This window comes from Natrix helvetica, assembly GCF_964273705.1.
Source record: "Natrix helvetica genome assembly, chromosome: 4".
Classification (NCBI taxonomy): domain Eukaryota; kingdom Metazoa; phylum Chordata; class Lepidosauria; order Squamata; family Natricidae; genus Natrix; species Natrix helvetica.
This window is the reverse complement of record NC_138550.1, coordinates 153,209,134-153,721,175: the sequence shown is the minus strand read 5'-3', so window position 1 is coordinate 153,721,175 and position 512,042 is coordinate 153,209,134. Positions and strand designations below refer to the sequence as shown.

At 41.6% G+C, this 512,042-nt stretch overlaps 1 protein-coding gene across 1 annotated transcript; it reads left to right on the top strand.

Annotated features, from left to right (window-relative positions):
- The first annotated feature begins 60,961 nt into the window (after positions 1-60,961).
- Positions 60,962-394,306, top strand: EXT1 (exostosin glycosyltransferase 1). Its single transcript, XM_081952824.1, has 11 exons — positions 60,962-63,429; positions 338,064-338,157; positions 344,545-344,652; positions 358,374-358,493; positions 367,705-367,837; positions 368,711-368,829; positions 371,540-371,635; positions 375,599-375,688; positions 382,015-382,175; positions 385,806-385,977; positions 393,769-394,306. The coding sequence occupies exons 1-11, from the start codon at positions 62,468-62,470 to the stop codon at positions 393,952-393,954; spliced, it is 2,241 nt and encodes a 746-aa protein (XP_081808950.1). The 5' UTR covers positions 60,962-62,467; the 3' UTR covers positions 393,955-394,306.
- Positions 394,307-512,042: the final 117,736 nt, after the last annotated feature.

The window sequence follows — 512,042 nt, the reverse complement described above, 5'->3', positions numbered from 1 at the left end:
GGTTAAACAGATGCTATGCCTGAGAAAAAAAAATGCAAATAGCTTCCATAATTGGTTTATTCAGGCATCCATTTCTTGATGATCCAGAAATTTTTCTCCTACCTGAAAGACAGTCCCACAGGTTCTAATTTGAAAGGAGGCAGAAAGGAAAAGTCAGAAAACCAGTTGGATGTGATGGTTAAAGGCACTGGACTAGAAACCAGGAGACCTTGAGTTTTATTCCTGCCTTAGGCATGAAGCCAGCTGGGTGACTTTGGGCCAGTCACACCCTCTCAGGAAGAAGACCAGGGCAAACCACGTCTGAAAATGTTGCTATGAAAATTGCAGGGACTTGTCTACCTAGTCTTCAGAAGTCAAAGCTTGAAGGAACAAAACCAGGAAATGGAAAATGCTGGAATGAAGGAAGGGTTTGTGAATGGAGGAACTAAAACTTCCCTTTGTTGCTAAATGAGGTAAAGATTCCCCCTCGCACATATGTGCTAGTCATTCCAGACTCCAGGGGGCGATGCTCATCCCTGTTTCAAAGCTGAAAAACCAGTGCTGTCCGCCAAAGGAGCACAGAATGCTGTTACCTTCCCACCAAAGGTGGTTCCTATTTTCTACTTACATTTTTACATGCTTTTGAGCTGCTAGGTTGGCAGAAGCTGGGACAAGTAACGGGAGCTCACTCTGTTACGTGGCGCTAGGGATTCAAACTGCTGAACTGCCGACCTTTCCAATCAACAATCTCAGCGTCTTAGCCACTGAGCCACTGTGTCCCATTTGCTAAATGAAGGCTTGGGTTGAAATAAGGTCTTGACATGTTTTCTTAAGGGAAAATTCCTAATTCTTAACCCCTCTTTTGAGAGTCGCCCATAGAAAGTCATACCATTAGAACAGGAGTGAGCATTTTTTCTAGCAGGTGGGATTTTATAGTTCTTTGGATGTAGTATTATTGTTGGGAACTCAAAATAAGGGTTGTTGTTTTTTTAAAAAAGAAATGCAATAGTTGTTGGGTAGTCAAAGTAGGGTTTAAAAAAATTAGAATGGCTATTAGAGAGGATTTGTCGTGATGATGATGATGATAATAATGATGATTTTATCTGAATTTGATAAGGCAGCCATTAAAAATATAAGATGCGGAATGACAGAAAGGTTTGTCTGATAGAAAATGCTATTCAGGCCTCCTTGGTGCTCTCTGTCCTTGGTTGTGTTCTTACAGATGTTTTATTACCCAACTAAGTAACATCTTCAGTGCTAGTAAGGAATGTTTTTTTTTTCTAGCACTGATGATGTTACCTAGCTCAGGTAATAAAGTGTCTGCAAACAGAAGGGTGGATCTGTGCTCTGGTGGTTGCCATGATGTTCTCTTCACTGAAGTACAATTTCACCGCTTGTCTCATTGACCTTTTAGGGTTATGGGGGACATTATCTTATCCTAGGACTTCTCTTTGGTAGGAAATGTCGCAAAATGTGAAACTTTCTCAAGAACGAATTATTCCAAAGACATGTGAAGCTTAATGTTTTTATTTATTTTATTTAGTTAGTTGGTTAGTTTGTCAAACATGTACGAGATAACAGGTCTAAGCATAAACATGGACATGAACACAGGAAATGGGCATGAATAAATGGAGACAATAGGACAGGGACGGTAGGCACGCTGGTGCACTTATGCATGCCCCCTTACAGACCTTTTAGGAAAGGGGTGAGGTCCACGCTAGACAGTTTAAGGTTAAAGTTATGACGGTTTGAGAATGTAACAACAGAGTCAGGTAGTGCATTCTAGGCATTGACCACTCTGTTGCTGAAGTCGTATTTTCTGCAATCAAGTTTGGAGCGGTTAACCTTGAGTTTGTATCTATTGTTTGCCCGTGTATTATTGCAGTTGAAGCTAAAGTAGTTGTTGACAGGTAGGACGTTGTAGCAGACAATTTTGTGTACTACGCTTATGTCAGACCTTAATCGGCATAGTTCTAAGTTCTCCAAGCCCAAAATTTCAAGCCTGGTGGCATAAGGGATTCTACTGTGAGCAGAGGAATGGAGGACTCTTCTCGTGAAATACCTCTGAACTCTCTCAATTGTATTGATATCCGATAGACAGTGTGGATTCCAGGCAGACAAGCTGTATTCAAAAATTGGTCTGGCAAAAGTGTTGTCTTACTTTTAAGTGGAATCAACTTTTCTTCTCTTTTTCTTGCTCTCTGTACATTTTTCTTTTTTCTCTCAGCAATGCAATCCACATGGTCTAACATGGAAAACAATGCAGAACGCTAAATCTTGTATTTGCATCAGGCCTTTTATATTGTTGTGCTGTGTGTTGTTTTGAGGATGACAAAAGTTTTCAAAGGAACTGAAGTTAATTAGATGCCACGATGAAACATGGTGGAGAAGGGAAAGACCTCAGTCAAACTTTTAATTCCTTAGTAAATCCATATGGACAAAGATTTAGCTTGAGAAGACCGGAGGAATGGAAAATATAAGCCCTACCACCAAATTAAGCTCTAGTTAAGACCCTGGCCACTCAATTGCACCTGGTTGCACAAGGTGGGTCAAGGCGCAAGGGTAAAAAACAAGCTAGGTTGGAGGGAGGGGTGGAGTGGAATAGTACCAATTGCCCCTCACCCGCTTATCTTAGGCAGTTGCATCCAAGCCTCCCACACCCTAATACCTGCCTCATCTTGCTGGCTCACTTCTTCAGCGGCTGCTTGCCACCACTTTTGGGTGTCACTCCCCCAGCCCCCATTTCACCATCAGAGGCCCTCGGAAAGGTTTCTGCAGCCAAGAAACAAGTTCCAGATTGACGTGTGCAGCGCCCCCTGGTCTCATTTCATCCTTAGAGATCTTCATTGACCTAATGCCTCTTTTGGAGGCAAAAAGAAAAGAAAAGAAAGAAAGATTGGGTCTTATTTTCAGGGAAACACAGAAGTCACGCTAACTGTTGGGCATTATTAGCCACCAAATTAAATAACTGGACTGATTAATTGGTTTATATTTAGGAAAGAAAAGAGACCAGTGGTTTTTCAAAACTAGACATGGGGAATAAAAAGCAGACCATTGTGCAGGAAACGGTATCGATCTACCCAACTGAATGCTGAAGAGAGTTCATATGCATTGGTCAGATTGGCTGATAAAGATCATTTTGTTCTCCTTTGCTTATTACTTTGATTACAAAGTACGTACTGTATTCTGTGTTTAAGAAAAATAAATACATATCCACAATCTTTACACTGTTCATCTACAGGCTGTCCATATGCTAAACATAATCATTTCCAGTTGCTTTTTTAAAGCTAGGATGACTCAGAGTTGTGAGTAGATATTGCTATAATTAACACTACTCTATAAGTAAATGGTCTTCCAGCCAATGTTAGGTATTAAAGGGAACATTGATCACATGTTTTCCAACTTGCCCAGCAGGGTTTTAAACTCCACTAGCCTAGATTAAGAGAGGACTGTGAAGTCCACAAGAACTAAGGAGAAATTTCCTGACAGTTAGAACAATTAATCAGTGGAACAACTTGCCTCCAGAAGTTGTGAATGCCCCAACACTGGAAGTCTTTAAGAAGATGTTGGATAGCCATTTGTCTGGAGTTGTGTAGGGTTTCCTACCTAAGCAGGTGGTTGGACTAGAAGACCTTCAAGGTCCCTTCCAACTCTTTTATTCTATTCTATCTTATACTGTACAAGAGCTCTCAAGACAGATTGAATTTGTTCTGGAGTCACCATTAATTATTAACTTTTAATACATTTATTCCAGTTTGACAGCAATGCTTGGTGAATTAACATCAATAGCCAGCAGAGACTATTGTTTGGGAAGGATTATAAAATATTAATCAATATATAAAGCAAGCCTCCTGTGACTTCTTTGGAATGGGGGGAATCTTAGGTTTGTAATGGCTGGAAAGTACCTTAAGAATTACCTTGAGGGAAATGGATTTTATTTATCCTTAGTACTGCCGGTGTAAACTAAGTCTAATTGGCTATATCTTTATAATGGATGCACACCTTAATCAGCCTTTCATTGTTCCTCAGCCTATGAGGGCGCTCACACTGACTCTACTTCTGCAGCACACTTAATTTGTTTCCTGAATTATCTCGCTTGCTAGATTCACAAAACACATTGAACCGTAAGTTGTCTACAAGTCTTCAAAAAATTCTAAGTAAGTTTAGCTTCTTGTGGGAATGCAGCCATTAAGTCCCTAACTGATGTTGATGAATACATTGTATGCAGATATTTATTTATTTTATTTATTTATTTTAGTTTGTCAAACATGTAAAAGATAACATGTATAAGTAGGAACATGAATAAGAACACAGGAAATGGATACAAATAAATGGAGATTATAGGACAGGGACAGAAGGCATGTTGGTGCACTTATGCACGCCCCTTACACACTTCTTAGGAATGGGGTGAGGTCAACAGTGGACAGTCTTAGGTTAAAATTATGGGGGTTTGCGGGATATAACAACAGAGTCAGGTAATGCATTCCAGGCATTGACAGTTCTATTGCTGAAGTCGTATTTTCTGCAATTGTTTGGAGCGATTTACCTTGAGTTTGTATCTACTGTTTGCTGCTGTATTATTGTGGTAGTCATTGACAATAGAACATTCTAGCGTAGTGGTTCTCAACCTGTGGGTTGGGACCCCTTTGGGGGTCAAGCAACCCTTTCACAGGGGTTGCCTGAGACCAGCGGAAAACACATATTTTTGAAAAAATACAGAAAACATAAAATAATTTTATGGTTGGGGGTCACCACAACATGAGGAACTGTATTAAAGGGCCGCGGCATTAGGAAGGTTGAGACACACTGTTCTAGCGCATAATTTTGTGTACTATGCTTAGGTCAGACACTAGGTGGCGTAGTTCTAGGTTTTCCAAATCCAAAATTTCAAGCCTGGTGGCAAAAGGTATTCTGTTGTGAGTAGAGGAGTGGAGTACTCTTCACGTGAAATACCTATGAGCTCTCTCAATTATATTAATATCTGATATACGGTGTGGATTCCAGGGCAGACGAGCTGTATTCAAGAATTGGTCTAGCAAAGGTTTTGTATGTCCTAGTTTGCAGTAAAATATTACCGGAGAAGAAGCTTCACAAGATTAGGTTACAGATAGCTGTAAGGATGGCATCAGAGTTTGGGCAAAAGGTTGTTTGTTGCCTATTCCTGTCTTCAATGTTATATTTGGCTGCTTTGAAATCAGGACTGATATTTTCCTAGGGTTGACTTTCCCCTTGTAAAATAAGAAGTGCTTCAAGAGCAGTGACGTGCAGTCAGGTGAGCCTCACCACTCTCATCATGAAAAAAAAAAGTAAAAGGAAAAAGCTGAGCTAGTTGCTGTCTCACCGTGGATGACTCTGCTTAACCTCACTGGTGCTCTCCCTCCCCGAGTGTAGTGACTTCCTCCCCAGGCCCCCATTCATTTCTCTCACACACACACAGCTGGATAAAACTATATAAAAATCTAGCCCAGCTTCACTGATTACAAGTTTGAAAAGGCAATGTGGCTCCACCTGCAATCAAACTACACTTGGGGAGGGAGAGCACAAGCGAGCACTGAGGAGACCACAGGAGGAGGCAGGAAGCCAGGCAAAGCCAGCCACACACTTCCCCCCAGCCTCTTTCTTTTGGAAGGCTTGGTTCGGCTCCCCTCCGGCTTCTCTGCCTCTCCTCTCACCCCAGCCTGCCAGCAGGAGGTGGTGGGTGGGCTTTATTGTGTTCCAGGCATTTCCCACCCAGACAGCAGGCTGCATTTGCAATGGTGGAGGTGTTTGGGAAAGGCAGCAGGGGAATGGGGGGGGGATGGCAGAGGAGCTGCTTTCAAGCCACTGGAAAAGATGTCCAATCCAACTTTTGTGTGTGGGGGGGTTTGTTTGAGAGTGAGTAGGGGTAGGAGAGATAGTCCAATCCAACTTCTGTGTGTGTGTGTGTGTGTGTATGTGTGTATGTGTGTGTGTGTTTGAGAGAGAGGGAGGAAGGGAGAGAGGGAGAGAGGGAGGAAGGAGGAGAAGGAGAAGAAAAAGAAAAAGAAAGAAGGAGCAAAGGAGAAAAACAAATGCTGTCGCTTTAAATTGGAACTGAGCATGCCTGGCTGTGGAATTCTGGGAGTTGAAGTCCACAAGTCTAAAAATATTTGAAACTCAGCACTGTGTCAGTGCCTCACCAGTCATAAACCTCACCGCACGTCACTGTTCAAGAGTAAACATGCTATGGCTGCTGGTGTTTGTGTGTCTGAGTGTGAAAGGACTTGTTTTCACGTCCTTTGTAAGGCTAGGCTAGCAGTACATGATGGAATTAAGATTTGCAACTGACAATAGGCACAGAAATTACACAAATAAGCCTTGATTTACAAACTCAACTCAGCCCAACATTTCTATTGCTAAGCGAGACATTTCTTAAGTGAATTTTGCCCCATTTTACAACCTTCCTTGCCCCAGTTGCCAAGTGAATCACTGCAGTTGTTAAATTAGTGACATGGTTGTTAAGCGAATCTGGCTTCCCCGTTGACTTTGCTTGTCAGAAGGTCACAAAAGGTGACCACACGATCCCCGGGACACTGCAACCATCATAAATATGAGTCAGTTGCCAAGCAGCTGAGTTTTGATCCCGTGACCATAGAGATGCCACAATGGTCACAAATGTGGAAAACGGTCATAAGTCACTTTTTTCAGTGCAGTTGTAACTTCAGGAGCTTTGGGAAATAGCTTGACCCCTTCCTCTCTGTGGCAGCCCCTCAAATATTGGAAGACTGCCACAGAGAGGAAGGGGTCAACCTATTTTCCAAGGTCAGACAAGGAATAATGGATGGAAATTGAACAAGGAGAGATTCAACTGAAAATAAGGAGAAATTTTCTAACAGTGAGAGCAATCAACCAATGGAACAGAAGTTGCCTTCAGAAGTTGTGGGAGCTTTCAAGAAGAGACTGGACTGCCATCTGTCAGAAAAGGTTTAGGGTCTCCTGCTCGGACAGGGGTTGGACTAGATAACCTACAAGTCCTTCCCAACTCTGTTAATCTGTTAATCTACAGCAGGTGTCCTCAACCCCCAGTCGGTGGATTGGCACTGGTCCACCGCAGGCCAGAAACTGGACAGTGTAAACAAGTGAAGCCCCATCTGCGGGATGCAGGCAGCACATGAAACCATGACCTTCTCCAGCCCGCGGAAAACCCTCTCTCCATGGAACCAGTTCCTGGTGCCCAAAAGGGGAGGGGGCAATTATCTACAGCATGAGATGGAAACCTGGAACAGGTTATATGTTGCTGACTTATAGATCTCAGCATCCTTAGGAAGCCTGGCCAAAAACTCCTGGATAACAGCAGTTGAGAGTCAGCAAACCTAAAGAGGCACGAGCTGCTGATTTATTCTTTATGGGAACATAAACTGTCATGCAATATGAAGGTAAACAGCACAAGATTTATTACAAGGAGGGCAAAGGTCTATTTAAAGATGTAATATTAGGCCTTTATTCGCAGCTCAGATCGGTCTTGAAATATTTGTTGTGCGCTTAACATACTTGCAAGAATTATAAATAACCTTTTTATGTCTCAATGAACATTCTAACAACTGCTCGAGCTGGTTAGCAAATCCTTGAAGGCGAACCCAGATTTTTAAAGAGCTTTCTGATTTTAGGCGATCTTTGTTGGCAGTTCAAGTTTGCTGGAAAGTTGGCAGGGGACCTTTTTAAGAAGGCTAACAGGACCTATCATGGCTTTTCCTAAACAGTTGCTAACCATTTTACGTTTCAGAGCCCTGCAGTTCAGCCCTTTCCTTCTCAGAGGGAAGTGATTACACCCATTTAAGCTCCCTGACATTTTGAGTCACTGGATGAATGAAATGTTCAAAGCCTCTAAAATAAGAGGTGGGATATCGCAAATGCAAAATCCAGGGGAAAGTAATGATTTTCTACTTGATGTCCCCAGGGTGACTGCAAATATCTATTTCCAAAACCATTGCATTTTATGCTTTTTCACTTAAAAAGCCACGGATGGAATGTTAATCTCTTTCCAGCAGCACCACTGAATCAGCTGATGAAAAAAAGCTTTTTTTTACCCCAACGTTCTTGGCTTTCAACCAGTACCAGTTGAAGTATGTTCCTTAGGTCAGACCAAGGACTGTCTGTCATCTAAGCTTGCCAAAGGAAGAAAAGCGATTCTAATGTGACTAACCGTACAACGTGGTGATTGAGTTTGTGCTAAAGGAAAGCTTTTCCTTCCACAGAATGGATCGGGCCAAGTGGCGGGGCACTACCGGTTTAACAACCAGTTTGGTGATCACATGCTTCGCGCACACACACTCGTTTCTCTGAAAACTGCAAGTGCACGCACAGTTTTGAGAAAAAGTACCTTCCACATTAGTGCTGGGGAGGAAAACATTTGAGGCGCGGCACTCCGCTCTGCTGGGCGGGCAGGCCCAATTATTCATCGGATCAAACCAGTTCTTGACCGGTTCTCGGTGGGTTCTGGATGCTGTTACTGCTCAGGGATGTGCCATGCCTGCACTTTGCACATGTGCAGTACTAAAAAATGCTTCTGCACATGCACAGAAGCAAAAAATAAGATGGCGCCAACCAGGGGTGGGTTCCTGCCAGTTCTAACCTCTTCTATAGAAGAGGTTCCACAAATCTACTGTGCCATTTAGAACTGGTTCCAGCTCCCTCCCCCCACCTGTCCGCACTACGCTTGCCCCGCCCACCACTCACTGATTGGCTGGCTTACCAATCACCCTGCCCACCTCTAAGAGTCCTTAAAGTCTTAAAGCTGTCAAGTTTGAACACCCCTGGGTTTTTTTTCCAAAGGGTTAGGGGTGCAAGGGTCTTGTAACCTGACAGCTTTAAGACTTGCACACTTCAGTGCCAGAGTTCCTGAGCCAACATGACTGGAGGAGGAATTCTGGGAGTTGAAGTCCACAAGCCTTAAAGCTGTCAAGTTTGAACACCCCCGGGTTTTCTTTTTTCTAAAGGGCTAGGGGTGCAAGGGTCTTGTAACTTGACAGCTTTAAGGCTTGTGTGCTTCAAATGCCAGTGTTTCTGAGCCAACATTTTGGTTGCGAAGCAAGAGCGTTGTTAAGTGAGTTTCACCACATTTTACAAGTTACAATAATACAATACAATAGTAGAGTTGGAAGGGACCTTGGAGGTCTTCTAGTCCAACCCCCTGCCTAGGCAGGAAACCCTATACCGTTTCAGACAAATAGCTATCCAACATCTTCTTAAAGACTTCCAGTGTTGGGGCATTCACAACTTCTGGAGGCAAGCTGTTCCACTGATTAATTGTTCTCACTGTCAGGAAATTTCTCCTCAGTTCTAAGTTGCTTCTCTCCTTGATTAGTTTCCACCCATTGCTTCTTGTTCTACCCTCAGGTGCTTTGGAGAATAGTTTGACTCCCTCTTCTTTGTGGCAACCTCTGAGATATTGGAATAATGCTATCATGTCTCCCCTAGTCCTTCTTTCTCTTAAGCTAAACATACCCAGTTCCTGCAACCGTTCTTCATATGTTTTAGTCTCCAGTCCCCTAATCATCTTTGTTGCTCTTCTCTGCACTCTTTCTAGAGTCTCCACATCTTTTTTACATCGTGGCGACCAGAACTGAATGCAGTATTCCAAGTGTGGCTGGAATAATTACATTCCAATAAAAATCTTTCATATTAATGAGTTGGCCATGCCCACCCAGTCATATGACTGCCAGGCCACTCTCACTCAGTCACATGGCTGGCAAGCCACTCCCATCTGGTCACATGGCCGGCAAGCCACTCCCACAAAGCAGGCCACACCTACAGAAGAGGTTCTAAAAAATTTTGAAACCCACCACTGGCGCCACCGTAATTATAATTTGCTCTTCTGCATTCCATACACCATATTATACCTCATCCACCACCGTCCTGCTTCCTCTCCTTCTCTCCTCCTCCCTACCTCCTTTCTTCCCTCTACCATCCCTCTCTTTTCTACTTCCCCTCTCTCTGTCCTTCTCCTCTCTCCTCTTTACACTCCTTCTCTCTCTCCTGCTCTTTTTCTCCCCTCTATTCCCTCTCTCCTAACCCCTCTCTTCCTCTTTCCACTCCCTTTCTCTCTTCCATTCTCTCCACTTAGCTTACATGGTGTATTTCAGCATCTGAGCAAACTCCATTTAATATTGATTGTATTAATAATTACATTCCAATAAAAATCTTTCATATTAATGATTTAACATACATCCTCCTTTTAAAGGTATACATATATACAATTTCATTATGATTCCCCCCCCCCAAAAAACATATTTTTTGGCCAAAGTGATGGCCGAGTTCAGGTTTCCAGTTATTCACATAATAATATTACATAGTTATGCATCTGTCAAGCATGCCTCCTTCAATATCCAAGAAAGGAAAACCTCAACTCCATTTTAATAGAGACAAAGTACTTTTACTAGATATGAAGTGAAAACAGCAAAAGGAAAGCAAGATCTGAGCCAGAAAGGCGGGAACATATACATATCAAACGTTTACCCAGCCCCCACCCTTCCCCCCAATTCCCCAACCCATTGTCCAATCTGCAACTCCCTAAGGTGTCATGTGGGGGGCATATTCAAACAACCTCATCAAGTTGGTATGCGAAATGGTTGGCCTTGACCAAGTCCAAACATCAGCCACCCGCACGCATAGAAGATGGTGAGAACAAGACTCCTCCAGTACAATATAATTCCCTTCCCCAATACTATGCACCACCACCCCCCGTTCCTATGGCAGCCGATAGCAAGCAAGCATAGCAAAACAGCCGTAAGCAAGTAACCAAAACAGAGTCTGACAACATCATTACATGCCCTAAATTTTTAAATCTCTTCTTTCCATTCCAAACTTTCCATTTTAAGTGCAAAAACCGTCTTGTCAACAACAACAGCTCTACCCCTTTGGGACATGCAAACAATCTTGTGATATACATAGAAAATGGGTGGAGCTTATCTTGCAGTAAAATGATGCTGTTGTCATCAGTCCACCTTTCTTGCTCCCCCTGCAGGCATCACGGGGCATTGCAAACCGTACCCCTTAAATCCTAGGGAATAACACCCTAATCCAGGTATGAAATACTGTATTATTACTCTTCAGATTTGCCAGTGGTGGTTCTTTATCTTGTACATGGCACAATTTATGCATTGCTTGATCCCCTATCTGCAGAGCAGTGAAATCTTATTTTAAAAAGTCCACCATATTTATAAATAATTTTATTACAAGAAAATTTTGCAAGGATTTAAAAAAAAAACCTACAGAAGAAGAAATAAAAAAAGAAAAAGATTGTCAAAGGGTAAAAGAAAAGTAAGTAACAAAAATCAAGAAAAAATATATAAAAAGAAATGACTTTCAACCACCTTTGCAGCAATTACAATCATAGCAATTACCATCTCCTCTACTGCATATCATAGTTCCCTTTCTCATAAACAAGCCTTTTTAAATCAATAAATCCCAAGATCAGCAGTTCATTTTTATCCATTTCCAGCAAAAGGTCTATAAAGGGTTTCCAGTCGTTTATAAAAAGTAGTTAAAGTTCCTTTTTTAATCAAACAAATCAATTTAGCCTTTTCTGCAAACTCAGCCATCTTCACAAATCCATTCCTCCATTATTGGTGTTTCTGTCGCTTTCCATCTTTATAATTTCCCATTTTTAATAAACAAGGAAACTCAGACAGACTCAGTGGCTTTAGAAGTGCATGCTCGTAAGGCTATTATGAAGCAATGAAAAATATTCGCTTAATCCCATCTTCTCCAGTTGGATGGCCACTGGAAGGACTAAAGTCCAGAGGGCACCAAGTTGATGAAGACTGAATACATCTTGGTTCAGTTACAACATGAGTTCTGAAAAGGAAAGGACAGGAATGGAAAGGGATGGAAAGAAAAGAAAAGAAAAACAACAACTCACCCATACTTCTCTACAGTTATTTGTTGTTTGGCTGACAGTTTTGCATGCTGGCAGCAATAGCAATAGCACTTAGACACTTCACAATGCTTTTACGGTCCTCTCTAAGTAGTTTACAGAGCCAGCCTATTGCCCCCAACAATCTGGGTCCTCATTTTACTGACTTTGGAAGGATGGAAGGCTGAGTCAACCTTGAGCCTTCAAACTGCCAAATTGCTGGCAGCCAGCAGTCGGCAGAAGTAGCCTGCAGCACTGCACTCTAACCACTGTGCCACCATGGTAAGTCAAAAGGAAAAGAAATTATGATACCTGTGAACTAATGTACATTACAGGTAATCTTCAACTCGCAACTTTGACTGAGTCGAGAATTATGGTTCTACGTGGTGTTGGTTGTTAAGCTTGATCAACTCTATTTTACAAGATTTTTTTGAGCAAATGTCATAGTTGTGAGAACAAATCTATTGTTTGCAAGGTTGTTGTTGTTTTTTTGCTGGAAATTGGACATAAATCTCAGATTCCAGCAAAAATATTGAAAATTGTAGTCACATGACCAAGGGATGCTGCAAATGGTGCTACACACGAGTCAGTTGCCAAGTGTCCAAAATGTGATCCTGTGAATGTTATCAAATTATTATGGTTAAGGCAGTGGTTAGGCTGTATCTTTCTATTGTATTTGTGGGTCAGTATATTTTTTTCTTTCCTTCTCTTTCAATACACATATAAGCAGCCCTTCTTGTTTGTTTTGTAGTCCTCTTCTGGAAATGAATACGTCACATTTGCAAAAAATACAATTGGTTTCTTAGGAATTTCTTGCGAAATTAATCCAGGGGAACCACAAACTGTCCTTTCTTTGCATCTAACATTTATATAACTGATGCAGTTAAAAGAAGTTAGAAGAGGTTAAAGATGGCTAGGTTCACACTGTCCACAGGTACAGAACTGTATTTTAGCTTTGTGATTTATAAAAAGCAAGCACTTATGGTTAACTTATGGTTTAGTGCAGGAATGGGATTGAAAATTTTTAGCAACCGGTTCTCTGCCCAGTTACTGGGTGGGTGTTGCTATGGGGGCATGGCCTAGTCAGATTCCTGCACCACAGCAGCAGGGGGGGGGTGTTTTTACCCTCCCCAGGTTCCAGAGGCCTTTTATCGAGCCTCCCGGAGGGTGAAAACGGCCTCCCCCGGGCTGAAGAGCCCTATGGAAGCCAGAAACCAGTGGTGGGTTCCAGATTCTCTTCCAACCGGTACGGTTGGAACGGTCCCCGGCGTCACCCACATGCATATGCACGGCGCGCACATGCGTTGTAGCTGGAAATAATGCTTCCACAAGCCTCTGCAATGCTCCAGCTGCTCGGCAGAGCATCACGCAGGCACTGTACGCGCCATGCACATGCGCGGAAGCGTCAACAGCTTCAAAAGATGGTAAAGAGCTCGGGCAGGTGGGCCCTACGGAGCACCATAACAGAACAGTACCCAGTGCTCCGGGCAGGATCTGGTACGCCCGCACCAGGGCATACCACCTGCAACCTGTACTGCCAGAAATGGACATGTTTCCAGACTTTTGGTACTTCCAATAGGCCCATTTGTGCCCTTTCTGGACTCTGGAGGCTGTCCTTGAGCCTCTAGGAGGGAGAAAACAGCTACCTGCGGGCTCCGGAGGCCCTCCGGAGGCCAGAAATGGGCCTGTTTCTGGACTTCTGATATTTCCGGTAGGCCCATTTTTTGCCCTCTCTGAGCCTCTTCATGGGCCCTGCACTTACCTGGCATGCTGAACGGTAAGGTGACCAACCGTCCTCCTTTAGGGAGGGCAGTCCTTCTTTTGTAAGTTCTGTTCTCCCTCGAAAAGTGTCCTCCTACATGTCTTCCTTTTCAATATTTGAAGACTAATCTGTTGCGCATTATATGACGTATTTGTATTTGACATGACAATTTGTCAAGACTCGGTATAGTGCGGTATAAGACGCGATTATGAGACGCATGCGCTCCGCACGGGAGACCTTGAGAGAGAGCGCCGCGTGCAAGTGGCTTTGTTTACTTTTTACCGAAACACAACACGGCACATACGCACGCAGTAGACTCACGTCACGTCGACAATTGAATGACTCACGGTAATTATTACTTTCTCAGTGAATATTCAATTATACAGAGGTAAGTACAATTCACGTTTTATTAAACAGTTTTTAATGGTGTTTTTTTTTACTTCATCGCAAGTATATTGAACAGATATTGAATCTTGTGTTGAATTTTTATCTAAAAAAATGCTAGACATTAAAATAGACAATTGTCTCTTTGAAGAAATTAGAAGACTGAATGTATATTTAAATTCTGAAAAATTAATACAATGGGAAAATCAACATGTTGAAATTGATAAAAGATGGGTGGATATTTTCAGCCATTTCAAAAATGAACATATTCCATGTGAACATTTATTTATACTTGTTCAATTTATGTTGTGCTGCCCTGGAACTAATGCAGCAGTTGAAAGAGTTTTTTTCAATTGCCAATGATTTTTCGACAAGTGAGAAATCGAGATTGAATGTTGATACTCTAGCTGCAGCACTTGCCGTAAAATTCAATATGAAGGATATTTCTTGTTCAGATATTTCCAATATATTGTTAGAAGATGATACATTGACAAAAAATATTAAGTCAATGGAAAAGTACTCATTTAAATAATAATTAACAGGCATCTAAGCATAATTACGATATAAAATGTTGCAAATGTTTTATTATGCATATATCATATTTTAGTGTATTATTGTTGCAATGAATAAAATATTTCTTTTATTTACAATATATTTTTTCCAATTTATTTGTCCTCCTTTTCATTGTAAAAAAGTTGGTCACCTTAGCATTTTGGACAATAGAATGTGTTTTGTCCTCCTTTTCATTGTAAAAAAGTTGGTCACCTTATGAACGGGCCACATCGAGACTCCTGGGAGGGGAGGGCAGAGTGGGCGGAGTCAGCCGGTCCTTGTAACTACCAGTTCGGTGAACCAGATTAAAATTAACATCTGGTTCGCCCGAACCAGCTGAATCCCACCCCTGGTTTAGTGTATTGTGGCTGAGCAACTCATAGGAAAAATAACCAGAGGAAAGCATGAGAGAAGACAGCCAAGATTTTAAAAGTTTTTGAGTAAATCACTGTTTGACAGCATCCAGCTGTGTGTAATTCAAGTCCCAAAATTCTCAGCAATGATCATGCCAGCTAGGCAACTCTGGGAGTTGAAATCCATGCATCAGGGAATGGCCAGAGTTGGACAGAAGCCAGCTTAGAGTAAGCCAGATGTTTATTTAGCTTTGAAGATAGCCCTGGTTCATGCATTTTTAAGAGACCAATCATATTGGTCCAAGCGCTTTGCATGATGATGCTAAGATTACCTACGTATCAAACCAATTCTTTTCCCTTTATTTAGGTTGAGGTGTAAAGCCTCACATGACAGGAGAGAAGCTCTTTCACACCTGCCATCCACACCTTTCACAGTTGGTAAAATATATATATATATATATCCATAGAGAATGTCTCCATGTGACCTGGAACCTTAAACATATTAAACAATCAACCATGAGTCTATAAAGCTACGGCTTCTATTTCTGCAGTCCATAGCCTATACAAATAAAATCCGCCAAAATCTTGTTGCAACAACACACGTTCGCATACATACATAGACACCATTTCCTCTATTTTTAAGGATATTATTTCCTTTGTAGTTCTTAAACTACATTTTTGCACTTCTGTATCCCTAAGGGATTTCTCCCCAAGCTTGCTGATATTTATTCTTCTGATTTTTCATGAGGATAGTGTTATTTCCCTTGATATAGTTCTTAAAATATGTTGTTGGGCTTCTGTAAACCTTGGGGATTTTCTCCACATTTGCTGATACCACCCTATTATGTGTGAATGGTAAATTGTGGCTTTGTAAAGGCCACCATTCATCCTGTAGAATTGCTATCAGAAGGTGTCAGTTTTTCTGAACATGAGAACCTACAACTATAGAATATGCTCGTTAGGAGATACCAAAACATCTGAAGCATACCAAGTTATGACTGCTGACTGGAGATTCTAGTGGCTCTCTATTTCCATCACATTTTCATAAACCTAGACTTACCACTTCATAGTGATGTACAGCCATCTTGATTTACAGGGTCAGCATATTGCCCCCAACAAATTTATTTTACTGACTTCAGAAGGATGGATGGCTGAGTCAACCTTGAGCTAGTCAGGGTCGAACTCCTGGCAGTGAGCTGAATTAGCCTGCAATACTGCATTTTAGCCACTACGCTACCACGGTTCTTCTTTTATTATTATTATTATTATTATTATTATTATTATTATTATTATTATTATTATTATTATTATTTTCCTTCTACAACACCTTACCGTCATTATATCAACATTATTATGTCATCATACATGTACATGTAAATATTATTTCGCTTCTATGTTTATAAACCTTTATACACAGTTCTCTCTATAGATGATAGATAGATAGATAGATAGATAGATAGATAGATAGATAGATGGATAGATGGATAGATGGATAGATGGATAGATGGATAGATGGATAGATGGATAGATGGATAGATGGATAGATGGATAGATGGATAGATGGATAGATGGATAGATGGATAGATGGATAGATGGATAGAGGGATAGAGGGATAGAGGGATAGAGGGATAGAGGGATAGAGGGATAGATGGATAGATGGATAGATGGATAGATGGATAGATGGATAGATGGATAGATGGATATGGATATATAGATATATAGATATATAGATATATAGATATATAGATATATAGATATATAGATATATAGATATATAGATATATAGATATATAGATATATAGATATAGATGATATAGATATAGATAGATATAGATAGATATAGATATAGATAGATATTGATATTGCTTTTTGGCTTAATTAATTTTATTCTTGTTTTGCAGCCATTTGTACCAATTGTTCCAAATTTCATAATATTCTGACTCTTCTTTGTCTTTTAATTTTAGTGTTAATTTGTCCATCTCTGCACAATCCAAATTTTTTTGTATCACTAATTTGTCCGAAGGGATATTATTTTGTTTCCAGCATTGGGCAAACGCTATTCTAGCTGTGGTCAGCTGATATGTGAATATGTACTTAATTTTCTTTGTATATTTCCTTTTGATTATTCCCAGCAGAAAGAGTTTGGGTTTGTATTTTATTTGTTCTCCTGTAATTTCTTGCACCCATTTCCAAATTTTTGTACAATATTTTTGAGTTTCCGGGCAGGTCCACCATATGTGATAGAAAGTCCCTTGTATTTTTTTACACTTCTAGTAGGTCGGATTCATGTTTGGGTACATTTTAGCCAATCTTGGTGGTAAAATGCCAATGATAAAACATTTTATACATATTTTCTTTGAGTGCTACTGATCGTGTTAGTTTATAATTTGTGTTCCAAATTCTTTCCCAATCCACTAGATCTAGTGGTTACCATGGGTCTTCTAATTTATTTAAAATTGTCAACCTTCCTACAAAACTAAAGGTTTTAATGAACCTTTAATGAAGTGCAATTCCTGATGACTTTGTGGCTACGTCCATTCACTTTTCTTGACAATGATACAGGATGGTTTGGTGTTGCCTTCTTCTAAGATTGTGAGATATTATGGAGGAGCTGGGAATGCAATGGAAGTGTCAAGAGTTGAAAAATAAGTTGACAGCTTATCTCATAAATGCAACTAAGCTCAGGTGAGGAGCAATCTAGGAGGAAGCATTTCAAATTATTCAAAGAGACTCTACTTTAATTAACTTACTATAAATGAGGTTGGGGAATTCTTATTACAATTTCCAAGATTCTGTATTTACCACATGAAATTTGTTAAAGAGAGGTTACTGAAATACGTGTAGTTCCTGCTCAGTTGCCTTTGTCCAACTGTATGGGGAATAGTAACAACAAAAATGGCAGACCAGCAGAGAAAGAATTGGTAAAGATCACAAAATACAAAGACATGCAAATAGAAATAGAACAACTGGGCAGAACCAAGAGTAAGAGGTGCCTTGGGTGCAACCCCAAAACAACTGGAAAACCACTTTAATACTATCGACATTGACAAATTCACCATCTGTCAATTGCAAAAGGCGGCTTTACTTGGAAGAGTTTCCATCCTGTGACGATATCTGTAATGCTATCAAACATCCAGATCTGTCGATCCCAGGTCCTTGCAAAGGAATTGATAGGTAGACAAAAAGGCCAAATCCAGTCTGAACATCTGGTTGACTGTGTGATGAACCATCATCATAATTCTTCTCCTCCTCCTCCTCTCCTTCCTTCCTTTCCTCCTCCTCCCCTTCCTTACTTTCTTCCTCCTCCTCTCCTTCCTTCCTTACTTTCCTCCTCCTCACCTTCCTTACTTTCCTCCTCTTCTTTCTCCTCCTCGTCTCCTTCCTTCCTTTCTTCCTCCTCACTTTCCTTCCTTTCCTCTTCCTCTCCTTCCTTCCTTCCTTCCTTCCTTCCTTCCTTCCTTCCTTCCTTCCTTCCTTCCTTCCTTCCTTTCCTCTTCCTCCTCCTCTTGTACTGGCCAGCATGGAGAGTCGAGATTTCAGAAATTCAAATCCCCTTCCTGCAGAAGCTCCAGCAAGTGCCGACAGGCCTGCATTCCAATGTTGTGAGGAGAACAAAGGGTTATTTCTGGTTTGCTTTGGGTGCTGCTCCCGAGTCAGGATTAGCTCTCCTCATGTAAAACGAGTCTTGTGTAGCTTGTCTGTTTTCCAGCAATTCTGTGGCAACTCAAGCTTTGTCAAAAACTCATGCAATTGTGAAAGTTCTTGGACGCCAAATTTATAATTCCACCTGGTGATAACAGCTGTTCATTTTTCTAAACTGCTTCACTGGAATGAATGCATAGATTATGTTGTCAGCATTGGGAACAAGAGGTATATTTTTATTCTCACCCCCCCCAGCCCCCAATTTACAGACAGAAAACCCCAATTAAGCCATGTTAAGCAGGAATACTGGGATTCGGAAGGGCTGTTTCTGTCCTCTAAGCTTGCAACGTTGCGTTTTTGCTGTACAGAAAACAAACCAAGTCAGTGTGAATGTGTAAGGATCATTCTCCCATTTATTTCCAGCTGCTTTTCTATATAAACCATCTCTAAAGATTCCAGCTGACAAGCCCCTGTCAGCATCTTTATGTCACCCAGTTAAAATGCACTAGCACCGGTTTATACATTGCTAAAATGCTTTAATAATTAAGTTTCCAAGCCCAAGTTCCCCGTTGACTATAGGTTGTTATGGTAAAAGGGGAAAAAAAACTTTCGAAAATACATAATAAGTGAATATAATGAGTGTGATAAGAGCGGAAGAATGACCTGCTTAAAAAACAGGGAAGGGAAGGACTTAAATCATCAGGGGAAATCAGAATTAAAAACAATATAACAACCCAAAGCCTTGGTGAAATACTACAATTTTAATTATACAGGAATGCTTGTAATGTGGACTCTTTATGGAGGAAATCCAAGAATTAAGTACAGATAATCCTCGACCACAATTGAGCCCAAGCTTTATGTTGCTAAGTGAGTAATTTGTTAGGTGAGTTTTATGACTTTTTTTTTTTGTTACGTTTGTTAACTGAATCACTGCAGCTGTTAAATGAGTAAACACGGTTATTAAGTGAATAACCTTTGAATCTTTTTCCCATTGGTTTTGCTTGTCAGAAGGTTGCAAAAGGGGATCATGGGACCCAGCACACTGCAACCATCGTAAATGTGAGTCAGTTAGTCAAGCATCAGAATATACATTATGTGACCATGGGGATGCTGCAATAGTCATAAGCGTGAAGAATGGTCATAAGCAGAGGTTGTATTCAGCAGGTTCTGACCAGTTCTGGGGTATCTATTCTCTGTCTCTTGAGTCCCAGCTGATAGGTAGGAAATGGGGATTTTGCAGTAACCTTCCCCTGGAGTGGGGAGGGAATGGAGATTTTGCAGTATCCTTCCCCTGGACTGGGGAGGGAATGGAGATTTTACAATATCCTTCCCCTGGAGTGGGGAGGGAATGGAGATTTTACAGTAACCTTCCCCTGGAGTGGGGAGGGAATGGAGATTTTGCAGTATCCTTCCACTGCCATGCCCACTAAGCCACACCCACAGAACCGGTAGTAAAAAATGTTGAATCCCACCACTGGTCATAAGTGACTTTTTAAAGTGCTGCTGTAACTTTGGTCACTAAATGAATCGTTGTAAGTCGAAGACTACCTGTACCACCAACCTGGTTTGTATCATGTCAATTTCGTTGGTAATCGAGGTAAAGTGGCAATAACTTTGCTAAGCCTCTTATGGCCCCTCCACAGGTAGATTAGATTCCTTCTCATATCTCACTAACAGTGCAGGACTTCCTGACACCTCCCCACTGAACCAATCACTTTTTAATTCAACCATAAGACACATTCCAAAGCAGGCTGGCAGCGTTTTCTCTGGTTGGGCTGTCTTAACTTGTCTCTTTGCTTCTTGAAAGTCTCTCTTTCCTTCTCCATCTAGACAGGGTTCAGAAGAGGCTAAGGAAAATGGTCAAGAAACTTGTAGCCATCCGCTTAGAGAATAGGAGGGAGTGAGGAATTTTGAAGAAGTCATGACAGTCATATTCAGATACATGAAGGGAATCCACAGGGAAGAGAGTCAAATCTTTTTTCCATGAGCAGAGAAACTCAGTCCACAAACAATACACATTTATTTATTTTGCTGAAGATAAGATTGGTATGCGGTGGCTCAGTGGCTAAAATGCTGAGCTTGTCGATCTAAAAGGTCGGCAGTTCGGCGGTTCGAATCCCTCGTGCCGCGTAATGGAATGAGCTTCCATTACTTGACCCATCTTCTGCCAACCTGGCTGTTCGAAAACATTTAAAAATGCAAGTAGAAAAATAGGAATCACTTTAGAAGGTAACAACCAAGGATGCAGGCTCACCATTTCTGGCAGTTTTTAAGAACAGACTAAATCAGTATTTCTTAACCTTGGCAAATTTAATACAGAAGGACTTGAGCTCCCAAAATACCCCAGTCAGTTATCAAAATTGAGAATAACTGGACTAGAAGTCATCTCTCATGAATACTTTAGTTAGTCTTCCTGCATGCTGGAAAGGGGTGGGTTTTATTTATTTATATCCCATCTTTATTATTTTTAAAAAGAACTCAAAATGGCAAACATATCTATTACTTTCCTTTCATCCCATAAAATGGGTAGGGTGGAGAGATAGTAGATTGAGATCAACCCAGACAGCTTTCATGCCTAAGGCTGGACTAGAACTCACTGTCTCCTAGTGACTGGCCAAAGTCATCCAGCCAGCTTTCATGCCTAAAATGGGACAAGAACTCTCTATTTCCTGGGATTAGCCCAAAATTATGCAGCTGGCTTTCATGCCTAAAACGGGACTAGAACTCACAGTCTCCTGGTGATTGGCCAAAATCATCCAGCCAGCTTTTATGCCTAAAGTGGGCTGGAAATCACAATTTTCTGGTGATTAGCTCAAAGTTATGCAGCCGGCATTCATGCCTAAGACAGGACTAGAACTCACAGTCTCCTGGTGATTGGCCAAAGTCATCCAATCAGCTTTCAAGCCTTAGATGGGGTCACAGTGCAAAGTGGAATTCAACTGAGGAAAAGCTCTTCAAACAAAAGAAGACACTTCAAATACAAGAAGTCATCCTGCTTGTACTTCCAAGACTCTATTGTTCACCCTAAACTGACTTCCTGCCTGCTTACACAGAGATTAGTGTCCTTTTTACTGATACAAGCAGAAAAGGCAAAGGTGTAGCGGCTAAACAGACATCACTTTGCTTTCTTGTTCCCCAGTTTTGTAAAGGAGGAAGACACAACACAGATGGAGAAAGGAAGCACTAGAATGTGTCAAGGAATCTGTATATATGTATGTTCCAGCAAAGGTCTGGAAAGCCTCGAGCAATTTCAACCAAACTTGGTACACTCATGACTGTACCCTCTGGAGAAAAATACTCTGGGGGTAAGACACCCCTAACAGCCCTCGGTGTGTCTGTTCTGTTAAGATACAGCCTGTTGTGCTGTACTGCCGTATTGGCTTCTACTGTACAGCGCAGTGGTGTTGCTATAGTAATGGCTTCACAGTTCTCCCTAAGTGGGCTGCCTCTGGCAAGGGGAAAAACGCAACATTAGATATTACGTTTGGTCCGGACATTCCCCCCGCCCCCTATATAAAAATACCCAGCCAATGCTGTGTTATCAGCTAGCATGAATATAAAAATATGACCTCACAGGTATTGTGGGGTCACAGTTCTCTATTGACTATACTGGCTCTTGCATAAGGTATTTTTTTTAGCACAACCCTTTTTTTAGAAGTATAGTTTAATATATCCCTACACTGAACTATACTAAAGCGATAACCATCTTATTCTCTTTCGTACTTTGTGTCCTTGTGATGTCTCCACTATGTGGAATAATCGCTGCTTTTAATGACAATCTGGAATTCCCCACTTCTCCCTACAATAAAACTCAAATAACTTTTTAAGGTTCAGGTTTCTGCTATGAATAGCTTCTCCCCTAATTCACTGGATATTTATTGCATAAAGTGATGGACTGAAATTCATTGCTTAGCAACTGGAATATTTTTCCTCCCGTGGTCTAGTTACAGAGAATGAATATTGCTAATCTCTTTGGGATTCAAGAAAGAGGAGAAGAGAAAAGAAACAGAGCTGGCTGCAGACTTACGACTGCAACTGAGGCTAGAATTTTTGTTGTTGAGCAAGGCACACCGAATTTTACAATTTTTTGGGGGGGGCAGGGTTCTTAAGTGAAGCATTTCAGTTGTTATGTTAATAACCACACTTGTTAAGCAGATGCAGTTCCCCCTCCCGGACTTTGCTGGTCGGGAGCCGGCTGGGAAGATTGCAAAAGGTGATCACATGACTCTGGGGACACCGCGGCCATCATAAATACATGCCAGTCGCCAAGCGCCCAAAGTTTGATCACATGACCATGGGGATTGAGCGACAGTTGTAAGGGTGAGAATCAGTGGTGAGTCACTTTTTCCATTGATGTTGTAACTTCAAACAGTCGCTAAACACATGGTTATACAGGTCGCCCTCAACTTACAACCACATTTTATTGAGGCCAAAATTTCTGTTGCTAAGTGAGGCAGTTGTTAAGCGAACTTTCCTGCATTTTATAACTTTTCTTGCCACAGTTGTTAAGTGAATCCCCACAATCGCTAAGTCAGTAGCATGATTGTTAAGTAAATCTGGCTTCCCCATTAACATTGCTTGTCAGAAGGTTAGAAATGGTGATCCCATGATCTGGGGACATTGCAACCATCCTAAATATGCATCAGTGGCCAGGCGCTTAAATTTGGATCACATGACCATAAGGATGCTGCGATGGTTTTTCATCCTCCAAGGTGAGATTGAAGGCAAATGAGCTCTAAGCAGAAGAAGAACATCAGGGCTTCAAAATCTAAGCGACGGGTTTGGACAAAACTCAGCAGCACTTTTGCGTGCGGCTGTTGATAAAAATAGGATCACCCAACAGGTTTGCCAATGTCCAATGACTGATATGGCATAAGAAGAAGAAGAATGGTTTAAGTGTGAAAAATTGTGAAAAGTCATTTTTCTCAGAGCCATTGTAACTTTGAACGATCACTAAATGAACTGTTATGAGTCAAAGAGTACCTGTAAGTTGAGGATTACCTGTGTTTACAGAAGACCCACTGACTGTTCTTGCTGGGTTACATATTACAAGGGTTCCCCAACCTTTGGGCCATGGCACACTCCTGGGCTACAGCAGTGGTGGGTTGCAGGCGGTACGGCCCGGTATGGGCGTATCGGAGCTTGCCCGGAGCACCGGATACCGTTCCAGTACAGAACTCCGGAGGGCCCACCTTTTAAGTCTTCGGCGCTTACACACACACACACACACACACACACGGTGTGTGCAGTGCCTGCATGATGCTCCGCTGAGAAGCTGGAGCATCGCAGAGGCTCATGGAGGCAGTAAGACGCATGGGAGTTCTGCACGTGTCCATGTGGACGACAATGGGCTCATTCCAACTGTACTGGCTGGAACGGGTTCCGGAACCCACCACTGGGCTACAGCCTATTTGCAACTGAGCCATGTGAGCAGTGGGCCAGTATGAGCATGTCAGGGGTGGGTTCCTGCTTCCTCTATTGCTGGTTCGTTCAGGGATGTGCTTTGGGCACATGTACACATTGCGCATGCTGGCATACACAGTAGTAAAAAAAAATTCTTCTGTACATTTGCAGAAGCAAAAAACAAGATGGCTGTGCCTATGGCGGTGCTGAGAGAACCGATTCAGGGACGTGGCCGGTCGAGTTACTATCTACTCACCCGAACTGGGCTGAACTGATAGGAACCCACCTCTGGAGCACATGTATGCAGCCCGACTTGCACAAGCAGCAGGCGGTGGGACTGGGGGTTCCCCTCGCACCCACCACTCACACAACTGAAGCTTTGTGTGTGCGTGTGTGCACACACCTGCTCCTCACACAAAACTATCCTCTCTTCCCCTCCCTCCCCACACCGAGTCACCAACCCAGAAAATGTTGGGGAATGCTGACAAATCACACTAGACCAGTGGTGTCAAACTCGATTTCATTGAGGGCTGCATCAGGGTTGTGTTTGATCTTGGGGGCCTGGTATGGACGTGGCCAGCTCGATGTTACTCATGTCAGGGGCACCTCTGCTGACCCAAGAGCTCTGCCAGAAAAACCGGAGCTCGTGAGGGCTGCATGAGGACCTCTGGAACTCAGTTTTTGCTGGCTGATGCACCGCTGTTTCTAGGGGGCCCCGCAGGCCAGATCTAAGCACCCCATAAGATGGATCCGGGCCCCGAGTCTTGCGTTTGATACCCCTGCACTAGACCGTTCATAAACTAAAATTCCCTCTTAGCTCAGCTAACTTACCTTTTGTTGGTACATGCCACTACAGAACTGATTACTCCAGTGACTGCAACACCTTGGTAGTTTTTGTTTAGCATTCTAGGATCAGTAGATCCCAAAGCCCTGATTAAACGCAATGTTTTGTGCTCGCAAAAGGTGGAATTCTCAAGTGTCGTCTATTTTTTTATTTATATGGCATATGGTTTAGTATTCTACACATCTCATACTCTTCCGAGCTGTGCAAGGAACTTTTTACACTAACAGATAGTCCAGATATGAAGGAATGCATGTGTGAATGCCGCAGAAATGTGGATTCCCGATGCTGAGCTATCTCTGGTTTTCAGGTGCAGAACCTAGCATCTTTTTGTACCGCTCTCATTTATTAGACAGGAATAGCACCTGCCTGTAGCATTATTTATTTTTAAAGAAAATAAAAATAAAATACACCTTCTTTCCAAGCAGCAGATCCTTAAAATGGCTTACTGCGAGTTACAATTTATTTATGTATGCAATTTCTATCCCACCTTTTCACTCAGAGGTCAAGACAAGCTAAAATAGACTCTCTCCCTAATTAATCTCAGTACGGTAATTTCAGGTAAAGTAGGTTGGTCTGAGAGACCTAATCATGCACATACATACAATTACACCCCCTCTTCCTCTCTTTCTTCTGTCACTATCTATATTTGTCTATTTGCCTGCCTGTCAATCAATCTATCCATCATCCCTCTCCCCCAGATGCACTTTGAATCTAGGGTTAGAAAAAAATAGTTCTTAACTGGCTGGAATGTAAAGACGGATATGTTGCCGCTATCTAAATTTCATGGCGGTATAAGGAAGAATTTGCTGGTGCTAAGAATTGTACAATAGATGCTACCTACAAAATAGTCAGCTAGACAGAATACTAAAAAGCAGAGACATCACCCTGCCAACAAAAGTGCGTATAGTCAAGGCTATGGTTTTCCCTGTTGCAATGTGTGGCTGTGAAGGTTGGACCATAAGGAAGGCTTAGCGCCCAAAAAATTGAGGCCTTTGAACTATGGTGCTGGAGAAGACTCCTGCGAGTCCCTTGGGCTGCAAGGCAATCAAACAAATCAATCCTAGAGGAGATCAACCCTGACTGCTCTTTAGAAGGCCAGATCCTGAAGAGGAAACTCAAATGCTTTGGCCACCTAATGAGAAGGATGGACTCCCTGGAGAAGAGCCTAATGCTGGGAAAGATTGAGGGCAAAAGAAGAAGGGGACGATAGAGAATGTGGTGGCTGGATGAAGTCACTGAAGCAGTCGATGTGAGCTTAAATGGACTCCAAGGGATGGAAGAGAACAGAAAGGCCTGGAGGAACATTGTCCATGGGGTTACAATGGGTCGGACATGACTTTGCAACTAACAACAACAACAACACAAAATAGTCGACCTACAAAAGTTGTGGGTTTTCCATCTTTGGAACATTTCTGAAACACGGTGGACAACCACCTGGTTTATCAAATCAGACAATCATAGGGCTGGAAGGGACCGCAGCAGCCTTCTAGTCCAACACTTTGCTCAAGGCAGGAGACCTTACCCAAATCCCAGTCAAATGGTTGTCCAGGCTATTTTTGAAAACCTCCAGTGGTGGAACATCCACAACTGATGGAGGCCAGCAATTCCATTGATTAATGTATCTCACTTTCAGACAATTTCTCCTGACTTCTAGGTTGGATTTATTTTATTTATTTATTTGGTTTGTCAAACGTGTACAAGATAACATGTATAAGTATAAACATGGACATGAACAAAGGAAATGAGTAAAATAAATGGGGACAGTAGGACAGGGACTGTAGGCATGCTGGTGAGCTTATGCACACCCCCTTTACGGACCTCTCTTTATGGATCTCTCTTTAACAAACTTTCATCCATTACTTCTTGTCCTGCCCAATGGTGCCCTATAGATTAAGTCAATCCCCTCTTTTCTGGGACAGCCCTTTAAGTACTGGAAGAGAGTCATAGGTTTGTGTTGTATCCTGGCAGATGACGTCAGGGATTCCCCTCAGACAGCCGGCATCTGCACTAGCAACAGCCTGATTGGATAAGACGCGACCTGGCTGAGCGCGGGGAAAATCCTGTATATGGATAGGCTGGCTTGTCTGACAGCTTCACATAAATAGCTGTCAGACTAGCCCAGCCGTGCTTCTCTCCTGTATTCGTTTGACAGCTGCCTGTGTTAATAAAAGCCTGTTGAATTGCCTCACGGTCTCCGCTCGCCTTTTGTGCCTATCCAACAGTTTGGACTGGTTCGGCTGAACCGGTAGTAACTTGGTGGCCTGGGTCGCTGGAAGCGGCAGCGACCCAGACCTGCCACTCCCCCAAACTGGTTCTTCTCTGGCGCCACCATTTTGATTTTCAGTTCTGTGCATGTGCAGAACAATTTTCATTGCAGAAATGTAATTTTTTCCCTTGTTTAACGTTTGGTGCATGCACAGACCTTTTTTGTGTGCCGAACTAACAGTAATGCCAGCAGCAACCCACCCCTGAAGAGAGCTATCACACACACATCCTTAATAGGCTAGACATACTTACGTTCCCTCAGTTGGGTGTCCTATGATTTAACCTCCAGCCCCTTAGCATCTTTATTACTCTTCTCAGTACACTTTTTCAAGGGTCTTAACATCTTTTTTGAATTGAATTGAACTGAGTTGAAGGCACTATCCCAAGTGTGCAAAGCACTGTCTTCTTGTCTTGACGCTATACCTCTGTTGATGTAGTCCAGCATTGCATTAGCTGTTTTGGCAGCTGTAGCACACTGCTGGCTCATACTTACCGTATTTTTCGGAGTATAAGACACACTGGAGTATAAGACACACAAAGATTTTGAAGAGGCAAATAAAAAAAAGTTTTTGCACTCTGCAAAAAGAGGCCTGGGTTGTTTTTTTCCAAAAGGGACATTAATAGCCTTTAGGAGGCTTGTAAAGTGCTCCTGGGGGCTGGGGGGGGGGCAAAAACGAGCAAAAAGCTGCTCGGTTTTTTTAGTGAAAACTAGTCCATTTTTTTGTTTAAAAAAAGGGCATGCATAGCCTTTAGGAGGCTTGTAGAGTGCTCCTGGGGGCTGGGGGGGCAGAACAAGAAAAAATGGCCTATTTTTCACTCATTTCTGCCCTCTCTAGCCCCCAGGAGCACTCTGAAAGCCTCCTAAAGGCTATGCACAGCCATTTTGGTAAAGGGGACAGGGTTTTGGGAGGCAAAAAATGCTGTATTCAGTGTATAAGACACACCCAGATCTTTGGCCTCTTTTTTGAGGGAAAAAGGTGCATCTTATACTCCAAAAAATACAGTAAGTGGTGGTCCACTAGGACACTTAGACCCTTCCCACAATTACTACTGTTGGGCCAGGTACCATCTATTTTATACTGATGCATGTGTTTCTTTCTGCCTAACCTTACTTTTCTCACCACTGAACTGCATCTTGTTCAATAGGACCCAATGTTGAAGTCTGTCAAGATCGGGGTGGAATTCTACTGGTTTGGACCTGTTTGTCCAAACCAATAGCTCTGACGATCAGCTGGGAGTGAACCGGTTTGCTCCCATGATCAAGTGGGCCCGCCCGCCCCTGTGCTTTACCTACCATTATCTTCTCAGCTGAGTCGCACAGCAAAGTAGATTTTCCTTCCCAAGCAGCAATCTGGAAATTAAGTCTTCTCTGAACTGTGTGCGCAAAGCGCCCGCTCAGCGAACTGGTTGCTAAACCGGTAGGATCCCATCCCTGGTCATGATCCTTCTGAATCTTGAGTCTATCTTTGAAAGTGTTGCCTATCCCCTCCCCAGCTTGATGTCATCTGCAAATTTGATAAGTTCCCCTCCTATCCCCTCATTTATGATGATGTGAAGAGTAATGGGCCCAAGACTGAAACTTGAGGTATCCGACTGCATACTTCAAAAGATTTGTTTCTTTCTAATGAAGTTTCCTTACACATTGTACAAAATTGGAGTACTGGGGTCCCTTCCACATTATTCTAAGTGAGCTTCTAGCCCCACTTCTTTGGCTGGAACCAGACTCTTCCCCCCTTTTTTGCCATGTTCTAACTATTGGAAGAAATGGCATCTCCTGTCTAACTGCAGAGGGCACAGCATGTTTTCCTCCAGTTCTGCTTCTGAACCAATTCTTTGCAGAACAAAAGGAGTTTAGCTGAGCCCCAGAAATGTTAAGGTTCAGTCACCCCCATTTATTCAAAATTTGTGAATGTTGTTTATTTATTTATTTATTCATTCATTCATTCATTCATTCAACTTATATGTCACCTATTTTGCCTGGAGGCAACTTACATTTTTGGCTTCTCTATCAATTTTCATTTAATTTTCCATATATGTTTATTTAAAAATTTCTCTCTCTCTCTCTCTCTCTCTCTCTCTCTCTCTCTCTCTCTCTCTCTCTCTCTCTCTCATAGCTCTATCTCTATCTATCTATCATCTCTATCTATCTATCATCTCTATCTATCTATCATCTATCTATCTATCTATCTATCATCTATCTATCTATCTATCTATCTATCATCATCATCTATCATCTCTATATCTTCTATGTCATCTAGCTATATAGTCATGCACATCTCAGTAAATTCCTGTTGCAGGAGCAATGCATTATAGGAAAAATAGGGATTAATAGGGGCTATTTTACATGTGGTTAAGACTGCTGGACTTGATGACTGGAAGATTGGCAATGAAAGACCTTAGTACCGTGTAACAGGGTGAGCTTCCATTCTTGCCCCAGTTGTTCCCAACCTAGAGTTAAAAACATGTAACTGCAAGTAGATAAATAAGTACCACTTTGGTGGGAAGGTAACAGAGTATAGTCATGCAGAAGCATCTTGGAACAACACCACAAAGAAGAAGGAAACAAGCTATTCTCTAAAGCACCTGAGGGTAGGACAAGAAGCAATGGGTGGAAACTAATCAAAGAGAGAAGCAACTTAGAAATGAGGAGAAATTCCCTGATAGTTAGAACAATTAATCAGTAGAACAGCTTGCCTCTAGAAGTTGTGAATGCCCCAACACTGGAAGTTTTTAAGAAGATGTTGGATAACTATTTGTCTGAAACAGTATAGGGTTTCCTGCCTAGGCAGCGGGTTGGACTAGAAGACCTCCAAAGTCCCTTCCAACTCTGTTATTCTCTCTACACTTGAATCAGAGATGAGCAGTCTAGATTCGGACACGATTGGCAGGAGAAACCTTTACCTTTTGGGGATTGAAGCGGGATTAACATTAATTTAATAACATTTCCTCCTGCCTTTCCATGTGAGTCCTTAACAAAGCATGGCAATCTTCCTTTGACTTATTGAATGTAAAGGAAAGCTTGATTGTTAATGGCAGGGACCGGAACCAGCTCTGTACATGTTTCAGAGAAGATTTTATAGTCTGGTTAATGTATCTGAGGTACACAGCTACAGAAATGGATGGTGATTGCACTCATTAATTCTGTCCTGGATGACAAGAATACCATTTCTGCAAAGCCAAACAGCTTAAGTGTTTATTTTGTTGGATACGTAAAATGTTCTGCTGCTTTGGAAAGTACCTGAGCATAAGTGTCAATTCCCCCACAGTCAGAGGAAAAATATCAACTTGCTATCAGAGCTGACCGTTACCAAAACAAGAGACAGATGGAAACAGAAGCTTCCCACCCAAAAGAGTCTGTTGCATTGCTGGTGAGGGATGAAGAGGCCCAAACATAGGAACACGGAGTTCTCCATAAATAAGACTTGTTTTTGAGATGCAGCAAGTGTTGGAATTGTAATGGCTTCCTAGTTTTTCCGCAATAAAACATACTTATTGGAGGTTTTTTTGGTTTTTTGGGAGTGTCTGATCGGTTTCAGTCTTGGGACGCAGTGGCTAAGACGCCGAGCTTGTCGATCAGAAAGGTCGGCAGTTCAGTGGTTCGAATCCCTAGCACCGTCTAACGGAGTGAGCTCCCGTTACTTGTCCCAGTTTCTGCCAATCTAGCAGTTGCATGTAAAATGCAAGTAGAAAAATAGGAACCACCTTTGGAGGGAAGGTAACAGCGTTCTGTGCTCCTTCGGAGTTTATTCGTGTCGGCCACATGACCACGGAGATGTCTTCGGACAGCGTTGGCTCTTCGGTTTTGAAACGGAGATGAGCACACACACCCTAGAGTCTGGAATGACTAGCGTATATGTGTGCGGTGAACCTTTACCTTTTACTAATCGGTTTCAGTCTACAATAGAGAACTCTGATTTAAAGATTCCAAAACTTCAAACACCTGACTGCACTATTCCGATAGGCTGATGATTTCATCCTGACAGTTTCAAGTCCAACGTTTCTGTTTGATCTGGGGTTGATATTACAAAAGAACTTTGATCCTGTTGGCCTGTGTGATTATTAACCCAGAGGGATGGAGTATGACTGAGCTAAAATCCCATGTTAAAACTGTCCTTTGCCCTCTAACATCGGAGGACACAAGTAATGGGAGGCTGCATGTCTCTTATTAGCCATTTCTTTTGATTTCCCATATAATCCCATATATGGTAATCTCCATCATCATCATCATCATCATCATCATCATCATCATCATCATCATCATCATCATCATCATCATTATCCTCCTCTTCTGCCTCTTCTTCCTTCCTGCCTTTCTTCCTTCTTACTTTCCTTCATTCTTTCTTTCCTCCTCCTCTTCCTCCTCCTCCTCTTCTTCTCTTTCTCTCTTCCTCTCTCTTGTTTTATGAGCATCTGGATTACTTAGTCCCAGAATTATATATTTATTAGTGTAGTATTGCAACCGAAAACTGCAGTTTTGATATACATATAACCCAGTAATATGATGTTATACAAGTGTATAATTGACACATCCCTTATTTTAGGGAGGACAATGTTTAATTTTATGGATCTTTAAGTGCTAAGGCCCTCACCATCTGTATTTAAAGGACTGGAAATATTTCAACCTCTATACCTTGGGGTGAGGTCCAGAAATGCTCAGAATATAATTGCACCTATGGCAACCATATGCTTGTCCTAAATTATTTTAGTCCTTATCCATATGTGAACATGTTAGATCTAGCGTTCACTCTAGAGCAGAATCTGTGTCATTAATTTTTGCTGTGGTCAAATCACTTTCTGGTCAAGCTTCATATTCTTGGCATCCTGATTTCTTAGAGGACCAATTAGGATTATTTACTCCAAATGCTTAATAGATTCAGCTGATTTTATGAGTGTTTGGGGATGGTGCACCATTTGTCCAATATTTTATGAAATATAGAGATGGTAATGTATTAGATGAATGTGCTCCTAAGTAGTCTCTCTCTCTCTCTCACTCACTCTCACTCTCTCTCCCCTCCCCCCTTCCCCTCTCCTTTCCCCCCTCTCTCCCCCTTTCTCTCTCCCTCCCTCTCCCTCTTTCTCCCTCCCTCTTTTTCCTTCCCACACCCTCCCCTCTTCCTTCCTCCCACTCCCTTTCCCTCTTTCTTTCTCTCTCCCTCCCTCTGCCTCTTTTTCTCTCCCTCCCTCTCTCTCTTCCTCTTTCTCCCCCTCCCCCCTCCCTCTATCTCCCTCTTCCTTTCCCTGCCTCTCAGATCCTGAGTCACTCCATGGTTTACTAAGGAGTTGCAGGATTGAAATGATTAAAGAGATTTTTGGAGTGATGATGTTGAAAGTGAAAGTACAATTGATCACAGATACATGCCTACTGCAGGTGCAGTATATACTGTGACAACTCCCTTTTTACAACTCTCTAATCCCTTAATTCGGGGTAGAGTCAGGGCGACTGCATGGAGTTGAGCATTTACTGCCAGAAGACTAGCAAAATATGCTGATCCCTTATACATATTGTGCTTACAGATGCTTTTTAGAGATCTTCAGGGTGAACCAGAACTTCCTAAGGAGGAACAGATAGGACAAAGCACGTTTCCAAAATTCTAATCAGATCACACACCTGGACAGCATTTGCTTGATGTCAGAGTTAACATCTTGAGGTATCATCTGGAAGCACCAGAGTTTATGGTTGTTCCATGTAAATCAGGACTCAATTTTCTCCTTTGCTATTCAATGTCTACATAGCACCACTAAGAGAAGTCAACGATTAACTTAGGGTGAAGTCTCATCAGCATGTGATAGCAATCCAAAACTCATGAGACTGTGAAATCTTTCCCTGGTATTTGGAGGGTGCAAAGGATTGAGCAAAACAAACTTCAGACTTCTCTGCAAGACAGACCTCTCACCTTGGCATAGCGTTGACTACAAAAAAATGGTTCTGGATGGTTCTGCTTCTTCTCCCTGCGAAAGGAGGAGCCAAGATGGCGCCCCTCCATCTTCGTTTTTGTACTTATAAATGAAGTCTGCCTTTTGAAAATACCTTTGAAAAAAAAAATCTCTGGTATTGTTTTAATACCCCCTCTGAAGGTGCTCCGGACCTCTCCTGTTACGTGGTCTTCCTGATTAATTTTGATGATTTGACTTTTCCCCTTTCTGGTGTACCTCCGTGCCTTGGAACTGTGAAGTAGAACTAACTTTTCACTTTTGGATTTGCCTGCTGCCTTGGACCGGCACAGCTGCGTGCTCCACTGACGCCATTCTCTTTGTAAAAGACTTATCATCCTGAACTCAGATAAATGGGGCCCAAAAAACCACCAATGGGCAAGTCATTCTCGGCTCCTGTTTCTGCCTCCTCTAGTCCAAGCATGCAGCAGATGAAAATTACTTCATTGTTACAACAAGAAGGGACTGGAGAGAGCTCAAAAGAACTATCTGTTACCCAAATGTTTCAGGAAATTATGAGGGGGTCAAAATGAGCTGAAAAAAGAGGTGACAGATCTCAAAGATGAACTTAGAGGTGTACAACATCATATAACAGAAAATAAAGAATTGGGGTGTTGGAGGAGGTGGCAGCTGGATTGGGGGAGGAGGTTAAAGCAGTCCGGAAGGGAAATTTAGAATTGGAAAATTTTATGGCAAAAATAGAACTTGAAAGAATGTCCTTTTTTCTCAGATTCCAGAACCTACCAGAGACAGAAAATGAAGATCTTAAGGATATTATGAGTACAATTTTAGCAGAATATATTAAGAGAAATAAAGAACAGTTGTGGTGGGATATGGATCTGCTTTACAGGATTAATTCAGCATATGCTAGAACACACAATGCTCCAATGGAGGTACATGTTAAGTTTCTTAGGAGGACCATGAGGGATGAGTTGCTAGGGCCCCAAAAGGAGGGACCATTAAAATATAAAGATAAAGAAATTACCACTCTTAAGCAAATTCCGAAAAAAATAAGGGAAAAAAGGAGGAAGTATTCCTCCTTATCAAAGAAATTATACAACAAAGGAGTTTGGTTCAGATGGTTATTGCCAGAGGGAATGTTGATTTTTCGGGAGGGAAATAGAATTAGAATTAATACAGTGGAGGAGGCAGAAGCCTTCATTAAAAAACATATTTCTCTCCTAGAGGACGAAAATAGGGGAGGTGGTGAAAAAGGTACTAATGTACAAGATATGAAGGAGTGGGGGGGCTGTGGCTACATCTGGGGACAGGGAGGAGGGAGCAATCCGATTTTAATTATATTTATTATTGATTGTATGTTTTTAATTTTGTACCTGTACACCGCCCCGAGTCCCTTCGGGGAGAGCGGGCGGTCTAGAAGTCTAATAAACTGAACTGAACTGAATATTGAAAAGGCTCAGGTCACAAAAATAAATGTATTATGGTAATTGTTGATATACTAGAAAGTGACAAAGAAAGAGATGATTGAACACATGGCTGATATAATGTAGAACAAGATTCTGTTTATGCTTATCTTTTATACGTTGTTTTTAACGTTGTAAAAATTGTGAGATTTGGAGGGATTTCTACCACTAGCACGGGAGCTGCCAAAATTTTCTATGTACTTTTTTACCCTTCCCCATAAATGTTTAAAAACCAATAAAATTATTTTTTAAAAAAAGAACTGAGGAGAAATTTCCTGACAGTTAGAACAATTAATCAGTGGAAGAGCTTGCCTCCAGAAGTTATAAATGCTCCAACGCTGGAAGTTTTTAAGAAGACATTGGATAGCCATTTGTCTGGAACGGTATAGGATTTCCTGCCTAGGCAAGGGGTTGGACTAGAAGACCTCCAAGGTCCTTCCAACTCTGCTATTGTATTGTATTATTGTATATGTATGTATGTATGTATGTATGTATGTATGTATGTATGTATGTATGAATGTATGTATATGTATACGTATACGTATTCACATACACATATACATACACATACACACACACACACACACACACATACATACATAGATCTCCATTGTACAAGGAGTGGAGATGGAGATTTATGGCCCCTTTCTTATCACCAGCTGAAAAACTGTTTTCTTCTGGGAAAAGTTGATTATTTTGTCGCACAACTACAATTTTTGTTTGTATTAGCAACCCAGAAAAACAGAAAGAGGACATTAACTAATATTGTTGTAAGCCACATGGAAGATTCATCGTTTTACATTTTTGTACCGCTGAACGATGAATATTTTTGTAAATAGTGTTGCGGTGTGAACAATAGATGAAATGATGTCAAAGATAACACCAGCTACACTAAGTCAACATGACATACAGTCTGAGCAAACATAGATGCATGAATCTGCCCATTCCAATTATTCGTTACTTAGACTTGTAGGTTGCTGCAGTTGGTGGTGACTGTTAAGTGGCAAACACTGCATATTTTCAAGACAGTTTAAAGCATTATATATAATATATTCACACAGAGAGAGAGAGAGAGAGAGAGAGAGAGAGAGAGAGAGAGAGAGAGAGAGAGAGAGAGAGAGAGACAGTACTAACTTTATGGATGGGATCTAGACTTCCTTGTTTTCAATTCGCTCCAAAATTTGATTCAATGAAAATAATTAAACTCCACTGATTTCTGCCCGAGAATATGCGTAAAGCTAATTATTGGCCCAAGCTCTTTGTTTCAAAGCATTTTTTGTTAGAATCTTTGATGAAGCTTCTTTTAAAATTTATTCTTTTTTTGTTTTTAAAATAATGACAAAAAAGAGGAACAAACAAAACACCAAATTAAAAATACACACATTGTCAAAGAAAAAGACAGAATTTTTTTTAAAAATTGAAAAGGTAAAAAAAGGGAGAAAAAGGCATATCTTTTTAGCAGTAAATAGTTACAATTCTATATATATTGTTGAATATAATTATTATTCAGGTACATCATGTTTCTAATACATTTATATAACTATCATGTTTTTTAACCTTCTATATTTTGGTGAAAAAAAGCTGGGGACACAGTAGCTCAGTGGCTAAGACACTGAGCTTGTCGATCAGAAAGGTCGGCAGTTCGAATCACTAGTGCTGCATAATGGATTGAGCTCCCATTACTTGTCCCAGCTTCTGCCAATCTAGGAGTTCAAAAGCATGTAAAAATGAAAGTAGAAAAATAGGAACCACCTTTGGTGGGAAGGTACCAGCGTTCCGTGCACCTTTGGCATTTAGTGATGCCGGCCACATGACTACGGAGATGTCTTCGGATAGTGCTGGCTCCTCAGCTTTGAAATGGAGATGAGCACTGCCTCCTAGAGTTGGGAACGACTAGCACATAAATGCGATGAGAATCTTTACCTTTATCTTGTTTTGTCAAAAATGAGTCTCATATTTTGTCATATTTGTCCAGATAAAATCTACATTTGTAAGCAACTTGCTCCTAGATGCTGTTTTGACAAGTGTCAAGGCAATGATCAGGTACCTAGGAAATTGCTTTTGATCCAAATACAGTAAGCATACCAGTAAATAAAAAGGATTTAAAACTTTACATTAGCTCAATCAAACAGAGTTAAAAGCATAGCTTTATAAAACACGCATACTAAGCAAGATGATACCCAAATCTCTTACAAGCTGTCAGGAGCACCTTAATAATGCTGGAAGAAATGTCCATCTCGGTTCAGTTCCAAGTGGAGGAAGACACTGGAAAAGACATGGTGGCTGCTTGGAAAGATGGTTTTAATGGTGGACAGGACCACATGGTTTCTTGGGTGAAGGAAAAAAGGGAAGAGATATTGAGAGTGCCTGAGATGTATGCCCTCTCTGGGCTTTTGAATTTGAGCTTGTATTCTGATTGGTTGTCAGACTCCCATGGGGCCATGCAGGGGTAATTCTGTAGGCTGTCCTGAGTCCCAAGCTTGGTTGACACTTGCTGGGTGATGATGTAATGAAAGGGCTTTGGGGTTCCTATTACGGCTCTGCCTGAAGGAGTTACATCTTTGTTATGTAGAATAGACTGGCTCAGGCCTTAATAGCCCATTGACAAAGATGGGTGTGTGTGTGTGTGTGTTTCTGCCTCCCTTTTAGAGGGAAATATTCTGTCCTTTTAATATTTCCTAAAATATTTCATTTTTCTAGGAGAGGGGTGGGTGCTAACTTCCTGCAATAACAAAAGAGATACCCGAAGGGTGGGCATCTCTATGGAGATTCTCAGTCATCCAGGTCATGGTTGTCCCAAAGAGGTTTTTTCAAGAGGAAACTGGACTTTCTGGTTTTTCTTTGAAGATATTTCACTTCTCATCCAAGAAGTTAGTATGGGGAAAACAAAACAACCACTTCAAAAGTTCATGGCACATCACAGGAGAACAAACACACCAGATTCAGCAGTCCATCTGCATTTAAAAGACACAGACCACTCTTATGAAGACAGCAAAGTCCACATTTTGGACAGAGAGGATCGCTGGTTTGAAAGAGGGGTCAAAGAACCCATCTACTGTGTGTCGAAATTGAACAGCACTTTCTCAACAGAGGGAGAGGGAAACAACATCACCTATCTCCAGTTTACAACACAGTCCTTTCAACAGTTCCAAGAAGGCTCCACACCTATTTACATCACTCAGGTGACCCTGATGACACAGATAAACCTCCAGTTGACCTTAACGATTCACTAAAAGAATGCAAATGATCAGCTGTCTGCAAGGAGTATAAATCCTTCCATTCCCCACCATCCAGTCAGAGCTGAAGAAGCTTCTTGGATGAGAAGTGAAATGTCTCCCTTGCTTGTTGTTTACTCAGGGGTGGGTTCTGGCTTCTTTTACTGACAGTTTGCTCAGGGATGCGCTTCAGGCAGGCGTGCTTTGCGCCCATGCACGCTTTGCACCCACACACGCATGTGCAGAAGTAAAAAACATGATGGTGGCACCTACAGCTCTGCCAATAGAACCAGTTCGGGCACATGTCCATCTGAATTACTACCTACTCAGCCAAACTGGTCCAAACCAGTATGAACTCACCTCTGTGTTTATTGCCCTAGAAGAGAGAACACCGGCTCTGTGTTTGGGGGAAGCTGGGAAGAGGCTTTTGGTAATCCATATGGTAGGATACTTGTCAAAACATGAACACTGATAGCACTTCATATTAATATTGTCCTTTGCCATTGTGACAGCTGCGTCTTTGCTATTTACAAAAGAACAAAGGTATACAAAAGATTAAGAGAAGATGTAATAGCTGGGTATGAACATTGAAAAACCTACCATGTGCAACAGAGGATGGAAGTATTCTCTCTGAATCCTGACTGCAATATGGATGATTGAGTTCATATTAAAATAAATGAAATTTAGACTGAGTGTAAGAGACATCCAGATGGTAATGAGTTTTGAAGCAATGGAAGAGTTTTCTGCAGTCAACAATGGAAGTTTCCCCCATGTTGGAGGCTTTCCAATGGGGGAAGGGTGCAGGGCTTAAACTTTTTGGGATGTTTTAAGGATGATTTAATGCTGAGCAAAGTCTTGACTAAAATTTCCTCCCAAGTCTTATATTCTCAGATTCTATGGGGACTATTTTTATGAGGTCCCTTCCTAAGTGGCAGGGCAGATGTGGGGATGACCGGTGAGGATGGCAGATGACAAGATGAGGCACCCCAAAATATTTCACCTGACTGAGGCCATTTTGAGGCTTCCGTGTTGCCACACTAGAGCTGGGGGATAGGGAGGGGGGAACAGAGATAGTTGGGGTTTGTAGCCAAAATAAAATACTTTCTCCTGAGAACCAAGGACATTCCCACAGGTGGTCAGACAGAGGAAGAGTGCAGTTACCAGGCAACCGGATGAGGCTTTGATTGGACCATGTGACTGATTGTTTGGGGAAGGGAGAAAACTTTTACTTTTAATTAGGTGAAAACCACAGGAACATTCAGAATTGGTTTTCACCAGCCTGTGTCATTATGATACATCCAATAAAACTGTTTTTTGAGGAATCTACCAGCCTTGGAGTTCTGTTTCCTATGGGTGTACTACTTGGAATACTGACATACCACACATTTTGCTCCAAAAGGCTTCAGCCTATTACTGAGATAATCCTTGTTTGTGCCTACAGAGGCAAGAAAATAGAAATATGGAACACTTCTTATGAAAATTTAAGATGATTTTAGAATGCAGTTCTCAATGTATAACAAGTGGAAGGAAAATAATTCTTTTAGAATTGTTTTACAGAAACATTTGAAAAATTGGTTGAGAGAAAACTCTCATGCTGAGGTATTTGAACTAATTTGCTTGCCAATGTTATTTGCACTTGTGGAACAATGAAAGCTAAGATTAAGTAATATGTGAATGATACATTAATCTTATTGTTGTCCATATTTATATTTGAATTTTAATCTATTGTACAGTGTATAACCTACCTCCTCTGTCTATTTATGTATATTTACCTATATTTTTGTATTTACATTGTTTTAATATGTCTGTACACCGCCCCGAGTCCTGTTTAGGAAAGGGTGCGGTCTATAAATTAAAGATTATTATTTTTATTTTTATTATTATTATTATTATTATTATTATTATTATTATTATTATTATTATTATTATTATTATTATTATTATTATTATTATATTTACAAGAGAAAGCATCTCATTTGGTGAATATACTGGGTAGAGATATGGCTATGAAAAATTCCTTTTTCAATCCAAATGTCTTCTGTCACCAACAATATCAGGTTAAACAAAGACTACTGACCAACATGATAGGTGTCATCAGTTCAATGCTGAAGACCTCAAACATATTTAGAAAAAACATTTCAGTACCTTATATTTGGTGAAGGAAAGTAATATAACAGAAATTCATCTGTATCAACCAATGAAGCATGAAACCAGTGTAATCATTACACCTTCAAAATAACGCCATCTTTGTTTGTGCAGAACTCAAAAGTAGATATACAGAAAGGACTGTTCTGTCCTAGGCTTCCTAAGAGCATAGAGCAAACTCCTGGTCCCGACAAAAAAACCCCTTTTATTAATTTACTGTGAATTCTGCTCATTCACATCCAGCAAAGTCTTTCAAGAGAGGATTTACAGTCACAGACCTTATCTGGCTAGGAGAGGTGACAGGCTGATATCTGCAGAACTTGGCCAGGAGCCTCGGAGAGTCATGTCACAATTAAGCGACCTAATTGTTTCCTGCAAACTCCACTCCCCTTTCGCTCCTCTTTTATTTCCTCTTGGAGGGGCCTTTCATCGTCTACCTGTGGCCTTACTTCCAAGTTGACCCTTGTTCTTTAGCTGTTCCCTTCGTCTGGCAACTCTGCGCATGCACACACTGGGAACAGGCTCCAGCTGTTCGTCTGCCTCATTGATGTCTGATTCTGAAGGCAGATGATAACCTGGCATATTGCTCTGGCTCCCTCTCTGCCTCTGACACAGAGCCCTCATCAGAGGCTTCCCCGGCCTCCAGGACTGGTTCATGTTCCTCCCCAACCTCCTCACGGTCCGAATCTGCTGCCAGCTCTGCTGGCTGCTGACAGGCCACAACAAGGACAATGTTAGGAGGGGATCCACATAAAAATAATAATCTTCTAATAAAGGTAGTCCTCAACTTAAAACAGTTCGTTTAGTGACTGTTCAAAGTTAAACAGCATTGAAAAAAAGGATTTATGACATTTTTCACACTTAAGATCTTTGCAGCATCTCCCTGGTCACTGATCAAAATTCGGATGCTTGGCCACTGGTTCACATTTATGGCGGTTGCAGTGCCCCGGGGTCATGTGATCACCTTTGCGACCTTCTGACAAGCAAAGTCAATGGGGAAGCCAGATTCACTTTACAACTGTTGGTTAGCAACTTAACAACTACAACGATTCGCTTAACAACTGTGGCAAGAAAGGTCGTAAAATGGGGCAAAAGTCACTTAACAAATGTTTCACTTAGCAACATAAATGTTGGGCTCAGTTGCAGTTGGAAGTCGAGGACTAGCAGTAGTCAGAAATTACATTCCCATGAAAAGCTTAACAGACTGATGTTGCCAGCTGCACAGAAAATACAAGCACTGTCTTTTGTGTCTGAAAGTGACATTGCTACTCACGATAAATTAAGTTTCATTCAATTTCAATGCATTCCTTCACAAATAAATTACTTACAAATACAGACTCAACAGACTCAAACTCAACCCCTCCAAGACTGAGTGGCTGTGGCTACCAGCACCTCGGTTCAGTCAGCTGACTCCAACGCTGGCCATAGGGGGCGAACAACTGCCCCCTGTGGAACGGGCGCGCAATTTGGGCGTCCTCCTTGATGCCCGGCTGTCAATGGTAGACCATGTGGCAGCCGTGGCTAGGGGGGCGTTCCACCAGGTTCGCCTGGTGCGCCAATTGCGCCCCCTTCTGGACCGGGATGCCCTACGCACGGTCACTCATGCACTGGTGACGTCTCGCCTGGACTACTGTAATGCTCTCTACATGGGGCTTCCCTTGGGACGCGCACGAAGACTGCAGCTAGTCCAGAACGCAGCCGCGCGGGCAGTCATGGGGAGTACTAGGTACTCCCACGTAACACTGCTCCTGCGCGAGCTGCACTGGCTACCTGTGGTCTTTCGGGTGCGTTTCAAGGTTTTGACCACCATCTTTAAAGCGCTCCATGGCATAGGGCCTAGTTACCTGCGGGATCGCATCCTCCCACATACATCCCTGAGGCCAATTCGCTCTCACAGGGAGGGGCTTCTCCTGGTGCCGTCCACTAGGCAATGCCAACGGGCGACACCAAGGAGTAGGGCCTTCTCTGTGATGGGCCCAACCCTCTGGAATGACCTCCCCCCCGACATTAGAACCACCACTGACTTCCGCTCCTTCCGGCAGAAACTGAAGACTCACCTGTTCCGACTGGCTGGTCTGGCATAATTCTTAACGTCTACCTCCTGGCATATATTTCCTACTGGTTTTTTAGGGGACTTAATTTTATAAGACACTGGGGTTTTAAACTTTGTATATTTTAAATTATTTATTTAGCAATTACAGTTCTGTCTATTTTATCCTCCTCTTATTTATGTATTTATCCATTTAATAATTTTTAATTGTTATTATGTATGATGTTTTTGATATGGACTGTACACCGCCCCGAGTCCCTTTTGGGAGAGGGGGCGGTCTAGAAGTGCTAATTAAATTAAATTAAATTAAATGCAGTGATAAACTGAGACTGGTGACAGAATAAAGAAATCAGGTTAGGTTCAAACCCAATGCTTCCTTTTGGTAAGCTCAATGGAACAGATTTTAGCTACGGTAACTTCATGGGGGTATCAGTGAAGTGATATATAATAATAAAAAAAATACGCTACCAGCTCAAGGGGATAGCTGAGTTATTAGCTTAGAGTGCCAGCATAAAAATAATATGAGAAATATATGGTGGCTGTTATGATAACTCCGTTTGAACATGGACACAAAAGTTCCAAGGATGGAAGAGTATTATAACCTTTCTTTAACACCTTAGAAACTTAGAAAACTGATGGGAGAAAAAGACCTAATAATCCCTTGAGTCTGCCCTTTGAGTTCGTTTTTTTGGTTTTCTTTAATTTATTTTAAATTATTATGTTGAGACTCTGGAAAGAGTGCAGAGAAGAGCAACAAAGATGATTAGGGGACTGGAGGCTAAAACATACTGTATAAAGAACGGCTGCAGGAATTGGGTATGTCCAGTTTAATGAAAAGAAAGACCTAGGGTGACATGATAGCAGTGTTCCAATATCTCAGGGACTGCCACAAAGAAGAGGGAGTCAAGTTAATCTCCAAAGCACCTGAAGGCAGTAGGAGAAGCAATGGATGGAAATTAATCAAGGAGAGAAGCAACCTAGAAATAAAGAGGGATTTCCTGACAGTGAGAACAATTAATCAGGAACTACTTGCCTTCTGAAGTTGTGAATGGTCCAACACTGGAAGTTTTTAAGAAGAGATTGGAAAACCATTTGTCTGAAATGGTATAGTTTCCTGCCTGAACAGGGGATTGGACTAGAAGACCTCCAAGTCCCTTCCAACTCTTGTTATTATTCTGTTCTGTTCTAATATTTTATTGTTAATTTTTGTTGGATGATGAGGATGTGTTTATCCTAAGCATGGTTAAAACTCAGTTACTGATGACTGACCCACTATCTCTGCTGAAAGTTGGTTCCAAGGTTCCACTACTTTTTCTGTGAAGTAAAACTTTCTAACATTATTTCTGAACTTCCCTCCTGTCAGTCTGAAGTTCTTGATTTGTGCTTCATTCGCACCCTTCATCTATTTAAAGGTTTCAGTCATGTCACCACTTTTTCTTCTGTCCTCCAAATTGTACATATTCAGTTCCTCCAATCTCTCCTGATAGGTTTTGTCCCTCAGACCTTACACCATTTTGTTGCTCCATCTTATCAATATCTTTTTTTAAGTGAGGTCTTCAGAACTGGACACAATATTCTTAGGTAAATATCTTAGAGCAGGGGTGTCAAATTCAAGGCCTGTGGGCCGAATCCGGGCCATGGGGTGCTTAGATCTGGCTACCCTGGGAACAGCAAAGCTCCGGTCCATGGTGTCTCTGCCAGCGAAAACTGAGCTGGGGGAGAGGAGCTCCGTTTTCACTGGCCGAGGGCTGCAGGAGGCCATCGCAGCTGAAAACGGAACTCGGGAGCTAATTTTCACTGGCACAGCACTTGGGCCACAAGTGCCTCCAACATGAGTGATGACAAGCTGGCTATACACCCCCTGGCCACCTCCCCCACACCCCCTGAGGTCAAATACAACCCTGATATGGCCCTTAGTGAAATCGAGTCTGACACCCCTGCCTTAGAGGATGTTTACCCTTTGAATGGGAACAGATAGGTAATTAAATAAATATTTTGGCATGGAAAAGAGTCTAGAATATATACATCTATTGCAATGGTTGAGGGCCTTATACCTTTCTTTTCGAAAGCCCAAGCCAAGGACTCTTGGTTTGGCCTCTATGAAGCTTTTTTGAGACCAAGCACCACCAAAGATTGAGCTGAAGGTCCTGAATGAATTAGATCCTGGGACCGTATATGGAGGATTTTTGAAATCTTTATTTTGCAATTTGCCGGTACGTGGGAATTTTACCTGCTGTGTGGAAGACAGCTTTCCAAATCTTGAAGATCGTGTCAATCACTATTAATGTAATATAGCCAGTCTTTGAGTTATGACCACGATTGAGCCCAAAATTGATGTTGCTAAGGGGAACATTTGGTAAGTAAGTTTGCCCTATTTTACGACTTTTTTTGCCATAGTTGTTGAGTGAATAATTGTATTTGTTAAGTTAGTAACATGGTTGTTAAGTGAACCTGTCTTCCTCATTGACTTTGCTTATCAGGAGGTCCCAAATTGGGGTCACATGACCCCAGAACACTGCAATAGTCATAAATATGAATCAATTGCCAAGCGTCTATTTTATACAATAATACAATAATACAATAGTAGAGTTGGAAGGGACCTTGGAGGTCTTCTAGTCCCACCCCCTGCCTAGGCAGGAAACCCTATACCGTTCCAGACAAATGGCTATCCAACATCTTCTTAAAGACTTCCAGTGTTGGGGCATTCACAACTTCTGGAGGCAAGCTGTTCCACTGATTAATTGTTCTAACTGTCAGGAAATTTCTCCTCAGTTCTAAGTTGCTTCTCTCCTTGATTAGTTTCCACCCATTGCTTCTTTTTCTGTCTACAGGTGCCTTGGAGAATAGCTTGACTCCCTCTTCTTTGTGGCAACCCCTGAGATATTGGAACACTGCTATCATGTCTCCCCTAGTCCTTCTTTCTATTAAGCTAGACATACCTAGTTCCTGCAACCGTTCTTCATATGTTTTAGTCTCCAGTCCCCTAATCATCTTTGTTGCTCTTCTCTGCACTCTTTCTAGAGTCTCCACATCTTTTTTACATCGTGGCGACCAGAACTGAATGCAGTATTCCAAGTGTGGCCTTACCAAGGCATTATAAAGTGGTATTAACACTTCACGTGATCTTGATTCTATCCCTCTGTTGATGCAGCCTAGAACTGTGTTGGCTTTTTGGCAGCTGCTGCGCACTGCTGGCTCATATTTAAATGGTTGTCCACTAGAACTCCAAGATCCCTCTCACAGTTACTACTATTGAGCACGGTACCACCTATACTTTTGATCATACAATTGTGGGGATGTTGATAGGATGCGTCAAATGTTTCAACTTTTAATTTCCAAACATAAGGGGTGCTCAAAGGTTATGACATGCCTTAGTGATTGTAAAGATATTTTGGTTACTTTAATATAATTTAGATATGCTTGGTAAGTAACTACATAAATAGCATAACTTTTTAAACATTTTGTTAGTTTCATTATTGCCGCGATGTTCGTAAGTCTGTAAAACGGTCAGAAGTCACTTTTTTCAGAACCATTGTAATTGGATTGGTCCAGTTGGACGGCCATTAAATGAACTGTTGTAAGTCGAGGACTACCTGTACAATATGGTATTATGAATAAATCTAGCACTAAAGCACTGGTGGGTTCCGGATCCCATTGCAACTGGTACGGTGCAACTGGGCCGGGCGTCCACCACATGCATATGTGCAGCGCACCTGCCTACTTACCACTCACGACGCTCCAGCTGGTCAGCGGAGCATCATACAAGCACCGTATTCTCCGTGCACGTGCTCTCAAATACAGGTAAGGAGGGTGGGCGGGCGGGTGGGCCCTCCGGAGCACCGTACCGGAACGGTACCTGGTGCTGCCAGCAGGCACCGGTATGCCCGTACCAGGGCGTGCCGGTCATATCCCACCGCTGCACTAAAGCCATTGCTTCTTTCTTTTGCCTCTTCTGGTTAGGATTATCTTAGGACATAAATATGCATTGTCCGTACATGCAATATCATACTGACAATGATTATACGCAATAAATTAATTCAAGCTCACGTCTTATTCCAAACCACCCCATAAATAAATGTTCACAAATTTAATTCTCCTCCAACTCAAGAAAGTTGCTCAATTGGCATCTACATGTGAATCACCACACAACAACACAACGGGGAAGTAAAACTTGCAAAGTATTAGCAATAACCAAATGTATCTGAGTCACAATTGAGTGAGCTTCACTGCGTCTGGCTCCACATTTGGGTGTGCATGACTTGGTTTAGTAATATAACAAATGGATGGAAACAATGAGCAGCACCAACTAAGAATGGGAGTACAAAAGCTATTGTGTAGGGATTAAGTTGTTGGATTATTATGACCTGGGGGAAACCAGATTTAAGTTCCACCTGTGCAAAACTAGACTGTTACCCATTATTCGGGATTGACTGAGTATAGCTTTGCATTTAACTCTGAAATACCTGCCCTGGAGTAGGGTAGGGGGTAGAATAGGATGAGGAGTCTAGAAACCCTTTGGGTTATTGTTTCCAAGGATATGTAATGTTGACGTATGCATGCACTCAAGATTTTATATAAGAGTTGGGATTACTTTTTTGGAGGATAAACACAGAAAATGGAGAACATTCCTTCTGCTGAATTTTATGGAAAAGACACAAACTGGAGTAGGCACTAGGCATAATCTGTATGTTTGATACAACTGAATGGATCAATACCAGTTTTTTTTCCCAATAGGGATCTTTCTTTTTGGTGTAGTTGCAAAGGCATCAGACTAAAAACTAGAAGACCATGAATTCTAGTCCTGTGACTTCCGGTTCTGGCGGCTATGGCGATGGGCAAGAACTTTGCCCGCTCCCGCTCTTCGGTGGGCTTCCCCCGTCTTCGGGGGGGCACAGGACACCCCGGAGAGGCGCCCTGCCGAAGGAGCGGCTCGCGGAAGGCTCTGGCACCGGCGGCGGCTGGTGGGGGCTTTTCCGCTTTGCTCCAGGCACCGGGGAGCAGTTTTGGAGGGCGCGCCAGCGTCTCGCCCCATGCTGATCGGAGAACGTAAAACTGAAGGAAGCAGCGGCGGTGCGGTGAGATGCTTCCTCTCTTCATCCCCTTACTTTTAAGTTGATGGACTTTTCAGTATTTTAAAAGCTAATCTTTCGGATTTATTCTTGGAGGAGCGGCTAGAGGGGAGGGGGATTTCCCCCCCCTTGGACAAGCGGCTTGTAAAAATTCTGCTCTCGCCCCCAGGGGAAGGAGGAGGGGGGAGAGCCAACTAAGGATGCCTCACCCCAGTAAAAGTGTTTTTCATGGGACTTAGTTCCATAACTTATTGAGGATCTGAGAACTTTTTGAACTTTTAAAATTTTTCCTATGCCTCTGAGCCCAAAGCTGGCAGGGCAAGATGGCACACTTCCGTTGTCTTCATGAGCTGTGAAACCTGACTCCACCTTTAAAATTCAGGCTTCCGGTCTTTGTCTCCGTGTCACCCAGAGGAATCTCTTGTGGATTGTTATTACCTGAACTCTTTGGAGAAAAAACTTTCATCTATTGCTAGATTGACTAAAGAAACTCCCACCTGTTTGGATCCTCTGCCTATGGACTCATCTGCCTGCTCTACTTCTCCAGCTGCCCAGTCTCTACACTGACTGATCTCTTTGTTTCATAAACCATGTCTCCAAAAAGACCACCCCCTGGAAAACCTGGCTTTGCTACTTCTGCACCGACATCTGCAACATCCAGCCCTGCCACACAGTCAAAGATTACAGAACTGATGCAACCTAAGAGTACAGAGATGGATTTGCAACAGATGCTTCAGCAACTCATACAGGGCCAGGAAGAAATTAAGAAACAATTAAAAGAAATGAAGGAAGAAATTAAAGAGAACCAAGTCCAAATCTATAAGAACTCACAGAGACTGGACCTGGTGGAGGGTGGGGTGGCGGAGGCGAGAGGGGGGGTAGAGGCTTTACAGAAGGGAAACAAAGAACTTGACATCCAACAAATGAAAACAGAGTTTGAGAGAATGTCCTTTTATCTTAGATTTCAAAATGTAATAGAAGTAGATGGGGAAAATATAAGGGACATTATGACTAATATTTTAGCTGAATACATACATAAAGATAAACAGCAGATGGAATGGGAGATAGATCTGGTCTATAGAGTGAATTCAGCATATGCCAGAACACACAATGTACCCAGGGAGGTTCATATCAAATTCCTTAGGAAAAGCACAAGAGATGAAATTCTGGGTGTACAAAGGGGGCAAACATTGACATATCATGACAGGGAGATAACCATCCTGAAGCAGATCCCCAAAAAAATTAGGGAGAAAAGGAAAAACTATTCGCAATTGGCGAATAAACTATACCAGAAGGGGGTGTGGTTTAGATGGTTGATGCCTGAAGGTATGCTGATATTCTGGGAGGAGACAAGAATTAGAATCAATACACCCATAGAGGCACAGGCCTTTATGGAAAAAAATAAAGCGAACCTAGAAAAAACAGAAGACACCACAATGGTCACACAGGACACGGGAGGGGCCGGAGCTCTGCCAGCGGGGGGTGAAGGGGCAACACCGAGAAAGCTCAGATCACAAAAATGAATCAGAAAACCACAATGTTATAAACAGACCGAAAGTTATAATGAAATTATATTTAGACTTTATATCATATCTATATAAATTGATTGAAAACTATTTTTTCTAGAATTAATATGCTGATTTTTTATGATTATGTATTAAAGTTTTATATTTAGATGTAGTCTATGAGTTTGGAGGGAGGGGGCGACTGCCACACTTGCAACTGCCAAAATTTGTAACCATTCCACTTACCCTTTTCCTTATAAATGTTTTAAAAAACCAATAAAACTTTTTGAAAAAAAAAAGAATTCTAGTCCTGTTGTCAGACCCTATGCAGACATGTGCAAACATCACAATTTATTGACAATACAAGCCCAAGTTTGCATTCCCCAACAGTTACTAGAGCCTGCACACCCCCACTGAGTCTGAAGTGAACCCAGGGAGCTAGCAGTAGTGAACTGTTCCCTGCTCTGCAAAGTCCACAAATCTAAGGATAAAGCCACTCAACTAGTCAAGGCCAAGGGGAGGCCAAAACAAGACCTCTCAAGGAGGTCAGACTAAAGCCCATGAAGCCAGACTCAGTCCAGAAGGCAAGGCACAGTCCAAGATCTGAGATAGCAAAAATAAAAAATAAAAAAGATGTAAAAAATGTGTTGAGACTCTAGTGCAGAGAAGAGCAACAAAGATGATTAGGGGACTGGAGGCTAAAACATATGAAGAATGGTTGCAGGAACTGGGTATGTCTAGTTTAATGGAAAGAAGGACTAGGGGAGACATGATAGCAGTGTTCCAATATCTCAGGGGTTGCCACAAAGAAGAGGGAGTCAAACTATTCTCCAAAGCACCCAAGGGCAGGACAAGAAGCAATGGATGGAAACTAATCAAGGAGAGAAGCAACTTAGAACTGAGGAGAAATTTCCTGACAGTTAGAACAATTAATCAGTGGAACAGCTTGCCTCCAGAAGTTATGAATGCCCCAACACTGGAAGTTTTTAATAAGAGACTGGACAACCATTTGTCAGAGATGGTATAGGGTTTTCTGCCTAAGCAGAGTGTTGGACTAGAAGACCTCCAAGTTCCCTCCTAACTCTGTTATTTCTATTCTATTTCTATTTCATCCCTATCCCTATCCCCATCCCCATCCCTATCCTAAGGTAAATTCAAGGCAAGACTGCACAGGAACATGCAAAGCAACCGGACATGTTGTTATAGCACCGTTTCTCTTTTGGGGGCTGGCTTAAATAACTAACGCCGGTGCAGCCCATCACCAGGAATGAGGCTACCACATCGCAAGTAGTCAGACTGACTGGTGTTGCTCCTGTATTCTCTTGACCCTGCATGTATTCTCCTGTATTCTCTTGACCCTGCATGCTCTCAGATCGGGAAGCTCCTTCTCCTCATCTGCGCTGGTTGCTGGCATCTGTGCTCACTTCCCACCTGAAGCCTCAGAGCTAACCTGTTGCAGCTGAATCTCTATCTGTCCTCAGATAGAGCCCATCCAATTGCTCAGTGAGCTTCAGCCTGCTGCGTTCTGATCAGAGCCTCCGGTTTCCTCCAGAGGTGCAAGGGACTCCCATGGCCTCCTTCTCCGAACTAGCATCTGAGCAGGTGCTTGGTTGCGGACAGACTACCACAGATCCAAGGAACCAGATCCACGTGTGAAAAGCTCAAGCTGACTACCTTATTGCGTTCTATTTATAGTACCAGAATCTCCCATGACTGCTCCTCTTCCCTTGGGAAGGAACTTAGAGATGGGTTCAGTTCTAAATCTCTTGCAGCTATGCAATGACTCAAGACTAATTTCCCACTTGAAACCCGCCTACCTTAATCTGACTGGGGATTTCCCAACATCCATCTTCAACATGAAGCCAGCTAGATGCTTCTGAGCAAGTCATTCTCTCAACCTTTACAAAGAAGCAATGGAAACCACTTCTAAAATCTTGCCAAGAAAGCTGCAAGCAACTAGTCCAGGCAGCAATGACTGAAAGGCATATGACAGTCACGGTGGGAATTAATGGTGGCTGGATATTTTTGGCAGATGTGATCTGTCACCTTTGGAGGGAAAGACTGGCCTATGGAGTGGAAACCTTGAGTGATGCTCTCATCTGATGCAACTTCCCATTTCTTTGAAAGGGCTTCAATTGTCCACAAGAACCCTACCGTTTTCCTACTTGCATTTGCATTACATTTTATCTCATAGTCATATTAAGGGACACAGTGGCTCAGTGGCTAAGACACTGAGCTTGTTGATCCGAAAGATTGGCAGTTCAGCGGTTCGAATTCCTAGCACTGCATAATGGAGTGAGCTCCCGTTACTTGCCCCAGCTTCTGCCAACCTAGCAGTTCGAAAGCATATAAAAAAATGCAAGTAGAAAAATAGGAACCACCTTTGGTGGGAAGGTAACAGCGCCCCATTTGTGTTTAGTCATGCTGGCCACATGACCACGGAGACTTCTTTGGACAGAGCTGGCTCTTTGGCTTTGAAACAGAGATGAGCACTGCCCCCTAGAGTCGAGAACCACTAGTACATATGTGTGAGAGGAACCTTTACCTTTAATAGCCATATTGAATTGAATGGGAGAACTTCAGAATCTGAACACTTGCGTGCCTATAGTACTACAGTGACAATGTTTATGTATGCTTATAATCCTCTGCCTAGGAAATAATGAACAAATGCATGCAGGTTAACTCAAATGTTAAGTCCAGAGAACTTAATGAGGCTTTCTATTAATTAAGAAGGCATGGGATTGGCGCAGAAGTTTGTGCCAATCTATCTTTACTCCACCACTCAATGTTAAGGTATGGAAATGAAAGCAGCAGCCTGCATTGAAACTTGAATGAATGAATGAATGAATGAATGAATTTTAAACTTGAATGAGTTCTAAACTTGAATGAATTATCAATTATGGCAGCGTTTATACTAATGCTTGTTTTTTAGACAGCTGTCTACAAAGTAGAATGTTCTCTTGAGGAAAAAAAGAAGTTGAGAGTCGGATTAATGATCATGATGAACCATGGCAATTTTCTATTTAACATCTTGCAATATAGGTGTCTGTTTCTTTCTTTCTTTTCTTATGCAGCTTTCTTGTAACCTACTAAAACCTCATTTGTGAGAAAACCCAGTTCTGGCTGAGGCTCATCTCACCAGTTTCTTTGGAAATACCTAATTCTGTCTCAGAAAGACTGCATGCTTCCTCTTTGATTCTCAAGAAGTCTGCTTCTCTCTGCTAAGAGCCCAGAAGAAGGGCTGCTAGTAGTCAAATTCACCCCACTTAAGCAGAGTTGCCAAAAATTCCCTTTGGTCACATTTCTGTTTCTGCCTGGAGTCCCTGGACTAATTAAGATCAATGTAGAAAATGCTGTTGAATGAATAAGCTCTGAAAAAGTTTATACAGGGGCAGGAGGATTTTATCTCCGGATACAGATTTAGTTAGATTAACTTTCTGCCACAAGATTTTATTTACTTTTATAATTGTGCCTCTGGCAGCTTCCTTCGGTAGTCTTGTGATCTTTCCTTCCAAAAGCCTTCATTTATAATTGGACTAGAGGGCTGGTATGGATTTCTTTGCACATTTAAAGGATTGTATCTTCCCAAAGGCCTAAACCACTTGGAAATATTTACTGGGTTTATCTAGCTTTGTCTGAGGGGACATGAGGGAAAATACATTCACCATCAAACTGGAGCAAAGGATTGATGGAAGTTTGGATTTGGTGCTGGGTTCAGTATTTGTCCCCATTTAGTTCTGGCCCTATTTTTCTTGGGAGATAAAGGGCATGCTTATTAGAGATAATACACACTTGGATGGATAGCAAATGCATCTGCACAGAATTTCAGACTGGATCCCCCCCAAGATTGCTTTTGAGTCTGCAGCTCATTAAAGCAGCTATGTCTTTTCCCACGGTCATGTAGCTGCTTTCTACAAACATTTTACATTCCTGGGAAGAGCTGGAACTGGATAGCTAGTACCTTAGAAGGCCCCCAACATTTGAAATAATGTTCTAGATTAGAAGTAGGCTGTAAAGAAGACCAATTCATTTTAGGGAAGATTTGGATTTGGATAGGTGACCTACGAAAGATACCTCCCTGGATAATAATCCCAATCGGACTTTTGAGTGCATGCGCTAAAATAAGCCCTCCCCCAAAATATTGAAACACAGCAGCAGCCATGAGGTGACCACGCTCGCCGCCTCCTGCACCTCAAAAATAATAAGGCCTCCCCTGTTGTTTCTATTATTTTTACTACTGGTTTGCTTGTGTGCACATGCATGCTCGAGTGTGCAATGCTTGTGTGCATGTGCGGAAGCGTCTGGGCAGGTGGGTGAAGCCTCTCACCGCTGCTACTACTGGTTTGCCCGATCCTGGCTGAACCGGCAGTAACGCACCTCTGGACCTCCCCGAAAATGAGGCCTTATTTTGGGGCTCTTATTTTTTGGGAAACACAATATTACCTAGAGTATTGTTCTGGACACCACGCTACATGCTTTAGGAAGGTATCGGATTAAACTGAAATAAATTGTAAAGAATATCAAAGATGATCATGAGACTGCAAGGGAAGTTCTCCAAGAAGCAACTGTTTAGCCTTGACAACAAAAGATTTGAGGGAGATATGATAGCACTTCAAGTCTCTATGGGGACATCACACAGAAAGGCCATAAGCTCTTTTCCGTTGTCCCAAAATGCAGACAGAGAATTATGCTCTTAAGCCACCAAGAAGATAAATTCTGTCTAAATGCTTGGGAAAAACCCACACAACCCAGCAGTATAACAATTTGACAGTGAAACCAATTATGGAGGGAAGTGATGGATGTGTGCATGAATCCCTTTAGAGTTCTAGCAAAGGCTAGATAGATGTTTTCCAGGCATGCTTTAATTGCTATTCCTATTCCAGAGGTTGGATTTGAGATGGTCCTAAATGGTCTTTCCAACTCAGTGGTGGACCTCAAAGGCATACAAAGTATTTCCAAATGTTGAAACGTTCCTGCCTCAATTAGAAGAAAAGGAATGGAAGTGATCTATTTTACTTAAATACTCATCTCTTCATTCTAACTACAGTATAGCTGACCACTGACCAGGATTACACTAAATGATATATCCTTACCGTAGTTGTAAGCTACTCAGAAGTCCCAATAGCATGTAAGAAATGTGCCTTGAATTGCAAGACAGAGATGTGATCCTTGCTTAATCTTGAATGCTTCGTATGAAGTGAGCCACCCTTATTTCTTGTCTTTCATCCAAAATGTAAATTTGGCTTCTACTTGTTTTCCTAATATCAGCATCACTAGCTTATTCTTTCTGAGCAAAATTTCCCAATCTAGTGATCTGCATATTTCCAGAGCATATGAAGTTTATCACATGGGGTGGAGCACGTTAGTCTATTTTTAATATATGAGACATCATTACGGCACTGAATTTAGATCCATCCAGGCCTATTCAGATAGATACGATCAAATATTTTTCACTGCAAGTCATGATAAAATTGCGAGAAACTAGGTTGTATGTATTGTTATATATTATTTCATTAATATAAAAAGAGACCCTCTAAATATTTTCCAAGCCACAGAATAATTAGTGTTTCTTAGTCATATTGGAAAGTATGCTTCTTGTGGTTAAAAATACATGCTCAGAGAATATGGTATTTTAAGGGACCACAGAATTAAGCACTTGATAAATCTGTTTTAAAGATCTTCCTATAGCTTTGCCCTTTAAAAATCTCTCAGAGGACTGTTGGAAGAAATGTCCACCTGGATTCAGTTCCAAGTGGGGAAGAAGACACTGGAAACAACGGTGGCTGTTTGGAAAGATGGTTTTAATGGTGGGCAGGACCACATGGTTTGAGGTCCTGGGCAAAAGGGAAGAGATGCTGAGAGTGTCTCAGTTTTATGCTCTCTCTGGGCTTTTGAATTTGAGCTTGCATTCTGATTGGTTGTCAGACTCCCATGGGGCCATGCAGGGGTAACTTTGTGGGTTGTGTTTTGAGTCCCAAGATTGGCTGAGCCTTGCTGGGTGATGTAATCTTCCCAGGTGCCATGTGGTGAGTTCTGTTGCTTAGATGGGTAGAGGGCTAATCTTACCTTTGTTGGACTTTGGGTGAAGGCATTTGCCTATGAATAGACCTAGCTATCTCTTTATCTCTTAAGTGCGGACATCTGCTGTGGGCCATTGAGGAAGGTGGAGGCTATTAAGAGTGAGTCTGCTTCCTGCCTAAAAAACCTGTTCCTCCATTTCTCATCCAGGGAAATATAATATTCTGCCTTTTTAATACTTCATAGAATATTTCATTTTTCTAGGAGAGGGGTGGCTGCTAACTTCCTACAGAACTTAATCCTTAAGTGTTTCATTTTGCCATAGGACTATCAGTCTCGTTCAAGGTAAATCTCAAATAAAGTCAAAACTGTTGTAATGGTTCTCTTCTGGGTTTAATTCTGTAAATAGTGTTTGCAGCCAAAATTCCAAAACATGTTAAAATGATTAAATTCGGGTTAATAAATCTCAATATACTTACATATCTAGATAGTAAAACAAGCCATGCATTTTGGTTGTAAGACATTCAATGTTGAGTTTAACTATGGTTTATTAATCAAGGACTGATTCATAAATTGGGTGGGATTCATAGTACTGTATGTATTAGGTGAATATATGATCTGATAGTTTGAGGTTGTGTGTCTGTCTGGTGATTTAAATAAACCATATATGGCCTAGCTTGCTATGGTTTTAAAACCATGATTGGGTGTAGAGTGTTAGTAAGAACACTTTGATTGATAGAACAAGTAGTATTTTGGCAAAAGCAGCCTTTAAAATAGAGTTGAACATCAAACAAAACTAGTTTCTAGTAATACTTTAAAAACAACAAATATTGTTGATAATTGATATTTCTGCCCGCAACAGTCTGAACACAGATATTATAAGTTATGATTATGGCACTTATAACATATAAGTTATGATTATGGCACCCATCTCGCTATCAAGCCACTCTAGGAAGCTTACATGACAAAAATGACATTATGAAACATTAAAACAATAAATACCAATGTTAAAATTAACAAAGATTGGTTGGCTTACTTGTGATTGGACGTGCTATGCAAACGAAACCAGTATTAGGACCCACTTGGTTATTATAAACGCAGCTGGTTGGGTTCATTTAATTAATTCTGCCGACTGACAGCAGTTCCATTCTCATTGCTCTAAGTTGATTCAGCCTTCCAATCCTTCCGAGGTCGGTAAAATGAGGACCCAGATTGTTGGGGGCAATATGCTGACTCGGTAAGCTGTTTAGAGAGGGCTGTAAAGCGGTATATAAGTCTAAGTGCTATTGCTATTAATTCTGTAAGCCATCCATCCCTGGGATTGTGAAGAGATATCCACATCTTCAGCAGTTAAAGGGTGTTATGAGAGTATCCCATACCTGGGGGGAAAAAAACCTAACTTCTGCTGTTCAAATTTCTTATTTCAAAGTATAATACAAAGGCTAATTTGTGAGCCTCAGGAAGGCTGTTCTCCTAATCTGTGCAAAAAAGGGATTTGCTTTTTGCTTTCTTTCTGACTATAAAGTAGAGCCAGAAAGATATCAAAGTGTCTTTGATATCTAAAAGATATCAAAGTATTTTTTTTTCTTTTTGATTAGCTGATGTGACTTTTTTTTTTTTGAAGGCATGGACACTAGACAGAGATGTCTGGAATGTAGTTTGACATCACCATTGCTTCATCTGAATTCTATATGATATTGTACTAAGAAGACATCCACCCTCCAGCATCAATATCTGTGAGCAATAACCACAATTTCCCCTCCCTGCAGGTTCTGGTTTTTCTCACCTTATCAGCTCGGTTTATTGGTCAGCCAAACCATTTTCACTATTTTCTCCTTATCACTTTACTGTATTTTATGACTCTGCAATTTGCAGCATTGGATTTCAACATCAAAGAGCAGCTAATTAAGGCAATTCAAAGTTTGATAAAAGAAAAAAAAACCCACAATGCAAGAACAGAAAAGTGCTTAGGTTGGCAATGAAAAAATAAGCTAGACTCCAGGCAAGTTTTTTTGAAGGAAAAAATGTCAAAAATTGGGCCCAATATTTCCCTATCAGTTTGACTTTAGGGCACGGTGCTCATCTCCGTTTCTTGGCCGAGGGACACAGTACTGTCTGAAGATAATTTCTGTGGTCATGTGGCCAGCATGGCTATATGCCAAAAGTGCATGGAATACTGTTACCTTCCCACCGAAGTGGTACCTATTTATCTACTTGAATTTGTCTGCTTTCGAATTGCTAGGTGGACAGGAGTTGCAGCAAACAATGGGAGCTCACCCCGTTTTGCAGAGCTCGGAATTCAAACCCAGGCTGTCAGTTCTCCATCTGACAAGCTCAGTGTCTTAAACTGCTGAGCCATCGTACCCCCAGCTATCTATCTCTTTTCATATTAGAGACAGTTCTGGACTGGCAACTGTTTGCTTAGCTACCTGGGCTTCTTAAAAACCACTTATGACCAGGGGTGAAATCCCCTTATCTTTGCTACCAGTGTGGTAGCAATGTAAGCACATGTGCGCACATGCACAGGACCTTCCGTGCATGCGCAGCAGTGGTGGGATATGACCAGTATGCCCTGGTACAAGTGTACAGGTGCCTGCTGGGAGCACCAGATACCGTTCCGGTACGGTGCTCCAGAGGGCCCACCTGCCCGCCTTCACCTGTATTTCAGCTGATTGGGGCTTTCGCGCATGGAGCATATGGCACCTGCGCAATGCTCCGCTGAGCAGCTGGAGCATCGTGGGCAGTAAGTACGCAGGCGTGTGCTGCACGCATGCATGTGGTGGATGCCTGGCCCAGTTGCACCGTACCGGATGCACCGGGATCCGGAAACTACCACTGATGCACAGACAGTCAAAATGCCATCTGGGCGGGTGGGCGGAGCCTGCTACTGAGCATGCCTGCAAAGGTAAGCGAACAGTGAGGGGGGAGAATCCTCTGTGCTGAACAATTTAGATTAGGAAATCTCGCTTTTTAACTAATATAAATCGCATGGCCCAGCTAATCGTCAGAAAAACCGGTTCACCTGAACCAGTAGCATTTTTACTTACTACCAGTTCAGGCGAACAGCTGCATTTTGCTACCAGTTTGGGTGAACAAGCTCGAACCGATAACATTTCACCCCTGCTTATGACCCATTTTTGAAATTATGATATTGGGGGCCATATTTTGGGGTGCTTGGCAACCAGCCCACATTTACAGCTGTTTGCAGTGCTCTGCAGTCACATGACCACAATTTACATTTTTGTTGGAAACCTCTGTTTACTTCAGATTTCTGGCAAAAACCATCCTATAGCAAATAAGGGGAAAATTAGGAATACTTTTGCTTCTCTTTCTCCAATCTCCAAAAAGTGGTTGCTGAGTCACTGCAAAAAAAAGTTGTAAATTTGGGTCTATTTGTATGGTGACCCCCTTTACAGCCATCATGACTGAGGATTATAATTATCAGGCTCAAATATGGTCATAACTCAAGGACTACCTATACATCATTTAATACTTTTTATTAAGTATTTTTTTTCAAGCAATAAAAAATGCAACTGAAAGAAAAACATCTCTCAAATTATAAAAGACCAAGGAAGTCCTGGCACTACCCACAAGTAAAGTACTGTAGCAAATGATTCAATAAACACAAAATAAACTAATAAAGATATAGTCTGCCCTACCCACTTACTTTCCACTTTCACCTCTCCTGAACTGCTAAGTGTGTAAAAGGGAACCAGACAATGTGACATAGGTCTGCATTTTTTCTTTGTAACATACAGCAGGGGTCCCAGCAGTGGGATTCACTTACCTTCCCTTCTGGTTCGTAATTGTGAGCGCGCGCCTTGTCTACGTATGTGAACCACCTTCTGCGCATGCGCACTGCTCACACATTATGTCGGGGCAGGTGGGAGGAGTTCGCCTGAACCGGAGAGAACCGGCCGAATATGACCTCTGAGGGGTCCCCAATTCCAGCCTATGGACCGGCATCAGTCTGCGGCATGCCAGAAACGTGCCAACAAGCGAAGCCTCATCCGTAGGATGCAGGCAGCACACAAAATCATGCCCCCGCCGATCTGCGGAAAAACCTCTCCGGGGAACCGGTCACTGGTGCCCAAAATGTTGGGGGGGAGGGGGGACTGATATACAGGCTTTGTTAGAATTGTCTTCCATGAAATTTGCTCTGGATTGAAGATCCAAAAGTAGGCATGTGGAAACAAAGGATATATACATGGATACAAGATTCACATGTACACTCCTTGCCTGCTTTCAACAAACTTTCATAAACTTTTTTTTTTCTCTAGGATATTTTGGGCAAGTTGTGATGTGGAAATGTACTGTATATTGTTCCTTCAGATTGTTAATATTCTTATATGTTACTTAATTTTGGGAAATCACGCAGTACATTTTGGAATTGAGGAGCCTAGAAACCAACACAAACACTGCCCTGTACACCTATGGTTAACCAAGCCATGGTTTATACAAGCCAATGTTTTGGGTTTGCATGACTCACAGATCCATGAGCTGGCACATTAAATTTACCATTCTCTGCAGCCATTTCACACAACAGGAACTGGAGAGGTGAGACAGTGTTGTATTCAAATATACTCCCTTAATATTTGAGGATGAGTATCAGTAATCATTGGCCCAGTGGTGGGTTAAATCAGAATGTGCCTTAATATATGGGATGAAAACATTCCTGAGTTAGAATGCAGGTAGTCCCTGACTTACAACAGTTCATTTAGTGACCGTTGGAAGTTACGACAACACTTTAAAAAGGGACTTATGACCACTTTTCACATTTAGGATGGAGGCAGCATTATCCATGGTTACGCGATTTATATTTGGATGCTTGACAGCTGACTCACATTTATGACGGTTGCCGTGTCTTGGTGGTGGTGGGGGTCACGTGATCCCCTCTTGCGACCTTCTGTCAAAGTCAATGGGGGAATCAGATTCACTTAACAACCGGGTAACTAATTGAACAGCCGCAGCGATTCACTGACCCAAGGTGGCAAGAAAAGTCGTAAAACAGGGCAAAATTCACTTAACAAAATTTTCTCACTTAACATAAATTTTGGGTTCAATTGTGTGCTTGTAAGTTGAGGACCACCTGTATTTTTAATTTTTTTGTGTTTTGTCTGATTTGCACTTTTACAGGCCCGTTTTTTTTTAAAAAGGGGAAGGGTGATTGTCTCAGCCTGAAATCTTCCCATCCTTGTGTCTAAAAAGTTATGATCCCAGATTCAGCAGGAAGCAATGCCATCAGCCTGCTCTAGAGGGCATTGACACAAACCTGATTCTCAAGAAAACTTAGGTAGGAGTCCTTTCACTTCTCTTTCTTTCTCTAGCCTCCCAAAAGTTGAACAGGTTAGCATCTCCCCCGCTCTTCCACTGTATGTCCTCCCCACCCTTAAGCTGATCTGCTTAAAGTCGCCCTCCTCAACGCTCCTTTGCAACGGAACAAGTCAGTGCAAGAATAAGCAAGGTGAAAGCGAAGGAAGGTGAAGTGGGGGTCCCCAAAGTTGCTTAACTCCAGGAGCAGCAAGGGATGCTAATCTCCAGAGCAGCAAAAGTGATTGTCAGGAGCCTAAACTAAAGCCTTTGCAAACCCAGGCTCTACTTTGAAGTAACTTGCTTGAGATTCTACTTCCCTTCCTTACATCTCCACGTCCTTCTTCGTCGTTTCGGGGTGTTGGTAGATGCCGACCCCTCCCTTTCTCTTGTGGATTACAAAAGGAGCTGGGAGCCTACGAACTCAACCTTGCGGCAACTTCTTGGTTGAGAAGCGAAACGTCTTCACAGGAATAAAACAAGAAAGTCCAGTTGCCTCTTGAAAAAAAAAAAAGCACCTTTGGGACAACCATGACCTGGATGACTGAGAATCTCCACAGACCTTTGCCCCTTTGAATGGACACTAACCGGCACACATTCCAATGACCATTTCGTTGCATTGTAAACGTGCCCGGAGCACGGGAAGAGTTTGCCTTTCCAGACATCGCTTGGCGTCCGCATCTCCCTGGCGTTTGCCCTTAAGGACAAAAGTGGAAGCCTTTCCCCACGGATGCCGGCCACCGGATCCTCCGGTTACCCGGCACCGACACGGGAGATTGCGAAAACCCGAAGCTCCATTTGTTGGAAGTGTGTGTGTATGTGGGGTGGGATTTAAACTCTCGGGTCCTCATTCAGACGTGCTGCTTAACTCGAATGACCCGCGCAGCGCCAGAGGGGTGCGCAAGCGGGGCGGGAACTGGCTTTCTCACGGGGGGGGGGCAGCCGCCCCCCACTCCCACGCGACTCTCCGCCCGGGTGAGGGTCGGGTGGGGCGCCCCCCCTGCGCTCCCTCCTATCTCAAAAGGGCCGAGCGGGAATCGCTTCCTCCGCTCGCTCGAGACACACCACAAAACCGTCTTTCTCATCCGCATCCTCCTCCGCCACCCCCGCTCCCCTTCGCGCCCCACATCCCCTTCCCCAGGCCCGGCGGGTTATGAATGGGTGCAGCGGAAGCACCGCCCCCTCCGGACGTGACGCCCAGCCAATCGGCCGGCGGGCTGCGTGGATGGATGAGGTCAGCGGTGTGGCGTCGGGGAATGGAATGTGGCGAGTGTTAACATTCGGAACCGGGGCAAACGTTCGGAGATCGAACGCCCGCCGCCGCCGCCGACATCGGGCAGCGTCGCCAGACGAGGAGCAGGCGGCGCCCTCCTCCCTCCCCTCCCCTCCCTCCTCCTCCTCTCTCTCTCTCCCCTCCCTCCCGGCTGGGCTGTTTCCCGGGCTTGCGTGGATCGCCGCTCACTGAAATGAATGGCTGAGAGGGGCGGGGGCTAAAAGGAGGCGGTGGAAGAAGAGGAGGAGGAGGAGGAGGAGGCGGCGGCGGCGGCGGCGAAGAAGGAAGGAAGGAGGATCTTTTCGTTCGCTTCCATCCCCGAGGCCATACAGGCGGCGAGACTGCAGGGAAGCCCAGCTCGTCATGCTTTGCAGCCGGTGCTGAACGCACCGAAAGAAAGAAAAAAAGAAAGAAAGAAAGAGAGACAGAGGGGAAAGAGAGAGAGACACACACAGAGAGAAATGCAGGGATTCGTAAGGTTACGGTGCTGGGGCCGGAAGATGTAAGCCCGGCTCTGGTTGCTCTGATCTCAGCGAGCCCAGGCAAGCCCTGCATTGAACAGATCCTCGCTGCCGGCGACTTCTTGGGGGAAAAAAAGCCGGGCGCCCCAGGCTTCTAAGCGGACGGACGGACCGACTGACTAACCGGGCGGCTTGGCTTTGGCTTGTCTTCCTTCCTTCCTCTCTTGTTGTTGTGGTTGTTGTTGTGTTTGCGACCTTCCCGGGGATGTTTCGCCCGACTTGAAGTTGCGGCTTTGCTCCCCGAGCCACCCCTTGTGTGCTGCGCGCGTGTTTGTGTGTGGAGTGTGTAACGCGTGTGCAGGCGGAGAAAGAGAAGAGGGGCGGGACGGCTTTCTCGGTCTGGCACCCGCAGATTGGAGAGCCGGAGCCCGGGACTCGACGGCTTCTCTCTCCCCTTTTTTCCCCCTATTTAGATTTCAGACTCGCCGCTGTCTTTGTCCTTTTTCTCTTCCCTCCTCTTTGCCTTGCGAGCCAATTCCCAGCTCTTTTCTTTTCTCTTTTTTTGGGGAAAGCCACGCTGGGCGGGCTTGGCTTCTTTTTGCCCCGGCTTGCCTTCTTCTTTTTCCTCCCTTCTCTCTCCCGGCCTTTCAGCCCTCCTCCTCGCCCCTCTCTTTCCTCCCGGCCTCGCTCCCTCTTTCCTCCCCTCGCTCCCTCGGTCCTTCTCTCCCTTTCTCGATATCCTCATCTTCCCCAGCCGCCGTCGCTGCCGCCAGCCTCCTTCCTCCCAGGGCGAGCCCGAAGATGAAAGACCCGAGGGGAGAAAGTTAACGAAGTCGCCCACATGCGCTGCATCAGCCGGAGCCTTTGGGAAAGGAAATCGGAGGTGGTGGGAGACGAGAGTTTAAAGTCTTGGCAGGCGGGAAAATGGCGGACTCAAGCTGAAAGTGTCACTTGGCGAAGTTGGGCGAGCTTTGTGTTCATCGGCGATCCCCTCGACCCAGATAGGACACATGCAGGCCAAAAAACGCTACTTCACCCTCCTCTCGGCCGGCACCTTCGTCGTCCTTCTCTTCTACTTGGGAGGCTTGCAGTTCAGAGCATCCAGGAGCCAAAGCAGGCGAGAGGCGCGCAGTAGCGGCGGCAGGAATGGCTTGCAGCGCCCCGAACGCTACTGGCCCCGCTTCCCGGACGCCCTGCGCCCTTTCCTGCCTTGGGACCAGCTGGAGAGCGAGGATTACAACCGGCACGCTTCCCCTCGCCAGAAGCGCGACGCCAACGCCGGCCTCTACAAGGGCAAGAAGTGCCGCATGGAGTCCTGCTTCGACTTCGCCCTGTGCAGGAAAAACGGCTTCAAGGTCTACGTCTACCCGCCGCAGAAAGGGGAGAAGATCGCCGAGAGTTACCAAAACATCCTGGCCGCCGTCGAGGGCTCCCGCTTTTATACTTCGGACCCCAGCCAAGCCTGCCTCTTCGTCCTCGGCTTGGACACCTTAGACCGAGATCAGCTCTCCCCCCAGTACGTGCACAACCTCCGCTCCAAAGTGCAAAGCCTCCACTTGTGGAACAACGGGAGGAATCATTTAGTTTTTAACTTATATTCCGGCACCTGGCCTGACTACACCGAGGACGTGGGCTTCGACATTGGCCAGGCCATGTTGGCCAAAGCCAGCATCAGTACGGAAAACTTCCGGCCCAAGTTTGACGTCTCCATCCCTCTTTTTTCTAAGGATCACCCAAGGACAGGAGGGGAGAGGGGCTTCTTGAGGTTTAACACTATCCCACCTCTAAGGAAGTATATGTTGGTGTTCAAAGGGAAAAGGTACCTAACTGGGATAGGATCAGACACCAGGAATGCCTTATATCATGTCCATAATGGGGAAGACGTTGTCCTGTTGACTACCTGCAAGCATGGCAAAGATTGGCAGAAGCACAAGGATTCTCGGTGTGATAGGGACAACGCCGAGTATGAAAAGTAAGTGAAGGCGCTTTGGCTTCTCTCTCTCTCTCTCTCTCTCTCTCATTGCTTTCCTTCTCTTTCGCACACGTGGCTGGAGTAGCTGTGACAGATTAATGCCTTGCAAATGTTCCAGGCAGTTCTCCATCTCGCTCCCTTCCTTGCTTCCTTTTTGTCTTTTTTTAAAAAAATAAATACGTTCCAGCTAAATCACGGGTCCTTCCTGGGCCCATTAGGTATGCAATTATTATTATTTATTTGATTCCCCTTCTTCCTGATTCTCAGTACAATTGTTTGATCCTGAGTTGGGGAAGAAAAGCAGGTGCAACATTGCAAGTTTGCTGTTTGGGGCGTGTGTGTTTAGGTAGGTAGGTGGGCATGCTATTTCAGTTTTTTTGCTGCAGCACGGAACTGGGGTGGCTTCCTGCCCATTTCCATCAATTTGGGAATTAACCTGTGATACCTTTATTATTATTATTATTTTTAAAGTGGCGGCTAAGGACACAGGGTCACTGTTGAACCAAAGGTGTGCAGGATTGCTCTGAGTTTTCTTAAATCTTCAGGGATTCGTGTCCATGCCTCAGACCGAGTGCACGTCCCATTAATTTCTTTTAAATAAAATGGCTCTGAATCACAGTCTAATCTGCAATATCTTTCCTTGCTTTAACTGGAGTTGCTCATTCAGGCTCTTAGTTGAGTGTTTGGATTGGAAAGCTGAGGCTCTTTTATACTTCTTCGCTCCTGAATCTCTTCCCATCCATCTCAGAATTCAATGTTTTCCATTTGTTACCCTGATTGAGTATGACCTGAAAGACAATTCTGGGTATCTGCTAAAATATGCAGTCATGTATTTGGCAGAGGCAGTTATCTTATCTCAGGTGCTCAGCACCTTTGTGGAAGTGGATCTGTTGATCTATCCAAAAGATCACTGTCTTCACTGTCTCGTTTATTTTTCTTTCCTGCAAAAGCTGTAACCTCAATCAACATGAGGTGTGGAATTGCTCCAACCTCAAGCCCTTTACATATGTTTTTCCATGTTGACGGCTATTTCCAGTGTTATAAACATTTCCTGTGGTTTTTCCATTCTGTGACTCTCTTACTTCCTCATGAAATTAATTCTGCGGAGTTACTTTGGATAGCAGGTAGATATTGCATATTCTGTAGAGTACTTTATTGCCAGAATATGTTAACCAGCTTTCTGACCTGCCCAGAGCTTGCTCTTCAGACCTACGCAACTACTAGGTTGCACTGCAATTTGGAAACTAGCTAGGGTTACACCAGAGATGCTGCAAAAACAGGCCCGTGTGAACTCTCTTGACATCCCAAACTTGATTTTCTTGGCGTGAACAGGATTGTGCACTTGTTTGCTATTCTCTTTTTTAAACATAGCTCACGAATCGTATGAGGTTTTTTTTTAAAACCTGAAGCTGCTGACACAACAGATTTGCAAGGAGGGCCACGGAAGGGTTTTAGTGATAATGAATCTGAAACTAATTAGTTAAGTTTAAATGCTGATCACAGCTGTGTTTGCAGAGTTGAGATCCCTGTTTTAAAGAAACTCACTGTACGCCATAAGGAAGCAGGGAACTTCCAATTATATATGCACATATTATTCTAAAGCAGTATACATCAATATTTGTTTAGAGGTTCACTAAATCAGAACTATATTTCATATCAGAATTACCAAAATATCTAAAAGTGAGATTGCGGACCTTGCAAATGTGCTGTCACTTTAAAGTATTTCTTAAATTTTTCCCCAACTTTTGTCTGGGACTTCTGGATAACGTATTGCTACCTTCCAGGATGGTTAGACCGAGAGACAATGACTTGACCAAACCTTCCAGCAAGTTTTCCAAAATTAGGGAGAATTTAAGCTTGAATCTTCCTGTTTCTAGTCAAACAGTTTAGTCGGTATGTCACGGAGAAATGCTCCTGGTCAATTTTGCTTGCTGTCAAGAAAACGCTAAGCAGAGTTAGATTTGGTTAATACTTAGATGGGATAACTCCAGGGAAATCCATTTAGGTGGGGAATTTGACAAATCCTTAAAGAAGAGAATGATAGACTTTCTGTCAGTCTTGACTTCTGGTGACTCTCTGGACAAGTCCACAGTGATTTTGAAAGAAAACATTGATGGATTCAGGAAGTTGGACTTGATCTACCTTCTTTTCTTCACTAGAAATGCCTGAGAAATGGATGGTCAGCTAAGTTCTTTCATGATGGAAGATATATGCTTCCTAGAGCCTTATCTTTTCAGCCAAGGAAGGTATTGGAAATCTGAGCGTCCGATGTGGCTGCTTTCACAAAATGGCTACCTGCGAGGAGACGCAGAAGGTGGTTCCAATAGGAGATAAGGCCGTGTAGGGATACCTCTTCCCTAAGAGGCCAATCATTAAATATACTTTTTAACTACCTGTAGTGGCCTACTTGTTTTTTATGAAAACATGTGGACTAGAGGTGTGATTCACTTACCTTCCCTACTTCAATTGCACATCCGCAGTACTCGTGCATTATGTCGGGGCAGGTGGGCGGAGCCTCCCACAGCCGCCGCTACTGGTGCGCCTGAACTGGAAAGAACCGGCTGAATACCACCTCTGATGTGGACACACTTGTAGAGACAGCTTTGTCACCCAGGAGGTTTTTTTGACAACTGTCGGTTGGGCTACGTGAAGCCAGTTGTCCCTTTTGCAAATGAAGGTCGTGAGGCGACCACTGCATTGCTTCACAGTGGGCTACTTTTCTGTTTTAACAGCCAACAAATAAAATAGTGTCTTGCACAAAACCAGCCCCCACATTGCCATATGGTGATAGAATGGTCGTCTTGATGGCATTGCATTGTAATGCAAGAAAAGTTTGGTTCACATACAGACAGTAGTTCTAATTTTCCAGTCGCTTATGTTCACCACACGGCATGCAAGTTTTCATAAAGAATGTGTGTGAAATTAGTTGATTCGACTGTATTTTTGGGGGGGGGGGGATGCAAAATGAGGGAAAAATACCTGCAGGAGCTTACATCCTTTTCTTTCTCTGCCTTTTTCCATATTCTGTTGAAACCTTTCCCAGCCTTGACTATTTATGAAATGTGATCCGATAATGTGTTGAAGCATGATTTACTTCCAGAATGCTTTAGAAGCACATTATATCTGTTCTTATATACAAACGTGTTATTTGTTAAGATTTTTAATAGGGTGAAAAGTAAAAGAAGATATTTTAGAGAATATTTCGGGATGAACCAACCCAGTTTGCATCTGATAGAAGTTTTAATGTTTCTTTTTTAAAAAAGCAACCAGAATATGACTCAGTGGACTAAATTTCTCTTAATTGCTAATAGACAACATCAGTGTAGAGCCTCAATGGATAAGGGCAATATATATTTAATTACTGAAGGTGGAGGGTAAACATTGCTGTGTATTGCAATGCCAAAATAACTGGCTACTTGTTTGGATGTAGGATGTCCATTCCAGCAAGATAATTCTCATTTTTGGAATCAGCCACAGCTCTGATACATCTTCTTTGTTGTTGTTGAGGTACACATGAATAAATCAGGTACTTATTTGCCTCTCAGCTTCCTGAGATACTTGATCTTCACTTTCCTGAGTAATTAATCTTACCTTGATCTCCGTACAAGACAGGAGCTCAAATATTTAGCAAGTAGTCTTCTGGTCTGGGAGCCTGGCAAAATCACCCATGAATGGCTGTTCAGGTAAAAAAATAAAAATGTAGATTCTCTTTCTTGCTCTGTCTCTCTTTAAAAACTCGCCTCATATTAATCTGCAGTCTTATTTGTGCTTCTCTGAATTTAAATCTAAACAGATTTTAGAGGAAGCAGAATCTGTTTCTCAATAACATAGATGGAGTCAGAATGTTTGAATTTTCTGTGAAATCTGCTTGCATATTCAATTGGCAAAAAGGGACAAGAGGAACAACTGAATTTAGCAAGTTAATTGCAATAAAATGTAGTTGAGAGAAAGTGCTGAGTGCCCCACTTTCCCCCCCCCTTCCCATCTGTTCCCTCCTACCCTACCCCTTCCTCTAATAAGCCCACTACCTTTTTACAGTGTGTTCAAGAACATTTGACGTGCTTTAGCTTAATCTTTCCAAGTTCTATTAAAAAAAACCCATCTGCAGGAGCAGACTAATTAATTTTCCTTGAAGTTATACATCTCAGCAGATAAAGCTGATGCTGGCTGAAATAAATTAAGTTACTTTGATTAGGATACTTTGATTAGGATGCTTTTAAATCCTTTGAAATTTGACTGGGTTTTTACCTTACTTGTGAAATGTGAAATGTGATAGCATTATGAATGAGTTTAATGGCAACTGGCTTTATTAATGGTCAAGTTGAGCTCATTTGCAATTTTCATTAACGATGGTATGGACGCAATCTGCCCATTGGCTGCCAACTTTTGCTTCCATTTTCCCACAGCCTGGAGTTTTGTGCTGGTCTCTCTTTTACTAACTGGGCCTCCCCTGATTACCGTATTTTTCGGAGTATAAGATGCACCTCCACCCCCCAAACGGTGGAAATCTGGGTGCGTCTTATACACTGAATACAGCATTTTTGGCCTACTGAAACCCCGCCCCCTTTGCAAAAATGGACATGCAGAGGATTTGGGAGGCCTGCAAAGTGCTCCTGGGGGCTGGGGAGGGCAAAAATGAGAAAAAAACAGGCTGTTTTTGCTTGTTTTTTCCCCCCCAACCCCCAGCACTCTACAAGCTTCTCAAAGCTCTGCATGCCCCCCCCTTCTTTTTTTTGCAAAAGATGAGGCGTGCAGAGGGTTTGGGAGGCCTGCAAAGTGCAAAAACTTTTTTTTTAAAAAAATTACCTCTTCAAAATCATGGTGCGTCTTATACTCCCGTGCGTCTTATAGTCTGAAAAATTCGGTAATTGAGAAGTTAAGAGAGAGTTGGCCAGGTAATGCTGCTTGTTGAGAAAACTAAATCATGGGCTTTGTAACCATGATTTGTAGGCTGCAGCAGGCTGAGTTGCCCAACATGCTAATCAATAAGATAGTCTTTATAAATCACAATTTTTACAGCAAGCTACGCCGCCCCGAGTCCCTTCGTGGAGATGGGAGCGGCTAACAAATCTAATTAATAATAATAATAATAATAATAATAATAATAATAATAATAATAATAATAATAATAATAATAATAATAATAATAATAATAATAATAAGTCCAGCAAAGCACTTATGCCTTATTGAGTCCAGCCACAGAATTCTGCCTAGTATACAAACCTGGCTTTGTAATCATTTTAGGTCAAGATAAGAAAACTTTGGTTGAGCTTGTCAAGCAATAGCAAACAGAGATACATATTTTGATTTGAAAATTGCTAGGATGCCTTGCAAAACATTCCAGCTTAGCTAAAGAAATGCATTAAGGGTCTTTCTCATTTGTGTGCTGTGGCCAGAGAATTTTTTTAATAGTTGGCCCATCTAGTAGGTAGTGTTGTTACTCTGAATCCTGCTATTTTCTCTCATCGGGATTGAACTGAGATAATAATTAAAAAAAAAAAACCACTATACAGGTGTTGATCATGAAAGGAGCTTGACTGGCTTGTAGTTGTAACTTCAGGAAAATGTGATGGGTTTAGAATGGACTATTGACCTTCCAACAATAGAATGAATATATTACTCAGAAAGTTAATATTTTGGCAGGGAAAGTCAGGGAAATATCCTCTGTTCTTTTTACTTCTTACCTGGAAGTAAGAAGTGGAAAGATCTGGAATGAGAAGATACTGATCCTTTTGTGCAATTTTTCTGAATTCATTTCAGCTCCAGGTGCCGCATAATGGCGTGAGCTCCCATTACTTGTTCCAGCTCCTAGGAGTTTGAAAGCATGCAAATGAGAGTAGATAAATAAGAACCACTTTGGAATGAAGGTAACATGGCATAATAGCAGTGTTCCAATATTTCAGGGGCTGCCACAAGGAAGAGAAGGTCAACCTATTTTCCAAAGCACCAGAAGGCAAGATAAGAAACAATGGATGGAAACTACTTAAGGAGAGAAGCAACCTAGATCTAAGGAGACATTTCCTGACAGAACAATTAATCAGTGGAATAACTTGCCTCCAGAAGTTGTGAGTGCTCCATCACAGGAGGCTTGGATAACCACTTGTCTGGAATGGTATAGGGTCTCCTGCTTGAGCAGGAGGTTGAATTAGAAGCTCTTCAAGATCCCTTCCAACTCTGTTTTTCTGTTATTCTGTTAGCAATGTTCTATGCACCTTGGTGTATAACCATGCTGGCCAAATGACCACAGAAATGTCTTTGGACAATTCTAAGAAATGGAGATGAGCACCTTCCCCTAGAGCTGTGATGGCAAACCCTATGGCACGCATGCCATAGGTGGCATGCGGAGCCATATTTGATAACACGCCAGCCCTCAGCTCCAGTGACCATGTGTGCGCCGGCCAGCTGATTTTTCACATTTCCGGAAGGCCAAGGGAGGCCGTTTTCGCCCTCCCCAGGCTTCAAGAAAGCCTCTGGAGTCTGGGGAGGGCGAAAAAGAGCCCCAACGGGCCAACCGGAAGTTTGGAAATGATCCCTTTCCAGCTTCCAGAGACCAGGTGAGGCTGTTTTTGTCCTCCCCAGGCTTCAGGAAAGCCTTCAGAGCCTGGGGAGGGGTTGTGTGCGCATGCGTAGTTGGGCAGGGAGATTGAGTGGGCGTGCGTGCCATTTTGGCACGCCGTAAGAAAAAGGTTTGCCATCACTGCCCCAGGGTCAGAGATGAATGGAGGGGGGAAACCTTTACCTAAGAAGTGCTTCAAGGTATATGGTGAATTGACCAGCATTTTAAAGGGCTGTGGGGCAGAAATGATAATGGCCTTCTTATGTGGATTTTTAAATTTTTATTTTATCTATTCAACAAATTTATATGGCCACCTCACAAAAAAAGGGACTCCGGATCATGTACAAGACTATAAAATGACACATCAAATTATTATATTTTTAAATCACAAAGATTAAGAGAAGGCAACAGATGTTAACAACAGAGTTCAGTACCTATTTCATCTATAATTATAAGCCATGGTTTGTTTTTTGACTGTGGTTGAGGAGACAACAGAGGTTGGTTATGTGATGCTAAGCCAAAATACAATGATAGGACTTAGTATGAAAACAAATGGGTAATATAAAGTTACACAGTCTGTGATCTTTTATAGGTAACTATTCTAGGATTCAGTTGCATAAGTAAACTACCTCCCAGCTGAAATCTATAGATCTGATCCTGGGGATTCTTTGAATTTTGTAATTTTGCCCTCTCAGGAATACTCTTGAGGGCTGTAGTGAGAAGACTGGAAAATACATTGTTTGAAACAGAAGCGCCTGTTGGTAAGCCTTTTTCCAGTGGGGAAATATTGAGTAAAGAATAGGAAAGAGTCAAGTTCTTAATTGGTAAATTATAAAACAATCAAGGGCTGTTCCTTCTGCAGAGGAGGCCTGAAATCAATGCCATAGATTTTTGTGATGAAGTTTGCGAGGAAATATCTACGGTAGCTTTCTTTATGGTGGTTGGGAATTATGCTGGTCACAACAGAGGTGGTGGGATTGAAGTCCAGCATTTCTGGAGATAATACCATGTTTCCCCGAAAATAAGGCAGGGTTTTATTTTCTTTTGACCCCCGAAATAAGCGCTTGGCCTTATTTTCAGGGAGGTCTTATTATTTTTGAAGTGCAGGAAGGCGGTGAGCGAGGTCACATCATGGCTGCTGCTGTGTTGCGTGTCGCTGGGCTTGCCGCTCTTTTTGTGGTGGCCATTAGTGTGACAGAAGGGGCGCGGTGGCTAGAATTGCAAGAAAGGTCGTTAGGTAAGGGCGTGTGGGGTGCATGAGGCATGTTCCCCCCTCCCTTTCCCCCCCTCCAGCCTCGCGTCCTCACCTCCTGTTTGCATGGCAAGAAACCAGAGGAAATGGTGGAGACCGGCTGTGCATGCGCTTAAATCATTTTTGGGGAGGGCTTATTTTCTGGGGAGGGCTTATTTTAGCGCATGTGCTCAAAAGCCTGATTGGGCTTATTATCTAGAGAGGTCTTATTTTTGGGAAAACGGTAGGAAAAGTGATGCAGGATAAATGGTGTGGATTAGCATAATGAAGGGAGAGAGGTGGCTTGTTCAAATTTGAAATTTTTCTGATGTTTTTCTACATTCTTTGTATAGTATAGCCTTTATTGTCATTGTACAATGAAATTGGTTGTCTCTGTTGTACTATGAATATGCTGTTAACATAAGAGGAGATAAATAGCTACACATCTATTCATGTCAGAAGCATGACAATTAAAATAAGGCATACTATATAACAGGAATCCCCAACCTCTGGGCCCCAGAGGTTTAATATAAATTAAACAGATTTTGTCTAGAAACTAGCAACATTAATTGCATTCTGTCCTGCTGCCATGAAGTGCTCAAGTGTACGATGATCGGGACACAAAGGACAGGTATACCTATGTGTTGTTGTCGGCATGTCATCACAATCACAAAGAACAGAAGCAAGCAGTTAGCCCCCATTTGTTCAGAGTGTCTCTGGATCTTGTACCCGTGTGCAGTCAATTCAACAATTTTCATACTTCCCAGTTTCTGTCATATCCAGGTACCAGCTCCTCCATTGTTGGCTCCATCCAGTGTTGGTTCTTTGTAGCTTTCCATAGGTCCACTCTGCTTTCAAAGTCTCCCATCGACCTAAGGAGGTTTTCCTGGATTTTAGTCTCTGCGGAGTTGGTTGTAGGCCATAGAGAGGGTATTGTCTAGTAATTGATGATTTGAGTCTCTCTATGCTGCTGCTTCTTGATGGACAATAGGTGGGACAATGCCAGCTAGGTGGTAGATCTTATGTAGAAGGGTAGGTTTAAGGCATCTGGTAATAATTCTGCTAGCTTCATTCAATGTATATAGTTAAATAGCGTCTTCTCTTTTGTAAGTTAATCTACCAATATGTAATATATTTTGTCCGTAGACTGGGACTGTATTCAGAGGGAGTAATGGTAATAAGTAGCCACTGATCAGCTGAAGGTCTCTAAACATTAAGAATTAACTTATTAAGCGTAGCTTTAAATTATGCTCTATCTGCCTGCATAATACGTTGAGTGAAGAAAAAAGTACAGTAAGCATACTAAAAAAAGCTCGGTGGGGGATCAGAATATTCTGCCTGCGTGCAGATAATGGCTTAGAGCAGTGATGGTGAACCTTTTCGGCACCGAGTGGGAACTGCGTGGAAACGCAGGTCACAGGTGTGCGTGCACACTCATTGGGGCTACACCCCGGAAAAGCCGAACGTCAGGGTTCTAGCGCACATGCACACTCAATAATCAGCTGGCCGGCATGCATGCACAGGCTAGTTTTCAGCACTGCCATGCACGCAAAGGGATCGTGGTCCGGAAAAGCCCAAACTTCCGGGTTCTGGTGCTCATGCGCACCCAACAATCAGCTGGCTGGCATGTATGCTCACACCGGTTTTCGGCACTGCTGTGCACTCGAAGGACTTCTGATTGTTATAGGCGCATGGACGCCAGAAACCCAGAAGACAAGCAGGCAAGGCTGCACGTGCCGGGTGACATGGCTTCACGTGTTACTTTGGACACACATGCTATAGGTTCGCCATCACGGGCTTACAGGAAGGATGTATACTTTGTGATCGTCAAGTCTCGGATTCAGTTTTCTGGCAATTTCAGATACATTCCTTGAGCAGCTTTCTAGGTTCGCTGCCACAAACTTGAGCCAAGTAATAGATTTCATTGTACCTCTTTAGTTGTGTAATTCTCTGCTTTTTGAAGAGTTTTATAGATTATTTGGGGGAAAAAAGGCTGTTCTACCTCTTTATTTTCCTAGGATTTACTTTTTAAAACTCTACGGCTTTGCATAATATCTAACAGGAGTTTTGGAATTCAAAATAGTGTTCCAGAAATCCACTGTTGTTCACAGAGGAATTTTAAGGAATAGGAGGCAGCGGGTCGAGCAAGAATAGGCACGTTTGCAGCACAAAAGGATAGGAAAATAGATGTGAAGAAATTGCAGGTTTGTAAAAGAAACCATTATCTTTTTTTTTGGGGGGGGGGGGGGGAAGGACTAACAACAAACCCCAACCACTAAAAGGCTTTGAGTAACAACAACATAAATCAGAAACTAGATTCATACTGTAGAAAGCTGAATACAGAGACGTACTTGCTTATCTTCTGTTTCCTGACTGACTGACCTGGCATATTAAAATAAAATGCTTTATTTTGTGAAATGAGAAGTTTGTGTATTTGTTATATAATATCTGTCCCCCTAGGTGTGTTTGAATAATAGCGAAATATTTTTAAGACCACTTTCTTCTTTTGAATAAATATATTGCGTTAATTCTACTTTAATTTTTTTTTAAAAAAATTTTTAAATTGTTTTTACAAACATATCAAGGCCTGAACAGTGGCATCTGTCATACATTCTAATACAAATAGAACTGATAAAATGAATCATAATTATTACATTCCACCAACTTGTATATTTTTAATAGTAATACATAATTATGTTAAGTTGCAATATGTCATTATTCAATTATTCCATGTTTTCTCTTGCTATTGCTCTTATTTTATTATATAAAAATTACATTAAAATTACAAATTAATTCTACTTTAATTTTAAAGACATTTACTTTCTAATGGCGAAAAGCTACTGTATGTATTCAGTGAATGTGTGCTAGGTATTATCCTCTTGACTCTGAAATCAAGAAGATTTAGGTTTTGATGGATCATCTTACATAGAAATAGAAATAACTTTCAGGTGTAAATTCTAAGTAGTTCCAAAGGTGCTTTTTCAAAAGGCATCTGGTTTTTCTGGTTTTTCTTTGAAGATGTTTTGCTTCTCATCCAAGAAGCTTCTTCAGTTCTGGCTGAACGTTGGAGGACGGAAAGATTTGTATTCCGTTTATCCTTCTATCTTCCATGTTTTCAAAGAAAAAACAAAGTCCAGTTGCCTTTTGAAAAAGCACCTATGGGACAGCAATGACCTGGATGAGAATCTCCGTAGATAAGTTCTATGTAGGTTGAAAAGGGTTTATAATTTAATATGGTGAGTCTGCAGATGATATTAATTTCCTCCAAATAGAAGAAACTCTATCCTGGTCCGTTGCAGAGAAGGATACTTTTTCAGTTGAAAAATGCTGCACTACAAAATAGGTTCTGTTTTCTTAATTCTCTCTTTTTGGAATGTTGCAGAATGCCTTAAATTATTACTTAAGAATGAAAAAAATAACATTGCCAAACGTTTTACATGTTGATATGACAAACTTTATAGCCACGAAAATAAAGCCGGTTTAATGTTTAAAGTGAAGCAAATACTGACATACCCTCTAATATATTAAAAAATCAAATACACAGATGCTTGTTACAGCAGTTAAAATGAACAAGGTAGTGCATTAAAATAAAAACCAGCTCTCCACAACATTTTCTTGTTTCCTGGGCAAATCACTTTTACTACCAGTAACTTCAAATCTGTTCTTTAAGTGATTTTTTTTTTGCTTTGTTTACCTGTTTCTATGTCACATATTTTGTGTGCAGCTGAATGGAACAGAATTAGGCCTGATTTTATTGATAAGCTGGCTGGGGAAACCCAAGTTATTCAGGGTTTTAAGAGTGCTAATTGAGAAGGTTTAAAGATTCTGTTGTGTCTCTCCCATTTCCCCTGCATGATATTTATGGGCTATAATTGTATGCTTGGACTTGTCCTTCTGACACCATATTTGTTATAAATTACGATCATCTGCAAGTTCTCTTTGTCCATTAAAGTCCCTTTTGAGCTCCTGGAATGCGTGTGTATATGTGTTGAGCTTTGATGTCTATCTCTGATAAACCTTCCTCTCCCACCTTCATAACTGGGTGTTTTAGAATGAGCTTTCAGTTCCTCTCCGACGCTCTCCAACTCATTTAATAATGGCCAATAAATTGGCACTGGCATGTGAATAGAAATCAGTGATTGGATTTCTTTGTATAGGAAATAGTGCATGCTTTGTAAATTAAAAAAAAGGGTTTTCTTTATCTTGTAATGGTGTATGGCAGGGGTGTCAAACTCAAGGCCTGGGGGGCATATCCGGCCTGCAGGTGCTTAGATCTGGCCCGCAGGGCCGACCTGGAAACAGTGGAGTGGCTCGCAGTGCCTCTGCAGTGAAAATGGGGTTCCAGGGACTCATTGCAGCAGATACTTTGGTTGCGGGTTTAAATGCATGTTTACTACATGTATTGCTTGGTTCACATCAGCTTCTAAGTACAGGTATTTCTCGACTTGTAACAGTTCATTTGGTGTTCAAAGTTACAATGGCACTGAAAAAAGTGACTTATGACCGTTTTTCACACTTAAGACCATTGCAGTATCCCCATGGTCACATGATTGGCAATTGGCTCATATTTATGACAGTATCCTGGGGTCATGTGATCAGCTTTTGCAACCTTCTGACAAGCAAAGTCAATGGGGAAGCCCGATTGCAACCGTGCTTCACAACTGCAATGATTTGCTTAAGAACTATTGCAAGAAAAGTCGCAGCATGGGGCAAAACTCACTTAGCAAATGTTTCACTTCACAACATAAATGTTGGGCTCAATTATGGTTATAACTTGAGGACTGCCTCTATTCTGCTCCAGAATGGACCGCAATAACTCAAATTTCCAGTCTACACAGGGACTGCAGGATTTCTAAGTCCTTTGGTGGAAAACAGATGAGATGAAAATACAATAAATGACTGGAAGAAAAAATGCATAAACGAAAGTGCTGCTATGATTCTGTCAGGCACAGACAAATGATAAATGATGTGTGAATCTAGATTGTATGTGTGGGTTTTTTAGACATTCTTGATGATTCTTGGATACGGCCTTGCAGTTTTTTTAGCAAACTTTTCAGAAATGGTTCACTATTGTCTTCTACATAGGCCAAAATCTCCCAGCTTGCTTTCTACTTAAAGCAGGGATTCATGGCTTTCTGATTTCTGGTTCAGTGTCTTTAATCACTAGAATCCCAATTTTGTGCTTTACCTGTAGGAGGAGGAGGAGAAAAATTATTGCATGCGGCTAATAGTTTCAGTTTTCCCCCCTCACCATTTATGGATTTCTCTTTCTCTCTTGCCCCAAAGGTGCTTTTTCCAAGTCCAGGCAACTGGACTTTCTTGATGTTTTCCTTGTAAATGTTTTGCTTCTCATCCAAAAAACTTCTTCACTTCCTTTCAAGTAAAAAAAAATCAGGAAAGTCCATCTGCCTTTTGGAAACATTACTTTGGGACATCCATGACCTGGATGATTGAGAATATCCATAGACCTACTTTTCCTCCCTTGCCTTAATCTGCACATGACCCCAGATACATTTGATAAGAGAATCTGATTTACAGGTAAACAACCTGTGAGTTTGATGTTTAGCTGTTACAAAGATGCTATTCACGTTGTAGGTGCGATATCAGACTTACCATTTATCTCTGCAAATCAAGTTTACCATTTGCAGAAGAAATGAAGACCAATTCTGGAATCAGAATCAGAACAAGAAAGATTGCAAAGCAGCAATGAGATTTTATAGTATTTTGACTTTGATTTTTTTTATCCCTCTTTGATTTGCTATAGACTCTTACGCAGAATAATAATAGATACAGAGGTGGTGGAGATTTCATTATCAATTTAAGACACTCTAAATATACTGATGGGACGTGGTGGCTCAGTGGCTAAGATGCTGAGTTCGTCGATCAGAAAGGTTGGCAGTTCGGTGGTTCGAATCCCTAGGGCTGCATAACGGAGTGAGCTCCTGTTAATTGTCCTAGCTTCTGTCAACCTAGCAGTTCAAAAGCACGTAAAAGTGCAAATAGAAAAATAGGAGCCACCTTTGGTGGGAAGGTAACAGTATTCCATGCGCCTTTGGCATTTAGTCATTCTGGCCACATGACCACGGAGAAGTCTTTGAACAATGCTGGCTCTTCAGCTTTGAAACGGAGATGAGCATGGCCCCCTAGAGTTGGGAACGACTAGCATATATGCGCGAGGGGAACCCTTACCTTTAATAGATACAGATATATATGTACAGAGAGATAAAATTTGTCTATTCTAAACAGGGACATTTTATGATTGTGTAGCATCATTCCATTTTGCTTAATTTCTTTTGAAGATTGGCCTTGGATAGAAGTGAACATTGAAATTCTGTGTTTGGAAGAAAAATAAGCTGTCTGATAACATCTGAGGTGGCAGTAAAACAAAATTAGTATGAGCACAATGAAGGATGCCAGGCTCGTTATGAATTTAAGTTATCCTGTTTGTAACATATTAATTGTCAATCTCTCTTATCCTCCGTGGTAGGAAATTATGTAAAGCTCCTGGTGCACTTGTGCTATGAATACTAAAATAACAATTATAAAATGGAAGAATGGTGTTCTGAAAAAAAGTGACAGAAAAGTGCTTTGACTACTTTATTTAGGAAGAAATAACCAACAATGTTTTTTTTTTAAAGAAGATCTTACAACCTTTAGTGGTGCTCTTGTAGTTATCTGGAGTACCCTTAATTCAGATGGGTTTTCTATGTCTAAAATTATAGCCAGACCAATACTACAGCACACATTTCCATTTTAGGTTACTTGGGCCTGCTTGTACAGGTAATCCTCAACTTACGACCACCATTGAACCCAAAACTTACCTTGTTAAGCGACAATTTTTTTGAGTGCGTTTTGTCCCATTTTATGACTTTTCTTGCCACATTTGTTAAGTGAATCACTGCAGTTGTTAAATTAGGAACACGATGGTTAAGTGGATCTGGTTTCACCATTGATTTTGCTTGTCAGAAGGTTGCAAAAGGCGATTACCTGACTCCAGGTGACACTGAGTCAGTTGTCAAACATCCTAATATAAATCACATGGCAATATGGGGATGCTACAATGATCATAAGTACGAAAAATGGTCATAAGTCTGTTTTTCAGCAAAGTTGTAACTTTGAACGGTCACTAAATCATCTTCATTTAACGACTCCATAATCCCTTGTGGGCTGGAGTTTGGGGAACTGAATGAAGCTAGCAGAGTGTTTTAATGGCCAGATGCCCTTCTTGTTGCCGATGCGGAGTTTTGTTCAGCAGATATATTCTCAGTGTGCCCAGAGAGAGAAATATCTGCCTCTACCTAGGATCAAACTCACAGCCTCCTAATTGTGAGACGAGAGCTTCACCTGTAGTCCACCACACCACTCTTGGAATGATCACTAAATGAACTATTGTCCCTCAAGGATTATCTGTATAAATCCAGCTTTTATATCTGCAGGGACAAGGAATACCCACCAGGTGGTTGAATGGGTGAGTATTTTCATCACATGTAGGACAAATGTGCAAACCAGACAGGGGAAAAAACAGAAGTCTACTGGACTGGATTATCTTTAGTAGGAAGAACTGAGTGGGAAGGATCCTAGACATTGGTTTGATTTTAAATAATATTTATCACAGCTTTCTTTTCAGTTATTTTTATTTCTGGAAAGTTACTTTTGAAGCAATGCTATCTGGAAAGGCAAGACAAAACAATACAACCACTAGTAGCAACAACGACTTGTTTCCTTGTATGTTCTTTTGCTTGGAGAACAGGAGAAGGATTTTTTTTTGGTAGGTTCACAAAACAGTATGTCTGATCAATAATCCTCTTATATTTATTCAGTTATTGGTATAGATAGATTTATTCATTGGGCTAAACATAGTTTAATTATGATTTATTGGAAAACACCACAGTTATGTACACATTAAATGTTAAGTCATAAACGACCAAGCACTAAGATGAACCAAAAAAAAGGACATTTTAGCTTAATTTTTGTCAATCATCCATTATGTTGCTTTAAGAAAAGTATGTTTGCCTTCAGAAAATCCTCTCCCCTCCTTTATTTAAAGTTGAGCCACTGTGTTTTTCAGAGTATAACATGCACCAGGATTTTGAAAAGACAAATTTTTTAAAAAAAGTTTTTGCACTCTGCACACCTCCCAAAAATGGCCCGCTTTTCATGAAAACGGGCCAATTTTTTGTCAAAAAAGGGCATGCATAGCCTTTAGGAGGTTTGTAGAGTGCTCCTGGGGGCAGGGGGGAGGGAGAAATGGCCTGTTTTTCACTCATTTCTGCCCTTCCCAGAAGCACTCTACAAGCCTCCTAAAGGCTATGCACAGCCATTTTTGCAAAGGGGGTGGGTTTCGGGAGACCAAAAATGCTGTGTTTAGTGTATAAGACACACCCAGATTTTCACTCTTTTGAGGGAAAAAGGTGCGTCTTTTACTCTGAAAAATGCAGTAACTATATTTGAACCTCTGAGTGTAATGATAGCAAACTCACTGTTTGCTGGTTCTGCTTCAAGCTTATGTTCTATTGAAAAATTCCCCTTCCTTTCTTTAAGTTGTTTGATGAGAATTGCATGTGAAAGAGAAGAAGTATCCCTTGTTGAACTGAAGTTTCCCTGAAGAGGTAGTCCTCGACTTGCGGCCACAATTGAGGTCGGAATTTCTGTTGCTAAGAAAGGCCATTGTTTAGTGAATGTTGCCCCACTTTACGACCTTTCTTGCCACACTTGTTAAGGGAAGCACTGCATTTTTTGAATTAGTAACATGGTCATTAAGTGAGGCTGACTTCCCCGTTGACTTGGCTTGTCAGAAGGCCACAAAAGGCAATCCCATGACCCTGGGACATTGCAACCGTCATAAATATGAGACAGTTGCCAAGCCCTGTCACGTGATCATAGGGATGCTGCAACTGTCGGAACTCTGAAATACAGTCATAAGTCTCAAAGGAGCTTTTTAAAAGGCAAATGGACTTCACTCCAGAACTGAAGATGCTTCTTGGATGAGAAGCGAAGTGTCTTCCAGGAAAAAACAAATCCAGTTGCCTTTTGAAAAAGCATCTTTGGGACAACCATGACCTGGATGACTGAGAATCTCCATAAACAGTCATAAGTCACCTTTTTCAATGCTATTGTAACTTCAAACAGTCACTAACCTAATGGTTGTAAGTTGAGGACTACCTATATTTGCATGGTTCAACGTTTTGGGGAACAAAGGCTTCATGAATTACCTTTTTTCCCCCTCAAGATTTTTGAAACGATCCATCTAAGCAAAATTGGTTGTGACCAGCTAGTATTCATCATCAAATGATGTTTTGTGATACTCTTCATTGAACCTAAATAACGTTTGACTTAAAGCCAGTCATTTAGCAACCATTCAAAATTACGACTAACTTGAAAAAAGAGGACTTATGACCCATATTTGAAGTCCTGACCTTCGGGCTTCTTCCACCGTGACGTAACCAAACCTCGGAGGCTGAGCAACACATGTATGGTCATTTGAAAATGCTTGCAGTTACATCACCATGTTTTATCATGGTTTTGCCAAAAATCGGCACTTCCGGTTGTTGGAAAAATCACACCCATAATGAGCCATTGGTTCAGTCAATGACTGCAGTGTTAGCTTTATGACTGCCACATTTGATTTATGACCATTGAGATCCTCAATTATCCAGGTCATGGTTGTCCCAAAGGTGCTTTTTCAGGAGGCAACTGGACGTTCTGGTTTTTCCTTTGAAGTCATTTTGCTTCTCATCCAAGAAGCTTCTTCAGGGCTCAAGAAGCTTCTTAGGTGAGAAGCGAAATGTCTTCAAAGAAAAACCAGAAAGTTCAGTTGCCTCCTGAAAAAGCACTTTGGGAGAATTCCCACCAGATTAACAAGTTGGAAGGAACCTTGTATGTCATCTAGTCCAACCTCTTGCCCAAGCCGGAAACCCTACACAATTTCTGACAAAAGGCAGCCTAGTCTCTTCTTGAAAGCCTCCAGTGATGAAGCCCCCACAACTTCCGAAGGCAAGCTGTTCCATTGGTTGATTGTTCTCACTGTCAGAAAATTTCTACTCATTTCTAGGTTGAATCTCTCCTTGATAAGTTTCCATCCATTATTCCTTGTCTGGTCTTCGGGTCCCTTGGAAAATAGCCTGATTCTTCCTCTCTGTGGCAGCCCCTCAAATATTGGAAGACTGCTATCATGTTTCCCCTGGCCCTCCTCTTCACAAGACTAGCCATGCTCAGTTCCTGCAATCGTTCTTCATATGTTTTAGTCTCCAGTCCCCTAATCATCCTGGTTGCTCTTCTCTGCACTCTTTCTAGAGTCTCAACATCTTTTTTGATAGTGTGTTGACCAAAACTGGATGCAGTACTCTAGGCGTGGTCTTGCTAAGGCTTTATAGAGTGGTTCGATTAATTCGATTAATGACTTCTGCAGAATCGGGTTGATTACCTGACTGGCCATTTTACAACCGTTTGGTGATAATGGGGAAGACTCCATTATGTTCGTATGTCATTATGTCCTTGGTAGGAACAGATTTGCGCTGCTTTTCTCCCATATCCTTATTGCCATCCTCTCCACCAAGGAGATTCCCGCTAATTGTATTTTTTCCAGCTCTGAAGATTGCAAAACAGGAGATACAATGAGGGTGGAGAAAAACCATCATGTCTGGTTGCCCAAAGTCATCATGCATTGTTCACCAGTTAATTACGTATTTATTCTCTGTGCTGGCTTCATTGAATGTCCAGCCTTTTCCCCCACGCCCCCATTTATTCCATTTTTTCTCTTCCCCCCTGCTGTTGACATCCAGCTTAATCTGCTTCTTCACCCCTTCCCTTGAGGCAAGATAGTTCTTCAGAAAATCTTCTTTACATAATATGTGGAAAGACAGGGGAGGGACAATGACTAATTCATTTTTCCTGCTGCTGACTTCCTGTTCCACTCCTGGCAATCCACTTTATAACTTTTTCCTTGCATCAGATTTTGAACGCCTTCCTTGGCTTTTACATTCCCTTTTCTCATAAATCTGTGACTGACGACAGTGGTTTCTTAGGCAAAACAAAGCATTCCCGAATGTCTATAAAATGAAAAATCAACCTTCGTTAACTATTATATTGGCTTGGTTCACACATTATACCAAACCATAATTTGGTTTTTTTTGAAGAGTTAGTGTGAAGTTACCACTAACCTCTTGTCACTTAATATTATGTATGCGCCAGACCTTTTTGACATGTTCAATGGAACAAGACTAAAACGTTCCTAGTTTTTTCATTTAGCTTTATCTATGAACTCAGCCATTGAGCTGATGCATGCAGAAAACCTTTTAAATAGCACAGAATCCATTCCTTGATCTGCAGACGGAAAGGAAGTGATTCAGACCTTAGTCTTTGGTCTTTTTTTCTTTTTTCTTTATTCACCATCTGGCCTTGTTTGATTGTTGATGGTATAAAGGTAGTCAAAATGTCTATATTTAAACTATGGCTGTAGACAAACTTATTTATACTCCTTGGATTCAGCAGGGATTTGTTTCCCCCACAAAGGAAATTATGTGTAGGGTGAGGCTGGACTGCACTCCATCTGTGTTTATTTGGAGAACACATTGAAGTGGCTCTTAAAGACGCTGAGCTTGTCAGCTGGAAAGCTGATAGTCTGGGTTCGAGACCCGAGTGCCGCTCAACTGGGTGAGTTCCTATTCTTTGCTCCAGTTCCTGCCTACCTAGTAGTTCGAAAGCATGCAAATATGAGTAGGTAAATAGGTACCACTTTGGTGGGGAGGTAACAGTGTCCTGTGTGCGCCTTGGCAATAGTCATGCTGGCCACATGACCACAGAAAGGGTCTTCGGACAATGCTGGTGCTCTTTCAGCTAAGAAACGGAGATGTCCTACTGTCGGAAACAACTGGACAGGGGTTTGAACATTTGGCCTTTAGGTCTGAACAATTGAGTGGGACGTCTCATGCTTTTGCTTGCAATCTTGCAATTTGTGAAGGCCTTCCAACTCAAGTACAAGCAGTCCTTGATTTATGACCATTCATTTAACTCTATTGCCTCTGAGCCGGTGTGAATAAATAGCCCCTCTCCACTAAAGTGTGGGAATGGCAGGGACCTCGGCTGCTATTTGAGCCGGTAAGGCAGCTTGCTGGCAGACCGGGAAGCCAGCCATCTGAATCACTTTCCAGAGAACACCAACGCAATTGCGCTTGCCTCACGGTTGCTGTTTATGAATCCAAGAAATTATGCTGTTATTTGAAGCCGTTTCTTCTCAAGTGTCTTTGCTGGATGAAGACTGAGTTGAAACTGGGGAGCCTCCAGGCAAGGGAGGTGTGATCAGAAGCTTTACAGACTCAGTCTCCGATCAGAGAAGCAGAGTTAACCCATTCCTTGGATTCTCTACTCAGCACACTGGAGAAAAGTGTCTTTCGATCAGTCCTCCACACAGTCCTTCTGACCGTTACAGCATCCCATGTTTAAAGTTCTGGTGCTTGGGGAACTGGCATGTATTTTTGATAGATGCTGGTGGGAAGCATCCCAGGGTCATGTGATTGCCATTCGTGGCTTTCCAGCCGGCCTCCCACAAGCAAAGTCAGTGGGAGGAGTTGGAATCGCTTAACAACCCCCAATGCATTTAATGACCACCGTGCTTTGCTTAACAGCTGCAGCGAAAAGAGTTATTAAAATCAGGCATATCTCCGTTAGCAACTTAGCCTGAACTTAGCAACAAAACTTCAGGTCCCGATTTTTGGTCGTAAGTTGAGGACTACTTGCAGTGCATTCGATCCAATGTGGAGAGGGCGTTTACATGTCTCTTATTTTTGAGGGGTGTCTTTTTTTGCGGTAGTATTTCCAAGGGTGGAGTTTTGCAAAACCTTGCTGAAATATTGTGCTACAAAAGAACACGCTTTCTTTTCCATTCTTTAATTGGATGTCATTTGCTTTTTTCTTTCCTTCCCTTTGTACTTTGATCTACCGCTATTAGAATTTCAGTCTTTCTAAAATCTTTTTGGCAGGTTGACATTTTAGAGCTTTCAGTTGCTTATTGTCCCCATCCCTCCCCTCCCCTCCTTTTTTTTAACACCACAGTTTTCCAACATTAAAAGATTTGGCAGGGAAACGATGTGAGAAGCGATGAATCTTATGCTAAATTAAAACAGAGCAATACTTTAAAGGGTTTTTTTTTATATGACTTTACCTGAGAGGCGTAGATAGATGTGTTCCAACATATCCTACTTAATGTTCTGCAATAACACGAAAAACCATGAAATAGTTTGGTTGAGAAATAGAGGAAAAACAAATTCAGGGATATGGGAATTTGAACCTCGTTGCTCCTCTGGAGAAGTCAAGGGACCGGATCTGCCAGAAAACCTCCAAAAATTCCAGAATTCAGTTTATTTAACACTGGCTGACAGTATCAACTGATCTGTCTCATGTCCCTGAGCATCAGAGGAAGTTTTGTGCTAAAAGACTGCTGACATAGCTTGTTGCAAAATAAATCCTCTGGCATGACTAAGGTTTTGTGAATCATTTACCTCTTAGCCTTGGTGCTCCTTATCTGTAAAATGTGAGAATTTCAGAACACAGGTAGTCTTTGACTTACGACGACAATGGAGCCCAACCATTTCTGTTGTTAAGTGAGACATTTGTTCAGTGATTTTTGCCCCATGTTATGACCTTCCTTGCCACAGTTATTAAGTGAATCACTGCGGCTGATAAGTTAGCAACACGATTTGTTAAGTGAATCTGGCTTCCCCACTGATTTTGCTTCTCATAAGGTCGCCATAGGTCAGTGATGGCTAACCTTTTTGTCGAGGTGTGCCAAAAGAGGAGGGAGCGGGGGGGGATTGTGTGCATGTGTACCCAGACCCATAATGCAATGCCTTCTCACCCTGCACTTGCATGCATAACCCCCCCCGAGCATGTGCACACAACCTCCCGCGCATGTACACACAACCACTCCCCTGTGCATGCACGCAGGCCTCATTGAAGCCTCCGGACTTCCGGTTTGCATGTTGGGCCATTTTTTGCCCTCTGCAGGCTTCAGTAAAGCCTCCTGAAGCCTCCGGAGGGAGAAAAACGCCCCAATGGGCAACCTGGACATTTGTTCCCGAACTTCTGGTGGGCCCCATTGGGCTGTTTTTCGCCCTCCAGAGGCTTCAGGGAAGCCTCCTGAAGCCTGGCGAGGGCAAAAAATGGCCCAAAATGCAAACTGGAAGTTTGGTGACAGACTTCCGGGTTGCCCGGGAAGCCGAGGGAAGTTTCCGGAGGGTGAAAAACAGCTGAAAATGAAGGCTGAAAATCAGCTTGTGCTGGAGCTGAAATGACCCTCAGAAATGACTCCGTGTGCCACCTGTGGCATTTGTGTCATAGGTTCGCCATCACAGCCATATGTGATCACATGACTTTGGAACACAGCAACGGTCGTAAGTATGAACCAGTTGCCAAGCACATGAATTTTGATCATGTGATCAGGCAAAGGTCATAAGTGTGAAAAATAACTTACTTTTTTCAGCACCATTGTAACTTTGAAGGGTCACTAAATTAAGTGTTGTAAGTCAACCTGTATGGCTATTGGATGAAAGCATGGGCCTGAATTTGTTTCTATTTCATTTTTCTTTTCCATTACTTTGGGCTTGGCAATGGTTGGTGAGGTTTGGATTTTAATTAAAAAAGCCCAAACTCTAAAAAGTATGTTTTTGGGAAAGATTGAATGATTACAAGTGGAGATCAAAAGCATTTTGACCATTGGTTTTTATGTATATTGTTTTGTTGTCGTTTGGAGGTCTTATGAACTATTTGAGAACTTCCATATATTAAAAATAGGTCTATTCTGCACTCACTTCTTCAAGTGCTTTAAAGCTGTGATGTGCTGAGCTTGTTGTTGTTAGTTGCGAAGTCATGCCTGACCCATCGCAACCCCATGGGCAATGTTCCTCCAGGCCTTCCTGTCCTCTACCATCCTCTGGACTCCATTTAAGCTTATGCCTACTACTTTGGTGACTCCATCCAGCCACCTCCTTCTCTGTCATCCCCTTCTTTTGCCCTCCATCGTTCTCAGCATTAAGCTCTTCTCCAGTGAGTCCGTCCTTCTCATTAGGTGGCCAGAGTATTTGAGTTTCATCTTCAGGATCTGGCCTTCTAAAGAGCAGTCAGGGTTGATCTCCTCTAGGACTGACCGGTTTGATCGCCTTGCAGTCTAAGGGACTCGCAGGAGTTTTCTCCAGCACTTTAGTTCAAAGGCCTCAATTCTTTGGCACTAAGCCTTCCTTATGGTCCAACTTTCACAGCCATACATTGCAACTGGGAAAACCATAGCCTTGACTATATGCACTTTTGTTGGCAGGGTGATGTCTCTGCTTTTTAGTATGCTGTCTAGATTTGCCATAGCTTTCCTCCCTAGGAGCAAGCATCTTTTAATTTCTTGGCTGCAGTCCCTATGTGCTGAGCTACATGGAAGCAACGGCAGTTTATTTAGTGCTGAAATTTTGTCAGGTCTTCCTTTGTAACTTCATACTCAGAAGTACGAAGTAGAAGTGTGAAGCAATAACAACATTACTCAGAAGTCCTCAAGAAGGACCTGATAACTTTTCTGAAGCCCAGTGCAGCTGAAATGGCTTGAAATGCTTTTTTTTTTGGTAAAGATCAGAAACGGTAAAGATGTCTTTACAGCTTGTTGAACATATTCAAAGTTTAATATGCAAAGTTTTTGCATATGAATGCAAAGTTTATTATTCTCTTCCCGACATGCAATGTTATTTTTTTTCTTTGTTATGCTCTTTTTAGTTTGGTGTGTTGCCCAGAACTCCTATGGAGTTGGACAGCTTTATATATATTTGATAAACAACGAAATAGATATGTGTCTTAGGAGGAGGTAATTAGAAAAAAAAAGAAATATTCCCATTCTGTTCTGTGTTAGAGCAGACCAGTTCGGAATGATTGCTTTGACTTTAAGCCTTTACAGTGTCAGCTGTAGATGGATATTAAAAAAATAAAATGGAAAAATAAAATTGATAAAAAGAATAGTCCTAACTTATTTGTCCCTAAGAAGCGTATATAATTGCCACACCCAAAAGTAATCATTTCAGTTTTGACTTTAAGCATATATGAAACAATTTTCCATTTGGAGAGAGAAATCTTGGTTATAATGAAAAATAAAACAAATGGGAATAACCCAGTTTCTGAAGCATTGCACTTGGTTTTATTGATGCAATTGCATTCCCCCGGCCCAAACCTTATTTTTGACAAACAGATTATGTATAAGGCAGTATTTATATTTACACTTGCATTGTTGAAGATGGTAAAAGTCCCCTCATACATATGTGCTAGTCGTTCTCGACTCTAGGGGGCGGTGCTCATCTCCATTTCAAAGCTGAAGAGCCAGTGCTGTCTGAAGACTTCTCTGTGGTCATGTGGCCAGCATGACTAAGTGCCGAAGGCGCATGGAACGCTGTTACCTTCCTACCAAAGGTGATCCCTATTTTTCTACTAGCATTTTTAAATGCTTTCGAATTGCTAGGTTGGCAGAAGGTGGGACAAGTAACAGGAGCTCACTCCGTTATGTGGTGCTAGGGATTTGAACCGCTGAACTGCTGACCTTGCTGATCGACAAGCTGAGCGTCTTAGCCACTGAGCCACTGCGTCCCTGAAGATGGTAGGACTTGGCTTTAAATAAACATGTATAGGATAGGATTTGTCTTAGAAGTTTTTAGAAATCTTTGGAATGGCTACTTTACTTAAGGAACTACTATTTATTCACTTATTATCCCGCCTTTATTATTTTTTACAAATAAGGTGGTGAACATATCCAACATATCTTTTTCCTTTTATTTTCCCTCAAAACAACTGTGTGAGGTGGCTTGGGCTTAGAGAGAATGACTGGCCCAACATTACCCAGCTGGCTTTTATGGCTAAAGTGAAACTAGAACTCATAGTCTCCTACTTTCTAGTCTGGTGCCTTAACTACTAGACCAAACTGACTTGGAGAAGACTTTATGTACAACAGGTAATAGATGCTGCTTAAATTAATTTATGATCTCCAGCTGAGAGTTGAGTGGAACTTTTCTGTATGCTAAATATACTGCATGTCATCAAACCATGGAGTAGGATGTCGTGGCAAAAATAAAGAGAGAGCTAGATACTGATAGTAACTCCTTAAGAAATTAAATCTTTAGTTTGGGATAACTTTTGAGGAAAAAACCCACATGAATAACTCTTGTTGAACTTGATGGAGATGGGACAATTATGTATTAGGCTACATGGAATTATGACCAACGGCTGCTTTAGAAATTCGTATAGCAAAATTCTCCGATTGACAGATCTCTTTGGGTGTATGGGTACTCCTTGACCATAACTGAGCCCAAATTTTCTGTTGCTAGTTGAGACATTTGTTGAGTTCTGCCCCATTTTACGACCTTTCTTGCCACAGTTGTTAAGTGAATCTGGCTTCCGCATTGATTTTGCTTGTCAGAAGTTGCGAACATGACCCTGGGACACTCCAACTGACATAAATATAAATACAGGTAGCCCTCAACATACGCCCCCAAATTGAGTCTAAAATTTAAGTCGTTAAATGAGAAATTTGTTAAGTTTTGCCCCATTTTACGGCTTTTTTGCCACATTTGTTAAGTGAATCACTGCAGTTGTTAACTAAGTAACATGGTTAAGTGAATCTGGTTTTGCCATTGACTTTGCTTGTCAGCACAAGGCGATCACATGACTCCAGGCGACACCGCAATCATCATAAATATGAATCAGTTATCAAGTATCCAAATGTAAATCACATGACCACGGAGACAGGGGTGGGCTTCAAAAATTTTAGCAAGGGGTTCTCTGCCCGGTTGCTGGGTAGGCGTGGCCATGGTGGGTGCGGTCAAGTCGGCCTCCTGCTCCATGGCGGGGGGAGTTTTTGCCCTTGTGGGCTCCGGAGGCTTTCTTCGAGCCTCCGGAAGGGCAAAAATGGCCTCCCAAGGCTCTGGAGGGCAGAAACAGGCCCGTTTCCAGCCTTCCTGAACTTCCGGTAGGCCCGTTTTTCAGCGTCCCTGAGCCTTCACGCGCACCCTGCACTTATCTGCATCCAAAACGGGCCAGGAGGGGATGGGTGGGCGGGGCCAATCCGGAGTGCAATTTGGGAGTTTTCTGAACTGCACAGAATCTTAGCTAGAGGTTCTCTTGAACCCCTGCGAACCCCCAGCAGCCAACCCCTGCTTGGAGATGCTACAACAGTCATAAATGTGAAAAATGGTAATTTAGTTACTTTTTGGCATAGTGGTTAGAATGCACTACTGCAGGCTAAGTCTGCCCACTGACAAGAGTTCGATACTGACTGGCTCAAGGTTGACTCATCCTTCCATCCTTCCGAGGTTGGTAAAATGAGGACTCAGATTGTTGGGGGGCAATATGTTGATGCTGTAAACCACTCAAGAGAGGGCTGTAAAGCGATATGAAGCGGTGTATAAGTCTAGGTGCTATTGCTCTTCAGTGCCGTTGTAACTTTGACCGATCACTAAACGAACTGTTGCAAATCGAGGACTATCTGTAGTTGCTAAGCATCTGATCTTGGGGTCACACGACAACGGTCATGTGAAAAACAATCCTAAGTCACTCACATTTACTCCCCCCCCCCATTGTTGTGTTAGAGTTCACACTTGATCCTGACTTGAGACTTAAAGGGGTTAACATATCATTAGTCCACTATGATTAAAAAAAAGAAAAACCTTCCCTTGCAACAGGGAAGGCTCTTGACTGGGAGTTCTTGAACTCTGGATGACTTAAACATTCTTAAAAATCTTGGCTAGTTAAGCTTTTGTTCATTCTAAGATTTTAAATACATAGCTCATGTTGGGAACATTTTCCCGTGGCATCATTATCTAAACCAATAACATATTTGAAAATTGCAGGGTCTAGATTAGGGCTTGTTATCTTGGTTTCATAATTTACTTGGGAGTCAAACTAGAAATGGGAAAGCTTGGGAGTGGAAAACGAAGGATTTGTTTGTGTGTGCATGCGTTCCCACACTTGGGTGGAGTGGGGGACCATGCAAGCTGAGTACAGATGTTTGCAGGTTCTCCAGCTGTTCGGGTGTGACTTAACGGAATTCATGAAGTACAGTTTGAGAAACACTTCTGAAGGCTGTGATACCCCTTTATCTTCATAATAGCTTCCAGGTTGGTCTTTCCTTCTGACGTGAGCAGCTGCGCAATGCTGTTTCAGCGTTATTTACAATCAGACTGAGATTACACTGTCTTGCTCTCCTTGCCCTAAGCTGACATAATTCATGTTTTCCCTGCAAAATGACCAAAATAAATTTGCAAAATGACTGCCTTCAAAGGTATTGGTTTGGCATAACAATAATACATTTCCAGATGCCCCTTTTGGGCAGAGAGAATTTTCTGCAGTTACATCTGGGTACATTGACTCTTTCCCTGCTGCTTACGAACAGTGCTCATTTTTATGCACTCTTCGCATAGAGTGTTTAATTAAAAGTAGAGCAACTTGCAACATAGAAGTGCATCTCTAGATTTCCCCCATTCCCTTTTCTTACAGCATTAAAAAAGGAATAAGCATCTGATGTGTTATTTTAACACAAACTTAACATATTATTCTTTAAAAAAAAGATTCATAATTTTCCATGCAATGCGTGTTGCAAAGTATAAAAAAAATATTTTTTTTTCTTTTTAAGAAAAATCTTAGTCAAGACAATATTTGGTACTGTAATATTTTGATACCTTGATCAGTGGTGGGATTCAAAATATTTTACTATCAGTTCTGTGGGTGTGGTTTGGTGGGGGTGGCATGGATTGATGGGCATGGCTTGGTGGGCATGGCAGGAGAAGAATACTGTAAAATCCCCATTCCCTCCCCACTCCAGGGGAAGGATACTTTAAAATATCTATTCCCACCCCATTCCAGGGAAAGGTTACTGCAAAATGCCCATTTCTTCCTGATCAGCTGGGATTCGGGAGGCAGAGAATAGATGGGGAGGGGCCAGTCAGAGGTGGTATTTACCGGTTTTCTAAACTACTCAACATTTCCACTACCGGTTCTCCAGAACTGGTCAGAACCTGCTGAATACCACCTCTGACCTTGATATCTTTGTGAACCACGAAAATGATCAGAGGCTTCAAACATTTACTTTATAAGTAAGACAGATGATTGGAGTGTATTAGCTAATTGGTAATACATGTTTGAACCTAGTACATTGATATGGCCTATAGGCTAATCAATCAATCAATCAATAATAATAATAATAATCTTGGATAAAAGAAAGATAGAAAAAGAACATCTTGAAGCTATAAAATCATGGAGAAGGGTAGGAGCTGTAAATCCAGGAGAATCTCCCGATTATGCAACCAGCTCTGAGGAATATATAACTCCATGCCAACAGGGTTGGTGTCCTACCAAGCATTCCCATTTTGGACATTAAATAAATTAATATGAGGATGATGCTAGAAAACAGGAGCTTGTGCTTCTCCCCAACCCTGATTCAGAATTCGCTCTAGAGAATGAGACCCCTTGCTTCCCCATTGGCTTTTCTTGCCATAAGGTCACAAAAGGTGATCACAAGACCCCAGGGCACTGCAACTGTCATAAATACATATGCTAGTTGCCAAGCATTCAAATTTGATCCCCTGAGGGGGGGGATGGTACAATGGTCATAAGTGGGGAAAAGGTTCATAAGTCATTTTTTTTTTGTAACATCAAGCGGTCACTAAACAAATAGTTGTAATCCGAGAACTGCCTGCATTTGCTATTCCTCCTCAAAGAATATAACCTGGAAACAAGCACATTGCGAGAGTGACAGAGAGGAGAGAAAGAGAGAAAGAGACAGACAGACAGAGATGAGATGAGAGACAGAGACAGAGATAGATGAGAGGAGAGAGAGAGAGAGAGAGACAGGAGAAGGAGACAGGAGAGAGTGGAGAGCGACAGATTGACACACAGAGAGAGATTGACATAGAAAGAGAGATTGACACACACACACAGAGAGATTGACAGCTGCGTGGTGACAGTACATTCCATTCTTATCCCAAAATCTTGGAGAAAGTTCAGAATATTAAAAAAAAATCATGCGAATAGAAACTCTCTGAATAAATTAGAATATACCCAACGCAGCTTTGGATTGTAATACCAGCCTGCACTTTGGCCTGTACAGCTGACTAAATGGCCTTGAGCAAGTCTCCTTCCTTCATCCACATGTTTTCCTAATGCATGGATTTAATCATCACATCCCCTGTTTTCTCAGCCTCTGCATCCTGGTTTGCTGATTGTTGATATTCTCAAAAGGTGCACGGATTTAGCAGATGGAATCCCAGATGTATTTCTTCCTGGCTATTACAATTTGTCAGAGTGGATTGTTACACTCCCAGGTTGCACCAATTTCCCTGCAAAACCTTAAGTTATATATTTGCTTTAAATTACAGCAGTGATTATTTGCAAGTCTATTCCCTACTCTTGCAAAAACTTAACTATTGCCTATTACACACCTCTTTTCCTGCCCAGTGCCCTATCACTGCCCCAAAGAGTGGCAGGCTCAATGGGGCAAAATGAATGATTTAAATCCCCTCCCAAAGAAAAGCCCACCTGCTCCCATGATATTACACAAAATATATTCTCATCCTCAGAAACCAAATTAATTATAAGTGTGATTTCCAGCACAAAATTACCAGGTTCCAGTTACCCACAAAATTGACAATGATTGAAAGAACACAGAATCACAGGGTTGAAGGGACCTTGGAGGTCTTCTTTCATTTAAATTTAAACAAAATTCTAGTCCAAATTTAACTCTATCTGTTGAAGGAGAAGGAAAGGAAACTAAAGGACCAATTAGTAGTAGAATTCTGTATTGGGATACCATTGTTTAGCATATGCTTTACAAAAACTTAAAGCGGTGTTGGTCACCTGTTTCAATTTCAAGATGGGTGTACTTCAACTCCCAGAATTCCACAGCCAGAATATGCTTGTTTCGATCTAAGTTGAGACCATGAGTTGCAGTCCTACCTTAGTCATGAAGCCAGCAGGGTAAACTTGGGCCAAGTCTCAATTTTAGGAAAGAAGCAGTGGCAAAACACTTCTGAAATCTTGCTCCCACCAAGATACAGTAGAACCTCTGCTCACGAACCCTTCTGACCACGACCAAATCGAGTTCCGACTAAAAAATTCACAATTTTTGTGCGTGGTCGAATTCCCCTTCTGTGCCGTTTTTTTTTTGTAAGCACCAAATTTCCAAAATTAGGTTTGAGTCACAACCAAATCGGGTTGCAACCAAAGTTATGGAACCAATTATGGTTGTGATCAGAGGTTCTGCCGTACTTGTCCAGGAGTTAGCACTGGTTTGAAGATCCTCTCTCCCCCCCAAACAAGTTAGGTTTAGGCAAAATGTGTCCTCTTGACCTTCCTTCTTTCCTTCTTCCCTTCCTCTTTTGGCTTATAGTTCTCACAATCCTTTACCAATAGCCATGAGGCTTGGAACGAAAGAGGTTTTTTGAGGGTAAGGTTGTTTGGGGCTAAAAATGCTTTTTTGTTTGTCGGAACAAAGCACTTGGTGTGCTTTAGTTGACCCCTATATATTGCCTTTGTTCCCTGGACCAGGCGTGGGTTTCTGCTGGTTTGTCCCAGATCGGGCGAACCTGTAGTGGCGGTGGCAGGAGGCTCCACCCACCCACCCATATGCTTCTGCGCATGTGCACACGCTCACGAGCGAACCGGTAGTAAAATAAATTGAAACCCACCACTGCCTTGGACCCTAAAGATATCCATTTCCATGTCACGTTTGGCAAGCTTTGATGATTACATTGAACATTGCTCGACCTCTTTACAGTGGGGGAAATTTTGGAACTGAAGTCCTAATAATATGGAAGGCACCAAGCTGAGGCCTACGATAGAATTAGAACCAGGCAATTGATGTGGAAGTTCTTGAAATACTTGAAAGAGCCAGAGCCATGTGACAAAGGCTGGTTTTCTTGCAGCCCTTTGCTTTATGGCAGGGGTGTCCAAACTTGGCAACTTTAAGACTTGTGGACTTCAACTCCCAGAGTTCCCCAGCCAGCAGAGCTGACTGGGGAATTCTGGGAGTTGAAGTCCACAAGTCTTAAAGTTGCCAAGTTTGGACATCCCTGCTTTATGGTATAGTAATAATTCCTCATGCTTGGTGAGCCCTGCATAAACAAGACCAATAAATTTGTGCATGCATTCACTTAGAGGTTTGTTTTTTTTTGGCAATGCCAGGTGGGTTTCTTATTTTTATGCTTGACTCCTTGCTAAAATGAACAATGCTTGCTTACTTGCCAGAAATAAGTCGTGTGTGTGTGTGTGTGTGTTAAAATGAGCCAGTGCTGGGTTTCCCATCAGTATATTATCAATTGCAGGTTTGCCTATAAGGCGAGAGCATTGTTAGTTAGCATCCTGGCACCATGTTATTTCTTTGTTTGAACTCTGATTGTGCAAGGAAGAAGTGATAGGAATTGACTAAGTCAGTCAAACTCAAGGCCCAGGGGCTGGATCCGGCCTGCGGAGTGCTTAGCTCTGGCCTGTGGGGATGCCCTGGAAACAGTGAAAGGCTGTGGACGGCCCTCTCAAGCTCCATTTTTGCTAGCAAAGGGTTGCAAGAGGCCATCACAGCTAAAAACGGAGCATGTGAGGGCTGTGGGTGGCCCTTCTAGGCTCCATTTTTGCTGGCAGAGGGTTGTAGGAGGGTGTCGGAGCCAAAAACGGAGCTCGGAGCCCATTTTCGCTAGCAGAGCGCTTGGGCTGCCACAGGTGCCCCCAACACAAGTGACATTGAGCTGGCCATGCCCCCTGGCCAGGCTCCTCCCCCCCACCGAGGTCAAACACAACCCTGATGTGGCCCTCAATGAAATCGAGTTTGATACCCCTGAACTAAGGTAATCTTGACTGTATGCTTAATCAGAGCACAGAGCGAGGGAAGTGGATCATATTTCGGAGAGCAGCTATGAGGGGGTGGCATGGGGCATTAAGAACGCCGCAACCAAAGTAAATTGAGCCTTGGCAATTCTTTGGGGACACTGTCGCAGGTTGTTATTACATTAAGGTAGGAGGAGCTGGCAAGGAAAAAATGCTGTACAATTAAACGGGGCTGTTAACAACGCAACAGAGTTAATTCATTAATGACAATTAATTATTCCTGCTCCTGCTATTCCCCCCCCCCCCATTTTTTTTCCATCTCTGCTGGCTGAGGGTGGCTTAAAAACTCAAAGACAGATGGGAAGGGAGGGGTCAGCATTTTGGGAGAAATCCCAGATCAGCGTCTTATTAGGTAATTAAAGCAGGAGTTTCTCCCATTTGGCAAGTTTAAGATATATGGAGTTTTCACTCCCAGAATTCCCCAGTCAGCATGACTTTAGAATGTAGCATTCTAATTTAGAATTTGGAGCACAACAGAAGTATCTGCAATGGGTCATATATTCTCCACGTTTTAATTAAACACCGGTACATAACGTCGAAAATTCCTCTCCCAATGCTGAATTCTTCAGTTGCTCTATACAGGTGGTCCTTGATCATAATTGAGCCCAAAATTTCTGTTGCTAAGCAAGACAGTTGTTAAGTGAGTTTTGCTCCATCTTACAATAGCACTATGGCAATAGCACGTAGACTTATATACCGCTTCATGGTGCTTTACACACTTCTCTAATTGGTTTACAGAGTCAGCCTATTGCCCCCAACAATCTGGGTCCTCATTTTGCCCACCTTGGAAAGATGGAAGGCTAAGTCAACCTTGAGCCAGTGAGGATCGAACTCTCGGTTGTGGGGGCCACTGCCTTAATGGGTCAATTGATGTGGCTAATACAGGTAGTCCTCAACTTCAACACTTCATATAATGACTGTTCAAAGTTACAAAAGCACCGAAAAAAGTGACATGAACATTTTTTGCACTTACGACCTTTGCAGCCCCCCCAGAATCATGTGATAAAAATTCAGATCTTTGGCAACTGACTCATATTTATGACGGTTGCAGTGTCCTGGGGTCATGTGATCACCTTTTCTAACCTTCTGACAAGCAAAGTCAACGGGGAAGTCAGATTCACTTAACAGCCATGTTATTAACTTAACAAATGAAATGATTCACTTAACAATTGTGGCAAGAAGAGTGGTAAAGTGGGGCAAACTCACTTAACAAATGTTTCACTTAGCAACATAAATTTTGGGCTCAATTGTGATCGTAACTCAAGGATTATCTGTATACTCATATTGGTTTCTCTTGCTGGCTCGCGCATAATTCTATGTATATGATTGAAAAAGCCGCTATTCTTTATCTATATTGATTCCATATGTCTATTTTTGGACCAAAGATTCCTTACAGAGGGAACTGTTTCACTCCTCTCTCCGATAAATCATCTAACTAGTCCAAGCATCACAAAGGAATTATGATTAAAGTTATGGTTATTTTCTTAACCTTTAGGCGTGGTTTATTTGTTCTTCAGCTGATAGAATATGTGTTGTGGCAATTGGAATTATAGTGCCCCGAGTGTATTTTCAGTGTACAACTATTTAACTTTTAATTATTAGGATCAAATGTATACATGGAAATATGCTCTACAAGTAATTTTATATTGAGTGGACAAGATACAGATGGAAAGAAGCATTCAAAGCCATGTGTGAAAGAGTTTGACTGTGGAAATACTGGTAAAGTTCAGATATTTCAGAAAAACAAAATAAAGACAAAGGAAAGTACAGCTGTTTTCCACAGATGTTGCAAATGGAAAACCAGTGGAAAAAAGTGTACTTCCCAGAAGAGTTACTATTAATTCCTGATACATTTGAAATTACTTTAAGTACTTTTGGAGGAGGTAGGAGAGAGATATTTCTTGAAAATCCTGTGTGTAAAATTGTTTCTGAACTGTAAGTTGTTAAGTTGCCTCGAGGAGTCCCACAGCAAGGTAGTCAAGGAAATAAATTTAATAGTTTAATTTAATAATTTATTTAATAAATAAATAATTAACTGTATCCCACATACAAAAGTCCTTAAATACATAATGTGGCTTGTTTACATACTGCACTAAATTGAAATGCAAATGAGGTTGGTGAATAATCAATGACTCCTAACGCAATGGACTGCAGATTGAACTATAAATTTGATTTCTAATTGTTCCTGTGACTTAGCACGATGTGACAGATAACACGATTTGTGTTTTCCCGAATGGTGAGCAGTGTTTTCTGCTACTTTTTAGTGTTCTCACCAGTGGTGAAATTCAATTTTTTTTACTACCGGTTCTGTGGGTGTGGTGGGGTTTGGTGGGCATGGTTTGGTGGGCGTGGCAGAAGAAAGATACTGCAAAATTTCCATTCCCACCCCAGAACTGGGGCCAGCCATTAATGCCATTTGCCAGTTCTCAGAATTATTCAAAATTTCTGCTACTGGTTTTCCAAACTACTCAAAATTTCCGCTACCGGTTCTCCAGAACCTGTCAGAACCTGCTGGACTTCACCCCTGGTTCTCACCACTTAAGCTCCTAAACATTCCAAGAAGTGCCCGGAAAAGTCAGGAAAAATTTCAACAGTTGATCAAAAAGCAACAATTGATACTGGGAAGTCTTATCTTTTGAGTTACTTCTGGTAGATTCAGTGAAATATGGGTAAAACAGAGCATGACAAAATTGGCATACCTGTCCATAGTACATAGTACATAATCATAGTACTGTGATGGCAAACCTATGGCACGCGTGCCAGAAGTGGCATATGGAGTGATGTTGCCTGGCACGCGCAGTGTTGCCCATTCCTCTTCCGGGTTTCTGGTGCGCATGCTTGCGCGATGATGATAGTTGGGCATGTACGCACGCCAATAACTGGAAGAATAGCTGGAAGAATGAACTGGAAGTTCATTTTCTGGCACGCGTATGCCCCCTGGGCACCTCCTCTTTCAGGCGGCGGCCCGGACGAGTGCGTGCGCATGCTCCCTTTTCAACACTCGGTGCCGAAAAGGTTTGCCATGACTGCCATAGTACATACCTGTACTATGGGTTGTAAGCCATTGCTTCCTTATTGGGATAGGCTTGCTAAATAGAAACAATCACATCATGTCCAACTTGACAAAGCTGTATGTGGCTTCATGGATCATATCAAGAGTGTGCCGTATATTCTTATTCACTCAGATTATTTTAGCAAATCCAGAGGTTTGTTTGGAAGCAGCCTCAGTATTAAGCATCTGATGGACTAGGTTGCTGAAAGTCACACGTGCACAAAATCTCGATGCCTTTTTTTTTTTTTTTTTTGTAATTGCTTCTTGGTGCTCCAGGCTGCTTAATAGTAAGGGAGAATCGTAAACATCACATAAATAAGGCCAATTTTCGAACTGCAAAATTCCATTGCCAAGTAGTCCTTTAATTATCACTGCTAATAGCCACCATGAAAACAGTAGTAAATTGCATCAAAGGTTTATTGAGGGGATAAAAATGAATAAACAAAACAGCATGCCTTGGAGGCTTTTTGCAAAGTTAAAGCAGAAGCAGGGTTTGAACCTGATAAATAGGTATTAATTGTAAGGTTTCCTTGGAGGACAAATCTGTTTTGCAGACTCTCTTTGGATGGAGGTCGCACTGCCGTGCTTGAAAGAAAACTCCTCTAATTTTATTCACTAGCTACGCTTTCAAGCGAAATAACATTATGGATTAACTTATTGTGTTCTTAAAAGAAATAGCGTTCAACTCTCAGACTAGATCTTAATCTATATTACGTGAAAATTTATTACCCGCATTAGCTTTAAAACAGTGGGTCTCAACCTTCCTAATGCCACGACCCTTTAATACAGTTCCTCATGTTGGGGTGACCCCCAACCATAAAATTATTTTATGTTTTCTGTATTTTTTCAAAAATATGTGTTTTCCGATGGTCTTAGGCGACCCCTCTGAAAGGGTCGTTCGACCCCCAAAGGGGTCCCAATCCACAGGTTGAGAACCACTGCTTTAAAAGATGTGGGCCGCCCATTTCCTTTTAAAAGGGCAGGTTACATGATTCATATGTGTGTTTATCCATGTGTGCTACAATGATGCATGTGTCACGGCGACCGCAATCTATTTTTGCTGTTTGACATCACTAAACATAGAACATGTTCATTTGCCATTGTGTAATGTGATACTTCACAATTGTGTTTACTTTTTATAGTTCAAAGCATTTTGCATCCCTGATCTCAGTAGACTTTCTTAGAATTTAGCCTGTAGAGTACATAGGTCAGGAATATGTCCTGTATTTGCAGTGTTAACATTTATGCATGACTGTGACAATGATTTGAATTTTAAATATTCTTAATCTATGTTCATTTGAATATTGATTTGGAAATTTGCAGCTTTGAATTCTGAAGTTGGATTTGAGGCATCTAACAGCATGCATCTATTTTGTTGTTGTTGTTAGTTGTGAAGTTGTGCCTGACCCATTGCAACCCCATGGACAACGTTCCTCCAGGCCTTCCTGTCCTCTACCATCCTCTAGAGTCCATTTAAGCTCACGTCTACTGCTTCGGTGACTCCAGCCAGCCCCCCTCCTTCTCTGTCGTCCCCTTCTTCTTTTGCCTTCAGTCTTTCCCAGCATTAGGCTCTTCTCCAATGAGTCATTCCTTCTCATTAGGTGACCAAAGGATTTGAGTTTCATCTTCAGGACCTGCTTTTAAGCATCTATTTACTTACTACAATTACTACAGCAACTTGCAATTATAATTGGGACCAGATTTTCTCTTTCTAAACAAGGTGGTTGTTGAGTCAATTGGACCTGATTTTCAACATTTGTGCCATGGCTAAGACAGTCACTGCAGTTGTTAAGTGAAGCCCACCGTTGTTAGTAAATCTAGCTTTCTTCATTGACTAGGAAGGTCATAAATGATTATCACATGACCTCAGGATGCTTCAACCTTCATAAATTCAGTTGCCAAGTACACAAACTTTAATGCTATGACTATAAGGATGGTGGGATGGTCCGAAGTGCAAGAAGTCATTTCCCCCCCCCCCAGTGCCCTTGTAACTTTGAATGGCTGCTGAATGAATGATTGTTTAGTTGAGAACTTACTACTGTGTGTTGGCGTGGCTTGTTACAGCAAAGGTTTTTAGGGTTGTAGCAGCCTTTAATTATTTTCTTATAATGTGGTTCTTGGAATTTTGAATGATTGTTGACGCATTGAAGCTTTTATTAGATTTTGGATACCCTTAAAAGAAAGCATTGCAGCTGCTGGCAGACCCTAGCTGATTTTGATTGATCCTCAAGAAACTATCCAGGATTAGACCTGTTTAGAAATTGAATGGGAAACACCTGGCGGTTTCAAGGCCATAGGCTAGATGGAGCTGATCCAAAGGTTTCTGGGAAGAAGATAATGCCAAAGCTCTTCCTGACGGTTGCCAAGCAAATAACCTGTACTTATCTGTGTAATCAACAGGAACTAGGCTACTAGTAGTACAGGGTAGCTCAGTGGCTAAGATGCTGAGCTTGTTGATCAGAAAGGTTGACAGTTCGGCAGTTCGAATCTCTAGTGCCGTGTAACAGAGTGAGCTCCCTTTACTTGTCTCAGCTTCTGCCAACCTAGCAGTTCAAAAGCATGCAAAAATGAAAGTAGAAAAATAGGGACCACCTTGGTGGGAAAGTAACAGCATTCTGTGTGCCTTCGGTGTTTAGTCATGCCGGCCATATGACCACAGAGACGTATTTGTACAGCATTGGCTCTTCAGGTTTGAAATGGAGATGAGCACCGCCCCCTAGAGTCGGGAATGACTAGCAGATATGTGCGAGGGGAACGTTTACCTTAGTACAGGTAGTCTACAACTTAAACCATCCATTTGATGATTGTTCAATGTTACAATGGCACTAAAAAGTGATTTACGACCATTTTTCACCCTTGTGGCATTGCAGAATCCCTGTGTTGGTGTGATCAAAATTTGGATGCTGGAGAACTGCTCATATTTATGATGGTTGCAGTGTGCTGTGACGAGCTTCTTTTAACGATGAGTTGTGAGAATCTCCTTAGTTTAAAATTTTATTGTAACCTCTCACATCCCTGTGTTGGGTTGGAGGTTGGTAGAGAGGCACATAGAAATTCGTTAAGCCAGTCTCCAAATTAGATCCAAACAAGCCCATATCTTACTTGAAAATTCAGGAGAGAAAAGTAGGAAAGCAAAAAAGTCCAGTTGGGGCACTAAAGAATTAGTACACTCAGTAAGTCTCTAAACAATCATGTTTCAAGGGTAGCTGGTCCCTTAAGGTGCAAGTAGTAGAGGTTGCTTTCCCTCGGTAAGCTGATCTCGAATAGGGAGCTTTTAAATGGAAGGACACTTTGATTCCCACAATGGCTGCAAAAGTTAATGGAGCTAGCAGAGAGGGCTAAATTGACTGCTCTGATTAAAGAAAAGAACACAATTAATTTTGTTTGTACTTGGAAACCGCTTTTGGACTTTGTGCTTGAGGTGGGAAAACAATTGAAATTCTGATTTTGGGTTTTGTTGATTAAATAGGCTTGTGGTTATAGAAATGGCTAGTGTATATTATTACATAAAAGTAAAAAGTTGAGGTTTTATGCTCTCATCTTATTCTACTGCACCGAAAGGAGTCGGAAGTCAACGCCTTTTCTTTCTTTCTTCCCCTTTCTCATCTTTCCCTTTTCTCCCTTTCCCTTCCCTTCCCTTGTTTTCCTGTTATTTTCTTTTGTATTTTTGCATTTTGCATTATATTTGGATAAACTAATAAAATTTTGAAACTAGAGAGGTTTTTGTAACTAGTCTCTTTTAACTGGTGCATGTCAAATGTGATCTTGCTGCAAGACTAACCAGGCCATGAGCTAAGTATATTTTTATTCCCAATTCACTGACTTGTTTAACCAAATGCTTTGTCTTGAACTAGCTTGACTTTTCTGAAGAGATGAGATTATAACATAGCATATTACATCTTGGTATCTTCTGGATGTTTTGGGGTCACAATTCCGAGCATTCCCTCATATGTACTGATGTGTGGATCCAAGGTTTATGCCATGGCTTCTATTTAATTCATTACCCTGTTTTCCCAAAAATAAGACCTCCCCGGATAATAATTTGAGCGCATGCGCTAAAATAATCTTTCCCCCGAAAATAAGTCCTCCCCCAAAATAGTGCAACATAGCAGCAGCCATGAAGTGACCACGCTCACCGCCTCCTGCACCTCAAAAATAGTAAGACCTCCCCGAAAATGAGGCCAAGTGCTTATTTCTGGGGTCAAAAGTAAATAAGACCCTGTCTTATTTTCGGGGAAACACGGTACTGCTCAGGTGGGACACAGCATCTTACAACAGTGTCATCTCTGAAAGCCTGAATTCTAGCATTTATTTAGTCAACATATATGAGCTAGGGCAGTGATGGTTAACCTTTTCGGGTGCCTAACCTGGAGTGCATGCACACTGGAGCACCGGAACCCCGAAGAGAGCATGCGCACGATGGAACTTGGAAGAGCAGCTGGCAACGGTGCGTGTGCCCACAGAGAGGGCTCTGCATGCCACCTCTGGCATATGTGCAAAAGGCTCACCATCACGGAGCTAGGGATTCACTTCCTCTGTAAGTTCTATAACACCACTCTTGTATATCTAAGATTACGAGGTCAACTTCCAGAACGAAGCTGATAAATCTCAAGCCGCATCTGTTTGGAATGCAGATGCAGTTTCCAAATTTCAGTTCTCTCTTGTCAAAGAGTTCTCGATTCTCAGGAATCTAGATTATAATAGAGTGCAAGCACTCTCTTCCATCTGCATTAAGGCTGTCCAAACTTAATTAAGCCTTTTTCTCTCTGGAAGGCAATATAACTCATTATGCGTTTCAGGCATATGCTCTCTAGTGTTGGCATCTGTCTTTGGATCAAAAATATTTCAAAAAATGTTTTTCCCCTGAATTTTATATCGGGATGTTGCTCTTTCTAGTTTGGTCTGCTCTGATTTCTTTTAAACCTTGAACTTTTTTTAGTACAGTATCTTCTTATTATGCATGAAAGTATTCTAAACTTATGAATTGAATGTTTTTGAGCAAAATGTAGGCTTTGGTTCCCCTTATTTCACTGAAATTGGGAATTTATTAATAGCCATTCCTGGGGACAACGTAGCAGATAGGTGAACTCTAATCAAAGAGGTGATCCATTTGCTCAAATTTTACCAGTTGGGATCCATCTTACAGTAAAAAACTCTAAACATTAAATTGTAAAATATAAGGTAAGAACCTGGGAATTGGGAGACCTTACTGGCCCTCTCTGAATCGTGAACAAATCCCTGTCTTTTTCTGGTGCATCTTTATATTCAATAAATGAGTGCCAGCTTCATAATTTAAATTTAAAAATTCTGACTTTAAAATTTAAATTGACTGAGAACCAGTGTAAGTTTTCAGATGCTCTAGAAAGATGCATCATAAGACTTTTTTAAAAAAATGTTCCCTTGCAATCTATGTTCCTCTTAATTTTCCCTATAAAGTTAAATTCTTTGTGTTCCTGTGTATTTTTTTTAAACTCATCTGCCTACTGAAAGATATGAAAAAGCCTTCTCGATTTTCGTTAGAAATGTCAAACATGGAAGGAGACATTTAAATATGCAAATGAAGTGAACTGAAAAGTACTCTTCCGTCATTTCTTCTTCGTTTATTTTGGCTTTCCATTGTGGTTTGAGGTTTTGTTTTAAAACCAGAGTGTAGAAAGCATCCCTTCTTCACAAATAGCTGTATTTGGAGAAGTGCTCGATTTATTTTGATTTTCTTGACCTACCTCTCTTCATGTGGCTTCAAGTAGACTATTTCAGGCCTTCAGAAATGCCAGCATTGGTGCCTAGACTTGAAAAGATTTTAGGCTGTCTTATAAATGCACTGCCTCTGAATGTAAACAGTGTGAAAGGTTGAGAATTGAGAGGGGTATTAGTGCCCCAGATGAAAAACCATTGGTGACCTCCTTCTCTATGTAAAATGAGGTCTAGGAAGACTATGCATGTCAACATAAAATGTCTTTTGTGATTCTCCAGCTACACTTGTTAGCTTTTTTCAGAAAACCTTTTCAAAGAGGGGATTTTTTGTTTGGCACAACTTGAATTTTGTTGCTGCATTTGACCTAAACGATTTTCTTCTGCCTTTCATTCATGGATTGAAGACTCCTAGCTTAGAGAGGGCGCATTTGTCTTGCATGGAGCAAGACCCCAGTTCTGTTATCTAGTGTCTCTCATATTAAAAGTTGAATGCAAATAGGAAGAGAACCTGAAGACCAGATTCAATATACAGTTGGCAAGAGAGTTCTGACGCAATATGGTTACATAAGACCTGCATGATTTGAGTGAAATGATTGCTACCCAGTAGGAGATCTTGCGGTATAATGTTTTTAAAATGTAAAATCTCAGTTACGGTAGCTGTCACTAAGTTTAATTCAAAAGGTGATGCTTCTTCTTTAATCTGGACAGTTGTAGATGCCATCCCTGCCTCTGGCCTTAGATCCTGAAGATCCCATCTCTCTGAGTTCTGTCTCTACATTTAGGTAACCAATGGCCCTTGGAGAGTTGTTTCTCCAATTGTTGTGGATCCTTATGTATTCTTCTGAAGGTTCCAATAAAAGAGAGTATGTATGTATGTATGTATGTATGTATGTGTGTATGTATGTATGTATCAGTGGTGGGTTCTGGATCCCGTTGCAACCAGTACGGTGCAACGGGGCCAGGCAGCCACCACATGAACGTGCACAGCACATGAGCACACATGCGCAGCATACACATGCGTACTTACCGCCCGCGACACTCCGCAATGCCTCTGTGATGCTCCAGCTGCTCAGTGGAGCGTTGCGCACGTGCTGTATGCTCTGTGCACGTGTGTGGAAGCCCCGAACAACTCAAATACCGGTAAGGAGTACGGGCGGGTAGGCCCTCCGGAGCACCGTAGTGGAATGGTACCTGGTGCTCCCGGCAGGCACCAGTATGCCCGGTGGTGTGTGTGTGTGTGTGTGTGTGTGTTGTATTTGTACTGATAAATAAATACAACACAAATATAAACATTAAAAATAAAAATATGGTTTTCTGCCTGCATGGTCTTCTGTGATGAGCCGAAGGACAGAAAGAGGGAGTAGTGACCTTCCTCCCATATTTAGGCATACCAGGGTTTGTAACACAAATACATATACGTATACGTATACGTATACGTATACGTATACGTATACGTATACATACATACATACATACATACACATACATTACATACATTACATACATACATACATACACATACATTACATACATACATACATACATACATACATACATACATATATATATATATATATATATATATATATATATATATATATATATATATATATTCGTAGATTTTCACGGATGTAGGTATGCTGATTTTGTTGTATTCGGGTCTTTTCCCGTGTAGGATTGAGATTGTCTTTGCAACGTTTCGGCAAGATCTCACCTGCCATCTTCGGGCTTGGGCTGTACATATGCATATATATATGCATATGTACATATATGTATATGTATATATGTATGTATGCAGCTTTGAGTAAAATTGTGAAGTCCTTGGTACTCTTTAAGCTTGGATATTTTCTTGCAGACATTTTACTGACTAGGTAGAATCATTGGTGCTAGTCAGTGTTAGCAGATGTTAGCCAGTGGTGGGATTCAAATAATTTAGCAGCTGGTTCTCTGCCCTAATGACCAACTGGGTAGGTGGGGCTCAGTGGTCAGGTGACTGGGTGGGCGTGGCCAATTCAATGTCACTCACATCGATGGGTGCTTCGTCTCAGCTGTTACAATGTAACAAGGGTTAACTGGAGAGGCAGTTTCTGTAAGCAGGGCAATAAAGATCAGGCTAGAAACAACACCAGAATGTTTCCTTCCTGCCTTCCTTACAGGATTAGCCCTGTAAAATGGGGGGGGGGGGAAAGAGATGTCTTCCAATAATCAGTTCTCTAAACTGCTTAGAAATAACCGGTTCTCCCGAATAGGTGCCAACTGGCTGAATCCCACCATTGATGTTAGCACATGATGACTAGTGGTGTTGGCACCTGATAATGATAGCACCTGAAGACTTAGCAGGGTTAGCATGGGATGATGACGATTATGGCCTGATGATGATCAGTGCTTGCATTAATCATGTTACCTAGTCTGGTAATGAAAATGTCTGTAAGCAAACAGCCAAGCTCGGAGAATATCATGTCCTCCAAAATATATCTTCTCTCCTCCAACCGTCATGCATGTTTCAGGTCACTGGTGTCCTGCCGCTAAGAAGAATTGAAATAATTCCTTCCCTACCTTTTTGCTAAAATAAAAGAAGTGTGAAAATGCACAGCGAGACTGTGTGGGGTTGCACAGCAGGGTGCTCAACAACCCTGGCAATTGGGTTATTGCTCACCTGTTCCAGCTAAGAGAATAGAATAGAATAACAGAGTTGGATAATAATGCAATTGATGAGATGATTTTTTTTTAAAAAGATGAATTGGTTTACAGTGCAGTACTGCAGGCTACTTCTGCTGATCACTGGCTGCCAGCAGTTTGGCAGATCGGATCTCATCAGGCTCAAGGTTGACTCAGCCTTCCATCCTTTCGAGGTGGGTAAAATGAGGACCCCAGATTGTTGGGGGCAATAGGCTGACTCTGTAAACTGTTTAAAGAGGGCTGTAAAGCACTGTTAAGTCTAGGTGCTATTGCTATTGTTTGGGGTCTTTTTTTGGGGGGGGGAGGGATATCCTTTGATTTCCCAGTCTAACCTATAGGACTAGAAGTCCCTGGAGGTGTTCCATCCAAGTATTAACCAGGTTTGATCCTGCTTAATTTCCAATCCCGGTACAAGGTCAGTGACATGTTGCTACTTGCTGGTTTTTAGTATTGAAGTTTACAAAAACCATGTCTAGAATGTTTATGAATATTTTGAATTAATGTAACTGGGTGGAACGCTTCGGTATGCTTGTTGCTTGTGGCTATAAGGCATGTAATTGTAAAATATTTTTCCCCATATTGCTTCTTAAAAGTGCATTGTGTGTTTAATAGAAAGGGGGTGTTAAGAGGAACTGTAAACAATATATTGAGGGTTGACATGACTCCTTGCTTGGCCTGCATCCTAAAAAACACTTACTCACTACCTTGCTAGACTCCACAGGAAAAATTTTTTTAGTCAGTAGAGTCAAATCTGGGTAGAATCCATGTTCAGATGTTTCTCAGCTTGTGATATTTACTTGGAGACACTTGACTGCGTGTGTCATCCTGAGCTCTTTAGAGGAAGTGGGGGATTAAAGCGCAATGAGGAACAGAAGGTATCGGGGAAGTGAATGGAGCTGACTTTGCCTTCTGCTTCTTCTGCATGAAAAGCAAAGGTGGGTGGGAGAGTTGAGTTAGACCTTCTGTGGAGGTTTCCTGATGCCCTGCAAATGAGTACAATCATGCTGTCTGATCTTGAATTTCCAAAGTAAATTAATTAGCTTCCCTGCTCGGGCCTCGGCATTCACGTTCAAACTTTCTGTCCTGGCAAACATGATAGAAGTTTCACACTGATCACATTTTATTTTTGTACTTTCGTGGCATAAGGGAGTGTCAAGAAGACAGTTTCCCAACTCAAAAACCAAGTTTCTGTGTCTTAAAAGAAGCACGCAGATTGGTCTGATTTGGGAGACTGCATATAGCGTTGAGTTACTGATCTGGTGCTTAACAATATCTACCTTGAAATTCCAGGCCAGCTATGCTACACATAATTCAATAGATGCACACTGTGTCTTTTAATTGCTTTTGACAGCTGGTGTTGCTTTATCATAGGGATTATTACTTATGTTTTATTCAGTAAACTGAATTCCTTTAAGTTAGAATTAAAACTTTTGGGTATTTAGAATTGAAAAAAAAAAACCTTTTATGTAGAAAATACTGATTAGGAATGTGATCCCAATTTTCAGGTAATTCTGCAATGCCGCTGAAATGGAAAAGATAAAGGATAGGTTCCCGCTAACAGAAAAAGTACAGGAAAAAACTGTGATAAAAATTTAAAAATGGCCTAATTTTGTTCTAATTTATTTCAGTTCAGATTGACAGATATATTTGGAATTATAGTAATTTTTTTTTTAATCTGAATCTGGATTAACCTGTCACCTATTGAGGCGCGCAAACTTAAGTGTCTATTGTAGCTGTGAGCAAGTTGGCTAATCCCTTCATCTGCTGGTGCGCAAACCTGCAGAAACCTATGGTCTCGTCTCCAGAGCAGCCATCTGGGGCACATGTATATTATCTCCAATCCTCTCTTTATCTGGAGAGGTTCCAAAGAATAGTCTACTCATTGATTCTTTGGTTTTTGCTGTGGTCATCTGCTCTGCTTTCAAGAAGACATCTTCAGTTTGCCATGCCTCCTTTGGAACTTCACTTCCATGCAGTCTCATTATTTTGGAACAGCTACTACATATCTACCTTCCCTTCCTCATGGGTAAAGCTTTCCACATTTCAAAATGGGAGAATGTTGAGCTTGGGGATATATTTTGACAATTAAACTGAACAGTCCTTCAACATACAGATTCAAACCTTCTTCATTTCAATAGAATAAATTAGGCATATGTATTGACATACTGCTACTGTTAAATAGATGGGCATTGGAATCTTATTTGATCTTCTACAAATCACCCCAAAGATCTATTTGTTTTCTCCACAATATTTCTGCAGATCCCAGCCTATTCCTTGCCTCCTGCTGATGTCACTTAAATAGTATGGTCCTGAGCTCTGGTGGCACAGTGGTTAGAATGAAATATTGCAGGCTAACTCAGTTCACTGCCAGGAGTTCGATCGTCACCGGCTCAAGGTTGACTTGGCTTTCCATCCTTCCGAGGTCGATAAAATGAGCACTTAGCTTGTTGGGAGCAATATGCTGACTCTAAACTGTTTAGAGCGGGATGTAAAGCTCTATTAAGCGGTATATGTGCTATTACTATGTTTGGACAATTGTAGATACATTGGCTTCTATGACAATACGAATTTTGTAGTGTTTAAAGTTGTGGAGATGATTATTATTTGAGAAATGTGTCATGCGATGGAATTGATAAGTACTTCTAGTTTCTGAATGCTTGAATAGGGCCAGAGCATATTTTGCAAGAGGTTAGGTAGCCAACATCCTTGCTGCCTGCTCCTATTTTCCTCCTCATTGGATGATACCTATTGCAGGTAGGTAGTCCGTGACTTACAGCTGTTCATTCAGCTACTGTTCAGAGTTACAACAGTGTTGAACAAATGGTGTTTATAAGCTGTCCTCGGTGTTCTGGCCATCCCAGCACCCCACATCTTATCATGCTCTGGGTGCTTGGCAACCAGTTCACAATTATGACTGGTTGTGCGGTAGTCACTAATGCCATTGAAGATGTTTATGGCATTATGGCGTTGCATTTCTTCTTCTTGTGCCATATCCGTCATCAGACGTTGGTGACCATGTTGGCGATCCTATTTTTGTCAACAGCCTCACAAAAAAGTGCTGTTGCGTTTTGTCAAAACCAGTCCTTTAGCTTTTGAAGCCATGATGTTCTTCTTCTGCCTGGACCTCATTTGCCTTCAGTTTTTCCTTGGAGGATTAAGTGAAGTGTGCTGTATTTTTCCGGTGTCGAATCACAGGTCCAAAACATTTTATCGCTTTTTTATGGTTTTGATGATTTCCCTTGGCTTTCCCAGGCTCCACATTTCTGATTTTGTCAACCTGTGTTGCATTGCATATACCATATTTTTAGGACCATAAGATGCACCGGAGTATAAGATGCACCATGATTTTGAAGAGGTAAATTAAAAAAAAAAGGTTTTTGCACTCTGCAGGCCTCCCAAACCCTCTGCATGCCTCATTTTTTGCACAAAGGCCATGCAGAGACTTTGGGAGGCTTGTAGAGTGCTCTTGGGGGCGGGGGGGGGGGGAACGCAGCAAAACCAGCCCATTTTTCACTCATTTTTGCCCACCGCAGCCCCCCAGGAGCACTTTGCAGGCCTCCTAAACCCTCTGGACGTCCATTTTTGTGAAGGGGGCGGGGTTCCGTTAAGCCAAAAATGCTGTATTCAGTGTATAAGACGCACCCAGATTTTTACCCTCTTTTTTTGGGTGGGGGGGAAAGGTGCATCTTATACTCTGAACAATACGGTAGATATTGATAAGAAATTGGCTACTCATCTCTGTATTTTACTCGGGGGGCCAGGAAAGTTTTACTCCTGATCAGATCCTTATAGGAGCACTTTATGGCAATTTTTTACCCTGGGCATGTGGGCAAAGAAGAAAAAAACAGGTCTTCGGATCTGGCAGTTTTCACTGTTTATGCAACCACCAGTCATGCTTTCTAGGAAGAGGGGTGGGGGGAGATAAGAAAGATTTCAGTTTTAGTTGGGGGCACAGTTGAAAGTTGCTCGTGACTTGCCTGCAGCAGATTTCGATCTCTGCCAGGAACACGGACAGGCTTATCATTACTCTGCTGCGGTGCTTGTTTGTGAGTGTTTAATGCAGCCAACGTTTCTCTTTGAATTGTACTCTTGTTTCCCCTCTTTTACCATTCTTGCCTTTTCCGAAAAGAGGAAGACTTTTTTTTGGGGGGGGGGGGGCACATTTGAAAATACTTTTTTTTCCTCCACCTGTCAAAACGTAGCACAAATGAGCTTTGGCCAGGAGTACAAAGCCATTTTATTTTATTTTATTTATTTATTTTTGCCCTCAGCTTCCCAATTCTGCCAGTTTCTCTCTGTGCCCCTGCCTCAAAAACAACAACAACAACAACAACAAATTAGCTTTAGTGTTGTTGTAGTCTTGCTTTCCACCCCCTTCTCATCTCTGTTTCTGCAAAGGCCTCCCCTTTTTAACCCACCCACCCTTATTCTCTCTCTCTCTTTCTCTTTTCAATTCCTTTCTTTCCTAAAGCACCAATGACTGATCAACATTGCTGACGGGGGATTTGCGTTTGAACTTTGCATGAACACAATGGATGCTCTGCAACTTAGCTTGAGCTCTGTGTAAATTCCTCACATTTCATGGGTCGGTGGCCTCTTTTGAACAACCCTGGAGGGGGGGGGGAGAGAAGAAATGGAATGTCTGGAAGGCAGAAAGTGCTTTTGAGGGCACTAAAAACTTTACCCCATGTCTGGAGCAACCCCTGAACTTCTCAAGTTAAACAACAACAGGAGAAAGTTTTGGGATTGCAGAAGAGGTGGTGCGTTTCTTGTTGTGAGAGTAAAAAATAATTAAATACAGCGATAAGATTCTTTTTCCTCTGAGCAAACAATTTTTTGTGGAAAACCCCTTAGTGCCCGAAGAGTAGAAATGTTGAAATCCCAAACAAATTGATGATATGAATTCCTTATTAAAATGGTGAGCTAGAGTATATAATAAAGAAAGATAATACAAGGGTTGTTTTGCGGGAAGAAATTGCAATATGATTTTCTCACCACACTTCAGTCCTGTAGGAAATAAGTAGTTTACCTGGGATGGCATTCCAGTAAACTCAGTGGAATCTCTGAGCAGATAAACATAGGACTGCATAATTAATCTTGCAGACTCTTGAGTTGATTAATGCCTTACATGAGGCTCCCTTTGAAAATGTTCAGAAATTTTAATAGGTGCAAATGATTCTGGCTTTTGCAAAGTCCTTCTAAATTCAAGTGAAGTGGGATTACCTCCTATCGAATTTGTATGCATGACTGGAAAAAAATGTGTTTTAGTCAGCGCTTATTATTGTCAATGTTGACTCTTACGCTTTGTAGGCAAGTAAGAATTTTATGATGACTCTTGATTCGTTGTATGCCCTGTCCCTGTTGTAGGAGAGAGGTGGAAAAGATAACAGAATAAACAACAACAGAATAAAAGACTTGGAAGGGACCTTGGAGATCATCTAGTCCAACCCCCTGCTCAAGCAAGAAAACCTGTACCATTTGAGACAAATGATTGTCCAATCTGTCTCCTTATTTCTTTTTCTCCTTGATTAGTTTCCATCCATTGCTTCTCGTCTTGCCTCTAGGTGCTTTGGAGAATAGGTTGCCCCTTCCCCTTGTCTTTTTGGCAGCCCCTTAAATATTGGAACACTGTTATCATGTCACCCCCTCCCCATCCTTCTTTTCATTAAATTAGACATATCCATTTTCTGCAACCGTTCTCATACGTTGTTTTATCCTCCAGTTCCCTAATAATCTTACCTGCTTAGAGTGGTCTTTTTCTCCACTTGTTTCTTCGGGAGAAAACAGTTTAACGGCTGGTTAAATAGCAAAATTAGTTTTGCTTGAGAGGGGAAAAGAAGACAGCGTTACACTTAGAAGAGGTAATTGTGAACCGCAGCTTACAGATAAGCTACTTGGTAGATCGTCTGTACAGTGTCAAACGTTCACCAATAGGTGAATTGAGAAGGGTGATCTGGGAAGGTTGGGCTTATATTCTTTCCCATCGATACCGAAATGGCAGGCATAATAGTGAAAATGTCAACATCAACCAAGGCTAAGATTGTCAGTCAATTGATTTGTAAGTCCAAGTTGAAATATAAACAGGGATTGATTGCTGCGTTTTGGCGAGTGTCTGTAGTAATCGAGAGTCAAAAGAGATAAGTGGTGTCCTCCTTGGTCAAATCACCTGAAAGAGATTTTCAGAATGAGAGACAGAAGCTGTAGCATCAGAAATCCCCCCCCCCCCCCCGGCTGTGCCTGCATTTCATTGATCATGCTTGGAAAGTATGTGGTCAGTAGGTTTGGTAAGCCTGACCACTACCGCTGCTTGTTGTCTCTCGCGCTAGTTTTGGAATGTGTTTGTTCAGGCCAGATGTACAAGAGAAAAGGACCTCTGGAGATCTTGAAGCGCAAAGGCAATCTGCACAGGATGTTGAGACCACCAGGAAGCTTTCAGAATTGGAAATAGTCCATAATTTTCAGAAAGGGGAAAGGGAGGTGATGGATGAGCTGTAGGACACGCAGAATATTATGAGCTTGATCCCTAGTTTATCCATCTTTTTGGTGGTTGGTGCAAGGCAGATTGATTGATCTTTGTCCTAGCCTTTCATATTTTTAGAAATAACTCAAGATGGGGAATGTACATAAGGTTCCTTCCTCCTCCTATTTTTCCCACAGCAATTTTTCTCACCTCATTGTGAGGTGAGTTGGCTTGAGAGAGAGAGTAAGGTCCAAGGTCACTCAACCTAAGGCAGGACTAGAATTCACGGTGTCCTGCTTTGTAAGCCAGTAATTTAACCACCGACTCTCTGCATGTGCTTTCAAGCTGACCTTAGAGTAGAATGTGGAATATGGAGAATAGAATAAAATAGAATTAGAATTAGAATAGAACAGAACGTTAGTGTAATTTAATATCTTCATGATCCCATGAGTGATTCTCTCTCTCTCTCCCCCCCCTCCCTCCCCTCCTCTCTCTTACACACACACCATCTCAGCTGTATTGCTAAACCATAATCTGCAAAATGTATCCTGGGGGAAAATGATAGCTGAATAACGACACCCGCCCACATTCATGTCTTGTCTTGATCAAACAGATATTTGAGATAACCAGTAATCACTCTCTTTTTTCCCCCACTTTCCGAAATGACAAAACGTTGTAATGTGTCCAGATTTTTATTTTTGTAATATACCCATAGATCATCTGCATTGCATTATTGAAATGTACAACTTTCCAATTGGAGTAGTTGACCAAATTTTGAATCTGTTATTGAAAGTTTCTTTGCAGATGATTTATGTGAGATAATAATTCACATAATTCACTTGCTGTCCATGCCGGAAAGTATTTAAGAGGTAGGAAGGAATGCCTATTTGTCCACAACAATATATCGTCTGCCTCATAAGTACAATTGGCAAGTGCCTCTCGATTCATGCTTTTGAGCTTTCATTGCAGAAGTTAAATTGTAGTTTATACATAATTCACATAATTCAAAAATTGGGTGAACAGTGTTTTTTTCAAGGAAGAATATTCCATTTTATATGAAAAAAACAACAAGCTGAGATCAAAATAATCCAGTTCTTGTGTAGCGTAAAGTTCATAGTTCCTATTTACTTGCAAAACCGTTGCTGTGGTATTTTGCAAATATGTGTGCTTGTTCAGGAAATATAGGCCTTTTGAAACAAATAGCATTGATTTTAAAACCATGCTGGATTTTATATGTGTCCATCCAGATCAGTGCTCATCTTGTTTCACAATTCGAAATAATACGCAGCAACATTAAAGCATGCTTGTTTCATGGAGCCAACAATGAATTATGTAATTTTTATCCCATGTTAATACAGAGAATCACAGATGGTGTAATAGTTAATGGAGCAATCTGTACAAAATGACCCATGAGACTGAACTATTTATTATTCTTCGGTTGTTCAGCTCTTTAGGCATTGGAATGCTGTCAAGGTGCCTAATGACCAATCCTGATTACAGTACCTGCCTTAATTTCCCAAACTTATCTGTGCATAGCTTGGCATGTTTTTCATTAGAAACAACCACGATCCTTACAGCTTTGATCTTTTTGCCTTTTTGGATTGTTGCTTTTTATTATTGTACTTTTATGTGTTACCATTCATTTGGTGACCATTCGAAATTACAATGGCGCTGAGAAAAGGTGACTTATTTATCACACTTACGACCATTGCATCTGGTCAACAGTTGAACTGGCATACATTTATGACATATATATGTACCCTGTATTTTTCGGAGTATAAAATGCACCAGAGTCTAAGACACACCAAGATTTTGAAGAGGTAAATTTTTAAAATGGCCCGGTTTTTTTGCTTGTTTTTGCCTTCCCCAGCCCCCAGGAGCACTTTGCATGCCTCCCAAACCCTCTGCACATCCATTTTTGTGAAGGGGCAGGGTTTCGGTAGGCCAAAAATGCTGTATTCAGTGTATAAGATGCACCCAGATTTTCACCCTCTTTTTTGGGGGGGGGGAAGGTGCGTTTTATACCCCGAAAGATACGGTAGGTCATGTGATCACCTTTTGCGACCTTTTGGCAAGCCAAGTCAATGGGGAAATCAGATTCTTTAACAACCATGGTGCGAACTTAATAAGTGCAGTGTTTCTCTGTGACTGTGGCAAGAAGGATTGTGAAAGGGAGCAAGACTCACTTCACTGTCTGCTTAACAACAGAAATTTGTAGCTCACTTATGATCATAAGTCAAAGACTACCTGTAGTCAAAGCCTCTTGTATTCACCCTTCCCAAGTTTTGGCTTTGTTTGAAAACCTTCCGTTGTTTAGAAAGAGCAGAAATAGATTTCCACTGAGATCACACCAGCATTTCCCAAGAAGACTAAACGAATTGAATGATGCACTAACTTTATGCTCCTTGTTAATCCGTATGCAACTCCTATCATACTCTATTGACTTAGTGCCGTTATAGCCGAGGGGAAGAAAAAAAGAAGGAAGCGACCAATTCTCAAATATATGGATTACTAGGTAATAGGCTTTAACAGTAAACAGGATTTCCCCCCCCCTCTGGGATTACCACCTTTTTCAGAATAACAAGATTAAATCGGATGGAGCTGGTTTTTAGTTTGGGATTCACCATTCTAAAAACCTTCAGCATTTTGGATTTAGAAAAGTGGGATTAACAGCACACACTTACTTTAGAGGTTTTAGGGAAAACTCATTTTTGTCATTTCAGGGTTGTTGTTGTTTTTGTTTTCCAGGATGAAACATCATGCTTCTTTCTGCTAGCCAAAACAGTCATTTCCGCTTCTCATCCAAGAAGCTTCTTCAGCTCTGACTGGATGGTAGGGAATGCTCAGCTCTGACTGGATAATGGTTTCCCCACCCACCAGTCAGAGGTGAAGAAGCTTCTTGGATGAGAAGCGAAACGTCTTCAGAGAAAAACCAGAAAGTCCAGTTGCCTCTTGGGAAAAGAAAAGTGGCTTTGGTATGAGCCTTCCCATTGTTCCCATCCTTGCTTAGCTTTAGACAAATCGATGCATCTTCCAGTTGAAGTTAGCAGAACAACATAATCCTCAAAGATAAGGACCATTGCATTTGCATCACTTCCTATGCAAATTATATTTGGAAATTGTTTCCTTACACCGTTTATACAGTCTTTCGAGAACTGTATGCAAACATTTAGGGTGGCTTCACATATCTTGCAAGCACTGGTTCTCAAGTTCTCTATCTCAATCCTAACAGTTGTTGCCTTAAAGACTCTCAGCTTATTATTATTTTTCTCACAAAAAAAAAGTTACTGTCCAAAGGCATTTTGCCATGGTATTTATCATACTCAGTGTGTGTTTTGAAGACTTAAGGTTTCAATGACTTTCCCTGTGTCCATGCTAGACTACCTCTGAGTCTCACCTGTAGTATGTAAATCATCATTTGAGAACTAGCATAGTCAGTGGATTCCTTCCTGTCTTCCAAAATTGGTCTAGAATTTTAGATCTACAGAGAATGTGAATGGACTCGCTGATTCACATACCATAGTAAATGTAGGTCTACCCCAATATAAGCATTCTAACTTTTAACGTAACTTTTATTGTTTATGGTTAAAGGAATTGGACAGTTTTTTAAAATAATGTGTAAATAAATAAAATTGATTTACTACCTGATTGTTTTTCCTATATCAAAGGGACTTTCCCCAAGCTTGTATTAAAAGCTTTTTGATTTTTGTTTTCAAACTTTATCCCAGGCAGAGATTACCTATTTAAATTTTGCACTCAGACTGTCAATATGATGAAGTCTGTATTGTCTACTTCATCAATTTCATTTAATCGGTGACAGCAGCCGGAATTGTTGATGATGCAGTCATCTCAAAAGCTGCATTTTTACACCTGTAGTGGGAGAAGAAATCACCTTACCAGTTTTAAGTCTAAATGAATTGCATCTAATGTCTCTGTAGATTTCAATTCCGTGGGGTTGTGCTAGATATTTCTTTTGAGATTCCAAAATGTTATCCCCCCCCCTTGCAATTTCTCTCCCGTGCCTGTGATTTTAAAGTAATCAACTGGAGTTAGACAAGCCATTTTTCCCCATTTCAGGTTTCAACAGATTGAATCACATTTTAATAAGTTCTGATACCGCAGTACTTTTTGTTTTAAAAAAAAATCCTTTCCTAAATATAAACGTGTTTTGTTTTATCTCAAGCTCTCTGTATCTCATCGGATGTTAAATTGGGAGGAGGCTTCAAAGTGAATGGCTGGGATTTGACACCAGTCTGTGAAATTTTGATTGCTACGGTTACTTTATTCTGTTTGTTAGTGCCATTCAGCCATTTACTTAATCTGTCTTTGTATCTCCCTTTAGTAGGGAAGCTTGGGATTTCATAAGAAAAGTCACGGTAGTGATTCATTTTGAAGACCGAGAGATATGAGAGCTGGAGTGCGGTTACAACTATTATTCCCTTTCGGATTTTACAAATATAAAAGTACTTATCTACTACACATATGTAGACGAGGTCATATAATTCAGGCTGTTCATATAGATGAGCAGTTTCCTCCCCACTTTTTTTTTAATAACAACATCCTAGCTCTTGTCCATCTGACCCAACATTAAAGAACTTCATGGTGTCGCTTGCAAATGGTAGCTGACACTCCTGCCATGATTCGGCCAATTCTGCCCAAAGGCTTAATGGTGGGAGAGAAAACTGGCATGTCAGCAGTAATTTTCAGCATTAACTTCGAATTTCCTGGCTTTTGTGTGGATCTAAGTCACAGTTGCCCCTTCCCCCAGACCCCTCCAGTGTCTGATTCTCTCCAAAGGATGGGGGATTAACTCTTAGTAGCCCGTGACAGGAAGAAAGAGAGCAACCTATTCCCTTCTTTGTTTTCAATCATTTTTTAAAAACAAAAATAATTCAGGAGCTGCGGGTATGACATGATCCACAGATACAGACTCATAAAATCTAAAGAGTTGGAAGACACGGAGGTTTATCTAGCTCATCTGAATAGTGAGATTGCAATAATTGGTACAAAAAGGACGCTGAGAGTCTGGAAAGAGTGCGGAAAAGAGAGAGATGATAAGAGATCTGGAGGTTAAACTGTATGATGAATGGTTAAGGGAACTAGTAGGTATGTCTAGTCTAACGAAGAGAAAAATTAGGGGTGACATGATAGCTGTCTACCAGTATTTGAGGGGCCTTCATGGAGAAGAAGGGGGGGTCAGCTTATTCTCCAAAAGCACCTGAGGGCAGGACAAGAAGCAATGGGTGAAATCTCAACGGAGGGAGATCCAACATGGAACTAAGGACGAATTTCCTGACAGTGAGAGCAATTGATCAATGAAATCCTTGCCTCCATTTCTTTTGCAATGTGAATATAGTTATAGAATTTTTACAATACATTTTATCCTTTTTTTTTTTTACCTTTATCCCCCAGAAGGATGGAGGTATGTGTTTGGAGAACTGTGCTTTCAAAAGAGTGTTTCTCTCATACTCTCTTGCACAGAAGGTGTGTTTGAGGCAATGCTTTTCTCCCTTCCTCCCTTCCCTTCTTCTCCTTCTCCCCTCCCCCCATTGCTTTTACAAGAGGAACTTTTTGGCCTCTGTGTCCTGATTTGGGAAAATCACACCTTTCCCTATGTAATAAGACATCCAGATGTTGAAAGATCAAAGGAGTTGTTTGACCCATAGAAGTGCAGCCGTCTTTTGTGTGACAAGGATAATTCAACTTGTTACAGATGACTTTTAAACTGTTAACACCTTAAAAGTGAGGGATGGGAAGATGAGAGGAAAGGAAATGGCTGAACGAATTTGCGTTACAGGACATTGTTATAAACAACTCTTTCCTTTTTATTGCTTTAAAAAGTGACATTGAAGACCATTTTCTCTTTCTGTGTCACCAAAGGAAATTATTCTGGAAAATATGAATCCTTTCTGTATAAATTTATCCTAAATTTTCCTTCCTTCCTTCCTTCCTTCCTTCCTTCCTTCCTTCCTTCCTTCCTTCCTTCCTTCCTTCCTTCCCTCCCTCCCTCCCTCCCTCCCTCCCTCCCTCCCTCCCTCTTTGCATATATGAATTTTCAAAGAATATTTTGATTTAAACATGTTTAATGGATTTTTTTTCATTACTAGAAGAGAGTTGGTTCAATTATCCAGCCCCATTCACTTTGGTTTTGATTAGTAATAATATTTTGAGGAAAATTAGTGTTTTTTTTTTTTAATACTATATTGTGTAGGATGCTGAGATCACCACTTAAGGGATGTGGCTAAAATAGAATTTGCTCTGTTTCTACATTGCTGATTGCAGCTTAGTTACAATATTTTGTGCTTAAAGTTTCTTAAAATATTGAATCCAGTTTTGGTCACCCTATTATAAAAAGTTGTTGAAATGTTCTGGAAAGAATTCAGAAAACGGAAACAAAGATGATTTGGGGTCTGCAGACTAAAACATGTGAAGAACGGTTGCAGGAATTGGGTATGTCTAGTCTAGTGAAAAGAAGAACTAGGATTGATATGATAGCAGTGTTGCAATATTTGAGAGGCTGCCACAAAGAAGAAGGGGGTCAACCTATTTTCAAAATCACCAAAGCATCCAAGAAGCAATAGATGGAAACTAATCAAGGAGAGAAGCAACCTAGAACTTAGGAGAAATGTCCTAACAGTGAGAATAATTAAACAGTGGAATTGCTTGCCTTCAGAAATTGTGAATTCCATTAATTCCATTAATGGAAGCTTTTGAGAAGAGACTGGAGAACCACTTGTCCGAAGTAATATAGGGTCTCCTGCTTGTGGAGGGGGTTGGACTAGAAGACCTCTATGGTGGGTCCCTTCCAGTTCTGTTATTCTGACCCAACCGCTAATGTTTAACAGTTTAGTACCAACCTCTCCAATGCACAAGTCATGGGTTGTAGTTATACATCTTAACTAATTGAAAGCTTGTTCTCCAGTTATATGATGTGGTTTTCTGGTTTAAGCTTACCATGCAACATCGTACCTCCATACATACGGAGTGGATAAAAAAGAGTGTATGGATGAACCAGGCCCACCTCTGGTATAAACACGTAACAAAAGTTGAAAACAGATTGTTTGCCCTGCTGATTCACAATCTTTCCTATGCTGATTATATTGTATGGTACAAGAACTACAAAATCACTGCTGTTAAGAACTAGAGGTTTTACTTCCTTCTCATCTCTGGCTGTACAAAACAAGATTTTAGAATGAAAAATTCACCGTGCAAATGCAGCTCCTGTAGAGAAGGGGTTTTTTTTTGGGTAAAAAAATAATCTCCTCTCCCGTTGCTTGCAAAGGCAGCTGAAATGATTACCACTTATTCTCTTTTCAAGCCAACTCCGCAAGGCGCCATCAGATTTCTAATTTTGTTGAAAAGACAGAATTTGGAGCCTTAGAATGCTTCCTTACTGTAAAGCTATATAACTTGGAGATCTTTCCATTCTATGCTGCCATACGTGGAACAATCATTTCTCTTTCTGCAATTTCTTGGGGAAAAATGCTACTGTTGATATTGTTAGTTTTGAAAATAATGCAATAGATTTAAGTGTCGTGATATCTAGAATACATTCAGTAAAAAGTTTCTGGTAAAAACCCAGAAAAGCACAATTTTAGCTGCCCTAAAAGGCTTTTCCTTTTATCATTTATCATTCATTTTCCAATCACCTAGAAATTGAATCAATAATCACATAATTATCCTATAAATGCTGCAGACGAATACAACTGTCCTTGAGCTTCCATACAGTGCAGAATTCATAGGATGTCAAAATTAGACGGTGACCATATTTTTTTAATTTACATTTGCAGAAAAACTTACATGTTATTTATTTAATTTCGGTAGCCACCCATCTCAAGCCAGTAACTCTGGATAGCGAACAATTCTGAAACATTTAAAAATGGTGTGATGGCTTCTGCGTTGCTTAAAAAAAAGACACATGGCTTGAGACAGATGGAGATGGAGATGAGTTGAAGATAATGGGAGTTGAGTCCAGCCAATCATCTGTTGATCGAACCAGATCAGAAATGACTCATTTCCCCCTTCTCTTTAGGATGAGGGAGGATTCACAGATAATTCTATCATAGATTTTATTAAGCATTTATGTTTCATTCACAAGGATAATGTATTCAGGGGGCATAGAATCACAGCTGATACTTTAGGTAAAACAAGATTATCACAGCATTTAAAAGAATAGATTTATTTTGGCATAGACTTTTGTGAATTCTTTCTAATGGAGGGGTAAAGATTTGATAAGTTTATATAACATGAATGGAGAAAGGAAAAAGAGCAAAAAGTCACTTGTCCAAAAGTAATTGGAGATAATAACAGTATAATTTAGTACTATTAAGAACAATCATTTTGCCTACTTTGCATATGTTTAATTAAATATCTGAAACTGCTTTTTAAGATTCCATCGGGCCATTGTTCACATTTTTTTCTCCATCTGTACCAATATCATAATTGCAGATCTTCTATTCTATATGTATTTCTCGAAGAGCACTCTAATCTACCGAAGCTCTTTTAAATCTTCTCAACTTCCTTTTGCTGTAATACACAGCTGTTCTCAGCCTTTGGCTACATTGGGAATACAAGCCTTCAAATTCCCACCTGACATGGCCAAAGGAGATTTTGGAACCACTAATAGCAACACATCTGGAGGCTACCAGAATAGAGGAGGCGGCACTATAGATTGAGTTAGAAACCAAGATTAGGCAACAAATCCAAGCCCATATTTTAATTATCGTGTTTCCCCGAAAATAAGACAGGGTCTTATTTTCTTTTGACCTCTGAAATAAGTGCTTGGCCTTATTTTCGGGGAGGTCTTACTATTTTTGAGGTGCAGGAGGCAGCGAGCGTGGTCACCTCATAGCTGCTGCTGTGTTGCTATATTTTTGGGGGAGAGCTTATTTTAGCGCGTGTGCTCAAAAGCCCAATTGGGTTTATTATCCGGGGAGATCTTATTTTGGGGGAAACAGGGTAGATACCAGAACACAAACTGTCTCTACTACTCATTTATTATATCAGTAATCTATAGATCTCTGTAGCTGTCTCCATATTATCTTTGAAGCAACCATATTAGATTGTTTGAAACCCTATCTGGTTCCTCCCAGCCCTTTCTCTTCTGCTGATTATGAGCTGCAAGTATAGTCTGTATGAGAGCCCGTTTGTGGTTAAGACATCAGGTTGGAAACCAGGTGACCGTGAGTTCTAGTCCCACTTTCCGCACGAAGCCAGCTGTGGGACTTTGAGCTGATCGCGTTATATTAGCCCTAGGAAGGAAGCAATGGCAAACCGCTTCTGAAAAACCTTGCCAAGAAAACTGCAGGGACTTTGCCAGCCAGTCACTGAGAATTAAATAAAATTGAACAGAAGGGAAAAAATAATAATCTGTATAAGTGATTTTGTGACAGAGTAGAGGCTGTGCTTATCTTTTCCATTCTGCAACATAAACGTTAAAAATTCTCTGTTCTCTAAAGCAGAGCATTTTTCCAGTGCCAATATTTACAGAAACCTATATGACTACAGGCTTTTCTTGGTTTTGATATACGGTAAGTCCTATTTCTTTCAGACAAAATTCTGCCAAAGTTCCAGAGTCTAACCTGCCACGGTTTTTGCATGTTCTGCTGTCATTTTGCCTGTTAACTGGATATTTTGCTTCTCCTTATTAATAGGTTTTCAATCCTCATCTGGCATTCTGGATTTGAGCAGACTGGGGGGATTGATTTAGGGCGAAGTCTGAAGCCAGTTGCAGTAAATCATTCAGATGTAGGATTATATTTTTCACGGTTTGGTTTGCCCAGACTGTACAGTCCCTGCAACTGGTGTGTGTAACAGCTTTTTCCAAGATGAGCTTTTCCCACCAATGTTTGCTTCCGTGTCACCGGTCTGAGGTCTTGCAAACAACACTATGCTAGCCTAACAAACCAGTACAGTTCAGCAGATGGCTCTGTAGTATGTACTGGGGAGTACCTAGCATGCTAACTTGGAGGAATGCCTGCGGACACTTCCTTTAGTCTCTGTGAGGCTCTTTATTTCACTGATTTCATTTTAAAAAAAAAACATTTTATTGCAAAAAGTGCTCAAACACACACTTTCTTGCTCTTTTTAAAGTGTATACATCCTGGCTGACAGGCCATATATTTTGGTTATCGGTGGACATCATCCAACCAGACAAAAAGTCTGTTTTTGGAAACTGCTTAAATCTTGTTTTTAATATTACATGTTTGCTTTGCCATCTAAAGAGAGAAGGTCATCACAACCATCAGTGTTGTCACTATGGATTATTCCTTTTCAGCAGTATTTATGTCCATGTTGACATGGCTTTGTGGCATCCCTATGCCAGATGTGCCTTTGATGCTCTATTCATAGGGAATCTCAGAAGATCCTTGACTTACAGCCATTCGTTTAGTGATGGTTCGAAATTACAGTGGCACTGAAAAAAATGGTCCTTTCACTTGCAATCTTTGTAGCAGCCCTACAATGGCATGATCAAAATTTGGGCTCTTGGTAGTCAGCATGTAGTTACGATGGTTGCAGCTTCCTGAGGTCATGTGGGTGCCTTTTCTGACATTGCCAACTCGCTTTCGACAAGTGGAATCAATGGGGGAAGATGGATTCACTTAATGACCGCATGATGACTTAACAATGGCAATGATTTGCTTAATAACCAGGGCAAAAAAGATTGTACAATTCGGCTGTGATTCATTTAACAGTTGCCTTGCTTAGCAATGGAGATTCGGGTCTCCATTGTGGTCATAAGTCTAGAACTGCCAGGGATGGGTTCCTGCCAGTTTTAACCTCTTCTATAGAAGAGGTTCCACAAATCTACAGTGCCGTTTAGAACCGGTTCCAGCTCCCTTCCACCGCCCGTCCGCACATCATCAAGATGAAGAGTGAGAGGAGGAATTCTGGGAGTTGAAGTCCACAAGTCTTAAAGCTATCAAGTTTGAACACCCCTGGGTTTTTTTTCCTAAAGGGTTAGGAGTGCAAGGGTCTTGCAACTTGACAGCTTTAAGACTTGCATGCTTCAAATGCCAGAGTTCCTGAGCCAACATGACTGGAGGAGGAATTCTGGGAGTTGAAGTCCACAAGTCTTAAAGCTGTCAAGTTTGAACACCCCTGGTTTTTTTTTCCCTAAAGGGTTAGAAGTGCAAGGGTCTTGTAACTTGACAGCTTCAAGACTTGCGTGCTTCAAATGCCAGAGTTTCTGAGGCAACATTTTGGTTGCTAAGAAAGAGTGTTGTTAAGTGAGTTTCACCACATTTTACAAGTTGGCCACGCCTACCCAATCACATGGCTGGCGAGCCACTCCCACCCAGTCACATGGCTGGCAAGCCACTCCCACAAAGCAGGCCGCACCTACAGAAGAGGTTCTAAAAAATTTGGAAACCCACCATTGACCAGTGCTATCGTACTAACTGAGGAATTCTGGGATTTGGAGCCCTCACATCTTCGATATTGCTGAGTTTGAGAAATATTGCCTCAGATTAAAGTCTTTCAGCTTATAGTCCTTGTCTTGCTTTGTATCTAAGAGAGGCCTGCTGGATCTAGCCCTACTTGTCCTATCTTGCAGCTTTTGACAGTTAACGTCAACGTGAGGGGAATTAAGCTATCACAGATAAATTGGCTGTGGTGAAGCTAATTTAGGGGCCTTCCCACTTGCCTGCTCATCGTTGTCTCAGTTTTGGCAGATGAGCTTCTCAGCGAGAAGTCCACCGCTAGAAAAAAGACATTTCTGATTATTTTGTGGGGAAAAAAGTTGACTGTACAGTGTCCCTTATCCTTGTTTTGTTCCCCACTCTGCCCTCTCTTTTAGGAGAGAAGAGATGTGCACGAGGGGCTAAAATTAGTGCCTTCCTTTGGGCATCTGTGCTGAATCCTGGAAAATGTTTCCACTTTTAACAGTAAAAATAAAACAAAAGCTATTAAAAATTAAATTGAAAGCACTTCCCTTCTGCACTCCGTTCTGCGGAAGCTTAACCTTCCTCACCAAAAGTCAATTTGCACAAAAACGAATGGCCAAGAGACCAATCACACCTTCTCTTACTTTCTTTTCCCTCATTCTCTAAACCAGGGGTGTCCAAACTTGAGAACTTTAAGACTTGTGGACTTCAATTCCCAGAATTCCCCAGCCAGCATGGCTGGCTGGGGAATTCTGGGAGTTGAAGTCCACAAGTCTTAAAGTTCTCAAGTTTGGTCACCCCTGCTCTAAACACAAGGCTAGATTTCACTAGCACCACTGATATTAAGGGTAAAGGTATCAAAAGAAAGGACCAGATTGATTCTTTTTTTCCCCTAAAGGCAGTGGGAAGCCTCCCAAAGCCATTCTTAAATTACTTTCTCTGAAATTTGCCCTAAATCGTTTTGCTAGATGAATCTTAACCACGTGGAATTGAGTTTGGGGCAACATCGGGGATTGGGGGGGGGGGTAAAGGGGGATTCAGTCAACGGAGGTTTTCTCACTCCCATTGACCTATTTATACTTTACAGAGGATCCCTTTAAAAAGTCACAATGTAGAAAACTGGCAGTTTTGCTGCTGCTTAAATTCGGGCGCATTCAACATGTACAGAAAGATCAGATGTGAGCTGAGGATTACTTGGCCCTCCCTAAAGTTTAAATATAAAGCCATCCAGAGTCACCTTGTAGAGGAGATGGTCAACATATAAATTTATAAATAAATAAATAAATCTTCAAATATTGCAAAAACTCAATTCCCCCCCTGGTTGCTACTACAATCAACAGTCAGAATGGTGAGCACTTCACGGCCCATTACATCACTTAATACCCATTCAAATGAATACAGATTTTCCTCATTTACTGACAGTAATTGTGACCAGGAATTCCATCACTCAGTGATGTGATCATAAAGCACAATGTCAGCTGGTGTATGACAGTTGTTTGGGCAGTCCCAGTTGCTGTTGTTAGGTGACTCCGCTCTTGCACCGTCCCACGGTAATGTGATTGCCATTTGCAATTTCCCGCCGGCTTCCCCACTGACTTTTGCTTGTCGAGGGCCAGAAGTGAAGATTGTAAACGGCAATCAGGAGACCCTGTTATGGTATAATTCTGAGCTGGTTGTTGAGTACCCAAATCAGGATCTCATGATCACAGGGTTGTTGTTAAAGCCAAAACTACAAGAAATGGTCGTCAGCACTCTTTGTCTAGAACCGCTCAGTTGCTGAACAACTCCCAGAATTACCCATGCTGGCTGGGGAATTCTGGGAGTTGAAGTCCACGCATCTTTAAGTTGCTAAGTTTGAAAAGCACTGTTTTAGGAGATTATTCTAGCTCCCTTGCCACATTAAGAGTAATGCCACATTCTCAGCAAGAATTCCTGAGTTGTAACGCAAATTGCTTTCAGAGGTTCCTGGCTTTTAAGTAATTTGAAAGGAAAACCAAGAATGACAGTGTATGACAGTTGTTTGGGCAGTCCCAGTTGCTGTTGTTAGGTGACTCCGCTCTTGCACCGTCCCACGGTAATGTGATTGCCATTTGCAATTTCCCGCCGGCTTCCCCACTGACTTTTGCTTGTCGAGGGCCAGAAGTGAAGATTGTAAATGGCAATCAGGAGACCCTGTTATGGTATAATTCTGAGCTGGTTGTTGAGTACCCAAATCAGGATCTCATGATCACAGCAAGAAATGGTCGTCAGCACTCTTTGTCTAGAACCGCTCAGTTGCTGAACAAGTGGACATTAAATGAGGACCACATGCACAACTGTTCCATATCTTTGTGATAAAGATGGTAGAAGTGGATCCTTATATCTTGCAATTTGGCATTGGTTCCCTATTTCTTTTTATTCTATTTTACTGAGTGGTAACTTTGATTTACTAATCCGGAATGTAGACTTTGAATAGCATTTGACTTTTAAAAACCATAATGAGGGCCGGGATAGTGCCTAAACTTTAAACTCCTAGATTAACCAATGAAAACTTTAATTGATGAATGAGAGTACAGGGTATTTTAATCAGAAAGGCTGGAAGTTAAAAGTAGCACACTTTTAGGGGTGCCTGTTACAATTCTAATATACTGCTCCGTAGGGAACTATAATTAATGACATCTTCTTTTCCTAATAAGTTTTAAGCTATTTCACACTTCCTTCAGTATCGCTAAAAAGTACCTCTCTTTGAATTTTGGAAATAAGGAAATGTAGTTCATGTAGTCAGTAAATCACCTGCAATTAAAAAAAATGACAAATAATTTAATGCCTTGGCAAGCTAAATAAGGTAGTCTAGTCAGGCATCCTATAAGTTGTTTAATCTTTTCTCAACAAGGAGAAAAGTTTTTCAAACTTGGCAACTTGAAGGTATATGGACTTCAACTCCCAGAATTACCCATGCTGGCTGGGGAATTGTGGGAGTTGAAGTCCACGCATCTTTTAAGTTGTTAAGTTTGAAAAGCACTGTTTTAGGAGATTATTCTAGCTCCCTTGTCACATTAAGAGTAATGCCACATTCTCAGCAAGAATTCCTGAGTTGTAACGCAAATTGCCTTCAGAGGTTCCTGGCTTTTAAGTAATTTGAAAGGAAAACCAGGAAAGGAAGCAGGACAGCTAAAGTAGCACAAGACACTCTTGATGGAAAGAGTTCTTGGAAACTTTCGGTAATTGTGTTAGACTTTTTATTTTTAAAAAATCTTCTGAGCTGGCTGAAGGGAAAGAATCCTGCTCTGGTTTTCCATATATGCTGCCTTCTGTTGAATGTAAAAAGGAAGTTAGAGTGTACTGTGCGTGTGTCACACACACTACACACACACACACACACGTGTTGGTTTCAAAGATTTATACCTCTCCCCTCTAATTTTTAAAATACATCTCTGTCTTCATGCCTCTAATAGTTAATACCTTTTTAATTGTTTTGTATAATTGCTTCTGTTTATTTTGCCATATTTATTCTGTCCTGTTAATGGTGGTTAATGGAGGGCTAGCCTTATATCCTAAAATACTAGAGTGGTTGGGGAATTGGTGATTTTAATGACGGAAACAACCTACAAGTTTGCCACCTGTCTTATTCTTTCTCTTCTCCTCTGCCCATACGAAGCATGTCATTGTCTGATCTTTTCTTTTATTAAGAATAAGGATAAGTTATATGGTGCTTCCAGGTGTTCTGGACTACAACAAACACTGCCCCATGGTATTGACCACACTGGATGAATTAGAGTTAGTAATTAAAATCCAAATTATTTAGAAGACATCCTGTTGTCTAGAGATCGCCCTTGCTTAATTACCACAATTGGGACCAGCAATGCTGTTGCTAAGCAACCCATTACATAACTATGATGAGCTTATGACTTCACTTTCATCATGATCGTTAAGCAAATCACCCTCAGTTGTTAAGCAAGACATGTGATTGCGACTTGTGGTTTTACTGTTGGCTTCTCCGTTGACTCTGCTTGCTGGCAGTTGTATGTAGGACGTAGGACAGGGGTGTCAAACTCAATTTTATTGAGGACCACATCAGCATTATGGTTGCCCTCAAAAGAGCCAGTAGCTGGGTCGCTGCGACTAAGTGGGTGGGGCTGTCTGGGTGGGGCCGGCTCGACACCACTCACTGAGCACGGTTGACTCGGGATGGCTGGGTTGGGATGGAACAAGTCTCACCGGCTAACTCAACATAGGGACAGTTTGGTGCCCCACAAGCGCCTCGCCTCCCCAAACTGCACAATTGTAGTATGCGCGCACACACACACCGTGTTCCAGTTTTGGGGACTTTTATCCACAGAGGAAGGAGAGGGCCTTCTCCCCAGGCTCAGGCATGATTGGCAGTCTGTAAGCACAGATGTGCATAAAACTCGCCACGATGTAAAAAAGATGTGGAGACTCTAGAAAGAGTGCAGAGAAGAGCAACAAAGATGATTAGGGGGCTGGAGGTTAAAACCCATGAAGAACTGTTGCAGGAACTGGGTACGTCTAGTTTAATGAAAATAAGGACTAGAGGTGACATGATAGTGTTCTGATATGTCTGAGGCTGCCACAAAGAAGAGGGAGTCAAACTATTCTCCAAAGCACCTAAGGGTAGGACAAGAAGCAATGGGTGGAAACTAATCAAGGAGAGAAGCAACTTAGAACTGAGGAGAAATTTCCTGACAGTTAGAACAATTAATCAGTGGAACAGCTTGCCTCCAGAAGTTGTGAATGCCCCAACACTGGAAGTCTTTAAGAAGATGTTGGATAGCTATTTGACTGAAACGGTATAGGGTTTCCTGCCTAGGCAGGGGGTTGGACTAGAAGACCTCCAAGGTCCCTTCCAACTCTACGATTGTATTGTATTGTATTGTATAACTCTCCAAGCTTGGAATGTGGTGTGTGAGTGCGTGTGTGTGTGTGTACAGCATGCCAAAAGGAGACGTTCTCCTCCCAATCCCAGACATCGTTGGCATTTTGCGGTCCGGTGCCCCCTACCAGCAAAGCAGGAGGTGAAGGACCACTCTGCTGCATGTGGAAGTACGGAGGAAAAAGTTTACAGGCCTCTCTAAGCGGATTATAGAATCAGCACTGTCCCCAACAATCTGAGTCCTCATTTTACCCACCTCGGAAGGATGGAAGACTGAGTCAACCTTGAGCCAGTGAGAATTGAACTACTGAACTGCATTGTGTTATGTGCATAAAATTAGTTTGTTCTAAAACAAGCTACGGTTTCCCTGAGGGGCACATAGTATTGTTGCCCAATACGTAATGCTAAGGTGCTGCAGATATTGTGGATGTCTGTAGAGACTCTTAGTCATCCAGGTCATGGTTGTCCCAAAGGTGCTTTTTTCAGGAGGCAGCTGGGCTTTCTTGTTTTTTCTTTGAAGGTGTTTCGCTCCTCATCCAAGAAGCTTCTTCAGGTCTGATTGCAAGGAATATAAATCCTTCCATTCCATGTTCTGTCAGAGCTGAAGAAGCTTCTTGGAGGAGAAGCGAAACGTCTTCAAAGAAAAAACAAGAAAGCCCAGCTGCCTCCTGAAAAAGCACTTTTGGGACAGACAGTATTGTGGAAGGTTTGACTTTAATTTCCTCTCCTTCCAGGCTTTAGATGTACATCAACCAGCTAATTGTCAAGCTCACATTCCTTTACCGCAGTTGCAGACAACGAAGCATTTTTGTTCTGTGTAGTTTCCATTGTTTTTCTTGCACCTGGAACCAGTCTTGTTCCCGTAAGGTATGCTTATCGCTCAACGATGACAGCGTAAGGGGCTAACTGGTGTGTCTGAGTGGCCCATTCATACGTGCCATTGTTTCTGCCCCAAAGTGGTGCATTTTTTTTTTTTTTTGAGTGAGCTTGCATACATGCTCAGTTTGAGGAAGAAATGGATTTATATATGAGAAATGTCCAGAGTAAGATTTGGGGGCTTTGTAACTTGAGTTGGAGTTTTGTTACCTTGAGTTTTATCAGTTTTTGAATTCATTACAGAGGAAAAACAACAAAATTAAAATAGCAAAATGATAAGGAATAAGAAATCAAAACATATTTAAAGTAATATCAATATTGATTCAGTAGAACAGTTCTCCAGCACCTAAAACAGCAGGTATAAGATGAAATATCGATCCATTGTATTTTTATCTGTTTTCTGTGGTAGACACCACATCGGAGTTGATCATTACTCCCATCACCAAGAAGTCCCAAAGGTGCTTTCTTCAAGAGGCAACTGGACTTTACCTTTTTTCTTTGAAGATGTTTCACTTCTCATCCAAGAAGAGCTGAAGAAACTTTTTCGATGAGAAGTTGAAACGTCTTCAAAGGAAAAACAGAAAATCCAATTGCCTCTTGAAAAAGCACCTTTGGGACCACCATGACCTGAATGACTGAGAATCTCCATAGACATCAGCAAGAAAGTCGATTTCTGAGTGTAGAATCACTACGGGCAGTCTTTGTCTTACAAGGATTCATTTAGTGACCGTTTGAAGTTAGAACCACACTGAAAAAAGTGACTTACCACAAGTGACTTGCACTTAGGACTGTTGCAGGATGGAGGTGACTGTGTGGCTTCTAATGTAATAAAAACATATAGATCAATGGTGTCAGACTGAAGGCCCGGGCCCCCGGATCTGGCCCATGGAGTGCTTAGATCTGGAATTAGCGAAGGGATGGCCTAGGGCCCTCCTGAACTCTGTTTTCACTGGCAGGTGGTTGCAGGAGGCCGTCACAGCCGAAAACAAAGCTCAGGAGCCTGTTTTCGCTGGTAGATCGCTCAGGCCACCACAGGTGTCCCCAAACAAAAGTGATGTCATGCTGGCGAAACCCACCCTGGCCACGCCCACCCCGTCCTCCCGAGGTTAAACACAATCCTGATGTGGCCCTTAATGATATCAAGTTTGACACCCCTGATATAGATATAAAAACAACCATACATATAAAAAAACCAGATCAAAATGATAAAGCTATTTGATTTTTTCCCCATTTCTTGCATGGCAGGGCGTTAGGAAAAGAGCTTTGGTAGAGATGCAGTATATCTTTGGCAATCCTTGATGGAGAGAGAGAGAGAGAGAGAGAAGTGCAAACCTCCTTGCAATCCAACTTTGTTTGGAAGATAATTCTGAGAAAATCTAACAAAGCATCCAAATACATTTATATGCCTGTGGACAAGAATATCAGGACAGTCTCACTGGTGTGTTAGGTGAAAGACACATACCAAATGTTGGAAAAACCCAAATCTTACAAAACCTCTCTGTGTGGTTGGCTGCATAGCTCTATACACATGCCTGTCTTTGATAATGAAGAGCAGACATTCGAGATGGTTTCCAAGAGAGACAACAAAAAAATCCTTTAAGAAAAGGCAACATGCTGCAGCCAAGTTGTTTTCTGAAACGGGCCTTGCATATCAATCTGCAGAGTGCAGTTATAATTATGCTGGTGTATATCTGGCAGAAAGGAAAAATTGAATAGAAGGAGGAGGGAATTGGAAACCCGGTTCTAAGAACATAAGGAGACCCTTGCTGGCCCAGCTCAAGCATGCGTAATGTGGTCATGTAAGCTAGTGTTTCTCAACCTTGGCAACTTTAAGCTGAATGGCCTTCAACTCCCAGAATTCTCCATTCAGCAAATGCTGACTGAGGAATTTTGGGAGTTAAAGTCCACCCAGCTGAAAGTCCACCCAGTGTTGAGAAACACTGATTTAACCATTAGTTTTGTATCCTTCCCCCCACCCCCTCCACCCCCAAATAAGACTACCTCAGATAATAAGCCCAATCGGGCTTTTAAGCCCATGCGCTAAAATAAGCCCTCCCCAAAAATATTGCAACACAGCAGCAGCCAGGAGGTGACCACGCTCGCTGCCTCCTGCACCTCAAAAATAATAAGACTTCCCTGAAAATAAGGCCAAGTGCACGGCAGTAGTTATAAAGCACATTTTCCCTTGAATTGAGATGACTTTTGATGACTTCACATCATGTGGTTTTCTTGCAACAGTACACAAAGGTTTGGTGTTACTCTCTTTGGGAATTTTTCCTGTCTAACCTTCAGCCTTATTATTTTATACCCATCTCTCATCCAGGAAGCGCCAGACCCTACTCTAGTTAGCTACCAAGCCCACGTAACATCAGCTAGGTGTTAACCATCTAACAAACAAATATTAAATTGAACTTCCCAATGTGTTTTAACTGGCACCAATATTAAGGAGATTTCATTATCAATTTAAGACACTCTGATGGGACGTGGTGTCTCAGTGGCTAAGATGCTGAGCTTGTCGATCAGAAAGATCGGTTCGAATCCCTAGTGCTTCATAATGGAGTGAGCTCCTGTTACTTGTCCCAGCTTCTGCCAACCTAGCAGTTCGAAAGCATGTAAAAATGCAAGTAGAAAAATAGGAACCACCTTTGGTGGGAAGGTAACAGTGTTCCGTGAGCCTTTGGCGTTTAGTCATTCAGGCCACATGACCACAGAGATGTTTTCGGACAACACTGGCTCTTTGGCTTTGAAATGGAGATGAGCATCGCCTCCTAGAGTCGGGAATGACTAGCACATATGTGCGAAGGGAACCTTTACCTTTTCCTAAATATACTGCCTCTAATTATGGAAGTTATTTTTCAATTTTGCTTAGTCTGGCATCATCCTAGAGTTTGGGACTATGTTTCCAAGATTTCCTATCCAGTGTGTTTTAAAATAATATGGGGCTTCTTTTGACAATGACACTGCCACCTAACTTATTAGAGTGCAAATGTTTTTTAAAAAATTTATTTAGCGTATGGCAAATACATGGACTCATAGTAGTTAATGTCCAGTCTACCAAAATGATATGTCCTTTTTAACTTGCAACTCTTTAGGGTTTGCTAGATTACTTCCCAATGCAGCATTCAGTTTGTGCTTCTTATTTTGAGCTATATTAGCTAGTTTTGTAGTCAACTCTAGCCCTCATTTTTTCCACGTTCTGATTTTAATTCTAGTCTGTAGCCAGAGAACCAGCCAGGGGGTTATAGGAGTAGGAAACCTAAACATCTGGAGACCATTGTGTGGTGAAAGCTGTTGGAAAATGCATGCAGATGAATACTTTTGATTTTTATTGCACAGCCATAGACAATTGTCTATTGTGTATGAATAATTCTCAGTAGCCGATGCTGATATCTAGATTTCAAATTAATTGCCACTGCTCATTAAATATTTATCAACGTAATCCTATCTATTATATTTATATTTGAACCCTTGTCTTGTACCTTGCATATTGCCAGTACAAATGGATGACGTAAAGAGATTTGTAGTGAGAGATAGCCATCCATCCATGGAGCCAGTCACTTTAGTCCAGGGGTGTCAAACTCAAGGCCCAGGGGCTGGATCCGGTCTGCAGGGTGCTTAGATCTGGCCTGTGATACCTCCATGGAAACAGAGAAGGACTGGTCCCTGGTGCCTCTGCCAATGAAAACGGAGCTCGGGAGGGCAATGGACAGCCCTCCGGAGCTCCATTTTTGTTGGCAGAAGGTTGCAGGAGGCCACTGCAGCCGAAAACTGAGCTCGGGAGCCTGTTTTCGGTGGCAGAGCGCTTGGGCCACCACAGGCACCCCCGACATGAGTGATGTTGAGCTGGCCATGCCCCCCTCAGCCCCCCAAGATCAAACACAACCCTGATTTGGCCCTCAGTGAAATTGAGTTGGACACCCCTGCTTTAGTGAATTGGTTAAGGTGCCCTGAGTTCTAGCCCTTGTCTTAGATAAAAGCCAGTCATTCTTTCTTAGCCGTAGGACAGGGATGTCAAACTGGCGGCCCACGGGCCAGATTCATCATATGCAGGCCACGCCCACCCCAGCTTCGCAAATGGGGAAAAGGTCACGAAACATCACGTGATGGCAACATGATGCGGCGAGTTTGACACCCTGCCCTAGGAGAAAAGGCCATGGCAGAGCACTGTAGGGCCCTAGTCCAGGTAGTTACCTGGAGACAATACAGACTTGAAAGATGGATGGCTGGGTCAAGGGCTGCACACACACATGCACAGACACAAACAGGCACAGAGACACAGACAGTGAGAGTTAGCAGCTTGATGTATGCAGAATTTTTGCAGCAGTCTGCAGTTGACAAAACGATTTGCTTAATTCTTCTCTTGGTAAAATAAGATTTAAACTGAAGTGATATGCAAGAGTGATATGAACGGCTGGGAAATTAAACATGTTGAGTTGTATTGCCTCCTTGTTAACTTAGCTGATAGGAAAATCTTTCGTTTCAGAGAAACTTTTTCTTTTTGTTTTCATCGTTGGCTTTCTTTCTTTCTTTCTTTCTTTCTTTCTTTCTTTCTTTCTTTCTTTCTTTCTTTCTTTCTTTCTTTCTTTCTTTCTTTTTTATTTGGTACTGGGGTAGATTCAGTATACATCATTGTAAATGGTTTAATTGTACTTTACCATAACAGCACGAGAAACAAAGGTCCCTTATCTCATTTTGGGGAGGCCAAACTGATAATTCCAAAACTGGATTTCCTGCAGCTCTTCTTTTATGAGATGACAGCTCCCATTTTGTGTTGGTTGGAAACATCCGATTGTTTGGATCAACTCGGATTGTGCAAACATGTTGTAATCCACAATGTAATCCAGGCTCTCCCACATAAAATCTTACTTTAAGTAGTAATCCTTTAGCAGGGTTTAGGGAAGTCTTTTTCTTGCTCCATGCTCTTCTCTACAAGAAATAAAATCCTGATCACAGAATGACTCAAACGGGAAGGCAAAGAAATGTCCTGTTAGGTTGGATTGCTCAAATGATTAGGATCTCGCTCAAGGTTTTCTCCCAGTCCTCTTCCTTTGATAGGATTATCCTTCTGGATTATTACTTTCCCACAGCTTTAATGACTCAAGATCATAAAGCGCTCAGAGGGAATATATAGGCAAGACCTGATGCAAGGGAAGGAAGAAAAATCTGTAGAATGGTGACGAGAAGTAGAACTGAGGGACAATCCAAAGATTATTCTAAATGTCCTTGAGGTGATTCTCCAGATCATTCTTATCAGTCATCTTGGAGTTGTCCCAGCAATCATTTTCTTGTTCTCGATGACCATTTAACTGAACAACTCCTAATGTTCCTGAGGGGGCATAAAAGAATTAATTTACAGCCAGATTATTTCCCTGTATAATTGATGAACCTAAGAAGACCCTGAAATATTTTTCCGATGGCTTCTTCTTATGCTTTCATGTTATTTCTTTTCGTTCTCATATTCTGTCCTCTCAGCTGACTATCTCATTTTTCATTTTTATCTCTTTATAGCCTGTGCTTTCCTCCATTTGTACCTTTTCTCTATTCATTTTTTATCATCTGTATTATTATGATTTTTTTCAGGCTTTTCCACTTTTCAGTACTTACTTAACGGTTGCTGTTTCCTTTATGATATGTCCCTTTGGTTTCATAGCTCCAATTTTATGCCTGGTAGAAAAATTGGAATTTTGGATCGATAAAAGGTCCATCTGTCTCCTATATTTATAACAGTTCAGAATTCCAAAATGCTTGAGCTTAGTAGTGACTTTGGATAGAATTTTGATGTTCTGTTGGTGCCACAACCATTTTGTATCTTTGCATTAAATTAACCTTCTTTTGAAATACTTTTTGTATCCAAATATGTGTCAGGGTTCCAAGTAACAATCCCAACGAAAGAAGACTCCGAGGCTTGAAGTTCCTCAAAGTTCCATTATATTAGAGATTTCATATTGGCACATCTGGGAAAACCCACATCTGAAAGCTTCCAGGTTTTCCCCACCCAAAAGAAAATCCAAGCACCCACATGTCCATTATATGGTCCAATCAAAGTACCGTCCCAACTGGATATGCCTCTCAGTCACACCCTTCCAGGTACAGGGCAGAATGTCCTTGACTCTTGGAGAAAGGAATGTTATTATGAGTATATATCTCCCCAGCTCCATACAATCCCCTCTCCCAGTTTCCCACAGATAAAATGTGGCAGATCACACCCTTCCAGGTACAGGGCAGAATATCCTTCACTCTCGGAGAAAGGAATGTTATTATGAGTATATATCTCCCCAGCTCCATACAATCCCCTCTCCCAGTTTCCCACAGATAAAATGTGGCAGGCCTGGAAATCCAATGCCCAAGATGCCTTCCAGGCCTGACTATATGATGCTTCGTTCATGTGATGGAGGCCAGTGATTGCCACAAACTTTTGAACCGTAAAACATTCAGTTGTAAAATGGGGCAAAACTCACTCATTTTCTAATAATTCAGCTAATGCTGACCCAGCTTAGTTTCATTTGCTAATACTCCATTTGGACTATACTTCCTCAAAAAGGCCTGACCGGCAGCAAGATTAGAAGCCTTTTAGTGTCAGATTAAGAGATTAATCTTTGCTTTGGCACTGTAAAGGGCTATGCTTCAATTGGCTTTTGATTTTTTTTAAAAAAATATTGCTGCTGTGTGCCAAGCTTTAATTGTTTTTCTTTGCGGTATTTGATCTAAATATTTTTATATCTGGTGCACACTGTCCTGGAGCCTATTTGATAAAGGAAGAATTACGAATGCTTCATATACCACAATGGAACACTGATTGGTGAAGATGGAGGTTGCAGAAATGGCTAAATTAACTTCTTTGCAAAAGAAAAGAGTGAGGGTTTCTTGTTTTAATAATAGAATAAGAGATACTTTTCTAATTGGCTTTATATTTGCTGCAAAAGACATCGGAAGCTTCTCCTTTATATATATATATATATATATATATATATATATATATATATATATATATATATATATATATATATATATATATATATATATATATATATATATATATATATATATATATATATATATATAATTTTATTTTTATCATTTTATTTCTATTTCTTCTCTCTGCACTTTTGGCTTTTTTTTTTTTGCTAAATTTTTTAGTATGAAATACTATCTGTTCACAAATAGTATATCCTTCCTGTGGATGTTTAACATTATTTCCCTTATCCTGCAATTTAACCAGAACTAGTCTTGCTTATTTGGGGTTGTAGAGACAGCTAGGCATTATATGTGGTTTTTAATATAAATTATATCTCTATCTACCCTGTTTCCCCGAAAATAATAAGCCCAGTCGAGCTTTTGAGCGCATGCGCTAAAATAAGCCCTCCTCTGAAAATAAATCCTCCCTGAAAATATTGCAACACAGCAGCAGCCATGAGGTGACCGCGCTTGCCGCCTCCGGCACCTCAAAAATAATAAGACCTTCCTGAAAATAAGGCCAAACACTTATTTTGGGGGTCAAAAGAAAATAAGGCCCTGTCTGATTTTCGGGGAAACACGGTATATCTCTATCTCTATCTACCAGTTATCTGTTCTGTTCTATTCTGTCCTATTCTGTCCTATTCTGTCCTATTCTGTCCTATTCTGTCCTATTCTGTCCTATTCTGTCCTATTCTGTCCTATTCTGTCCTATTCTATTCTATTCTATTCTATTCTATGTGGGTGCTCCATCACCGGAAGTTTTTAAGAAGAAATTGGACAGTCAGTTGTCTGAAATGGAATAGGATCTCCTGCTTAGCATGGGCTGGGCTAGAAGACTCCAAGATCCCTTCCAGCTGTATTCTGTTGAACTAATATATTCCCCTTCCTTGGTTTTTGCTTTTTTGAAGAATCAATTAGAGTCAGAGACGTCCTGAAAATTATATCCCTACATTTGTCAGAGCTCTATTTATCCACAGTTTTCTTTTTTGATTTTGGCGATCTGTGATGAATAGAGTAAAGCTCCTCTACTAAATACCTGCATTCCTCATTTGCTAAAGCTTCATCTTTAGCGTTGAAGGCTTGCCGGAATAAAAAGTATCACATCAGTTTCTGACAACTTTATAAAAAGAAATCAAGTACAGGAATGAAATGATAAATAAGACATCTAGATAAGAACTTTCTCCGGTCTGCAGCCAATCCTGTTTTTTGGGGGCAGATGCTTGGAATAAAACTTTTGAAGTTTCTTCTGGCGCTTTGAAGTTGAGGTCTTCAGCGATCTGCCAAAGTCATTAGAAATACACATTTAAAGATGACTCCTTATCCTTGTCTTAATTTCTAGTCTGCCAATGACTATACTTTGTCCACAAAACCACTTGCCACAAATCTTAATTGAAGAAGGACTTTAAGGGAGAAAATTTTGGCTCAGATTCTCCCTGTTCCCCTTCCTTTGTGTTATACATCTGCCCGCCATTAACAAAAGTTGATGAAATGGAAAATAAAATTCAGACATAGCTCAGATCTGTATTATGATGACTTTACCAATGAGTAAAAATGTGGCATTTTCCTGGGTGCTGCTCTGGAGAGTCCAACATGGGTTAAATACAGCCAATCTGCCCAGGACTGAACTGAAACTTTAAGCCACGCCTCTGGTACTGACTAATCTTTAGATTTATTCAATTCAGCTAAGCCCAGTGGATGCGCTTCCAGTTTCTCTTCATTCCTAATTGATTGCTGGACTCTATTTTTCTATTTACTACAAAAAAGATTCTATTCTACTTCCGGATTATTGGAGCAGGCTTGGTGAGTCTCCCTTTGATTTAATTCCCTGGTTCTCACCAATTTCAGCCTCTCCGGTGTCCTGGGTTCGCTCGGGCGCCATGAGGCTGCAGGCAGCTGTGGGGGAAGGCGCATGGGTCGGAGTGCCGCCGGCAGCGGGATCGCAGTGATCCCGCTGCGATTGTAACCTGCTGAGTCCTCCGTTGCTGCTGACCGTGCTTCTGAGTGAGCCGGCTGTTGGCGCGGAGCCTCAGAGCTCTCTGGCGTATGCGGACGGCCATTTTAGGTGGGTCGCATGTGGCAGTGGCCATTTTGAGAGCGTCGCACATGGTGGTGGCCTTTTTGAGAGGGTAAAAGTTTCAGCCGCCATTTTGTTTGAAATAAGCGCTTAGCCTTATTTTCGGGGAGGTTTTATTATTTTTGAGGTGCAGGAGATAGCAAGCGTGGTCACCTCTTGGCTGCTGCTGTGTTGCAATATTTTGGGAGGGGGGGCTTATTTTCAGGGGAGGGCTTATTTTAGCGCATGTGCTCAATAGCCCAATTGGATTTATTATCTGGGGAGGTCTTATTCTCCTGGGCGCTGTTTGGAGTGTCCAAGCATGGGTTAACTTCAGCTTGCTGCCCAAGGACTGAGTTCAAAGATTGTGTAGCCATGCCTCCTGCTCCCTTTAGGGGCTCAGTTTAAAAAACTCAGTCGCCCTAAAAGGACGCAGTTGGGGAGCTCCAGTTCTTGGACAGCAAGTTGGATTCTCCAAACAGCTTAGTGTAGCCTCTTTTCTTATTTTTGTATTTAGAGTGTAGATTAGGAAGCGCTAGGGTTTCTTATTTTCTCCTTTCAATTGAAAACTTCCTTCCTATAGCCTTCTGACGCGTGGAACAGGCAGCTTGGAGCGCGGCTGCCTTCTGCGACCACCGCAGTCGAGGCACCACAGAGGCTTCATTTGGAAGGAGAGTTTTACAGCGGGTCCTTGCGGCTCCTGCTAACCAGGACATTCCTTCATCCCACCCTGGGACTACATAGCTTGGGTATGTCCCATGCTTGGACACTCCAAGCAGCGCCTAGGAGAATGACCGTTGGCTTACTTGAATGTTCGTTCTCTAGGCGCTGCAGGAGTGTCCAACCTCGCCCTGGGGTCGCCTGAGGATGCGTGATTTATCACCTCTTTGGCATAGACCTTTCTCCATACAGCATCCTTCTGGGTCTCATACCTTCGTTTTTTAAACTGAGCCTCTGCGGGGAGCAGGAGGCGTGGCTACACAATCTTTGAACTCAGTCCTTGGGCAGCAAGCTGAAGTTAACCCATGTTTGGACACTCCTGCGGCGCCCAGAGAACGACCATTCAGGTAAGCCAACGGTCATTTTCAGGGAAACAGGGTAATACACCCAGAAGAGCTCAGATTGGGGAAGACTGCTGTAAAAACATTTCTTTTTCAAGGAAAAAAGAAACATGGTCCAGTTGTCCTTTTTTGGGGGAGCGGGGGGAAGCACTTTTGAGACAAACTTGACCTGGATCACTGAGAATCTATCATAGACCCTGCTCTAAAAAGAAATCACTTCTTTTCAGTCTCTTTAAAATTTCACTGAACTTGCCCTCTTGCTACGGTAGGCTAAACGCTTTATTCAGATGTTATTTGGTTTTGCTTTCATTAGAACCTTGATTTAAGGGCTTAAGGACTGCTAGAGTTTCTGTTCTTCCTTAATCATGTTTCTTCAAACACTCCCAACTGTGAGAGCCTGAAGGCTGAACCAGGAATGATTTGCCCAAAGTGTTTCCTAGTGTGTATGTGACTTTATTTTCCAAGGAGGACATTTAAAAAAAGAAAAGAATGTATCTAGTAAGTGGTAAGTAGCAATAACACCACGAAATGAAATATAAATGAAAGCTTAGAGAAGGGCCCTCAACATTTACTTCCAAGGACCACTTCAGTGGTCTAAAATGCATCAAGATCATCACAACATAGCAACAAACCTAAACACAACTCAGATCAGATACTGCTGAAAGAAATGCAATCTGTGTCATGAGAAGGAATGCTTCTTTTAATTAAAAAAAACATTGTGATAAAACATCAGTATAATTCCCTCAACCCAGTGCTGAAACTCTTTGGTGGATCTACTTTCACAAATACAGAAACATGGGTCTAGAAGAGGATAGGTCTTACTTTTATGTTAGCTTGGGCTACCACTTTCTACCAGAATTTCATGTCTCTATTCAGTATACAAATAGTCCTCAATTTATAACTCTAATGGAACCTGCCTGTAAGTCGTAATGGTCATAAGTCACACCATCCATGACAAGACCCAATTTTGTGACCTTTTTACAGTGATTCTTAAATGCTCCTTCCCATATTTGGGTAAACCAGGTTGACCTGATAGAAAAAAAACTACTTAATCTCTACCCTGGTATAGCTGCCAAGGGGAGGAGAACCTGTGGCTTAGAGGTTAATACATCTACCTAATATGCAAGTAGCCCAGGTTTGAATCCTAGAAGGTTATGGTTGGTTGATGAGAGCTAAATAGCTTGAAATAGATCTATACTAGTCTCCCTTTATTTCTTTTTCAGTAAATATAAATTTAAGACAGTAATTCTTAAAGAGATCCACCCCAAGTTGCATGCCCAATAGAAGAGGTTGACCATTCCAGATTGAAGGAGCATACAGTTATGCAATGAATATCATGTGTAGCGTTCCAGTCAACAGTACCTTAAGTACAGAAGATCTCATTGCAGACAATCCTTTTTATTTGAAAATACACCAATGGATCTTCATGAGAAGGGTTGCTCCTAAACTTAGCCTCCATAAATGATGTTCCTAAACTTAGCCTCCATAAGTGCTAATTGCCTTGTTGCCAAGAACTGTGAAATTTCATCAGTGATTCTGACTTACAAATACTCCTTGTTTTAGGACCTCCTGTATTGTTTATTCAGGTTGGTTGATGAATGCTGCTGGGTTTTTTTGTCCGCAGGTCAGGCTTCCTTGTCAAATCTTGATTGACAGTTCTACAACCGGGGAGAGGGGGGGGTGCATACCTCACCATGGCTTTTATTTCAAAGTCATTTTGTTTATTCAACCGCTAAACCTCCCTTAGGCTATACTCCAGGGCTTTCTTCTTCTTTTTTTGTGGGATACAACCACTCTGGCATCTTTATGGGTCTCTCCCTATGAAGAGATGGAACCTCTTGTTGACACTTGGCATTCCTTTAATTCCTCTTATCACTACCTCCACCACAATGGGAAAAAACAGCCCATCTTGCAGTTTATCACTTAAAATCTTAGCTGTTGTAAAACTGCTGTATATATTTGTATTATCTTCTTCCATTCTAGAATTGCAATGTATTTTGGTCTGGTGTTTATGTGCCTATTCTGTCTTAATTCAGAGAGATAGTGCCATAAATACTTGGAAACCCTTTTCTAAAGGGTATAGGTAGGATATTCGTGATTGCTCATTCAGGGCTGCAGTTGATGTTACTGAGAGCAGTTTGTTGCAGCTGCTTCTAAGAAGAAAAAGTTGCACACCTTTTAAAGTAAACTTTCTTCTCTTTCCCTTTGCTTTTCTTTTCATTTCCTAAAGTTTATTTTGTGCATCAAATTTTTCCATTGTATGATAAAGTGAGTGAGGTCAGGCTGAAAATTCAATTTGGTTGTAGTGAAGATATCCCGGTTTTAAATGAAGGACTAAGTATAAATTACCCAGGATCACTTAGATAGAAAGATGGGTGGTACCTATATTAGATGGAAGATAGATAAATAGATAGGAGGGGAGAGAGAGAGAGAGAGAGAGACTTGCAGAAGTTTGTACATTTGCAAAATCATTTTAATTAAGTTATTTTGGCTGCTCCTGTGACATCCATAAACCTTTGCCAAAAGTGATGTAAAAAATAAAAGTGGTGAATAAGATTCCTTGCAGAGTATTATTAGCAGGATAAAATTAGTGTGTATAAGCTGACTATATCAACCAAATAAGGAGAAGAGATTGGGCTACATCTGCCATTAGGAATCCGGATCAAATAGGTTTCCGTAAGTAAGAACTTCCTGTAAACTTCCCAGGTTCACACAAGCAGGTCAGGAATCTGGCATGTCTTCCTTGAAAGTGTGTGTTACTAGGGAAGAGTCGTCAACCTTAAACACTCAAAGAGACATTTGGACCCATTTCCCACAGAAAACACCGGGAGCCACAAGGGTCCTAACCGGAAGCCCCCCATTCAATTCTGGAGCTGACCGGAAGTCCAGTTTTACCACCATAGAGTCTCCTCCTAGCGTGGTGTCCTTTTTCGTCTACCTGTCCTAACCGAAAGCCCTATCAATTGTGGAGCCAACCGCAAAACCCGTCCCTTGCCATAGAGTCTTCTCCTGGCGCGCCGTACTCCCCCCTCCGCACCACCAGAAGCTCCTCTCAAAATTGTGGTGCTGACTGGCGACAGGGAGCCACAGCAGAGGGATGAAAGAGCCACATGTGGTTACAGAGTTGCGGGTTGCCAACCCCTGTACTAGGATCTACAACATACAACATGGAATAATTTTAAGAAAACATGATGAGTCATCTGATTTCTGCAACAATCTTGCAGTTTTATGGATCATCTCATTTGATACCAATCTTACCCAGGTCATCCCTCTTGCGTGTAGCAAGGGTGCCAATCTCCCGTCTCTGAGTAGTGGTGTTTATGCCTGGAATACAGAAAGTCAATCCGTGCCATTTCATTTTGATTAAAACAGGCAAATAAGGATCCAAAGATAAAATGATATTTAAATACCAACGTTGTAAAACTTGCCTAAAGGAACCCATAGTACTCAATGCGACTCAGGATCATTTGCTTATGAATATTGACAGCTGCTGTGCAAAAACTTCACAGTGCTGTGTGTGTGAGAGCCGCCTGACTGTGACATCATCTACTGAAGACTACCGTTGATTTGATTGATTTGATTGGCTAGGCAGGTATCGCTTTCCTGCCTCATTATTCCATGTGTCCTTCACCCAAAGTGGCACACCCCGTGGCAGAGAATGACCGCTCTGTATTGAAAAGTAGTGACTGGAATACACAGCGCTTTGTGGTTACCCACTTGAACCCAATATGTCATTGCTACTACATCTAGTCTGCAGATACCTAGCCTACCATAAGAGGGCCATCCAAAGTTACCAATGTTGATGTTTCTTTGTCGCCATCTAGTGGCCATTGATTCCCTGCAGCCACAGGTTGGCCCTTAAATATATTACCTTTTATAATTAGATATTCTGTTGCAGACAGACATGATTTGTTCAGAAGTCATTGTCAAGACACACTTTGCTGATAATTGTCGGACTTAATAATGTTTGGAGTAGATTCATTGAAAGTTGTAACTGATTTAAGTTGTGCTGATCAGAGTAGGCTTACTCTAAATAAGCATAATCTTTATTGTCATTGTACTTAAATACAACAAAATTGGTTGTGTACTTAAATACAATGAAAATTTGATTAAGACCGCATCTGACTATAGTAGAAATGCCTGCCGGTTAATAAATCAGTGTTGTTCAATAAATCTTACCTTGCCTTTCACCTAAGAATTAGATCCCAAAAGGAAATTGCTCAGGAATTCACTCTGAACTAGAATCCCAGAAACAGCCTTCCTTTCTTCCCAAATATTTGTTATGCTACAAACAAACATCTTGGTCTTAATATAAATTAGCAGTGTTTTAAGAAAGGTCAATTTCCATGCTTTCTTTGCTTTTTCATGCAGAATGGCCAAGCAGCATGAAAGTCCCCTCCTCTCCTTTCCTGGTTATCCATATAACTCAATTTGTCTTACCTGAAGAGGGTACCAACTCAGTACTCTTCAGCTAACAGGGCTAGACACACAACTTAGGTTTTTTTTCTAGGTAATTTTTACAGGGTTTCCTTCCTCCTCCTCTGAGACTCTTCTTGGTAAATAAATATTTTTTATTGGTGCTTGAAATGAGTTCTTGTAGTATATTTATTTATATATTTATACTTAATAGTATAAATATCGCCAGCTAGTACTTGTCACAACGAATACACTTTTTCTCCCTTTCTCAGTCAAAAATCTGGTGAAGACCTTTTAGAAGATGTTTCTAATCTAATGAAGCGGTTCAAAGGCTTTGATCCCCATTTGTCTGTCCTTCCTCCCTCCCTCCCTCCCTTCCTCCCTCCTGCCTCCTTTTTCCTTCCTTCCTTCCTTCCTTCCTTCCTTCCTTCCTTCCTTCCTCCCTCCCTCCCTCCCTCCCTCCCTCCCTTCCTCCCTTCTGGCCCCTTTTTCCTTCCTTCCTTCCTTCCTTCCTTCCTTCCTTCCTTCCTTCCTTCCTTCCTTCCTTCCTTCCTCCCTCCCTCCCTCCCTCCCTCCCTCCCTCCCTCCTGCCCCCTTTTCCCTCCTTCCTTCCTTCTTCCCTTCTTCCCTCCTTCCCTCCCTCCCTCCTGCCCCCTTTTTCCTCCCTCCCTCCCTCCCTCCCTCCCTCCCTCCCTCCCCCTTTCCTCTTCCTCCTTCCTCTTTTGTAGAAAACAAAACAGAACATTGTTGCTGCTTAGTACTTTAGTTGGGAACGCATTCACTTTCTAGTTTAAAAAAGGCAAAGAAAAGCAGAAGTGTTCTGGATGTAGGCAGCAGAAAGACTCCTCCTGTGCTTGCATTCTGGTAAATCAGTAGTTTTCTGACTGCTTTTGCATCCCTCCCAGTACTGAGTGAACATGATGTGCTCTCGGAAATTTCAAAAAACCATTAAGCTTCCAAAAGAATTCGGATTCTCTGATTTGTTGAAGGAAGGAAGACATTAAAGAGTGACAGATTACAATCGAGAGATTTCTAACAGTTGTTTTGGTGGGACAGGATTTTCCTTTTATTTTGTTTTATTTGGGTATGTGCAGTGAATGATTCATAAGGAGGCTTTTACTGCATTGCTTCAGTAAGCGTCAAATTTTTGAACATGTTGCATAAAATCGGGAACCTTTCAAACAAACTCATAAATATTGTTCTTCCACTTGCTACAGTGGGCCACCGCGGGACATACGGCACCATTTATCATTCAGCAGTGATGGAAAGATATTTAAAGCATGTAGACATTATATCTTAAACCTTGTAGTAATGTAACTATTCCATCAGTTATAGCGTCCCAAAATAAATTCGAGCCTTATTTTGTTAAAGCTGCTGGGCATATGATTTATTTAAAACCAGAATGTTCCTCTCAGAGGAAAGCAGCCTTCAGTCATATTGGCTTTTCTACAAAACTTTTTAGATCTGAATCTTTTGACATAATTTTTGCATTTGATTGATCAGGTAATATTGTGATATTTTCATGCTGGTTCTCAGTACAATGATATTATTTTGCTAGTGTGAAATATGGTGAAATGCATTTTCAGAGTTTCTGCTTTGTGGAGCTCAGAGTTAGGAGAGTCTAGAAATGTTATAAATTACATAAATAAATTGTGCATTTTGCGCAAACAAAGGTGGAATATAATTCTAACAACAACAACAACAATACTATAATTACCATTTAATAAAAAGCCACCCTAGAATACAAACAAAGTAGTAATTAAACAACGGTAACATCCTTTTCTATGCAAGATAAATTGCTGCTATCTCTTTGTTTCCAAAGTTATTTGAAGGACATTGATATGACTTTGGAGTATGTAGAAAAACACATACTGGTATAAGTTTTTAATATAGCCCAATAGACTTGATAGAATTTAACTATCTTTAGGCATTTTGTAGTTTGAAGTTTTTATTAATTTCAGTATGGGTTTGTTTATTTGCCTCTTATAACAAGATTAACACATTTGAAAATTAAAAAAAGGATGTCATAGGACAGCTTATCCTATCACCGTGGAAGAATTCATGAAAAATTTAGAGGAACTGCCCAGTAAAGCTTAAATAAAAAACTCAAAAACAGTAACAAATACAATTTCTTGGACTTGAGGGTGAGATCTCCTGGTTAAATAATAAAGAATTACTTTGTCATGCTTCTTCGCTATTAAAACTAAATGAACTCTTGCTGGATTCTCAGAAGAGTCTATTTAAAACCATGTTGTTGCTAACAAAACAGATTTTTGTGACATTTTGTACAGAAAAAAACCTGATAAGAGGAGGGTACAGAGAGTCCCTGAGGAAGCCTTTCCCTTTCAGCTTTTCTCCTCCAACGAAGGAAAAACTACACATTCCTCACTGCCCCAAATGAAATCTAGTTGTCATAGATATTGTTCAGGTATACGGTTAAAACGACAGAAGAAAGTAAGTTGGAAATACTTTATTAGGTAGAAATGCTATTTTCTCCTTTTTACCATCAAAAGAATTAGAGAGAAATCAAATGAATTGCTTTTTAGGTCTTTCCTACAATTACACTTTAAATCTTTCACATTGGAAGTAGCTGTATTTTCGGCTTGGTTTCCTCTCCCTTTTAAAAACATTTTGCATTAGGCTTCAAATCTATTAGTTTTTCAAAGTACTGTAGGAAGTTAGCACCCACCCCACCCCTAGAAAAATGAAATATTTTAGGAAATATTAAAAGGGCAGAATATCTCCCCTAAAAGGGAGGCAGAAATGGCCCCACCTTTCTCAATGGGCCATTAAGGCCTGGGCCAGTCTATTCTACATAACAAATACCTACCTCCTTCAGGCAGAGCCATAATAGGAATCCCAAAGCCCTTTCATTACATCATCACCCAGCAAGAGTCAACCAAGCTTGGGACTCAGGACAGCGTACATGGTCCCATGGGAGTCTGACAACCAATCAGAATACAAGCTCAAATTCAGAAGCCCAGAGAGAGCATAAACCTCAGGCACTCTCAACACCTCTTCCCTTTTTTTCTTCACCCAAGAAAACATACGGTCCACCATTAAAACCCATCTTTTCAAACAGTCATCGATGTTTCCAGTATATTTCTCCCCACTTGGAACTGAACCCAGATGGACATTTCTTCCAACAGTATCATATTCTCATTTTTGTTCTGTTTCTTATCTAATTTTCCTGTACTGCGTTCTCATTATTCCTTGGCCAAAGGCAGACATAACTCCACATCTGTAGAAATCAAAAGCCAGCTGTGGGAATACCTTTTTTACTGCTCTGTCCTAGAAATACCCAACACACAATTCCCCCAGTATGGTCTTCCATGACTGAGTATTATGTTAACGAAAAACAAAATTCAAGTTTAATTTTAACTAGGTTCTGCAAACTTCTTCAGATCCTACTTTTCAAATTTTGTTTAAAATGAAGAAGGGGAACTTTCTCCTAGGCGCTGCTTGGAGTGTCCAAGCATGGGTTAACTTCAGCTTGCTGCCCAAGGATTGAGTTCAAAGATTGTGTAGCCATGCCTCCTGCTCCCTTTAGGGGCTCAGTTTAAAAAACCCAGTCGCCCTAAAAGGATGCAGTTGGGGAGCTCCAGTTCTTGGACAGCAAGTTGGAGTCTCCAAACAGTCTAGTGTAGCCTCTTTTCTTATTTTTGTGTTTAGAGTGTAGCTTAGGAAGTTTAGGAAGCCTTAGGTTTTGTTATTTTCTTCCTTCGTTTGAAAACTTCCTTCCTATAGCCTTCTGACGTGTGGAACAGGCAGCTTGGAGCGTGGCTGCCTTCTGTGACCACCGCGGAGGCTCGTCAGGGGCCGCTGGCGGGCTCTGGGGGCAGATAGGAAGGTTAGGGATCCCCCAAAAGCTGTCGGAGGACTATGTTTAGCCCCGGAGGCTCTACTGAGCTCTCCGGAGTGTCGACAGCTCCCCCGGTGCGCTCCAAAGCTTGTGGCGGCTATTTTGAAAAGAAAAAAAAAGTGGCGCGCTTTATTTTCAAGCCGTTTTGAATTGCCGCAGGCTGGTTCCACAGCAGATCGCCGCTGGGAGGGCTTCTTAACATTGGTATCTCGCTCTGGGGCTCCAGGCAGGTCTCCCCCTCCCCAGGAAGATTATGAGGAGCGGCTGCAGGGAGTTTGGCTTTGCTCTGGCCATTCCCTGGTTTATTCTAGCGCGGATCTGCAGCGCTCCTGGGACTCTTCAATTTGGTGCCCAAAAATTGCTCGTCGTTATTGATCCCTGTCTGGCCCCATTTTCCTCAGGACTTGGACTGAATTAAAGGGCCCATCATCCAAACTCTGCAGTTGCGTGACTTGCCACCTCCATGGCATTGACTTTTCTCCATACAGCATCCTTCTGGGTCTCGTACCTTCGTTTTTTAAACTGAGCATTCAGGTAAGCCAACGGTCGTTCTCTCGTATTATTCTTTTTTCTTCAGAGCCTGGTGAGACTGTTCTGGTGCTCTTTTGTGCTTATTCATGTGCTAGCCTGCATTTGAGGCGTTGTAGTAATTACAGAGCAGGTGTAGAGTAAGTAGTGGCAACTTCTTAAGCAGTTTACTGACCCAGCAGTTTGGGAAATGTTTGTTGGCTGTAGCAACATTATTCCTAGTTGCCTGTCTTAGTTCATTTCAGATTAATCTGTCTTTCACTTGGGAAGGAAATGAATTGAGTTGGTAACTTCAAGAGGTATGCAAAATCTGTTACAGGGCTAAATAAATGTGCAGGATTTTATGTATGCTATTGAAATTGGAATGTCAATTTGACACAAATTCTCACAAACAGGATGTTGGATGACTTGATCTGTTTTTCAAATGAGGAGCTTGAAAACAGCTATTTCAGTGAGATTGTAGAATGGAACAAGTCCTGTTCTCATATCATCTCTCGTCGATGATATCCAAGTATATTTATTGCATCATAATGCATCTACAGAAATCTGATTATTATGGATGAGCACTTGGTTCAGCACTGCAAGTTGCTACGCAAATAAATCACATATCATGGAATTGAAACTTTTTTCTCATGTTCTGGGTCTGTGTAATTAACTTGGAGAGCAATTTAATAAACAGAATGATACTTCTTTCCATCTGCTGAGTTCTAAACTGGTAGAATTGTTGAGTTGCCCAGTCATATGTAGAGTTTTTATTAGGTCATTCACTTGTCACAGAACTCCTTATTAAGAAAACATTCAGAGTTTGTACATTTTTGGATTAGTCTCTTGATTTCTTGTGCCCCTCCCCAAGTAATTTAAAACAACTGTCTTTATAGTTAGATAGAATTAGAGGGATAGAATCAAGATCAAGTAAAGTGTTAATACCACTTTATAATGCCTTGGTAAGGCCACGCTTGGAATACTGCATCCAGTTTTGGTCACCACGATGTAAAAAAGATGTGGAGACTCTAGAAAGAGTGCAGAGAAGAGCAACAAAGATGATTAGGGGACTGGAGGCTAAAACATATGAAGAATGGTTGCAGAAATTGGATATGTCTAGTTTAAAGAAAAGAAGATCTAGAGGAGACATGATAGCAGTGTTCCAATATCTCAGGGGTTGCCACAAAGAAGGGGAAGTCAAGCTATTCTCCAAGGCACCTGGGGGTAGAACAAGAAGCAATGGGTGGAAACTAATCAAGGAGAAAAGCAACTTAGAACTAAGGAGAAATTTCCTGACAGAACAATTAATCAGTGGAACAAACTGCCACTAGAAGTTGTGAATGCTCCAACACTGGAAGTCTTTAAGAAGATGCGTCAGATGTAACATTTGTCAGATATGACATTACTCATTGTTGTCCTGGAACCAGTCAGCAAGAGCCAAGGGAGTAATTAATTTTTTAAAAAAAATCTGGGATTATGATTATTTTAAAGTCCTTGAAAAGCTGTGTTGAAGAACAGTAGGTTTGTCACTTAGCACTACATGTCATGACAAAAAACAACAACCCCATCCAGTTGTAGGTACTGATGTCTTCAAAGAAGACCAAGGAAGTTATTTGCTGAAAGCTCCAGAAAGCCATTGCTGGGGATGTCAGAAAAGGGTCAAGGATATCTCTTGATTCATGGAAGCTTCCTGTGTTGCCAAAAGCACAGCCAACTCAATTTATGGATATCCAGGATAGGGCACAAACAGGAAGGAAGAAATGTTGTATTTTCCAAGTCAATTCTTAGTCAAAATTCCAGCCAACTGAGGAAGCCGACTGTAGCTTTTCTTGGATAAGATTGTGCAATGAAAGCCTGAAAATCTTCTACTACAGGTAGACCTCAATAAACAGCCGTAATGGAGCCTACCCATTAAGATTGTATGGTGTGATAGTTGTAAGATGGGTCAGTCATGTGACCAACCTGATTTTACAACCTTTTTTTGGCAGTAGTTGTTAAATGAACTTGGCAGTCATAAAGCAAAAAGTGTACAAAAATAAATAATTAAGTGAGACAGTGGTTTGCTATGGGCACGATTTTATGGAAAACCAGAGGTAAATGCCAGATTTTGGAAAAAACATCATATAATGCAGTCACAAGACTCTGGGGATACTTCAAACAGCTGTAAATGCAGCCCCGTTGCTGGACACCCAAAATTTGGTGATGTGATTGCTGATTGTAGGAACTTCTGATATGGGTCATAAGTTCCCTTTTTGATTGGTCCTAATTTCAAACAGCAACTGGTTGTAATTCAACACTCAGGTTTGCAATACCGTGTTTCCTTGAAAATGAGACAGGGACTTATTTTCTTTTGACCCCCAAAATAAGCACTTGGCCTTATTTTCGTGAAGGGCTTATTAAGGTTTAAGGTTTATTTAATTTATAGACCGCCCCCTCTCCCCGTAGGGACTCAGGGCGGTGTACAGACCATTCATAATCAAAACAACAGAAAATAACATAAGGCATAGAACAAAAACAACACACACACACTGTCTGTATATAAAACCCCAAAACCAATTTAAATAATTAAAATTATCATTTTTGAGGTGCCGGAGGTGGCGAGCGTGGTCACCTCATGGCTGCTGCTGTGTTGCAATATTTTCAGGGGAGGGCTTATTTTAGCGCATGCGCTCAAAAGCCCGATTGGGCTTATTATCTGGGGAGGTCTTATTTTTGGGGAAACAGGGTAGTGTGCACTGCAAAATAGTGTGCGCTGCCAAATTTAATGCAATTTCCTCCATTCTGGGAGAGTGTGTGGACTTGCTGACTGGATTTCTGAGGATTACAAACTCAATAACCCTTGTCTGGTTGGAGAGGGCTGATATTCCTGTTTTTGTCTTAGATATCTCCAGACAGTAAAGGAACTTGTGATCCTGTCTCAACTGATTTGCATGCATGTACAGGCTTATAGATGATACCTTCTTTCCCAAGGCTCAAAATTTCCCATCATGGTATGATAGTTAAGGATTATCAGACACCTCCTGCTCGTTGCAGAGTTGTGACTGGAATAAATTTTTGCATACCAAGCCTAGGGCGTATACTAAAATAGGCCATGTGGCCAAAATGTGGCAATACTAGCAACATTATGAATGGGGCAGGTTGGCTTTCAGGAATCCTTTACCATGTCAGTATTTCTAAGCTGCCATTGGTAAGCTGCCATACCAATGCTTGGTATATTCCTGCATCAATGCAGGTCTAAAATTTGACATGGCCTTTACAAAGGTTGATCTGATGGCATGGGTACCTCATTAACCTAACATGCTTCAGAATTAGAAACAACTACAACAATGCAAGGACTGCCGTGTTTCTCCAAAAAGACGACCCACCTTGAAAAGAAGCCATATCACATTTTTAAGCACATGCAATCAACTTAAGTCCCACCCACAAAATTAGCCCTAATTAAGACCCGGCCCACACCCTGGGGTTCAGGAGGTGGGGTGAGGCACACAGGAAGAAAAATAAGCTAGGGTGGGGATGGGGAGGTGGAGCTACCCTACTTACCATGCCTCACACACCTCGACACCTGCCTCGCCTTCTTCTGCGGCTACTTCTTCTGCGGCCGCTTGCCGTCACTGACATGTATCGGCTCCGCATCCATTTTGCCTTCAGATGCCTGCCGGAAAGCGTCTGCAGCCGATAACAGAGTTCTGGATCTGAACTCTGAACAGAGCTTTGTTATCGGCTGCAGATGCCTTCCGGTAGGTATCTAAAGGTGAAACAGAGGCCAGGGCGATGCGTGTGAGTGGCGGCAAGCGGCCGTAGAAGAAGTGGGTCAGCAGCGGGCTCCTGATGGGTGGGGCTGTCGGTGCCACCGCTGCGAGGTGAGTCAATAATTAGAACCCTCCAAAAAGAAGGCCTAGCCCTTTTTTCAGGGGGGTCAAAAGAAAATAAAACCCAACCTTCTTTTTGGAGAAACACAGTAGTCCTTTAAATTCTTTAATAAATGCAAACTAGAGTATGAGGATATCAATAAAAATCCTTTCGTTACTATTCCTATGACTGTTGTTGTTGTTATTATTTCATTCTCTTTTCTTTGATTCGTACAGACTCCTCCTGTCTTCTCATATAAGTTTAGGAAAATTTTGTTGTAAAAAAAGGTCTTTGTTGTCATTTACCACAGTGTAATAGAAGATGTATGTTATTAGTTCTCTCAATACTCTTGGGAAGGGTAAGAGAGCATTTCAGATGCTTCCAAGTAATTCTGTGCCGAGATAAGAAAACTCGGGAAAAATGTGACAAAGGAGAAAGGCATTATTATTTTTTCACCATAGATGTATCACATTTCCTCATGTGAGGAAAATTGGATTTTGTTCTTAAAGAACTTCTTTCTGACTTTGTACAAATGAGGATGGGACAGGGGCTGGAGAAAAGAATTGAAGAGACAAATTTTGTTTCTTGATTTTCCAGTTTCATTGGAAGGTTAAAAAAAAAGAAGACAAAACTGCAACCAAATAGTCCTTGGGCGAAGCACTGTTTTGCTCAGTACTTTCTATGCTTATAATTTCCTTTAAAAAGAATGAAGCAGTCTTAAAATTTCTTCTGGAGTGCTGTGGTTGGCTAAGAGGAGGTAATTGCTGTCAGAAATATTGGTTTACATCTAAAACAACATCCTATTTTAACGATGGCCGAAGGAGCAGTAACCACATTAGTCCTTGGTACTAAAAACAATGAAGTGCGTGATATTTTAAAGTATCATTAACCCCTCGTGAATTGATCACATAAACGTTTTTGGATTTCTAATGCAATTCTGACTTCTATCTTTCTCATCTTCAGCTTTTATTTTCTGTCCCACCCTCTTCCCCCCCCTCCAAAAAAGGATCCATGATTTTCTGTGCCCCCCCCCTCTTCCTTTCTGAGGGTACCATGCATGCATTTGATTAAGTGATCTGTGGCAGCTTATGGGATAAATAACTTATTAGCAGCTGAAATGGTATAAGACCGTGATGGCGAACCTATGGCATGCGTGACTCAGATGGCATGCGGAGCCCACTTTGTGCGCACACGAGCCATTGCTCGAGCTCAGCTTCACCTTGCCTCCCCCCAGCCAGCTGACTTTCTCTGCCGCGCATGCGTGGGGGTGCTGCGCCCTCCCGCAGCCCCTTTTTGGTCCCAGGAGGCTGCAGGGAGGCCTGCAAAGCCCAAAACAGGGCACGGGGGAGTCACACACGCATGCTTGGGGAGGGGTATCATGTACGCATGCGCAGGAGGGCAGGAGGCACAAGGGGGTGTCACGTATGCATTGCATTACGGGTGTGGTCATATGCACGCTTTCGGCAAGCGATGACAAAAAGGTTAGTCATCATATTAATAATTGGAATTTGAATTTGAAGTATCGTCACCATACGGCCAATCAGTAGTTGCTATAGAGAAATAACAGGGATGTAAGAATGTATTGATTACATTTTGTGTGCTGCGAGGCTTTCCATATATAGAATATGGGGTTTCTCTCCCCCCCCCCTCTCCACAAGCTTTACCATCATGCTGCTAGAATTTCAAGAATCTGGACAAAAAATGCCTTGGCTTGTGACGGTCTTTGGTCTTTGTCAAAATTACTTTGCTGTCTGATTTCCCCCTTGTCAGCTGCTCTGTAAGGCCCTTTGCTACCTGAGCTGTACATTCAATTTAGCATGAACAAATGCTGTTTAAAGATAAGTGCAGCCCCGGTACATAGTTCAAGCCATGTTCATTGTATTTGCATGTCCAAGGTCTTTGCCCTGCAAATCTTCTGCAGGGGGTTAGAGAATCCCAAGCGGCTTGCTTAAATGTAAACTGAGTTGTTGAAACGCGCCTTTATTTTTTGGGCTTTTGCAAAAGTGGATTGATACTCATTCATTAAGGAAGAGACACATCCACAACTTGATTTGTTGGCCTTCTTTCTTAAGCAACGCTCTGTCCTTATTTAAGGTTTTATATCTATGAATAGTCCTTGACTTCAAATTTAGCGACCATTTGAAGTTACAATAGCGCTGAAAGAAGCGACTTGGGGCTATTCTTTTTACATTTGCACCATCCCCATGGTCATGGGATCAAAACTGTGATGTTCGACCCTTATTTATGACATTTGCAATGTCCTGGGGTGATGTGATCACCTTCTGCGACCTTCTGACAAGCAAAGTCAATGGGGAAGCCAGATTCACTTAACAACATGGTTACTAACTTAACAACTGCAGTGATTCACTTAACAACGGTGGCAAGAAAAGTTGTAAAAGGAGGCAAAACTCACCTAAGAACTACTCTCAATTAGCAGCAGAAATGTTGGGCTCAATTGTGGTCTTAAGTCAGGATTACCTATATTAAGTCAGCGGCAGGAAACTGTGGAAACTTTATCACCTGACGAATTCAACTCCCGGAATTCCTGAGCCAGGCTGGCTCAGGAATTCTGGGAGTTGAAGTCCACAGGTCATAAAGTTGCTAAAGTTGCTCACCCCTGTATAAAGGTCATAACTTAACAATTTAATACTAGTTGAAAGATGTTCTTAAGGGAGTTAGAGACACGGGTGGTATTCACTTACCTTCCCTACCGGTTCGCAAATGTGTTTTGATCACGCTTCGCTCACACACACCCTGTCCGTGCATGCGTGCAACCTTCCATGCATGCACTTTGGTTAAAAGAAGTGCCTAAATGGGACGGCATAGAGCCGGGGCGGGTGAGCGAACGCACCCGTGATTTCTGCTACCGGTTTGTGTGAACCAGTCTGAACCGACAAAATACCGCCTCTGATCAGAGATATATGTCTTTGTTTGGAGTTTTGGATCTATGGACAGCTAGAAAAGTTGATAGGAAAAAGCCCTTTGCGTATGTGTTTCTTGAACTTCTTCCTGAGTGACTTTTCATGCAAGGAGAATGAAGCACTTGAACCCCAATGTGGCAAATTCTTCCCCCTTCTTATTCCAATATATGGCACTTATCATTGCTGGCATACAGCTTCTGGAGACTGTTGCATCAATGAATTAAATTCTGCACTGTCAAATATGACAGCATGGAACAGAATTCATTATGTGTTTATTATGGTGCTTAAGTCATCGTTACTTTTTTTTTTTTAATAACATTTGTTTGCTTCTCTTATTTTCCATCCCAAGAAGCTGCTGGTATACAATATGTCTAAATGTCGGTTCCATTTTTAACTTGGAATGTAGGTTGGCCTGAAAAAATGAGATTTGCTCAATCTATTACATTAGATATATGGTTTAGTGGAAAACTTGAGTTTGGTTTTTCTTTGTCCAACAATTTACCAAACTGGCAAAGAAACCCCAAGAAAGATGCTTTTTCCTGGTGGGTGGACAGGTTCGTTTACTTCATTCCTTCTCAGTTTCTTTTTTTTTCTTTTTGACATCTTTTTGAAGCCGCAGTGAGCTCACTAAATTAATTCCATAAATTAAATCTTTCCCTTAGCCATTTATAGCTTCCTAGCCAGGAATTCTGCCCTTCAATAACTGAAGTAAGTAGTTCCTTTTTGTTTTCTTCACGAGAGTATTCAGAATGTGGTACAGGCAGTCCTTGACTTACAACAATTCATTTAGAGACCATTCAAAATTACATAGCATTGACATCCTTCAGTCTCAAAAAGACTATGGTATCGTGCTCTGGAAAGAGGTAAAACTGAAGTGTCCTCTCCAGAGCACGAGGCCTGGGTAGATTAATATGGAGGATAGACTGTTACCCAAGCAGCAGATCTCCCCCTCTCCATGTCGCTGAAAGAGTCCAATGGAATGGCAGAGCTGATATGATTGGTTCCAGCTGCATCGCAGGAGTTACCAGAACTTGGTTTTACACAGTCACAAACTGCTTCCGGGACTCCAGCTCCGGATTTTGCCTCGGGGTTGACTCCTGAAGCCTTTTCCAGTAGTGGATATAGCCGCAAGGCAGTGGAGGTTTGTAATCAGAGTTTCCCTTCTCCTAGAAGATGGTTCTGCCTCTTTATCTGCCGTTGGGGCGTAGAGCCCTCTTCCGCCTTCAAAACTCTTGGTCGTCTTCTGTAACCCTGGAAAGGGGCCCTTGCGAGATGCTACCAGTTGTCGAATTTACGACACAGAAAAAAATGGCTTATGACCATTTTTCACATGTATGTCCATTGCAGCAACCTCATGGTCACGCCATCAAAATTTAGGCACTTGGCAACTGGTTCATATATATGACACGTTGCAGTGTCCCAGGGTCTTGTGATCACCCTTTGTAACCTTCTGACAAGCAAAGTCAATGGGGAAGCGAAGATTCATTTAACAACCGTGTTAAGGTGCTTTCTTTTTTCAAGAGGCAACTGGGCTTACTGGTTTTTCTTTGAAGATGTTTCGCTTCTCATCCAAGAAGCTTGCTCAGCTCTGACGGGATGGTGGGGAACCGAAGGATTTATACTCCTCAAGTTTTCAAAGAAAAAAAAAACAGAAAGTCCAGTTGCTTCTTGGGGGGAGGGGGGGAAGCATCTTTGGGATAATCGCGTTACTAACTTAACAACTTAATTCACTTAACAACTGTGGCAAGAAAGATTGCAAAACGAGACAAAATTCAACAACTGTTTTAACGACTGTCCTACTTAGCAACAGAAATTTTGGGCTCCGCTGTAAGTCGAGGACTACCTGTATCTGAAAAGCAATGTGCATAGATGTTTTGTGGAGGTGATTCTTTACAAGAATAAACAATTCGAGATGCCAGGCGAAGGGAACTTCCGAAATGCAACTCATGTTTAATTCCCCTCTGACTTTCCTGTAGAGTGAACAAGAAGATTAAACACATGTACGCGAAGACTGAGGTGGGAACCAGCCGTTCCCAGACCAGAGATGCTTGTTGTGTAAACCCAAAACAACCACACAAAAGAAAGTCAAGAAAAGAACCCAGGACTTTAGCAATTAACTGGCTTCATTCTTGTCTGCAATAAAGATTCTCATCCAGTCAAGCCTTGTCTGTCAGTGTTCTCCTGTCTAGCCAAGATGTTGAGCTAAGTCACAAATTGTCTGTGAGTCAGACTTGAGGTCTGTGATGCATACTTGAGTCTTTATTGGGGAGAAAGGAAAGAAAGGAGCAACGTTTAAAGATAGATGGAATATTTGCGGTGCTCATCCATTTATCTACAGTGGAAACTTCTTCTGACACAGATTTCTTCCCATGCTAGAATATAATTCCTAGTATTAAGAAGTTTTTTTTCCCCTGGAAAGAAATTTGGAAAGCATTTTTTTTTTTGTCGTCAACTTAAATTACATCTGGGAGGAGAGGGGGAAGGAAATGTAGAAAAAGAAGTGACTCAAAACTCTGTTTCTAATCCTTGTTAGTTTTCATCCGAACAGAAGTTAAGACTCTAAAGCAGTGATGGCTAACATTTTTGTCATCACATGCCAAAAGCACGTGCCCGCACCCATAATGCAATGCATGCATGAGACCCCCCCCTCCGCGTGCCCCGGCCCCCTGCACTTGCGTGCGTGACCCCCTGTGCTCCCATGCCCCACGCGCATGTGCACGTGACCCCCCCCGTGCCCCTTTTTGGGACTAGCAGGTCTCCCTGCAGCCTCTTGGGACCAAAACCAGGCCATGGGGGGCGCACCACAAACTCCCACACCTTGTTTTGGGCCTAGCAGGCTTCACTGCAGCCTCCTGAGGCCAAAAATGGAGTGTGGGGGCGCACTGCATCCCCCGCAATCCCATGCTTCCTTGCACATGCATGCGTGACCCCCCCCCCCGCACATGCGCGTGGAACTTCCAACAGGATCGTTGCAAATTTTGAAATGGGCAAAATTGTGTAGGGTGACTTGGATGTATTTAAACTTGATGTTAGTATGGATGGGAAGGAAGAGGAGATAAGAAAGAAAGACAGGAATTCTCAATGAGTTTCTATCCTTTCTCTAAAAGATCAAAGGCTAGGACTGATTAATAGTAGATTTAAAGGTGGTAGGGGAAAAAGTAAATGGATTACTTCCTAGAAATAAAGTTTAACATTTTAGTTGTACAGGTAGTCCTCAACTGACAACCACAATTGAGCCCAAAATTTCTGCTGTTAAGTGAGACATTTGTTAAGTGAGTTTTGCCCCCATTTTATAACCTTTCTTGCCACAGTTGTTAAGGGAATCACTGCAGTTGATAAGTGAGTAACTCGGTTGTTAAATGAATCCGTCTTCCCCATTGACTTTGTTTGTCAGAAGGTCCCGGGTCACAGTAATAGCCATAAGTATGAACAAGTTGCCAAGCATCTGAATTTTGATGACAGGATCATGGGGATGCTATAAAGGTGTCAAGTGTGAAAAATGGTTGCAAGTCACTTTTTTCCAGTATCGTTGTAACTTTAAATGGTCACTAAATGAACTGTTATAAGTCGAGCACTACCTGTACTTTCCTGACTCTGGAGTTGAGTTGCTCAATGAAATCAGCCTTGGAAATAAAATCTCTTACTTCTATTTTTTGTGTGTTATAAACTAAGAGCGATGTATCTAAATTGAAAAAAAGAGGTTACAATAAACTAATAAAAGAAGGTTTAAATGGGCCTTGGAAGGGATGCGGTGGCTCAGTGGCTAAGATGCTGAGCTTGTCAATCAAAAAGGTTGGCAGTTCTGTGATTCAAATCCCTAGCGCCGCGTAACGGACTGAGCTCCCGTAACTTGTCCCAGCTTCTGCCAACCTAGCAGTTCGGAAGCACATAAAAATGCAAGTAGAAAAATAGGAACCACCTTTGGTGGGAAGGTAACAGCGTTCCGTGCGCCTTCAGTGTTGACTCCTGCTGGCCACATGACTATGGAGTGTTGTGATATGTGTTTTTTAATGTTGTTCGCCGCCCTGAGTCCTTTGGGAGAAGGGCGGCATATAAATCCAATAAAACAAACAAACAAAAACAAACAAACTATGGAGACGTCTTCAGGCAGTGCTGGCTCTTCAGCTTTGAAATGGAGATGAGCACCACCCCCTAGAGTCAGGAATGACTAGCACCTTTGTGCAAGAAGAACTTTTACCTTTATGGGCCTTGGACTGCCTTTTGGCATTTGACAAGAATATCCATATTCTCTGGAGAAATGCAAAGCGTGGTCAAAGTGCATTGCTTCGCTTCTCTGTTTGCTAGCTGTACTTTTTTTATATAGTATAGCTGGCAAGGAAATGAATGTCACATCATTCTAAACACTTGAAAAGCAATAAACACCCTGATTGCCTTTGGACGTAACTAAGCTGTATTCCTTGATTACAAAAAAAGAGAGGTTTATTTTGGAGTACTTTCCCTTGCATTTCCAATTGACTGCCTTTCAGTGTTGTGTCTGATTCTCTAGACTAGGTGTGTGTAAATCGTGGCCACCAGATCTTGAATTTTGGCTGGCTGAACCTCTTTGGCCATAATTGCTGAAAATTGGTAGTATGGCTGGCTGCCATTTTGAAGCAGGAAACACACAAAAACGAGATTGTAAGCCCAAACACAGCTTTAGCCTAGCTTTAGGAAAGAGAAAAAAAAAAATCTCAGAACGTCTCTCTCAAATTGAAGGAAAGGAAAATTTGATGTCTCAGCCCTACCTGTTTACATCCTTGTTATATATCTCGACAAGATCCTTAATTGCAGCCCTCAACTGCATGGTGATAAATCTTCACTCTGCTTCAGTCAAACGAGCCTGCTTTCTAGCACAGCATTTCAACTCCTTACTGAAAGAGTAACGAGGAAAGGCAGGAGAAATAATAAGTCTTCATATGTCCACATTGCAGAAGAAAACTATATGAAGCTTAGAATTCTTAGAATCTAAGAAGCTTAGAATTCTACGAAGCTTAAAATTTAATTTAATTTAAAATTAAAATTTAAATGTGATTCAAAACTGGTGGATTAGGGAAAAAATGGGGAAAACATTCTCTTTTCTATCAAAGTGTTAGTGATGAGGCTTTCATAGAATTAGAATTAATTCTAATTAAAATTGGAATTAGATCATTTGTTGTTGTTGTTGTTAGTTGCGCAGTCGTGTCCGACCCATTGTGACCCTATGGACAACGTTCCTCCAGGTCTTCCTGTCCTCTACCATCCTCTAGAGTCCATTTAAGCTCACCTACTGCTTCAGTGACTCCATCCAGCCCCCTCATTCTCTGTCGTCTCCTTCTTCTTTTGCTCTCAGTCTTTCCCAGCATTAGGCTCTTCTCCAGTGAGTCCTTCCTTCTCATTAGGTGGCCAAAGTATTTTGAGTTTTATCTTCAGGACCTGATCATTTGTTAGAAATCCAGTTCTCAAGGGCAAGTTTAGCAGTGGAAAATATGGTTTCATATGTCATCTGATTCTGTGTAATTCCTTTTCCAAATCATAATAAAAGTTTCAAAGGGAAACGGATTTGGAAAAATTCCATCACACTCTTTTTTTGTTGGTTCTGAAGATGATGCAAATGTCTGGCCGTCTCTTCCTACTTTCTCTCTCTCTCTCTCTCTCTCTCTCTCTCTCTCTCTCTCTCTCTCTCTCTCTCTCTCTCTCTCTCTCTCTCTCTCCACCCCTCCCTCCCTCCCTCCCTCCCCCCCCTCTCTCTCTCTAATATTTCTATGAAAAATCAAGCTGAAAGCAGAACATCCACCAATGTTCATCCAGACCAAATCATTTGGAAGAAAGTATTTTGTGCAATTTTTGTCCGGCGGCCTCAGGAAAATCAGCCTATTATCTTTTTCTAAAAACTTGAAAGGACAGTGTCAGGGTTTCAAGTAACACCCACAACGAAAGAAGATTCCGAGGCTTGAGTTTCCTCAAAGTTCCATTTTATTAGAGATGTCATATTGGCACATCTGGGAAAACCTGAGTTTGAAAGTTTCTAGGTTTTCCCCAGCCAAACAAAAGTTCAAGTCCCTGCCCAGCACCCACATGTCCATCACATGATCCAATCAGGCACCATCCAAAACAGGAGATGCCTCCCAGTCACGCCACTCCAGGTGCAGGGCAAGATGTCCTTGACTCTCTGAGAAAGGAATGTTATTTTGACTGTATCTATCCCGCTCCATATAATCTCCCCTCCCAGTTTCCCACATGATTAAATGTGGCAGGCCTGAAGGCCCAATGCAAAATATGGCTTCCAGGCCTGACAGGATAGTAGGATACTTACATTGGCTTTTCACGACGCCTTGTTGTTTAATCCTTTCCTAGTAGACATTAAAGTCTTCTCCAGGGGAAGCCACTGTTCAAAACATCAAACATTAGGCAAAATTTATGATCTGCGACTTAAGAAAAAGCAGAGATCTGAATTTCATATCCAGATTTTAAAGCCTTAAGTTTGCTTGTCTCAGCTACTGAGCATGTTTAATCCCTGCCCCAATTTTGACTAATAAGTAGATTGAGTTACACATCACAGTTGAAGAAGGAATGCTCTAGTCTAGTTCATTCATAAAAGTTTTCAATCCTATAACCAGTTTGTTCATTCAGATTAGCAAGCTGGTTTCCCCTTGACTCAGAAATTAAGCAGAGTTGGGTTAGTACTGTAATTCCAAGGTTAAACCAGGAATTTGAAAAAAAAAAGTTCTGGGAAAATGTGGTGATAACCCACTTCTGTGCTGTTGCCAAGAGATCTGCATGGATGAATGACTAAAATTGAGCTAGGACTAAAGAGGAGACTTTGCAGTCTTTCTGTTTTCAGAAATGTAGTAGAGTTACAGGCGTCAAATTTTGGGAAAAAATTTTTTTTGGGGGGGAATGGGAACACACTGCATTTTAAGCAGGAATAAGCTAAAATGTTGGCTACTGAGAATTGATTTGTTTCTTAAATGGGGAAGATGGTACAGTTTTAAAAGATGTTGGGGGAAAAAAGATCCTTAGGTTCAAATTGCAATAGCACTTAGACTTATATACCAGTTCACAGTGCTTTTATAGCTCTCTCTAAGCGGTTTAGAGAGTCAGCATATTGCCCCCAACAATCTGGGTCCTCAAATGCTAGAATTGTTAACATTCCTTGGTGTTGACAAGTGATTTCTTGCAGGGAAGAGGCGACAGAAAATAATTTTCACAAACCTGGACATCTATCACTGCTGACTGTCCATGCAACACCGTTGTTTTATCACCCTTTAATTCTTTTTTAAAAAATGTTGAAGAATAGGGAATGCTCTGGAAATACCACTCTCTATGTCCTTTCTCTGGAGAAGAATTTATGAGGCCTTGCTGATGTTCTGTTAAGTGATAAATTCTGTCACTGTGCAGGTGTGTGCTTGCATTTGTCACATACTTTTTCATTCTCATTCATTTAAACAACAAGGGTTAGGACTGGGCAAAAATCTGCTTGTTTGGATGGAATGGCAACATTTTGAGTGGGAAGCTTCATTGCAGGGAAATACTTCATTTCTTCTATATATATAGAAATAATAGCAATCCTTTTTTGTCCCCCAAGACCAACTAAAAAAGGAAGCAACCAGAATTCTTGAATATATTTTTTTTCCTTTTAACAAATTAAGGTAGCTACCTGCAAATTTTGTCTGTTTTAAAAATAATGTCAGCAAAGGCTATTTAATATGATCTGCTTATTTTATGTGCTGTGTTTTATTGTAGCTCATTTGGAGGGGGGGGGTTCATTTGCTGAAACAAGAATCTATTTCTGTTTGGTTTATTTTTGATTTAACAAATACTGCATGCACAGTGGTATCAAGGAGGATTTTATCTTCATTCTATAAATCTCTTCTGATGGGACTCTCAATCTGGCAGAGTGGAGCAAAGCCAAAGTAATACTGTGTGCCAACAAAAAATGCTTCCGTCGCCCATGTCCAGATGTGATAATATTTCTTTTTTCTTTAATTACATCTTTGTTTGATAGGCTGGCTCACTGGCATACCTGCCAGTTATTTTTTTTATACCCCTGCAAAAGGACTGGAGATGGTAAGTGTCTAGCTTTTGTTTATTTCAAGCTGGTTGTTTGCCAGATGGTGGATTAGATGATCAACCTGAACTGATGAGGTGATCAGAATGACCAAACTTTTGAATATTAAAAAGTTCTTTACCTTCATTGCAATTCAGGTTTAGAGATTTGAAGATGGTCACATGGTGATTTTGTTAGCAGCGACTGTAGGAATGGATGGCAACTCAAAGAAAAAGAAGATATAAGTCAGTTACAGAGAGTATAGCAATAGCACACCGCTTCATAGTGCTTTATAGCCCACTCTAAGAATCAGCATCTTACCCCCAACATTTTGGGTCCTCACTTTAGCAACCTCGGAAGGATGGAAGGTGCATCAGCCTTAAGCCGGTCAGAATTGAACTCCTGACAGTGAGTAGTGAGTTTGTCAGGGTTCCAAGTAACACCCCTAATGAAAGAAGACCCCGAGGCTTGAGTTTCCTCAAAGCTGCATTTTATTAAAGATGTCATATTGGCACATCTGGAAAAACCCGAATGTGAAAACTTCCAGGTTTTCTCCACCTAAATGAAAGTTCAAGTCCCTGCCCACAAGTCCATCACATGGTCTAATCAGGCACCCTAGTCATATCACTCCAGGTGCAGTGTAAGATGTCCTTGACTCTCTGAGAAAGGAATGTTATTTTGACTATATCTCTCCCTTACTCCATATAATCCCCCCTCCCATTTTCCCACAGTAGAAGCTCTGGCAGGCCTGAAGGCCCGATGTAAAAGATGGCTTCCAGGCCTGACAGAGTTAGCCTGCAGTACTACATTCTAACCACTCCATTACCATGGCTCTATACTGCCCCACTATGGCTCTATGTATGCATCACAGATGTATAGATGTTGGTTCCACCTTTCACTTGGCTAGAAAAAACGTGTTGCTTAGAATTCAAGGAACTATTGATAGGAACTGGGCATGTTTAGTTTAATGAAAAGAAGGACTAGGGGAGACATGATAGCAGTGTTCCAATATCTCAGGGGCTGCCACAAAGAAGAGGGAGTCAAACTATTCTCCAAGGCACCTGAGGGTAGAACAAGCAGCAATGGGTGGAAACTAATCAAGGAGAGAAGCAACTTAGAACTGAGGAGAAATTTCCTGACAGTTAGAACAAGTAATCAGTGGAACAGCTTGCCTCCAGAAGTTGTGAATGCCCCAACACTGGAAGTCTTTAAGAAGATGTTGGATAGCCATTTGTCTGGAATGGTATAGGGTTTCCTGCCTAGGCAGAGGGTTGGACTAGAAGACCTCCAAGGTCCCTTCCAACTCTGCTATTGTATTGTATTGTATTTCAATCTGCATAAGACAAGTTCCTGTGTGTTAAGGCTGCTGTTGAAATGGAGCCAGGTAGAGTTTTTAATGCCAGAGTTAGACGCTCAAGCCAAACCCTAGAGAACAACACCAGAAGGCAAAATTGAAGAGCAAATCAAAACTTGCTAAGAACCTGGATTAAGGAAAAAAAAAACTTTATGAAGCTCTTTCTGCCATTGTTGGCATGGCCAAATCAAAGCATGGGGCTCAGGAGTCTACTCCAGATCACAATCAATATAATTCCCATATAATGTAACTGGCAGGTTTCCATTTCTAGCCTTGAATGGCTCCTAAGATGTTGAATCACTTGTGTTATCTGAAGAGGTATTATCTATACACTCGCATCTTTCATTTAGATTTGAATTTGAAACTCTTAATGACGTATTGTCTGGTAAACAATAATTTTCTAACTACAGTAGGGAAATTTTATCTTATTAAATCAAAAACAACTTGGCAGACTGTATCAAGCCATGAAGTCACTACGTGTGACTATTTATTACAAATATATTAGTCTTCCTTTCAGAATGTACTAGGATTCAGTGTCTTGGCAACTTTAAGATGTATGAACTTCAACCCCCAGAATTCTCCAGTCAGCATGGGTAATTCTGGGAGTTGAAGTCCACACATCTTAAAGTGGACAAGGTTTAGAGTTTACAGATTGCCTTCTTCAGATAATTCTGAGATCATTGTGGATCTAAGGCAATGCTTCTCAACCTTGGCCCACCTGAAGATGCGTGGACTTCAACTTCCAGAATTCCCCAGCCAGCTCTGCTGGCTGGGGGATTATGGGAGTTGAAGTCCACGCATCGTCAGGTGGCCAAGGTTGAGAAACACTGATCTAAGGTAACAGCACTATATTTATATTAGATTAAAATGAGGCCCAGGGACTTTTTGGTTCAGTATATTGTGTGACCTAGCAAACACATTAAGCTATGATATTTTTATTCCGAATCATACCATATTTGGAAAACTGAGCAAATGTGTTTTAATCCAGATTTAATTGTTTTATCTAACTAGGTTAAGTATCTAAATGGTGGCCCTTCTAAGTCTTATCCATATTTTTTTTTCCTGAACTTGATTGTTGAAGTCCTAACTGCAGGTGCTTGATCCTAGAGTTTTCTGCATAAAAATGCTTTTCCTTGCAAAAGGATATCATATTAATTATTGCTTCTTCAGGTCAATTTCCTTGATATATTTTTAAAAAAACTTAGTTTAATCATTTTTGTGAATTTATTTCCAAAGTTAGCCTTGGAGTGGGAATAGCCCCATTAAAACCAAAGACAAATAAAGAGATTTTAGAGTTACAATTCAATGAAATCCAGTGTCATACCTGGCACGATATGGCATGTTTTATACATTTTATATACACAGAGCCTTGGACTACAAAATACGATGCAGCCATTGTCCCACATTCTCCCAAATTTGGCAATGTGACATGACTGTAGAAATAGACCTGAGATTTGGGAGCCTAACATTATATTAACACAACTCTTAAACGTCTCTGCTTTGTTATTATCCCCATACTGCATTTTTTTCATCTACTCTAGCGTTTTCCCAAATGTAGAGGGGGGGCGCAGGGGCTTTGCTTTTCTATCCGATTCTTATTCTTTTTTCACATAGCAACATTGTACTAACGCGTTATCTCAAGTGCAAGGTTAAATACATTTTCCCCCTCTCTTTTTTCTTCCACTCAACGCATTCTCCTCACATCTTTTTCCTCATAGGCAGAAAGGCAAGAGTTATTTACTTGGCTAACATTCTGTGCAATAGACTAATCAATCTGTCTTCTGCTTTAATAGAGCCGTGCCTGAGTCAGAGTGAATTTTGTGTAATCATCTTATCCCGTAATACAAGGATGAGCAGCTGGAGCAGCAGCCTCCAATGTTATCTGGGTAGTGATTTGCGAGGGCAAGAAGGAGGAGGGCAGGAGGGGGGGGGGGAGAAGAGAAAAGCTGCGCAGAATATGAGTTTGGAATCCATTTGGCCTTTTTCAGTTCAGAGGGCTTCTGATCCTTATCCTTTTCCTACGCATGCTGTTCTCTTCAATGCATCACAGCCGGATCTGTTTGCAGAGACTGAATGTGGCTCTTCCTAGGAGCAGGGGGATTTCGGTTTGCAAGGCTTACCGAGAGGAGAAGCAGAACTACATACGTATATAAACAGTTGGCTTCGCGGAAAAAAAGGGATAAAGTATGAAATGGGAGATTGGGGGATGCTTGCAGCCTTAGCATCCCCAAAGCTGATTTGTTTTATTCTTTTTTTCCCCCAAAGTATTCCCCCCCCCCCCGCTCTGGTGGGATCGGTCTATCAGGGCAACCTGGGCCCTCCAAATTTGGGACGGAGCACATTGCTTCCATTTTCGCCTGTCAGCCCCAATCTAGGGGCCTTTTGCAGGCAGTCGCTTTTGCGATAAACTATTTTTGTGTTAAATTTATGGTTTACCGACAAAGAAATAAAGGGAGCCTGGTATAGATCTATTTCATAAATAGCTTGATATATACTAGTCTCCCTTTATTTCTTTGTCGGTAAAACATACATTTAACACTTAACCAAAGTATGTTTAATCTTAGCTCCCGGTAAAAAGGCTACAATGTGGGACTATAATGTTGATGGTGTGTGTGCGTGTGCGTGCATGTGCAGGAGGGTTTTTGCACAAATGTACATCCAGCAGATGGTATTCAGAGGATTGGGGAGCTAGCTAATGACGTAGGCCAGTGGAAAAGATTGCATATCAACAGTAGCCCTCACTTCTGCTGTTGCTGTTGAACTATGATGTGGCATGTAGACAGTATATCATGTCTTTTCAGGGAGCGTATTGAGAAATAAGTTTTCTACCAAAAGGAAAGAGAAGGGAAAGGAAATGAAGAAGGGATGGAGGAAGGAAAGGAAAGTGGAGAGAAACTGCCTGGTCAGTTCAGGGGAATAATCTTCTGCCTAGCCTACAGTCATTTTGTAGAGTTTTTACAAGCAGGAAGATTAAAAATACAATTTTATATCTCTAATCTGAAAGTCATTTATATTTGCAGCCCTAATGTATTACAACCCGCCTTGAACCGAGCATCCTCCAGCCAATTCAGTTTCTTGACTCCTGACCATAACCAAGTTACGAGCCGCTTCTCACATCTAAACTTGTTCCCTGCCTACATTGATAAGATTCTGTCCTACTGCCGTTACAAAACTCCATTTCCTATTGCCCAGAGCCAGCTGAAACATAATCTTGAACTATTTTCCAAGCAAATTTAATTCTGAATACCCTGTACAATTGTTTTCCTCCAGCAGAAGATCTCTAAATGTCTTGGGATTAAACTTCTGTCAACTCCAATCGGCACATGAAGTCAGGAGGAAAATGGGAGTTGTAATCTAATGCATCAAGAAGGCAATAGATTGAGAAAGGTCGTATCAGCCACGGTTTCTTTTTTAGACAAAATAAAAATGGGGGAAAAAAAGTCTTCTAGCATGCCTTTTTGAATTGCTGATGTTCTCTTAAAATCAATCACTGCTGTAGGAAAAAAATGTGCATTGTATATAGTCCTGATTAACACACACGGTAACATTTTTATTTGTTGAATTTTGTTATTGCATATGGTAAGTTTTGCATCTCTGCAGGGTGGCTGGGAAGGGAGAGGAATAAGCAGTGAGACAGAGAAAGAAAATAATCCAACTTTAAAATAGCCCATATGTCCAGCTGTAGTATTTTCTTCCCTACTGTTGCTTGGCTTGGAATTTTATTGCAGATTAAAGCTATGTGGATATTGATACAAAATTTAATTCCATCTGTATTCCAGAAATTATATGATCAGAGAAAAACCTTTTTATGTTCCTAGCCATGAAATTTATCCCCTTTCCTTTCCTTCCCTTCCCTTCCCTTTCCCTCCCCTCCCCTCCTCTCCCATGTATTAAAAATGAATCTGTGATTTTTATTAAAGAAGTTGAAATTAGCATACTTGTATTATATATAAAGAAGATATTTTCCACTGAAGGAGAAATAATTGGCATCCAGGAATGGTTTTCCCAGCATCATTCAGAGCTGAGTACAAAACTCACTGTTCAGTGATGCTTTGATCATGTCCATGTACTGAAATGCCGCTGGTAATTAAGCACATGTGAAACCATTGTATATTCCATATTTATCCATTTGCTTTCTTTTCTTCTGTTTCCTCTGCCCCAGAGATTGCAAGATCTCTGGAGCAGAGATCTGAACTGAACACGAACAATAAATGCTGTTGCTATTAAAATTACATAGTAGGTCTTATGGGAAGAGAAAAATGGTTTTGATATTACATTTAATCAAAGAACAAAATCCATCCCACTTAATATAATTTTACCTAAATTGTGAATTTATGCTTGTTGGTTAAAATGGCCATTTCTAGACATAAAAATTCTAAACTACTGTAACTATGCTGAGTAGTTGTATTCAGCAAAAGTTGTATGGTTGTGAATATTTCATATTTTGAACACATTTTAGAGACATGTTTTCCTATTCCTAACCATCCCGAAGAGGCAAGGTTGAACTTTATTGTGTCTGAGACATTTGTCTTCATTCTACTTATTTTTCTGTACCTCAGGATGGGGAGTAAAAACCAGACAATGCACTTTTGAAGAATTATCTTTAAATACATGCTACAGTGATTCATTTCATGTAAATTACCTTAAAAAAATCCCAGTAAGATTCACTGTGTTTTTACTCACTCAGAGTTAAATAGAAGATTCCAAATACACAAGGAAGGCAGTTGGGAATCAGATCAAGAATTAGTGTTCAAAGAAACCCTTATTTTTCCAGGAACGTTATCAGAACATACTGCTGCAGTTGAATGTCACTGTGGTTGTTTCAGTAAATTATCTCAAAAGTGGCATATCAGGTCTTCAGATACATCCAGGTTTCTCTTGTCTTTGTCTTCCTGGTATGGATCAAAATGCCAAAATAGCTGACGTTCTTTTTTTTAATTGTTAAATGGAAAAACTAGGCTTTGCTGCTTTCTGTTGTGGGCCGCTAGCGACCTGTACAGCTGGCAGCAGAGTCGTGGAGCGAAGAGGTTGGGGAGGAACATGGGCCTGTCTTGGAGTCTGTGGAAGGCTCAGACGAGGGCTCTGCATCGGAGGCAGAGAGGGGGCCAGGGCCATCTGGGAGTTATGTGCTGCCTTTGCAGCCTCTGGAGTCTGACATCAGCGAGGCAGAAGAACAGTGTGAGCCTGTTCCCAGTGTGCGCATGCGCAGAGCTGTTATAAGGCAAGAACAATTAAGGGAAAAAAGGCCGACTCGGGAGTAAGAATTTGAGATGATTGGCCCCTCCCACAAGACATAAAAGAGGAGCAAACGGGATATGAGCAGGAAGCAATTAATTCATCTAGTCGGTTCAAACTCTGAGAAGTGCTGTTTGATTCTGGGCTCCGTTTGGCCTTGCAAAACTAATTGGCAATTAGGTCTCTGGCAGTGTTTCAAGGAAGATAAAGGTGGGTGCTTGTCAACATTACCCTGAAAGACTGTCAACTCGAGCAGACATCTTTCAGAATCTTCACAGAATCATTAGGGCTGCCAATGAACATAATTCACAGCCGTCTAAATAAAAGAGGGTTTTCGGGACTAAGTTTGTGATTTATGCTTTTTCAGAAGCCTAGGTTAGAACACTTTCAAAAAAATAAAAACAAAACCCACTTATGATTTCATTCTTGGGTTTCCTCTATCCTTGGCATGGTATTTTCTTGATAAAACAAGAGAGCTTTATTGTGCCAAAGAGGATGAATCAGAAAACAAACATGATGTCTGGAAGTTTTAAGTTTTCCACTTAACAACTGATGTGTCTGTTCCAATGGAGAAACAAGTCCGTTTTGGAATCTTCCCAGTAGCTGATCAGTCATGTTTTCCAGCTGTTGGGCATGTTACCCAATTTGCTTTATGCACCTCCTATGGGAAAGCTTTGGGGGCATTTTTCCATATTAACAACTTGTAATCCTAGGGTTTCCAGTTCCTCTGAATGGCATGAGAATTGTGAATAATGTTGCTTGCTCATTGGCTTGAGTGCATTGACTGCTGTGGGGAAAGGAATGTTTGCAACATCTTCTGTAGATTAAAAAAACCCAGATAGCCTGGCCTTTTAATATCATGGAAGAGAACCAAATATATGTCAAGTGTGACGAGATTGCCTTGCTTTTAATTGTTTGTTCTGGTTAGGTTTCAAGAAATATCTCACTATTTGGAAACAAACTCTGGGATACACCATCTCTATTGTTATAATGAAACGTGTCTTCCTGTTCTAGTTGGCATAATCCAAAAACTTGACGCATAGGTATTTAAGGATTTTTTTCCTCTGTGTGTATTCCACCTCTTTTGAAATTTTTTAAGTATCTTCTGTGGCAGCATGCTTCTGGACAAACAGTTTATCTACAAATGAGCATAAAACCCATGTAATTGAAAGTGAATGCCAAAGCATCTGATGCTCAGTTCTGAATGCTTGCCCAAATTGGAATAGAAAACAGACCCACCAAACCAGATTTCAACATATCCTAGTTAAATATATTTCCATTTTTGTCAGCGGTGGTTCAATGGCTAAGACGCTGAGCTTGTCAATCAAAAAGGTCGGCGGTTCGAAGCCCTAGTGCTGCATAATGGAGTGAGCTCCCGTTACATGTCCCAGCTTCTGCCAGCCTAGCAGTTCGGAAGCATGTAAAAATACAAGTAGAAAAATAGGAACCACCTTTGGTGGGAAGGTAACAACATTCCGTGCGCATTTGGCGTTTAGTCACGCCGGCCACATGACCACGGAGATGTCTTCAGACAGCGCTGGCTCTTCAGCTTTGATACAGAGATGAGAACCGCCCCTTAGAGTCGGGAACGACTAGCACATATGTGCGAGGGGAACTTTTACCTTTACCTATTATTGTCAGATCAATAGAAGACTATAAAATAATAATTTTCTCTATCTCATTAGGGCATTTTGATTTAAGAAACCAGGCTGGTTAGAAGACTTTGCTGCTGAAATGTTGATGAAGTTGCTCTGATCTTTATAAATCATAATCAAGTACAGTACAAATGTTGACCTTCTTAAGGCCTATTGGTGATCATTTTCATAACTGCATCTATTTTGTAAATTTTTAGGGGGCACTTTTCTTTCATCCACCTAGATGTCAGTGTTTGATTAACTTTGGATATACCTTGCAGGTGAAATTCATGCTTAGGTAGGCTTTGTTCTATGACATTCTGTGACAGTGTTGTTGATGGCCATCTGACAGATGCAGAGAGATAGATTTAACAGGAAGCAAACTAATATTACTTTAGATTGGGGAAAGTAGATTGCTTCTGGATTTATTGTTGACCTCTGTACAGTTCTCTGGATAGCCTTCAAAAAGCTACAATCTCTCACCAAACCAGTCTCAAACTATTGCAGCAAGGATGAACCAAAGCATATATTTTAAATATAAAACTTAGAAATTCTGAGGTTCAATGAAGAAAGGAGACATACAAGTATGGTAAAGAGACATTGGTGGGTTCTTACCAGTTCGGACTGATTTGGCCGAACCGGTAGTGGTTTGGCGGCCTGGATCGCTGGAACTGGCAGCGACCCAGACCTGCCACGCCCCCGAACTGGTTCTCCTACGGCGGCGCCATCTTGATTTTCAATTCTGCGCATGCACAGAAGAATTTTCCTTGCACAAATTTAAATTTTTTTCATTTTTCAATGTTTTGCGCACGCACAGACCTATTTATGTGCAAATGGGCATGCACACAGAGTGCACGCCTGGCATGGACACAAAATCTTTGCGTGCACTGAACCGGCAGTAATGACGGCAGCAACCCCCTCTCACCCCCGTAAAGAGCTACTATTTGAACAAGTTTCTAGACATGTTTGAAGCAAACGTTAGATGAGGAGGAGGAGGACCATCAAATGACTAGTTTAAAAAAGGGAAGTTGAGGGGTATTAAAGACTAGTGATTAGTCTAGATTTTGAGAACAAAAGAGAGATAGATCCAGATACAAAAATCATGTGTCTAGATCACTTTTCCTTCTACAAAAATCTGTTCATTCAGATCACTGATCTTTTTCTGTTTTCATCATTGCTTCCAAGCACACATTGACACTCCTTAGCTACTTTTATGCACACATGTATATAGACACATGCACACATACACATTTAGCTTCCTATTTTCAAGCTTGCTGCTGTCGAAAAGTCTCCCTAAAATTTAATGTGAATAAAGAGGAAAAAGTGCCCTGCTCAATTTCTCTTCCTTGATTTCATCTAATTCCAGTGGTTCTACTCTTCCTTCTGCAATCAGTTTTTCATCCATATTTTGGTGTGTTTGTGTGTGTATGTGTGGTTATTTTCTTCATTATTTCTATCCTGATTCTAGTTTTTCTACATAACATGTTGCCATCTTTCTATCCGTATTTGTACAACATACTACGGTGTCACCTGGGTACTCATCGTTAATTGATTCCGGAAGGTGCGATGAGTACCAAAAACGATGAGTACAAAACAGTTTCCCCCCATAAGGAATAATGTATAGTGAGTCACAACGCGGTTGACACCGACAAGTTCTAGATTGTGTGTTGAGTACCAAAGAAGCACTGAGTACCGGGACAAAATTTTTGCATCAAACTGCATTGAGTACCAAATTTGATAAGTTTCAAAGCAATTGTGTACCAAGGTACCACTGTACAGGTAATCCTCGACTTATAACTATTCATTTAGCAAACATTCAAAGTTATGGTGGACGCTGAAGAAAGTAACTTATGAATAGTTCTCTCAGATACAAATATCATAGCATGGTCATGTGATCAGCAATTGAGACCTTCCCTGCCAGTTTCTGATAAGCCAAGTCAATGGGGAACTTCATGGTTTATTTAATGACCCCAGTGATTTGCTTAATGACCATGGCAAAAAGGGTTGTAAAATTAATTGTGGTTGCATAATGCTTTCCTTAACGACTGTGCTAATTAACAAATTAAATTTTCTGATCCCTATTGTGTTTCATGCTGGATGAATACTTATAGTCTAAAAAGGAGTTGGATAAACTTTGGGTCAGCATATTTGTTCACTTGTTGATTTTTTTTATACACATCCACATACCCACACATATATGTATGAAAGCATGTACATTTGTTGCATTTATAAATGAAAAAAAAAAGCTTGTTAAGACACGAAAACATGGAAACAAGTCCAAGATAAATTGCCACTGTCAGCTGAAATCAGAGTGAATTTCCACAGAGTGAAATCTTGGTGGGATAATGTAGTTTTGACTGGCTGCAGAATGTGAGGGAAAGGAAGAACTTTATAGATATTTTTCCTCATTTTTCTTATTCTCCAACCACCAGTTGTCTAGATGGAGCAGTTTCTGAGACATTTCTAAAGTCCCTTATAGAGTATTTTACAATAGCTGAGGTGATCACAACACTCAACAATTGAATGTGCCTGTTTTGTGAACAGTCGAAAAATTAGAATATCGTGCAAAAGTTCATTTATTTCAGTAATGCAACTTAAAAGGTGAAACTAATATATGAAATAGACTCATTACATGCAAAGCAAGATAGTTCAAGCCGTGATTTGTCATAATTGTGATGATTAAGGCTTACAGCTCATGAAAACCCCAAATCCACAATCTCGGAAAATTAGAACATTACATGCAATCAATAAAACAAGGATTGTACATAGAACAATATCAGACCTCTGAAAAGTATAAGCATGCATATGTACTCAGTACTTGGTTTGGGCCCCTTTTGCAGCAATTACTGCCTCAATGAGGCGTGGCATGGAAGCTATCAGGCTGTGGCACTGCTGAGGTGTTATGGACAACCAGGATGCTTCAATAGCGGCCTTCAGCTCTTCTGCATTGTTTGGTCTCTTGTCTCTCATCTTTCTCTTGCCAATGCCCCATAGATTCTCTATGGGGTTCAGGTCAGGTGAGTTTTCTGGCCAATCAAGCACAGTAATCCCACGGTCATTGAACCAGGTTTTGGTGCTTTTGGCAGTGTGGGCAGGTGAAAAATGAAGTCAGCATCTCCATAAAGCTTGTCTGCGGAAGGAAGGATGAAGTTCTCTAAAATCTCCTGGTAGACGGCTGCGTTGACCCTGGACTTAATGAAGCACAGTGGACCAACACCAGCAGATGACATGGCTCCCCAAATCAACCCAGACTGGAAACTTCACACTGGACTTGAAGCATCTTGCAGTGTGTGCCTCTCCATTCTTCCTCCATACTCTGGGCCCTTGGTTTCCAAATGAGATGCAAAAGTTGCTCTCATCAGAAAAGAGGACTTTGGACCACTGAGCAACAGACCAGGTTGTTTTTCCAGTAGAGTGGAGGGAGGGGTCACAGCAGGGTTAACACAGCCTGATTGGTCCATTTGACTGAGAGAAAACTTCTTAACCTTCGCCTTCTCCCGTTGGTTCCCAGTTTCCTCTCAGTCAAGGTCCAAGACACAGGTTTGGTTCCTAGTAGTAGAGTTTTAGTGGGTTTTATTAGTCAGTGTTAGTGTTGTTGGCACCTTGAATTTGGAGTTTTTTATTTAAAAATTTTTTTCTAATGGTCCGCCTTGCAGGGCTGTTGTTCGACTGCCCTCAGGAGGCTGAGATAGTCAGTGGGGGGGGGCGCTTCCTCCCCCTCTCTTAAGGGATCGCTCCGGACTGGTGCCTGGGGTCTCGGGTGTGCCGGGCGATCCTACGTGCTTTAATTTGTCTTCTTAAAACTTTCCGGTGAGGCTCGCAGCGCGCTGGGGCTTTTCGGCGCGAAAGCGGCTTTTCGGCTTCTAATTTGAACCGCTAGCTTCCCGGGCCGGTTACAGCCCACGGCAGCAGCGCGGAATCGTTTTTCTTGGTTTGGAAGGCTCCTAGGGGCTTAGGAGCTCAGCGGTGATTTAGAGAGTGTTTTGGGAAAGCGAGCTTGCAGCTGCAGGCATTGGCAATAAGGGCGAGGTGAGCGGCCATTTTTAGGCGCGCTTTTGAAAGCACCGCCCAAAAGAAGCCGGCGGCCATTTTGAGTCACGTGTTTGGGGCTTGCAACACGGAGAGGCTGTGAAAAACGTGGCTGTGCTGTTTGCAACTTTACCGGAGGCCCGGAGCAGGCGATTCTCACCAGCTGAAGGGCAATTCCTACCAAAAACCTCGTTCTGGAGCACGTGAGTGGGGATGGCAGATAGAACTGAGTCCCAGCAGGCCGCGCCAGCTCAGGCAGGCGAAGATCAGGTTGAGCCCACTCCCCCAGTTAGGCCTCGGGTTTCTAGGCCTTCAGCTGAGGACAGGCCTTCGAGAGCTCTGCAAAGGGATGAGCTCAGGCGATCCAGGGCCATCGAGAAGGTCATTGAAAGGGCTGAGAAGAGACAGGCCAGGGATCCTAGGCCCAGATCCAGATCCCCACACGTGGCGGCTTCATGCCCTCCCCCACCGGTGGCTAGGGGGTTCAGCCCTTCCTCTTCCTCTTCCTCTGCTTCCCCATGCAGATCTGTTAGGAGTCAGGAGCGGGGGGCGCCTCGCTCCCCTTCTGCTTTCCCGGGGATTAGGGAAGAAGATAGGGGGGATCCATTGGAAGGTACCTCTGCAGGTCCAGTTAGGGGTAGGAGATCCAGCAGGGCCTATGTGGCACCAGACTATGATTCAGAAGGAGATGAGGAGGATCTCGAAAACCTCCCTGAGAATCTCAAAAGGCTTATTTCTGCAGCCATTTCTAGGGGCATTTCCCAAAGGGACAGACCTTACCACCACAGTCGAGTTACTCCCTTTAGTAGGTCCAGATCTAGGGCTTCTTCGCCTTCCCTCATGAGTGAGGTCTCCTCTAGGGGGGAGGCACGGAGGGACGATTGGGGGTTCTCTGAGGAGGAGGATGCGGCTCCTGAGCCGCCTCGCTCTTCCAATCTTTTCCTCCAGGCCATGTTCAAACCATTGCTTAAGAAGGCTAGGAGGACCACAAAGGTGGGCACGGGGGACCCCACGGTCCCACCGCCCACGGATCCGGACATGGTCATGTTCTCAGCGACGGCCACCAATAAGGAGGAGATTCCTGCCCCTCCTCTTTTCTTAGAGGTAGCTACTAGCCAATGGGCCCGTCCTTCTAACTTTTCCCCACCTGGCAGCAACGACCGTCGCGCCTACAACATGGAAAAGTCTTTTGTGCAGGCTATTCAGCTTCCAGTTATAGATCAGCCCATAGCAGCTTTAGTCTCCTCCTCTCCAGTAGTTTCGGGGGACGCGGCTGACAAACTTAAGGCAGAGGACAAGAGGGCGGAGCTCACTTTACGTAAAAATTTTAAAGCCTCAGCATGGGCGGTGCGGGCAGCGGCTGCTGCCTCGTACTTTAACCGTACTACGGTCATGTGGCTCCGCCGGCTCCAGGAGCGCATTCCGATCCAGGAGGAGCGCGCACACCAGGATTTGGCTAAAATAATGGCAGCGTGTCAGTATTCGGCTGATGCGACCCTAGACGCAGTTAGATTTGGTTCAAGTGCTTTGGCCACCTCTGTGGCCTCTCGTAGACTTTTGTGGCTCAGGAACTGGCAGATGGACTATAAAGCCAAGTGGGACCTAGTAGCTGCCCCTTTTGAGGGTCCAAATTTGTTCGGGGCTTCCTTAGACCCGATTTTGGTGGAAAACAAAGATAAAAAGAAAGTTATGCCTACATCCACCAAGAAGGCGGAGTCCCGTAGTCATCCCTATCGCAGGCCCCAGTTCAAGTCTTATGACAGGGATCAGGACCAGCGATACCAACCATACAGGCAGGACAGGTCATTTCATAGACAGAGTTTTCAGGACCGTTCTAGATATCAACCGCAGTCCAAGCGGCCCTTTCGTGGGGGGGGCGGCCGCCCCTTCCGCAGAGGGAAATGACTCGAACCCGAGTCATCCCATCGGAGGCCGCCTGGCACTGTATGCGGACGAGTGGGATCGGATCACGTCAGACGGTTGGGTCAGGGCGACCGTTCGCCACGGCCTAAGGTTAGAATTCCTCTCCAAACCCCCAAGTTTTTTCAAAGTTTTTCCCCCGGCTCGGGACCCGAAGCGGCGTCGTCTCATGGACCTCGCGGTCGCCCATCTTCTAGAAATCAGGGCAGTGGAGGTCGTTCCGGAGCCGGAGAGGGGTCTGGGCTACTACTCCCATCTGTTCGTAGTTCCAAAATCCTCGGGGGGTTGGAGGGCAATCCTCAACCTGAAACGCCTAAACCGCTACCTAGTATACAGGCGGTTCAAGATGGCGTCCCTGAAATCCATTCTGCAGGGCATTCGGAAGGGGGATTACATGGCCTCAGTAGATTTGACGGAGGCCTACCTCCACGTCCCCATCCTTCAGTCTCACCGGTGTTATCTCAGGTTCTCTCACCGGGGCAGGCATTACCAGTACCGGGCTCTCCCGTTTGGTCTGGCCTCAGCTCCGCGGACGTTCACCAAGGTCCTGGCAGCACTGGCGGCTTACCTGCGTTCCATTCCGGTGAGACTTCAGTGCTACTTGGACGACGTCCTCGTTCAGGCAGGGTCCCTCCCCAGGGCCAAGTCGGATCTTCGGCTGACGATCCGTTGGCTTCAGGCGTTGGGGTTTTCAGTGAACTTTCCCAAGAGCCACCTGTCCCCATCCAGGCAGATTCTACACCTAGGGACAGTGATAGACTCCGAGTCAGGGAGGGTCCGTCTGTCTCCAGAGCGCTTGTCCAGCCTTCGCCAGCTGGTCTCCTCTGTACAAAAAAGACGGTCTGTTTCCATCCTGACCTTGTCTCAACTTCTGGGGAAGATGGTCTCTTGCATAGGGATAGTGCCCTGGGCCCGGCTCCACCTGCGACCTCTCCAGTGGGCCTTGATCCCGGTCCAGAGAAGGATGATGAGCAACTCCTTGCGTCCAGTTCCTCTACCGGTGGAGGTGAGACTCTCGTTTCGGTGGTGGTTGTCCCCAGCACTGCAACAGGGGGCTTGTTTTTGGGAGCCCGAGAGAGTCACAGTGACGACGGATGCCAGCCTCTTCGGCTGGGGGGCCGTGATGGACTCCGACATGACCCAGGGACGTTGGTCTGCCTCGGATCTCCACCACAACATCAATTGGCTGGAGCTAAAAGCCGCGCGGCTTGCCCTAAGGACTTTTCGTCATCACCTGCGGGGGCGCCATGTCCTCCTGCTTACGGACAATGTGGCGACGAAGGCCCATGTCAATCGCCAGGGGGGCACCCACTCACGTTCTCTCTGGCGAGAGGCGCAGTCGTTGGGCTTGTGGGCGGAGAGACACTTGGCCTCCATAGTGGCGGAGCACATCTCAGGAGTGTCCAATCTTCAGGCGGATTGGCTGAGCCGCACAACCCTAGACGATGGCGAGTGGCAACTGGGCCCGGAGTTGTTTCGGAAGATATGCAGCAGGTTCGGCACACCTCGGGTGGATCTGTTCGCCTCCCCCGACAACGCTCAGCTGCCCCGGTTCTTTACCCGGTTCCAGTCTCCGTCGGCGGAAGGAGCGGATGCTCTCAGGAGCCGATGGCCCCCGGGTCTCCTTTATGCCTTTCCTCCCCTTCCCCTCGTTCCCCGTACGATAGGGAAGATAGTCACAGAGAGGGCTCTCGTTATTCTGTTAGCACCATACTGGCCGAGGAGACCCTGGTTCGCGGACCTGGTCCAGCTGTCGGTAGCAGACCCCTGGAGGATTCCCCCGGGGGAGGTCGTTCTGAGTCAGGGGGCTTTACATCACCCAGGGCCTCAGTGGCTCCATCTGACCGCCTGGCTCTTGAACGGAGGATCCTGAGGGGGCAGAGACTTTCGTCAGGAGTCATAGCCACCTTAGAGGCGTCTAGGAGGCCGTCCACGGTTAGAATTTACAATGCCACATGGAAAGCGTTTGCGAAGTGGTGCATTCCTTTGGGGTTGGATCCTTCTAGGGCTACCGTCCCAAACGTGTTGGAGTTCCTCCAGAAGGGGTTGGAGGATGGCTTGTCGCATAATACGCTCCGGCGTCAAGTGGCGGCTTTGGCCACCATTCTGGGGGGGGAGGGTTCCCCCGTCCTTTCCCGGTCTCCACTGATTAAGCGTTTTCTGAAGGGGGCGGCTAACATCCGTCCGCCTCCGGTTCATAGGTTTCCAACCTGGGATCTGACCCTGGTTCTCCAGGCTCTGACGAGCTCCCCGTTCGAACCACTTAGGACGGTACACATGCGTCTGCTTACCCTTAAGGTGGTGTTTTTAGTGGCCATTACATCGGCCAGGCGCATTTCAGAGTTGGGGGCCCTTTCTTCACGCAGTGACCTGTGTGTAATACACCAGGACAGGGTGGTCCTTCGCTTGGATCCTTCGTTCATTCCGAAGGTGAATTCACAGTTTCACAGGGCCCAGGAGGTCGTGCTCCCGAATTTTTGTCCCAATCCCTCGAGAGAGCGGGAGTTGGTGTGGCATAAGCTGGACGTTCGCCGGGCTGTTCGCATTTACCTAAAGCGAACTGAGGGCATTAGGAGGACGGAAGCGTTATTTGTTTCCTTTCGTCCAGGCTCGTTAGGATGTAAGGTGTCTTCTTCCACCATCGGACGATGGATTAGGTTGGCCATAGTTGAGGCTTACGGGGCTTCTGGGAAGACTCCCCCATCGGGGATCACTGCACACTCCACCCGCAGTGCGGCTACTTCGGCGGCTTGGGCCACCAGGGCACCTTTCGAGGATATTTGTAGGGCGGCGGCCTGGGCTTCCCCCACACCTTTTATTAGGCACTATCGTTTGGATACTTATGCCTCGGCTGAGGCATCCTTTGGCCGGAGGGTCCTTCAGAGGGTGGTGGCCGATTCTTCACCTGGGACCCAGTCGGCCCGCCCGGGGACGTAGCGTGGGTATGTCCCTGCTGTGACCCCTCCCTCCACTCTACTGGAAAAAGAACGTTGGTCTTACCTGAACGTTTTTTTCTGGAGTAGTGGAGGGAGGGGTCACATTTCCCGCCCTAGTTAGTTAGTTAGACAGGGTCCGGGAGGTGTAGAATCGGGAGGCCCCGGGGGGGCTTGTTCTTGTTTGTGTTTGACTTGCAGTTGTTGGCCGTGACATCGCGGAAACTGGGAACCAACGGGAGAAGGCGAAGGTTAAGAAGTTTTCTCTCAGTCAAATGGACCAATCAGGCTGTGTTAACCCTGCTGTGACCCCTCCCTCCACTACTCCAGAAAAAAACGTTCAGGTAAGACCAACGTTCTTTTTCTTTAGCCCAGGAAAGATGCTTCTGACGTTGTTTGTTGTTCAGGAGCGCTTGACAAGAGGAATACGACATTTGAAGCCCATGTCCAGCATCCGTCTGTGTGTGGTGGCTCTTAATGCACTGACTCCAGCCTCAGTCCACTCCTTGTGAAAGTCCCCAACACTTTTGAATGGCCTTTTCCTGACAATCCTCTCCAGGCTGCGGTCATCCCTGCTGCTTGTGCACCTTTTTCTTCCACACTTTTCCCTTCCATATAACTTTCTATTAATGTGCTTTGATACAGAACTTTGGGAACATCCAATTTCTTTTGCAATTACCTTTTGAGGCTTTCCCTCCTTAAGGAGGGTGTCAATGATGGGTTTTTTTTGCACAACTGTCAGGTCAACAGTCTTTCCCATGATTGTGACTCCTACTGAACCAGACTGAGACCATTTAAAGGCTCAGGAATCCTTTGCAGGTGTTATGGCTTAATTAGCTGATTAGAGTGGGACACTTTGAGCCTAGAATATTGCACCTTTTCACAATATTCTAATCTTCTGAGATTGTGGATTTGGGGGTTTCATGAGCTGTAATCCATAATCATCACAATTATGACAAATCACGGCTTGAACTATCTTGCTTTGCATGTAATGAGTCTTATCTCATATATTAGTTTCATCTTTTAAGTTGCATTACGGAAATAAATGAACTTTTGCATGATATTCTAATTTTTTGAGTTTCACCTGTAAGGACAATGGGCTGTATTATGGTTTTTTTTTTTTTTTTGAAACCATGGTTTGTTAATGCAGAGTTTAGCACATTGTATCCATTGAGTCATGTAAGAGAAGAACAGGCAAGTTGGGGAGTGGAATTAAGTGAGTCATCAGCCTAGAATTATTAAGTTCCCACAAATGGCCTACCTGTCTTGAATGCTATTAACTCCTATCTTGCACCAATATAGTATTGAATGTTAGTTGACCAGATTCTTGCATATAGGTTTAACAATAAGTCTTTTGAACTTCAAATTAGTGTACGGTCCTGATTCTTTGGGGTTGATCAGTCATGTCCAAGGCTCAGTTCCTTGTCAGTTTGGAAAGGTCTTTTTTCTGTTGGTGAGATTTTCATGTAGGACTTGCAGATCTGTTGTTCATGTTGTTGTATTTTCAGTCCTTCAAAAACTTTTATGAACTGATTAATATTTAAAATCTTGATCATTTCACAAGTTAAGAATGTAGTGACTATGGAGAAGCCAATGAACCAAGTTGGTAGGAAGCTGCTTCTGTTTTTGGCATGTGTATGCTGATGAATTTTTTTCAACAGGAAGGTCAAATTGATGAAACAGCTGTCATGCTGTAGATATTTTTCTGAAATGGTAAATACAAGATGATAGCAAAGAAGCAAAATTTTGGACAATTTTGCCCAGTGGGGAGATGCAAAATCTAGTTAAGGGCAGCTTGGTTGATGGATCCAAGTTCTGTAACAATCTGTTCTCAAGGTATCAAGCTGTTTGCAATCACAGTTTTTATAGGCATTTATTCTGGATCAAGAAGCAGTTTAACCACCACTCTGTAGAGTAATTATCTACTTTCTGCTGATTATCTTGTCATAAGACAAAACACCTACAGAATAGGTGCATAACACATGTCAACAGGAGTAGCTCTGTAGAGATGTGAAAACTAAAGACCTTAGGAAGGCAAACAATGAGTTAACATTATTCCAATGATCTTCTACTTTTTAAAAAAAATTAGCATAATTGGGGACAAGAGGACATTAAAATCACATTTAACACCAGGTTATTATTATTTTCAAATTTAACTAGTCTTGCTTCTAAATAACCATTTCCTTAACCATTTCCTTAACAAGTATAATTGTCTCCTGGGACCCTTTCATAAAAAAAATAATGTTTAATTATTGCAACACTGTGTTATTAAAGTCTGTGATCCAAGACTAGCATGCTGTTCTCTGTATATTTCATAACAATAGGGGTATAGAGATTTATGAATACAGGTAGTCCTTGACATGCGACCATTTGTTTAGTGACCATTTACAGTGGCACTGAAAAAGTGACTTATGACTGGTTTTAACATTTACGACCATTGAAACATTCCCCAGGGTCATGTGAGTTAAATTGGAGGGTTTGGGAATTGGCCTATATTTGTGACTGTTACATAAGATAATGTGATTTCCATTTGTAACCTTCCCAGCCGGGTTCCGACAAGCAAAGTCAATGGGGGAAGCCAGATTCACTTAACGACCTCACGATTCACTTAACAACTGCAGTGATTCGCGTAACCCTCTATGGCAAAAAAAAGGCTGTAAAATGGGATGCAATTCACCTAGCAACTGTTTAGCTTAGCAACAGAAGTTTTAGTCTCTGTTGTGATCATAAGTCAAGGACTATTTGACACAATGGGGAAATTCATATTTTTTTACTACCGGTTCTGTGGGCGTGGCTTGGTGGGCATGGTATGGCTTGGTGGGCGTGGTTTGGTGGGCGTGGCAAGGGAAGGATACTGCAAAATCTCCATTCCCACCCCACTCTGGGGCCAGCAAGAGGTGGCATTTGCCAGTTCACCAAGCTACTCAAAATTTCTGTTACCGGTTCTCCAGAACCTGCTGGATTTCACCCCTGATTTGACATCATTTTGGGACTTCTTTCCTACCACCCTAGTGGTACCTATGGAGATTCTCAGTCATCCAGGTCATGGTTATCCCAAAGGTGGTTTTTCAGGAAGCAACTGGACTTTCTTGTTTTTAATGTGAAGTCGTTTTGCTTCTCATCCAAGAAGCTTCTTCATCTCTGGCTGGATGGTGAGGAATGGAAGGATTTATATTCCTTCAGACACAGCTGGTCATTTGCATTCTTTTTAGAGAGTCATTGAGGCCACTTGGAGGTTTATCTCTGTCATCAGAGTCACCTGAGCAATGCAAATGTGTGTGGAGCCTTCTTGGAACTGCTGAAAGAACCGTGTTGTAGACTGGAGAAAGATGATGTCATATCCCTCTCCCTCTTTGAATGCAAATGATCAACTCTCATCAAGGAATATAAATCCTTCCATTCCCCACCATCCAGTCAGAGCTGAAGAAGCTTCTTGGATGAGAAAGTGAAACGTCTTCAAAGAAAAACCAGAAAGTCCAATTGCCTCTTGAAAAAGCACCTTTGGTGGGACACCCTAGTCATGGGCTTCTCTCCCATCCCTACAACTTGTGGGAAAGTGGGAAGCCACTGTTCCCACAATGGTCCTTGTTTCAAAACCCATACCAGCCAGAATAAATAAGCAAGAATCAGCCACTGTCAAGGGAGCCTTTGTTCTCTCTAGCAGCCAAAGCAGAAATGGTTATGGAGCACAGGGCCCGTGGTTAGATGGGAACAGATTGGAAAGCCACAGATAAAGAAAAGGGGAACTAAACTGTCTTGGCAATGTGGTCGAAAATGCTTTTGGATCAGACACAACGGCCTTTATGTCCCACAATAAGAACCAAATGTTCTACAACACAATCCCAACCTGATAGTTTCTGGACAGGCTGAAGAAGACGTCTGGGAATTGTGTTTCCCAATATATCTCAAGGGCACCGGGGTGGAGGAAGTAATCTCACATTCTGCCACATCTGTTTACTTCAGGGATATTTAGATTATATATAAACAACCGTTTAGAACAAACCTTGCTTACATCAATCCGGAGGATCTGCACTAAATCTGCTTAACTCAGATAAGTTAATGGCTGCTTTAAATATCTATAATTTTTATATGCATAATGTTCAGTGACACCCCCCCCCCCCCATTTCCCTTTTAAAACCGCTGCAAGCAAGAGCTAAATTTGTGAAGTATAAGGCTGTTTCTGCATTTATTAGCTGAAAACAGTAGAAGGGAATAGTTAGGCATCTTTGGCTGATCTTGAAAAAAATTTAGGAGGCTTGGTCTGAGTATTCCTTGGATAGGAATCCAAACAGGGAATCCCAGGGTGGTAAATTAAATTAGGAAATTGGGAAAGTACCTTGGAAGAAGACAAAATCAAACCACTTTCTGTATTGTTGCCAAACAAACAAACAAAAAACAAAACCCCACTATATGGTTGTGTCCATGAAGTCATCAATAGTTGAACCATCTAATCATAGAAAATTATCATCCTTGCTTGGTTTTGGCCTAACCTGATTTTTTTTGCTATGGTTGCAATATGGAATACTGATATACAAGAAAAAATGTATACATCAGGTCAGTGATGGCTAACCTTTTCCAGACCGAGTGCCCAAAGCGTGTAGGTGTGTGTGAATGCATGCCCCCCTTCCCCCACACGCACTCTACCCCCCCCTGCACGGGCACAGCAGAGATCTGAAGACCTGCTGACTGGTAGGAGGTGCGCACACATGCGCGATGGAGCTGAACTGGGGCAACAGCTCACGTGCCCACAGAGAGGGCACTGCATGCCACCTCTGGCACACGTGTCATAGCTTCGCCATCACGGATCTAGATTATTCTGGTTCTAGAGCTCCCGATTTGGTAGCCAGAGGGGGCGTCACATATTGTAACAACCGGTTCGCCCAGAACTCGAAAATGTGAGTGCTGTGAACATCTCTCTATTCATAGATATTTTGTTTGGTGCCCTGTATTGGTTTTATACATTAACAACAGGTTTCAATGAAAAAATACGAAGCAGATACGCTCCAGAACAAAGCACCTGGCTGACATATCTTTGTTTCTAAGAATTTCTCTTGAGACATCTACCTTTCCTTTGATGATAGAACATAGGATTATCTTTGTTAATCAGTCTGATTATCTTTGGAGAAGAACATTCATGTGTACTATACACACAAAGAGAGGCTAGAGATGGTGAAATAATCTTCTGGGAAATCAGTGTTCTGGGATTGGATATAATTCCCCATGGTAACTCTTTGTGGAGGAGAAGGTTCTCATCAGGAAAAAGTACATGGTATGACTTCTTTTTCCCTATTACCGTGTTTCCCTGAAAATAAGACAGGGTCTTATTTTCTTTTTACCCACAAAATATGGCTTATATACCCAAGGTACATTTGGCCCCCAACCCTATTGCTTTTCCAAAAGGTCCTAAAAATGTGCTTGTGTCACTGGGTCTGGGCACCATGCTTGGAAATAGAGTTGATCGAGTGATTAATTTGATTGTGTTGCTGCTGCCATGGATAGGGTGGGCTGGGCTGGAGGGTTTATGAGTTTTTTACAAGGTGAGTTTTTAAATGTTGTAAGCTACCTGGAGTCAACTATGTGTCAATTGGACAGATACATATATTTATTTAATTAGTAAATAAATGTTAACATTCAAAATCGGCACATTTAAAGTTGGTGATCTCTTCTTTGAATCATTGACATTGATATTTCAACATAGATCTTATAACCTTTATAGTTTATTGTGTTTTTTTATTAATCTAGTTGAAATGTTAATATGTTTTGCTAGCCCATGTTATGATGTGCCATACGCTAAATAAATAAATCATTGAGTTCCAATCACTCTGTTATATTCAGGATTTCAAATGGATATATCTTGTCTTGAAAACCTGCACAATCAATATTCCCACACCAAAGTCCTAGGATAGCAAAGTTGCTTGCTGGTCTTTCAATGCAGTGGTGGGTTTCCATTTATTTTACTACCGGTTCACTTGTGCACGTGTGCATGTATAGAAGCATCCGGGAGGGTGGGCAGAGCCTCCTGCCGCCGTCATTACCAATTCACCTGATATGGGTCAAACTGGCAGAACCCCACCTCTGTTTCAATGGATTTACTGTTGAAATTCAGCACAGAAAGCAAAGCAAGTTTACAGATAGTTGGTGAATGCTAATCTCTGTAAACAAAAATAACACTCATCAGTACCCATTATTCAGCCACTTATATATAAGTGGGCTGGCTATTATATATGAGTGGGTTGGCTTATATATGAGTGGGCTGGCTATTTGGAAGAGAGCTTCAGAGGAAGATGTCAGAAAGAGTATGTTGTGAAAGAGTGGGTGAATTTGTTCTCCTCCTATTGGATAATATAAATATTTCATGATGGAAAATAACCTTTTGAAGTGAGAAGTTGACAACTGGAAAAAAGCCCAAAGGTGTGGAACTGAAAAAATCTTCTATTTAAGGCAAGGGTGTTTATGGATGCTAAAATAAATTAGTCATTTTCATTTTATGATGGAATGTCTGCTGTCTACTCCAGTGCTTTTCCCAATTGGATTGCAAAATAAATACAGAAAAAGGAGATATCCATCAAAGGCTAATTCTTGCAAAAATATCTTTGTATTTTGGAATGGATGCATCCACATCCAGAGGCGTATAATGCTCAAATGCTTCCTCCTGCTTTTAAAGAGTGCCTGAGAAAAAAAATTATCGCTGACCTTGTGTCTTTTGGATAAAAAAAATATTTATCAAAGGGGCTGAGAAAATCATGTGTTAGCTGTTGTAGCTCCTTTGAAAGTACAGGACAAAGTGATATTTGAATTTCTTAGTTCCTAAATGTTTTTTTTTTTAAGCTGAAATATGTCAATAAATTTTCCTCAGCCATGTTGAGAACTCTCTTTTAGCTTTGATTTTAATTGTGAATCTTCCCCCTCACCTATTTCACCCCTATATTTTTGTCCTATGTTTCATATATGTACTTTGGGGAGAGAGAGAGAAAGAAAGTCCAAAGATCTATTTAAAGACCACATTTTCCAGATTAAATACAGAGAACACCCCCAAGTATATAATCTCTGAGGTGGCTTAAATATCTGATTAAAATCATCTATATTTTTCCAGTGTGTATTGGTTAACCATTCTTGTTTTTCATCGTATTGTATAATATTGGATTTTATGAAGAATTTAAAGTTCTCGTTAGCTTTTTCATAGGTTAGGACCGTCATGGCGAACCTGTGGCACGCGGAGCCATTTGTTAGGGCACGTGAGGCATTGCCCTGTCAGCTGACTTTGAGGCATTCTTTTGAGGCCGTTTTTCGCCTTCAGGAGGCTTCTCTACAGGGGAAACGGCCCTACGTGGAATCCGGAAGTTCAGGAATGGTGACTTCTGGTTTGTCCATAGAGCCGTTTTTCATCCTCCGGAGCCTTCAGGGAAGCTCCTGTAGCCTCCGGTGGGCCTCCGGGGGGGGGACTTCTTTTGCCCTCCCCAGGCTCCTAGAAAGCCTCTGGAGACTGGAGGGTGAAAAAAACTGTGCCAAAAGCGGGGGTGGGGGCTTTGCTGGGTCACGCACATAGCATTATGGGTGTGGCATGCCCACACACGACCCCCCCTGCGCTCCCCCCACTTTTGACACAGGAGCCAAAAAAGATTAGCCATCACTGGCTTAGGACATAACCTCCAGCATCTCAGAATGTTAGAATTAGAAGGTTCCATTTGGAGACCAAGTTCAACTCTTAATCAATCAATTGAGAGATCTAGTTTAAATAGTTTCTGGATAGATGGCTGTTCATTTGTGCTTGAACACATCTATGAAGAGAACCCACCAATTCTTTTAAACAGACGACTATATTTCCAAACTGTTTTTCTCTTTTGGACTTTCCTGGACTTCCATCTTGAATTGGTGTTCTTATAATTCAAGTGGCCTGGATTTTGGAAATTGCAAGTCAGCAATAGATGAGCTAACTGTACTGCAGTGTAAGGTTACATTAACGGAAAGTACAAACTCCCCCCACTCCCTTTTTAACTGCTTGATCAATTAGGGTAGGTTCTTCCAAAGTTTCTTCCTCTGACAGGTAAGGGAGTAGGGGTGCCTTCCTCTTATATGAGATTGTTTCTTGAGCATAATCTCTTAGCCTTCTATCCCAAGGCCATTTATACATTTCATTACTACCAATTTGTAGTGTCTTCCATCTGTTGGAAGAAATGTCCTTCTGGGTTCAATTCCAAGTGGGGAGAAGGACACCGGAAGCATGGTGGCTGTTTGGAAAAATGGTGGACAGGATCACATACCTTGAAGATGTTGGGTGAAGAAAAAAAAAAGGGAAGAGATGCTGAGAGTGCCTGAGTTTTATACCCTCTCTGGGCTTTTGAATTTGAGCTTGTATTCTGATTGGTTGTCAGTCTCCCATGGGGCCATGCAGGGGCAACTCTGTAGGCTGTCCTGAGTCCTAGGCTTGGTTGAGCCTTGCTGGGTGATGTAATCTTCCCAGGTGCCATGTGGTGAGATGGGTAGAGGACTAATCCTGCCTTTGTTGGATCTTGAGTGAGGGCATTTGCCTATGACTAGACCTTGCTATCTCTTTATCTCTTAAGTGCGGACGTTTACCATGGACTATTGAGGATGGTGGGGAGCTATTAAGAGTGAGTCTGTTTCCTGCCTAAAAACATGTTTCTCCATTCCTCATCCAGGCAAATATAATATTCTGCCTTTTTAATATTTCCTAGAATATTTCATTTTTCTAGGAGATGGGTGGGTGCTAACTTCCTACAAATCCCATCTATTTTTCCTGTTGTCTTACTTCTAACAGATGGAACACATTTCTATGCACTACTTCTGTCTGATGACGTTTTCCATACCACTCAGTATTTAACCCTTTGTAGCTTTGGATTGCAATCTGGATTTACATATTAAGCAAAATACATAGTATACTAATGGGCTTTAGAGTCATTTGTGACAGTGATGGCTAACCTTTTCCCGACCGAGTGCCCAAAGCGCGCAATTGTGAGTGAATCTGCGTGCATGCCCCCGAACCCACCAAATGCAGTGTGCGTGCGCCCCCTGCACACGCCATACCCCCGTGCATGCACATGCCCCCTGCACGTGCCCGACCCCTGTGCATGCATGGCAGAGACCCAAAGACCAGCTGGCCAGTGGAAGACACGCAAGCATGCGCAGCAGAGTTGAACTGTGGTGATGGCTTGCGTGCCATTAGAGAGGGTTCTGCATACCACCTCTGGCATTACGGCTCTAAAATATTGCTACAAAAATTGCTTGGTGAATCATAAAAGTTACGCCTTATTTGGAGTACGTATCCAGTTTGTAAGACCTGTAGATTGTATAAGGTAACATATGTAATTATCGGTGAAATTTTGCCATACAAAACTTTTATGTAGTTAGATAACTGGACATTTCATGGTGATTGGGTAGTTTTTAGAACGTCTTTAATTAGTGCACATGTTAAATATACCAGTATATCCTGGTTAGGTGTTTGATTTCAGTAAGATCTAGTTAGTTACCTCTTTTATTTTTCTTATCAGCTGGTAAAAATAGGGATTTGCATTGCCTTTACTTTACTTTACTTTACTTTATTTTGGACTTTTATACCGCCCCCTCTCCCAAAAGGGACTCGGGGCGGTAGGATACAGTAAGGAGTTACAATATATGTGGTTCTTTCCTAAGGAGTTGTTCTAACTTTTGAGAGGTCAGTCCTTGACAGAGTTTTTAAGGATATAATATTTTGATTCAGCATCTATATCCTAGAACAGTTTCATGGAGATTAATGGAGAGAACAAGGATTTTGCTAGCTACAGGGACTGTAGTTATCTGAAAAAAGAGAGTTAAGGAGGAGATGATATATGCAAATGTATTCTCCATGGAAAATTTTGCCATTTGTTAATTAATTATCCTCCTTTTTCAGCCCCAAATGTCACATTTATTCCATGTTGCTATATTTTCCCTCACTCATAACACGGGGAAATTTACAGATCACACTGATACCAAATGAATAAATGTCATTATCTTCATTTTTTTCTTTACTAAGTTCCTTGCTCTGTATATGTTCCATGGTCTTCACGTTTCTCCCAACAGCCATATTGTTTTGTATTCTGCTCTGTTTTTCATGCAGATAGGCATTTTTCTTTCCTAGCAACCAATTGAATGCTTCAAACCCTTGAAGAGGCCTTATAGGTTACACATAAGTCAGGATTGTTCTTAGTGTTTTGATCATTCTGATTAAAAATCTGCAGCTGACATAGAATTGCAATTTCCAGGAATACTTGAGGAGGAGGTATCATAATGAAAGTAAATTAATTCTGTAATATAGATGTACAAGCAATGAAACATACTGTATGGTTAGTAATGAAAAATTCCTCAGGCCAATTATTACTCATCACCCATATCAATGTTTAGAAGTTATGTGGAATTAATTTTCTTTATGACCTTGAAAAAATGGGGTTTAAGATTACAGAAGAGAACCAGTTTAGAATAGTGGTTAAAAGCACGAAATCAGAATCCAGAACACGGTGATATCTAGTCCTGCTTTAGCCCTGCACAAAGCCAGCTGAGTGACCTTGGGTCAGTCACTCTCTCTCAGCTTAGGAAGACTGTGGTAAATGACTTCCAAAATTGTTGCCAAGAAAATTGCATGAACCTATCCAGGCAATTGCTGAGTGCCAAGATTGACTTGAAGGCCACCAACCCATCCCTGTCCCGTGAGTAAAAAGAGTCTTGCCCTCATTCACCCTAATACACTGGAAATGATACAACTCTCCTCATCAAGGAAGGTGTTAGGGGGAAAAAAATCTGATTTTCTGTGGAAAATAGAATAGAATAGAATACCAGAGTTGGAAGGGACCTTGAAGTTCTTCTAGTCCAACCCTCTGCCTAGACAGAAAATCTATACCATTTCAGACAAATGGTTATCTAACTTCTTCTTAAAAACTTCCAGTTTTGGAGCATTCACAACTTCTGGAGGCAAGCTGTTCCACTGATTAATTGTTCTAACTGTCAGGAAATTTCTCCTCAGTTCTAAGTTGTTTCTCTCCTTGATTAGTTTCAATGTCCATAGGTGAGTTCATCATCTCTGGAAAAAAAAGTATTTGGTGGGATTAAGGGGAAAAATGGGGCAAAAGGAAGATACAGTGGTACCTCAGTACTCAACTGCTTTGAAACTCATCAAATTGGTACTCAACACATTTTGACGAGAAAAGTTTGCCCTTCTCACTGTTGCTTGTTTGATACTCAATGTGCAAACTAGAACTTGTGTAGGTTGCCTCATGACTCACTACCCTTTTCCAGGCAAAACAAAGGATGATGTGTTAGTCACGTGGTAGCCAGGGATGGTATTCACTTACCTTCCTACCGGTTTGCAAATTATTCCTTGTCTGGCCTTCAGGTGCTTTGGAAAATTTGACCCCCTCCTCTCTGTGGCAGCCCCTCAAATATTGGAAGACTGCTATCATGTCTCCCCTGGTCCTTCTCTTTACTAGGCTAGCCATGCCCTTTTCCTGCAACCGTTCTTCATATGTTTTAGTCTCCAGTCCCCTAATCATCCTGGTTGCTCTTCTCTGCACTCTTTCTAGAGGCTCAACATCTTTTTTATAGTGTGTTGACCAAAACTGGATGCAGTACTCTAGGCGTGGGGTTACTAAGGCTTTATAGGGTGGTATTAGAGTTTTGTCCCATTTAATGACATTTCTTTGCCACAGTTGTTAAGTGAATCCCTGTGGTTGGTAAGTTAGTAACATGGCTGTTGAGTGAATCCTGCTTGCCCATTGACTTTGCTTGTCAGAAGGTCACAAAAGGTGATCCCCTGATCCCGGGACACAGCAACCGTCATAAATATGAGTCAGTTATTAAGTATCTGAATTTTGATCAACGGTTGTAAACATGCAAAATGGTCATAAGTCACTTTTTTCAGTGCCGTTGTAATTTCAAACGGTCACTAAACAAACTGCTGTTAAGTCGAGGACTATCTGCACCCTTCTCAAGACCTACTCTTCGCTTTTTTTTTTCTGGTCGCATTTTTTAAATTGCAGATCAAAATGATCTGTATGTTTGATCAAGTGTTGAGCAATTGAAGAATTTCTATACATGTAGCTACAACGCGGATGGAAGCCAGACACAACTTTGTACTGAGCTGGAATTTCCACTCCAAGCCACAGAGGTTCTTCTCAGAGAAATGGCATTCGGCACATAAACATCAGCTGAGCAAATTTGTACTGCAAACCAAAAACTCACTTAGTAGCTGTCTCACTCAGCAGCAGAAATTTTGAGCTTAGTTGTGATCGTACGTCGAGGACTATCTGTACTTAAAAATGTATCCTGTAACTTTTGAGCAGTGTTTCCTAACCTTGGCAATGTTAATTCCCAGAATTCTCCAGCCAACTTGCCATACTCTGAGAGAATATGGGTATGGGGGACACCAGGTGTATAAGTGAAGCCTTCATCCGTGAGGCCAGCTTGGAAACAGCAAGGGATCTGTCCGCGGTGACTCTGCCAGTAAAAACGGAGCTCCATTTTTGCTGGCAGAGGGCTGCAGGAGGCTGTTGAGGCCAAAAATAGGGCGAGCTCCATTTTTGCTAGCAGAAGGCTATCAAAAGAAACCAAAACAAAATGAAAGCAGAAATGTTTTCCCTTTTACATTTGAGCATACAAGAAAGGACAGGAAAGGAGAAAGGGAAAGAGGAAAGACAAAGAAAAAGAAGGAAAGATTGGAAGAGAGCAAGGTAGGAAAAATAAGGAAAGGGGAAGGAAGAGAGAAGGAAAAAGAAGAAAAGGAAAGGAAAGGAAAGGAAGGAGATTATAATGAGAGTGAGTGAAGGCCTCAGGAAGTCCTGCCTTAGCAGTAGGCCACCACAGGTGCCCCTGACATGAGTCAAGTGTCATGCCCACCATGGCCACACCCCCAGCCATGCCCCCCCCCCAGCCCTCTGAGGTCAAACACAATCCTGAGGCGACCCTCAATGAAATCGAGTTTGATACCCCTGATCTAAATGCACATTAGTATTTAGTCATATTTTACATTTTTGTATTGTGTTTTATAGTACCCTATTGAATCTCTCTCTTCTTTTATCTTACCTTTATCTTTTATCACACCTTATTTCATTTTAACTTGTTTTATATTCTATTTTGTTGGGGCTGATGGACCATTTTTTTCTTGATACGGTCAATGACTAATCAATAAAGCTACTACTTTAGAGGATCAATATCTCAGGGGCTTTTGCACGACCTTCCCTGAATATGTTCCAGGGCTTAGATGAAAAACACATAAAGCATTTTGAAGAGTATCTGGGAACCTAACGGAAAAACAGAGAAGCTTTTTCACAAAAATGAAAATGAAAGCAAGATTTAATGGAAGTGTTTCCACACAGTGATGTGTTGGTAGCCGGATAAATCTTAGTTCTTTTGTTTGTTTCTTGCACTCCCACATGTAGACGTAAAGCCTACTTTTCTTTCAACGCTAAAGCCAGCGGGAACCAGTACTGTCAAAAAAGCCGATGCATTAAAGTATAACAGATCACATGCATAAACATTTACAAGCCGAGGGAGAAATTTTGAGCTTTTTGGAAAGAAACAGACATTATCTGCCAAGTATGATTAACAGTGAATCCATTAATGCCAATTCATCAGGCCTCAGGTGCTGCGCGCATTATTTTTCCCCCCAACATATTTTGAACAAACAAAAAACTGATACAGAATTATTGCATATTGTCCATTGAGGTCAGAATGGTCTCTTGGGTAATTCACACTTCAAAAATGTTATTCAGACACTAGATGCCCATTCCAGCATTAAATGAAGACATGTTTTTTTTCTGTTTTTAACCAAGTATCGGCCAACCTGGTACAGATATGAAATCTGAGCTTGTTTTAGCATCAATTTAACTGCACACTTATTGCTATGTGGTTTTGGGATTCAGAATTAAGTAGGTGAGGCCTGGATGGAGAGGTATAGGGAAACTAAAGGCTGTGGTCTATGTTGGAAAATTAAAAAAACAACAACCCCCTAATGGAAGGTAACAATAAACCATTATAGTTTCAGTCTTCCATCCTTCCGGATGGACCTTCCGAGGTCAATAACTGTGAACCCAAATTGTTGGGGGAAATATGCATATAATGCTTCTACATTTTAAACCACCCAGATAGTTTTGTAAAGTACTACGTGGTGGTATATAAGCTTAAATTCTTTTGCTAATGCTAAATGCTTGTTGGCAAATGTACTGTAAGGACATATCTATGTAGGCATAGTAAGCTCCTCTATCTTGATGGTTTTATTGAAGGGCAATCAAGACTATTGCAATCAAGACTAAAAGAAGTACATGGTAGCAAGTGCCTAATGTTTATACGGCGCAGTTAAATGTATGTCTTATTATGGTACTGTATTGTTGAGATGGAATCTCCAGCTAGACTGGAGGGAATTGTCAAGAAAGGTCTAAGTTTAGAGTCTTTGCACTGCAGTAAGGGGTTCAGTCTGGACCTCTTCCAGAATTCTTAAATCCTTATCTCGGCAGTCCCAAGGGAAAGCGTTCAGTCTGGTGAGATTCTTGTAATGTAGTTGACGAGCTATAAAACTTCTGTGAGACTTTTCATGACTGGTTCTAGTTGCTTTTGTCTGACAGCTGTGCAGGGTGTTAATCACGGGTGGCAAACTCGCCACGTCACCTTATCGTCCTGTGACGTTTCGCGATGTTTTCCCCCTTCATGGAGCTGGAGTAGGAGTGGCCTGTGTGTGATTCATCTGGCCCGCAGGCTGCCATTTTGACACCCCTGGTGTAGATGGTGTTACTTGGGGGAAGTTTCCGTGTATTTCTAAGAATGGACTAGGGCAGTGATGGCTAACCTTTTTCTCGTCGCATGTCAAAAGCGTTCCCATGCCCATAATGCAAAGCACACGCGACACCCCCTTGTGTGCCCCATCCTCCTGCACATGCATCCATGATACCCCCACACTCCCCCCGCTCCCCGCGCATGCGCACACAAATCCCCCATTCCCGTTTTTGGCCTAGCAGGCCTCCCTGCAGCTTCCTGGGACCAAAAATGGGCCACGGGGGGGTGAGGGAGAATGCCGCAACCCCCCCACAGCCCAAAAATCAGCTGGCCGGTGGGAGGTGTGGCGCATGCGTGGTGAAGCTCAGCTTGAGCAGCGGCTCACATGCCCACAGAGTGCCATAGATTCACCATCACGGGACTTGGGTATGGGACATTTATTCTAGCTTGCTTCATGTGTTTGAAGAAGAAAAAAAGTTAAGGGAGACAGGGATGAGTTTTAGTATCTTTTTAGCCCCATCCACTCTGGCTAAAAGGGAAGGGCTGAGATTGCAACAAACTCTTTCCTAGCTAACATCCTCTTCATTCAACTCATCCAGGGGTTATCATATTGGGAAAGACTAACGTTGAACATGGGGAGAGCCTTCTTGGATTCAGAATTCCTATGTAATGTTTTCAGCTGCACAGATTATTGGAATTGTGCTGAAACTTAAGTAAAGGCATTGTTTTAGATTTTCACAACAATCCCCACCACACCTCTTCATTTCTTCCCTCCGCTTCCCCAGATGCTAGGAATCATTTAGAACTTCAGCAAATAGTCTGGAGACCCTCAAGATTTGGATGGGGGAAAACAGGTTCAGATTCAAGTGAAATAAGACAGAATGGCTGTTGATTTAGAGGCTGGATGGTTTCAGGATTGTGCCAACTTTTGCAGAGGTTCAGGTGATGTACCAAAGGTGGCTTTATCTGGAATAGGATATGCTGAAGTAGTTTCACACGCCCTTGTCATCTCTACATTATTTTTAGTTGTTCCAGTATGCAGTGCACATGGATTTAGGTCGTCAATCGCAATCCTGCAATGTTACATCTATGTTGTGAAAGAGGTCCTTGTTACCAGTAGGATCTGGAGAATAATTCTAAATGTTGATCACTACCTTGTTTTCCCGAAAATAAGCCCTCCCCTAAAATATTTAAATGGATGTGCAGCCAGTCCCTGCCATTTCCTGGTGGGGGGGAGAGGGAGAGCATGCCTCACACACCCCACCTGCACCTGCCATCCATACGGAATGGCCTTGCGGAGGCCACTCCTGCAAACCCCAGCTATCACGCCCCTTCTCTTAGTGGCGGCCGTAAAAAGAGACCCAGCGACGCTAGGGGTGGCAAGTATGTGCCAGAAACAGAGACAGAACTTCTGGTCCTCTCTGGATCTCCTGATCCGTGGACCATATGCTGAGGTTAAGGGGCCTCCTGCACCTCAAAAATAAGACCTCCCCGAAGATAAGGCCAAGAGCTTGTTTTGGGTACGCTGCCTTATTTTCGGGGAAACACGGTACCTATGAAGGCCTAGATGCTGTGGCACTTGGATATCTTAGGAAAATCTTTCCCCCAATAGTTTCTGCCTATAGTACCTAACAATTTATGGAATAACAGAGTTGGATCTCAAGGAAGCTTGAAGGTCTTCTAATCCAACCCCCCACTCAAGCAGGCAACCCTATACCATTCCAGACAAATGGCTGCCCAATCTCTTCTTAGAATCCTCCAGTGATGGAGCACCCTTAACTTCTAGAGGCAGCCTACTAAATGTCCCCACCTACACCCTAGCCAGGAAATATGGCATGGAGGAGTCTGAGAACATCCTTTCTTTGTATCATTTCTCCTCTGGAATCGCCCCTTGAGATAAGGGGTGTCCTCGCCCTCATGGCATTCTGAAAGCAGATGAAAACATGGCTGTCCCAGCAGTGCCATATTCAATAAACAGCAGTGCCATATTCAATAAATTTTAGCTCATTAATTTTACTATTAAATTTAAAGTGGAGAATTAGATTGGATTTACTATTTTAATTATATGTTGTTCCGGCATTGTGTTTTATATGTAAGCTTCATAAGCCACCTCGAATCCATTTGATTTCATGTGGTAGACATAAATATGTAAATAAGGTATTGAAGTGAATAAATTAAATGTTTCGCCCTTTTATACTCCTGGTTTTTTTTTTAAATATCCAATATTTATATACCTCTAAACATTAAAAATAATCTAGGTGGCATTCAAATATAATAAGATATTAAAATAATAATTATCTTACAGGAGCAACAGACTTGGTGTGGATAGGCAGTTGTTCATTCTTATATGTGTGTTGCTGAGATTTGTTTTTGTTGATGTGAAAAAAGGCACGCCATAGGTAAAATCATAACAACACTTTCCCCCAGCAAGTCAACAGTGAGATGATATGAAGTTTCAAAAATAGAGTGTTAGCTGTGTTTTCATCTCTTCCTTTCTATTTGTTTATTACTATTTTTCTGATCGAGGAACAAGCTTAATGACTGTCATTTCCCCCCCTAATATTAAATCTTGTAGGATAAAACTTTCTTCTTTAGCCAGGACTTTTCCTTTTGAATTTTTATATATTTTTTAAAAACGTTACATTTTATTTGTTTTATTTTAATTGTTAGCTACTTTGTACACCCTGTGAGCAAAAGAGTAGGATAGAAATAATAAAAATGCATAAATAACATACATCTCCCTTTCAAAGCCGAAGAGCCAGCGCTGTCCAAAGACGTCTCCTTGGTCATGAGGCTGGCATGACTGAACCCCGAAGGCGCACGGAATGCTGTTACCTTCCCACCAAAGGTGGTCCCTGTTTTTCAACTTGCATTTTTACATGCTTTCAAACTGCTAGGTTGGCAGAAGCTGAGATAGTAAACGGGAACTCACTCGGTTACGGGGCACTAGGGATTCGAACTGCCGACCTTTTTGATCGACAAGCTCAGCGTCTTAGCCACTGAACCACCACGTCCCTCGATGCGAACATGGTCATAGAGATGCTAAAATAGGACGATTTGTTGCAACATCAGTGATACAACTTTTTTTTAAAAAAAAGTTGCTTTCTATAATTTATTTTGCTAACAATAAATTTAAATGCTAAGTATATTCTTTTTATCCTTTTTAAGCCATCTTGAGTCGCCATGTGCAAATAGGCAGCAATATAATTTTTTAAAATAAATAAATAATCCTTCAGTGTGTAATTTTTCATTAATTACATAAAAATATGTGTTAAAATTTATTGACCATTTCTGTTGAGCTGGAATCAATTACTCTATGGAAACATAGAAATATCACTTCAAATAGTGAAGATTTGAATGATGTGACTATTTCATGGGATTCAGTAACTCTTCTAATCGAGGCCTACCTGCATTAAGTATATCCATCTTATCAAACAGTATTGGATAAATTCCCTGCATTTGCATTTGGCTGAGATTATCAAAAGAGGAAGAGGGGGAGATTAACAGCCAGTTTAAATTTGAGAAATTGTATTGAATTGAGTAGATTATATGTTCTGCAAATGTTCAAAGCATGGCTGGGCAGGTAGATTGCTTACTTCTTTTGTTCCAGGTTTATGGGATCATATTATTGTATTGGTTGCAATCATAGTTTACATTTCCTCATTCTAATCTTTAAATGTGCGGTGGGAAATTGCTTGCCCTTCTGACATGCTTTTATCCTACATAGTATATTGAAATGTAGTTGAGTGCTCTTCTCAAAACCTTATTGCATCTAACATGAAATAAATTAATTTAAACATGGACATTTTCTTTTCAGAAGAAAAAAAAAAGAACACTCAGAGTGGGACATAAAAGCATTTTCAAGAGAATCCAAGGATTATTAATTCCCATTAGTTCAGCGCTTTAAATGATCTTTTCAGCTCAAGAAAGAAACCCATGTTTTAGTTTTTCTCTTTGAAATAGGTGGAAAGTGCTTAACCTTAGCTGATTTTGGTTTTTTTAGTCCCGTTGGTTTCAGTGGGACAGGTTTTAGCATTAGATTACCTCTCTTATTCTAACGAATGGTTCTTTTAAGTGTTTAACCTTGGCTAAAATGCATTCACTGTTTACGGATGCACAGGTTGGTTGGTACTCGATGAAGCTCTAGTTTAGGTTCATGAGATATAATTACTCAGTAAGCTGACTTTGAAATGAGTTTTTCTACCTGAAAGGTTAAGATTCTGTTGGAAATAGGACTTATCAAACACAGTTTCAAAGGAGGATGGGTATTGAATGATCAATGATTCTGTAGTTGTGTTCTAAGATTGCAAAGTTTTTCTCCCTCTCCCTCCCTCCCTTTTGCAAATGCAAGTCCAGCACAAGCAACCTGAAGAGAAAACTCAAATTTTGTAAACTATTGTAAGATGGGCTATTAATTAGATATCAGGCCAATAAGAAGTTAGGACTAGATGTGTAGATGTAATCAGGGATAGATTTTGGTTGGATACTAGATGAAGTATAGCTTAGATATGTGTTGCTCGTGCCAGATAAGTCAGCTTGGGCCATTTGTCTAAACCAGTGGTTCTCAACCTGTGGGTCGGGACCCCTTTGGGGGTCAAACGACCCTTTCACAGGGGTCGCCTACGACCACTGGAAAACACATATTTTTGAAAAAATATGAAAAACATAAAATAACCTTATGGTTGGGGGGTCACCACAACATGAGGAACTGTATTAAAGGGTCGCGGCATTAGGAAGGTTGAGACCCACTGGTCTAAACCATTTGTGGTTTAGCAGACATGGGAGAGGCCACAGACAGCAGCTGCATCCACTAATTGATTCACACCAGTGGTGCTGGTTTAACAACCGGTTCGGTGAGCGTGTGCTTTGTGTGCATGCACACAGCACTGAAAATGGAGCATTTAGAAGCTCAGCTGCTTACCTTCCACATCAGCAACGGTAAGTAAAACAATGAGGGGGGGGGGGGGAAATCAGCTGTGCTGCATGATTGAGATGAGCTAGAAAGCAGGAAATAAAGGACCGGGTAGGGCAGGGGCGGGTGGGCAGGGCATAACAGTAAAATAACTGTACCCATCTGCATTAGCTTCTTCATCCTTGTGTCAGGTTGGTCAAGTACCAGCCTGCGGATGTTTTGCCTCAACTCTTTAGACCCTTTACTCTAAAGTTTAGAGAGTCTGCAACTTCCATGGGAGTGAAAAAATCAATGTAATATTCCATTCCTCACTCAATAGTTATTTCTATAATGTAATATTCCATCAAGACCACCCTCTGCCTTCCTGCTGTTCGGTGACCCATTAGTGCCTTTCAGTAGCGTTGATAATCAAGGATGGTGACATTTATCATCAAGCAACACAGAGTGCCACCAATTCCCATCACTGCTTTAGACAAATCTTCAAAGTTCTCTTGCATGTCTAGTTTGCTTTGAGGAATCCAGCCTATCTGCCTCAACATCTTGCATATCTTTAAATATACCCAGCTCAGCGTGCTTGCTGAAAAAGATTTAATTCTGCAGAAATCTATAGCTTTTCTTTTATTACTTGAAGAATTATAGGGCAAAATATGTGACGGTCGCCATGAAATTTTTCATATAGCAGTGCAAATTGTCAAGAAAATGTATCTAAATTAAGGCTGGTTGGGGGAAAAAAAACTGCACAATTTGAAATGTTGGACAATATTGTATTCAATATTGCTCAAATTGAGATGTATCAGACTTGGCACGACTCTTTCACCAGATATGATGGCCCAGGGGGAAAAAATAGATTTGTGTATACAGTGGAAAAAAGCCAAAATTTTGGACAAAGTTAAATTTGCTGATTTGCAAACTTGGTTGCTGCTATAGGGCTGCTATAACCTTGATTACCCTTTGAGCAACGTTTGAGTAAATTATATGTGTGTTTTGAGAGAGGGCTCAACATTCAAATTTTTAAACTATTTTTCAAAATCATTGCATAAGATAATGAGATTTTATGTTTATTTCCAATTTTCCAACCAGGCACCATCAAAATAGAATTAGTCTGTGGCTTCCAGAATCTAATTTTTCAATATTGAGTAAGCAATGTGCACCCTTTTCTGTTAATTTTAATTGCTGAACTAGAGGCAATCTCCAAGTTAAGAACATCCAGCCTACAGATCACCTACTAACAGATTGCAATAAAGTTTATTATTTTAAAAAGTTGAATTAAATAATAAATAACAAATGCACACTCACAAAACCATTGCACAGCTTCAATGTGTTCTCAGCTTGAGGAAGTAGAATGCCATCTGCCATTTTAAGTTAGACCACTCTGTTGACTGAAGCTAAATAAATATTCTGACTTGCATACAAATTTAACTTAGAGAATCTTAGAAATGGATCTCATTCGTAAATCGGGGACTTACTTGTAGAGGTAGTCCTTAACTTACAAACATAATTGAGCCCAAAATTTATGTTGCTAAATGAGAAATGTGTTAAGTGAGTTAGCCCCATTTTATGACTTTTCTTGCCACATTTGTTTTTAAGTGAATCACTGCAGTTCTTAAACTAGTAACATGGTTGTTAAGTGAATTTGGTTTCCCCATTGACTTTGCTTGTCACGTGACTCCAGGACGCTGCAATCGTCATAAATGTGAGTTAGTTGTCAAGCATTCAAATGTAAATCGTGTGACCATGGGGATGCTGCAAAGGTTGTAAGTGTGAAAAAGTGGTCATAAGTCACTTTTTCAGTGCCATTGTAACTTTGAATGGTTACTAAATGAACTGTTGGAAGTTGAGGACTACTTGTATATAAATAATCAGAAATTAAGAGTTTAGTTTCAAGTTCATGGTCCTATGTATGAGTGCTTTTTTCTGTATATATTATATAGATTACCTATATTTTGTTCATCTTGGGTGCAGGAGATATCCTCCCTGTGAAATGCAATACTATTTAAAATAAATAAATAATATTTATATTATTTGGCTCGCTGTCTAAAACAATAATGTTGTGTCTGGGAAGAGAGAAAAAAGCCCCAGATCTATATTTGGACCTAAGGATATTTGCTCTGCTAATTTACACAACTTATAACGTTCAAGCACATTATGCATCTGCTATATTCATTCAGAAACTTTATTACTGCGTGGACATAAATTATTAGTGTGCATTGAAATGAAACAGATATTGTAAACAAGTCATTTTTAGACATGCTTCTTGTATGTCATTTAAAAAAAAAGTTATCTTAATGCAAACTTAATTTTGTCAATAATGTAACACTTTTATTTTCAGGATTTCTCCAGCATTTAAAATAGACTAGAATTCTTTATTGATCAAGTGTGATTGGACACTACAAGGAATTAGTCTTTGGTGCATATTCTCTCATTTTTTTTACAGAAAGAAAAATGAAGTACAATAGATTAATCAAGAATAAAAAGATATAACACTTAGCGATAGTCAAGGTTACTAATAAGCTATCAAATCATACTAGGAAACAATAAAAACAATATAAATTATAAAAATACAAGCAACATGGTTATAATCATAAGTGGGGAGAGATAGATACTAGGAAGAAGAGAAGAAGAATAGTAATGCAGTCTTGGTAAATTATTGACAATGTTGTGGGAATTGGTTGTTAAGCAGAGTGATGGTATTTGGGGAAAAACTCTCCTTGTGTCTAGTTGTTCTGGTGTGCAGTGCCCTATAGTGTCGTTCTGAGGGTAGAAGTTGAAACAATTTATGTCCAGGATGTGAGGGGGCTATAGATATTTTCACAGCCCTCTTTTTGACTCGTGCAGTATGCAGGTCCTCAATGGAAGGCAGGTTGGTAGCAATTTTTTTTTCCTGCAGTTGTAATTATCCATTGAAATAGTGGCTTTATTCAGTGATCAGGTAAAAGCTGTCATAGGGGTAACACGAGAAATAAGCAGTGTCCTGCTGAATAGGACTCTGGTCTATCTAGTCCAGCAGCCTCTTCTAAAGGGGCCACTAAGTCAACAATGAAGCCACTAGTCTTCCATTAAATGCTTGCCAGAGGAAGACCTACTTTCATCACAACCAACAGCCATCGATTCTTATGAATGTCATGAATTGGTCCAAGCCGAAAGCCAGGATCCCCCTTGTGGTAGTGAATTCCAAATTAAGTTGTATTGGTTGAGTAAAAACAAACAAACACCTTTTGTCTGCATTGTTTCTTTTCAGATTAAAATTCATTGGATGATCTCTGCTTTGACTATTTGGGGAAGGGGGAAATTATATCCAATAACGGAACACTGTGGCTGAGTAGCTAAGATGCTGAGCGTGTCTTTCAGAAAGTCAGCAGTTCAGCGGTTCGAATCCCTAGCGCTGCGTAACAGAGTGAGCTCCCGTTACTTGTCCCAGCTTCTGGCAACCTAGGAGTTCGAAAGCATGTAAAAAGACAAGTAGAAAAATAGAGACCACCTTTGGTGGGAAGGTAGCAGTGTTCCGGGCGCCTTTGGCATTTAGTCATGCTGGGCACATGACCATGGACACATCTTCAGACAGTACTGGCTCTTCGGCTTTGAAATGGAAATGAGCACCACCTCCGAGAGTCGGGAATGACTAGCACATATGTGCGAAGGGAAACTTTACTTTTACCTTTATCCATTTAATTTATACCATGCATAATTCTGTACACCTTCAATGAGACTATTGATCTTTGTTGAATTAATACAATTAATTTCAGATTATTACCGATTCCAGTATTAGAATATATTCTGTGTGGTTAGGGTCTTTGCAGTACAGTTTTGCTTATTTTCTGCAACCTTTAATACTATGGCTGTGCTTTCACTTTATCCTTGGAACATCTATGTTAACTCATGGGGTTGTAGGAGAGGGCTTTGGAGCAACTGTGAAGTAGAAATTAATTGAAACAAGTCTGCAAATGAGGGCCCTGTTCTCTCCCACCCCTTTGGTTGCATATAAGTCAGACTGGATGATAGTTATTCATACAAACAATACTTTAGACCTTCTTTTCCCCTGCAGCAGTGTTTGATTATATTATTCAGTGCTAGGGAGATGAAAAGGATCTATTTATTATCTACTCAAAAGAGAGAGAGAGCGAGAGAGAGAGAGAGAGAGAGAGAGAACGAACGAACGAACGAACGAACGAATATGCGGGTAGAGCTGTAGAAAATGACTGCGAGATTGTTTTATGTTGTAATAATTTGCTTATTACAATATAAAGTGGCTTAAACGTGTCCTGTATTCTTGTACTAGGGCATAGTAGCATGCTAGCTTACTGGCTAAAAATTTAGACTCTATGATACTTTTTTTCCTTGGCTTGGAATGACTATCTGCTAGGTTTCTAGAGAGGACTAGACATCACATGTCACTTTGGGTGATCATTTCAGAGATATTTCCCTATCTAAACAGAGAAGCAGAATGATCACAGGTGAGCAAAAAAAAAAAAAACCTGGGAATTCCAATTTCCTACTGGCTTCTTACTGAGTTTCCTTGTGGGAATCTGGTAAGGAGCATCAGAAATTTCCCTCCCCTCCCCTCCCCTTCCCTTCCTGTAACTGAGTCGCTACTTCTGGGTGGGGGAATGTGTGAGGGATTATGAGACTGCCTGGGAAACTGTCACAAAACATTAAAATGAAGATTAGGTTATTGCAACAGCAGTGCAACAACAGCCAGTAGCATTGAAGCACCCATCACATCCCTGAATTTCATTCCCTCAGCAGTCATGGGTCCTCGATTTTGGACACATTTTGCAAGTTAGCGCATATTGAGTTACCTTGATTCAAAAACTGTTGCCCTATGATGCAGAAGTTTGTTAAATTATAGTCGGGGGGGGGGGGCGTTTAGTAGTATGTAGATAATGGGAATGGAGAAAATAAGGATGGATTCATGGCTGTGGTTATTTCCAGGTTTGGTGCTGAGGTTTGTATTGTGTTTCAGAAAAATATTTGGAAATATCTTTACACTGGAACTTGTAAATAGTTGTCTGACTGTCAATCATCATTCTATTTGAGCCAAATTCAATATTGCTAGGACATTCTGTTAGAAAACCAAAAGGTTTTAGATATGATTTTTGTGTGTATAGGAATTGCAAGAATATGAGAAGAATATAATATGTCTTCTATCAGGCCAAGTTGTTCATTCATATTCATTCGAATTTAAAGAAAGAGAATTTTTGGGGCAAGAATCTTTCACAGTCTGACCGTCTAAGAATGTTCATAGGAATTTAAACCGGATATTTTGCAAACAAATTCTGTGTTCTTCCATGATTTACTGTATGTCTAAAAGCTCCTTACTGAGAGAAAGTGCATCTGAAAGTGCTATTGCTACTGCTAAACAGCCTACCAAAGTTTTTAAAACCAATTACCAGAATTTCAAAAGGACACAGTGTCTCAGTGGCTAAGACACTGAGCTTATCGATCAGAAAGGTCGACAGTTCGGTGGTTCGAATCCCTAGTGCCGCATAATGGAGTGAGCTCGCATTATTTGTCCCAGCTTCTGCCAACCTAGGAGTTCGAAAGCATGTAAAAATGCAAGTAGAAACATAGGGACCATCTCTGGTGGGAAGGTAATAGTGTTCCGTGTGCCTTTGACATTTAATCATGCTGGCCACATAACCATGGAGACGTCTCCGGACAGCGCTGGCTCTTCGGCTTTGAAACGGAGATGAGCACCGCCCCCTAGAGTCGGGAACGACTAGCACATATGTGTGAGGGGAACCTTTACCTTTACCAGAATTTCTATTTCTAAGCAAGGTGATAGTTAAATGAGTCATAACTGATTTTATGACCTTTTTTTTGAAATAGTTGTTAAGTGAATCACTGCGGTTGTTAAGTGACTCATGTCATTCTTAAGGAAATCTAGTCTCCCCCTTGGGCTTTGCTATTCAGAAGCCAACTGGAAAGATCACAAAGGGGATAACATGGCCTCAGGACACTTGCAGTCATTGTAAATGCATGCCAGATGCAAAGCACCTGAATTTTGATCACAGGACTGTGAGAATGCTGAGTTTTGGAGCACAAATTTTTGGAACACAATCTAGATCTGAATTGAGGCACTTAACTAAGACAAATAATTATGTGTCATTAAAAAAACAGTGTTCTGATGGAAATCTGAAATTATGCACTGTACGCCACATACATTAAGGAGCACGGAGGCTCAGTTTGTCGATCAGAAGGCCGGCAGTTTGGCGGTTCGAACCCCTAGCGCTGCTTAACAGCGTGACCTCCCATTACTTGTCCCAACTTCTTCCAACCTAGGAGTTCGAAACAATGTTCTGATGGAAATCTGAAATTATGCACTGTACACCATATACATTAAGGAACATGGTGGCTGAGTGTCTCAGAGGCTCAGATTGTCAATCAGAAGGTCGGCAGTTTGGCGGTTCGAACCCCTAGCGCTGCTTAACAGGGTGACCTCCCATTACTTGTCCAAACTTCTGCCAATCTAGCAGTTCGAAAGCACGTAAAAAATGCAAGTAGAAAAATAGGGATCACCTTTGGTGGAAAGGTAACAGTGCTCCATGCGCCCTCAGTATTTAGTCATGCCGGCCACATGACCACGGAGACTTCTTCTGACAGCGCTGGCTCTTCGGCTTTGAAAGGGAGATGAGCACTGCCCCCTAGAGCCGGGAACGACTAGCACATATGTGCAAGGGGAACCTTTATCTTTTACGCCACACACACAAAAACAAACATGGGGCAAAAGTCTGATTGGTTGCTTTTTTTGCAGGGCGAAAAACACTTTCACGATTGTTGTTTCCTGATCTTGGCTTTTCAGTCTTCCATGAATGGAAATCCTTCAGGAATTAAAGAGGAGAAGCTATATAGCCTTGAGGGCAAACCTATGGCATGCATGCCACCTGCACACGAGCCATATTTGCTGGCATGGCAGCTCTCAGCCGCGGTGCACATGCATGCACCGGCCAGCTGATTTTCAGCCTTTTGGAGGGCTGGAGAGGTGGCTGTTTTTGGCCTCCCCAGGCTTCAGGAAAATCTCCCGAGCCTAGGGAGGACGAAAAACGGTCCAACAAACTTCCAGTTGGGCCTTTGGGCTGTTTTTCACCTTCCCCAGGCTTTAGGAAAGCCTTCGGCGCCTGGGGAGGGCAAAAACTCCCCCGTGCGGGGGAGGGCACATGTGCAAGGTGGGTCACAGATGCTCAGGGGGGTGGGCACGTGTGCATGCGTGATAGTGCGCGCACACACAATTTTGGCACGCCTTTAAAAAAAGGTTCACCCTCACTGCTACATAGTATTTCAGAGAAATGCATTTTGCACCCCGGATGGTGGTGGTGGCCTCTGGACTTTCTCTCATATGGCTGCTTCTAGAGAATCTGTCTTCCTCGGCAAAATTAAACAAATGTACAGGAACAGTCTTTCAAGGACTCTTAATTAGCCTTCTGTTCGATATTGTTCAATACACAATTAAAATTAGTGTGGAAGTAAAATACGGCTGCAGTGCAGAAGGTTCCTCCCCCCCTCCCCTCCCTTCTCCTGTGGCTGCACCTTGCAGTCCGTAAATAATGTTTAGGAACAGGCGACAGACTTCTGTGCCAGATGCTTTTTTTCGCTTTGAGCAAAACCACCAACTATTTGTTTCTGCTGCAAGGAAAATTCGATTTGCTCTAAACTTTTGACAACAGGCTTTTTACAATTTAAAGCACAGGTGGAAGTTTTCGGGGATCGTGGCTCCTCTGGAGACCTTCTGCATTGCCTTGGGGGCATCGTTTAATCAGATTCTCTTTACTGGAAATTGAAGGATTGCACCACGACTATTAAAATCTTCTTGGTGGCATCAGCACTGCAGTGCCAGGACCTTGGCCCCTAAGATAGGGTGGATAGCGAGGCTTGTAGTGTTGGTACCAAGATGCAACAAATATTGGCACTAAGTTCTCCCTCTCTCACACTCTTATTACTTTTTCAAAATGCTGTCATTCAGGAGAGAGTTCAGAAGTTGGTGCGGTTCTGATGGAACATTTAAATAATATTAGTTTATTATCTTATTCTTCTAGAACATGGCATTGAAGAAGAAAAGAGATGAATAGCATACATGTTTGATAAGAAAGAAAGAGGAAAGGGGGAGGGAGGGAGGGAAGGAGAAAGAAAGAGAAGGAAGGAAGGAAAGAAAGAGAAAAAGAAAGAGGAAGGAAGAAAAGAAAGAGAGAAAGAAAAAGATGGAACATTTAAATAATATTAGTTTAGCAAAGAAAGAGAAGGAAAGAAAGAGAAAAAGGAAAGAAAGAAAAACGAGAGGAAAGAAAGAAAGAAAAGAAAGAAAGAAAGAGAGGATAGAAGAAAAGAAAGAGAGAGAATGAGAGAAAGAAACAAAGACAGAAAAAGATGCAACATTTAAATATGTTTAACATCTTATTCTTCCAGAACACAGCATTGAAGAAGAGATGGATAGCATACAAGTTTGATAAAAAAGAAAGAGGAAGTGAGGGAGGGAGGGAAAAAGAAAGAAAGAAGGAAGGAAAGAAAGAAAGAAAGAAAGAAAGAAAGAAGAAAAAGAAAGAGTGGAAGGAAGAAAAGAAAGAGAGAAAGAAAGAAAAAAGAAAGAAAGAGAAAAAGAAAGAAAGATTCATTCTTGGTGATTTTCTTTAAACTGAGATGCTCCCTGCCACTTGGGGTTCAAGTGGCCCACTCTCTGCTTTGCTTAGCTTGGGGATGACTTTGAAAGCTATTGATATAGTGATCAATTCTAGTATATTGATATGTGCAATGGACAGCTGTATTCAGAGCCAGACCGATTTCAGAACTCATTGCATATGCTTTGAATTGTTTGCTTTCTCTCCGTTCAGTCTAATCGATTTTCCCAAAAGGTCACGAGAAATAGCCAAAATAACAAGTACACAGAACAAGTCAATCAGTACCTAACAAGTTCTGGGTTGTTTCCAGATTCTGAAATGGCCATTTGTTGGCATCAAAGATGGGAAAGAGGGATTAGTGTCTTTTCTGTTTGATTTCTGGGTATCTGTTCACTGTTGTGGAAAAGCAAAAAGTGTTGGCTTGGATGGACTGGTGTTTTAATGAAGCAGAGCTGTTCTTATTTATTTTTTTTTAAAAAAGGTGTATCATTGACCTGACCGTAGTTGCTAACAACAACAAAAATGCTGACTGGGTAAAAGCTATGTGGCAACGGTACTTTTAAAGCACAGATGCAAACTTATTCAGTCTTAATCCCAAACGTAGTAAACTCCAAAGTTTTCTGAAACTTTTGATGAATTGCTGCTGCTTCTCAACCCACCCACCCCTCCCACCCTGCTGCTTGCATCAGTTTAATCTTGTGCTTTGTGTCTGCTGGCACCGTTTTGGGGCATTGATTCTGCTGTAGCTTAGAAGAGAATCTGCTGCCATCTGAATCCCTAATAACACTTCCGTTGGCAGCCAACTCTCTCCTTCCCTCCCCAAGGGCCATCTGAAATGTCCAATTCATTATGTTTCCTCCACGTCTGACTGGAACGCTGTGTGAAATTGCAGTGAGAGTTTGAATATTATATCTTTGTCTTTGTTTTTTTTCTAGCCTGGTTGCCCCTCCTCCTCCTCGTTCTCCTCTTCCGTTAGGACAGGGGTGTCCAAACTTGGGAACTTTAAGACTTGTGGACTTCAACTCCCAGAATTCCAGCTGGCTGGGGAATTCTGGGAGTTGAAGTCCACAAGTCTTAAAGTTCCCAAGTTTGGACACCCCTGCGTTAAGGACATGACAACAAATAAATGAAGAGAATTTTAAGATATATGTATACAAAAATAAAGCATACCCTTTCATATAGAATGGCCTGAAACCAGCATTCAGCTGTTAACTGATGCTGAGAAAATAGGAAACTTTAAATGAATCCTTGGCACTAAGGTTCTTGTTAAATATATAATATGCTACATCCCAAGATAAGGTAGAGTGAAGCTGTTTTCTGTATAAGTGATCAAGAAAAGAAACATTTATTTATAGTTGAAGAGGAAGGAAGCTTAACCACACATTTTTAAAGCATGTTTTAAAAGATTAAAGTTTCACATCCTGACTATGCTTTTTAATTATTTAACCCCCACAAGTTGTTAATTACTTACTATTTCAGATGAGAGGAAGAAAAAAAAAACCTGGTAGACAACATCCGAGGATGTTGAGGTGTTTCAGAGGAAAAAATAAATAAATGTACAGTAACTAGAGTAAATAAAAAAAAATTCCAGTCCTTTTGCACATCTCAGATTACAATCATTTGACTAGTTGAAAAACTTTAAATAATTGGTATTTAATGGAGCGGCTGTTCAGCTGTTTGAGACAATTGTTATAAGAAATGTCCTTCTGGTTTCAGTTCCAAGAAAGACACTGGAAACATGGTGGCTGCTTGGAAAGATGGTTTTAATGGTGGAAAGGATCAGATGCTTCAAGATCTTGTGTGAAGAAAAAAAAAAGGGAAGAGATGTTGAGAGTGTCTTGGTTTTATGCACTCGCTGGGCTTTTGAATTTGAGCTTGTATTCTGATTGGTTGTCAGACTCCCATGGGGCCATGCTGTAGGCTGTTCTGAGTCCCAAGCTTGGTTGACTCTTGATGGGTGATGATGTAATGAAAGGGGTTTGGGCAATTCCTACTATGGCTCTGTCTGAAGGAGATAGATCTTTGTTATGTAGAATAGACTAGCCCATAGTAGGACAATTCCTACTATGACTCTGCATGAAGGAGATAGACATTTGTTATGTAGAATAGACTAGTCAATGGCCCATTGACAAAGGTGGGAGGGGGGTGAGTTTCTGCCTCCCCTTTTAAGGGAAATATTTTGTCCTTTAAATATTTCCTAAAATATCTCATTTTCCTAGGAGAGGGGTGGGTGCTAACTTCCCACACTATAGTACATACAAAAAAGTGACATTTTTTTCTTGCTGTATATCTTGAGGTACGTTCTAAGATAATCCTGATGTTTGTTTTTACCGATGTAATTTGTTACGTGGGAGTTAATTTCAAGCGTTAATTACTTTTATCTTTTTAAAAGGGAGATTAAGTGGCACTTATTTGAGAATTTGGCATAGAATTTTATATGTATGCTGTTGGCTGGTATAAAAACTGCTGAAGACAGAAAATCAAAATGGAGACAGCCCTCTTTACTTCTTTTTCCCATTTTCAGGAAACATATTTATCAGTCTTCGCAACAGGATATAGTAATAAATGTCAACTTTGCAGACATTCAACCTATTATTTGGCACTAAGCTTGACTAGGCAGAAGACTCTCAGACACAGCTCAGCTAGATTAGAATCTTTATTGCAGACGAGACCGAAGTCTTTTAAACATGTAGTTAATTGCCCAGGGCAATGGGAAGAAGGCAAAGCCCATATACCTTCAACCTCATCCTAATTTAACCCAACCATACTCCTGCTAAGAGAAGAAAAAGTTCTCACACTCTTCCTTGAATTGAAAGGAAGATGGAAACGTCTGCATTTTGAACATCAAATGTTACCCATTTCTAGTTTTGTCTATTTTTTTTTCCTGTTCAGCCCGTGGAATTTTGAACATTTAAAGAAACTGGAGTAGAGTATAAAATTGTGCTTAAAATGAAATCGTTTTTCAAACCATATTGGTTGAAATTTATTGCAGTGGTGCAATAAACAATTTATTGCTCCAGTGGCCTTCTGTTATCTGCTGTGGTCCTTTTTCCTTATTAGCTGAGATTGTTTTTGGTTTTATTTGTTCTGCTCCAGCCTGTTGCACCATTTTGACAAACAATTGTCCAATATTTCCCTTCTCCATGGTGTCTCTTCCACATTGTAATTGCTCTGTTGCTGAAACTAAGTCAGTCTGATCCTTCAGATACCTAGATGGATACTTTAAGAGTCTCACATGTATTCAGATTTTGATGGGCCATGGTTAACCTAATAACCATCTTCTGACTTAAAATTTACACCAGCAGAACCAACACCTGTATCAAGATACATCTCCCACCAATGAAATGTTTATAGTACTTAAATTGTAATTTTAATCCACGTAAGAATTTGAACTATTCTCCATAGTGGTGGAGGTAGCATCCAGGCTGGGTTGACCTTCATCCACTCATTGCGAGGACTGAGCCTGACAGTTGTTGAAACCACGCCCCCTGTCACTAGGCAAAGCCCAGTTCCGACTCAGTCCCTCAATGAGGACGGATGCATCATCGCTTTGTTCTGGACTAATAAGAAAAATTGAGATGTTGATTTGTGAATACAGAAGGATTAACATCGTGCTGGGAACGACCCTGAACAGCAGGAGCCTCGTGGGTCTGTGTTACATAGGGTTAGAGTTAGGCCACCAACATTTGTCTATCATTATTAATGAGTGTCATCTTATGGTGTCAAACTGGTGGCCTGCAGGCCATATGCTTCAAATGCAGGCCATGCGCACCCCAGCACCCTGAATGGGAAAAACATTGTGAAACATCCCAGGACGGCAACGTGATGCTGTGAGTTTGACACCCATGTTATAGGGCAGGGGTATCAAACTCAAGGCTCGGGGGCTGGACCTGACCTGCAGGGTGCTTAAATCTGGCCCGCGGTGCTGCCCTAGAAATAGCAAAGGACTGGCCTGCAATGCCTCTGCCAGTGAAAATGGAGCTTCGTTTTCGCTGGGAGAAGGTTGCAGGAAGTTGTCGCAGCCGAAAACAGAGCTCAGGAGCCTGTTTTCACTGGCAAAGCGCTCAGGCCACCACAGGCACCCCCCGACACTGGTGACGTTGAGTGGTCATATCCACCCTGGCCACGCCCACCCCGGTCCCCCGAGGTAAACACAAGCCTGATGCGGTCCTCAATGAAATCAAGTTTGAAACCCCTGTTATAGGGCCTAGGAAAACACATAGTCTATTACAGTCTTATTGCCCTTTAGAACAATAGTCCCCTGAGATTGATGTGGGTCCCATCCAGTGGTGGGTTCCGGATCCCGTTCCAACTGGTTCCAGCTGCTCGGCCGAGCGTCCGCAGGCGTTGTATGCGCCGTGCACATGCGCAGAAGCGCAGAAGACATTAAAGACAGGTAAGGAGCGTGGGCGGGCAGGTGGGCCCTCCAGAGCACCTTACCGGAACGGTACCTGCTGCTCCGGGCAGGTTCCAGTACACCCGTACCGGGGCGTACCGCCTGCAACCCACCACTGGTCCCACCGTTATGGTGTTTAGGAAATTGTTAAAGATCTAGTTGTCCTCTCAGATCTTGGGTTACAGTGTTGTGGAGCCCTTTAAGTTACAGCTGGTGTTGTATTCTTCTAATGAATTGTGACTGATCCCTACCTTTCTATTTGCACACTGTCAGCCTCAAAATGTTATAGAGAAATAAATATTCCTTAAAACTCATTGGATTTCTTTTTCTTGGGCCAGTGTTGGATGAAATAAGATGTCAAATTATTGCCGGGATGTCATTGAGAAACTTTCTATTATGTCTGTAGTAGTATTACCTTATTTATGGAGCCTTTACGACGTGTGATGAGCATAATCAGATAGTGCTTGAATTTTGTAATATGTCATCATTCTAAATCAGGGGTGTCCAAACTTGGGAACTTTAAGACTTGTGGACTTCAACTCCCAGAATTCCAAGCTGGCTGGGGAATTCTGGGAGTTGAAGTCCACAAGTCTTAAAGTTCCCAAGTTTGGACACCCCTGTTCTAAATAGTTTAATAGCTGTTCTTAGCCCTGCCGAGATGCCATTTTTTTAAAAAAAAATCACCTTTAGGTCTTTTTTAAAAGCCTTTAGGTTATTGAGAGAGAATGAAAAAAGTGAGGAATGTTAATTATGTACGTTGAGGAAAGAATGTCACACAGACACATAGCCTCGTTCAGAATTTAGCTTGGGAAACGTGATTTTTCAAAATAAAAAGGAAAGCATAAAAAGGAATAGCAGTTGTTCTGATTGCAGTGTATTGAATTCAAGAAATATATGCTGGTTAGCATAAAATGAGTGACACGTTGCAATTCTTTCCCTCCCCACTGAAAATTCCTGTGAATCTATTCCAGAACACATTTAAAATCTGTGTCATGTTGTTTCATTTTTCTACTATGGTGAAGCCCCCTGGTAAATACCATTGGTCTATACAGCACAGAAGACCTTTCGAAGCTCAGACAGCCCCAAGGACCCTACGGTTCAACCCTCAGCTACAAATATTCTCTTCTGTTGAGACCCTTCTGCGCGTCTCAAGGAATAGCTTTATGCATTTGTGCTTAAACTTTTTCCCATGCTGTGTTTTCATTGTTCCTGCCCATGGGAAGTTTTTTTTAAAGGCAATCAGCTGCATGGGTTTATAACCATCTAGCAAACTCTTATGCGTGACATTAAAAAATATCTACGGAAGCCCAAGGTATGTGGGAAGACCTGGGAACAAGTTTCTAATGCACACCCTGTCTCTTTTGTTTCATCATTGCACATAGTTGTGGGCAGGGATAAATAATCTAAAATAGTGTATAAATAGTCATGTTTGGATCTTCTCAACTTCTCTTCACCACGGACCGCGTTTTTGTGGCCAAGGACCATGGCTACGGACCACCAAGACTTACCACATTTTTCGGAGTAGAAGACGCTCCGAAGTATAAGACGCACCTAGCTTTTGGGGAGGAAAACAAGGGGGGAAAAATCTGCCTCTGCCTCCCAGCAATTTGCTTCCTTGCAACAAACAGCAAACAATACAGACGATGTATTGCTGTTTGCCGTGTTACATTCCAGACTATACTTGTACATATGCTGTTAAAAATGATGTGGCTTTCTGCAAGTATAGTTATTCTCTGCTATTTAAAAGGAGATACAGTAGGACTGGGCCTCTTCAGATCAAGCATTTATTTTAAAAACTTTCTTCATTTTGTTAAGTTGTCTAGAACAATAATAAAACAGTCTTTAAAAAATAAATCTAATAATTTGAACATTCTATAGGCATTTATAGTTATTGACCTTACCTCCTTGCAGCAAACAGCCTGATTAGCACAAGAAAAAAAAATCTGCCTCTGTCTCCCAGCAATTTGCCTCCTGCAATAAACAGCAAGTTTCACTTTCAATTTCAGCCTCCCGATTATCAGCTGTTTCAGGCTGCAGGGATTGCCATAGCCTATTGCCGCCACAAGCCCCATTTTCCCCATTTGCTGCAAGGAGGTAAATTGCTGGAAGGCAGAGGCCAAAGAGTGGGTGCTGTGGGTGGGTGGGCTACATTCAGTGTATAAGACGCACCCAAATTTTCACCCTCTTTTTTTTGGGGGGGGGGAAAAGGTGCGTCTTATACTCCGAAAAATATGATAACTCATAATTTAAATCATAACATTTCTGCAAGTCTTTGCGCCCCCCGCCCCCGGGGTCTACCAACCTCAGGTTAAGAACCAGTGGCTTAGAATGGGCATCAAACTCGCAGCGTGACATTGCCATCATGTGACATATCGTGACGTTTTTCCCTTCGTGGAGCTCGAATGGGCGTGGCCTGCGTGCGATGCCTCTGGCGCACGAACTGCCCACGAGCTGCCAGATACCTCTGGCCCACGAGCTGCCACTTCCTGGCCTGGAAGATCTTGATTCAAAAGACCACTTGCTCTACTGTGGACACTGCAGTGTCCCAGGGTCATGTGATCATCTTTTGCGACCTTCTGATCAGCAAAGTCAATGCGGAAGCCAGATTCACTCAAGAATTGTTTTACTTAACAATTGCAGCGATTCACTTAACACCTATGTCAAGAAGGAATGTAAAATGGGACAAAACTCACTTAACAACTGCCTTGCTTTAGCAACGAAAATTTGGACACAATTGTGGTCATAAAGTGAGGACTACCTGTATGATTTACCTCAGATATGAACTCTACTCTCAAAAGCATAAAATATGTAGAAGCGGAGGAGAAATAAAGGACAAAAGAAGAAGAAAACAGCCACCAAAATAAAAATAGGGGTATGTTTTCAGCATCCACAGAAAATTATGTTCATGCAATATCATGCTGATCTAGATGTATTTGTGATCTATCTATCTATCTATCTATCTATCTATCTATCTATCTATCTATCTATCATCCATCCATCCATCCATCTATCTATCTAGCTATCTCCTGTTTCCCTGAAAAGAAGACCACCCCAGATAATAAGCCCAATCAGGCTTTTGAGTGTATGCGCTAAAATAAGCCCTCCCCCCCAAAAGTATTGCAGCATAGCAGCTGCCATGAGGTGACCATGCCCGCCGCCTCCTGCACCTCAAAAATAATAAGACCTCCCCAAAAATAAGGCCAAGCGCTTATTTCAGGGGTCAAAAGAAAATAAGACCCTGTCTTATTTTGGGGGAAACACGGTATCTATCTATCTATCTATCTATCTATCTATCTATCTATCTATCTATCATCTATCTATCTATCTATCTATCTATCTATCTATCTATCTATCTATCTATCTATCTATCTATCTATCTATCTATCATCTATCTATCTATCATTAGCAGTGGGTTGCAGGCAGTATGCCCTGGTACGGGCGTACCAGTGCCTGCCAGGAGCATCGGATAGGTTTCCGGTACGATACTCTGGAGGGCCCACCTGACCTCCTTGCCTGTATTTTGAGCTCTTTGGCACTTCCGTGCACGGAGAGTACGGTGCCTGCGTGACGCTCCGCCAAGCAGTTGGAGCATTGCAGGAGGTAAGGACACATGCCTGCACTGTGCGCCTGCTTTGCGCACATTCATGTGTTGAATGCCAGGCCCCGTTGCACCGTACGGTTGCACCGGGATCCGGAACCCACCACACACACACACACACACACACACACACACACACACACTGTACATGTTCCATCTTCCCTAGAGCTATCTTTAAAAATATTGACAGGGACTGTTGTTCATCTTGCTGATGGTAATCACCTAATTGTTACCTTGTATTCCCCTGCCTGTTGTGTCAGCTTGCAGCCTTAAAATGTTCAGCTGCCTCCAAATAACTATCAATTTGTTGTAGAAAATCATACTGGTGTCATCCCTGTACTTTATAAATTGCACGTCATGCTACGCAATTTCGTGAATGGGAACATGGGTGTTTTTTGCTTTTTGTTTGCTTTCACCAAGGTTATAGATCAGTTTCACTTGCTGAGTTGAGAGTCTCTCTGTTATCATAAAGGATCTAAAGTCAAATAATCACTTCTGGAATTCAATGCCAGCTGTAATTTTGCTATTGCCAGCCTATATCTTAGTTCTAAGGTTCTGTCATTCATCTATCTGACCATGCAATGAAGGTTGTGTTGTGCTATGATAAAGGACCAATGTATCCTGTTTCCCCGAAAATAAGACCTCCTCCCCAGATAATATGCCCAATCGGGTGCTTTCCAGAAGAAACTTGTATCACAATCATTGTGCCTTTTACAATCATTGCAGTTTAATTGAAATTGAAAGAGGAAGTACTCAGAACTGGAGGAAAAGGGAGGGAAGGTGTACTTACATCGTAATTGGGTTTATGAAACTGGAAGAGTGTCATTTGGACATGATTCCAGGTAGTCCTCAATTTACAACAGTTCATTTAGTGACTGCTTGAAGTTACAACGGCACTGATAGAAGGGACTTATGACTGCTTTCCACACTTATAACCATAGCTGCATCCCCACGGTCACGTGATAACAATTCAAATGCAATTGACTCGTATTTATGACCAATTGCAGTGTCCCAGGGTCATGTGATTACCATTTGCAACCATCTGACAAGCAGGGTCAATGGGAAAGCCAGATATTTAACAAATTACTAATTTAACAGTTGCAGTGATTCACTTAACAACTGTGGCAAGAAAGGTCATACAGTGGGGGAAAATTCATTTAACAGATGTCTTGCTCAGCAACAGATGTTTCTGGCCTCAATTATGGTCCTAAATCGATGACTACTTATATCTAAACCTTGTACATTTGGGGGGAAAGAAGCAGGAACAAAACTCGTTTTAGTTGGTTGCAATTTCTAAAGATTTTTCCCCGCTTATCTACATTATTAGCCTCCACCAAATGCATTTATTCCAAGAAACTCTTATGCTGACAATTGGTTGTTTACGGGGAACAGAATCGACATCTAAAACAAAGAAAAAACATCCAATCATGAGCTTTTAATTCAGCTGTGTTGTGCCTGAGTCTCTGTATTTACTATTTGTGGATTTCAATTCAACATTGTGCAACCATGAAATTCAAATCACATGTTTTGTAATGAGTCTTTCTCAGAGTTCTTTGGTTAAATAGATTCGAAAAAGAAAGCTCTTCCTTCTTTCCTTGAGCTGGTTGAGGGTGTGACATAAAAAGGATGAAAGGAAATGTGAAGAAGAGTTCGTGTGTTTTAGTCCAACCCAGTTTAATAATGCACTGGGGATGCTTTTTTAAAAAAAAAGATATTTCAGTTAGCACAAGCTCATAACTGCTCATGCAAATCTGATCCTTTGTTCTGAAACTCATTTTGTCAGTGTTGAATTGGACACATGGTTACACAAATAATTTTAAATTTTTTTAATAACCCTAAAGTTAAGAATCGCCCCAAAAGTCTTGAGCTAAATGAGAAGATACTCAGACTTCCTGAACCTGCTGTCTTCTCAATGTTAGGATTGGTATTCCTACAATTTCTAGCCAGCTAAGGCATGTTAAGTATGAATTTGTCATATCTTCTGAATGGTTCCAAATCAAGGAAATCATTTGGGAAATTCCAGACTGGGGAGTAGAAGGGCAGCTAACACACTTAACGAAAGAGTATAAGACGCATCTTTTTCACTCAAAAAAGAGGGTGAAAATCTGGGTGCATCTTACACACTGAATACAGCATTTTTGGCCTCCCAAACCCCCCCCCCCCCTTTGGAAAAATGGCCGTGCATAGCCTTTAGGAGGCTTCCAGATTGCTCCTGGGGGCTGGGGAAGGCAAAAACGAGCAAAAAAGGGCCGTTTTTTGCTTGTTTTTGCCTCCCCAGGCCCCAGGAGCACTCTACAAGCCTCCTAAAGGCTATACATGCTCTTTTTTTGTCAAAAAAACGGACTCATTTTTGCAAAAAACAGCTTGATTTTAGGAGGTCTGCAGAGTACAAAAACTTTTCTTTTTATTTCACCTCTTCAAAATCTTGGTGCATCTTATACTCCGAAAAATACGGAAACTCTCAAAAAACTGATATAGAATATCAATTCTGGGTCCTCTGTCAGAGTTTGTTGCATAAACACAAACAGTTAGTTTCATTTCAGCAGACAAGCCCAGACAGACTGCTTAAGTTTCTGTTTCAATTCTCTGCACAGACTCAGATCTGTTTGAGCTCCCCATAGGCTGACATAGTTGCTATGCCCATTCATTGGCTGACCTTGTTCCCATGTCTCCATTCAGTCCCCATTGGCTGATCTATTCCAGTCGATGAATATTCATACTCTGACGGCCTCTTCATTGTTCCTTACTTTTTTGGTGGGGCAGGGGCTGGTCTTGACTTTAGCCGAAACTGAATTTGAAATATTTCTGGTTCATATCTCTCATCAACTCGATAATCATTCAGCTACAGTTAAATAATCTAACCTTTTCCATGTATTTTGGGCTACACCTCTATTAAGATTTTGCCAGAATCATACACAACATCAAGCATCTTAAAACAGTTCTTAGAAAAACGCACACCATGTTACCATTGCTGGCCCTTTTAATTAAAAGTATAGAAAGTTGATTAACAGTTGCAGGTACTAGAAAGCTGGATATCCCACAAGTACAGGGAATTTTGGTTAAATTTGTTTACCCCTTCCCTTAATTTCTCAGAGGCATAGCCTGAAAACAATTTGAAGCTCCCTGCGTTTGATCCATTGTTCAAAAATATCTTTCAATACATTCAATGTTAAAATATTTTTGCTTTATTCTCTGTTGATCAGTATGGGATAAATATGGAATACAGAATTAATCAACATGGATGGAAACTTATCAAGGAGAGATCCAACCTGGAACTAAGAAGAACTTCGCTGACAGTAAGAACAATTAATCAGTGGAACACCTTGCCTCTAGAAGTTGGGAATGCTCCAACACTGGAGTTTTCTAAAGAAGAGATTGGACAACCCTTTGAAATGGTATAGGGCACCGGTATCAACTCGCGGCATTACATTGCCATCATTTTCCCTTCGCGGAGCTGAGGTGGGTGTGGCCTGCACGTGACGCATCCAACCCACAGGCCACCAGTTGGACACTTCTGGTGTAGGGCCTTCTGCTTGAGGAGGGGTTGGACTAGAAGACCTCCAAGGTCCCTTCCAACTGATATTCTGTTAAATCTGTTATATGCTTAAATCAGTGTATAACATCCAACTTAAGAGATAACTAGCTGGAGCAGTTTATAATCTTTATTCCTCCATAGACATGGTAGGTTGGCCAACCCCAGCTGAAGGGAGTTTGAAAATATCTTTTGCTGTAACACACTGACTTTTGCCTCACTTACTTCAAAGAATGGGTGAGCTCTGTGCTTGGACAGTGAGCTTGTTCGAGGCCCCTTGAAGGATGGGAAGGGGGCAGTTAGTGTAGGTCAGAATAGAGAATCCTGTACCAATTTTTGTTCTTGGTTTCCCCTCCACTATCAGCTTGAGTTGCTCATCCCATTTATCATCTTCCTTTCTTGATGCAACCTTGCAGCTCAATAGGCACCAAGTCTGAAAATACTCTTTCCCTTCTGTTTGAGGCTGCATTTTTTCTACACTGCAGCCCTCCTGTATGTGTTATACGATACCGAAACAGTATTCTAAATCAGACGTTTACAACCCCAGCTTAATAAACCGTGAGTTATTAAATGTAAATTGTTAATGTCTAAAGCAAGTCAATGCTCTGTGAAGCATTTTGGATACTGAGACACAATTACAATAACAACATCAGCCCAAAGAGCAGAGAGTCACTATTTATAGATGGTATAGCTAATGTACAATGTCTTTATTCATCTGAGCAGTATGCTTTCATAGTTAAGGCACTTGCATTTTGACCCTCTGCTGATTTTTCAGTTTAAATCTTACTTTTCTTCCATCTGTTTTTTTATGAAGGAAATCTGTACAGCTATGGATAGCTACAGGGCATGTTGAGACAAACATTTGAAGCGTTTGTTTCCTGCCTTCATAAATTAATAGGGGCTCATTCAGATCACTGTCTACTGCTGACTCTGTAAACCCCTTAGAGAGGGCTGTAAAGCACTGTGAAGAGATATATAAGTCTTAAGTGCTATTGCTATATAAAGCAAGGGTGGGGAACAATGGATTTTTATGACTTGTGTACTTCAACTCCCAGAATTCCTGAGCCAGTCAAGGTATTTCCTTCTCTCCCTCCCTCCCTCTGCCCCTTCCCGCTTTCTCCCCCTCCCACCCCAGAGAGAAAGAGAGGAGAGAGAGAATAGTTTTTTAGAGGGGGGGAGGGAGGGTGGAGAGAGAGAGAGAGAATTGTTTTTTAGAAGTACCCTTCCGTGATTGTTTTCTTTCTTTCACTAAACCCTACGCTCCATTGTTGCTTCCACTCTTGTTGACTCATAGCTGGCTTCCAAAAGTTGAAATTGCTCATTCAAGGTCCATCTTTATATTTTATAAATTTTGTTTGTTTGCTTTCGGTTTAACAATGCCTTTTTTGAACTAACACTTTTAAGGAAAACTAAAGAACATGACTCAAACTGCGTCAGACTTTTATTTGTTTGAAGGATATGACAAACATTTATTTTATTTTTTAACTTTCCGGCTCCACTTGTGATGATGATTGAAGCTGGCGAACAATTTGGTTGCAAGTGCTTATTTTGATTCTGCCTACTGATGATTAACCATCCCAATTTAAGAATAGGGGCAGATAAAGGCTATTTTCAAACAGTGAGAAAAGAGAACCTTTTCTTCTGAGCTTGTTCAGTCCTGAGACTTGTTGCCTTCCTGGAGAAATAACCAAGAGCAATGTCATTTCTTTTACAATTTAATTCTGTTGATAACAGAGGGCTTTTTTTTTTTAAAAGAGAAGTCCTTGCTGTTGTGCATTCTTGGCATTCCTGTTCCTCTCAGGAAAGCACCAAAAATACATGAAAATACATGAGGTTCTCAAGCATCCAGCTTATCGTATTAAGACATCCCAATCCAAGAAAACTCCATTAACCCTGAATTCTTGCACTCTGGGTGGTATTGTTCAGTGCCAGGTATGTAATGGAGGCCCTTCTGGTGCCTTCTGGTGCCATCTCATAACTTTGGATGAGAAAAAGGAAGTTCTGATAGCTTTGAAATTTTAATAGCTTGGTAAACCCATGATTATAAAGTAAGGCTGGGCTATTAGTATAGTATGGTTGACATTCCAGTATTTGCATATTTGTATATCTGTATTTCCAAGAGTTCAGAGCTACAGTATATTTATGGTTTGCCTAATTCTTGCTGTAAACCGGGGGTCAGCAACCCACAGCTCTGGAGCCACATGTGACTCTTTCATCCCTCTTCTGCGTCTCCCTGTCGCTGGTTGGCTCCACAATTCATAGGGCTCTTGGTTAGGACAGGTAGAGGGAAAAAAAGGATGCCACTCTAGGAGGAGACTCTATAGTGGGGGAACTGGACTTCCAGTTGGCAGAGGAAAAAGGATGCCACTCTAGGAGGAGACTCTATAGTGGGGGAACTGGACTTCCAGTTGGCAGAGGAAAAAGGATGCCATGCTAGGAGGAGACTCTATGGTGGGGCAACTGGACTTACGATCAGCTCCAGAATTGAATGGGTTGGCTTCTGGTTAGGACCTTTGTGGCTCTTTGAGGGTTTAAGGTTGCAAACCCCTTTAGAAACTGTTCAACAAGACTTTTTTTCCACTCTGAGTTTAATTCTGAGTGTTGGCTGCTTAACCACCTGAATGTCTTGATGTTCTGAAGTTGCTCAAACTTGTCTTGGACCTAATTAGAAGTCCTCCACCTGAAGTTGCCAAAATTTGAAATCAGCACTTAATAATGTTTGAAGAACACTAACCATGGTGTGGTTGTATTTTTTTTAGGTGCACGCTTAGCTACTTGCTGAAGCTGATGCTTTCATTTTTCATGACAGGCTTTAATGGCTGGAGTTTGTCATTAAAATAAAATAAAATATGTAGCTTTGGTGGGACGTGGTGGCTCAGTGGCTAAGACACTAAGCTTGTCAATCAGAAAGGTCAGCAGTTCAGCGGTTCAAATCCCTAGCGCCACGTAACAGAGTGAGCTCCCGTTACTTGTCCCAGCTTCTACCAACCTAGCAGTTCGAAAGCATGTAAAATGCATGTAGAAACGATAGGGACCACCTTTGGTGGGTAGGTAACAGCGCTCCATGCGCCTTCAGCGTTTAGTCATGCCGGCCACATGACCACGGAAACGTCTTTGGACAGCACTGGCTCTTGGGCTTTGAAACGGCACCACCCCCTAGAGTCACGAATGTTCATATGTGCGAGGGGAACCTTTACCTTTATGCAGCTTTAAAAATAAACTTCTGTCTATCTAGCTTACAGAACTTGTTCTGGTGGCCATCTATTCTTGGCTTGACCCCTTCCCTTCCCCCTTCCCTCCCCATGCTATCAGCTCCTTTATTTTCAATGAAACAAGAAAATTTTTCAATAATATAGAGAAACTAGACTCTAAGCTTGTTTTCTGGTGTTTAGAAAAGAGGGTCAATTACCTTTTGCAGGGGGTATTCTAAAGAATTAATGAGGTAAAAATAGCAAAGCATGTTGGAGATGCAAAATATTATGTAGGATCAACTGTAATTATAAGTAGGGCCACTTTTATCTTCTTGTCACCTCAGTTTTCTTGTCTGTCTGTTGACTGACACATAGGTTGACAGCGAAGAAAGATGGCTGCCTCCCTAATCAGAGGCATTCGGAGATTCCAGTTTTAATTACAGCCCACGTTAGGAAATGCAGGTTGGTGGTTTTGATGTGGAGCAAAGAGCTTTGTGATTTATCAGTATAGAGGCTGATTGAGCCGGGCCTGATTTTTCAGCCTTATGCATCCTGTCCCTCTACAGTTAGAACAGGGTTCAGCGGAATAGTTTTTGTATCATTGTTATTAAAAATGTAAGCTGTGGGAGCTGCATGTCCTTGTTCTCTGACATTTGAAGGTTTCTGTTGTTCTAAAAACAGTCTTTTATCCAATCTGGAATAATTCAGGAATAATCCTCCTCTTGATCTTTGGAACATAAGGTCCATTGTTATATTTTATTTAAAAGATACTCCGACTTCGTAAGAAGTGGTTGACTTCCTAATATAAAGGAAAAGGTTTCCTTTGTCCAGTTGTGTCTGGCTCTTGGGGGCAGTGCTCATCTCTATTTTTTAGCCAAGCAAGCCAGATTGTCTGAAGACATTTCTCTGATCACGTGGCCAGCAATACTATGCACCAAGATACACAGAACGCTGTTACCTTCCCACCAAAATGGTACCCATTTAGCCACTCACATTTGAATGCTTTCAAATTGCTAGGTTAACAATTGCTGAGGCAAGAACCGGAATTCACCCCATCATACATTGCTTAGGACTTGAACCGCCGCTGTCAGCTTTCCAGGTGAAAAACTCAGCATCTTTAACTGCATCATGCCCCTTAATATATTACAGAGAGTCACAGGAGATTCCAAGAATGTATTGCACATCACTGTTTATCAAGCAGATCTGTTTCCTCTTTCCATTACATTAGAAATTGGTTATTGAAGATGTGGGAAGACTTTATGAGTTAAACATTTTGTTGAAGTTTTGGAAAGGGATGTGGCACTCAATCTATGTTTGGAAAGTCTTGTCTAGTAGAAGAATAATCAACAAATATACTCCTAAATATATATTCCCTGAACAATATAGAAATAATATGTTTCAATCTGCAGGAAGAATAGATGACTATTTAATAGCATTTTTCTTCATATGAGAACATACAAACAATTTCAGTCACCTTTGAGGAAAAGACCAACCTACCATATATTTCGGACTATAAGACGCTCCAGACTATAATAATACAATAGTAGAGTTGGAAGGGACCTTGGAGGTCTTCTAGTCCAACCCCCTGCCTAGGCAGGAAACCCTATACCGTTTCAGACAAATAGCTATCCAACATCTTCTTAAAGACTTCCAGTGTTGGGGCATTCACAACTTCTGGAGGCAAGCTGTTCCACTGATTAATTGTTCTCACTGTCAGGAAATTTCTCCTCAGTTCTAAGTTGCTTCTCTCCTTGATTAGTTTCCACCCATTTCTTCTTGTTCTACCCTCAGGTGCTTTGGAGAATAGTTTGACTCCCTCTTCTTTGTGGCAACCTCTGAGATATTGGAATAATGCTATCATGTCTCCCCTAGTCCTTCTTTCTCTTAAGCTAAACATACCCAGTTCCTGCAACCGTTCTTCATATGTTTTAGTCTCCAGTCCCCTAATCATCTTTGTTTTTGCACATAGCTTTTGGGGAGGAAAACTAGAAACAAAAAAATCTGCCTCTGCCTTTGCGCAATTTGCCTCCTTGCAGCAAACAGCCTAGTCAGCTTCAGCACAGCCTGATTTAGCATGAACAGCTGATTGGCAGTTGGATCTGCCTCCCGGAATACCACCCATCAGCTGTTCTAGGCTGTGGGGATCACCACTGCCCATCACCACCATCGCCGCCTATCGCAGCTACCACATTTTGCTCCCTTCGCACATCCTGTTTTCGGCCTCCGTGCATCCCGTTTTCGGCCTCCGCGCACCACATTTCCGGCCCATTCCAGGCAGTGGTGATAGGCGGTGGCGATCCCCACCACCTGGAACAGGCTGAAAATGGGGCGTGCGGAGACTGGAAACAGGATGCACGGAGGCGGCAATAGGCGGCAGAGGCAAATTGCTGGGAGGCAGAGGCTGAAGGGTGGGGGCTGGTGGATGGGTGGGGCTTCGGCAACATTCACTGTATAAGACGCACAGACATTTCCACCCACTTTTGGGGGGGCAGGTAAGTGCATCTTATACACCGAAAGATATGGTAATTAGAAAGCAGTAAGTATGTTGGAATTCCTAGTGTCATCAAAAGGTATTTGACAGCAGTGTGTTGAGTGATTAGAAAAATATGTTGGAATAACAGACTCTGTTTGTGAGATCAGGATATAACAACTTTTCTGGTATATTTAAATGTTGTGTATATAGCTTCTACTTGCATCTGAAAGTGCATTAAATATTTTATGCCATGAATTTGAACATAAAGTAATGATAAAAGATGATTTTATACATTTCTATCTCAGAATAGCCGGATGTTTCTTTCTTTCTTTTTTACGAGAGAATCTATATTATAAAATCCCAGATAGCTAACTTAAAGGTGCCAACTATATTCTGTGAACCTGCTACCTTTTTTGAGAACACTCAATAATTGTAGCATTAACCAAGAAAAGGAGAAAATACGTATTGTATTATGCTAGAATATTTTTACAATGACATCTTTTGGTTCTTAGGATGCCTTGTGGATCTTAGTATTGCATCGCTGCCTTAAAATAGTGCAAATTTGAATGGCTGGAAACTTAACTGATTTTTGCCATCCTACAGAATCCAGGTTGTTCCTCAGATTTTTAGTGGTGCCAACACAATTCTATGTATTAAAAGAACAGATGCAAAAAGGAAAAAAGGCAAAGCCAGCCAGAAAAGTAGAAAGAAGAAAGTTGGTTTTATACTAGACTAGAGGATGGGAGATAAATAAAAGTTTGTCGGACAAAACCAATGAACTTTCTGCTGATCTACACAAGCCTTATTAATGGATAATGCTGAAATAGGCTTTAAAATGTTCCTCCTGAGCAGCTAAGAAAAACCAGTTATTACCTAACTACTCATGAAAGAACATTATCTCTCAAGTCAAAGAACTGAAATCTCAGGATATGATTCAATGTTGTTTTCATCAAGGGCTTTACATTCAACAAAAGCATGCATCCTTAGTAATTCAGGCAGAAGCAAAAGTTGACTTAGTAGCACCCACTTCTGATAGCTGATTAAAGGGGATAAGATCACTTTTCTATTTAATCCTTATCTGAGAAATTTACTCTGTTAATTGCAATAAACATGCCCAACAGAAGCACAGCCAAGCATCTTAAATTGTTAGATTTAGGGTAGGGAGTGGGGGATTCTGTGGGAATCAAATGAAGTTTAGAATTGTAGCCAAATACAGTCACTAAATGACGTGTTTGATTTCATTAAGTGACAGCCTTGTTTTTTTCACTTAAAGATTTTGGAACTTATTGCATTTATAGTATAATAGTAATAACTGTAGTGATGGTGGCAGTGGCAATGATGTGATAATATCATTGCAACCTCCTCCACCTACGTATTTAATTATTTAACTGTTTTATGTATGTATTTTATAACGCATTTTAGTGACTGTACACCGCCCCGAGTCCCTTTCGGGAGAAGGGGCGGTCTATAAATACGAATAATAAATAAATAAATAAAATAATACAAACCCTTAGACTGTTAGTGGTACCTAAGAGGCGGTCAGCTTGTTGATATTTTTAACAAAGAGGTGAAGACTGTTGCCATTACAGATGTCCCCCAAGTTTGTGATAGCCACCACTGAAGATAAAAAGCTGACATGGATCTTATGATGAACTAGGAAATCAGTTGATCAATCAAAATTTGTTGCAATTGTAGACCTACTTTAGTAAAAGTTTTATTACATTAACTTTAAGTAAAATACTCAAGTTGAGTTGAATTGATACCATCATCATATGTTAAATTTGGCAGAACCTAGCACAAAAACTATTTTAGTCTCATTTAGATGCAAGCAGATGAAAGGCAATGCGGATAAATATTCCATCTGAGAGTCTCTGCAGTAAGAAAAGTCCAATCACATGGCCATATGCTCTCACAATGTGGGGATTTTTGTAGTCTACATTCAAGCAACAGTGACAGAAATGCATTAAAACAGACTGTAGTAAAGATCTTTGTTAGATCAAGCTTTGATCTTCTCTGGAAGCGCTACTGCATTTAAAATACATTGTGGTAATAACAAAATGGTTCAAAAGTGTTTAGATTGGACCTTCCCTACGATAGTTCGCTGTTGTCTTTATATATGCAGACTTGGGTATCAGAGAGTAACTGGGCTGCAGGTTTAGCCTGTTGTTGTATTATGAATCTTAATGATGTCAACATTTTCATAGATAAAAAGTGCCATCTATGAACCAGGAACTACAACGTAAATTATTTTGTCAAAGAAATTTTAATCAGTTTTGATGAAATGTATAATAATTCTGTATTTGGGTTGGTCATAATTCATCAGTAGGTTTTGATTTCCATGGATACATAACTATTTAGAATTTTATTTAATTATAGTAATGTGAAAGTAACATTGCTTTCATCTGTCTTGGAAAACTCCACCCAAAAATGCCAAACAGATGAAGGATTTTCTTTTGAATGTTTTGCAAAGAGATTTACACGGTTCGTTACTCCAGATTCTTTTTCTCTTTTGAACATTTGTTGTTTACCAAAACAAACTCAAAACAAGCTACCTATTTGTGATTTTGGCTTTTACATACTAGTTCAGAGAAAGTATATCTTGTGTTGCTCTGTGATCAGAAAGCATATTTGTTATTCCTTGAATAAATTAAACCAGATTTTATGCTGCTCTAAACATCTTTGGAATTTCTCTTCTGCATCTAAAAGTTCATTTGCAAAGCATTAAGTTGGTTGCTTTGAAATGATGCCTCAGAAAGAATATGTTTTAATTATTGATTAATAATCTCTTTACTCTAAATTACCATATTTTTTCACTTTTCTGGTGAAAAGGAGTACCTTGCATTAGAATTGCCCTTCTGTCTCTTTTAGCACAAACCAGTTCTTTTCTGCAAGCAGGCAAGTGTATCAATTTGTCTTTAGGGGTTACTAATCCACATTAAGGATAACATACTCAAGATTGCTTAACAGAGATTATATTCACTTTAAAAACTACCTCTTTGTGCTTATAGCTGAATTCTTAGAAATAAGAGAAGCAGAGAAACGTAATTTGACAGGAAAAGTTGCACAAAAGCTCTTTCTTTGTCCTTCTGCTTCCTTTATAATATTAGCTATGACCTCAAGGAGAGCTTTCTTATTTATAAAGAGAAATGTGCCATTTTAATCCTAGGCTAATTAATCATTATGCCAGAGGGAAGAAGCCCAGTATGCTATCTATGAATTCACACTCTTGAATATCTGATTGAGAAATTGGAACTCTTAAAGAATTGTGAATACTGATATGGAGGAATATAAAATGGAGATGTTTGACTCCAGGGATGGTAGCCAGCTCATTCATGTTAAGGGCTAGATTAATGCTAAAATCTTTTTTTTTCTCCTCACTTTAGGGAGGAACTTAAGAGTTCGTTAATGGTACCTAGTAAAAATTCATCTAGATTGGGTGTGTCAAACTCATGTCGTCACGGCACCATCATGTGATGTGTTAGGAGTTTTTCCCCCTTCGCTAAACTGGGCATGGGCATGGCCGATGCGTGACGCATCTGGCCTGCAGACCGGGAGTTTGATAGCCTTTATTTAGACCAGTGGTTCTCAACCTTCCCAATGCCACGACACTTTAATACAGTTCGTCATGTTGTGGTGACCCCCAACCATAAAATTGGTGTCTCGGTTCCTAAGACCATCGAAAATATGTGTTTTCCGATGGTCTTAGGCGACCCCTGTGAAAGAGTCGTTCGACCCCCAAAGGGGTCCCGACCCACAGGTTGAGAACCACTGATCTAGAGCCACCGAGATTTGCAGACAACCAATCTGTATCCAGCTGATTGAAAATATTTAGAGAAGTATCTCTGGAAGCATCTCTTGGAAAATACTGATCCTCAGAGAGCACAAGGGCTAAAATGCTTTTATAAGATTTCCAACAATCATAGATTTGCTTGCCAATTATTTTGGGAAACTGAGGGAGGGAGGAATTATTGCGAATGCACTTGGAAAAACAAAAGATGTCATGAAATTAGCCAGCCAGTAAATGGCCCCAAACATGTGAATAAAGGAGAGGAAGTTTGCTATATATTTGATGAATGATAGATGTGCAAAATGTAAAATATAGATGAGGAGTTGCAAATTTTCACATGTAACCCTGGCGTTTCAATGGGTCTAAAATACAACCATATATTTATTTCAACTCTTTTTTTCTTGACTACTAGGTGGAGAACATAGACTGTATTGTTGTTGAATCTTGGATTATCCAGTTGAGGACATTGTGATTTGAATTCTCCAGTTGCCATGGGCTCTTCTTATGATTTGGAGGGGAAAAAACATTTTCCATCTCTAAAATTGATCAGTGGGTGACTGGGCATGACAATGTGGCCAGGAGAATGTAGAAGAGACCTCAAAGCAGTTTGGCAATTAGAAGAGCCACAGGAGTGATAATTAATGTTGTGTAACCAGTGAGTATAAAAAAAAACATTTGTGGCCTTCAGTAGTTGAGCTACTTAGAAGAACATTCCCGAGTAAGCTTCCTAGAGCCATCTGTGAGGGAAAAGAAAATAACATAATAAAAATAAGCCAATAACTGCATCATATAAGCATGGATAAGGTTGTTAAAAGTAAGAACAGCAGAACATTTTTCTAATCAAAGTTTCAAAGTATGGTCAGTGCAGAGAAAAATAATCTCTTTCCTCCTCTTAGTGTAATGACAGGATTAGTCCACAAAACTATTATTAATCTGTTTATGAAAACTGTCAACTGATGAAATCTCCAAATTCATGAGCAGGAAATGTAAAAAAATATTTGTGAATATGAATGCTGTGATTGGGAACATTACTTTCCGCCATGTGTCCATCTACAGCGTTTCCCCAAAAACAAGACTGGGTCTTATATTAATTTTTGGTTCAAAAGATGCATTAGAGCTTATTTTCTGGTTAGGTCTTATTTGGGGGTCAATTCAGAGGTCTCCAATCTTTCTGGCTTTGCAGATTGATGGGGGGTGGGGAAATCGTTATGGCCATACAAATGGAGCTTCCCATGAACACATGAGTGCCCACTGTTTGCGTAGCCCAGTTTTGAATGGGCCGTGTCCCGGTACTGGGCTATGGCCCCAGGGGTTGGGGACTCCTGCCTTAACCTTCCTAATGCTTTGCCTAAATTGGAGGTAATAAACCTGTGACAATCAGGTCCTGAATCACCTCCCCTGTTGCCCTCAGACATGAATCTGCTTTTGTGCACTGTTCTTCAGATGTGAGATTTCATGCCATGAAGAAGCATAATGAGAATTGTGAGAAGGAGGGGGTAAGTAGGCAGATTGACAGACAGACAGACAGACTGTAGTGGTGCGGTAGCCTAGAGGTGGTGCTCTCGCCTCACAATCAGGAGGCTGTGAGTTTGATCCTAGGTAGAGGCAGATATTTCTCCCTCTGGACACGTTGTGAATGTATCTGCTGAATATAACTCCACATTGGCGATAGGAAGCGCATCTGGTCAGTAAACACTCAGCTCCATTCAGTTGCCCAGACTCCACCCTGGGCAAGGAATTAGGGAGTCATTAAAAGGAGATGATAGACAAACAAACAGACAGACGTAACTAATGCATATGAAATGGTCTAAGGTCTGAACAAGTTGTTGTTGATTCTTGACAACCACATCGATTTTGATGATCTGTCCCTAACCTGGCCCTTCATCTTTTCTAATGGTCTACTTATTGTTACTGGAATTCAATCTGTCCACCTTGCTATTAGTTGGATCCTTCCACCTTTTCTAGCATGATGGATTTCTCCAGAGAGATGGATCTTTCACATAATGTATTCAAAGTAAGATAATTTGAACCTGGTCATTTGTGCCTTGAGTGAAAACTCTTGGGTTGATTTGTTTGGGTTCTTTGGTTATCCACAGTAATGCAAGGAGTCTTCTCCAAGTTCAAAAGCTTCAATGCATCAATACCCTCCCTATCTTGCTTCTCCAAAGTCAACCTTTCCTCTAGCTTTTTGTTTTTGTTTGTTCCATCAGTATCACAATTTGGAGAAATGGAAGTTGTACCCCACATCAGACTTAATCCAACTTTGCAGGCAAAGACAGCTATATCCCTCCCCCCTCCCCCAATGAGTATGGAAGTATCAAGTGTTGTTTGTATTATTTGATTTTATTCCTCTTCTTCAAAGAAGGAAAGACACAAATCTTGTTATGGGAAGAGACTTGAGACTACTTGAAACATGATCATCACAGGCTTCCTGTGTGCTGGATAATCACACTGTACTTGACTTGATATATGTTTTGTTTTTGGTTGAAGAGGGTGAAGGGTTGGGACTTTCTGCCAAACAGAAATTAGCCAAATGGGAAGTGGGGAAAAAAGAGAGAGAGACGTTCATTTGGATTAAGAAAAGATGGTTGAACGTCTCTGCAAAATATATTAAATCTCCAGGAATTAAAAAAATAATGTTGTTTATAATAATGGGGAATATTGTTGGACAAGAGAGTCCTGGTGCTGTAACTTATGATGTTTGGCTATGTGCCACATTACACACTTTACTGCAATTGTGTGTCTTGAAAAATGAATACTGTAGTGTACAACTTAGATGAAGTTTATAAATCAGGGAGATTCACTCAATCCTGTTTGACTTGACTCTGCGCCAGCCATACAATGCTTATGCATCATGCATTTGGGGTTGGAGATGACATTTTAATGGTTTGATTAGTTTAGGAACAATACTTCCATTGTATATGCTGCAATTACATTAAGTACCATGTATGTTGGTATGTTCCCTTTCCTTCCATATCTTGTCTCTATTCCAGATTCAACCAATAACTTAACTCAGTTCTTTTTATTTTAAAAAAAGGGGGGAACAGTTCAATTAATAAAGCTGTTGAACACCTAAGGGGAGGAAATGGTTGTGTGTGAAAATGCCAAAATGTTACAAAATATTATTTGCAGCAGCAGAGGGGGCTTTGTAAAAGCTGATAAAATCATTAAAATGTGTTATTCAGGCGTTTGTTTTTACCTCCTTGTGTTATTTGTCACTTTCACTAAAATGATGTCCATGACTGAAACTCTTCTCTGTTTTTTCCCCAGAGGTGGCTTTTTCAAGAGGTAACTGGACTTTCTGATTTTTCTCTGACGGTGTTTTGCTTCTCGTCCAAGAAGCTTCTTCAGTTCTGACAGCATTTCTCTTCCATTCCCTACTATCCTGTCAGAGCTGAAGAAGCTTCTTGAATGAAAAGTGAAACGTCTTCAAAGAAAAAACAAGAAAGTCCAGTTGCCTCCTGAAAAAGCACCTTTGGGACAATATGCTGTCTAGTTTGCGATAGCTTGCCCCCTCCCCACCCCCCAAGGAGCAAGCATCTTTTAATTTCATGGCATAGTTGTCATCTGAAAGTTCAGTTGCCTCTTCAAAAATTACCTTTGGGACAACCATGACCTGGATGACTGAGAATCTCCATAGACATGTACCATGTTTTATTCATAGCACTGCCAAACCACGGCTTAGTCTTAATTGGAAGTGAGTCTTACTGTTCCTGTGGTTTACTGTCATTCTTCTCCATCAGGTGGAGATTAAGAGCTGCGTATTTGTTTGTAAGCCAACTAGCATTTCTGATTATATTCTACATTCATGGTTGGTCTGGTTCATACTAGAGTTTCTTCAAACAAACGAACATCAAATTATGCTTAATGACTTGGTTTATTTGCAAACTATAGCTTAAGCAGGGGTATTTTAGCCTAAAATCATAAGACTACAAGCAGTGTCCTTCCCCAAAGGGTTAAACCTGGCCTCTGCATTTCCCATCCGTTGGAATATATTTCTTCTTTATAAATTGGCAGAAAGGCAGAATTATTCAAATAGATGAAGAATATTCATGGTAACATGGGCTGGGCAGCCCTTTTGACCTGACCTCCTAAAGATAATTTTGAGAAGACAAGACTACAACTATAGCTCGTGTTTCTAATTCTTTAAAGTGGCCACATCATTTCCTTGGATTTCATGGCTGCTGAAGAAGTCAGAGACACTGTCCTTCGAAATGACGAATGACACAGCTGCTTTAATGTGCTGGAGCAAATGCTAGCTTTGTTCATTCGTGTCTTTTTTTTTTAGCACGAACCCCAAGTTGTCAGTCCTAATATTAACTGCATTTGTTTCCACCAGTTTTAATGAAATGTGAATTAAATCACATTTCTTTTCTTCCCGCCTTGACCGCTACTTTGACCGGATCCCAGGCTATTTTTAAAGCATGATCCCCTAATTTGCCATCACATCAGGGTCAATACTGGTCTGACCTTGGCTGATTTCAAAAAGCTGAGCAGAGCCCAAGATTGAAAAGCACTCAGACAGGGCACCACCAGGGAGTAGTAGCATGACTGTAGAGTATATTGTGAAATTGAAAAGGGGGGAAAAAAACCAATCCCTCCCAGAAATGTCTTGCTACACTGCTTCCTTACTGTTGCCATGAAAATTGCATGGCTGTGTCCATGAAGCCAGCAGACCTGAGCTCAACTCCAGGGCATCTTTATCTAATGCTTTATTATACCACCCATGAATTGATGAATCATTTAAAAACAATAATAGCAGACGCATCCAGGAAAGTCAGTTTTTTCTTCTTCTTTTAATTGTAACCCCTTCCTGCCATCAAAGCCAACATGGAGGCTTTAGCCCCATTTGTAGAGAAGTTCCTTACCCTAAAATCCACTGGCTAATTTAAAAGAGGCACTTCAAAGAAATACATGTAACCTGCTCTGATACATGTTCAAAGGAAAAGGGTCTGTGGCCCATGGAAACAGGTTAGAAATACCTTTCTTGTGATTGCACCGCTACTGTGTTGCACGTAAGTGGGGCTCACATGACATAGGCGTGGGTTGGAGGTGGCCAGCCTGTGAAAGATACAGCCGGAGCCTTCGGTACTTAGAAGTACATGTCAGTGACTTGCGCTGCAATTTCCTTGGTTTGGACAGTAATATGTTTAATCTTCCTTAGCACTGTACGCTTAATCTCTCTTTCATTCGCTTTATCTCATTTGCGTGTGCTGGCTTGCCAGGGTACAGATAGGGTTTTCTCTGAAATATTAATCAACTTCTCTTGATATGGTGCAGCTTTCTACGTCGCAACAGCTTGCCCTCCCTCCCCTCGTCCGACTTCATCCCTCCCCGCCTCAGCCATTGACGTTCGATTGTTCAGCTCTTCGTTTTAGCTGAAAACTCAGCCAGTTTTACGTGGCGTTAATAAGAGGGTGAGAACGTACCCATGATTATGAGGCAGATCTCCGGCTTTGTCAGGTGCTAATTGAATTTATGAAATCTCGTTCGTATTAAGCTTTTCAAAAGCTGTTAAGATCACCTTGAAATGAGATTTCCCCTCCCCCCATCTTGTTTTCTTTTTCTTCCCTCCTCCCTCAAAGATAGAGCACTTTGCTAATGTGATTTTCCAGCCCTTGGATTCATGAACCTTTATGGCATGGTCCAGGGCAGGGGTCAGTGATCTGCAGCTCTGGAGCGCAGGTGGCTCTTTCATCCCTCTGCTTCGGCTCCCTGTCGCCAGTCAGCACCACAATTGATAGGGCTTTCGGTTAGGACAGGTAGAAGAAAAAGGATGCCGCACTAGGAGGAGACACTATGCTGGTCAGCTCCAGAATTGAACGGGGGGCTTCCAGTTAGGACCTTTGTCACTCTTTGAGTGTTGTTGACCCCTGGTCCAGGGTATCTGAGGAGCTATCTCACTCCTATGGGACTAGCTTGGCCCACTTATGCCAGAGGAAGAGGCCTGTTACGGACTATCTGCCAAGGAATTCTGGTGGACAGGGTCAAAGAGAAGAGCCTTTTCTGCTGTGGTCCCAATCCTGTGGAAGACTGTAGTCCTGGATGTCAGAACTGCTGCCTTTTTTATGGCCTTCCAGAAGAGTACTAAAGTTGCTTTTCATGGCCCAAGCCCCGAGGGAGGCACTCACCACCACCGGAGATGGTTAATGGGATAAGAAACCCTCTTCCCTGTACTGTCCGTTTCTTGGTTTCCTGCTTTTTCACATCGTTTTTTTAAAATTAATTCGCATAGTTTTAAATTTGTAATTGTTTTTCTGTTTATTATTTTATGATGTGTAAGCTGCCCAGGAGATGAGTGGCAGTTAAATTTAACAAAAAAATATACTTAAGAGATATTTTGTCAGACCTGGAGATTGATTGTATGGTGTGTACAACTCAGGGTCCTGCTTATACCTAGATTTCTTGAACAGAAAGTTGAGTTTTCTTGTTTTTTGTTTGTTCAAGCAGAAAAGCATAACAGATAGCAGCCTTCCCCAACTAAGTGCTACCTAAGCAGATGCTATGGAACTGCAGCTTTCAAAATACTGACATGTAGGGCACTAGGAAAGGAAAGATTGATGGGCACCGCAATCCTGAAAATAGCTACAGTCCAGTGGTAGATAACATGCATTGAATGAGAAAGGCTCCAGATTCAGTGGATATGACTGAAGATAAAATCAGACCTGATTGAAAGTCATCATTTGAAATCTTAGAACCAGTCGGTCTTCGGCTGTCATCTGGCTAAATATATTATTTTAAAATGTTTGCTGGCATGATTAAGGACAGCAAGATCAGGGGCAAAGTTGAAGCAGCATCAGTCCTGTTTTACCCCCTTTTTCATTATCTTGCTTGTGGAGAAAACTACTGGAAGAGCATTTTGCAGAACCTCTCTATGTCTTTACCTGTTATGCAAAACAGAACAGTCAATTAAAAACCCAATCAAACTGTTACATGGAATTAATTTAGCCTTAGTCAAATCCAAGTTTGTTTGTATGTGTGACTGAAAGTAGCCTCCATAGAACTACTTAAGTCATTTGGCCAACTTTCTAGGACACCCTAGCCCAGGGGTCTTCTATTGCACTTGATGGTTATTCTTGTGTCATGTCCATCATCGGACGTTGACGATCATGTTGGCGATCCTATTTTTATCAACAGCTGCATTAAAAGTGTTGTTGTGTTTTATCCGAACCAGCCCCTTAGATTTTGAAGCCATGATGTTCTTCTTCTGCCTGGATCTCATTTGCCTTCAATCTTTCCTTTGAGGATTAAGTGAAGTATGTCATATTTTTCCAGGTGTCACATCACATGTCCAAAATATTCTAACTTTTTTTTATTGGTTTTGCTGATTTCTCTGCTTTCCCAGGTGGCTTATCACCTTTTCATTTCTGATTTTGTCAACCCAACTTATACGTAACAGCCGCCTGTAAATCCACATTTCAAATGCTTGCCCTTGATTAAATTTGTTAATCCAGCCATTATAAATCAGGATAAGAAACATGCTCTTCAGATGAAGCTGGACTTCAAGTTTTACAAACCCTTAACATAGCCAAGTTAACGGAGAATATGCTATATAACTGCATATTTAATGCAGTGTTGATGACTTTGCTTGATTGTATTCATCCTCACAGGAGCTTTATAAAGTAATGTGAGCATTGCTTTATGTTTCTCTTTGCAACAGAGAGGTCATTGTAAATTATTCCTACATCTCAAATTATTCCTACTTATTACAGAGGCTAATTTCTCACTTCTGGGTGAGATGCAGTACATATACAGTACACACAATAAGTTAAAAAAAAACCTAATATGTCCCATTCATTGAATTATGAAAACCATCTGTATAAGCTTCCTAGTGTAAGCAAAAAATCCCTATTTGTAATGCTCCAAGGAATTTGGTCTAAAGCTGGTGATTTCTGCCAAATGTCTCCATCCTAAGGGGGTATACAGAATGAATGTTTCTTCTCCTTTCCTTCATTTGCTCCCCCTCCCTTTCTCTTAGCTTTGGTAGACATGTCAATATACACGATATACCATATAAAAATATAAGGCCCAGTTTTGAAGCACTGGGAATTTATCCTCCGGCTGTCTTCTTGACTTCCTTGTAATTTCTTTGCAATGTTCCAGCTGAAGCGTTTTCCTGGATGTGGTTTTGCCAGCTATATTGGGGATTCTGGAAAGTGTAGTCATAACTGGGAGTCGTGAAATAGGAAAGGGCTTTTTCTGTGGAGCTGAATTTAGAGCTGGTAGAATTGTGTCCTTTGAAAATTTTGCTATGACTTCCAGCTCATAGAATTAGTAACCTTTGGCTAAGGATGCTCAGTTCACTTGTTTTGGGTACCTTTGTGGCTCATTATTTCAGCTATCCTTTTGTGAAGTACGGCTTTTGTTACTGTTGTGACAGTGTTGGTCTTCCTTTCCTCCCATTCAAGCTGCAATAAATAAGCAAAGAAGACATGGCGATAGTCGTACAATTCTTAGTTGAGCTTTCTCCAATGTTATTCTTCTGACTGAGTTTGGTGGAGCTTAATTATCTGAGGCATTGGAAAACCTGTCAAGAGGCTAGAAATGCTCCCAAAGCATGGATTTTCAATCATGTCCAACTGGAAATCAGATGCTTAGAAAAGCTTTTGATACAAGCCACGTTAGTAATAGCCTGTTTTTCAAATGCAGATGTACAGTTTGGCTCCCTCAAGGGAGATCTGTCAGAAAATGATGAGTAGAAGAACCATTCCCCCCACCCCCAAAGTTTCTGCGAGTGAGCCTTGTTCTCTACTCTTCGTCTTGAAGTGGTAATTTCTGGTTTCTTTCCTACCACTTCTTCACCATTCTTATGTTTTCCCTTCTTTGCCATTCACGTGAATTCTGACATGCCCGTGCAACCTATATTTGTGATTACTTGGCCACAGGTTGCCTGCTGATTTATGAATTTAATGTAACTTACAAACCACTTTCCCATTCAATGGGCCAATCAAGGTGGGCAGTAGAAGTAAAACCAATAAGTTAAATGCCAAAGTGAATACTGAAAACATAAAATAATTCAAAAGGTGGAGGCATGACGTTAAAACATCCTTCAGAAACATTATGCTAATTGGAAATGTAGATCTGCTGTTGCTGGATGAAAAAAGTCTACCTTTATTATAATACCTGTCCCTGTACCTCAGTATTGATTTACAAGCAAAAATAAAACCTGGGCTCCTGTGTGTGAGACAAGTATAAATATAATATAAGACAGGACAGGTATATAACGTAATACAATATAATATGCATATCTGTAGCTTTTTCTAAGGCATAGCGCATATCTATTAATAAAAAGAACTTGCTGCAGGTCAGCTTCCAAACAGTTTGAATCTGTAACCTTTAAGAAAAGAAGCAGAATCTGGAACAGCAGGTATTAAAAGTGGTGTACTGTATGTACTTCCTTCTGAGGATGCTACAATTTTCTGCTTGCTTTAACCATCCAGAATTGAGTCGGCAGAGATTTACCCAAAAAGAAACTCTGGATGATGTGTGTTTAATTAGATCCAGATACCAATTTCCTTTTGAAATTGTTTTACCAACTGATATATTAGCATGATTGAGCTATGTCATCATCCTTGTCAGAAGGCAGTCAGTGGATAAAGTTCTGCACCAAAGAAAATGTCAGATTTTCTTAAAGTAAAAAAAAAAATGAATTTGAAAGTGAAGTTTGCTCCCATGAACATTGAAACTGCCTTCAGTGCCTGGTAATTATATAAGTGGGCCTCTAACTAGGTTGAACTCTCATTATGGCTTGGGACTGGGGTACCTGAGGGATTCACCTTTTCCCAAGAGTCACTACCCATCCAACTAGATCAGCCAGAATAGGATGCTGCAGATCCCATCTGCCAAAGAGAACTTCCTCCTTTTCAGAGATTAGAATGGCCCCAACCTTATTAGCCTTTCGTAGGCCCCAAAATCCTGACTATGTTTCTGTGTCTGGGATACTGAATGTCTTACAGGCCCCATTTGCTGGCTTTATTGTTAACTGGTCAAGTTTCTTGGTTGCTATGTATGGAAGTTTGGATGGATGTTTCCACTGTGTTTATTGTTTCTTTTTTAATGTTTTTCATATTTTTGATTGTAATATATTTTTTGAATTGTAAGCCGCCCAGGATCATTGACTAAGATGGGTGGCTATAGAAATTAACTGACTGACTGACTGACTGAAAGAGTGACTAAAATACAATACAATACAATACAATAGTAGAGTAGGAAGGGACCTTAGAGGCCTTCTAGTCCAACCCCCTGCCTAGGCAGGAAACCCTATACTGTTTCAGGCAAATGGCTATCCAACATCTTCTTAAAGACTTCCAGTGTTGGGGCATTCACAACTTCTGGAGGCAAGCTGTTCCACTGATTAATTGTTCTAACTGTCAGGAAATTTCTCCTCAGTTCTAAGTTGCTTCTCTTCTTGATTAGTTTCCACCCATTGCTTCTTGTTCTACCCTCAGGTGCCTTGGAGAATAGTTTGACTCTCTCTTCTTTGTGGCAACCCACAAAGAGTGGTTGGCTGGCTGGCTGGCTGGATGGATGGATGGATGAATAATCTTAACTCTTATAGAATGCAAAAATGAGACAGTAACATAATAGCTTTTCTTAAATCAATTAAAGCTACTGATCAGTGTTGTTTGTTGTAGCCTCCTCTAAAATGATAATGGGTTTCAGTAACCCCCAGTAAACCTTTGAGCATACCAGGTAAGAATTTTATGAATTACATCAGTTGAGAGAATGCGTATACAACAATAATTAATATTATAGGTATAGCGATTCTGGAAAACCTATATGTATCGTCACAAAAATCAGCCATTATTGATGCATTTTGTGTTCATGTTTATTGTAGTTTACACTGTGTATTATTTGTTAAAAATCAATAAACATGACGAGGGAGAACAGAAACTCTGTGGGGCAGCATTTTGTTCTCACAGTGGCAAAGCCAAGTCTTGTGGCAACTCTACCAGCAATTCTTGTTGAAAGGTGAGAAATATCTGACATAACAAAGAATACGTAGCTGTCATCCCTACAAGCCATTGATACTCTCCAGCAGTTTATTGAATTCCTTTTCAAAGTGGAAGTCAATTCCATAATTCAATCATCGGCTCTTGTGAAGAGCTTCTATAGCAGGGGTGTCCAAACTTGGCAACTTTAAGACTTGTGGACTTCAACTCCCAGAATTGGAGTCGAGGACTACCTGTACTCATCATCATTTAACGACCCCATAATTCCTGAATGGAGCTAGCAAAGCATATTTAATGGCTGGCTGACCTTCCTGTCGCCAGTGTGGAGTTTTGTTCATCGGATATATTTTCATTGTGCCCAGAGAGAGAGAAATAACTGCCTCTACCTAGGATCGAACTCCCAGCCTCCTGATTGTGAGGCGAGAGCTCCACCTCTAGGCCACTGCACCACTGTCAAGGATTACCTGTACTATCACCCATAATTTCTGGTTGGTTACTCTGTTGTTCAAAATGCAACATTATATGCAGTTCAACATACGGCAGCTGTATTGAGCTGGAAGCTGCTTTGAAACTGATTTCAATCTCTGTTTATGGTAACTTAAGGCTGCATATAAAAGGAGGAATGGAGGATTTATGAATGTGCAGAAGTCCAAAGGGGTGGGGGGGTGGGACCTGTTGTTGGCTTCCTATGTCATCGTGTAAAATCTTCACTGGGCAAGTACTTAAGGACAGCTAGTCCCTTTCAGATTTGACAAGAGTATTAAGATGTAGGTTTTTTTCTCCTCTTCTTTTTTATTTTTTGATCTTTTCTAAATCAAAATTGTATTGATTAAATTTTGAGAACCAGGCAGTAAAATAGACGCAATGAAATTGAATTTGAAAATTCAATTGCAGTTAAATTGAATTCAGCAGGAATGCAAAAAGAAGAGGGAAACAGTCCCGGAGGAATCATGCAAGTAGAAAATGAAAGGAATAAATAGTAAATAGTTGCTAGCTACATAATAGCGGAACAAAATCTAGTATAACCGAAGTTTGGACAAAACACCTAAAACTATGCAGAACAGATCTGGGGATTTTATGGCTCATGGATCATATCTGGCCTCTTGACTGTCGGTCAGACCCCGGGTGGTGATGGGGGGGTGGGGGGGGTGGCCCTCCACAACAGTCCCAGTTTCTCATGTGTCTCCTTGGGAAAATTAATTACCTGCCCCTGATCCAGATGGTACTGCCAAAGCATGGCTGATGATGAAGAAGGGACCAATTTGTTGTGGGCCGGCAGTAGCCAGTAAAGCTGGCAGCAGATTCGGACCGTGAGGAGGTTGGGGAGGAACATGGGCCAGTCCTGGAGTCTGGGGAAAGCTCTGACGAGGCTCTGCATCGGAGGCAGTTAGGGGACCAGAGCCGTATGCCAGTTATTAGCTGACTTCGGAGTCAGACATCATTGAGGCAGAAGAACAGCTGGGGCCTGTTCCCAGTGTGCGCATGCACAGAGTTGCCAGACGAAGGGAACAGCTAAGGAACAAGGGTCGACTTGGGAGTAAGGCCACAGGTGGACGGTGAATGGCCCCTCCCATAAGGAATAAAAGAGGAGCAAAAGGGGAGGGGTGTTTGCAGGAGACCGTTAGTTTATTCCTGCCAAGTACTGTGGTGTCTGAAAGATATCAGCCTGGCTACTCTCCAAGCCTGATAAAAGTCGGTAATTGTGAACTATCTTGAAAGACTGTGGGAAAGGAAAGACTTTGCTGGAGAGGAATTCACTGTGAATTCAATAAAAGGGTTTTATCGGGACGAGAACTTGGCTTCGTGCTTCTGGGGAAGCCTAGCTCAGAACACAATTTTGGGGAGTGTCATACTGCCCATCTTAAAATCACCTTGATGTAGGAATTCCTTGTTTCTTCTATCTTCTCAGACCCTCAAACCACAAGAAACGTTGGGCCTCAGTTCCTTTCCTCTGGCCCAAACATTAAAATAAGGGGAAGGTTGTAAGGTGGAAAAATATATATTGGATGAGCACATTTCTTTCACTTCCTTATAGGAGTTTTCACCAAGACAAAGACATATAGCAGAATTACAAGCTGATTAGAAGTGGCAAGGCCAGGACCATTAATCATGCAGAGCTCTAATAGCCAACGTTCTCACTGAGCATATGCTTACACTTCTTTAATTGTTTCATTCAATAATCCGTCATTGAACGACAGGCATACGAAGTACCACGCAAGCCAAAACAATATTTAGACTCCCTCCATCCTTGCATTAAATCGTTCATTGCAGTTCTTCTTGACAAAGGAATATTGGGCTGTTTTCTCAAGTTCTGCCCTTTCATTCAAATACAAGCAGTCCTCTACCTGCTACCACAACTGAGCCCAAAATCTCTGTTGTTAACTGAACTTTGCCCCTTTTTACGATATTTCTTGCCCCTGTTGTTAAGTGAATCATTGCAGTTTTGATAAGTTAGTAACCCGGTTGTTAAGTGAACCTGAATTCTCCATTGACTTTGACTTCCCCATTGACTTTGCTTGTCAAAAGGTCGCAAAAGACGACGACATGACCTTGGGACACAGCAAGGGTCATAAATACGAACCTGTTGCCAATCATCTGAATTTGGATCACATGATCATGGAGATGTTGCAACGATCGTAATTGAAAAATGACCCTAATTCGCTTTTCTCAATGCCGTTGTAACTTTGAACAGTCACTAACTGAACTGTTGTAAGTTGAGGACTACCTGTACAGCTTTGCTTGCTTTCAACTCCTACCCTCAAAATGACGCTATAGAGCACTGCACACCAGAACAACTAGACACAAGAACAGTTTTTCCCAAACGCCATCACTCTGCTAAACAAATATTTCCCTCAACACTATCAAACTATTTACTAAGTCTGCATTACTATTCCTATTAATCTTCTCATCGTTCCTATCACCCTTCTCCTCCCACTTTGTTCCCTGTATCCTTACGATTTATATTGATTGTTTCCTAGTGTGATTTGATTGCTTATTTGTACCCTATGATTATCATTAAATGTTGTATTTTATGATTCATGATGAATGTATCTTTACTTTTATATACACTGAGAGCACATGCACCAAAGACAAATTCCTTGTATGTCCAATCATACTTGGACAATAAAGAATTCTAGTCTAGTCTAGCCTAGTCTGTTCTTCTTAAACCTCTATCAAACCATGGGTTTTTAAAAATGATTTACAGCAAAATTCCCAAAAGTTAGCAGTGCCTTTTATTTATTCCACTTGTTTGTAACTGTGGGGACGATCTCTCTCTCTGTGAAGTAGAGATATATAAACTAAAGGGGTCCAGCAGAAGGCCAGAAAGAAGTACCCAGTATAGTAATTACTTGCAATTGCTGATTGCTTTTTGTACTCAAATTATTAGAAAGGATGTTACAGGAAAGTGTAAACAGACAATTTCCTGTTAGAGTGTTAGATGGGCTAGCAAAGTGGGATCCCCCACCATTTAACTCCATTCCAATTCGTTTTGCAGAAACTTCATTCAGCCAAGAAATGTCCTGCTGAGCTGCTGGTCAGAAGCGGTACTCATTAATAGATTTCTCTCCCCCCCCCCCCTCATCTTAAGTGGCATGGAAACAAGAAATCCCAGTTGCTCTCAATGAAGTGAAACATCCCTGCCTCACTTGCCAAGAGCTAGCCAGAGTTTCATCATACGTGAAGTTTATAGTGACTCCTTTAAAGTCAATTGAATTTCCAGACTTCATGATCCACAGAGATTAAAATTAATAGCTCCCATATGAGAAAAAATTATCCCCGTCTGCCCTCCCCTTCCCTCATCAAGTCTGCTGTGTAAACTGCAGACCATGAGAATTAGCACACACACACAAAAGATGCATGATTCAAGATAGGCAATCTCTCTAAAGGCTATTTGGGCAGCTTGGAAAGTTCCCAGAGAATCCTTTTTTCCTTGCCAATCAAAACAAAAGAAACTTACTGGTAGTTCCCTACATTTCCTTTTTTCCTCTCTCCCCTGACTCAGATTTCAGTAATCTAATTTCAATACTGAATTGCAGAAGTTAGCTATCCTTTTGAATAGGACCTGCTATCATTTAATACTCTCTTTTTTCTTAATTTGTGGATGTTGCTATTGAAGTAAAATTGATGACCTTCAGAAAGCAGAAATTTGAATGGCTGGGAAAATATAACCTAGTTATAATAATAGGTTTTAATTTTTAATTTTAAACACTTAAACACATCAACAAAAACATACACATAACTTACAAACAACACCGGAACTGAGCACTCCTTCTCACAGCAGGTGTCTATCGGTACATCTTTACAGTTATTGTTTCCCCTTCTATATATTCTAATTTTACATTTGTGGTCACCTTGTTTCTTACTCTACTGCTTAGTTGTTTATGTTTAGTCGTTTGTATCAGACTATCATATTACCTTTGTTATATTGTATATCTTTTTCTTACGTTTGTACATCTTAAATTATTTTTCCTACCCTCTTATCGCTGCATCCTAATTCTTCTACTATACATTTTACATTTCCCGGTTTCTTATTTCTATCATCTAACCATTTGTGCCCTTTTTCCCAAACTAAATAGTATTCTGATTCCTCCTTTCCTTGAATTCCCTTAGTCAATTTGTCCATCTCCGCGCATTCTAGGTTCTTCCTTATTACCTCATCTTCATTCGGTATTGTGCTGTGCGATAACAATGGTTTTATAATATTATCCAATAAGAAAATGTTTCATTGCAAGTTATTGTGAGTCTACAGTTTCTCTATTATTGGAGGACATGACGTTGGAGATCCTGGTGTAGTTCTTTTAGCTGAGTGCACAATTTTGGTTGCTAAGGTTGTTTGAAAGGTTGCCATGGATTCTATCGCAGGGAAGATAAAGACACCGTAAGAGCGTTAGATGCATCCTAGGTCAAACTGTACTCACATGGCATAATAAAAAGTGATATTGGACCCAAGTTGTGTCCAATATGAATTTTAAAGGGGAAGCTGATTTACTTGCTTTTAGGTTTGGAAATATTCTTTTCCCCCTCTTTTATCTGAACATCGGTTAGTTTTGCAGAATGTGTTTAAACAAAAGACGGAATAAAGCATCTAATTTGGTGGTTTTACGTAAATACAACATTAAGTACAGGGAGTCCTCGCCTTAGGACCACAACTGAGCCCAAAATTTCTCTTGCTATATGAAACATTTGCTAAGTGAGTTTTGCTTCCTTTTATGACTTTTCTTGCCATGATTGTTAAGTGAACCACTGCAGTTGTTAAGGTAGTAACCCGGTTGTTAAGTGAATCTGACTTCCCCCATTGACTTTGTTTGTCAGAAGGTCGCAAAAGGGGATCATATGAGCCCAGGATACTGCAATTGTCATAAATATGAGTCAACTGCCAAACCTCTGAATTTTGATCTCATGACCATGAGGATGTTGGATTGGTTGTAAGTGTGAAAAATGGTCATAAGTCACTTTTTTTTCTGTGCCTTTGTGTAACTAAATGAACTGTTATAAGTTATGTTGGAAGAATTGTCTCTCTGGGTTCAGTTCCAAGTCGGGAAAAAGAGACTGGATTCATGGAGGTTGCTTGGAAAGAAGGTTTATTGATGATGGACAGGATCACATGGTTTGAGATGCTGGGAAAAAAAGGGCAGAGATGCTGAGACTTCCTGGGCTTTATGCCCTCTCTGGGTTTTTGAATTTGAGCTTGTATTCTGATTGGTTGTCAGACTCCCATGCAGGGGTAACTTTGAAGGTTGTCTTTTTTTGTTTTGTTTTTTGTTTTTAAATAGTTTTTATTAAATGCTTTTACCTTTGAAAACAGAAAAAACAAAAAACAAAACATACATAACAATATAAAATAATTATACAGCCGTCTCTATCTGCATTCATGTTTAGTCTTTGTAGTTCTCCATTCTCAATTTCCTTCCTATTGATTTTACCTTCTCTAATAATATAATAAGAATAGTACTAACTTGTAATAATATTAATTGTTCATATCAGCATTATATTGACATTATAGTCAATAATTTAAGTTTGATAGTAATTCGTATCTTTGGTTAGTTTTTATTCAATACTAGTTTAGAAAAAGAAAAAAAAAACACAAAGACTTCTATTTCCTGTTTTGGTTTCTGTTTTCTAGCCACTTATAAGTTCTATTCCATATTTTGTAGAAATCCGATTCTTCTCTTTCTTTTAATTACATGGTCATTTTGTCCATCTCTGCACATTCGAGTACTTTTCTAATTATTGTTTCGTCTGCAGGTGTATTAATTTGTTTCCAGTTTTGTGTGAAAGCAATCCTAGCTGCAGTGAGTGTGTGTAGTATTATGTATTGAAATTGTTTGTAGGTTGTCCTTTGAGTCCCAGGCTTTGTTGACTCTTGCTGGGTGATGATGTAATAACAAAAGGGCTTTGGGATTCCTATTATGGCTCTACCTGAAAGAGATATATCTTTGTTATGTAGAATAGACTGGCTCAGGCCTTAATGGTCCATTGACAAAGGGGGGGGGTGAGTTTCTGACTCCCTTTTAGGGGAAATATTCTGCCCTTTTAATATTCCCTAAAATATCTCATTTTCCTAGGAGAGGGGTGGGTGCTAACTTCCTACAGTTGAGGACTATCTGTAATCGGATTCATCGTATGTGAATGCATCATCTAAGTTTTGGTTAGAAATGGGAGTACCAAATCAATACCACTACCTCCATCGCTATCACCCTACATTCAGTGGAATGTGGAAATAGGCTCATACAGTTACCAGCCTGTAAAATATTTACTGTATAGTATATACCCTCATTAAGAGGGAAAATTGGGTTCATGGGGAATGAACATCTACTAATTGGAGGTTTTGTCTTGGTTTGGAGAACTGGGGATAATGAGTAAGTGAATGTGTGTGTACACTGTACAGGTGAGGGAGAGAGCAAGGAAAAGGTGAGGCTGCCAGACATTTTACTAGACTCTGGAGACGGCTAGAATGACAGTCACCTGCAAATGCACTCTAATTTTTCAAACACCTTTGATAGGCAAGAGGAGGAAATGTTCCCAGAGATGAAATTATTGCCCCTTTAACACTCAGGTGACAAGCAAATAAAACCTTTCTATTACCAGGTTCAGAGTAATTCACATTGGAAAAGGTTTGGGGAAGTGCATCCAGAGTTTCTGTAATTTATGATAAAAATGCTCTCTGCTGAAGCGTGATTTTCAGCCAGCTTCGGTATGACATAATTAAATGTTGTATAATAATGGCTCAGTCTTATCTGTGAAGAGGATATTTGTTTCCCCAGGCAATTATGAAGAATTGTTGAAGGAGCAGAATTCCTGCTTTGAGTTTGATAGAAATAAAGGGGAGCAGAAATTGACCTTGAATGAGTTCATAATATCTAGAAGCAGATGGATTGAAGGAGACCGCTGATGGTTAAATCACACACATCCATTATCTCTGAGCAATCTTGGACAATGAGTAAAATGCGTCTCAAAGAAAGCAAAGTTGTCCTTTTCTTCAAAAAAAGTAATCCCATTCAAGGATCTAGTGCTATCTGGTAAGATTCTTAAACAGATTGTAGAGTAATTCATCTGCAAACATATTGAAAACCAAGTAGTGACATCTAAAATACCTGGTCTGGATGATTCCGTGAGGAAGAAGGTGTTGCCATTGGCTCTCAAGGAGATGATAGTGTACCCTCTGCTGATGGCTTGACCCAAGTAGCCTGGGCAGTTTTCATCCAGTCTCCAACTTCCCTTGTTTGGAACGGTTGTGAAGAAATTGGTCATATTTATCACAGGATAAAACATATAAAGAACGGTTGCTGGAACTGGATATGTCTAGTCTTATGAAAAGAAGGACTAGGGGAGACATGATAGCAGTGTTCCAACATCTCAGGGGTTGCCACAAAGAAGAGGGAGTCAAAGTATTCTCCAAAGCACCCGAGGACAGGATAAGAAGCAATGGGTGGAAACTTAATCAAGGAGAGAAGCAACTTAGAACTAAGGAGAAATTTCCTGACAGTGAGAACAATTAATCAGTGGAACAACTTGCCTCCAGAAGTTGTAAAAAGTTGTAAAAATTGTAAATACATGGCAACTGTGGACCCTGGGTGAAGCAGATTATCCGGACTCTTTTCATTTAGGGTTCAGGTTGGGTTATAGGACTGAGATTGCATTGATTGTGCTTAGTGCCTATGGAGGGGGCATGGTGGGGTACTGTGACCATCCTGACTGTTTTTGACCGCTTAGCAGCCTTCAATATCTTCAGTCATGGCATCCTTCTGTACCAGCTTTGGATTTTGGGGGTGGGCTGCACTGCATTGCACCGATACGCTTTCTTCCTTATAGTCGCTTTCAGTTGGTGTTGACTGTGGAGAGAGAATTCATGTTATAACTGGGGTGGGGGGGTTATGATAGCTAAAGAGCTGTGAAAAGAAGGCATTTTCTTCTCCCTCCTAGAATGCAACACCCAAGATAGCAACCATAAAATACAGGAAGATAGATCATAGTAGAAGTTTATTCAAGACTGTATTAAATATTCCCTGTATATTTGGTTAATTTCCTTTTTCTAAAGGAAGAGTAGCCTGACTATCAATAATTGAATCGCTTCTCAAGGGAGTTGTCGAGCTCCTTTTTCCTACATGTGTTGAAGCAGAGTCTAGACAGCCTTCTGATTGGAGAAGGCTTACTTTGGATTTTTGGAGAGGAGGGGTGTACTCAGGTGGCCCCTTCCAAGCCCGTAATTGTATGATCCGTATTGAGTTCTCTAAAGCAGACTTGAATGAGCTGCAAACAGAAATGGAGCCTCTCTGTTAGCAGCCCTCATTTTCTTGATGGATAGATCTGCAGCTTGTCGCCCTGTATTTTATATCACTGAAGAGATTGTAAGTATATACTTTTAAAATAAAGTGATTTAACAGCCATGTGTGTCAGAGAGACCAACTTACAGCTTCCAATTTTACATTGAGGGGTGGTTGTTGTTGATTGGCTTTTAAAAACGGAGTCTATCTTGCCCACTCCATACCCCCATATCTGGTTGTTGTTCAATCACTAAGTCATGTCCGACTCTTCACAATTCCATGAAGTTTTTATTTATAGTATGCCAGCCCCCTGTCCTCCATTGTATCCCAGAATACCATATGTGGTTAAATTCTGTATATTCAGACATGTCTTTTACATGTTCTTTAAAACCCCAAAGAATTTAGTGCAGGACTCTCTCAAGTATGTTCAGCTGTAGAAGACCAGGCTGTGTCTGAGGGAGAGGTTAAATGTGTCATCAGTGTCAAGTTCCCACAAGAGATGTACTGTGTTTTTGGAGTATAGGACGCACCAGAGTATAAGACGCACCAAGGTTTTGAAGAAGCAAATTAAAAAAAAGTTTTTTGCACTCTGCAAACGTCCCCAAAAAGGCCCGTTTTTCACGAAACCGGGCCTGTTTCCCCCCCCCCCAAAGGGGCATAAATAGCCTTTAGGAGGCTTGTAGAGTGCTCCTGAGGGGACAAAAGCGAGCAAAAAAGGCCTGTTTTTCATGAACATTTTTTTAAAATATTTTTTTTTAAAGGGCATGAATAGCCTTTAGGAGCTTGTAGAGTGCTCCTGGGGGCTGGGGAGGGGAAAAATGAGCAAAAAATGGCCTGGTTTTTTGCTAATTTCTGCCCTCCTCAGTCCCCAGGAGCACTCTGGAAGCCTCCGAAAAGCTATGCACGACCATTTTGGTGAAGGTGGCGGGGTTTCGGGAGGCAAAAAATGCTGTATTCGGTGTATAAGACACACCCAGATTTTCAGCCTCTTTTTTGATAGAAAAAGGTGCGTCTTATACTCTGAAAATACAATAAGTCCAGCCCACCTTGAATTCTGGCGACTCTTAGCCATCACCAATTTGCTTTGACCGTTAGTAGTTCAGATTCTTGTAGAGAGCATGAGCATACAATAAATCTATATTGATTTGAATTGCCTGGAGTTCTGATAATCCCCTCAGATTCCAAAGTGTAGGAAAGATGATTTGGATCTACATTTCTTGGCACAATATGAAGGCATGTCATTGTGTTTGTAAGGTCTATCTATATATGGGCCTGGTTAGAGTTAAACTGTGGAAGAGAGAGCTTATTCTTCCTGCTCTGGGTCAGTGCTGATTAAGTGCAAATCATAAATTAGATTTCCTTGTGTCACTGTAAGTGTTCAATCCAGGCACCAACAGTATTTTATTATCTGACGACCTTGAGGGGCTTTTAAATAATGGGATGACATTGCTTCTCTTCCTCATTAGAGCCGAACAAACGTGTGAGAAAGTGAAGCATTATTAAAAAATAATGGTTTGGATTAACTGCTGCCTTGACTGAGTAAACAGCTGTAATGAATGAGGTAATTAATACCTGAATAATTCTGCTTCTGCTTTCTTAAAAAAATAACAGTAATTCTGATGTGTTTCTCTCTCTCCCTCCCTCCCTTCCTCTGTCTCTCTCTCACACACACACAAACACACACAAAGAGAGAGAGAGAGAGAGAGAGAGAGAGAGAGAGAGATTTATTTTTCAGCAAATTTCACTAGGTCTACAAGAAAATGAGAGCAGAAACTCCTGCATGCAATCTCATCCTCAATTTCTTAATATTGTTTCTTAATCTGTTTTGAGATGCAAATGTTTTCTCTATTGGTAAAGGTTGCTGTTATATATCATTTCTAAATTAGAATTCTCTCTGGGGCAGGATTGTATTTGGAGAAACGTGGTTTGGCTAACAGATCTTCCCTTAAGGTTTCAAAGTTTCATTCATTCATCCACATATATCAATAGAGAAGAAGAAAATAAAATCTACTGGTTGATCAAATATGAGTTGCAGGAAACAAAGAATGGCTGGAGGAAAGAAATATGTCAAAACCCCAGAAGTACATTGATGATCAGTGTTTCAAGTATAAAAGAAATATAAACCTTAAAGGGAAAAATGATTTTTTTCAGTGCTTTTGTTGTTTTCCCCTCAAAAAAAAAAGGTTATGAAATATTTCCTAAATTATCCTTGTTAAGGTATATAAAATAATTGAGATCATAAGAAGGAAACACACATATATTTGGAAATGCACCAAATTAAGAAATAAACTTGTTGGAACTTTGCCTGAGGGAATCTAACGATTGTTGGAGAAAGAATAAAAAAAAAGATTGTACTTAAGTCTTAGTTAAAATAGAGGGGTTCCTATTTCTCTGCTAATATTTAATTGTTTGTTGATTGTGGCGTGATGATGCTTTATTTTTATTTTTTTAATTTAGGGGGAAATAGGAAAGATATATTTAAATAGAAAGGGAGATACAAGTAGGAAAGGGAAAAATTTAAAGTTGGTTTAGTAAATATAGATGTTAATAGTTAGGAAAACCTTTAATGGAAGTTGCTGATTACTACGGAGAGAAGAGGTTTGAGAGATTGGCTTAGAGAGAATGGGCTAAAATACACATAGTCCTTGACTTAATAGGAGTTTGTTTAGTGACCATTCAGAGTTACAATGGCACTGAAAAAAAGGATTTATGACTGCTTTTCATACTTATGACCATTGCAGCATCTCCAAGGTCATGTGATCAAAATTTAGATGCTTGAAATCTGATTCTATTTATGACGGTTGCAGTGTCCCGGGGTCATAGGATCATATTTTGTGACCTTCTGACTAGCAAAGCTAATGAGGAAGCCAGAGTCACTTAACAATCTTGTTACTAATTTAACAACTACAGTGAATCACTTAACAACTGTGGCAAGAAAGTTCGTAAAATAGGACAAATCTCACTTAAATGTTTCCCTTAGCAATATAAATTTGGGACTCAATTGTGGTTGTAAGTCGAGGAGTACCTGTATGGCAGGGGTGGGTTTCAGCTGGCGTTACTTCCAGTTCGCTCGTGCACATGCTTTTCATGCGCGTGCTGAATGCATGCTGCATGTGCATGCACAGTTCAATGGAAATTGTTCTACACATGTGCAGAACTCTAAAAAAAAATGTTGGCGGCGACCAGGGAACTGGTTTGGGGGCATGACCAGCCTGGGTCGATGCCGGTTCTGCGACTCAAGCCAGCATGACACTAACAGTTGGCTGAACCGGGCCGAACCAGTAGGAACCCACCTCTGCTGTATGGGATGGAGAGATGCTTGATTCTTATTTAAGAGATACTGCTAAATTGTCAGTCTTGATAATACTTGCTGGTGATAAAAAGGGAGAGGTTTCCATTTCCCCCCCTCACTTTTTAATCATTTTCTTTTATACAGTTGCATTACTTTTATTTGTACAGTGCAATATCTAGCAAAATCACTACTAAAAGGAAAAAAAAAACTAAGCTTGAATGTGAACATCATGAATTTACGCTATCTTCAGCATTATGAACTTTGCTGAATCAGACCATTTTCTGTCTAGTCCAGCACTGGATTTTTCAGAATAGCCAAATGGTACCCATGACATGAATGAGACACAATCAGCTCCCAGATCATCCAGTTTTGCGCTCCCCAGAGTCCTGACAAAACATAGCTGTCAATGTCTCTTCATTTTGAGTAGGGTGAACTGTTAATACAGGCCTAATGTACTTTTTGTTAAAAAGAAAAGGAATTTTTCAACAGGAAGGAAGAGAAGGAAGGGGAAGGAGCGAGGGAGGGAGAGAAGGAGAGAAAGGGGAAAGGAAAAGAGGGAGGGAGGGAAGGGGGAAAGGGAAGGGGGGAGAGAGGGAAAAAGGGAAGGGAGGGGAGAAGGGGAAAAGGAAGGAGGAAGGGAGGGAAAGGGGAAAGGAAAGAGGGAGAAAGAGGGAGGGAAGGAGGGAGGGAAAGTGGAAAGGAAGGAAGAAAGGAGAGGGAGGAAAGGAAGGAAGAGAAGGAAGGGGAAGGAACGAGGGAGGGAGAGAAAGAGAGAAAAGGAGAGGAAAAGAAGAGGGGAACGGAAGGAGGGAGAGGGAAAGAAGAAAGGGAGAGGGAGGAAAAGGGAAGGAAGGAGGGAGTGAGCGAGCGAGCAAAGGAGGGAAAGAGAGGGACGAAAGAAGGAAAGTTTTATCTGCCTAACCCAGCTTCTTCCTTTTTGCATCATTATGATCCTCTCAGCCGTTAAAAGGCAGCACTTCCCTCACCTAAGGAAACCCGGCAAGACTCCATTGGAGTTTTACTTAAAGTACACCTCCCAGCACCCTAGTGGTTCTTTGATTACACTGCTTTAATTTCAGCGAGGGCTGGTGCCAATTTAACCTGAATTTAGCAGATAGCTTCACGCTAAGAATGTTTTTCATGGGCACATTCCTGAGTGCGAGCTGAAGGCCGTTTGAGCAGCATCTCCCAAATGAGCTTTACTGTAGAACAGAGACGTGAGCATCAGCAGCAATTTCATATTAATCTGTCTTTCTGCAGTTTGCAATACCAGTCAAATATTCTTTTGGAATAGTTTCTCCTTTCCTTTCACAGAGAGGGCGTCTTTTCAGATGCAAGTCACAGGGTGGCTTTGGGGATTTAAAAGAGGGGGAAAAGTGTTTTTTTAAAAGTACCTGAACCTGAATCAGTTGCATCCCCCCCCCGCCCCCCGTAAGACAGAAAAAAACAAACCATTACATATCAGTAGCGAATATCACGAATTGCAGCACCTCACTCCTCCTTGTTTGAACTTTCCCTGTTTGGTTCACCCGAATGCATTTAGATCTCGTGTCCTGGACCTTCATAGACGTTGAGATTATAAATTCCGAATTGTCCAGGAATTGTGGGCGTTACTGGGAGCAGACCCAACTCTTCTGAAGAGCACCAGTTTGCGTGAGATTGCATTAGATCACGGGGCAAATGGTAAAGGAGATCCATTTTTGTTTGTCCCAAAAGTGCTTTTTCAGGAGGCAACTAGCCTCACAACCACAAGTCCATCACATGGTCCAATCTTCCACTGCCACGCTGGCAGTTCCACCCATCCAGTTCTGGTCAGGCTCAGTGGTGTAGAGCAGGAGTGTCCAAACTTGGCAACTTTAAGACTTGTGGACTTCAAGTCCACAAGTCTTAAAGTTGCCAAGTTTGGACACCCCTGGTGTAGAGGCAAAGGATGACCTTGGGCTTCTAGGAAGGAATTTTTTATTTTGACAGCAACACATTCTATTCCCCTTCCCAATTCCCTACTAATGAAACAGACGAGTAAAATAAGAGAGAGTGTGGCAGGCCCAAGATACTAAAAGGAACCGCTCTGCAGGCCTGACAGACGATTGCAGAGAGGCCTAATGTTATCCTGTGTTTGATTCCAAGAGTAGAGTTGCCACCATCATGAACAATTTTTGATCCAAGGAAGATAAATTCTCGAACTAATTCAACAGCAAGGATTAATAAATGGAAATAATGAAACCATTTAGGGTGGAGAAGGACAATAATAATGAGCGGCATGGCCAATTAAACCACAAACAGCTTGCAATGAATTCAAGGACAGCAGAATCTGGAGGACAGTTTTGGACTTCCTTTCTGTATTGCCACAGAGTTCATGAGAAATGACACAATTTTAATGACTTTCATGTTTTCCCTAGTTTCTACAGTATACAGATTGAAGAACTTAGATTTTATACACTTTTAAAGATATATATATATATATATATATATATATATATATATATATATATATATATATATATATATATATATATATATCTTTAAAAGTGTATAAAAGTGTATATATATTAAAGAACATCTCATAATACGTGCAAACCTAAATATTTAACACATTTTAAGCTGCATGAATGTTCAAATCAAACATCCATGCAATTTTTTGTTAAAAAGGAATAATCAAGAATGACAATTTACAGCTGTAAAAACAACAGCCAAATCTGAAACGTCACCTATATAAAATCCTGCTAGATAATTCTGTTTCCTTTCTTTCTAGAACTGTATACTTTTGACATTTTTATAAATAAGGGAAAGAGACTGGAAATATTTGCTAATGTTTTCATTCTCCTTCTCTGGGTATTTCGGACGCAGGTTGGACTAAACATATGCCAAAAAAAAAAAAATCCAGCTCTTAATGATTCAGAATTATTGTAACAATGTGCCTTTTCAAACGGCAAGATCGTACTATGCATGAGTTGTTGTGCCATAAAGGACCATTAAACTAGTAAACATGTCTGTGTTTAATAAAGGGACAGATGTGTTAAATGAATTTTATTGCTGCTTGGACGCACAGATCTGCATGCAATGTAGCGTTTGCAAAGAAAAAAGAAAAAGAAAGGAACTTTGGTATGCAAAGAAGCTGGCACACTGTTAAATGAGAGGCTTTGCACACACAGGCAGAATATTTTGAAATCTGGTTACAGTGATCACTCAACTTCTTTTTTTATGTATTTATTTATTTTATTTTTTTAAACCTGCTTCTAAGGGAATGAGTGAAAAATGAGAAGTGATCTCTGTTGTGTCGCTTTGTTTTGTCAGGGACGAGGCAATGTGAGAACATTAAAACAGGCCTAATGGTTTCATTGGTTTAGTTTACTTGTGATTGAGGGAGCCTTCATTCAGCTTCTGTACATTTCAGGGTAATAGAGTAGAGTAGAGTAGAGTAGAATAGAATAGAATAGAATAGAATAGAATAGAACAGAGTTGGAAGGGACCTTGGAGGTCTTCTAGTCCAACCCCTGCTTAGCCAGGAAACCCTACACCACTTCAGACAAATGGTTATCTAACATCTTCTTAAAAACGTACAATGTTGGAGCATTCACAACTTCTGGAGGCAAGTTGTTCCACTGATTAATTGTTCTAACTGTCAGAAAATTTCTCCATAGTTCTAAGTTGCTTCTCTCCTTGATTAGTTTCCACCCATTGCTTCCTGTCCTGTCTTCAGGTGCTTTGGAGAATAGCTTGACTACTTCTTCTTTGTGGCAACCCCTGAGATAGAAGTTTCGGTGTCACTTTGTTTTTTGATTTCCAAGACACATCTCAAGTATTGTCTCCAGTTACGGACTTTGTTCTTTAAGAAGAGCCCAGAGAAAGTAGAACAGGCTCAGAACAGGACTACAAGAAGGATTAGATAGTAGAAAATAATTCCTTTAAAAAGAGAAGGAAGGAATTGAGAATGTTTAGTGTATGTGTGTGTGGGGGGGAAGACTGATGGAGAATATAATAATAAATAAAAGAGCAGAGGAGAGCAACAAAGATGATTAGCTGGCCTGGAAGCTAAAACAGATAAGGAACAGTTGCAGGTATTGTGTAGATCTAGTCTAATGAAAAGAAGGACCAGGGATGACATTATGGTAGTGTTTCAATATTTGAAGGGCTGCCACAAGGCAGAGGGGTCAATCTGTCCTCCAAAGCACCTAAAGGCAGAACAAAAAGCAATGGGTAGAAAGTAATCAAAGAGAGAACCAATCCAGAACTAGGGAGATATTTCCTGACAGTGAGAAGGATGAACCAGTGAAACAGCTTGCTTCCAATGGTTGTGAAAGCTCCAACACTGGAGATTTTTAAGAAGAGATCAGACAGCCATTTGTCTGAAATGGTATACGGTCTCCTGCTTGAGCAGAGGTTGGACTAGAAGTCCTCCGAGATTATTTCCAACTCTGTTATTGCCCTTCAACTATGTGAAGACCTGTTTCCATTATCCCAGAATGCAGGACATGCAATAATTGATTGAAGTTATAGGGAAATAGGTTGATGTGGTCGATGGTTGGGGGGGGGGCAGAAAATCCATCCTAACAGTAGGAGATGTTTGTAGTGGAAACGACCCAGATGAGTTGGGGCATTCCCGTTAATTTAAGGGGAAGCTAACGGTCCACCATCAAATGCTTTCATTTGGATTCCTGCACTGAACCAGGAGATGGCTATGATTGCCCCAATAATCTTTTCCAGCTGTGGGAGTCTTCGATTCCGTAGCCTGTTCCCAAAATATCGTAGTTTAACACAGTGATTGTATTTGAAAGTGGTGTATAGATACTGGTTGGGGTTTCTTAAGAGTTTTAATACATCTGATGAGGAATAGTTTGGGGAAAGATAATCTTGTGCTTTTCAGTTTTCTAAAACTGCTGTCTTCCAGTTGTGTTGGCCAATGGTTCATCTATTAATCATGTTGATAAGCGCATAAAGTAGGGAGAGATTGAAATACTATATTTCCTTGTGCTGAATTAATCTAGGAGATGAAATCCTGGCTTGTAAAAAAAACCTTTTGGATTTGGGACATCTATCAGGTATTCTGAATTCTTTACTTTTCTCCCCTCTGTCTGATCTACAAGCAAGTTAATTTGGAATATGAAGAAATGAATATAAAAGCATGAAGGTGGCTGAAGTGCAAACTTTCAGGCTTAATGATGTTACGTTCCCATCATTTTCCACCTTTTTTTTTCATTTCCCCGTCGTTTTGCTTTCAATATAGACCTGCTATCCCATCCCATCCTGTGTTCATATTTTAATATTTCACTTTTAGCAGGGAAGTTCAGCCATGGTAATTCCCTTTGTTGCTAACCATATATTGTAATGAAATCAAAAGAGCAGCTAAATTTAATCCCCATTCCACTCTGAGAACATAGACTGACTGGCGGGTTATTCCTAAAATCTTCTTTTCATGTTCTCCACTGTTACAACAATTGTCAGCTCCAGAAGCAGCTCAGAACTTTTATTTTCCATTTGATGAGCAAGATCCCAATGGGCTTAGTTATCGAAATGAGAGAGAAGTCAGAATTCTTTTCTGTTCTAATTAATTAAAATATACCCAATGCCATTCACTTTTTCCAATCCTCCAAGCGGTAATTGTTCATTGAGTCTGAGTTCGACATTTCTCGTGTTTCTTCTGCAGCGGGTACAAATTTACAAAGAAAGCACCAAAGAGAGGACTATTCACCAAGGATTTTTTTTCCTCGCTTGATTTTCAAGCCTTTTTAAAAAAAAAAAAAGAGTAAAAATGTGGGGTTTTTCATTTAAAAAAAAATTAGTCCTGTATTATATATAATGAAAACGCTCACTTTTCATTGAATATCTTTCTTGATACTTTTATGGCTGTTATAATGGTTAACTGAGGGATCAAGTGGACATCATTTTTCTCAATCAATTGTCATTCTTCATCACATTCCTTCAGTATGATTAAGGCATTCACTTATGCCAAGATTTGTGCAGTTTCCCAGCTTAACCAAAATGCTTAAACTTGGTTGGAAGCTATTTCAGAAAGTTGGTTATAATTCTTTTTAAACTAATTCTTGTTGGTTATAAATCTTGTTGAACTTAATTATGGCTAATATTGCAAACTGTTTTCTGTTTCCAAGAGCAAAAATAGTGAAACAAGGATGTTTCATTTCACAAGTTAGAGCACACCCTCTGAAGTTCCTACCATTTATATATTTAATAAATTAGTGGTAGTAGTAACAGGAGTAATGGTAATTGCTGATATTATGGAAAGTGCTCATGACAAAGTACTTGGCTGGAGAATAATTGTGTGAACTGGGACTCAAGTTTAATTAAATTGATTTTTTTAAAAAACATTGAAACAAAACAAGTTTGCTATGAATCTCTCATCCACCCCTTCCTTTTGCCTTCCTCATCCTTTCTGGAATGCAACTCCTGGCATCCAAGTCAAAAACCAAGTTTCACTTTCAGTTCATAAAACATTAACACTAGTTTATATTTTTAACTGTGTTCATTGTGGTTTGCATGCTATAATTGCTTGGCTAATGCAATCTGCTTAAGCCAAAAATAAACTTCCATGGTTGTGTGAATTCTGTTGGTGGATATTCCTGCACCTAACCCTACTAGGTAAGGTAAAGGTTCTCCTCGCACATCTGTGCTAGTGATTCCTGACTATAGGGGGCGGTGCTCATCTCCATTTCAAAGCCGAAGAGCCAGCGCTGTCTGAAGACGTCTCCATGGTCATGTGGCCGGCATGGTGAGACGCTGAAGGCAGACGGAATGCTGTTACCTTCCCACCAAAGGTGGTTCCTATTTTTCTTCTTGCATTTTTACATGCTTTCGAACTGCTAGGTTGGCAGAAGCTGGGACAAGTAACGGGAGCTCACTCTGTTACGCGGTGCTAGGGATTAGAACCGCCGAACTGCCGACCTTTCTGGTCGACAAGCTCGGTGTCTTAGCCACTGAGCCATCACATCTCCACCTAACCCTGATAGTTTAAACAATATTAAGTGATGAGAGGAGGGAAGGAAAGTTGTTTAGCCAGACTGATTTACAGCTACAGTTCTCTCTTCTACATCGTTTAGATGCCTACATCTGGAAATTTTAAATGTTTACTTTCTCGCTTCCTGAATTTCCCTGGCAGATACCATATTTGAAGAATTACAGGATGTGCTAAGCATCACGATAGATATCTACAGAATGTTTTCTTCCTCCCAGAAGAGAAGAAGGAACAGGGTATAAAAGCCACAGGCTTTATAAACCCTGAGATGGGTAGTGCCAAAAACAAAGGTGGATATCACAATTTCCTTGCAACATGCTAAGTTGTTATGACAAGAATGCCATTAATGAAATGCCTTTGATTGGAATTATCGCCCACCTTTTTATTAGCTACAGAACTGGTCAATTCTGACTAGAAGCGCCCCCCCTCCCTTAAATTGTTTGTAGCTAGATTATGAATGGTTCCATGGTCCAGAATGTGGAGATGGTTTTGATGCTTCAGTCCGTCTCCCCACCAAACATACAGGTTTGCAGTAGAGCACTTTAGAGGTATCCTACTTTTTGTGCTGAAAGAATAGCATTAGCGATAGCACTTTGACTTATATACCGCTTCACGGTGCTTTGCAGCCTTCTCTAAGAGGTTTACAGAGTCAGCCTATAGCCCCCAACAATCTGGGTCCTCATTTTACCCACCTTGGAAGGATGGAAGGATGAGTCAACCTTGAGCCAGTGAGAAACTGCAGCTAACAGTCAGTTGAAGTAGCCTGCAGTACTGCACTCTTAACTACTGCGCCACCTTGACAAGAATCTTGACTTCTGTCCCAAGCCCTGTTGAGGTGGCATCACTGGAAATATATCCCTGTGCTCAGAAAGTATTCAGAGGCATGCTTTGTTCTTAAGTGCATGGTTCATGTCATGTCAATTCATTTCATCGATAGGCATATTTCAGTAAAACTAGGCAGCTAGAATTGGACTACAGAAATTCAGATCCCCTCTAGATGGAAACAATAAGCTGTAACTCTTTATTGCCATCTAGTGGTTATGTTTTTGCAGCACAGACCTGAGAACCCAGGTAAAATACATAAAAGGGGAGATTAAGCAGGGGCTAATATTGGCAGCTGCAAACATGTTCTATGCAAACAGCCTTGTGTATTACCTATTGTGTGTTGCTGAGTATCCTATTATCCCTTTCTCTCCATTCTCTATGCTCTGTAGATTTGGGTGGGGGTGGGGGTTGAGAAAAACCTAACAATTTTTGTAGGCAATCTGTCCTGAGCCTAACACATTCCTCCCATCTCACAGAGTGGGGAGATTGGAGTGAAATGGATTACAAGTTAGTAAGCAGACACACAGTAAGGAATCTAGGTTTCTTTGCATAGTGTGCTTACAGTTCCTGAACCACAGTATAGTTTTCTATGTATATTCTCCATTATGTGCTTGCTTAGTCTCTTGTAATCCATCCCTCTTCAATCTCTCTTCTCCGCAATAAGAGAAAAAAAGTCAGGCACAGTACAATCAGTACTGGTTGTATTGGTGATCATGCACCTACATGATGCTTGCTACAAAGGTCATAAACTCAGGCATTGGTCATAAAGATTTTTTTTAGCACCATTGTAACGGAATGGTTATTGAATGAGGCAGTCGGTAAGCAAGGGCTACCTATACTTGCACTGTAGGCTTAATTGTTTAGGGTTAGCAAAATCATTTATCTACTGTATAGCTATATTTCCTCCTCATTTGTCTTTACTCCTGTCATTCCTCAAATCTTAAAAGTAGAAATACCCCTGATACATAGGTTTCCCATTTGTGAAGGTATTTTTTCCTTCCTCTCCGCCAACAGTAAAAAAAAAAAAGGCGATTTCTACAAAATCATCTTCTAATATTTAGAAACGCCACTGTGGCTCTCACAATTGCCAGCATGCAATCGGATTTCTATTTTATTGACATTCTTGCAGAATATAAATTTAATCACGATAAGTACTGCTTCTGAATGTGGCTTTCCTTTTTCAGAAGGAGTTTGCATATCACCACAACAGAAATATATTCAAAGAGATAATGTTTAAAGGGAAGTGACCTTTTCTGCAAATTTCGTTCTAAGCTAATTCTAAAGGCTTTACTATCTGTCCTAAAGTTTTGTGTGTATAGGTGAGCAGGCAGATTAAAAAGCAGCAATCAAGTTTTCAGAGAAAGGTATTCTGTCCTCTAGCAAAATGCCTCGAGGCTTTATTAAGAAATAACTTATTTTCCCCAAACCCCTTTTAAGCTTCCAAACTGATTAGCATGATTGCACTATAGTGGAAAATGGGTTTTTTTTTTTTTCATTATCCCCATGTTAATGAAACCATTCAGTTTTGCAGTTACTATAGACCAGTGATGTTTAACCTTTTCGGCACTGAATGCCAAAACAGGAGTGTGCGCACCGGAGCACCAGAGCCCAGAAGAGAGTAACTGGCTGGTGGGCACATGCGGCATCACCACCTGTACCTCCAGGTTTTGTCGCGCGCATGCGCGGCGGCCAACTGGTTTTCGCGTGAAGACCAGATGGCCCAGCGTGCATGTGCATGATGAAACCTGGAAGAGGCAACTGGTGCCACATGCATGTGTGACGGACCAGCTGTCCAGCGCACATGCGCGTGACAGAACCCGGAAGTGCACCTGTCGATGGTGCATGTTAGGAATGTCCTGCTCTTGTGGGAGGTGCTCATCTCCATTTCTTAGTCGAGGGAGCCAACATGGTCCAAAGCCATGCAGCTGGCCAGCATGACTATAAGCTGAGATGCATGGAATGCTGTTATTTTCCTACTGAAGTGGTACCTATTTATCTACTCACATTTGCATGCTTTTGAACTGCTGGGACAAGGATGGGAGCTCACCCCATCGTGCAGCGCTGAGGTCTTGAACCTGGGCTGTCAGCTTTGCTTATTTGTACCCTGTGACTATTATTAAGTGCTGTACCTTATGATTCTTGATGAATGTATCTTGCCTTTTTATGTACAGTGAGAGCATATGCACCAAAGACAAATTCCTTGTGCGTCCAATCACATTTGGCCAATAAAGAATTCTATTCTATTCCAGTTAACAAGCTCAGCATCTTTAATTGCTGAGCCATTGTAGCCCCTTAAGTTAGACAAGGGAAAAAAATTCTAAAAGTAGTGACAAATTACTTCCATGTTAAATAAAGCATGCCTGTGAAATCGCCAAGAAGGAAGCTCAGTTTCATAGAAAAACAGGACTGTAAAATAACATTTAGAGTACACAACCCACAAATGTGTGATTCAGTCCATTCTACTCAGCCATTAATACCAGAGCTTGTTAATCTGGTAATGAAAATATTGCATGTCATTATTTTCAAGACACTATTTGTGGAAAAATTTATATTTCCTGTTCAAAAAAAAGCAGGATTAGGTTAGTCATTATTAATTTCAATAAAACTAATATATCTCATGTGCTTTGAGATCATAATCTTTGGACTACAGAAAATGTTTGGTAAAATTCAGCAAACACGCTCAATAGTTACTCAGTAATATAAGATTTACAAAGAAATGAAATTATACATGCTACATTGGTCTTTCTCAACCTTTTCTACCCTAAAGGAACTCTTGAAATAACACTCAGGTGTCGGGGAATTTCTGAATAAAAATTTAAAAAAAAAGAAGAAATAAAATGAAAATGAAAACTTTGCAGCACAGTTCATTTGTAACCTACACAACTCATGTTTAACATAACGCTTACAAAAACACCATAGCAGCAGGTCAGCAGCTGAATAGCAGTGTGTAAAAATTCCTATCACTATAAACGCTAATATGGCCTGGTTTGCTAAGTGCAAAAAAAAAAAATACAATGTATATTGTTTTTCAATCACAACCTCTTATGGAATTCCCACTGAGAAAAGCTGTGGTAGATCCTGAGTGTAGGTCTGTCCCCTTACTTCACGGGGAAATATTTACACCAGCGTTTCTCAACTTTGACAACGATAAGATGTGTGTGGATTTTAACTCCCAGAATTCCCCAGCCAGATGTTGCGCCCTGAATGCTGGCTGGGGAATTCTGGGAGTTGAAGTCCACATATCTTTAAGTTGCCAATGTTGAGAAACATTGACCTACATTGACCTATTTTAAAGCTGGTTTCAATATATTTCAGTGTGAGGCACCAGGATGTATTGTGTGTCTGTCTTACTGACCTGAAGTTCTGTGGTATAGTGAGTCTCCAAGTCCCCACCTTTGTTTCAAACAGTTATAAGTGTGTAATCTCTGTTCAGAGTAGATAAATCCATTTAAGAGTCAGCTCACAATACAATACAATACAATACAATAGTAGAGTTGGAAGGGACCTTGGAGGTCTTCTAGTCCAACCCCCTGCCTAGGCAGGAAACCCTATACCGTTTCAGACAAATAGCTATCCAACATCTTCTTAAAGACTTCCAGTGTTGGGGCATTCACAACTTCTGGAGGCAAGCTGTTCCACTGATTAATTGTTCTCACTGTCAGGAAATTTCTCCTCAGTTCTAAGTTGCTTCTCTCCTTGATTAGTTTCCACCCATTGCTTCTTGTTCTACCCTCAGGTGCTTTGGAGAATAGTTTGACTCCCTCTTCTTTGTGGCAACCTCTGAGATATTGGAATAATGCTATCATGTCTCCCCTAGTCCTTCTTTCTCTTAAGCTAAACATACCCAGTTCCTGCAACCGTTCTTCATATGTTTTAGTCTCCAGTCCCCTAATCATCTTTGTTGCTCTTCTCTGCACTCTTTCTAGAGTCTCCACATCTTTTTTACATCGTGGCGACCAGAACTGAATGCAGTATTCCAAGTGTGGCCTTACCAAGGCATTATAAAGTGGTATTAACACTTCACGTGATCTTGATTCTATCCCTCTGTTGATGCAGCCTAGAACTGTGTTGGCTTTTTTGGCAGCTGCTGCACACTGCTGGCTCATATTTAAATGGTTGTCCACTAGGACTCCAAGATCCCTTTCACAGTTACTACTACTGAGTAAGGTATCACCTATACTGTACCTGTGCATTCCGTTTTTGTTGCCTAAATGTAGAACCTTACTCTTTTCACCATTGAATTTCATTTTATTAGATAGTGCCCAATGTTCAAGTTTGTCAAGATCCTTCTGTATCTTAAGCCTATCTTCTGGAGTGTTGGCTATTCCTGCCAGCTTGGTATCATCTGCAAATTTGATGAGTTCCCCATTTATTCCCTCATCCAAATCATTGATGAAGATGTTGAAGAGTACTGGGCCTAAAACAGAGCCTTGGGGTACTCCACTGCATACTTCCCTCCATGTAGATGCAGTTCCATTGAGAACTACACGTTGAGTGCGGTTGGTCAGCCAGTTACCAATCCATCTGGTGGTGATGCTGTCTAACCCACATTCTTCTACTTTATCTAGTAGTAGGTTATGGTCTACCTTATCAAAAGCCTTACTGAAGTCCAAGTAAACTATATCAACGGCATTCCTCTGGTCCACTAATTTTGTCACATTATCAAAGAATGCAATAAGATTAGTCTGGCATGATCTGTTTTTGACAAATCCATGTTGGCTTTTGGCTATTACTTTGTTTGCTTCTAGGTGTTCGCAAATTCGTTGCTTGATTATTTTTTCCAGAATCTTTCCTGGTATTGAGGTTAGGCTGATAGGTCTGTAGTTTCCTGGATCTAATTTTTTCCCTTTTTTGAAGATGGGAACCACATCAGCTCTTTTCCAGTCCTCTGGTAGTTCCCCGGTGTTCCAGGATCTCTGAAAGATATAATTCAGTGGTTCTGAGATCTCGTCTGCTAGTTCCTTCAGAACTCTGGGGTGTAATCCATCCGGTCCTGGTGATTTGAACTCATCTAGGGTAGACAGGTGCTCACTTACCATTTTCTTCCCTATTTCAATTTGTGTTCCTAATTTTGTGGTGCTGCTTTTGATAGGTTGGACTGTTTTATCCCTTTGTGTAAAGACAGATGCAAAACATGAGTTAAATAGTTCTGCTTTCTCCCTGTTGCTTGTCACCTTCTTGCCACTTTCTCCTAGCAATGGACCAATTGTTTCCTTAACTTTTTTCTTGTTTTTAACATGTTGGAAGAAGCTTTTTTTGTTAATTTTTACTTTTGTGGCAAGCCTTTCTTCATTGTGAGCCTTAGCTTTCCTCACTTCATCTTTACAGGCTCGGGCTATTTGCTGATATTCTGCCTTAGTTATGTCCCCCTCCTTCCACTTTTTATACTTACTTTTTTTGTCTTTTAGTTTGTCAGATAGTTGTTTATGCAGCCATGCTGGTTTCTTTTGGGAGCTGTTGTTTTTCTTCTTCATTGGTATTGTGTTAGACTGGGCTTTTCTAATCTCATTTTTCAAAATTTCCCAAGCTTCTTGAGTTGTTTTCCCCTCGAGGATTCTCATCCATGGAATTTTTCCCAAGCTCTCTCTAAGTTTATTGAAATTAGCTTTCTTAAAGTCCAAGACTCTAGTTTGACTTTGTTCTACTACTTGTGTTTGGATAATGTTGAATTCCAATATTGCATGGTCACTTGCCCCCAGGGTTCCTATGACTTCAACACCTTCTATCATTTCCTCTCTGTTAGTGAGAATTAAGTCCAGTATGGCTGATCCCCTTGTTTCCTTCTCTACTTTTTGGAAAACAAAGTTGTCTGCTAGGTTTGTTAGGAACCTGTTGGATCTTCCACTTGGTGCAGAGTTTGTTTCCCAGTTGATGTCAGGGTAGTTAAAATCTCCCATTACTATTGTGGTGTGCTTCTTACATACCTTAGTTAGCTGACTAGCAAAGAGTTCATCTTCTTCCTCTGCTTGGTTGGGTGGCCTGTAGTATAGACCTATGGCAATGTCATTTCCCCCACAACCCTCACGATAGCTCTTCCGTCATGGTTTACTTCCAGTATCTCCTTATCTTTCATCTTCTGAGGTTGAGGTTTTCTTCATGTATCTTGAAGATAAGCAGAACTCACTGTAGAACTAGCTAGGTAGCAAATGCACAATTTGGTATATCTCTAGATTTGAACTCCAAAGCTTGCAAACCTTGTGGACAACATTCCTTTGTGTCGTGTATATTTGGAGGAGGTATATGAGAACAGTGAAGTATTGTCCTTACTGTATGTTTGCTGAATTGAATGTTGGACCAGAATTCTGCCATGCCAGAGACAAATGTGGACAATAAAAAAGGGGGAGAAAGCTATTTGATATATGAGAAAAATGAGTTTCTTATTACTGAGGCTATTTTAAAAACTATAAAATGCTCTGCTTTTGCAAGAATCCTCATTATTTCCTCTAATTTGCATTATTAAAGAAAATTTACCATTGAGGCTGAAAACAGCTGGATTTCTCTCCCCCCCCCCCCTTTCTTCCTTGAATGGAGAGAGCTTCGTTTGCTGCTGGTGCAAGCTGAAATGGAGTTAACAGCTCAAAAACATGTTATTTTTTATTTTATTGGAGATGGCTTTAATTACAGTGCTATAATAAGATGAATTCCTAAGATAAACAATAGCCTTAAACTGGTTATGTTTGCATGGCAGTGTTTAGGGATTCAGTTCTAATTAAGTGCTAATCCCATTTTCTTAAATAAAGGGTTTGATGTGAGGTATCACAGGGCGGGGGGATTCCTTCCTTATGCTGCTTTTTAACTACTGGAATTTCCTTATTTGGATGTTGGATTATAACTTTCATGGAACTGAAGTATAGAAAAACAAGATCCAACTTCAGGAATTATCTGTGGGAACGACTAATTATTCTCTCCACTTACCGGGCCCACAGCTAGAGGAAAAGCTAAGAAGGCATTGGCACAGCAATCGCTCTACACTTATTATTTTAAGTCTGTTTAGCTGCAATTGCTGCTTCCAAACATTGCAGACATAGATAGCGTTCTGCATAATTCTATCCGGGTAGTCCCCTACTTGCGACCACAAATTGAGCCCCAAATTTCTGTTGCTAAGCAAGACCAGTTCAAGGCTGTGGGGATTACCTGAGCACATCGCTGCCGATCGCCCCTCCGCTGATCACACTTTCTACCTCTGCGCATCACATTTTAGGCTTCCTCACGCCCCATTTATGGCCTCTGTGCATCATGTTTTTGAAGAGCGATGTGCTTTGGCGATCCCCACAGCCTTGAATGTGTCTCAAAGGGAGCGTATGGAGGCTGAAAACACAAAGGTGCAGAGGCCAAAATGGCAATCCGGAACAGCTGTTGCCTTGTCTGACTGCTTCCGCGCTTCTCCTGCTTTACTCACTGGAGCCCCCTGCAATGATCAGCTGTGCGTTTGAAGCTCCGTATCAGCGGCAGCACGTGCTCACAACCACCGAACTAATGTTCTGAATCTGGCCAGGCTGTTTGCTAAGGATGCTAGGTGGTAGGTAGAGGCAGAATTTTTTTTCTTCTTATTTTGCTCCCAAAAAACTAAGGTGCGTCTTATACTCCTAAAAATACGTGATTTTCTCCCTATTGCAAACTTCCTTGCCCCAGTTCTAGTGAATCCCTGCAGTTGTTAAGTGAATCATGTCGTTGAGTCAATCTGGCTTCTCCTGTTGACTTTGTTTGCCGGAAACTGGCTGGGAAGGTTACCCATGGGAGACTGCAACTGTCATAAATACAGGTAGTCCTCAACGTACAACAGTTCATTTAGTGACTGTTCAAAGTTACAACATCACTGAAACAAGTGACTTGGGTCCATTTTTCACACTTACAACCTTTGTAGCATTCCCATGATCGTGTGATCAAAATCCAGATCCTTGGCAACCGACTCATACTTACAACCGATGCGGTTGTCCCAAGGTCATGTGATCCCCCTTTTGCGACCTTTTGTCAAGCAAAATCAATGGGGAAGCCAGATTTGCTTAAAAACAAACCATGTTACTAACTTATCAAACTGTGGTGATTCACTTAACAACTGGGGCAAGAAAAGTCATACAGTGGGACAAAACTCACTTAACAAATGACTCGCTTAACAACAGAAATGTTGGGTTCAGTTGTGGTCATAATTCGAGGACCATCTGTACAGGGGTGGGTTCCGGCAGGCACTACTGCCGGTTTGCTCGTGTGCTCGCCACACTGCACGCACATGCGCAGCACAATAAAAATTGCTCTGCACATGCGCAGAAGCGAAAAACAAGATGGCGGTGCCTGCATCACCGCCCGGAGAACCAGTTCGGGGGCATGGCAGGCCTGGGTCGCTGCCACCTCCAGCGACTGAGGCCACCAAACCACTACCGGTTCGGCTGAACTGGTCCGAACCAGTAGGAACCCTCCACTGCATCTGTACATGTCTGCTGCCAAATTGCCAAATTTTGATCATGTGACCATGGGGATGCTGCAATGATTTAAAAAACTGGTTCTAAGTGACTTTTTTTAGTGTCCTTGTCACTTCAAATGGTCACTAAACAAATGGTTGTAAGATGAGGACTTGCCAGAGTGGTGGGTGGGGGCAGATTTGCCCTCCCCTCGCCCAATTATTGTTTTTGTTCCTCGGTGATTTTAGCACATTTTAATTGAAATATACAACATTATATTGGCCGAGAACTGCTAGGCTATGACTGTAAACGGATCTATATACCCATTGTATAAAATCTGTGTTAAAATCTGTGAGCATTTATTTATTTAGTCATAATTTACTGACCTTCGCTATAGTTCTTCTCCTCACGAAGTACGCTAGATGGTAGAGAATAAAATCTAGCTTGGGTTTGACTAACTCTCTCCTTTTCATGGAATGAAATATCATTTGAAGCCTCTGCCAGAAGTCACATTTGTTAAGAAGTAGACTTTGACTGCACATAGCAAAAAGATTTGTGTGTCCTGCAAGATTGGGGAACATGTGGCTCTCCAGATGTTGCAGAATTACGACACCCCATTTCCCTGATTCTTGGTAAGGCTGGCTGGCAGTTCGGGGAGTTGCAGTTTTTCCAACATCTGGAGAATTGCACATTCTCCATCTCTGTAAGGAAACGAGCAACTTGGAAAGCTCATGTGAGATGATAAAGCTTGGCTTTTATCAGAATAGATGAAAAGGAACTTGTGATCTGTACAGCGTTACGACTCAAAACTGTTAGCGTATTGCACTGCAAAACAGTTGGAGGGCACAATGCGTCCACTGTCTAGAGCTAAAGGTTATTGCTAAGTTTATTTAGCACCAGAACAGCCTTTTTTTAGAGCTGGATATTTTAAGTGGGTGCAGATTTAAAGAAAAATCTCAGGTTTCTGAACATAGACGTTATTTGTCGAAGGGATCAACAAATATCTATGAGAATAGAGGGAGACTTTGCCTCGTATCCAAGGGTGGGCTTCAAAATTTTTAGCAAGGGGTTCTCTGCACGGTTGCTGGGTGAGCGTAGCCATAGTGGGCATGACCTAGTTGACCACGGGGGGGGCGGGGCATTTTTGCCCTCCCTGGGCTCCAGAGGCTTTTTTTGAGCCTCCGGGAGGGTGAAAACAGTCTCCCAGGCTCTGGAGGGCCTGTTTCCACCCTTCCTGAACTTCCGGTAGGCCTGTTTTTCGCCCTCCCCAAGCCTCCTCACGCGCCTGCATCCAAAATGGGCCACATGGGTACTCCTGGGAGGGGTGGGGTGGGCGAGGCCAGCCAGGAGTAGGATTTGGGTGTTCTCTGAACTGCACAGAATCTTAGCTAGAGATTCTCCCGAATCCCTGTGAACTCCCAGAAGCCCACCCCTGGTTGCATCATTCCCAGCAATGGAGACCAACAGCTAGGAAAGGGGAAATGAGCCCTTAAGTGCTGGAGATTGATTGAACCCATGCCACAAAGTGCTTGCAGGGTTTTAGGGTTGGTTAGTGGTCTGGTCTTGGGCAAAGACAGTGAAGTCAGAGTTGGCCTGGGCAGAGGATGGATGTGTTGACCTCATCCTCTTCAGCCAATATGAGCTGGTAACCTTGAAGATACGAGCAGAGGAAAGCTAAAGAATTCTCAAAAGACAGGTCAGCCATTAAGCTTGCGATGAAAACAGAGCTGTTGCCTCCAAGTGCGAGAATGAAAAGAATCCAGAAGAGAAGGACAGTTTCTCCTTTCCACTTTTGATCTGATTTAGAGAAGATGTAGCTGCATTGCAGAAACCTGTCTGCTGCTTTTCTTGCCCGCTGCTGGAACTCTCCGTTTCCATTTAGCAATCATCTGAGGTTTGCCAAGATCTTGACATGCAGTGAGCGAGCCGATCTTCTTCCCTCCCGTCTCGGCTGCCAAATGCCACATCAGTTTGTTTTGCACTGTAGCTTTTCAGATTCTGGCTGCTCGCAGAAGTATTTCCTCTTGCCCTGCATTCCAGCCACGAGATCCTAACCTCTGCAGTAGCCAAGAGGAAACTCAAGAGAGAAAAATTAACAAAGGGAGACATTAGTAGCTGGGACAGGCGGGAAGAATGTGCGTTCTTCTGCTAAACGGATAAAACCATCCTTACTTGCTATGGATACACGTTGGGCACAATAAAGGCAGATTATTTAATATCTGATCACTTTGTCATACATAATCTAAAGTCCTGGGTTTTGCCACTGTTTTTACAAGATTAGAATTGGTAGCGCCAAGTTTTGGGGTGAGCTTTGGGGGAAGGAATATTCTGTGCAAACAGTTTGCAAAACTATTATTTGGCCAAAGGACACAATTAATCTTATGTGGCACAGTAGGAAGAGGACTCTCAAAAATAATTTATGGGATTTATATATGACATGGGTAATTTAGTAGTTCTTGTAAGCCTACCTGTGATTTCTTTTAAAATGCGGTAAAAATTGCATTAATTAAATGCATTAAATAAATGTAGTTATACACCATGTATTTTCTCTGTTCTGTCACATTCAGATTTACATTTCCATGGTAGAGCTGCTCAATCTACATTCCAGATGACACTAGGTGGTAGCAGAGAGCTCAAAGAAACTCTTTGCTGCCATCAAGTGATTGTTTAGTGGATTTCTGCAGTCCACATCTGATAGCCCTATTTTAGGGTCCAGCAACCAGGCTCTGGGGGATTCGTGCAGCTCCTGCTCCTCTGATCCATTTAATCTTTTTCTTGCTTTAAATAAAAAATGGAACTATTCACTCGCCAAACTTTGAAAGTAGAATGTTAAGGGGCCGACGCTAACCATCAAATGCTGAGAGTTGGAAATAAAGAAGTGAATAGTTTGTAGCTTTTAGTTTCTCTGACATCAGAAGGAATTTTCTTGGCCTCTAGCAAAATGAACCGGAAACTGGAGTCCTTTGGTGAGCAGAGGGTATGTTTGGAATTTGATAAAAAGTTGAGATGGTCACAGGTTTGGTAGAAGTTTGTAAAACTTTGGATAGCCTGTGATTCCAATTCTCTCTTCTTCTTTTTTCTTTTTTTTTGTAGTTCTTCAAAGAGCATTTTCCTATGGTTTCTTGAAATTTGAAAACAGTTCCCAACCATTTTCAAGCAGGGATTATCATAATACTTTAAAAGTAGACACGACACATTTAAAACTACACAAACATCTCAAATCAGTTCCACCTATTTACGGTGCCAGTAATTTGTCCCCACTCAACCCTCCATCCTACCCACTAGCCCTGAACTTTCTTCCCAGAATATTGTAAAGGATGCTTTCCTCCTTCTGTCATGCTAGCACAGGGGGCTTCAAATTTGGCAATTTTAAGACTTGTGGAGTTCAACTCCCAGAATTCCTCAGCTAGGCCATGCTGGCTGAGGAATTCTGGGAGTTGAAGTCCACAAGTCTGAAAGTTGGAGAATCCTGTGCTAGAATCACGGGTCATGCCTTGAGTTCCAGAATACTATGCTTAAAGACTCTGGAATTGCTACCTCAAGATTGAGAATTAGTTGATGATTTGGAAAGCTCTAAAAGGAAATTAAACAGATTTCCAGAAAAGAAGATTGTGAAAGCTATCTGTTATCATCACTTTCAGTGGCAATATGCCTCTGAATACCAAGAATTGGTAGTGGAAGATTTCATTTATGGAGGAAAAAAGATCTTATTGCTTCCATGGTTGTGGTTGTTTTTTAATTTGTTTCTGGCTGTGCTTTTTCATTTTTTTTCCTCCAGAGGCCTATTTAACTTTAAAGATTTCTGGAAAGGTTTTTTTTTATTGTTGCTGTTATTCTGCCAATAATCAATCTCACTAAAGCCCCATAAGACTCTTTATGATTGAAAAGACTGTTTGCATGAGCTTTGTCATTAAACTCAAGATAGCAGCATTCCTGGAAACTGCAAGAAACCGAAAACAGATAGTTTTCCCCCTGTAATATATGGTGGGGGACAGGCAGGGAGAGAGAAATGTTTTAGCCCTAGAAAGCTGTTATTCACTGAAAATAGCCCTGTGCTAAGCAGAATCAAGTCTACAAACAGTGCCTTGCCTTGTCTGGTTTTGAGAAGATTGTCTTTATCATGGTGATCTCATACTCTTGCTCTAGGTATTATTTGCAGGAAAAAAGGAACATTTTTCCTTCCAATTCTTGCATGTGTTGAAAGCTGTAAACCAGCCCTTCCAATCAGGTGCTGCTGATTAGATGAATTAGTTGGATTATCTATCTATCTATCTATCTATCTATCTATCTATCTATCATCTATCTATCTATCTATCTATCTATCTATCTATCTATCTATCTGATTTCATATAGCCACACAGCTTACACACAGTGACCCCAGGCAGCACGCAGCATTAAAAAAATACAGTTAACAAAATTCACAATTTAACCCCCAATCCATGTTGGTTCTGGTTCTGGATGGGGTTCCCAAGTCCTTGGACAAAATCAGGGGTTCAAGGCCTTGTGGAAAAGTAGAGTTGGACCAGCATTATCTCTGGGAGAATGACGAGAGGAAGGGGGCGCGCCACCCCAGAGAAGACCCCTATTCCTTGGTCCCCTCAAATGTATTCCCTTGAAAATTGGGCCTGCCACATGCTCTGCTTTCCTGGTCTAGTTGGTCAGATGGATGCAATTTGAGATAGGCAGTCTGTCAAATAACTTTGCCTCAAGCCATGTAAGATTCTAAAGGGCCTTATCTAACCTTGGTGGAGTGATGGGTTTTCCTCTGCTATCTGTCTCCAATCCGGTTGGAAATCAAATCAAATCCATTGGAGAGACAATTTCTAGAATCCTTGGCCAGCATGGTACGGTCACTCTGGTTGAAAAGGCTGTAACTTCCTTTCTCGGCTAATCTGGACTATCCCAGGGAAGAACAATATGAGAAGATCAGTGATGCTGTCAAAGACGTATGGCATTCTAGATCCATTTGTTGAAAGGACAACACATAGAAGAAGATGTTCTACATCGATCAAGTTGTTCTCCATATTTTAAAGCAGCTTTCCTCGTCTCCAGTATAATCAGGGTAGGAATAATGGGAGTTATAGTTGAACACTTTAATTAGCATAAGATTGTAGGAAGCCTTTTCACTGTGTTAGGAATACATTTTCCCATGGATTTTGTGCTGATTTTTCTCTTCACGTGACTATCTTGTTCTGTGCTATTTCTAGTTGGTAGCGCATACAGTATGAAGACTTAGTTTTCATTTTTAATGCATTAAATTAAAAATTGTAACCAAAATATTAAAGAACACCCCACCCTACTGAGGTGTGTAAATAACACTATTCTTTAGCATGAGTCAAGTGTCTTATTCTACTTGTTGTTAGAAGAGTTGATTCACTAATTATAGGAAGCAAACTAATTTGGACTTTGCAAAATTATTATTAAGACCACCAGCAGCAATAGCAAATATTTGAAGGGATAAATAGTGCACACCAATAGCTGGCGCATATGCCTTTTTAAATATTTTTTTTTCCTTAGGACCTACTAAAATTAAACAAAGTACAGTGAAATGATGTAATTATAATACTTCTTGTTCACACAACACCAAGGAACTCGATCTAGTCTGCACCGAGGAAGAGAAATCATCAACTTTTAGATCTGAGTTAATTATCATTGATCACATTTGTTGAGTGCAATTTGTTTTAATGAGACAGAAAATCTTCCAGAAACTGTCTTGTATGCATTAGGCTTGCCTTGCCTATTGAGGAAGGAAGGAAGGAAGGAAGGAAGGAAGGAAGGAAGGAAGGAAGGAAGGAAGGAAGGAAGGGGAAGGGAAGAGAGGGGAGGAGAAAAGAGAAAAGGAAAGGAGATAATTAAATGAGGACTAAATGTATGCTTCACTTTTCGATAAATTCATTTTCAGACCAAAGTTCAACATTTTAATCTGTGATAAATGCATCTTTTTTGTATGAAATCCAGTCATTGTCTTGCAAAATGGGCTGTTATGTAAATTGGATAAATAAATGAATGAATGAATAAATAAAGTAAATAATCAATCCATTGCCAGGAAGAAAGAAATTAACACCAGTGAGGAATACATGCTTAACTGTTACATGAACAACTGCCTCAGTGTTCTTGCTAGTAGAAAAGTATGTATACTGTTGTAATTTATACTTTATACATTCTACTCAACAATAATCCAGGTTTTTTTTTAACCTTAGAGTCTTTTTTATGGAGGGTCTTATTTTGTGATTTGCCTCTTCTTCATAATGTTCAACTGTACACAAAATTATATTCTTGGGGCTGTTTGCTCAAAACATCTCAAGAAAGCATTTGACTGTTTTCTTCATGAGTCTAAGTTATATTCTTTGTAATTTGATGAAAGAAGCAATTTCTCTTACATAGGAAGAGGGAACAGCCATAAAAATGTGCAATACTTCTTCCCGAGAGAGTAAATGTTAGTTAAGGAAGGTTAATTCAAATGTGGAAGGTAAATTTGAATGCTAACCATTGAGGCGCTGAAACAGTGCTAGAGTTGCCCATTGACTGATATTACAGATGGACCATTGTCTCTTAAGGAACTTGTCATTACACAGAGCAGTACTTCCTGCTGTTCTGCTTAATTTTGCTGATAAGTGGGACAGGAAAAGAAATCCACTCAACAGCTGCTTTAGTTAAGAGAGTAACCCTGTTATCTTGTTCTTTGCAACTGGCTATTTCCCTATGGCTCTGAATTGGCCATGATCCTAGTGAATCAAGAAAACGGAAGGGTTTGAGTCCAAAAGGTTTATGAGATGAGACAGAAGGCTGCTAATTGTGGACAGAATTGTTGGGATCCAGCCTTTCTGGAACTGCTGACTTGTACATATCTTACCCCCCTGGGGCTCTTCTTGTCTGCTCTTTGCTCATAATATTCTGTAAAATATCTTGATTCATTAGCAGCAAGGCAGCTGCAGTTCTTCATTGACCAGGGGCATCCGGTAATTGCACATCTGTCTATTGGAAATTAGAATGCCAAATTGAATGAAGTGCAACCTGACACGGGTTGCACACTTGGATTTTATTTGGAGGAAAAGAGGCATGACTTCCTCTGCCCTTTTTTCTATACTGTATCATCAGATGTCTTTGCACAACTTGTGGCTTTATGTGCAGGATCATTTGGTGGGCGTAATACACCAAGCCCGCTCCGTTATTACAATTGTATGTGATAGAGCAAAGGCATTGAAAGTGTGCTTTCTACTACCATCTGCAACCTTAGAGCTCCCCCACCCCATCCTAGCACCCCAACCAGGGGTGGGATTGAAAAATGTTAGCAATCGGTTCTCTGCACGGTTGCTGGATGGGCGTGGCCATGGGGGTGTGGCTTAGTCAGCTTCCTGCACCACAGTGCTGGCAGCAGGGGCGTTTATACCCTCTCCAGGCTCCGGAGGTTTTTCTCGAGCCTCCGGGAGGGCGAAAACAGCCTTCCCCAGGCTCCAGAGGCCCCGAGAGGGTTTTTAGCCCTCTCAGAGTCTCTACGTGGGCCCTGAACTTACCTGGCATGATGAACGGGCAAAGTGGAGACTCCTGGGAGGGAAGGGGTGGGCGAGGTCAGCTGGTCCTTGTAACTACTGGTTCAGCAAACCTGATTAAAATTAACATCTGGTTTGCCCGAACCAGTCCGAACCTGCTGAATCCCACCCCTGACCCCAACCTGAATTTAAACGTCAAATCACCAATTACGTGTTGCTGTCCTGTGTTGATAATCAATCTATGTTATCAGTCACATCTCTGCTCACCTTGTCACAAGTGTCTCTTCTTTTGGGGGTGTAGTTTTCTCTTTCTTCCCCCTTTCTATTGGTATAATAAATACATACTTTTAAGTTGTTTCCCATTCATAGACTAGTTAGAAAGTGAAAATTAGCCAGAGGTTTCCTTGTGTGATTGTGGAACTGTTCTGTCATTGCTTGCGTTATTGTTTTACTGGGGTGATGAATAAATCCAGTAAAAGAATGATAGAACATCAAGATCACCAAGTGTAGAATTTTGAACGTGCATTCATTACATTGGTGGAATTGATAGTTGAATATTTACCAAGGTGGTATTAGTATGGAGAAATTCTGGACTGAAACGATGGGATTCATGACTCAAGTTGTACAATTATATATTTCTTTTTAAGGTGTATAAGAACTAGCCTGTCTCAACAGGACCAATGTTGTATATCTTAGGGTAGCCAAGCAAATATCCATGAGAATTGAACAAGCCATGAAACCAGGATCCTTGTGTACCCTTGTTCCCTAGCAACTACTATTTGGAAGCATGCTGCCTAATTCTGGAGGGCAGTATTCATGATTGGTAATGATTGACAGCCTATACTTTTATTTACCTGTAATCCTTTTTTAAAAATAATAAGTTTTCAGGCCTCCTTGGCTTAAATGCCATAAATTAACTAAGTTATTTATCTATAAGCTATATTCTAAGAAAGCATTCTCTTTTTACTTGTTCTGCTTCAAATAATTTTATCAAATTCTTAACCATATCTTACTTAACTGTTTTTTGACTTTTAACATAAAAAGGTCCAGATCTACACCCTTTCATTACAAAAGGAAGTACTCTAACTCCATAATAACAGTGATTACTGATTTCTATATCACTTCTATTTTTATAGATGGAACGAAAGAATTATGACCGCATTCTGGAACTGGCTGCAATCTAGTTTTATACTAAGGGATTGTGACAGCGGGACAGAGTCACTTTGGATAGTGAGATAGACAGCATATGAATCAAATAAAAGCTCCATTTCTAATGTTTCCCCAACATAGATGTATCTCCCCTTTAAAATGTGACTTTCAAACTGTGCTCAAGAAAGGTCCATTAAGTGGTCAGCTCTGTGTACACCACTACTAATGAAGTGGCTGGACCCATTACAAATCACTTTACATTTACTTAGCTATTTCATTGCATGTTTTATTGGGATGATGAATAAATCCTATAAACGGGTCCCCAACCCCTGGACCATGTTTTACAGCCCGTTCATCTGCTGGCACTCCTATTAATCCTCATTTGCTTTTATTTCTATAAATAATTGGATGTTACAATTATTGAACCCTTCAATAGTAATTTCAAATCATTAATGAGCAACTTAGAACAATTAATCAGTGGAACAGCTTACCTCCAGAAGTTGTGAATGCCCCAACACTGGAAGTCTTTAAGAAGATGTTGGATAGCCATTTGTCTGGAACGGTATAGGGTTTCCTGCCTAGGCAGGGGGTTGGACTAGAAGACCTCCAAGGTCCCTTCCAACTCTAATGATGGCTAACCCTTTGGTTGTCCCGTGCCAAAAGCATACACATGTGACAGTGTGTGCGCACATTGCACATAATGTAATGTGTGTGACTCCCCATGCACCCCGCCCCCTGCGAACACAACCCCCTCTCTGTGCTCCTCCCACATACGCGCACAATCCCCTGTGCCCATTTGGGGCCTAGTAGGCCTCCCTGCAGCCTCCTGAGAGCAAAAACAGGCCATGAGGAGGTCTGCACCCCCCACATGACACCCATGCATGCATCCTGCCCCACATTCATGCACGGCAGAGAACCAAAAATCAGCTGACCGGGGGCAGGTGCGTGCATATGCATGGTGGAACTTAGCTGGGGCAACGGCTCGTGTGCCCTCAGAGAGGGCTCTGTGTGCCACCTGTGGCACGAGTCCCATAGGTTCGTCATCACGGTCTTAGGGCATTTATGCTAGAAAGCCAACCTTCATTCTTGTAATTGTTTTCAGAATTAGCAGGGGGAAAGAGTGCCTGGGGAAAAGAAAATCTTAATCCTTTAAAAAGAAGACCATTTCCTAAATGTTTTTAGAATTCGTCTCTCTCTCCCAACTCAATCCAACCTTTGAGTACTAGCTCCCCATTATAAAAAGTTCATTTCTAAAAACTGATTTCAACCAACATGCAGGAAAGGAGATTCATCCCTGGGTTAAACAAGGTTCGCGTAAATAAACACCCTACTTAAAACTCCAACCAGCTTTACTCAAAAGTCAACCCCAACAAGTTTCACTGGTTGGAAAGACTTTCACTTCTTTCTGTGTTTTCCTTGGATTAAAATAAACAATGTTGACCAAATACCTTTTTACATATCCTAGATACTAATAGCATTACAGTTCCACATTGGCGGCACTTGTGATAATTATAAGTCAGATTCCTACTGAATGGGAAGAAAGTGAATCCTCTCTATATGAACTGATTGGGGAGTGAGTGGGAGGTGCAACAACTGAAGAATTGTGTCTGTTGCCCAATGTGTTGCTAAGAAACGCGAAGACCTTTTGAATTACGAAGGCTAGCCCCATTCTTGCCCTGGCAGACCATTTTAATTTGTCGCTTTGTGAAAAATCAAAATGCTATTAAGGAGGTACTGAAAAGCACGATGGTTTCATTTTTATGGGGCAAAGTCTCTTGGACTGAGTTGTGCGTGCAAAAAAAAAAAGCCCATTCAAAAAGTTTTAAAGAACTGTTTTGGATGTGTGATACAGGCATACAGATAACTCATCCCTTTCCGCTTCCCTAAGGGAAATTTAAGAGATTTCTTCAATGTGATTTATTGTTAGCTCTTGGCAGATCAAAAACTACAAATGTGGACATAAATATTATGCCTTCACCATTTTGTCTCTTAATGTAAGGATAGGTTTTGATACTCTGCAGATCTCTGGAACTGAAAGACGGATTTGTTATGTTCGACTCAGCCCTTGAATCTCATGGAAATCCTGAACAAGTTTGAAGAAGGCTGAATGAGAATCCTTTCTTCTTGTGTTGTTTTTGTTGTTGCTGTTGTTGTTGAACTCACTAAACCTTTACTGCATTCCACAAATTCTTTCTCTTTTCCTTCTCCCAAATTCTCTAGTCATAACTGGCATGCCTTGGTAAGGCTACATTTGGAATAGGGCATCCAGTTTTGGTTGTCACGATATAAAAAAAAAAGGTTGAGACTCTGAGAAAGAGTGTAGAGAAGAACAACAAAGATGACTAGGGAACTGGAGGCTAAAACATATGAAGAATGGTTGCAGGAATTGGGTATGTCTAGATCAGGGGTGTCCAAACTTGGGAACTTTAAGACTTGTGGACTTCAACTCCCAGAATTCCCCAGCCACCCCTGGTCTAGATGAATGAAAAAAGAGACAAGGGTGATGGGATAGCAGTCTTCCAATATCTCAGGGGTTGCCACAAAGAAGAGGGAGTCAAGCCATTCTCCAAAGCACCTGAGGGTAAGACAAGAAGCAATGGATGGAACTAGTTAAGGAGAGAACCAACCTAAAACTAAAGAGAAATTTCCTGACAGTTAGAACAATTAATCAGTGGAACGGCTTGCCTTCAGAAGTTATCGATGACCCAACACTGGAGGTTTTTAAGAAGAGATTTGTCTGAAATGGTATACGATTTTTTTGCTTGAAGATGGGGTTGAACTAGAAGATCTCCAAGGTCACTTCCAAATTTGTGATTCTGTTATTATTCTATTACTAGCAATTTCCAAATTGCTACGCTATTTTACGGGGGGGAAATGCTAAAGAGATACTGGAGGAAAGCAGAAAATAATATGAATCCAAGAAAAAAGATTTTCCAGGGTTTTCATCTTCTGACCTTCAGAATTTTGTGTGGTGATTTAAGTTTGCTTCTTTCCATGAAGTGGGAGAACAAATCATTTTGTGCATCTAACGTTTCTGGCAAAATACATCGCTGTTTATTTGCGTGTTATTCTTTATCCATTACATGTTTAACATAAATCTTAAGAAGTCGCTGTGGAAGTACATTTTTTCCTTTTCCTCTTTTTATGCCACAACAACCCTCAGCGTTGCAATGAGGCATCTGAAGCCTTTGTAAGTGAGCTTTGTGGACAAGTGAGAATTTGAACCTTGCATGCTCTGTTCTCAGTTGTAAAGTTCAGGATGCTCTCAGTATGTGAATGTAAAATATAGTGGACACTATTCCCTGGTGGAGAGGGAATTAGAAGTCGCTTCTGTTGGACATGGGCAATCACAGAATTTAGCACCGACACAAGGCGCCCACTTCTTAAAAAGATAAAGTTAGATTAAAACGGAAATGTGGAAAGCCACAAGAGATTACTGCTGGACAATCTATTTGGAGACTGTTACAACATGTACAAAAAAACATGCATTGAGCCCCCAAAAGGGAAAAGCTTTAGGAAGAGATTTAGACTGGTGTCTTCCTGACACCCTGAGGCAAAAGGAGGAGGGAATGAAAAGCCCAGTTAGGCTTGCCAGATGCTGAAACAACAGCCTATCTAAATATAAATTATAGTTCTAGTCATTTTGTGAAGTCTGTCTCTGGATCTGTTCAGACCTGGAAAGACTGACATGAAACCTCTTTCATTACACCCGGCATTTTCTGCTCAAACGAAATAACAATGTTCCTGAAGGCCAGGCTATTTTCCCATAGTGACTTGAAATCATATTATTTTCTTCCCATTTCCAAAAAAAACCGAAACATGCTACCCAACTTCTTTGTGAACTCAAACACAGTAGACAAGCTTTCCCCCACTTGTCACTTGTGTAGATGTGTTAGGCCTGCTCTACCTGATGGGAAGGTGAAAATTGTAGAATTCGCCAAGGTGGGGAAGGCAATGATGCTAGAGATGGAATGAGATGGAACTACATAATCCAGCGCCATTGTCCTACTCTGACCTTCACTGTTTGTCAGGGTAATGGTAATTTAAAGCTGACCAGCCAATGTAAGGCTGTAAATTAAGATGATGAAATGAGGATGAGTCAGCAGAGGTATTGCCACTTTAAGAAGCTGTCTATATAAGGGAGGCCATGGGAGGGCGTATCTCTCTCCCTCTTGTGTATCTCTCGCCTTATGTATCTCCAAGTTTAGTAGAAGATTGATAACTTGCCTGGTGCCTAACGTGTGTATGTATGCATATATAAGTCTTGTATATAAATCACTGTTTGAAAGACAAAACCTCTGGGTACCGTATTTTGCTCCTAGGTTGTCTCAAAATAGTAGTCACGCTGTGCACACTCTGACATTCTTGGCCGATGGTGTAAAATGTTCCAGTATTGGACTTCTGCAGAAGACTCAGAGTCCACAGACAATAGAAGTTCAGTTATAAGTAACAGCGAATTTTAACAAGCATTGATGAGTGGGAAGTCACAGAAACTGTTGCATTGATCTGTGGCTTTGGCAGTTGCAAGCATGGTGCCTGCTCTCCAAATGGTTAGACCATAACTGCCAAAGTCCTGACAGTTGGCTACTTCTTTGATTGCAGTTTTGCTGGGCTTTGGATTAAAATGATTTCTCTTGGTGTCAAAATTAGAGCTTTTGTTTGCCTTCTGAGTCCTCCTGCATTGAGCAAGATTTGTTCATTCATAAACCTTTCTAGAACTCCTTTTTTTTCATCTTCCTCTTGAAAATTCAGGCATGAGAATTACTTTGATGAAGAAGGTTTAGTTCTGAACTGTGTTAGAACTGATTTTCTCTGTTTGCATTCGTTTTTCTCATAAAAACAGTTAATTATCAGGAATTTATGTTTGTTTGTTTGTTTGTTTGTTTGTAAGCCATGGTGGCACAGTGGTTAGAGTGCAGTATTGCAAGCTACTTTTGCTGCCTTCCAGCTGCCTGCAATTTGGCAGTTCAAATCTCACCAGGCTCAAGGTTGACTCAGTCTTCCATCCTTCTGAGGTGGGTAAAATGAGGACCCAGATTGTTGGGGGCAATAGGTGACTCTGTAAACCACTTACAGAGGACTGTAAAAGCATTGTGAAGCGGTATATAAGTCTAAATGCAATTACTATTGCTATTATTTACTTATTTATGAGATTTATATTGCTGCCTATTCGCACGTGGTGACTCAAGGCGGTTTACAAGAATATTTGCAAGTGATCCTAATTTTGGCAAAATCCTTGAAAGGTCTCTTTATCAGAACCAGGACTGAACAAGTTCTTGGTTTTGAATGTCCTCAAATTTTGCCTTTTTCTTTAATTTTTTTGGCTCTGCATCCAAGGACCATGATGGTAAAAAAAACATCTCTATGGAAACATATGCAAGTGGCCCTCAAATGCCCATTTGGGAGAATGGATTTGGGCTTATAATCACAAGATTTGCTTAGCAACTGCCATAAAAAGGAATCAAAAACTTGGGTCTGGTCATATGATGCCTTGACTTAGGATTGCAATGACCTATGACCAGAATTCTCTTCCCAGTTGTAATAGTAAGCTGAGGGCTACCTGTCCATGTAGTAGGTTTTCTGATTTCTTTAAATAAAATAATCTAAAATAGTTCTTGTGGTAACAGTTTTCCACAGTAAGAGTGAAGTCTTATCAAAATAATAATAGTAATAATAATAACAACAATAAAAATAATAATATTGTGTTAGAACCTAATTATTTTTTCTTACTATGTCTTTGCTGTGGCTTTACAATAGTGTGAAGCAAGTATTTAAGACAACTGATTTGAGATGAGAACAATTTTTTTTGCCCTGAAGTTACAACTTTAAACTCTTCAAAACCATCTTTTCTCTCACTAATTCCTCACTTTTTCCTCCCCTTCCTAGATAATTGGCTATTAGTTGTACGATCAGCAAAAAAAAAAAAAATCTACTTATTCTATCAAATTGGCCACCAATTATTCCAATTTGTCATTTTTCTACCTGCCTGGAAGAAAAAGTGACATTTGCGAGGATTAAAAACCAGGAGAATGTTTAAAATAGAAAGAACGAGTAATTAAATTACAATATTTTGGGAAACACAGCTGTTAGGTGAGGAAGCGTTAGGTATATAATTGTCACTTTTAGGCTTGTAAATGAGGTTATAAAATATACGTATATAAGTATATTTGGTCCCATCACGTAACCTTCTCCGACCTAATGCCTTCTGGATGTACTGGGAAAGATGAGGGCTGTGGGTGATTATACCAGGAGAAACTCAGATAAGCAAAAGTTTTCACTGCCAATAAATGGTTTAGCAGATGTATGAAGAACATTAATGTGCCATTGGGTAGATACTTCAAAAGTTGGTTGCATTTCCATTTTGGAAAACAATCACATATTCAAGAGCTGCACAGATGGACTGACCGAATTAAACATGATTTTTTAATGTTGCTTGTTATCATAGTCCAATGAGAAAGCCCCAGTAATAGTCCCATTTCACAGACAGAAAACTAAAATCTAGGGGAGAGGGGTTGCCCAATACATTTATTTAATGGTAGGCGGCAGTGAAGATGTTCCAGCATCTTGTACAGAGTTGTCGCTTATCAAATGGGTACCTTCTGTACCCTGGTTGTTATAGCTAGAAGATTCAAGGGGCCGATGCTGAAAACGAAATAAAAAGCAAAGTAAGTTTTAACAATGTACATTTAGTGAAGGTTTAACGCAGTGGTGGGTTTCCAATTGTTTTACTACTGGTTCGCTCAGGCACACTTGCGCACGACGCTTCTGCACATGCGCAGAAGCATCAGGGTGGGTGGGCGGAGCCTCCCGCTACCATTACTAAAGGTTTGCCCGAACCAGGAGCAACCCACCTGGTTTAACGCAATAAAAATAGGACAGAAATACAAATCAAAATAAATCGGGCCATTGCAGAGAATTCAATCTATGGAGCAACAACAAAAAAAGAGCTGAATTTAGAAAGGGGGACTTAATTAAGCGATAGACATTCATTTTAATTTTCTATACTTCCTGAAAAATTAGGTAGAAAAAAAGGCCCTCTTGGATTCCATTTGTTATTGTCCACAAAAGAATTGGAATTAAGAGTAACTTTGAAAAATGCGTATTTCTTGTTTACCTGTTAGATATAAACCATGGATGCTCCTATATGTGCAAATTTTGTTATTGACGTGTAGAGGTAATCCTCGACTTACGACCAAAATTGAGCCCAAAATTTATGTTGATAAGGTAGACATTTGTTAAGTGCCCTTCGCCCCATTTTACGATTTTTCTTGCCATAGTGGTTAATTGGATCACTGCAGGTATTTAGTTGGTAACACGGTCGTTAAGCCAATCTGGCTTTCCCATTAACTTTGCTCGTTAGAAGGTCGCAAAAGGGGATCACATGACCCTGGGACACTGCAACCGTCATAAATGTTAGTCAGTTGCCAAGCATCTGAATTTTGACCACATAGCCATGGGGATGCTGCAGCGGTCATAAGTATGAAAAACAGTCATGTCACCTTTTTTTGGTGCCGGTGTAACTTTGAATGGTCATTAAGGAACTGTTGTAAGTTAAGGACTACTTGTATATCATCAGGGTTCGTATAGGGCAGGGGTGTCCAAACTTGGCAACTTTAAGACTTGTGGACTTCAACTGCCAGAATTCTGGGAGTTGAAGTCCACAAGTCTTAAAGTTGCCAAGTTTGGACACCCCTGATATAGGGTAATCTATAGATAGTCCTTGGCTTACAGCCATCCGTTTAATGCCCGTTTGAAGTTACAACAGCACCGAAAAACATGACTTACGTTTTTCACACTTGCAGCATCCCCATGGTTACTTAAATCAAAATTCAGATGCTTGGAAACTGGCTCATACTTATGATGGGTTGCAATGTCCCAGAATCATGTGATCACCTTTTGTGACCTCCTGACAAGCAAATCCATGAGGAAGCAGATTCACTTAACAACCATGTTACTAAATTAACAATTGCAGTGATTTACCATATTTTTCGGAGTATAAGATGCATCTTTTTTCCTTAAAAAAGAGGGCGAAAAATCTGGGTGCGTCTTATACACTGAATACAGCATTTTTGGCCTCCCAAAACCTCGCCCCCTTCACCAAAATGGCCGTGCCATTAGGAGGCTTCCAGAGTGCTCCTGCGGGCTGGGGAGGGAAAAAATGAGTGAAAAACAGGCCATTTATTTTACCACACCCCCAGGAGCACTCTATAGGCCTCCTAAAGTCTATGCATGTCCTTCTTTTGACAAAAAATGGACCCAATTTCGTGAAAAACTGGCCATTTTTGGGAGGTCTGCAGAGTGCAAAAACATTTTTTTTAAAAATTTGCCTCTTCAAAATCTTGGTGCGTCTTATACTCCGGTGCATCTTATACTCCAAAAATATGGTACAACCATGGCAAGAAAGTTCATGAAATAGGCCAAAACTCCACTTATGGTAATAACTGTCTTGATTAGCAAGGAAAATTTGGGGTTCAATTGTTGCCGAAAGTTGAGATAAGTAGCTGTACAGGGATCCCTGATTGGCCAGAAGTTCTGTGGACAGGCTTCGTCTCACTGTTTAAAAAAAAACATGCTTTTTCTTTTCCCAGAATTGGTAGCACTTCCAAGCCCATTTTTTCCAAATTTTCTAAATGCATTCATGGTTTAAAGCAAGAATCTCTTATATAGCCGAATTCTGTAATACTTTGCAAGGGATAAAGAGATGAATCAAGGGCTGGAATGCATGGTGCATGATGTGACATTTTCTGACCTCAATCTCTTTCGTTTGTTAAAAAAGAGAGAGAGAGAGAAAGAAAGAAAGTTATAAGTGGTTATTTGATTGCTGCATATAGTTGCTTAGGCATGTGTCAATGCCACTGGGTGATTCTAAGATCTGTTCTTTTAGTTGTTAAAAAAAGACAGATAACAAGCAAGTGGAAACTACAGGGTCAGTTTTGGACTCGGGCACAATTTCTGGAGGTGAAGAAGGAAATCAAACGTTTGTACTTCTTAGCAAGCAAAGTGGTGGAAATGGCTGTCACTCGGAAGTAAACTTGACACTGAGCATGTGTCTAAAAGGAACGATCACCTGAGATTAAAAAAAAGATGATCCTTATTTTTCGAAGTATAAGACACACCTTTTCCCCCCCAAAAGAGGGTGAAAATCTGGGTACGTCTTATACACTGAATACAGCATTTTTGCCCTCCCGAAACCCCGCCCCTTCACAAAAATGGACGTGCATAGCCTTTAGGAGGCTTCCAGAGTGCTCTTGAGGCCTAGGGAGGGCAAAAACAAGCAGAAAATGGGTTTTTTTGCTCATTTTTGCCCCCCCCAGCTCCCAGGAGCACCCCTAAAAGCCTTCTAAAAGTATGCATGCTGTTTTCATGAAAAACAGGCCATTTTTGCTGTTTTTCACAAAAAATGAGGCGTGCAGAGGGTTTGCGAGGTCTGCAGAGTGCAAAAGCTTTTATTTTTAATTTACCTCTTCCAAATCTTGGTGCGTCTTATACTCCGGTGCATCTTATGTTCCGAAAAATACGGTATGTATTAAATTGCGATCGCTTTTTGAGGTTCAAATTATGAAATTGTGGAAGAGCATTTCATGCAGTATGCTGTGGCTCAGACTTGACCACAGAAAAAAAACATGATAAAATATTGTTCCAGGGGACGTGGTGGTCCTCAACCTACAATCACAATTGAGCCCAAAATATCTGTCTGTGAAGCGAAACATTAGTTAAGTGAATTTTGGCCCACTTTGCGATCTTTCTTGCCTCAGTCGTTAAGTGAATCCCTGCAGTTGATAAGTTAGTCACCTGGTTGTTAAGTGAATCTGGCTTCCCCGTTGACTTTGCTTGTCAGAAGGTCGCAAAAGGCGATCTTGGGACACAGCAATGGTCATAAAAATGAACCAGTTGCCAAGCATCTGAATTTGGAGTACATGATCATGGGAATAAGGTCGTAACTGTGAAAAAAGGTCATAAGTCACTTTTTTCAGTGCTGATCTGAACTTCTGTAAGCCGATGACTACCTTTACATGGTGGCCCTACCATAGCATTATTCCAGTGGTGGGTTCTGGATCCCATTGCAACCGGTACGGTGCAACGGGGCCCGGCATCCACCACATGAACACGTTCAGCATGCTCATGCATACTTACCGTCTGCGACACTCTGCAATGCCTCTGCGATGCTCCAGCTGCTTGGCGGAGTGTTGCACAGGCACTGTATGCTCCTTGCGCATGTGCGGAATCCCCAAAGAGCTCAAATACAGGTAAGGATGGCGGGCTGGCAGGTGGGCCCTCCGGAGCACCATACTGGAGACGGTACCCAGTGCTCCCGGCAGGCACCTGTACGCCCGTAACGGGGCGTGCCGGTCATAACCTACCACTGCATTATTCGAAATCCATGACCTGGACATGTTATGGATTGAATCTAGAACTTTCTCCATGGAGAAAAGAACTTGAGAACTATGCATTGTCTGCTTCAGAAAAATTAAATCAGTATTTGACAAAATCAGCATATCAATGTTAGCTTTCTTCCTCTGTTGCTCTTTAGCAATTGTTGTTTAGAACATATTAGCTGGGTTTTGGGATGTGTTACAAAGCTTTGATTAGTAATCTCCACTGGTAAGCCGATCCTCCTTCAAGTTATAAAGTAGAAATGTCCAAAGCTATGCTGGCTGGAGAATTCTAGAAGTTGAAGTCCGCAAGTCTTAAAGTTGCCAAGTTGGACACCCCTGCTATAGAGCATTTCTGAGTATTTCTAAGAAGTGAGACAAGGCTGTATATTCTCCCCTTATCTATTCAGCCAATTTGCTGAATATACCCTGGTAGTTCTCACTTAACGATGGCTGTTTAGTGACTGAAGTTATGACAGCAGTGGAACAAGTAATTTTTTGACCAGTAGTACTTTTGTTGCAGCATCCCAACATTCGTGTGATTGAAATTTGTGCATTTTGCAACCAGCAGGCATTTATAAGCATTGCAGAACCCCACAATCATGGGATTGCCATTTGTGCACTTCACAGCTGGCTTCTGACAAGCAGAAGAGCAGTAGAGTTGCAAGTCACAGTCATGTGATGTCTTACTTAACAGCCATGTTGTTTAGGGATGGGGTTGCTGGTCTCCATTGTGGTTGTTAAGGAAGGATTGCCTATATTAAGGGGAAGTAGAACTGAAAGAAGAGAAAGCGTAGTTTTAAAATTTGGGGGAGAAAGATCAATAACCTGTGTTATGCTTTTGATGCTATTCTGACGGCTGAAATTGCAAAGGACATGCAAACCAATTTAAAACATTAAAGAGCATAGTGGAAAAGCATGAAATAAAATTAAATATTAAAAAAAACTAATCATAATAGGCGCGACTAGCAGCCTTAGAATGAAAGTGAAGGTGGTTTAGGTAACTTCTGCCTTTTAGGATCAATCATCAGTAGTAAAGGTCAAGTAATCAAGAAATATGCCACAGCCTAGGGTCTGGTAGAGTAGTTATGAAGGATTTGAAAAAGATCCTCAGATGCTGTGACATGCCTATACCTACAAAGATCAAAAGGGTTCAAGCCAGATGTTCCCTATGACACTTAATGGCAGTTGGACTGTAAAGAAGCAAGTTAGAAAAAAGTTCCCATACTTTTAAACTTTGGTGTTGGAGAAAACGCCTCAGAATACTATGAACAAACTAATGGATCACTGAACAAATCAACACAGAGGTTTCCCTTGAGATACAAATGACCAGGCTCAAATTACTCTACTATTGGATAAATTGTTTGAAAATCTAGCTCTCTGGAGATGGCTTTAATGCTGAGAATGTGGAAGGAAAGAGAAGGATAGGCCGTGTTTCCCCAAAAATAAGACCTATCCCGAAAATAAGCCCTAGCATGCTTTCTACATGTACGTCCAATATAAGCCCTACCCCCTCCAAAAAAGTACCCTGTTTAAACGCCTGCACAACTGCCCACCTGCCCATTCCGTCTGGTTGCTCGTGATGCCACCAACACAAGGCGAGGCAGTAGTTGATGAGGTGAGGGTATGGATGGCCTGGCTGAGGGGGTCCTGAGGTAAGTCCCATGTGGGGCAGCTCCATTCCCCACCTTGAAGCGGTGGCACTCAAAAGAAATAAGGTGTCCCCTGAAAATAAGCCCTAGTGCTTATTTTGGAGCCCAAAAGAAAATAAGACTGGGTCTTATTTTCAGGGAAACATGGCATAATGGCATTAGGTTGCTGTTGAACTATCTGGAGGACCAGACTGGAGATAGATTGCCATGGAGAAAATCTATCTGTGTGGTCACTAAGAATCACTAAGTACATCATCAGTTATCAATGTCTCTTGTCCTTGACCTTTTCCAAAATCCACGTGAACATTTAGTATATCTCATCTGCACTGGATGATCCCAAGCGTTCTTTTGCTAATATGTGAGGTTAAGGATATCGTACAATAGTCCTCGTGCTGTTAACTCTTCTTTCTTTGATACTGGCGTGTAGGCCGACCTCTGTCAAACTGTAGGCCATTATATCTTTCATCAGATTTTCCGGCATAGCTTGATCAGAACCTTTACTGCTTCTCCTTCTGTTGTTTGCAATATATTTGTAAAAATCTCATGAATTCGTGTAGCTTTTTTTTTTTTTACTTGGCAATGACTGGAGTGCTGATCTTTAAAAAAGTCAGCTGGGAGCAAGGAACAATGGAAGATAATTTTTTGAATGCACCAGCTTAGACATGCATGTTGCGCTCTATGGGCTGTTGGCCAACTCCAGCAGGGTTCTTAAAAAGGATGCCATTGGGGACTGTTTAATACCCTTCCTCCCCCTTGCTCCTTCAGCCACTTTCTGTCCCATTTAGGACAGAAAGAACACTTTTTAAAATAAAGTGTGAACCTGGCCACATTTTCCCATAGTGTATATCGGTAACTGGAAAAGAAAATTAATTGATCAATGTCCTTATTTCTACCTGACTTAAATATTGTCTGTAGGTAACAAAATAGTGTTCTACTACCAACTCTGTTATTCTATTCTGTCCTGTCCTGTCCCATCCCATTCCATCCCATCTACCGTGTTTCCCCAAAAATAAGACAGGGTCAAATAAGCGCTTGGACTTATTTTCGGGGAGGTCTTATTATTTTTTAGGTCAGGAGGCGGCAAGTGTGATCACCCCATGGCTGCTGCTGTGTTGCAGTATTTTCGGGGAGGGCTTATTTTTGGAGGAAGGGCTTATTTTAGCGCATGTGCTCAAAAGCCCAATTGGGCTTATTATCCTGGGAGATCTTATTTTTGGGAAAGCAGAGTAGTTTGGATCGGTACATAATTGCACAGAAAACCACACATATAAGCCCAAACAAGATGCTCCAGATGATTTTTAAAAAAACAGAACAGAGGACAGAGTCATAATAGTCATTTGGTGGCATTCAGATTTGTCCTTTAAAGTTCAGATCTTCTGCTGTTGTCCCTCTAATTGCTTTATCTATAATAACAATCAAGCATTTGATGTATGTTCCCACAGAAAGAAGATGCTTACAACCTGTGAAGATTATATTACTCTGGACTTCCAATGTTTTATGACTAGGGTATCCCAAACCTTATATTTACTATCTCTCCCTTCCCCGCCCTTTGCAGTAAAATCCACTATCTCATTTATTTTGCAGACAAAAAGGAAAATTCCGCCCCATATATACGTCAAAGGCAATTTACTGTGCTTGACACCGAGGCAGGTGAAAAGGAATGTATTTTTTTAAAGTAGCTTAAGCTGTCATGAATGAAGGAACCTATTTGATCAGAGGCCTTTGGGAAGGTCTGAATATCTCAGCAAAATGCTAGTTTTATTTCCAGTCCATGGCAGGAAACAGTTGGCTGTTTATTAATACCTAAATCAATACGATGCTGTCTAGTGTGTGTCACATTAATTTAAAACTGCCACATAGAGTTACATAAGAAAATGTGACTTCCAGGAGGGGAAAAAAGGGGATCAATTTTCCTGGGATGGAAAGGGAGGAAGATCCTCTGGTGTAATTAAATTAGTTTTGGGGATTTCAGTTTGCTTTAACCATCAGCTGTTCATGAATGAAGTTTGGAGGAACAGACTAATTTTGCCAAGGTTTTGTTTTCATGGGGCAGAAAAAAAATCTCTCTAGGGTTGTGTCAAAAGGACTGAATGACTCTGTTTTAGTTTTCTGGAGCTTTTGGCTCCCACAAGTAATAAGACACTCAGCAGTGTCTTATGTTCCTCCTGAAAAAGAATCAGCTTCACCCAACTCAGCGGGGGTTCGTGCTTCCTTATGAATACTCATAAGCACCTAACCCTTCAATCTATTTGTCTAAAGCAGTGTTTCTCAAACTTGGCGACTTTAAGTCCTGTGGACTTCAACTCCCAGAATTCCCCAGCCAGCTATGCTGGCTGGGGGATTCTGGGAGTTGAAGTCCACAGGACTTAAAGTCGCCAAGTTTGAGAAACACTGGTCTAAAGGTAAAGGTTCCCCTCGCACATATGTGCTAGTCATTCCCGACTCTAAGGGGTGGTGCTCATCTTTGTTTCAAAGCCAAAGAGCCAGCGCTATCCAAAAACGTCTCCGTGGTCATGTGGCCGGCATGACTAAACGCCAAAGGTGCACAGAACACTGTTACCTTCCCACCAAAGGTGGTTCCTATTTTTCTACTTGCATTTTTACCTGCTTTCAAACTGATAGGTTGGCAGAAGCTGGGACAGAGTTGCAGGAGGCCGTGGCAGCCAAAAATGAAGATCGGGAGTCCATTTTCACTGGCAGAAGCACTGTGGACCAGTCTTTCACTGTTTCCAGGGCAGTCCTGCGGGCCAGATCTAAGTATCCCCGGGCCTTGAGTTTGACATCCTCGTTCTAAAGGAAGAGCTTTATAATGTACTCTGCAGAAATTTCTTTCAAACTGGCATGCTTCATCACCATGCAAAGCAAAGGTTTTTTTTATACTGAAAGGATTTAAGAATATAGGAGATGCCTCCTGGCTGAGCCAACTCATGGATAACTGCGTATTTTCAATTTTCTTGGCAGCGTTACGGAAACCTTTGCCATAGCTGCCTTCTGGATTTTTAATTTTTTAAAAAAATTTCCCTCTCTATCCTAACATTCTGAAGTTCCCAGGAAGTCTGCCATCCTGTAATAACCAGGGTCAGCCCAGCTTGGATTCTGAGTTTAGCCAAGGTCACCTAATGAGAGTCACCTGTTGAGTAGACAGTCTGATCCCTCAATGCAGTAAAAGACGTATAATAAGACTTTATTGCCTTGAGGGATCAGACTGTCTAGTCAGTGCAATGTTTTGTTTCCTGAAACACGGTGTCTCCATCTGGAATGCCAGTTGGCTGGAGATTCTGGAGTGAGTAGTCAAGCACATTTGAACATTGGACTGCACCAATTGATAGGTAGAATAACGCTCAGAATTTAACTCATGGACTGAAGGCATGTAGGCATCTGAGCCACATGAAAGCAAATTGCATTTGATTCTATGTGGACCCATGTGTACTGTGGCTGTCCCAGCAAGTAAAATGTTATACATGTAGCCATCCTTCTAAAAGAAGCCAAATTTTTCTATTTATTACATTTATTTGCCCCCAGTGTCATCTTGGGGTTACTCTTGGGCAGCTAACAATAATAAAACAAAGAATACAGTATATAATTTAAAAATGTAAACATAACAATATCAAAGGAATAAAACAATAAAAATAAACAATGGAAGAACAATAATATGAAATTTAAAAAGAAGGACAGACGGGGGCCAGGAAGTGCAAGGGGAGGTGATGATGATGTTATCCATTCAGTTGAGTCTGACTCTTGGCAATTCTATGGGGTGAATGTCAACTGTCTGGCTAGTGAACCCAAAATAAGGAAACACTCTCGGGAGCTTTAAATTCCCAAAAATAAAACTTTATTGGATACATCATTTTGGTACTGAAGAATCAAAACCAGCTCTGGTTTTCCTGCACAAATGCTTGCTTAATTAAACAGAAGCTTCCCTTTCTCCCCACCCCTGGGTGATCACATTGTTCAATTATGAGACGTCTTTTTGTTATGGGAATAGTCCATCACTTTCTCAAGCACCTGCAGTGGTGACCTTGATGGTTGCCACGGTCCAAGCACACATTCTCAGCATTCTACTTCACCCTTCCCTCATTGGCAAGTTGAAAATCCTTAAGGTTTGAAAAAAGCAAAGCTGTTCAGTCTTGACAGAGGTGAATTCAGCTAATTAGTTCAATAGCCACTTCCACTGATCTACCACACTTCCATTGTTGTATCACCCTTATTAGGACCCCAGGCCAACTGGCAGAGCCAGGTCTTCAGATCCATGAGGAAGAATTAGGGGGTGGGGGTTAACCTCACCCCGAGGGGCAGGATGTTCCAGAAAGCCACCACTACCATAGAGAAGGCTCTTCTCCTGGATCTCATCAGAGTTCCTTCACCAATGGGATCCTCAGCAGGCCTTCTCTACCAACCCAAATAGGGGAGGTTTCTAGCTTCTTGCTCTGCCCAAAATACTGATATTACACTTGCCGTAATAAAATTTGCAGATAACACTAATTTATTCTACGTGTTCGATTTCTCAGTTTGTGACTCAAACCAAAGTTACTCATATTTTCTGAGATATGCTGGAATTGTGAAGTATTTGAAAATTTTCATCTGTGGCATTTGCTGGGGTTAGAAATGAGAAGTTCAGGGTAGAGAATAAATGGTCAAATCAACTTGCACCAGAATTAGGAAATACAATTCTAAATAACTTCTAATAATAACATTAGTCAATCCATATTGAAAAGATATAATATCTGCAGTTTCCAGACTTCTGTTAGGTCCTAAATTGACTGTAACCTCTCAGGATTAAGATATGGTCTTATTAACGCCAACTCAAAGAAAACCTTTCCTTGTTTCCACCGTTTTGTCCAAAGTTAGGAGGGAAAACTGCTGCAGGGTACAGTAATAAAGCCAAAGAAAAATCAAAATGGAAATAAGAATTCTTTCATATTAAAGACAAGAAAAGTTATCATTTCTTTGTTAATATGCAGGCACATAAATTGGAAAATTGTTTTCAGATGAAGAAAGCTTATTATAGGGTGACAGTGAGTTAATCTGTACAGGTTAAGCAGACAGTTCAAGTGTGTAGAATCAGTTTCCTAGGATTATATCTTTTCAAACTGTAGGTGGTCTTGCACATATTAAGAAGTTGAGAAGTTGTTCTTCCTTCAAGAATGTTTATGAACGCAGAAAATGAAAGGGCTAAAAAATAGTTGTAAAATAATACTTTCCTTGATATGCTAGCCATACATTAGGTCTTTTTTTTTTGTACAATCTGAAGTGCACAATCCAAGAAGGATGACACCATATGAGATTATTCATGAGATTATTCTTTTTTACTGCATCTGGTTTTTAGAATATTGCACATATGAGCATTATTATTAAACACGGATGGGAAAATCTTAAATGATGTATATTTTTTTTTAAAAAAAAGATTTGGACAGAATTATTTTGGAGAGATCACTTATCAGGTTCTCAATGCCAGTAACTGCATAGATCAGTGGTGTCAAACTCATGGGAAGGATGCATCATGTGCTGGACAGGTCCACCCCCGTTTTAGCAAAGGGTGGGAAAGTCGTGATACGTCACATGACGACAATGTGACGCTGCGAGTTTGATACCCCTGGCATAGGTCTTTACTTTACAACCAGTCATAAATGTGAGCAGGTTGCAAGCGCCCCAAATGCAGTCATATGACTATAGAGAGGAGGATAATTTGGACCATAAAGCACCCTTTCCGAATCCATCATAACTTCGAATGTTTGTTAAATGTGAACTACCTTTATCTGCTTTTGCTGCTAAGTTAACCAAATGTGCGAATTTAGTAAACATGACATAGAACATTCCTTATTATCATTAAGAATAAAAGCTCTAATTATGTTCCAGCAGTAATTAAGCTTTATGAGGCCAAAGTTTGGGACCAGTTGTTACATGGTACCCAGTTGTATTTATATAAAGAGGTTATTAAGGATAATTATTAATTAATAATTAAGTTATTAATTCCAACCTGGAATTTAGGAGAAACAGTGAGGACAATTAGCCAGTGGAACAGCTTGCCTCCAGAAATTGTCGGCATTCCATCACTGGAGGTTTTTAAGAAGAGTCTAAACCAGTGGGTCTCAACCTTCCCAATGCCGCAACCCTTTAATACAGTTCCTCATGTTGTGGTGACCCCCAACCATAACATTGGTGTCTCTGTTCCTAAGACCATCGAAAATATGTGTTTTCCGATGGTCTTAGGCGACCCCTGTGAAAGGGTCGCTCGACCCCCAAAGGGGTCCCGACCCACAGGTTGAGAACCACTGGTCTAAACAGTCACTTAATCTGAAATAGTATTGGTTCTCCTGCTTGAGCAGGGGAGTGGACTAGAAAATCACCAAGGTCCCTTCCAAATTCTATTCTATTTTAATCTAATCTATTCTAATTATAATATAAATATAATATTTACTTTACTTTACTTTACTTTTATTTGCGCTTATAGACCGCCCCCTCTCCCAAAAGGGACTCGGGGCGGTGTACAGTCCATGTAGAAAATACATCACATGAATAATTAAATAATTAAATAATTACATTGTTAAATAGATGGATATGGAGGAGGTTAAAAAAGAACTGTACGTCTAAGTAAAGTATCTAAAATATAATTTTAAAAAACCCCTAAAAAAATCCCATGAGTTAAATTTAAAACAGTTCCCCTAAAATACCAGTTCAAATATATCTGCCAGGAGGTAGAAGTTATGCATGTGCCAGGCCAGCTAATCGGAACAGGTGAGTCTTCAATTTTTGTCGGAAGTAGCGGAAGTCGGTGGTGGTTCTAATGTCGGGGGGGAGGTCATTCCAGAGGGTTGGGCCCATTACAGAGAAGGCCCTACTCCTTGGCGTCGCCCGTTGGCATTGCCTAGTGGACGGCACCAGGAGAAGTCCCTCCCTGTGAGAGCGGATTGGCCGCAGGGATGTGTGTGGCAGGATGCGATCCCGCAGGTAGCTAGGTCCTGTGCCATGGAGCGCTTTGAAGATGGTAATTAAAACCTTGAAACGCACCCGAAAAACCACAGGCAGCCATTGCAGCTCGCGCAGGAGACGCGTTCTGGACTAGCTGCAGTCTCCGGGCGCGTCCCAAGGGAAGTCCCATGTAGAGAGCATTGCAGTAGTCCAGGCGAGACGTCACCAGTGCGTGAGTGACCGTGCGTAGGGCATCCCGGTCCAGTAGGGGGCGCAATTGGCGCACCAGGCGAACCTGGTGGAACGCCCCCCTTGCCACGGCTGCCACATGATCGTCCATTGACAGCCGGGCATCTAGGAGGACGCCCAAATTGCGCGCCCGTTCCACGGGGGGCAATTGTTCGCCCCCTATGGCCAGCGTTGGAGTCAGCTGGCTGAACCGAGGTGCCGGTAACCACAGCCACTCAGTCTTGGAGGGGTTGAGTTTGAGTCTGTTGTCCCCCATCCAGACCCCGACGGCTTCTAACACCGGGACATCACTTCGACAGCCTCGTTGGGGTGGTTTGGGGTTGAAATGTACAGCTGGGTATCATCAGCGTACAGACGGTACTCAACCCCAAAACCACGGATGATCTCACCCAGTGGCTTCACATATGCGTTGAACAGAAGAGGCGAGAGGACCGACCCCTGTGGCACCCCACAAGTGAGTGGCCTCAGGGTCGACCTCTGCCCTCCTGTCAACACACATTGCGTCCGGTCGGAGAGGTAGGAGCCGAACCACCGCAAAACGGTGCCTCCGACTCCCATCCCCTCCAGCCGGCGCAATAAGATACCATGGTCGATGGTATCAAAAGCCGCCGAGAGATCTAATAGGACCAGGATAGAGGAACAACCTCTATCTCTGGCCCTCCAGAGATCATCAACCAACGCGACCAAGGCCGTCTCCGTGCTGTGCCCGGGTCGGAAGCCGGACTGGCGTGGGTCTAGATATTCGGATTCGTCAAGGTGTCGCGGAAATTGCTGTGCCACCACATTCTCAACAACCTTCGCTAGAAAGGGAAGGTTGGAGACTGGACGGTAATTAGCTAGCTCCGTCGGGTCAAGTGAAGGCCTCTTGAGTAAGGGCCTCACCACCGCCTCTTTCAAGGCAGTTGGTAAGGATCCCTCGCCCAACGAGGCGTTCACCAGGCCCAGAAGCCAGCCTCGTATCACCTCCCAGGTTGCCAGTACCAGCCAGGAGGGGCACGGGTCCATTGAACATGTGGTGGGTCGCAGCCGTCCACGTAACCTGTCCAAATCCTCGGGGGCAACAGAGTCAAACTCCTCCCAGAATGGTCTCACAAGACTCACTGTTGACGGCTCGCCCGGTCCACTGAAGGGGGCCCATCTGCTCCGGATCTGAGCGACTTTGTCCTGCAGATATTCCCCAAACTCCTCTGCTCTGCCCTGTAAGGGTGCCCCCCGCGTCCCCTGCGATAAGAGGGAGCGGGTCACCCTAAACAGGGCGGCAGGGCGGTTATCAGCGGACGCAATAAGAGCGGCACAATGTCTACGTTTGGCCGCCCTCGATGCCACAAGGTAGGTCCGTAAATAGGCTCTTACCTGTGTTCGATCAGATTCGGAGCGTGAGGACCTCCACCTGCTCTCTAGACGTCTCCTATGGCGCTTCATCACCCTCAACTCCTCGGTATACCAAGGAGCTCGGGTGGGTCGCTGCCGTAGGAGAAGTCGCAAAGGCGCGACCCGGTCCAAGGCCCCAGCCGCCGCCCTATTCCAGGCGGCCACTAAGTCCTCCGACCGAGAGCGGGTCAGGGCTACAGGTAGTGGCCCAAGCTCCGTCTGGAACCTATCCGGTTCCATCAGGTGCTTGGGGCGGTACCAGCTTGGACAGTCTGGCTCCGCCTCCTCGCGGTGGGGGGTAGCGCCAGGGAAGTCCAGCCGGAGACATGAGTGATCTGACCATGACAGGGGAGTAATAACTAAGTCCCCTATTCCCAGATCACTCGTCCACTGCTCAGATACAAAAACAAGGTCCAGTGTGTGGCCACCTTCGTGTGTGGGGCCCTGAATTAATTGGGTCAGGTCTATGGCTGTCATGGAAGCCATGAACTCCCGAGCCACCTCAGATGCTACTCCCGTCGACGGCAAGTTGAAATCCCCCATAACCAAAAGCTTGGGGATCTCAACTGCCGTCTCTGAGATCAGCTCGAGGAGCTCGGGCAGGGCCGCTGATGCATAGCGAGGAGCCAAGTATACAATCAGCAGACCCCACTGCCTCCCTGGGCCCCATTTCACACCTAGGGACTCACACCCGGGTATCTGAGGGACAGTGAACTCTCTCGGCTCTAAACATTCCCGTATAAGTACCGCCACCCCACCACCCTTACCCAGGGCCCGAGGCTGATGGAATGCACGGAAACCCGGTGGGCACATTTCCACGAGGGGTAAACCACCCTCGTGGCCCAACCAGGTCTCCGTTATCCCTGCAAGGTCCAGCTCCCCCTCAGAGATCAACTCATTAATGAGGGGGGCCTTGTTGGTCACGGACCTTGCATTGCAAAGCATCAGCCGCAGGCCCTGGCTCTGTAGTTCCTGGCCACCTAGACTGTAGGGGTTGGTACAAACGACCGTGCGTAGCCAGCAGCCACGGTCTCCCAACCGACCTTGTGATCTTCTCTTGTCCTCGCATCCCCCCTCCCCGCGACCGTTGTAATAAAACAACCCTCTGTTGGAATAGCTTGTTCCCTACCCCCCCACCCCACTCACTTCCCTCCTGGACTCACCTATTCGTCTGGCCCTGGCTCCCCTCCCGGCCTGGTTGACCCACCCCCCCTCCCTGGAACCCCCTAACAACGATACAAAACATTTAATTAAAAATCCCCTTAGCTTCCGTTTCTTCCTCCTCTCGGGGTTCACAAACCCGTCATCAAGGCAGGCCCTTGAGAAAGCTAAGGGGCATGCCTGCGAGAGAGGGGCCTCCCGCAGGCGGAGCAGGTCAGTCCTCGAGTAGATTGTTAAAAACCCGGTGGGGTCAGGTGCTGCTGGTGGAAAGTTAGTAGACAGTGGGTCAGGGTCTCCGTAGGAAGTAGGAGGCTTCAATGTCCAGTTAGTACTTGGATGAGGGGGGGGGGGCAGAAAATGATCGAATGTCTCCAAATGGTGAAAGCTGGCAGAGATGACAAAAAGGTGGGTGGTAGTCCAAGGTGGTCCCAGATGAGTGAGTGAGTTCCTTAATGGGTGGGGGGGGGGGCGTTCTTGGCCCGGTGGTTCTAGGCCTAGGTAACCGCTCCGGCCTATCCATGGCCCTGAAACAGGGCTTCCGGTGGCCTCCGATGTTCCAGACCACCCCCAACCGTTGTCCTGTACCTTCGCCCTTTCTCCCTGGCTCCCATCCAGAAAGTCCGGTGGGCACACTCCACCCTGGCCTCCGCCCGGCGCTCCGAAGTTCTTAATAAACACTTGGCGTCCTCTGCTGGCTCTGGCAGGCCCGGGCGGGCCCGGGGGCATAGGAGCCACCAGGAGACGATAGAAAACCACGGAGGAATCCCTGGCAGCGGCGTCACTCCTCCCGCCACCGCCACCGTCTCCGTCTGCCTCTCCCGCCCGCTCCGACATCGCCAGCCTCGCTCCCAGCCTCGTTCTTCTCACCGGCGTCTCTCTCTCCGCCAGCGCAATCCTCACGCTGCGCGCCGCCGCCATTGCTTTCCAGCTCTCTGCCCCGCATTCCACCTACTGCCGTCCTTTCGTCTTCCCCTCCGACCTCCCCGACCACCCTGGCGGACCAAAACGAGCCCGAAACAAGCCAGGGTGGTCGAACTGTCAAACCGTCGGCCCTCCGATGGAATGTGGGCCGGCTGCAGTCCCTTCCTCCCTCGGGAGCTCCATAGTATTCTCAGGAGCTCAGGAGGCGACCGCCATCGCCGGAAGCTCCTCCTCCTCCTCCTATAAATATGATATTAATATAATATAATATAATAATATAATATAATATAATATAATATAATATAATATAATCTTGTATGCCCTACACGGTACTTTTCATATTGGGAAAGATCAATATGCTGCCTATCAGGAATCTCCCATAGGAATGCTGTACCTGCTAATGTTCAGAATCAAAAATCAATTCTGACTTATATGTAATACTTCATTGTCCACTTTATGGACAGTGCCATATGGTATTAATTGCACCCATCATCAGACCTCTCACTTGTTTGCAGATTGTTTGTATGGCCATGCTGTTTAGCAATCAAGCTGTCAGCATCTCTAAGACTGTAGTAAAATATTTGTCCTTGACTCTTAGAAGTGCCTTGTTCTCATGTATTATAAACTACTGTCTGCTTATTTGTGTATTTCCTGAATTTTGGGAAGTGTTGTTTGCCCAGCAAACACAACTACTCATCTAGTGTCTGTTTGAAGTTACGACAGTGCTGAATAAGAAGACTTATAGTTAGTCTTCAAAATTGTGGTCAATCCAGCATGACTCAATCAGAATAGAGCTGGAAGGGACCTTGGAGGTCTTCTAGTTCAACCCCCTGCCCAAGCAGGAGACCCTGTATCATTTCAGACAGGTGGCTGTCCAGTCTTTTCTTCAAATGCTCAAAATGACCTTGGAGCATTTCTCAATACATTCCTTTATTTTCCCTGGAAAAAGTATTAAGGAAACATACTGTGATAAATCCTTGAGGCCTGATATTTAGTGTACCCTGTATATAATTTAAGAGACTTCTTATTTTTGTTCTTTTACTTTAAATACATTTATGCACTATTAAATAACTTTCTTTGACAGGGATATTCTAGACTTTTATTGCGCAATTAATTACCTGCTGGGAAAGGTAGATTTAATTTTCTACATTTTCAAACTATCATGGGGCATTTAAATGTTAATTGTAACATGCCTATCCAGGTGCTCAAAAACCTGCTGCTTGATTTTCTCTTTGAAGGCCTCTTGCTTAGTATGGATGTCCAGATGACAAATCTTTAATTCCCTGACTCTTCTCTTTTCTGTTTTTGAAGTTGGACGCTTTTGCTCTTTTTCAATCTTCTGAGGTTGTGCCAGGATTCCAGGACTTGATTGCTGAAGAGTAATGTTGTGATCTTCATTATTTATCCATTTATTAATTTGTCAAATTTGTAAAGCTGTCTATAACTCTAGACCAGGGGGGTCAAACTGGATTTCTTCGAGGGCCAGATCAGCATTGTAGTTCTCCGCCGGGTGGGGGGGTGGGGGGGAAGAATGGATGGACACCTCCTGCAGACTCGGCTGGCCAAAATGGGGCACGGGGGGCCTCGCCCGACTCCCCGCAGCCCATTTTCTGCCTCCACAGCCTGCTGCAGCACTCTGCCAACCAAAACAGACTGCGAGGGAGCCTCACGCAGCCCCCCCAGCAGCCCATTTTGGCACTGCGGGCCAGTCCTTTGATATCTCCACGGGCCAGATCTAAGTACCCTGCGGGTTGGATTTGGTCTGTGGGCCTGGAGTTTGGCCCCCAGCTCCAGACAATACCCTAATACGTAATCCAAATGGTAACAAAGACTTGAATTCATTCTAAGTTCTCTCTATCATTTCCTTGTCTATCCTGAAATGCAGGCTCATTCTTCTGCCAATGGCATAACCATGACCAACTAGGACTTGGTTGGCTTCTGAGAAAAGACAAACAAAGAGTCCAAGCTCGGTTGTTTTTTGCAGATGTTTCATTAACCAAGCTAGCTAAGGTCATCAGTGCTAGAAGTTATCTAGTTTGCGTAAGGAAGCATCTGCAACAAAACAACCAAGCTCAGAGAGCGATAAGGATCCTTCATTTCAATCCTGAGCTACATATATCCTCCTTTACAGAGTACTAGTTCAGAAGCTCTGCCTGATCCTCATTGTCCATCAACCCTCTTGGCCATTTTCTCTTATAGAGGATCTACTTCAGTTATCTTTCTCTTCTTTCCAAAGAATTATTGTACGAGAAAGCCAATTATGCTCAAAACAGTTAATCGCAATATTTAAAAATAGCAAATTTATAGTTATAGTAATATATGGGTAGTCCTTGACTTACGACCATTTGTTTTAAGGACTGTTGGGAATCACGATGGCAGAAGAAGTGATTGATCATCCGTCCTTGATTAGTTAACTTTGGTATGAAACAAATGAAGGGAAAGACAACCAGATGAATATATAGAGTTGACCTTTATAAGACTTAGCAAGAATGCTTCAGCATAAAACTGGAAAAATATAGACGTAGATATATAATACTCTCTCTCTAAAAGCCATTTAGCAATGTATCTATGCTCAAGTTATTAATATAAAATAAATGCTAAGTTTTATGTGTTGTGCTTAGATGAACAAGCATATTTAAAAAGTGTTTTAAATTGTAAGACCCTTCTCTTCTTCCACACAATAACCTATGAGAACTTTTAATAACAAATAACTTTTACTGTAATGGGTTGATTCATTAACTAACTCTGGGATTTTAATCTGCTTGCGTGTGATTTAGCGCTTTAATAAATATTATATTGATGGAATATTCTTCTCTACTCCTTATTTTTATTACCGAATTCCCTATATTTTATTGATAAGAATGTGAAACTACTGTATGGATATTCTAATACCAATTCACTACCCATAGTTTGGACATCAAAATTCTGATAAATATTTATCACAAAGCAATACAACTCACTTCTCAAATACTAATTCATATTATAATGGCGAACAGTAATATTACAGAGATGATCAACCTCATTCCACACACACATTGTACACAGTTGAACTTTCTTTGCTTCTCTCAAAAAACTCCATTTTTGCTTTCTAGTAAATTACAGTCCCAAAGGTGCTTTTTCAAACTGCAACTGGACTTTCTGGTTTTTCTTTGAAGATGTTTCGCTTCTCATCCAAAAAGCTTCTTCAGAGCTGAAGATTGCAATATACTGATCCGTGTAAAGAAAAAAAAGGATCTACCCAGTTAGAGGACTATGTGAATCCATCCTGTTTGGGTTCTTCAGTAACTCTGCAGGAATAAATCATAGTTTTGCACACACTGTGGGAACATGATTACTTATCTGGCAGGATTTGATCACTAACCATATTGATTGAACAGTGCATGAGATTCATTTCACATTCCTTCTTGTGCACCATTTGTAATGTGTGTGCATATTCATTTACCAATTTATATTAGCCCCAATTCATTATAATACACTAGCTGATAACCCGGTATTTTCCTGGTATTTATTTATAGGGGGGAAATGTCCGGACCAAACGTGATTTCTAATGTTGGATTTTCCCCCTTACCAGAGGGAGCCCCCTTGCGGAGTACTGTGAAGCCATTACCTTGGCAACTTCACTGTATTGTACAGTAGAAGCCATTTTATGGCAGTATAGTAGAAGCCATTTTAAGGCACAACAGACTGTATCTTAACAGAACACATACCCCAAGGGGTGTTAGGGATATCTTACTCCCACAGTATTTTTTTCCCAGAGAGTAAGACATCTGTGTACCAAGTTTGGTTGAAATTTCTCAAGGCGGTCCCGAGTTATGCTGGTATACACAGAGAGAGAGAGAGAGAGAGATTTTTATATAAATAGATAGATTACATCATATGACTTAAAATATTATAGAATTAAGTTGTGAATACAACTCTCTTTTTGTTTTCAAAGTGTCCTACACCATGTGACTGCTTTGTTAAATGAATAAGCAACCAGTTTATAGTAAATATTCAGAAACAAATTAGCAAGAGGCAAATAGAAACTCTGTTTTACCTCTAATGAGGAAATGTCTGTGTTAACTGTAGTACAAATGTAAATTTCTATTCCATTTGAGTAATTCTTTGGTATTTTAATGAAGTTCTATTCTCTAGTACTTTATATGGCTTACTGTCAGATAATTTGAACACCAAGAAAAAACTGCCTTGTATAAATTAGAATTTATTTGCAAATTAATTGGTTAATTAGATTTTAGACATCTCTTGGGGACAGGAAAGAAGCAGATGTTTTGTTAGCTATTCCAATAATTGGGGGGGGGGGGGCTTTTTTTGTTTTTTAAAAACCAGCCAGGCACGGATGCATAAAATTCTGGAAACAAAAAAAATCTTGTTTTCAACACTAGGAGTAAATTACAGTATCACGGTGGCATATTAACATGTTCTTTTTCCTCTCCCAAATTGTATTATTCATTTTAGAAGATTACAAAATATAAACAGGGTAGCAGAATTTTAAAAAATGTGAACTAAACAATCCAAGAAATAAAATAATAATAAAAGATATGAATGAAGCATATATTTAAAACTTTTATTTTGTATTTTTATTTCTTGGATTGTGTAACTTTCAATTGAAATTGTACTGAACTGAGACAGAGCGCTAACCACGAAGTGAGCATTGGCTAAAGTAAGTCTTGACGTTTTCCCCATTTGAGAATGGAATGGAATGGAATAGGAAGTTTATTGTCACTTTAAATGTACACTAATCAGCATATATTAAAATGAAATTTTGTTGAATTCAGTTCTCAAAAAATAACCATTATGCATACACACACTCACACACACAGAGAGAGAAAGAGAAACATCGTAGTCTAGTTTGAATGTATGTGTTACTGTGAAAGACAGAAATTGGTGAATGTCGACATTCACCGGTGAATGTCAACACATACCAAATACGTAGGGTTAGGGTTAGGGTTAGGTATTTAGTGTAAGTCATAAATAAGGGTATTTAGCAAATATTTCGGACATTCACCAGTGAATGTCGACGTTCACCAGATTTCTGTCTTTCACTGTAACATATACATACCATATTTTCCCGAAAATATTGCAATACAGCAGCAGCCATGAGGTGACCACGCTCGCCACCTCCTGCACCTCAAAAATGATAAGACCTCCCCGAAAATAAGGCCGAGTGCTTATTTTGGATATCAAAAGAGCCCTGTCTTATTTTCGGGAAAACACGGTAGACATGGCGAAAGAAAAGAATTCTGTAAATGGCATAAGAAATAAAGTTGTTGCAGAATCTAGTAGTCCTGTTATCGATACTTCAAAACCTCCTTTGAGAGGGGAGGAACTGAAACAGGCCGTGGAGTGGGCGTGTGGGGACTCTAATAATGCTTCGAGCAATAAGCATATAGCGCTTATAAGCAGTATCTTGAATAACGGGAGTGAGCTTCCTATAATCTTCTCAGCCATCCTTACCATTCTATGTATGGACTTTCTATTTGAGACATTTTGACCTTGAGCTTGGGGTGATTTATCTTGAGAGCATATGTTCACTTCTGAACCAAGTTCTCCATAGATGATTCCCATGTCGAGTTTGAAAGTGGTTTAAAGTGAGTGTTGTATTTCTTCCTTGGCTCTAGTTGGAGATTGCCGACGAGGCCATATGTGGCAAAGAGAGACTGGCTGAGTCCGGGGAGGAGTCAAACAGGGAATTAACCTGGGATCTCTACATAGGTACAAGACAGCAAATGTGAATGCCTTGAACCTTATCTAGCCTGACCAGGTGCAAACTGCCAGTCTGAGAGGATTCCTGTGTTGTAGGTTTGAGCAAATAGATAGCAAGTTGAACTCTTCAGGTGTACATCTGATTGTTCATACTGTATAGGCCAGGGGTGTCCAAACTTGGGAACTTTAAGACTTGTGGACTTCAACTCCCAGAATTCCCCAGCCAGAATTCTGGGAGTTGAAGTCCACAAGTCTTAAAGTTCCCAAGTTTGGACACCCCTGGTATAGGCTATAAATTTGTCACCATTATTTCAAAGATTGGTCAATTTGAATAACTGGGGAGAGAGAATTAACTTTACAAAGATTCTATCTTAAAGGTGTGATACCTTTTTAAAATATATGCGTGTAATAATTATTGCATTGTATTGTGTTTTTGCTGAACTTCTCTCTGAGCAGCCCTCAGACATTAAAAGAACAGCTCATAAAATTTTATATGAAGATATTAATTGGAATCATTATTATTGAAACTGAAAATATATCTTTTATCTATTCCGCTAGTTGGCCTAATTAGAAACTAAAAACAGTTAGACTTTAAGCTGACATTAATAAGATTCTTAATATGACTCTATCAATAGCTTCTGTGTTAAAGATCCATGTGTTCTTCTTGGCTATAATCACAGTATTTGGAAAATATCAAGATATATGAAGAATTATTATATAGCTCAGGAAGGAAAGATCTACTCTAGATTTGCATCAATGAATTGTCAATGATATATTATGTGTCAACATTTGCATTAGGTATGAAATTCTTTTCTCTGTTTTTTTCCTATTTTTTTATAATGTTATGATTTTTAATTTAAAAAGTTATAGTATATCATTCACATTATTGCATGTATTTATATTTTCCTTTTAATTAATTTAGAGTAATAAATTTGTGTTTCTAAAAAAATCTTAAAATTCCATCCTTCTCTGCTATGGATGGATGGATGGATGGATAGATTAGATAGATAGATAGATAGATAGATAGATAGATGATAGATAGATAGATAGATAGATAGATAGATAGATAGATAGATAGATAGATAGATAGATAGATATTGAAAACAATTTAGCAACTCTTCTAGAGATGCTTGAAAGATCGGCTGGAAAGAAGATGTAAGGTGACTAGGATGATTATTAAAATAATTTGGCAACCCATTTAAAATTGCCTGCATAGGTATATATGCAGAATTGTCTAAATTTCTCCCATCAGGCTGAGACATATATATTTCCACATTAGGATGTTATAATGTCTCCCATTAACATTAATAGTAGAACATTAAGCCTCTCCAAAGAAAGGTATATCTGATGAAGCATATTCAAATTAACCAGCTAGATTGAAACAGATAAAGTTTGCATTCACATCTCAGTTCTGAATGCACATTGCCTCAGTTTACATTTTTGCTTTCTCAAAATGTGTGAGAATGGACATTGGGTTGAGAATCTATAGTATTTTAGACTCATTCAGTCACCTTACTCCAGACAACAATATAAAGTTATTCCAAACAGGTTTTTAAAAAAAAAGACAAGTCATAGATGAAAATAGGTTTCAAGCCAAAATTTTACTAGCTTGGATTCAAAGTACAGTAAGGAGTTGGAAATATTCCAAGGAATTCAAAGCATGCTTCTTGGATGCTTGTGCATCTTGCAGTAGTGATTCTTTCTTGTTTCAGATCTGCAATGGGGAGCCTTGGTGGCACAGTGGTTAAATGCAGTATTGCAGGCTAACTCTGTCCACAGCCAGGAGTTTGATCCTGATGGTCTCAAGGTTGACTCAGCCTTCCATCTTTTTGAGAGGGGTAAAATGAAGACCCAGATTGTTGGGGGAAATATGCTGACTCTGTAAACCGCTTAGAGATGGCTGTCTAAGTACTATTCCTATTGCAATCTCTACTGCTCTTATCTGGTCATCTTAGCAATGCTGGAGGTACAGTCTAACTACCGTGTTTCCCTGAAAATAAGACAGGGTCTTATTTTCTTTTGACCCCCCCCCCCAAATAAGCACTTGGCCTTATTTTCAGAGAGGTCTTATTATTTTTGAGGTGCAGGAGGCATTGAGCGTGCTCAACCTCATGGCTGCTCCTATGTTGCAATATTTTCGAGGAGGACTTATTTTCGGGGAGGGCTTATTTTAGTGCATGCGCTCAAAAGCCCAATTAGGCTTATTATCTGGGGAGGTCTCTTTTTGGGAGGAAAACAGGGTATCAAAACCAAATGCCATTGATTAATGGACTGGGGCCTCCTCTTTTTTAATAAAAAATAGTTTTTTTGTTTTTTTTATTTCATTGTCTACATGAACAGTGTGTTGTCTGGGTACAGTTAATTTTGAGAAATAATAGTAATAATAAAAATAATATTTAGAACATTGATGATGTTATAAATGATAATTGTAGTGTTTGCTTATCTATCTTAGTAGGCCTTCTATCCATCATCTCTTATTTTTTGCTTTTTAAACATACATAATAATAATCTTAATTTCTAACATTTACTTGTACATAGTAACTCTAATAATTTTCATCATACGACAATATGTATAAAAGAACATTCTTGCAGTTTTTGGGTTCTAGTTTTTGATTAATGGATTGGGACCTATTCTATGGTGAACAAAATCATATCTGAGTTCAAGAAGCATCTAAGGCTAAAATGCAATATGTAGGACGAGATGGATTGTACAGTCTATTTGGGTTAAAGCTTGACATGGATATTATCACCCACTACCTCTCCACTCTCTATTCCCAAGCAATCCTAAAAAGGTTAAACACGGAATGAGTAATCATATCGTTAGTCAACATGTCAAGAAGTTATGCATACAGTGACGCACAGGAAACCCTTCAGATGTAGAGAGATAGCAAGAACTATTTGAAATGCGGTATAAATAACTGTTTATTTGTATGCAGGTTTCAAGGTTCAAATCCTTCGCCTCTCTCCTGCCTTTTCAAGTTAGCCATTTTTTTTACTGTTCTTTGCCGCTTACCCAGCTGTCTGGTATGAGAATCAGGAATTTTTGCATCACTACCCACCGTATTTTTCAGAGTATAAGATGCTCCGGAATATAAGACACACCTTAGTTTTGAGGGAGGAAAATAATAAGAAGAAAAAATTCTGCCTCTGCAGCATCCATGGTATTCAGCTGACACATGGTAACAAGATCAGTCAACGAATAGGCATAGCAACTAAGTCAGCCAATGAGGGCTATTTGGATCCTGAAATCTGCTGTGAGAGCATGAAGGAGACAGGAAGGAGACAGGCTTAGCCAAGAAGTGAAAGTGAAACTGCTTGTGTTTTGCTTGTATTTACTGCTACCTTGGAAAACCTGCTTTTGGTAATGTAATGTAATATGTTGTATATTGTTATTATTTTGAATCCTGCTGAATCAGTTACTCTGCTTTCTGAATGTGATTGCTGCTGCAAACTCTGACCAGCCAGGTCAGCTTCAGCACTTATTGCAGCCTGATTCAGCACAGCTGATTGGTGGGTGGATCGGACTGCCGGAATACCTCCAATCAGCTGTTCCAGGCTGCAGGGATTGCCACAGACCATCGCTGCCTCCATGCCTCACGTTTTTGGCCTCTGGTAGGGGTGGGTGGGGCTACATTCGATGTATAAGACGCACCCAAATTTTCACCCTCTTTGGGGGGGGGAAGGTGCGTCTTATACTCCAAAAATACGGTACATAGCTGGATTCTGGAAAAGGGCTACAAGGGGTTGTAGGAGAACCATGACTAATTTGTCTTTTTAGTTCCACACAGAATGTAATTTTTCACGCAATCCTTATGAAAATAATAAGAGCAGAGGTCAATCAATGAACATGGGTTTAATTGACCGCTTCCATTCCTTGAAACACAGGAGCATTGCAATACGAAAGCATAGTAATCTTAAATGAGGCCTTCTTTCTAAACCAGGGGAGTTCAACTTTAAGGCCTGTGGACTTCATCTCCCAGAATCCCTCAGCCTGCCAGCCATGCTGGCTGTGGAATTCTGGGAGTTGAAGTCCACAGGTCTTAAGGTTGCTGAGGTTTGACACCCCTGCTCTAAACCATTATATGTTGCCACTAATTATCATATCATCAAATAATATATAATCTAATGGGGTAGATGGGGAATTTGTTCAATATCCAGCGAATATTGGAACAAAAAGGATTGGAAAATCCACTTGCCTGAAATGAAGGATTTGCATATTCATTAGTGACTCCCAACACCTTCAAGAGAAAAAAAAACATCACTTGATTAATATCAGCTTAGGAATTGGGGACAGGGGCGGATTTAGATTTGGAGAACAAAAACTGTGTTCAAAGATGGGAAGAAATGATTTTCAATTTAAATGCATTGTAAGAGCTAATTGCCTTTCTCTTGCTTAAATTAACTTTATTCCTGTGCTTGTTCCCACAGTAATAAGGAATTAATGAAACCAGGCTACGGAATAGACCTAAGTAGGTGCCTGTGGCTTAATAGAAGCGGAGACTTCACAATTATGGCTTAGCTCTTATTTTTGATTTTGGACCAACTGATGGGTATCAAGCATAACCGTTGGTTCTGGCTGGGCTTTGACAGGGGGCAGAAACACCTGAAATCAGAACACAGCATGTAGGTTAATTGATGATGTCCTTCCTGTTTTCCTTTTTAGCGTTTCGTGCCAGTCAATGGCAGAGGAGAATTACTCTACAGGAACTTTAGTGTGACATTTTCCCTTGTGGATCATATAAAGCAGGGGTCTTCAAACTTGATAGCTTTAACACTTGTGGACTTCAACTCCCAGAGTTTCTCCTCCAGTCATGTTCTCTCAGGAATTCTGGGAGTTGAAGTCCACACGTCTTAAACTTGCCAAGTTTGAAGACTCATGATATAAAGCAACAGAGACCTGTTAGCTACACATTTCAACTTGAACAGCTACACTGTTCAAAGTTAGCTACACATTTAGTCTTTCTTTTTTGTACCCAGCTAACTTTTGTTGTAAGTAAGGAATGAAATGGCTCAATGGCTAAGACACTGAGCTTGTCAATCAGAAAGGTTGGCAGTTTGAATCCCCAGCGCTGTGTAACGGAGTGAGCTCCCGTTACTTGTCCCAGCTTCTGCCAACCTAACAGTTCGAAAGCACGTAAAAATGCAAGTAGAAAAATAGGAACCACCTTTGGTGGGAAGGTAACAGTGTCCCATGTGTGTTTAGTCATGCTGGCCACATGACCACAGAGACGTCTACGGACAGCGCTGGCTCTTCGGCTTTGAAATGGAGATGAGCACACACACAGACCCTAGAGTCGGGAACCTTTACTTTTGACTTTTCTTGAGGAAGTTAAGTTTGACTTCTGTGAAGGCTCAAAGCCCAGTAAGAATCTGTGATGGGCCTTGAGAAATGTTTGTCTTGCTGTTCCCTTCTCTTCCTTCTTCCATTTCTCTGACTGTTTGCAAAGGACATGGTGGGTTGTGTAAAAGCTAGCTTCTGGACATCTTTGTAGGTCATGCCCACACTGTGACATTTTGGGCCGCTTTTTTAGTAGCCTACACTGCCCCCATGTGGTCATTTTCTCTGAAATCTGTTATTCTGGGAAGACAATTTGTGGAAGTTTTCCTGAGAAAAGTTTGGGGAGAATGTAAATTTGGCAAGGAGACTCCTGTTTCCCAATGAGAGCAATGTTATATAAAATAAAATGTAATAATATATTCAATAGAATAGAATTCTTTATTGGCCAAGTGTGATTGGACACACAAGGAATTTGTCTTTGGTGCTCTCAGTGTACATAAGGAGAATAAAATACATTCCTCAAGAATAAAAAGATACAATACTTAGTGATAGTCAAGGTTACTAATAAGCTATCAAGCCTTACTAGGAAAAAAAATAAAAACAATATAAATTGAAAGGTATAAGCAACATGGTTACAGTAATTAAGTTGGAAGAGATACTAGTAAGGAAGAGAAGAATGATAGTAATACAGTCTTAGTAAATTATTTGACAGTGTTGTGGAAATTAGTTGTTAAGCAGAGTGATGGCATTCAGGAAAATAGAAAAGTTGACATACTTACTAGAAGAGTTCACATACTTAAGGATTTTTCCTAAACCTTGATGATATGAAATCTGCAAGATTAGTTAGAGTTATCACCATGATGCACCGATAAAGGATAATATTTATAGGTCAGGGTTAAGATGAATCAGAGATAATCAAGGACATCATGATGTTGCTGATGGGGTTTTCCAAGTTGAGAAAAAGCAGCTTGTCTTAAACTGTATAATCCCTACATAGTGATTTCATTATGTTTGGGGACTGCAACTCCCAGAAATTCCAGCTTGGTTAACATAGATTGAAAAAGTACCCAGTAGGGGAAGATGGATTTCAATTATTTAAAATGTAGACACCGCAAGTCACAGCAAACGTATTAGCCACAGTCTGCAATGGAGGTATTGACTAACGATGTCACAAACAAACAAAAAAAACCTCAAGTTCTGAACATCAGCAAATCTGCTATTTTTTAAAGAGATATTGGATATAGATTTTCACTTCTGCAGAAGAGGCCTGTATATAGTAAAATTTCTTAAGGAGGAAAGCATTGCGATTGAATTCCTATTCTGCTTCAACTTTTGCAGCTCTAGCTACAGATTCCCATACCTGTTGCATGCAATTCTTGTCTTTAATTTTACTTGTTCCTCTCTCTTGTTTTATTTTTTTTAAAAACTGTAATTCACATTTGCTGTGTTTTGTTGTCATTTTGCAAAGCAAAACTAAAGAACTACAGAAAATTATCTCATTAAGTTTGTTTGCAAGAAGGACACAGATTCTTTCAGCTAAGCAGCTGATTTCTGGAAGAAAACAAAGAGGGGAAGGGGGGGAAAGGGCTGAATTGTTCCTTTCATAGCAAGCAATCTAAAAGCAGTCCTAAACAAATAAAACAATATAGCTAGCCCTCAACTTACGACTACAATAGAGCCCAACATGTCTGTTGTTAAGTGAGACATTTATTAAGTGAATTTTGCCCCATTTTACATCAGTTGTTTCTTGCCTCATTTGTTAAGTTGGGAACTTTAAGACTTGTGGACTTCAACTCTCAGAATTGCTGGCTGGCTGGGTGGGGAATTCTGGGAATTGAAGTCCACAAGTCTTAAAGTTCCCAAGTTTGGACACCCCTGTGTTAAGTGAACCACTGCAGTTGATAAATTAGTACCCTGGTTCTTAAGTGAATCCAGCTTCCCCACTGACTTTGCTGATCAGCAGGTCAGCAGGTCAGGACACTGTTACCGTCATAAATATGAGCTACTTGCCAAGCATCTGAATTTTGATCAGGTGATCATGGAGATGCTGGAAAGGTCATATCTGTGAAAAACAATCATGTCACTTTTTTCAATGCTGTTGTAACTTTGAACGGTCACTAAAAGGACTACCTGCAAGGGTTTTAAGGACTACCTGTATTCTCCGTTAGCACCTAGTCCCAGGGGCAACAAATAATATTCTCTTTAAAGTGACTTATGACCCTTTTTCACACTTACAACCATTGCAGCATCCCCAAGGACACGTGACCAAATTCAGATGTTTGATAATTGGTCCAGATTTATGACGGTTGCGGTGTCCCAGGGTCAAGTCATCCCCTTTTGCAACCTTCTGACAAGCAAAGTCAACGGGGAAGCCAGATTTATTTAACAACTGTGGCAAGAAAGGTTGTAACATGGGGCAAAATTTGCTTAACAAATGTCTCACTCAGAAACACAAATCTGGGGCTCCATTGCTGCTGTAAGTCAAGGACTACCTGTACTTCAAGGATTTATCTAGGCAGTCTCCAAAAATTAAGATGGAAGGAAGATGGAAGGGAGGGGAAGGGAAGGAAGGAAGGAAGGAAGGAAAAGAAAAGGAAGGAAGGAAGGAAGGTTCCTTGCAGCCTGAGCTCAGCAACTAGAACTCCAAAGCAGAAGGGTCACTCACCACAACTGTTGTATAAGTTGTCAGCAAATGCTCGTGTTTAATGTGCTAGAATCGAAATACTCTTAGATATATGTGAAGCAATCATATTAACTGTATTTGAATTAAAAAGAGTGCTCAAATGGAACTTATTTTCCAACGTCATCCCACAGATCTTCACTTGCCATCCCCAGTCAAGCAGATCCTTCAACCCAAGAATCATTGCAGATTCCTGTTAATAAAATGCCAATTATCTCTGGGCTTGCAGTTATTCCGATTTGCTTGCCCATTCATGTAACCGCCCACTGTAAATTTTATCCTTCCGTATCGGCCAAAAATTGTCAGTGTTACTCAAAAATACCAAGGGTCCCTGAAGTAATAGAAGTCACCCAGATCTCATAATTGAATCCATTTAAAGGAAACAATGAAGTTTTGTTTCAGTTCCTTTGCACAAGAGTCCCAACAATTCTCCGGTAAACCGAGATGGGAATCAGGCAGTGCCTAGGAGAGGCTGAATACAATGAGGCTTTGTTGCTACTTACAGTAATATTCAGTCTCGATTTGACTGTCGTACAAATTAATTAGAGAGAGATTGTTGACCTTCTCTTTTACAGGTGTAGTTGAGTTTTATGCAAGCTCCCATGACGTAGCTCAAGTTCTCAAATATCTGAAGAGCAAAACAGTTATAGTAATAGCAGTTAGACCAGTGGTTAAATTCATTGTTTTTTACTACTGGTTCTGTGGGCGTGGCTTGGTGGGTGTGGCAGGGGAAGGATACTGCAAAATCTCCATCCCCCCCCCCCCTCTGGGGCCAGCCAGAGATGGCATTTGCCGGTTCTCCGAACTACTCAAAATTTCCACTACCAATTCTCCGAACTACTCAAAATTTCCACTACCGGTTCTCCGAACTACTCAAAATTTCCGCTATCGGTTCTCCGAACTACTCAAAATTTCCGCTACCGGTTCTCCGAACTACTCAAAATTTCCACTGCCGGTTCTCCAGAACCTGTCAGAACCTGCTGGATTTCACCCATGAATTAGACTTATATACCACTTTACAGTCCTCTCTAAGCGGATTACAGAGTCAGTATCTTGCCCCCAACAATCTGGGTCCTCATTTTCCCCGCCTCAGAAGGATGGAAGGCTGACTTAACCTTGAGCCTGGTTGAGATTTGAACTGCCAAATTGCAGGCAGCCGTTAGTAAGCAGAAATAGCCTGCAGCGCTGCACTCTAACCACTGCCCCATCGTGGGTCGTTACTCTGCATTTTTGTCTACAGGCAAATCATCTCCAACCTGGGGTTCTCCAGATGAGATTGAATCTTAAAATTCCAGAATTCCTAAGGAGCGTAGGAAAACTGGGAAATGAAAGATCCCTCATTTCTAAGAAGCAGTCGTGAGAGAAAGCTATTTAATTTGTTATATCCTTAATAAATGAGATATGTCACTCTTAATTTCTCTGTATTTGATGAAGAGGTGATTAATGAAGTAGAATGGTAGAGTGAAAGAAAATTAATCATTTCTTGGGCAAACCATATACCAGTGATGGCTAACTTTTTTTATGCCGAGTGCCCAAAGCGCGTATGTGAAAAACCAAAATGCAATACGCCCCCCCCCGCGCATGCGCCCCGCCCCCTCACCATTTTTGGCTTTCAGGTTGGTGCAGGCCTTCCATATACCATATGGTTTAGCGGCCTGGGGTGCTGGAACCGGCAGCAACCAGGCCTGCCACATCCCTGAACCAGTTCTCCGGATGGCGCCATAGGTGCCCCTATCTTGCTTTTTGCTTCTGCGCATGCCCAGAACAGTTTTAACTGCACTGCGCATGCGCAAGCAGCATGCATCAGGTGCACCCATGAGCAAACCGGCAGCAGTGCCTGCCGGAACCCACCCCTGCATTCATCGATTGTGGTCACTTTGCATAACCTTCCCGTAAGCAAAGTCAGATTCACGGAACAACCGTGGAAAGGAAGGTTCTAAATCGAGGACTGCCTGTATATATTCCTGAGGCCGATAAGTTTTTGTAATTCCTCCTTGACTTTCTACCTGGACAGTTGTTAATTCCAGCATTTTCTTGACGGCGTGTTTATAGACCACATCCCGAAGCAAATTATCTTTCCTATCTCAAAGAACGTGCGAGAATATTAGGGCAATCTTCCTAGGATCTAATGTCCTTTCGTGCCTACGCGGTTGTAATAAATGATTCTAGGCCAACAGAATCTGTTAGCTTCTCCTAAAGAAACGTAATTATTTTTAAATGACAAAACTGGACCCTTTGTTGATAAATGTTTCATATCCTGGCTGCTATGCTTGAATAACTTGTGTAAATAATGTATTAGCTCGCGAATGGACTTAGCGCATTCTAGCATATGCTGCCCAGCGTAAAAAAAAGAGAGAGAGAGAGAGAATGCTAAAAGGAAAGATGTTTGATCCTGCAAGGTGCTAAGCACCTTTTAGTACTGGAGGAAATCAATAGGGGAGGAAAGGGTGAGTTCGCATCCATATTTCAGCATCTCACCATCCCTTAAGTGATTTGAATGATCCAAATCAGGGGTGTCCAAACTTGGCAACTTTAAGACTTGTAGACTTCAACTCCCAGAATTCCCCACCCAGCAGAGCTGGCTGGGGAATTCTGGGAGTTGAAGTCCACAAGTCTTAAAGTTGCCAAGTTTGGACAGCCCTGATCCAAATAGTCAAGAGAGAGATGAAGATAAACAGCCTCAATGCAATCACTTTCCTATACTACGAACGGGAAATTGACATCTTTAATTCTTATACTGATAGTCCTCGAGTTACGACCATAATCCAGCCCAGAATTTCTGTTGCTAAGTTGAGAAATTTGTTAAATTGATTCCGCCCCATTTTATGGCCAGAGTTGTGAAGTGAATCATTGAAGTTGTTAAGTTAGTGACCTGGCCGTTAAGTGAATCTGGCTTCCACGTTGGCTTTGTATGTCAGAAGGTCGCAATGACTGCAGGACATGGCAACAATCATGAGTCAGTTGCTAAGCATCTAAATTTTCATCCTGTGACTATGGGGGAATGCTGCAATGGCCGTAAGTGTGAAAAATGGCCATAACTCACTTTTTTTCAGTGCTGTTGTTAACTTTGAACGGTCAGTAAATAAACTGTTGTAAGTTGAGGACTACCTGTACTTTCTCCCCAAGGGCTTTTTTAAAAAAAAATTTAGCTAATTTATTTTAATAAAATGCTTTCGGAGTAAATATCTATCTAAAGATAGTTTTCTATTTAAGATACATTAATAATTTAGTTTATTCCGCATGAAATAGAGCTGAGTTATTTAGCATGAGGCTCAGGGGTGGTATTCACTTACCTCCCCTACCCGGTTCACAAATGTGAGCATGCATACATGCACTCAGCCTTCTGCGCATGCGCTTTTGGCTAAAAAAAGGGGCCTAAATGGGATGCCATAGAGCTGGGGTGGGTGGGCGGGGCCACCCGCGATTTCCGAGGGGGTGGGCGGGGCCACCCGCGATTTCCTCTAACAGTTCGGGCGAACCGTTCCAAACTGGTAAAATGCCACCACTGATGAGGCTGTATATCCTGCAATATTAGGACTCTTGGTGAGTCAACAGCGGGTCAGAGGAGGAGCTGCTGTGGAACAGAGATGACAGTTACTGTTTAAAAATTATGATTTAAATCGACTTGATTTAAATCAAGCCTTTTTACTATGTCTAGTTTAAAGAAAAGAAGGACTAGGGGAGACATGATAGCAGTGTTCCAATATCTCAGGGGTTGCCACAAAGAAGAGGGAGTCAAGCTATTCTCCAAGGCACCTGTGGACAGAACAAGAAGCAACGGGTGGGAACTAATCAAGGAGAGAAGCAACTTAGAACTGAGGAGAAATTTCCTGACAGTTAGAACAATTAATCAGTGGAACAGCTTGCCTCCAGAAGTTGTGAATGCCCCAACACTGGAAGTCTTTAAGAAGATGTTGGATAGCCATTTGTCTGAAACAGTATAGGGTTTCCTGCCCAGGCAGGGGGTTGGACTAGAAGACCTCCAAGGTCCCTTCCAACTCTGCTATTGTATTGTATTGTATTGTATTGTATTGTATTACTAGTGATTTAAATTGTGATTTAAATCGACTGGATTTAAATCAATTCCACCCTGAACAAAACTAGTTTAAATAGCTAAGAACAAAGGAGGTTTTTTTTTTCAAAATTTTCTGAAGTTGTTTTTCTACAAACATGCCACTACAAACTTTGAATAGAGTACCAATGCATTTGGGGCATTTTCCTGTCTTTCAATGCAAAACCTTTTGGGAAGATTGATTTCTGGTTCCAGAACCTAAACTGACTTTCAGGCATATTTTCTCCCCCATGCATAAGGAGTACAGGTGCCCCCAGCAGCTGTTCCTTGCCTGGCAAATTCAAGACAGCATATGGAAAGGCATTGATTTCATTTGGGAAGATATCTACCGTGGCTTTCAAAAGTGAGCAAACAGAATGGAATCAAGAATAGGAAATATTTGATGGGCCAACCAGGACATCCAAGTGAGATAAAACAGAAAGCTTTGAGTGAGAAATTTTATAATGTACTGTTCTGAAATTTAGCAATCAGGGCAAGTCGAAATATCGAGGTTTCCACCATTGTAATGTCCAATGGCATCCTCTTCCCATTAACTAGGGTCAGATAATTTCATTTAGTCTTATTTGCAATTCTAATCATGTTGCTACTACCCTTTTTTAGGGGGGATTTATTTATGGAACTATTAGTAATCATAGGTAAAGGTTCCCCTCGCACATATGTGCTAGTCGTTCCTAACTCTAGGGGACGGGGCTCATCTCTGTTTCAAAGCCAAAGAGCCAGTGCTGTCCGAAGATGTCTCCAGGGTCATGTGTCCAGCATGACTAAACCCCAAAGGCGCACAGAACGCCGTTACCTTCCCACCAAAGGTGATTCCTATTTTTCTACTTGCATTTTTTTTTTACATGCTTTCGAACTACCAGGTTGGCAGAAGCTGGGACAAGTAACGGGAGCTCACTCCGTTATGCAGGGCTAGGGATTCGAACTGCAACCTTTCTGATTGACAAGCTCAACGTCAGCCTCCCACTAGTAATCATAGACAATGAGAAATAGATTGTTATTCTTTTCTGTTTGTTATTGTTATTCTATTCTTTTCTGTTAGTGTTTCCCTATATAGCTTTTGTTGGTCTTTATGATGCCTCTACTACCAGGAAACTGGTGTAAGTATGGACTTTAACCTACCTATTCCAAGTATTAAACAAGAAACCTCTCTCTGGATACAGTAAGGGTTTTAGATTCCGTGACCTCTTTCCTTGGAAAAAAAAAATTGCTGCAATATGTCCAGCCAAGGAACCGCATTGATTTATATGAAACAGGCTTTGCCTCTTCACTGAAGATACCCCTATCCTGTGAGATCTTTAAAGCATATTTCACTTAATAGAACCTAGTCTGACTTTAATGGCTTCTGTATCGGAGTATTTTTATATATAGCATAGCACTGCATGGTGAGCAGCCCAGCAACTATTAGTGGCGGTAAATGTGATTTAAGGTACCTTCGTTAGTTCCCATCTGCATAGTGACATTATATCTTAGGTGTAGGAGCTGTGCTGCCTTCTTCCTTTTGTTAATCTGCATTTTTTTTTACAGGTTGGTCTTTCAGATCTGGGCTACAAAAATCTGGAGTTCCACAGGAGTATTTTTAATTTCTTCTCAGTGGCCACCTGGATTTTTGCAACACAGATTAGGCAACTCAGTTCAAAGATGGTGAAAGCTCCCGTCATTATGTGCTATTAATCTTTTCCAAACAAGCCCCCTATAGATGTTTTCAGGCATGCCACTTCTAGAATTGAAGTTATTCCATGAAGAATCACAAGGCATAAGAAAAATAATAATAATTTGTGGTTTTTATTGGGTTACTTTTTACAGCCTTTGCTGGCCATTTAGTTAAAAGGAATAGGTCTTGATTATTTTGCCGTGCCAACTTTGCCTCCATCAGTGGAGAGATGAGTCTCTTGGCATGGAGAGGGTTATGCCATGCTTCTCTAATGGAAGCTACCTGATGAAGCAAGGCACCAAAGGGGCAATTCTTAGGTAATATAAAAATCAACTATCTGAAGCCGCCATGCACAACCTGGTTATCCTTCACACATGATGGAGTTAAAATCCTAGAATCCTTGACAAGAAGACGACAGGAGGCTGAGATTTTTAGAAGTAGAAGGCCAACTATATCTGAAGGACACAAGACAGGTCCAAATAATCTTTCTGCCATCTAGGTTCTTCCCATGCTATTAAGATAGTATCCCAGTTAAGTAGCAGTTTGAAAGCACGTAAAAATGCAAGTAGAAAAATAGGGACCACCTTTGGTGGGAAGCTAACAACGTTCTGTGCTCCTTTGGCATTTAGTCATGCCAGCCACATGACCCTGGAGACATCTTCGGACAGCGCAGGCTCTCTTCGGCTTTGAAACGGAGATGAGCACTGCCCCCTAGAGTCGGGAACGACTAGCACATATGTGTGAGGGGAACCTTTACCTTTTATATCCTCATCCAGGTCATGCCATTTTATTCTTCCTGTCCTTACGCTTTTTGTCTTCATTCCCTTCCTTAGCATTTCATATTGATCACATTCCAAGGAAGCTGAGTCTTCATGGAGTTCTTTTCCGGAGAGAAGAAGGGATTCTTGGAATCCTTTAATCTCCCCCCCCCCCTATGGTTTCAGAATTCATTGCTTTGATTCTGTAGTCTCCTTTGGAACTTCAGAATATCAGCTGTATGTATGCTACCATTTTGCTCATGCCATGGTATATATTTGGATTGTCTGCATCAAGCAAGCTATGGTTGGCTAATCCAACGCTAACGAACTGGATAAAGAGAAATTCTCGCATGCCTGTCTCTCAGCGCTTGGCACAAAAATCCTTTTTATGTTGGTTGCAAGGTCATCAGATATCATTATAGCCGAGTATTAAAAAATTCAAAGAAAGGAGGCAGTGTGTTTGATTTATAGAATAATTATCTTTCCTTTAGCTCTAACTTGGCTTTGGCAATGATTCTGCAAGTTCTCGAAAATTAAATCCATTTTTTATGGCACTACAAGGTATTATCTCACAGCAAATGATAATTAAACACCTGTGAAATCAATTAGCCCTTTAAGGGGGGGGGTTCCAATTATGTTTTTCCCACCTTCCAAACTTATTTTCCTGTTCATAAGAACTAGGGAGCCCAACTAGAAAGTAGCTTGACATTTGTACCGAGTGGGAGTTTAAAAAGATCCCGAAATGACATTGAACATGAATCCAGACAGCCAATTTAATGGTCATGGTGTGAGAATCCAATTAGGCTTTCAGAAGCCTTCCTTGAGAATTGGGGCCCTGTCACAGAGATGAGTTCTTGACTTTCCTACAAAACCTGGATCTCACTTTGTGCTTCACCGCCAAGTGTGATTTGAAAGCGTATTTAAAAGCCAGGGTGCTTTATGGAAAAGGAGCCATCAAGAAAATTCTGTGGCACAAAATCAGGGGTTGGGTTTCAGTTCTGCTCTTACTTTCTCTGCGGTATTTCTGGACTCTTGATATAATAGGCCTGTGTTCCTGTGTTGCAAATTAGTTAACCGGGAAGTCTTGGGATTTTATAGCCTGCAAATGACGATGATGGTGATGCATTGGAAGATCTGCAAGAAATATCATTTGCCTGTAAGCAAGAACTAATGGGACCGTAAAATAGAGAAAGTCATAGAAAATGAAGAAGTGAAATTGCTCTGGGACTTCAGAATTCAGACAGACAGGCACCTGCCACATGACACCCCGGACTTAACAGTTGTCGATAAGAAAGACAAAAAAAAGTCTGGATAGTGGATGTGGCACTGCCTGGGAGACAGCAGAATAAAAGAGAAAGAACTTGGAGAAGACTACAAAATACAAAGACCTACAAATAGAAATAGAACGGCTATGGCAAAGGCACGCAAGGGCAGTACCATATAGTAATAGGCACCTTAGGTGCAGTCCCAAAACAACTGGGGCACCACTTGAACACCGTAAGGCATTGACAAATTTGCCATCAGTCAATTTCAGAAGGCAGCTTTACTTGGAACTGCTTCCATCCTGCGATGATATCTGTAACACCATCAAACATCCAGATGTGCCTATCTCAGGTCCTTGATAAGGACTCGATAGGTAGACAAAAATGCCCAACCCAGACTAAACACCTGGCTGACTGCGATGATTGATGATGATGATGATGATGATGATGATGATGATGATGATGATGATGAAAGACTACAGTAGCATGTGGCAGCACATGGCTGACTTAATTTGATTTGGGAAGCTAAGCAGGGTCGTATCGTTGATGGTTGGGTTTTCTTCAGGAAATTCCTTTGTTATATGCTGGATTAGGAAATTGGAGAAAACAAAAAACAGACTGGGAGAAGATACCACTTGGTAGAGTCGCTTTTTAGGGAAGATGAGGGGAGCTTACAAATTTAATAATAAAATAAATGACTGTAGTTGTTAGTGTAACCAAGAACATGCCAGGGCTATGTTTACTAGGAATCATGCTCTGCTCTTGAGAATCTCTATTTTTACTTGTCATTTGCCCTGCAGTATTTAATAGCTTCAGCTGTTGAATGTTTAATGAATCCAGATGCTTTGTTGGTAAAAAGAGTGTTTTCCAGTGAGATCTGCAGGTTTGCAGAAAGGGCATTGACATTACGGGATATGTTGTACTGCCACATTGGACAGCTGGCTGGCAAAAGTCAATATACTTAGAAGTACCTTGTTCTTTAATATTAGACAACTTTATAGAGCGTTGGCTCTGGCTTGTGGATTATGATGTTTTTCTAAAAATCCCCAAAAGATAGATTCATTGAAGCGTGCTTGCTCCATGCAGTAGACTTTATTGGAAATAAGACAATTGTTTTTTGAAGCCAGCTTTCAATCGTTGATTAGGATTTTCAGTGTAGCTTCCCCTAATTTTGTATAGTACTTACGGCTTTTATGTGTGCTTTAAAAGGAAAGGATTAGACCAGGGGCGTCAAACTCGCGGCATCACGGCAAGTGACATATCTGGACTTTTTTCCCCTTCGCTAAACCAAGCGGGAGCGGGGCTAGGACTTGACACATCTGGCCTGCGGGCCACGAGTTTGACACCCCTGGATTAGACTGATAAAATTCAAGAGAGTTGTAGTTTAAAACTGAATCCTACATTTACATTTTTGAAGACTATCAATCTGATCACTGTAATAGATTATTCATGGATCTCCTTATTTACTGCAAAAAGGTTCTTCTTTATTTGCTGGAGGTTATAAAGTTTCTGATTTTGAATAAAAGAAACCCTTTTTATGATGGTTATTTTGGAGCAAAATGACTGGAAATCCTTTTTTTTTAAAATCAGTGCTCAAATTAGCTTAAGAGTGAGTCACACAATATTTGGGGAGAGGGAGGAGTAATTTCTTAAATTTGGGGTAATATTTTCAATGACGTAAGAAGGGGAAAACCTTAAATGCCTGGAAATATGTGAGTTATGTCTTAACAAATTGAGCTGAACTCTTGCCTGCTGTTTATAATGGGTGGAATAGTAAAGAATCAGGAATTCCAAGAAGTTTGGAGGAAGAAAAGGAAAAGGAAGGAAGAGGAGGAGGAAGAGATTGTACAATATTGTAAATGGAAATTACAAGAACATGGGAAAGTGCCAACACAGCATTTCCATGTTTATACCTGGATGATAAATGAGGTCGTGTATGTTTTCTCAGCTACGGGTGGTAAAAAGGAGGGATATTTCAATTAAACTGTGAATAAATTAGAATTGATTACAAATAGGGCCATTTGTTTATAGCTGGAAGCATGCACCACTTAATCATTGTGGAAAAGAGCCTGAAAGCTAATAAAATGTGTGACAGATTCTTCTGGAATGAAGTAAGGCATAGGAGTGCAAGCAAGGCTGTTTCCATCAACTTCAGCAGGCAGAATTTATTTATCTATTTGCATATTTGTGTACGCTGTCTCCTCCTACAATTCTGGTAACTTTGAAAATGCTTCTAGTAAAACCTGGCACATACATTGCATAGACCACACTGAAAGATATGCCTATGTGCAGCACAGCAGGGGGCCTCCAAATTAAATAACACAATTATTTCTCCCTGAGCTGCTTCTGTACCATTGTCCCTTCCGTCTTGAAGACCCACTGGGAAAAACTTGGTTTCAATTGCTTTCTGAAGTGGAGACAGAAGGGACAGCCTATTCCAAAGCAAAGGAGATGCTACTGAGAAGCCTGGATTGTGTACCCCTGCGATGGCGAACCTATGGCACTCTTTACCATAGGTGGCACATGGAGCTCTCTCTGTCGGCATGCAAGCCATTGCCCAGCTCAGCTCGACTGCACATGCCCGCCCCCCTCCCGTCACCCAGCTGATTTTCGGGTCTCTGCTGTGCAGGCGAGAGACATGCGTGTATGCACAGGGGTGAGGAGGTTGCATGCGCATGCATGGGAGAGAGCACAGGGGAAAGGCACGCTCCCGGTGCCCCATTTTTTTGTTTCAGGGGGCTTCAGGAGGACTGCTAGGCCCAAAACAGGGGGGGGGGTCGTGAGCGTATGCACAAGGGCAGGCACATTACATTATGGGTATGGGCACACGTGTGTGCGCTGTCACAGGCACGATTTTGGCGTGCGAGGAAAAAAAGGTTACCCATCCCTGGTGTGATGGCCTCCACTCGATTTCTTGAGGATTAGGGATTCTTAATCTATTTTAGGCAGAGAGAATCTATCTGAGTTGCTTAAAGTGTTACGGCTTGGCAAGACTGATGTCTATTAGTCTAGTTGTCTCCAATGTTTCTAGCTTTGCGGACTGGCAGCTGTGGTGTGCGGGGGAGAGGAGATGGTTCTGCAGAAGCAGCTGGCGAGACATGAGCACTTGCCCGCCATTTGCATGGGCCAGTTCCAAATGGGCCACCGCCCAGTACTGGGCTCCAGCCTGGGTTTTGGGGACCCCTGTACTAGCTGATGTCCTGAGAAGGCTGATGGAGCCGTCTGAGGTGAACAGGAAGAGACTTAGCCTGATGCACAGTCTTACCACCAATATTGGAAAGGAAGTTACTTGTAATTATAAGGCTATTGACATGCAGCCCCAATGATTAAGAAAAAGAATCAGAGTTGAATATCTTCTTCCATCGATTGTAGAATTTCGTGAATCAATGCCTATTGCTTCCTTGAGTACCTTTCAAAAGCAGCCGGGGCCTCATTTTTTAATGAGCAATCTTAAAAGTCGCTATCATGATATATATATCATATATATATGATGGGAATGATGGCCAACATACTGTAGAATGAGACTATAAAGGCTAAATCGAATCTTATTACACTTTGTTTCTGTTAAATCAAATAATTTGCTGAAGACACATGACCTGACATGTTCCAGGACTCTGACACTGAAGCAAGCAATATTTGTGAGCTAGTGGTAGAAATGAAATTTTCGAAGAAAGTCAGAGGCATGCTCAGAAAAGATTTGCAATGGTTGATTGTTTTCCCACCCTCTTCTTTAGCTTCCCTGGGGGATCTCTACCACCACCGCTTCTATACTCAAACTTGTAGACTCCTTTCCTTCCTTCCTTCCTTCCTTCCTTCCTTCCTTCCTTCCTTCCTTCCTTCCTCCCTCCCTCCCTCCCTCCCTCCCTCCCTCCCTCATTTAAAAACAAGGCATAGAGCTGCAAAACCTATTCACTCAAAATTTCTAAAATTGCCTAGGAGATTTCTGAAGGCAATAATGCTACAAGTTAGCTTACAATTGCTCATTGCAACGTGCCAGTTTTCCATGGTTATTTTAAAATTCAAATTAATGTCAGGTTAGACAGAGAATTGTCAGGGACAAAGGGAATATCTGGTAATCCTCTACTTACTGTTGCTGCAGTAGAAGGCTTAAAGAATTGATCACAATTAATTTGAAACAAGTTTTCTCTTCCATCCAGTGAAGGAAGTTTTCATAATAATATATTGCATATCTTTTTATTCCTTCTACAGATATAATTGTTTTGGTATGTTAGAATTCCACTACCCCAGAAACAGAAAGTGGTGTTATGCTACCTTAAACGCATTTCATAATGTGGGTTAATGCAAATTATTATTATTAATATGCAAATCATTTTACCCCAACAGTTTGTCTACAGCTGTGAGAAAAATATTGTAGATGAATTACCTTGAACACACAGCAGAATAACTGAGATACTTCTGTACATTTACATTTAAGGTTTAATATAAATAAAACAGAAAACTTTCATGGCTGTTCAATCAGTGTTAAGCCTGGAGCAAATTTGCTATCTTGCAGTAAGAATCCTTTGTGAGGAAGCATAATGTAGATTCTTAAGAGTAGCATCAAGAGTAGTATCAATTAATTCACCCATCTATATATCTCACGTGCTGTTCCATCTATGAGCATCTATGCTTAATAGTTAATGTATTTTAGATTATATGAAGGATATTGAAAGTTAGCTCTTTAGCATCATATTAGAATAAATGTTTTATGCCTACCAGAGACAACCTTGATATTCTCTGCATCTTAACATTAGGTACCACTAGGATAGGAGCCCAAATCCTTCCAAAACACCCACCTGAAGTAAAATAACTGTTAAATTCATAATGTGAGAGTATTTTGTTGAGACTGTAAGCATAGGATATCAGAATATTAATTTAAGGTGAGATGAGGTTTGATTTCAGATCATATTCAACTGTAAGCTATTCCAGGTAAAACCAATAAAAATTCAGTAACTTGTATATATTAACGGGTTCCAGATCACATGATTTAAAATCTAAGACAAACAATTAAGGAGAATCAGTGGCAAGTAATAGAGAGTATTTGGGGATACTTTTTTTTTTTTTTTTTTGGCGAACATGTTAAAAATTTAGTGGGCTTGAGATTTCAGCAATGTGTTTCTGTCTGCAGCCAAATTTGACCTTTTTTTAATTTGGTCCCATAAGTTACACAATATATAAGGTTTAAGATTCCCGTATAATAAGTTTCTACTTCTGTTCAGTTCTAATAAAACAGCCTTCAGGATAAAAATGACAAGTAATAGGGATATTTCAAAAATTGCTCACTAATGTTTAGATGTTCCACCTGATGTGAAAGAACTAAGATAGGTTAGGAGTATTTGAAATGTATTTGAGTATTTGAAATGTATTTGAGTATTTGAAATGTTTGTCCAGCAGGTGAAATATTTGTGTCAAATGGCATTTCCTATCTATTTGTTATCTCATCAGGGGTGTGGGTGTGGGTGTGGGTGTATCTCCATACATCTGATGAGATGGTGAGAGATTTTCACAAACGGGACCTTGGGGAAAGATTTATTCACATTAATTTCAGCAGATTCAAACAACTTTAAGCAGATCCATGAAGGGGAAGCATGTTGTGTTCCCTTAAGTAGAACTCATTCATAAATTACAAGTCTGAATTTATTTGTTGTTATCATGGACATATTTGGGAGTGAATTCTTTTAGGTTATATGTAACAAGAGTGTAGATTTTATCCCAAAGGTGCTTTTATCCAGGGGTGGGATCCTACCAGTTTAACAATCGGTTCGCTGAGCGCGCACTTCGCTCACATGCACGCCTGACGCATGCTGCATGCGCAGTTCACTGGAAAACAGCTGAGGCACGGCAACCCACTCTGCCGCGCCTATCAGCTGAGCTAAGAAACAAGGAAATATAGGTGAGTACAGCCCAGGGGAGAGCAGGCTGGGCCACCCAAAGGTCAGAGCGAACCGGTTCGCTCTCAGCTGATCTTCGGAGCTACCAGTTCGCCTGAACCGGGCAACTGGGTTTTCTTGGTTTCAAAACTGAAAAAGCTTCTTGGATGAGAATTGAAACATTTTCAAGAAAAAAAAAAAAAACCAGGAAAATCCAATTGCCTTTTTGGAAAGTACCTTTGGGGCAAGTATCTGGAAGACCACGGGTGTCAAACGTGCCGCATCACATTGCTGTCACGTGACCATTTTTCACATTCACGGAGCTGGAGTGGGTGTGGCCTGTGCACGGCATATCCCGCCCGTGGGCTGCCAGTTTGACACCCCTGCCCTAGACATTTAGCCTAACTTTTAAAACTTACAGATAGTCCTTATTACAGTTCATTTACCTTTGAAGTTACAGCAGCCCTGAAAAAAGCCACTTACGACGATTTTTCACACGGCCATTGCAGCATTCCCATGGTCACATGATCAAAATTCAGCTGCGTGGTAACTGACTCGTATTTATGATGATTTCAGTGTCCCGGGATCAAATGATCACCTTTCACAGCCTTCTGACCAGCGAAGTCAACGGGGAAGCCAGGTTCACTTAACAACCGTGTAACTAACTTGACAACTGCAGTGATTCACTTAAGAGTTGTGACAGGAAAAGTCGTAAAATGGGGCAAAGTTCACTTAACAACAGAAATTCTGGGCGCAATTGCGGTCATAAGTCGAGGACCACCTCCACATAAAACTCTAAAGTTAACTAGCAACACCTAGAACACAAGACAGTCAGAATGCATGAGTCAGCTAGTCCCTGCGTTCTTCCGTATGATGAGCTGGGTTGTATCTTATTTTAGAGATGACCGTTATTTATATATCTGCATTTATACCTTCAGTTAACACATTTCACATTTCACATACTGTATTTTTCGGACCCTAGGGGGGGGGCAAAAACGAGCAAAAACCAGCCCATTTTTCGCAAAAAAGGGCGGTATGCAGAGGTTTTGGGAGGCTTGTAGAGTGCTCCTGGGGGTTGGGGGGGCAAAAAACGCCCGTTTTTTGCTTGTTTTTGCCCTCCCCAGCCCTCAGGAGCACTTTCCAAGCCTCCCAAACCCTCTGCATGTCCATTTTTGCAAAAAGGGCGGGGTTTCAGTAGGCCAAAAATGCTGCGTTCAGTGTATAAGATGCGCCCAGATTTTCACCCTCTTTTTTGAGGAAAAAAGGTGCATCTTATACTCCGAAAAATATGGTAAATGTATCAGGTTTTTTCAGGTTTTTTTCTCACGACTAGCTTTTTTTTTTTGGCTGATATTTAAGCTGACAATATTTTCTATAGCAGGCAAACTTGAAACAACTAGAACTCAAATGACATTTTATAGGAAATGCATAAATAACTATTATGTGATTCTTTCTGGGGTCTTCATCTGTGTTGCAGAATTCTCTAATGCTATTATTTCAACCGTCATATAGCACAGCTACTTGTTTGACTCTAAATTAAAAGTTAGTATAATCTGTTTGAAAAAAAGATTTTTTCTCCCTACTGGGGGACAGAGGTGGTACTGTATCCATTGTTTTATCTGAATAAGGAGAAATAATTGATTCACATGGTAAATCAGGGGTGCTAACTTCTAAAGCTGTACTCTTAAAATTTAAAGTTATTTACCAATGCCATCATAAAGCATGCTAATAATAAACTCCTTGAGGTCTAGAATATTTATTAGGAGGATAACTCAGTTCCACTGCGTATTTTCAATGAATGATTCAAAACACTTAAATGTTTCACTTTCTTAAGTAGATTTGTAACTTGAAAAGCATTGATATTTCAAACAGAGCTTATTTTAATCTGTTGTATCCAACGGATATGCATTATAGTTTGATTCCTGTCAATTGTATATCTTTACCTATAATTGTGATGAGGTCATAAAAGCCATCTTAAATTTTCTCTGATCACTTTTGCACGCGTAGTCCTCGATTTGCAACAGTTCATTTAATGACCGTTCAAAGTATCAATGGCACTGAAAAAAGCGATTTATGACCATTTTTCGCTTTTATAACCATTGAAGCATCCACATGATCAAAATTTAGATACCTGGCAACTGACTCATAATTATGACAGTTGCAGCGTCCCAGGGATATGTGATCAGCTTTTGTGACCTTCTGACAGAAAAAGTCAGTGGGAAAGACAGATTCACTTAACAACCATGGCAAGAAAGGTCTTAAAATGCGACAAAACTCATTTAAAGCTGTCTTGCTTTAAAACAGACATTTTGGGCTCAGTTGTGGTTGTAAGCCGAGGCCTACCTCTAATGAAAGACACCATATTTCAAAGCTGTTTTTTCCTGTAGACATGTTTTAAGAAGTATATTTCAGTTTTTAACATAACGAATGTCTACAGCATGGGGCAAATTTTGGTGTGTAATCTACAGGCATATTTTGGTCCACGGTCTTACAAGAATTTGAGAACTTCTGAAAATATTTCAGAAAAAAATTAATTGGGATGTGGTGGCTCAATGGCTAAGATGCTGAGCTTGTCGATCAGAAAGTTCGGCGGTTCGAATCCATACCGCTGCGTAACAGAGTGAGCTCCCGTTACTTGTCCCAGCTTCTGCCAACCTAGCAGTTTGAAAGCATGTAAAAATGCAAGTAGAAAAATAGGAACCACCTTTGGTGGGAAGGTAACAGCGTTCTGTGCACCTTTGGTGTTTAGTCATGCCGGCCACATGACCACGGAGACATCTTCGGACAGCGCTGGCTCTTTGCCTTTGAAATGAAGATGAACACCGCCCTCTAGAGTTGGGAACAACTAGCACATATGTGCAAGGGGAACCTTTAGCTTTTTAACAAAAGAATTCTAGTTACTGCTCTATGGAGCAGTGTGGAAACAGGATTTTAAAAAATTCTGCGCTATTTTCTTTCTCACAGCATGTAAATGCTACTAAGTTTTCTTTTACACCAGAGCTTCAATTTCCATTGGTGTCTTATTTTGGTAACAGTCAAACCTGCTATCATACAGTTTTCAGCTGACTGTGTGAGAACTAACCCTCACGTAGAAGATGAATTCTCTCTTGGAATTTCTAATTTAATTACTAGTTCATAATTAACCACTGCGCTACATTTTTAGATGAAGGATTCCTAGCATGAGATCCGATCACGAGAGCTAAGAAGAATGTTTTGGAGTGTGCTTTGCAAATCTGATCTGGAGGCCGTTAAACAAGAGCTGGGGTGTCAGAGAAGGGATCAGAAAATAGTGCAAACCCAATTTGGGATACAGGGGAGGGAGGGAGCGAACGAAGGAAGTGTAGGAAGTTATCACCCACCCCTCTCCTAGAAAAATTGAATATTTTAGGAAATATTAAGACGACAGAATGTTTCCCCTAAAAGGGGGACAGAAACTCAGAAACTAGTGTTTTAAATTTAATCTGATATTTTAAACTTTTGTATTGATTTATTTATTAGCTGTACAGTTTGGCATATTTTATCCTCCTCTCATATATGTATTTCTGTAGTTATTTCTATGTTTTAATCTGTTGTATTTTAATACGGACTGTACACCGCCCCGAGTCCCTTTCGGGAGAGGGGGCGGTATATAAACGCTAATAAATAATAAATAAGTCCTCCACCTTTGTCAATGGGCCATTAAGGCCTGGGCCAGTCTATTCTACATAACAAAGATCTACCTCCTTCAGGCAGAACCATAATAGGAATCCCAAAGCCCTTTCATAACATCATCATCCAGCAAGGCTCAACCAAGCCTGGGACTCAGGACAACCTACATTGTTGCCCCTGCTTGGCCCCATGGGAGTCTGACAAATTCAAATTCAAAAGCCCAGAGAGGGTCTAAAACTCAGACCCTCTCAGCATCTCTTCCCTTTTTTTACCTTCACCCAACATCTTCAAGGCATGTGATCCTGTCCACCATTAAAACCTTCTTTCCAAGCAACTTCCCTGAATCCAGTATCTTTTTCCCTCCCCACTTGGAACTGAATCCAGAAGGAAGGAATAGATTCCATGATTTCACAGCTGAAAAATACTGAATAGCCTGCAACCAGTGTCTTTAGCAAAAAAAGAAGAAGAAAATGAAAAGAGTCATGTAGGTGAGCAAGACTACATCCCTTTGATCTTTAATTCAATGGATTTTTATGTGTCCTCCTCTTCCTAAGCGTGTGCTCCTGACTCCTAAAAGGATCAAAGTAGTAGAACATACAATTGATATGTAAGAAGGGTTGGTCCAACACTGAAAAGTGTCTGTCAATCACTTTGGATAATGAGGATCTAAGACTATTCATCTGTTTCCCACAAAAATCAATGCTTTCTACTCTTCTGAAATGGGGTGGAGGTAAAAGTATCTTCTTCCCTCCTTGGAGACCAGCATTTAGGGCCTTGAAGGATCTCTCACTAATATGCATTTTGTAGGTTTGGAAAACGCCCTCTCCTTTTCTTCAGCAGCGTTCAAAACTTGCCAGGAAATGAGAGAGAAAAGGATCTGTAAAAAGACGGATATTTCTTTCATCTCTTGGAAATATTCCATATGATCTGAACTTAGGGGTTTTGCACCTAGTTGGTAATGCTTCTTCACCGAGCTACATTCTTCCTCCAATTGTATGAGTCTTCAGACTAGAGATTGCTATCATGTGGTTCTTTGGACATTTCAAGCATTCCTACTTTTAAATTGTTTACCTAGATAGAGTGATAAAATTACCAGTTTCTAGTTGAGATGGTGCAAGTTCTAAATAACGAAGTGCTTTTTGCTTTCTTTCAGTGTTTGGAAGGTCCTTGCATGGCTGCAAGAAATGTCCATTTCTAAAATCTGTAGGTTTTCTAAACTTTAAGTGTGTTTTACATGGATGACTTAGGACTAATACATGTAGATCCTAGTGAGAAGTACATATACTGCAGTGGCGCAGTGGTTAGAGTGCAATACTGCAGGCTACTTCTGCTGACTGCCAACTGCCTGCCTTTTGACAGTTCAAATCTCATCAGGCTCAAGGTTGACCCATCCTTCCAAGGTGGATAAAATGAGGATCCAAATCGTTGGGGGCAATAGGCTGATTCTGTAAACCGCTTAGAGAGGGCTGTAAAGCACTGTAAAGCGGTATATAAGTCTAAGTGCTATTGCTACTGTTATACTTTGAGGCATGGAAAAGTATTCTCCATACTATGGACTCTATGGAGATTCTCAATCATTCAGGTCACTGTTGTCCCAAAGGTGCTTTTTCAAGAAGCAACTGGACTTTCTGGACAACTGGAAAATCCAGTTGCCTCTTGAAAATACATATATGCAGTATATGTATTTTCTCCATGCAGCATATCTTGAAAAAGAAGATGTTTGATGCATAAGGAAAAAGGTGACTGAGAAGCAGAAAACTCCTCCTTCTGTAAATCTGTCATCAGTGTTGCAGAATAAAAGAAAATACACTTTCTATCCCTTTGCATAACCTAACAACCTAATGATGCAGAATGTGGGTCACTTTCATTTTATTTTTACCGCAGAGGTTTTGTTTGGGAAGCCTGATAAAATGACATATTTTAGCTTCAGTAGACAGCCTACACACCAACACTTCAGAATGATTGCAAACAATTTGCATTTTTTTTGTTGTTTAAAAGGGGGGGTGCTTTGTGCACCTAATTAGTAACAGGATAAGCAATCCCAGGACTGAAGGATGAAATGGCAAGTTGGGAACACATGCTAGAAGAAGTCAGTAGCTGCTGCTCCCAAGAAAACTGCAGGTTTGATCAATGTGGCCATAAGGAGCCATGCTTAGTTCAAAGTCACATTACCTTGTATTTGTGCTGCAGGCTGCAGTGAGGTGTGGAAATGGGCAGCCAAGCTTAATGCTTTTACTGAAGCATTGAGAGCATCTACACATCAGGCTGATGCTAAAACAGGAAAACTCAGGTTATGCTTGCTTGGGCAGCCTGTATGCTAAAATTGGAACAATACCGATCAGATTAGCATGGCACCTATGCAAGAATGATGGTAGAGTTTGGTGGGTGGAACAGTTGGCCTTTTTAGAGGCTTTCCAAGGACTCTGGAAATGAGATACAGGGCAAAGGGGTGAGCCAGCACTAAATCTGACTAATATAATTTTAACAATTAAATGTTATTAAAATTATAAATTAAATCCTGTTTTCTATTCTTCCCTGTGTGTTTCATCATTTGACCACATTAAAACTTCAAAATTTGTTCTTATCCTGTTTCCCCGAAAATAAGACCTCCCCGGATAATAAGCTCAATCAGGCTTTTGAACGCTTGCGCTAAAATAAGCCTCCTCCAAAAATAAGCCCTCCCTGAAAATATTGCAACACAGCATCAGAAGATCTGAACTTTAAAGGGCAAATATGAATGCCACCAAATGACTATTATGATTCTGTTCTCTGTTCTGGTTTTCTTTTTTTAAATCATCAGGAGCATCTTGTTTGGGCTTCTATGTGTGATTTTCTGTGAATTGCACAGAAAACCACACATATAAACCCAAACAAGATGTACCGATCCAGACTACCCTGTTTCTCCGAAAATAAGACCTCCCCGGATAATAAGTCCAATCGGGCTTTTGAGCGCATGTGCTAAAATAAGCCCTCCTCTGAAAATATTGCAACACAACAGTAGCCATGAGGTGACCATGTTCTCCACCTCCTGCACCTTAAAAATAATAGGACCTCCCTGAAAATATGGCCAAGTGCTTATTTGGGGGGGGGGGGTGTTCAAAAAAAATAAGACCCTGTCTTATTTTCTGGAAAACACGGGTGAAACAGAAAGCAGTGTACAAATGTTTAAATTACAACTCAATGGTAGCATTTTGATTGTTCTATACTGAAATCCTAAAGGCAATAGGAGCAAATAAATAAAGACTTTTCCCTTTTTCTAGTTATTTTACAGTCAGTCTCAAAATAGATGCTATATAGTGAGTTTGTCAGTTCTTCCATGCTACACTTAGGATGTGATTGTGGAAATCTACTGAAAACCTAACAATTGGCTGATCAACTTTGGAATGAAATTGTGCAGACATAAATGAGAAATTAAAGACATGAGATTAAAGATAGTGGAGGAAAAGATAGTGAGAAGACTTTTTTCCTCTTTCTTTTAGATGTTTTGTAGTTTTAAATAACCGAAAGGTAGAACATTTAATTGGGTTTCGTGAAGTTCATCTTAACTTATTTCAAGGACCCTTTTTCATGCAAATTATACACCCTTGTTTAAACCAGTCCGACTTCCTTGTGATGAGTCCTATCAAAATTAGCTCACACCTGTCTTTGTATCTTCGAGGAGAATAAATATAAAAATAGAGCTGAATTTCCATTTTTGTATATTCTATTCTTTTCCCCTGCCCAATACAAAAAGAAGAATGTTTAAAAAAATCAGTGCCTCCAGGCTATGATTAAATGAGATTATTAGGGTTGGGTAAATTTTGCTGCATGATTTTAACTGTCAAAGTAGCACCTATTTGCAGTTTGCAAAAGTCTCTGGAGAAATAAACGTATTGGTGTTCAAGCTAGAGAGAAACTGTAGGAAGAGATATTTAATCTTGGCTTTCTTGACATCAGTTTAGCAGTTGGCAGTTTCCAAGTCATTACAGATTTGCCAAAAGTACCATTAGCTTACAATCTGGCTTGAAACTTTTAGGGATTTAATGGGAGGGGTAGGGGGGCGGGTAATAGCTTTTGCAAAAGTTCGTTGGAATTTGAAAGAAAGTGTGTTGCTGAATGCATTAACTTTGAGGAATACTGGTTATTGTTCCTTTATGTTGTTGCCAATTTTTATTTTCTTTAGTCTGTACTCTTATGTTACAAGGCAGATAAACTTTAAGAATTGTTCCTCTTTCTCATTGAATTCATGCTTGCTGACCCATAGCTGCACAATATGATTCATTCTATCCATTCTTTGTCCTTTCCTGGTTGATTAAGAGGATTTTTATTGCCGACTGATTAATCTTGGTGGCTTTGGATGGATATTAGATTTTCTTCTCTCTTGACAAGAAGTTGATGCATTGATGATGAAGCTTCTGTACCAATATACGTCTCCATTGAAAACATAGTTACAGAATGCATTCAATTAATTCATTAATCACAGGTTATGTATGAGAAAATAAGTCTCCAATATATTTTGTCCATTTGCCTCTATTCAAATATTTGAAAATAAAATCAATTGTTCAGAAGATAGATAGATGGATGGATGGATGATAGATGATAGATAGATAGATAGATAGATAGATAGATAGATAGATAGATAGATAGATAGATAGATAGATAGATGATAGATAGATAGATGATAGATAGATTTTAAACAAGAAATTCTTTGTTTGATATTCATATATGTGGATATCCATTTATAGCATATAAATACAATGTAAAAGTTTCCTCCTGTTGAGCTTGGTTTTGCTGTGTATATGAACGTGTCCAGCTCAGGGGTGATATTCCCTACCGGTTGGCAAATGTGAGCGCATGTGCCACCTCCAAGCATGCATGCAGACTTCCATACATGCGTTTTTGGCGAAAAATGGCCTAAATGGGATGCTGTAGAGCTGGGGCAGGTGGGCGGGGCCGCCCACGATTTCCACTACCGGTTTGGCTGAACCAATAGAATACCACCTTTGGTCCTGCTGCTTTCTTTGTGACCGGCACAAAGGTTTTCTTCCCACTCTAGATGTGGTGATATCCTATCCAATTATTAATCAAATCATCGCTTTTCTAGTGTTTCAAGATCAGCCAAAATTGACACGTCCCTACGACTTAAGCTAGGTTTACATAAATGCATTATAAAATATATCAGAAGGTATTACAATGTTAATCCTAGGCATTTACCACTTTGGGAAGTAAAATTCTGAAGAAAGGTAAAGAATGTGCAAAGTTAGGTGCAGGATAGAGTATGCAGTCAAAATCAATGGACTAAATTTGCCCATTGATTTTGGTAGACTGCTTTAACCATGGCCAAGCCTGGATTCAATCTTTCCAACCACAGTGCTATTCCTACAAAATGTAAAATGATTTCTTTCTCACAGACCACATCAAGATTTTGTGTGATTCAGTTCAATTTATTGAATTAATCACAATTGTTCAAATGACAAGCTAAACCAGCGTTCATAGTTTAAAAGTGATCATGGAGAACACAGTACTGTACAAACTACTGTTCTAAAACGAAACAGAACTCTGCTGTACAGACCAATAGAACGTTGTGTAATCCAGAACTGTAGTTGGTGATCTCCCTAATGAAAAACAAAACTTGAAAGAAAATTATCCTGATCCTGATTTGGTGTGCCAGTGAGTTACTTGTTCTACTCCCAACTGTTTTCTGAAATGCAGACAGAAAATTCCCTAGTAAGAATGTTAGCAATGGCAGACAAAGTAGTGATAAACAGCATGCGGTAGCATATTCATTCTTGCTTGTGTCTGAAAATTAGTTTGTGTTTTTCATAGGCTCACAGGACAAAGCTATCCCAGTGGTGGGATTCAAATAATTTAATAACCGGTTCTCTGCCCTAATGATCGGCTGGGTGGGTGTGGCCATTGTGAGTGTGGCCAGGGGGTGTGACAGGTAGCACTCGGCCTCCTGCACCCCCTGGGAGCAAAAATAGGCCATGCCCCCCACACACACACACACTCCATTTTGGGCCTAGTAGGCTTCCCTGCACTTAACCTGGGAGCCAAAATGGGGTGCTGGGGATTCCTGGAAGGGGCGAGGCCAGCCAGCAATTTAACAACTAGCTCGCCCAAACCGGCTGAATCCCACTACTGATCTAGACCAAAGTTTCTTAACCTTGGCCACTTTTAGATATACAGACTTCCAACTCCCAGAATTCCCCCAGTCAGCCATGCTGGCTAGGAAATACTAGGCGTTGGTCATCATTATCACCATCCCAATATGCTTTCTGAATCAAAAATTCTGGATCTTTTTATTCTATAGGTCATGGATTAATTTTCTTCCTTCCTTAGTTTTTTTAAAAATAAGAATAAATTGTAAGGTGCTCCTACCATGTACTCTGCTTGAACAGAGAAAACTAATTTATGCATTTTACCTTACTCTTTTTTCTTCTTAATCTTACGTCAACTCTACAGATGTGAAATTGTCTAGAAATTATTCTAACAACAGAAGTCCAGTGCCAGATATTTATATTTTCATGCACAATTATCTTGGGATCCATTGTTAATTTATTATTTTATTCTCTTTCCCCTTAGATATGATTATCGTGAAATGCTGCACAATGCCACTTTCTGTCTGGTCCCCCGTGGCCGGAGGCTTGGATCCTTCAGGTTCTTGGAGGCCCTACAGGTAAAAACAATGGACATCTTAGCTCTATTTAAGCTTTTTATTTCTCAAGTAAAATTCTGTCTTAGGTAATATTGTGACAGGGAAAGGAAGAGCAGAGCAGAAATTATATTTCAGTGGGATGATTTGCTTTCAGAAATTGTGGGTACTCCAACACTGGAGTTTTTAAAGAAGACATTGAATAGTTATTTGCCTGGAATAGTATTGGGTCTCCTGCTTGAATAAGGGATTTGAGAATGGAATAGAATAGAATAGAATAAATATTGGAGAATGGAATAGAATAGAATAGAACAGAATAGAATAGAATAGAATAGAATAGAATGAGTTGGAAGGGACCTTGGAGGTCTTCTAGTCCAACTTCCTGCTTAGGCAGGAAACCCTACACCACTTCAGACAAGTGGTTATCCAATCTCTTCTTAAAAACTTCCAGTGTTGGAGCATTCACAACTTCTGGAGGCAAGAATAGGGACTTCCAAATCCCGGGCTATGGATCAATACTGGTCCATGGCCTGCTAGGAACTGGGACAACTGGAGGTGAAAAGTGGATGAGCGAATAAAGCTTCATCTGTATTTGCAACACCCCCCCCCCCAAACGCTAGCATCACTGCCTCAGCTCTGAATGGGATAATTCACAGCCGCTCTCTCATAGCTCCCTGCTCACTCCAGCCAATTTACCTCAGGCGACTTATTGTGGGGCAACTCGCCCTGCAGGACAATTCGCCATGAGTGAGATACTGTTATTTCCCCAAGCCAGATGCCAGAGGCAAATGGAACCTCCTCAGTGGTGGGTTCCGGATCCTGTTCCAACCAGTATGGTTGGAACGGGCCTGGCGGCGTCCACATGGACACGTGTGCAGTGCCCTCATGCATCTTAGCACCTCCGCGAGCCTCCACAACACTCCAGCTGCTCAGTGGAGCATCGCACAGGCGCTGTACGCGGAAGCTCTGAAGACTTAAAAGAATGGTAAGGAGCTCGGGCGGGCGGGTGGGCCCTCCGGAGCACTGTACCGGAACGGTATACGGTGCTCTGGGCAGGCTCCGGTACGCCCGTACCGGGGCGTACCGCCTGCAACCCACCACTGAACCTCCTCTTTTCTCTCCCCCCTCCTCCTCCATATATGACAGAAACATGCTTGCACACATATACATGGAGAGAAGAGGATGTGTGGATGCACAAAGAGGGGAGGATGTTTAGATGAGCTCAGCTCTCGCACAAGAACATGAAGAGGGGCGGATGTGTGGATTTGCCCTCCAAGAGAGTGTGCCTCCTCCATTCCTTTCCCCATGTTTTTAGCCGAAGACTGTTGAAGCAGCATCGGAGAATTGAAAGGTTCCAGCTAAAGAGGGGGAGTGGGGCTGGAGGAGGAAGCCATGCATGTAATTGAGTATATTTACCATAACTATTTCCCTGATTGGTGATTAAAAGCAAAACCTCCTGAAAGTTGGAGCTTACTACTGGTTGATCTGAAGAACTTTGGAGAGGCTTGTAAAGAGGAAAAATAAAAAGACACAAGTAAGTGTTAGGTAGGGACGGGGTGGCTCAGTGGCTAAGACACTGAGCTTACCAATCAGAAAAGTCAGCAGTTCAAATCCCTAGCACCACGTAACGGATTGAGCTCCCATTACTTGTCCCAGCTTCTGCCAACCTAGCAGTTCGAAAGCATGTAAAATGCAAGTAGAAAAATAGGGACCACCTTTGGTGGGAAAGTAACAGCATTCTGTGCGCCTTCAGCATTTAGTCATGCCGGCCACATGACTTCCTTCCTTCCTCCCTCCCTCCCTCCCTCCCTCCCTCCCTCCCTCCCTCCTTCCTTCCTTCCTTCCTTCCTTCCTTCCTTCCTTCCTTCTTGCTTTTCCTCTTTACAAGCCTCTCTGAAATTCTTTGGATCAACCAGCAGAAACTTCCAACTTTCAGGAGGGTTTCCTTTTTATTACCCATCCATGAAATAGTTAATATAAATATACTCAATAGTTGCAGAGGGTAAAAGAAGCTCAAGGCAGGGCTCCCACTGATTCTGCATTTATGGTGAGTTGTATGATTATTTAATCATGCATTATAATGTAACAATAATAGGAATAAAGTTCACAATAAATATAATGTACTTGAATCATCTTGAAACCTCCCACCCCTAAGCCCATCTTTGGAAAAAAATGTTTTCCACAAAAAAAAATCAATGGTCTCAAAAAGGTTGGGAACCCCTGGACTAGATGACCTCCAAAGTCCTTTCCAACTCTGTTATTCTGTGCTTCTGCATCCATTCCTCTTCAGGAGAGATTATCAGAGACTCACAGAGAGATTATCAAGAGTTTCTCACCATCAAGAGATTGTTATATTTCCTTAAAGGTGGGTTGACCTAGACCCGTGATGGCTAACCTATGGCACATGTGCCCGAAGTGGTATGCATTGCCATGTCAGCTGGCACACGTGGCGCTACCCGTTCCTCTTCTTGGTTTCTGGCGCTCATGCACGCACGACAATCAGCTGGTTTTTGGCAGGTGCAGCAGTGTCGGAAAATGGAAGAGCTGGTCTTCTAGTTTCCATTGTGCGCATGCGCACCGGCCAGCTGGTCATGCGTGCGTGCGTGCCAGTATCCAGAAGACAAGCTGGCTGATGAGCATACGCACGCCGTAAACCGGAAGTTCATTTCCCAGCATGCACATGCCCACTTGGCAACTTCTCTTCTGGGGCGGATCCCCGACGAGCACGGGCACCCGCTCCCTTTCGGCACTCAGTGCCAAAAATGTTCCCCATCACTTTCCATTGGACAAATAGAGTTAGGAATATTGTTCCAGAGCAAAGATGGTGAAGTTTTTTTGCTGAAAATACATGTCACTTACCATATATTGGCTCTCAGAATCAGAAAACAACATTGACCTATCACAAATTCAGAAGATGTGAAGTTCCACCAAGAGATTTGGATGTTTTGTTTTATTTTATTTTTAACGGAGATGTGCTCATTTGAAGACTTAACACTCTATTTTTTACACTTCCACTGAAGTGAAATGGGAAAACATATTTCAGTTTTTAGCAGTTCAGTCCACGCGGGCTTTGAGGTTTATATGAAGTCACAGGTTTATAATATTAGCCTAGATTTTTTTTCACTGCAGGCTAAATAAGTTTTAAGCGGTAATTTCTGTTTGTTAAGACCTTTTCAGGGGAAAGAAGCTGCAGGACAATTAAAATGATGCAAAATAAAACAAATTATCCACTCCATCCAAGATATATTTGGGAGGATTATCTTGCTGCTATAACTTGACAGTGCAGGGATCCACCAGGACTTTACAAAATAGATCCTGAAAATTACCCAATTCACACAATACTTCTTTTTTCCACACTATCCCTTAACATCTGTTTTCACCCCTGATTCTTAGGACACCTAACCCTAAATCTAGTTTATAACAAATAACAGAATAACAGAGTTGGAAGGGGCCTTGTTGGTCATGACTTCCAGACTGATATAATGAGGATTAAGGAAAATGCTCAAACCCCAGTTAACCTGGCAGCAGATTTAACAAAGTTGGAAGGGACCTTGTAGGTCATCTAGTCCAACCTCCCACCCAAGCAGAAGACCCTATAACATTTCTGACAGATGGTTGTCCAGTCTCTTCTTGAAAGCTTCCAGTGGTGAATCTCCCACAACTTCAGAAGGCAAGTTCGATCGCTTGATTGCTCTCACTGTCAGAAAATTTCTCCCTTTTCCTTGTAAAACTTTTAAAACCAATAAAAATTTGAACAATTAAAAAAAAATTCTCCTTATTTCCAGGTTGAATCTCTCCCTGATAAGTTTCCATCTATTATTTCTTGTCTGGCCTTCAGGTACCTTGGAAAATAGCTAACCCCTTCCACTCTGTGGCAGCCCCTCAAATATTTTAACACTGCTATCATGTCTTCCCTGGTCCTTCTCTTCACTAGTGTAGCCATGCCCAGTTTCTGGAACCGTTCATCGTATGTTTTAGCCACCACTCCCCTAATCATCTTTGTTGCTCTTTGTTGCTTAATTTTCTTTGGCAACAGGATTTTCTCATGGATTTCACTATGGTCCACAAGGAAGTCTGAATAAAAAGCTATTACCTTTGCTATCCTGACAGAAGTCCGAGAGAAAAGATGCCACTATCGCTATCCTAAGTGAATCATTGAGAAGCTATCCCTAAAATCAGTTTTTGGTGCGGAGTCAAAGAAGACCTAGGCCTGACCCTAACACTATTCCTAATCCTGCTTTAATTTTCATTGGCAACAGAATTTTCCTTTGCATTTTCCTGTAGTCCACAAAGAGATCAAAACAAAAGCTGTCATATTTTTTCCTTAGAGCAGGGGTGTCCAAACTTGGGAACTTTAAGACTTGTGGACTTCAACTCTCAGAATTCCCCAGCCAGCCATGCTGACTGGGGAATTCTGGTAGTTGAAGTCCACAAGTCTTAAAGTTCCCAAGTTTGGACACCCCTGCCTTAGAGTATCTCTAAGAGTCTATCTCCAACATCAGTTCTTGTCTCTGATTCCAAGCAAACCTAACCCTAACCCTAACCTTAACACCTACCCTACCCCTAACACTACTTTTCTTTTCATTGTCAATCATATTTTCCTAGGTAATTTACTCTGCTCCACAAAAAAGTCCAAACGAAAAGCTGTAACCTTCAGTATCCTTAGAGAATTTCTAAGAATCTATCCCAGACATCAGTTTTTGCTCTTTTCTCCTAAGGAGACCTAACCCTGACCCTAATTTCAATTGGCAATGGCAATTCACAGTCAGATTTTCCCATGTATTTTATTGTGGTCCACACACACATTTGAACAAAAAGCTGTTCACTTTCTCTTTCATTAGAGAATCTCTAAGAATCTAGCATTAGTTTTCAGCCCTAACTACAAAGAGATCTAACCCTAACTCAAACCTAACCCTAGTTTCATTTTCATTGGCCATGGGGTTTTCCCAATGCATTTTACTGTGGTCCACACACAGGTCTAAATGAAAAGCTGTCACGTTTCCTTTCATTAAAGGTAAAGGTGCTTGTCATTCCCGAATCTAGGGGGTGGTGCTCATTTCTGTTTCAAAGCCGAAGAGACAGCGCTGTCCAAGGACGTCTCCGTGGTCATGTGGCCAGCATGACTAAACGCCGAAGGCACACGGAACACTGTTACCTTCCCACAAAATGTGGTTCCTATTTTTTCTACTTGCATTTCTACGTGCTTTCAAACTGCTAGGTTGGCAGAAGCTGGGACAAGTAACAGGAGCTCACTCTGTTATGCGGTGCTAGGGATTCGAACCGCCGAACAGCTGACTTTTCTGGTCGACAAGCTCAGCGTGTTAGCCACTGAGCCACTGTGCCCCCTTCCCTTTCATTAAAGAACCTTTAAGAATTTATCCCTATCATCAATTTTCATCCCTGACTCCAAGGGGACCTACACCTATATCCCTAATGCTTAACATATTTTCATTTTCATTGGCAATGCCATTTTCCCAGCTGGCAGTCAGAAAGCATGATGAAAATAATTTAATTTCATAACATATAGACAGATTTAACCATAGTTTCAATTGGGAAAATGTGACCCTCCTAGACCAGGCCAAATCTGAAAATGCCAGGGAATTTCTAGAAGCCTGGCACTCTGACAAATCAGACATCAACAGACACATAGACATTAACATGTATAGACTATGCAAAAGAGACAATCAACCAGCCCCAAAGAGAAAAAGACTCCAGTTCCCTCCACCAGTAATCAGCACTCAGATTCAGCATAAAAAACTCCAGACCAACAATCAAGTTAGCAATACCCCCAATCAAGAAACTGCCGAAGAGTAAACAGCCCAACCAAAATATCTCTGAGACTGCCTCCACCCACACAGACAGGCAAGGCACCAGAATATAAACTGACATGTTACCTAGTTAGGGTAATGAAATGTCTGCACGAAAACCAGCAAGCTCAGAGAGCACCAAGGACCTCTCATTTCAACCCTCAGCTACAAATATTCTCTTTTAATAGGACCCAGATTGTTGCGGGCAATAGGCTGACTCTGTAAACTGCTTAGAAAGGGCTGCGAAATACTGTGAAACGGTAAATTACCCCTAGTTGTTCTTTTCATTGAACTAGAGTAGGAGTCGACAAGCTTAAACACTCAAAGAGACACAAAGGTTCTAAACAGAACACACACACACCCTTCAGTTCTGGAGCCAACCAGAAGTCTAGTTCCCCCGCCATAGAGTCTCCTCCTAGCGTGGCATCCTTTTTCCTCTACCTGTCCTAACCGAAAGCCCTGTCAATTGTGAATCCACAGCAGAGGGATGAAAGAGCCACATATGGCTCCAGAGCCGCAGGTTGCTGAAACCTGAACTAGACCTACCCAATTCCTGCAACTGAACCTTGAAACTGTCCATTCCTTATATATTTTTTTAATACAGGCTGCCTGTATTCCTGTGATGCTCAGCAATGGATGGGAACTTCCGTTCTCCGAGGTGATTAATTGGAATCAAGCTGCCGTCATAGGAGATGAGAGATTGTTATTGCAGGTAAGAGGTGGATGAATGGCGGGAAAACAGTGGCCTTCATCGAATGAATGGACAACAGCAGCCATCTTCTCTACTTTCAGGAAAGATATATCCCAAAGGTCATGGCCATAAAAGAGATTTTTATCGGCCAGGCTTTGTCTGTGTCATTGCGAATATTAACTCATTTAATAAAGCATTATTCACTTTCTGACATGAAGGTCATTCCATCTTCCAAATGTCGGGGTTAAAAATGTAGCAGCATCTGATTTTTTTTTCATATAGGTGCGTGGAAGAACTCAAGTTGAAAGCTCTTGCCATGCAAATGTGATTTGCAGTGTCAAAATATTTTTAATTCTGATACTTCTCATCCTAAATCAGGGATGGGACAACCTACATATTACTCTCACATGTGTTTATCTGCAATTCTCAGCTCTTTCTAAATTCAGCTTGTAAATATTAAAAAGCACTCAAGATACATATTTAAACTTCATATTTTACTGTTGAAATATCTACGGTATTTTATGAGCCTTTACAATGTTACAGAAGATATAAATTGCTTTGAGCCATGAAATTTGAAAAGTGCGACATTAGGTAGATAACTAAGTTCTGATCCATATTTGATTGATTGATTGATCACATATATATGGCTGCCCATCTCACAGGAATGACTCTGGTGTAATATTAATCCAGGAGATGTAGATTACCCTATTACATATAGGTAAAGGTAAAATTTCCCCTTGCACATATGTGCTAGTTGTTCTCGACTATAGGGGGCGGTGCTCATCTCTGTTTCAAAGCCGAAGAGCCAGCGCTGTCCGAAGATGTCTCCATGGTCATGTGACCAGCATGACTAAACACCGAAAGCGCACAGAACACTGTTACCTTCCCACCAAAGTGGTTCCTATTTTTCTACTCACATTTTTACATCCTTTCAAACTGCTAGGTTGGCAGAAGCTGGGACAAGTAACAGGAGCTCACTCCTTTACGCGGCACTAGGGATTTGAACTGCCGACCTTTCTGATCGACAAGCTCGGCGTCTTAGCCACTGAGCCACTGCGAAGTGTACAAAAATCAAGATTCTCAGTTATTTCTATGAGACTTTTCCTGTCTCTTTTCTCTTTCTCTTAATTTCGCCTTCCACTTCCAGATACTTTCAAGATACACTTAAGGGCTTGGAAAGCCTTCCTTGCTTTAAGAAGAGTCATAGACATTACAGCGGAAGGCGCCAGATTGGGAAAGCAAATACAATTTATATGGTTCAATCCCATGAAAAGCAGAATGATGGATGTGACCCTTGCATGCAATAAAGAGGGAAGAGTAACTCCCTTGTTCAAGTCAACCTCTGTCATAGTTTTCTTGGGAGAAAAACAGAGACTGTTTCACTTCCTTTCATTGTGTTTTATAACGACTCTGCATCTAATAAAAGAACCCAAATTACTGGATTATTCCAGGATATTGTTCTCTCCCAATCCTTGCAACTATCTACTTTGAAGAATTTGGTGCTAATCTCATCCTTTCAACACTTAAGTAGAAATGAAAAAAAAACGGCCCAAATCACTACTTTACACTAATAAGAGTCCGGTTATTGGGTCTTTTTTATAAGTACTCCTCAATTTACAAGCATTAGTTTAGTGACCATTCAAATGACACTGAAAAAGGCAACTGGTGACCAGTCCTCACACTTAAAGATTGTCGCAGCATCCCCATGATCACATGACCAAAATTTGGCAACCACCATGTATTTTCAGGAGTTGCAGCAGACAAGGGCCATGTGATCAACATTTGTTCATAAAATGATGTGGCTATTTCAACAGTAAAGTATGCCGTTTAAATATGTATCGTGAGTGCTTTTTAATATTTAAAAGCTGAATTCAGAAAAAGCTCAGAATTATAGATAAACACGTATGACAGTCATATGTTGTTGTTAGTTGCGAAGTTGTATCCGACCCATAGTGACCCCATGGACAACGTTCCTCCAGGTCTTCCTGTCCTCTACCATCCTCTAGAGTCCATTTAAGCTCACCTACTGCTTCGGTGACTCCATCCAGCCACCTCATTCTCTGCCGTCCCCTTCTTCTTTTGCCCTCAATTTTTCCCAGCATTAGGCTCTTCTCCAGTGAGTCCTTCCTTCTCATTAGGTGGCCAAAGTATTTGAGTTTCATCTTCAGGATCTGGCCTTTTAAAGAGCAGTCAGGGTTGATCTCCTCTAGGACTGACCAGTTTGCCTTGCAGTCCAAGCGACTCACAGGAGTCTTCTCCAACACCATAGTTCAAAGGCTTCAATTCTTTGGTGCTCAGCCTTTCTTATGGTCTAATTTTCACAGCCATCCATTGCAACTGGGAAAGCCATAGCCTTGACTATGTGCACTTTTGTTGGCAGGGTAATGCCTCTGCTTTTTAGTGTGCTGTCCAGATTTGCCATAGCTTTCCTCCCTAGGAACAAGCATCTTTTAATATTTTGGCTGTAGTCCCCATCTGCAGTGATCTTGGAGCCCAGGAAAATAAAATCTGTCACTACCTCCATTTCTTCCCCATATAGGTTGCTCCAAACCCTGATTTATGATGAGAAGTATCAGAATTATAAATATTTTGCTTGCCAATATTCTGACAAGCAAAGACGATAGGGGAAGCTGAAGTTACCAAATGACCGTGTGATTCCCTTAACAACTTAGTGATTTGCTTAACAACCACGGTGAAAAAGTCACAAACTTCGGCGCGACTCACCTAACAATTGTGTTGCTAAGCAAAGGAAATTCTGGTTCTAACTGTGGTCCCAAGGCAAGAGTTACTTGTGCGTCTACCAGTGACAAAACGCTCATCTGTGGAAAGTCATTTCTGGCTTCAGCCCTCTGCTTTTCTTGAAACAGTACTTCTGGATTCAAAGCTACTCTCCAATTTGCTAGATACAGGGAGGAGAGCAGAGAGGGGAGATGCCTCTGAGACCCTTTTAGTGGGAGACTTCAAGGAATCAACCTGGATTCCTTTTCATGCAAGAAACATGTCATACTGCCACGCGTGCGACCAACATATTTAAATCTGGCAAAAATCTACGCCCTGCCTGACTGACGTATTTAGCTGCCGAAGGTAAGAGAGGAGAAGGCTGTGCAGCATTCCAAATATCTGTGAATGTCCCTTCCTTCCCCAGAGTGCATTAATATTCTGATCTTTGTTGTTTCCTGTAATGCAGAATTGATTATCTTCACAGCTGCTTCCCTTACTAGAACAGCTACTATACTATTATTAACAATGTTTTTTAAAGAGTTGGCATGAAGCCCAAATGTCTGCTTTGGGAAATGTTTTTGTTGCATTACAGTTTTTCATTTCCCAGTTTAGATGCACTCGGATGTTTTTATTTACATATTCTCTATACTGTCAGGCTGCTCCAGCTACAGACAGGCTGAAGCCAATGTTGTCATTTTAAGCACCACTTTTCTCCTTCCTTGTTTATGGTATCGGTGGCCTGCTATTCGAGCATCATCCCGTCCTAATAATTCTGTTGTATTCGTGTGCAGATCAGCCTCAACTCATTGCTGCCCACAGCCATCTTATAAGCCAGGTGTGTCAAACCTGCAGCCTGAGGGCTGGATGCGTCAGGGTTCCAAATAGCATCCGAAAGTAAATCAGAGTCTAAGGCAAAGTATTGCTCAAAGTTCCAATTTATTAAGAGAGCCATGTTGGCACATCTGGGAAAACCCGAATCTGAAAGCCGCACCCGTTTTATGATTTTTTTCCCGCACAGTTATTAGTCATATCACTGCAGTTGTGAAGTGATCTTGTGATCATTAAACAAATCCAACTTCCCCCATTGGCTTTGCTCATCGGAAGCCAACTGAGAAGGTCGCAAATGGCAGTCATGTTTCCCCCAGGAAACTTCAATCGTTGTAAATACATGCTGGTAGCCCCAAGTGCCCCAGTTTTGATCATGTGACTATCGGGATGCTGCTGTACGTGTGAGGACTGGTCATAAGTCAATACTGTTGCAGTTTTGAACAGTCGCTAAACAAATGGCTATAATTTGAGAACTACCTGCATTCTAAGATTGGCTCCCATCACCTCGCCACAAAACTTTGAAGATATCAATCGCTCTGTTTCACCCACTGTTCTTTTCATACGCAGAAACAGATCAAAAGATTTATCTCCAAAGATTTGCAGAAAAACAATGAAATGCAGTCAATTAGACATATTGCAAACCTTTTTTATTTATTAGTGCTCCCCCCACCTCTCAACTCCGATGGACATAAAGTAAATGATTGCCTAAAATGTAAATGTTGCCAAAATCTACCTGAAAAAATCCATACATCCATGTCAATTTATAAAATTCACAAGATTTCTTTGCTAGCAACTTAAGAGTTGCAAAACCAATTAAATAGGCTGATTTTTTTTTTTAAAAAAAGCTGTAATTCTGAATGGCCTAAGTAATGAATAGTCCCCATTGAAAAGGTAAGGTGTTAGGAACAAATGTGTAATATAGCATAGTTAAAAGGTTTATTGTCTTATGTCATATGATGTAGGCTTTTAAAAAGGTAGCTAACCTATTGTAATCTTAATCAGTAAATGGGATATTTCTTTTCTTAATAATAATAATAATAATAAAGAATTTTATTTCCATATTTCCTACTTTTCTTCCTTACGTAGCCTCTCTTTCTCTCAGTGCTCACTCCTGTAAAATAAATGTTCAATCAAAAACCACCTAGTGAGCTTCAGGTTTAAATTCAGGATTTGAACTATGCTTTTGATTTTCCAGTCCTGGAATGAGAGTTAAGTCTTTCCAGTCCTGGAATGAGAGTTAATCATGATGGTTCCCCAGCTGTATTAGAGTATGAACACATTTATCCTACAATTCATCCCACACTATTTAATTAATTATTTTATTTCTTAAGCTAAGCCTACCTCGCTAAAGACCTCTCGCGCTCTTTCGAGAAAATGTAAAGCCAACCTTACAACTAGAAATACCGTGTTTCCCTGAAAATAAGATAGGGTCTTATTTTCTTTTGACTCCCAAAATAAGCACTTGGCCTTATTTTCAGGGAGGTCTTATTATTTTTGAGGTGCAGGAGGCAGCGAGCGTGGTCACCTCATGGCTGCTGCTGTGTTGCAATATTTTTGGGGAGGGCTTATTTTAGTGCATGCGCTCAAAAGCCCGACTGGGTTTATTATTCAGGGAGGGCTTATTTTCGGGAAAACAGAGTACTAAAAAGCTCCAATGTGAAAGAGTTAAAATGAATAACGCAAAGCCGGTTTTGGATATTTTAGGCTTCAAGTGTAATGCAGAATGCATCCCAAAGAACTTAGACTAGACCTTGAGTCTCCGTTCATTATCTCAGTCTCAGGTTACATGGAAAAGGTGTTTTCAAGAGGTCTGGACCTAAGCCATATAAAGTTTTAACAATAATGACCATCAGTTTCCATTTCACTCAGGGGAAAAAAAATTGGCAGGCAGTACAGTGCATTTAGCCCAAGTATAATATGGCTTTTTGTTAAGCAGCGTGGTGGCCTAGAGGTGGAACTCTTGCCTCACAATCAGGAGGCTGTGAGCTCAATCCTAGCTAGCAGCAGATATTTCTCTCTATGGGCACAAAGAGAAAATATTTGCTGTGCTCTCCATATAGGCATCAGGAAGGGCATCCGGCCAGTAAATACTCAGCTCCATTCAGTCGCCACTACTCCTTCCCAATGCAAGGGATTACAGGGTCATTAAAAGAAAAAAAATGTTTCCTTCAGTTCTTTAGGAATCCAACTGTGCTGTGTTCTCTGCTAGACAGAACCAGTTTATGTAATGTGCCTTACCCTTAATGGCTCATCAATATTCATCATCAATCATTTTAAGGATATTTCCCATTCAGGAAAGAGTGTCCTAGCTCTGCTTTAGAAAACCAGAAAGGGATCCCCATCCAGTATCATTTTCCATACTGTTGTTTTGAGGAGAGACTAACTCCATTTAAAATCAAGAGAGCCACAACTTCTCCAGAATTCTGATCCCTTAAATTGACTACCACCATCATGGCTGGATTCAGTTTCAATTTATTATCAGCATCTAGGTAATTGTTAAGTATAGTCATGTTATAGAAAAATGCATTTGGTTCCAGCAGAATATTGATAGCTCTAAATCTCCCAATGTTCTTTCTCATTGATTCCATGTTGTTGTTGTTAGTTGCAAAGTCATGTCCGATCCATCACGACCCCATGGATAACATTCCTCCAGGCCTTCCTGTCCTCTACCATCGTCTGGAGTTCATTTAAGCTCATGCCTACTGCTTTCGTGACTCCATCCAGCCACCTCATTCTCTGTCGTCCCCTTCTTCTTTTGCCCTCAATCGTTCCCAGCATTAGGCTCTTCTCCAGTGAGTCTTTCCTTCTCATTAAGTGGCCAAAGTATTTGAGTTTCATCTTTAGGATCTGGCCTTCTAAAGAGCAGTCAGGGTTGATCTCCTCTAGGACTGTCCGGTTTGATCGCCTTGCAGTCCAAGGGACTCTCAGGAGTCTTTTCCAGCACCATAGTTCAAACGCCTCCATTCTTTGGCACTCAGCCTTTCTTATGGTCCAACTTTCACAGCCGTACATTGCAACTGGGAAAACCATAGCCTTGACTATATGCACTTTTGATTCCATGTACATACTTAAAAATGGTGAAGACAGAACGGACTCAATCCTTTATTTAAATGACTCCATCCACTCAACTGTTTCTGTTTTAAGAAAGTTAAACCATCTGAAATCTTCCTTCTAGATTTGTCGTATAATGCATAAAGATATCATGATATCAAAAGATTTGAACCTTAGGGAAAACAACCCTTTCCCTGACAACCTCCAGATAAAGATCATCGCGAGAAAAGCCAGTGAAATCTCACCCCTGTAATCTCCTTTACAACTGCTGGAATGGGTTAAGATTTTGCAGCAGAATTACAGTGAGGACTTTGCAAACGTCTCCTACTATTCATCACCAGTTGCCACGTTACATGAACCCAGCAACCTAAGTTTAATGTTAACTGAGATTAACAAGGAGATGCCATAAAAAGTTACCTAAAGAGATAAAATCAAAAATAAGTGAACTTGAGACTGATTTACAAAACTGGTATGTAGTTAAGATTCAGCAGCAGTAGGTTCAGCAGCTGTGTGTAAAGTACAGGCAGAGGCGCCTCTGAAATAATCCTCTTGGTCAAATAAGAAGGAAAAAAGAGCAGGGAAGTGGTCATGTTCATTCATGAATCTCTAAACTGATATTTAAAGCCATATTCATTGTCTTGGGCAACACTTCCCAAAAGTCATTTCACCACTAAACAGCAGCTGTGAAAAACCTACGTTTTTTCAGTAAAGCATTGTTTACTATGAAGTGTAACAAAAACCACTGGCTCTAAACCAGAGGTGTCAAACTCTTATTTCATTGAGGGCCGCATTAGGGTTGTGTTTGACCTTGGGGGGGGGGGTGGAGTGGGCATGGCCAGGGTGGCCATGTCACTCGTGTTGAAGGCGTCTGTGGTGGCCTGAGCGCTCTGCCAGAAAAAAATGGGCTCCTGAATTCCATTTTCGGCTGCGACGGTGTCCTGCAACCCTCTGCTAGCGAAAACGGAACTCGGGAGGACTCGTGTGCAGCCCTCCTGAGCTCTGTTTTCACTGGCAGAGACATCGTGGGCCGGTCCTCACTTCCAGGGCAGCCCCATGAACCAGATCTAAGCACCCTGCAAGCCAGATCTGGCCCCAGGCCTTGAGTTTGACACCCCTGCTCTAAACAGTCATTCCTTCAAGTCTCATTCATTGAATGAATCTGGGTTCCATTTAAGGGTAGTGGATAAGTCTTGCTCATTACAGTTCAAGGTTCTACATTCCTTATGAAGCATTTTCAAGCCATAGCCTGCACATTTCAGTGATTCCAGTGTTGGCTTGATCCAGGAAGATCTTCACATCACCAATAGATGAAGATACGATTACTTCAATGTTGACTCGTATGTCTAATTGCTGCCTTCTTGCATTGGCATTGATGGTTGCAATGTAGTGTGAGAAAGACCTTGGGGAGGGCGAGGAAGAAATGCTGCCTAAGGAATGGTCAGATAAGGGAAGCCATAGTCTGCAGTGGACAATGGAAGTAGAAAGAGGTTCCAAATGGACTCTCCCTAGCTTCTCAGGCTGCAAAGGAGAGGGCAGGATATTTACATTTTCAGACTTCAAAGATTCTGTTGCTATCACCTCACAGTGAAATATAAATGGATGATCTGCTCATGTTTCCTATATGATCTACCTGGGAAGCCTGACAGTGGGTCTTGTATTCCCATTTTTAGTTTTCTTGTGACCCTTGTTTTAATGTAGATTTACAGATTGTTAAAATGATTGCCTATTGGCCTTCTTCCACATTCAACAGAGCTGCTGATTGGTGTCATCTTTGCATGAAGCATCATATCATGGAATTTCCATCCATCTCGGGAGAGCCCGTTTGGCTCCTGCTTCAGAGGAAACACTAACAAAAATTTGCAATGTTTCCCTTGGAGGCTCAAGACAATGTTGCTTACCATAGGATATCTTGGCTTCTTCTCATGCCCTTGCTGAACCAATGAATGAAAATAGGATGTCCTCTGCCTCCTGCTTTGGGAAGCCCACCATAGCTTGGTGAAAAGTGCACTGACCAACATGGGATACTGCTCAGCAATTTTGGCAAAACTGGATATTAAGTAGAAGGGCTTTGTTAACTCTGCGAAGTAGTCCAGATAAGAAACACAACCAGGAGTACTAGCTCAGAAGTTACGTTAACAAAATCATGTAAGACTGAAAGTATTTCTCCTACCCTTTCCTTTTACTCTCCGAAAAACTATCCTTTCCTTCAGAAATATCCTTTCTGAAATGATCCCCATATTCTCCCTCCTTCTGTGGACTGAGATAATGGTTCTCCAGTCTGCTGCTTTCCCTCCAATCTCCCAAGGCCATTCTCACATACCATTACAGATTTCAACTCAATGAACCTCTTGCCAAAACACAATTTGGCCTAGGAAAATTGTTGCCCTTAAGCTGTTTCCTCACTGTCCCCATTGTCTATGAAATCATGATGATGCTATGTAAAGAACAGATGTATTCTAATTAAGGGTATTTTATTGGAATGCATTTTGGGGGTAAAAACATGAGAGAATATGTATGAATGAAAAAGCCTTTTGTTGGCTATAATCTAATGTGTAAGCGGAAAATGCAAAATGGCACAAATCAAAAGCAAACATAGGCAGATGCTTTACGCATAATTAGCCGAGGAAAAAATGAATCATTTGAAAGGCTTAGGAAGAACGCAGCAGCCTAATGAGAAAATAGGTGCCGTACTGAAATAGCCCCCTTTTCAATAAATGGAATATCAAGAAGGATTTATTTTTTCCCTATTTTAGAGCCTCTGTACACATAGCTAGGAGAAGATCTACAAATCAGATAAATTGGAATCAATTTATTTTCCCTGTCTGCTATGCAACATGTCTAAAGGTCATACAGTTTATAGAAACTTGGGATCTATCTTTGATACAGATAGTTCCTCGTTTAGCAGCCATATCTGAGACCAGCAATTTGGTTGTTAACTAAGCCTTGACTGTGCTTGTGATCTTACTTCAACTTATCTTTATTTTACAGATCTGCAAAAGTCATAAATTCAGGCATTGATCACATCACCATCATAATTGGGAATGGGCATATTCCAAGGCAGTCATTAAACGCCGATTACTTGCAGGGGTGGGCTTCAAAAATTTCAGCAACGGGTGTCAGGTTTCCTAAAAATGCCCTAATTGATTCGTTCTCTACCCGATTGCTGGGTGGGCGTGGGTGTGGCCTAATCGGCCTCCTGCACCACGACAAAGGGGGCATTTTCACCACCCCCAGGCTATGGAGGCTTTCCTTGAGCCTCTGGGAGGGCGAAAACTACTTCTACCAGACTCCGGAAACAGGCCTGTTTCTGGCCTTTCGGAACTTCTTGGAGGTCCATTTTCCTCCTTCCCAAGCCTCTGTGCAGGCCCTGCACTTACCTCGCATCCAAAATGGGCCGGATAGAGACTCCTGAGAGGGGCAGGGTAAGTGAGGCCAGCGGGGGGTGGGATTTGGAGGTTCTCCGAACCAGCCATAACATTAGCTATGGGTTCTCCTGAACCCGGGCGAATCCATAGCAGCCCATCCCTGATTACTTATCGTCTCTTCCTTTTTTCTTCTTCCTGTGGATTCGATCCCACTTGGCCACCAAGGAGTTGTCAGTGTACAGAGCAAGAATATCCTCTAGAGCAGTGATGGCGAACCTATGGCATGCATGCCACAGGTGGCACGCAGAGCCATTTGTCAGGGCACAGCTGGCCAGCTGACCACCCTTTTTGAAAGCCATTTTTCGCCCTCCCCAGGCTCCAGAGGCTTTATAGGAGCCTGGGGAGGGCGAAAAGAGCCTCCCTCCCCCCCCCCCACGAGGCCCTCCAGAGGCTTCATGAGCTTCCCTGAAGCCTCCAGAGCGCAGAAAACCAGCCCTACGGGCAAACCGGAAGTTCAAGAATGGACTTTTACTCGGAGGTTCGTTTTGACTGCTCCAGAGGCTTCAGGGAAGCATCCTGAAGGTCCCTGAAGCCTCCAGAGGGCTTCAAGTGGGGCAGGGGAGGCTGTTTTCGCCCTTCCCAGGCTCCTATAAAGCCTCTGGAGCCTGGGGAGAGGGAAAAAAACATGCAAAAATGGGGGGTCGTACCTGTAGTACTGGGGGGGGTCGCACATTGCATTATGGGTGCGGCACGCCCGCACACGACCCCCCTGCGCTCCCCCACTTATGGCACACGAGCCAAAAAAGGTTCGCCATCGCTGCTCTAGAGAATGTTTAGGACATAAGTAGGAATGATGGAGAAATTGGTTTTATACTTATTAAAGAGCTGTTTAATTTGCATTTCCTACATCAGTGGATAACCCAGAATCATTATCCTTCAGGTTCTGAATTTTGTGAAGCAGTTTTCCATTTTTAAAAATGTGAAAAAGTATTGCAAAGGACAGATGTGCTCCAAAATGTATGCATGATGAAAATCTTTATGAAGTTTTTCAGGAGACTGGTGTGGAAATGGTTAAAAAATTAAGTTGAGATACGAAAGGAGCGAATGGATAAATTCATCAGTATATGTTACTTTGTGCTTGTAGATTGACAACCACTATATATAACTTATTGAGAATGAATCCATAGCCCACAGATATACCATGAACAGGTTTTGGCCCTATTTAGTTAATTAATTGATTGATTTATATCTCACTTTTGCTATTTTTTATAAATAACCCCAGGTGGTGAATTCCTAATACGCCTTCCCCCTTCCCATTTCCCCCACAGCAACCCTGTGAGGTGGGTTGGACTGTAACCCCAAATTACCCAGCCATATTTCATGCCTAAAGTGGAACTAGAACTCACAGTCTCCTGGTAATTGGCCCAGAGATACCCAGCTGGTTTTCATGTCTTAGGCAGGACTAGAACTCACAGATCCTCTGGTTTCTAGCCTAGTGCCTTAACCATTAGACCAAATGTCTATAGAGATTCTCAGTCATCCAGGTCATGGTTATCCCAAAGGTGCTTTTTCAGGGGACAACTGGACTTTCTTCTTTTCTTTTTGAGGATGTTTCGCTTCTCATCAAAGAAGTTTCTTCAGCTCTGACAGCATAGTGGGGAATGGACCACTATGCTGTCAGAACTGAAGAAGCTTATTGGATGAAAAGCAAAACGTCCTCAAAGAGAAAAGAAGAAAGTCCAGTTGTCTCCTGAAAAAGCACCTTTGGGTCATTACATCAAACTGGCTCTTTATTATTATCTCTCTCTTTCTATTATCTAGTCCAAAAATTGTCTTGGTGAACTGGGTATAAAGAAGGTATTTATTATATATATTTTTTCAGATTGAAGGCCTCACTTTGCACTTGTGTTTCAAGGGCCACACTCGCAAAGATAGGCAATGGAGCCAAGACGGTTGCTAAATTGATTCTACTTCCCATAAATGTTAATTTCGTTCAAACTCTGCCCAGCTAATAACATTATTATCCTTTTCCCCCTTCAGTCATATGGAACATTATCATTTGAAAACGGCTTTTAAAAATTTGACCTTCCACTATCACTTCTGGATTGTTGGTTTACATGTTGGTCCCAAACATTACTGCTTTTGAGAAAACAGCTGGGAAGATGGACTGAAAAACCTTTTAAGTTCGGAAAGATAATAGGCATCCATGTTGAGTTTGTGCCCTATTTTACAACCTTTTGTGAAGAGAACTGCTGTAATTCTTAAGTTAGTAACACGGTCCTTAAGTGAATCTGGATTCCCCATTGACTTTGCTTGTCAGAAGGTTGCAAAACTTGACACTGCAACTGTCATAAATACATGCCAGTTGCCCAGTGTCCAATTTTGATCACATGACCAGGGGGATGCTGCAACAATCCTAAGTGTGAAAACCTGGGTCTGTCATTTGCACCTCTATAACTCTCTGGTTTGGTTCTGCAACCCAACAAGACAGACCCAGACTTCAGAGGAGAATTAGAACTGCAGAAAAAACAATTGCTTACAACCTGCCTTCCATTGAGTACCTGTACACTGCACGAGTCAAAAGAAGGCTGTGAAAATATTTATAGACCCTTCACATCCTGGACATAAATTGTTTGAACTCCTACCCTCAAAACGATGCTATAGAGCCGTGATGGCAAACCTGTGGTATGTGTGCCACAGGTGGCATGCGGAGCCATATCTTCTGGAACGCGAGCTGTCATCTCCAGCATGCATGCGTGCCCTGGCTAACTGATTTTTGGCCATTTCCAAACTTCCGGTAGACCTGTTGTGTCCATTTTTCACCCTCCCCAGGGTCCAGGGGCTTTCCTGGAGACTGGGGAGGGCAAAAACAGCCTCCCCCTCCCCCGGAGAAAATACCAAGGTCAGCTTGGAGGCAAGCAGTGTGGTGCATGTAGGATTGTGCACGCATGCACATATAGGGGGCGCTTTGCATGATGGGCACGCGCCCGCGCACATTTTTGGCACCCAACAACAGAAAGGTTAGCCATCACTGCTACAGAGCACTGCATACCAAGACAACTAGATACAAGGACAGTTTTTCCCCCGAATGCCATCATTCTGCTAAACAAATAATTAACACTGTCAAACTATTCACTAAGGCTGCATTATTATTACTATTAGTCTTCTCATCGTTCCCATCACCCATCTCCTCCCACTTATGACTGCAGGACCGTAACTGTGTTGCTTGTATCCTTACGATTTATATTGATATTGATTGTTTCCTGATTGTTTATTGTACCCTATGACTATCATTAAGTGTTGTACCTTATGATTCTTGACGAATGCATCTTGTCTTTTTATGTACACTGAGAGCATATGCACCAAAGACAAATTCCTTGTGTGTCCAATCACACATGGCCAATAAAGAATTCTATTCTATTCTCATAATTTATGTCACTTTTTTGGTGCAGCTGTAATGTCCAACCGTCACTAAACGAATGGTTGTGAGTCAAGAATTATCGTAAATGTAAGACATATGGGCTTCTCTGGTCAGAAGTAAGAAAGAGACACAAGTGTTAACATCCATATAACTCTATTTCCAATGATTGCTATCATGGCCTCACTATGTGGATTTGCGTGCCATAGATGAGAGCCAAATGCATTGCAGACTAAATGTATAAAATCTAAACTGATTGGGCTATAAACGGATTGTCTGAAAAGGCCCCTCGTCGTGTCTTTATGTTCCCAGGTTGTCGAGTTTTCGAGTGCCTTATTTGTTTCCGTGTTGTGTTACAGATCCCTTCTACAATCAGGTCTATCCATCAGGATAAAATCCTAGCACTTAGACAGCAGACACAGTTCTTGTGGGAGGCTTATTTTTCTTCAGTTGAGAAGATTGTATTGACCACACTAGAGGTGAGTAACAATTTTTCAGATAATAGCTGGAGCTGAAGCCCGGCGTTTCTGCGTATTTGGGTTATGTCTGGTCTTGACTTTTGCAGGTACTTAGCAAGGCAAGTGCCTCTGCAAAGAGAGATCGGATGAAGGAGAGACTTTCAACTTCTTTATAACTTTACCTCCCTGAGGAACCAAGGTCTTTGTCTCTGGGATTGGTGTAGGAAGAAATGACAGGCTGACAAATTGGCAACCATCTTAACTTGCTAGGAAATGTGGTCTCTGGTAGACTGGAGGCTTCTCAGCATTTTTTGATAGCTGAGATAAATCAACTGGCTTGTCATTGATGGAAAATGGGTTCTTTAAGACCCTTTCCTGGGAAAAAAAAATCATGTTTTGAAAAAGTGATACTATAAAACTTTTTCCTCTGTTCAGGCAGCCTTTCTGCTCCAAGATGTTTTCAGAGTCTTTGATGGATGTCTGGAGGAAGGTGGGGGGGAAAAGTTTGAGCTTAAGGCAGTAGCTATTTCAGATTAAGGAGGCAAATGTCAGAAACTTGACTGAGAATTAAAATGAGTTAGCCACGTTTTTAAGTGCCTTTATGTGGAGCCTTAGCTCGATTCTGTAGATCCTGACCTCCACTCTTTTTTCCCCCCTCTCATGGTAATGCCTATCCGTGGTTCAGCCTTGCATACATAAGCACAGCCTTCTCTAAGTCTTGGTGCAAAGACAGGAGAACAGAAGATTCCCATATTAATTTGACATTTGAGCCTAGCAACGCAATTCAGTGCTTTGTAATCACGCATTACAAGCAAATGAGATTTTGACAATGCTGAAGAATAGTTTCCTGCAAACCTGCATGTAGCCTATGCAAGAAGGCTGTATTTCTTGAATTCAGTTTCTGAACAAATCCACCTCTCTGTTGATTCACCCACATTTGGAATCAGCTACATTTTCCTTTTTTCTCTTCCTATAGCAAATTCCTTTCTTCCTTTTTTTCCTTCCAGTTTTAATCACCACCAGGATGAGTTCTCTCACTAAGTAAAAATATTCTTCAAACTATGATTTCATTCAGATTAGAACAGGTCCAGTAGAAGCAATGACTTTAGGTTAGTCTTGATTCTGGCCCCCAATTATATTGCATCTATACTTACAACAGGGATATAAGAACACTATGATGGCATCATTGTTGTTTTGTCACTAAGTCATGCCCGACTCCTCCCACCACTGTGGAACACAGCATCCCCTGCTCCTTTGTCCTCCCCTGTCTCCCAGAGTTTTCCCAAATTCATGTTCATAGCACTAGATGATACTACCTAACCAGTATTTAACCACTTATCTAACTCCTAACCATAGGAGCCCTAGTCGTACTCTGGTTAATTGCAGGCAAACTCTGCCCACAGCTTGGAGTTCGATCCTGATAGGGCTCAAAGTTGACTCAGTCTTTGAACTTTTCTAGGTCAAAAAATAAAGACCCAGATGGTTGGGAGCAATGTGCAGATTAAGGGACTGGAGGCTAAAATATATGAAGAACGGTTGCTGGAATTGAGTATGTCTAGTTTAATGAAAAGAAGGACCAGGGGAGACGTGATAGCAGTGTTCCAATATCTCAGGGGTTGCCACAAAGAAGAGGGAGTGAAGCTATTCTCCAAAGCACCTGAGGGAAGGACAAGAAGCAAAGGGTGGAAACTTAATCAAGGAGAGAAGCAACCTAGAACTAAGGAGAAATTTCCTGACAGTTAGAACAGTTAATCAGTGGAACAACGTGCCTCCAGAAGTTGTGAATGCCCCAACACTGGAAGTTTTTAAGAAGAGATTGGATAACCATTTGTCTGAAACGGTATAGGGTTTCCTACCCAAGCAGGGTTGGACTTGAAGATTCCAAGGTCCCTTCCAACTCTGTTTGTTCTATTCTATTTTATTCTATTCTAAATAATTGTAAGATTATAAACCGCCCAAAGATTGCTGTAAGACACTATGGGGCAGTATATAAGTCTAAATAATGTTGCTGTTGATGTTGCTATCTAATCCTCTGCCATCCCCTTCTCCTTTAGCCTTCAATCTTTCCCATCCATCAGGGTCTTTTCCAATGAGTCCTCTTCTCATTAGGTAGCCAAAGTGTTTGAGCATCAGCTTCAGTATCTGTCCTTCTAAAGAACAGTCAGGGTTGATTTCAAGATTGACTGATCTGTTCTCCTTACAATCCAAGGGACTCTCAAGAGTCTTCTCCAGCACCACAATTCAAAAGCCTTCCTTATGGTCCAACCCTCACAGCCATCCATTATTACTGGGATGATAGCATCACTGCAGATGCACACTGGGGCAGCTGAGAAGTTAGCTTTCAAGATTAAAACGTAATTCTTCCACGATCCAAAGTCAACTCAACTCTTGGTGACTGTCAGGACATCCATGCCGTTTGTTTTCTTTTCACCAAAAATAAAGGAATGGTTTTGCCGTTGCTCCTTCTGAACAGTCTAGTCTACAGATTCCTTAGTGGTTCCCAACTTGTGATTCAGCAAAGTTAATCTTGCTTAGCTTCCAAGGCTAGAGAAGGTCAACTAACAATTGCCATATGCTCAGGAAGATTGTAAGGAGTTGCTATTATATCTGCTAGCTTGTGTGCTGCTGTACACACTGTTCTGCAGAACAAAACAAGTTGCATTTGAAATGCACTAATATTTGTTTCAGCAATAGATATGACCTATTTTCATATAAGCTAAGAAGCAGCTACATATTTGCTGCAGTTCCTTCAGTATCCATGAAAATTGTAGTATAGGCTACCAGTTTGTTCATATAAAATGGTTCTGTTAAAGCAGTACTTCCGAACTTTATTCATTTTAAGATTCATGGACTTCCCAGAATACCCCCAACTAGCATTGCTGGCTGGGGTATTCTGGGAGTAGAGGTTCAAACATCTTTAAAGGAATAAGGTTGGGAAACATTGTTTTAAAACAGGGCTGTCAAACTTGAGGCCCATGGGCCAGATTTGGCCCACGGGGTGCTTAGTTCTGGCCTGCAGGGCTATCCTGGAAACAGTGAAGGACCAGCCCATGGTGCCTCTTCTAGTGAAAACGGAGCTGAGGAGGGCCGCACACTACCGTCCCAGGCTTCGTTTTTGACCACAAGAGCTTCCTGCAACCCTCTGCCAGCAAAAACGGAGCTCAGGTGCCCGCCCTCCCCCCTAAAAAAGCTCGGTTTTTGCTGGCAGAGGGCAGCAGGAGGCCATCGCGGGTGAAAGCAGAGCTTCGGCGAGTAACATCAAGCTGGCCACGCCCCCTCAGCCACCACCACCCGAGGTCAAACACAACCCTGATGCGGCCCTCAGTGAAATTGACTTTGACACTGCTGTTTTAAATCCCTCCCTCTCTCTCTCTCTCTCTCTCTCTCTCTCTCTCTCTCTCCCTCCCTCCCTCCCTCCCTCCCTCCCCCCATTTTCTCAAAATTTGAATTGATTTTTCCTGTGACTCACAGGATGGGACATATAGAACTGAATAAGACGTGAAGGTATTTATCCAGTTCATATTCCCACAAAAGGAAAATGAAATGAAATGCAATCCCCCCCAGCTTTATGTTTTCTTCCCTTTGTGAAATTAAAACCTATATAAAAACAGTTTTAATTCTGAAAGAAAGGAGAGAGAGATAATTTGTATATTCAGTGCATATTGACTTAATTCAACAGAAATATCCTCATCCCCATTAAAAGGGGATTCATGACCCAGGAGTGTGGGAGGCGAGGAAAAGAATTGATATCAAGATAGAAATGCACCCTTTGGAACACATTTTAATTTAAAGTCCTTTTATGGGGGGGGGGGGGGAATCGTTATCTCATTCAGCCCAGTTTCCTGATTGAAAATTCCTTCTTCAATCCATGTAGGATACGTGTTTACTTAATTAGTAAGTTTATAAAAATAAGCTTTTTGCGTCCCCAGGAAGAGTGGAGGCATGCCAAATTGACACAAATACGTTTGACACAAATTCATTCAACTTTCAGCAGTGATTAAAAGGGAGGGGGGGATGAAGAACGCAAATTGTAAATGGCATTTAGCGATGGGTGTAGCTATTTTTTCCTATGCAATTTTTATGGCTAGCGAAAGAGCTGTAAATTGCCTCTATTTTTGTCCTTTCCTGTACCCTTTCCTACAAAGCTTCTCCAGCCTTTTGCACAGTTAAATATCGTTTTCAGAACTAGAATAGTTATCTGTTAAATTTGGTATAGCTTTTAAGATGATCCCTGATCCATCAAATAACAGGATCGGTAAGATTTTGTCAGCCTGACCTGTAACTGAAAATACCTGTCAGTGGTGACATTTGAGAGCTGGTTTCAAAGTTAAACTGAGTCGTAGGGAACCATATAAAAGAGGGTGTTGTGTTGGAACAGGAAAGTTGTCCTAGATATGATGATCTAATTTTATTGGAGAAATCTTTTCTCTGCGGTATCAGAGGCCAGCTGTATGTGGCACTTTTGCAGAGGTAATTATTTATCACTGAACAAGTGACAAATGAAATATTAGGTACGAAACTATGTTAACCCACCTTATGTTAGGTCAGACTGTGGACAGCTTGAATACAATATTTGTTATACTAGCTAGCATTAGCTTTTTAGTAACAGACTAGAGTGTTTCCGGATTTCATTGGAAAGAGTAGAGATTAAATTTAGGGCATTTTGTTATTGAAACACATACTGTACTTTTTGGAGTATAAGACCTAAAAGTGGGTGAAAATAGTGGTGTGTCTTATACACTGAATGGTGCCAAAGCCCTGCCCATTTTTCGCCTCCACGTGTCATGTTTTCAGCCTCCACACACCAGGTTTTAGATCCGTTCCAGACTGCGGGGATCGTCACAGCACATTGCCGCCAATGATCATCTGCCCATCATGTTTTTGGCCTCCGTGCGTCGTGTTTTGGCTTCCGTGTGTCACATTTTCAACCGATTGCCACCTGGAACTGGCCAAAAATGTGAGGCACAGAGGCTAAAAATGGGGTGTGCGGAGGCCGAAAATGCAATGCACGGAGATGGCAATTGGCAACGATGAGCTGTGGCGATCTCCACAGCCTGGAACGGGTCTAAAACGGAGAGGGCGTAGGCTGACACACGGAGGCAGTGATGGGGTCTGGTGATCCATGCAGCCTGGAACAGCTGATTGGTGGTATTCTGGGAGGCCAACCGCCAATCAGCTATTCGTGCTAAATCAGGCTCCAATAACATGCTGAACCTGACCAGGCTGTTTGCTGTTTACTGCAAGGATGCTAGCCAGATGAATACCGTTGGATGCTGGTAGAATTTTTTTTCTTTTTTTCCTCCCCAAAAAAGGTAGGTATGTCTTATAGTCCGGAGCGTCTTATACTCTGAAAAATATGGTAGTTTGTCATAAGTTAAAGCAATAAGTTGCAGATAGGCCCCAAAGTGACCTTACATAAACCAAGGTTTGCAATCCACCTGATTTATTTTTCTGCCTTTTGGATTATTTACTATTACAAAAGATTTAAATTGGGAGCTGGCATGCTGCTGAGCAAAGCACCAGCTTGTATTATACTCTTTATTTATAAGAATATCTCTGGATACTATACAGTCCCCATGGGTATGTTTAAAAAATAATTAGTTAGCAGCAGCCTATGATGTTTTGGAAATGTAATCAACTGTTAGAAAAAATATATATTAAAGCACTGAGTCAGATGGCAGAGACTAATCGTACAACCCTGTGATTGTGTATGCCCATAATAACAACCATTTTTATGCGAGGCATAGGCCCAGTGACCCACCATTTTTTGAAGCAGCTGGAATGTGCCCTCAAAAATGCCAAGCAGACTTCAAAAAAAGCCAATCCCAAAACTGTGGTCCTTCCCCACACGTGTGAGCTCTGTTTTTTTTTAAATTTATTTACAAACATGTAAAATACACATACACAAAACTTAGACGTACACCACATTTGCACAATACAATTCGAACAAGAGCTTCCTGTTCTTTCTAATAGCAATTGCCAATCGATATCGCTCACCTTATATTGTTTCCCCTTCTATTATATTTCATTTGTATTTCACCATTCTTAACCCTCTTATCTTACTCCTCTGTCTGCTATATTGGCTGACTACCTCTAGTAAGTTTAAACCACTTGGATACATATATGTGTATATGTGTGTTAGCATTTAGCAATATGTGTGTTAATTCTCCTTAACTACTATTTTTTGGGCTTTGTTGTCTTCCTTCATTGATCCTTATTTCTTTCCTCCATCCACCTATACCATTTATCCCATATCTGGTAGTATTCTGTTTCTTCTTTTCCCTGGATTTCTTTTGTTAATTTGTCCATTTCAGCACAGTCCATAACCCTTCTTATTATTTCATCTTCACTTGGAATTAATATGTTTTTCCATTTCTGGGCAAAGGCAATCCTTGCCCCCGTAATTATATGTAATATTAAATACTGAATTTCTTTTTTATATTTCACAGTCATTATTCCTAATTAAAAAAAACTTCAGGTTTCCATTCTATTTTAACACCTGTTATTACCTCTAGCCACTTTTTGATCCTTTTCCAAAAATTTTTAGCCTCCTCACAGGTCCACCATAAATGGTGGTATGTTCCATGTATTGATTCACATTTCTAGCGTTTTGTTGAGATTTTAGCTAACCTTGTTGGTGCCAGGTGCCATCTGTAAAACATTTTGTACTGATTTTCCTTGTATGCAACTGATAGTGTCATTTTTAAGTTAACGTGCGAGCTCTGTTATCACACTAAAAAAGTTATGTAGATTGTTTTGAGAAACACAGCTATATAATCGTTCCAGTCCTATTGGCAGAATCTGGTTTTTAATTTATTTATATTCCATCTTTATTTTTGTTTAATAAGCAACTCAGAGGCAGCAAATGTGTCTAATGCTCCTTCTTCCTCTTATTTCCTCACAACAAAAACCCTGTGAGGTGAACTGAAAGAGAGGAACTGGCTCTCAGATGGCTTTCAGGCAAGTCCCAAAGGTGCTTTTTCAAGGCAACTGGACTTTCTGTTTTTTCTTTGAAGATGTTTCGCTTCTCATCCAAGAAGCTTGTTAAGCTCTGACTAGATGGTAGGAAATGGAATCCAGTCAGAGCTGAAGAAGCTTCTTGGATGAGAAGTGAAACGTCTTCAAAGAAAAACCAGAAAGTCCAGTTGCCTCTTGAAAACAGCACCTTTGGGACAACCATGACCTGGATGACTGAGAATCTCTGAGATGTGGAGACTCTAGAAAGAGTGCAGAGAAGAGCAACAAAGATGATTAGGGGACTGGAAGCTAAAACATATGAAGAACGGTTGCAGGAACTGGGTATGTCTAGTTTAATGAAAAGGACTAGGAGAGACATGATAGCAGTGTTCTAATATCTCAGGGGCTGCCACAAAGAAGAGGGAATCAAACTGTTCTCCAAAGCACCTGAGGGTAGGACAAGAAGCAATGGGTGGAAACTAATCAAGAGAAGTAACCTAGAACTAAGGAGAAATTTCCTGACAGTTAGAACAATTAATCAATGGGACAACTTGCCTCCAGAAGTTGTGAATGCTCCAACAGTGGAAGTTTTTAAGAATATGTTGGATAGCCATTTCTTTGAAGTGGTGTGGTGTTTCCTGCCTAAGCAGGGGGTTGGACTAGAAGACCTCCAAAGTCCCTTCCAACTCTGTTATTCTATTCTATTCTCCATAGACTTTCAGGCCAAGTTGGGTCTAGAATTCACAGTCTCCTGGTTTCCAGCCTGAACCACTAGACAGTATGGTTATTTTGGGATTATACTTTTTTTTTTCCTTTTTAAGTGTATTATACTTGAAGTTGGATAAACAGTGGATGCCTAACCTGGATTCTGTAATGATCTAAATGAGAACCAATAAGCGGGTCTGAATCCTAACAAAATACAGAACCAAACTATGTTTAGGGATTTTTATTATCAAGGATCTTTGTTAGATGCTCTGTGATTGCTGTGGTTTTGGACAAAGAAAGCATCAAACTCTCTAAGCCAGTGGTTCTCAACCTGTGGGTCGGGACCCCATTGGGGGTCGAACGACCCTTTCACAGGGGTCGCTTAAGACCGTCGGAAAACACATATTTTCAAAACAATACGGAAAACATAAAATAAGTTTATGGTTGGGGGTCACCACAACATGAGGAACTGTATTAAAGGGTCGCGGCATTTGGAAGGTTGAGACCCACTGATCTAAGCGAAGGAGAAAGAAATACAGTAGTACTTTATTTCAATTAAGCAAGTGTGCATATTCAATTGTGCAGCTTGTCTTTTCAGTGAATTTTGCAACATGATTCCTTTTCTAGGGGAAATCCTGGATTTATAGAGCACATTGAAGCACCAACGTCTCTGTAATAAATATCAGGAAACAGGATTTTCCACTTTAACAAGGATATCTTGAGAGATGTTTTAAAACAAAATAAAATCAAGGAAAGCTGAAATTCTCAGAGTCCTAGATTTTGAATCCCAGCGTGAAAACCTTACATTTTCTTCCACAATACCATGAAATTACAACAGTACATTAGTTGTCACTGATTTTTCTTGTGCCAATGATGGAATACTATCATTGCAAAATTTTCTGTGCAATTTGTATTTCTGAAATTACTATAATGGTCGATTCTTTTTTAGCCTGGGAAGGAGAACAGAAATATGTTAGGTTAAAAACATTGCCTTTCAGAAACAGTTCTCATTCGGTTTAAAGCTATGACTGTCTTTATGTTATATATTGATGGCAAAATTGCAGAAATAATCCATCAGTCTGTGCAATGGCTTGTGCATTTTGGAAACTGGAACTATTCTGTGTTAGTCAGATCCTAATTTTTACACAGTGTCTGTATCAATAAATGAGATAAATGAAGTTGGGTGTGGTAAGAAGATTCCACACCAATTCTAAATAATCTGCCTCTCGGTGGCTTTATACAATACAGTACAATAGCAGAGTTGGAAGGGACCTTGAAGGTCTTCTAGTCCAACCCCCTGCCTAGGCAGGAAACCCTATACCGTTTCAGACAGATGGCTATCCAACATCTTCTTAAAGACTTCCAGTGTTGGGGCATTCACAACTTCTGGAGGCAAGCTGTTCCACTGATTAATTGTTCTAACTGTCAGGAAATTTCTCCTCAGTTCTAAGTTGCTTCTCTCCTTGATTAGTTTCCACCCATTGCTTCTTGTTGCTTTGCTTTGATTAAAGGATTCTGCTTTATTTCATAAAAAGTTTGCTAAACATCGTTTTAACTTCTTGTTTTGCAGATTATTCAAGACAGAATATTTAAGCACATATCCCGTAACAGTTTAATATGGAACAAACATCCCGGGGGGTTGTTCGTACTGCCACAGTATTCATCATATCTGGGAGATTTCCCTTACTATTATGCTAACCTAGGTAAGTAGTTCTCTCTTGAGGAACACACTGCTTCGGAAGAGGAATCTTGTTTCTGGGTGATGTGCAAATGGAATCTAAGCTGTGTAGTAAGGTGGCCCTCTAAACCAATGTATGAGAACCTACCATATTTTTCCCAGTATAAGATGCACCAAGATTTTGAAGAGGCAAATTTAAATAAAACGTTTTTGCACTCTACAGACCTCGCGAAAACAGGCCCATTTTTTTGTCAAAAAAAGGGCACGCATAGCCTTTAGGAGGCTTATAGAGTGCTCCTGGGGAAGGGGGAACAAGCAAAAAACAGTCTGTTTTTTAGTCATTTTTGCCCTCCCCAGCCCCCAGCAGCACTCTGGAAGCCTCCTAAAAGCTATGCATGGCCATTTTGGTGAAGGGGGTGGGGTTTTCGGAGGCAAAAATGCTGTATTCAGTGTATAAGATGCACCCAGATTTTCACACTCTTTTTGAGGGAAAAAGGTGCGTCTTATACTCCGAAAGATACAGTAATATCTGCTTTATCTTCTCCAGCTACCTTGTTTTTATTTTTATATTTAAGTTTTAAAACAGTTATGATATTGTTGGTTCTATGGCACACAGAGTCACATTCAATGAGATGGGTGGCCATATAAATTTATTTAATAAAAATATTTTCTTTTAAAAGAAAATGGGACAATAGATTTACCTTCATTTACCTCAGAATGTGGTAAAAGGGGTGGTTGGTTTTGAATTCAGATTTGTCTTTTCAGAGAAGTCCATTCTTGTGGAATCAGCATTTGTCTGTGATTAGCGAACTTGTGTACTGAGGGTTAAAGTCAACCCAAGTATTTTAGAATTTTTAAAATGATTGGGCTGGTTCATTTTCTCTCATTTTCTTCTCAGGAGTCAAGGCCCCATCCAAATTCACCGCCGTCATCCATGCAGTTACTCCTCTGGTGTCCCAATCTCAACCTGTGCTAAAACTCCTGGTTGCAGTCGCCAAATCCCAGCACTGTGCTCAGGTGAGGAACACAATCAACTTCCCCGTCATTGGCTGAAAATAAAAAAATTCACTAGTTGCTATAAGTTTGTCTGGCATCTCCCAATTTATCTTCATCCACACTGGTGCAGCTTCTAATATTTTAGTCCGTAAAGGTGACGGAACTGGCAAAGAAGGCTAAGTTAACTTCTTTGATTAGAGAAAAAAAAACAGTATCTTCATATATGATTGACTAGACGCCACTTATAGACTTTTCAAATTGAAAAAAAAATATGCACTTATGATTTGTGTTTTTACTGATTAGAAAAAGACTGGATAATACCATGTTTCCCCAAAAATAAGACCTACTCAGAGGTAGTATTCAGCCAGTTTGGACCGGTTTGCCCGAACCGGTAGCAGAAATCGCGGGTGGGCCCGCCCATCCACCCACCCTGGCTCTATGCCATCCTATTTAGGCATATTTTTGAGGCCGGACGCATGCGCAGAAGGCACATGCACGAGCAAAACGCATGCACTTAGTGAGCGGGAGCGCAGGCGGTTAACTAGTGGTTTTAAAATGTGAAACCCACTGCTGGACCTAATGCTTTTTTTGGACCCAGGCTTCTTTTCCGGGGAAACAGGGTAAAAATCTTTTGTAATCATGAGACAACTTTGTAATTGCGCTTAGTATTTACTGCAAAGGAAATCCGAAGCTTCTATTTCTTTTTGTTCTTTCTTTCTGCACTTTTCCTTTTTCCTTCCATTTTCTTTTCTCTCTTTTCTGCTTTTACTTTTTATTGGTTTGTGTTAGTTTTGAAGTTCTTGGTAAATTTTTTGGTGAAGATTTATTTTAAACAATGAATAAATTTATTAAAGGAGCAATGAGTGGTCCATGATCTGCATGGCATGTGAAACCTCCCAGCACCCATTTCACTTCTCATTTGGAAGGACCAAAATATTCAGCCAGTTTTTTTTACATTGGAGTTCCTTTGATTAAGGTCTCCATGTTCCCCGTGTGGTGAGTTTCAAAAGGTAAAAATTAATGCTAAAAATCTCTTTAAGATTTCGAATGCCACCACTCCCTAAAGAAGCACCACCAACATTTTTGGACTCATTCATTTTGGGGACACAATTACATCATCAGCCACCCCTTGAGTGCCCTTCATAAGCCCCCTACCCTCAAGCGTGAACCTTACACCCTGTATGTAGCCAAAGAAGACATTGCAATCTGAATTACATAGTGGCAAATCACTTACACTAAGTTGAACTTTTGGTATTGTCTATTACTGAATACCGGATTTTATGCTGTTTTCCACTTGCCCCGTTCACCCTCACTAGAAGTTACTAGTACAAAATGTATCAAAATGAAAATCGTTTATTCAGGAACAAATAGTTTATTCAGGAACTCCTTTATCGTTTATGTAAGGTCTCTGGCTTGAGCAGGGGGTTGGACTAGAAGACCTCCAAGGTCCCTTCCGGCTCTATTCTATTTTAGGAGTACTCCTTGGGGAAAAAAAAAAGAATTAAAAGCTTGTTTGCAACAGGACTAAACTAAACTATCCTAGATGGATAAACTTGGTCACTTCTCCTGTTAGAGTGGCTTTATTAACAGGCTATATGATACAGGAGAAATGAAGTTCGGCAATTTGTTTAAATCATGCCAATTAACAAGATTTGCATAATTGCTCTGAGACTAATTCTGCCTCTTAACATTTCTGCACAGTATACAGTTTTTACTGGTCTTTGAAAGGTCTGAAAATCTGTGAGAAACACTGAATTTCGCAACATAATCCAACACCTTTTTCCATTCCTCTTCCTCCATGTTGAGTTTTTAGTCAGGAGAACTAGTAACTTGCAGAGATTGCTAGGAAGCCAAGTTCAATTCCTATAAGACATTCTGCATTTGTTTCTGGAGAATTGGGGCAAATAGACCACTCTTGATCTTTCCAGAAGCTGAATTTTGCATACGGTATCACAACACAAGCGCCCATGAAAACATAAACCGCCACTAATGGCGTGGTAGAGCACCATTGCATTGATGTCAAGCTGTGAACATTTTGTCTCTTGTCTTTTGTCCAAGACTTGTTCAGATGCCACATAAATTGTCTTTTTAATGCAGCTAGGATGATTTTCTTGTTGTTAGTCAGTAAAAGTAAACAACAACAACAAAAGTTAATTACCCCTCTTCTGTAGCTAGGAATTGTTCTGACCTAGGCTTCCTTAACACTCATGAACCAGAGTCTTGGTCCTGACAAAACCTCTTTTATTTACACAACCGTGAATTCCTTTCATTCACAGTCAGCAAGGCTTGGCAAACATTCTTTCAGAGGAATATTTATCAACACAAACCTTATCTTCCTTGGCAAAATGCCAGATAACTAGTTTCCAAACACAGGGCAAGGCAACACTTGGTACAGAGTCTCTTATAGTCACAAGCAGAACTTTCCACTCTTGAAACAACCGAAGGAACAAATTGTTTCCTGCAAAAGCCCACTCCCCATTCGCTCCTCTTGTTTCCTATGGGAGGGGCCAATCACCTTCAAGGTGTGGCTTTACTCCCAAGTCAACCCTGCTTTCTTAGTTGTTCTTGTCTTCTGGCAGCTCTGCACGTGGGCTTTTTCTCTTTTCATTTGTTTCTGGTTGTGAAGTTCTAGACTGAAGTGCAGAGCAGTCAGCTGAGATAATCCATGAGCCTCTGTGGGCTGTGATCTCTGCAAGCATTTTCCTAACGGGAAACCCTTATTGTTTTTCAGATCATTGTCTTATGGAATTGTGATAAGCCCCTCCCTGCCAAGCATCGCTGGCCTGCCACTGCTGTGCCTGTCATTGTTATCGAAGGAGAAAGCAAGGTACGTTGTCATGGTTGTGGTTGCTGTTGTTTGCTTTTTTATTACAGCTACGTGCCATAATTCCTCCAGGCGCTTAAAGTGGCCTCTCTGTCTCTCCTTGCCTTCTTAATGCTTTCTTCCTGCAGACTGAGGCAGGATAGATTGCATAGATAATTCTGGGCTCCCATTATTTCTTTTATTGGGACTGGATCCCAAGTCACTTGTCTCTTACATATATTTTCAAGGTCAGTGGGCATGTACAAATACAAAAGGTGTTTACAAATACAGCTAGTTCCCAACTTACAACCAGAATTTCTGTTGGTAAGCAAGTCAGTTGTTAAAATGAGCTGTGCCTGATTTGACAACCTTTTGTGTGATGGTTTTTGAAGTGAGTCACTGCAGTTGTTAAGCGAATCTCACAGTTGTTAACTGAATCTGGCTTGCCCATAACCTTTGCTTGTCAGAAACCTGCTGGTAAGGTCGCAAATGGCAATCGCATGACCCTGAAACGCTGTAACTGTCGTAAATTGTCGTATACCCCTGAATTTTGATCACATGACCAGGGGCATGCTACAATGGTCATAAGTAAGCAAACCAGCCATAAATCCCTTTTTTTCAGTGCCATTGTAACTTTGTCTGTTGAATGAATGGTTGTAAGTGGAGGATTACCTGCATACTAGAGTATCAATTTATGGGAATTGATGTGGCATAGTAGATTTGACGTGAGAAGAGAAAAATAGATGAAAAATCTCCTATTGGCTATAATACAGGGGTGTCAAACTCGATTTGATTCAGGGCCGCATCAAAGATGTGTTTGACCTGGGGGGGGGGCAGGGTGTGTGTGGCCAGGATGGGCGTGGCCAGCTCGACGTCACTTGTCAAGGTTCTGTTTTCGGCCACAACGGCCTCCTGCAGCCCTCTGCCAGCGAAAACGGAGCTCCCCGAGCTTCACTTTCACTGGCAGAGGGCTGTAGGAGGCCGAAAAGGGAGCCTGGGCCCGAGCTCCGTTTTCGCTAGCAGAGGCACCAGGAGCCAGTCCTTCGTTGTTTCCAGGACAGCCCCACGGGCCAGATGCATGCACCCCATTGGCAGGCCTTGAGTTTGACACCCCTGCTATAATAAGTCATTGCTATATTGGCTTGTATTTTATAACTGACTTTGCATTCAAGCAAGTTTATAATATAGTGATAAGATACAGTTAGAGATACGCTGGAATATCACATTGAATCTCCAAAATATTAAACGAGCTTTTAGCAACCAAATCCAGCAAGGATAGCAATGACATATGCTGGAAATTCCAGTCCAGCTGCATCTCAACCCTCAAGAAGAGTTTTGACATAGAGTGAGGTAGGAACACCTGTCCTTCTTGCTGAAAATAGTAGCAAAGTACTCAGGTCTATTATAACTACGAAGTACTTGTACAACATACTTCAAGGGGGTTGCTGATTCTACAGTTTCATGCAATTTCATCGTTCTTTATTGAATTAGGTGTCCCAATTGGGGGGGGACGGGGACACGTATCTAAATTATTGAAGCTCCCGGGTATTTCTCATCCATCTGAAAAGAATGGAGATAATATCTGTGCTTTTCTCCAGTACACTAAATGGCCACTAAGGTGGCAGCTAAATCTGTTGACTCAGATCTCAGGATAGTTTGAGATTCACTGCAGGGCTTGAGAGAGGGAAGGCTCCTGTTTGAGGCTGTCCTCTTTGGTGCACTTGATTGCTTCCTTCCGTCTCCTTCCATTTTTGTTTCATGTATTGGAGGGAAAGAATAGATCTTACGAATTTCAAAAAGGCAGGTAAGCAATAGTCTTGGAGCCTTTTAGGGACTACAAAGAAGTCTGAATGCGTCATCAAGGATCGCATTTCTACTTCTGCACAGCAAATGCCCAAATGGAAAAATATATATAGGTTTAGAATGCCAGATTGGCTTTTTTTTTGCAGTGATAAGCTAACTTGCTCAAGCACAACCATTTTGTCAAGCCTAGTTCCTTTCAGACAGGCAGGATTATAGCCCCCTTTTGCTTTGCTGCTGAGAATTACCCAGGATTTTAATCAATCAAAAACCCCAGGGTTGCAAAAATTGTTATAAAAGATGCATTAAAAGTTTTCATCCTTAGGATCATCCTTCAGCTTTTTGTACTTGTTCACCTCTTGGGTACATGTCTGAATGGTTGAACCTAATTGTTAGTCCTCCATGGTAGATTCCTTGTCTTTCAATACTTCATTTTTAAAAAAAACAAGTACAAACTAACAACAAAACTAGGTCTACCTAATATAAAGGTTCGAATCCTTTGCGCCATGTAATGGAGTGAGCTTCTGTTACTTGTCCCAGCTTCTGCCAACAGAAGCTAGCAGTTCGAAAGCATGTAAAAATGCAAGTAGGAAAATAGGAACCACCTTTGGTGGGAAAGTAACAGCGTTCCGTGAGCCTTCGGCATTTAGTTATGCCGGCCACATGACCATGGAGACTTGGCTTTGAAACGGAAATGAGCACTGCCCCCTAGAGTCCGGAACTACTAGCACATATGTGCGAGGGGAACCTTTACATTTAATAAATGTTTCCGGCTGACAAAAGAGAAATATTTTTTTTAAAAAAAATGCAGATACTGTTGCAATTTTTCTCTTAACCTGTTTCCCTGAAAATAAGACCTCCCTGGATAATAAGCCCAATCAGGATTTTGAGCACATGTGCTAACATAAGCCCTCCCCCCAAAAATAAGCCCTCCCTGAAAATATTGCAACACAGCAGCAGCCATGAGGTGACCACGCTCACCGCTTCCTGCACCTCAAAAATAATGAGACCTCAATAATAAGGCCAAGCACTTATTTCGGGGGTCAAAAGAAAATAAGACCTTGTATTATTTTCGGGGAAACACGGTAGTAGTACAAAGATCTGATGAGAAAAGTTAGTTGGAAAATCAGCGAACTGGGTTTGAGTTTGACTAAAAGCAGTAAATCTGAACAAAACAAATATCCAAAATTGTCTCATCATTCGTCAGTGTTGATTAGATCGTAGTCTAATCAGCTTTCACACTTCATCAAATGTTGTGCTGTAGTTCTCAGAAAAAATGTTCTCCGAATAAGTTTAGAAATGCACATTTTGGGATTCTGAGTTTTCACATCAGTGTGGAAATGAGATGAGCTACCTCTAGAAATGGCATGCAGCAGAAATAGATTGAATTGTCTACCTGTAATAAATTAATGTATAGTCACTCAGAGAACCTGACAATATTCTTACTATATATTCCTACTGCTCACAAATTGATGTCTTAGTGGCTTCAAAAGATTAATGCAAAATCCCACATAGACATTGTATTGTTTTAGGAACATTGTAACTTAAAATTTACACTCTTTTGTTGATCATTTCTTGTTTTCAATGATAGTATGTGGCTAACTATAGATTTTGAAAGCCAAGCAGTGAAGTATATTGGTTAGAGCATTAGGCATTGCTTGGGAGGTATAAGTTAAAATCTTCACTCAGCTATAAATTTTAGCCCGAGGCATTGCGTTAGTTGCTATCATTTAACCTAGCCTACCTCATCAGATTTTGATGAAGATAAAGTAAGAAGGAATTCTAAATGCTACTTTAAGCTTTTGAGAAGCATATATACTCTAAATATAGCTATGACTTATTGCCTTTTAATTATATAAAAATGGTTGGTTGGTTGGTTGGTTGGTTGGTTTCCAAAAAATCAAACCAGAACATTATGCATGACAACATTTGGGGTAAGGGAATAATGTGAACACATAAATCTAGAATGCCACTCTTGCTGAAATTAATCAGGAGTAACATAATCACATTGTTAGGTCGGATGCAATAAACTGAAAAGTCCTTCCACATGAAGCTCTTTTCCTTCACAGCCATTTCCTCCGCTTTGATGCTGTGGTAGAATGTTAACTCTTTGGGCTCAAGTATGGAGGCCCTGTCTGCAGGTGAATCTCAAGAACATCTCACTGACCCACCTTGTTCATCTTTCAGGTGATGAGCAGTCGCTTCCTGCCCTATGAGAATATTGTCACAGATGCTGTTCTAAGCCTCGATGAAGATACAGTGCTTTCAACCACTGAGGTGAGATATTTTTTCTGTGGAGTGTACTGGCTCTCCAAAGTTTGACTTTCTTTCTTTCTCTTTCTTTCTTTCTTTCTTTCTTTCTTTCTTTCTTTCTTTCTTTCTTTCTCTCTTTCTCTCTTTCTTCCTTTCTTCCTTCTTTTCTTTCTTTCCTTTCTTTCTTTCTTTCTTTCTTTCATCAAAGCTTTCGCCAAGTTGACTAGGTAAAGTGAGTGATGTCTTCTTAGTTGAGGTTTATGAACATTTGCTTAATGTTCCCAGAGAACCTCTGCATGGTTGCAACAAAGAACTTCTGCAGCTCTCTTAGGAGCAAGGTGGCCATGTTACTTCATATATACGTATGTATGTATGTATGTGTGTATGTGTGTGTATATGTATATGTACACACGCACACATACATACATACATATACACACATACATACATACAGACATACATACATACATACACATACATACAAGAGAATAATTATGGAAGCTATCGAAATAGAGAAACACCCCCACAACATGAATAAACGTGATGATACCTCCCGCTTACCAGACATCTGGAAACGAGCCCCATCCACCCCCTAGGCCATTACAACACGAAACAACAACGGACACACAGCCAGCACCAATCAGCACCAATCTACCAATCATGATACAACCATACGACCAATCATTCCACTTACTGAAACAAAGCCAGCACTCCACACACACACACACCAAGATTTATAGAAAGAGAGCAGCTCTGACCATGCTTTAAGCACAAAACCCAGCCTGAAGATGGTGAGTGAGACCTCGCCAAAATGTTGCCAAGACAATCTCAATCTTACATGGAAAAAGACCCAAATACAACAAGACCAGCATACACACACACACACACACACACACACACACACATTTTGCTTCAAATGGTTTTTCAGAGTCAGCATATTGCCTCCAGCAATCTGGGTCCTCATTTTACTGACTTTGGAAGGATGGAAGGATGAGTCAACCTTGAGCCAGTGAGACTTGAACTGCCGAATTGCTGACAACCAGCAGTCAGCAGAATTAGCTGCCAATACTGCATTCTAACCACTACGCCACCATGGCCCTGTTAGCAACTTAATTCCGTGTCCATCTGGAATTCTCGTAGTTTCATCTCAGCAATGCTTCTTGGTCTATTATCATGATGGCGAACCTGTGGCACGCCTGCCAGAGGTGGAACGCAGTGCCCTCTCTGATGGCATGCGAGCAATTACCCAAGTTCAATTCTGCCACACATGCGTGCATGCCTCCCACAAGCCAGTTGGTCTTTGGATCTCTGCCACGTGTGCGGGGGGGCATGTGCTCATGTGCGGGGCTGCGCACATATTGCATTTTGAAGGTTCAGATGTGCGCACAGGCATTCACGCGCATTTTGGGCTCTCGGTCCAGAAAAGGTTAGCCATCACTGATCTATTGGGAAAGAAACAAGGTCTTGGGCCAAATGGCCAAATGTAACATACAGATATACATAGAGATATATACCCAAGTATTCACAAGTGTACTAGTGTAGGTGTGGATGTTTATGTACACTTGTGAATACTTGGATATCTACATCTAACTTTTGTATTAATTCCTATTATATTCTGAGCTTCAGCCAAGCTCTTTTTTTTTTCCAATACAAGAATTTTCTTTCTGCCTGACACTTCAGAACTGCTACACCAAAAGCTGAAGAAAAAAGGCTGCTGGGATGAAGAGATGGGGGGGGGGAGGGGGCAGGTAGCTGGAGATCAGGGGATCCAATGTAGAAAACCAATTTTTACAAGTGGGATGAGTATTGATTTCTCTCACCTCTTCCCGTAAAGAGATGGTGAGAATGGGCAACCATTTATATAACATGGCAATATATTGGAAATACATTATTAATGGCATCTGTGGAAAAGCTTTGAGTGTTTATTGTCTCCTTCAATTTCAGTGTGATTTTCCCTCTCTGTGTGTCTCTCTTACTTCTCCCTCCCTTAAAAAAAAATAGCAAGTTGTCCTTTATTACTTTAGAAATAGCACATGGAGTCCTCTTTGAAGACCCAAGACTTTGAAGACCCAAAAGAGCCAGGGTGGTGTAGAGGTTAAGGCTTCAGGCTAAAAAAAAACAGGAGATTGTGAATTCTAGTCCCACTTTAGGGATGAAAGCTAGCTGGGTGACTTTGGGTCAGTCACTCCCTATCAGACCAAAAGAATTATTGTTGTAGGGAAAATAGAAAGAAAAAGGGGTATTAGATACATATGTTCGCAGCCTTAAGATATTTATAAAAACATAATGAAGGTGAAATGCAAATAAATAAATACCGTATTTTTGGAGTATAAGACGCACTTTTTCCCCCCTAAAAAAGGGTGAAAATTTGGCTGCGTGATGTACATTGAATGTAGTCCCGCCCACCCACCTGGCTTCTGCCTCCGAGCAATTTGCCTCCTTTGAATGTCCAGCAAATTGTTAGAGGATGCGGCTATATGTTTAGCTACGTCTCTTTCTTCTCTCAACTTCTGTTGAAGCTCCATGTTCCCTTGAATACAACTGTATTTCTCTGCTATCCAAAACAGAATTAAAAATAAAATACAGAGGTTACTGTAATTCAGTGCTTGGTTCAGAAGTCTCTGTACATGTCCCAAAATATCTCCTTACCACCTGGATCATAACAGAGCTTTGTCCAACCAGTATCTTATTTTCCACATGGATCAACCAACTATTGTGAATCTGGAAATTCTGTGTAGGTTCTAATTTGACATCCTTGTTTTCTAGTAATGGGCTAACACTTAAATTATACTAAGCCTTAGCCAGGTTAAAATCTAATTTATTTTGTATCACATGCGGTGTATCTGAATCACTTTATACAACCACACACACCCTCCTTTTTTTTTTTTTTTTGCTTTTGGTTAGTTTTATTATTGTACAAAAGTAAGAGATCAAAAATAGAGACATAAAATGTAAGACTATAGTATAATAAAAATACATTGTAAAAAGAATGTCTTTTTTCCCAACCATTCTGCTAGTTAGATATACTTTAAAGTTTTACAGTTATTGCTTATATCTATTAAAGCCATTTTTCAGCTGTTTTTTTTTAATACATTTCTCTCATTTTCTCAAAACCATATTCTGAATGTGTCAACTTGCCTTGCTGTGTAATATGTTGCATGAAAGATCCCATGCTTGCTTGGATTTAGTTAGACTTCTATTATGTCTATTTCTCCATTGTTGTGTATTGTCTCATTTTGGTCTGTCAATCTTGGATCAATGGCAAGATTTCTCTCTTTTTTAAAAATACAGTGTTTCCCAAAAAATAAGACAGGGTCTTATTTTTTTTGACCCCAAAATAAGTGCTTGATCTTATTTTCGGGGAGGTCTTATTATTTTTGAGGTGCAGGAGGAGGTGAGCATGGTCACCTCATGGCTGCTGCTGTGTTGCAATATTTTCAGGGAGGTCTTATTTTCAGGGGAAGGCTTGTTTTAGCGCATGCGCTCAAAAGTCCGATTGGGCTTATTATCCTGGGAGGTCTTGTTTTCAGGGAAACAGGATAACACCATCTAAGCTAGTGACCAATACTACATCCTGCAAATTTCACACAAGATCATCAGTAAGGAAACCTGATTTAAATTATCCTCTCCAATCTTATGTCCTATGGAAGTTTGTTTAGTTGAAGCTCCCAGAAATCCTGGTGAACTTGAACAATAAATTATGAGGGTTATCACCCTAAGATGTCTTCTACTACTTACCTATCCATCTAAATAGTAATTTTCCAGCTTTCAAATATGAGTGATAAAACAGAAAACCCTCAAATGCTTCTTCATTTTTTACCTTTAATTAAGGTTTTAGCTTTTCACTCCTAACGAAATGAAATATTAAGCTGTCCTGCACAGTGGGGGGGAAATGTCTCTGTGACTCATAATTAAAAATCCATGTGGATTTAAGGAGGAGTGTTGGCAGTCTTAAGAGAGTAGCAGGTTGGCTAACTTTCTCACCCACCCCCATCTTCCAACCCAATTATTCCATATTTGGTTCTATACATCAGCCTCAATGAAAAATGGTTAAAGCAAAATTAGGAAACTTGTATGTGGCATTAAACTTGTGGTTTAAAATCTATTGCCAGGGTCTCCAAACTTGGCAACTTTTAAAGACTTTTGGACTTCAGGGCATCTTCCATGGCTCCTGTAGTTAGCCGTAGCTTCATGGTAGAACATAGGGATTGAATGCAGAAGATTCCACATTCAAACTTTCAACATGTCCAGTTGAAACACTCAGGAGCAAGTGATGGGTAGACCTTTGCTGGTGGTTCTAGAAGATTAGTAAAGACCAATTTCCTTTCTTATCACCTCTGTGGAAGAAACACCTCGTACAATAAATTAGGCTGGAGCAGAATTTGATGTTGACAAGGGTTTGCAACCGGATTCCCATTTCCCCATTACATTTCAGCTGTCTAATGATATTGCCATATGCCAGCCTGAAAAATTTCTAGCATACTTTCTAGAGTTGTGTCTAGTTGGGTCATGGTGATGCCAAAGTATTCATAATTGGTTCCTTGGCATTCCTTGTTCGTTTGTTTGTTTAACCTTTGATTCATTGTTGACTCTTGGTGATTGCCTGGAGCCATTTTCCTGGCAAGGTGGGTGGGGTGGAGTGGGGTTTCAGAAGTGGGTTTGCCATTGTCTGCTTCCTAGGGCGGAGAGGCCCAAAGCTATTCAACTGACTTGGTGCCTAAGGCAGGCTAGAATTCAGTTTCTCATTTTCTTAAGTGCCTTAACCACTATACCAAACTGGCTCTTGTTCGTTTATTAACCAGAATTTTAATGACGAATTGCTAGTTTATGATCACTTTATTGAGAATCTGTATGCCCCACACACTAGAACCCGAACAATGGAGAAAAGACTATTTATAAATGTACAAATTAAAGTCACAAGAACATTTTTTTTTTCATTTGTTATGATGATGTCTTCAGAAACCCCTGTAGGATCCTTTATCTGTATCTAACACTACTTTTCCTTCCTTAATTTAGCTTTAATCTTTTCAAGAAAACAGATATCGGGCTTTTATATAAAGGATGTTAAGGTGTCTGCTGATGTTCTGATGTATTAATAATTTGTGATCCAAGCTCTGGCAGGAATAATTGTTTTGCCTGAACTGTAAGCATTTCATGTTCTTTGAACAATTTGAAGGAAGAGAATGAGTCATAACTTAACTGGAAGCACCCTTCAAAGATCCTAATCTTTATGGAAGAGATGCTTTGAACCTCTAGTTTCACAATAGGGCTGGACTGCATCATGGTATTTATAGTATGGATTGAACTCAAATGTTTGATTCAGTTCAAAAATTCAGTTTGAAGACCTCATTTGCGCTGCTTGAATCTTCAGCTCAAATATTCCCATAGCCGTAGTAGGATATAAAATATTCATTATCTATCTTACACTAACTGAAGCCAAAGAGAAAGGATTACAAATAAGAGCGTTGTCGGGGTTCCAAATAGCATCCAAAATTAAATCAGAATCTGAGGCAAAGGATTCCTCAAAGTCCCAATTTATTAAAAGAGCCATGTTGGCATATCTGGAAAAAGCCGAATCTTAAAACTTCCAGGTTTTCCCACCCAGTTGAAAGTTCAAGATCCTGCCCCCACACCCACAAGTCCATCACATGGTCCAATCTTCCACTGCCATGCTGGCAGCTTCCACCCATCCAGTTCCGGCCAGATGCAGAGACAAAGATGACCTTGACTTTCTAATAAGAATGTTATTATGGCTACCTATCACCCAACTCCGTAAAATCCCCCTTCCCATTTTCCCACAATAGAAAATAGACAGTAGAAAGGGTGGCAGGCCTGAAGTCCAAAAGAAAAGATGGCTTGCAGGCATGACAGGCGTGAGGAATTAATAATTTTGGAACATCTGTCTTTGGAAAACATCATTTTTATCTTGATTTCCTCCATCCAGTAATAAAAAGAGACACTTCCTTTCTTCCCTGCAAAATGGACAGAGAATCACCTTCCTGGCTCACTTAATAAACAAGCAATTCCAATAGACACCCAGTTCTCCACTAGTTGTGAATGTCTACGGTGCCTGTGTCATGCCGGCAAAATGTTAATATGATTCTCTGGAGCTCTAGGCTCCTGTTAACGGAAAAAACATTAAAATGTGCATAATTACAGGGCAAAATGTCAAGTAGTCAGTTTAATTTACTGATGAATACAGAGAATTAATGTTTTGCAACAGTTCCAAGATTGCAAATTATGAATTAGTGAAAAGGTAATATTTTGTTTTGCTGACATTTTTGAGACTGTTTGATTACCACTTGCCACATCCATTTGGTTTGTGTTTTGTTTTTTTTCCTTGCCTGCAGGTGGATTTTGCCTTCACTGTCTGGCAGAGTTTCCCTGAGAGGATTGTGGGTTATCCTGCCCGCAGCCATTTTTGGGATAACACAAAGGAGAGGTGGGGCTACACATCGAAATGGACGAATGACTATTCCATGGTATTGAGTGGAGCTGCTATTTACCACAAGTAAGACTATTATGGGTATTTAAAGACTGTTTTAAGAGGTGAGAGGAATAGAGTGAATAGAATAGAATAGAATAGAATAGAATAGAATAGAATAGAATAGAATAGAATAGAATAGAATAGAATAGAATAGAATAGAACAGAACCTTGGTGGTTTTCTAGTCCAGCCCCCTGCTCAAGCAGGAGATTCTATGCCATTTCAGACAAGTGATTGATTCTAGTCCCTTCTTAAAAACCTCCAGTGATAAAGCACCCACGATTTCTGAAGTCAAGCTTGTTTCACTGGTTAATTGTCCTCACTGTCAGGAAATGTCTCCTTAATTCCAGATTGCTTCTCTCTTTGATTAGTTTCCAACCATTGTTTCTTGACAACCCTGCTCTTCCCTCTTCTATCATTTTATTCCTCCTGGTGTAGATCTCCAAAGGAGAGTATTTATTTACTGAAAAATTCTCTTTTGTCCATCTATTCCGTGTTGAGTTAAATCATAGACATACAACGATCCTGGGTTATATCTTATTACTTTTTTTCATATTTTTTTCTCTGCCTCCCTTAATTTTTGGTTTTGTGAAGCAGATTTTGTTAAAACATCAAGGGCGATTCCTAAAGGATTAAAGTCTGAGTCTCTCTTCTGCAGATAATGACTTTGATTCTTGGTTTGAAGATCTGATAGTCATTAGTGTGTTTTTCTCAATTTCTTTCAAGTCACTTGCACTCTAAAAAAAGCAATTTGATTTGAATGCTCTCTCTTAAGGGCAATAGCAGACTTCAAAAAAGCTCCTAAAGTCTTCAAAAGGATTTTGCCCAAATTTTCTTTGGCATCAAGGGAGAATGAACATGTCCTAAGCAAGTTGAGGTTTAAGTTGATTGACCATCTTGATTCAGTCAAATTGGACATTGGCGTAACGTTTATAATTCATCTCAGTTTGTGAGTCTTCATGTTTGCTTGTTGGGCTCATAAGGACGAGAAAAGCAAAGAAAGGCTTCTGTCTTTCCCTGCAGGAAAGTTGTTGACATTGTGGGTTTTTTCCCTCCTTTGAAAAATAAAAACATATCACTGCAAAGGAATGGTCATCTGGTTTCCTTAGGGAGATGGTCAAACAGTCCGGTTCTGATTGAACTAAAAGTTTAACTGACCTCTCTCTCTTCCACGGTCCACCAGCATTGCAACTCTTCTTCAGATTTCTTAGAATGAGTGATAGATTTCCAGAAACGGCTAAATAACATTAACAAAAGAGATAAAGTAAATTTGTGTAAATTTACTTTATTTACATAAATAAATAGCCTTTGCCCCACTATGTCAGCATCTCCTGTTTCTCAAGTTTTTCAAGAAAGTTTGAATTCTGGACTTCCCTTGTCATCAGAAGCTGATACCATCAATAATTCATTTTAGACACTTTTTTTAAGCAGGTGAATTCCGACTTACCGTATTTTTCAGAGTATAAGACGCAGCTTCCCCCCCCTCCCCCAAAAAAGAGGGTGAAAATCTGGGTGCGTCTTATACACTGAATACAGCATTTTTGGCCTACCGAAACCCCACCCCCTTTGCAAAAATGGGCGTGCAGAGGCTTTGGGAAGCTTGCAAAGTGGTCCTGGGGGCTGGAGAGGGCAAAAATGAGCAAAAAACGGGTCGTTTTTTGCTCATGGGAGGGGCATCAAAAATGAGGTGTGCAGAGGGTTTGGGAGGCCTGCAGTGTGCAAAAACTTTTTTTTCTAATTTACCTCCTCAAAATCATGGTGCTTCTTATACTCCGGTGCATCTTACAGTCCAAAAAATATGGTAGTACCAAAGCTCCTGTCATCTCCCAACCAGGCTGGTATGGTCTGGAGTAAGTAGATCATTGCTCATTGGTGCAACATCTGTCCTCTTTCTCCATTTGGACTCCTTCCTCTCTGTTTGAGGTTTATAGGTTGCCCATTTCTGCTTTAGGGACTTCTTCTTTGGACCATTCCCTGGATTGTGAAATGGCTCTCCAACCTCTTGAGCTGATGGACAGGTGTGGCATTATAAGAACTTCTCATAGACACTCCAACAAATGGCTGCTTGGCCATTTCAAAATGGGCATGGGAGACTGAATAATGTGTAAAGTATGGATTTACCTGCTTTATGGTACCCATCCTGAGTTGCTGCATCCTCAAGATGCCCCTTTCTAACCCGGCATGCCCTTATCTTCGGTGGAGGCAGGTGAAAACATTCAAATCCAAGACCCTCATCTCCAGACATTCCCCGTGTTTATTTTATAAAAGACATCTGAGACCCGTTTAAGACCCAGTGGCACTCTTGGAAATACTGATTATGCTGGAGGATAATTGCTTTGCTTTGCATCATGCCCCCTTTTCGTTAACTTTAATTAAAATATGTAAGAAATGTTAAAAAGCCAAACGGAACAGGGAGTGTAGGAAGTCCCACGGAAGATGCCTTCAGGCATTTTGACACTGCTAGGATTATATAAGTACAGATTCTTCTGCTTCTAGTTTGAAGGGGGAAGCACAACTTAGGATAATAGGGCTGGAAGGGACCTTGGAGGTCTTCTAGTCCAACCCCCTGCCCAAGATAGGAATACTTATACTAATCCAGACAAATCTTTTCTTGAAAACCTCCAGCAATGGAGCACTCGGGGAAGCAAGCTGTTCCACTGATTAATCATTCTCACTGTCAAAAAATTCTTCCTTATTTCCAGGTTGCATCTCCCTCTGATAAGCTTCCCACCCATTGCTTCTTGCTCTGCCCTCAGGTGCTATGAAGAATAAATTGATGCCGTCTTCCCTGTGACAGCTCTTCAAGTATTGGGAGATTTTTGTCATGTCTCCTCTAAACCTTCTCTTCATTAGACTAAACATAGTTCTCTTCACTATTCATTATATGATTTAGCCTCCAGAACCCTTATCATATGTGGGAGGTGGTGGCTCAGTGGCTAAGAGGCTGAGCTTGTCGATCAGAAAGGTCGGCAGTTTGGTGGTTTGAATCCCTAGTGCCGCTTAACAGAATGAGCTCCCGTTACTTGTCCCAGCTTCTGCCAACCTAGCAATTCGAAAGCATGCAAGTAGAAAAATAAGGATCACTTTGGTGGGAAGGTAACAGCATTCCGTGCGCCTTTGATGTTTGGTCATGCCGACCACATAACCACAGAGACATTTTCAGTCAGTGTTGGCTCTTCGACTTTGAAACAGAGATGAGCACCGCCCCCTAGAGTCGGGAACAACTAGCACATATGTGTGAGAAGAACCTTTACCTAAACCTTATCATCTTTGTTGCTCTTTTCTGCTCCTTCTAGGGCTTTAGCGTCTTTTCTTGTTTTTTATTGCGATGACCAGAACTGGATGCAATATTAGTATACTTGTTTTAAAAGTCTGCAGTGCATAAGATATACTGTAGACAGTTTGTCAACTCCACTATTGTCTGAATTTCTAGGAATAGCCAACACGTTTGCTGAATAGACTTACAATCAGTACTAATGTGACAGCTGCCTACATTTCTAAATCAGTTGCAACCTTATAGTTCCTGGATGCATTTGGAAAAGCCATTTAATCCAATTTGGTGGCTATCGGAAAGTTACCCTGAAGTTCTGGTGCCTTATTCCAAGTAAATGTGTATGTATAATTCTCATTGAAGGCCCTCAATTTTTGTATTGCAGATATTATCACTACCTGTACACTCATTACCTGCCTGCTAGTCTGAAGAACGTGGTGGACCAACTAGCCAATTGTGAAGACATTTTAATGAACTTTTTGGTGTCCGCTGTGACAAAATTGCCTCCCATCAAAGTAACACAGAAGAAACAGTACAAGGAAACCATGATGGGACAGGTATGTGCAGAAAGTCTACTTCAACCTTCTTGGAAGGGATTTGTAACTATTGTTTTATGGTGGGGGTGTCATCATAACTTCAATGTGACTGGTTGTAAGTCAAGGATTATCATAATTGCATACACCTTTCTGAAAGTGGGATCATCTGTAAATAAGACCACAAAAAAATTATGTCCACAAGAAACCTTAGGGTACCTGCCAGAATCCCAACTAATGTATTCTTGCCACAAAGCCCAACTGATAGATGTATGATATCTATTCTTAATCTATACCAATGAGAGTTCACTTATAAATCTATATACTGTATATAAAAGCCAAATACCAGTCACTCCTCACGAAATCTCCAGAACCGTAAAGCCTACAAACTTGGAAATTTGGCACATATGTTGGCTTCTAGGTGCTCGCTAAGAAAGGATTTTTCAAAATGACCATCAGATCATCAGTGTTTCTTACACAATAATTAACACATTCTGATCCTAAGGAGTTTTACTCCCCCTCCCCACCTGAAAATAACTCTGTTTCAACTGCCAGTTGCCTCACATTCCGTTACCTCAGTTCAAACTGGCAGACGTTTCACTTCTTCACTCGGGAGCAGTTTGGGGCTCCTTACAGTATTAAACATCGGTACCTCACCAAAATGTCTATGCCTTCCAACTACTTCCGGACTCAAGGGAATCCTTGTGTGTTTCAGTCACCAACCACCACTGAGCCAACAGATTGAACCAGAGTGAGCCGGATTTCTCCTGCATTGCCCAATCACATAGTTTCGTCACCAGTGGCGTAGCGTGGGGGGTGCAGGGGGGGCCGGCCGCACCGGGCGCAACGTCTGGGGGGGCGCCCTGACTCGCCCCGCGCCACCCTTTGCCGGACTGTGGCCACCTCTTTCTGCGCCCGGCTCGGCCCGCAAACTAAGCTCCCCGGCCCCGGCCCGCCCAGGCCCCTCCTGCGCACCGCCTACCTCCCAGCGGAGCCGGCAAGACCTGCCGCGCCGCCCCCGCGGGAGCCGAAGGAGAGCGGCGCTGCGCTCCGTCTGCCCGCCGCTGCAACGCCACCGCGTCCTCCCGCTCCGCCTGGAGCGCCCCAGGGAGCCGGCACCTTCCTGAAGCCCCCGGTGCGCCTCCCACCCCCGCGGCACCTGCTTCCCTTCAGTCGAGCCTTTTCCCGCTGCCCTTCGAGTTCCTTTTCGGGAGGAAGGCAGGAGGCCAGCATGGAGAGCCTCACTTGACTGATGCCGACCCAGGGGCAGCTGCAGTCGGGCCGCCCTTGGGTTAGGGGGCGCAAATTACTTGCCTTGCCCCGGGTGCTGACAACCTACGCTACGCCACTGTTCGTCACAAAGGACGGGTATGCAGCTAGTCTAAAATAAAGCACTATGTCCCAAAGATGCTTTTTCAAGAGGCAACTAGACTTTCTTGTTTTTCTTTGAAGACGTTTCGCTTCTCATTCAGGAAGCTTCTTCAGCTCTTGACTGGATGGAGGGGGAGGGAAGGATTTCATTCCTTCATAATTCATAATCCTTCCACGCCCTTCCATCCAGTCAGAACTGAAGAAGCTTCCTGAATGAGAAGCGAAACGTCTTCAAAGAAAAACCAGAAAGTCCAGTTGCCTCTTGAAAAAGCATCTTTGGGACAACCACGACCTGGATGTCTGAGAATCTCCATAGACGTACAGCGCTGTGTCTTTTTAAAAATGCTATAAAAATCCTACAAGCGAATGGATATAATAAACATAAAACTTGGTGTTATTCCAAAATAGTCTGCCATCATGATTTGAAAGGAGAAATGTTCACAAAAGGAGCCGCAACAGATGTGAATTTTCTATTTTCGAAATAATTATTTAAAATCAGTTCTTGTAAAAACATGCAGGGGGGGGGAGCGGAAAGCTTCAGAATTTTTCTCTGCCCCATTAGGAGGCTTATGTTAATTTGGGGGGTGAAGTGTATGGTCTGTGGTTGATGACTATTTTTTTTCTTTTTGCTTACATTTAAGAGTCTATGGAGAGATTCTCAGACAACCAAGTCATGGTTGTCCCAAAGGTGCTTCTTTCAAGAATGAGAAGTAAAATGTCTTCAAAGAAAAAGCAGAAAGCCCAGTTGCCTCTTGAAAAGGGGCTTAAATTTAAGAATTCTCCCTGCAGATGCCATACATATGAAAAGCTAGCCAATTGCAATAATTAGGATTTTTGCTTGAGAACGGGGCAAGTTCAGCTAGAATTATTATTTTTAAATTACTTTTCTGGATTTTTTTTTTTGAGATTGTGGAAATTTGGCAAAATTGTTCTAGAATAGCCATTTCTGTAAATATTTATCACTGTAATCCTTAAATGGCCTCAATTCGCAATTTTAAGCCACCATTGGAATTATACTAAAGATGAGACCTTGTAGGTTTCACTCTTGACCATTAATCTAATCCAGTTTCAAGCAGGCAAACTGAGGCATTTGCCTCTTTTTAAAACGTAAATTGTAATTAATCTGAAACATGAAAATAGAGATGCAGTTTGAAGTCAGCTTGTTAATGCTAACCCTGGTAAGTAGAATGATGAGGTCTCCTTGTCACATGGCAGGACAAAACTGTAGTTCACAAACCACAAGTAGTCAGTTCAAATGTCGTTGACCCAGATCTCCCAAGAACAGAGCAGAAAGTTGTAGTTCAGGGATATCCAGTAGCAATTATTGTCTGTGTTTAACCCAGATTCACCATACAGATAGTTCTCGCTTAACAAACATGAGGGATTGTAAGTGCATTTGCATTGTAAGTGCAATGCAAATCTGACTGTACAGTGTAACTCTCAATGTTTGTTTTTACAGTGGCTGTAAAGCAAGTCACTTTGGCCATTAAGCAAATCACATGGTTATTAAGCAAAAACATTCTCCTAAAAATCAGCAAAAAATATATATTAACAAAATCACAATCACACAAACATGGGGCCCTGAAACCAGTTGTAAATGCAAGTTGACTGCCAAGTACCTAAAATACAATCACATGACCATGGAGGGGTTTGCAGTAGTCATCACTTCAAGGACAGGTCATAACTTGGAATGGTCATTAAATGACCAGTTGTTAAGTGAGAACTGCCTGTAATTCATCCTGATCATGCTGCATTGTGATTTAGAATAATTTTTTAAATTAAAAATGCATACAACTCTGGATGATTCCCAAGCAAAAACATTAAAAACTAGGGGGGGAAATACAAAAATAAAAGAATAAAAGAGTAGTTGTCGTCTTACGACAACAATTGAGCCCAAAATTTCCATTATGAGCCACGGTGGTTAAAGTGCAGTTACTGGAGGCTACTTCTGCTGACTACCTGCAATTTGGCAGTTCAAATCTCACCAGGCTCAAGGTTGACCCAGCCTCCCATCCTTCTGAGGTGGGTAAAATGAGGAGCCAGATTGTTGGGGGAAAATAAATAAACCGCTTAGAGAGGGCTGTGGAGCACTGTGAAGCGGTATATAAGTCTAAGTGCTATTGCCGTTGCTAAACGAGACAAGATGATAAATGAGTTTTGCCTCATTTTACGACCTTTCCTGCCACCATTGTTAAGTGAACCCCTCCGGTCATTAAGCTAGGTTATTAAGTGAATCTGGCTTCCCCATTGACTTTACTTGTCAGAACGTCACAAAAGGTGAACACGTGACACTACATGCCATAATTTTGATGGCGTGACCATGGGGATGCTGCAACGGTTGTAAGAATGGTCATGAGTCACTGTTTTCAGTGCCATTGTAACTTCAAATGGCATTAAACGAATGGTTGTAAGTCAAGGACCACCTGATTTCCAAGGGTAAGAAGCGGACAAGAATGAAGAAGGAACAAGCCCATGCAATCATTTGCGAAAGTTCTGGATGAAGAACTTTAAAACACAAGGAGGAGGGGGAGGCATCTGGATCTGAGGAAGGGAGGACAGGGACCTCTTTCCAGAGGGCAGGGGCTGCTGCAGAGATCATTGGCATTGTTTAATTGAAGGAATCTAGCATACCAACCAGCCTGACAGATATTACGGAATCATATGGAAATGCTCTTACTAATTCCACACTTCAGATATAAATGGAAAGCACATATGTTGTTCTGAGAGTGAAAAGGAAATAAAACTATTAATGGAAGAAGGCTCAAATGAAGTAACCACACTCGTGTTGCTGGCACAGGAAGCGTACCAGCTAATAGGATTATCTTTTAAACAAGTGGCCGTTTGTCATTTAAGACTCTTCTCTGTGTTATCGGGGAACCCCTAAAAACTCCTCTCAGCATATCATTCTGCTTCTTCTGTCTAACAGAGCACTAATAAATTAATGCAGCATTTCTCAACCTCAGCAACTTCAAGATGTGTGGAACTTCAATTCCCAGAATTCTCCAGTTGCTGAAGTTGAGGAAAACTGAATTAAGATGCTAAATCATCTCTGTTTTCCTTCTCCCTAATCCCACTGACTAAGATGTAATCTATATAAAGCTACAGGACAGCTTCAGGTGCCTTAAAGTTGACATGAAATCAACTTTGAAGGAGCCAGGTTAATCTCCAAAACAGAACACCTCCACAAGAGAATAATCATGGAAGCCATTGAAATAGAGAAACACCCCCACAGCATGAACAAATGTGATGATACCTCCCGCCTACCAAACATCTGGAAACCAGCCCTAGCCAACAAACGAACACCACCCCACCACCCAAGCCGTTACAATACAAAACAACAATGCACACACAGCCTGCACCAATCAGCACCAATCTACCAATCATGATACAACCACACAACCAATCATTCCACTTACTGAAACAAAGCCAGCACCCCATCCCCTCCCACTAAGACTTACAGAAAGACGGCAGCTCCGTTCCCATTTTAAGCCCACGCTTGAAGATGGCAGGTGAGATCCTGCCGAAACGTTGCAAAGACAATCTCAACCTTACGCGGGAAATGACCCGAATACAACAAAACCAGCATATATATACACATACACACACACACACACACACACACACACACACACACACACACACACACACATATATATATATATATATATATATATATATATATATATATATATATATATATATATATATATATATATATATATATATATATAAACAGGTGTGTGTATGTGTGTGTATATACCAGCATAACTCTGGACCACGTCGAGCAATTTCAACAAAACTTGGTACACTGATAACTTACTCTCTGGAAATAAATACTGTTGGGGTAAGACACCCCTCGGAGTGTGTGTTCTGCTAAGATACAGCCTGTTGTACCTTACAATGACTTCTGCCGTACTGCTGTAAAATGGCTTCTACTGTACAGAGCGCACTGGAGTTGCCATGGTAACGGCTTCACAGTGGTCCACAAAGGGGCTCCCTCTAGTAAGGGGGAAAATCCAACATTAGAAATTATGTTTGGTCCGGACATTTTCCCCCTGTAAATAAATACCGGGCAAAACGGGCCATTTTTGCTCGTTTTTGCCCCCCAACCCCACCCTCAGGAGCACTCTACAAACCTCCCAAAGCCTATGCATGCCCAGGTTTTTGCAAAAAATGTGGCGTGCAGAGAGTTTGGGAGGCCTGCAGAGTGCTAAAATTTTTTTTTGTTATTTACTTCTTCCAACCCTTGGCGCGTCTTATACGCCGAAAAATATTTGTGAATACAACCACTGTGGGTTGGATAGCCGTTCATTCTCTCTGTTTTGGTCTACTCTGGCTTTTGGCATGGTTAAACCAAACTGTTGTTTATCGTAATGTGCTACCCCTGCCTGTGAGGGAAACAATAACAGATGGATAATACATTATCCTGAATTCAATAGAATTTGGCTTGTTCTCCAATCCCTGAATTTCAGAGTTACCTTTCTGACATTTTATGCTCCTGAAACAGAGTTCAAGCTAGCAAGAGAACAGCATTGTTCAGTTTGTGTTCCAAGTGTCTAATCCCTCAGAAATGAGGATTTCTAACTTCTAATTTCAGAAGCTCTCTGCTCACCCAAGGCAAGACAGCAACAATTTCCCGCTGAGCCATTGATTCCAAAGATTCAAATCAAGTGATTTTTTTACTGTCCTGAAGCTAAGCACAGGCAATGTGTCTGTCAGCAAAACAGGACCAGTTTTATTACTGCCAATATAATGCATCAAACTAATATTAAATGCAGATCCAACTTCGTCGCCCCGAGTCCCTTTGTGGAGAGGGGGCGACTGATAAATCGAAATAAATAAATAAATAAATAAATAAACAATGCTCAGTGGTAAAATGGATACAATCTGGAATTTCTTTTGATTATAGAAGTTCACATTTTTAGGAGGACAAAGGTCTTGGTGCAGATGGCTCTGCCCCACACAAATGAGGAAGGAAGACATGTTGTCTTTCTTCTTAGAAGGACCAAGATTTCTTAGGATATTATTTTGTTAATGACCTTGATTCAGTTTTAGAGCGCTGTGGTGGCGCAGTGGTTAGAATGCAGTATTGCAGACTAATTCTGCCGACTGCCAGCAGTTTGATCCTGACCGGCTCAAGGTTGACTCAGCCTTCTTACCCTTCCGAGCTTGATAAAATTGGGGGCAAGACTGTTGGGCGCAATAGACTGACTCTATAAACCGCTTAGAGAGGGCTGTAAAAGCACTATGAAGTGGTATATAAGTGTAAGAGCTATTTAGAACTCACTTTTTTGTTGTTTACTGCCCCCCAAAAACAAAACAAAAATGTTCTGTGACAATGGTAGTTGGAGAAAACTTAAAAGATGATGTTCTGGATTTATATTTAGCCTGGGATCCTAACATTTTTCACATGTTTAGACAAGAAAGGCACAGAGGCAAGACTATTATGATTAATTTCTGCATGTTATCCATCTCCCATTCCCAACTATTCTACTTGGCCAAGTAACTCTACAGACTGGTAACCCTTACAAGAAGCATTTCCTCTGAGATATTAAAGTAGAAAACAGATAAGTCCTTGGCTTACAACCATTTGTTTAGTGACCATTCAAAGTTACATCAGCACTGAAAATGTGACTTACACTGAAGCATCCCTATGGTCACATGATCAATTTTGACCTCTCCCTCATTCTGCTTCTCTCCTGTGTGTGTTTTGGGGGAGGGTAGAGGGGCAGTGAAGATTATGAAACTGAGGTAGGGATTGTTGTGGCCTGCCAGCAGAACTGGCAGCAGATTCGGACAGTGAGGAAGTTGGAGAGGGATGTGGGCCAGTCCTGGAGTCTGGGGAAGGCTCTGATGAGGGCTCCGTGTCGGAGGCAGAGAGTGGACCAGAGCCGTATGCCAGTTGATTAGCTGCCTTCAGAGTCAGACATCAGTGAGGCAGTCGAACAGCTGGAGCCTGTTCCAAGTATGCGCATGCACAGAGTTGCTAGACGAAGGGAACAGCTAAAGAACAGGGGTTGACTTGGGAGTAAGGCCATAGGTGGACGATGAAAGGCCCCTCCCAGAGGAAGTAAAAGAAGAGCGAAAGGGGAGTGGAGTTTGCAGGACACAATTAGTTTTCTTAATTGGTTCGTGACTCTCCGAGACTCCTTTCCCAGTTTTGCAGATATCGGGCCTGGAAGCTCTCCAAGCCAGACAAGGTCAGTGACTGTAAATCCTCCCTTGAAAGACTTTGCTGGATGTGATTGAGCAGAATTCATAGTCAATTAATAAAAGGGGTTTTTGTCAGGACCAAGAGTTTGCTTCATGCTCTTGGGAAGCCTCGGTCAGAACAGGGATGCTCTGGTTCTTCATAGTTCTAGAAATTTTTCCAGGTGAAAAGAAACGGACTATAAAAAAACTTTTTGGAGAATAAACTGGCTTGCGTTTTGTGTTTTGTTGCAGACTTCAAGAGCTTCTCGGTGGGCTGATCCAGATCATTTTGCTCAGAGGCAAAGCTGCATGAACACTTTTGCCAGCTGGTTTGGCTATATGCCGCTGATCCACTCTCAGATGAGGCTCGATCCTGTGCTCTTTAAAGATCAGGTCTCCATCCTGAGGAAGAAATATCGAGACATTGAACGACTTTGAGGAGCCCAGCTGAGGGGGGTGGGTGGGAGCGAGAACTGGATGTTTCCCCTCAGCCCAGCGCAGACCCACACAGATCCTCGAGTTCAGACTGCGCCAAGAGCAACTCAACCCCTCCCCAAAAATTGCGACATGCCAATGTAGTAGCCAAGTAGCTCTGGACCCAAAGGGAAACTGGGATTGCGCTGGACTGCTTTTGAAACACCCCTCAACAGGCTGCAAGTCCCTCAAGACTAGCTTGTGTACAGTTTCATTATGGAACATTAAATAATTATTTTTTGAAATGATTGCTATGCAGGTTTAAACTTTTTTAATGATAAAAAAAATCCCTATTAAAACAGAGTTCTTTCTTTAATCAACATTGTGTCGATTGTTGTGACTCTTTCAAGGGTTTTTCTAAATAATATTTCCATAAAAATGGGGACTGAGGCAATATGTTGTTCTTTTAAGGGAAGATAGGTAAAGGTAAAGGTTCCTCTCGCACATATATGCCAGTCATTCCCGACTCTAGGGGGCAATGCTCATCTCCGTTTCAAAGCCAAAGAGCCAACACTGTCTGAAGACGTCTCTGTGGTCATGTGACTGGTATGACTAAATGCCGAAGGTGCACGGAACTTCCCAACAAAGGTGGTCCCTATTTTTCTACTTGCATTTTAACATTCTTTTGAACTGCTAGGTTGGCAGAAACTGGGACAAGTAACGAGAGCTCACTCCATTACAGGGCACTAGGGATTCGAACCGGTGAACTGCCGACCTTTCTGATCGACAAGCTCAGCGTCTTAGTCATTGAGCCTCCGCGTCCTTTTTATTGTGCCTTTTTATTGAAAATGGGATCAACATAAAAGACATGCAAGCACATTCAAAAATGCAAAACATGAGGGAAAGTATTTGAGGCTTGCTCCAAGATAGAAATCTGTTGCAGTCCATCTCAAATCACACTTGATCCTTTCCGCACCTTTCACATAATTTCAGGACTGTGAAATGAAGGAGGGGGTCATTTTTCCCCCTTACCGGCCAAGGAAGAGCCCAAAGAAGAAGTTTCTACTGCTCCAATGCAAGGATTGAGATCTCTTTTTTAAAAAAAAAAATAGAATAAAAAAGTTTGGAAAGGGCTTGGAAAGTAGGGATTGCTAGAATTCACACAGTTCCTGCTGGCTATTTCCCAGTGCCTCATTGAACAGCAGCTCAAGACTTGATATTTTCAAGTCAATATTTCTTTCCCTCCTGTTTCAGTTTCCTCATTTTGAGATAGTGCCATGAAGAAATGAAATGTCCAATTGGAGCCATGGGTACCAAACACCTGTGGGATTGTGCACTGTGTGTTTTGATATTGATTAAAAAATGAACTCCCGTTCAAGTCAATATCTTTTCTTGATAGCTTCATGAAAGTACCAGGGACATTTTTCTGATAATAATATGAATAGAACAGAATAAGAGTTGGAAGGGACCTTGGAGGTCTTCAAGCCAACCCCCTGCTTAGGCAGGAAACCCTACACCACTTCAGACAAATGGTTATCCAATAGCTTAAAAATTCCAATGTTGGAGCATTCACAACTTCTGGAGTCAAGTCGTTCCACTGAGTAATTGTTCTAACTCAGGAAATTCCTCCTCAGTTCTAAGTTGCTTCTCTCCTTGGTTAGTTTCCTCCCATTGCTTCTTGTTCTATCCTCAGGTGCTTTGGAGAATAGCTTGACTCCCTCTTTGTGGCAACACCTGAGATATTGGAACACTGCTATCATGTCTCCCCTAGTCCTTCTTTTCATTAAACTAGACATACCCAGTTCTTGCAACCGTTCTTCATATGTTTTAGCCTCCAGTCCCCTAATCATCTTTGTTGCACTTCTCTGTACTCTTTCTAGAGTCTCCATATCTTTTTTACATCGTGGCGACCAAAACAATGTGGCTTGACTATTCTTTCATGAATATTTTTGGCTTTCAATATAATTTTAATCACTAAAATTTACTAGATGTCTCTGGACCAGATACTGGTCAGGTTTGGCCTTTCCAACTTTTGAGGATCAGCCAAGATCAACTAGGTGCTGCCATCTATCTGAAGATGGGTGGGTTTCAAAATTTTTTACTACCGGTTCAGTGGGCATGGCTAGATGGGGGAGGGGATATGACTGAGTGGCCATGCCCAACTTGATGTCACTCATGCACACTCAGTCACATGACCCCCTCAACAAGCCATGCCCACCGAAACGGTGGTGAAAAGTTTTGACGGGGGTGGGGGGCGCTCCAGCCTCGCCGGAGCTAAGGGAGTGCCTGCAAACTACCCAGTAAAAAAAAAACTTTTTTTCCTCCCTGGCCCCCAGGAACACTCTGCAGGCTTCAGCAGGGCTGGGGGAAGGCAAAAATGCCCTCATTTTTATGGAAAATGGGCCATTTTTTGCAAAAACTGAGGCATTTTTGCCTTCCCCCATCCCTGCTGAAGCCTGCAGAGTGTTTCTGGGAGCTGGGGAAGGCAAAAACGTCTCAGTTTTTGTGGAAAATGGCCTGTTTTTTGCCCATCTTTTGCAAAAACGGGGGCATTTTTCCCTTCCCCCAGCCCTGCCAGCCCATCTCTGGGACCTCTCTGGGACTGGCATGCGCACACCATTTGAAAAGGGGGAGAAATTACATTTTTTCAATGAAGATTGTTCCGTCCATGTGCAGAACAGAAAATAAAGATAGCAACGTCCAGGATAGAACCAGTGTGGTAACATGTTCTGCCTAGCTGCAGCTGTTCTTAGTGGACAGGTTATGATGTGTGAACCCATCAAAGAGAAACTGCAGACAAATGAAAGTACAATTTTCCTCTGGCGTAAAAACAATCTACCGTCAATGTTCCCCTCTCCAAGCTTAGAAGTGTTTACTCAAAACTGCCCTAAAGGAATTAAGAAGGTGTAAGTAGAATTGAGAAGAGACATCACATATTTCCAAAATTATACAAACCGGGTTAGCCTCGTAACCCTGACTTTTCCATTGAAAACACTTCAGATTTTAAAGTTTAAAAGAGTTGCAAGTTTCCTCCAAGGTCTAATGGGAGCACTTGGATCTTCTCCACAAGACCTATGCATCCAACATGATGATTATTATAATAATAATAATAATAATCAATTGCACTCATCATTCTCTTCTTGAAAAGAAGCACAGAGCTACATTTGTAAAATCTTCCTTAATGCATGGGGCATATCCCTATAGAAGGAATAAATTATCTGATATTCTTATTAATTAAATTTCAGTTGTATTTTAAAGGGGCAGGGGGATTATAAAAAGAAAAAGGCAATAAAATATTAATACGTTCTGCTTTGGCTTCTCGACAAAAATGCTGAAATTTGACATGATTATAGCCCTCAAAGCTATATGCTGCTGGCCTGATTTCATACACTAAAAAGATAAATGATCTCGATTTTTTTTAAAAAAATCAGGATTTGGAACAGCTGTATCAGCACCATCTTGAATTTTGGATGTCATATGGTTCATCGCTTGAGTAAAAAAAAAAAATCCAAATCAGCCTCTCAAATACATAAAACTGAAACTTTTGAATTCTTCTGGAAGAGCCTTAAAATGATAACGATAACAGTATGGCAGTGATAGAGCTTTGGTATCCCTATGACTGCTACATCCTTGAAATTTGCAATCTCCACAGATCTGGAGAACATCAAATATGGAAAAGGAGGTTAGATGAATATGTAACTTTCTTCAAAAAATCTAGTGCACTATGTCAGAGTTTGTTGCAAAAATTAAATCCAGAAAGCACACACAGATAACTGATTCAGCTGGATTCATTAACTTCTTTATATACATAAGAATAGATTAATAAATGTACAATACCAACAGGTGGTTCTTCCAAGTAAACACAAGGCAGGAGAGTTACAAACACAAGCAGTTAGCTTCATTTCAGCAGACAAGCCCAGACAGAATGCTTTCTTCTTCTCAGAGCAGCAGACTGCTTAAGTTTCTGTTTCAATTCTTTGCACAGACTCAGATCTGTTTAAGCTCCTATTGGCTGACTTAGTTGCTATGCCTATTCATTGGCTGACCTTGTTCCCATGTCTCTCCCAGTCATGAATATTTTAACATACTAGCCATTTATTATGTCCAGTCCCTGGAAAACCATCATTATATCAAAGCTTGATTTATCCTGTTGACCTATTTTGGTAATCTGCAGTAACTTACTATTGAGGTTTCAACATTACATCCGTTTGTATGGAGAAAAAGGAAGAGAAAAATACAATAGCCCAAAGATATACATAGGATGGCAAAACACTGTCCAGGCTATAAAGTGTGTGAATGGATTGGATACAAGACTAACTGATACCTAATAAAGCATTTTGGTCATCTCCTTTCTCTTGTGTGTAGCTAAGAGAATTACTCTGTTTGTTTAACTCTGAATACCCTTCACTGTTCTTGCTCTTTACAGATAGCTACAGTAAATTAAGCAAAAAACTAGGAAACAGATTCATTTCAAGATAATTTCAGGAACATACGGGGCATTTTCTCTTTTGTAATGTGTTTCCAAGATACATCCCACCAGTTAGGGAACTATGTGTCTCGTAGACAACTTTGGAAATGTTTGCTCTCCATGGCTGGCTGGGGAATTCTGGGAGTTGAAGTCCACAAGTCTTAAAGTTCCCAAGTTTGGACACCCCGGGTGTACTTGATGCATTTGATGCGCTAACGTGAAGTTGTCAAGACTGAGTGTTCTCTACCATATTAATCAAGAAATTTAGGGATACTTTAACAAGGAATCTTGAGATTATAGTCATATGGACAGCAAATCCAGGGTAGCCAAACTATGAATTTTATGAAGAATTAAATAGGAGAACAGCAGCAAATTACAGTCTGGTTAGGACTTTCTTTCATCAATAACATTGTAATCGTGTAATAGAAAAAACTCTGAATGTGTGCATCAGCCATGTTTATAGAGGACATTATTAATGGCCCCTAGCTATGTTGGATGTAAAGATACTCCAGCATTAGAAGCAGTCAATTTTACAACACTATTAGTTTGGGAACAGAAGTGGGTGGAAGCTGCGGCACTCCCATTGTGAGTGCGGCTTCCCACCAACAATCAACTGGAAAACAGAATGTTGGACTACATGGGCTTATTCCAACCCAGCGGGGATTTTTCTTACATTTTTTTGCAAATTCCCAGCAGAGGCAGATTGTCAAGCAAAAGAACACTACTATAAGCTTGGGAAGCCTGGGTTAACACAAGGCAACACAAGCAGCACTTCAGCAAATATTTAAAAGGGCAACTTGTTTAGGAAAATAGATCATCAATTCTGTATCCATAATGGATGCACAAAAGGTTCCCTGATTTTTCACTGACTGCCCCTGAAATCTTCTCCCAGACTAACCCTGCCCTTGCTTTTTGGGTGGGTTAAAATGGGTTTTTTGTAAAATTAACGAGAAAGGCTGACTCCTACAGAAGAAGAGAGTTTACTTCTTTCACAAAAATACTGAAGGAAGCTGTCAAGGTTTTGTTCTTTTAAAAAAAAAATAGAGGAGGAGATGCTGTTCATAAAGCAAAATGTATGCTTTCAGTGGGAACTTTGCCACCAAAAATTCCACAGCATAATTTTGGGTGGATTTGAGAATCACAAAAAGGGGAATTGTGATGTCACCATCTCTGCTTTTTACAATATATGCAGGATAGACCACTGGCTTCTCTTAGATGTTTTGAATTCTGGCTCCCATCATCCCAAGTCAGTACAATAAATGAGAAAATTTTGTTGGGCTTGAAATGTATTATCCAGAGAAGCCAAGTTGCTTATCTCTGTACAAGCTGTTAAACTTAGTACATTTATATTAAGTTTATAACTTAATTCCCTGCAAGCAGTTGAGACACTGTTTCTGCTTAGGGACTTTGACATGTAAGCTGACAATATTTAAAAGGGCATCTCTTGACTTGAAGATGGAGGGATGTGGTGAAAGATCTCATCCAAAGATCTCAAATAGGAAGTAGAAAAATATTGCCTTCATATCTCTAATCCCAAGCAGTTAATGGAAGATAGATTTCTTTCCCTATCCCTGCTTGGCCCTCAAATATTCTGCTTCTAATATAAATCTTTCAAAAACAAATTCTCCCCTTGAGAATCAATGTGTGTTCAGTGTAACTTTAAAGCTGCTGAAATAGATGAAATGGTTAAAAAATGTTCCTTACATCCCCAGACAAGGAATTTATAAAGCTCCTTATACCAAGAGAGAGACGGTTGTGTCCTTCCAGCTTTCCCAAATCCAGTGTCCTTCAATTATATTGGTCCAATATTTCCAGCTAGATATGGTGACAGCCAATATCCTTTTGCAAGATTTAAAGCAAGATTGGATTGTGTGGGCTAAACAGAAAAAAATACATTTTCTGTTAGGCATGGTAGCAAGCAGATTGCTTAAAGGCAACATAGGAGTGTCTTCAGAATGGTTTAAAAAAAGAGTTAATGTGGCAACCACAATCATACGATTGAAGCTCCATACGTTTTTCTAAGAACTGTAAAAAAAAGTGGGGAGAACTTTGATCATTTGGTTGTTATCAACTATCCAACTAGCAGGCCCAAAAAAAGCAGGAACTTTATTGAGTACACCATTTTGGCACTAAAGAATTGAAACCAGCTCTGAGGTTTTCCCGCGCAATGCTACATAGTTAAACATTTGGTTTCCCTGCTTCCCACCCATCATGATCACATTAACCAATTATGAATAAGTCTTTTGTTTTGAGAACAGTTCATTTCTTTGTCAGGCACCTGCAGTGGTGACCTTGGCATGGTCTTGGTTCACACGGTCTATTCTTGGTGTGTCTTCATTCTTTCTCACCCATCTCTCCCCCTAGTTCTTTGGTAAGTTGAATAGCAATGTGGTTAAGTGGTTTGGAAGTGGTTCAACCTTGATAATTATGGTTGCCATCTTAATTTATTTTTTGACTGCCCACCCCCACCCCTGGCTTCCTTGAGCCAACCTAAGGCCTTGAAAAGCTACTTAGAGCAGATGGTCCAAAATAGATCAAATGACGTTCTAATTTGGGATTTTGGAAATTGAGAGTTTTGGTTTTCTGGTAATCCAGCTGGACTCCTATATCTGCAAGGAACATGGATTTTGAAGCTATCCCTTGGTAGAGCTTTATTCATCTGAATTTCATTCTTACTCTTTTTCTTGTTTCTCCGCACCCCCTCCTTGGTAATTAATTGATATGTCACACTCTGGTATTGTATCTCGTTTCATTTCAGTTCTTTCCCATACTTCTGTAATTAATAAATTAACGGCTGTTCCATTTATTTTTACACAAGCAATTAAGATAATAGGGCCCTGAATGAAAAACAAAATCAAAACAAAAAAACAAAAACAAAAAAGAGAGTATTATAAGAAATCCATCATTATTCTTCTCCTGCCTGCGTATTCCACAGTCAAGAGACTCAGAACAGAGAATTGGTGAAATACCATTTGCTGATGAGGAAATTCCGCTGTGACAACAGCAACCTCTTACCTGTCATTCAGAGGTGGTATTCTACCGGTTCGTACCAATTTGCCTGAACCGATAGTGGAAATCGCAGGTGGCCCTTCCTACCCGCTCCGGCTCTATGGCATCCCATTTAGGCCCTTTTTTCACCAAAAGTGCATGTCCGGAAGGCTGAGTGCATGTGTGGAGATGGTGCGTGCGAGCAAAGCATTTGTGAACTGGTAGGGAAGGTAAGTGAATACCACCCCTGCTCTCATTCATATCCAGCAATAACGATAACCTGTTGATCCACAACAAAATTTTGGGAATGGTCAGCCTTTTATTTAAAATCACCAGGACAATTGAGACAGACCGAGGACTGATGCCTTATTAGTTATGCCCTCTCCTTGATGGTATCAGAATAATCATCAATAAATGCAGGAGGCAAAGAAAAACGGACTGCTAATGGAAGAATTTTAATTGCAATCTAGTTCCAGATGCATCACAAGAGACACTCACATGGCCAACTCACCAAGAGACAACTTGCCAAGGGACAAGACCTACACTAATAGTGAAGAAATGCTGGCATAGAATCATTAAAGCAAGGATGTCAAAGGAGGAACAAAATGAAATGTGAACGACAAAAGTTATAATAATGTTTTAATTATTTTGAATTATTACATTGAATTGTTGAATTGTTCTGCAGCAAGTTGTCCCGTGGCAAGTTGGCCATGGTGAGTTGGCTGCAGTGGGTTGCCCCATTTCATTCTTGGTCTATATATGTACATAGACCTCTATATATGTGCGGTATATAGACCTAACCTTACTGTCTAGATGTCTTGGGAATATAAGTCCAGAATTTCCCAGCCCATCAACAAACATCTGACATATATCAGTTTAGTAAAATCTTCATTACATAGCGCAAAGGATCATGGGACATCTGGAATGCTCTGTATATGTGGAGATCTTTGAATTAGCAGTCAAGTCATGGACCTAAGATTTAAGTCTTCAGGCAGCTCTTTGAAAGGAATAATTGATACTTAGAAATTCCTCCCTCGTTATCAAAGATCTTACTCAAAACTTTGCTAAACTTCCATGGTACCCTGGGATGCGCTAAAATAACTTCTCAATTAAGGCATGTTTGAGATATTCCCAGCAGCCCATTCTTTTTTAAAAAAATCAGGACTTTTGAGGCAATTGAAAAAAAAATGACTGAGATTCCCACAATATGCTAAATTAAGCTGCAGTTAGTTGAGTTGGTATAGTATGAATCCAGGTAACTAGGTTAATTCCGTAAATATAGTTACCTATGGAACTACAGTAAGTGGTAGAAACACATAGAACATAGAATAGCAGGGTGGAAAGGGACCTTGGAGTTCTTCTAGTCCACCCCCGCTCAAGCAGAAGTCCCTATACCATTCTGAACAAATATCATATTTTTAGGAGTATAAGACACACTTTTTCTCCCCCTAAAAGAGGGTGAAAATTTGGGTGTGTCTTATACACGAAATGTAGCCCAGGCCTCCCACCAGCCCCCACCCTTTGGCCTCTTGTCTCCCAGCAATTTACCTCCTTGCAGCTAATGGGGAAAATGGGGCTTAGGAGGTGGCAATCCTTGCAGCCTGAAACAGTTGATCATCAGGAGGCCTGTGCTGAAACTGAAACTGAAATTGAAACTGAAATTGAAACAGCCTGTTTGCTGCAGGGAGGCAAATTGCTGGGAGGCAGAGGCAGATTTGTTTTCCTTATGCTAATTAGGCTAAACTGTTTACTGTTTGCTGCAAGGAGGCAAGTCAATAATTATAAATGCCTATAGAATGTTCAATTTATTAGACTTATTTTTTAAAGACTGCTTTATTATTGTTCTAGACAAATAATTAAATGAAGAAGCTTTTTAAAATAAATGCTTGATCTGAAGAGGCCCAGTGCTATTGTATCTTCTTTTAAATAGCAGAGAATAACGTATATTTCCAGAAAGCCACATCAATTTTAACAGCATCTGTACAAGTATAGTCTGAACTGTAACACCACAAACAGTGTATATTGTCTGTTCTGTTTGTTGTTTGCTGTAAGGAGGAAAATTGGTGGGAGGCAGAGGTGCGTCTTATACTTTGGAGCATCTTATATTCTGAAAAATATGGGTAATTGTCCAACCTTTTCTTGAAAACCTCCCGTGAAGAAACACCCCTGACTTCTGGAGGTTAGCTGTTCCACTGTTCTCACTATTTATGAATAGCCAACTTCTATCTTGTAAGTTATAGCTGGCCTGGAATCTGGAAAACATCTAAGTAATTCACAATAGTTTTTTAAAAAACATATTTGTTTGACTTGACTCCTTCACTGCATTATTTCTTTTTCCTTTTCAATTTGCTTATCTCCCCTTGAATGTTTGAATTCTGGTCATGTTCAAAACAGCAGTAACTGATTCATATCCAGAACCTCCTTTGTGAAACTATGCTCTCCAGTACATGGAAGTCAAAAGGGCTGATGCATTCTCATTCTTCTTTTTTCTGCTTTTATAAGCCCTGGTGGACCAATGGTTAAAATGCCGTATTGCAGACTAACTCTAACCACAACATGGGGTTCAATCCTTACTGGCTTGACATTGACTCAGCCTTCAACTTTTTCAAGATTAGTAAAATGAAGATGCGGTGGCTCAGTGGCTAAGACACTGAGCTTGTTGATCAGAAAGGTCAGCAGTTCAGCAGTTCGAATCCCTAGCGCTGCCTAATGGAGTGAGCTCCTGTTACTTGTCCTAGCTTCTGCCAACCTAGCAGCTCGAAAGCACGTAAAAATGCAAGTAGAAAAATAGGGACCACTTTTGATGGGAAGGTAACAGCGTTCCGTGCGCCTTCAGCATTTAGTCATGCCAGCCACATGACCACGGAGACGTCTTTGGACAGTGCTGGATCTTTGGCTGTGTAACAGAGATGAGCATCATCCCCTAGTGTCAGGAATGACTAGCACATACGTGCGAAGGGAACCTTTACCTTTAAAATGAAGACCCAGATTATTGGAGACAATCAATTGCAATCAATTGCAATCTAGTGGTGGGTTGCTTCTGGTTTGGCCCGGTTTGGCCAAATTGGTGGTAGCGGCAGCTGGAGGCTCCGCCCACCCATCCAGACGCTTCTGCACATTCGCGCCCAAACTCACCACTGATACAATCCTAGCTGGATCCTTAGCTCATCCAGCCTAGTCTATCTAAATGTAGAATAGTTTTCCAGGATGGGTAGTGTACATTGTATACAGCTGATGGTCTCTCTTTCTCTGACACACACAATTGGTACCTTCTTTCTCTTATATCTTCTTAAGTAGTCTGCAGAGTTCAGTGTATCCCATAATGAAGTAGAGGTGAAACAGCGGTCCCTTCTCGGTAGCAACCTTTTTGCTGAGTTGTTACTGAAATGGGCCAGTGAACTGTACTAAATTGCCTAGAATAAATTGGCTTTGTAATGTGACAATAAATTAAAAACAAATAGATTTGCCATGTGCATATTTGCCACAGGGAACATTAGCATAAATGATGTTAAGAATTCCTTCTGGCCTGGGACAACGCTGTTTGTGTAGCGCGCTAATATACAGTGGAAAGGGTATGAGAGCTAATTTGAAATGGGCGAAAATACATTCAGTCCAATGTACATTGCAAGATTGGTTTTTAGGAGGTGGAATTGTAAGAGACAATTAGAATATAATTTGGCACAACAAGACTTAATGGCCATTGATGCGGTATTCAATGTTTCTCCCCCCCCCCCAATACATTAAGGTAAGCTTTGTCTATGTGGGTATGCTTTCTTGCTTATTCAAATACATGGAAAGCCAGGCTTTGGAAAATCATGGAAGAGGAACAGATAAATTTTCCATTTGTTGGAATGGGTAGGACTGATGAAAGGACGTGCTGCCCACTCCCCAGTTATTTATTTCTTTAAAGGCCGCATGATTCCAATTTGCCAACTTGGTCTAGTGCAGTGATGGCACACACGGACAATCCCAAAAGGCAATGCAAGTGTCCCTCACTCATGCACCCACCAGCACGCGTGCATTCCACCTTCCCTTTGTCCCATTTTGGATTCCAGGTTGGTGCAGCAGGCTTTCCAAGGTCAAAACGGGGCACGAGGGCGCCTTGCAAGGCACCCCTGTGCCCTGTTTTGGCTTCCAGGTTGGTGCAGGATGCCTTCCAAAACAGGGTGCAGGGATAGCGTGCACATACACACAAACCACCAAAATGTAATGCGAGTACCCTTGCACATGCACTCCGCCCCCCACGTAAGTGCACATGTGTTCCCCACATGCATCCCAACCCCCACACATGTGCTGCAGAGAGCCGAAAACCAGTTGGTCGGCACGAGGCGTGAATGCATGTTCACTGGAGCTAGACTGGGGCAATGGCTGGTGTGCCCTCAGACAGGCCTCTGCTTGCCACCTGTGGCATGCATGCCATAGGTTCGCCATCACGGGTCTATTGGTTAAGGCACCAAGTTAGAAACCAGCAGATGGGGAATTCTAGTCCTGCCTGATGCACAGGTGTAGAATAGGTGATACCTAGCTCAATAGCAACAACTGTGAAAGGACCTAGGAGTCCTAGTAGACAACTGCTTAAGTATGAGCAGCAATGTACTGTAGTTGCCAAAAAAAGCCAATTCAATCCTTGGCTGCATTAACACAGGGATAGAATCAAGAACCTCTGAAGCAGGTGTGAAATCCAGCAGGTTCTGACAGGTTCTGGAGAACCGCAGTGGAAATTTTGAATAGTTCAGACAACCGGCAGTGGAAAATTTAACTAGTTCGGAGAACCAGCAGCAGAAATTTTGAGTAATTCGGAGAACCGGCAGTGGAAATTTTAGTAGTTCAGAGAACTGGCAAATGCCACCTCTGGCTGGCCCCAGAGTGGAGGGAATGGAGATTTTGCAGTATCCTTCCCCTGCCATGCTCACCAAGCCACACCCACCAAGCCACACCATGCCCACCAAGCTACACCACGCCCACCAAGCCACGGCCACAGAACCAGTACTAATAAAATTTGAATTTCACCACTGATCTGAAGTGTTAGTAGCACTTTATAATGCCCTGAGAAGACCACTGTCAAGCCTCCGACTAACGAAACCAAGCAAATCAGGACTCTGAGACTAGGGTCTTCTCCCCCCCCCTCCAAATTTTTGGGTTTTTATTTTTTTAAAAATATACATCAACATCAATACATGAAGATACAATCCCCAAAATACATCCCAATATATGAAGATACAATCCCAATACATTTGCACAGTCACTCATGCGCTTGTGACGTCCCGGCTAGACTACTGCAACACTCTCTACATGGGGCTCCCCTTGAGATGCACCCGAAGGCTGCAGTTGGTTCAGAATGCGGCCGCGCGGGTAGTTTCGGGAGTCTTTAGATACTCCCATGTAGCACCTCTCCTGCGCGAGCTACACTGGCTGCCTGTGGCTTTTCGGGTGCGTTTCAAGGTGTTGATTATCATCTTCAAAGCGCTCCATGGCACAGGACCTAGCTATTTGCGGGATCGTATCCTGCCCCATACATCCCTTCGGCCGATTCGCTCACACAGAGAGGGACTCCTCTGGGTGCCGTCCACTAGGCTGTGCCAGCGGGCGACGCCCAGGGGAAGGGCCTTCTCTGTGATGGGCCCGACCCTCTGGAATGACCTTCCCCCTGACATTAGAATGACTACGGACCTCCGCTCCTTCCGCCAGAAACTCAAAACCCACCTGTTTCATCTAGCCGGCCTGGCCTAATTCCAGTTTTCCCTCTTCAGTTTGTATTTTTAAATTTTATGGTTTGGTTTTAAGGTTTAAGTTTTTAATTCTTATAAATTTGTACAGGGGATATTTAATTCAATTTTAGTTATGTAGATTATCGAGTGTATGGTTTTTAAATTTGTACCTGTACACCGCCCCGAGTCCCTTCGGGGAGAGGGGGCGGTCTAGAAGTTTAATAAATAAATAAATAAATTAAGAGTATGGGATCTGGGTATCATTCATTATGGGGCAAGTGGCAATAATGTTATTAATAGTATTTGTTACATTAATCAAACTTATGAAATCCTAATATTAATATACATATTTGTTTTAAAGTAGTTATCCAATATTTCAATGTCCCATTTTAATGCCAATCACAATATTATTTGAGCTTACATAGTAATGCCATCTTTCAACCTCTAATCTTTCCTGCTAGTTATTGCTTTTATTCTATTGTATAAAAAATATATGTGCTAATATTCCCTCTATTTCTTATTTCTACCTCTATTCTGGCTTCTAGTCAGGCCATCATTGCTAATCCTAGTATTGATAAACATGTTTATATTAAGATATAGCCCTTTATTCTTTAATTATTCCTGTTTCAATACATCATTCTAGTGCCAATCACCATATTATTTAAACATACTTAATAATATCATCTGTCAACCTCTAATCTTTCCATCTAGCTATTACTTTATATAAGAATGTGTATTCTTATTTCTACCTCTATCCTAGTTTTTAATCAGGCCATCATTATATTAAAAAAGAAAGAAAGAAAGAATGTTTCCTTTCTATCCATCATCTTTTGCCCAATTTAATACTTTAATTCTTATTCGCTATTTAGCTTGCCTCCCAAACTCAAGACTATCCTTGAGAAGAAGAGCCTTCTCAAAGGTCTTCTTTATTGAGTACATCATATCAGCACAGCTTCAGAGGAAAACCAATTCTAAATCTTTCCTGCGGTTTCAGTATAATTAAACTAGAAAATAAACCCATCCCCAAGGGTCACAGGTCACATTGGCCAATTGAGTTAATTGGTGGGTTCTCCAGGCACTTCCTCCCTGACCTTGGTTCTCACGAGAAAGCGCTCTGTTGTGTCTAGTAAGAACTTTCCTGACAGTTGGAACAATTAATCAATTGAATGACTTACCTCCAGAAATTGTGTGTGATCCAACACTGGAGATTTTAAAGAAGCGATTGGACAACCATTTGTCTGAAATGATACAGGGTTTTCTGCTTGAGTAGGGGGTTGGAATAGAAGACCTCCAAGGTCCCTTCTGTTATTCTTGTTATTCTTAGGTAAGGAAACCAGCTCACTCTCTATCAACTCATCTCATAGGGTTATTGTTGTGGGATAAATAAGAGGAGGAATATGTATTGTGTCTGTTTGTTGCCTTGCACTATTTATAAAAATAATAAAGACAGAATATATAAATAAATAAATTCTGGGTTGCCTCCTTTTTTTTTAAAGAAAGAGCAATAAAAAATTCATTGGGAAAAAAAAGTGCATTAAGCAAAAGAAGAAATATACCAGGACTCAGCATCAACCCTACCCAAGGGCTAAGGAGAACAGACAGATGTTCAAAGATTTTTGGACCAGTATCAGGATGGGAGGCATTCAGATTTCTGGAGTACGGGTGGGTTATAGAGAAAAAAATCTTGAATCACGTGATCCCCCTGAATGCACAAGCTTAAGGTAACAAGTCTTTCTTGTTTTGCAAATGGAAATCTTCCTCCAGATATTGCTCCGGTTGAGTCTTAAATATTCATCATTCCATTATCTTTCTAATGATTAACACCTCCTGGCATCCTGCTGACTGAGGAATTCTGGAAGTTAAAGTCTTAAAGTTGCCAAGTTTGAAAATCACTGCTGAATGCCATTGGATTGCAACTCTTGCAATGCCCAGATAGACTGGTCATAAGTAGGATACTGGAGAAATCTGTGAATTGCAATTGTACCTATAATGCTTAGCAAGACAGCTGAAAATGCCATATGATTACATTTAGTGGAGTTATTAAGACTCAGTCACTATGGATTGCTTTCTTAGTATTTTTGAGAGCAGTTCAAATCAGCTTGCAGCCCTTTCTCAAAAACAGGATCAGATGCAAAATATATATAAGTGACACACTCCGCTGCATTTCCCCCCCTACAATTTCTATGTGTGATGTTGAAAAGGTCACCCCATGCCATATTTCTTCACACAAAATAATAACATGATTTTCTCATCAGCTGTATTCCTTTGTTATTCTGCATCAAGCCTAATGGAATTGAATAGATGTGCTTCTTTTCTATAATTAATGCCTCTATTGTTATGGACCAGAGGAAAGGACCTTTGGAGTCCTGCTTGTGTCCTTTCCTAATAGAAGTACCAGAACCATACACAAAAATGGCAGAAAAAAAGATGAAGAAAATGCTCTCTGAAATGTCAGCTGTCTGCATTTTTGCAGTAAGGATCTAATAGTTCTCGTTCCTGGACACTGTTTTTTGAAATATAGAAAATAAACCTAGATCTCAATTGTCTTTGTTTAGGAGTTCAAACAATCAACCTATTTGAATTCAAGACTTTCTGCTTCTAAAACAAGTGTTTTACCACTCTGCCTTGATCCATCATCATAACTTCCCATATTACCAAACTCCCATCATAAAATTGGAAAAGCATTTCTCTCTTTTCTTCATTATGTGAAGTGGATCTGTTCAGCATGTAAATCATCTGCTCCGTGTGAGTTTGACCTAAGCCTTATGATGTATATATTAGGATATATCTAAGCATATCCTCATTATTTCAATGCTAAATGCTAAACAGAATGGAATTACGAAACTAGGAGTAGTAGCAAAGATATGCTATGGTACAGATGCTTTGGGTTATAATTCCTATAATCTCCTCCTCCCACCCCTCCTCCTCCTCCTCCTCCTCCTCCTCCTCCTCCTCCTCCTCCTCCTCCTCCTCCTCCTCCTCCTCCTCCTCTTCTTCTTCCTCTTCTTCTTCTTCTTCTTCTTCTTCTTCTTCTTCTTCTTCTTCTTCTTCTTCTTCTTCTTCTTCTTCTTCTTCTTCTTCTTCTTCTTCTTCTTCTTCTTCTTCTTCTTCTTCTTCTTCTTCTTCTTCTTCTTCTTCTTCTGCACCAGGGGTGGGTTCCTAGACCAGTTGGTACCATTTCGCTTCATGAGCGCTTTGCCATTCGGGCTGAACCAGGAGCAACCCACCTCTGCCATAATATTCTTCTTCTGCCTGGACCTCATTTGTCTTCAATCTTTCCCTGGAGGATTAAGTGAAATATGGTGTATTTTTCTGGGTGTCGCATTACATGACCAAAATATTCTACCCTGTTTCCCTGAAAATAAGCCCTCCCTGAAAACATTGCAACACAGCAGCAGCAGCAGCCATGAGGTGACGATGCTTGCCACCTCCTGGACCTCATAAATAATAAGACCACCCCAAAAATAAGGCCAAGCGCTTTATTCGGGGGTCAAAAGAAAATAAAACCATGTCTTATTTTCGGGAAAACACGATAGCTTTTGCTTTTTAATGGTTTTGATGGCGTTTTTCCTTTGCTTTCCCAGGCAGCTTATCACCTCCTCATTTCTGATTTTGTCAACCCAGCTTTTACGTAACAGCCGTCTGTATAATCTCTTGCCATTGGCAAATTGGATAAAATTGATGGGATTTAAAGCGTAGAACATTAACAAGACCTCAGGCTGCTCATTCCTGGCTAATATATATTCACATGGTTACCAGGAGTCCTTGACTCATGGCAACTTGTTTAGCAATCATTCAAAGTTACAATAACAGAATAACAGAGTTGGAAAGGACCTTGGAGATCTTCTAGTCCAGTGGTCCCCGACCTTTGCAGCTTGGTGGCCCAGCAGGGGAAGGGGAACCAGGCCATGGGAGTGGAGGGCCAGCATGCATGTGTATACACACAACTCAACTTGCGTGAGCAACGAGCTGGTATACAGACATGCACACACACACACACATATGCATGTGCGCAGCTTAATTTGTGCAAGCTGAGCTGTGCATACATGTGCACACCTGCCAGCCCACTGCTCACGCAAAGTCGATTGGCGTGCACATGTGTGCATGCCAGCCTGCCACTCTCATGGCCATGGCCTGTTAATGGGGCAGGGCCCAGGGATTGGGGACCCCTGTTTTAGTACAACTGCCTCAGGTTGTTAGGAAAGCTGGTTTACTACTGGTTGGTTAGGAAAGCTGGTTTACTACTGGTTCGCTCATGCTTGCATGCGCACTTTTGCGCCCATGCACAGAAGCATCTGGGCAGGTGGGCAGAGCCTGGTCGGCCGAACCGGGTCGAACCGAGAGCAACCCATCTCTGACCTCCCTGCTTAAGCAGGAATCCCTGTACAAACGGTTGTCCAATCTCTTCTTAAAACCCTCCACAATCTCTGGAGACAAGTGATTTAAGATCATTCCTTGCTCTTACTCAGCATCGTCATAGTCAAATCAAAGCTGGGTGTTTAGTGACTCAGGAATTCTGGGAGTTGAAATCCATGGGTCGTAAAGGGTCAGCCCCAAATCTATGGGGAGCCTGTGGCTCTCCAGTGCTGCCAAATTACACGTTTTAGCTTTGTAAAAGTTGACCCATGGAGAGTTAGCAATAACCAGACCAGATACTTTGAGGCCTATAAAGAGATTTGTTTCTTAACCCTAATTATTTTAACTCTTTTCCCCAACATTAAGACATGTATTTGTTTTGGCTGGCTGTTTTCTTAGTTGGAATTCTTACTTTTCCAAGGTCCTTGGTTTTCTTCATTCCATCTTTGGTCTGAAAAAAAAGAAGCATCATGCTGTTTCCAGCCATCAAGCCAACCAAAAGAAACTGTGGAACATACACAGCATGCTAAAGCCCTAAAGGAACCATTCATTACAAAAGTGTCTCCGTGGGAGCTGGAAATGAATGCCCAACTTTCTCCTTGAAGGGTGCTTACAACTTTTAAAGTTTATGGGGCAAATTCAACCTCTTACAGTACTCTACTGAAAGTAAAAGATTTGTGAAGGCAACTGTAGCATGGGTCCCAAGGATTTAAAATTTTAAAATTTATTATTTCAACTTATAAGCCTCAAATTCATGATTCTGGGTGGCTACCAACAACTAAAATTATATGAAAAACAAGAAACCATGTGTCTTTTTCATACTTACTTAGATCAGGAAGTATATCAATTTTTAAGGAGGATTCCAGAAGAAATGTCAGTATGAAGTGTGTATATAAACTAGATTCCTTCACCCATTTCCTTATTAAGGTATGGTGTGTGTGTATGGGTGTATGTACACACACACACACACACACACACACCATACATGTGTGTGTGTGTATTCTGATCTTCTTCATAGCAGTTATAAGTACAATTATAGGTTTACCTCTTACTCTTTGATCACATCATTTTTTCTTCTATAATCTATTCTCACCATCACAACCATAAATCATAACTTCATTGGGTCTCTTTTTACACACACAAAAAAACCTTTAAGGGTTTCCAGTCAACAATAAACATAGACGTTGTCTTTTCTCTCATCAAAGAAGAAGTTAATTTAGCCATCTCTTCAAGTTGTGCCATCTTTACCAACTATTCCTCCATTGTAGGTAGCACCCATTTTCCCCCATCTTTATACATAAAATAGACTGCCGTTACATACAGAAACACAATTCCATGATTTTTTTCCCCAGCAGTGTTTGCCCATCAAAGAAAAAGCTCTGATTTCAATTAATATTAATAGTGTATCCCAAAATGGGTCTTGTGCCTCCATCCATATTATCAGTGAGTGAACCTTCACACTTTCTTCTACAAAAATAATTTCTTTAAGACTTTTTTTTTCAAGTGGACATAAGAGATTGTTTTCTCCCCCAACAAGGTCAACCATAGCTTTAGTATTTTCCCTGTAATTTTAATGGGGGAAAAAAATTGAAGACCTTTATGCATGAGAGGATCAAGAAAAGATAACACCTCTTAGTCAACCATAACCCTGTTTTCTTCTATTGCAGCACAAAGTTTAAACCAATGCAAATTTTCTATTAGAATAGATTACATATTGGCATGCAAATAAATGACTTCCAAACTTTTTGTTTCCTAGAATCATTTTATTTTTTAAAGTGTGTATAAACTATCTTTCCAAATCAGGTTTTCATTTTCATGGTTTGCATTTTCCTAACTTAATTTATACATTTAAAAAAAAGAGTTAGATGGGTATAATGGTGAAGGCATCTGGCTATAAACCAGGAGACTGTGAGTTCTAGTTTCACTTTGGACATGAAGCCAGCTGGGTGACTTTGGGCCAGTCATCTTCTCTCAGCCTTAGGAAGGAGGCAATGGCAAACCAAATCGGGTGCGTTTCAAGGTTTTGATAACAATCTTTAAAGCGCTCCATGGCTCAGGACCTAGTTACTTGCGGGATCGTATTCTGCCCCATACATCCCTGCGACCAATTCGCTCGCACAGAGAGGGCCTCCTCCAGGTGCCGTCCACTAGACAGTGTCGGGGGGGCGGCGCCTAGGAGTAGAGCCTTCTCTGTGGCGGGCCCAGCCCTGTGGAATGACCTCCCTCCGGATATTAGGAATACCTCTGACCTCCGCTCCTTTCGTATTAAGCTTAAGACCCACCTATTCCAAGCAGCTGGCCTAGCTCAACTTTGATCTAACCATATCGCTCCTGATGGGTTTTTACTGGGTATTTTAATTATATTTAATTATCTAGGGTTTTTTAAATACTGTATTTTAATTGTTTTATTTATCAGCCGACCTCCTCCTTGTGTGTGTCTCGGTATATGTCTCTGTTATATGTTTGTTTTGTCCACATATTTATTTCATATGTTTCATTGTACGCCGCCCCGAGTCCTTCGGGAGAGGGTGCGGCTAAGAAATAAATATTTTTATTATTATTATTATTATTATTATTATTATTATTATTATTATTATTATTATTATTATTATTATTATTATTATTAATTCTGAAAAAATCTTGCCAAGAAAACTTCAGGGACTTGTCCAGCCAATCTTCAAAAACTGGACAATTTAACAGAAAGGAAAAATATGGATATTTTTGGCTTTAGGTCATTGTTATAATTATATTAGAGGAAGATGATTGGAATGTCAAATTCATTTTCAAAAGACCATTGGGATGGGGAGAATTTCTGTGGTCTCTCCCAGTTCAAAGCTTTTATAGCAAATTAACAACTGAGGCAACTTTTTCTTCTCCACTGTAATGTTTGAAGGTTCCCTGGTCTTCAGAGTCATAGCAGGTGGTAGCACCTAGCTGACTTTGACCAATTTGGGGGGGAAACAAGTAATATGTGGATAACAGACCACTAAGTAATGCCAAGACTAGACTGGATAATTTTTAAGAAATTACGGAAGAAAGCGATGTCAACTATTTTTATATTGGCATCACAAAACCCACATGGAAATGTTCCAAAGTTGCCCACAGATTTTAAACATTCATATACATAACAGATTTACAGCATTTTCTCTCTCTCTTCCTTCCATGATGCAAGTTGGTTAATTTTAGATTCTGGATTGTTTACAGGCGAGCAGCATAAATAAAGTCCAAAATCTTTGATTCTTACACTCCTTGTAGATTTCTCCAGGGGTTGGCACCAAACTTCCATTGTTCACATACCTGGTGGGGGAAATTACCAAAGACATTTCATCTTATAATCTTCATATGCAAAAATGTTCTTCTGCCAACTTTTTTGAAAGATGTTCCTTACAGCATCCTTAGCATCCCACTCAAAAACAATACTAGGTCTGGAAAAATTGCCATTCTCCTTCTCTATAAGGTAAAGGTAAAGATTCCCCCGCACATGTGTGCTAGTTGTTCCAGACTCTAGGGGGCAGTGCTCACCTCCGTTTCTAAGCCGAGGAGCCAGCGCTGTCCAAAGATGTCTCCGCGGTCATGTGGCCAGCATGACTAAATGCCGAAGGTGTGCGGTACGCTGTTACCTTCCCACCAAAGTGGTCCCTATTTTTCTACTTACATTTTTTACGTGCTTTCGAACTGCTAGGGGGAGCTCACTCAGTTATGTGGCACTAGGGATTCGAACCGGTGAAGTGCCAACCTATCTGACCGACAAGCTCAGGGTCTTAGCCACGGAGCCACTGTGCCCCTTCTTCTTTTTTCTAGGCAGCCACTTTTCCGAAGTGGTCCTTGAGTATTCTGCTCCTGGAAATGCACTTGAAGCCTTTTACATTCTTCTAAGTGATGCCCTGCATCTCTGGCCCAAGTCTTTCCCAGAATGCACTGCAGCCTTCCCTAGTGGGTGAGGAACTTCATTTTATCCCAGCTTCTTGTAGCTTCACCATGGAGCAGACCTACTGTGACAGCTTGGTGCTCCTTGACCTGAGAAGCAAGGAGGTGTGGAGGGGAAGAGGCTGATGATTTCAGTTCATTACTGCAGATGACTGTTCCCTCCAGCGATGGGAGCCTGGAAGTCCCAGGCAGATGTTCACCCTCAGCCCCACCAAATTTAACTAAGCAGGGCAGCCTGGGACCCGGCTTTCACGTAGCTGCATTCCAAGTCTCCTTCAAGATTAATTCAGCCTCACTGGAGAAGAGAGAGCGCCCACTGCAAATAGCTTGGATGAGCTGAGTGTGACATCTTTCCTCAGGCCCCTGCGCAGCTTTTACTGACCCTCGCATACTTGCCTAAACAAACAGACCCATGTGCCAAGTGAGCTATTAGCACACAGCGCACAGAAAGGTTGTGGTGGGCCGGCAGAGAGTTTCCAGAGATTTCCCCAGTGGACACTTTGCCAGCTGAGCCACTGCGGCGAGCGTTGCCAGGTCAGGCGGAGAGAAAACAAATCCTTTCGCATCGCTGGCTCGTGGCTGGGAAGCTTCTTGGAAGCAAGGAACTTGAAATCCGGAACCACCTTCCCAACTGGGCTGATTAAAACCAGCCAGAAATATGCACATCGGGGCTCCGTTTCAACCGTGTTCCTAGCCATCTGTTTATTTTGTTATCTTCCATAATCACGTCGGGATGAGAAAAAAAAGGACACGGTTCATTTAAAGGCCTGCACAATACACAAATAATTATTTATTTATGCTTCTTTATCTCTCTCCCACCCACCCCCCAGAACATCTGATTTCTCTTTTCAAATCCTGAAGGGACAGCTCCAAGCAAGCTAGATATCGACTTAGGACCTCAATTGAGCCCAACATTTCTGATATTTAATAAGTGCATTTTGTCCCACTTTACAACTTTTCATTGTTAAGTGAATCACTGCAGCTGTTAAGTTAGGAACACGGAAGCCATCTTTTGCATTGGGCCTTCTGGCCTGCCACATTCAATGCTGTGGGAAAATGGGAGGGGGGATAATATGGAGTATGAGAGATACAGTATATAGTCAAAATAACATTCCTTTCTCAGAGAGTCAAGGACATCTTGCCCTGCACCTGGAGGGGTATGACTGGGAGGCATCTCCAGTTGGGACGGTGCCTGATTGGGCCATGTGATGGACATGTAGGTGCTGGGAAGGGACTTGGACTTTTATTTGAGTGGGGGAAACCTGGAAGATTTCAGATTCAATTTTTTCCAGATGTGCCAATATAGCACCTCTAACAAAATGGGATTTTGAGGAAACTTCAACCATCATATGTATATATAACCCAGTTGCCAAGCATTAGAATTTTGATCAGGATATGGGGCTGCTGCAACAGTCGTAACTGTGAAAAACAGTTGTAAGTCACTTTTTGCAGTGCTGTTGTAACTTTGAATGGTCAATAAACGAACTGTTCTAAGCCAAGAACCACCTGTATTAGAATGAGGCAATGTCTGCCAGTGAGAGGGCAGATTTTCTCCATATCCAAATCAAGTAAAAGATCCAAATAAGAGTGACTGTTAATCCATTTTATTAAAATAGCCACTCATTACAAATGTTACAGCCTTTGAAAAATTGCTCTGTGTTCACAGCTGTTTGTTGTTGTGTTCCATGAATTGGATTCATAGAATAGAATAGAATAGAATAGAATAGAATAGCAGAGTTGGAAGGGACCTTGGAGGTCTTCTAATCCAACCCCTTGCCTAGGCAGGTAACCCTACACCACTTCAGAGAAATAGTTATCCAACATCTTCTTAAAAACGTCCAGTGTTGGAGCATTTACAAATTCTGGAAGCAAGTTGTTCCACTGATTAATTGTTCTAACGGTCAGGAAATTTCTCCTCAGTTCTAAGTTGCTTTTCTCCTTGATTAGTTTCCACCCATTGCTTCTTGTCCTACCCTCAGGTGCTTTGGAGAATAGTTTGACTCCCTCTTCTTTGTGGCAGCCCCTGAGCTATTGGAACACTGCTATCATGTCTCCCCTAGTCCTTCTTTTCATTAAACTAGACATACCCAATTCCTGCAACCGTTCTTCAGATGTTTTAGCCTCCAGTCCACTAATCATCTTTGTTGCTCTTCTCTGCACTCTTTCTAGAGTCTCCACATCTTTTTTATTTCATGGCGACCAAAACTGGATGCAGTATTCCAAGTGTGGCCTTACCAAGGCATTATAAAGTGGTACTAAGACTTCACTTGATCTTGATTCTATCCCTCTGTTTATGCAGCCCAGATGTATTGATTCATCAATACTTGAGAGAATTTTAAAGGGTTTTATTTTTCTGCCTTTATGCTTGACAGGTGTCATGAACAACCATCTTAAGATGTTGAAAAATCCCAGACATAGGTGTGGCAAAAGGATACAGCCCATGCTTATTTTCTGGATGGCTTTATAATTCCCCTGTCTTCTGCAGAGAATAAGAACCGAAGGCTTTTTAGGTGGATTTATTCTTGGGTATTGCATTTCAACAAAAAAGGCCTAGAGAAAAACAAGAGACAGATTTTTCAAAATAGAAACTCTGTTCCATGTCAGAAAAAAACTGATCTGGATCAATAAGCAGTTGGAGTATATACAGTTTATCCAAGATCAGATTTAAATGATACAGATCAATGAGTCGCATCGTGAACTGGGCAACAACTTTTTTCCATAGTTATTTCAGCAGTAGGCATTTAGGTTATGGTGTTTGAAAAAAGGGGTAATGTGGCAATCTTGTGTAGTAGTGTAGGAACTTTGACTGAAGGAACATAATTTCAAATCCTTATTCAACACACCGGATGTCTTTGGAGCAGTTACTTCTGTTCAGCCTAACCCATGGGTGTCAAACCTGATCACGTCACGTGATGTATCATGAGGGTTTTTTGCCTTTGTGAAGCTGGGGTGGGCATGGCCTGCCTGTGATGCATCTGGCCAGTTTGACAGGCCTACTCTAACCTAAGGCTCTGTCTTAGGCCTGGTATTCTTCAATAACTTCACCAACAATTTAGATGAAAAGATAGGAGGGGAACTCATCAAATTTGCAGATGACACCAAGCTGGCAGGAATAGCCAACACCCCAGAAGATAGGCTCAATATACAATACAATACAATAGTAGAGTTGGAAGGGACCTTGGAGGTCTTCTAGTCCAACCCCCTGCCTAGGCAGGAAACCCTATACCGTTTCAGACAGATGGCTATCCAACATCTTCTTAAAGACTTCCAGTGTTGGGGCATTCACAACTTCTGGAGGCAAGCTGTTCCACTGATTAATTGTTCTAACTGTCAGGAAATTTCTCCTCAGTTCTAAGCTGCTTCTCTCCTTGATTAGTTTCCACCCATTGCTTCTTGTTCTACCCTCAGGTGCCTTGGAGAATAGTTTGACTCCCTCTTCTTTGTGGCAACCCCTGAGATATTGGAACAATGCTATCATGTCTCCCCTAGTCCTTCTTTCTCTTAAGCTAAACATACCCAGTTCCTGCAACCATTCTTCATATGTTTTAGTCTCCAGTCCCCTAATCATACAGAAAGATTTTGACATGCTTGAGGATTGACCCTATCTGACAAGAAGAAATTCAATGGTGAGAAAAGTAAGGTTCAAAATTTAGGCAAGAGAACCAAATGCACAGATATAGAGTAGATTGCACTTGGCTCAATAGTAGTAACTGCGAGAGGGATTTTGGAGTCCTAGTAGAAAATCACTTAAATATGAGTCAGCAATGTGCTGCAGCTGCCAAAAATGCCAATGTAATCCTAGGCTGCATTAACAGAGAGATATAATCAAGATCACGTGAAGTGTTAATACCACTTTATAATGCCTTGGTAAGGCCACACTTGGAATACCGCATTCAGTTTTAGTCGTCACAATGTAAAAAAGATGTGGAGACTCTAAAAAGAGTGCAGAGAAGAGCAACAAAGATGATTAGGGGACTGGAGACTAAAACGTAAGAAGAATAGTTGCAGGAACTGGGTATGTCTACTTTAATGAAAAGAAGAACTGGGGGGGGCCTTGATAGCAATGTTCCAATATCTAATGGGCTGTCACAAAGAAGAGAGGATCAAAGCCCCTGAAGACAGGACAAGAACCAATGGAGAGATCTAACCTTGATCTAAGAAAGAACTTACTCACTTGATCTTGATTGTATCCTTCTGTTAATGCAACTTAGTTTTGCATTGGCTTTTTTGGCTGCCGCCACACATTGTTGGCTCATATTTAGCTGGTTGTCCATTAAGACTCCAAGATCCCTTTCACAGTTACTGCTATTAAGCTTGGTTTAATCCAGTCTATATGTGTACTTTTGGTTTTTTCTTGCCTAAGTGTAAGACTTTACTTGTCTATACATTGAATTTCATTTTGTTAGATAGGGCCCAGTGTTCAAGTCTCTCAAGGTCTCTCTAGATCATGAGCCTATCATCAAAGGTGTTGGATTAGTTGTGGATGACCTGCCATAGTTTATCATTGGATATTTTCTTTGCAATTACAACATTTCTTAAAAAAAAAAAAGAAATCAACTCACACACTGAAACTGGTTTCTTGTTCCTGTTATGGAAAATAGTCATCCTCCATGGAAATTTAATATTTTTTTAATCAGTTAAAAGTAATGAAAGATGGAGTAGATCATTTTTTGCTAGCAATGAAAGCAAACAGAGGAGGATATTTGTAGCTCAGGGTTGAAATGAGGGGTCTTTGGTGCTCCCTGACCTTGATTGTTTTCTTGCTGACGTTTCATTACCCAAACTACCGTAGGTAACATCATCAGTGCTCATGATCCATAGCACTGATGATGTTACCTAGTTGGGTAATGAAATGTCTGCAAGAAAGCTCAGAGAGCACCAAGGACCCTTCAGTGAAAGCAGAGATAAGCAATTTCTTTTGGATAAAGGTCACATTTTATGCTTTGTTTGGGGGAAACAGGAACACATAATTGCAATCTAGGAAGACACCAGGGTGGACTTTGCTGAATCCCCCCCCTCTTAGCATGATTTGGGCTCATGCTAAGCATTGTCACTTAGAGATCACCTGGTAGGAGAACAAGTGAGACTGGTTTGAAGGCAGGGAACGTTGCAGGTCCCATCCCTGAGGGAGATGCACCTGTGGGACCTAGAAGAAGGGCCTTCTCCATGGTGGCTCCCTCTCTCTGGAGATTAGAATGGCCCCCACTCTAACACTCTTCCGGAAGGCGCTGAAGATCTGGTTCTGCCAGAGGGCCTGGGGACCCCAGGGCAGGATGGAGCCCATTAAATGGCTCATGTGAAGTGTTGTCCTGAGGATGGTGGGTTATTTTATTATATTACTTTATTACTTTATTATATAATTCTCTCTTATTAGTTTTATTGTTTTTATATGATGTTTTTATAGTCTTGTAAGCCACCTTGAGTCTCCATGTGCTTATAGGTGGCAATATAAATTTAATAAATAAATAAATTTAATAAATAAATAAATTTAATAAATAAATAAATTTAATAAATAAATAAATTTAATAAATAAATAAATTTAATAAATAAATTTAACAAAAAAATAAATTTCATAAGTAAATAAATTTCATAAGTAAATAAATTTCATAAGTAAATAAATTTCATAGATAGATAGGTAGGTAGGTAGGTAGGTAGGTAGGTAGGTAGGTAGGTAGGTAGGTAGGTAGATAAACAGACAGACAGACAGACAGATAAATAGTCTCCTTATATGTTATTAGAGACATCATCTTCATCCCCCAGATTGCTTCCTTCATGGAGCAAAAGAGAGGAAATTACTAGTTTTCATCTCTATCCTGCTTCCATTATGTGCAAAAAAGGATTAAGCCCTTTGAAACCATTTATGCTGATTACCCATTATTGTTTCCTGTGGTTCTGGAAACTTCTTTTCCTTTTGATAGATATATAAATAGCCTAAATAATGTCAGTTTTTGCCTTTTGTTTCTGTCTCTTTCTGTCTCTTTCTGTCCCTGCTTTTATCCCGTTTTTATTAGTTCTTTAAAAAATTATCTTTGCTGATGTTTAATCAACATCAATCTACATTTTCATTTGAATGTAATGGCCTGCGTCCATGTTCTGATCTAACAATAGAGGTTGATTTTTGTTGGGTGAAAATTAAACCTCCATCCTCCCAAATATTTTGATTCCACCCACTCATAACATCACCGGCCAAACTTACTTGCTTTAAGACAGTGTCTTCATCAAACCGATTTAAATACAGGTAGTCCTCGACTTACAACCATTCATTTAGCGACCGTTCAAAGTTACAACGGCACTGAAAAAAGTGACTTTATTACCATTTTTCACAGTTGTGACTTTTGTAGTATCCCCCCGATCACGTGATCAAACGCTTGGCAACTGACTCGTATTTATGATGGTTGCAGTGTGCTGGGGTCATGTGATCCGCTTTTGCGACTTTCTGACAAGCAAAGTTATCAGAGTTTGTTGCAGAAAAATCAAATCCAGAAGCACACACAGATAACGGATTCAACTGGATTCATTTACTTCTTCATATACATCAGAATGGATGAATAAATGTACAATACCAACAGGTGGTTCTTCCAAGTAAACACAAGGCAGGAGAGTTACAGGCAAACACAAGCAATTAGCTTCATTTCAGCAGACAAGCCCAGACAGACTGCTAGTTTACTTCTCAGAGCAGCAGACTGCTTAAGTTTCTGTTTCAATTCTCTGCACAGACTCAGATCTGTTTAAGTTCCCATTGGATGACTTAGTTGCTATGCCTATTCATTGGCTGACCTTGTTCCCATATCTCTCCCGGTCATGAATATTTTAACAATATTTTCCCCCAAGATGGCAGCGCGCTTAGATGCTGTGGCTTTGAGCTCCTGGTGCCACAGTAGAGTTAGGCAAAAACTAGTCTAAACCCGCAGGGAGTTATTAAGGATTGGATCTTCTAGTCGACTAGATATTACCAGCGACTTCCAGCAGTCTCATAATATACCAAGTGACATAGTAAGACTGACAGGCTCTCCATGTATCGCTGTTGGGCCTAGGAGGCGGTGAAAAGAGCGAAAGCAGAAGTGGGGATGCAGAGCTGGTTTGCTAGTTTGGTTACGGAAGGAGCCTCACAGACCAGCATTACCAAGCATTTTTCTAACCAACTCTAGATCCTTTGTCCACAAAACTGATAAACTAGAGCTATGGATGGCAGCGAATAAGCTCATTCGTGACTGCTGTGTGATGATCATCACAGAGATCTGGCTTCATCCACTTGTACCGGATGTGTCAGTGGAGCTAACTAACCACACCACACACCGCTTTGACATAAACGGCAACTCTGGTAAAAGCAAAGGTGGAGGATTTTGTATTTACACACATAATAACTGGTGTACTAACAGTAGAGTTGCTTATACTCATTGTTCTGCAGATGTGGAATTCTTAACTGTTGTTTGTTGGCCATTTTATTTACCTAGAGAGGTTTCTGTTATAGTTATCACTGCTGTCTATATTCCACCTGATGCAAATGTTAGCGCAGCGCTCTCTAAGTTACATGACGCCATCGAGAGGCAGCAGCAAACTTACCCCCGAGGGCATTTTTATCGTGGCTGGGGATTTTAATCAAGCCAGTCTAAAGTCTGTTCTCCCTAAGTTTGTGCAGTATGTGCAGTGTACCACCAGAGGTAAGAATACTCTAGACCAGTGTTTCTCAAACTTTTTTTAACCATCGCCCCCTTAAGACACAATTTGATTTGCCACCGCCCCCTAAAGATTATTTAATTGTATAATATACAAAATGTATTAAATTGCAAAATGTATTACATGTAAATAAATTTTTCACTGCTAGATCTATGAACATGATGTCATAGAAGTATTAGGAAATTCCATTGATAACTCTATGGCTTTTTCTTCATTCTCATCGATGAATCATAGAAAGGTGACTTTGCAAGCGCCTCCAGCTGCATGCAAATTTGCGAACGGCTTTGCAAGCGGATTGGAGGTTTATGTTACATTGCCAAAAGCAAGTGGTTGCATTTTTTACGTTTGCGTGTGGCTATGCAAGCAGTTGCAAGAAAAGACGTTTTATGTTACAGGAATGTTTGCAAGTGCTTGCTATATCCTAGTTTGCAAGCAGCTTAGCTTTTATGTTACGAGCTCCAGAAACAATAGGCCAGCTTTATGACTGAACTCTATTAATTTATAACAAGATATTGAAGCACGGATGTTGTAATCTTGTACATCGACTTATACAAAATATTTATTTAAATTCTATATCAATAACAATAGTTCTAACGGTTAGAACGACCATAGAGGTGGTCAAACACTCACCTTATCTTAGGATGGCTGATAGTACAATTAATTTGAAAATCCGTCGATTAACAACATCATCATCCCGGTGGAAAAAGCCATAGAGTTATCAATAGAATTTTACAATATTTCTATGGAAATCTATTCATAACTCTATGACTTTTTTCCACCGGGTATATGACTCAAATTTCTGAAAAATCCCAGTAAAAAAATATTCATAGAAATATCAATAGAATACCACAGAAATTTGATGAAATTCTATTCATAACTCTATGGTAGTAATTACTGGGCATCTCCGACGTCTGACACACAAATGATGATCTGTAACGTGATTGGCTGTTCAGACAGAAGGGAAGGACGTATCTGAAACTGGCATTTTCGCTCGTCAGATGTGCCAAGGACGCCTAAACTCTAAGGAAGAAGACCCAGCAACCCCAACAGCACAGCCATAGAAATTTAAATAGGGATGGCGCAGTGAAAGGAGGCTGACTCACACTGCGCGCGGCAAACACTAGACCCCCAGTAGCACAGGCATAGAAATTTGAATAGGATATCATAGAAATTTGATCAGCATTCTATGGGATTTTATTGAATTTTCTATTCCTTGCGCTACTGGGGACGCAATGTTAGACCCAAGACTGACTAAGGAAGTGCACATTCGCTCGTATGAAAGCCATGTTTCCAACAGCAACGATCGGTGTTGCAGGTTTGCCCACGTGCCGCGCGCAATGACTGCTGTGTGAGTCCGGCAGAACAAGTAATAAATAGAATTGGTTCAACGCCCCCTTCTGTACGTTCAACGCCCCCATGTAAGGCGGAACTTCCTACCGCCCCCTTGCACTTCTTTAACGCCCCCCAAGGGGGCGGTACGGACCACTTTGAGAAACACTGCTCTAGACCATATGTACTCAAACTTAAGACAAGCATATAGAGCAATCCCACTCTCCCATCTGGGTACGTCTGACCACATCTCTCTGCTACTGTGCCCAAAGTATATCCCCCTTAGGAAAAGACCAGTCTTGAAAACTATCAAAATTTGGCCGGAGGGAGCATTCTGCCAGTTGCAGGACTGCTTTGAGACTACCGAGTAGAATATATTTGAACATTTGGAGCTGCAAGAATTCACTGACACTGTACTCTCATACATTAAAACATGCACAGACAATGTAACAGTGAATAAGCGCATCAGAGTTTACAGTAATCATAAACCCTGGATGTCAGCAGAGGTACAATCACTTCTGAGAGCCCGAAACTCCACCTTCAAGGCAGGAAATGAAGACAAATACAATGAAGCCAGGGCAAACTTGAGAAGAGGCATTCTAAACAGAAATACAAACAAAAGGTAGAGAAGTATCTGGAAGATAATAACTCAAGACAGGTGTGGCAGGGGCTACAACACCTAACCAACTATAAGGGCAATACGAAAAAATAGCCAATGCTAATGCCCTGCTAGTAGAGGAGCTACATAACTTCTTCACCTGCTTTGAGGTCAAAAGATCAATCTCTTGGCCCTCTGACCTCCAGCCACTCACCCTGGATGAACATCAAGTGAGAGCTGAGCTGACGGCTGTAAATCCCAACAAAGCTGCAGGTCCAGACGGGGTGTTGGGAAAAGTGGAAAAAATCTGTGCTGACCAATTAACAGGGGTCCTGACAAAGATTTCTAACCTCTCCCTGAAACAGGCTAGAGTCCCATCATGCTTGAAAGCAGCCACAATATCCCAGTTCTGAAAAAAGCATCCGTAAAAAGCTTGAATGACTATAGACCCATTGCACTGACGTCTATAGTGATGAAGTGCTTTGAGAGACTGATCCTACAACACCTCAGGTCCTGTCTTCCACCAAATTTTGATTAATACCAGTTTGCTTATAGAAGCAACAGGTCGACAGGGGATGCCACCACCACTGCTCTACATATTGCACTGAGCCACCTTAAGAAATCCGGGAATCAGAATGCTTTTTATAGACTATAGCTCGGCCTTTAACATCATCTTACCAGGAATGCTCATTGAAAAGTTGACTGATCTGAATTTCCCTCCCCTCACTTGTGAATGGATCAAAGATTTCCTGATGGATTGTCCACAAACAGTAAGATTTGGGTCCTTTACATCTTCCACGCTGAAGCTCCGCACAGGCTCCCCTCAGGGCTGTGTGCTCAGCCCATACCTGTACTCACAGTATACATATGACTGCATATCCTCTGATCCATCTAACATCATAATAAAGTTTGCAGACGACACAACGGTGCTGGGTCTCATAACTGGAGGGGATGAATCAGCATACAGGGCAGAAGTCCAGAAGGTATCCGCATGGTGCTCAAGAAATAACTTACATCTAAATACTAGTAAGACAAAGGAGATGGTGCTAGATTTCCGGAAGCACAGAGAGGAACCTGCCCCACTGTATATCGAGGGGGGGGGGGCTGTGTGGAGAGGGTTTCCTCTTTTAAATTCTTGGGAGTGCTGGTGATTGGAAAGGCCCAACAGAGACTTCATTTCCTTAGAGTCCTGCGAAAAAATCAGGTGGAACAATGGCTGATGACCTCTTTCTAGGTGTCCTCAATATTGTATTACAGTATGGTATGCTGGTTTAACAGCTGCAGACAGGAAGGCACTACAGAGGGTGATCAATTCGGCACAAGAAACCATTGGTTGCTCTCTGACACCACTGGTGACATCGCCAGATCTTGCTGCTTAACAGAGTAATGTAATCCTGGAATCCTATCTTTTCTTGATTATCCTGTCTTTTCTTGATTATATATCAAATTGCCACCCTGGAGTTCTGCCGTTCGAATTCCTTTGAGAATAGCAGTGAGACTAATTAATTTTCATTCGTTGCCCCCAAACATGCAAATCCAGGTAGCTACGTTGCTTCTTTAGCTCCCTGGAGAAAAATTAAGGGCAGAATCTTGATGAGGTTATCTATAGCACATCCACAGATCAAAAACTTTACCCCATTCTTTGCCCTGATGGCTTTCCCTTAAATTGATTGCCATGTTTCCACATATGTGTCAGCAGCTTAGGCCTTTGCTCTATGATTTGAGAAGACGAGCGGATTGAAAAGATTGAAAGAATGCAAGCTAGGCTTTTTGTCTGCCGTTAAGAAGGCATCATAAATCTTTTCCGGGCTGCCGACCCAAACAGGTTAATAAGAAAAAAGATGTTGAGATCCTAGAAAGAGTGAAGAGAAGAGCAACAAAGATGATAAGGGCTCTGGAGACTACACCATATGATGAACGGTTAAGGGAATTAGGCATGTCTAGTCTAAGGAAGAGAAGGATTAAGGATGATATGATAGTAGTCTTAGCAATAGCACTTAGACTTATGTACTGCTTTACAGTACTCTACAGCTCTCTCTAAGCGGTTTACAGAGTCAGCATATTGCCCCCAACAATTGGGATCCTCATTTTACTCACCTCTGAAGGATGGAAGGCTGAGTCAACTTTGAGCCTGGGGAGATTTGAACTGCCAAACTGCAGGCAGGAGTCAGTAAGCGGAAGTAGCCTGCAGTACTTCATTCTAACCACTGCACCACCACGGCTCTTGCAGTAGTTGAGGAATTGTTACAGAGAAGAAGGGGGCTGACCTAGTTTTCTAATCTTACCTATGGAGATTCTCAGTCATCTAGGTCATGGTTGTTCCAAAGGTGATTTTTCAAGAGGACTTTCTGGTTTTTCTTTGAAGACATTTCTCTCAGAGCTGAAGAAGCTTCTTTGACAAGAAGAAAAGAAAAACCAGAAACTCCAGTTGCCTCTTGAAAAAACACCTTTGGGCCTACTCACCAAAATACCTGTGGACAGGGTAAGACATTAAGGGTGGAAGATCATTCAGGCGAGATCCAACCTAGAACTAAGGAGAAATTTCCTAATGGTGGGAACAATTAACCAGTGGAACGCTTACATCTTGAAGTCGTGGGGCTGGAGATTTTCAAAAAGAGACTGGACAGCCAATTGAGATATAAGTCTCCTGCTTCAGCTGGGGGGGTTAGACTAGAAGACCCACAAGGTCCTTCTAACTCTATTATTCTGTATTCTGTGTTCCGTGTTTATGTCTACTGAGAAATGAAATTCATTTTTTTACTACTAGTTCTGTGGGCGTGGCCTACTGGGCATGTCTTGGTGGGCGTGGCAGGGGAAGGATGCTACGAAGTCTCTATTCCCACTCCACTCCAGGGAAGGATACTGCAAAATCTCCATTCCTACCACACTCCAGGGAGAAGGATACTGCAAAATCCCCATTCCCACCCCACTCCAGGGAGAAGGATATTGCAAAAACCCCATTCCCACCCCACTCCAAGGGAAGGCTACTGCAAAATCCCCATAATGACTCAAAAATTCCACTATCGGTTCTCCAGAATCTGTCAGAACCTGCTGAATTTCACTCCTGTGTCTGCTCAGACAGATTAGAGCAGCTCCCATTGTCTCCTCCTTCCATTGCTGTTTTTGCTTTTTACAGTTAAAATAACGCTGGACCATATTCTTCAGCTCCCTTGCTGTGATTAACTTTATTGGAGGACAGCTGGTTCTTGGACATCAAGTCACTGCTCAGAACTATATTCTGGCAACGCTTCTCGTTTGAAGCTTGCCAGGGAACACAGTGCTAGGATATTTGATAGGAGTTCTATCCCAGGAGATTGCAAGTTAACGTGTTAACCAAAAAGCCGTGGCTAGTGATTTAATCTATATGCAAATGTTGGGTCAGGATTTATGCATAGCTTTCATATATGACACTTAATTCACGGTTGGGGCAGATTTCCCCCTTCTTCAACAAGGAGAGCCGGACAAACTAGAAGCTAGGCTAAAATTAAGGGCACAATTAGTTTCCCTGCAAACAGGTATTTAACTGTGCATGTGGGTTGGGGATTCATATTCTTACTTCTTTATTTGTATTTTATACATTTGATTTAGCATGATTGCAGGATTGTTTATGGATGTACATTAGGCGCTGTAAATTTTTTATTCCAGGGTATAATTCATAGAAAGTCATAATCTCTAAAGATGGGACCTGGAAAACTTAGACTGGCTTTCAAAACAGCTTCAAAGGTAGAATATGGAATGCCATCACATTCACTCAACTGAATTAAATACAGTTTCATTGATTTATTTTTCCTAGTCTTTCCTACAGTATTGGCCAATGCTTAACCCTCTCCACAGTCACTTTTAATCTTTGTGTCAGAGTTTGTTGCAGAAATCAAATCCAGAAAGCACACACAGGTTTCTGATTCAGCAGGATTCATTAGCTTCTTTATGTACATAACAACACATGAATAAATGTACAATACCAACAGCAGATTCTTCCAACGTGGTAGTAGTTATAGAGAAAACACAGGCAGAGGAGAGATTGGTTTCAGTTCAGAGTTCAGAGATTGATAGAGCTAAGCCACACCCAGATTTCTTACTTAAATTTCTGTTTCCAAATAAGCCTCCTTGACTTTTCTTGTTACCAGGTCTCTGCCAGTTCATGAATATTCTGACACTTTGCCCTGAAACATTTGGGCCTAAAGAGGTCCTTCCTTGATTTGTTCCACCATATGTTGAACCGTGATTCCCATCTATTCCAGTCAACAGAGTTGGATGGGACCTTGGAGGTTTTATAGTCCAACCCTCTGCTCAAGCAGAAATCCTATAACATTTCAGAGAAATGGTTGTCCAATCTCTTTTTTAAAAACCTCCAGTGTTGGAGCACATCTGGAGGCATCTCTGAAGTCAACAAAGGCTGATTTAGATCAGAGCAAACAAAATGTAATCAGATATTGCTGGCAAGGGACTCCTATCTTAGCTCACCTTTATCTACCATGGGAATTTCAATCCATCATCCTTTGGGGGAATCGGTCCCTACTGTAACCCAAGGCTTGTGATGCAACTACTGAGTTGAAGAAGTTGCCATCTCGCTGCAGCTTTAGCTTTTTAGTTTGGTTCCTATAGAACAACAGACTCCGGAAAAATATACAGCTTCCATCAATAACTCCTAGGCTTAGAAGAAATGATGTCATGATAATAGATGGTTCCATTAGCTTCATAGAGGGCTTTGCCTTAGAATTAATAAGACTAGTCTCTCCCATTTATAGAATGGATTTCTTCTCCCGAGCAACAAATGTTAGCTCATTTATCCTTAAAACAACCCTGCACAGTGGGTAATTATCCCTCTTTACCAGACAGCAGAATAGAGACTGAGAAATTAAGTGAGTTGGTCTAGGTCATGAAATAAAACATTGTCTAATATGGTCTTAGCATTGCCTGTAGACCAAATGTTCTACTATTCTCGTTCTCAGATAAAATCACAGAAAGTAGAGAGTGGGGTGAGAAATGTAATAGAAGCAGAATTCAAAAATCACCTAAGACAGAGGCAGCTTTTCTGCTATGTAACTGAAATCTAGATGGCTGATGTTCTTTTTCATGTTCCGTGGAGTTTAAATAAGTGGCTCATGCATTTTTTCCCCTCCTCCATAGCACGATAGAAAAACTAATACGAGGCTAATGACTGGCAAGGGGTGATGGACAAAAGATGGACACAACTACCAAATGGGTTGGAAGGCATAAAAGAGGTATCAAGCATTGTCTTTTAAAAGTAAAGGTTCCCCTCGCACATACGTGCTAGTCGTTCCCAACTCTAGGGGGCAGTGCTCATCTCTGTTTCAAAGCTGTAGAGCCAGCGCTGTCCAAAGACGTCTCCATAGTTATGTGGCTGGCATGACTAAATGCCGAAGGCGCATGGAACACTGTTACCTCCCCACCAAAAGGGGTTCCTATTTTTTCTACTTGCATTTGTACATGCTTTCGAACTGCTAGGTTGGCAGAAGCTGGGACAAGTAATGGGAGCTCACTCCATTACAGGGCTCTGGGGATTCGAACCGCCAAACTGCCAACCTTTCTGATTGACAAGCTCAGTGTCTTAGCCATTGAGCCATCATGTCCCATTCTTTTAATAACCCCACAATCCCATCAGGGGTAGAGTCTGGGCAACTGGATGGATCTGTGTGTTTGTTAGCCGGCTGCCCTTCCTGCTGCCAATGCAGAGTGATGTTCAGCAGACAAAATCTCAACGGGTCCAGAGAGAGAAATATCTGCCTCTACCTAGGATCGAAGACACAGCCTCCTGATTTGTGAGGCGAGAGCTCCACCCCCCAGATGACATGCCAATAAAGGAGAATAGCTGAGAGTTGAAATAATGGGTCCTTGGTGCTCTCTGAGCTTCCTTGTTTTCTTGCAGACCTTTCATGACCCTAACTAGGCAACATCATCAGTGCTAGCACTAGTTAGGTTCATGAAATGTCTGCCAGAAAACAAGCAAACTCAGAAAGCACCAAGGCTCCCTCATAGCTGACATAACTTGTTCTGAAAGAAAGAGTTTGAATGCCTGTTTCACCCGGTCATTTCAGCCACAGCGAAAAGGCTTAATTTCAGTACAGGTAGTCACTGAAATTGACAGCCTACAATTGAGCCCAGCATTTCTGTTGCTAAGCCAGACAGTTGTTACGACCTTTCTTGTCGCAGTTGTTAAGTGAATCTGACTTTCCCGTTGACTTTGTTGGAAAGTTTCAAAAGGTGATCCCATGACCCGGGGACACTGCAACCATCATAAATGTGAACCAGTTGCCCAAGCATCCACATTTTGATCACACGGTCATGCGGTGTGAAAAATGGCCATAAGTCCCTTTTTTTTTCAGTTGTAACTTAGAATGGTCACCAGGTGAATGGTTGTAGATTGAGGATTACCACTAGTGCAGTGGTTGGGTAGCTCTTACCGTTGCTACCGGTACGCTGATCGCGGTCTGTTCATGCACACGCCTGACGTGCACTACACACCGCACACATGCACAATCCACCACTCCTGCGACAACCAGCTGCTTGTTGGGGTTCACGCAGGCACCACACACTGTGCGTGCCGTTTGCCATAAAAACAGCTATAGAGCGCAGGCTGACGGGTGGGCCCAACGAGCCACTGTACCGCTATGCTCTCAGCTGCTCCCGGCCACTACCGGTATATGGCCGTACCGGGCCGTACCCTCAGCAACCCACCTCTGCAGTAGTGACTGTGAAGGTCCAATGATATTGGTAGGAAAGCATTTGCACGAAACGTTGACTTGGAGAACTTTTACTTCTCCCAAACTGGAGAATGGATAGACAGGGGGGAAAAAAACACCAATTCTGATTGTCTTGCGATCAGCTATAAATGTAAGGCTCAAAATCCAAAATGATCTCGACCGGCGTGAACACCGAGCCATATTTAATGTAATAAAATTCAACATAGATAAAAGTATACTTGGTATAAACTAGATTAAACTTGGCTTAATGCCAGTAGCCGCGAGAGGGGTAACCACTTAAATATGAGCCAACATATGAGGCAGCAGCCAAAAAAGCCAATGCAATCCTGGACTGCATTAATAAAGGGATAGAATCTAGATCATGTGAATTTCTAGTAGCCTTAGTAAGACATTGAGTCTTTATTGATTAGCCCTTGGGCCATATCAAAGTGCAAAGTTCCAGAAACAAATGATTACTACAATTTGATAAAATACAATTTAAAATGGAATTTGATAAAATACAATTTAAAATGGAATTGGAATAAAAGACAGTTTAAAATGAAATTGGAATAGAATACAATAATTTAAGATATAGATAAAAATATGATAAAATTATATTTTGGTGTTACCCCTGCAATCGCCCTTTAGTAAGACCATACTTGAAATACTGCATTCAGTAGAGTGGTCACCACTCTACAAAAAAGATGTCAAGACTCTGGAAAGAGTGCGGAGAAGAGCAACAAAAACGATTAAGTGGCTTGTGACATGGATTTCAAAGAGGTGTCCCATATATATGGGACACTTTATGTGGTCCGATGTTTTCTTACAGGCCGAAATCAAACGTAATGCATTATAACAAGGACGAGTGAAATTGATGGTACAGCAGATACCATCAATACAAGAAGATGTCTTCAGCTCAAAACAAATGCTGAGATGATGAAATGGTAAGGAATGTAAAGAATGATGAAGTTTTCTATTTTAAAAAAAGTTATTTTTCAGCTGCTTTCACACCATGCTCACGCCTGGAGATCACATCATCCAGATTGGAGGATTCTTCAGACATCTGGTGCCTACTGAGAACTCTTGGAATCTTGGATCAGATGCTATCTTGGATAAGCTCCCAAGGATTTTAGGATTTAAGAAACTGTGAAGAGAAGGGTTATAGCCTTTCTAACAATCAATGCTAGGTATGGAAAGACAAATCGGTTGAGCTGAAGAATAACACAGGGCATTTGAAACACTTGCTGCTCCTATTTTGTTTAATAATTTTAAAAAGCTTAAAAAGGTAAAGGAGTTTCTGCGGATTTTACTCTGCTATTTCTTACTGACTATAAGGGGAGGTGCTCATCTCCATTTCAAGACCATTGAGCCAGCATTGTCTAAAGACATTTCATCGTCTCGTGACCAGCATGACGTCACGGAGCGCTGTTACCTTTCCATATTGGTGGTGCGGTGGCTCTGTCGTTAAGACACTGAGCTTGTTGACTGGAAAGCTGGCAGGTTCGTGACCCAAGCATCATGTGACGGGGTGAGCTCCTGTCCCGCACCTCAGTTCCTGCCAACCTAGTAGTTCGAAAGCACACAAATGCGAGTAGATAAATAGGTACCAATTCAGTGGGAAGGGAAGGTATTTATTTATAATTACATTTATATGCTGCCCATCTCACTGTTAGTGGCTTACAAGATTAAAATGGCATTGTAAAACATTAAACTATTAAAATGAAAATATTAACATTAAAATTAACAAAGGTAGCTGTTAAAGTATATTGATCGCTTATTGATCACTTCCAATATGAAATGCCCTCATTGGAACCCCAGGCCAATTGGCAGAGCCAGGTTTTAAAGGTTTTCTGGGAGGCGAAGAGGATGGGAGCAGATTTTACCACCTGTTTCATTTTAGATGCTGTTTAAGGTGTGATGAAAATCAGTTTGGTTGCCCTTAAGAACTGAAATGTGCAAATATGGGGGATTATACTGCACATTAGCTTGCAATCGTGGTGTGCGCTATGGCTGTGCAGTGATGGGACTGACTGGGCCTGATGCAATTTTATAAGACATCTGGATTGTCACTGCGTTAATTGGTTTGCTAGCTGCGCTGAAAATTTACTGTGCAGGTCACAGTTCTTATCTACAAATGATTCACTGCGCATGCCTTCACATTCTTTCTTAACTTTCTCTTCTGATCTTCTGTTCGCTTGCTGAAGAAGGCAGGCACATAGCTTTTGCCAAGATGTAATTAATTAAGTTAGCAAGTTTGTATTTTTATTTTCTTTTATATTAAAAATGTTTTTATTAGATCTTGCTTCGGGTTTATTTTTGCTTATTCAAAAGTATACTTCCAGGGAGAAGCCACGATCCATCACCATTAATCACAAGTTTTTAAATTATATTCCTTAACATGGATGTCTTGGACAACGCTACAAAAAGCACTTGGAATCTCCCTTGCTCACAACTTGCTGTTTTGTTCTATTATCTAATTTCCTTCCAAGAATAATAATAATAAAAGACTTGGATAACATTTGCCACTTACTCAAGCCACACAGAGATCTGATCGTTTTACTGCTGATGGATTCAATTTAGCATTTCATAAGGTTATCATGTGTAGTCTTAAAAGGAACTAATAGTTGCTAAGCTACCAATTGTTGTTATGGGCTGAACAACTCTGCTACTGGACAAATACATATAACATGAAATTAAAAATATGAATGGGTAGACTGTCCCAAGCTCAATGGAGCCCCGAGGGCAGCAGACATTGTAAGCCAAACTTCAAACTGATTTTGAAGAATTGACAAATGGAAATGGCAGGTGTGTGATTATCCTAAACCAGGGTATCCTCTAATTTTGACATGCTTCGTTTGAAATGCCACAATCCTAAAACTGGATTTTGGGATTCGGGAAAGCTGAATCATAGCAGAAGCCCACTGAGCTCTGAGTAGATTCTTTGCACTTACACCTTAGAATGATTACATTATGAAAGATTGATTTAACTAAATAGAATGGCTATTAATAAAGCTTCCCTTTGAAAAGAGAGCAGAGAAATTGAAATCCAAAGCTTTGTGAGAAATTTTGCACAGCTCTTCAGTCATTAAATCATTAAAGATTTAACTTGCAGATTTGACTTGCAAATACAACATGGCTGATGTAGCTGCTGCCAGAAATCGATCAGCTTCAAAAGAAGTAAATTGATACTTCCAGAATCCTTGAGCACCGCTCATTCCATAAGACCTTAAAACGTTTTCCTACTACCATATGTATCCTAGTGTTTATTCAACAAGTCCATAGAAATCTTACATGTGTCAGCTATTGCCCAAGAGAATTTTAGTAAATATGCCTATTTCATTGATTCATGCAATTCAAGGCTTTTTTCACTTTTTTTCTGAGAAAGTCAATATTTTTGAAGGATCAGATGGACGTGGGGCGTATTTGTACAGTACTTGCTAACGATACTTTTCCTTTGGCGAGAACACATGAATGTTAGCACTGGTGAAATATTACAAATATTGAAGGAAGACTGTTCCTGGAATAAAAATTGGAGTAGAAGAGCAATATTTGATAACCACATTCCCTATTAACTGGAAATAATTGCTTGTATTTGAACCATGTTCCTCTTACACAATGAGTATGAAACAAGTAATACCAAGAAGCATAATCTATTTGAAACATAATAACACAGTTGGAAGGGACCTTGGAGGTCCTCTAGTCCAACCCCCTGCTCAAGCAGGATACCCTACATCAGCGATGGTGAACCTTTTTTGGCTAACGTGCCACAAGTGGGGGGAGCGCAGGGGGGTTGTGTGCGGGTGTGCCGCACCCATAATGCAATGCGCGACCCAGCCCCCAGTGCGCATGCACGCACAATGCGCGACCCCCCCCCACTTTACATCCTTTTTTCTCACTCCCCAGGCTCCAGAGGCTTTATAGGAGCCTGGGAAAGGTGAAAAGAGCCTCCCCCGCCACCCCAAAGGCCCTCTGGAGGCTTCAGGGACCGTCTGGAGGATTCTCAGAAGCCTTTGGAACGCTTAAAACCACCCTCCCAAAAAGCGGAAGTCACTTCCAGTTTGCTCGGATGGTCGTTTTAAGCGCTCTGAAGGCATCAGGGAAGCCTCTGGACGGTCCCTGAAGCCTTCGGAACGCTTAAAACCACCCTCCGAGCAAACCGGAAGTGACTTCCGGTTTGCTCAGAGGGTCGTTTTAAGCGCTCCGAAGGCATCAGGGAAGCCTCTGGACGGTCCCTGAAGCCTCCGGAGGGGTGGGGGAGGCTCTTTTCGCCCTCCCCAGGCTCCTATAAAGCCTCTGGAGCCTGGGGAGGGCGGAAAATGGCTTTTTAAAAGGTGAACTCAGCTTGGCCAGTGTGCGCATGCCCGCTGGCCAGCTGACAGGGTAGCGCCTCGCATGTCCTGACAAATGGCTCCGTGTGCCACCTGTGGCACACATGCCATAGGTTCGCCATCACTGCCCTACATCATTTCAGAGAAATGGCTGTCCAATCTCTTCTTAAAAACCTGCAGTGATGCAGCACCCACAGTGTTTGAAAACAAGCTGTGCCACTGGTTAATTGTTCTGTCAGAAAATGTCCGTTTAATTCTAGCTCGCTTCTCTCTTGGATTTCTTTCCGTCCATTGCTTGCCTTCTAGTGTTTTGGAAAAATAGGTTGACCCCCTCTTCTTTGTGGCAGCCCCTCAAATATTGGAATATTGCTATCATGTCACCCCCTAATCCTTCTTTTCATAACTGGACATACCCAATTCCTGCAACCATTTTTCATATGTTTTATCCTCCAGTCCCCTAATCATCTTTGTTTCTCTGAAACTGAAAGTATGTCTCAGGCATACAACATCTAAGAATGTTTTCAATTTCTTTTCTTAGATGACCTGTTTACAATCTAATAAGCAACATCAAATGACTAAGGTTTCACCTGGGGAATTCTTCAACCAGTCTGGCGTCCTCTCTTTTATAGCACAATCTCCTTGGAGGCTGAGTTGTTGCACAGTGTGAACTTTCTGGAATTTGATAAGAATTGAGTCATTCTTGACCATGTTGGAGACTAAGGTTGAAATCATTATATATTATTAGTATTGCCATGTCTGAGTTATGTTTTAATGATTTTGTGATATTCATCACTAGGAATTCACAGTGCTAATAATAAATCAATAGTTTTCAAATAGAACTTATATGGTAATATAGAATAACATGGAGCCTTCTTTAGTTTTCTTGGGAACCTCAAACACTCAGAATCTTTAAGACCTATGGCACATGCTGCGCCCCGTTTTGGCTTCCAGATTGGTGCAGGAGGTTTTCCAGCGCCTGCCCTGTTTTGGGCCGGGGAGGCCTTCTGCACCAACCTGGTGAGGGGGTGAGGGCACATGCGCTGGGGCGGCAGGCAGCATGGGGGTTTGCGTGCGCATGCACTGGGGTTTGCGTGCACGTGGGCAGGGGGGTGGAGCAAATGTGCAGGGGCAGGTTGCATGTGGGAGGTGGCTGCAAAGAATCCGACTACTGTCTGCCAAAGTCTTTCGGAATAAGGCTGATAAGAACCCACCTTTATCTCTCTTGAAACGCTGGCAAAGACATAATTGCCAATTAGCTTTGCAAGGCCACACGGAGCACAGAGTCAAAACGGAGCTTCAGAATTTAAACCGACCAGAATGAACAAAGTTGCTTCCTGCAAAGGCTCATGTGCCTTTGCTCCTCCTTTATGTCTTATGGGAGGGGCAAATCATCTCCAAGCCTTACTTCCAAGTTGCCCCTTTTGTCTTAACTGTTCTTGCCTTCGGGCAGTTCTGCACATGCGTGCAGTGGGAACAGGCTCCCCCAGTCCTGATGACCAATTCTGGAGGCTCCGGAGGCAGCACATAACTCCCAGATGGCCTTGGCCCCCTTTCTGCCTCTGATGCAGAGCCCTCATCCAAGCCTTCCCCAGACTCCAGGACTGGCCCATGTTCCTCCCCAACCTCCTCACTTTTCGACACTGCTGCCAGCTCCGCAGGCAGCTGGAGGACCAAAGCAGTCACCACATTTGAAGAAGGATTTGGGGGAAATTGAAACAGTTTCAGAAACATCCTCTGATTGTCCTCAAACCGAGTTTCTGTAAAACACGACTGAAGGAGCTGAATATATTTAGCTTGGAGAAAAGACCAATGTGGGGTGGGGGTGGGGATGTATAATAGCATTCTACAGATACCTGAGTGCAGGCATGAAGTAACGGATTTAGATTACAGGAATGCAAAGTTCATTTGTACGTTAACCAACGTTAAAAAAACCCCAACCTATTAATAAGTGAAATTCAACAGTGAAACCAATTATTTGAAAAGGTGGTAGACTGACCTACGCTTGGTGTATTTGAAGGGAAAGCGAGACAGCCCCCTGTCTGAGAATCTTTCATTTGGATTCCTGCATTGAGCAGATGATTGGATTTATTGGCCTAAATGGCCCCTTCCAAGTTTATGATATAGCATTTGGGTTTTGCTTTCCTCCCCTAAGTACTGGGAAGGCACTATTTGAATTACCCTCAAATAGTAATTGCTTTACAGAATGGGTCAGCTAAGAACTGCCAGCCGTCCTGCCAATCAATATTAGGCCCTGTTTATTTGCATCTTGCCTTTAGTATTTTTAACAAACAACCCAAGGTGGGGGAAGACAAGAAACAATGGTTGGAAACTAATCAAAGAGAAGTAACCTAGAACTAAGGAGAAAATTCCTAACAGGGAGAGCAATTAACCAATGGAATAGCTTGCTTTCAGATGTTGTGGGCGCTCCACCACTGAAGGTTTTCAAAGAGAGGCCAGACAGCAATTTGTCTGAAAAGGTATAGGGCAGCGATGGCGAACCTTTTTTGGCTCCCATGCCACATGTGGGGGAGCGCAGGGAGCTCGTGTGCGGGTATGCTGCACCCATAATGCAATGCGTGACACCCCCAGTGCACATGCGCGCACTACAGGTGCGACCCCCCCATTTTTTGCATGCTTTTTTTGCCCCCCGCCCCCGGAAGCCCTCCGGAGGCTTCAGGGACCTTCAGGAAGCTTCCCTGAAGCCTCCAGAGCAGTCAAAATGACCCTCCGAGCAAACTGGAAGTCACTTCTGGTTTGATCGGAGGGTCATTTTGAGCGCTCCGAAGGCTTCAGGGACCTTCAGGATGCTTCCCTGAAGCCTCCGGAGCAGTCAAAATGAACCTCCGAGCAAACCGGAAGTCCATTCCCCGAACCGAATTCCATGTTTTTTTGCGCTCCGGAGGCTTCAGGGAAGCTCATGAAGCCTCCGGACGGCCTCCGGAGGGGTGGGGGAGGCTCTTTTCGCCTTCCCCAGGCTCCTATAAAGGCTTTGGAGCCTGGGGAGGGCAAAAAATGGCTTTAAAAAGGGGTGAACTCAGCTGGCCAGTGCGCACATGCGCGCTGGCCAGCTGACAGGGCAGCACCTCGCATGCCCTGACAAATGCCATAGGATCGCCATCACTGATTTAGGGTCTTCTGCTCGAGCAGGGGGTTGGACTAGAAGACCTCTGAGTTCCCTTTAAACTCTATTATTCTATGTTCTATGTTCCTTTATCATTGTGGGGGGAGGCATTCCTACCTTGAGGATTTACAATAGCAAATGCCAGAGAGGAAAGGGTTGAGCAAGTAAGTGGTCCTGGTGATCTGTGTCCAGAGATGGGCCGCACTTACCTTAACAACTGGTTAGCTGGTTGTGAGTTTGCGCATGGGCCTCTTTGGGGCTGAAATGAAGTTTCAAACATGCAACTAATCAACTCAGGCAGTTCCAGTAAGTACAGCAGGCATGGTGTGGAACTGAGCTGGGCAGCATGGATGGGGTGGGGGGAACGAGCCAGAAAGTTACCGTATTTTTCAGATTATAAGATGCAACAACAACAAAAAGAGTTTGGCCTCCATGCACTGCATTTGCAGCCCCTTTGGGGGTCTCTTTTTGGCCCTTTTCCAGCCTTTCTTCTACCCATTATCAAGGCTTTTTGGGCCATTTTTGAGGCTCTTTCCAGGCATTTTTTGAGCCTTTTTTCAGGCCGTTTCTGAGACTTTTGGGGGGCCATTTTTAAATGGCCTGAAAAAAGCCTCAGAAATGGCCCCAAAAAGCCTCAAAATCAGGCCAAAAAAAGCTCTGAAAACGGGCCAAAAAAGGCCTAAAAATGGGACATGCAGAGGCAAAAAATGGCCGGTGGGTGGGCGGGGCTTTGGCAATATTCGGTCTATAAGACACACAGATATTTTCACCCCCTTTTAGAAGACAAAAAGGTGCGTCTTATAGTCCGAAAAATCTGGTGGTTATAAATGTAAAGGATAGCACAGATTTGGGCAGGCGTGCTAAGCCAGTGATCACAAATACTACTTCACCTGAATCAGTCTGAACGGGCAGCAGCCTTCCACTTTCCTGTGTCTCTTTGCACATTCTGGGTCCACTTCCCTGAGATCTAAAAATTGAAAATAATCCATATTAAAATTGTAAGTGGTTGCTCCCAGGTCAATAGGTTTATGATTATTTATTATTTTCAGGAAGGCAAACTATTAATCAGTGGGTTCTTGGTACCCTGCACTATACAATGCATCCTTACATTGTCCTGGAGACCCGCATACCACAACAGGCACTTCAGTTGCTAAACTGTCAGATGGGGGCTTCTGCTAAGTGAAAGAAATGCCTATCAATGACCACCCAGCTCAGTGAATAGAGCTAGGAAATTTTAATTTCTCCCTCTTCAGTCTTCTAGGTGTCCATGAATGGCCTATGACAATTCACCATGGCCAACTTTCCATGGCCAACTCACCACAGCTAACTCGACACAGTCAACTCGCCACAGCCAACTCATTGCAAGACAAAATGCCATGGCCAAATCACCATGAGGACAAACTCACCGTGGGACAAGAGTTACACTAATATCAATACTAATATCAAAGAAATGATGGAATAGAATCATTAAAACAAGGATGCAGAAGGAGGTACAGAATGGAATGGGAATGGCAAAAATTAAAATAATTTTTATTTATTTTAAATAATTAAATAGAGTTGTTACATTGTTGCACCGCGAGTTATCCTGTGGTGAGTTGGCCGTGGCGAGTTGACTGCAGCAAGTTGGCCATGGTGAGTTGACTGCAGCAAGTTGGCCATGGTGAGTTGGTTGCAGCAAGTTGGCCATGGTGAGTTGGTTGCAGCAAGTTGGCTATGGCAAGTTGGCCATGGTGAGATGACTGCAGCATGTTGGCCATGGTGAATTGGCCATGGTGAGTTGGCCACAGCAAGTTGTCCCATTTCCCTCCATGATATAAGCCAGGACCACTCTTGCCTTCTTGCAGAACGTGAACCATAGAATTTAGTTTTGCAATCACAAACAAGCACGCAATAATTTGTAGCTTCTGCTGCGGACATAAAATTAAAATACAAGAGCACTGGATCATAACTGTGGATTTCCATTGTGAAAATATTTGGGATTTTGCTAATATCCTCCCCTGAACCTCCAGGATGCTCCATCATCCCGCACTATGGTAACAGCTGGTGAAATCTGTGAAAGTGAGAAACAAGGACACCGCCTTCCACCGCTTTCTTGAATTATTGGAGAACAGCTGGGACGATGCTCTTTGAAGGCAGCTTTTAAATTAAGGAATGTATTCAGCTTTACAGTGTGAAGCTTAAAAGTCATTTAAGTTACCATTTAGATAAATTACTGTAATTGGTGTTTGGCTAACTCACTGAGCGTTTAGGAATTTTCAGAAGCTTTGGCTTTAATTATTATGAGCTTCTAATTCCTATTAATTTGAATTTAAATAATTACACGCACAAGACCCAAAAAAAGAGAGAGAAAATGCCACTGAAAAGGCCATGGGGCAAAATCCAGAGCCTACCAATATTCAAACAGATACTGAAGTGCCAAAATGAGCAAAGAAAAAAATGAAAACAGCAGAGTTTTGCCAGGGTTTGCAATATAAGCCTACATATCTCTTTCGATTAGAAAACTTTTAAATGCATTGTTTCTCCGCCAGCAGCAAAAGACTGCAAAGAAATCCTAGGCTTTATTCACAAGAATGGAATCTAGTCTAATCCTATGTGGCATTGGATTTCCAGAGCCAAATTCACACTGAAATGATACTCCCAAGTAATTCCCACTGAGCAAAATAAAATAAAATAAATCCTTTCGAATGTTAAGTATAATGTTTGGCTCTTCTCTTTTGTTTTTCTTTGGCTTTCTTGAGAGATTGTTCAGGGAGAAAATTGTCATTTTATCAGCTTTTGGTTTTCATTGGAAGCAGGTAATGTTGAATTTTTTGGTCGCTTTCGCTGTTCCCCTTCATATTTTTTTTACTATTACAACTGAATAATTCTATTTTGGTATAATGAGAAGGAAGAAAAATAGTACTTATTGCTGAGAAGCAAAATGTCAATAGAAGGGGAATAATCTCCCAGTCATTGAGTAAGAAACCCACTTAATGAACTCAACTGAGAAATATATAGTTTTGAATGGAAAAAACTGTCTGAATAGTCCTAATTGGTTTTTGCCTGTCCATACAGTGTATAGTCAAGGCTATGGTTTTCCCAGTTGCAATGTGTGGCTGTGAAGGTTGGACCATAAGAAAAGCTGAGCACCAAAGAATTGAGGCCTTTGAACTCTGGTGCTGGAGAAGACTCCTGCGAGTCCTTTAGACTGCATAGCGAACAAATAAGTCAGTCCTAGAAGTGATCAACCCTGACTGCTCTTTAGAAGGCCAAATCCTGAAGATGAAACTCAAATACTTTGGCCACCTAATGAGAAGGAAGGACTCATTGGAGAAGAGCCTCATGCTGGGAAAGATTGAGGGCACAGTAAGAATGGGATGACAGAGAATGAGGTGGTTGGATGGAGTCACTGAAGCAGTAGGCGTGATCTTAAATGGACTCGTGAGGATGGTAGAAGACAGGAAGGCTTGGAGGAACATTGTCCATGAGGTCATAATGGGTCAGACATGACTTCGCAACTAACAACAGTAACTGTAATTGGATCTAATGCAGTATCTTCTGTTCCAGGAGGGACAAACTGATGTTTAGGTTTAGGTTTATGTTTATTGGACTTATATGCCGCCCTTCTCCCAAAGGACTCAGGGCAGCGTACAACATAAAAACACATATTACAAAAGTTAAAGATTAAATAGAATATCCAGAAAACCCAACAGACATTTACAATGAGATGTAGAAATTAAATTAACAATTAACAATTAAAATTAATAATTTATTTTATTCAGGCCAGGCCGGCTTGCTGGAAAAGCCAACTTTTTAGAGTGCGCCAGAAGGACCAGAGGTCGGGAATTATACGAAGCTCCTGGGGCAGCTCATTCCAAAGGGAAGGCGCTCCCACAGAGAAGGCTCTCCCCCTGGGGGTTGCCAGCCGACACTGCCTGGCCGACGGCACTCTGAGGAGGCCAACTCTGTGGGATCGCACTGGATGGTGGGAGGCTACCGGTGGCAGTAGGTGGTCTCGCAAGAAGTTTTTCGCATGTTCTCTGGAAGTTTTGGATACCACTCTGCAACATCTTCTGTCATTGGCTATGCTGGCTAAATTATCTATCTCTCCCCCCCCCCCCCGTCCTAGATCACCTTATCCATAAGTTATCATTCAAGGTTTAACCATAGTTTCAATTGAGAAAATGTGACCATTCTTGACCAAGCCAAGTCCAAAAAAGCCAGGGAATTTCTAGAAGCCTGGCACTCTGACCAATGAGCCGTCAATAAACATATAGACATTAACAATATCTAAAAACTATGCAAAAAAGGACCAAACTACAATAGAGTCACGATGAACAATTTCAGATGGTGAAATTGTCATCAGAAAAATTAGGGGATCCTCTAGACCAGGGGTGTCAATTGATTTCATTGAGGGCCGCATCAGGGTTGTGTTTGACCTTGAGGGCCCAGGATCAGGAATGAAATCCAGCACATTCTGACAGGTTCTGGAGAACCGTTAGCAGAAATTTTGAGTAGTTCAGAGAACCAGCAAATACCACCTCTGGCTGGCCCCGGAGTGGGTGGGAATGGAGATTTTGCAGTATCCTTCCCCCAGGAGTGGGGGGTTGGGGATTTTGCAGTATCCTTCCCCCAGGAGTTGGGGGGGGGATAATGGAGATTTTGCAGTATCCTTCCCTCAGGAGTGGGGGGATGGAGATTTTGCAGTATCCTTCCCTCAGGAGTCGGGGGATGGAGATTTTGCAGTATCCTTCCCCCAGGAGTGGTGGGGGGAAATGGAGATTTTGCAGTATCCTTCCCCCAGGAGTGGGGGGTTGGGGATTTTGCAGTATCCTTCCCCCAGGAGTGGGGGGGGATGGAGATTTTGCAGTATCCTTCCCCCAGGTGTGGGGGGGAATGGGGATTTTGCAGTATCCCCCCCAGGAGTGGGGAGAAAATGGAGATTTTGCAGTCTCCTTTCCCCAGGAGTGGGTGGGAGGAATTGAGATTTTGCAGTCTCCTTTCCTCAAGAGTGTGGGTGGGGAATGGGGATTTTGCAGTATCCTTCCCCTGCCACGGCCACCAAACCATGGCCACAGAACCGGTAGTTAAAAAATGGAATTTTGCCACTGGCCGGGATGGGCATGGCCAGGGTGGGTGTGGCCAGCTTGACATCGCTTGAATCAGGGGCGCCTCTGGTGGCTGAGCGCTATGCCAGAGAAAATGGGCTCCCAAACTCCATTTCAGCTGTGATGACCTCCTGCAACCCTCTGCCAGCGAAAATGTAGCTTGGGATGGATGGAGGGCCCCCAAGCTCCATTTTGGCTGGCAGTGGCATTGCAGGCCAGTCCTTCGCTGTTTCCAGGACAGCCCCGTGGGCCAGATCTAAGCACCCCATGGGGCAGATCTGCCCCCTGGGCCTTGAGTTTGACACCCCTGCTCTAGACACTCTCAATACAAGACTACTAAGCCAATGTTGAGAACTAAGAAGCACTGTGGTCCAGTTAGATGGAGGGCCATATGTTGACCCTGTATGTCTGAAATCAAAGGATGCTTTTTGCTAGTTTTCATCTTCCATGAAGTAGGAGATATGACCACCATGCAATTTCATTAGAAACATTTTCTGCATTGCAAAGTACAAGAATGTTGACTCTATGAAACAGAGTTCAAGAGCCTATGGGATACAGAACTCTTTATGTGCCTTTCTATTGGGAGCCTGTTGGGAGTAAACATCTTGGCATAAGAGCAAAGTCTTCCTGGCACTGCTTTCACCAGGGGCCCAGCTGGACAGCTGCTATGCATGATAGATCTCTGATTCTCCTCCTTCTTTCCTGGTTCCAGGATAAGCAGCAGGGGAAGTCTTAGTTAGCACACTGGACATGTCATCAGATAAGAATCGGACCTACTATCCTGCCAGTGGTGCAAAAAAAAAACCCAAACAGGATAGATTGACCGCACTGCTGGTTTGTAAATCATAACTTGCATGCAAATGATTGGCAGAAAGCAAGACTTGTAACTCCAAAGTCAACACAAACTGAAGGCCAAGAAGTAGGTTTTGCTTCTACTGGCAGACCTGAAATGCAAATGTTATTTACACAACCTCATTCCCCAACTCCCAATCCTTCCCCCTGTCCACTTTTTTCTCCCTTGCACTGAGTTGGTCTTGGCGTCCATGGAACTCAGGGTTTCATTGGAAATTGAGGTTCCTTCCATGATTAGCTCCGCAGGCTGATCTTGGGCTGAAGATACTTTTTCTTCTTCCTACTTTTCTTTTTAGTAGAGACTAAGGTAGAACTAAGGGACACAGTGGCTCAGTGGCTAAGACTCTGAGCTTGTCGATCAGAAAGGTTGGCAGTTCAGTAGTTTGAATCCCAAGTGTCGCGTAACGGAGTGAGTTCCCATTACTTGTCCCAGCTTCTGCCAACCTAATAGTTCGAAAGCACATAAAAACTGCAAGTAGAAAGATAGGGACCACCTTTGATGGGAAGGTAACAGCGTTCCCTGCGCCTTCGGTTCTTTAGTCATGCCAGCCACATGACCATGGACAGCGCTGGCTCTTTGGCTTTGAAACAGAGATGAGCACCGGCCCCTAGCTTTAGGAACAACTAGCATATATATGTAAGGGGAACCTTTACCTTAAGGTAGAACTAAATTCCTAAGGAGGCTCCCTATCCTGGTACTCTCCAAATTGTTGGAGTTATGTCTTGGCAGTTAGTCACCAGGATATAAAAAAAGATGTTGAGACTCTAGAAAGAGGGCAGAGGAGAGCAACAAAGATGAATAGGGGACTGGAGGATAAAGCATACGAAGAACTGTTGCAGGAATTGGGTATGTCTTGTTTAATAAAAGGAAGAACTAGGGGTGACATGATAGCAGTCTTCCAATATATAAGGGACTGCCACAAAGTAGATGGGGAGCCACCTATTCCCCAAAGCACTTGAAGGCAGGACAAGAAGCAATGGATGGGAACTAATCAAGGAGAGAACTAAGGAGAAATTTCCTGACAGTTAAACCATCAGTGAAACCAATTGCCTCCAGAGGTTGTTGATGCTCCAACGCTGGAGATTTTTAAGAGGAGATGGAGAACTATTTGTCTGAATTGGTATAGGATTTCCTACTTGAGCAAGGGCCTGCACTAGAAGATTTACAATGTCCCTTCCAACTCTGTTATTCTGTTAAATGTGATTACAATTCCCAGTCACCCTTAGTATTGGCCATGTTGGCTAGGACCTAAGGCTCTTATGTGCTTATGTTGTGTACCTATGCACATGCCTCTGCATATCCTCAGCATGGGTAGGAAGGCACCATCCTGCTTAATGGAATCCTTGTTCTTGGGAAAATGAAGAAATTTGTAGAAATCTGGAAAGGTTTCTGCTCGATTTTTCTGCCAGAAACTTTGAGAAATTTCAATACTGTTGAGATACAATTCCTGTACAGGTGAGTTCTCTGATTCTCCGAAGTCTCTTTCCAATGGAAAAAAAAGCCATTCTTAAACCACATATTAACTAATTCTTCCTTTCCAAAGCAGGAAGAATACACGCAGGTCATTTTTTGGGATGTAAAGCCCATTTATAAGCCAAGCAGATCCAACTGATTAAAATGTTATATGTTCAAAAAGTTTGTGCACTTCACGGAAAGCAAGATTTTAGCGGGTACTTCTCAACCATAATACTGCATTGTATGCAATCTACAAAATTTCTTTCATCTATGTTGAAGAGAACTTTCAGATCAGATCTTTCAACTTGGGAAACATGACAACAAAAGCAGATCACTGTAGGCTAAGAACAAGCAATCTATATTGTTAAGTCAACTATTTGATTTTCAGGACATCTTTGTAATGCATTGGGAAATACTTGGCAGGTATTCATATATCCAAAATAAATCTTTGTGGAATCTTGCTCTCCCACAATGAGCTAACATAATGGAACGTGAGCTTCCATAGGCAAACTGTTAGAGCTGTGCTGGAAGTGGCCTGATTGGTCTGTTTGTCCAAATGATGAAGGGCCAAAGTGCATGTAAAAGCTACTCAATGAAATTTTTAACCTTAAACTTCATAAGAAGTTAGGAAGGAAGATCCTGCTGCCATGTTTTCCTCCTTTAGCCATGGTGGCATAGTGGTTACAATGCAGTACTGCAGGCTACTTCTGCTAACTGCTGGCTGCCTGCAATTTGGCAGTTCAAATCTCCCCAGGCTCAAGGTTGATCCATCCTTCCATCCTTCCGAGGTGGGTAAAATGAGGACCCTGATTGTTGGGGACAATATGCTGACTCTGTAAACTGCTTAGAGAGGGCTGTAAAGCACCGTGAAGCGGCATATAAGTCTAAGTGCTATTGATATTTAAAGACATATCCCAGATCAGCTGAAAATTGTTATTACAATCCAGCTTTTTTTTTGTTACCAGATTTTAACAATGCCATCCCAGGCTGGTTCTACCTCTGCCCTCAGCTAAACAGCGAAAGACAATCTAGCATCTTTTTCTCTTCTTATAACCTATAATGTAGGTGTGAAGGATGAGTGTGGGTGGTGAGAGGAAGCGTGGAGATACATGGAGATATTATAGCACATAATCATGACTCATCCTCTGCTATAGATAGTTGGGCAACCTAGAAATGTGAATGAATAAATACATAAGAAGAAGAACTGTTAGATACTTGTTCTAACTACTGTGGTTTCCACCAAGGTCCTCTGTTCCGGCGGGAACAGAGGTTTAATCCTATTGGTCGAAGGGTCTGACAGCTCCCTATAAAAGGGCTGCTGTCAGACTCAACCTTCGCTGGATTGTTCTCGCTTGTTGCATTGAATAAAGAGCTATTGTTACCGTTAAGCCTGTGTGTGCTTATCCATTACCCAATCTAACAAGAGCATTGTATTTCGTCATCCCTAACCCTCCCTATTGGCACTGAAGAGGGAAATTTGATGCTACTGCTTAGTCTTCTTTGTCTTTCCTTCTCGGTGTGTGTTTTTTAAAATAACCATACATTTTAAACTGAATATGGACCAAGGAAGAATGAATGAATTTTCATGAATGAACATGAAACATGTTACCTCCCTCCCTCCTTCCCTCTCTCTCACCCTCCCTCCCTCCCTTCCTTGGGATATGAATAAAAGATTGCCTCTGTTTGAATAGTGAAATATCAGAAATACTATGCCCATTTGTATTATATTGGAAGGAGATTACTGGAACTAATTTGTAATACATTAGGTACAATATGTTAGGTGGAAGCATAGGAGATGGGGGAGGGGGAAGGAGGGAGAGGATAGATAATGTATTGTCTGCTGCAATATCATATATCTAGGGTGGCATTTTCCAACTTGAGGAAGTCTAGATATGTTCAGAGGTGGTATTCAGCCGGTTCAGACCAGTTCTGGCATACCGGTAATGGAAATTTTGAGTAGTTTGGAGAACTGGCAGGCCCTGTCCTCCCACCCCCATCGTTCCCTGACCTATATTCCCTTGTTTTTTAGCTCATCTGATTCGTGTGGCAGAGCATATTGCCATGCCTCAGCTGAGCTAAAAAAACAGCTCAGCTCACCAGCGTTGACACCGAGGGCAGTCTTTGAGTACAAAGCACTCTCTCATAGAACTGGTACAAAAAGATTTGGAATCCCACGACTGGATAAGTTGGGCTACAGCTCTCCTAACTCCCAACCAGCATTATTGGCTTAATTTTGTAGATTATAGGAACTGTGAGTTGGAAAATAACTGGGAATCATGAGATTTCCATTAGAACCTAGAAGAACTATCAGATGCTCTCCAGTTAGGCTTTTGGCTGCCTGAGAAGGACAAGACATTCTCATTCTTCTTTGAAAAGGCAACCCCACTCCCTGTTTAAATTAAGTTTAGCTGTAGCAGTGGGACAGTGTCGTCCAGTCTCCCTCACATGGGAATTCAGCAGGCTAATTTAGGAAAATATTAGACAGGCTGTAGTGAACACACGGCCACATTTTCAATTATAGTACATTGACCCCTTGGATTTTAGGGGTCTAATAACATCTGCTTTGCAAGACTGCCAATTGCTTGCACTTCTGTTCCCTTTGCATCTGTACAAGGAAAACAAATATTACAAAGAGACTAGAAATCTCCAGGAATCATTCATACAAAGAAACTGAAGTAGACGTTTTACAATTTAGAATTGTTGTTCCCACCCACTATTCTTTTAGCCTCAAAGCACCAACATTCACTTTGTTTAAGGACAGCTATGCAGGTCAAGCTAGTGAATATGAAATGAATGCCTTAGAAGGTATCAGAGAATGGACTTCAGCAAAGAGGAGATGAATAGCATTAGTCATTAGTTCCTGGCTTGGTAATAGAAAACAATATTTATTGGGAGGATACAGTAACACCAACTATCTTGCTTTTAAAATAGGATGTCCTGTGTGAGTCAATTTTTTAGAGACAAAGAACCTTAAAAGGGGAAAACATTAGGGCTCTAAGAGTCTGAAAAGCTATTTGATAGCAGCAAAAAACAAAACAAAACAAAAACCAGAAGAATCTTTGTTGTCAACCCAACATTCATACAGATTTTAACAGCCCAGAACCTGGAGCTTGAAATTCCTAGGATTTTTTTTTTTTTTTTTTTTACTGAAATGGAACTTTGGTCCATCTAGCTCAGTATCATCTGTGGTGATCAGCAGTAAACCTCCAGGTTGGATATAAATGAAATTAAAAAAAAGGAATTGATTGTAAATTTGATAATTGGCAGCTAGATTAGTGATGGTGAAATATCGGGGACGAAATTGGGATATTCAAAGAAATGAGTTGCAGAATGAAATTTGGAGCATGGCAACAAATGGTAAATTAACAACAGAAATTAAATTTTAAAAAGGGATGATTAAAGTAAATAATTATAATGAAATATGAGGGGAGTTTATAAAATCAGTGTTGGTGAAGGGGTTGGTGGAAGGCAAAGGGAATAAACCTACTCAAGAATATACTCAAGAATATATGTTATTTTGGAGGGGATAAGGGCATAATTGGAATATATTGTATTATTTTTAGTTGTTATAGATGAAAAAATATGAGGGGGGGAGGTTTCCATGGTGTGTGTGCACTATAATATTTGTTTTTCCCCGTAATCTTTTTTCTTTGGTTTTTTTTTTTTTTTGTATTTACTATGTTTGTATTATTTGTATTTTTTTAAAAAATTAAAAAAATATTTTAAAAAGCAGTAAATCTCCAGGCTTTCAAAAAGATATATTGAAATGAATTTGGGACTTTCTTCATGCAAAAAAAGATACTCTTCCACTAAGCTATGAGTACCACCAAATACCTAGAAAGCAACCCATTATCTAATCATACTCATCTGTTGTGGCCCAGCAGGATCCGGTTGAGCTGCTGATGGACTCAGATAGTGAGAAACCATATGAGTCTGCCCTGGACAATGTGGAGGACCCTGTGCAGGGTTCAGACTCAGAGCAGGGACCAGAGAGGCTGGTTGGCCACCAGGAGGCGCCTGAGGCATGGAGCAGTCGGGAGGATCAAAGGCAGTTTGTCCCTGATGCTAGATTGAGAAGGATTGAGACACGGAAGCAGCAACTCTGTAGGCAGACTCACAGAAGATGATTAAGCACAGGTGGTTGTGGGTTGGCCCCTCCCAAGAGAGCTTATAGGTGAGGCGTTGGGAGGGGACATTTGCAGGAAACAACTATTCCAATTAGTAGTTAAGAAAATCTATCTGTGTATTCTAGCCGTGTCTGTTCGTTTGGACTATCTGTGTTGCTTCATTTGAATTATCTGGGTTGTTGCAGAGCTACTCTATTGAATGTGAGTTGTCTGGGCCCTCAGCCAAAGGATTCATTATCTCAGTAATTAAACAGTGGCAAACAGCCAAGTCTGTGTTCTGGTTTATTCACAGGCGTGGGGTGGTGGTGGTAGTGTCAGAACACTCGTCTCTCTATGCATGGCACATTTGTAGTTACAGTAGGTTATAATAATGATGGTGACTGTTTCTAAATTTCTAAATCTATCTACCCAAGTTGAGATAGGCCTGTTGCATGGAGTGGTGTACCCTTTTAAGATGATATGTACATGGTCAGTCTAAGAAGAACTCAACCGTCTCTTGTTAATACATTTCGGTTTATCAGATGAAAGAAAATGTGCTTCCTTCTTCAAGTGTCATTACATCCAAAGTAATTTGAGGAGGGGTGAAGGGTAATAGCCACTATAGGAAAGTACCAGAAATCTCAATTAAGAGGCAAGTATGTTTCTCCTTAATTACCATAGCTTGGAGAATAAAAACTTCAGCCAGAAACTGACTCACGCTTTGATCCTAAGCATCAATTCAGCCTCCTTGTCTCATTTTCAAATCATTGACATAATTGGAAAACAGCAGGATACAGCTTCGAATGAATGCTAAAAGAATTCTAAAAGAATGATAATTCTCCATTTTACTTTTAATAGATGTAGGTGATTGCAAAATCTCCTCCGGTTTCCATACATGGCTGAAAATAAAATGGCAATGTTTTATAGCACTGGTGACTTCTATGAAAATAAGTTGCTTGAGCCGACACGAGCAACTCATTTGGCATGATGACGATTCTTCTTCTTGTAATCAATGTGTCAATCTGGATTACAGGAATAGGGAGTCAAATGGTCCCTTGATCAATCCTTGACCTGGCAGGTGAACTGGGACAACTGCTAGCTCATAGCAACAGGAAACCAAATGGACTAGTGATTCTGTTCACTGCAACGTGCATTTTTGTATAATAGCAATAGCACTTAGACTTATCATCCGCCCTGTTGCACTGTATGGCACTGAATGCTGGGCAGCAACAAAAGGGACCCAAAGCTCCCTCCATGCCATGCAAATGCAAATGCTCCATTGGATATCGGGCATCTCCTTTCTTGACCACATCACAAATGACACCATTTGACAACATTTTGATGTGGCACCAATTATAGAGAAGATGAGAGAAGCTGGTTCCACTGGTATGGACATGTCCAGAGAGCAGCACCTTCCATCGTGGCCAAGACAGCCTACCAAATAGAAGTCAATGGCCAGCGACCTTGCAGGCATCTAAAACAGAGATGGCAAGACACAATCAACAAAGATATGCAAGTTGCAGGCCTGGAGCCATAGCTGACTGTGCAAAATGGTGCTCAATGATTTGAAAAGTGGAGCCTGCATCTGCGGGAATACACTAGGAAGAAGGAGGAGAGTTAGATTTAGACTTACATATTGCTTCACAGTCTTTACAGCCATGTCTGAGTAGTTTATAGAGTCAGCATATTGCCCCCAATAATCTGGGTCCTCATTGCACCAACCTTGAAAAGGGGGAAGGCTGAGTCAACCTTGAGCCAGTCAGGATCGAACTGCCAAACTGCTGACAGCCAGCAGTCAGCAGAAATGGCCTGCAGTACTGCATCCTAACGACTGCACTACCATGGCACATTACATATAAGACATAATGATGGGGTGGAATTCCAGCTAGATCAGATAAGGTGTTAAGAGGGGAGGAAAGTTTAGAATCCTTACCCTGCAGAAAGTGGCACAGCCCTGACCTCCTCCAGAATCTCTAAAGTCTTACCTGACTGTTCCCAGGGAAATGCAATCGGTCTGGTGATATTCTTGTAACATAGGTGACTAGCAATAAAGCTTCTGCTTGAAACTATTCATGAGTGGTTCTGATCGTTTATGTCTCACAAGAGGTCGGGATAGTCTATATCCATTTGTACTGCGAATTCATGATAAGAAATTAGAATGAGTACTGGGCCATCTGAGCATGCTGGCAACATTAGTTCCTGCCTTCGAAGAGCTCACCCAATCTGAACTTTGACAGACTGGCAAAAGATAAATTGAGTCAAGATTACACTTCATAAGAATTTGAGTTACGTCCATCCTTGAACATTAAAAAAAGATTTAAAAGGTGCACTGAAAAGATTACATCCCGAGAGCATTAAGCTATATGGAAATGTTGGGATTATAATCCAGTTGTACTTGGAGGACACTTGATTTGGGAAGGCCTGACTGCCTCATTTAGGGAACATTAAGTCATTTCCCAGTGAGGAAGGACCTGCTTTACATAGATTAAAAACATTAAAGATGCCGTCCCAGAATAGGTTAAGAGATGACTAATAGCTTCACATGATTTTCCTGGCTGACTAAATGGCCCACATCAGGAATGGAGAAGCAGGCTGCCCCAGATGTTAATTAGTTTGGGGTCATTGAGTTAGGCTCCTGGCAATTGCCAGGACAGATGCTCACCATTTCAACTGTCCCGAACAACATCTCATCGCTGTGGTGATAAAATGTACTGTCCCACCATAATCATATAGGAATTTGTGGCTCAGTAAAGCACAAATGTTTCTCGCCACTGACCATATCTTGGAGATAGTATAGTTAGCATGCTGACCTCAGAGGAAGAGATAAATCAGAAGATGGGTTTATCAAAAACATTCCAACATGATATTGCAATTTCCATTTGGGTCTGCCTTTTTCTTTGTCATGCCTTTGTGATGTAGCAGGCCAAGGGTATGCAAATTATGGTTCTGCCTTTGCTCAGGGCTACCCAACAAGCTGTCGACACTTGGTGGAATCCCAGTTTGTACCCTGTTTTATAGTTTACATGCTAAGAACATTAGCAATTGGTTGGATTTGGTTGCTTTAGATCAGGGGTGTCAAAGTAGATTTCATTGAGGGCCACATCAGGGTTGTGTCTGACCTTGGAGGGCTGGGGTGGGCATGGCCAACATGATGTCACTTGTGATGGGGATGCCTTTGGTGGCCCGAGAGCTCTGCCAGTGAAAATGGGCTCCCGAGCTCCATTTTCGATGGCAGAGGTACCGCAGGCTGGTCCTTTGCTGTTTCCACGGTGGCCCTGCGGGCCAGATCTAAGCACCCCGCAGGCTGGATCCAGCCCCCGGGCCTTGAGTTTGACAGCCTTGCTTTAGGTGAACCAAGTTTTGGCCCCAACATTACTCTTCTAGGGACAATCCTGGAATTCATTTGATTCCATCCATCTTTTCATTCACTGTCCTTTGTTTCTTCTAATTCCTTAACCTTGAAAGCATGATTGCTTGGTAGTTATTTTCTAGTGATTCATCTACTAATATCACCTACACAAAGTATGTATGTTTCTGTTTCTTCATCATTCCCTTGAGGGAGCAGTCAGTCTTCATTTGGTCCAAATCTGATTGTTTGACTCTTCTTGCGTGGTATTTTTAGAACCGACTTACAGAACTTTAATTTGAAAGCGCCTCTCTTCTTTTTCTCACGCTTTCTAGTTTTCACAGCTGTATGTCACTATTGAAAAGACCATTGGTGTAACCATTCTAATCTTCGTTGCCATAGAAATACCACTATCCTTCATTATCTTGCTTATGTTTGTCATTGCCTTCCTTCTTAGGATTAACCTCCCCAGAACTTTTCCAGCATCCTGTCCATTTTAATCTATCCTTGAGTTAAGAAAACAAAACAATCACTTTAATTTGCTCACTATCAAGTATAAATTTACTAATATAATTCTCCAAAGCCCTATGGAATCGCTGTGCCAGTTTCCTCACGGTTGCTCATATTCTCGACACAAATATCCCGGTCTGTGCTTTTGCTGGTTGAGAAACTACTGAAGAGAGGCTCAATAAAAGTCTGGGGAGGAAAAGTGAGCATTGTAGTGCCTAAAGGACTAAACAATATATTGTCCCATGAGCTTCTGTGAAGTAGAGTAGAAAGTTCAGAGCTAGGTTGAACAGTGGTCCACCTCTCCAAGTTGGAATTTTGCCAAAGGGGCAGTGAATTGCTTGTTTGTTTGTGATATACATAACACTTCCTCTTCCAGTTTTCCTTGGGTCAACACAGGTAGGTTGGATTCATTCTGTGAAGAATGAACTACACAGATTAAGATTTTACAAACGATAGAGAAATTAGAACTAAGACAAAGACAGGATGGGGATGAGGACTTCTTGCCCCAGTCCACCATCTCCAGAGGTAAGCGCTCCCCTCCACGTTTAGAAGTTTACTAAGATAAGATGGCTTTAAAACATGGCTGTATTTCTACACCCAGTAATTAATGGTCTAAGGTCACAGCAAGAGGCCAGGTCTATAATTCCTTAACTTCTCAACAAAGGGGTCCTTGGTGGTCTCTGAGCTTGCTTGTTTTCTTGCAGATATTTCATTACCCTAATATCATCAGTGGTGGTAAAGAGTGCTGTTTGCTGTCTGTTTGTATTCTGGTGTCTTACCTATCTGTGTGGGTGGGGGCGGTCTTAGAGATTATTTGGTTGGGCTGTTTATTGATGGCTCTTTGGCCAGGTATTGCTTAGATCAACTAGATTGTTGGTCTGAAGTTGACCTTGGAATTAATCTATGTTGATCTGAGTGCTGATTACTGGTGGAGAGATGCTGGAGTCTTTCTCTCTTTTGGGCTGGTTGATTGTCTCTTTTGCATAGTCTATAGATGTTGTTAATGTCTCTGTGTCTATTGATGGCTGATTTGTCAGACTGGCAGGTTCTAGAAATCCACTGGCATTTTTGGAATTGGCCTGGACTAGGATGGTCACATTTTCCCAATTGAAATTATGGTTAAATCTGTCTATGTGTTGTGAAATTGAAGAATTTTTGTCATGTCTTCTAACTGCCAGTCAGTGTTCATGGATTACCATGTGTATGTAAAGTTCCACATGTACATTTGCCAAAGAGTGATACCCATGGTAATGGAAAGGATAATTTGTAATGCAGAAATGAGGGTTCACATTTTTGGCATTCATTGCCAAGACTGAGTCTCCAACCTGGATCTTGGATTGTGTGGAGTCCACACATTTGTTGACCCAGATTATCAAAGCCCAGCTGAGATGGATGGAATGTGTCATCTATACTGTACTGGAGTCTAAGAAGAGACCTTGAGGTTGACTATGGAAGTGCTACAAAGACACTGTAAAAGAAATTGTATGTCATTGTGACATCCAGCCAAAGAAACTAGAAGCTACAGCTGCAGACAGAACCTGCTGGTAAGCCCTGTGTTATGAAGTCCACATCTGCTCTGAAGATAAGCACCACCAAAAACTAATAGAAAACTATGAGTGGCATCAGAGAATACTACCCAGTTACTACAATGGACTTTCAGTGCTCCCATTGGGCTTCCAGATTGGGACTGCAGACACTTCTATGTCCGCAAAGGAATGACCAGATGACTGCTAAGGAATAAAAATCCTTCCATTCCTCACTATTTAACCAGAACTAAAGAAGCTTCTTGGATGAGAACCAAAATGTCAAGAGAAAAAACCCCAAGAAAGTCGAATTGCCTTTTGAAAAGCACCTATGGTAGATGAATTGTAGAACAGCATGTCTTCTTTGAACCCAAAAGTCTACCATATATTTTACTCATTCTGTGAGGGAAATAGGTGGTTTCTAAATTTGATCCTTGGAGTACAGAAGAAGGAATGAATAGCTACAAAAGCAATGTCAGAATTGATGATTTCTGTGTACAGCTGCAGGACAGATTTAGTAGGAAAGAGGAATGATAAAGTCCTTACATTTTTTTACTCGGTTCTGCCCAGCAAATAACTTGCAATTATTACTATCTGCAATACTACTCACTTCAGTTGTTTTCATTTCTCAGTCCCAAGTATTTCATCTCTTTTCAAGGCATCAACACAGACAGCACCTCTGTTTTTTCAAATCACTCTGTGGGTTGCATTGCAGGACACAATTCTGTTTGGCAAATCATGTAGTGTGTACTTTATAGTTATGTCATTTAGGGACTGCTGAACATTAACTGCTATACCCAAGCTTTGCCCATGACAGATTGACCTTTGTCTAGTCTAGGTTCTCTAGTTCTGGAGCAAAATCCAAGAGGTTTGGCTGTAGGCAGACTGAAGCACTCTGCTAATCAAGACTGAAAGAAGAGAGCAAAATTTGAGATTTATGTTCCTGATTCCCATTGAAATACTCCAAAGGCACCAAATGAAAATGAAGATTCTCATGCACCCTGGACAGGTCTCAGCAGACACAGGGGAAGTTTGCTCAAAGCAGCAATATGTTTATTAATAAATAAAGAAAAAAATGAAGAGGGGATTCTTCCAAGACTATCCAATGTCAGGGTTCCAAGAAATAAATCCATGGCAAGCAAGACTCTGAGGCAATTGAACTCCTCAAAGAATCCTTTTATTGGAAATATCATATTGGCACATATCTGGTGAAAACCGACTCTGAAAACCCCCACAGTTTTCACATTATTAAAAGATTTTTTACTTTCTCAAAATAATCAGTCACAAGGTCCAATCATCATGCAATCTGACAACCAGATGGCATCACTCTGACTTCTTCCAACCAGGTGTGAGAATGTCCTTGGTTCCCAAGAGAAAATATTTTGTTTTGGCTGCAAAATCCCCTCTATCTCAATTCCACCCCCCCCTCTCCGACCCTCAGTGTGGCAACACCGAAGCGGACAAAATGCCTTCAATCACGCCAGCTTCAGGGTTGACAGCCAAACTAAGTGGGAAGGAAATGAAATTCGCTTGGGATGGGGGGATTAGAAAAAAGGACAGAGATAAATCATTCAGATAGTAGGACTTCAAAAAAGTCTTACCTTGTTGTGTAATTTATATTTAAAAGTTGTTTTTCAATGTCCTCCAGATGAAAGTAAGAAGCATGCTTAGAAATTAGTGATGAAGTTGATTATTGTTTTGGGGATTGTCAGTAGGCTACCACTGATCTGGAATGCAGAAGGATAATTCAATATATAACACCTCTATGTTGTCAATTGCTCTGGTTATTGGTAGGCTTCTAAATGCAATTCACGAGGCTGGTTATTGTTGACAATGCCCTCCCTGGAATGGAGCCTGTCTGTGTGAGGAATCATCAAACTCTTCTGCCCATTCACCCATTCTGACACTGTTAAAATGTCCTGGATCCCATTAATTCAACAATATCCCCTAGTGGCATCCATGAAGAAAGCTTATTTGCCATAACATCCTTTTTCTGACCCCTGCCTTCTGAAATCTGTATAGTTCACACCCTGGCCCTCTTCATGCAATGCCTTAAAAACTGGTTCTTCCCCCAGATATTGGGTTGGAGAAGAATTTGGACCCCTTTGTATTGCATTTCGATTATATCAAATCGTTGTTGGTTTCTTTGAACTTTCTTCCTTTTAGGTTATGCCTATCTTCAAAGCCATTCTCTTTTTTTTTTAATAAGACAATAGATGTTGTGGCAGATTGGGATGGTTTATAAATGCAATAAATAAAATAATTAAATGAACCCCACAACCCCTGGAATCTAAAAAAGAAGTAAGCATTCGAGAATAGATAAAGTTTCTCCATAATATCAGTATCTGTCTTAGAATATTTCTATTTCATTGGGTGCAATAAAAATGGAGGGATGTTGACCATGTTAACACTGTCCAGCAGGAATAGACAATGCATGGCTTTCTAGACGTTGAATCCCAACTCCAGAAACCTCACTCAATGCAGCCAATGCTGAGGATTGCTTAGAGATGCTGTTATGTACAGCTGATGTATCACATGACATCCATCCTCAGTCATCCATCCCCAAAGATAATTACAGGGTCTATATATTCCACTCTGTGCCATTTCTCTGATTTTTAGTACTACGAGTGACTAAACCATTTTTGTTCTGGCTATGAAGAGGACCCTGAGGTCTTAGGGTAAATACCGTATTTTTCAGATTATAAGACGCACCTGACTATAAGACACACCTAAATTTAGAACAGGAAAGCAACAAGAAAAAAAGGTTTTTGGTCTCCGTGCACCCCATTTTTGGCCCTTTTAAGGGGGGGGTTCTGCCCTTTTCCAGCCTTTTTTCTACTCATTTTCAAGGCTTTCTTCAGCCCTTTTTTGAGGCTTTTGGGACCATTTTGGGGGGGGGGCTTTTTGACCCATTTTTGAGGCTTTTTATGGCCCATTTTTGAGGATTTTTTGGACAGTTGTTGAGGCTTTTTGGGCAGTTTTTGAGGGGTTTGGGGGCTCATTCTTTTGCTTTTTTCCAGCCCATTTTTGAGGCTTTTTTCAGCCCATTTTTGAGGCTTTTTTGGCACATTAAAAAATGGGTTTAAAAAGCCTCAAAAACAGGCCAAAAAACCCCGCAAAAATTGACTGAAAAAAAGTCTCGAAAACGGGTTGAAAAAGGCTGAAAATAGACCTGAAAATGGAGCATGTGGAAGCCAAAAAATGGCTGGCAGGTGAGTGGGGCTTCAGCAATATTCGGTCTATAGGATACACAGACATTTTCACCCCCCTTTTGGGAGACAAAAAAGTCTATAGTCCGAAAAATACGGTAAACTGCATGGTAGCTTATTCAGCAGAATCTCCAATTCAAGCCTGGATGTCCTTGATACAGACTCCCATTGCCCTTGTTGGCGTGCCTAACTACATACCTTTGTGTAATGATACTATGGTTGGGTATCCTTCAATCACATCACAACTATTTTGTGCAAGCTGCCCTAAGTTTCAGTTCTATGACTGGACCAAGCAATAAATGTCAGTGTTCTCTTTCAGAAATGAGAAAAAGCTCCTAGTGATTTAAAGTTGTTATTCATGCATTGCTTGGAACTCATATTTTAAAGTCGTAAATTACTTAAACATAAAGTCATAAATACTTGACTTAAATGCCTATGGAAGAAAATTAATGAGTCCAGACGACCAACGTATGAGGCTGTGGAGACATCAGGCTTTCTCGTAAGAAAACTTTCCATAGGAAATTAAAGTTCAGCTATTGTAGAGAAAGGGACGGGTGACAGAAGAAGAGATGACCTATGTCTCTTGAGCTTTAAAAAGGAAAAAGATGAGATGTTTTTGAAAATAACCATTTTGAAAAATTATTTTAAGGATAGTCATTTCTTAGTAATGGAAGGGCTACTATCTGCTGACCAAGAGCCACACTTCATATGGCAGAGGTGTGGGTGAAGATCACAAAATGGATTAATTCATATTAACAGAATAACCGAATTGGAGGGATCTTAAAGGTCATCTAGTCCAACCCCCTGCTCAAGCAAATGGTTGTCCAATCTCTTCTTAAAAACCTCCAGTGTTGGAGCACCCACAACATCTGGAGGCAAGTCGTTCCACTGATTAATCATTCTAAGTATTAGGAAATTTCTCCTTAGTTCTAGATTGGTTTTCTCCTCGATTAGTTTCCATCCATTGCTTCTTGTCCTGCCTTCAGAGAATAAGTTACTCCCTTTCTTCTTTGTGGCAGTGCCTTAGATATTGGAAGGCTCCCATCATATCACCCCTAGTCCTTTTTTTTCATTAACCAAGACATACTCAATTCCTGCAACCGTTCTTCATGTGTTTTAGCCTCCAGTCTCCTAATTATCTTTGTTGCTCTTATCTGCACTCTTTCTAAAGGCTCAACATATTGTGGCAACCAAAACTGGTTGCCACAAATGTGGTCTTATAAAGGCATTATAAAGTGGTATTAACACTTCATGTGATCTTGATTCTGTCCCTCTGTTAATACAGCCTTTCTATTATTATTATTATTATTATTATTATTATTATTATTATTATTATTATTATTATTATTATTATTATTATTATTATTATTATTATTATTGCTGCTATTATTGCTGCTATTATTATTATTATTATTATTATTATTATTATTATTATTATTATTATTATTATTATTATTATTATTATTATTAATGTGGTTAATCTTTGGTGAGATTCACAACCTTTGAGGCTGGTTGGTAGCTCAACAGCTCGAGTCTTAACCAAGGACCTGGGAACTGTTAAGGTAATGTCTGAGGATATAAGTTGTTCCAAGTAGGCTGGTTTTTTGTAGAGTCAGAATGTTCAAGTCAGGTAAATTTAGAATTTCCAAATAGCGAGGTATCCCTTTAGGTATTGCTCCAAGGGCTCCAATTACAATTGGGACAACACATGATTTTTTTTTCCATAGTCGCTCAACCTCAATTTGCAAGTCCCGGTATTTTGTGATTTTTTTTCTTGCTGTTTATCTTCAATCCGTGCATCACCAGGTATTGCAATGTCAATGAACCATACCTTTTTCTTTTCAATTGTTGTTATGTCAGGTGTGTTGTAGGCCAAGTGCCTGTCAATCTGGATTCTTAAATCCCACAAGATTTTGCCTTTCTCATTCTCTAAAACCTTCTCAACCTGATGGTCCCAGTGGTTTTTGCTGTACTCAAATCCAAACTTTTGGCACAATTTCCAGTGAATAATCTTAGCAATGCAGTCATGGCGTTGTAGGTAGTCAGTTTGTGAAATTTTGCTGCACCCACTGATCAAGTGGTTGACTGTCTCACCTTTCTCATTACAGAGGCGACATTTGCTGTTGGTGGTAACATGTTGAATTTTTGCCTTCATGCAGTTTGTGGCTAAGGCTTTTTCTTGAGCTGTCAAAATAAAGCCTTCTGTTTCTTTTTTCAGTACTCCTGATCTTAACCAGTTCCAAGTTAGTTTTTGGTCAGCTTTGCCTTCAATATTTTTCAAGTATTGGCCATGCATAGCTTTGCTTTTCCAATTTTCAGCTCTCTTCTCAATTACTTATTTCTTATATTCAGCTTTTAACTTAGTTGTCTTCAAAAGGCCTCCTTTGTTTACTTCCTTAATCATTGGTTCTTCACTCTATTATTATTATTAATAATAAATTAATAATAATAATAATAATAATAATAATAATAATAATAATAATAATAATAATAATAATAATAATAATAATAATATACTTTATTCATTAAACACAAAACTCAGTTCAACTAAACATTCAAAAATGCATCACAAATATCATTGACTGGTGCTAATGGTTGATACGGTTTGCTGCCAGTGTCCTAGGTATCAACCAAGTACCTTCCTAAGATGTAAGATGTTCCAAGTAGTGCAGTTTTTTGCAATTCCACTGGTGTTATTGCAGGAAGCTGCAATTTGTTGGTGTATCTTGTAAAATTCTTGGACATGGTACCAAGTGCCACGATGACAATGGGTATCACTGTTACATGTTTCATCCATAATTGGGTAGTTTCGATGGCCAGGTCGTGGTATTTCGTGATTTTTTTCTTCAACTCTGGCATCTCCTGGTACCACAATGTCAATAAATTGTATGTTTCGGCCCTCTACAACTGTGATATCTGGCATGTTGTGTTCTAAATGACGATCTGTCTGTATTCGAAAGTCCCACAAGATCTTCACCTTCTCATTTTCGGTAACTTTTTCAACTTTGTGACTTTTTGGATGCAGGTAAGTCGTATTTTTTACATAATGACCAGTGGATTAATTTAGCAACTCAGTCATGTCTAGCTTTGTAATCAGTTTGTGCAATTTTGCTGCATTCACATATTAAATGTTTGTTGTTGCAAAGTCAGCAGTTTGGATTGTCAGTGGATTTTTTTTATCTTCGCTTTCATGGCATTAGTTTGTAGTGCTTGTTCTTGAGCAGCCAGTATTAAAGCTTCCATTTCTTTCTTGATGGTGTGCATGTCAAATTGTCATCACATTTTCCTTCAATGTTTTTCAAGTGCTGTCCATGCAAAGTTTTGGTTTTCCATCTATTTAATCTGTCGTCCGAGTAGTGCAGTTTTTTGCAGTTCTGGTGTTATTGCAGAAAGCTTCAATGTGTTGATATATCTTATAAAATTCTTGGACATGGTACCAAGTGCCCCGATGACAATGGGTATCACTGTTACATGTTTCATCCATAGCCATGTAGTTTTGATGGCCAGGTTGTGATATTTCATGATTTTTTTTCTAGTTCTTTTTCTTCGACTCTGGCATCTCCTGGTACAGCGATGTCAATAAATGGTATTCTTTGGCTCTCCACAACTGTGGTTGTTGTTGTTGTTGTTATTGGTAGTATTATTATTATTAGTCAAGTCATAGATTTTTGGAAGGAGAGAATCTTATTTAGTTTTTAACTATGATGTACCTGCTTACAGACCTAAACTAATCTTAATATATTTCTCTCCTCAAAACGACACAAAATTGATTGTTTTCAACACTCATGATCAGATGGGTGGTAAGAGATATAAAAGGAACAACCTGTGGATCACATGTAGGTTTGAGACTCTCCTCCTGTTCATCACCAACTTCTCAGGCAAGAGGTTACTGTTGCTTTAACCACTCCACGATCTTTTGTTACAGCTCTCAAAGTAAAATCATATTGTAACATAGTAATGCAGATACTTGTAGTAGTTGTGGTACTGCGTGAACCATTTCAGTTGGTTAAGAACTGGTATCCTACAAATCCTACCTGAATGGAAGGACACACAAACTTATTCATGAAGATATGAGCTATGCCATGCTTTGTTGAACTGAGATGTGGACAGAAATGGTGACAGTCTATTTAGCCAGGCCCCTGATTACCTTCTGTCAGAACCTATTTATTGATCATGTTAATTTGGATTGCTGAAGTTCTACTTAAAATGGTAAAGGTTTCCCTGTCAGTTGTGTCCAACTCTAAGCTACAATATTCATCTCTGTTTCTCAGTTGAGGGAGCCAGCATTGTCTGAAGACAATTTCTGTTGTCATGTGGCCAGCATAGGTATAGATAATGCCAAAGAATGCCTTTGGAGTTATCTTCCCACCAAAGTGGTACCTATTAATCTACTTGCATTTGCATGTTTTCCAACTGTTACAGGGGCAGGAGCTGGGGGAAGCAACGAGAGATCATCCTGTTGTGCAAAGCTCATGCCTGGAATCCAAGCTGTCAGCTCTCCAGCTGACAAGCTCAAGGTCTTCAACCACTGCGCCCTCGTGTCGCCTGAAGTTGTGCTCAGTTCAGCAAAATGTGGAATAAAGACCTCCCCTCCCTGTCATATACAGTACAATCGCCATCCCCAATGAATATCTGAGTCATGCTCAGAAACACTCTAGTCAAAAGAGATGTTCCTTACTCCCATGTGTCTCAATTAGTTTCCATAAATGACCTTCTTCTGTCTATATGCAGAATCTTATTGAGCCTGAATTCCCAGAATAAGTTCAATACCATTGATCTAAAGGATAAATTAAGGCTCAGTGTCACAAACAGGATTTTCAGATTCTGAACCTGTAATAATGAGTTAGCACTAATTAGATAGAGATTATCTCCCAGGTTTTAAATCCAGATTTATACTCTGTGCCTGGCACAGTGTCTCCTTCCTTCCTTCCTATCGCAGGCTGGGATAGAAGCTTTTCACAACTTGTCATTTTAATTAGCCAAATGTCACAGCACAGTCTTACTTCAGGCTGTTGTGGATAGGGAAAATGGGCCACTATTTGAAACAGCAAGGCTAACATAAGCAGTGGATGGACTTTCCCAGTTGCTCAAGGATGCTAAGTGTGAACACCCAACTTGAGGAATAACTACAAGTAGGCCTCGACTTATGACCACAACTGAGCCCCAAATTTCTGTTGCTTCAGTGAGACATTTGTCAGATGAATTTTGCCCCATTTTATGACCTTTTGTGAATCACTGCAGTTAATAACAAGGCTGTTAAGTGAATCTGGCTTCCCCTTTGCTTGTCAGAAGGTCGCAAAAGGGGATCACGTGACCCTGGAAACCCTGCAACCGTCATAAACATGAGCCGGTTGCAAAGGATCTGAATTTTGATCACATGACCACGGGAAGGCTGCAACGGTCATAAGTGTGAAAAATGATTATCAAGTCGCTTCTCTTCAGTGCCGTTGTAACTTTGAGCAGTCACTAAATAAATTGCATAGCTTATTTAGGACTACCTGAATAAAAAGGTAAAGGTTCCCTTGAACATATGTGCTAGTCGTTCCTGACTCTAGGGGACGGTGCTCATCTCCGTTTCAAAGCCAAAGAGCCAGTATTGTCCGAAGATGACTCCGTGGTCATGTGGCTGGCATGACTAAATGCCGAAGGCGCATAGAACGCTGTTACATTCCCACCAAAAGTGGCTCCTATTTTTCTACTTGCATTTTTATGTGCTTTCGAACTGCTAGGTTGGCAGAAGCTGGGGCAAGTAACTGGAGCTCACTCCGTTAGGTGGCGCTAGGGATTCGAACCGCTGAACTGCTGACTTTTCTGATCAAAATACCCAGCATCTTAGCCACTGAGCCATCACGTCCCTACTGCCTGAATAGCTTTCCTTATTAAGAGGACAATTCTAGATACTCTGAAATATCAGGCTCTGTGTAAATTTGTGTAAGTTTAGGAACCATTTCGCCCAAACAACCTTTACATTTAATTTAAACCTACCATAGTAGCCATTAAACATTCTTTCTTTTCCCAAGCACTTCTGTATCCTGCAAAGTCTGAATCTCATCCTGACCTTCAGCTATTTTGCCCTATGCGTTCTGAACAGTTTTCAGAACCGGGAGAAGAGAGAACGAGATTAAATATTTTATATTTATTGCAGCGCAGTGTTCTCTGCCGTCTCGGAAGTGCCCTTAGGACAATGAAACACAGAGAGTTTGATATTCCAAGGAAAGGAAATAATAGCAATATTAGGAATGAACAGGATGTCTCATTACATCTCCTAGCCGTGAAGTAGCCGACTGGGCTGAAGCATTGACAGGAGAGAAGAATTAAAAGGAAAATTCTTACACATAAAGACTGTAGAAGATTTATGGAAGCGTCTGAAAAGAAAGCAGAGTTTCTTCCAAAATGTATGCTTTGTTTCTCTATTCTTTCCCTGCGCCTACTTGTGAGAGGTTGGGAGCCAGTGTTTATAAAGGCAGAATTACGTGTGATTTATTTTTAAAAACGCCTATCCCGCATCTTTACTAAAAGCAATTCCAAGTTTTGTTCAGTTCTTAACTGTCTCCCTCCCACCCAAGAGTTTGTCTTCTTTTATCTGGAAAATCAATTATGTAGGTACATTTAAGATTCAGCAAAAAAAAAAAAAAAAAAAGAGGAGCATGGTAGCACCTTTCTTTGACTAACGTATCTTATTAGAAGACATAATCTTTTGCAAGCTGCAGCTAACTTTATGATGTTGATTTTAATAACATTTGTGATTTTGAAAGAGGATGCTACTGGAGTTGTCCTGCCACCATAGACCAGGGGTGTCAAACACAAGGACCGCGAGCTGCATCTGGCCCATGGGGCCATCCTGGAAAATGTAACGGGTCGGCCCATGTTGCTTTGGCCCAGTCTACCCAATGCAAAGAAGAAACATCTGGCCAGCATGGTTTTGGCCCGGTCTACCAGTAAGGGTATTCTATTCTCTTCACTACCAGTTCGGTAGTGGGAGCACGTGCATCTGGGCATGCACATCTGGGCATGAGCAGAACCTTCTACGCATGCCAGAAGATTCTTGATGACATGCAAAGAAGATTCAAGGTGTGTGGGAGAATTCACAACTTCTGGAGGCAAATTGTTCCAGTCGTGAATTGTTCTAACTGTCAGGAAATTTCTTCTTCTTTCTAAGTTGCTTCACTTCTTGGTTAGTTTCCATCCATTGCTTCTTTATCCTGCCCTCAGGTGCTTTGGAGAATAGCTTGACTCCCTCTTCTTTGTGGATATCATAACACTTTAAGACCTACTTGCTTTGAGTTTACTTATCTGAGAATATCCTCCGGGAAGATGCTCCTGATGGCATGGACATCCATGGAGTAAGGTAACAGTAAGGTAAAAGTTCCCCTCGCACATATGTGCTGGTTGTTCCTGACGCTAGGGGGAGGTGCTCATCTCCAAAGAGCCAGAGCTGTCCAAAGACGTCTCTGTAGTCATGTGGCCAGCATGACTAAATGCCGAAGGTGCATGGAACACTGTTACCTTCCCACCAAAGGTGGCCCCTATTTTTCTACCTGCATTTTTACATGCTTTCAAACTGCTAGGTTGGTAGAAGCTGGGACAAGTAATGGGAGCTCACTCTGTTATGCGGCGCTAGGGATTTGAACCGCTGAACTGCCGATCTTTCTGATCAACAAGCTCAGCGTCATAGCCACTGAGCCATCACGTCCCTTGCATGGAGTAAGGAAGGTTTCTAATAATAAAGATGTGGCAACACTTTTCTCCTTTTTAAACATGCATTATGTCATAGTTTTAAAAAGGGGGTCGAGGCGTCATTTGCGTGGTGCAGATCAGAAATTCTTTTTCTCCATTCTCCACTCTAAATAGAATTAAAAATTAAAAAAGCTAGATTGGTTTCTTTCTCAGAATCAGCTTTCTGGAAGCTATTGAGCACTTTTTTTCTTTTTCCAGAGAGCCTTTGGGGGAATAATTTCAGGCTATTGGTTGATTGTTGTGCTGTTTTAAAACTTGTTATTATGAGATCATTATTTATTGATATTCTTATTGATGTCTTGTTTGTCATGGGACTTTTTCATGCTGGATATTTTATTACATTGTATGATGTGTTGAAAACTGCAGTTAGGCAACACTGTATGGCCACGTACAAAAGTAAATAATAAAAACAATCTTTTTGGGGGGTTAGGGTGGAAATGCATTATTATCTATAGTTAACATGTATGTAAAATTCCTGATCAATCAAGCTTTCTACCCCTGTATATAAAACTGGACACAGTTTGTAACAGATCTGTTCTGACCTAGGCTTCCCCAACAGCACGAAGCCGAGTCTTCGTCCCGATAAACCCCTTTTATTTAATTCACAGTGATTCCTCTCTAGCAAAGTCTTTCCTCTCCCACAGTCTTTCAAGATAGTTCACAATTACCGACCTTTATCCAGCTTGGAATATGGCCAGGCCGATATCTTTCAGATGCCGCAACACTTGCCAAGAATGCAGGAATGAACCAATTGTCTCCTGCAAACACCCCTCCCCTTTCGCTCCTCTTTTATTCCCTATGGGAGGGGCCATTCACCGTCAACCTGTGGCCTTACTCCCAAGTCGACTGTGTGTTCCTTAGCTGTTCCCTTCATCTGGCAACTCTGCGCATGCGCACACTGGGAACAGGCTCCAGTTGTTCATCTGCCTCACTGATGTCTGACTCCGAAGGCAGCTGATAACTGTCAGACGGCCTTGGCCCATCTCTGCCTCTGACGCAGAGCCCTCGTCAGAGCCTTCCCCAGACTCCAGGACTGGCCCATGTTCCTCCCCAACCTCCTCACTGTCCGAATCTGTTGCCAGCTCCGCTGGCCGCTGTCAGGCCACAACAAGATCTTCTCAGCATTTCCTGTACAAAACATTTGGATCATGTAATTAATCTGCTTTGTGGCTTTTTCTCAACCCAGTCCCAATACTAATCCCAGTGTGGCTGTTGTGGCATGTTTAGGTAATATCTTGATAAGTACCAGCAAAGTTGCTTTGAATTTTCCTATCTTTTAGCATTTAAACTTCACTTAGAACCCACGGTTGTTGTTGTTGTTTATTTAATTTAAGCTGTTCCATGCAATCTGACAGCCTACCTAGAAAATTACTTGGAGTGCTGATGTCCATTTACTTACCTGACTGAATCCTCCTGGAGTTTCTATCCAATCCTTCCTCTTATTTGAATAACCTAAATAATTTTGTTTCTATCAGCATTTTTTTTGCCAGTACCGTCTTTTCATCCTGGCAGGTTAATAAAGACACAATCACTGCTCTGAACAGTATTATTGTACTGTTCCTCCTCTGGAATGCGGAAGGGATAATAGGTATCGCAAGAGAAAAACCACGGATAGCAACGTTTTAAGTTAAGCAACATTTTAAGCAAATGCAACTTTGAGCAACGGGTGCCAGACTATCAGTCTCGCTTTATTGCCTTTAAAATCGACAGCATTTATGATAATAAAAATGTTCTAATGCTAAGAATTTCCTTCTCTAGGAGATTTTAAACCATTTAGTACCTTAGAACACTCTGCTTAAGGGTGGCATTTAGAAACCTGTTTATAGCACTGTTGTGTTACTTTTCAACCTTCCTTTCTGTGGGTCCCTTCCTTCCATCTTGTCAACTGGGCTTTTCAACATTGAGGTACCTGAATCACCTGTTCATTCAACAATGGTCACAATGGATGGGGTGATGAAAATGACAAGCTTGTAGAAGTGGATGGCAGAACACAGGATAGTTCGGTGGAGAAAGAGGAGAATATTTGTAGCTCAGATGTGGGTCCTTGGCTGCTTTCTTGCAGATGTTTCATTACCATATTTTTCAGAGTATAAGATGCACCTTTTCCCCTAAAAAATGAGGCTGAAAATCTGGGTGCGTCTTATACACTGAATACAGCACTTTTTGACCTCCCGAAACCCCAGCCCCTTCACCAAAATGGCAGTGCATAGCCTTTAGGAGGTTTCCAGAGTGCTTCTGGAAGCTGGGGAGGGCAGAAATGAGCAAAAAATGGCCTGTTTTTTTCCCCCCATATAAGCTTCCTGAAGGCTATCCATGCCCTTTTTTTGACAAAAAGCAGGCTCGTTTTTGTGAAAAACGGGCCGTTTTTTGCTCACTTTTGCCCCACCCCCAGGAGCACTCTACAAGCCTCCTAAGGGCTATTCATGCCTTTTTGGGGGGAAAAAACAGGCCCGTTTTTGTGAAAAACAGGCTGCTTTTGGGAGGTTTGCAGAGTGCAAAAACTTTTTTTTTAATTTTTCCTCTTCAAAACCCTGCTGCATCTCATACTCTGGTGTGTCTTATACTCTGAAAAATATGGTAGGTAACATCATCAGGACTGATAATGTTACCTACCATATTTTTCGGAGTATAAGACACACTCCCCCCCACCAAAAAAGTGCGTGGAAATGCCAGTGCATCTTATACACTGAATATGGCCATTTTTGGCCTCCCGACACCCCACACCGTGAGTCCCATTTTTGCAAAAAATGGGCCCTGCAGAGGGTTAGGGAGGCCTGCAGAGTGCTCTTGGAGGGTGGGGACACCAAAAATGGGATGCGCAGAGGGTTTGGGAGGCCTGTAGAGTGCTCCTGGGGGCCAGGGAGGGCAAAAACCAGACATGCGGAGGCCAAAACCTATTTTTTTCTTGTTTTCGTCTTCAAAATTTTTGTGTGCATTATACTCAAGTGCATCTTATAGTCTGAAAAATGCAGTAGTTCGGTACTGAAATGTCTGCAAGAAAAACAAACAAACTTGGAGACCAATAGCAATAGTGCTTAGACTTACTGTATATACTGTCCCATAGTGCTATGCAGCACTCTCTGGGAGTTTTACAATGTCAGCATATTGCCTTCCAAAAATCTGGGTCTTCATTTTACTGACCTTGGGAGGATGGAAGGCTGAATCAATCTTGATCCCATCAGGATCGAACTCCAAGCTGTGGGCAGAGTTTGCCTGCAATGTTGCAATCTAACCACTGTGCTCACCGAGGTCCCTTCATCAGTGGAGAAAATGTCCATTTATTGTATGCACATCTCAGTGTCACCTACCAATGTCTCTTATGAAAACATCCTTCAAGTCATTGGTGACCGACAACATCTTTCAGTGGTTCTGAATTGCTTAATGACCCTTTTTAAAAATATGACCCTGAATGCTTTGGATACTTCATGTTTCTCCCTCTAATAAATCCATTCCTGCCCTCTGTGGGAACAAAATGTTCATTCAGTTGGTTCTCCTTCGGTGTCTTTATTTCCCTATATTGCAGTTAGACCCTTGGTCCCCTGGATAGAAGAATCGCTCAGCTTTCTCTGACCTGAATTCCTGCTCCTTACATTTTCTGAAAGGTGCTTCATTATTTATCTGAGCCTGGAGCATGATCTTTATTCTCTCCCTTTATTTCCTTTTGTGCATTATTTCCTCTTTTCTTTTTAAAACTCATTCTGCCAAATGTCCCTATTTTCCTTTTGGAGGATAAAGTTTGATGCTTTTTATGGCTCCTATATTTTTAGCCCTTGATTACTTTTTTTAAAAAAAATAAAAGCCCAATTTTGCAGCTATTCATTTCATAGGATGGCCTTCCTTCAATTATTTTAAAGCTTTAGCTTTCTTCGCCCTGCACGGTTTCCTCAAATATTATGATAAAAGTTACCTTAATAGCCCAGCCTGGCCCAGATAAGAATTATGTCTGACTTACAGATATGGCAGGGACTGTATGAGTTGAAATCAAATATGTTTGATTTGATGCTAGGTCAAGAAACTCTCCTGCAATGCATGCACCTTGATCCAAAGTTCTCCAGTTAAATAAATGGGACTTATCTGTGCGGAGGTACGTTTCTATATTGCCCATTGTGATAAACAATCTGATCAGAGTTAGTCCAACCTATAAAGGAGAATATTTGTAGCTCAGGGTTGAAACGAGGGTCCTTGGTGCTCTCTAAGCTTGCCTGTTTTCTTGCAAGGTTTCTTACCCAAACTAGGTAACATCATTAGTGCTTTTGACCCAACCAATTAGGCAAGCAGAATTGAATGGATTCAGAATCAACCGGGACATTCCTTGTGAGAAAATGCAGCCCATTATTTCATATCCTATTTTTTCAATAACGTAATTTGGATATGTATAAAGAGACTTTTGATGCGGGTGAAGGAGAGTGCAAAAGTTGGCTTGAAACTCAACATTAAGAAAACCTCTCAATTCCTGGCAAATAGATGGGGAAGAAATGGAGGTAGTGATAGATTTTATTTTCCTGGGCTCCAAGATCACCGCAGATGGGGACTGCAGCCAAGAAATTAAAAGACACTTGCTCCTGGGGAGGAAAGCTATGGCAAATCTAGACAGAATACTAAAAAGGAGAGGCATCACCCTGCCAACAAAAGTGCGTATAGTCAAGGCTATGGTTTTCCCAGTTGCAATGTATGGCTGTGAAAGTTGGACCATAAGAAAGGCTGAGCGCCAAAGAATGGAGGTCTTTGAACTCTGGTGCTGAAGAAGACTCCTGCGAGTCCCTTGGACTGCAAGGTGATCAAACCAGTCAGTCCTAGAGGAGATCAACCCTGACTGCTCTTTAGAAGGCCAGATCCTGAAGATGAAACTCAAATACTTTGGCCACCTAATGAGAAGAAAGGACTCACTGGAGAAGAGCCTAAATGCTGAGAATGATTGAGGGCAAAAGAAGAAGGGGACGGCAGAGAATGAGGTGGCTGGATGGAGTCACTGAAGCAGTAGGCGTGAGCTTAAATGGATTCCAGGGGATGGTAGAGGACAGGAAGGCCTGGAGGAAGGTTGTCCATGGGGTCACAATGGGTCGGACATGATTTCACAACTAAAAATAAAACGTGTGTGTGTGTGTGTGTGTCTGTGTGCATATACAGTATGTTTTCATAGATTTTCCTGTGTAAGATTGAGATTGTCTTGGAAACGTTTCGGCGAGGTCTCACTCGCCATCTTCAGGCTGGTGTTTTCAGCTTCATGTTTGTATGAGTAAAGTGTAGTTGGAGCTGCCGTCTTTCTATAAATCTTGGTGTGTGTGTGTGGAGTGCTGGCTTTGTTTCAGTAAATGGATTGATTGGCTGTGTAGTTGTATCATGATTGGTAGATTGGTGCTGATTGGTGCTGGCTGTGTGTCCGTTGTTGTTTCGTGTTGTAATGGCCTGGGTGGTGGGTGGGGCTCGTTTGTTGACTAGGGCTGGTTTCCAGATGTCTGTTAGGTGGGAGGTATCATCACGTTTATTCATGTTGTGGGGGTGTTTATTTCGATAGCTTCCATAATTATTCTCTTGTTGAAGTGTTCAGTTTTGGAGATTAATTTGGTTCCTTCAAAATCAATTTCATGTCCTGTAGCTTTAAAGTGCTGGAAAAGGGAGGAAGTTTTTTTATTTTTTTCTTACTGCGTTCTTGTGTTCTGCGATGTGTGCATTTATTCTCCTATTAGTTTGTCCTATGTATATTGCAGAGCAGATTTTGCATGGTATTTCGTAGACTCCTTGGTTTTCTAGCTGGATTTTGTCTTTGGGGTTTCTTAAGATGTTGGCTATTTTTTGGTCAGTGTTGAAGGCTGTCTTGATATTGTGTTTGTGGAGAATTTTGCTGATTTTATCTGTGGTGCCTTTGATGTAAGGGAGGAGGGAAATGCCGTTGTCCTGTTCTGTGTCTCGGTTCTTGGGGGGGTGTGTGTCTCCTTTTGGATTAGGTTGGTAATCCTTTGGAGATTAATACATTTGTGACAGTGTGTAATTAAGTTTTCAAGTGGTCTTTGTCAGCTAGGCGTTTGGTTCTGGAGATGAGGGTCTTGGCTACAGAGTTGATCTGTGTAGAGTGGTGATGGGATTGTGCATTTAGGTAGCGGTTGGTGTGTGTTTTTTTCTGGTAGGTGGTGTGTCCTATGGAGCCATTGGGTTTTTGTAGATTAGGACATCCAAAAAGGGAAGTTGGTTGTTAGCTTCTATTTCCATAGTGAATTGTATTTTGGGATGTAGGCTGTTGAGATGCGTGAGGAAGCTGTCCAGTTTTTCTTTCCCATCGGGCCAAATTACATAGATGACACTTTTGTAATTTGGCCACATAGGAAAGAAAAACTGGACAACTTCCTTATATATATTACATATATATAACAAAAAATATATTCACTTGTACAGAGCCAAGAAAATTGGCTGCAATGAGGTAATCTTAGCACAGACTTCCAAAATATTGATGTCCTTCAGATGCTTGGACTTTTCCTCCAGGATTTTTAGCAATGGCCATACTGACTCAGGAACTATGGGAGCTGAAGTTAACAAATCTGGAGAATACTCAGGTTAAGGAGAGAGAGTTTTATAAGATCTCTACTACTCAGTCCCTTTAGTGAAATGAATAAGGATCAGATTTAAAAGAAAAGAAAAAAAACTGAATATGAGCTTGCATATAAATACTGATTTATTTGTACAGAAACAACTGTGGAACGTATTTCTGCAATTTGAACAGAATGTCATGAGCAAAAACTGTTCTGTGTTGAGCTCAATTTCTGGTGACTTCATGGACAATTACATGCATAGGTCAGGGGTGGGTTCTAGCCGTAATAACAATGTCCAAACTTGCTTAGGTGTCCTTATACAGACAGGATTGTGGGTAGACAAGCTTACATATTTATTCATTCTTCTGTCAAGATGTGTCAGCCTTACCAGGCAGACCAGGTAGGAAACATAATCAGATAATCTAATTCTACTTTATTGTAAAGCTACATTGATGTAATCATACAAGTTTGAAAGTACCGTTCTCCCGCCATCACCTTTACATTCTGAGATACTAGGCAGGGTCTAGAATAGAATAGAATAGAATAGAATAGAGTAGAGTAGAACAGAGTAGAGTAGAGTAGAGAATAGAACAGAGTAGAGTAGAGTAGAGTAGAACAGAGTTGAGTAGAATAGAGTAGAGTAGAGAAGAGAAGAGTAGAATAGAACAGAGTAGAGTAGAGTTGAATAGAATAGAATAGAATAGAATAGAATATTCTTTATTGGCCTAGTGTGATTGGATACACAAAGAATTTGGTACAAATGCTCTCATTGTGCAGTGCAGTTGTGGCCTGTGCTCTCTTTTATCTGATCATTCTCTAGGTCTATGATGGTGAATCTATGGCATGTGTGCCACAGGTGCCACGCAGGGCCCTCTCTGCGGGCATGCGAGCCATCGCCCCAGCTCAGCGCCACCATGCATACATGCACGCCTCCTGCCGGCCAGCTGATTTTCATGTCTCTGCCACTCATATGCGGGGGGGTGGGGCACATGCAGGAGATGCGCACACATGCCTCCCCTGCGGCCCGTTTTTGGTCCTAGGAAGCTGCAGGGACGCCTACTAAGCCCAAAACAGGGTGCGGGGAGTCATGTGCACATGTATGGGGGTGGATGCGGGGAGCATGGGGGGTTGTGCATGCATGCGCAGTGACGGGGCGCACAGGTGTGTGTGTCATGCGCACATTGCATTATGGGTGCTGTCGGCACACAATGACAAAAAGGTTAGCCATCACTGCCCTAGGCAGTATCTCTTTGCTCCATCTCTCAAGGTTGTTTCAACAAACCATTACAAGATGCCTGCTTCTTGCTCTTCCTCCTTATATTTATTCTTGTTAGCATACCATAAATCTTGAAAAGGACAGTCTCAAGATAACAACCAGCAAGGTGCGTGCATGATCAGAAGTCACGCGGGGGGGGGGGGATGCAAACCTGGCTGAAAGAGTGAGATAACGGAATGCTGTCTTTGCAGGAAGTCACCAATAAGAACCCAAATACATGCCCAACAGGTTGTGTAGCCTCTGCTTATTCTCTCTAGTGACACATTTAAGCAAATTGGGAAGCTGATCCTAATATAGCTAAAATTGCACTATCCAGTCACAAGAGGGTTCTATTGGCAGGTTAGATAGCATTCCCTAAGGCAAATTTTGGTGAGGTATTAAAAATATACATACTTATGGGGGGGGGGGGAAATGGAAGGGGGAAGGGAAAATCCCCAAATTGCTCACAAAGGACCAAGTATGCTTCATTACTGCAAAAAGTTGAATCAATTAGGAAAGAAGTGAATGAAACAAGCTGGATGACTGGAAGGAGGTGTTAAAGAAGATTTTAATACATAAATCTGCGTAATAAATTCATAATAATAAATAGAATGACTGTAGCAAAGATAATACCAATAATAATAAGTGCCCTTCCAAAACAACTGGAGCACCACTTGAATGCCATTCAGCCTGGACATAATCACCATCAATCAATTGCAGAAGGCAACTTTACTTAGAACAGCTTCCATCCTGCGATGATGCTTTTAACACCATCAAACAACAATGCCTACCTATCCCAGATGTTGGGAATGACATGATTGGTGGATAAAAATGCCAAGTCCACTCTAAACCTCTGGGTGATTATGTGACAAACCACCACCACAACAACAACAACAACAACAACAACAACAACATGTAACAATGATACCAATTGTCATTGGGGCACTTGGCACCATGTCCAAGAATTTTGTAAGATACCTGAACAAATTGCAGCTTCCTGCAATAATACCAGTGGAACTGCAAAAAACTGTGCTACTCAGAATATCGTATATTTTAAGAAGATATTTGGTTGATACCTAGGACACTGGCAGCAACCCGTATCAACCATTAGCACCAGTCAATGGTATTTGTGATGCATTTTTGAATGTTCAGTTGACTGAGTTTCATGTTTAATGAATAAATTAAATAATAATAATAACAACAGTAGACTGACAACAAACATTGCTGATCACTAGGATGTCCACTTTGGTCAAGGAAGTGAAGAGCCACACAGAATACAGAATGGGTTGGGTCTTGGAAGTCTTCTAGTTCAACCCCTGCTCAACCAGAAGACCCTACGGCATTCCAGACAAATAACAGTCCAATTCCTTCTTTCAAACCTCCAGTGACGGGCCACCTACAACTTTTGGAGGCACTCTGTTCCACTGATTTATTGTTATCACTTTCAGGAAATCTCTCCTTAATTCTAGGTTGGATTTCTCTTCGATAAATTTCCATTACTTCTTGTCCTGCCCTCAGATGCTTTAGACAATAGGTCAACCCTTTCTTCTCTGTGACAGCTCCTTCAGTACTGCTATCATTGACATGATAGCAACCAACAAGCATGAGATCAAAGCCCCACCCTCTTTCACGTGTAAAAAAGGGGGAACGGCTGTAATCACATGTTCTTGGCCATCTCCTTCACTTTTTTTGACTCCCTTCCTGCAGATACTCCTGACTTGCATTCAGAAAAAAAAGATAAGTTGAGGGATGAGGAAGGTAGAAATAGAAAATGGGCAGTTTCTGTCTCTCTTGCTTAATTCTTGCTTCCGTCATTTCTTCTTCCAAGGAAAAATATCACAATGCGGATTGAAGAAGAAACACATGTCTATAAAAGGGGTGGAATATGTCTCTATCATTAAACAGTTACCAGAGACGGAAATGACAGCTGTCATGTTTAACATTTTAGTTTGTCCAGCCAATGTGTTCTTTTCTTAACACCCCCTTAGACATTCGTATGGAAGAATTCCACCTCCTTTTCCTTCTGTTCTTACTGAGTGTGAAATTATTTTAAAATAGACAATGCTATTTCCATATGAGAAATGCAATTCATTGTCCCAACAACACATGAAGGAAGTTTCAAAGGTAACAAGTCAGCTTCTTAGGAGAGATTTGCAATGCAGTTGCCACCAAATCTCATAAGGCAGATGCTGAAAGATCATTTAGATCAGGGGTGTCAAACTTAATTTCATTGAGGGCCACATCAGGGTTGTGTTTGACCTCAGGAGGGTGGCCAGGGTGGCCATTGCCAGCTCAGTTTCACTCATGTCGGGGGCGCCTGTGATGGCCTGAGTGCTCTGTCAGTGAAAATGGGCTCACAAGTTCTGCTTTTGCCTGCGACAGCCGCATGCGGCCCTCCCGAGCTCCATTTTCACTTGTAGAGGGCTGCAGGAGGCTGTCGCAGCCAAAAACAGAGCCTGGGAGCAGCAGGTGTGGCCCTTCCGAGCTCCCTTTTCACAAGCAGAGGCACCGCAGGCCGGTCCTTCAGTGTTTCCAAGATCTAAGCACCCAGCCAGCCAGATCTGGCCCTGGGCCTTGAGTTTGACACCCCTGATTTAGATACTACCAGGAGATTGGGCAGCTTAGTTATACTTTTCACTGCTGAGCAGTATAGCTAATTCTTGGCTTGTTGTAGATATGGGAGACAGGTGTCTCTGCAAAACTCTGGAAACTCTGCAGTGGAGTGGTCCATGAATATTTCTCTGCCCAAAAGTTAAGTCTCATTTAGACCTTGGATGAAAAATGCTTCCTAAGTTGCAGCAAAGATCGATTCATTTAAATGTACTTTCAAAGACCCTGGGGCAAATCCAGTGAGTTTCAGGTATCACTATTTTAGCAGGCAATTACTGTCAGTTTTCAATATGCAAAAACTTTAAACTTTTTTCCCCTCCTTTACATAAAGGCAAACCCAAAATAGAGTCTAGGCAAGAAATATGTGCGCATGCAAAGAATAAACTCTGTTCTGTTTTATTGCAAGGCCTAATCTAAACCTATTAGCAGATGTTCTTATGGATTTCTGCACTGGGCAAAAGGTTGGATTACATGATCTTCAACTCCAACAATCTTTGATTTCATGAACAGCAACATTGCTTATCACTTACTGAATAACAAACTTAAACACAAATGATTTATGTAAGTCATGGAGCGGAAGAAGAACTGACTTACTCAGTCAGATTGAAATCCACCCACATTTCTTTTTCTTCTGCCATGACCAATCAAAGTATTATTATGAAATTACAATCATGTTGTAAGATTGATAATCTTCTCTTCTCCTGTTCACTCCTGCTGGCTTCTGGCCCTTGGATGTATATGGCCTTGAAGCATAAATATTTCATACAACTAAGAGGATTACTGAATGAATTTGTTGATTTTACAGTATTTTATATAAATATCTTCTTTGGAGGTTGATGACATTGTCATCATAATCTTCTTCTTCGACACTTTGGTCATCATATTCATTCATAGGGGGTTCATTTATGGATTTTTCACAATTGTAGGACCAGCAATCATGGTATCATCTTTTGAACTCATCTACTGTGATATGTGCATACAGCAATAGCCCTTAGACTTATATACCACTTCATAGTGCTTTTACAGCTCTCTCTAAGTGGGTTACAGAGTCAGCATATTGCCCCCAACAATCTGGGGCCTCATTTTACCAATCTTGGAAGGATGGGTCAACCATGAGCTGATCAGGATCGAACTCTTGGCTGTGGGCAGAGTTAGCCTGCAATGATGCATAACTACTGTGCCACCACAGCTTTTGAATATAACAAGTTGGGGTTCTGGCAGTGTGCAGTTTTAAAGCCATCTGGTTCTGCGTGAATTTCTGCATTTTGTATTCAGTACAATCTTTAGTGTTTTTTGTCTCTTGTTCACATATTGTATTATCCGAAGCTTCTCTGCTTAGATTTTTTCCTTGGCTCTTTGGAGATGAAGTCAGAAGTAAACAAGTGGTCCCTGAAGACATTTCCATTACAACTGCCACAATTCTTACCACTCCCAATATTGAAGGAGTGTCAGGATTCCAAGTAACACCCCCATGAAAAGAAGACTCCGAGGCTTGAGTTTCCTCAAAGCTCCATTTTATTAGAGATGTCATATTGGCACATCTGAGAAAACCCAAATCTGAGAGTTTTGGGTTTTCCCCACCCAAATGAAAGTTAAAGTCCCTCCCCAGCACCCAAATGTCCATCATGATCCAATCAGGCCCTGTCCCAAACTGGAGATGCCTCCCAGTCACGCCATCACAGTTGCAGGGCAAGATGGCCTTTATTTTCTGAGAAAGAATGTTATTTTGACTAGATATCACCCATACCCCCCCTCCCATTTTCCCAGAGCAGAAAATGTGGCAGGCCTGAAGTCCCAATGAAAAAGATGGCTTTCATGTCTGACAAGGAGGTTCATGGCAATTGAAAAACAAAGCCTCTGTAGGGAACCAGACTGGCTATCCAGGGTGGAGTTTTATTCTGACAAAATTTTATGTGAGCAATTGTTTTGTTTCTAGGACTGCTGTACTTGAGCTGTAAATATTATTCTCAGCACTAGATGGCAGTAAACACAGTATAGAATTATTTCCTTTTGATGCCATCTAGTGATTGTCTCAATTTTTGCAGTCCATATGTGGAAGCCCTACTGTGAGCTGAGTGTACAATTCCTTTTGATATCATCTAATGCAGCAGCCCTCAACTATTTGGGTATCAGGGATCAGTTCCATGGAGAGAAGTTTTTCTGCAGACCAAAGGGTGTGTGGTTTCGCATGGTGCCTGCATCCCACAGATGGGGCTTTGCTTATTTGGGCAACCTGGTTTCTGGCATGCCATGGACCAGTGCTGGTCCACAGACTGGGGATTAGGGCCTCTGTTGTACTGGTCATCCAAACATTTTCAGTTTGGATTCCAGTTGTGGAGCTCAATGTGGAATTCCGGCTATGGCGATAGCATAACCTTCCCAGTAAATTAATTCAGAGGAGATTCATCTTATTCCAAAAGCTTTTTACTTCAGTGGATATTGGCATCAACTGGTTACAGGAGCTCTCCAACAAGCAGGGTAAGTGGGGGGAAAAGAGCTTGCATTAATCAACCTGAAAAATGAAGGCATGAGCAATGTTATCTGTACAAATTTACAGACAGGAAATGTTTTCACTGTGATTCTTAATTATAGCCATTATTAATCAACAGAAAACATTTTGTGTGAGATGTGGCAAGAAACACACACACACACACACACACACACACACACACACAAAATGGGAAAAGCATGGAAAGTCAAGCAACATATGAAATAACTTACTAGATTTAAAACTATTTTAAGTTTGGGAATTTGGGGATAAGGAGGCTGCCCAAATGAGTTCCAAATGTTGTTGGCTTTCAATTTACAGCAGTACTAGTCAGAATGGCCAAAAGTGACCTCCATCATGGCAGACAGGGCTACGTGGTCTCTATCGCAATAGCCAGTATGCCCCAAAAAGATGACTTTGGGATTAATAAACTATAATCCATGGGTTATCTGGAGCCCCAATATCCCTTTTGCACACCCTGAAGCCCTGCTGCCCAGCAGAATGAATATCTTCAGGATGTTTGGGACTGTGTATTTCAATTTTAGCAACGTTAAAGATGGGTGGGCTTTAACAAAAGAATTGCAAGGCAATGTACAGCAATATGACAAAATTGATGATTTTGACAGCCTCATTTATGTCAGGTTTTCTGTTCATAACCATTTTCAAGCAACAGCACTCATAGGAGCTCAATGTTTCATTCCAGATGGATGAAAGCAGCGTTATGTCATCTCATCATAGGCTAAAGTCCTTTGGGGCATCTATGCAATTACTCAGCAAACCTAGAAAATGGGTGGGCCTTCGGTAACAATGCCACAAGGCCCCCTCTCCTCCATTACCTCCCCAGATGTCATTAATCTCAATGTTGTGGCCCGCCAGTGGCCAGCGGAGCTGGCAGCAGATTCGGACAGTGAGGAGGTTGGAGATGAACATGGGCCAATCCTGGAGGCTGGGGAAGGCTCTGATGAGGGCTCTGTGTTGGAGGCAGAGAGGGGGTCAGAGCCGTATGCCAGTTATCAGCTGCCTTCAGAATCAGACATCAGTGAGGCAGACGAACAGCTGAAGCCTGCTCGTAATGTGCGCATGTGCAGAGTTGACAGATGAAGGGAACAGCTAAAGAACAGGGGTCAACTTGGGAGTAAAGCCACAGGTGGATGATAAATGGTCCCTCCCATAAGGAATAAAAGAGGAGCGAAAGGGGAGTGGAGTTTGCAGGAGACAATAAGTTCGCTTAATTGATTTGTGACTCTCCAAGACTCCTTGCCAAGTTTTGCAGCTATCGGTCTGTCAGTTCTCCTAGCCAGATAAGGTCTGTGGCTGTAAATCCTCCCTTGAAAGACTTTGCTGGATGTGAATGAGCAGAATTCACAGTAAATTAATAAAAGGGGTTTTTGTCGGGACCAGGAGTTTGCTTCATGCTCTTGGGTAGCCTTGGTCAGAACACTGAAGACAATATTAAAAGAACGTATCAAGCTGTTTTTTAAAGTTACACTAGCTGTACCCAGCCACGCGTTTCTGTGGCCCAGTCTGGTTAAATGGAAAAGAAAGAAAAGAGAAAGCGCAAGTCCCCCAGCACAGGCAGCCCCCGCATGGAAGTGAGCCACGGTGGCCCCTGCAGGAGGCGGCCAAAGTCCCCTAAGGAGCAGGAGGAGGAGGAGGAGGAGGAGGAGGAAGGAGCCGCCCCTGGTGACACGGACATGAGGCAACCCCCACTGGCTGTGGCCCCATCCAGAGATGCCGTTGCTGCTGCAGTGGCCACTTCACCGGACACCCAGCAGCTGCCCCGTTGCGCCTCAGGCTGACACCGCTGCCCCCCATTGGAGCCGCTTTGGCGAGGCCGTAGCTGGCTCCCTGTGAGGGGGGTGGAGAGCGCGTGCAGCCGGCCAGGCTGAGGAGATGCTCCGCCTCCACCTCCTCTGGAGCTCCACTGGGCTGGGCAGGGGGAGGACGGCTTAAGGGTGGGAGGAGGTGGCCAAGGGATGGGGCAGGTGCTGCCCCGCCACAGACAGCAAAGGCCTGGTGGGAGGGGAGGAGAGAGAGGGGAGGTGGAGGCCAAAAGGCTTCAGCTCCCCTTGGTGGAAATGGCGAAGCTCGTTGGAGGAGGAGCGGAAAGGGGAAAGGGTGCAGCTGCAGCCCAGCCACACATATAAAGGGACCGTCGGGATGAAGCTGGAGAGTGGCCGAACTGTTCCGAATATACTATACTCAAGAAATGAACACTATGGTATAGTGTGTGTTGCTTTTACGTCCAGCAGATGGTGCTGGTTTTCAAAAAAGCATGTTTTTACAAAAAAGTGTGTTTTACCTGTCACAGGTGTGACATCTATATAATCTACATATATAAAAACATGTGCGTAGTCAAATGCAACGTTGTGTCAAAATTTGAAAGCAATCGGTGAAGAACTTTCAGAGATTTGAGATTTTGAACAAACAAACATTACATTTTTATTTATATAGATTGTCTAGCAGGGCTGGTTGACCTGAGTGATGAGTTCGCTCTCTGGGCATTACCAATTCAGGTATGCCAACCAGAAGCTTCCTCAGCCATTTGAAAGAGAAATAAGTAATTTTTAGATGAGTCTGTCGGTAGAGCAGGATGAGAACTTTGCGAGGGAGTGTTGCAGCCTTAATGACTGTTTTGTGTTCTTTGTGCGGGTGTGGAGTGTGAAAATGCATTTTATTTAAAAAAAGGGGGGGATGATACCAGTGAATGGAGAGGAGGTGTGATGGGCCATTTCTCTTGAAATAGAAAAATCTGTCTTTGTATCGTCTTCTTTCTTTTGTCCCTCTTTCTGAACCATCTTTCTGTCCTTTTGTGGATCAACATATTCATATATAATTAGGAGCACAGCTTAAAGAGAAAGAAGAAATTGGTATGGATCTGTTTCCATCCTCACATGAGGCCTTGGCTCTCAATGTTTAATAAAGGTAAAGGTTCCCCTTGCACATATGTGCTAGTCGTTCCCGACTCTAGGGGGCAGTGTTCATCTCCATTTCAAAGCCGAAGAGCCAGCGTTTTCCGAAGATGTCTCCATGGTCATGTGGCTGTTACCTTCCCACCAAAGGGGTCCCTATTTTTCTACTTGCATTTTTATGTGCTTTCGAACTGCTAGGTTGGGAGAAGCTGGGACAAGTAACAGGAGCTCACTCCTTTATGCAGCACTAGGGATTTGAACCGCTGAACTGCCGACCTTCTGATGGACAAGCTCAGCATCTTAGCCACTGAGCCACCTTCAATACCTAATAGGAAGACGGAAAAAATGGAAAGGTTTCCATTTCATCTTTCTCTATCTACTTACGAAAGTTCTTTCCCAGTTCAACCTCCATCCTCCTATACATACTGCGCTTCCTCTTTGGGCCCTCTCAAAATGCATTGAGAAGAATATAAATAATGCATTAATAAATGGAACAGTTGAGACTGAAGCTAATTTCCTGCAACTGTAATTAAACTGATTGCATCCTGTAGCTCTTGAGTTCTTCCTTTACAGCTGGGATTCTTGCTGGTACCGAACAGGTTGTGGTTTGTGGACTTAACATAAGCCTTATTCTTTGTTTTCTATAAAGGAGAGTTGCCTTGGCACACAATAAGCACGCCGAAGAGTTTGTGTGGAGTGTGGCTGCAAGGCTCAGGTGTGAGAGTAGTGATTGGAGCAGAACCCAGAGAAATGCACCTATTATTTCAAAGATGACCACACAGCCCATGGTGGGATCCTACCAGTTTAACAACCGGTTCAATGATTATGCGTGCACATTATAAATAAATCTTTTTCTTAATCAAATTTTTATTTGTTATATTCTTTACAAATATCAATGCATGAATGTTGTGGTAACTGGGTAACATATATTTCAGTACACATAAACATAGTCTTATTATTCCTAAATATTACATTTCATTTCCATTGTTTCATATTATTTATACATGTCTTTTATTATCACCCTTCCTTTCTGAAGCATCTTTCTGTCCTTTAGTGGATCAACATATTAATATATAATTATTATTTCCCCCCACTATTTTCTATCCCTATTTTAACTCCCCCCCTTTCATATTGCTATAATATTCAAAGACGTGTTTTCCACCTATTTGGTTGTTCATATTTCCATAGCTAAATCAACGTTCCATCCTTCCATTTTTCAATCTTTACTTCCGCATTTCTTCGTGGGAGTTACACAGCTGAGGTGAAGCAATTCACTCTGCTGCACGAATCTTCTGAAAAGATAAAGGTACAAAAATAGAACGGACAGGCAGGTGGGATCTGTCCGTCGGATCTGATCGTCTGAGAGAACCAGTTCGCTCCCAGCTGATCGTTGGAGCTATCGGTTCGCCTGAACCAGTCCAAACGGGTAGAATTCCACTCCTGCACGCAGCTCTGGAAAACACAAGGATGGCCTTCTTTTAACTTGCTTTAGACTTAGGGACTCAAGTCGGCCTCTAATGGACATACTGAAAGGAATAGTTCTTGAACTGAGTTTTGTGGGGGCCAGAGAGTTTTGGATTGTTGGAAGAAATGTCCTTCTGGGTTCAGCTCCAAGTGGGGGAAAAGACACTGGAGACATGGAGGCTGCCTGGAAAGATGATTTAATGGTGGACAGGACAACATGGCTTGAGTCCTGAACAGAAAAGGTGATCACATGCTTTAGTGTTGGTGGAGAAAAAGAGAAGGAAGGGCTGGGATGCTGAAAGTCCCTGGCTTTATGCCCTCTCCGGCCTTTGATCTTGAGCTTGTATTCTGATTGGTTGTCAGACACCCATGGGGCCATGCAGGGGCAACTCTCTAGGCTGTGTTTTGAATCTAGGTTTGGTTGAGCTCTCAGATGCCATGTGGTGAGTTGGTGAAGGCTAATCATGCCTTAATCCCATCACTCTGGAGCTGAAGGGGAGAACTCTTTATTATGTAAAGTGGACTATCTTAGGTTTTAATGGCTCATTGACAAAGGGGGATGGGCAGGAAGCTGCAGGGAGCTATTCTGTCTTTTAAAACATGTTTCTCCATTTTCACATCCAGGGAAATATTCTGCCTTTTATTATTATTATTATTATTATTATTATTATTATTATTATTATTATTATTATTATTATTATTATTATTATTATTATTATTATTATTATTATTATTATTATTATTATTATTATTATTATTATTATTATTATTATTATTATTATTATTATTATTATTAATAATAATAATAATAATAATAATAATAATAATAATAATAATAATAATAATAATAATAATTGAATTTATAGACCGCCCCCTCTCCCCGAAGGGACTCGGGGCGGTGTACAGACAGCAGCTAAAAACCATGTACAAAATAAATAATCTTAAATACCCCTAAAAACAGATTAAATGTTAGGCTGTACAATAATAAAAATTAAAAAGCAACCTAAAAAGCCTACCCCTAAAAATTTAAAATACAGGCTAGAAAGATTAAAGATTAAAGCTACGGTTAGGCCAGGCCAGCTAAGTGGAACAGGCGGGTCTTAAGTTTCTTGCGGAAGGAGCAGAGATCGGTGGTTATTCTGATGTCGGGGGGGAGGTCATTCCAGAGGGTCGGGCCTATCACAGAGAAGGCCCTACTCCTGGGCGTCGCCCGCTGGCACTGCCTAGTGGACGGCACCCAGAGGAGTCCCTCTCTGTGATTTTCAATATTTCCTAGGATATTTCATTTTTCTGGGAGAGGGATGGGTTTTAACTTCCTACAGGATTTTATACTTTTGTGGTTTTGCTTTGGTGACTTTGAGTCACTTTTGGCGACTGCTTGGAGAAGTCCCTGCAGTTTTCTTGGCAGCATTTTTTTGAAAGTGGTTTGCCATTCCCCTAGGCCTAGGGAGAAGGTCTGATCCAAAGACACCCAGCTTGCTTCATGACTAAGGCAGGACTAGAATTCACAGCCTCCTGGTTTGTAGCTTGGTGCCTTTGCTACTACATTGACCTGGCTCAGATCTCACAACTACTTAAGCTCAAAAAGTAATGAGGTTCAATTACAATGGTACAATTTTACTAATTCTTATGTGTTAGATATTAGCATATATCGCGATAAGTCTTCACTCAGGTCCGCCGCTAGGGCGGGAACTTGGGGTCATTCTGATTGGACAAAAGGTGTACCCGATCCCTATAAAAGGGGAGCTCTTAGACCGCAAGCCAAGCTGGATCACTACTACTACTAATAAAGAGCTGTTAAGTCACTACTTGTCCGGAGTCTGTTCTCTCGTTGCCCGAATCTAACACTGGCGACGAAGGTGGGATCGAGAGACAGATAGGATGAAGAAGCTACCTCCAGAATCCAAGGATTCGATCCAGCCTAGGAATTTGGCGGAAATTCCGGCAGCCATCTCAGCGCGGCAAATTCAAACGGAGACAAGATGGCGATGCACACTCCTCCAGCTCCATTCGACCCAATTGCCGATCATTGGGAATCCTACATGCTGAGGTTCGAGTGTTTTCTCGAGGCAAACGATTACACAGGAGTACCGGACTCTTGAAAGAAGAACATATTCCTGAGCTACTGCGGCCGAGAAGTTTTCGAAATGGCCAGAGATCTTTCTGAGCCAACACCCATACAAGCGGTATCATGGACGGCACTACAACAGACATTGCAAACACATTACGCGCCAAAACCTTCCCGCCACGTTCACCGCCAGGAATTCAACATGAGGAACCAGAAGGCGGGAGAATCAATCAACCAATATGTTGCAGCACTTCGGAAAGCGGCAACGCATTGCGAGTTCAGGGATCTGGACGAGCAAATCCTGGCGCGCCTCATATGTGGTTTGAGAGACATTTCTCTACAGAAACGGTTGTTGGCCAAACCCAACTTAAGCCTACAGATTGCACTCAATGAAGCGAGAGCTTCGGAATCAGCGGACAGATCATCCGAGACCATACAACGCTGATACAGCGCGATCCAGACCGGAGCCAGACATGCCAGAGTACATTATGAGGACACCGATCAAGAGGTCGAGGACAGCGAGTTCGAAGACAGCCATCGTATGCGGAGCAGTCACACAAGACCGGTGGGGAAACCGGAATTCTGTTTGCCACCATGTGCAAGTTGCGGAGGGAACCACCCCCGGTCTACCTGTCATTTCAGAAACGTTGTTTGCTCGCATTGTGACAAACTGGGGCACATCGCACGAGTGTGCCGGAGCGAAGTCCCTGCCTCACAATGGCAGCCTCCGATGTACCGCCGACAGAAGCCCAACCCAGGGGCTTGGCGGAAGAACAAAGGGCGCCCAGAGAGAAATCCAAGGGAGTTTGCCGAGAGAGAATACACACAAAGAGCTGAAAGGGCGTATTCCCAGAGAGCCGAGAGAGAGTATCCCCAGGATACCGATGCCGAGAGAGAGTTGACCCAGAGAGAACCAATGCGAACCTATCTCACTACGATAGGTCAGGTCCGCACCAAGCGGCCTAAAAAGCTGAAAATCACTGTCCTCCTGGAGGACTCCCCTTGTGAGCTTGAAGTTGACACGGGATCGTCCCTGACGATCATTTCATGGTCCGCCATGAAAAAAGCAATCCCTAGCCTTAAGAAGCACCAACTGCGAACACCAGACATCCTGCTACGAGACTACCAGGGGAACAGGGTCCCCATCGTGGGTCAAGGCACGTTTCGGGTGCAGTTCAAGGACATCGTAGCCCAGCTGCCCGTGACCATCGCCAGCGCGCCATTACAAAGCCTCCTGGGACTGGATTGGTTCGAAGCCCTAGGGCAGGGGTGGCAAACATGCGGCTCGCGAGCCGCATGCGGCTCCCGGCCAAAATAAATGAGGCTCTTTGCCTCTTATCATTATTTAGTATACTGTGGCTCGGATCGCGCGCTCCCTTTCGGAAGCTGGGGAGGTCCTTTGCAGGCAGCTAGAACAGGCCGCCTGCAAAGGACTTCCCCAGACTTGCTTTGAGGAGCACGGGGCGACTGAGGCTAGTTGTGAAGCCCCAAAGCCCCCACCACCACCGGAAGAACTGCTGCCACCTCCTCCTCATCCTCCTCTAACAGGCAGCACTGCCGGATTTGCCGCCCGGCGCTGCGGCTGAGATGAAGCCGCCAAAGCTCCAGCCGGCATCTCCGCGCGTGGCAGCGGTGCCTCCCCTCCGCTCGGAGCAGCTGAGCTCAGTCAGCGCTGGGTTACCCCTGCCCCCTCCTCCTCCTCCGCCGTGCTTTTGAGGAGCCAGTAGGAAGGCGGGGGGGGAGCAGGGGAAAAAAAAGCCTCATGGCTCATCAAAAGCACGGAGGAGGGGGAGGGGGCAGAGGTAACCCAGCGCTGAGCTCAGGAGCAAATCTGGTGATTCTGTTGGAGGAGGAGGAGGAGGAGGTAGCAGCAGTTATTCTGGTGGCAACTCGTACTCATCGGCATCTTCAGCAGAAGCCCTGCCCACAATGAACAAAGCAGAGATGGAGCAGATCCACGCAGATGACGTCGCTGCAACATGACTGGAGGAGGAATTCTGGGAGTTGAAGTCCACAAGTGTTAAAGCTGTCAGGTTTGAAGACCCCTGGGGGTTTTTTTCCCTAAAGGGTTAGGGGTGCAAGGGTCTTGTAACTTGACAGCTTTAAGAGTTGCGTGCTTCAAATGCCAGAGTTTCTGAGCCAACATTTTGGTTGCTAAGCAGGAGCGTTGTTAAGTGATACTGATATTATATAACACTTTGAATTAAGCGGGTACCTTGAAGAAACATAACTGAGTTTCAAATAATACTGATTTCGTTGTTGTCTTAGGTGACATCTGTGAAAAAAATTCGGGTGCTCAGGCATGAAAATGTGCCGCTCAAACACTATACTTTTCTGCTCACATCGAAAAAAAATTAGAGGGAACATTGCTTCCGGGTCTGTTTTGGCAGGTCACTGCGTGGTGTGGCTCTCTGACTCTCACAGTTTAAAATTTTGGCTCTTTTTGTCGAACTTGTTTGCCACCCCTGCCCTAGGGCTAGAAGTCACCGGAATCAACGCCGTGGAGAACAGCAGCGCTGAACAGATTTTTAAGGAGTTCGAGGATGTGTTCAGCCCCGGTCTTGGTAAGTATGTGGGTAAACCAATATCATTCAATCTAGACCCAAAAGCGGCGCCAATTCGACTCAAACCTAGAAGAGTGCCTTTTGCGCTCTGTCCCAAGATTGATAAAGAGATTGATAAGCTCGTTGAACAAGGGATCCTTGAACCGATGGATCACGCGCGCTGGGAAACCCCCATCGTAACCCCAGTTAAACCAGATGGGTCAGTCCGCATCTGCGCGGACTATAAATGCACAATTAATGTCGCCCTACAACAGAGTGCGTATCCTGTGCCTGTAGTCCAGCACCTATTGCACTCGTTGGGGCCAGAGAAAATATTTGCAAAATTAGACATGGCACAAGCGTATCAGCAGTTGCCTGTGGATAGCGCCACAGCGGAGGCTCAAACTATAGTGACGCACAGGGGTGCTTTCAAATGCAACCGGTTACAATTCGGCGTAAGCATCGCTCCAGGTCTATTCCAAAGCGTCATGGAACGGCTTTTACAGGGGATACCAGGAGTCGTCCCTTATTTTGACGACATCTTGGTGTCGGCTGCAAACGAGGAGCAATTATTAAAACGTGTTAGAACTGTTTTGGCCAGAATCAGAGAAAAGGGCCTCCGCCTCAAAAAAGAAAAATGCCAAATTAATGTGCCTAGCATAGAATTCCTGGGGTATAGAATCGATGGATTGGGAATACACCCAACATCGAAGAAAATTAAGGCGATCCAGGATGCCCCCACACCACGAAATCAGACCGAGTTGCAGGCATTCCTCGGACTTCTTAACTTCTACAGCGTTTTTCTAAGACAGAAAGCTACCATTGCAGAACCGCTACACCGACTCCTCGCCAAGAACGCGAAATGGACATGGGGACGCCCCGAAGCAGCAGCTTTCGCCGCAGTCAAGCGCCTGCTCACAACCGACTCGCTACTCATCCAATACAGCCAAACTCTACCACTGATTTTGACCTGCGATGCATCACCCTTCGGCGTCGGCGCAGTTCTCAGCCACAGAATGCCAAACGGAAACGAAGCGCCCATAGCATTCTACTCAAGGACCTTATCATCGGCTGAAAGAAACTACAGCCAGATGGACAGGGAAGCGTTAGCCGCTGTGGCAGGAGTCAAACGTTTCCATGAGTATCTCTATGGCCGCGATTTTGAACTCATCACAGACCACAAACCACTGCTTGGTCTCTTGGCGGGAAACCATCCCACACCGGTCTCACTCTCCCCGCGCATGACCAGGTGGACTGTTTCCTGGCCGCGTATTCCTACAAACTGATACATCGACCGAGTTCCACACTGGGGCACGCTGACGCACTCAGCCGTTGCCCTCTTCCAGAACTATTAACAGACCCCACTCCCGAGATACCGGTATTATTGATTGACTGTTTGGACTCAGGACCAGTTTCTTCTGTGGACGTTGCTAAGTTTTCGGCTAAGGACAATGTAATCAGACAAGTACAAACTTGGGTATGGAGGGGGTGGCCAAAGGGAAATGTGGGACCCGAATTCAAACTGTTTTGGTCGAAACGCGATGAACTGTCGGTCTTACAAGGTTGTTTATTGTGGGGGGATCGAGTTGTTGTTCCATATGCATTGCGGAGAAATGTTTTAGAAACATTACATGTTGGGCATCCGGGGATCGTAAGGATGAAAGCGTTAGCTAGGAGTTACGTTTGGTGGCCAAACATGGACAAAGAGATAGAGGAATGGGTAGCCACTTGTGATCCGTGCCAAGAGTCTAGACCAGCACCCCCTGAAGCGCCCGCCACAGAATGGGACAAACCAAAAGCACCCTGGTCGCGAATACACATTGATTTCGCAGGACCAGTCCAAGGGCAAACGTTTCTAATCATTGTGGATGCATACTCCAAATGGTTGGAAGTAGTCCTAATGACTTCAATCACGGCAGAGGCAGTCATTAAGGTACTACGGCGACTTTTCGCCACTCACAGCCTGCCCGACCTCCTGGTCTCCGACAACGGGCCCCAATTCACGGCCATGCAATTCGAAACGTATCTAGCAAGTCAGGGAATTCGGCATGCCCTTGTCGCGCCATTCCATCCGGCCTCGAACGGACAGGCAGAGAGAATGGTGCGATCTGCAAAAGAGGCCCTCGCTAGGATGGGCCCAGGTGATTGGCAAACACGTATTGACCATTACCTACTAATCCAGCATATTACCCCCAGCGCCACAACGGGTAGGAGCCCCGCTGAACTCCTCATGGGCCGCCGTCTACGGTCTCACCTGGACCAACTTCACCCAAATTACTCTGCCACATCGCCCCCAGACTCTACAAGCAAAATTCGGAATTTTAGCATAGGGGATTCAGTATACGCCCACAACTATGCAGGGGGAACACTGTGGATGCCGGCAAGGGTAATTGGGATCACGGGTCCTAGGTCATACTTGTTGGAACTAGAGGACGGTAGAAATTGGAAAAGACACATAGACCAACTACGGGGTCGCCTTACGCACTCCAACCTGCTATCTGCTAACGAGGACTATATCCCGTTGGAAAATCAACAACCAGAGACCCCAAACACAGAGGACTACAGCATCACGGAGCCTGGAGTGGAGCCGGAGATCAACGACAGAATGGAACAGCATCCAAGCGAGGAAAGCCTTCCACCCCCCGACTGTGAAACGGAACAAGCAGAACAAGCCGATCTCACGCCCACTCCAACTCAACCTGAACTCCGACGATCCACCCGCGTAAGACAGAAACCGACATACTTAAAGGACTTTGTTACGAACAGGAACACTCCGTCTAAGAGGGGAGGGGTGTTAGATATTAGCATATATCGCGATAAGTCTTCACTCAGGTCCGCCGCTAGGGCGGGAACTTGGGGTCATCCTGATTGGACGAGAGGTGTACCCGATCCCTATAAAAGGGGAGCTCTTAGACCGCAAGCCAAGCTGGATCACTACTACTACTAATAAAGAGCTGTTAAGTCACTACTTGTCCAGAGTCTGTTCTCTCGTTGCCCGAATCTAACATTATGTATATACACAAAAATGAAAATATCGACTGTAACTTAGATATTTATTTTTTAAAAAACCAATCAGTGTTAGAAGTGTTTCTTAAATCCAGACTATCCCACTGATCAGTGCTGGATGCTGTTCTTGCATCCCCAATCGTGCTATCTAATCTTTGTTTAAGGCATTCCCTTGTAGCAGTGGTGGGATTCAATTTTTTTTACTACTGGTTCTGTGGGTGTGGCTTGGTGTGGGTGGCAGGGGAAGGATACTGCAAAATCCCCATTCCCTCCCGATCAGCTGGGATTTGGGAGGCAAAAAATAGATGGAGGTCGGGCCAGTCAGAGGTGTTATTTACCGATTCTCCAAACTACTCAAAATTTCTGCTACCGGTTCTCCAGAACTGGTCAGAACCTGCTGAACACCACTTCTGCCTTGTAGTTGCCTTCGAATGTATTCCTCCAGAAACTGATTGAACAGAATAACAGAGTTGGAAGGTGTTCTAGTCCAACCCTCAAAGTCAGTGTTGACTTCTGGTAACTGCCAAGACCAGTCATTGGCCAGTTGTTTGCCCTTAACTGCTTCCTAGGGCTGAAAGAGAGTGACTGTCCCAAGGCCACCCAGCTGGCTATGGCTTAAGATGGACTAGAAGTCATAGTCTCCTGGCAATAACCCTCAAGAGTGGTGCTCTTCTTTAGATCTAAGGACAGTATTAGGGAAGCAGCTGGTGGATTCTCCCACCCAGTATCACCTCTTAGTGGAAGAAATCACCAGTTACTCTTCATAATGTATGCTGTGATGGGGTTGGAAGCATCCAAATTTTCTCTCTCTCTCTCTCTCTCTCCCTCCCTCCCTCCCTCCCTCCCTCCCTCCCTCCCTCCCTCCCTCCCTCCCCTGGAGATCAATACTCTTATGTAAAGCAGACAAACAAATAAAATGATCAGTCAGGCTGTATAAAGCTCCCCTCCACTTCAGCCTGCTCTCCTCATATGCCTCACTGGTTAGACAGCTGGAGTTTTTGTTGGTTCCATTGTAAGACTGACTATTGATCGCCCGGGAAAACAATTTCACTCTGGTGAAAAAAGGTAACCTCAGCACCCTTGTGTTTCATTCACTTTCCTTTGTACTTTCTTCTTCTTCTTCTTCTTCTTCTTCTTCTTCTTCTTCTTCTTCTTCTTCTTCTTCTTCTTCTTCTTCTTCTTCTTCTTCTTCTTCTTCTTCTTCTTCTTCTCCTCCTCCTCCTCCTCCTCCTCCTCCTCCTCCTCCTCCTCCTCCTCCTCCTCCTCCTCTTCATTTTCCTCATCTCCTCCTCCTCCTCTTCATTTTCCTCCTCTTCCTCCTCCTCCTCTCCTCCTCCTCCTCCTTCTTATACTTCTCCTCCTGCAAAACAAAAATGCAATAGGGTGGTTGGACACTTTATTCTGCTTAATAAATTTTCTCTTTCATTAGGGAATCAATACATTTACTTTTTGTTCCTTGTGATTTCATGGATACTTCCACTGTGACAACAACACAAAAGTGGCTTGTCACTGCCTTCTTTTAATTTCATTTTAGTTCCTGCCCTGGGGTTTCTTGTTAGTCTGCCAATCAGCACTGAACAGGTCTAGCTTTGCTTATCGTTGGAAAAAATAAGTGAAGCATTGTCAGATGCTTCTGATCTTCTATCCTATAAAACAAAAGAGGGAAACTGCACCAATCCATTTTGATAGTGCAATAGGGGAGTTTGCAAAAGGTCCGGAAGGTACATGTGCAATGTTGGGAGAAATATTCATTTGGTTCAGTTCCAAGCTGGGAGAAAGACACTGGAGACAAAAAGGAGGCTCTAGGCTAATTGGAAAGAGGGCCCATTTATTGATGAAGCAGAAGCACATGGGAGGTTCTCAGAAGCTGACCGCATGAAGTGGAGAGGCAGGGATATTTATACCTTCTCTTGGGCTTTGAGCTTCCTGTTCCTGTGCAAGAGCATGCATTCTATTGGATGTTGTAGGGGTCATAGCTAATATTGTAGGTTGCCTGAGAAGTTTGGTTGAAGCTTGGGCTGATGTAATGTTCTTAGGAGCTTTTGCAATGCAGTGTGCTTTGGTGCTAGATAATCCTATTATGTCCTGGAGAGTCGTGTCTTAATCCCATCACCCTGGAGCTGAAGGTCTTTTGTCTGACCCAGTCTTTCTTAATGGGTAGCAAATATCTGCTGGGGGCAGGGAGCTGCTTTCTGTCTTTAGAAACATGTTTCTCCTTTAGGGAAATATAATATTTTTCCTTTTTAAATATTTCTCAAAATATTTCATTCTTCTAGGAGGGGTGACTTCCCTCAGCAGCAAAGTTGTAGCTGTCCCAGAAGCAGCAGCAACTTATTGAATAGGGTATATCTAAACTTTCAGCATCTACTTTCCTTCAGCCAATAAAAGGCCACTGGATATGTACTGTATTTTTCGGAGTATAAGTTGCACCTTTTTCCCTCAAAAAGAGTGTGAAAATCTGAGTGCATCTTATACACAGAATATAGCATTTTTGGCCTCCAGAAACTCTGCCCCCTTTGCAAAAATGGCTGTGCATAGCTTTTAGGAGGCTTCCAGAGTGCTCTTGGGGGCTGGGGAGGGCAAAAATGAGTGAAAAACGGACCATTTGCTTATTTTTGCCCGCACAGCCCCCAGGAGCACTCTATAAGCCTCCTAAAGGCTATGCATGCCTTTTTTTGGACAAAAAACAAGCCCTATTTTTGCAAAAATTGGGCTGTTTTGGGGAGGTCTGCAGAGTACAAAAACTTTTTTTTTAATTTATCTCTTCAAAATCTTGGTGCGTCTTATACTCCGGTGCATCTTCTACTCTGAAAAATACGGTAGTTACTACTAGCAAATAATTTCCCATATTTGAAACAAAAAGCCACATGATCGCCCTTCAAAAATGCTTGCAAAATATATATAACATTGTCTGAAAAGCAGATATAATTATGAGAATCAATAGAAGAGAACATTTATGCCTCAGGGCTGAACTGTGGAGTTCTTTTTTTCATGTTTTATTTGTTTTATTTATATAGCACTCAATTTTCATTAAACAGTGTGTATTCTCAGTACAATTATATTTAGATCATCATATTTATACATCTTCATTATATTTAATCATCACCATCATAGTAATAATAACATTATAATATACTAACTTTAATACTTAACATTTAAATCATCTTCTTTAACAACTCTCCTCTATACCATTATCTCCCTTTATAACTCCTCCTGTCTAACTTCTGTTTCTATTTTCTAGCCATTGATAAAATGTGTCCCATATCAAAAAATATTCACTTTCTTCTTTATCCTTAATAGCAAGTGTTAATCTATCCATTTCTGCACAATCTAATATTTTTTAAATTACATTCTCCTCAGATGGAATCTCATTTTCCATTGTTGCACAAATACAATTCTAGATGCTGTTAATATATGCAAAATCAAATATGCAGTCTTTTAATCATATTTTCTGGTAATATGCCCAACAAAAATATCTCTGGCTTCAGGTCTATATGTTGTTTTATCATTTTTTACAGCCGTGTGTGTATTTTTGTCCAATATTTCCTTGCTCTTGGGCATGTCCACCACATGTGGTAATATGAACCAGATGTTTGTTTACACTTCCAACATTTAGCCAATCTATACCATTCTTGAGAAGAGTTCTTGATGTTCTCTGAGCTTGGTTGTTTTCTTGCAGACATCTCATTATCCAACTAGGTAATGTCATCAGTGCTAGAAGGGAGTAGGGTTTTTCTCTCTGCTTATATATAAGTGACTTTCCTGTCAGTGTCCATGGGACCGATAGGAACCAGAAAGAACATTCCACACCAACACTGATGGGCAAGGCACTTATATATGAACAGAGAGCAAACCCCTACTCCTGTCTAATACTGCTGATGTTATCTAGTTGGGTAATGAAACATCTGCAAGAAATCAACCAAGCTCAGAAGCCAGGAAGGGACAATTAGGAGCCTATCACGTCATCAGGGGACTTGGCATTTGAGGCATTGACTCTCATGTTGGTCAAACAAGGTGGAAATGTTACCAAGGGTAAGCTTTCTCAGTTAATTCAAACCTGCAAATTGCTGCCTCAGCCACTAAACCACAAAGGCCTGACCCAGTTAATTCAGGGCCCCACACACGAAGGAGGCCACACATTGGACCTTGTTTTTGTATCTGAGCAGTGGACGAGTGATCTGGGTAGAAGGGATTTTACTGTTACACCCCTGTCATGGTCAGATCACTCATGTCTCCGGCTTGACTTCCCTGGCGCTACCCCCCACCGCGAGGAGGTGGGACCAGACGGTCCACGCTGGTACCGCCCCAAGCACCTGATGGAGCCGGATAGGTTCCAGATGGAGCTTGGGCCATTGCCTGTAGCCCTGACCCGCGCTCGGTCGGAGGACCTAGCGGCCGCCTGGAATAGGGCGGCGGCTGGGGCCTTGGACCGGGTTGCGCCTTTGCGACCTCTCCTGCGGCAGCGACCCACCCGGGCTCCTTGGTATACCGAGGAGCTGAGGGTGATGAAGCGCCACAGGAGATGTCTAGAGAGCAGGTGGAGGTCCTCACGCTCCGAATCTGATCGAACACAGGTAAGATCCTACTTGCGGACCTACCTTGTGGCATTAAAGGTGGCCAAACGTAGATATTGCGCCACCCTTATTGCGTCGGCAGATAACCGCCCTGCCGCCCTGTTTAGGGTGACCCGCTCCCTCTTGTCACAGAGGACACAGGGGGCACCCTTACAGGGCAGAGCAGAGGAATTTGGGGAATATCTGCAGGACAAAGTCGCTCAGATCCGGAGCGGATGGGCCCCACTCAGTGGACCAGACGGGCCGCCAACAGCGAGTCTTGTGAGACCATCCTGGGAGGAGTTTGATTCTGTTGCCCCCGAGGATTTAGATAGGTTGCGTGGACGGCTGCGACCCACCACATGTTTAATGGACCCGTGTCCCTCCTGGTTGGTACTGGCATCTTGGGAGGTGACCCGAGGCTGGCTTCTGGGCCTGGTGAATGCCTCATTGGGTGAGGGATCCTTACCAACCGCCTTGAAAGAGGCGGTGGTGAGGCCCTTGCTTAAGAGGCCTTCACTCGACCCAATGGAGCTAGCTAATTATCGTCCAGTCTCCAACCTTCCGTTTCTAGCGAAGGTTGTAGAGAATGTGGTGGCGCAGCAGTTTCCACGACACCTTGACGAATCCGAGTATCTAGACTCACGCCAGTCCGGCTTCCGACCCGGGCACAGCACAGAGACAGCCTTGGTCGCGTTGGTTGATGATCTCTGGAGGGCCAGAGATAGAGGTTGTTCCTCTATCCTGGTCCTATTAGACCTCTCGGCGGCTTTTGATACCATCGACCATGGTATCCTATTGCGCCGGTTGGAGGGGATAGGAGTCGGAGGTACCGTTTTGCGGTGGTTTGGCTCCTACCTCTCCGACCGGAGGCAATGTGTGTTGACAGGGGGACAGAGGTCGACCCCGAGGCCACTCACTTGTGGAGTGCCACAGGGGTCGGTCCTCTCGCCTCTCCTGTTCAACACATATGTGAAGCCGCTGGGTGAGATCATCCGTGGTTTTGGGGTTGAGTATCACCTCTACGCTGATGATACTCAGCTGTATATTTCAACTCCAAACCACCCCAACGAGGCTGTCGAAGTGATGTCCCGGTGTTTGGAGGCCGTCGGGGTCTGGATGGGGGACAACAGACTTAAACTCAACCCCTCCAAGACTGAGTGGCTGTGGCTACCGGCACCTCGGTTCAGCCAGCTGATCCCATCGCTGGCCATAGGGGGCGAACAATTGTCCCCTGTGGAACGGGCGCGCAATTTGGGCGTCCTCCTTGATGCCCGGCTGTCAATGGATGACCATGTGGCAGCCATGGCAAGGGGGGCATTCCACCAGGTTCGCCTGGTGCGCCAATTGTGCCCCCTACTGGACCGGGATGCCCTACGCATGGTCACTCATGCGCTGGTGACGTCCCGCCTGGATTACTGCAACGCTCTCTACATGGGGCTGCCCTTGGGATGCGCCCGGAGACCGCAGTTAGTTCAGAACGCAGCCGCGCGGGCTGTGATGGGGAGTACGAGGTACTCCCACGTAACACCTCTCCTGCGCGAGCTGCACTGGCTGCCTGTGGTTTTCCGGGTGTGTTTCAAGGTGCTGATTACCATCTTTAAAGCGCTCCATGGCACGGGACCTAGTTACTTGCGGGATCGCATCCTCCCACATGCATCCCTGCGGCCAATACGCTCACACAGGGAGGGACTTCTCCTGGTGCCGTCCACTAGGCAATGCCAGCGGGCGACACCGAGGAGTAGGGCCTTCTCTGTGATGGGCCCAACCCTCTGGAATGACCTCCCCCCCGACATTAGAACCACTTCTGACCTCCGCTCCTTCCGGCAAAAACTGAAGACCCACCTGTTCCGATTAGCAGGCCTGGCATAATTCAACTGTCCCTCCTGGCAAATGTATTATATCTGGTTATTTTAGGGGCTTTTTAATTTACTGTATTTGTTTTTAGGGGTTTGAATTTATTTTATATCTGCTTTGTACAGTTCTTGTAACTACATTTTAACCTCCTCCATGTCAATTGTCAACTGTACATATTTAATTTAATTTTATTGTATCCTGTTATATTTTGTATGAACTGTACACAGCCCCGAGTCCCTTGCGGGAGAGGGGGCGGTCTAGAAGCATTAAATATTATTATTATTATTATTATTATTATTATTATTATTATTATTATTATTATTATTATTATTATTATTATTATTATTATTATTATTATTACAATTAGGCAAGCACGAGAACATTTCACCATTTGGTATTCCAGCACAGCACACTGTTGGCTGGGATAAACAGATCCAAGCTAGCAATCAAGGCTTGCTGGATAATATCTAGACCCTAGCATCATTTTTGAATAATAACACAGACTGATGATTTATTCCAGAGGCATCTTCATTTCATAAATATTTCCATGAAAGCTTAATTATATGACAATTCACACTCCCATGAACGCTTTGCCTTCTTCCAAGCAGCAGAATGATAACTAGGTTCACTTGCCCTGTTTAAGTAGCCTGATGATTTCTGATCATGCCTTTAATTGCTCTGAAGTGAAGCTTGCTTTCTTTTTTAAAAAAACGATCGCTAAATGATTCTGGAATCGTGTTTATTCAGAACAATTGTTCTTCGCAAGTGGGGCAGAAAGAAAAAAACACGTACTGGTAACTGGGGCGAGAGGAGGCATCATTCATTTTCAACACGGCACAACTAAACCCTGCTGTGTTTTTCACAGAATGGATCCCTTCTGTAAATTATGTCATTGGGTCATTTGAAAAAGTTCTCCAAAGAAAATGAGGCTAATTATCACTCTGTTGCATGAGCAATTAAGAAATAACAGTTTCATTCATAGCGCAGAAGAGTTGGTAAAGAGGACGGTGAGTAATAAACCTCGAGAGAATTTGGCAGCCTAAAGACAAGGATTCAAACAATATTTGAGCTTACGCTCTGCCCCTTTTTCCCTAAACTGTTTTCAGCTGGAACTCAACAAACCCAAAGACTGGAGGATGATTCTCACCGTCCTTTCCTCTTCTATTCCACCCCATTTTTTTAGTGGAAATAGCCGATAACCCAACGTTGCCCAGCAAATGTCCGGACCAAACGTAATTTCTAATGTTGGATTTTCCCCCTTACCAGAAGGAGCCCCCTTGTGGAGTACTGTTAAGCCGTTACCATGGCAACTCCACTGCGCTGCACCGTAGAAGCCATTTTTCAGCAGTACAGTGGAATCCATTTTAAGGCACAACAGGCTGTATTTTAACAGAACACACACTCCAAGGGGTTTTAGGGGTATCTTGCCCCAACAGTATTTGTTTCCAGAGGGTCAATCATCTGTGTACCAAATTTGGTTGAAATTGCTTGAGGCGTTCCAGAGTTATGCTGGAACATACATACCCAAAGCTGTATGTATGTATGTGTGTGTGTGTGTGTGTGTGTGTGTGTGCATGCGCGCATACGCACGTACACACACACACACACACACAGCTAAATAGCTTGAAATAGATCTATACTAGTCTCCCTTTATTTATTTATCAGCACAAATAAAACACTTATATCACAATCTATATACAAATTTCCACTTTTGGGGTACTCCTCAATTTACAACTGAAATTAGAACTGGAATTTAGGTTGTAAGTTGTGACAGTCACCAATTGAAGGATCTATGTGACAGGATCCAAATTTACACCATTTTTACGGTGGTTGTTAAATGAATGATGCAGTTGTAACATCACACAGTTGTTAAGAAATCACCTGGTCATAAGCATGAACCCATTCTTCAGCAAAAAAACCCATCAAAACTTGTAATCAGTTGGTTTATTTGATAAAGGTTGAAATAGATGTTATTATATTTGGGAACTATTAATGGATTTTTGCTGACTAGGAGTGAACAATGAGGTTTTTAATGATTGGTAGATAAGAGATATGACATGAGAGGAAGAGATAATTTGTTGTATTTTAAGAGGTGGTGATAAATTAATAAAACTGATTGTAGCAGTGATGAAGGGAGAAGTCACTTTATATATATGGATCTATACTAGTCTCCCTTTATTTTATCAGCACAAATACAACATACATACATACATACATACATACATACATACATATATATATATATATATATATGTATGTATGTATATATATATGATAAGGAGGCGATCCTGTGGCTTAGTGGCTAAGACTCCTGCCTGAGATATATAACAGCACAGGTTCAAATCCCAGTAAGGGTATGGCTAGCTGATGAGAGCTAATTAGCTCGAAATAGATCTATACTAGTCTCCCTTTATTTATTTATCAGTACAAATACAACAAACATATATATATCACAATAACACAAACACACACACACACACACACACACACACACACACACACACACACACACACACACACACACACACATATATATATATATATATATATATATATATATATATATATATATATATATATATATATATATATATATATAATGTTTTATTTGTACTGATAAATAAATAAAGGGAGACTAGTATAGATCTATTTCGAGCTAGGCATACCAGGGGTTGTAACACTAATACATACATATATATATATTTCCTTGCTGTATTATGTCTTTTTTCTTTTTTTCTCTTTTTTAATGTTTGCATCTTTTGTATTTTCTTTCTATTTTTTATTTTTCATAAAGCGTTTTCATTACTTTTTATCTTTTTAACTGGAATGTTTAGTCAAATTAGTATAAAAAAAAGCACCAGCTTAACATGAAATTACAAAACTGGAAAACCAAAACATTCCCTGGTCCTTTCTTGCAAGATATTGAACGGAAATTAGACAATGCCAGAATATGGCAATAGCTTAGGAACGTGCAATAAAAATGGAAATAGGAGGAATGCTGTTTGCTGCCCAAGAAGTACCATATACAAATGTCACCAAGGCAAACCTTAGACCCAGTGGTGGGTTTCACATTTTGTTATCACCAGTTCACCGTGCATGCGCCCGGTCTTCCACGCATGTGCTTTGCTCGCACACGTGCCTTCCACGCATGCGCCCAGCCTCAACAATGTGCCTAAATCGGACAGCATAGAGCCAGGGAGAGTGGCCAGGCCCATCCATGGTTTCCATTACTGGTTTGCCACATCTGATTAGACCTATTTGGATGCTAAATGCTGATTGTGCTGAGAACAGGCTGAAGCAGTTGATTATATAATAACTAGTTGCAGCAAAAATACACGAATTGATTCCTCACTACTGCCAAAAAAAAAAAAAGAATGGGGGGGCAATTGACTTGGGAAAATATAATCATGGCATTTATGTAGAACAGATTCACAATCAATAAGAATTACTGGAAAGAAGAAATCAGATAAAGTTATTGAAAATGACAGAGCAAAAATGTTATGGCATTTTACAATTCAGCCTGATCGACACCTGGAATATAGCACATCAAATATTACTGACATTGAAAAGAACCGTGCTTGATTTATTGATGCAGCCTTTCCAAGAGACAGACGTTTTGAAGACAAGGAATCGGAGAAGGCTGCAAAATGCTAAGATTTGCAAGCAGGGATTGCAAAGATTTGGAAGAAGTGGAGAGTGGTACCCATTGTAATTGGGACAACATCACAAAGGTTTAGAAAGAATTTGGATTGTCCAAATTTGGAAAAAACATGATATTCCAACTACTATACAAACCAAACCAAGTTTTGAAAAATAAGATTTTGAAAAATAATAAGATTCATAGAGCAATCCTTTGGCCGCCAATTCTACTTTCTAGTCTTTGAAAAATCTTTGGGCATCCATATGCTTTCTCCTCCTCCTCCTCCTCCTCCTCCTCCTCCTCCTCCTCCTCCTCCTCCTCCTCCTCCTCCTCCACCTCCTCCTCCACCTCCTCCTCCTCCTCCTCCTATTTCATGCAACTGGAAAACAGAGATTTTTTTGCTGCATTATGTTAGAATGGCAACAATTAGAAAGGTTTTCTAACAAATAACATCTGAATAATACTGCTTATTTGGACACATTTTAATCAGGCTATTGGCCAAGATTTGATACTTTATGGAAATTCTGCTAGATGATCCACTAAAGCTTTGATGGATGAACCACAGCAGAAACTGGATGGTGAAACTGCCTTGTTCTTGTCAGCTGCGATACCATAGACCTTGATATCAGGGGTGGGTTCTGGCAGTCATTACTACCGGTTTGCTCACGGGTGCACCGCATGTGCATGAGCATGCACAATGCAATAAAAATTGCTCTGCCCATGCGCAGAAAAATAAAACAAGATGGCGGCACCTATGGCGCCACCCGGAGAACCAGTTTGGGGGCATGGCAGGCCTGGGTTCCTGCCGGTTGTAGCGACCCTGTCCGCCAAACTACTACCGGTTTGGACAAACCGGTCCGAACCGGTTGGAACCCACCACTGCTTGCTATCCTTTGGACTGTCTGCTGAGATAGTCCTTTATTTGGCAAGGGGCTGCTGTGTTAAAAATTACTTTTGTGTTGTTTTGATAGGTCTGGGTTATTATTCACTAAAATTGAAAGGTGGGAAATAATCGTACTTATTGTAAGACAACTATTCTGCTCTTAGTGGTTAAGATGTTTTACTGAGACTGGGAATCTTAAGTTCAAAGGCACCATAAACCACAGAATCTTACTAAGTGAGTTTGAGCTAGTCATTACTCAGCCCTCCCTATTTCACAGAGTTGCTACGGAGAAAATCTGGAGGCGGGAGTGCCACGTAGGTTACCTTGGTCTCCTGGAGAAAAAAAATATACATCTAATAAAAAGAAATATTAAAGTTGAAATTCAGAGTTCCCAGAACACATCCATTTGTGCAGAAATAATCTTCTCCTCTAAATCCAGGATACTTATATTGGAAATTCTTTTATATTCCACACCAGTGTTTTTCAACCTTGACAACTTTAAGATGTATGGACTAATTCCCAGAATTTTCCAACCAGCCCAACTCCCAGAATTCACTAGATCAAGAGTTGCAAACAGTTTATCTTTGCTATGGGTCTTTCAAGCAGCAGTAGATGTTACAGCAGGAGTCACCAACCTTTCGGACCTCAGGGATCACTAAATTCATAATTTTAAATCCCGTGGACAACTAATGATCTGCCTAATGACTGGCCTGGTTGGGCGTGTCAAGGTGGTCCTGTGACTTGGTGAGTGTGGCCAACTCAACCGAGGGGCGCCTTGCCAGCCTCTATTCGCCACTCCTTGCCTGCCTGCCCGAGTTCCTTAGGGCTCCAACAGGAAGCAGTTGCTGGATCTAAGTAGCCACCATGAGAAAGAGTTGGCAAAACAGCTGGCTCAGTTCAAATTGGATCTGACCAAGAAAGAGGCTCAACAGAAGCACCTCACTGAGGACTAGGAACATAGGCTTTCCAAGCAAAGGGAAGACCTGCCGGAGTGCAAGGTCAGCTACTGGCACCTGGAGACTCAGCAAGATGAGATGGACAGCCAGTTCGAGATCATGATACAGTCTCACGGAAAGAATGCACTCCAGCTCTTTGCCACCAGTGGCACTTCCCTCCAGCCTTCGCCCAAAGCCCCGCACTAGGAGGCTGAAGCAGACCCCAAGTCAGAATTTCTGCCCCCCCTCCAACCCGCACAAAAAGATCCTGAAGGGGAGACTCTCTGCAGCAACACAAGCGTTCATTGCACTATCCGGCCTGGGGGCCGTAGTTTGAGGACCCCTGATTTAAAATATAAAAAATGCTAATAATTTTTCTGCAGACTACCAAAATTTTCTCATGGACCACCAGTGGTCCACGGATCACCAGTTGGTGACCGCTGTGCAACAGAACAGTGTTTCTCAAACTTGGCAAAGTCAACATTTCTGTAAGGAAAATGTGTGGTTCTAAAAATGTTGATAAATAAATTTTCAGAATTCTGGTTGGGGAATTCTGGGAGTTGAAGTCCAGGCATCTTGAAGTTGCCAAGACTGAGAAATACAGTTCTACACGCAACCTTATTTTGCATGTCAGTTTGTCTCAAGTGGCCTCAATTTAGAAGTATGTTTTCATCCTGCTCATTCCACTGCAGATTAGCAGACCTTCAAGGACACCCACCTTGTGCACTCTGAGGACTCTTCTAATTGCAACTTGAATTACTGCCAGCAGGACCCTGATGACAGTGAGATTTCCTGCTTACCTACCCTTGATGAACTATATATTTTTACTCTGGTGACAGGTTTATTCCGTTCTTGAAGAATTGTTTAAGAACTATTCCACTGTACATTGCAAAGGTCTAATTGGGCTGTAGCAGGTTTATTTCTTTAATGGGTTACGTGATAATTATATGTCGCCCTATTTTTGTAGGTGGGCCTTTTATTTTTCCTAGCACGCGGGATGGCTTTTATCAAGGCGTCAGTTAATAGCTTGGCTTTGATCCTCCAACTCAGGGGTGGGTTGCTGGGAGTTCGCAGGGGTTCGGGAGAACCTCTAGCTAAGATTCTGTGCAGTTCAGAGAAACCCCAAATCCCGCCCACCCTGTCCCTCCCTGGAGTCCCCATGCAGCCCGTTTTGGATGCAGGTAAGTGCAGGGCATGCACGGAGGCTCAGGGAGGGTGAAAAATGGGCCTACCAGAAGTTTGAGAAGACAGGAAACGGCCTCCAGAGCCTGGGGAGGCAGTTTTCACCCTCCTGGAGACTCAAGGAAAGCCTCTGGAGCCTGGGGAGGGCAAAAATGCACACACACCCATGGTGCAGAAGGCTGACTAGGTCACACCCACCATGGCCACACCCACCCAGCAACCGGGCAGAGAGCCCCTTGCTAAAAAAATTTGAATCCCACCCCTGCTTCTCTCTGTATCTAAGGGGAAGAAATGATGGGTATAAGGTCCATTCCTTTAGCAAAGGATCATGAAAACCTTAAAAGAGCAACAACAAGATTTGGTTTAAAATGAAAGGAGGATTTAGTGACCCCACCTCCTCCATATATGAAAATCAACAGCTGGGTGCATTTATTTTATAAATCCTTTTCCAGCCTGGCACCTGCCAGATGTTTTGGGACTGCTGTTTTCAGAATACCTAACCAGAATGTTTACTTGGATGTAAGGCCTTCTCCTTAAGGTATCTGTTGGATGTTAAACTATATATTATGTAAACTATTTAATTATATTAAACTATAAACTAGGGGCCACAGAGAGATCAAGCTATTTTCTAAAGCACCCAAGAGCCAGACAAGAAATAATGGATGCAAACAGATCAAGGAAAGATTCAACGTAGAAATGTTGCAGAAAATGACAGTCTTTAGACTTCTCAGGATACAGGAGGAGTTTATTTGGCAGTCAGGTTCAGAAAGTTAGCACATGACTAACATTGCAAATTCTGAACAACCTTCATTATCCCAGCACACATTCTTGTACATTCTCAAAGACAGCGTAACACGAAAACACTTAACTCATTTCTTATTGGTTACCTTGAGGAAAAAGGCTTATAAGGAGATAGGGGGTCTTACTTCTCCTTTTGTTACAGGTATGGACTACGTGTCATTAACGAACTTTAATTGAACCTTATGGTTTTGGACTTTTGACATAGGGACGTTTGCTGGAACATCTTGTGGTTAGAGGCTGATGACATTTTCCTGTCCCTTTAATCAAGTTTCTAACTGTCCTTTTTATGCCACGTCTTCAGTCTTATATTTTAATCCATACTTTATTCTACTTTTGAAAGGTGAGACATCTGGCCCGCAGGCTGCCAGGTTGACACCCCTGTCATATATCTATTTAGTTGACTCTCTTTTTCTTGAACAAGGCAAATTAAAGAGGCACAGGAATATTAGCTGTGATCCTGCAAAACCCTTTCTGTCATGTGCTTCCGAAGATACAGAGATAACCGATAACAACTCTTTACTAGAACATTCATAAGGGTGTCCACATGAAGGTCTCTTTTCAAGAGCTTTTATTTAAATCTTTGAGCGCCAGGCCACATTGAGGGTCGAAGTCTGGCACACAAGCAAGAATATTCTCTCAGGCTAGGCAGAAGAAATAAATCAATTTTTGTTGCTAAGAAGTACATAAATTAAAGTTTCAATCAGAGACAAATCAGAAATGGTCAGTTCCTTTGTAAAATTAAATGAAGCAGAAATGCCATTAGCTAAAACTGTGCAGGATTCTAAATCTTTGGGAAAATGTTATTGATTCCGCTTATGAATCATGCTATATAACTTCATCAATTCTGGGTGTGCATTTATGAATCAAATGAAGTGAACTGAAGTGCGCAAAGCTTATCCCACAATACCATTTCAACTTTTTAAGACATCACATGACTCTTGAATATTTTTTACTGTAGATTACTTATCCCTTTGGGCACACCTAAGTGAGGCTTGGAAGAGTAGAGACGAAACAAAATGGAGTCTGTGCCTCAAAAACAATTTCTCAAGGAATGGAAAATCTACTTCTCTCCAATGCAACACATTCTTTTGCAAATTGTGGCTATCTTCTTTGAATTTTCTTATTTAAGTACGCCCTTCAACTTTTCTGTGGAGGAGATAATTTGCTAGTATTACTGCTCCAAGTTTCAGGAACATAAATAGCATCGATCATGCTGCTTGATGATCTCAGATAGAGCTTAGATAGGAAAGTGTACTTCTTTTTGATCCAAATGGACTTCTCACTTGCTCTCAATAAGGATTGTTTGTAGGGGGGGTCACGCATTGTGCGCACATGCGCACTGGGGGGATCGTGCATTGCATTATGGGCGCGGCACGCCTGCACACGACCCCCCTGCGCTCCCCCCTCTTGTGGCACGCGAGCCAAAAAAGGTTCGCCATCGCTGGTCTAGCCTAACAAAAAGAAGGCTTAGGAGAGAGAATGTAGCTGTTTTCCAAATACATGAAGGGATGTCACAGGGCAGAGCAAGTCAATTCATTCTCCATAGTACCTGAAGGCAGGACAGGAAGGGAGATCCAACTTGGAAATAAGGAGAAATTTCCTGACAGTGAGAACAATTAATCAATGGAACAGCTTGTTTCCTGGAGTCGTGGACACTCCATCGTCAAAGCTTTCCAAGAAAAGTTCGGCCAACCATTTGTCCCAGACTTCTATCCTGGGCTGGGAGCTGGACTAGAGGACCTTCAAAGTCCCTTCCAGTCTTATGATTCTATGATTCTATAATTTTTTAATGGTCTGCAATATATACAGACTTCTTGGTTCACTAAGTAGCTTTGCAACAAAAAACAACAGGAGCAACTAGAGCAGGGGTGTCAAACTCACAGCCCGCCAGCCAGATGCATTACACGCTGGTCACCCCCCACCCCCGTTTTAGTGAAGGGAAAAAGAGTCGTGAAACGTCACGTGATGCTTCCTTGCATGATACTGCAAGTTTGAAATCCTGATCTAGCATGATCTAGGAAAAAGAACAAGTGAGGTCAAACACCACTGAGAGCTCATGTTTGAACTTTTCTGCTCTTATATTCCTTTTTTTCTTTACCCTATTCTTTCTTTTCTTTTCTTTTTCTTTCTATTGTCTACAGTTTTCTTCTCCTTGGTACCTTCCTTCCTTCCTTCCTTCCTTTCTTTCTCTATCCCTCTCTGTCTCTCCTTCCTTCCTTCCTTCCTTCCTTCCTTCCTTCCTTCCTTCCTTCCTTTTAGATTTTACTATTGTAATTAAAATCCTTCCCCAAAATAAATACTGACATTTTAAGGATTATTCATTTTCCTGCAAATGAGAGGGCAATGCTGACCTATAGGGATCCCATTGCATTAGCTGATTGCTTCGTAATTCACGACAACAAATTGCAGCTAAACACATCAATATATTCTTGTGCATCAGATACTATTCTTGTATTATCTGATGGTGGATTCGTGGAACCTTGCAATGTTGTCAGTCCAAAAGGAAAGCCACAGCTTTACTTGTTCCCATGTACCGCAGTCTGGCCGTCAATATGAACATGATTTAAAAATAAGCCTCTAGCCCCATTTTGCCAGTACAAAAGACACTTAGCATGGAACCACGCGTGCCAAGAAAATAAAGCTCTTTAGTATATGAAGTTTGGATGCAACAAGACATGCCATTTTCTACTCTCTCACAGATGGCTCATGTGTCTCTTATTCACATCACAGTGCACTGCAGCATTAGAGCTGAGATTTTTGGAAAGCATTCCAGATTCTAGTGCAATAATAATATTGTATGGATAGACCAAGTATTGCAATTGTAACATTGCTGCTGATGAAAGATTCTTCACTCATCTGAAGCTTTTTCTTTAATAAGAAATGAACAAGAGTTCCAAGTGTAAACATTTGTTGAGAACACCAGAGAAAGCAGCAAGTTGAATATTGCTGTCACTGCATATCTTTGTTTTTTCACATTGAATGTTATTCTGCTATATAAACATTCCTTTCCTACTGCCATATTGAATCAGATTCTATTATAGTGGTGCCTTTGATTCAATAAAAAGTTCGTTCCTCATAGACTTCATTCAAATCAAATCTAAGATTTCAACTCCCCACAAGCTCTTTCATGTCAATGACCACTAGTGGCTACTAGCTCTTGCATGGTCTACCTACTTAGATACGTGCTCTGGAGTGAAACACTTCTGAATGTAGCCAGTGAAGGAGAAACAAATCAAAATTTGGCAGCTGGCTGGGGAAATTCTATTTTGGAAAAAGAGGAATAAAAGGTGAATGTCTTTTTCTAAACAAAAAAAGAAAAAGAAAACTTGCTAAGTTTTATGGTGTTTTTTTTTTAAACTAGCTGTTAACCCGGTGTTGCCTGGATATTTGTTTATTTCAATCCTGTATTACACATTCACAAAAGTCCAGACCAAATGTAATTTCTAATGTTGGATTTCCTCCCTTATCAGAGGAAGCTCCCTTGTGGAGTACTGTAAAGCAGTTACCATGGCAACTCCACTGTGCTGTACAGTAGAAGCCATTTTAAGGCAGTGCAGTAGAAGCCATTTTAAGGCACAAGAGGCTGTATCTTAACAGAAAAACAGACTGAGGGGTGTTAGGGGTGTCTTACCCCCACAGTATTTGTTTCCAGAGAGTAAGTCACTGTGTTCCAAGTTTGGTTGAAATTGCTCGAGGCGTTCCAGAGTTATGCTGAAAATACACACACACACGCATGCGCACGCACACACACACGTGTGTGTGTGTGTGTGTTGTATTTGTGCTGATAAATAAATAAAGGGAGACTAGTATAGATCCATTTCAAGCTGTTTAGCTCTCATCAGCTAGCCATACCCTTAAAAAAGGCAACATTAAAAATAAAAATATGATTTTCTGCCTGGATGGTATTCTGTGATGAGCCGAAGGACAGAAAGAGGGAGTAGTGAGCTTCCTCCCATATTTGGGCATACCAGGGGTTGTAACACAAATACATATATATTGCTGTCACCCTCAGGTTACTCTGCTCTGAAAGTTTTCCTCACTAGGAATCAGTGTACAATAGATTTCTGTTCCTGAGGATTTATCTCTGCATTTTTTGACCTAAATTCTCTGGTCCGTTTTAAAGGTGCAGGAGAACTTCTATTTGCTTTTTAAAAACACGTGAGATCTTTGGGGTTATTCTTTTGTTCACAAGAAAAATATTCCCCTTACTCAAAATAGTACGAGATGCCCCTCAGCAGATATGGATGGACTTCTTCAAGTGACTGCACGACAACATTATATTAAATGATTCATCATTTGGACCTGAAAAAATGCGACTTTTAAAAACAAAATATATTCCAATTCTTAGTCTGCTGAAACAGCTTCAGAGGGCTTTTGAGAAATGAAGTCACAAGAAAATCTCCATCTCCTCCTCTCCCATCGGTAGAATTCATCTACTGAATTATAAGTCTCTTATAATTGCTTGTGAGGGGAAAATTCTGGATCCCACTCTGTAACCATACAGACCTAGAAAGAATGATATTGTAAATCTTTCCCTCACCTTGGAGTGATTCCAGGTGAAGACGACTATTCATTTGGTAGGATAAGTGGTCTTGTCAATATTTTTTTGAGTGTATCAACAGGAAGGAAAAAAAAATCTGTCAGCGGTATTTTCTTCTGGAATAACATACACATGTGTTTGTTTAAATGTGGTTGATTAGAGCCCTTGTTTTTGTGTTTAAAGAAATAGTTTGATGCCACTTTGATGACTGCCTATGGAAGATAAATATGTCTTCAGGAGCTAAACTGTCAGAGTTACATTTGTAAACTGCTCACATTGCTGCCAGTTGGAAAGAATACATATTTCAGGTATCAAGAAATAATATTTCTTCATCTCAGATCCTACTTTCTGGCTGCTCAACTGCAGCTATCAAAAAACAGCTCGTTGGAGTGGATCAAAATGAAAAGAGAGTTCAATATTCTTTAACAAAAATGTGTGTGAGGGGAAAAGAGAGAGAGAAAGAGAGGGAGAGAGGGAGGGGGAGGGAGGGAGGGAGGGAGAGAGTTGAGAAAAAATGTTCTCAAGTGTGTTACTTGGCTGTATATGTCTATGTTTGAATTCAAAATCTGTCAATTTTATCAAAATGACAAAATAAGCATGTTGACATTGCAGTGCAGTGTGACTAGCATGGTATGTCATGAAACAGGTACCAGAGCAATGGGATGTACAACATTGCAATGCTCGTTTTTGTCATCTGCTCCTTCCTTGCCCCAACTGAGGATGCCTTAACAAAGCTAGTTGGACAGATTGTATGATTATAGCTAATAAGCATGACCCAAAAGGAATTTACAATTCTTGTAGCAATAAAGGAGAATAGTTGTAGTTCATGGTTGAAATGAGAGGTCGTTGTTACTTTCTGAGCTTGCTTGTTATCTTGCAGACGTTTCATTACCCAAACGAGGTAACATCATCAGTGCTAGTGGTTATGCAATGACTAGCACTCATGATGTTACCTAGTGCAAGAAAACAAGCAAGCTCAGAGAACAGGATTACTGGTAGCCCTTAACTTACAACCATTTGTTCAGCAACCGAAGTTACAATGCCACTGAAAAAAGTGACTTAACGATCATCGGAGTATCCCCACAATAACATCATCAAAATTTGGGCACTTGGCAACTGGCATGTATTTATCATCGTTACAGCCTTCATGGTTTTCCCAGTTGCAATGTAGCACTGTGATAGATCATAAGAAAGGCTGAGTGCCAAAGAATAGAGGCCTTCGAACTATGGTGCTGGAGAAGACTCCTGTGAGTCCCTTGGACTGCAAGGCGATCAAACCAATCATGCCTAGAGGAGATCAACCCTGACTATTCTTTAGAAGGCCAGATCCTGAAGAAGAAACTCCAATACTTTGGCCACCTAATGAGAAGAAAGGACTCACTGGAGAAGAACCTAATGCTGGGAGCAATTGAGGGCAAAAGAAGAATGGGGCGACAGAGAATGAGGTGGCTGGATGAAGTCACTGAAGCAGTCGGCGTGAGCTTAAATGGACTCCAGAGGATGGTAGAGGACACGAAGGCCTGGAGGAACATTGTCCATGGGGTCGTGATGGGTCAAAGACGGCTTCGCAACTAGCAACAACAAAGCATTCAGGGGGCCATGTGATTGCCTTTTGCAATTTTCTCAACTGGCTTCCAACAAGCAAAGTCAACGGGGGAAACTGAATTTGTGGAACAGCCGTATGATTCACTGAACAAATGCAGTGACTAGCTTAACAACCACTGCAACAAAAAGGTCATAAAATCAGGCACAACTCAGTTAACAACCGCCTTGCTTAGCAATGGAAATTTTGGGCCCAGTTGGGGTCATAAGTCAAAGACT

Excerpts from the sequence above, each read along its gene's own strand:
- EXT1 (XM_081952824.1), top strand. The coding sequence starts at position 62,468 with ATGCAGGCCAAAAAACGCTACTTCACCCTCCTCTCGGCCGGCACCTTC. Across the intron at positions 63,430-338,063 it reads GACAACGCCGAGTATGAAAA|ATATGATTATCGTGAAATGC; the intron begins GTAAGTGAAGGC and ends CTTTCCCCTTAG. Across the intron at positions 358,494-367,704 it reads TTGTATTGACCACACTAGAG|ATTATTCAAGACAGAATATT; the intron begins GTGAGTAACAAT and ends CTTGTTTTGCAG.